The following is a 486,072-nucleotide window of genomic DNA, read 5'->3' on the forward strand; positions in this document are numbered from 1 at the left end:
AAGACAGAATGAGCAAGTGGGTGAAAACTTGGCAAATGGAGCTTCATGTGGGAAAGCATGAGGGTCACGCACTCCAGACAAGGAATTACAGGCAGACTATTACATTAATGGAGAAACAACCCAGATGAGTGAAGCACAGAGGGATTTAGATATTCTTTTAAAAGAAACACAAGAAGTTTGTAGGTAGTTGTGTCAGGTGTTTAAGAAGGCAAATGACATGCTGGTCTTTGATGTAAGAGAGTTATGGTTTAGAAATAGAGCAGTATTTTTACAATGGTACAAGATATTAGTGAGACCGTGCTTGCAGTATTGTGCACAGATTTGGTTTCCTTATTGAAGAAAGGATATACCAGTATTGGAGGCAGTGAAAAAGAAACACAATGGGTTAATTACTGGGATAAGAGGTCTGCCCAATTACAAGGTGGTGGAGAAATAAGAAGTTCTTTTTCCGAGGGAGTGCAATACTGTCACTGGACCAGTGCCGAGGGAGTGCCGCGTGTCACTGGACCAGTGCCGAGGGGTGCAGCACTGTCACATGACCAGTGCTGAGAGAGTGCAGCACTGTCACTGGACCAGTGCCAAGGGAGTGCCGCGTTGTCACTGGACCAGCATCGAGGGGCGCCACACTGTCATTGGACGAGTGCCAAGGGAGAAACACTTTTTGTCTTCTTTCTTGAACAAGGAATCATTTGTTCTTCTGCTGGAACTTGGTGAGTTTTGAAAATAACTCCAGGCATTTGCTCCATTATCTCTCAGCCTTTCGGGTGCAGACCGTCATGTCCCAGCTCTCATCTTTTGAAAGGTCAAGGGTTTGAAGCTGTGGGACACTGGCACAGAAGCCTGCGGTAGATCAGCCATGGAATGATGGAACATGAGTAGATGACCCTCACTTAGGTCCTCTGTGATGCTCTTCTGGGAAGCTTTTGCCATGGTGAAACTGGCAGCAGTGTTCTAATCCTGGAAGTTTAGGGTTCACTGAAGCTGGCAGGGTGTAAACAGAAGCTCAGTGCTCAACATAAAGGCATGGGAGAATATTGGTTCACTTTCCCTTCCCAGTGGGTCTGCAGGGATGTGTGGCACTCCCTCAGTATTGTTCTTTTTTTCTTTTCAAAACTACATAAGTTTATTTACATCATATAGACATGGCAATCAATTTTTACAAGACAGTAGCTACACTCAAATTACTATACCATTACTACTGTCTATTAAACAGTCGATATCGCGGGGGTCCGCGACCGCATGTTTCCTCCCCAAGGACAGCCGGGCACCGCCGTATCCTCAGAAAAGGGGCAGGCAGTCGGCCCAGGCAGCGCCCTCCACCTAGACCAGTGGATGACCATCTTGGCCAGGCCCAGGACCAAGCCCAGCAGGAGATCCTCCTCGCGTCCAGCCCCATCCGAGCTACTCCCCCGTAGGTAAGGAGCGCGGGACTAAAGTGCAGCCAGAACTGTAGCGGCAGCTCTCCGAGGAACTCAAAGAGCGGCTGCAACCTCTCGCAATCGACTCCTCCCGCCCACAGAATGAACAGCTTGGACGAGGTGTCGGTGAACCTGTTGTACAAGACTGCCCGACGCAACACCTTCCAGCCCAGGTCCCCAGTGTACAGGGGAAGCACCCCTGGGTAAAGGGTCTTCCACTGGGGACCTCCTCCGCGGCCAGAGGGTAACACGGACCGCTAAGGCGAGACAGTGTACCTCGGAGCGTCGCGGAACGGCCTGGTGGGAAACCCCGCGACCCTGTCCCGGGTGGTCCCCCGAGGCCTGGGCCCCATACGCGCATCGGGTGGCGGTGCAGCCGGAACCCGTCCACCCCGCGCCCCTCCGACACCCACCGTACTGGGATCGGGACAGAGCACCCTGCCCGACCCCATACCCTCCACAGTTCCCGATAAAAGCGGGGTAGAGCCCTCAGAGCGGCACGGCCGACGCGTGGCCTCCAGCAGGCAGCGTCCCAGTGCGTCGCCAGCGTGTGCCACCCGGGAGGCTGGTCGCAGTACAGCGATCTTTGCGGGGTCCTGAGGCGGAGAGCCGCCAGCTGGGTGCGCACACACACCAAGGACCGGCCCCCCTCCGCGATCGGATGCAGAGACCCATTGCTTCCCATTTCCCCAGAACCCCACCAGCCTCTTCTGGGTTCTGGACACGGACGCCGTGGGTGGGATTAATGCAGCCAGCCGGTATCACACCATGGAGGCGACCAGCTGATTGATCACTAAAGCCCTCTCCTGGTACGAGATCGCAGAAGGAGGCCCAACCAGTGCCCCAGCCTGACAGAGATCTTCGTCTCCAACCCCCGCCTGTTCCTTCAGTGCGGCACTCCCTCAGTACTGCCTCTCTGACAGTGTGACACTCCCTCATTACTGTCCCTCTGACGGTGTGACACTCCCTCAGTACTGTCCCTCTGACAGTGTGACACTCCCTCAGTACTGTCCTTCTGACAGTGTGACACTCCCTCAGTACCGTCCCTCTGACAGTGTGACACTCCCTCAGTACGGTCCCTCTGACAGTGTGACACTCCCTCAGTACTGTCCCTCTGACAGTGTGACACTCCCTCAGTACGGTCCCTCTGACAGTGTGACACTCCCTCAGTACTGTCCCTCTGACGGCGTGGCACTCCCTCAGTACTGTCCCTCTGACAGTGTGACACTCCCTCAGTACTGTCCCTCTGACAGTGTGACACTCCCTCAGTACGGTCCCTCTGACAGTGTGACACTCCCTCAGTACTGTCCCTCTGACAGTGTGACACTCTCTCAGTACTGTCCCTCTGACAGTGTGACACTCCCTCAGTACTGTCCCTCTGACAGTGTGACACTCCCTCAGTACCGTCCCTCTGACGGTGTGACACTCCCTCAGTACTGTCCCTCTGACGGTGTGACACTCTCTCAGTACTGTCCCTCTGACAGTGTGACACTCCCTCAGTACTGTCCCTCTGACAGTGTGACACTCCCTCAGTACTGTCCCTCTGACAGTGTGACACTCCCTCAGTACCGTCCCTCTGACGGTGTGACACTCCCTCAGTACTGTCCCTCTGACAGTGTGACACTCTCTCAGTACTGTCCCTCTGACAGTGTGACACTCCCTCAGTACAATAACGCAAGTGTCAGGCTGGACTCGGGGTAAAGGTCAGTGGACTGGAGTTCAAGCCCCAAACTTCTATTCATGAGGCCAGTGAATAACCGATGCTTTGGCTGACGTTTCTGTTGCAAGCGATGGGCAAGGAAAAGTGTCATCACTGAACCGCCGTTCTGCAAATAAGCTGGCGCATGAATGTGATACCGTACCTGTAATCCAGCCCACAATTGCAATTTGTTTATTATTGGTTGTGAAAAAGCACAGAGATTATTCATCCATTAGTTATCACTCCATACAAGCCAGCAATTATTTCAAGCAGGACTTAGATCAGTTTTGTCACAGAACAGTGGACTTTTACTGAACCAGTGAACAGAACAGGCAGGATTCAGAATGTGGGGTCTGTTGCCACAGATGTTATGGAACCGGATCAAGGGTAGAACAAAATCCTCCTATTCACTGAGAGATTGATTTAACATTTACTGGACAACAAACAGTACAGCACACGAACAGACCCTTTGACTCAGCATATTAATTCCAATCATGATCCCATTTGCCTGAACAAGGTACAAGGGCATATCCCTCCATTCCCTGCCTGTCTGTCTAAATGCCTCTTAAACATTACAGTCATAGCCGTTCCCACCGCCTCCCCCGGCAGCATGTTCCAGGCACCTGTGTTTAAAAAAAAAACTTGCCTTGAAGATAGAAATAACAAGCCTGGAACATGCTGATGGAAGCAGATTTGATAGCAACACTTAGAAGCTTTTGGACATTTATCAAGCTAACAGAAGGTGGTGGAAGCTGATAACAGATTTCTGAAAAGGGGTGTAAAAGCCATTGCAGGGTCTATAGACACCTGCAACACACAGCTCCTGACATTCTATCGGATTCCTAATCGACAGGAGGAGGAGCTGTGTTGTATCCCTCCCAATTCACTCACCATATCCCCCCATCCCCACCACATCTTTGGGTCTCAGCATCAGCAAACATACTTTCAGTATTCACGTAAGGATCAATTAGCAAAATCTTGATTGTCAATAATTATAAAGACTTTAAAATTTCTCTTGACTTAGTAAAATGTCAAAAACACTACATAACTCCAAAGACTTGGCCTGTAAATTTATCGTTAGATATTCCACTGCCTTGTAGAAGGTCCCTCAGCTGAAACTTGATGACAATTGCAGCAAATTCCTGGTTGCATTTTTCTCGCTGCCAGATCCACAGGTCACTGCAATTTCTGGCGCTGGCTCTTCGCTAATAAATCCCCTTTACTCGTTTGTTGCTTGGGTCGAAAGGTGATTTGAGGTGGACCTTGGCTGGGTAGGAGACACCCATCCTCTCCAGCGAGTACTCACCATGCTTCACAAAGTCCGTTGTCACCTAGAGAGAGACACAAAGACTAAGGAAACATATGCATCATGCCAAAAAACCTGGAAATATGCATTCAGTCATTTTGCTATCTGAAAGCAAGGGCAAAAGTAATAGAATAATGCAAGAGGTCAAAACCAGACGAGCATGGAGTTTGCAGGAGACCTGAAGGTAATTGCAGAGATTGCAACTTGCCAGGCCCCAAGTCAGAGCACTGATGCACACTTTTTAACCTTTGGGGTGTTTCCTGATCAGGAGCTGATGTTGGACAGTGAGCTACAGGCAATGGAACTTCGTACAGTCTTGAGTCAAGATGCCCCGAAGAATTATAAATGACCCAAAGTTTATGGAGAGTGAGAGATTTGCAATGAATAGTTGAGCAGAGAGGTAATAATGCTTCAACAGCGGTTAAAGTAAAGCAAAATTAATTGAAAATAATTGACCTGGATGATGGAGCAATCGAAAACTTATCTCGATTCCCAATGTGGCACAAGACTACACATGGTTGGGTGGAGGGAAGCAGTCCATGGGGAGGAAGCTTGTACATGGCATAGAGAACAATGGTGTGAGTCTTAATATTAGATCTACTCAGGAATAAAGGTCATCAGTTGTTGAAGTAAAAGGGGGCAGAATGCAAAAAAAAACGAGAGAGGGCTCCAAGAGGGAGAAATTAAAAGGAATGGCAAAGAGAATTGGATAAAATTCTCATAAACATAAAATTTCCAGGGCATTCGAAAAGCCTAGTGGAACTAATTAAACAGCTCTTTCAGGGATTCAACACGGTAGATGAGACAGATCATCTCCTATAGCAGTCAGAATGAGCACAAAGTATAGCAAAGAGGCATTCTGTCAGACTCTCCCACACCATAGCAACACACAAAATGCTGGAGGAGCTCAGTAGATCAGGCAGCATTTATGGAAGGAAACAGTTGATGTTTTGGGCCACAACCCTTCATTAATATTGGAAAGAAAAGGGGAAGAAGCCAGAATGCTCACAGTCCCACTAAGTACACCGAGGTGATAATCTGACTTCTACTCACCGCACACCCCTCAGGATCCCTCACATAACCATAAGCTATTGACTTATCGAGCGCAAAAGCAAAATCTGCCCTCCGGATAAGTCCAACCACCTTCCCATTCCTCCAGATAGCTTCCAGGCCAAAAATGGGAACCTTCCTGCAGGATAACAATCACCTGTTATATCAGCAACAGACAGAGATTGCATGAGGAAAAACACATTCTGAGCTTTACATCCATAAACATGCTGGAAATATCACCTGGTCCAGAATAGAAACCTGGTCTGCAATAGTCACAATAAGCATTCAAGCATGACTTGTTTCCAGGCCCGACCTGAAGAAGTGGGAGACAAATGCGAAGCAGAAGCCAAGGTCTGAAACTCGGTGTAATCAGGAGAAGGAGGCCTGGGATTTGAGTAGGATTGATTATTGGAGGAGATCAGGGGCTAGGGCCAAACCCAAACAGGTGGAGAAGGCCAGGTATTCCCTCAGACCTTGGGTACATCTTGCACTGAGTGTCATGGACAGGAGAGAGAGGCTAGAAGAAAGGGGTCCAAGAGGAGGAAATATAAAAAGGGCAAAAAGAATTGGATAAATACTTACAAATTTCCCAGGGCTATTCATAAAGTCTAATGGAACTAATCAAACAGCTCTTTTAAGGACCCAACACAGGAGAGCTGAGACAAATCATCTTCTTCTGTAGTAGTAAAATGTTCACAAAGCAGAAGAGACAGGTTTTCTGTCAAGCAATCCCACACCATAGTCCCAGAAAACATACCCATCAGGAATCTATATGCCTTCTGTTCACCATACTTCACTCAAATTTCTCATTCTAAACTAGTCAATTTATGAAATACTCTGCTTTCTGAGTATTTCTTTTCCACTGATCTACTCCCTTCAGTAGATCTTAGGAATAGTTATGCAGCATTTCAATTGGCATAGATACCTTTCAGAGATTCTTGAAAGAATGCTTTCCTATACACTGAAGCACTGACAATGGAAATTGACTCAACGTTAAGCAAGTGTGAGCGAGAACTAGGTCAGAAACTCACTCTTCGATGGTGAAACAGGCCAGGCGTTTGAACAGCCCTTGAGCCTGTTGCAGCTCCAGCACCTCCCGGCCAAGAAACGGAATCTTTGACTTCAGTTTGCAAGTGAAAGCAAGCCCAGCCTCAAGAGGAGTGTCATCGGACCGCAGGTCAGCGTGCCAGTGTCTGTACCCTGCAACAGGAGCATGGCGACAGCCTGAGTTACCTGCATCTCACAGTCCCACAAAGCTTGTAGCAGATAGGCAATGCGCACACAGTAACTGACTGAGCCCGGAATACGTGCCACTTAAATCCAATCAGAAGGCAAGATGAGGCCAGACTTTAATGTGCAAGCTTCTCCAGCACTGGCACATTTTCTCAGTGCCATTCCTTCCTCGGTGCCACACTCTTTCAGGGTGGGTTAGGGTTGAATGATATCCTCAGGTTTTAACCAGGCAATGGAAACAACCTTCACGAGTGTGAATGCTCCTTGACCTACTCCTCGGAAGGGAACTAACACAGGAAATGGCTTTAATCATAAAACGTGCTTTTATCGTTTGATAGAAGGGTGTTGGAACATGAAATTGGTGATTGATAAATCAAAGGCAGCTGCTACTCTCACATTCACATATCCTCTTACAACATGGGCCATTTAGCCCATCAAGATAATGCTGGTTCTTAGACTATTCCCATCAGTCCCATTGCTCCACTTATTCCCCTGTAACCTCTTCGCTTTCATGTGTACATCTGTTTTCCCTGCCATTTACAGTAACTAATTATCAGAAATAAAGAGATTAGCTTTATTTGTCACATGTACATCAAAACATACAGTGAGATGCGTCATCTTGCGTCAATGACCGACACAGTCTTGAGGTTTGTGCTGGAGACAGCACGCAAGTGTCTAACTATATGTCTTTGCGGTGTGGGAGGAAACCAGAGCACCCAGAGGAAACCCATGCAGTCATGGGGGCAACAGCAGTAGGAATTGAACCCCTGTCGGTGATCATTGGCATTGTAATGTGCTGCAGTGCTTTTACCTTTCTCAATGCTGAGTGAATCAATGGCCCTGTAACCAGCATTTACGATTCCAAGCTTGGCACCAGCCTGCATCACGGCACGGTGAACGGGCACACAGGCCTCTCTTGGCACGTGGAGTTCCCAGCCCATCTCGCCCACGAACGACAGTCTCATAGCCCGCACCTTCCAAAAAAGAACATTGGATTATTAGGAATTCTCAGCAGGCTCTCGTCAGCAACAGCTGGAAACTTACGTAATCACAGGTCTTTACTGCCATTTGGCCCATCATGCCTGTGCCAGACCTTTGTAAGAGGTATCCAATTTGCTCTATTCTCCTTGCTCTTGCAAGTACTGCAAGTTGTTATCCAAGTCCTTCCTAAAAGAGACGATCAAATTTGATTCTACTGATTAGAACTTGTAGCCAGTTACAAAACTGTACCCCTGGGAACTGATACTCTTGGCACAGTGAACTGTTTTCTCCCTATGAATTCCACCAAAATTATTCATAAGTTTGAACACTTCCACTGAATCTTGCCTTAATCATCTCTGATCTAGTCCCAGTTCTTCACAAGCTGCACTGGGATGAATCTTCTGATATAGGAGTTCTCTCACTAATGTTCCAGGAATTAAAAGGTGTAAGGGACAACCAGAGATAAAATACTTTGGCTGATCAACAGTGGAGTAGAGGTAAGAATTCAAATTGAACCGGAGAGTAATGGCAAATTTCGCAATGCAGCTTTCAGTCACTTGTAGTCTGGGTATCAAGGACCAGAGTGTGTCCAGTGTTCAGTTCATTTCTATCAGGAACTTGAACTGTTCTCTTTGCCGTACTGCATAAACTCCAGGCACACTGCCGTGCCTTTACTGAACCCTCCCCTCTCAGTGTGCCAACAACATTAAAGTGGAACTTGGAACTGGGGCTCCAACAAGTGAGAATTATGTGCATCACCAGGTGGGCCAGATGCTGAACCATGGAATTTCCAAGTTGACAACGGATTATCAGAGTTTTGCTGCAGCCCCCAGTAGTAAAGGAGTGACTTACCAAATGCCCAGCAGCCTTTACCACCTGGTGTGTGGAGAAGGGAAAGGCCTTGTTACTGAGGTCCACGTCGAGAACTTCCTGCAGCACTGCGCGACTGTAGAGCAACGGAGAGAAGGTCACAGCATGACCTGAAATCCAGTGAGACCATCTCACAACTCCTGCCCCAGCTCCCCCACTGCCCCACACCGCTCACAACCAGACCTGGAATTCCAAACACCCTCAGCATGACACTTTGCCCTTTCTGGCCTCTGCCCAAGCCCCCCCAACACAGCTTCAGCCCCTCCTCCAGTTCTCCCACCGACCCTAGCTTCATCGCTCTGGTTCCCAGAAGTTCCCACCCAGTCCTTCACTTCCCCAACATCACCACTCAACAACCCTGGATTCCAGTCCTTTGTACAACATTTCCCTCCATCTGGCCCCTCCTAATACTCTTTCAGACTTACCCACTCCTCTCTACAAACTCAACTAGCTCAAGACAAGCCACCAATCCCTTGTGACTCCCACAGTCTCCTTCCTCCACTCACTCTCTCAACCTCACTCATACTTTTTCTTACACATTCAACTCAGCCACTTCCTCCCCTCCGCCCGGAGCAGCACCCTGTGTCTCTCTGCTCCGCACCACCTTGAGACGACTACGGCTGATCTCACCTCAGGGGTCCCTGCACGCTGATCATCCCCAGCTCCTCCGAGCAGTCGAGCAACTGGCAGTTCAGCCTCTGATCCTGAAGCGTGGTGATGATGTGGGAATAATTGTGCTGTGCCACTCCACCCCCAACAGCCAGGTAGAACCCATCACCTGCATGGGAGCACAGCAACAGTCAGATGCCCAGCCACCAATTACCCAGCCCGAGCAGACAGCGGGAGGTGAGCAAAACTGACGCTGAGACAGGGCCCAAAGCCAGAGCTGGCTCTAATCTAATCACAGCACCACGCTGATCAAACACAATTCAGCTCCAACGTCACTGCAATTGAATTATTCTTGCTAGTGGCTCTTTAAAAAGATAAAATCTCACAAGAAGCATGAGGAAAGGCACAGCCCTCAAGGCTGGAGCTCTTCAATTGAGTTTCTGCTACAGAAACAGACTATTCATGGTGAAAGAAAATTTAATTCTGTTTATCACCCGAAAGCCCCAAGAAAAGAAAACATATTGTTCATATACAATTGTCTGACCTGCAGTCACTGTTTCAATATTAATGATCAGTCCACAGACCGTGACTGTGAGCAGAATCCTATATTAGCTCATTGGGCAATAAATACTACAAGGGATCTTCCCTCTGAATCCAACACCAACCATCCCTGCCTCATAAAGGTTTGGTGGAGGAACTTCTACTCTGCACATAACCAGTGCTATCCATGTGTGTTAGGCAGGGGGGAGATTTTCTCTGACTATCAATGCTTCATTTTCCTGAGGAAGCTTTGACGGAAAAGTGTGTAGGAAACATCATCTGAGATCTCTCCTTTTTTTCCAGTACATTCCCATCTTTTCCAACACAGCAGAAGGATGCCTACAGCACTCTCGGAGCCTGCAGATAGAGCTTCACCCTTACCAACACTGAAGTTACAGCTACTAGCAAGTACTAGCTCTGAATAGGCACAAACTTACACATCAGGCGTAAGTTACCAAGTTCAAATCCCACTCAAAATACACTAGAATGAAAGCTAACAATCAAATGTTGAATTGTTGGAGGTCATAATATCGATTAAATATTTAGCCTGAAATGGACCTCAAGCTAAATGTTTAATTCAACGCAGATATAAAATGTTCCATGGCACTATGTTGAAGTGGGACATGGGAACACATCCAGGAGTCCTCAGTAATGTTTAACTTTTACAAAAACAGATCACTTGGCAATCAGCAATGCATCATTTGCTGGAGCTTGTTAAAAACAAACTCAGCTTTGTGGCATTTAGGAGATACATATGCATACAGAGAATGGGTGGATATGGATTATGTGTAGGCAGAAGAGATTTAGTATAATTTGGCACTGCTTTCAGCACAGACATCAGCCTGTTCCTGTGCTGCAGGACTGCTATATTTCCAACATATTGATAAGGTCCGCCATTCGAAAGTGTACACTGGCCCTACCTCACTACATTCTGGCTCATTTGTTGGGATTCAGTAATTACCTTCAAAGGTAGGAGTGAGTGAAGATCCTCGTGGGGAGGACTCAATGCGACTGACTGTGAGGTCACTCTCTGTCCCACCTCGACTGTTCAGCATACAGGTGTAGACTGTTTTACCTGAAAGTACACCAACAGTCATAGATAACAGATACACCATGCCAACTCTGGGACAAAAAGACCGGTGGTCATGCTGAAGGAAACATTGTAACAGGAGCTCAGGATAGGTCCATAACCGGGAGGCTGGGTAAAACGGAGAATGATACACCAGACAAATAAACTGAGAATTACGGTTGGGAGTCTTTCACTGATGGTGGGAAATAGCCCAACCATGTTACTTTGAGAGCGAGGTAAATGAAGTTAGCAGCTAGAACAGAGGCAACTGAGAAGGACATAAAGAAAGGGGTAGGGACAAAGAGCAGAGGGAACGTGGGCATCAAGAATGGCAGTGATGGGGAAAGGGAGGATGGGAACAATAAGAGTAACTGAGAGGGAAGGACACAGATTCTGGCAGAGAGGCAATAAGTACATAACATAAAGGAGAGCGTGCTTGATGAAACAACATGTAAAGAAATCACAGCCATTATTACCTATGGATGAGCTGACATCAGCAGTGAACAGCCAATCTGCTGCCTTTTTAGCATCTGGACCCACCAGGTAAAACTTGCCAAAATATGACATGTCAAAAACTGCGACTGCATTCCGGCAGGTCATACATTCGAACTTAATCTGCAACAATACACAATAATATCAGCAGGTCCCCAATGCATCGTGACCCAGGGGCAATGTTGAGACCCCTCCTCGTGCTCACTGTTTCAGCCTGGATTCCATAAGCCCAATAATGTTCCGGAGGGTGCATCTGGACCCTGGGGGGGATGGGGAATTTTTTGCCATTTTGGGAACATAACAGTGCCTTCTGTGTTGGTTAAAAGGCAATAAAGAACGGCACATGTATGCCACCTTTCACGTGGGAAATCCTCAAAGGATGATGCGAGGGCCCTGTGGATGGGAAGTTCAGGAGGTTACAGCAAAGGGCACTGGTTTTATGCCCTTGACATCAGTGTTGCATTCCTCAATCTCTGTTGTGTTCACACCCCACCCCCCAACAAAATACACGCACCTGCCTGCATGTACACTGATCCTCTACTCTAACAAATATAAAATTATTAAGTGACAGTTACTCCACAGGCATATCTGATTTATTCCGGGTTCTGCAGTCCCTGTTTATTTCATTGGTTACTGTGGAGACATATTTCTGCTGCTTTAAAAATAGCAAAGTTCTCTGAAAGTGGGTGGCAGTGACGAGGAAACAGATACCTACCTGATCATGGTGCGAGGGAAAATCGAAGGTGTAATCTTCCCGCAACAGCTGATTGTACCTATAATCCTCGTGCTGCTTGTTGCCATAAAATCCATAATAATCATAATCCAGAACCTAGAGGCACAGAGAGAGTAAACAGGACAGAAGGTAAATAATCTTAATAGCTTTTTCTTCCACACTACCTACTTATTTTTGTCATTTATAATAAATTTTATATCTTTGCACTGTACTCCTGCTGCAAAATGACAAATTTCATATTATATAAGTCAGTGGCAGTAAATATTCATGCGGATTCCAATTTATCCCGCAAACCCACACCCTTCCACAATTCCACAGCAACCTGCAACCCCACCTTCCACATTATCCCACTGGATTTTTCAAACCTCTTGACCCATTGGATTCATCGAGTCAATCTTGCTATTGACCTTGACTCTGCTCCCTTCCACATCACATGATTCAGCCAGTTGCCTCCATCCCACCACGTTGCTTGACCACCAGATCCCACTGGCTGACCCCAATTCAACCAATCCTACACTCTCACCCAATCCCTCCCAACCCAACCCCTCACCCAATCTGTCCAACTCTGAACCCTCACCCACAGTCTCCAACATCGACTCCCTCAAACTATCCCTCTACTCTAACCCTCTCACCCAATCGCTCCAACCATGACCACCTCACCCAATCCCTCCCAACCCAACCCCTCACCCAATCTGTCCAACTCTGAACCCTCACCCACAGTCTCCAACATCGACTCCCTCAAACTATCCCTCTACTCTGACCCTCTCACCCAATCGCTCCAACCATGACCACCTCACCCAATCCCTCCAACCCCAAACCCCTCACCCAACGCCTCCAACCCCAACTCCTCACCCAATCCTTTCAACCTCCTCTCCCTCACCCAATCCCTCCAACCTCGACCCCCTTACCCAATCCCTCCAACCTCATCTCTCTTACCCAATCCCTCCAACCCTAACCCAACCCATCCAACCAAACCTCTCACCCAGTCCCTCCAAACTCAACCCCATCATCCAATCCTTCCAACCCTAACCCCTCCAACCAATGCCCCTTCCTCATTCCCCACACCCAATCCCTCCATCCTCAAACACCTCACCCAATCCCTTCAACCCCCTTACCCAAATCCTCCAACCCCGACCCTCTCATCCAATGCCTCCAACCACAACTGACTCACCCAATCCCTCCAACTTCATCTCTCTTACCCAATCCCTCCCCTCCTAATCCCCTCACCCAATTACTCCAAACTCAGCCTCCTCACCCAATTCATCCAGCCCCAACCTCTTTTCCAATCCTTCCAATGCAAGCTTCTCCCCCAAGCTCTTTAAAGATTTCTGTAGGGAATCTCTGTGTCAGATACAAAATTCTCTGAAGTTTGAAATGTTAATGTGATTCTGCCCAAAGTCCTTTCAAACCAATTGATTCTTCCCCAAAATAATAAACTTTTGTTTCCCAGATCTGCTCTTTGTTCCCTCTCTAGTTGGGATTGTTTGTCTTTAGAAATTGCCAATGGCCTGAAAGATTAGGAGCTACTCACCGGAGCAGGACCCGTGGGACTGAACCATCCTGGTCTCTCCCATCCATGTCGCTCCTGGAATATGCACCCCTGCTGAAGGAGCTCCTGCCAACACAGGAATGGTGAACACCAGTATAACTGGAAACTCATTGGTTAAAGGAATCTCACTGGAAACAGTGGATGCTTCTGTGGAATTACACTCCGGAAAAGATCTATCAGGTTTGGAAATTAACCTGGTATTTACCAAAACTGCAGCAACTCTGTACTGCAGGCCCATACCCCACATCTCTAATTCAGCTCACCACTCATCATTTGTGAGGTGGATGCAGGGATTTTAGACAGGGTAGGTGAATGAGCATACCTATGAAAGAATGTGTTAGCATTGGAGAGGGTCCAGAGGAAGTTTACAAGGATGATCCCAGAAATCTAAGGGTTAATGTATGAAGGAAGTTTGATGTCTCTAGGCCTGCCCTCGCTGCAGTTCAGAAGAATGAATGGGCATTTCATTGAAACCTGCTGAATAACAGTACTGAAAGGCCTGGATGTGCAAAGAATGTTTCTAATAGTGGAGGAGTTCAGGACCAGAGTGTGCAGCTTCAGACAGAACAATGTCCCTCTAGAACAATAGCAAGGAGGAATTTCTTCAGCCAGAGAGCGTGAATCTCTGGAATCCATTGCCACAAATGGTTGTTGGAGGCCAAGTCATTGGTATATTTAAAGCAGAGGTTGATTAGTAAGGACATAAAAAGCTATAGGGGAAGGCAAGGAAATGGGGTTGAGATGGAAAATAAATGATAGAGCAGACGGTGAGCTGACTGGCCTAATTTTGCTCCTAAGTCTTACGCTCTTATGATGGGCAGCTGGAATGTGAGTGCCACAATGCCATAGAATTGGTGTTGCTGCCACACATGCTTTCATACCTTTGGTACTATGTGTGTGGAGTTTGCACTTTCTCCCTGGGACCACTTAGGTTTCCTCCAAATGCTCCAATTTCTCACCCTATCTTCCTTGGAGGAGTGGGCATGGGTGGCGTTTGATAATGAGGACAGATTAGGTGTTTGGTATCAAAATTCAATATCAATGAACAACTCTATTAATACTCTATTCCATTTTCTCTCCTTCCGATTGACTTCAACCCTCTCATGAACAGTTCTTTCCAAACCAATCTCCCCACAGCCTCCCTATCTCCCAGTTTCTTTTCCATCTGCCCATCATCCACACACTCTTCCCACTGGGTCCCCTCTCCCCACTGTTCCCATCTGCCCACTATACCTCCCTCATTTGGGTCCACTTCTCGTTGCTTGGTTCTTGCATAAGCTGCAGACCTCTTCTTGCTTCCACTGATCACCGCCCAGCCTCTGTCGTTACCTCCGGTCTACCACCTTGACTCCAGCTGCCAATCTACGCCCCCTCAAATTGTTCCACCTATCACTAAACAGCTCTCACCCTCACTTCTTTATGCCGGGTATCTCTCCTCTACTCTTCTAGTACAGATGAAGGCACTGACTGTCCATTTCCCTCTGTGGATGCTACCTGGCCTGCAGAGATCCTCCAGCACACCAATTTTTGCTCTCTCCATTCATTCTCACCTAATACCTGGTCAGAAGATTTTTTTTAATAGAAATCAAGGAAAGAGGGCATAGAATTCCAAAGCTATGATATGTTGAAGCACTGGGGAGAAGGGAGAGAAGTCTGAAATGAAGCAGTAGCTTGTAGGAACAAAAAGGAGCCATGCTGTTTTTTCTTTACAAACTGAGTGAGGCACGATCGAGCACTCCTACATGAAGCATTGTCACAGGAAAGCAGCATCCATCATCAGGGACCCCCACCACCCAGGACATGCTCTCTTCTTGCTGCTGCCATCAGGAAGGTGGTACAGGAGCCTCAAAACTCACACCACCAAGTTCAGGAACAATTCCTATCCCTCAACCATCAGGCTCTTGAACCAAAGGGGATAACTTCATTCACCCCATCACTGAAGTGTTCCCACAGCCTAGGAACTCAATTTCAAGGAATCTTCATCTCATGTTCTCAATAATTATTGCTTATTTATTCATTATTATTATTTCTTTCTCATAGTATTTGCAGAGTTTGTTGACTTTAGCACACAGGCTGAACACCCAAGTTGGTGCGGTCTTTCATTGATCCTATTATGGTTGTTAATCTATTAAGGATTTATTCAGTATGCCCTCAAGAAAATGAATCTCGGGGTTGTATATGGTGACACATATGTACTTTGATAATAAATTTACCTTGAATTTTGAATGGGTTTTGAAGGGAACTGTACCTCAACAAAGTGCGAAGTACATTTATTCTGAAAGTATGCATACAGTATACAACTTTGAGATTCGTCTCCTTACGAGCAAACACAAAATAAAGAAACCCCAAAATAATCCATTAAAAAAAGACCGTCAAACACCAAATGTGCAGAAAGAAAGAAAATGTAAGCAAATAGCATTCAAAACAGAAGTTATTTGGAAGACACGAAACCAGTCATCACTGCAAGTGGAGCAGGCCACAGTCTCAGTTCATCATAGAGCTGAGTAAACAATGTGGGACCACAGACGCAAGGCCAGGCATCAGTTCAGGCCACAGAGCCAAGTAAATGTTGCAGAGCACCAGGCAGAACTGGCCCATCCCTTGCCTCCATTCTCGACACCCTGACCTTCTAAGCACCTGGCATTTAAATTGTCCAAGCATCAGGTCGTTCCTCGCCCTCGGATAGCTCTGAGGCCTGGACCCTGCTGCCACGGTTCGACACATACCCGATCTTTCCAGTTCGGCTCAGTGCTTAAACCGATCAGACGTTAGGACTTCCCTCACTCCCGCCTCCGCCTCCTCCAGCCTAGCCTCGCCTCTCCATTATTAGCAGTGATCGTTACTAATAAAGGGTCATTAGTAAGGTGTTTAGTGGTTTCTGTTGTTTTGTATTTTGCCACTGGTAAGTAGTTGCTGAACATCACCAGCACCACCTTAAACTGGAAGAGCGAACTGTTAAATATCTCGACTGATGTAAGTCAACAGTATATGGAAATGCGGAATTATGTCAGTGGAAGTAACGTCAAAGGAGTAGGTGCATCTAAAACAAGTCAGACTTGGAATGGGTATGTGGGGGTGGGGGGGGGGGTAGAAGCAAGAAAAAACTATGCATTTGGGACCATGGCTGGGATAGAGTAAGGTCTGAGGTGTAAGGAAACTACTTAGAATGTTTCTATATTTCTCCTTATAGACAGTACGCAGCCTGCAGTTAAAACCCTACAAATCTATCACACTAACACCGGAAACTGACCACTAAACCTCACTTCACAAGATGGAAGTTGTTGCTGTTGTGACATCTAAGAAGCTGCTTTTTATTTATCAACAACAGAATACAAGTTTTACTCCATTCAGTAAACAGCCTACACAGTGCAGTGCAGGGATAGAGGGAAAGCCGGCATTTCAACATGTGCTGGGGATAACAGGGCCATTTTGGTGTCTAACACATCTCACTTCATACCTAGAATGAGACAGCAGTCCATAGAAGGAAATTATGGGTCTTGCGCTTAGCCTATCCATACTGGTGGATTAAGAGACAGATGCAGAAATTGGCCATTCAGCCCTTCATGCTTGTTCTACTCTTCAGTGATATCATGACTGATTGTCTTCCTCAGCACCTCTCCCATCTTCCTCAATATCTAAAGCTCTGTGCCTTCTCTCCTGGTCAGAGAATCTCAAAAATTCACTGTCCTCTAGTGAAGATCTCTTTTCACATCTCTGTCCTGCACGGACAATCACTAATGTTTAAGACAGTATCTTCCGGATCTGGACAACCCACCTGAGGGAAACGTCACCCTTCCATTCAAGCTTTGCAAGAGCCTCATTTGTCTCAATGAAATTACCACTTATTCGTCCAAACTCTTGATAGTGGAGGGACAGTCTGCTTAACCTCTCTCATACATCAAACCCATTGCTCCAAAGATCAATCTGGTGAACCTTGGCTAGGTTAGAAAGACTAGACCTGTCCCATACACAATATTCTGGACGCCATCTCCTCAGGCCTCCATACAATAGGAGGAAGACATCTTTATTCTTGTACCCGAACCTGCTCGCAAAGAAGGACCTCAATCACTGGCGATACCTTCCCGTTAACTTTTCATGAACCATGAAGAAGAAAACCCAAATTCCTCTGAAAACCAAAGTCTTTCACCAATTAAAAACAAAATTCCACCTTTCTATTTTGTTCTACTATTAGTAGAAAGAAGAAGAAAGCCCTTAACTCTGAGTGGAGTCATCGGGGGCACCGTCATGACGGTGTTTTTTTTTAGCAGGCTTTCTTGTTTTTACGAGGCCGAGTTGCTAGCTCGACGCTCAACCCAGCACGGATGGAAAGCGTGCAAGGGAGCCGGCTGGATTCGAACTCGGGAGCCATCACTCTGAAGTCTGGCGCTGATGGCACTACGCCACCAGCCGGCTACTATTAGTAGATGACCTCACATTTCCCACATTAGAACATAGAACATAGACCAGTATAGCACAGTACGGGCCCTTTAGCCCACAAAGCTGTGCCAACCTTTTAACCTACTCCATGATCAATCTAACCCTTCCCTCCTACACTGTCCTCCATTTTTCATTCCTCCATGTGCCTCTTAAACAGTCTCTTAAACGTCCCTAATGTACCAGCTTCTACCTTAATGCATTCCAGGTACCTACACAGTGTACAAAACCTACCTCGGACATCACCCCTATACTTTCCTCTAATCACCTTTAAAGTATGTCCTCTCATATTAGTCATTCCTGCCCTGGGAAGAAGGCACTGTCTGTTCACTCTATCTCTATCGCCTATCATCTTATACATCTCCATCAAGTTCCCTCTCATCCTCCTTCATTCCAAAGGGATAAGACTAAGCTTGCTCAAACTTTCCTTATAAAACATTTTCTCTAATCCAGGCAGCAACCTGGTAAACCTCCCCTGCACCTTCTCTAAAGCCTCCAAGATCATATTCCATCTGCCATGCCCTTAGCCATTCATTTAATGTGTCTCTAATTCTTGGAGTCTTTCCTCAACCTGCTTCTAGTCAACACTACCCCCTAAACCACAACTCCGCTGTTGTATAATCTAGAAGATCATCACACACTTAAGTGGTGTTTCCTGGTAATGAAGTAGACAAAATAATTGGATTATGGTGCCCAGGTTGTGCTTTCCCTTGTGTATTCCCTTGCCACCCCACTACTCCACAAATTTGTCCCTCCAAGGATGGTCGAAACTGACCTGATGCAGTGGATCGAGCCTCATGTTCCTCCCAGCGAGAGGTTCATCGTGGGGGAAAACCACAGCGTAATTCTTAGCGTAGGATTCATGGCTTCGCTCACGGATCCAACGGTTATCATTGGTCATTGAGTGATGGAAACGGCTGTGCCAGCAAAGAAGCGTAAACACATCACCATTTCCCAGTCTCAGCCCTGTCATTCAACAGATGATCACTGCACACCACTGGAGCCCAGGTGACAACATTGCACAGGAACGCTTAAACAACCTCGGGCCTTAATTCCTGCAGATTGCAGGGGTTTACACAGGCATGAGGACTTCGGTTAGAACACGAAAACATTCCACACACACTGACCCTCACTGGGGGACAGGTCCCATACACATTGACCCTCACTGGGAATGGGTCCCACACACACTGACCCTCACCGGGGGACGGGTCCCACACACACTGACCCTCACTGGGGGACATGGCTCACACACACTGACCCTCACTGGGAATGGGTCCCACACACACTGACCCTCACCGGGGGACGGGTCCCACACACACTGACCCTCACTGGGGGACATGGCTCACACACACTGACCCTCACTGGGGGACATGGCTCACACACACTGACCCTCACCGGGGGGATGGGTCCCACACACACTGACCCTCACTGTGAGATGGTCCCACACACAGTGACCCTCACTGGGGGACGGGTCCCACACACACTGACCCTCACTGGGGGACATGGCTCACACACACTGACCCTCACCGGGGGGATGGGTCCCACACACACTGACCTTCACTGTGAGATGGTCCCACACACAGTGACCCTCACTGGGGGAACGGGTCCCACACACACTGACCCTCACTGGGGGAACGGGTACCACACACACTGACTCTCACTGGGGGACGGGTCCCACACACACTGACCCTCACTGTGAGATGGTCCCACACACACTGACCCTCACTGGGGGAACGGGTCCCACACACACTGACCCTCACTGGGGGATGGGTCCCACACACACTGACCCTCACTGGGGGGATGGGTCCCACGCACACTGACCCTCACTGGGGTACAGGTCCCACAGACACTGACCCTCACTGGGGTACAGGTCCCACACACACTGACCCTCACTGGAGGACAGGTCCCACACACACTGATCCTCACTGGGGGACGGGTCCCACACACACTGACCCTCACTGGGGTACAGGTCCCACACACACTGACCCTCACTGGGGGACGGGTCCCACACACACACTGACCTTCACTGGGGGACGGGTCCCACACACACACTGACCCTCACTGCGGGATGGGTCCCACACACACTGACCTTCACTGGGGGATGGGTCCCCCACACACTGACCCTCACTGGGGGACGGGTCCCACACACACACTGACCCTCACTGGGCGATGGGTCCCACACACACTGACCCTCACTGGGGGACGGGACCCCCACACACTGACCCTCACTGGGGGAATGGGTCCCACACACACTGACCCTCACTGGGGGACGATCACACACACACTGACCCTCACTGGGGGACGGGTCCCACACACACACTGACCCTCACTGGGGGACGGGTCCCACACACACACTGACCCTCACTGGGAGACGGGTCCCACACACACTGACCCTCACTGGGGGATGGGTCCCACACACACTGACCCTCACTGGGGATGGGTCCCACACACACTGACCCTTACTGGGGGACGGGTCCCACACACACTGACCCTCACTGGGGGACAGGTCCTTAACTGGAATTTGATGCACCACGGAGCGGGGAAGTGGATGAATGGATCTGTGTGTGTGTGACAGAGCAGAACAGTCAACAAGGGAGTGATTTTAGAGATGGCGAATCCTCTGGACGCTGGTCAGCATGGAAGTTGAGGGACTTTATCTGCGAATCACAGGGGTAAGGAAGACAGACTGGGTAAAATGCATTCTGTTTGTTCTGTGTCCACTTACCGGATGTCATAACCATACATGTCCTTCTCTGGACGACCGTGAGTGACCCAGTGAGCGAGCTCCTTCCCGCAACCGCCCGCTAACATCATACCTGTGCAGGGGAAACCAACAGCTTCATTTATCTCACCAACTAAAGGCTGGGCAGCACACTTTAACCTTGCAGCTTCACTGTGCACTTGCTTCGACACGAGCAGTGGAAAGGGTGAGCAGTTTCTCGAGGCGATGTGGTATGTCGCCAGAGACCCCAGCCAGTTCCTACTGATGTACCGCGGAGAGCATTCTGACGGGCTGCACCACTGCACAGGATCAGAAAAGGCTTCACTCAACCAGCCCTATCACGGGCACTGGCCTCCCCAGAGAGGGAGCCTCAGTAAGGCAGCATCCATCGTGAACGACCTTCACCATCCCAGGACATCACTCTTTCTCACTACTCCTATCATGGAGCAAGTACAGGATCCTGAAGACACGCACTCAATGATTTTGGAACAGCTTCTTTCCCTCCACCATCGGATTTCTGAATGGCCCACAAACACTACCTCACAATTTTGTTCTCCTTTTTGCACTGTATACTTATAGTATATATATATAGTATTCATATATAATTAATTATAGCTTTTGATCATCTTTACGTATTGGGCTCCACCGCAGCCGCACAACGATGAGTTTCACGGCGTATGTCAGTGATAATAAAGCTGATTGGGGTTGTGACATCGAGCCATCGCTAGGGTTGACGGTAGTTTAAGCACAGGCTCTAATTCAAGGGCCAGCGTACCAGACTGAGTCAAAAGGTGCTGGGTACCTGTCCCACTCCACAGGACTCAGCTCAAACCCGCTCAATGCTGCGTACTGGACTGAAGTCGCTTGTGGGACAACGGTACCTGAAGGTCTCCTACAAAAAAGGGTAGTGATGAGCGACCGGTTGCACTGCCTCAGTACCGCCGGAGTGTCAGTAGGACAGCCGGTCGGGCTGCTGCCGGACAGCTCGGCTGATCGAGGTTCAATCCTGACGTTCGGTGCTGCGCCTTGCGGAGTTTTTGTGTTTTCCCCCTTCCTGGATGAAGTCACCCGAATCCTCCACGTCCCACAGACACGTGGGCTTGGGGGCCCTTTAGCCCCTGTGCACAGCCTCCAGTGAGTAGGAGACAAGTGGAAACTGCAGGGAACTGATGGGAGTGGGGAGAGAACTAAAGTGGGACTTGTGTAGCATGAGATCAAAAGGGTGCCTGACACTTTGAATCTAAAGCAACTGTTTCCACTTTCTATGAGGGAGTGTCACACTGTCAGAGGGACGGTACTGAGGGAGTGTCAGACTGTCAGAGGGACAGTACTGAGGGAGTCACACTGTCAGAGGGACGGTACTGAGGGAGTGTCACACTGTCTGAGGGACAGTACTGAGGGAGTGTCTCGCTGTCACAGGGACAGTACTGAGGGAGTGTCACACTGTCAGAGAGACAGTACTGAGGGAGTGTCACACTGTCAGAGGGACAGTACTGAGGGAGTGTCACGCTGTCAGGGGGACAGTACTGAGGGAGTCACACTGTCAGAGGGACAGTACTGAGGGAGTGTCACACTGTCAGAGGGACAGTACTGAAAGAGTTGTCACACTGTCAGAGGGACAGTACTGAGAGAGTGTCACACTGTTACAGGATCTCTACTAGCAGAGTGCTGTGCTCTCAGAAAAGAGCTAAGAGAGTGCCTCGATGTTTATTGCAAGCCTGCTGCACATGGTGGGGCAATACCTAGACTGTGCTGTACTGTGGAAGATACATCTGCCATTATGGGAGCTCTGTGCCACAAAGCCAACACATAGGTGTTTAAGGTGGGACTCAGATCCCATCCATACAGGGAGACCAGCAACTCACAATAGGTGTGCAGAGGTTCGGCTTGATGGAATCTCAAAGCCGCAGCCGGAAGGAACTGGGGAAAACACGCACTCACCGGCACTGTTGAATCCGCATCCCAGGAAGAAGCCTCGGAGTTCTGGAGCCTCGCCCATCAGTGGTTTGTGGTCAGCAGTGAATGATTCTGCAGAGACAAGAGCGCATCACCAAAAGGTTCAGTGTGTTTGCACAAGAAATGCAAAGTACATCCGAAATACATTAGAGCCCACAAATGGCCAATCCACCACCAGCTCCCTGCCCCTTCACTGCTGGATTCACCCCCCTCAAAGTTGGATAGCTCTGAGAATCAGGGCTGGGACAGAAAACCTCTGGAATAGCCACACTCCCAATCTCATCTGCATGCAATAGCTCCATCTAATGGCCAGTAATTGCAAAGAAAGAAAATAATTTCAAAGTCCAGCTTTGACCATACAATCCCAACAAACTGCAAGAATATCTCATAAACAGGTCCAATTATCCCACTGTACAGCAACGATCCCCGTGAGGGCGGATAAGCAGACAGCCAGGGTCTCATTACTCACAAGCACATGTGACTGCTCCCCTGACGGTGTGACACTCCCTCTGTACTGTCCCTCTGACGGTCTGACACTCCCTCCGTACTGTCCCTATGACGGTGCGACACTCTCTCAGTACTGCCCCTCTGACGGTGTGACACTCTCTCATTACTGTCCCTCTGACGGTGCGACACTCTCTCAGTACCGCCCCTCTGACGGTGCGACACTCTCTCAGTACCGCCCCTCTGACGGTGCGACACTCTCCCAGTACCGCCCCTCTGACGGTGCGACACTCTCTCAGTACTACCCCTCTGACGGTGTGACACTCCCTCAGTACTGCCCCTCTGATGTTGCGACACTCCCTCAGTCCTGTCCCTATGACGGTGTGACACTCCCTCAGTACTGTCCCTCTGACGGTGTGACACTCCCTCAGTACCGTCCCTATGACGGTGTGACACTCTCAGTACTGACCCTCTGACAGTGTGACACTCTCTCAGTACTGCCCCTCTTATGGTGTGACACTCTCTCAGTACTGTCCCTCTGACGGTGTGACACTCCCTCAGTACTGTCCCTCTGACGGTGTGACACTCTCTCAGTACTGTCCCTCTGACGGTGTGACACTCCCTCAGTACTGCCCCTCTGACAGTGTGACACTCTCTCAGTACTGCCCCTCTGACGGTGTGACACTCTCTCAGTACTGCCCCTCTGACGGTGTGACACTCCCTCAGTACCGTCCCTCTGACGGTGTGACACTCCCTCAGTACCGTCCCTCTGACGGTGTGACACTCCCTCAGTACTGTCCCTCTGACTGTGTGACACTCTCTCAGTACTGTCCCTCTGACAGTGTGACTCCCTCGGTACTGTCCCTCCGACAGTGCGACACTCTCTCGGTACTGCCCCTCCGACGGTGTGACACTCTCTCGGTACTGTCCCTCCGACGGTGTGACACTCTCTCTGTACTGTTCCTCTGACAGTGTGACACTCCCTCAGTACTGTTCCTCTGACAGTGTGACACTCCCTCAGTACTGCCCCTCTGACGGTGTGACACTCTCTCAGTACTGCCCCTCTGATGGTGTGACACTCTCTCAGTTCTGCCTCTCTGACGGTGTGACACTCTCTCAGTACTGCCCCTTTGACGGTGTGACACTCTCAGTACTGCCCCTCTGACAGTGCGGTACTCGCTCAGGACTGTGTCAACCAAGTGGAAAGTATGTAAGGAAGGCACATGCCCCATGTTATCTACTATTGGCCAAAGTCTTACTGGGCCTTAATCAGCCCATGGAAGAAAGGAAACTAAGTTCAGCAAGCATTACTGTTGACGCTTCAACACTTGAGGGATGGGGAAGCATAAGATCCAGACTGTCATTCTGCCAAGTCCTCAGTCTGGCTACTGAAGATCGGCTTCATACCTGGGCCACACACAGTTGATTTCACCCCAGTCGTTTCCAGTACAGGGATGCGATTGATAGCTCCCTCGATCAACTGAGTAAAAACTTCCCAGTCCAAGTCAAAGAGGCTGAAGGCAAACTTGTCCAAGACCTGTATTGAGAAACTATGATACTCAATGGATCCACAGCAATAAAGCCATTCAGTTCATTTTATCTTTTGATAGATCGTGTACCTGCTCCTCCTGCAGTTAAACTACCTCACTCATTTATTCATCTCCCACACCTCTTGTATACTTCCACTGTTAGCCCAGTCTCTACCCACCCTTGTTACAGGGTAGTTACAGCTTAAAAAGAGGACATATATATAAACTAGTCCTTTCTGGTGTTTATGCTCGGTTTGCCCCTCCTCCTGGCCCCCTTCATTTGACAACTTCAATATTCCACGAATTTTCCATTCCTTTCTCCCAGGTAAACATCCAACTCATCCTTCAGAACATCCTGGCCAAATATTCCTTTGAGTATTAAGTTTTATATACCCCACATTATCTGAACATAGATTATTTTTCCTTTAACTCTTGACTTATCAATTGCTATGTTATGCTCCCGAACTCCTATTTCATCAGTGAAGGAAAAAACCTTCACTATGTTTACTGCATTTAACTCTTTAATTATCTTAAAGACCACTAGCCAGTCATTCGGAGTTTTTTTTTCCATAGGGAAGAGGTTCACAGTCTACTCATTTCCTCATGGAATACTCTCCCCATTCTGATATCATTCCCATAAATCCTTTAAGTAGCAGACAACAGTCCTGCACAGCACTCCTAATGCGTGGTAATGAGCTCCTGTTCAGGTCACTGACCTCTGACCCCAAAACAGATTATCATGTCCAATCTCTGTCATGCGAAGAGGAGACATTGTGAACAGAGGAAAAGATGCAAGACTCCCGAGAATCTCTCAAAGCAGAGGGTTATTCAGGGTGATACTGAAGACCTCGGGTCCACATGCCGAGGACACAAAGAGGCCAAGTGTAAATGATGGCAGGAAGGCATCACTTTCCCAATTAGATGTCCTGTCAGCCATCTCCTGTCCGGCTTGTGAAAAGTCTGCAGGTCCCACGTGCACCCTAACAAGCACTTCGGGAATTCACAGAATGAGAACAGAATAAAGTCACCCTTGTTCCCAGAGAACTGAGAAGGAGGAAGTAAAAGTCTAACATAACCGCTCTATCCCTGGGAAAGCACCTCAGTAGTCTAAGCACAAGAGATTCTGCAATGCTGGAAATCCGGAGTTACATGCACAAAATGCTGGAGGAGACATTGACTCTTCATTCTTTTCCATAGATGCTGCCTAACCCGCTGAGTTCCTCCAGCATTTGTGTGTGTGTTACCTCAGCATTCTTTTGCTTTTTTACAGCCTTATTTATCTCATGTTGCCACACTTAGCATGGGAACATGTACCAACGGACTCAGGGACAGCATCTATCCTGCTGCAATAAGACTCCTAAACAGATCTCTTATGCGACAAAATCAACTCTTGATCTTTCAATGCCCTTCGCCGTGACTCTTGCACTTTGTCTACCTGGAGTGCACTTTCCCTGTAACTGTAACACCATTTTCAGCATTCAGTTTTGTTTTCCTTACATACTAATCAATCCAGTTAGGTATGGAATGATCAGTCTCCATGGCCTGCAAACAAATCTTGGCAGGATATCTCACTGTACTTGTGATGATAGTAAGCCAATTATCAGTTACCAGTTGCTGTAAATTCAGTCTCAAATCTATTCTCCTGTGTTCAGTGATCTTCCTGCCTCTTCTCCCATTACCAGGAGAAAGGTGATTATCCCATTATCAATCAAATAACTCCCAGACCAAATAAAGAGGAGTTTGATGCCTGTTAATCTTTCTTCCAAAGCACCCCATCTCACAGTTTTCCTGGTTAAAATTCACAAAGAGAATTCTTACCTCTTCCCAGAAGTTTGGATTTGGCTCATATCCACCAACAGACAGGGCATCGCCTTGGAGACGGAGATACACTGAGGTATCGTGATCCCGAACATTCGGCATGTTCTGGGAGCAGAAAGAATACACACCAAAAGTTGGCTTGGGATACAGGTTACCCACACACAGAATGATGCTCCTTCCATAGTTTAGAGCAGGGTCAGGTAAATCTCTTAGCCTTCCTCTCCAGCAGAAACCAATCCCACCAGATTTCAGTGGGACATGCGAACACTGTATTGAGACTCAGTGAGGTACAGTGATCAGTAACTCCACTGCCCACTCAGGGGAACAGGTAACGGGTAACCAGTCAGCGAGAGAGCAGCTGTGTACACCCTCACTCTTACCCAGAGTCATTGGAAGCCTGGTGAAGATAGGATCTAACAGTAGTAAAGAGCCCATTGATGCTTTCAGATTGCCCCAGCGGTGAATGATCTGATACCAGCAGAGCCCTACACCCTGGGAAATAAGCTAACACTAACTCCCTGTTTAAAGGAATCAGTCGGACTGTGTGGCACCTAAACATATTCAGACTGTCTGGTCACAATCACATTAGCGTCAATATGGAACCAAGGGAGCAGAGCCCCTGGACTCCAGCAAGTACCTGGATTCCTTCGATCCGCTCTGTGACCACGTATGCATGGCGCATGGCGATAAGTGGAACGTTAACCCCAGCCATTGCCCCCAGCTTCCGAGCCCATACACCTGTTACCAAACAGAGCAAGTTAGCTTTGCCCAGCTCCCAGCCATCCTAGCAAAGCCTGCCCTCTGCTGGCCGCACCGCACTGGCGCTGCTCCAGCAAAGCTCTCAGGTCTGCGAGGGCAATCAGGGAAGCTCGGTGCAGTTGGGGGTGCGGAGCATCAAGGAGAGATTGAGGCAGAAATATGACACAGTCATTCTGAAATATAAAAGAGCTATCCATCACATCTAAGACTTATCCACAACACAAAATATCACATCTGATTATGTATCATATTTATCCAGCTGCCTCATCTTATTACAACCCCCTTTTCCTTGATTCCAACACTCAGTGTTGACAATGGCTGAGGATGTCAAAATGGAGCCCTCACTCTAAACAAAATCAGGTGAATGGCCTGGAGCAAAAAGACCATAAAATATAGGAGCAGAATTAAAGCCTTCCAGCCCATCACATCTGCCCTACCATTCACCACGGCTGATTTCTTATTTCTCCTACCTTCTTCCCAAAGCCCCTTAATACACCTGGTGACTTGGCCTCCAAGCCGTCCGTGGTAAAGCATTTCACAGGTTCACCACCCTCAGGTAGAAGGCACTCCCCCTCACCTCAGTTCTAAGGGGCCACCCCTTTATTCAGAAGCTGTGACCTCAGACCTAGACTCCTTTACTGATCGGAACATCCATGCGTAGGCAGGAATACACCGCTGGACAGGACAGTGCTGAGCAAGAGCTTCAAGCCACAAGGGGTGGCACTGAGGAAGTGCACAACTCACCTGCGTTGTCGGAGGGAGAGGGAGGATACCAGACCAGATACTAACCACACCCCCGGCACAATTGTGACCCGAGATCCCCAATCCCTGTCATAATACCCGGTACCCCTTCGAATTCTGACAAGTGTCGGGAGCCTAACAATGCAAGTCTCAGGCTCCAGAGTGCCCTCTGACCTTGGCACAATCCCCCATCACAAGCGAAAGTCCTGTCTGACCACTGATACGACCGAAGACACGCAAATGACACCAACGCAAAAATGCATGACACTTTCGAACCCCGAAACACCTATAACACACTTGCTGTTGGCATCTGAGAGAGGGACTTGCCCTGGGGCAGTTCCAATATTTGGGGGCTGTGTCAGTTGTCTGGAGGCAGCACGGAACTTTAACGTCACGTGCACTTGCTCACCTTTTCCCAAATTCCCTTTGTGCCTTAAAGCATACAGTCTTAACCCCAGTCTCAAACATCAAAAGGTCTGTTGGATGAAAATGTCCTAAGATTCGCAATCTCAGTGCATTGAGTCTTGCACTGAGAAGGTCTCCCTGATTCCAGGCTGTCAGCGTCCACCAGCCAGGTCCACTGAGGGGTTTCTACTTTCAAAGGGATTGCTCCTTATCTCAGTGGCAGGGGATCTTGCTGAGCAGAAATTCCCCACTTTACTATGTTAACCAGAATGCAGAAGGACCTTTTTGTCTATGGAACTCTTTGGGAGTGCCTTGAAAGGCGCCACAGTGCGTAGTGGTTAGTGACACTATTGGAGCTTCTGGAGTTTGGCGTTCAATTCCGGCACCGTTTTGTAAGGAGTCTGTATGGCCTCCCTGTGGAATGCATGGGTTTTCCCTGTATGCTCCGGTTTCCTCCCACAGTCCAAAGATGTACCAGGTAGGTTAACCGGTCATTGTAATTAGGTTAGGGTTAATAGGGTTTGTCAGGGATTTTTCGGGATGGTGTGTTTTGAAGCGACAAAAGGGCCTACTCCACACTGTATTGCTAAATAAAAATAATGGGAGATATTGGACTTTTTTTTTCCATGTGAATCCATTGTGCATCAATGGCTAGAAATGGTATTGCAGGTTAGCGAAGACTCTCTCACTGTGTCTCACCTGCGCAGTTAATCACACATGTCGTTTGGATTGTTCCATAGTCCGTGTCCACACCACTGACCCGCCGAATTCCAAAATCGTCCACTTTCACTTGGATCCCCGTCACCGCACAGTTCTCAATCACCTTGAGGGAGATGAAACAACCATAAAGTTGTCACAGTGTACAGACCTTATCCCTGAACCAAGGGCCCTGACGTACAACTCCACACCTCAAATCCCCTTCAACACAATTCAGTGCCCCAGCAGCACAACACTACAATTGCTTCCAAGCTGAGATGAAACTCATGAGCCCCCACCACCCCTCAAACCCAGAAACAGGGCAGGAGACACCTGAAGCGAGGCTTGACACCACTAAAATGATGCAAGACCACAACCTTGGAAGACAAGACCCCCTAACACAAACAAAATGGTAATATAAAGCCCCCAATTCTTGGTACAAATCAAGAACTACCATCAACCATCATGCTCGTAAATAAAAGGGGATATTGAAATCCCCATCATTGAAATGCTCCTGCAACAAATGATCTCAATTTAAGGACTCATTATCTCTTGTTCTCATTATTCATGGCAATTTATTTATATTTGCATTTGCACAGTTTGTTATCTTCTGCACTCTGGTAGATCTTTCATTAATCCCGTTATAGTTACTATTCTATATATTTGCTGAGTATGCCCGCAGGGAAATGGTTGTATAGGATGTATGGATGGAGATCTCTGGATCTCTGCATTCAAGTGGTCACACTCTCTCCCTCTCTCTCGATGGGGGGAGAATTTGCTGCCAATTCTCGGGTCCACAGTCTCAGAATAAAAAGCGAATGCAGCAGATTGCAACAGTATAACAGCAGCTCCCCTTTTGCTGTGAAAATAAGTGAGGTCTCTCTACCCTTGTTAGTTAGAGAGAGAGAGAAAGACTGGTATGTCGAACTATCAGGTAAACAATAGCGTTTGTTGGCTGCAGATCACGGTCTCTTTGAGTGCTATGCTGTTGCTTGGCGAGCGGTGGGCACTGGTGCTTTTAGCTGAAACGAGGTTGAAGCTTGCTGCTGTTTACACGGGGGGGAGAGGGGGCTCTAGGATTCTGATGTTTTTGTGTTCACCTTTTGCGATTCTGTTTTTCGTGGATGTCTGCGAAGACAGGTATTTCAGGTACACATGGTCCGATATTAAATGGAATCATTTGAACCATATATACTTTGATAATAAATCTACTTTGCACTTTAAACATTCAGCACAAGGACCTACAATATTGGAGCTCTTGACTTTAGATCATTTATGCAACCGGGTAACTGAATGGAAATCTTTGATTCAGTAAAGGGTGGGGGGTGACAGTGTCAAGTAGAAAGGAAACTTGCTCTTTGGTCCATCATATCAATACTTCCCATTAAGTACCTGTCTCTTCTAAAGCATTTCCCTGCATTTGTGACGACAAATAACACGACATGTGCCAGTGGTGTTAAACCTGATTCTGATTTGGAAGTGTATTTGGGGGAAGGGACAGGTGACCAGAATCAGGGCAGGGCAGCGCACAGTGTGACAGGTCTCACAGCAACATGGCTCCAGCGGCTCCAGATCACCAGTGCTGTCTGTGTGGAGTTTGCACCGTCCCTCTGTGAACAGGTGCATGCCCTCTCGAGGGGTCGGGGGGGGGGGGGGCTCTGGTCCCGAAGACACACTGATTGGCAGGTTAATTTGTAAATCGCTCCCAGTACATTGATGAGTGGTTGAATCTGGGGGGCATTGATGGGATGTGGAGAGAATTAAAATGGGCTCGAGTAGAATTAGTCGAGTTAGTATTGGATGATTGACCCAAGTAGGGCTGAAGGACCTCAGTCCATTGTGTAACTTTATGACAATTATGGAACAAAGAGAAAAACATTCATTTCTATATACTGCGTTTTGTCTGACAGAACATCAACTTCTGGCCCACAACATTATACCAACCTGTATAACTACTCTACAATCAATCTCCCCCTTCCCTTCAACGCAGCCTACAACCCTCCATTTTTCTTACATCCATGTGCCTATCGAAGAATCTTTTAAGAATCCATATTATATCAGCTTTAACAGTCCTCAGTCACTCTCTGATATTCCTCAATCTATTCAATAAAACCTGTCCCTCAGTCTCCTTGCCCTCATTCACCAGGCGAGGGTCGGTGGCTCCCCCAGGGTCAGTGCATTGTGGGTGGGTTCTGGAGTAGGAGTTAGGTGCGGGCAGGAGAAATGAGGTCCGATGGCCCCCGCCCGCCCAATTTCGCAAATCGGTGGGACCAGAGTTCGAAGTCTAGTGTTCATAACCCCATCATCCGTGAGTCTGGAGTTCAAGGCCAAGTGGTCGGTGATCAGTGGCTCCTTGGGATTGATGCCAAGGATCGAGGCCCGAGGGCCAAGTCGGAAATCCGGCAATCAAGGCCTGTTGGCCAGAGCTCCGTCAGTGAAACTCTGCAAGTCCACGGTGGAAGTCAAGGCCAAATGCCTGTAAGCCCGAGTCCGAATCCACTGGAGGCTGGTGGCCCCAGAAGACAGCCCGTCCCGGGATTAGAGCACTGTGCGTGGATGTGGGAGGCAGGAATGAGGCTTGTTTGCCTGTTGTGGTTTCGTTGCTTGTTGTGTTCCATGTTGTTCTGCCAAGCACTGTGGGCATGCTACATAGGCACCAAAATGTGTGACGACACTTGTGGGCTGCCCCTTGCACACCCTTGTGTGCGTTGGTTGTTGACACAAACAACGCATTTCACTGTATGTTTGGAAGTACACATGATAAATAAACTTGAGTTCCCCAGTTACAACACATAGTGACTATGTTCAATCCCACCATCGTGTTAAAGACCTCAGTTAGACCTGAACTAACCTCGTCCACTTTCCAGTTCCTCAAACCTCCACAAGTGCGGATGGGAAAAGACAGGGTCAGCTTCAGCCCCTTCTGCTGCCCAAGAAACACTCACTCCCCACCAATTAACCAACTTTCCACACAAGCTGCCATGCTTCCTTGTCGACTAAATGCCCGAATAACTTTAACAAGCTGCTTGAAGAGACAACTCAGTGAATGCCTTCAGAGATGGGTGCAGTGAGGCAGAAGCTCACTCCTGATCTGGCTCAGAGTCCTTATGCTCTGGTGCACTACCCCAGGAATTTCACCCACACTGAAGGGACTACATAAATGCATGCTGATTGTGATGACACGAACTATTGAGATTTTAAGGGTTGCAGCAGGCAAAACCGATGTTTACCTGCTTATAAGCACCATTCATGAGGTTAACTGGTGCTGATTGTGTTCAAGTGATTTCAGGACACTTTCTTACAAACAGCACTAAAAGAACATGGAAAAAGAACTTTGTTCAGCATGGGACAGGGGCACAGATGGGAGCAGATGGAAGGTGTCTCCTTGATTTACTCTGAATTAGTTCAATCAACCCCTCGTTCACATGGCCCAGAACTGAAGGTGCAGCTGTTCTTGTGCAGACCCATCTCTCTTCACTTCGATGGATATGTCAGCCAGTGAAGCCAGAAATTATATCAGAGTATGGGTGCCATGGGCTAATTGTAATTGCAGGTTGGCGGAGGGGGTGGGGGGAGGCAAGAGTTGCCATGACTAACCAGACAGAGGAATCAGGAAAAAGAGAAAATCTGCAGATACTGGAAATCCACACATAGAATGCTGCAGGGACTCAGCAGGTCAGGTAAACTCTTTCCGTTTACGAAAAGAGTAAACGGTCGATGCTTTAGGGCTTCATCAGGACTGGAGAAAAACGATCAGAAGTCAGGCTAAAAAGATGGAGGAAGGGGAGGAAGAAGTACAAGTCAGTGGGTGATAGGGGAAACCAGGAGAGGGGAATGGGGTGAAGTAAAGAGCAGGGAAGTTGATGGAGAAAGAGATGAGGGCTGGAGATGAGGGAATCTGATAGGGGAGGTCAGAAGGCCATAGAAGACAGGAAAGGGAGAGGAGCACCAGAGGAGAGTGATGGGTAAGTAAGGAGATAAGACGAGGGAGGGGAATGGGGAATGGTGAAGAAGGGAGGCAGCTATCAGATCCAGTGAACAAAAGTCAAAAATCTCCTCAGTGCGACCAGTCATGGAGCCTGATGGATGTGCTGCCCCATAACAAGGGCACACATCTGAGTACACATACACAAGCAGCTGGGGAAGGGTGAATCCAAGGTTGTAGAGGAAGGAACCAGTAACCTACCATTGCCCCACGAGCGGTTGCCGCGCGTGCCAAGGTGCTGCAGGTTCCAGCGGGGTCCATGGTGCCGTCAGTCGGAACATAGAGAGTGCCGTACAGGTCACTCACGTTCATCAGTGGGTAAAGGGCTTTTGTCTCAGAAGGCGACAGCACATGTGACTCGATCCCATAGACCTTCCCCAACTATCATTGGGAGAAAACAAAAACAATATTAGTTGAAAGAGTAATTTAACCTGCTGCATATGACGGGATGTGGATTCTCCAGGACTGATATTTCATTAGGTACTGGTTCACAAGCACTTATTTTTACCAGAGAGGATACACACTGATCCTCACTGGGAGACGGGTCCCACACACACTGACCCTCACTGGGAGACGGGTCCCACACACACTGACCCTCACTGGGAGACGGGTCCCACACACACTGACCCTCACTGGGGGATGGGTCCCACACACACTGATCCTCACTGGGAGACGGGTCCCACACACACAGACCCTCACTGGGGGATGGGTCCCACACACACTGACCCTCACTGGGAGACGGGTCCCACACACACTGACCCTCACTGAGGGACGGGTCCCACACACACTGACCCTCACTGGGAGACGGGTCCCACACACACTGACCCTCACTGAGGGATGGGTCCCACACACACTGACCCTCACTGAGGGACGGGTCCCACACACACTGACCCTCACTGGGAGACGGGTCCCACACACACTGACCCTCACTGAGGGATGGGTCCCACACACACTGACCCTCACTGGGGGATGGGTCCCACACACACACATTGACCCTCACTGAGGGACGGGTCCCACACACACTGACCCTCACTGGGGACAGGCCCCACACACACTGATCCTCACTGGGGGATGGGTCCCACACACACTGACCCTCACTGGGGGATGGGTCCCACACACACAGACCCTCACTGGGAGACGGGTCCCACATACACTGACCCTCACTGGGGGACGGGTCCCACACACACAGACCCTCACTGGGGGATGAGTCCCACACACACTGACCCTCACTGGGAGACGGGTCCCACACACACACTGACCCTCACTGGGAGACGGATCCCACACACACTGACCCTCGCTGGGGAGAGGGGTCCCACACACACTGACCCTCACTGAGGGATGGGTCCCCCACACACTGACCCTCACTGGGGGACGGGTCCCACACACACTGACCCTCACTGGGGGACGGGTCCCACACACACAGACCCTCACTGGGAGACGGGTCCCACACACACACTGACCCTCTCCGGGAGACGGGTCCCACACACACTGACCCTCACTGGGGGACGGGTCCCACACACACACTGACCCTCACTGGGGGGACGGGTCCCACACACACTGACCCTCACTGGGAGACGGGTCCCACACACACTGACCCTCACTGGGGGATGGGTCCCACACACACCGACCCTCACTGGGAGACGGGTCCCACACATACTGACCCTCACTGGGGGACGGGTCCCACACACACACTGACCCTCACTGGGGGACGGGTCCCACACACACTGATCCTCACTGGGAGACGGGTCCCACACACACAGACCCTCACTGGGGGACGGGTCCCACACACACTGACCCTCACTGAGGGACGGGTCCCACACACACACTGACCCTCACTGGGAGACGGGTCACACACACACACTGACCCTCACTGGGGGACGGGTCACACACACACAGACTGACCCTCACTGGGGGATGGGTCCTACACACACTGACCCTCACTGGGGGGGCGGATCCCACACACACTGACCCTCACTGGGGGATGTGTACCACACACACTGACCCTCACTGGGAGACGGGTCCCACACACACTGACCCTCACTGGGGGATGTGTACCACACACACTGACCCTCACTGGGAGACGGGTCCCACACACACTGACCCTCACTGGGAGACGGGTCCCACACACACTGACCCTAACTGGGGGACGGGTCCCACACACACTGACCCTCACTGGGGGACGGGTCCCACACACACTGACCCTCACTGGGAGACGGGTCCCACACACATAGACCCTCACTGGGGGACGGGTCCCACACACACTGACCCTCACTGGGGGGACGGGTCCCACACACACACTGACCCTAACCGGGGGACGGGTCCCACACACACTGATCCTCACTGGGAGACGGGTCCCACATACACTGACCCTCACTGGGAGACGGGTCCCACACACATAGACCCTCACTGGGAGACGGGTACCACACACACTGACCCTCACTGGGAGACGGGTCCCACACACATAGACCCTCACTGGGAGACGGGTCCCACACACACTGACCCTCACCGGGGGACGGGTCCCACACACACACTGACCCTCACTGGGGGACGGGTCCCACACACACTGACCCTCACTGGGGGACGGGTCCCACACACACACTGACCCTCACTGGGAGACGGGTCCCACATAAACTGACCCTCACTGGGAGACGGGTCCCACACACACTGACTCTCACTGATGGACGGGTCCCACACACACACTGACCCTCACTGGGGGATGGATCCCACACACACTGACTCTCACTGGGGGACGGGTCCCACACACACACTGATCTTCACTGGGAGACAGGTCCCACACACACTGACCCTCACTGGGGGACGGGTCCCACACACACACTGACCCTCACTGAGGGACGGGTCCCACACGCACACCGACCCTCACTGAGGGACGGGTCCCACACACACACTGACCATCACTGGGGGACGGGTCCCACACACACACTGACCCTCACTGGGGGATGGGTCCCACACACACACACTGACCCTCACTGGGGGACGGGTCCCACACACACTGACCCTCACTGAGGGACGGGTCCCACACACACTGACCCTCACTGGGAGACGGGTCCCACACACACACTGACCCTCACTGGGGGACGGGTCCCACACACACTGATCCTCACTGGGAGACGGGTCCCACATACACTGACCCTCACTGGGAGACGGGTCCCACACACACTGACCCTCACTGTGTGATGGGTCCCACACACACACTGCCCCTCACTGGGGGACGGGTCCCCCACACACTGACCCTCACTGGGGGATGGGTCCCACACACACACTGACCCTCACTGGGGGATGGGTCCCACACACACACACTGACCCTCACTGGGGGATGGGTCCCACACACACACACTGACCCTCACTGGGGGACGGGTCCCACACACACTGACCCTCACTGGGTGATGGGTCCCATACACACACTGCCCCTCACTGGGGGATGTGTCTCACACACACTGACCCTCACTGGGAGACGGGTCCCACACACACACTGACCCTCACTGGGAGACGGGTCCCACACACACTGACCCTCGCTGGGGAGAGGGGTCCCACACACACTGACCCTCACTGGGAGATGGGTCCCCCACACACTGACCCTCACTGGGGGACGGGTCCCACACACACTGACCCTCACTGGGGGACGGGTCCCACACACACAGACCCTCACTGGGAGACGGGTCCCACACACACTGACTCTCACTGATGGACGGGTCCCACACACACACTGACCCTCACTGGGGGATGGATCCCACACACACTGACTCTCACTGGGGGACGGGTCCCACACACACACTGATCTTCACTGGGAGACAGGTCCCACACACACTGACCCTCACTGGGGGACGGGTCCCACACACACACTGACCCTCACTGAGGGACGGGTCCCACACGCACACCGACCCTCACTGAGGGACGGGTCCCACACACACACTGACCATCACTGGGGGACGGGTCCCACACACACACCGACCCTCACTGGGGGATGGGTCCCACACACACACACTGACCCTCACTGGGGGACGGGTCCCACACACACTGACCCTCACTGAGGGACGGGTCCCACACACACTGACCCTCACTGGGAGACGGGTCCCACACACACACTGACCCTCACTGGGGGACGGGTCCCACACACACTGATCCTCACTGGGAGACGGGTCCCACATACACTGACCCTCACTGGGAGACGGGTCCCACACACACTGACCCTCACTGTGTGATGGGTCCCACACACACACTGCCCCTCACTGGGGGACGGGTCCCCCACACACTGACCCTCACTGGGGGATGGGTCCCACACACACACTGACCCTCACTGGGGGATGGGTCCCACACACACACACTGACCCTCACTGGGGGATGGGTCCCACACACACACACTGACCCTCACTGGGGGACGGGTCCCACACACACTGACCCTCACTGGGTGATGGGTCCCATACACACACTGCCCCTCACTGGGGGATGTGTCTCACACACACTGACCCTCACTGGGAGACGGGTCCCACACACACACTGACCCTCACTGGGAGACGGGTCCCACACACACTGACCCTCGCTGGGGAGAGGGGTCCCACACACACTGACCCTCACTGGGAGATGGGTCCCCCACACACTGACCCTCACTGGGGGACGGGTCCCACACACACTGACCCTCACTGGGGGACGGGTCCCACACACACAGACCCTCACTGGGGGACGGGTCCCACACACACACTGACCCTCACTGGGAGACGGGTCCCACACACACACTGACCCTCTCCGGGAGACGGGTCCCACACACACTGACCCTCACTGGGGGACGGGTCCCACACACACACTGACCCTCCCTGGGGGACGGGTCCCACACACACTGACCCTCACTGGGAGACGGGTCCCACACACACCGACCCTCACTGGGGGATGGGTCCCACACACACCGACCCTCACTGGGAGACGGGTCCCACACATACCGACCCTCACTGGGGGACGGGTCCCACACACACACTGACCCTCACTGGGGGACGGGTCCCACACACACACACTGACCCTCACTGGGGGACGGGTCCCACACACACTGACCCTCACTGGGTGATGGGTCCCATACACACACTGCCCCTCACTGGGGGATGTGTCTCACACACACTGACCCTCACTGGGAGACGGGTCCCACACACACACTGACCCTCACTGGGAGACGGGTCCCACACACACTGACCCTCGCTGGGGAGAGGGGTCCCACACACACTGACCCTCACTGGGAGATGGGGCCCCCACACACTGACCCTCACTGGGGGACGGGTCCCACACACACTGACCCTCACTGGGGGACGGGTCCCACACACACACTGACCCTCACTGGGAGACGGGTCCCACACACACACTGACCCTCTCCGGGAGACGGGTCCCACACACACTGACCCTCACTGGGGGACGGGTCCCACACACACACTGACCCTCACTGGGGGACGGGTCCCACACACACTGACCCTCACTGGGAGACGGGTCCCACACACACTGACCCTCACTGGGGGATGGGTCCCACACACACCGACCCTCACTGGGAGACGGGTCCCACACATACCGACCCTCACTGGGGGACGGGTCCCACACACACACTGACCCTCACTGGGGGACGGGTCCCACACACACTGATCCTCACTGGGAGACGGGTCCCACACACACAGACCCTCACTGGGGGACGGGTCCCACACACAATGACCCTCACTGAGGGACGGGTCCCACACACACACTGACCCTCACTGGGAGACGGGTCACACACACACACTGACCCTCACTGGGGGACGGGTCCCACACACACTGACCCTCACTGGGAGACGGGTCCCACACACACTGACCCTCACTGGGAGACGGGTCACACACACACACTGACCCTCACTGGGGGACGGGTCACACACACACAGACTGACCCTCACTGGGGGATGGGTCCTACACACACTGACCCTCACTGGGGGGGCGGATCCCACACACACTGACCCTCACTGGGGGATGTGTACCACACACACTGACCCTCACTGGGAGACGGGTCCCACACACACTGACCCTCACTGGGGGATGTGTACCACACACACTGACCCTCACTGGGAGACGGGTCCCACACACACTGACCCTCACTGGGAGACGGGTCCCACACACACTGACCCTAACTGGGGGACGGGTCCCACACACACTGACCCTCTCTGGGGGACGGGTCCCACACACACTGACCCTCACTGGGAGACGGGTCCCACACACATAGACCCTCACTGGGGGACGGGTCCCACACACACTGACCCTCACTGGGGGGACGGGTCCCACACACACACTGACCCTAACCGGGGGACGGGTCCCACACACACTGATCCTCACTGGGAGACGGGTCCCACATACACTGACCCTCACTGGGAGACGGGTCCCACACACATAGACCCTCACTGGGAGACGGGTACCACACACACTGACCCTCACTGGGAGACGGGTCCCACACACATAGACCCTCACTGGGAGACGGGTCCCACACACACTGACCCTCACCGGGGGACGGGTCCCACACACACACTGACCCTCACTGGGGGACGGGTCCCACACACACTGACCCTCACTGGGGGACGGGTCCCACACACACACTGACCCTCACTGGGAGACGGGTCCCACATACACTGACCCTCACTGGGAGACGGGTCCCACACACACTGACTCTCACTGATGGACGGGTCCCACACACACACTGACCCTCACTGGGGGATGGATCCCACACACACTGACTCTCACTGGGGGACGGGTCCCACACACACACTGATCTTCACTGGGAGACAGGTCCCACACACACACTGACCCTCACTGCGGGATGGGTCCCACACACACTGACCCTCACTGGGTGATGGGTCCCACACACACTGACCCTCACTGGGGGACGGGTCCCACACACACACTGACCCTCACTGGGGATGGGTCCCACACACATTGACCCTCACTGGGGGATGGGTCCCACACACACTGACCCTCACTGGGGGACGGGTCCCACACACACACTGACCCTCACTGAGGGACGGGTCCCACACGCACACCGACCCTCACTGAGGGACGGGTCCCACACACACACTGACCCTCACTGGGGGACGGGTCCCACACACACACACTGACCCTCACTGGGGGACGGGTCCCACACACACTGACCCTCACTGAGGGACGGGTCCCACACACACTGACCCTCACTGGGAGACGGGTCCCACACACACACTGACCCTCACTGGGGGACGGGTCCCACACACACTGATCCTCACTGGGAGACGGGTCCCACATACACTGACCCTCACTGGGAGACGGGTCCCACACACACTGACCCTCACTGTGTGATGGGTCCCACACACACACTGCCCCTCACTGGGGGATGGGTCCCACACACACTGACCATCACTGAGGGACGGGTCCCCCACACACTGACCCTCACTGGGGGATGGGTCCCACACACACACTGACCCTCACTGGGGGATGGGTCCCACACACACACACTGACCCTCACTGGGGGACATGTCTCACACACACACTGACCCTCACTGGGGGATGGGTCCCACACACACACACTGACCCTCACTGGGGGACGGGTCCCACACACACTGACCCTCACTGGGTGATGGGTCCCACACACATACTGACCCTCACTGGGGGACGGGTCCCACACACACACACTGACCCTCACTGGGGGATGGGTCCCACACACACACACTGACCCTCACTGGGGGACGGGTCCCACACACACTGACCCTCACTGGGTGATGGGTCCCACACACACTAACCCTCACTGGGGGACATGTCCCACACACACTGACCCTCACTGGGGGACGTGTCTCACACACACACTGACCCTCACTGGGGGATGGGTCCCACACACACTGACCCTCACTGGGGGATGTGTCTCACACACACTGACCCTCACTGGGGGACGGGTCCCACACACACTGACCCTCTCTGAGGGACGGGTCCCACACACACTGACCCTCACTGGGGGATGTGTCTCACACACACTGACCCTCATATATGACAGTGGAGGAGATACAAAGCTGTGGAGAGATACTTTAGGGGTATCAAGTATCCTGACAGGAACACGGCCGGTCTTGTGGAGTGAGCTATAACTTTCCAGTTTGGTGTTGGGAGTGGGCAACACAGATGGTAAACCCCTAGAAAACTGGTTAACAATCACATAGCTCGAAATGGGCGTTTTGTGTGTGGACAGGGTGCAGAATAAGCAGCTGGGTTTGTGCTTGTGACTGCATCCTGAACAAGGTATCATCCATTTTATTGTCAGTAATAAATCAAACGGGGAATCCAGAAATGCTTTCTTTGGGAGGGTAACACAACTTATGGCCGCAGGGGTGGGAGGCTGGGTAAACAGCAGTTATACTTAAGAAAGAATAAAACACCCAGTACGGGGTTCCAGGGCCGTCCCTCTTCCGGGGGGGATACATCCATGCCCAAGAGTCCTTGGAGAAGGAGCATGCAATCATAACAGGAACTGTGGGGGATTTCTGGGAATGGTGGGCCCCACCCAGGGGAATTGACTGCATTACAGATGGTAATAATCATTTAAATTTATACACTGTCTTGTAAATACTTGATGTTTGTATTGTGTGTACTTCGTGTGAATAAACTTATGTGGTTGTGTTAAATTGTGATCAGTGAAACACAAAGATAAGGGACATAAAGCAAAGAGTAGGCATAGTTTTGCACAGATAATTGACCACCGTCTTTCTTGTATGCTCGATCTAATTTGTGATCAATTACTGTCAGGAACACAGGGACACATTCGGCAGTTTCAAGTGTGGCAAGCACCATATACTTCAAACCATAAACATACTTCAAACCCTTTTCTGTGAATCACGGCCAATGAACACCTCATTCATTCTTTGGCAGTTGCCTTTCTGCGACTCTGGTTCCTCAAAACTTATTGCAAAACAAAGAGAGTGAAGGGAAGGATTTAACAAATAAAATATTCAATTCCTGCTTTCTTCCCCTTCACAAGAAACAAAGCAATATAAACGGGTTGCCATTCCATGGTTAAAATCCTTAAACTTTGAAATTTCCTCACATTCAGCATGGAAGCCCTACCCCAGGCACTGCTTACACTCACAAATCCTCACGACAAGTGATATCAAACCCGGGATTAACCGATGTTGTTTTTGCTTGTTTAGGTGCACTGACCTTGTTGATTGTGTAAGAATTTATTTAGCGATTGATTTAAACACTGACATGCCAGCACTCCTGCAAATATGAAAAATGATTAATTATTACTTTCAGCCTCTCGTTGCAGTGTGTGGCTTTGCACATTTTTACTGTGCTCAAGCCTTTAAAATGAATTTTGTGAAAACAAGTAGTGGCTCACTAAGTGAGACATTACACACTCATCGCAGACAGGATAAAATTGAAATGTGTGCAAGATAGAACAAGGGGAAGACTGTTGGTTTGTGGACAAGGTAGAAGTGTGGGACTGATTGAATAGTTGTTCCAAAGAATGCTTTGTTCTGTGTTCTGTCATTTTGCAATCCAGCCTCAAGCCCTTTTTATGGTATATTACAACTGAATGTCTTGAAATTCAAACTGTGTTTGTTTCTCAGTGTGTGTGTGTGTGTGTGTGTGAGTCTATGCCTCTGTGTGTGCTCGACTGGAGTTGCAAATAGGCCCAGATCAAATTAGGCCAATTTTCTTCTCTGAAGAACATTCTGAACCAGTTCATGACAATGCCAGCTAGTTGAGTGGTGTCCCAGCAACAACCTGGCACTCAACATCAGTAAGACCAAAGAGCTGATTGTGGACTTCAGGAAGGGTAAGACAAGGGAACACAAACCAATCCTCATTGAGGGATCAGAAGTGGAGAGGGTGAGCAAGTTCCTGGGTGTCAAGATCTCCGAGGATCTACCCTGGTCTTAACTTATCGATGCAGCTATAAAGAAGGCAAGGCAGTGGCTACATTTCATGAGGAGTTGGAGGAGATTTAGTTTATCACCTAAGACACTTAAAAACTTCTACAGATGTACCGAGGAGAGCATTCTGACAGCTGCATCACTGTCTGATATTGCGGGGCTACCTCACAGGATTGAAAGAAGCTACAGGAAGTTGTAAAATTATTCAGTTCCACCTTGGGTACCAGCCTCCATAATATCTAAGACACCTTTAAGGAGTGGTGCCTCAGAAAGACAGCGTCCAATATTAAGGACCCTCATCACCCAGGGCATGGCGCCATCTCATTGTTACCATCAGGTAGGAGGTACAGAAGCCTGAAGGCACACACTCAGCAATTTAGGAACAGCTTCTTCCCCTCTGCGATATGATTCCTAAATGGACATTGAACCACTGAACACTACCTCACTTTTTTCTGTTTTTCTATTATTTCTTTTTTTGCACCATTTTTAATTTAACTATTTAATATACATATGTATTTACTGTAATTCATTTACTTGTTTTTCTACATTATCGTGTATTGCACTGTACTGCAGCTGCTAAGGTAACAAATTTTATGACACAGGCCAGAGGTATTAAACCTGTTTCCAAATCAAATGCCTTCAAGGCTACTGTACTTCCTACCTGTCCCAAATGAACTTACAAACTTCTAAGTAAAAACAATTCAAGTTCTCAAGCCATCTAACCTGTTTTTAAACAAGTGACAGCACACCCAGGTACAATTTCCATATGATGCCACCTAAACCACAGAGCATTTCTTGAGGGCTGATCCATGGCCTCATTGGATTTTGTCACCATTGTGACATAGTCAAGTCAAGTCACTTTTTATTGTCATTTCGACCATAACTGCTGGTACGGTACACAGTAAAAACGAGACGTTTTTCAGGACCATGGTGCTACATGAAACAATACAAAAACTACTTTGAACTACGTAAAAACAACACAAAAACTTCACTAGACTACAGACCTACACAGGACTGCATAAAGTGCACAAAACAGTGCAGGTATTACAATAAATAATAAACAAGACAATAGGCACAGTAGAGGGCAGTAGGTTGGTGTCAGTCCAGACTCTGGGTATTGAGGAGTCTGATAGCTTGGGGGAAGAAACTGCTACGTAGTCTGGTCGTGAGAGCCCGAATGCTTCAGTGCCTTTTGCCAGACGGCAGGAAGGAGAAGAGTTTGTATGAGGGGTGCGTGGGGTCCTTCACAATGCTGTTTGCTTTGCAGATGCAGCGTGCGGTGTAAGTGTCTGTAATGGTGGGAAAAGAGACACCGATGATCTTCTCAGCTGACCATACTATCCACTGCAGGGTCTTGCGATCCGAGATGGTGCAATTTCCAAACCAGGCAGTGATGCAGCTGCTCAGGATGTTCTCAATACAACTTCTGTAGAATGTGATGAGGATGGGGAGTGAGATAGACTTTTCTCAGCCTTCGCAGAAACTAGAGACGCTGCTGGGCTTTCTTTGCTATGGAGCTGGTGTTGAGGGACCAGGTGAGATTCTCCGCCAGGTGAACACCAAGAAATTTGGTGCTCTTAACAATCTCTATAGAGGAGCCATCAATGGTCAACGGAAAGTGGTTACTCCACGCTCTCCTGAAGTCAACAACCATCTCTTTTGTTTTGTTCACATTCAGAGACAAGTTGTTGGCTCTGCACCAGTCTGTTAGCCGCTACACCTCCTCTCTGTAAGCTGACTCATCGTTCTTGCTGATGAGACCCACCACGGTTGTGTCATCGGCAAACTTGATGATGTGGTTCGAGCTGTGTGTTGCTGCACAGTCGTGAGTCAGCAGAGTGAACAGCAGTGGACTGAGCACACAACCTGTGCTCAGTGTGACGGTGTTGGAGATGCTGCTCCCGATCCAGACTGACTGAGGTCTCCCAGTCAGGAAGTCTAGGATCCAGTTGCAGAGGGAGGTGTTCAGGCCCAGTAGGCTCAGCTTTCCAATCAGTTTCTGAGGGATGATTGTGTTGAATGCTGAACTGAAGTCTATGAACAACATTCGAACGTACGTGTCTTTTTTGTTCAGGTGGGTTAGAGTCAGTTGGAGGGTGATGGCAATGGCGTCGTCTGTTGAAAGGTTCAGACGGAACGTGAACTGCAGGGGTCCAGTGAGGGGGGCAGCAGGGTTTTGATATGCCTCATGACGAGCCTCTCGAAACACTTCATGTTGATGGACATGAGTGCAACGGGACGGTAGTCATAGGGAATGCAGCTGCCAATTTGTCCACTGCAAGATCCCACAAACAGGAACGAAATATGTGATCCAATAATTCACTCCACTCTGAATGGCAGAAACTAGGGAGAACACGCCTGTTCAGCTTAGAATAGCGTTCTGGGATCTTTTACATTCAACTCAGGGAAATGGAGGTATTAGCTTAAAGCAAGGGTTCCCAACCTCCTTTATGAATTAAATTGACTTTATTTCTTACTTCCTTCACATGCATGAGGAGAAAAAACCTTCACGTTACATTCTGTCTGAATATGCAATGTGCAAATTATAGTAATTTGTAATAAGTAGTATGTACAGTAAAATATACAACAGAACAGTTAATATATGCCGTGGATCCCTAATGTTACCTGGAGGGGGGTGTCTGTGGACCCCAGGTTGGGAACTCTTGGTTTGAAACTTCATCTGATAGGTGGAATGGAGCAGCACTTTGCTCAGTACCACAATGAGGGGTCACAATCTGCAGTGATGGAAGAAAGACATACAATGGTGGAATCGAATTTAGGACTCCTGCCTCACAGCTCGAGGAACATGGGTACAATCTGATAACGGGTGCTGCCTACATGGAGTTTGCACGTCCTTGCCGGGTGCCTAGTTTCTTCCAATGTCAAGGAGCGTCAGTAGGTTCATTGGCTAAGTAAGTCCCCCTTACAGAAGGTCAGTGTCAAAAGAACCGAGAAGGCCAAGTGAGAGAAAAGATGTTTGGTTTTAGGGATATACAGAGAGGAAGTGGGCCTGAAAGGTGCGGCTGGCTCGGATCTAGCAGAGACACATCACATTGTTTGTGATACATAGAGATTACTCGGATGAGACTGTAGATGAGTGGCTTAGTAAGTTTGCAGAGGACACAAAAATTGGTGTCCTCTGCAAACAGTGTGGGGTGCTGTCAAAAGATACAAGAGAAAATGGATCAGGTGCAGGTACCAGCAGAGAAACAGCAGATGGAGTTTAATCAAGTGTGACGTGTTGAACTTCAGGAGGTCTCGTTTGTAAAGGGAATGTACTCAGCTAATAGCAGGACCCTTAAAAACATTGATGTAAGAGGAATCTTGGGTTCCAAGTACATAGCTTACTGAGAGTAGATAGGGTTGTAAAGAAGGTATTTGTCATGCTCATCTTCACTGGTTGGGGCCCTGAGCACATTTGTAAGAAACTCGTGTTGTAACTGTATTGCTTCGGCCACACTTGGAGCATCGTGTGCAGTTCCGGTGGCCCCATTACAGGAAGGGTGTAGGACTTAGGAAAGCATGCAGAAAGGGTTCACCAGGATGGTGCCTGGATTAAAGAGTACGAGCTGCAAGGAGAGACTGCACAAACTTGGACTGTTTTCTCAGGAGTGTCAAAAGGCTGAGAGGACACCTGATAGAAGTTTATGAAAATATGAGGCAGATAGTAAGACTCTTTCTCCCCAGGATGGAAATGTCAAAGGACATGTATTTAAGGTGGGGGAGTGGAGTTTAAAGGAGATGTGCCGGACAAGATTTTTATTGACACAGAGAACGGAAGGTGTCCAGAATGTGCTACCAGAGGCGGTGGTGGAGGCAGAGTATCAGAGGCCGTTAGATTGGCACAAGGGAATGGAAGGATGTGGATCGTGTGCAGGCAGAAGATGTTTAGTTTAACTCAGATTTGCTTTCAGCACAGACGTCATGGGATGAAGGTTCTGCTCCCGTTCTGAGTTTTATGACACAAGTGGTGAAGTGGCCTTTTTCTGTGTCAAAATACGTGTTATAGGCTCCACTTTCTGAAACAGGGTTTAATCTTCCAAATCCTGTCCTGGATTTGAGAATGCGGCACGCTGGGCTGAAGCTGACACCTGACGGGTAAGGACAATGTGTTCTGTGTGATCAGAATTATCTCCGAGTTCTCTTCCTAATCACACTATCCCAGCTTCCCTCGTTGTTACCGAGTCATATCCATGGAATATACAACCCAAGAAACTCCACCATGCACGGCCCCAGGCCCAGTAGCAAAAGGAAGAGCATTGGGCTTGGGGCTAACAACCCCATCCTGTAAAAACTAGGTGCTACAGAAACACCTACAGAAGTTCCAAAGTCCTCATCCCTGGGAGAGGAAGGATAAAGATGGGCTACATCTGGGGACAACTTGAAAGACAGGCCCCAGGACAAAGGACTCTGGCAAGCTGTAATCGGGGTAAAGAGCTTTCTTAAGAATACAACTCAAGAGCCTGTGGAAGCACTTTCACCACAACCACTACAATCACTAAAGCTGAAGTTGCTTCTGCTGCCGTCTTCACAAAAGATGTTGGGGAATGGTACTAAACACCAACTTTTCTAAACGCCCTCATCCCCAGAACACGTTATGGACTCGCTTGCTTAGCATGTCTAAGCTGAGGGTGAAAGAGAAGGTTCTGCCAATTAAGATAATCAGCCTCAAACTGAAAAGAACTGGTCAGGAGCACGAGCGACGGGTTAATGTTTGAGCGGTGAAAACTTTCAAATGTGAGTAAGAGGGAGATCCAGACAACACACACAAAATGCTGGTGGAACGCAGCAGGCCAGGCAGCATCTATAGGAAGAAGCACTGTCGATGTTTCGGGCCGAGACCCTCCGTCAGGAGATCCAGTGAGGGGAGAAGCAAAGAGCCTCACATAAGTTGAGGAATATACAAAGGAGGGTAATGAGGCAGAGAGGGAATGTGAGCAAATGGGGAACATGTCTAAATACCAGTAGATGACATGAAGGCAATCCAAACTAGTCATTAGAAAAGTACAGCACAGAAACAGGCCCTTCAGCCCATCTAGCCCATGCCAAACCATTTAAATTGCTGAAACCCCCTGGTTTGCTTGGCTGAGTTAAGTCCAGGGAAGACACACTCTGGTCCTGCCAAACCCGTGAGATTGAGACAGCTCTCCCACCCCAAACCCCAGTTTGTGTGGACGCCGTGTAATTTGCTACCCTGTTACAAATTAGTGTCATGAAATAACAGATTACACTGCAAACGATTAAAGGAATAATATTTATGGATCTTAACTAAAGGGTTGGTAAAGAAAACGAAAAGGGCACCTTTTAATTAAACAGTCAAATGTGCACAAATTCAAGCTCAACGCTTCACCGATATTCACTGATCCTCATTCGATCTCCACACCTGGCTCCATCGAACCACGGTCCCGCACCAGGTTGAATTCTCTCCTCATCTCCCACCAAACAAAAGCCCCAAGACCAACTTAGTGTCCCTCACCAAAAACCTCTTCACCCCCCAGTTCCACCATCCTAAATGGGTAGCGCACATACCTCATCATCCCTGATTTTCAACAATAACCTAAACAGGCTGTCCTTACAGAACTGCTGAATGAAATACCTACAGCCTAGCAGTAAAAATGGGAACCAATGTGTTACACTGCCTATTTCCATTGACCGTCACTGGAACAACAGGCCTCCGTACCCCTACCATCCATGTACCTGTTCAAACTTTGAAATCAAGCTCGTGGTGGCAGCTCATTCCACACTCTCACAGACCTCTGAGTGAAGAAGCTCGTGTATTTAAAGGGACAATCACAGAAAGTGCTAGACTACAGACAAAGAAGAATAAAGCTATAATTAAGATCCTGAATTAAATTGATCCTGTTTTCATGAACTAAGGTTGGAACAAGACTACACATGACCTGAGGGGAAAATGGAATGGAATTTGGATTTGGGGGAGAAATTCAAATCCGGCATTGAAAGAGCTAAAGGCAGAAGACAGCAACCAAGAAAGGGCACGGCAGCTGCTGGAAACAGAGAAGACCGTTCAGTTAATGACAGCCACTTAACTCCAGCTTGCAGTCGGTCGAAACGTACCCAACTGAAACAGAAGGAGACCAAACCCTGACGTACCCATCGATTTAAATACCAACTCATCTCACACGAAGTGCGTTCTGGTGCTTTTCGAAGTCTGCATACTGTCATGAATCTTACCGACATGAGGCGTTTGTATTCATCCAGACGCTGCTTGTTGGAGGCTATGAAGAGGCCACCGTTCTCAATCCAACCAGTGTGTAAACCGGTCTCCTGCTCCAAATCTTTACTCACAACCTGTCGCGTGTATTTCAGGAGCTCAACCTCAATGTCACTGGGTCGCAATTGCCACAAGAGTCCTGTGGAAGGGGAAGGGGACTGGAATGAGAAAGGTCGCAGCCCTGGGGACCACAGCACCCATAAATACACTGGTGCTGAGATGGGAGCACTGACAAAATGCACTCATGACAATGATATCAGGAAATCAAAGGTTAAGTTATAAGAGCAGGCTACATGGGCTTGTATTCCTTTTGAATATAAAGTGCATAATTCTATAGCTCATTAAGGTCATTGAGACCAGCCCTTCAGCCCATCAACTACCAAGCACTCATAGCCCTCACCAGAAAGGCTGGAGGAACTCAACAGGACAGGCAGCATCTATAGAGAGGAATAAACAATCAACCTTTCAGGCTGAGGCCTTTCATTAAGTGTCCCAATAAAGGGTCTTGGCTCAAAACAGCAACTGTTTATTCTTCTCCAAAAATTCTGCCTGACCTGCTGACTTCCTCCAGGTTTTGTGCATGTTACTCTGGATTTGCAGCATCTGCAGAATGTTTATTATTCCTCCCCCCACCCCCCACCCCACCATCCCACCTCCAACACCACATCTGCCCTAGATTCTCCTCAACACTAGGGGCCAAATCACCTACCATCCCACATAACATCAGGACGTGGGGAAAACCAGAGTGCTAGGAAGAACCCCATGCAGTCACAAGGAGAACATGCAAACTCCACACAGACAGCCCCTGAAGTCACAACTGAATGTGGATCACTGGAGCTGTAAGACATCAGCACTGACTGCTGTGCCACTCTGCCTTGCTTATTAAGCTATTGCTGGGAGCATGAGTCAGTGGCTCTACTAACTGTTTAAGACGATCAAATAAATTGATTTCCTCTCGTGGAGTGTTGCAAAGTCAATAGGGCAAGCTGGATTTTAGAGCCAGAAGGGTTCATCACCAGGGGAACTCTCTTATTCTTCTCCCCTCACCTGTACACAATTAAATTTTTTGAAAAAGCATTGAGTCATGAATGTGAATGAAGTAAGAATGAGGCATGTTTGTGGAGGGCAATAAAGTAGGGAAAGAAAATACAGATTAGCATAGATCTGATTAAATGATGGAACCGGGTAAAGGGGCTGAATGGCCCAATCTCACCGAAGGAAAATGTCTGTGTTGCCTTTGCCTGGGCACCACATAAGAACAATACAACATAACAAATGAGAGCAGGAGTAGGAAATCTGGTGCATCAAACCTGCTCTACCATTCAATAAGATCATTGTTTATCTGGTATGGGACTCAGCTCCACTTACCTGTCCTTTCCCCATAACCCTTAATTCCCCTGCAATGCAAAAATCGATCTAAGTGTGTCTTCAATATATTTAATATACTTCAATATAAAGCCTCTACTGCTTCCCTGGGCAGAATATTCCATAGATTTACTACTCTCTGGGAAAAGCAGATACCTCTCATCTGTCTTAAATCCCTTCTCTCGAATTTTGAAGCCATGACACCTGGTTCTAGTCTCACCTATCAGTGGAAACAATTTTCCACCTCTATCTTATATATCCCTTTCATCACTTTATATTTTTATATAAGATCCCCTCTTATTCTTCTAAATTCCAGTGACTATAGTCTCAGGCACTCTATCTCTCATCATAGGCTACCACCATCCTCTCCAGAATCAACCTGGTAAACTTCATTTGTACAGTCTCCAAAGCCAGTATACCTTTCCTCAAGGAAGGAGACCAGAACTGCATGCAGTACTCCAGATGTGGTCTCACCTGCACCTGTACAGTTGCAGCATAACCTCCTGCTCGTAAATTTAATCCCTCTAGCAATAAAGGCCATTTGCCTTCTTAATAATTTGTTGGACCTGCAAATCAACCTTTTGTGATTCATGCACAAGCATTCCCAATTCCCTCTGCACAGCAGCCTACTGCAATCTTCCGCCACTGAAATAGTAATCTGATCTTCTACTTTTCTTTCAAAGTGGATGACCTTGCATCTACCAACGTATTCCATCTGCCTGACCACTGCTACCCACTTAACCTATCTACATCTCTCTTCAGCCTCTCCACATCTTTTGCACAATTTGCCTTTCCATGCAATTTAGTGCCATCAGCATAAATTGGCACACAGTCTACTATTCCAAATCATTAATGGTTGCCAATCCAGCATTAGCGTCTGCCCTCACCACTAATACCAACCAGAAAAATACCCATTTATCACAACTCTCTGCCATCTATCAGTTAACCAATCATCCATCCATGCTAATACATTACCTCCAACTCCACGCAACCTTATCATATGGTTAAGTCTTTTATGTGGCACCTTATCAAACACCCTTTGGACATCCAGGTATACAACATCCACCCATTCCCTTCTATCCACTGCACTCATTATGGTTCTCTGAGAGATACATATTCCTCCACGCTCTCCTTCTAACCCCAACTGAGTAGCATTTGGCTTTCACTCTATTCATTTTGTACTAGCAAATGTAAACTGCCTCTGGCACTCTGACCTCACCCTTGCCCACCCTAACCCAACCCTCATCCTTACCAGCTGTGTGCCAAGTAGTGCCGGCCATCAGCTGGTCACGCTCCAGCAGGACCACGTTGGTCATCCCCATTTTTGTCAAATGGTACAGCGTTTGACAGCCCACGCTGCCACCACCCATCACCACAACATCGGCGCATTTTGGCAATGATTTTGTTGGACCCTTCCTGTCTAGTTTCTCCTGTTTGAGAGATTTATTGCTGGGCACATTCCCTTCCGGTGTCAAATTCCGTGAAGCTGAACTGAAATATTGTAGACCAGATTTTGTCAGGAAATTCTGGGAGCTCCTGCAGAAAGTTGCTATTCGGAGAGTAGAGGCAGTGGAGCTCATGGTCAACTGTAAAACAAAAAAAAATAAAACTTAGATTAGTGACTCCTGGTCCACTCAAAAGTTCTCATCCTTGTTTTTAAATCCTTCCACATCCTCACTCCTTTCCACTGCTTCATTCCCCACTCCCACATTTTTACCATTAGTACTGATGGTTTTCATTATTCCCAATTAAAACTCTGGACTTCCCTTCTTCTCTCAGTTTCTAACATGTTCCTAACACCTACCTAGCTCTTTGGCCAAGTTCAAAGTTCAAAATAAATTGATTATCAAAGGTTGTATATGTCATCAAATACTGTCCTGAGATTCATGTTTTTGCTGGCATTCACAGCAGAAAAAAACAATAGAATTAATGAAAAGCTACACACAAAGACTGACAAGCAACCAACATGCAAAAGAAGACAAAATGCAAATACAATAATAACAATAATAAATAAATAAATAGATAGATAGATAGATATATAGATAGATAGATAGATAGATAGATAAATAATATTGAGAACATGTGGTAAAGTCCTTGAAAATGAGTTCATTGGTTGTGGAATCAGTTCAGAGTTGTGGTGAGTGAAGTTATCCATACTGCCTGATGGTTGAAGGGTAATGACTGTTCCTGAACCTGGTGGTGTGGAACCTAAAGCTCTTGTACCTCCTTCCCGAAGGTAACGGTGAGTAGAGAGCTTGGCCTGGATGGTGGGGGCCCCTGATCTTTCTTGTGCCAGTGCTCCTTGTAGTTCTTTGCACCTGTCGTAACACCTCATGTGGTTTGATGTCAATTTTTGACTGATGATGTTTGAATTATACTAAAAGGTGCTATATAATTGCATGTCATCAGTAAAAGTTATTTAACCTCCCATTTAAACGTGAATGACACCCTTGACACAACTGAGGTTCTAGACTGTCATCACAAAGGTGCTGTTGAGCAGTAAGGTCAACACTTCCCATGAAGAATAATGCTCTCCTTTTGTCCCTTCCGACACCTTTTCAAATCTGAAATTAGCCAGACAAGCACCCGCCAAATAGACTGCTTTAAAGCAGAAAATGTCAATCTGGTCCATTATGAGAGATAAAATGGGGCAGAGTTGGCTACAGTAATATAGCTTTTTGCACAAATATATTACATACAACTCTGATGTTATTAAATGTGCCGCTACACACGTCGCTATCTGGCACTTGTGTATAGTCTTATCTCACCTGTCCTTTCAAACAAATAATAGATGTATCACAGGCATTGCCAAATTGTAAGAGGTTAGGCAGTTGCAGGAGGGGAGTGTCTATGCTGATAAAGGAATCCTCTTTATCCAGATTCAATAAGTGTATCTTCAAAGTGGAAATGAACAAAGATCAGAAAATTCTGGAAATACTCAGGACAGGCAGTATTTCAGAAAGAAACATAAAGAAGTATTTGAAGGGGAACAAACACAAAATGCTGGAGGAACCCAGCAGGTAAAGAAACGTCTGAAGATGAATAAACGGCCAAAGTTTCAGGCTGAGACCATACATATGGACTGAACAGGACAGGAGAAGAAGCCAGAATAGGAAGGTTGAGGGAAGGGAAGAAGTACAAGCTAGAGGTGATAGGTGAAGCCAGGTGAGGGGGAAAGTAGGTGGGTGGTGGAGGAGGGTGAACTGAGACTGGGAGGTGACAGGTGGAAGAGTTGAGGCTGGAAGGTGATAGGAGTGTAGACCATGGGTGAAAGGGAAGGAAGAGGGGCAACAGAGCAGGTGATGAGGAGGGGCAAGAGGAGAACCATTAGGGGGAATGATTACTTCAGATCTGTCCTCTTGCATGGAAATACAGCCGTAACAGGCTCAAAGGTATTGCAGAGGACATTGCGGTGAAGGGAAAAAGAAGAAAGTATGTATATGATATTACTGAAGGCCTATTAAAAATAACTTTAATAGGCATTATAGAGGGTAAAATGGGACAGCTAAAGGAAGAAATGATGGTTAAGGTACCCTTCAGTTTGCTTTTCTTTTCCCATTCCCCTCTCTTCTGGAGCCTTAATCCTGCAACCCTCCAGTCATTTAACTTTTTTTCTGCCTCCTGCTCCTAGTAAGACAACTCCTGTATCTATGTAACATTCAAAAAGACCGAACGGTCTCCTCCTCATCTCAGATAAGAGGCTCAGAGGCTTGAATAACTTTTTCTGGTTGCTTTGCCCATGATTGCAAAGAGGCCCAGTAAATAATTTGCTGAAGTACCGGTACATGCACTGTTAGCCAAGGTCAAAGTCACGTTTATTGTCATGTGCACCGGTACATACACGCACAGCCACAATATAAAACTAGCCACATGGAATTGTGATATTGCAGCAGTTACAAAAAGCTGAAACTAGAAGGGAGAATACTGGAAACTCTCAGCAGATCAGGCAACTTCTGAGGAAGGGAAACATTAGTTTGATGGGAAGTCCCAACCTGAAACATTAGCTCTGTACAGATGCCACCCGACCTGCAGAGTGTTTCCAATATTTTCTGCTTTTATTTCATGTTTCCAGCATCTGCAGGTATTTATTATTTTCTAATGGGAACTTAATATTCTCTCTACAATATGTTCATGGCCCAACATATTGATGCAATTATGAAGAAGGCACGCCAGTGGATATCTTTCATTAGGAGTTTGAGGAGATTTGGTATGACACCAAATGCCCTAACAAATTTCTTCAGATGTATCATGGAGAATATTCTGACTGCTGTATCACCATCTGATATAGACATGGCAATGCACAAGATTGGAAGAAAAGCTGCAGAAGGTTGTAAACTTACCCATCTCCATCATGGGCATTAGCCTCCCCACCATCGAGGACATCTACAATAGGAAATGCCTCAAGAAGGCAGCATTCATTATTAAGGACTCTCACCACCCAGGACATTCCCTCTTCTCATTAGTAGATAGATAGATAGATAGATAGATACTTTATTGATCCCAAATGAAATTACAGAGTTGCAGTAGCATTACAAGTGCACAGATATTCAAATATTAGAAGAAAGGTAAGAAAGAATGCAAAATAAGTTACCTCAAACAGTCTAACAGGAGGGGGTCATCACTTTTCCAGTTACAGGTTGACTCATTATAGAACCTAATGGCTGAAGGTAAGAATGACCTCATATAACACTTTGGATCAGTGTAGTTGTCTTAGTTATTACTAAAAATGCTCCACTGTTCAGCCAAGGAGGCAAGCAGAGGGTGAGAAACATTGTCCAGAATTGCCAGGATTTTCCATAGGGTCCTTTGTTCTACCACAGCCTCCAATGTCTCCAGTTTGACTCCTATAATAGAGCCAGCCTTTCTAATCAGTTTATTGAGCCTGTTGGCATCACCCGTATTGATGCCACTGCTGCAGCACACCAACACATGGAAGATTGTACTGGGGACAACAGACTGGTAGAACATGTGAAGGAGAGGCCTGCATACTCCAAAGGGCCTCAGTCTCCTCAGGAAGTAAAGGCGACTCTGGCTCTTCTTGTACACAGCCTCTGTGTTGATGCTCCACTCAAGTCTGTCATCCAGATGCACCCCTAGGTACTTGCAGGTCCTCACCATCGATCGTTACAGGGAGCAGTGCAGACTTAGCCTTCCTAAAATCTATCACCATTTCCTTTGTCTTACTGATGTTGAGCTGCAGATGATTCAGCTTGCACCATTTGACAAAGTCCTCCACTGGGGCCCTGTGTTCATCCTCCTGTCCTCCCTTTATACACCCAACTACTGCTGAGTCTTCAGAGAATTTCTGCAGATGACATGCCTCAGTGTTGTATCTAAAGTCAGAGGTATACAGGGTAAACAGGAAGGGAGCCAATACAATGGGTACAGAAGCCTGATGATACACACTCAACATTTTAGGAATAGCTTCTTCTCCTCTACCATTAGATTTTCGAACAGTCCATGAAACCTTGATCCCTACCTTACTAATTTGCTCTCTGCACTACATATTTTCATATTTCTTATTGTAACTTACATTCATTTTTCATGTATTGCACTCTATTGCTGCCCCAAAATAACAATTTTCACAACATAGTGAAACATTATTAGATAATGTTATTAGATATAGCAACATTATTAGATATAGCTGGACCCCTGCTCAGTAATGCAAATATCTAATCAGCCAATCATGTGGCAGCAATTCGATACATTAAAGCATGCAGACATGGCCAAAAGGCTCAATTGCTGTTCAGACCAAACATCAGAACGGGGAAGAAATGTGATCTAAGTGACTTTGTCCGTGGCATCCTGATGGTGCTAGATGGGGTGGTTTGAGTATGTCAGAAACTGCTGATTTCTTGAGATTTTCACGCACAAGTCTCTAGAGTTTACAGAGAATGGTGGTGAACAACAAAAAAATTCAGCAAGCAAGAGTTCAGTGGGGAAAAATGCCTTGTTAATGAAAGAGGTCAGAGGAGAATGGCCAGACTGGTTCAAGCTGACAAGAAGGTAACAGTAACTCAACTGTGCAAAGGGCAACTGAGTGTTAGGGCTGAAGATGGGCAGCTGGTATACAGGTAGAGGTAATGTGTAGTAAGATTGTCAGGAACGACAGGCAAATTTGCAGTCAGTGGATGAGTTGCAGTGTAACAGTGGAACAAAATCAAACAAGGTGAAGAATACAGGTGTTATATTTGAATGCACAGAGTATATGGAATAAGGTAGATAATCTTGTAGTGTAATCAGAGATTGGCAGGTATGATATTCTGGGCATCGCCAAATTGAGGCAGAAAGAAGATTATAGTTGTGAGCTTAACATCCAAGGACACATATTGTATGGAAAGGATAGATAGGTAGGCAGAGGCAATGGGGTGGCTCTGTTGGTAAAAAAAAAATACAATCAAATCCATAGAAAGAGGTGTCATAGGATCGGAAGATGTAGAGTCGTTGTGGGTAGAGTTAGGGAATTGCAAGGTTAGAAAGACCCTGATGAGAGTTATATACAGGCTTCTGAACAGTAGCCAAGAAGTGAGCTACAAATTACAATGGGAGATAGAAAAGGTATGTCAAAATGGCAATGTTACAATACTTATGGGGAATTTCAATATGCAGGTAGATTGGGAAAATCAGATCGTTGCTCATTTTGAATCCCAAGAGAAAGAATTTGTAGAATGCCTACAAGATGACATAGAAACATAGAAAATCTACAGCACAATACAGACCCTTCGACCCACAAAGCTGTGCCGAACATGTCCTTACCTTAGAAATTACCTAGGGTTACCCATAGCCCTCTATTTTTCTGAGCTCCATGTACCTATCCAGGAGTCTCTTAAAAGACCCTGTTGTATCCACCTCCACCACCATCGCCGGCTGCCCATTCCACACACTCACCACTCTCTGAGTAAAAAACTTACCCCCGATAGCTCCCCTGTACCTACTTCTAAGCAACTTAACACTGTGCCCTCTCGTGCTAGCCATTTCAGCCCTGGGAAAAAGCCTCTGACTACCCACACAATCAATGCCTCTCATCATCTTGTACACCTCGATCAGTTCACCTCTTATCCTCCATCACTCCAAGGAGAAAAGGCCGAGTTCCCTCAACCTATTCTCATAAGGCATGCTCCCCAATCCAGGCAATGTCCTTGTAAATCTCTTCTGCACCCTTTCTATGGTTCCCACATCCTTCGTATAGTGAGGCGACCAGAACTGAGCACAGTAACTGACCTTATACAGCAGCTTGTGGTTGAGCCCATTAGGGGATCAACTATTCTGGAATGGGTGCCTGTGTAATGGACCGGATTTGATTAAGGAGTTAAGGCAAAGGACTCCTTAGGAGGCAGTGATCATGATATGATAGGATTCACCCTGCAGTTTGAGAGGGAGAAGCTAAAGTTAAATGTATCAGTATTACTGTATCAGTAAATGGAATTACAGAGGCACGAGAGAGGAGCTGACCAAAGTTGATTGGAAGGGGACACTAGCAGGGATGATGGCAGAGCAGCGTGGCTGGAGTTCCCAGGAGTTATTCAGAAGGTGCAGGTTAGATATATCCTAAAGACGAAGTGGCACTCTAAAGGCAGGATGACACAACCGAGGCTGAAAAGGGAAGTCAAAGCAAACATAAAAGCAAAAGATAGGGCATATAATAGAGCAAAAATCTATGGGAAATTAGAGGACCCGGGAAGCTTTCAAAAAGCAACAGAATGCAACTAAAAAGCCATAAGGAACAAAAGATGAAATATGAAGGTAAGCTAGCCAGTAATATAAAAGAGGATGCAAATGTTTTTTTATATTATGTGAAGAGTAAAGGAGAGGCAAGAGTGGATATCAAAAACAATGCTGGAGAGGTAGTAATGGGGGACAAGGAAATGGAGGATGAACTGAAGAAGTATTTTGCATCAGTCTTCACTGTGGAAGACAGTAGCAGTATGCCGGAAGTTCAAGAGTGTCAGGGGGCAGAAGTGAGTGTAGTTGCTATTATCATGGGGAAGATGCTTGGGAAGCTGTAAGGTCTGAAGGTAGGTAAGTCACCTGGACCAGATGGACTACACCCGATGGTTCTGAAAGAGATAACTTAGATTGTAGAGGCATTAGTAATGATCTTTCAAGAATCACTAGATTCTGCATGGTTCCAGAGGACAGGAAAATTGCAAATGTCACTCCACCCTTTAAGAAGGGAGGGGGGCAGAAGAAAGGAAATTATAGGCCAGTCAACCTGTCCTCAGCGGTTGGGAAGATGTTGGAGTCAATTGCTAAGAATGAGATTTTCAGGTACTTGAGGCCACTAGTATGGATCGAGCATTGGCTGATTGGAGGGAGGCAAAGAGCGGGAATGAAGGGTGTTCCACAGGGGTTTGTGTAAGGACCTATTCTATTTACATTACGGTATATGTTAATGATTTGGATGATGGAATTGATGGCTTTGTGGCCAAATTTGTGGATGATACAAGGTAAGTGGAGGGTTAGGTAGTTTTAGGGAGGCTACAGAAGGACTTAGACAGATTAAGAGTATGGGCAAAGAAGAGGCATATGGAATACAGTGCCAGGAAGAGTATGGTCATGCACTCTGGTAGAGGAATAAAAGTGTAGACTATTCGCTAAACAAGGAGAAAATTCTGAAATCTGAGGTGTAAAGGGACTCGGGAGTCCTGTGCAGGATTTCCTAGTTTGTAGGTTGAGTCAGTTGCGGGGAAGACAAATGCAATGTTAACATTCATTTCAAGGGGACTAGAATATTAAAAAAACAAGGAGGTAATTCTAATAAAAACACAAAATGCTGGCAGAACTCAGCGGGCCAGACAGCATCTATGGGAGGAGGTAGTGACGATGTTTCGGGCCGAAATCCTTCATCAGGAGTGAAGTAACATGGGATGGTCGAGGGGGGATAAGAAGTGGGGGGAGGGATAAAGTAGAGAGCTAGGAAGTGATAGGCTGGAGGGAAATGGGCAAGGGGGAAGGTGGAGAATTATGGGAAATTAAAGAGAAAGAAAGGTAGGGCTGGGGGGGGGGGGGAGATTATAGTGAGGGGGGAAAAAAGAGAAAGAGAACCAGACTAAAATAATAGATAGGGATGGGGGTAAGGGGGGGCAGGGGTATCAACGGAGGTCTGTGAGTTGAATGTTCATGCCGGCAGGTAGGAGGCTACCTAGGCGGGAGATAAGGTATTGCTCCATCAACCTGCGTGTGGCCTCATCTTGACGGTAGAGGAGGCCATGGTCAGACATGTCGGAGTGGGAGTGGTCTGTGGAATTGAAGTGTGTGGCCACAGGGAGATCCCGCCACTGCTGGAGGACCGAGCGCCGGTGTTTGGCGAAACGGTCTCCCAGTCTGCGGCGGGTCTCCCCAATGTATAAATGGCCACATCAGGAGCACCGGATACAGTATATCACCCCAGTTGACTTGCAGGTGAAGTGGTGCCTCACCTAAAAGGACTGTCTGGGGCCTAGGATTTTTAAGGCACTGCTGAGGCCTCACTTAGAGTACTGAGAGTGGTTTTGGGCCCCTTATCTAAGAAAGGATGTGCTTCAAAGGAAGTTCATGAAAATGATTCCAGGAATGAAAGGCTTGTCACATGAGTGTTTGATGGCTCTGGGCCTGTACTCACTGCAATTCAGAAGAATGAGGAAATACTTCATTGAAACCCATCGAATGTTGAAAAACCTACATAGAGTGGATGTGGAGAAGATGTTTCTTATAGTGGGGAACTCTAAGACCAGACGGCACAGCCTTAGTCTAGGGGGACATCCATTTAGAACAGAGATGAGGAGGAATTTGTTTAGCCAGAGGGTGGTGAATCTGTGGAATTCATTGTCACAGGCAACTGTGGAGGCCAAGTCAATGACTGTATTTAAGGTAGAGGTTGATAGCGTGAAAGGTTATGGGGAGAAAGTAGGAGAATGGGGTTGAGAGGGAAATGGAAATGATCACATGGCAGAGCAGACTCAATGGGCTGAATGGCCTAAATCTGTCCCAATGTCTTATGGTTTAAAGACACAAAGACCCCCTACATGGAGAGAAACTTCCCACTGTGGGGAAGATCAAAAACTAGAGGACATAGATTGAAGGTGTCAGGCAAACAGTGTAAAGTGATGTGAAGATAAAACTTTTCGGGCATTATGAGTGGCTAGGGTCTGGAATGCTGGGATTATCAGTGGTTGCAGATTCAAACGGGATAAGTACTTGAAAAGCAAGAATTTGCAGGGCTCCTTTGATTGGTTCAATGGGCATAAAAGCCTCCCTTCCTGCCATGATTTTTGTGTGACTCTGAATTGTGCATCAGAACTCTGTTCATCAGCTATCAGGTGAATGAACAACAATTGTTTAGTACAAAGTCCCTGGATCAACATGTCACCACCTCCATAAATATGCTGATCAATGCATACACAGACTCAGGGCTTCCAATATTCAAGATTCACTTTGACCAGTACCTAACCCTAACACCTATGACATCCATTGAGAAAGTATAAAATGATCTCCTCCCACAAACATGGCCAGAAAGTCAGAGTCATTCTGACACACTCAGTGTCATAACTGGTTGGTAAAGTTGTTGAGCTCCGGCTTCTAGATGTGTGAATGAGAAATGAACAAGCAAGTTAACAGTTTCCCTAATAAAGGAGGGTCTGCAAGAATAGGGGCCTCCAATGATGTCTCATATGGACTCCAAAGCTAGGTGGTGTCATGGTCCGGTCCGTAAAGTCCGCGTTCCAGTTCACGGTCTGGTCCATAGACTCCGGACTCCGGGTCTTCCGGCTCTCCCTTGTTTCAGTTGGGCTTAATCACAGGCACCTGATGCTCGTCTTGGAGCTGGGAATATAAGTGGCCCTGGGTTTGAGTGTGGTTGCTGGTTTGCCTTGTCGGTATCCTATCCTCGCCTCTGTTGAGTAAGCCTGGCCGTCTTTGCTGTTACCCTGAGGCTGGACTGTTCCCTTCATTTCCCTTTCTTTCTGCTACCCTTCGCCTGGAGCCTCACCTATTCTTGCCATCAAGTTCTACTGCTGGAGCAAGACTGGAGCCTTGCTGTGTCTAGATAAGGAACTGTCTTTTGTTGTTTGGAACTGTCTCATTGTGTCCTCACCTTTGCTAGGTAAGTCTGACTGTTGGAGGGGTCCTGGCTCTGTGTTCCACATACCTGTCTCCCGAGACCAAGGCTGAGCTTCATATCCTCATCCAGCCCAGGAGTCCTGTGTCCAGGCCCCACATCGTCCTGTTGCCTTGCCACATCTTGTCCTCACCTAGATCCGGAGTCTGAGTCTGAGTCAAGACCCAGGTTCTGGGTCCCTATCCAATCTCCGGCTCGGAGTCCTTGTCCAGGTTCTAAGTTCCTATTCCTCGTCCAGGTCCTGCTTTCCTGGTCTAGTCTCGTCCAGGGCCTGTATCCTAGTCTCGTCCAGGGCCTGTGTCTTGTCCAGGGTCGTTTCTTCCCCAGCTCTGTTGCTTTCTTGACACATCCAGTCCTGTCCCTAGTACTTCAGTGTCTGTGTCTTGCATTTGAGTCTGCTCTCAATGCCCATCTTATGACAAGTGGGGTGGGAGCAAGGAAATGGTAGGAACCTTGGGACATAATGAAACTTGGTAGTAGTGTATCTCAGACCCATAGAGGAGGTTGGAGGAAGGAGAGAGTGAGGAAAAGGGAGGGAAGGGAAGAGAATGAGGGGAGTGGAGTGAATGGGAGATGGGGTAGATGAGGGACATCTGGAGATTGAGAGAGTGAGGGAAATTGAGGGAGGTGAGTGTAGTGAGGGAAATTGAGGGAGTAAAGGAGTTTGAGGGGCATTGTTCCATCTAAGCCGCGCAGTAGGTGAAATGCATTAATGGCCGCGCAGTAACTAAAATGCTCCCGTGCGCACAACCTGTTACCATACAGCACGAATGAAAACATACAAGAAAAAGTTTACTAAACGTGAAAGATTCTCTTTGTTGCACTATATTTAATTACACCTCCAATTAATAAACAAAAAAAGTGTGTGATTTTTCAATTTTCATTCTAAACATTCATTGTCCTTCCCGTCAGGTGGCAGTGCGGACAGACACAGCGTGCCCTCGGGGGCCAACTAAAGGTTTTTTAAATTTGGTAATTTTTTAAATGATCGTAAGACTCTTCAGGACTCCGAAAACTTTGGGTACAGCAGGCGTACCGTATCAGTGCGCTGGTCGTTGATCGGAGTAGCCGGCTGGGGTGTCAAAGGAGCTGGACTAGGTTCGGTGGAGCTGACCTGAGTATAGATTGTGTTCTTGCCGTAGTTGGCGCGCAAAAGCAGCGTGCGGTGTTACCGTGGGAGACTGTCTTGGATATTTCTCCTGTGATCATAAGACCGTGTTGGACATTTCTAATGTCAGATGTGGGCTTGCCTGCCAGGTGAGGGGACGCCGGAGGTGCTGTAGCCTGGCATTGGTGCTTAGTTGGGGGGGGGGGGGGGGGGGGGGGGGGCGAGCTGGCCTCTCCCGTCGATGCTGTTCTCCAGTGTTCAATTGATGGATGACAGGCTGGGTCGCCGGGATCTGTACATCAATTTGCGGGACATGTCGCTTAGGTTCTTGGACTGTATATGCGTGTTTTTTGTGTAACTGAGAGTTCTTTCTGCTTGCTATTTTGAGTGTGCCGTGCATGTTTTACACCTTGACCCCAGGGGAAAGTTGTTTTGTTCAGCTGTAGCCGTGATAAATAATAAATGAATTTGGTATGCATATTAGAAAACATTTAAGGTGCCGTGCAGTTTACGGACCGTATGGAAATTTCCTGTTCAGAGCAATCGTTGGCCCATGCAGCTGTATATAAAAAAAATATATAAATAAAATAAATAAATAAATAAATAAATAAAGTGAAATGGGTCACAGTCAGGAGAGGGAAGGGGAAGAGTCCAGTACCAGAGAGTACTCCTGTGGCTGTACCCCTTGACAATAAGTACTCCTGCTTGAGTACTGTTGGGGGGGGGGAGGACAGCCTTCCTGGGGGAAGCGACAGTGGCCGCGCCTCTGGCTCAGAAGGGTAGGGAAAGGAAGAGGAAGGCAGTAGTGATAGGGGACTCTATAGTCAGGGGTTCAGACAGGCGATTCTATGGACGCAGGTAAGAAGCTTGGATGGTAGTTTGCCTCCCAGGTGCCAGGGTCCGGGGTGTTTCTGATTGCGTCCAAGATATCCTGCAGTAGGAGGGAGAACAGCCAGAGGTCATGGTACATATTGGTAACAATGACATAGGTAGGAAAAGGGAAGAGGTCCTGAAAGAAGACTACATGGAGTTAGGAAGGAAGTTGAAATTCAGGACCTCAAAGGTAGTAATCTCGGGATTACTGCCTGTGCTACGCGACAGTGAGAATAGGAATAGAATGAGGTGGAGGATAAATGAGTGGCTGCGGGATTGGAGCAGGGGGCAGGGATTCAGATTTCTGGATCATTGGGACCTCTTTTGGGGCGGGTGTGACCTGTACAAAAAGGACGGGTTGCACTTGAATCCCAGGGGGACCAATATCCTGGCGGGCAGGTTTGATAGAGCTGTTGGAGAGGGTTTACACTAGTTTGGCAGGGGGGTGGGAATCAGAATGTGCAGGGATTAAGGTAAAACAAGGGCATGATGCTAAGAGTTCTGAGTTGATGAGGAATGACAGGCAGGGGACAGAACATAATTGTAGACGTTAAAGGGGTTGAAATGTGTCTATTTCAATGCTAGGAGTATTAGGAACAAGGAGGATGAATTTAGAACATGGATTAGTACATGGAACTACGATGTCGTGGCTGTTACTGAAACTTGGTTGGATGAAGGGCAGGATTGGATGATGCAGGTCCCGGGGTTCAGCTGTTTTAAAAGGAATAGGATGGGGGGTAGAAAAGGGGGGGAGTGGCATTGCAGGTCAGGGTAGTATCACGACTGTAGAAAGGGAGGACGCTGCAGAAGGAGTGTCCACAGTCAGTCTGGGTGGAAGTCGGAAATAGGAAGGGATCAATCACTGTGCTGGGAGTAGTCTGTAGGCCCCCAAATAGCCCTCAGGACACCAAGGAGCAGATAAGCAGGCAGATTTTAGAATGGTGCAGGAATTTCAGGGTAGTAGTTATGGGTGATTTCAACTTCCTTCACTGATTGGCACCTCCTGAGTGCAAGGGCGATAGTTGGGGCTGAATTTGTTAGGTGTGTTCAAGAAGGATTCTTGGCACAGTATGTGGACCGGCCGACGAGAGGAGAGGCTATACTGGATCTAGTTCTGGGTAATGAACCTTGTCAGGTGACAGATCTTTTGGTGGGGGAGTATTTTGGTGGGAGTGACCACAACTCCCTTAGCTTCAGCATAGCAATGGAAAGGGATAAAATCAGACGAAATGGTAAAGTGCTTAACTGGGGAAGGGCTAACTTTGAAGGGATGAGGCAGGAACTAGCGAGAGTAAATTGGAAACAGATGTTCAAAGGGGAAAGCACAGAAGTAATGTGGGAGAAGTTTAGGGACCACTTGAGCTGGGTTCAGGATAGGTTTGTCCCACTGAGGCAAGGAAAAAATGGTAGGAAAAGGGAGCCATGGCTGACGAAACATGAGGCAACTCGTCAAGAGGGAAAAGGAAGCATATGTTAGATATAAGAAGCAGGAAGTAGGAGGGGCTTATGAGAAATATAGGGTAGCCAGGAAGGAGCTAAAGAAAGGACTTGGGAGAGCTCGAAGGGGGCATGAGAAGGCCTTGGCATGTAGGATTAAGGAGAACCCCAAGGCATTCTATGCGTATGTGAAGAATAGGAGGAGGATGAGAATGAAGGTGGGACCGCTAAAGGATAAAGAGGGCAACATGTGCCTGGAGGCAGAAGAGGTTGGGGAGGTCCTAAATGAATACTTTGCTTCAATGTTCACAAGTGTAAAGGATCTTGATCAGGATGAGGTTGAAGTAGAGCGGGCCTGTGTGCTGGACAATGTGGAGATTAAGGAAGAAGTGCTGGATCTTCTTAAAAACATTAAGATTGATAAATCTCCAGGGCCAGATATGATACACCCCAGGTTGTTGTGGGAATTGACAGAAGAGATCGCTGGAGCATTAGCTATGATCTTTGAATCCTCTTTGGCTACAGGGGAAGTGCCGGAGGACTGGAGAATGGCAAATGTAGTTCCCTTGTTTAAAAAAAGGTAATAGGGGGAAACCTGGGAACTATAGACTGGTGAATCTTGCGTTGGTGGTATGCAAACTACTGGAAAGGATTCTTAAGGATAGGATCTACGATCATTTGGAGAAGTATATTCTACTCTAGGATAGTCAACATGGCTTTGTGAAGGGAAGATCATGCCTCACGAGCCTGATTGAGTTTTTTGAAGAGGTAACAAAAGAAATTGAGGGTAGGGCAGTCAATGTGGTCTACATGGACTTTAGCAAAGCATTTGACAAGGTCCCTCATGAGAGACTCATCCAGAAAGTCATGAGGCATGGGATAAGTGGAACCTTGGCTGTTTGGATTAAAAAATTGGCTTAAAGGAAGAAAGCAGAGGGTAGTTGTGGAAGGAAAGTATTCTGCCTGGAGGTCGGTGACTAGTGGAGTGCCGCAGGGATCTGTCCTGGGACCCCTGCTATTTGTGATTTTTTTTTTTTTATAAATGACCTGGATGTAGAGGCAGAAGGATGGGTGAGTAAGTTTGCAGATGACACGAAGATTAGAGGAATTGTGGATGGAGCTGTAGGTGGTCGAAGGTTACAAGAGGATATAGACAGGATGCAGAGTTGGGCAGAAAAATGGCAGATGGAGTTCAATCCGGACAAGTGTGAGGTGATGCATTTTGTAAGGACAAACCAGAAGACTGAGTACAGGATTAATGGTCGGTTACTTAAGAGTCTGAATGTACAAAGGGACCTTGGGGTTCAAATCCATACGTCCCTCAAGGTCGCTGCACAGGTTGATAGGGTAGTTAAGAAGGCCTGTGGGTTGCTAGGCTTCATTAACGGGGATTGAATTCAAGAGTAGAGAGGTCATGTTGCAACTCTACAAATCTCTGGTGAGACCGCACTTAACAGTATTGTGTGCAATTCTGGTCACCTCATTATAGGAAGGATGTGGAAGCTATGGGGAGGGTGCAGAGGGGATTTACCAGGATGTTGCCTGGATTGGAGAACAAGTCATATGAAGCAAGGTTAGCAGAGCTGGGACTTTTCTCTTTGGAGCGTAGAAGAATGAGAGGGGACTTGATAGAGGTCTAAGATTATGAGAGGCATAGATAGGGTGGATAGTCAGTACCTGTTTCCCAGGGCACCAATAGCAAACACCACAGGTACAAAATTAAGGGAGGGAAGTTTAGGGGAGACATCAGGGGTAAGTTTTTTTACACAGAGGGTTGTGAGTGCCTGGAATGATTTGCCAGGGATGGTGGTGGAGGCTAAAACATTAAGGGTGTTTAAGAGCCTCTTGGACAGGCACATGGATGAAAGAAAAATGGAGGGTTATGGGGTAGTGTGGGTTTAGTACTTTTTTTAAGGATTATATGGGTCGGCACAACATGGAGGGCTGAAGGGCCTGTACTGTGCCGTAGTGTTCTATGGAAAGCTAGGCAGATTGGGGGGGGGGGGGTGAGGGAGATCTGCAGGGGGTGTTAGAATGAGGAGTGGGATGGAGGGACACGAATGAAGTTGGTGGAATTAGAAGGGGGTGAGGGAAATTGAGTGGGGTTAGGGAGATCGGCAGGGTAGGAAGATTGAGGGGGCTAGAGGAAGATACACAGGAGCTATGGAGATTGAGGTTTGGGGTGGTGAGAGAGATCGGTGGTGAGAGGGAGATGAGAGAGATGGGGGAGAGGGAGATCGGGAGTGTGACTGATGGATGGGGTGAACGGCAGTAAGGTGCAGGAATGGGTCAGAAAATCGAGGGGAGGAGTGTCGGTCTCAGAAACCCTGAGATTTGAGGTGGGAGAGAACGTCCGTATCAGGAACCAGAGAGTATGTGATGGCGCGGTCCCCGAACTAGCAAGGCTGCATCCGAGCGGGAGGGGGTGAATTATGCAGGGTCTGGTCCCCACTACCATTCTCAACGGGGGCAAAGAGTCTCAAATTGGGTATAAATTATAGAACCTTGAAGTTCGTCTGCTCACAGGCAGCCACAAAGCAAGAAACTCGAATGAAACAAGAGAAAATCGGCAGATGCTGGAAATCCAAAGCAACTCACACAAAATGGCGGAGGAACTCAGCAGGTCAGGCAGCATCTATGGAAAAGTACATTTCGGAACGTTTCGGGACGGGACCCTTCAGCAGGAGATTTCTCCCTCCCCTCTCCCCGCCCATTTACTCCCCTCGCATCTTTTTCTCCGGTCCTGCTGAAGGGTCTCGGCCCGAAACGCCGACTGTACCTTTATTCCCATAGATGCTGCCTGTCCTGCTGAGTTCCTCCAACATTTTGTGTGAAACCCGGGAAAAAAAAAGACGGACAGCCAATGTGAAGAGAGAAAAAAACACACATCATGCAAACAATGGAAGAAAGCAACAGCATTCTGGAGTAAGGCGAGTCTATAGCCCCGAAGCCCGTTCGCAGTCTCGCGTTCTCTCCCACACCCAGTGCCATCAGTCCCTGCGAGGCGACACGAACTGCTGTCCGGTCCCGCGGCCGGAGCTTCCCTCCTCTCTCCCGGCTACCCTCTCCTCACCTGCTTTCTAACCAGCACCGGGACCTAACCCCGCCCCGTACGCATCAGCGACTGAACGCAGCTGGGCCCGGGCAGGGAGGGAGGGGGTCGCGCTGGCTGAGTGTCCGGGGGGTGGGGGGGACCTTTGGACCTTTACGACGTAAATCGCGAGGGTCAGCCCCATCCAGAGGTTACTCAACCCGCACTCTACGCAATGCTTTCCCGAGGGGTTACACCCGTTCTCCGTCCTCACTTCTCAAAGCTGGGATTGGTGAACACTCGCGCGGAAAACAAGCCAACACCAACAGTCTTCGATTTATTAAACGCCACATCATCAAGCTTTCAATCGCACGAACTAAAAACAAACACAACGCCACTGAAATTAAGCTAAAGTCGAGCGTACAACGACGGAAAGCCGCAAACTAAAATAAAATCATTCAGAAGATAGAACCTAAACACGGGAGTGTATAGGGTGTCCAAGGGAGGGGTAGCAGCTCTGGTAAAAGGGTTTGTGTCCATTCCGGGGCAGCTCACTCACCTTTGGTCCCCACCGGACACTCGGCTCTCATTTGTGGCTCCAAGTAGCCGTTTGCACGCAACAGCCTGTAGAAGTAACACCGCTTCCACAGGCGGACTAAACCAGGTGAGGGTAGCCGGCGGCTTTACACCCCGGTAAGATGCCAGAACCAGCGTGCGAAGTCGGCTCCAAGCGCAGACCCAGCGGCCAGGAAGGCGGTCCTGCAGCGCTCGTGAGGAGCGAAGGGCAAGACAAGACCCGGGACGTCATGGTCATCCACCGAGGACGAGCGCAGTTTGTACCGAACTTCCGAGGTCGACAGAGTGGGACTGCCCCAGTGCAATGGCTTTTCCACTTAAAAATCTCTCCCGCACAGGTTTGCTGTCACCGTGGGGCAAGACGAACAACCACCGCAAAGCACGGACCAAGTAGTGTTAAATGCCGAATTAAAAGTTGTTCTAAACGGCCGGCTGTCACGTCCCAGGATTGAGATTTGACTGGAATTGGAAACGGGATCTGGGAAGTTAATGGAGTAAAACCCGCCCTTTCGGGGGACTTGCATCTTCTAGCCCATGCCTCTGATCCCGTTGGTGTTCTAGAAGCCCCAGTACAGTACCTCTTTCCTGACTGGGTATTGGCTATTGCAACCACAATCCGAACGCGAGCCGCCACATTTAGTTGATAATTCTGTTTATCTCTCCACGACCGCCGCTTGATCTACTGAAACTTGTTCCCGAAACACGTTTTCAGTATCTGAATAATATTGCTTTCTACGTCAAAGTTCGGCCACTCCCATCGAATGTTTTAATTCTCTGGATGTTCCTGGCTGAGCTTGCGTTTTTTTTTTGGGGGGGGGGGGGGATAAATGCAGTTCTTTCCAGTATTGCTTATATAAATAGGCCAAAATATTAGAATAATATCTATACTGATTCAAATTAATCCCATCAACCAAGAATCCAAAAATGGCTAAAACAACACAGACAAAATGCTGGTGGAACACAGCAGGCCAGGCAGCATCTATAGGGAGAAGCACTGTCGACGTTTCGGGCCGAGATCCTTCGTCAGGACTAATATGGCTAAATATATTTTCAATTTAATAATAGCCAATGCTTATATGAACTGCTTATTGTTTTTTGCTTGTGCTGTGGAACATTGTGGGTATGCTATGTTGGCGCCGGAATGTGTGACAGGCTGCCCACAGCATAGGTCTGCTGGTCATTAGCACAAACGACTCATTTCACTCCATGTCTTGACGCACATGTGATAGATACCAAAGTCTGAATACGAACTCAGTGCGCAGTGAACACGGTGTGGATGCACAGTAGAGTGTTCTAACCGGTATGGAAACATCAAGGCCCAGGAACAGAGACGGTTACAGACACTGGTGGATACTTTCTAGTACTGTACAACAGAGACAAAGCCCTCACCTACCATTGAGTACCTTTACAGGGGAGCGATGAGAAAACCGAGCGCCCACCATCTAGGCTATGCCTCTTTTTGCAACTACTGCCGGGCTGGATGCATAGAAGCCTTACATCCCATATGACATGTTTAGGCACCGTTATTACTCTACAACTATCAGGCTCCGGAACCAGCATAGATAACTTAATTCGTCACTATTCTGAGCTTATTCAAAACCTACAGGCTCAATTTCAAGGACTCTGTACAACTCGTGTTCTCATTATTTTTATTTGCACCATCTGCCTTTTGCACATTGGTTGGTTGTCAGTCTTTGTTTAGGTATAATTTTTCATAAAATTCTACTCTATTTTCTCTGTAAGTGCCTGCAAGAAAATGAGTCTCAGGTTTCCTAATTTGATACGAACTTTGAACTTTTTCACATTTGTATATAGTATATACTTTTTCACTAAAGCCTGAGAGAAAACCTGTATGATCGGTGCAATAATGAAAATTGATAGCTCGAATTTGAAGAGATTTGCTTCGACAAACCTATCTTGTGATTCAACTAAATGCACGGTTGATGTTAAAGATGGAGTTATGAAATTATGTATAGCAAATTGATTTAAATGAGTATCAGCCTTCTGGAAATAAGACTTGTTCACAAATCAACTTCAACAGATCAAAATTTATTATCCAAGTATGTATATGTCACCAAATACTACCCTGAAACTCATTTTCTTGCAGGCATCCACAGTGGAGCAAAGAAATATCATAGAATCAATGAAAAACTACACACAAACAATGACTGACAAGAAACCAATGTGCAAAAGATGGCAAACTGTGCAAAAACAAAAAAAAAATAATAGTAAATAAATAATGAGAACAAGTTGTAGAGTCCTTGAAAGTGAGTCCAACAGATACTGTAAGGCCATCAAAACCAATCATTTTTTGTGGGGCACTCTGTGTACAATTGAAACTACATGGGAAGACAATAGACAAATGTTCATGTCAATTAGTGGTCATTGAAAACTTTAAGGATCAGATTTTTAATGAACATCTCTCATCAGATTGTACAGTGCTGAAGATCATGGAAGAGGAGGAATTGAGATGAATAAGTTGTGATGCCTTGGGCTACACACGAGTTACCAAAGAGGAAGTACTGGCTGTCTGAAAGTGCATTGTGGATAAATCCCTAGGGCCAGACCAAGTGCACCCTCTGACCTTGTGGGAAGCTGGGAAAGAAATGGTGGAGATCCTTCCCGAGGTACTTGCATCATTTTTGTCATGGGTGAAGCTCCAGAAGGCTGGAGGGTGGCTACATTTATAATGTTACTAAGAATGAAGAACAGGGGAACTAAGTACATTCCAGTGAGCCTTACATCAGTGACAGGTTATTCTAGGTATTCCAGCATTTGGATCGACAAGATCTGATTAGAAATAGATAGAAAAATAGAAAACCTGCAGCACAATACAAGCCCCTTGGCCCACAATGCTGTGCTGAATGTGTACTTTAGAAATTACCTAGGGTTACCCATAACCCTCTATTTTCCTAAGCTCCATGTACCTATCTGGGACTCTCTTAAAAGACCCTGTCACATCCACCTCCACCACCATCATCATCGGTGTCCCATTCCACGCATTCACCACTCTCTGCATAAAAAAACTTACCCCTGACATCTCCCCTGTACCTACTTCCAAGCACCTTAAAACTGCCCTCTCGTGCTAGCCAGTTCAGCCCTGGGGAAAAAGCCCCTGACTATCCACACGATCAATGCCTCTCATCATCTTATACACCTCTATCAGGTCACCTCTCATCCTCTGTCACTCCAAAGAAGAGGATGAGTTCACTCAACCTATTCTCATAAGGCATGCTCCCCAATTCAGACAACATTCTTGTAAATCTCCTCTGCATCCTTTCTATGGCTTCCACATCCTTCCTGTAGCAGGATGACCAAAACTGAGCACAGTACTCCAAGTGGGGTTGAGCTGGAACATTACCTCTCGGCTCCTAAACTCAATCCCACAGTTGTTGAAGGCCAATGTTCCGTATACTTTCTCGACCACAGAGTCAACCTGCGCAGCGGCTTTGAATGTCCTATGGTCTGAGTACCCCAAGATCCCTCTGATCATCCACACTACCAAGAGTCTCACCATTGGTGACGGAGTGATGGGCGGTGTGTGCACGCTCAAGAGCCGGTTTCAGTATAATGTTCTGAAGTTTACTTACTGCTAAGTCCACCTTTAAGAAGTTTTTCATGCTTCTGTTCGTGTGCTGTAGAAAGAGAATGTAGCCCATTTCTTTCCACTTCATTCGCTACACCTCGACCCGACGTATTGAGGGTAAAGGTCATTATACTTACTGTTATGCCTTCATAGGGTGAGCTGACGACGGCGGTATATAGGTGGAAAGGGCAAGAAGTGGTGAGGTTAAACGCGGATTATCGGTTATAGAACAGGCTCCTCTAGGTGGGTTTGGAGCACCACCAAGTCCTTTGGATTTTAAGTTAGCGCTTGTAGTATTCAGGCGGTGTGTTAAGGTAAGTTTGTTTATAACAATGTTTACGGTTAAGCATAGTAGGGTATCTAATCCTAGTTTGGGCCTTAACTGTCGTGAGGTCAAAAATTCTGTTTGTATAAAGTTACTTTCGTGAATGATGTTTTTAAACATGAGAGCGTATGACAGCTTAATGGGGTCTTAACTTAGTGGGAGGAGTCAGCAAGTTAATACAAGTAGTGGGGATGATAGGGGGTCAACTCCTAAGTGAAAGTTGGAAAAATCTCAGCCAATTTCCATGTTTCATTTGAATCAGTGTAAGCTAGTTAATTGCGATGAGAAGGCTGTGGGCGATAGAGGTGGTTCATAGTCATTTTTTAGGAGTAAGTCATGAGATTGGGTATAACATAATTGTGGGGATGATGATTTTTAACATTGCAATAGGTTGAGGTTTTTTAATGTGTCTGAGCCGTGGGTGCTAGCTGTAGCCACTAGTAGGTCGAGGCCTGAGCTTGCCTCACAAGCTGAGAATGTTAGTAGGATTGTAGGTATGAGAAGCTTATTGTTATTGATCAAAGAGAAATAGCGATAAACAAGGATATACCTTCGAGGCAAATAAGGGCTGATAAAGAAGAAAACCTGATGTAATAAATAGGATTATTCCGTATCGTAATCCTTTTTGAATGGGTTGGGTGTGGTGGCCTTGCAAGGTTCCTTCTCGAATAATGTCTCGTCGTCATTGAATTATGAAATGGGACTTTCATTGACCAAGAGAGCAAGTGAAGTAATCAAACATAGGCATAGTATTGAGAGGGGAAAGCATGCTCAGTGAAACTGCATGCATGGGGCTTAACACAGATAAGGCAAATGAACTCAAGAGTGTGGGTTGGCTTTAGGTGCTGAGATGTTATAACCATAACAGAAACATGACTGAGAGGAGGACAAGATTGACAGCCGTGTCCCAAAGTAGACATCTTTCAGGTGTGAGAGGCACACAGGGTTGTAATAGGGATAGGTTAGTGGGAGATTTTAATTTCCCTGGTATTAATTGGGCCACCCAGAGTGTTAAGGGTCTGAATAGGGTAGAATTTGGACAATGTGTCCAAGAAACCTTCCTGAGTCAATATATAGAGGGCCCTTCTCAAGAGGACTTCCTCTTAAAGCAGGGCAAGTATCTGAAATGACAATAGTGAGCACTTAGCTCTAGTGACCAGAACCCTATTAGGTTTAAGATAGTGATGGAAAAGGAGCTTTCTAGTCAGTAAACTATTAACCTTTGCTTTAAGTATACCCAACGACTTGGCCTTGCACAGCAATCCATGTCAATGCATTCCACAGATTCACCACACTCTGGCTAAAAAAAATTCCTCTGTTCTGAAGGGATGTCCTTTTATTCCAAGGCTGTCCCCTCCTGGAATGTAAACATTCCCTCCATATCCACTGTATCATAGCCTTTCTATATTCCGCAGATTTCAATGAGATCTTCCCTAATCCTATATTTCGGTGACTACAGGCCCAGAACCATTAAACTCTCCTCATATGTTAACCCTTTCCTCCCTGGGATTATTCCCATAAATCTCCTCTTGACCCTCCAATGCTAGCACTTCCTTCTCTAGATATGGGGCTGAAAATTGCTCACAATACTCTAAACATGGTTTGACCAATGTCTTGGGAAGCCTCTCCATTACCCTTGCTTTTCTATTTTAGTCCTTTTGAAATGAAGGGTAATTTACATTTGCCTTCCTTACTACCAACTCAACCTGCAAGTTAACCTTTAGGAAATCCTGCACTAGGACTCCCAAGTCCCTTTGTACCTCCAGGTTCTGAATTCACTCTGCTTAGAATATATTCCTTTATTTCTTCTATCAAATTATCGAAGTGCATGTCTATAAACTTCAGCACTCTGTATTTCATCTGCCACATCTTTATTCTTTCACACAATCTCTTCACGTCCTTCTGCAGACTCCCTGCTTCAACACTGCCTGTTCCTTCTCCATGAACTTGGCCACAAAACCATCATCCAGATCATTAACATATAACGTAAAAAGTATCAGATCCAGCACGACCCCTAAGTAGCGACAATAATCACCAACAGTCAACCAGAAAAGGTCCCCTGTATTCCCACTCTTTGCCTTTAGCCAGTCAGCCAACCTTCTATGAACGCTAGTTCCTTTCCTGTAAATACCATGGGTTCCTGTATTGTTTAGCAGCCTCATGTGCAGCCCCTTCTCAAAAGTTTTCTGAAAATCCAAATAAACAACATTCACTGACCACCTATTCTGCCTGTCTTCGACTTATTTTATCATGTACTTCCAAATATCCTGACACCTCATCTTTGATACTGGGCTCTAAAATCTTACTAACCACTGAAGTCAGGCTAACCAACATATAAATTCCTTTCTTTTGCTAACCTCCCTCCCTTCTTAAGATCGGAGTGACATTAGAAATTTTTCAGTCTCTAGAACCATCCCTAAGATGTGAGGCATTCTGTTGCAGTCATTAATGAGCTTGCACTTGAAGTACTTGATGTAGTTTTGGTTGCTCTATTATAGAAAAGATCTGGTTATACTGGAAAAATGTAGAGAAGATTTGTGCAGATATTGCTAGGATTGAAAGGCCCAAGTTACAGGGAGAGGTTGGCCAGGATTTCTCCTTATTCCTTGCAACGTAGGAAACTGATAGCTGGCCTTATATAAATGTTTAAGATTATGAGAGACATTGATAAGGTGGATGATAACAGTCTGTTCCTCAAGGTCGGAAGTCCAAAACTAGGGAACGTAGATTTAGGGTGAAAAGGGAAAGATGTAAAACAGACTTGAGGAATACATTTTTCGCACAGAGTGGTGAGTATTATGGAACAAGTTGGCAGAAGAAGTGGTTGAGACAGGTACAACAGTATCAATTAAAAAGTGGCTGGGTAGTTTCCTGGAGGGACGAATCTTGGAGAAATATGGGCCAAACGTAGGAAATTGTGAATAGCTGGGTGGGCAACCAGGCTGGCATCAACTTGTTGGGCCAAAGGGCCTCTATACATGCTGTATTGCTGTACGATTCCATGAACACAAACTGACTCTCCAATGCTCTTGTGCTAAGATGAGGCCACCCTCAGGGTGGAGGAGCAAAAACTTGTATTCTGTTTGGGTACTTGCCAACCTGACGGCATAAATATTGCTTTCTCCTTCCAGTGAACAAATTTCTCCCCCCACCCCTTCTTCCATTCCCCCCTCTGACCTTCCACTTCTTCTCACCTGCCTATCACTTCCTCCTGGGTTGCTTTCTCCTATGGTCCACTCTCCTCTCCAGCCCTTGACCTTCCCCACCCATCTAGCTTCACCTTCTAGCCAACTTCCTTCCCCTCCCCCCCACCTTTTTATTCAGATATCTTCCCCCTTCCTTCTCAGTCCTGCAACATCGACTGTTATTCCTTTCCATGGATGCTGCCTGACCTGCTGAGTTTCTCAAGCATTTTGTGTGTGTTGTTTTGGATTTCCAGCATCTGCAGAATTTCTTGTCTTTGTCATAAACTGACTTTTGTAACTTACCTCACTTTTGACTAGAACTCGAGTGTTATGGTTTTAAATGCTGGAATGTGCCATGACACACATCACAAGAAAAATAGAAAGTTAAAAGAAACAATTGCTTTTATTTGTTGTTTTAAGTTTACATTTACAGTCTGAGTTGTAATCTCTGTCCAGTCAGCTTCTCTGCCCCAGACTCCAGTGACTTGCACTGAAATCCATGTCCTGGTTCGTTTGTACAAGCAGCATACCAGGAATCCGATTATCCCAGTTTCTCTCCAAACCAGCTGCATTCTCTAGGCTAACAGTGCAAAAAAAATTGTACCAATTTACATTTTCAATTCATTCCTAAACAAATTCAGTGATAACTTTAACTAGAATTCCATTCAACCCACAATGAACCCAAATATATACATTGGCAACGGCCTAAAAATGTCCCTTAAAATATTCACATACATTGTGGCATTGGTAAAATAAGTACAATGATTTTAAAAAGGATTCTCACACTAAAAGGCACACATCAATAATACCTCATACATCCTAAAAACTCTCATGTCACATGCAACCCTTTCTCCCAGGAATGCACACAAACATACACACACATTTCCACACAAAGTACACTCATGCCTCTGCACACACTACTGAAAATTATTTGTTCTTTTTCTGTAAAAGGAACTTATATACAACAATTGGATACTATTGGCTATCAGTCTGAAAGTTAGGAAAGGTATCAACAGAAAAAGCAGTAAGGGTCATGAAAAACTTTGCCATCGGCACTCTCTGGGTTTGGACATCAGATGTGCATGCCGTGTTCTTCTGGAATGGGCGATATTGCATCCACCAATCATGGCATTCCTTCCTCATCAACGTACGTTGAGGGAAACCAACCAATCTGTCATTGAGAAAGAAAAAATAAAGTCAAAAAATGCAACCACTAAATACAAACACAAAAAAAGGGTCTTGGCCCGAAATGACAACTGTTCGCTCTTTTCCTAGATGCTGCCTGGCCTGTTGAGTTCCTCCAGCATTTTGTGTGTGTCACTAAGTACAAAATGGATGAGCCAATTACTTCCCGGGCTCCAGATGTATCAATGTCAAAGGACTGTAGGGCCCTGATTATTTCTTTACTCTTCAACAAAAAGTTTGTTTCTTTATTAGCAGTAAAGTTCTAGGGACCATCAGACAAGATCAGAACAATTACATTAGAATGTGTTTACGAGCATACCCTCAGCATTAATGTGTGTGTGTTTAAGGAGGAACTGTTAGTTTCATCCTACAATGATAGCAGGTAAGCATAATCTGGTAAGTCTTTTGAAATTTGCAGGAGTGGCTGAGGAGATGTTGGTATATATAAGAAAAAGAGGGTTACATGGAAGTCCAGTCCAGTCCTGCCCGAAGGGTTTCAGCCCGAAACGTTGACTGTACTATTTTCCATAGATGCTGCCTGACCTGCTGAGTTCCTCCAGCATTTTGGGTGTGTTGCTCGGATTTTCAGCATCTGCTGATTTTCTCTTGTTTGCTACATGGAAGTAAGTGGGAGTACAGGATGATGTCAACTTGGTGGACAGAACAGCCTTCTTTTGGATTGTAAGGAAACATAAATGTGTGAGAAAAATGGGAAATTGCTGAACACTGAAAGAAAGAATTTAATTAAGTCAGATACAAGTACTCCTAAAGATTGATGATTCAGAACCCAAGAATAACATAATGTGCTTTCTCCATTTAAAAAAAAAACTGCTAAGTCTTCAAGGGCTTTTGCAGGCACACAAAATTAATATAATCTGCTCACCAGGACAGAGGTGGATGGAGTAAAGGTTAGGAACGAAGTGAGACACAAGATTCAACAAGTGTCTGTACGAGTGTCACTTATTTAGAATTTGCAGAAATTACTTCAAATGAGGAATTTAAGATTGTGGGCCCAAAACTGGTGGAAAGAAACATTTCAGAGGATATATGAAAATTGGTAATAACGTGTAGGTTATGAGGAAGAGGCAGTTCAATGCTGTGAAGTAATTGTTATTGGAAGAATGAAGGGAAAAAAAGCCTTTAGGGCTGAGACTTTAAATTGATTTGTTTACATGGAGATAAGACGATACAGTAAGCACAGTCCTTGGTTTTGAATCAATAGGCACAGAATGCCAAACTTATCCTATGCTGCACAAAGTACACTGCAGATGCTGTGGTCAAAGCAACACGTACAAACAAGCTGGAGGAACAAGCTCCAGTTGCTTAACCTATGCTGCAATTGACATACTTTTTATATCTTTGTTTGTTCATCATGGGATGAAACGAAGCCAATTAAGATTCAAGGTACATTTATCATCAAATATGCAGGCAGGTACACAACCCTGAGATTCGTCTTCTCACAGGCAGGAAGCAAGAAAATCCATGGAATCCGTTCAAAGAAAAACATCAAACCTGTGACACCCCACCACAAACAGGCAAAAAAAATCTCACAGATGTCAGAAAAAATGAGAGAAAGACAGAATATAAACTACAAAATTGAATGAGTCCAGACATATTCAGTACAGGTCTCTAGTTCAAACTAGCTCTGTGTCGTTCATTGTCCACATGCTGCCCCGATCGTAATCGCCCAAAATAACAACCAGAAACACCTCATACCGTGAACTACACAGTCCAGTCCACATACCGCTTGGAATTTTTCTGCAGATTCACTGGGCGTTAACTGGGACACGTGGCCAGAATTAAGAAAGGCTTGAGTTGTGAAGGTTTGGACCAAGGTCTCCTTATATGCATCCAAATCTCACAGTTATGCGAGGAGCACTGCTTTCCCGCCAATACAAGTCACATGCACACGCCAAACAGTCTCATTCCTGCCAGTCTCACATTGCTTTTGGCAACGTATGGATGTGCGATCTTGCGCTCTTAAACTTTTGTTGGTTTTACCTAAGGTGCAGTGATTTTGTGCTTGAAATATTTAACTATGCCTCCTAAGTGTCCGATGTCAAGTCCTGGGCCATTAGCCAAGCAGCAGAAAACCATTTTAACACTTGAAAAAAAATTGGAAATTATAAACAGTATGGCATCAGGTAAAGGTAACGCAGCTCTGGGACGCTACTGTCAGGAACAGAATCTTGCCTTTAAAATTCTTTTGTTGCTTCACAATGCGCCAACCCATCCTAAACATTTGGACAGCATTCATCCTAACATAACAGTGCGTTTCCTGCCGCCTAACACAACATCGCTGATTCAGCTACTTGACCAAAGTGTGATCCACATTCAAGGTGTTTTTTTTTTTTACAGCGAAGTATCTCTCAGATGCTGCAAGCAACAGACGATTTTGAAAATCCCGGGAGTTTACCAACAGTGAGGGAATGGTGGAAGTCGGAACACTTGGCACAAATGGCGATGGACATGGACCCAAGTTTAGAACGGAGTCAGCATTTCAGTTGTTCCCTGCCATCAACCCTTCTTCCCTACAAGCAAATTTATGCTGAAAAACAAAAAGCTGCCAAACAAACAACCCTCACCATTTATTCAAACCGGTGTCATCTCCTGCTACCGACAGTTCTAAGAGTTCTGTGAGTCTTCCTTCACCCCTTGCTGTGTTTGATATGATCTCAACACCACAACCACTCATCTCCCGGAGCGAACACACCTGCCACTGTCGGTGAGTACCGTACACCCTGCTATGTTAACTTTCTATGATTTATTATGTTGAATATTACCTTAAATTGATGAAATATAATACGAATGTTGCGTTGTGGTACTGCTTTTGTGTCATATTGGTATGAAAATGGGAATAAATTACAGATAAAACATATTCAGGAAGCCCTCTGGAACGCATCCCTATTTTCTCCATTTAAATAATTATTCATATTATGCATCGACTGCGAGGAATGTATCCCCCACATATAACGAGGATAGGGTGTAAATAGGTATTTGCTCTGATTTTCAATGATAACGAGATGGCAAGTCAACAACAGGAGGGGGAAAACACTTGAATGCTTAGAAAGAAAATAATTTTTTAAAGTCTAGAAAGTGAGCAGAGGAGCATTAATGAAGATGAGATATAAAACGCATTAGGAATAAGGAGGGAATGGGATATGGTTTGGTGAATTACATGAAGGCCCATTAGTACCCTGGAATAGGTCCTGTTTCACTGACATTTACCTTGCCATTTGCTTCACCTTTCCACCATCCCTGGTCACCTCCAATCTTGCTGTAGATCTTCACTGTGTCTCCTTCTCGCAGAGAGAGCTCTCGCATGTCACGGGCTGCAAATTTATATCGTGCTATTGCCATGCCAATGGGTCGAGGACTGAACACTGCCCGGAGACATAAACTAAGCTTCAGCAAAGGTTATCAAGGAGCTAGGCAAACTAGCAAGCAACCAAAATGCAATCCTCATCACTGGGATCTTCAAACTATTTGTTGTAGAGTCTTAGAAAAATACAGCACAGAAGCAAGCCCTTTGGCCCATCTAATCCATGCTAAACTGCACCCGGACCATAACCCTTACTATCCATGCACCTATCCAAGCTCCTCTTAAATGTTGAAATCAAGCTCGCACGCATCACTTATGCTGGCAGCTCGTTCCACACACTCACGACCCTCTGAGTGAAGAAGTTTCCCCTCATGTTCCCCTTAAACATTTCACCTTTCACCTTTAACCCATAACCTCTGGTTGTAGTCCCACACAACCTCAGTGAAAAGGAGCAAGAACTTATTTTCTCATGCAAGAACTTATTGTTCCTGGCAACCACTGTTGTTGAGTTCAGCCAAGGTTCACCAAGAAAGAGAATGGCAGCACATCACAGTCACTAATTAAAGCGCTTTTTGAGAAGCATGCTGCTGACTGAATTGCACTCTCCTTGTTATTGCGAGAGTGACTACAGAAAGTACTTTTGGATAATTTAAGATTCTGTATAAGTACCTTACAAAGGATATCTCTTTATTGCTCAGGCAATATTGACATTGCTTGAGAACTTATCTCACACATGGAACAAATTTGCTGTCAAACCTGAAGAGTAAATTTTGGTTAGTGCAGAGGGAGCTTTCCTCTCTAATCTGACATTGGCTCAAGGTTTCTGGCTTTGCCAGTGATAGTGATACTTTTAACGCAGACACATGTGCTTGTCTCATGGGTTTTGGCAGTGAGTCAGAGATGTTAGTAAAGGGAGCTGTACCTGACCAGAAAGGAGTAGAATTCTGAGAGCCAACACTGAAGCCCTGAGGACTAAGGAAAGCAAAGTTGTGGGAAGAGGAGGAGGAAGAGGCTGTAGAAGGTTAGAAAGAGAGGATCAGTCAGTACATGAACAAGAAACAGAAGAATCATTTATAACAGCTTCCTGAACAAAAAAAAATGTTTAAAGCAATTTTTAGAAATTAAACCTTCCCTAAAATAGCACCTGGATTTGATTAAATTGGCTGCAATGTTTGCTACTGAACTTCAGCAAATTCACTGCCTCACCATGAAGAAAGACAAAGGCTCCTTTGATCTCTCCATGAAGAAACAGAGAGAGAAACAAGCTTCTCATACAAAAGAGAAGACCAGGCTTTTGTGAGTTCTGACAGAAAACTATCTTCTTTAGGGTGCCTGGACTGGCTCCAGCTAAAAATAGGGTCATAGAGCATTACAGCACAGACAGGCCCTTCAGCCCATCTGGTGCATGCCTGAAGTGTAGCATAAAATGGGTAAAACTATTACAACACTCTATTGAAATACAGTGCCGTGTAAAAGTACTCGGCCCTCAACCCTTTGTTCATATAAATGAGCGTTACAACCAGGGATTCTGATCACTTTCACAGAGTTTTTATTTGTGAATCATATGCTCCTTTCTCACAGTAGAGACCCAGGAAAGTTGTAAAACATGAAAAACTAAACAAAACAAAAACTGACACGTCAGTAGTTCAAAATTATTCATCCCCTTTTGCTTAGTTCTTAGTTGAACCACCTCTCGCAGCTATTACAGCTGGTAAGCTTTATGGGCAAGTCTCTATCCACTTTGCACAAAGTGATGGAGCAGATTAGCACATTCCTCCCTGTAGAATTGCTCAAGCTGTGCCAGCCTAGTTGAGGAGTGGCGGTGGACAGAAATATTGAGGGTTTGCCAGAGATGTTCAATGAGGTTAAGGTCAGGACTCTGACTGGGCCACTTGAGGACTTTCTTCATTTAAAGCCACTCCATGGTTGCTCTGGCAGTGTGCTTTGGGTTGTTGTCCTGCTGAATTCCTCCCCAGTTTAACCTTTATGGCAGGAGCTAGCAGGTTTTTATCCAACGTCTCTCTGTATTTGGCAGCATTTATCTTCTTCTCAGTTCTGACCAGATTTTCAGTCCCTGCTGCTGAAAGGCATCCCCATAACACGATGCTACCTCACCATACTTTACAGTTGGGATGGTGTTACCTGGCTGAAGACTTATGCCATACAAACCGCTTAGTGTTGAGGCCAAAACGTTCCACTTTGTCTCATCCGATCACAAGCCCTTCTTCCACATCTTCATGTTATCTTTTAAGTGACACTTTGCAAAGTTATTACGGACAAGGATATGCTTTTTCTTAGCCAGGGCTTCTTCCTCTTCCATAAATACCTTTTTTGTGCGAGGCCTTAGAGATTGTGGAGCCATGAAATTCATCTTCAGTTGTAGCCACTGAATTCTGCAGCTCACTCAGAGTGACTGTTGGAGTCTCAGTAGTCTCTCTTACAAGTATCATTCTTCTCTGGCAACTAAGTTCAAGAGGCAATGCGGCTATGGTTTCATATTTTTTCCACTTTTTCACGACGGTCTGTACTGAGCTCCAAGGTATGCTCAGTGTCTTTGAGATGGTCTTGTACCCTTCCCCAGATTTATGCTTCTCTATTATCATTTCCCTGACTTGTCTTGAATGCTCTTTTGCCTTAATTTTGGTTTGATCTGCTGAAAATCTACCATACTGTTGGACCTTACAGAGAGAGGGGGTATTTATTCTTATGAATTTATTGAAAACAATTGAACCTCCAATTTTCTACATCAACAAATTGGGTGTGTCTGTAAGGTAATATATTGCAGCTGAGGAAAGTTAGTGTAATAATTACAAAGGGAATGAACACTTCTTCAGCCTCAATTTTGGCTTTTAATTTTTAGTAAATAGTTGATGGGCATTTTTTCTTTTGATTTGACGTGATGCGCAATGTTTTGTTGATGAACTCAAAAATCCTACTTTAAATATATTTTAAATTTAGAAAATGAGACTGTAAAATGTGTGAATAGTTGTGGGGGCTAAATACTTTTCCAAGGCACTGTAGATTTTCATTTAATTAGTACGGAATCTAATATTCATAATCACTGACTCACTGATGCCCCTGTCCCTTACCTGCCCTGTTGATATCTAATATTTGTGTGACACTTATTACCCTAACAAATTACATATCTATCCCCTCTTATATTTACATAATACCTCACATAATTCACTCCCTCCCATCATTTACTTGAACTCGTAGGTAATTTATTTACCCCCACTTTATAATTTTAGGGAACTGACTGGCAGATTAATTCATTTCCCACCAATCATCTAGTTACCATGTGTCCGTGAGTTTGAACGCTGAACAGTCTTATCCCGTTGTTTGTATGGAAAGCGTAATGCCGTATCCAGCTGCTTGAAGCTCTCTTTCAGTGAGTGTGTCTGGTAATATTCTACCAGCTCCTGCAATTAGATAATTTGCATGCTTTAGTATTCAATAACCTGCCTCCTCAAGGACAGCTTACAGTAACACTATCTCTCCCAGTGCCCAGTTCCTTTCTCAGGTCCCCTGGTGCTCTTTACTCTGCTTGGCATCATCTCCAAATCATGACAGGGTAACAGAACACACTGAGAATCAGAAAACCACTGTGTTGCAGATTGAAAGGCAACTAATGAAGAATTATATCAAGATAAGAACAGAGATGGGCTCTTTGACACCTCTGGCCTGTTTCAATGGAATCACATTGATCAGTGACTACAGGTAGTCCCCGGGTTACGTATGAGCTCTGTTCCTGAGTCCGTCTTGAAGCCGAATTTGTACGTACGTCGGAACAAGTACATCCGGTATTATTTAGCATCAGTTAGTCAAATATTTGTCTTAATATATAGTATATATTTTACCTTTCTATGCATATAAAACACTTAAGAAACATATGTATTCCAATAATTAAACCACTGCGTTGCTTAGTAATAATTGTAGCTTTCATCGGGGCAGGGCCTTTCACATGCTCCATTATTCTCACTTTATCCGTTATCCTTTAAAATTGTTCCGATCGTTGACCAACTGTAGCCTAACGCTTTTCCAATGACTGATGGCATTTCATCTCTTTCCAAACGCTTTATTATTTCCACTTTATTTTCAATCGTGATCACTTCCCGTCAACGGAACAGAAACACTGCGGGCGGCGGGTCCTGACCTGCACTAGCTCCCGAGGTCTGCTGGGTCCTAAGGACCACTGCATTGAATTCCCTGGGTCCTAACGACCACTGCACTGAAACAGGCTAAATGGGACAAGTGGGGGCTGTGCTGGGTTGGGGTATTTGATCCTCCACAATTTTAAACTGGATTAAACTGGAGGTGACAGTGTTTTCTTTTTACGAGGTCGAGTTGCGAGCTCGACATCAACCCACCACGGATGATACGGGAGTCACTGGATTGACATCAACCCGGCACGGGAGTCGTCTGTCACTGGATCCAACCTCCATTCTCGAGCCTGGCGCTGATCTCACTGCGCCACCAGCCGACCGGAACGGGAGGGGGGGGGGGGGGGGGGGGGCTAGTCAGGGTGAATCTTACTAAGACAAATTTAAGCCAAGTACAAAGTTAAACACTCAACAGTGTCAACAGCAACGACTTAAAATGGCGCACGCCGTTCTCCTTCCTTGGTTCATAAGTGTGAGTTGTCCGTAAATCGGACGTTAGTAACTCGGGGACTACCTGTATATATGTTTTCTCCATATCCCTTAATACTTACCTTACTCAAAAACTGCTCTATTCAGTAATAAATGTACCAATCAATTACCACTTTGAAAAGACAGATACAAATTTATTTTATTAATTTGGCATATCTCCTCTCCCAGTGGAATCCCAGAACCATCCCCTAACCTACACAATGAGACCCCAAACTTCACCTGAGAACCATTGGAGCTACATTAGCACCTCAAAACCCTTTCCCAATAGTAGAAAAAAATGTTCATTAAGACTCGTATATCAGTCACTCTTGAGGTACCATCTAGTCCTGTATGGAACTGAACGTGGAAAATAAAGATTCAAAACTCTTAAGTAATGGCAGTAGCAGGATATAATGTGAAGCTCAGCTGTGTTCATTCCAGTGAAGCATACATGAGAAGTTGGTAGCATGTGCTGTTTGGCTATACATTAAGGTCTGGGTAATACAGGAATGAAAGATGACAGGGAACATACCAGGAGACTTTCAAACTTCTTGGCCTCAGTGATGTGGATCCAGTTGTCCTTCTCTACAACTTTAATGTGTTTCACCTCATCATTAAACCTAAGGAGAGAAGCTGTTATTATCCGGTATCACAACAAGCAACAGACCACAATAAGGAAATAAAAAAATCTGCAAATCTACATACATCACATTGAGTATTAGGAGGTTATAAAGATCTTAGAAAGGCCACCTAAGACCAGACACCAGCTGAGATTAGATCAGTTAATCTTAGGTGCATATCCTTCACATGTCAAGCCTTTGCAAACAACAAAAAAAAAGTACGTTCATTACCAACCTGATACTAATTGCAAACCTCTCGGCCTCCGCTGCTGTCCGCTCACGAATAAGATACGTCCCGCTAACATGTGATTTTAGGAGGTTATCGGCCTGACCTCGCTCAAGGTTACCTGCAAACCTAGAGAGAGAGAGAAGGAATTCTGGAGACTGCAACTCATTAAAGAGCTCCTCAAATATACATTGGCGCAATACCCTGTCAGCCTGGTTTAACCTAAGAGCGTCAGAAGGACTATTTAGAGTGAAGCTGGTATCTCACTCATGGTATAACACTTCTGGAATTGTTCAATGGTGCAGTGCTGAGAGAACTTTACTCTGTATCCAGTATTTTTGTTCTAACCCATACCATATTTGTCATGGGTGAGTTTAATGGGTCAGTGCACTATCAGTGACTTACCAAGGGTATGTGCTGTAGTCAAGGTCTTTTGCAGGTGCTTTGATAACATGCTGAAAGGAAAAATAAGCATCAATTGTTTTTCTTTGTTAATTTACTTAGAAATACAGCACAGTCACAGACTCTTCACTGAACGAGCCTCTGTGGCTCCGTTACACTCATGTGACCGATTAACCTCACAACTCTTTTGAACGTGGAGGAAACCCACATAGCCACAAAGTGAACCCACAAACTCCAGTGGCGGACTTGAACGGCAGTCTCAGGCGGTGCACTAACCACTATGCTATTGTGCACCCCCCCCCCACCCCCACAATTCTATCGGACATTTGATTAAATGAGAAGACTTCTCACAACTGCACAGTGGCTGGGTTTGGGAATCCATCACAAAAACCTCGTCACGTTTACAGCACAAGAAGTCATTGACGCTGGTGCACTTGCACAATATTGGGTCAAGTTTTCTGACCCTAACACCAGAGAGCAATTGTAAGTCATGAAAGAGGTCAGTGATCCAATGTGGCACAAAATCCCACAGAGAGAGTCAATCTTTCCAGTGAGATCTGAGCTCCACAAAGCTCTAACAATCCCCTCAACGGTATTAATTAACCCCACAAAGTAGCAGCAACTTTTCTAGTGTAATTCTGGCCACCAAATCAGAGTATCCCAATTTCATCCAAGTTTTCCTACTTTATCTGAACCAGTCAATCAAGACAACTTCTTTACAATACCTAAAATCTTGCTGTTTTCTATAATTAATTGCATATGTCACAATCCACCCATGAGCATGTTCGGTATCTATAACCCCTTGGCTGACACTATTCCTTATTTCCTTCCTTTGAAGTTTCCTATCAACCATTCATTTGACAAGTTTGTCCCGTCCCACTGCATCCAACTGTTCAACATGGATGAAAGACTGGGAAGATGCTCAAAGTTTGATATCATGACTGACCCAGTCATAGAAAAGTACAGCACAGAAACAGGCCGTCTGGCCCATTGAGTTCATCCTGAACCATCCAGACGACAATACACATTTCACGTATCTGTTGCTTCATTTTTAATACTTACTCGGCAGTCAACTGGACAAGGCTTCACAGATGAGCTTGGAAAATAACCAGATCGTTTGGTCTGTAATACCCTCCCCTAGAACAAACAGAGGGTTATACTGTAAGTCTTTAGTATTGGTGATTCACAGTGAAAAGGGCAATACAGCAGAGATACCACAGCTGGACAAGCGCCATTATATAAACCAAGTGCCACCCACTCATCCCAGCATACCACCCTTTCCCAACATGGCACACAGTGCCCATTCCAGCCCCACTCTAACCTGGCACGTTAATCATCCAATCCTTCCCCATCTTCTGTACCAGAGCATTGTCCTCAAACATGCCCACCCTCAGGCTAGCCAAATGAGAACTGGCACAGCCCCCACCCCCTCGTCCCAATCCAACCTAACATATTAACCCCTTCCTCTTGAACCCTGGCACCTTGCCCAGCTACTCCTCCCCCATGCTCCTGGGCACAGCGCGCGGAGCACAGGAACAAAGGGCATTTAGATCCTCAAGCCTGATGCACCCTGAGTGAACTAGAGAATTAAATCAACTTGACTCTGCGCATATAGGTTAAAATAGAAGTGAAGCCTAGACAAATCAACACAATATGAAATGAGCACCGTAACTGTAGTAAATCAAGTGGTAGCAAATATATGAGAGGAATGACTCAATAAAAAGGACTGCAAGCCAAAGGGTGGCAATACACAGTGGCCACGTTATTAGATACAGGAGTGGAACCCAGTGTGGCCTTCTGATGCTATAACCCATCCACTTCAAGGTTTGACGTGTTGCGCATTCAGAGAAGTTCTTCTGCACACCACTGCATTAATGCATGGTTATCTGAATTACGGTCACCTTCCTGCCAGGCCATTCCCCCGACCTCTCTCATTGTTTTTGCCCACAGAACTGCCATTCACTGGGTGTCTTTTGCTTCTCGCTCAGTTCCGGAGACTGTTGTGCGTGAAAAGGAAATGGAATATATTTCGGTTTAACACAACCTTGCCTCACCACTATCATTAATCTGAAACCAGTCAGGATCTCCACCACTGACTTGCTCAGTATTTCCAGCTCTTTGTTTCATTTCAGGAAACAAGTTTGTGAAGAGTGAGATGGGACCCTGAAGGAAGAGACTGTCAGTTCATAAATGAAGGTGGCAATGTTTCCCATTGGCATTCAGTGCTGAGAAGACTATGATGAGAAGTCCTGAAGGAATTTCAGTTTAGTTATTGATGCACAACAGCTGGATTGTACAATCCTCCAGAACCGATCTCCTCCCTCCCTTAATAGCTCAGTCCGAACCCTAGTGTAGACAAGGACATTTGATAGGTATCTGAACTCTGTTTCAAGACACTATGGGTGGGACAAAATGCCAGTGACCTTCAGCCTCTGCCTCTTGAACTGAGCCAGCTGGACGTGGTAGCACAGGGTCAGAGAACAGGCGAGTTTCAATGAATCACTTTGGTTTCGTCTTAATGACTTTGGTCAGTCTTGCCTGACAATAACTGAGAAGGCAGAGACTGTGGAGCTCTGAGCGCTTGCACAGAGGGGGTGGGGGGGGCAGTATTTGGGTTGTACTTGCATCTAGCCTGTGAGGAAAGGGGGGGTGGCAGGGGATGGAGAGGGGGGTGGGAGGGGACAGGAAAGGGGTGAGTGGTCCTCACCACTGAGGCTGAAACTGGAATCCTGTGCGACTGGGAGTCTGGCAGCATGGAAGCAGAACATCCACACTGACTGGTGAACACCCACCCGTAGATACTCTGCCTATTCTCCACCTCAGCACAACCCCGACATTAAATGGACATGTCATGGGTCTAGCAGAATCTTTACTCCACTGAGTAAGACCGAGTCAGCATGGGTTTGACGAGACCTACTCTCCAAACTGCAGTTGTCTGATGTCACTGTTTTTGATCGAGGAATACACTTGTTCTACTGCAGACCTTTAACACATCTCCACTCTCTGGAACACCTCGACCATCTTCCCTTCATCTCCCAGCAGCCCCACAACATGGTGACTTGTCTTCTTTAGTCCAGAAACTCCCTGTTCCGCAGCACAATTTCTGCCCAATGTATTATGCTCTGGGTTAAAACGGCGACCGAAGCTCTGCTTGCTAGCCTCAGCACAGACATTTTGGTGTGCGCTTTGCTCTATCCTGCTTGGTTCAGTCCTTCCTCAATTGGGCCTCACCTCCCACCATGTTGTCTCCGGATCTCCCTTGAGCAGTTCGATGACTTCCCCAGTCTGAAAACTGAGGACTGGTTTTCCATTGGGTGGAGGGGGGCTGCCTTGGTAGGAACGGATTGCAAGCATTCTCGGACCTGAAGGGGAAAAAAAAAGCACAAGAGATCCATTTCCATCACATTCCCAAACCCTAGCAAAAGAGCTGAAAGTGTCGGTATAATAGCAATTGAATAAATAGCTACAATCTGCATCAGACTCAGAAACATTACACTGTGTGCACCAGATATAGTGTGCATATTGAATTTTTACTCACAGACATTGCTTTATTGACTTTAATTTGTGCTTTGAGCAAACACTCGTGTCAGCAGGTTCCATTCCTACCAAGGTTTTAAGTCATTAGCAAGCCGCTAATGAAAGGACTTGTGTCAGCTGGGGCTAAATCCACACCCATATCGAAGGCTGTGAACTTTGCTCCCCGGATACAAACCCACTGTCCAGAGGGAAGAAAGGGAGGGCTGGCAGAGGAGGGTTCAGGAGTGTTCAGTTGGCAAAAAGAAAGTGCCAAGGGAGGGAGGGTTCTGTGGAGAAAGAATGTCAAGATGTGGGAGGGGAAGCGAAGAAAAAATGCTGACGTGTGGGAGGGGCGAAGTTGAGGAGTTGGAGGTGAAGTATTACAGAGGCTGAGGAGTGAAGGAGTGTTACAGAGACTGAGGAGTGAGTGATGTGTTACAGAGACTGAGGAGTGAGTGATGTGTTACAGAGGCTGAGGAGTTGGGGAAGTGTTACAGAGGCTGAGGAGTTGGGGGAGTGTTACAGAGGCTGAGGAGTTGGGGGAGTGTTACAGAGACTGAGGAGAGGGAGTAGTGTTACAGAGGCTGAGGAGTTGGGGGAGTGTTACAGAGACTGAGGAGTGAGAGGGATGTGTTACAGAGGCTGAGGAGTGAGGGGAGTGTTACAGAGGCTGAGGAGTGAGAGGGATGTGTTACAGAGGCTGAGGAGTGAGGGGAGTGTTACAGAGACTGAGGAGTGAGGGGAGTGTTACAGAGACTGAGGAGTGAGGGGAGTGTTACAGAGGCTGAGGAGTGGGGGAGTGTTACAGAGGCTGAGGAGTGGGGGAGTGTTACAGAGACTGAGGAGTGAGAGGGATGTGTTACAGAGGCTGAGGAGTTGGGGGAGTGTTACAGAGGCTGAGGAGTGAGGGGAGTGTTACAGAGGCTGAGGAGAGGGAGTGGTGTTGCAGAGGCTGAGGAGTTGGGGGAGTGTTACAGAGGCTGAGGAGTTGGGGGAGTGTTACAGAGGCTGAGGAGTGGGGGAGTGTTACAGAGACTGAGGAGTGAGGGTGTTACAGAGACTGAGGAGTGAGGGTGTTACAGAGACTGAGGAGAGGGATGTGTTACAGAGGCTGAGGAGTTGGGGGAGTGTTACAGAGGCTGAGGAGTGAGGGGAGTGTTACAGAGGCTGAGGAGTGAGGGGAGTGTTACAGAGACTGAGGAGTGAGGGGAGTGTTACAGAGACTGAGGAGAGGGAGTAGTGTTACAGAGGCTGAGGAGTTGGGGGAGTGTTACAGAGACTGAGGAGTGAGGGGAGTGTTACAGAGACTGAGGAGAGGGAGTAGTGTTACAGAGGCTGAGGAGTGAGGGGAGTGTTACAGAGACTGAGGAGTGAGGGAGTGTTACAGAGGCTGAGGAGTGAGGGGAGTGTTACAGAGGCTGAGGAGTTGGGGGGAGTGTTACAGAGACTGAGGAGTGAGGGGAGTGTTACAGAGACTGAGGAGTTGGGGGAGTGTTACAGAGGCTGAGGAGTTGGGGGTGTGTTACAGAGGCTGAGGAGTTGGGGGAGTGTTACAGAGACTGAGGAGAGGGAGTAGTGTTACAGAGACTGAGGAGTTGGGGGAGTGTTACAGAGACTGAGGAGTGAGAGGGATGTGTTACAGAGGCTGAGGAGTGAGGGGAGTGTTACAGAGACTGAGGAGTGAGGGGAGTGTTACAGAGGCTGAGGAGTTGGGGGTGTGTTACAGAGGCTGAGGAGTTGGGGGTGTGTTACAGAGGCTGAGGAGTTGGGGGAGTGTTACAGAGACTGAGGAGAGGGAGTAGTGTTACAGAGGCTGAGGAGTTGGGGGAGTGTTACAGAGACTGAGGAGTTGGGGGAGTGTTACAGAGACTGAGGAGAGGGGGAGAGTGTTGCTGAGGCTGAGGAGAGGGAGTGGTGTTGCAGAGGCTGAGGAGTGGGGGGAGTGTTACAGAGACTGAGGAGAGGGAGTAGTGTTACAGAGGCTGAGGAGTTGGGGGAGTGTTACAGAGACTGAGGAGTTGGGGGAGTGTTACAGAGACTGAGGAGAGGGGGAGAGTGTTGCTGAGGCTGAGGAGAGGGAGGTCTGGTGTTGCAGAGGCTGAGGAGAGGGGGAGAGTGGTGCTGAGGCTGAGGAGAGGGAGGTGTGGTGTTGCTGAGGAGAGGGGGAGAGTGGTGCTGAGGCTGAGGAGGGAGGGGAGTGTTACAGAGACTGAGGAGAGGGAGTGGTGTTGCTGAGGCTGAGGAGAGGGGGAGAGTGGTGCTGAGGCTGAGGAGAGGGAGTGGTGTTGCAGAGGCTGAGGAGGGAGTGGTGTTGCTGAGGCTGAGGAGAGGGGGAGAGTGTTGCTGAGGCTGAGGAGAGGGAGTGGTGTTGCAGAGGCTGAGGAGGGAGTGGTGTTGCTGAGGCTGAGGAGAGGGGGAGAGTGTTGCTGAGGCTGAGGAGAGGGAGTGGTGTTGCTGAGGCTGAGGAGGGAGGCAGTGGAGAAAGATTGTCCAGGAAAGGGCAGAAGATGGTGAACATATTCAGAGCAGCAGCACTGTGTGTTGCTCTGTCAGAAACGTGATGGTTAGGGCGTGTTGCTTCACTGCAGTCACTGCACGTTCTACTGATATGGACAATCCCAGCTGAATGTCCACACAAGGACTGAGTATCCCTTTCCACTTCTTATCTCACAACATTACCAAAACAGATTAACTGTTCACTTCTGCCACAGTTAGTTCTGTGGTGTTTGACTGCCACATTTTTCCACCTTGTAACAGTAACAGCCGATCACATGGGCTGAATGTTTTGAAGTTAGGGTTTAAATTTGTATTGAAATAGTCTCACCCATGGGCTGACACTACTTACCTGCAGATGGCTGTTGCCCTCCATCCTGTAAAAACGAAAAAAAAAAGGTTTTGAATATTTTGAAGCCTGGGGAAGAATACACACACTGGACAACTAATACTTATTGGTGTCTTAAATTCCTTTATATGTTTTAGATGTTTTATTGCAGAAAGAGAGTATCAAAATAAAAACGACAAAATAAACTTAAAAAAACAGTTCCCACTATTACAATCTCAGTTTAACTTCGGACTACACCCTTGTTCCGTATGCAGTTTGAAAATAACTAAAACAAACTATACAAAACCAGTATGGTAGTGGCAATTATTTGGCACACGTGTGCTTCCGAACACATATAGGCTGGACCTTGAAATGAGTTCTTCTCGCTCACACTAGTAGGCTGATTAAGGAACTTTGCAATCACGCTATCCAGTGCTGATCAATTTACTCGTGAAAATCACACCTGGGAAAAGCATTTGAACGTCGTCCTTTCGAGAACATGGCAACTCTTTGTTCTACTCCACCCATGCAAAATGACATCTCCGTTTTCTCTTAAAGGCACAGGCAGCTACTTTAGCATTACCAAGGTGAATGCGTAAGTGCACTTTAACAATTAAAAAAAATGATATTCAATGGTCACCTGGTTACAAATAAATTTAGTTGGTAAGTTTCTCTTTATTCTGTGAGCCTGGGTTGTGACTGGTCTGCGCTGTGCAACAAATTAGGACAAGAGCTTCTGCCACCTCCAGTGGCCCCTCAAATTACTGGGTATGATGATTCCTCCATTCAATGAGTCTCAGTCTAATTACTCATGGACGGCAAGTCAATATACATAAAAGCTGGAGGAACTCAGCGGGTCAGTCAGCATTTATAGAAGTCAATAAACAGTCAATATTTTGGGCTGAGACCATTTCTCAGGACTGAAAAGGGGGAAGACACCAGCATGAAAGGGGGGGGGGGGGCGGGGAAGGGAGATAGCTAAAAGGTGATAGGTGAAACCAGGTGGGTGGGAAAGGTAAACGGCTGGAGAAGGAATCTGATAAGAGAGGACAGTGGGCCATGGGAGAAAGGGAACATGCTGGGCACCAGGGGGAAGTGATAGGCAGGTGAGGAGAAGAGTTAAGAGGCCAGAGTGGGAAATAGAAGGAGGAACAAACAAAATTACCAGAAGAAATATCAGTGTTCAGGTTGGAATATGTCGAAATATGTGGTGATGTTCTCCCACCCTGAGAGTGACCTCATCACGGCAGAACAAGAGGTCATGGTAATGGGGAACAGGGAAAGGAATTAAACTGGTTGGCCACTGGGAAATCCCACTTTTGGCAGGTGGAGCAGAGGTGCTCAACAAAGCTTTCCCCAATTTACACCGGGTCTCAACAATGTAGAGGAGGCCACACCGGGAGCACCGCATACAACAGACAACCCCCAACAGGTATGAAGTGTTGCCTCGGCTGGAAAGACTAGCTGGGTCCTCACCTCGAGTATTGTGAGCAGGTTTGGGCCCTTTATCGTAGAAAGAATGTACTGAAACTGGAGAGGGTTCAAAGGAGGTTCACAAAAATAATTCCCGGATTGAATGGCTTGTCTTGTGAAGTGTTTGATGGCTCTGGGTCTGTATTCACTAGAATTCAGAAGAATAATCCGTTACCAATTTGAAACCTATTGGATGTCGAAAGGCCTTGATAGAGTGGATGTTGAGAGGGTGTTTCCTATGGTGGGAGAGTCTAGGACCAGAGGACACAGCCTCAGAATAGAGGGGCGTCCTTTTAGAATGGATATGAGGAGGAATTTCTTTATTCAGAGGACAGTGAATCTGTGAAATTCATTACCACAGGTATCTGTGGTGGCTAAGTCATTGGGCATATTTAAGGGAGAAGTTGATAGATTCTTGAATGGTCAGGGTGTGAAGGAATAAGGGGAGAAGGCAGGAGACTGGAGCTGAGAGGAAAAATTCATTAGCTATGCTGAAATGGCAGAATAGACTCAATGGGCCAAATGGCCTATTTCTGCTTCTATACCTTATGGTATAGATGCGGTGGAAACAATGTAGCTGAGAAAATGGAATTAGCATTTTTACAGGAGACTGGGTGGGAGAGGTACAGTTAAGGTAGCCGTGGGAATTGGTAGGTTTACAAAAGATGTCAGTAGACAGCTTACCTCCAAAGAAGGAGACTGAGAGATTGAGAAGGAGGAGAGAAGTGTCAGAAATGGGCCAAATGAATTTAAGGGCAGGGTGGAAGTTAGAAGCAAAGTTGATGACATTGACAAGCCGAGCATGGCTGCGTGAAGCAGCACTAATGCAGGAAGGATGAAGGTGAGCTCAGACTGTGCATAGATGGCAAGTCATCGTTTCTTACACAGATTTTAATTTCCTTTTTTTACACAGAATGGTAGGTGCCTAGGACACACTGTCAGGGTTGGTGGTGGAAGCATTTCAAAAACTCTTAGAGACACACATGAGAATGTAGGGAATGTAAGGTTATAGATCATAAAGGTTTACTTTAATTCAGCATCATGGCAAAGTGCCTGTTCTTCAGCAGCACTTTTAGATGTTTTATACTGGTTGCCACTCTCCAGAGCTGATCTCTTCCTTTCCTCAAGTGACACTTCAGTCTAAACTTCAATTTAGACAAGACAAGCTCAGTTGTATTCATTTTAATTTAAGTTGAAATATTTGTATCTGTCCGTTTCAAGAAATCATAGCTAGGCCAAAATGGCACCAACCTGATCTCTAACATGACTTTCAGCCTCTACCATGGCCTAAGCCAGCCAGACAGATGAATGGCAAGTGAATTTGGTGCCATGGACACAGAGAAGTGTTCAGGAAAGAGTAATACAAGTTTAGAGGGAGCATGCAGGAGTACAACATCAGTGAATTACTGTTATATTGTCTGGCTGCATCACAGCCTGGTATGGAAACAACAATGCCATGGAATGGAAATTCCTACAAAACATAGTGAATTCAGCCCAGTACATCACAGGTAAAGCCCTTGAGCATGTCTACATGAAACGCCGTCGTAGGAAAGCAGCATCCATCATCAGGGATCCCCACCACTCAGGTCACGTTCTTTTCTCGCTGTTGCCATCAGGCAGGAAGTACAAGAGCCCCAGGACTTAGCCACCATGTTCAAGAACAGTTACTACTCCTCAACCATCAGACTCTAGAACAAAAGGGGATAACTTCACCCAACTTCACTTGCCCCATCATTGAAGTATTCCCACAACCAATGAACTCAGTTTCAAGGTCTCTTTATCTCATTATCTCATGTTCTCATTATTTATCGCCATTTATTTATAATTGCATTTGCACAGTCTGTTGTCTTCTGCACTCCGGTTGATCTTTCATTGATCCTGTTATGGTTATTCCAAAGATTAGTTGAGAATACCCGCAAGAAAATGAACCTCAGGGTTGTATATAGTGACATATGTGTACTTTGATAATAAAATTTACTTTGAACTTTAATACTCAGTGCCTGGGAAGAGCGGAAGCCATGCTCTAGCGATATCAATGCCTGGGGAGCCTTTACCCCAGGATTTATCAGCAAAGTAATGAGGAGAAACCTGGCAAAAAAGTCACTGGTGTCTCTTCATTTCATTATAACTTACCAGATCATCAACTGGTGTGTCTGTAAGAGGAGACAGAAAGAAAGATTTTTAACCTTCTAACAATTGGTACCTTGTCCACTATTTCCATTCATGCCTTCATCTCTTGTGGCCTTCCTCCCACCCCCACCATCCCATAACCTCCCTTGGCATACCACACGCTCCCACTAGCCTGCACCTCCTGCAGTCTCCACTGATCCCTCCAGCCCACTTCCCCAGGTGAAGGCACATTGGAGAGATGGTCATGGGGAATGGATGAGTGGAATGGAGAGTCTCTGTTATGAAATTCAGCTCCACGCAACACATCACCTGGTGCCACTGCACTTTATAAACTGCTGACGGGAAAATTCAGGAGTTTGAATGAATCAGGTCATCAGGAGTCAAAGGCCATTGTACAGACAATGAACTGAACAAGAATGTAAACATTATACCTCACACTGCAGATCTCCATGTTGCTGGTAAGAACTGAATCAAGAATCAGGTCTATTATCAATGACGTACAGTATGTCATGTTTGCTGTTTAGGTAGCAGCAGTACAATGATTAAAATAAGCAAATTAGTACAAAAAGGAGAATAGTGAGGTAGTGTCTATGGGTTCATGAACCATTCAAAAATCTGTTCCTGAAACACTGCTGGTAGGTCTCTAAAGAGTTCCTATGCCTTCAGCACCTAAATACACCAAAAACATATCTCAATGTCACATTCTCTGTCTCAAAATCAGCAGTAGCTGCTGTTTTCCAAAAAAAAATGCTCATATCAAAAGACAGAATTGGAGCCTCAAGGGATGAACATGGGCATTGTGAATCCAGCTTTTAATCCATGTTCAGGGAGGGTTTAATAGGATGGATTCGAGGGAGCTTCACATAGTATCCATTTTGTGTTGTGCTTGTTCTGAGAGTAAGAAAGCTTGGAGCTTCATCTCAGGGACAGTGGAATTCTCCCGGAAGATTGAAGAGCTGTGGAAGTCATCACCCCTAATGTATATTCACATGCTCAGTTTGCAGCTTCCCAAAGATATTTTACGTCAATTCATTCCATTTCATCAACCAAATTGCAATCACAGATTCCTTTCTGATGTATCTTGCAGTAGTCGATTGAGAAAGATCTGCACTCAGCGTCAGCAAGACCAAAGAACTGATTGTGGACTTCAGAAAGTGTAAGTTGAGGGAACACACACCAGTCCTCATAGAGGGATCAGAAGAGAAAGAGTGAGCAACTTCAAGTTCCTGTTGTCAACATCTCTGAGGATCAATACTGGACCCAACATTTCGACACAGTTACAAAGAAGGGACGACAGTGGCTGTATTTCATTAGGAGTTCAACAAAATTTGGTCTATCACCAAAGACACTCACAAATTTCTACATATGTAGAACATTTTAATGGGCTACATCACTGACTGGTATGGGAGGGAGGTGGAGAGGGCTTCCACACAGGACCGAAGTAAGCTGCAGAGAGTTGTAAACCCAGTTTCGAGCACTAGCCTCCGCAGTATCCAAGGCATCTTCAAGGTGCAATGCCTCAAAAAGTGGTGCCTATCATTAAGGACCCCTATCACCCCAAGTCATGCCTTGTTCTCATTGCTACCATCATCAGGAAAGAGGTACAGAAGCCTGAAGGCACACACTCAACAATTCAGGAACAGCTTCTTTCCCTCTGCCATCCAATTTCTGAATGGACATTGAACCTATGAACCTATGAACTCTACCTCACTACCTTTTTTATTTCTATTTTTGCAATACGTATTTAATTTAACTATTTTATATATATATATATATACACACACTTGCTGTAATTCAATTTTTTCTCTATTATTATGTATTGCATTGTACTGCTGCTGCAAAGACAACAAGTACCAGTAATAATAAACCTGATTCTAATTCTGATTTATTCTGCACACTTCACCGTCTCCAGATTGCTCAAGGTGCTTTAGAGGCAAATGTGTGTAGTCACGGGGTTAACGTTGGAAGCATGACAGACAATTTATATAAAGCAATCTCCTATAAAAAATGTAAAACTGGCCAGAAACTGTTTTAGTGATGTTGATTGCTGAATAAGCATAGGAATGGAATAAGATGCAAATTTCACAAGAGCTCCTCAGTAATGCCTGACAATAGCACAAACTTCACAGCAAGGGCCTTTGGCACAATCAATAACTACAGGCAATGCGATACGTACTTAACTTGCATTGTGCTGCTGTCTCCAGACATTCCTTGTGAGCTCCAGCCCCACATTTGGAACAAGTGTACCCCTGGTAAAAGATCCCTCTGCAAGAAAGGGACAGAACAAAGAAATGAGATTTGCAAATGGACTAAACCAACAAATGGAAATCGTTGACGATTTATCAGTTGTAGTAAAGAGATAACTGATCTGAGTGGACTCAATCCAACTATTTGGCCTCACACTCAGTCAGCTTTTACTCCTGAAACACTGATGTATTGTTCTGTATATCAGGACCTCGTCCTCCATCTCAACTACAATCCTTGAGACATTATTTCACCAGATGTTTAACCTACAGCCTACCTGCCTAACTGGGTAAAGGTTAAGGACCAAGTATTTCAGTATTTTGTTTTTATTTTTAAATTGCTCCAGGTTTCAGTATTTACAGTTTCTTGTGTCTCCAGCCTGAATATTGAGGTTTCAATTTCATGGATCCTCAGAGGCAAGAATAATCTCTCAGGCCTCTTTTTCAAGTAGTTACCACTGAGCCAAGGTAGAATTTTTAAAAAGTAATGCTGGAGAAACTCGACAGGTCAAGCAACATCAAGAGAGGGAAATGGGCAGGTACATTTTGGATCGAGATCCTTCATCTGGACTGTCAGTGTCTGTAGTCCCTTGTGTTGCCAAAGTAGAGTTACCCACTTAATTTACATGGTGGATTCCTGACCTTCATTAGTAGCCAAGATGTGGGGTTAAGATTGCAAAGGGAGCTGGAAAAGGCATGTAATAAGAATAATGACACAATTATAATTGGGCACTTTAATAGGCAAGGAGATTAGGAAAATCAGATCGCTAGAGAGAAAATTTGTTGAATGCCCACGAGATGGCTTTTTAGAGCAGCTTGTGCTTGAGCCTGCTTGGGGCTATTTTAGATTGGGCGTTGTGTAATAACCCAGATCTTATTATGGAGCTTAATGTAAAGGAACCCCTAGGAAGCAGTGATCATAATATGATTGAATTCATACTGCAGTTTGAGGGGGAGAAGCATAACTCACATGTATCAATTTCACAATGGAATAAGGGGATTACACAGATGGCTGGAGTTTCTGGGAATAGTTCACGAGGCACAGGGTAGATATGTCCCATGGAGGAAGAAGTTCTCACGTGGCAGGGGTAGGCAACCATGGCTGACAAAGGAAGTTAAGGACTACATAAGAGCCAAGGAAAGAGAATATGAGGTAGCAAAGGTGAGTGGGAAGTTGGATGATTGGGAGCTTTTAAAATCCAACAAAGGGCAACTAAAAAAGCTATTAGAAGGGAAAAGATGAAATATGAGGGCAGAGTAGCCAATTATATAAAGCAGGATACTAAAAGTTTTTTCAGTTATATAAAGAGTAAAAGGGAGGTTAGAGATGATATTAAACCATTGGAAAGTAATGCTGGTGAGGTAGTAATGGGGGACAAAGAAAAGCCAGATGAACTTAATGGGTACTTAGCATCAGTCTTCATTGTGGAAGTGACTAGCAGTGTGCCAGAGGTCTGTGAGTGTCAGGGAGCAGCAGTGAGTGCCATTGTTATTACAAAGGAAAAAAATGTGAGGCAATCTGAAAGGTCTTAAGGTGGATAAGTCACATAGACCAGATAGACTACATCCCAGAGTCCTGAGAGAGGTTGCTGAAGAGATGACAGATGCATTGGTCATGGACTTTCAAGAATCACTTGATTCTGGCATGGTCCCAGAGGACTGGAGGATTGCAAATGTCACTCCACACTCTAAGAAGGGAGGAAGGCAAAAGAAAGGAAATTATAGGCCAGTTAGCCTAACCTCAGTGGTTAGGAAAGTGTTGCAGTCTATTCTTAAGGGTGAGGTTTCAAGGTACTTGGAGACTAATGATAAAATTAGTCAACGTCATCATGGTTTCTGTAAAGGGAAGCTTTGCCTGACAAATCTGTTAAGGGTTGTTCGAAGAAGTAACAAACAGGATGGACAAAGGAAAAGCAGTGGATGTCATTTACCTGAGATTTTTAGAAGGCGCTTGATAAGCTGCCACACATGAGGCTGCTTAACAAGGTAAAGTCCTCTGGCATTACAGGAAAGATACTGGCATGGACAGCGGAATGGCTGACAGGCAGGAGGCAGCGATTGGGAATAAAAGGGGTCTTTTTCTGGTTGGCTGCCTGTGACTAGTAGCTAATTTACAGCTTGGTAAAGAAAGCAGATGCAATGTTGGCATTTATTTCAAGGGGAATAGAATATAAAAACAAGGAGATAATGCTAGTCAGGCCGCACTTGGAGTATTGTCAACAGTTTTGGGTCCCATATCTCAGAAAGGATGTGTTCTCATTGGAGAGAGTCCAGAGGAGGTTCATGAGGATGATTCTGGGAATGAAGTGGTTAACATATGAGGAGCGTTTGGCAGCTTTGAGCCTGTACTCACTAGAATTTAGAAGAATGCAAGGTGGGGGGTGGAATCTCACTGAAACCTACTGAATGTTGAAAGAACTAGATAAGGTGGATGTGGAGACGGTGGGGGTATCCAGAACTAGAGGGCACAGCCTCGAGATTGAGGGGTCAACCTTTTAGAACAGAGGTAAGGAGGAATCTTTTTAGCCAGAGTGTAGTAAATCTGTGGAATGCTCTGTCACAGACTGCGGTGGAGGCCAAGTCCGTGCGTTTATTTCAGGCGGAAGTTGATCGTTTCCTGATCGGTCAGGGCATCAAAGGCTATGGCAAGAAGGCAAGTGTATGGGATTGAGTGGGATCTGGGATCAGCCATGATGATGTAATGGCGGAGCAGACTCGATGGGCTGAATGGCCTAATTCTGCTCCTATGTCTAATGGTCTTAGGGTCTTATTAGACAGTTACCAGGAAACCATCTGATCAGCACCACTGTACTTCGGAGTAGTTAACAGCACCAAGAGGTACAACACTATCAGTTACACGCTGGACAAAAGAGATGCCTTACATTTAATATTCTTAACCAGTCTTCATTAAATCTCCAGTCCAGCTCCAAGATATTGAGCATGGGCCGTAACACCTATTCATGGTTTTGTCAAACCAAGTGGGATGCACCATTTCAGCAAATGATTCCACCATTCACTGCTCCTCAGTACCACCCCGCAGTTGCTAATTAATTAATAATATAGTAATCATCGATTAATTACTGTTAACTATGTCTTCATTTTAAAAGCTATAAATGCAGAATAGGACCATCACCCTAATGTATTCTGAAACCCTGCCCCCACAGGATCAGCGTACACCTCCCAGCCCCTCAGGGCCACACAGCTTGCTTTCATTTTTACCTTAACAACATCTTGCAGGCTTTACAGTTTGTGAATTTGTCGAACGTCGTCATTTGGAAATTATGATAATTTGCTGTTGCTTTCTCAGGTTTAATATTTGATCTGAAAAGGAAATTAATTTGAGAAAAAAAATCATCAGCAGGCACTTCTTTTAACTATCTAATTAAAGCCTTTTAATTTTATTCATCCCCTAATCTGAGAAGCAGCTGCTTCTACGAAGCACTCAGGTGAGCAGAATTGAATGCACGGTTGATGTACACTGTGGTACACCTGGGAACAGGAGGAAATCATTTATATCCTCAGAACTATCCTGCTGTTGAGTAAAATCATGGCTTATTAGCATCCTAACTCCACTGACATACTTTAATTCTGTAATCCTAAACAACATAATTCACCAAAAGTATACCTTACCTCAAATGGTCCAATTTAATACCAGAAAATGTTTACAGTATACAACCTGAAATTCTTACTCTTCACAGACATCCATGAAACTGGAGAAAAACCCCAAAGAATGAATGACAGAAAAACGCTAGAACCCCAAAGCCCCCTCCTACGCACAGGCAGCATCAAAAACATCAACACTCTCCCATCCCCCACTTCCTCCAGCAAAAGCATCAACCCCCCCACCACCACCCACCAAGCAAGCAATAGCAAAGCCCCCAAAGAGACCACAATCTAGAATCCATCAAAAACTACTGTCCATCCCAACACTTTGACAAGTTCTCTCTCACTAGCAAGGGAGAGAGAGAGATCTTTCCTACAACAAGAGGGGAGACCAGCAGATCGCTGTTCCAACGCTACAATTTTCCATGTCACTTCTCCAAACCGCCAGACTCGAGGACCAACAGACTCTCACACATCGTCAAGAGAGAGCGTTCTGGAGTTCTGAATTAATCTCTTCTTTTGCGGCGAGCAGGCCAGATTTCCATTACATTTTGAGTTTACCACATTTCCTGGCAAACTCAAGTTAAGATTAAGCCCAATTATTTGGGTCACCCTACCACATTCCCCTCCAACTACCCTATCAAATCAAATCATTCATTCATTCAACGGAACACTTCAAAGAGGTTCCAATCTCCAGGCTTAAACTATGAAAGCTGTGTAAGTTAACTGTCCTTGTGGAGGAATCATTTTAGTACATCTGCACTACATCGTGCATGCTGTATCTTTTCTGTGTTTGATTTGATCCTTCATTTCCGGGTTTGGTATCTCAGACAGGAAATAGCGTAAGTCAGGGATGCTGAACCTTTTTTGAGAACGGGTGCCCAAATGGGCGATAATCTTCTAAAAATTCTCCGGCATGCCATGGCAATTTTGAGCACAGATGATCACTGATTAATAAATTAATAACAATAATTATGGAGTTTTTATTGGGAAAAGTATGTCCTTTGCTTTTTTATGTGGATTTATTATTTCACTATTAATAAAAGTATAACAGAGACAGATTGAAATAAACTGTATTAGAAAACCTGTTCAGCAACACCGAGAGCAAGGCAAAAGAGTGATCCTGAGTCAGTTTGAGGAGCGGAGAGCTAAACAGAGAGCACAGCGGACAGCAGACAACAATCCCACGATGCCCTACACGTGCAGCAACTGTGGCAGGGCCTACCGTTCCAGGATTGGCCTCAATAGCCACAGTCGACACTGCTCGACAAACCAGTGACTACCAGAGGCGCAGTACCCATGGTCGACCACGACCGACGGAGGCCACAATCAGTTCAAAAATCATTAGTATTAATATTTTAAAAAGACAAATAGTATTGTTATCCTAACCTTTTTTACTATCAAAATATTGATGTATACGCCAGGTCTGTGAGGATTTCAAAATGGACCGTTCAACATCGTATGTTCTTGCAATCATCCAGCTGGCACCAAACCAGCATGAGACATTTCCAGAGGCGAAATCTCACTGCTCTGAGATGGTAAGAATAACATCATTCACTGCTTCGTTTGGCAGCAAAGATAATCATTATGGGTGGGGCTTAAAGAATTGAGGGACAGCACTGCACGTCACGTGCCGACAGAACATTAGTGTGTGCTTTCCTGGGAATGGCTGCCATAGTCTCACCACCCCTGCCATAGATGGTATAGGTAAAAAGGTAAAGTTCCTCCCTGCGCCTTGTTGGGTGTTATCAGGCGGCAACCTTGTTATTTATTTAGCATTGGTCTGTTTTACAAGGCCGAGTTACTAGCTCAACACTCAACAGAGCATGCTTGGAAAGTGTGCAAGGAGCCGGCTGGATTAGAACCGGGGACCTGTTGTTCTGAAGTCCGGTGCAGATCCCACTACACCACTGGCACGGGCCATAGGTGACATAGTGCAGATTTATTAGAATGATACCTTAAGATTACAGTCTTTTTGAGCCATTCCAGTTGAACAAATTAATTGATTTGACAGGATATTCCAAGGGAATCTAGGTCTTCTGGTAAGAAGAACAAAACTAGCGACAGGCTGTAAGAGATTACAGATACTGATAACAGAGCTCTCCCACTGTAAACCTCCTGGAATAAGTGGGAACACATCTCACTCTGCTTCATCGAGCAGATGCTGGACCAGGAGAGAAACACGAGGAATGCAGTGAGGCTTACAGTCTCTTTGTCACTTGAAGACAAGCTGCCGTCGTACCAAATCTGGCCAACAGGTATCCCAAGGTGCAAGAAATTGTACAATGCCTTTAACAATGCAATATTTAAGTCCAGCACATTGCAAATACGTGGTCTAAGGTCACAGCAAAACAGCTGAGTTACACTGACCCTTGTAAACTGCTGACAAAATCCACAAAGTGAGTGGTATTATTGGTAGAAGACCCAATCGGTTCCCAGCTGGAGTGACCTCCTCATTCTGCTTTATGTCTTCTTAGTATCCCTTTGCTAGTGTGCTTAACACTCTGTGTGGTATCCTGATGTCTGGGAACTGGGGGGGGGGGGAGCATTAGGTATGTTCTTCCATGACATTGGTTCCTGTATCAACCCGCCCTGAAGCACACAGGCAGTATCACAAACTTACCCCGCCTTCTACTGACTTTCTTGAAAGCAGAAGTGCGGTCCACTAGTCCAAACACTCCAGGCACCTGCAATGCCTTGAACCCTGACACCACTGGGTCTACAAGACTTTGATGCCCCTGATTGACTCAGCCTTGCTCTCCTCCTCCTCTGCAGCTTCTGGACTGGGTTCAGAAGTTCCTTGGATTTCTCCTCCACACTGCCCCTATTACTCTACATCCACGTTGTCAAGGTGGAGGTCAGAATTCCAGTCTCCTCTGGAGCGACTGGAGTTTCCTCTCATACCATTACCCGGCCCCACCTGTGCCTGTGAACTGGTGGTGTCCTGCCTCCCTACACAGACTGGACTTGTCTTTAGGCGCCCCTCAATTTTCTTCCCAGAAACATCAAAGTATCCATAACCAAATAAAAAATCAAGGAAGGTTAGCATACCTTCGGATCAAAAGCCACACCTCGAGCAAAGACAATCTCTGTAGGTGTTCCCTCGTGCATTTGCCTCAGAGGACTTAACCTGCAGTCCCATGTCTGTCACAACCATGTATGTTGATCCCTCCCCTGCCAATTTACTGCCCAACCTGCAGAGAAGGGTGCCATTAGTCTTCTACCAACCCTTCTGCAGCCAAGGAACAAAGTGGAACTTTTAAGAGTCGTTACAGAGTCAATGAGAGAAGCAGACCTTCCAGTCCGGCTTATACACGCTGGCATCCAAACAGCCACTGGCATTACTCATACATTAATCCCATCTTTTACACTCCCCGCATTCTCATCTACTCCTCTCAGATTCCCCTCCTCTCACTAGGGGCAGTTTACAAAGGCCATTTGACCTCCCAGTCCACGCCTTTGAGATAGACAAGGAAACTTGAACACCCAGTCATGTGGTGCAAAAATACAAACTCCACACAGACAACACCAGAGATCACAGGAAGCGTGAAGCAATGTTCCTACTATCCGAGTCACCCAAGTAATTTAGATTATCCTTAATCAGCACATGCCTTACCATATTAGGTATGTGCCTAAATTTAAGATGCTCACAGCCACAAAGAAGTGCTAAGTACTTTGTCAGCTGTGGACACTTATTCTGGCTACAGATGTTCTACACTTATATATTTATATCATGTTTACCATTCAGACCACCTGGCAGTACAATCATTTAGTGATAAATGAACCTCAGTGGTCCAATAAGACTTTCAGAAGACACAATTTCCCAAAAGATTGTAACATAAGCCCTCAACCCAAGATGTACAGTGCATACATTCTCTGACATTAGATTGAACCATTGAATTAATCAGAAAAAAAACAAAAATATGAAGCACCTGCCAGAATACACACTTAAAGACTTGAGAGAAACATAAAATAGCTCTGACTAAACATGAAACTAGAGCCTGATCACATTGCTCTGCATATTAGTAAGGTATTCCGAGAAAGTAGAACAAAAAAAGCTCCACCCATCAATGTTACAAGGACTTGCCCTCTTTTAAAATGGCAGGCTTCCCATTTAATCACTTTAAAAAGTTCATCACCTTCCCTCCTTCCTTCAATTATCCAGCTCTCCTTGGTTTTAAAGCCCAAAATTCCCCATCCTTCTTCAATATGCTTTGAAAGTGTCCACTGGCTTTCAATGACTTCTGTACTTGGACCTCCTAAATCACAGTTCAAAATGCCCTACCTGCCACAATTTCTCCTACTTGTTTTAGACATCAATGCATGGGCGAGAAGAGAGGATTCTGGATTCCATTCCTAATAATAGAGCCGTTCATGATTGAATGATCAATCACTCCAGACTGAATCCATAAGTTAAATTTCAGTCCAGAATAACCAATGCAGTGAGTTTTGAAAAGCAGCTCATTATAACATCTCACGGGGCTTATTGCATCAGCCAAGAGGTTGCTAAGAGACTTACAATGCCATTTCAAACTGTTCCATCCATTTCCTCTTCATTTCCTCCGTTTTGCAGAACAGCTGGAACCCCTGCTTGCCCTGGAGGTGAATTAAATAAAATGCATAGGACCACTGAAAAACAGGAAAGCAAAGTCACTCAGTTAGAGACACAGGAAAACAACGTCACCCATCTGATCCCCTCAAATTCAGCCCTGCTGAAGGCCAGATACCCAACGAGGGGCATCTACTGAGGAATAAAGTCACGTTATTTCTATTTTGCTTCATGTATGAAGTTTGGGGTTTGGGCGTTATCAGCAAGATCACCATCATGACCCATGCCTGAGTGTCCTCGAGATGGTGTGGTCCTTCTGAAGACTGAGTTGTCTTTTTCAGGACCTAAATTCAGCAACAATCAAGGAGCAGTGATACATTTCCAAACCAGGACAGTGAATCACTAAATGGAAACTTCAGGCAACGCTGCTCCTATGTATCTACTGCCTCTGTACTTCCTGACAATAGAAGTTATCACCTTGAGAGCTGGGGTCAGAGGAGCCGATGTGTTCACGAATAATGCATTATCTAAATGGTAGAAATGAATAAACATTTAGGGTGGTCGATGGGGTACCAGTCAAGTGGTTTGCTTTGAGGCGGCAAGGTAGAGTGGTGATTAGCACAACGCTTCACACTACCAACGACCCGGGTTCAATTCCCATCACTGTCTGTAAGGGGTTTGTACGTTCCCCCTGTGACCACGTGGGCTTCCTCCGGGCACTCTGGTTTCCTCCCACTGTCCAAAGACATACTAGGTTAATAGGTCACTGCAAATTGTCCTGTGATTAGACTAGGATTAAATCAGGCTTTGCTGGACAGCGCAGCTCAAAGGGCCAACTCTGTGCTGTAGCTGCAATCATCCAGACACTTGGAGAATACTACTTCACTTTCCTAATTTGACTAAAAGGTGCAGGAAAGGTTTTGAGATGCTTGCTACAGGATTAACTGCCTCAGACTGCTCTTGTAGCCATGGTGTTGAAGTTCTGGTCAATGGTGCTGAAGGTGGAGGACTCAGTGATAGTAATGCCATGGAATCTCAAAGGTTTGTAGTTAGACACGTTTTGTTGGAAATGGCACAGATGTCACTTGCCCACGAGTACATCTTGTTTCAGTCTTGCTGTCTGGCAGCTTGGACTTCTTTGTTGACTGATGAGTTGCAAACAGAACTGGTTCAGTCAATAAATGGCCCACTTCTGACTGATGGATGGAAGGTCATTGATGAAGCACCGGAGGATGGATTGGTTTAGAACACACCCCTGAGGAGATCCTGAGTCTGGGATGATTGACTTACAAGGGCTACAACTATCTTCCCTTTGTCCAAAGCTTGGCTCCAACTAAAGGCGTATTTTGCCACTGATGTCAGCTTTACCAGGACTCTTTGATGCAATACTTGGTCAAGGGTAGTCAATATCAGCTTCATGTTCAGAATTTGGTATCAACTCTGTGACGAGGCTTGGAACTTTGTTACTCTCAAGAATCTCGAACCAGGCACTCGTGATCAGGTTAATCATGACAAAGTACTACTTGACATACCTGTTGATGAAATTTTCCATCACTCTACTGGTAAACTGAGAGTACACCGATTAGACCATAATTAGCCAGAATTGATTTGTCCTGTAGCTTGTGAACAGGCCATACCTGCGGAGCATTCATACTATCCAGTAGATGCCAATGTATATGAGAACTCGGCCAGAGTCACAGGTCCATAGTTGGCTAGTCACACAGGTAACCATTACCTTAACCCATTTCTTGATGTCAGGTGAAATAAGTTGAATTTGGTGAAGACAAACTTTGATGGTAGGATTTCAGGAGGAAGCTAAGATAGATTATCCACTCGGCAGTTCTGGGTAAACCTAACTCTGTGGCTTCAGTTTGGATTTAAACACCGACAAGCCAGGACCTGACACTAGTGAGCATGCTCCTTTTGCTAACTGTTCAATTGTACACCAGACCTAAACGTAGTGAGACAGCCGATCTCTGGTCTGATCCATTGGTTGTGGGATTATTTAACTATCTACTGCACGTGGTTTTCACTCTTTAGTGTGCTGCAGCTTCTCCAGATTGGCACCTGGGCATTTTCAAGCTAAGTTGACATTGTTCCTGGTTTTATTTATCTTATTTAGAGATACAGCACGGTAACAATCCTCTCTGGCCCAATGAGCCCTGCCACCTGATTACTACACCATGTGACCAATGAAACTACTAACCCATACGTCTTTGGAAAGTGGGAGGAAATACCAGAGCACCCGGAGGAAACCCACACAGTCACAGGGAGAATGTAGAAACTCCTTACAGACAGGGGTGGGAATTGAACCCAGGTCACTGAGCATTATTGCCTTGCCTTTCTGCAGCTCTTACTGAACCATATTCGATCCCCTGGCTTGGCAGCAGTGTTGGAGCAAGCCAAGAAGTTACAGTTGTGGTGGCTCAGAGCACCTTGTGGATGCCTGCTTTATTTCGCACAAATATAGTGTCAGACAGCACAATGGAGGCTCCAATCACAAACAAGAGAAAATCTGCAGATGCTGGAAATCTGAGCAACTGACACAAATGCTGGAGGAACTCAGCAGGCCAGGCAACATCTAGGAAAAAAGCACAGTCGATATTTCTTTTCCTAGATGCTACCTGGCCTGCTGAGTTCCTCCACCATTTTGTGTGTATTACAATGGAGGGTGTCTTCATTAGCTACATTTAAAATGGAGGTTGATAGATTCGTGATTAGTAAGGGTGTCAAAGGTTACATGACAAAGGCAAGAGGATGGAGTTGAGAGGGAAAATAAATCAGCCATGATCGAATGGAGGATTGGATTTGACCTCATTCTGTTCCTATCCTTATGGTCTTATGAAAATAGGACTTTACGAGCAGTGCTCGCTCTATTGATGATATCATGGATAAATGTGTTTGCTACAAGTAGACTAAAAGAATATGGTCAAGTGCATTTATCTTTTGTGTTGGTTCAGTGTCTGGTGGCCTTGTCCATCAGCACCCATCCAAAGTTGAGCTTATTGTCCTATGGAAGTGTGCACACTTGAACAGATGCAACGCGAAACCTACTTGCAGCAGCATCGCAGGCATTCACTCAGTGGCCATTTTATTAGGCATACCTGCTCGTTAATGCAAGTACCTGATCAGCGAAATACGTAGCGGCAACTCGACGAATAAAAGCATGAAGATATGGTCACGAGGTTCAGTTTTTGTTCAAACCAAACATCAGAATAGGAAGAAACGCGATCAAGTGACTTTGACTGTAGAATGATCGCAGGTGCCAGATGAGATGGTTTGAGTATCTCAGAAACTGCTGATCTCCCGGGATTTTCATGCACAACAATATCTAGAGTTGTCGGAAAGTGGTGCAAAAAATAACACAAAAAAAACCATCCAGTGAGCAGCAGTTCTGTGGGCGGAAACAACTTGCTCATGGGAGAAGTCAGAGGACAATAGCAAGACTGGTTCAAGCTGACAGGAAGGAGGCTGTAACTTAAATAACCACACATTACAACTGTGGCAGACAGAAGAGCATCTCTGAATGCACAAAATGTCGAACCTTGGGCTACCACAGCAGGAGACCACAAACGTACACTCAGTGAGCACTTTATTAGGTACAGGAGGATGAAATCAAGTGGCCAGTAGGTGCATAGAATCATGTAAACAGTATTCATAAGGGAAACATGAATTAAACATAAATTATAAACAATTGTAACAATTAAAACAAAACCAAATTCCATTTTAGTGCAAAGTGATTAAAGAAGCCATAGTGTTTCTAAACTGCACCGATTACTGCTATCCAATCACAAACAAGAGAAAATCTGCAGATGCTGGAAATCCGAGCAACACACACAAAATGCTGGAGGAACTCAACAGGCCAGGCAGCGTCTATGGAAAAGAGTACAGTTGACATTTCGGGCCGAGACCGTAAAGTTGGCTCAAGAACTGAATGGTTGAAGGGAAGTAACTATTCTTGAACCAAGTTGACCTGGTGGGGAAGGGCTTCAGGCCTCTGTACCTCCTGCCCAATGGTGGCTATGAGAAGATAGTGTGACCTGGATGGTGGGGATCTTTGATGGTGGATGTCGCCATCTAGAGGCAGTGCCTTGCATAGATTTTGCTGATGGTGAGGAGGGAAGTGGCCATGATGTATTGGGCTGAGTTCCCTGTTCCCAATAGCTTCTTACGTTCCTGCACATTCAAATTGCTATCCAGACCTCGATGCAGCCCAGTCAGCTTGGTTAATTCTGGTCTTCTTGGAGAAGAGCAGTGAAGACCCCCACCCTAAGAACATCCTATGTCCTTACAGCTTTCAGTCCTCCTTTCAAGTGTTATTCAAGACCAGGCCCTTCCTTAGGCAGCAGGTGAATCTAGCCATGACCAACTTCTCAAAGATGTGAGCTGCCTCACCGACTATCACCCGTGGCACTCTCATCTACATTGCTGAAGTGCTCTGAGGAGTTGGGTCACAGCTTGAATCAACTCCTGCCTAAGAAAGGACCTGGATCCACCACAATTTGACAATTGTAACAATAGGCCTTCAGTGGAAAATAACATCTCCTCGCTGACCATCAACACTGGCGCACCTCAAAGATGCAGGCTTAGCCTAGTGCTCTATTGTCTCTACACCAACGATTGTGGGTCTAGGCACAACTCAAACACCTTCCATAAACTTGCTGACGACACAGCTATTGTTGGCAGAATGTCGGATGGTGATGAGGAGGTGTACAGGAGTGAGATGGATCAGCTGGTTGAGTGGTGTTGCAGCAACAACCTTGTACTCAATGTCAGTAAGACCAAGGAATTGACTGTGGTCTTCAGGAAGAACACACACCAGTCCTTATTGAAGGATCAGAAGTGGAAAGATTGAGCAATTTTAAGTTCCTGGGTGTCAATATCTCTGAGGATCTATCCTGAGCCCAACATATTGATGCAATTACAAAGAGGCACAACCGTGGTTATAATTTATTAGGAATTTGAGGAGAATTGGTATGTCACCAAAGACACTCGCAAATTTCTACAGATGTACCATGGAGGGCATTCTGACCGGCTATATCACCCTCTGGTATGGACGGGCCACTGCACAGAATCAGAAAAAGCTGCAGAAAGTTTCTAAACTCAGCCAGCTCCATCATGGACTCTAGACTCCCCAGCATCCAGGAAATTTTCAAAAGGTGATGCCTCAGCAAGGTGGCATCCATCATTACGGACCCCCGTCACCCAGGACAAGTCCTCTTCTCATTGCTACCATCAAGGAGGTGGTACAGGAGCCTGAAGACGCACACTCAACGTTTCAAGAGCAGCTTCCTCCCATCTGAGAGCAGATCTCTGAATGAACAATGAACCCATGAACATTGCCTCAGTATTTTTTCCTCTCTTTTGCACTCCTTATTTAATTAAATTTTGTTACACATACTTATTGTAATTTATAGTTTTCATTTGTATGCACTGCAATGTTCTGCTGCCAAAAAACAACATATTTCACAATATATACCGGTGATATTAAGCCTGATTCTGACAAGATACCATTCCATGACCATGCCTTCTTCAGGCTGTACTTGACTGGTCTGTGGGGTAGGTCTTCCCATTTACATCCAGTCCAGCTGTTTGAGAATTGAGATTGGCAAGGTCAGGAGCAACTCTGCTCTGTCTGAATACAGAGCGGAGTTTGATGCCGTGTGGTCTTTCTATTTTTGCCCTTTTTGTTTGAACTCCGCGGTGATGGTACAACTAAGTAACTCACTGAGTAACTTCACAATTCATTAGAAGGCATGAAGTTACACGTCAGGCAGACAGGGTCAGGATGCCAGATTTCCTCTCAAAGATAATAATGAACCAGAGCAGGTGGTAACCATAATCTGATCATTTTCGAAATCTCCATGATTAGGTCACACTATTCTTGTTTTTCTAGTTTCCAGAACTTCTACTTCACAGTTTCATGGTGAGACTTCAGCTTGGGTTTGTGGACTGTTAGCCTCGGCCATTAGGTTCCTGGTTTTTGAACTACGGCTGCACCCAAATACCTTTCGGCAGAAACACTCTCCCTAGGCTGAAACTCCTTCAGTTTTTCTGCAGTCCCTGAGGTCAAGTTGGCCCTGCTGGATGAGTACACTTAGCCTGGGAATCTGCTCCGCTTCAATATGATACAAGGGGCTGAAGAAATCTGTGGTCACTGACTTTAACTCCCAGCTGTCACATTTGCCTTTCCCATTCATGGAGCTTTTCTGCTAATGTAACATTCTGCCATTCTGTTGGAAACACTCTGCCCATTTCACACTCAAAATTAGGATATTATTAGTTGCCTGCAATATAAAAAGCCACGGTTAATCAAAACCAGTTGATCCGTGGTTAGGTTAAGAACCCTTCCTTAATCCAGACATTCCCGGATGTTCAATAGAGTCAAATTCTTTCCCTGCACGGACAGCTGGGAGAGGTGGAGGATGTAATTCGTTTCAGCTGCGGAAGGCCGAAATCAAGACGAGAAGCGTGGAACACAAACCAAGAGTGCTAAACAGGCACCTGGCAACCATCACTGGGTAAATGTTTGCCTCATAACCAGCCCAGCTGATCCAGCAACACAGACTTCCACCAAATAAAACGATTCAGTACATAGAGTCCTTGTTATGCACGACAAATAGGGGCAAGGATTTTCCATGAATAAAAGACAGATATTCCTCTGGCCCTTCCATCTGTAAAAGCTTTAATACCAGTGGCCATCTCCTGTTCCTAATCATTGCTGTGGAAGCTCTAAACATAATTTGGTAATGGTGGTGCCTTGCTGAGATTCTCTGGTTCCTCCTTGACTCCACAACAACATTCATCTTTCACATGATCTCTGTAAACCAGAGGCCACTCAAGTCGCACAGCCGAAGTCGTTCTGTGACATGTTTACTTCTGAAGCCATGCAGTTGTTTTGCCTGGTGTTAGACAACAAAGACTTCTGGTGTTGAAACCTTTCATTCAGAGCCCAGGCCTAGTCCCAATCCTGTCCTAATTAGAGTGAGTGTATGGTTTAGCAAGAAGCTCCAGGCAGAAGTGATCCTAATACCCAGGACACTACAGGAGAGGGCTCTGGAGGACCATTTGGTGTTTACCAACATTGCCACAGACAGTCTCACCTTATGAGTACCTGGAGAGAGAGTCAACAGATTAACAAGGACAGGAGGAGTAAGCAGTTGCCTGTCATAAATCCATCCAACTATCCACCCAGTGAAGTGTCATGCAAAGATTTCCTCAAGCAAATGTTCACCTGACAACTGGAAGAACTAGGTACCTCCAGGCAGGTGCTCACCTAGTCATCGACATCCCCAGCTACCTATCACCCCACAACCACGTGACCAAATTTTCACCAAGTAAGAACAAACTAGCAGCACAAAGCTTCACCACAAAATGCAGACAGGGTTTTTCCAATAGTGGGAGGGTCTAGGACCAGGGACACCGCCTCAGAATACAAGGGTGCCCCTTTAGAACTGAGAATAGGAGGAATTTCTTCAGCCAGATCGGTGAATCTTTGGAATTCATTGCCACAGACATCAGTGGAGGCATCACGTCACTGGGTATATTTAAAGCGGCGATTCATTAGTAAGGGCATCAAAGGTTATGTTGTGAAGGCAGGAGAACGTGGTTAAAATAAATAAATCAGCCATGATTGAGTGGTGGCATAGACTTGATGGGCTGAATGGCCTAATTCTGCTCATATGTCCTGTGGTCAAAACAAATATCCAGTAACGAGTGAAGATAGCTATCACCCTGGATACGAGTTTGTCCAGTAATCAGTAGCACAAACAATCATTAGATAAACATTTCCTGGTAACCATTAGGACAACCTAATACCAGTAAACATCCTACCAGTAACATCAAAACAGATAATTAGCAAGTAAATCAGTAATATCAGGCAAAGATACGTGTTGTCCTAATCTACTGAGTACAACACTCGGATTCCAGATGCTATTTCATAAAGGAGGTTAGAAAGCCCTGCCCTGGACTTCCTTCCTTTGGTCTATACTATTTATCCGAGATTTCCTTTTATTAAATACACATTAGAGCTCGAGACCGGTCAATATAGCAGCAAAATCTAGAGACACCAGCTGATTGATTAAAATCAACGCATGATAGGGAGATAAATTGGAGGCCACAAGTATTTCTCAGCAGATGACTTGCAACTACTCACCATTTTCCCATGGGACTAGGAAGCATGAAAGAACACAGCAGAAAAGTCAGTCAGCATCGTGCTGAATATAACAAATGTGAAAAGCAAATGAGATCGATCATAGATTTCACACTACTCAGGATTCTCTTATCTACTCCATCATATAACATTGCCCGAGATGCTGAAATAAACTAGTAACGACTCTCTAGAGGTTTGTCCTGTCCAGGACCTTTTGGAGTAAAATGGATCAGAACAGGCCGTCACTTTTCTTCACTTTGTAAAGGGGTTTGCAGCCGGTCTGCAGGTGGAAGGAAGGCCAGTGTCGCAGTGGTGAGAGACGAGGGCCGTGTACGAAAAAGAGCGTGGGATAAGGGGAGGCCTGTCAAAGACGGGAAGGGATCTCAGGGGCTTGAGAAAGGGCTGCAAAATATAAGGAGATGCTGTTTTTGATGGTAAGGGGCAGTTCAAAGGCCTAGGTTGGGGGGAGATGACCTGAATGGCCAGATTCTGCTCCTATATCTTAAGTGGGCAGTCAAGTTTAAACTAAATCATAAAAACTTAATGAATAGACTGGGATGGGGGGGGGGGGGGCATTGAGCCACAGCTTTTATTATCCCAACACTGACGCTGGCTTAAATTTCTAAATTCTGAATGTATTTCCCTACTCTAGAGGCACTGTTCACTGACTGGAGCCCAGGTTTCAGTCACAGGACACATGTACCTTCAACCTCATTCATGCATAAACAGGTACAGTCTAACCACACACATTCTTATGAGATTCCAACAGACCTGGGAGCAAGTACGTCACCGCCCCAGTAATACTGCAGCTTAATGAAAACTGCCTGTTGGTTGGAACACAGTACCAGTTACCTTTCTCAAATCCTTGTTATTCATGGGGTCATCGGTCATTTTATGAGCCTGTAGATCAATTATCTCCTTCAGCTCGTAGTTGTAACCTTTCCGCTTACATACAATCACCGCCTTATCAAAGAGGAAGAGGTACCTGGAACACAAACAGCAACATGCCAAGTAATACTCAGCTCCAATAGGGCTCCCCGTGCGAGTCAAAAAGACGAGGCAATACGGCCTCAGCGCCTCCACTTGCAAAACACTAACTCAAAACATTCACCAAGATCAGCTCCACTGGGTACAGGCTCCAGGCAAATTGGTTCACACTGGTGGATACACCTTAGATATTGTGTCCAGGCGTCACAGATTATGCATCCTCACTGGGAGGAGCTCGCGGGATCCCGACCGTCACACACGTGGACTGAATGCCCTTTAGTTTCCTCTGTTGTTCTGGACCAGTCATCGATACACATCGCTAAAATTAACTGGTCACTTATTTATTTAGAGATTCAACACAGTAACAGGCCCTTCCGGGCTAACTGCACCCATGTTACAGACACCCCACCCTGCAAAAACTCATTTCAGGGAGGTAGCACCATCAATTTGCGGGAGACTTCCAGAACTTCCGGGAGAGGTGGGATGTCTGCAATACAGTAGCTCCTTAGCAGCTAGCCAGCTAGTTTAAATAACTTTAGCTATGCTAATGAACGAATGACACCTGTTAAACTCACCTCAACATGTCTTTTACAGTCATATAACCCACCATGGGCAATAGAAAAGCCACTGCTGCAAACAGAGCAGCGAGCAACACTGTCGTTGTTTTTGACCCCTATCAGGTAGGGGTAGACTTTAGTGTAGTCTGGGGTGAAGTATGTTTTATATTTTCTGTTTTTGGAACACTTTGCCATGGCGCACGTTCTCATTCTCTCTCTCCCCCTCTCTCTCTCTCTCACTCACTCTCTCTTGCTCTTGCGCTCTCAAAAAAATTGATTTCCGGGATATTGTATATAATTTGTGGGTGTCAGGGAGCCGCAATCAATATGCAGGAAACTCCTGGAACTTCCGGGAGAGGTGGGATGTCTGCATGTTACCAATTAACCTTCTCACCCGTATGTCTTTGGAATGGGGTATAATGCTGGTGAGGTTTATTGTGTCTTTTTCAATTGAGAAACAGGGTGGATAAGGCCCTTCTGGCCCTTTGAGCTACGACACTCAGCAACCCCGAATTTCTTAATCCTAGCCTAATCATGGAACAATTTACAATGACCAATTAACCCACCAACCAGCAAGACTGAGGAGGAAACTGGGGGTCCATGAGCCAGTCTTCAATGACAATAGACAATAGGTGCAGAAGTAGACCATTCGGCCCTTCGAGCCTGCACCATCATTCTGAGATCATGGCTGATCATCTACTATCAATACCCGGTTCCTGCCTTGTCCCCATATCCCTTGATTCCCCTATCCATAAGATACCTATCTAGCTCCTTCTTGAAAGCATCCAGAGAATTGGCCTCCACTGCCTTCTGAGGCAGTGCATTCCAGACCCCCACAACTCTCTGGGAGAAGAAGTTTTTCCTTAACTCTGTCCTAAATGACCTACCCCTTATTCTCAAACCATGCCCTCTGGTACTGAACTCTCCCAGCATCTGGAACAATGGGAGATGAGAGGTGGAAAGGGTTGGCAATTTTAAGTTCCTCAGTGTTATCATTTCAGAGGACCTGTCCCTGGTCCAGTGTGTAAGTGCTATTACAAAGAAAGCACAGCAGTGCCTCTACTGTCTCAGAAATTTGCAAAAATTTGGTATGTCATTTAAAACCTTGACAAATTTCTCTCCATGTGTGGTGGATAGTATATTGATTGGATGCATCACAGCCTGGTATGGAAACACTAATGCCCTTGAATGGAAAAGTCTAAACAATTGGTACCTATAGCCCAGTCCATTACGGATAAAGCCCTCCCCACCATTCAGCACATCTACATGAGGCACTTTTGCAAGAAAGCAGCATCCATTGTCAAGGCCTCCACCATCCAGTGCGTGCTCTCTTCCCCCTGCTGCCATCAGGAAGGAGGTACAGCAGCCTCAAGACCCCCACCACCAGGTTCAGGAACAGCCATTACCCTTTCAACCATCTGGCTCTTGAACCAGAGGGGATAACTTCATTCATAAAACACTGAACTGCTCCCACAACCTATCAAGGACACTTTAGTTCATGTTCTCAATACTTATTGCTTGTTTATTTTTATTTTTATTTTCATTTTGTATTTGCACAGTCTTTTGCACATTGGTTGTTTATCCCTTTTGTTGTGTGTGGTCTTTCATTGTGTTTCTTTGTATTAATTGTGATTTCTTGCAAGAAAACGATTTTCAGGGTTGTATATAGTGGTATATACTATATGTACTTTGATAATAAATTCACTTTGAACTTTTGGATTTTGATCTGCCAGCCTCAGCAAGGTTACCTTCAACATACTCACCGATCCTGTTTTGTTCTGTTAACTGTGGAGCAGACTTTCAATTCACCATCAATCTTTGGTCTCCCATAACTTGCCAGCGACGTTTGCTGTAAAAACAAAACACACTCTCAGATAAATTTTTAACTTCCATGGACTCCCAAGAAAAACCAAGAACTGCAATTGTTGACCTTCACTCCTTGGTAAACTCCAATTCTCCCTCGAAAACAAAATCCCAAACCTTTCCACACCCCACTCCACCCCATGAAGTCTGGCTCCCAGTTACTCAGAAGCACACAACGTCTTCAGTGTCCATGAATCCCCAAGATTTCAATACACACTCTCTAGAAATAAACTTCAATATCCAACTCCACTTTAGCTGCTGAAACCTACTGGCAACGTAACAAATCCCAGTCTTCAAAGAAACCTGATTCCTAAAGGCAATCGTGCCATGTAAAATATTTCAAGACGCACCAGCTCTATAAAATTAAAGGCCCCTATTGTACTCACCACAGATAGACTACAAGGAAAAATAGCTGAGGTCCTCAATTAGTAAGCCCCCCCTCCACGTACCCCGTCATCAAGCCAGTGAGTCACCCGCCAGTGCCAGTGAGTCATTTTATCCTCACGGGCATATCATTTATTGAAACATCAAGGTGATTTTAAGATGTTCCATGAAAGAAAAACCTTGGAATATTCCGGTCATTGATTGGAACCAGACACAGCAATTGCTGTGCTAATTCAAGGTGCCCATTTGTTAGTCTGGATTTTGCAAACAATTTTGGGGCTAATTGATGTTAGCATGATTCAAATGCATCTGGAATCAGATACTGATTATCTTCATTTTTTAATAATTTAGCTTGTACATCTAATTCTACTGAAATATTGAGTGCACAAGCTGAGCGAAGCTAACACAAATGTCTCACACGTTAACAGGTGACCTATGTTTGTCAGTGTGACTGGAGGGTGCATCGATGGTAGAGGCAGAGCAAGAAACATCCGCTTCCCTACAATTGTAGAGGTAGTTGATGAGGCAAAAGTGGGAGTTCGCTTGATAGTGAACGCCTAGGAGTCCCCACCTCACAATGTGGCAAGTTGTCAGGGCTAACACGATAACTTGTAACACACACAAAATACTGGGGGAATTCTGCAGGTCAGGCAGCATCCGTGGAAATGAACAGCCGACTTTTCAGGCTGAGACCTTTTATTAGGACCTGAAAAAGGATCTCAGCCCGAAATGTCAACTGTTTGTTCATTTCCATAGATGCTGCCTGACATGCAGAGTTCCTGCATTTTGTGAGTGTTGTTTTGGATTTCCAGCATCTGCAGAATTACTTGTGTTTATGATAATGCAAGATATATTTATGATATAGTAGTGGTCCTACACCCCCCCCCCCCCAAACAACCTGTAATCCCTTATAAGTCATTCTTTAGAGCACAAAGCTGAGAGAACCTCCTTTAGGCAAGTGTACAGATATATCCTAGAGCACACATATTCTGATCCATGCGCAGAAAGGTTTAGTATTCAAACATGCTATTCCAAAAGGCAAGCATCACTTTGTGATTATTTCCCATGACGGGCAGATAAACAAGCTGTCCAAAAATGTGGGAGATCCAAGAATCTCCTGCAATAACCAATCTAAAATATTACAAGATATAAAAGAGTACAGATTTCAATGATAGCATTGAGAGAAAAGAAATCAGACAGTATTTTCCCAGTAGAATGTAGTAGTAATGTGTCGGCTATTTTAATCATTTCTCTAGTAATAGCCTCCCTGACTCTGTGACTGGCATGTACTCTTTTTTTGCAATATATATTAAAATAGAACACACTGTTTTTCTCTCCTTGGGAAGGTCTTACACAAGGGATTTGAGAAATGTGACTTTATCATCCATGTCAGAAAAAAGTTATGTGCTAAAGTGCAGCTGTAACCTTGAACGTCACAGGCAACACTGTTCTGGATGTATTGTAAAGACAGATTCTTTCCTCCCCAAGAACACGGGTCTCAGTAATAACCTCAATGTTGAAGTATAGGCTCCTCAGCTTTCACTATGTACAAGGTCATCTGAAGCTAGGAGCACTCTGAAAAGGTGATGAGAAGAGAGAGCTTCCTGCTGAAAATCCTCCTCACAGTACTATCCCTCTCCTTCACCATCCTGGTCTGGTTTTGCTTGGTCTCACTCGTTAAGCTGGACAAAAGGAACCCATGCATGAGTTCTCCTGGCCCAAAGGCATAGGGCAAAGAGCTCCGGTCCTTTTAGGTGAAATACAGAGAGAATACCTGAAAATAAATTATAGGAGTTGGTGACGTCTTGACAGAGTGTCCAAAAAAAGCTACTGGTGTGTCTCCAAACAGTTGTCAGCTCATCTCAATCAATAAGTGAACATTAAAAGCTCAAACAAGGGAAAATCTGCAGCTGCTGGAAATCCAAGCAACACGCACAACATGCTGGGAGATCTCAACAGGCCAGGCAGCATCTATGGAAAGGAGTAAACATTCGATGTTTTGGGCTGAGACCCTTCATCAGGACTGGAGAAAAATAAGATGGGGAGTCAGGATAAGAAGATGGGAGGTGGGAGGGGGAGGGGGGATGAAGCAAAGAGCTAAGAAGTCGATCGGTGAAAGAGATACAGGGCTGGAGAAGGGGGAATCTGATAGGAGAAAACAGAAAGCCATGGAAGGAAGAAAAGGGGGAGGAGCACCAGAGGGAGGTGATAGGCAGGTAAGGAGATAAGGTGAGAGAGGGAAATGGGAATGGGGAATGGTGGGGGAGGACATTACTGGAAGTTCAAGAAATTGATGTTTATGTCATTAGGTTGCAAGCTACCCAGATGGAATATAAAATGTTGCCCTTCCAACCTGAGTGTGGCCTCATTGGGAAACTAGAGGAGGCCATGAATAGACATATCAGAATGGGAACGAGAAGTGAAACTCAAATGGATAGCCACTGAGAAATCCTCCTTTTTCTGGTAGGTGCTCGGCAAAGCAGTCTCCCAGCCTGCGAGGGGTCTCATTGATATACAGGAGGCCTCACTGGTCTCCCGGTCTATGGTGACTCTTAACCATTCCCTGGGTTTCTTGATGATGGACAATAAATATAGGCATTGCCAGTGATGCCCAGATCCTGTGAGTGAATAAATACCTCAGAGACACTCCACCATTTTTCTATTGTCAAGATCTCATTATCCAACATAGCCCAGGCCCAATATGTGTAATATCCCCCTCTCCAGTTCTGCACTTACAAGGTTCTCAATGGAACACTGGAATTCAGAGATTTTCTTCAGTGTCTCATTGTCTCTTTTAACTTCATTGATGTACATAGCCAGATCCTGAAATAAAACCAAACGCCCGGTTATTGAAAGACTAATAAACACTTGTCATTGGACATGACTTGGTACCTTGCCAAGTAAATTGAAGGACTGGATATTCTGATGACTCCCCATTGTGAAGTACACACTTACAAATACTTTATTGTCACCAAACAATTGATAGTAGAGCGTACAATCATCACAGTGATACTTGTTTCTGTGCTTCGCGCTCCCAAAGCACACTAAGTACTTGAAGTACTGAAGTACTTTCAAAGCACACTGAGTACTTGAAGTACTGAAGTACTTCTGAAGTACACTGAGTTTATGTTTCAGCATTTTGTAGAAGTGGTGACATTGCATTGAGAATCAAGCTGTCAACTTTAGTTCGTCTCTTTATTTACGACTTTTACAAACTTTTCCATGTCCTTTTTCTGCCGTCACATCCCAGGATGAGTTGCACTTCCAAACTCGTGCGAGCCCCAGGCGATGAGTGCTGGTCAGATACTACACTGTAAGGACAGCAAAGCTGAGACTGATTCTGTTCTCACCCAGTATTCAAATCCACATCCCATTAATGAGTAAATAGGGAAAAAGGGCTCCTAAGAATACTGGAACTAGAGACAGTACAGTATTAACACTGCTCTGTGGCACAGCTAATAGTTTCATTGACCTGGGTTCATTCCTGGCCTCAGATGTTGCTCGTGTGGAGTTGCACATTCTCCCTGTGACATTTGTGTGTTTCCTCCCACATCCCAAAGATGTGCAGAACGGTGGCTTAATTGACCCATACAAATTGTCCGTAATGTGCAGGCAAGTGGTAGAGTCTCGGGGTGTGGGAGGAATTGATGGGAGTGTGTGATGTGGGACTAGTGTAAATGGTAGCTCGATAGTCAGTGAGCCAAACAGCTTGTTCCTATGCTGTGATTCTATTAACTAATGTGGTCTCATTCAAAGTCCAGGGATAGGGCTTTTCACACCTCTGATGTGCATTTGTAGCTCTGAGCTGGACATTTATTGAATGACAATTTATATGCTTTATATCAGCCCAAAGAATAAAACTGTAGTGTTTACCATTAAAAAATGACACCACTGTGAAGAATAAAACATGAAAGAGGCTTGCAGACATCTCCTATTCTGTAAATAATTATGAAAATCATGCTCCATATTGAGTGAGCTTCTGACGTTAATCAGATCGGTCAGTAATGGCAGAGAATTAGATTGCTTCTCATGAGGGAGTGGAGCAAGACAACGATACCAGGGAGGAATTAGTGAGGGGAGCAGATGAACAGAGTTTGTCTCAGTACCAGATGTTTGACATATGCCAAACAAAGAATAGTCGGGGCTGGGGGAGGGCATGAACCATACAGCAATTGAGACTGACACCGGGGAGGAATTAAGGAAAATGGCTGGTACAGAGAAGAGCAAAAATCTGGATATTACGTGCTGCCATGTTCCTAACTGAAGTGCATTCTTCACCCCCACACAACGGTCTCAAGCACTCACCTGCATTGCCTCCAGTGCCTCCTTCAGTTGCTGCTTCTCAGGGCGATCGTTGGAGTGACTCAGCAGCTCCTAGGAGGCAAACACAACACAGACTGAGGGGTTGCACATTCAGTGCAACATTCAGTACAGAACTTAAGCTTTTTTGACTGAGACGTGAGCAACGTAATGGACTCGAGTAAAGGGACAGAAAGTGCAGATGATCAGGTTGACGGTGTTGTTAAGAAGGCGTATGGTGTGTTGGCCTTCATCAACCGTGGGATTGAGTTCAAGAGCCGTGAGGTAATGTTACAACTATATAAGACTTTGGTCAGACCCCTCTTGGAGTACTGTACTCAGTTCTGGTCACCGCACTACAGGAAGGATGTGGAAATTATAGAAAGGGTGCAAAGGAGATTTACAAGGATGTTGCCTGGATTGGGGGGCATGCCTTATGAGAATAGGTTGAGTGAACTTGGCCTTTTCTCCTTGGAGCAACGGAGGATGAGAGGGGACCTGATAGACGTGTATGAGATGATGAGAGGCATTGATCGTGTGGATATCCAGAGGCTTTTTCCCAGGGATGAAATGGCTTACATGAGGGGGTATCGTTTTAAGGTGCTTGGAAGTAGGTACAAGGGAGACATCAGAGAAAAGTTTTTCAAACAGAGAGTGTTGGATGTGTGGATTGCGCTGCCAGTGAAGGTGGTGGAAGCAGATATAATAGGGTCTTTTAAGAGATTCTTAGATAGGTACATGGAGCTTAGAAAAATAGAAGGCTATGTAGTAGGGAAATTCCAGGCAGTTTCTAGAGTAGGTTACATGGTCAGCACAACATTGTGGGCTGAAGGGCCTGTAATGTGCTGTAAAGCTATGTTTCTATGATCCTTGATCACGGGTCAAGGAGTAAAGCACGTCAGTTAGTGCAAGTCATTGAGTGCCAGAAAGAGGGAGACACTGCTGAGAAGCATGAAATAGTGTGTGATACAACTGACACCCAAGCACCTGCACTGATCCTTAACTTGTGCTTTACAATGGCCTTCAACATACTCCACAGCATCAACCTCCAAATTGCACTGAGCTTGTAAAAGGACTCCATCACACTGATTCCAACCCTTTCCATGCTACTGGCTTTTGATTGGCTTGAGTGTAACGAATCAGGCTCAGCTGTCTCCTTTCAGGATTAGCCAGTGTGCAGTTGACACTCACCTTCAGCAGGAGGTGATACTTCAAAATGCGCTGCATGGGGACCACCAGCAAATCTTGCAGTTTAAACTTCCCTTCCTGAACTTTCAAGGTACACTCCTGGACAAAGGAAACAGAAATAGATTGATTGGAGTCCTGATGAAGGGTTTCGGCCTGAAAACTAACCCTCCTGCTCAATGATAATCTGAAGGTTCCACCACAAAGCACAGTCTTACAGAACATTTTGGCTGATGGTACAAACCACAGACGACACAAAGAAATACAAGATTTGGATGAAAGAACCAAACCTACACTCCTCGGGAGCCAGGCAGAAAGCAAGCCTGAACACGCCAAACACAGAAAATGGCTGACAGAGACAATGAGAGATGGTGTATGAAGATCAGAGTTGAGAATGCGTAGGGGGAAGTGATGCATACAAAGCTGATAGATAAACAGATGCTTTATTCTATTGATCCCAAAGGAAATTACACTGTCAAAGTAGCATTACAAGTGCACAGATATACAAATATTAGAAGTAAGAAAGAATCAAAAAAAATAAGTTACCTCAAACAGTCTAACAGGAGGGGGTCATCACTTTCCTGACTATAAGTTGACTCATTATAGAGCCTAATAGCCGAGGGTAAGAATAACCACATATAACACTCTTTGGAGCAGTGCAGCTGTCTTAGTCTATTACTAAAAGTGCTCCTCTGTTCAGCCAAGGCAGCATGCGAAGAGTGAGAAACATTGTCCAGAATTGCCAGGATTATACGTAGGGTCCTTTGTTCTACCACAGCCTCCAGTGTGTCCAATTTGACTCCTATAACACAACCAGCCGTTCTAATCAGTTGATTGAGTCTTTTGACATCACCTGTGTTGATGCCATTACCCCAGCACTCCACCACATAGAAGATTGTACTGGAAATAACAGACTGGTAGAACATGTGAAGGAGAGGCCTGCATACTCCATAGGACCTCAGTCTCCTCAGGAAGAAGATGCGACTCTGGCTCTTCATGTACACGGCTCAGTGTTGGTGCTCCACTCAAGTCTGAAATCCAGGTGCCCCCCAAGGCATTTGTAGGTCCTCACCACATCAACGTCCTCACCGTCAATAGTAACAGGGAGCAGTGCAGGCTTAGTCTTCCTAAAGTCCATCAGCATGTCCTTTGTCTTATTGATGTTGAGCTGCAGATGGTTCAGCTTGCACCATTTGACAAAGTCCTCCAGCAGGGCCCTGCTTCAGAGCTGTGTGTCAGACATGGCAAAAGCTGCACCGGAGGGGCCCCAGTGCTGCTTATAGCCATGTCTGACACACAGCTCTGAAGCCACACAAACTGGTTTGCCAGTCAGATAGTCCATTATCCAGAATACAATGGAAGTGCCAACCTGCACTGAATGGAGCTTCTCCCCCAGCAATGAGGCTGTATGGTATTGAAGGCACTCGAGAAATCAAAAGTAATGATCCTCACAGTGCTGCCCTGGGAGTGGGTTCTGTTCAGCAGGTAAATGATAGCATTGTTGACTCCAATGTGCTCCTGGTAGGCAAACTGCAGGGGATCGAGGGCTGATCTGACCAGGGGTCGGAGGTGAGCCAGGACCAACCTCTCTAGGGTCTTCATGATGTGTGAGGTCAGGGCCACTGGACAGTAGTCATTCAAGACTTTCGGTTGGGCCTTCTTGGGTGTGCAGGGAATAAAATAATGGGAAGGGAAAACAAAAAAAAAATCACACGTGGAACATGGTCACATGGCAAATCAGTGCACGTCTACAGATAGGAGAGTCATACTACCCTATAGCACTGTTTTGACACAATGTCAAATTCGCCTACTAAATGTTAAAATGGATGATATCTCACTGTTATCTGCATTGACATAGAGGAGTATATTTTTTATCTTGCTATCTCATCTACCTCTGCTACTCTACAGAGAGATGAAGGTAACAAGACATGCATTCCATAATTTATATTATATGTTATATTTGAATGCGTGCTGCATACAGAATAAGGTCGATGAACAGTTACAGATTGGCATGTATGATGTTGTAGGCATCACTGAATCATGGCTGAAAGAACATTATAGCTGGGAGCTTAACGTCCAAGGGTACACACTGTATCAAAAGGACAAGCAGGAAGGCAGAGGTGGGTGGTGTGGCTCATGTTAAAAAAATTAAATCAAATCTTTAGAAAGAGGTGACAAAGGGTCAGAAGTCGTTGAATCATTGTGGATAGAGCTAAGGAACTGCAAGGATAAAAATACCCTGATGGGAGTTGTGTACAGACCCCCAAACAGTAGTAAGGATGTGTTTTACAAATTACAATGGGAGATAATAGTCATGGGGGATTTCAATATGCAGATAGATTGGGAAAATCAGATTGGTGCTGGACCCCAAGAGGGGGAATTTCTAGAATGCCTCTGAGATGGCTTTTTAGAGCAGCTCATGGTTGAGCCCACCAGGGGATTGACTATTCTAGATTGAGTGCTGTGCAATGAACCAGAATTGATTAGAGAGCTTAAGGGAAAAGAATCCTTCGGGGCAAGTGATCATAATATGATCAAATTCACCCTGAAATTTGAGAAGAAGCTGAAGTCAGATGTATCAGTGGAGTAAAGGGAATTGCAGAGGCAGGAGAGAGGAGTTGGCCAAAATTGATTGGAAAAGAACACTGGCAGGGATGACAGCAGAGCAGCAACGGTTGGAACTTCTGGAAGCAATTTGGAAGCCATAGACTATATACATCCCAAAGAGGAAGAAGTAGAAGGCAAGATGACACAACTGTGGCTAATAAGAGAAATCAAAGCCAAAATAAAAGAAAGGGCATATAATAAAGTAAAAATTAGTGGGAATTTAGATTATTGGGAAGCTTTTAAAAACCAACAGAAGACAATTAAAAAAGTTATTAAGAAGGAAAAGATGGAATACAAAAATAAGCTAGCAAATAATATTAAAGAGGATACCAAAAGTTTCTTCAGATACATAAAGGATAAAAGAGAGGTGAGAGGATATTGGACCACTGGAAAACGATGCAGGAGAGGTATTAATACGGAACAAGGAAATGGCAGACAAACTGACTAATTATTTTGCATCAGTCCTCACTGTGGAGGACACTAGTAGTGTGCTGAAGTTCCAGAGTGTTAGGAGTCAGAAGTGTGTGAAGTTGCCACTACAAGAGAGAAGGTGCTTGGGAAACTAAGTCAGCTGGACCAGATAGTCCACACACCAAGGTTTTGAAAGAGGTGGCTGAAGAGATTATGGAAACATTAGTAATGATATTTCAAGAATCATTAGGTTCTGGAATGGTTCTGGAAGACTGGAAAATTGCAAATGTCATTCCACTCTTCAAGAAGGGAGATCCATCTCCTCAAATCCACAAATGATCCACCTCCTCAAACCCACAAACGATTCATCTCCTCACATCCCACAAACGATTCATCTCCTCACATCCCACAAACGATCCATCTCCTCAAATCTACAAGCGATCCATCTCCTCAAATCCACAAGCGATCCATCTCCTCAAATCCACAAGCGATCCATCTCCTCATGTTCCACAAACGATCCATCTCCTCCCATTCCACTAATGATCCATCTCCTCAAATCCACTAATGATCCATCTCCTCACATTCCTCAAATGATTCGTCTCCTCAAATCCACAAATAATCCATCTCCTCACATTCCACAAATAATCCATCTCCTCTCCTTCTGCCACCTGCATTTTTCTGTCCTTACATCCTCCATGATCCTACCCTCACAATTTCCTTCATAACCCTCCCGCAGAATCTGCTTTCAATCCACACTCAGCCCCTCCCATTCCACCTCTCACTGATTCCTCTTATCCAACTCATCCTACCCTTGTCACCTCAGCTCCAACATCCAGTACAAGTTATACTGACAATCGTTATTGGTGCCTTTACTTACTTCAATCTTGTTCCTTATTTCTTCCCGAGATGCCATGAGTTGGTCCAAGGTCTTTTGTGAAGTCTCCATTTGGCTGCAGTACTTGCCATATATCAATAGCCTATAAGTATAGACACAAATAATGGGAAGGTGAGAGAAAGTTCTGGAATGGCAAAGTGCAAGGCAGGAGGAGCTATCTCCCTCTCGCTTCATTTGCTGCCATGCTAACCCTGGCCCAGAGGCTTCTCAGTGGTAATAAGATCAAGAATAGTCACTCTCATCGAGCTACTTGGGCTGAGGAGACTGCACCTTCCATCAGAAGCGACAGGAGGTGATGAGAGGGTGATTTTATCTTGACAGCCAGCACGTGGAGCAGGTGCTGCCCGTCCCAGGAACGCCCATGCTCGCAGGGCTGACCAGGGCGAAAAGCCGCAAACTCCATACCTCTGCTGTGAGCAACTTACACCATACGAGTCAGCCGGCCCGACACCAGCCCTTCCACACCAAGCCAAGGCTGCAGGAGCACTAGCGGGGAGGGCAGGGATGTAGTCTGGTTCCCAGCACGATACCTCGCAGTCCGAGTTAATGTATTTTTAAAATGTGGTGGTTATTAGTGGTCTGACTGCAGAACTGAGAGAGTTAATACAGATCAGCTTTTTGTATGCAGTGCCAAGAGGCATACCAGACTGTGTAGGTATCTGTTCACTGAGCTTGAAAAAATGGTTTTCTTGTCTGATTAATAATCCCAGACCAGTAAATAGAGGGCTGCTTTATAGGCAAAGACAGGGTCACACACTTCTCAGCTTTGCCTCTTTGCTGGTTCCAACTGCATTTAAGATTTCAACACCGAGGCTCTAAAGTTATATTTGACCTGAGCCGGTACACGTGAGGCAGTCTTCTGCGAAGTGTGGTAGACTGTAACGGGTGTAAACCGTTCAAGGTAGTTTTTATTGAACATGTGCAGAATCTTGAGGCTGCACTGTGCATACATCAGAATCAGCCCTGGGCTCAGAAAACAATCAGTACTCGTGGCTGCTCTCTCCTGTTGATACATCTGCTCATCAAAAGAGTGAATAAGTTCATTGCTCAGGTCGCTCGCTTCTCTTACACCCCTCAATCTGAACAGCATGCTTGATTCAGCTTGGTTTATGGGAGAGACTGATTATGAAGAGATTATAAAAACCACCACAGAGTCTTATTTATTATGGCAACGCACACAAAATGCTTGAGGAACTCAGCAGGCCAGGCAGCGTCTAGGAAAAGAGTACAGTCGACGTTTCGGGCCAAAACCCTTTGGCAGGACTGATGAAGGGTTTCGACTGGAACGTCGACTGTACTCTTGTCCTAGATGCTGCCTGGCCTGCTGAGTTCCTCCAGCATTTTGTGTGTGTTGCTTGCATTTCCCGCATCTGCAGATTTTCTAACGTTTGTGATTTATTGTGGCATTGGATGCACACGCTAAAACTAAGTAGTGAGTTTAAAATCAAGTCATTCTTTCAGGAAACATCAGCACCTAGACCGGTACTGACCATCCAAACTCAGATCCTGACCTTGGTGATGGCTGATTGCATCAAAGGATGCAGTTCCTCAGACATTAATCCCCTTATGCCAACATCCTCTTATCCTGGCTATACGATGCTTCATCCTCAAACAGATCCATAACTTGTCTCGGGCTTTTAAACAACAGTCAGGTCAGGCTGAATATGGAAGAAAAAATATTAATTCTTGTCAGGACAGGGTAACAATTGGTCAGGTCTGGTTTCCATTTTATACCCGAGCTCTTCTATTTTCACTCTCACTTTCTTTTACAAAATTCTTGAATGCATTGTGGCTTCTCAAAATTTCCTACTCCTCATTTGAATCACTCAAATCAGGTTTCCCCGTGTTGTGGACACAGCTCTTATCGAAGCCAAAAGGAAGTTATAATTTCTGAATAGATCAGTGTGAATCTACCTCTGTTTTGATTCATACGTGTTTGTCAATTTGACACAGTTTACCCGGTTATCTCTACATTCACTCCCTGGCAATGATCCAGCCTGGCTCCATTCTTATCCTATCCCAACACAGCCAGAAAGGTTGCCTTTCCTTTCCATTCCCTCACCATTACCACTGGTTTCCCTCCAGGGGCAGATTCTTTGCTCCCAGCAACACCCTCCATAGCATCACTTTCAGTGCCACCGGTAACTCTCAGCTCTACCAAAATACCTCATGACCTCTCTTCTAAATGCATAGTCTGTTGCCCCATGTCTAATGCAGGGTGAGCAGAGATTTCCCAGGACTACTTATTCAAATTGCAGTGGTCATCTTTGCTTTGTTTCCTGGCCACCAGCTCCATTCCTCTCTCGTGCGACTGCTGGAAACCAGGCTGCTGGCAACTTTTGGTCATTTCCATTGCTGTTGAAACAGTCAGAGTGCCTTTTCTTCTTCTGGTCTTATTCAGAGAAACATAGAAATTTACAGCACATTACTGCCCCTTGGGCCCACAATGTTGTGCCGACCATGTAACCAAATCTAGAAACTGCCTAGAATTTCCCTACCTTTTTCTAAGCTCCATGTACCTTTCTAAGTGTCTCTTGAAAGATCCAATTGCCTCTACCATTGTCACTGGCAGTGCATTCCACATGCCCACCACACTCTGTGTGAAAAACTTACCTCTGACATCCCCTTTGTACCTACTTCCAAACACCTTAAAACTATGCCCCCTCATGTTAGTCAATTCAGCCCTGCGATAAAGCCACTGGCTATCCACACGATCAATGCCTCTCATCATCTTATACACCTCTATCAGGTCACCGCTCATCCTCCGTCGCTCCAAGGAGAAAAGGACGAGTTCACTCAACCTATTCGCATAAGGCACACTCTCCAATCCGGGCAACATCCTTGCCTCAGGATTCCTATGTCTACAGTGCCTGCAGATGCTGGAAACCTGAAACTAAAAAAGAGAATGCTGCAGATACTGAGGTCAGTCAGCACCAGTGAAAACAGGATACCCTGTGCTTGCCGATTAGCTGCTCTCCAGCTTAACAAAACCTCAGTTTAAATATTTCCAAATCCCACCACGGTGTCACCTCTTTCTCTGTCATCACCTCCTAACCATTAGATATTAGCCCTCCTTCGATTCTGGCTTTTCAATCACACCTGAATTTAAAATTTTATCACCATTTACCATGCCTTCAGCTGCCACATCAGCAAACTCTAGAATCCACAAAAAGTTCTTACCTCTCTCTTCCTCAAACACTAACCTAGCTTATTAAGCTTTGATTATTTCTCTAAACTCTGTGCAGTTTAGCGCAAATATTTGTTTCAAATTTGTTTTGTGATGTGCCTAAATTGTTTCAAGATGTTGAAGATGCCATGTAAATGTAGTTTTGCTGTCACTGACAACTGAGCAAAGCAGAGCTCGCAAAATTATTACATGGTTCCAAACGTGATTTCACTGCCACCAAAGAGAAGCTTTTGAATCACTTGATATGGCCCAGGTTGAGACAGGTCTCTACTAAAGGAGATGTAAGGCGCTCCTTCCCTCTGCTAGCCTGCAGGTGTAGCACCTTAGACCTCTCCCCCCTCCACCCCCAATCAGGGTCACGTGGAACCATGGGAGCAAGTGGTGGATGGTTGTACGAGCAGTCGGTGCATATCACAAGACTTTGTTATGCGACCACTGCCACCAGGCAAACACTCTCTGAAGACTGTTGATAAGAAAGAGGCAACGGCAAACCACTTCTGTAGAAAAATTTGTCAAGATCAATTATAACCACCATGATCACCTATGTCATACAACACTGCACACAATGATGATGACGATTGAATCATTTGATCCTTTGTGTCTATCCCAGCAGTAAAATATATCTGTCTCAATCTCAAATCAGGCAGAACGTTCAAGGTCTGGCAGGCTGCGGTCATCCCTGCCCTACTGCATGCTCCTCATCGCTGGTCGACCATGGTAGACATCTCAAAGCACTGCTTCTACAAATCAACTGAAACAGCATCAAGACCCTCTCTCAGACCCTGAATATCAGCTCAGATGGTCAGACCATGTTGACGGCACTCTCAGCACCAGACTCCCAAGTCAGGCACTCTCCTCTGAGCTTCGTCAGTGACAAGACGTTATCTGGAGCAGAGAGGAAATGATTCAAGAATGTTCTCAATGCATCTTCGTAAAGGTTCAAATTACTCAAGAGGGTCCTCAGCCTATGATCCTTCAAAACAGAGGAGCAGAATTTGGAATAACACAAAGAACCTCAAGTCCTTTGATGGACATTTCAGCTAGAAGAGTTAGGGGAGACAGCAGGAAAATGATACCGAGGCCATGGCTACATTATCCTCCATCTGACTGAATGGAAAAGGGGGCTCCTGGGCCCACTGCTTTGCTCTTGCACCTTACATTCTTTCCTTGGAAGAACACAGAAGTGGTAGGAGTGTATCTCTTCCCAAACTAAGCACCCGTTCTCTCACCCTGTCCAGACCTATGGCAGAGTCTGCTCGTTTTACACTGGCCTTATCTGCCATTTCAGAACCCACAGAACTAGAGCAGAGACAAGGTATCCTTGATACGTGGGATCATCCAAGAAGGACAAGGGACTTCTGCCAGTGATCAATACTTAACCCTTCTGGACTAGAATTTGGGGGAGAATGGATTGCAGTGGGCAGTGAGGAGATTGGATGCAGTGCAGAATCTGCAGGCCAAGGATACGAGTGGGTACAGGGTGGGACGAGGAGGTCAGAGAGTGTGGAGAGACACAATATAGTATGGTAACAAGGATTATCAGATGAGGGCTGGAACAGTTGTCATATGAGGTGTGGTGAGGGTTAAGATTTAGATATGGGAATGGGTAAAGTGCTGATTTGTGTGGGATAGAAGGATCGGGTGCTATGGAGATTCTGCAGATGCCGGAAATCTTGAACAAGACACACAAAATGCGGAGGAACTCAGCAAGTCAGGCAGTATCTGTGGGGTGGAATAAACAGTCAATGTTTCAGGCCAAGACCCTCCATCAGAAATCAATGCTCAGGTGAAGAGTCTCGGCCCAAAATGTCAACTGTTTATTCCCCTCCATAGATGCTGCCTGGATTGCTAAATTCCTCCAGCATTTTGTGTGTGTTAGTGTGGAGAATGAACTGAGACATGGTGGAGCAAAGGGGATGGGTGTTAGCATAGGTTGGGGAAGATGGATGAACTGTGGTGAAATTGAGTGAGAAGAGGTCAAATATAATAGGAGGGGCTATAAGGGGTAGAGTTCTCAGATGGGGCAGTGGCAGAAGGATTGAGGGCTCGTGAGGTGAGAAGTTTCACACAAGAATGGAAGAGAAACTGGCTGACAATGTGGTAGGAGAAGCCAAATCAAGTGGTGTTGGTCTGCTGTCTGGATTCACACAGCTTGTGATAGAAGTGAAGTTTGTCTCAAGAAGTAATTAGAAATCCCAGGACAATCCCATAATCAGCTCTCTCCCATGGTGACAGTGGAGACAGCTGCTTCCGAGTTTGGTTGGCACAGCGCTGTGGGTGATTTATGGGAGAAGGAAGTAGGATTCTTTAATTGCACAGCTAAATCTCTGGCACCACATTGCTGAGAAGTTGCAATAATGGCAGGTGATTAATATTCCAGAAAGAGCAGCAATTACAGAAAACTTTCCTACACACATTTGGAATTAAATCCAATTTGGCACTTGCTAATTGCAGGCAAGTGTGAGACTGCATGAAAATAATTAGCAGTGAAAACCTCACAGTCAACAAAGCCAGGAAACTTTCATTAAATAGCGACCTGCTGAACAGTTACAACTTCAATCTATGAAATGGTCTTCCTGAATATCAGGAGGAGCATAAATAATTAAGGAAAGACACCCACATTTTTAGCCACTTCTCACTTGACCAGTTTATTTTACATACAAACATTTCACTATGCTAAAACTGGCGCGAAGCTATATGTCATAGAATTTATCCATATATCGAGAGAGACAGGGTAAACAAATTGACAAGAGTTATGAACGTTGATAGAGACAGACCCATAAAGTATGAGAGAAAGGAGGTCAGTGTGACTAAGTTTCAATTATACAACGACAGACAAAAACACAGTGTGGCACCAGTGACACAGTGTTCAATAACCACACACAGATCTATTATAGAATCATAGAGAGATAGAGAATGGGAACAGGACTTCGTCAAACAAAGAGTCCACACCTTTAAGTTGTATAATTTATTTGAGATACAATGTGGAGTAGGCCCTTCCGGCCCTTCGAGCTGTGTCACCCGGCAACCCCCCAATTTAATCCTAGCCTAATCACGGGGCAATTTACAATGACCTATTAACCCACCAACTAGTACGTCTTTGGACTGCTGGAGGGACCGGAACACCCGAAGGAAGTCTACACAGTCACGGGGGGGGAGCGTGCAAACTCCTTACAGGCAGTGTGGGAACTGAACCCAGATCACCGGTACAGTAAAGCATTGTGGTAACCACTACACTACTGTACTTGCCCTATAAGATGTTAGTGAGGCCTCCTTTGGAGTATTGTCTGCAGCTTTAGTCACCTACCTGCAGGAAAGATGTAAATAAGGTTGAAAGAGTACAAGGAAAATTTGCAAGGATGTGGCTAGGTCTGGAGGACCTCAGTTGTGAGGAAAGGCTGAATAGGTTAGAGGCATACAAAATTATGAGGGGTATAGATAGGGTAAATACAAGCAGGCTTTTTCCATTTGCTTAGGTGGGTCTAAACCCAGGTCATGGGTTAAGAGTGAAAGGTGAAGAGTTTAAGGGGAAACTTCTTCAGTCAGAGGGTCGTGAGAGCGTGGAACGAGCTGCCAGCGCAAATGGCGCATTCGAGCTTGATTTCAGCGTTTAAGAGAAGTTTGAATACGTACCATGATGGTAGGGGTATGGAGGGCTATGATCCCGGTGCAGATGAATGGGAGTAGAGTTGAAATGGTTCAGTATAGACTAGATGGGTTGAATGGCCTGTTGCTATGCTGTACTTTATGACTCAATGACCAACTATCAATCACCAATTTATATTTACTGTATATTAATTTCATTTTATTTTAATTATCCGCATATGCTTATCAACTTCCCCCAGTTTCTGCCTGTCATCTATATACTGGGGCCAACTTATTGTGATCAATTTTCCTACCAACCTGCATATCTTTGGGATACAGAGGAAAACCAGAGCACCTGGAGGAATCATCAGCAGACACAGGGAGAAGAACCAGACAGCAACCACAGTCTGGATTGAACCGAAGCAGTGAGGCAACTGCTCTAATAGTTCCAGCAGTAGAGTTTTACAGTAGCAGGGACAAAGACACACTTGCAATCACAGGCAAAGTCCTCCCACCACTGAGCACATCTACAAGGAGCATTACCATCATCAAGGACCCCCATCATACAGGTCATGCTCTCTTCTCACTGCTACCACCGGGAAGGAGGTACAGGAGCTTCAGGTCCCACATCACCAGGTTCAGGAACAGTTATTCCCCTTCAACCATCAGGCTGCAGAGCCAGCATGGACATCTTCACTCACCTCAAATATGAACTGACTTCACAACATACGCTTTCAAGGACTCTACAACTTATGTTTTTGGTATTATTATTTTCTCTTTTTGTTTGCACAGTTTGTACATCTTTGCACATCCATTGTTTTGTCAGTCTTTGTAGTTTTTCATTGATTCTGTTGTATTTCTTTGGTCTACTGTGAATCTCAGGGTAGTATATGATGATGTACTGTACATACACTGATGATAAATTTACTTTGAACTATATAGGGGCACATAAACAGATACTGTAACACACACAGGGGTAATACAATAAAAACGACAGATAGAGTCAGATATCGATTGAACGTGCATTGAGAGACCCTGGATTTAGAAAACTTACCGCTCTTTGAAATCCAGAAAGACTTTACAGAGTGTGTAGCCTCCCGAGATTGCAGCCAGATCGATGGCTCTCAATAAACTGTAATGCACTCGGATTAATTCCTGAAACGGAGGCAGAAATAATATTGCTAAGCAAGCAATTGCCAGCAGACATAAATCACACTGTGGAGGGTCCAACTCTCCCACAGAGACTAGTCATGGACAAAAAGACCAAAAACCAGAACATACTGAGAACATACCATGACACCATAAACATCCCATGATGTGGACACTCTGGATGATGACGACCCCAACCTTTTCTTGATAGTATAGTGCTAATATACAAACATTATTACATGACAAGCCCAAAACATGTAACAAACACTGGTCAAAGATCAGTACCACTTAAAAGTGTCACTCAAAAGGGACACAGCAAATTGACTGCCACTTGGGTGGTGAACATGACAGAACGGAAAGCACAGAAAAAAAGCCCTCTGTTCTAACCCATCCAGGTGAGAGATTTTGCTTCACATATCTTCAGCTATCTGATTTCTTCGAACTCAATCCGAAAATTATTTAGGGTGGAAACAAATCCTTTGGCCCATACTGAGCAGCAGGCATCTGTTCACGCTAATCCAATCTGTGCGGATTGGTGATAATATCTCCTCCTCACTGACGATCAACGCTGGCGCACCTCAGGGGTGTGTGCTTAGCCCACTGCTCTACTCTCTGTATACACATGACTGTGTAGCTAGGCATAGCTCAAATACCATCTATAAATTTGCTGATGATACAACCGTTATTGGCAGAATCTCAGATGGAGACGAGAGGGCATACAGGAGCCAGATATACCAACTAGTGGAGTGGTGTCGCAGCAACAACCTGGCACTCAACGTCAGTAAGACGAAAGAGCTGAATGTGGACTTCAGGAAGGGTAAGACGAAGGAATACATACCAATCCTCATAGAGGGATCAGAAGTGGAGAGAGTGAGCAGTTTCAAGTTCCTGGGTGTCAAGATCTCTGAGGACCTAACCTGGTCCCAACATATCAATCCAGCTATAAAGAAGGGAAGCCAGCGGCTATACTTCATTAGGGGTTTGAAGGGATTTGGCATGTCAACAAATACACTCAAAACTTCTATGGATGTACCGTGGAGAGCATTCTGACAGGCTGTATCTCTGTCTGGTATGGGGGGTTGGGGAGGCTACTGCACAGGACCGAAAGAAGCTGCAGAGGGTTGTAAACTTAATCAGCTCCATCTTGGGCACTAGCCTACAAAGTACCCAGGACATCTTCAGGAAGCGGTGTCTCAGAAAGGCAGTGTCCATTATTAAGGACCTCCAGCACCCAGGGCATGCCCTTTTCTCGCTGTTACCATCAGGTAGGAGGTACAGAAGCCTGAAGGCACACACTCAGCGATTCAGGAACAGCTTCTTCCCCTCTGCCATCCGATTCCTAAATGGACAGTGAACTCAGGAACACTACCTCACTTTTTTAATATATATTATTTCTGTTTTTGCAGGATTTTTAATCTATTCAATACGTATACTGTAATTGATTTACTTATTCATATATATTTTTTTCTTCTTCTTCGATATTATGTATTGCATTGAACTGCTGCTGCGAAGTTAACAAATTTCACGACACATCCTGGTGATAGTGAACCTCATTCTGATTCCATTCTTGTTCTCCTCACGTTGACTACGTACTCCCTGATGAACCTTTTGGAAGAAGTGCAAACACACCGCATCCTGGTCCATGGAGTGAATTCTGGAATAGAAGCTAATCTTCGGGGATCTCAAGGCAAAGAGTGAATGCTTGCTGGTCTTCACCTTTCAGACTCCCTCCCTCACATCCTCTGCCTTCAATGGCAGGAGAAGATCATGTGGAGTTGACACAATTCCATCTTTCAAATTTGCTTTCTGAGCACCGTTGAGGATGAAGAATCTCTAGATGCTCTCCTCAATTAATGAAGTGCAGTAGTGCCACCTCCAGAACACCTCTGGCAGGATTTGGCAAAGTCATGAGCTGGTGTAGAGTTTTCTCTTCTCTCAAAGTCTTCATGGGCTTGAGAGAGTTTAAAATCATAATAACATTCACAAACATTTAAAACCATAAAAGCTGAAAAACTGTAAAAATAAAATTAACTAAAAATGCATAAAAACGTGTATAAGTCATTAAAACCAGTGAACTAAACTTACCTTCCTATTTGCCTCCTAATCCCTTACCCTTCATTCATTAACTCTCAGATACAGAACCAGGCTGTCACACATCTGAAAAGTAATTCCCCAATATAACATTGGGGAACTATCACAACACAGCGCTCTGAGATCGGACTCCATGGGGACTGCAAGTCCTGGACTTGCAATGTGCATGCCCTGGTCTGAGACTTTTTTCCATTTCAATATCTGAACAGAAATGGTGCCACTCACAACTACATGGATTCAGCCCAATGCTTCATTTTGTTTTTGAATCCTTATATGTGTGTCCCATTAAAATTTTAAGATTCAATTGTTAAGCAAACATAACTTGCGATTTGACATTGGAGAGAGGAACTCCTACTGTAGAAGTTCTTCGACTTCCTGCATTGTCCCAAAACCCACATTTCGATCCTCACCATACACTCTCCTGACTATCTCAATATTCACCAGGAAACACCCTAGCAGAGCACATGTATCCCAATCCCCATCACAACTACCTCCTTCAGTTGTCCCATCCACCAAAGCAGCATATATACCCCAAGTCCCAACGAAAGAACCCCAAGCGACATGGATACCCTTCCCCCTCAACAGAGATCTCTGGCAAACACGGCAAATGAGATCCCTCGTTTCTTCTCACAGCTGGCACAGACTGGAGACACATACCTCCAGATTAATGAAGATAGCTTCCATTTCCTGGGGGTTCAGGACAGCCTTTAATGGGATCATGTAATTCTATAATGGAAAAGGTAAACAGTGATAAGCATTGAGACTTCTTAACAAAGGTTCTTACAATATTCAAGTCTCTGTCCACATACCTGTGGCCTCCTGATCAAGAACAAAATTGAGCACTAATGTTGTAGGCAAAAGCTTTACCTGTCCCACCACCAAGCACATCTTTCCTTCCCTCCAACTTTCTGCTTTCCACAGGGATCACTCCCTACGTGACTGCCTTGTCCACTCATCCTTCCCCTCTGATCTCCCTCTTGACACTTATCCTTGCAAGCAGAGCAAGTGCCACACCTGCCCCTACACCTCCACCCTCACTACAATTCAGGGCCCCAAAACTCCTTCCAGGTGAGGCGACACTTCACCTGTGAGTCCGTTAAGGTTATCTACTGTATCCGGTGCTCCCGGTGTGGCCTCCTGTATATCGGTGAGACTCGACGTAGATTTGGAGACCACTTCGCTGTGTACCTATGCTCTGTCCGCCACAAAAGGTGGAGTTTCCCGGTGGTCACCCATTTCAATTCTACTTCCCATCCCCATTCCGACATGTCAGTCTATGGCCTCCTCTACTGTCACGATGAGGCCACACTCAGGTTGGAAGATCAACACCTTATATTCCATTTTGGTATCCTCCAACCTGATGGCATGAACATCAATTTCTTGAACTTCCCTCCTCTCCTTCTCCACTCCCATTCCTGTTTCCCTCTCACAGCTTCTCTTCTTACCAGCCCATCACCTCCCTCTGGTGCTCCAGCCCCTCCTTCCCTTTCTTCCATGGCCTTCTGTCCTCTCCTATCAGATTCCACCTTCTCCAAACCTTTACCTCTTCCACCAACTTCCTAACTCTTTACTTCATCCCCTCCCCCCGTTTCACCTATCATCTATCACCTGTAATTCTTCCTCCCCTCCCGCACCTTCTTATTCCGGCTTCGTCCCCCTTCCTTTCCATTCCTGATGAAGTTCTCAACTTGAAACTTCAACTGTTTATTCCCATTCATAGATGCTGCCTGACCTGCTGAGCTCCTCCAGCACATTGTATGGGTTGTCTAGATTTCCAGCATCTGCAGTAACTTTTGTAGCTAGAACTATCGGCTGTGGCTCAGTGATAACACCCTATCTGAGCCAGAATTTGGTTCAAGTGTTAGAAGTTTTCTCAATCATGAGTCATTGGTTTTATCTTTTATTAATTTTATCAGAAGTAGCGTCACAAGGAACGCCAGCATTAATTTCAACTCCTAATGGATCTTGAGAAGATGGAGGTGACCTTCTCAACTACTGCACACTTTCTGGTAAAGGCACGCACACAACTTTGCTGGTTGGGGATTTAGACTCTGTCACAATGAAAGAGCAGTGATATGCTTCCAGGTGAAGATAGCGTGTGATTAGATGGAAACCTGCAGGTGATAGCATTCTCATGAACTTGCTAAACCACATTGTCCATCGTGGTGGTCAATGTCTGGGACTTAGGAGGTGCTGTTGCTGTAGATAAGTAAGAGGTTGCAATGCATTTTCTGGATAATAATTATTTTTGGCAGGTGGTGGAAATGTTCCAAGCAAGATTATTGCTTTGTTCTGAATGCTGATCAGATTCGTGAATGTTATTGGCAATGCACCTATTCTGGGCAAGAGAAGAAAAGGCACACACTTCTGCTGTGTGCCTTAAAGATTGCGGAAAAATTTTGAGGTGTCAGGAAGTTAGTCCTCAGACTATTCATCTTTCGGGCAATATAAAAGCTCCTCCCTTTAATTAATTATCAATAGCTTTAGATAATCACAGATGTATTCTCTAAACTCATGGGATTTTTGTTTTATTTCTGAAATGAATGCAAATGTATGGAATATAATTAGATATGTCTTAACAACTTGCTGGACAGTTTGGAAAAGATGTAAGATTTGCCTCTAAACTTTCCCTCCAAACATTTCAGGGCTAGTACAACAAAAAGTTGGATAGACTAGTGCTACTGCCACACTTTCTCAGGGAAGGAACAACACTACATAATCAAAGTAAAGCTCCCGGAGCAGCAATAGCTGTCTTTAACAATGCATAATTGCAACTTTTCCAATTGGACGAGTCAGATTTTGTTAGCGGCACCTCGGTCATTAGCTGGGTCAGGACTAACCTACTCATCTGACATCACATGCAGTAGGTCTGAAGAGCATCACCAAGGTCGGAACACAAACCTAGTTCCTACAGTGGAGCTAAGGTGTGCACCTCAAGCCAGCACCCATTTCAATCACTACTCAAGGATCTCAAAAATTTTAAATTTATCTATTTGTTTGTTTAGAGATACAGTAGTCCTTGCAGCCCACCTATTTAAGCCTAGCCACAGGACAGTTTACAATGACCAATTAGCCTCTAACCAGTACGCCTTTGGACAGTGGGAGGAAGCTGGAACACCAGGAGGGATCCCATGCGGTCACGGGGAAAACAAACAAACAAACAAACAGCACCGGAATTGCACTCCCAACTCCGGCACCCTAAGCTGTAGTAGTGTTGGGATAACCGTTACGCAGGCACGCGTGTGGGGAAGAAAGTGATAAAATATTCCAGCATGCTTGCCTTCTCAATGTCCTCAAGCGTTTTGTAGTACTTGGCCTCAGTCTCTTGGATTTCCAGGAGGCAGCAGTTCCTCTTGTCATCCTCTGTCATCCCCAGCTTCTGTTAGACCAATAACACATACAAAAAAAAATCTGCCTTATTACAAAAGTTAGGGGAGTGGTGCCGACGGGTTGTAAAGGTGCCTGTGGCTGGGGTCATGAGGAGCATGGGTGGGTGAAAACCAGAGGGGAGAGGGCAGCAAGTAAAACATGAAGAGGAAAGGGAAAGAGGATACAAGGCCTGTGGGGGAAGAGAGAGCAAACGTGAAGTGACAAGGGTGTGGAGATGAAAGAGAACGCAGAATCTGTAGGAGATGGGATAATGCCCAAAGGCGGGTGGTGGAGATAGCCGATATGTAGTTGGCACTGGCCATCTCCACCACCCTTGGCTGCTTTATAGAATCATTTCATCAGCAGTAAGTAGGTTCTCACAGTGAAAAATCACATTCAAAGTCTTCAAGCATGCTGGGTCACAGTCAAAAGACAAAATAAATGGGAATATTTATCAGACAGACAACATTCTGAGACTGCTCCAGTACACCAGAGATCACAACCCAAGTCTGCTGATCGGATCGGATCAGATCATGTGCTGGAACTAGCACTGGCATAGAGCTGTCCAAGGTCACATGCAACGCCATTCCAAAACAGAGCACACACTTTTAACACGGAGTGCTGACGGACAAAGTGTATGGGGGCATGAGGAACACAGGTTTAGGAGAGGACTGACAGGCAGAAGGATTAAGTGCACGTCATCTTACCTGCATGTACCTAATCTGCAGCATCAAAAACATAAAGAGCTCTAATAAATAACACCAGCGACACAGCTCACTGCACAGCCTTGCAAACCCTGCACATTAATCCATACGTTCCCTCTTTATGGAAGGTGCACTTTAATCACAGGTAATAAATAATCATCAGCCTCACATCCAGTAAAGAGATGAATCAAAAACACATATTCACAATGACAGTGCCCTGTACTGAACAACGCTAGGGATACCATCACTGTGTAGACCAAAGTGGCATTAGGCAAACAAAATGTCCTAAAGGATGATGCGTAAAGCATTCAACAAGGTCCTTCATGGAAGGCTGATCCATGGGATTCATAAGAACCTGACAGACAGGATTCAAACTCGGCTTGGCAATAGAGGGTGGAGGCAAGTTATTCTGACGGGAGGTCTGTAACCTCTGTTCTTTGTCATATATGTAAGTGACAGTGAAAATCACATTCAAAGTCTTCAAGCATGCTGGGTCACAGTCAAAAAGACAAAATATGTAGGTGGGCTGATTTGTGAATTTGTGGACAACCCAAAAATTGGTGGAGCTTTGCCTCACAACAGGTTAAGTTGCAACGAAGAGTCCATGGTGTTGCAGGCATGGATACAGAATTGGCTAAGGGGCAGGAGCAGTGAATAGCATTAAGAGGCAATGGTAACCAGTTGGGTGTCACAGCAGAAGCATAAGGGTGTAAACCATATGTGGAGTTTACATAAGAATTAATGGGAGGGCAATTTGAGACAGGGACACAAATAGCTTATAGAGAAATATTTGTTAGGATGTTAATGGACAAAATGTTGGCAACCGAAATATTTCAAGAGAAAGGTGAATTTTGGGAGGAAGAACAAAAGAACAGTATTAAATTAAGGAAGTCTTACAGCAACTGTGCAAAAACATAAAAAGATAAGAAAATGGGAGTTGGAATAGGCCGCCTGGCCCCTCAAGCCTGCCCTGCCATTCAATATGAACGTGGTAGATTTGCCCCAGGCCTCAATTCCCACGTTGTGTCAGTTCACCATAACCCCAATTCTCCAGTCTTCCAAAATAATTACCTATGAATGCATGCAGGCTTTCTCCCCTCAAGGCAGATGAGATGAGAACTGGATGTCATAGGTTTAGGGGTGAAAGATGAAATATTTAAGGGAAATCCGAGGGGAAACTTCTTCGGTCAGAGTGGTACAAAGTGTGGAACCTGACAGACCAGGTTGGCGTGACGTTTCAATGCTATGGTGGCCAATGAGTACCACAGCACGGGCCAGAGATGAAGGGGTGGGGTCAAAGCTCCACAAATTTCCTGGGCAAAGTATTCCAGAGACTCACCACTCTCAGCAAGAGGAAATTACAATGTATCTCAATTTTAAAAGACTGCACCTTATCTTATAACTATGTGCCAGCGCTTGAGACTCTTCCGCTAACTAACTAGTACACAACGACTTCGTCAAACCCCCTATGGGATTTTACGTTTCAAGAATATCCACCTCATTTTTCTGAAGAAAGAATCCAGGTTTAACATAGCCATTAGTAATAAAACAACCTTCTCATTTCAGAAATTAGATGAGGTCATCCCTACTTATATATCTTTCCTTAAATAATTGTACCAAAACTGTATACTAGGTGCAGAGTCGCCAGATTTCTGTACAATTTTATCAATACCTGAGGGCAAAGACAGAAAGTGGATTTGAGGAACATTGAATTGACCACGATCCTACTAAATGCTGAAGCAGAATGGAAGGGCCACTTGATGGTCCTCTGCACAACATAGCTCAATATTCTAATGGCAACACTCTGGTTCCGAGGCAAAGCCCAGTTGGGGTGATGTAGTGACTGAGCAGGAGGGATACAAGTGTGGGGAGAGGAGGTGAAGACAGGAAAAAGGAGGCCAGGGCAGAGCAGTGAGGGAAGGTAGGCCTGGGGAGGGGAGGACGAGAAGAGGTGAGGAATGAGAGAGGATAGGAGGGGAGTTACAGAGAGGAAGGGAGAGAGAAAAACCAGACAGTCCAACTGAACTAAGGACTGAAATGAAGCATGTCAGCTGTGTGTGACTCCTGTTTAAACACTCAGGGCCTTCAGTCTCGTTGATTTCCTCCCTCCTCCCTCCCTCCCTCCCACACTATCAGCTGTGCAGAGATCAAGAGTGTTTACCATTGGCTGCCGGACTTCCACCTTGATGATGTCCTCGTATATATCGTCACCATCATCGTCACATGGAACACAGTCGTAAATATCCTCTCCCAGGTCGTGCTCGCTGGAGGAATGAAACACGTTAGAAGCACTGTGCCCTGGGAAGGGTTTTAGAGTTGAAGTATGGATCTGGAATCGGGGATAGAGCCCAGGGACAGTTTAAAGTGGGAATATGGGATTTCATTCAATTTGTGCTCCATTCACTCAACATTAAATAAACATAGAAAATATAGAATACAGTCCAGGTTCTGCACTGGAAAGTGACATCATTGAGTGAGGAATCAATCTCCATGAATTATTCCTAACAGTCAATCTGTAAAGGCAGACACAATTAAGGCTTGAGGTTTTGAGAATCTGTGGCACACATTCTGATCAAGCCACAGGTCAACATTTCCTGGAAATGCTTTGTGGGCTTCACAGCCTGACTCCATTTGGTTTATCAAGAATTCCCCAGCATGACATTGTGAACAAGGAGCCGGAGGCTTTTAAGTCCCACGAATGCAATGCTGATGAAGGTTATCCATCTGTAGTTAACATATGAGCACCTCGGGCAATAGCTTAAAAGTATTAGACATGCGCAAGCTGTTGGCATAATGCACCTTGTAGCTTCCTAAACACAAACCCTGTTAACCCTATCCACTGCTAGCAGCTAGTGAGCCCCGAAATCTTCAAAGTGCGTTTGATATTAAGCAAGGCTTTTGTTCAGCGTGAGGCTGATACTGAGTGTGCCTGAGACACGATGGCAAATCAGGGGTTAGTTGTGTTTGGTGCAGTGTGTAGTAATGTTCCATCCACTGATCCGTGCAAATATCTGAGGTCATCCACGTCCCGAAGCAAACTCACCAAGGAACTATTTTGCATCCCATCCCCAGAACCAGAGTAGGCTATGGGCATCAACTGCTAATGTGCCAAAGCCTCTTAATCCATTGCAGTTATGAATTGTGCACAGGACAATGCTTAAAGAGAACCTATTTGTCATACCCTGTGCCTCCTGAAAACTAAAGCTTTTGATGTGTTTTTAATATATCAGTAATATTTTGAGTAATATTGTAAATATATATTATTATTAGCATTCTTTGTTTAAATAATTCATTATGGGTCATATGTAAATGTACATGAATGAAATACATCATTACGCCATTATGTCAAAAGTGTGCACCTTGCTAAAGTAAAAACAAAACCAGAGTACGCGCATTATTCCGGGCTCCTTGTATTCTTTCAATTGGTTTAATATTTTGGTGTTACGTAACATAACAGTGGGTCGAGGAAGTTTTAAATGAAACCGAGACAACTATCTACCTGCAGCAAAACATTTGAGTTTTTAAAAAAAGCATAACCAGACATTTGAGTTTGAATATAAATCACTGCATGATTTTTTTTTTCTTTGCAAGAGGAGAAAGATGCTTGAGTTTAAAAAAAGGCAAAAAACAGAAGAATTCATGGGTTCATGATCAATAAGTACTGGTTGAAAATAATCATAAATTTTTAAAAAGAGCAGAAATGGCTAGGTACATCGGAAAGATAGATATGTTCAATTGCACAATGGATAACTGGCTGATGAATAAGGAGTGAATTGAGCAGTATTTTTAAGCAAATGGAACAGCCAGTGAGAAATGAGTGTCAATTTCACTGAAAATAATAGGTGGGAAAGCATAGAGATTGCTGAGAAGTTTAACTGCTCCAACCAGACCACTCAGAATGAGCTTGCTGACATCTTAAAGTTACGAAGGAGCATATAGAACTGAAACCATTGTTGATTACAGAAAACTTTAGATTTCATAAGCAGAATCAAAAGGAGGGGGGAGTCCATTTCAGCATATGTGGCTGAATTGAACAAATTGTCTGGGCATTGTCAGTTCCGTGAACGGCTTATGACTGAGAGATCATTTAGTTTGTGGAATCTTACAAGAAAGCATTCAAAAATGGTTCCTAACTGAAGCATAACTCACATTTAACAAAGCAGTTGAAATTGCTGTATCAATGGAAGCAGCTAACACAGTTATAATTGTACTATCTGAACAGAAACTTGCCTGGCCAAACCAATTGTGTTACCACTGTGACAGGGGCTCACATAAACCAGACCAATGCTGGTTTAAAGGTGAAACTTGCAGAAAATGCAACAAAATACGACACAGACAAAGTGTGTGTCAGCAAACAAAAATAAGTGGACTGAACTGGGAAGAGAAAAAGATAAAAAGTCATGTTGCAGTTTCAAAAGGAGCACTAAATTGCATGCTAGGGCACCATGGTAGCCCAGCAGTTAGTGCAATGCTATTGCAGCTCGATGCATCAGAGCTCAGAGTTCAAAACCAACAGCCTCTGTAAAGAGTTTGAACATCCACCCCATGGAACGCATGGGTTTTCTCCGAGTGCTCCAACTTCCTCCCACAGTCCAAAGACATACCGGTTAGTAGGTTAATTGGTCATTGTAAATTGTCCCGTGATTAGGTAGGATTAAACTGGAAGTTGCCGGGAGTTACTTGGCGATGCAGCTTGAATGGGCTGGAAAGGCTTAATCTGCACTTTGTTTCTAAATAAATAAATATCTTATTGTGAAGAGAGTGACACAGGACTGAGTAGCCTCGAGAATTACAATGTGAAAATTTATAGGAGCAAGCAATATGGCTTACACCGGAAGTGAACAGCAGATCAGTCTAAAATGGAATTGGACACTGGCTCAGCTTGCAGTATGAAGGAACAGATGAGGCAGGAAAGTTGTTTCTGCTGGTGAGTGAGACTAGAACTAGGGGACATAGTCTCAAGATTCGGGGCAGTAGATTTAGGACGGAAATGAGGAGGAGCTGCTTTTCCCAGAGAGTGGTGAATCTGTGGAATTCTCTGCCCAATGAAGCTGTGGAGGCTACCTCAGTAAAAATATTTAAGATAAGGTTGGATAGATTTTTGCATTGTAGGGGAATTATGGGTTATGAGAAAAAGGCAGGTAGATGGAAATGAATCCATGGCCAGATCAGCCATGACCTTATTGAATGGTGGAATAGGCTCAACGAGCCAGATGGCCTACTCTTGCTCCTATTTCTTATGTTCTTATGTTTCAGTCATTCCACAAAATGAGTTTGAATGCATCTCAAAGATACTGAACTGAAGCCTGCAGATATCCAAGTAAGAACTTATACTGGAGAAAAGATACCTCCTGTGGAAACGACATTTGTAACAATGCGATACAGCAACCAACAAGCCACAATGGGCTGGCATGTGGTAAAAACAGGAGGGCCAGCATTGTGTGGACATGATTGGCTGAGACAATTATAATTTGATTACAGATCCATGCACCATTTGCATGCCACACTCCCTGCAACAGAGTCAACTGAAAGCAAAGTAAGAAAGGTACTAGATGGTGGCACAGCACTGTTCAAGGAAGGCATTGGAACACGCAAACATATCAAGGGTAAAATAGTGTTAAATGAAAATGCACGCCCCAAGTTTTACAAAGCCTGTCCGGCTCATTATACCATTTGTGATGAAGTAGCCAGTGAGCTAGATTGCATGGAGGCTGAAGCAATTCTTTCCAGATTTGATTGGAGCCCATGGGCAATGCCAGTGGTTCCAGCAGACAGGGAGAATGGGTCTGTCAGGATCTGTGGTGATTTTAACAAACCTTTCTGCAGGGACACATTTCAGTAAAGTGGACATAGCAGAGGCTTACCTACAGATGGAGATGGAAGAAGCGTCTGAAGTGTTTCTCACTATAAACACGCACAAAGGACTTTATTGCTACACCAGGCTTATTTTAGGGGTTGCATTTACACCTGCATTCTGGAAGAAAGGTAAGGACCAGCTGCTGCAAGACTACCCAGGCACTCAGTGTTACTTGAATGACATCGTTGTTACTGGGAACGATGACGAGAACCATCTTCAAAATCTCAAGACGGTGTTAAAAAGATCAGAAGATTATGGACCCAGAGCACAATGAAAAAAGTGTGAATTCTTTAAACCAAGCATCACTTACTGTGCTCACACTTTTGACAAACAAGGATTACACAGGTGTGCTGAGAAAATTCAAGCAGTGGTGGGTGCACCAGGGCCAAGGAATGTGTCACAGATGCAGTCGTTTTCAGCATTTATTAATTACTATAAAAAGTCCCTGCCAAACCTGGCTATGGTGCTCACCCCTTGAGCTCATTACTACAGATTGGGAAGAAATGGCAATCGACAAAGAAGTGTGAGGTGGCTTTCCAAAAGGAAAAGGAAATGGCAAAATCAAACACTGTACTCACACATTATAATCTACATCATCCATTGAAGCTTGATTTATAGCATAGGTGCAGCCACGTCACAGGTTATAAGCCATGGAAGTGAATACCCCATAGCCTTTGCATCACGCTCCCTTACCGCTACAGAGAAAGATTACACACAGATTGACAGAGATGCCGTGAGTCTGATTTTGAGTGTCAACCCGTACTTGTATGGGAGGAAGTTTACACTCATTACTGATCATCAACCCCGTAGTGTCCAATTTCAGTCCACAGAAGGGTGCTCCACTAACAGCAGAAGCACAAATGCAGAAATGGACTCTGTTTCTCAGAGGAAACAAGTACAAGATCGAAATAAAGAGGACAACTTAATCATGGAAATTCCCATTTACTCTTGGATAAAGAAATACCTGAAAAATTTACAGAAGAGGACACTCCATCAGACATATTCTCCCTACCCCAAATCAAAAGTCTCCTTATTAGGGTGGAGATGATCCGAAGAGAAACCAGAAAAGACCCCACACTGTCTCAGCTCTACGTGGCTGGAATGTGCAACAGAAATTCCAGTTCCCCCATTTTTACCAGCACCAGGATGAACCTGCCCTTGACGGAGGTTACATTACGTGGGACTGAGAGTTGTTGTACCAGCCGAGCCGATAACTAAAATGCTGGAAGAGCTTTGGTACATTGCGGTCATCTAAGCATGGTCAAAATGAAAGTGTTGGCTTGAAGCTTTGTCTAGCGGCCTGGAGTGGATCAGCAGATGGAGCCGTGCACTGTTCAAGATGCCAACACGCCCAGAAGAAAGGTGCCCAGAGCTGTCAGAACCACCTCCTGCTGCTGCAGAGTCAACTCCTATAACCAACTCAGGTAAGACCCCAGAACCTGAGATTGCTTCACGGCCACGTCTCATCTGCCAAGCAGAGTGATCTCCTTGGTCAGGAAAGATATTATCCCACAAGTGTAAGAAACCCTCCATAGCAATTAAATATTTAGGCCTGAATGGGACAATTTAAAATGTACTGTGCTGTGGATGTGTGTAAAGTAGCTTTATTATATAGTATACAGTGTATATAGTTGAGATGCATTCAATATTGAGTTGGAGTTTATAGCTAAGCAGGGAGGAGGTTGTGTATTTAATATATCACATATATTTAATATTTAATGTATTTACTATCTGAGTAATATTGTAAATATATTGTTTAACCATTCCTTATTTGTTTAAATAAATCGTTGTGGGCTTTATATAAAAGTATGTGAATGGCATACGTCATTACGCCACCAAGTCATAAATGCGCACCTCACTAAAGAAACTAGTTTACATACATTATTCCTGGTTCTGTGTTTCTTTCAATTTGTTTAATGTTTTGGAGTTATGAAGTATAACAGGTTTGGTATCAGATCTGGAGAACATGTGGATCATTTGCCTTACTCTTTTACCAGATGAATGAATGATGCCTTTCTCTGAGTAGTTATTTCTTTATGCCAAGTGTTTGCTACAATAAACATTCTCTGTACCTGATTCCCACATAACACAACATTGATATCATATCATGCGAGGTTTGTCACAACTTTGCCACCAAACGCAAGAGCCAAGCCACTGGGACATCCTTCCACCACCACCCACATTCTGCCTCATCCACCATGCTCTGTCTGTCTTCCCTCCTCCATGTAGATAATTATACATCCCCACCCAATCTGCACTTTCACTTACATGGTACACCTTTATTCTTCCCCATCCTGAACTTCCCCAACTCCATCCCAACCTCTTCCACTCACAGCCTTTCAGCTTCCCAACTCACGCACCGAGTCCACCATTCCAACCCTCACTTTCTCGGTTGAGAATCTTCATTGCTATCCCATACCCAGGGCCATATCTGGAAACTTTAGAACAGTGCCGCCAAGGTGGTGGACCGATCTCTCAACTTTGCTGTGTTAAACATTTTAACTACCATACTTCAGTAGTTAAAAATGATTAACATTTCAGCCTGACTTACTATCCAGTTTGATCCTACTCTCCTGTTTGTTTCTTGAATCCTTTAAGATCTCATTCAGTCTAATCCTAATCTCCATCTCTCTCCTCATACCTTTCAATATGCCACCAGTCTAATGTCCCTCCTAGCATCCCACTGACTCCTACATCAGCCCTGTGTGACATCAATCCTCCTACAAGACCGCTTTGGCTATGATATAAATAACTGCTGAGACTCACTCGGCCAGCTCCTCCAGGCTGCGATAGACATCGTCGTCATCCACTGCCGTCTCCTCCGAGGGGAAGGGCCTGTAAAATACAAAGCAGAAACACTGAGTGCTAAATCTTAGCTCACCTTACCAACATTGATCCACAGAGTGTTTCTCCCACCAGCTGAGGAGACGGATGCCCAGAAAATATTACCTCCAAATGACACCTACAGGCAAAATGTGAAAGCACAGTTCCAACAGTCAGAACTACCAAGACTTAATATCCTTATAAATAAAACCAACAATATAGACCTAAAGTTTTATTTCTATACACATTTCCTGTACATAATTAAATTTCCCTGGAAATAATACTGGTTTGTTACAATGGCCCATTCTACATTCAGTACAATGTCCCTGTGCACACAGCACTGCACTACACAAGGTCCCTGTGTGTACTTCTGACAGAGTACGTTATCCCCTTTTCAGATGGCACATTATACACCTGAATACACGTACACAGCACAAGATTTCTGCAGAGCTCCTGTATATGGAGTAATTCCCTCAAACAGATCCCAATTCACAGAACAGTCCTTGAAAGCTCAATTTTCCTGTGAGGTCCCCAGACCTCTTGCTCTGAATCAGTGACCAGCCTTCCAGTGGAGTTGGATGACCAGGGTGCTTCAAAAGACTGATAGACCATTGAAAAGTTTCATCTCAGTCCTGATGTCCTAATCATGTTCTTAAGAATCTGCCTTGGATTCTACAATTCATTGAAGATTTGTCAGGACGTACCCTCTCAACATTTAAAAGTCCAGTGAATATAAACTTCCTCCAAGAGGACCACAACCTTGTCGTGGTTTGGAGGCTTGTGTGCCTCAATGACCTGGAGAGCTATGTTGGCTGGAGTCAGGGCTTTATGCTTTGGCTCTTGACAGGGTCACCCATTCCAAACAGGTCAAAGAGTAAAGGCCGGACTAAGAGTGGTCTACTGGTCCTCCAGGTTCAGGGGTTCAGCTCAGGCCTAACAACCCTGACTGGTAAAACAAAACTGTTATGAAAAGAGCAAATCCTTCTACATTTGAGTGTGATGGTATTCCTGAGTCTCCACCTGGGACTTGCATGACTGTCAGCAGAGAAAAGTGAGCTACTGACAAGGTGAAAGAATCCAGAGATGGAGGACCTTCATTGCTGCCCTAAACACCAGCGGCATAACAGGCAGTAGGGAGTATGAACTCATCCAACTCGCGTCCTTTCTTGTCAATCTTTAATGCTGTGCTTCTGGGCGCCTGTTTGCTTTGTTTAGGTATGAATTACCGTACATTTGGTACTCAAGGAGTGGTCCCACCAGACAGCAGGAGTATTTCCTAGTCCCATCCTCTAATCCTCTTGTAGGAAAACCATTTGCCTCTCAAGCTGTTTGCTGTGTCTGCACATTGATACAGGGACAATGAGCAACATCGTGTAAAGAATACAGAACCAAAACAAATAGCCTTACCATGTTTCCACGTTCTTGCATCATATTTTTACCCAGTCACTTAATCTATTTGTTCCTCTTTGTAGACCTTCTACTGCCTCCTCACAGCCATCTGGCTTTGTATTATCAACAAACACGAGCATTTTACACTTAGTCACAGATGCTCAAGCACTGATCCACGCAGCAGTCCATTAGTAACAGCCTGCCAACCTGGAAATGGCTCATTTATTTCTTTTCCTTAAACCATTATCCGTGCCCATGTATTACCTCAATGCTGTGACCTTTCACTTGTGCCGCAACCAATTTTGTGGTGCCTTCCAAAATGATTTTGAAAGCACTGATAACTGTATTTATTTGTGCCGCATTATCTAATCGAGTGATTACATTATCAAAAAATGTTAGATTTGTCAAATAAAACTCACTTGAAGATGACTTTCTAAATGCCCTGCTACATACTGGAAAGTGCAAATTTCTGAACTGCGTATATTCAGTTTATTGTTGCATCGGGTGGCATTTTTGCCGTTTCCATGGCATTTGAGTTTTTTTTTTGTTAGGAGGCTGAGTTGCTGGCTCGATGGTCAACCCAGCACGGATGGAAGGCATGCAAGGGTCTGCTGGATTCGAACTTGGGGCTATTTGCCTCAAGTCCGGTCCTGATACCGCCACACCAACAGCTGGCTAATATTCAGTATATTGATCACTCACAACCACTGCACAATGCGTCATCCATGGGCACAGTACTCTAACCCAAGAACACTATCCTACCAAATAGACTGAATGACATGCATATGATATTCGATTTTTTTTAAACTATTGTGTTCTTCATGGTATTGCGGTTACTTTTTGTGCTGCATCAGACTCGGAGTAACAATTATTTCATTTCCCTTTACACTTGTATCCTGAATGAACCTGTATAGATCATAAAAAACACTAGACACGTGGATGAAGACAATTCTGTGCATCATACACACATGTACACGTGCACACAAGACGGTCACACAGTGTTGACTGAAGTTCGACTGGCGTGAACAATAAAAGGAAGTTCTATAGTAAACTCAGCAGATTTGAGCTCTAAATTCAGATGGGTGCTGCAGTATAAATATTAAGGGACGACCCTTTTCAGATGAGAACCGAAGATCTAAATGCTCTCTTGGGTCCCACTGCTCTACTTTGAAAAACAGAGGAGTCGCCCTGGCACAGTGACCAACCTATATTTCTAAAGTAATTTTGGTCATTATCACAGTGATCTATGTTGGGCTCGCTATATTACAATGACTTTAACATTTCCAAACAGTAATTGACTGTAATACATATTGTAAGGTTCCAAATGGCAGAATTTGGCCCATTGCGCCTGCTCCGCCATTTCATCATAGCTGATTCATTTCCTCCCAACCCCATTCTCCTGTCTTCTCCCTGTAACTTCTCACACCCTGACTATGGATGTGTGATAACAGCTGTGGGTTTACCAGCTGTCCTTTCGCCCTCAGTCACAGCGCTGTGGAGTTAAAGTATCGAGCAAGAACCCAAACAATCTAAAGATAGAGGCATGGAGCTGTCAGAACAGAAAGAGGCCTTCCAACCCATCAAATTCATCTTTACTGATCCCATTTGCTTACACTACACAAAGTTTCTCTGCTTTGCCCATTTAAGTGCCTGTCTAAACTAACTGGATCAAACTCCACCACCTCCACTGGAATCATGTTCCAGATATCAAGCACTCTCTGTGTGACCTTCCCCTCACATCCTCTTTAAAACTCTCCGATGCCGTCCTGTTTTTGATATTCCTATCATAGGAAAAGGATTCCAACAATGCTTCCTCCTTATGCCTCTTCTAATTTTATCCACTTCTCTCAGGTCAACCCTTGCAATCTTGGCTGCAGGGTAAACAAGCAAAAGGCTTGCAAAACCTGCCACATTTCAACCTCATACGGAATGAGACAGCGTGTGGTACGTGGGGTGTGCTGCGTGTCGGGGCTGAACTTTCAAAGTGTCACACCGCAGGCGAGTTCATTCACTCAATACTCAGAAAAGAGTATCACGCTACTGACTTCTTTAGATACGCGACTCCTTTAAATAGCACTAAACAGCCGCGAACTACAATGAAAAACTTCATTAACATGTACTAATGTATATGCTAAACTGTTAATCAATATTTATAAGCTTGTTGGCTCTCTCACCTGCTACGCTCGCCACAAGCCAAACGTGGAAAAGGTAAATCATAAACACAAGAACTGAAAATCCAGGGTAACAAACATACAAATGGCGGAGGAACCCAACAGTTCTGGAAACATCAATAGAAAGGAATAAACAGTCGACGCTTCAGCTTGATGAAGGATCTCAGCCCAAAACGTCAACTGTTTATTCATTTCCATAGATGCTGCCTGACCTGCTGAGATCCCCCAGCATTTTGTAAAAGTGCATCACTGGCGATTAATGTGGTAAATTTTCTTCAGGGAGCTCAAAAATTGGGCAGCAGTGTCATAAGAGCATGACTGTAGTTGGTCTGAATGCCAGGCACATTCAAGAAGGTTCCGTGGAGATTACTGACCATACTGAGAATGTGGGGCTTATAAATTTGCTGAGAGGTGGAAGGCAGAAGGGCTAAATAGTATTGATCACTGGAACCTCACCTTTTCACCACGTTTACCAATAACAAAGGCAAAGGGTAAGAAAACCATCAATCATATTTTCAGGTAGCACTAATTCTGGGGCACAACATAGGCAGGGAATACAAATAGAAAACGACAGAAATAATCAGCAGGTCAACCAGTGCCTATGGAGAGGGAGACAAATTTAACGTTTCAGGTTGAAAGTTTTTCATCAGAGCTACGAAACACCAGAAGGGATATTGATTAAGGTAAGTGTTGCTGTGCACTGGGCACAGTGTCATAGTTCGTAAAATGGATGCTTCCAGGTGCAGTCATGTGGAGTTTGCATGACCCTGAAACTGGGTGGGTTTCCCTCAGAAGCTTCAGCTTTCTCCCACCTCCTTAAAAACGTGTGGGTTGGGAGGTTAAGGTAAATTGCCTTTTGTGTATAACTAGAATAGTGTAGAATCAAGTGGATCAATAGAGAAAAAAAGAGTGCTTGATCTTCAGTGCACCTTCTATGAACAAGGGGTCTGTTTCTATGCTCTATCACCATAGCGCAACATCGGCCAACGAGAGAACATTCCAATTAGAAACAAAGCAAAATTACACTTTTTTTAAGTGGAAAAGGTGGGCAGCATTAATGTGCAATACTGACACAAAGGGACAAAGTACAATTGGAAAGGGTCGGGGAATCTCCGCCAGCCTCTCAAGTGGTTTTAAGTAGAAAGAGGGGGTGATGCCTTCCTTACACAGTAACTTGATAAGGTCTAACCTGAATTCCTGCATGAAATACTCATACCACATCTCATGAAAGATACATTGGCGTTTGAGGGATTTTAGTGCATGCACACAAATGTATATACACTCAGGGCTTTTACCATGGAAACACAGGCATATACTGTGTTCATTTCTGGTCACCATATGAAAGGAAGGAGGTGGCTGCACTGAAGAGGGTGCAGAGGAGAATCACCAGGACATTGCCTGTGAAGCAACATTTCCGTTAAGGGGAAAGATTGGATTGACTGTGTTTGTTTTACTTGGAAAGGAGGTAGCTGGAGTGGAGGGGGAGGAACTGTGGTACCTCTGATAGAGTAAAGATCCAATCGCCTGTCACCCCTGCACCTGTAATGCTACTATGACACTGTAATTTCCTTTAGGATCAATAAAGTACCTATTTATCTATCAGATTGCTCTGAAATCCCAATGATTCGGCAGCTGACTTCTCAGGCCCTTCTCCCAAATTCCTGTTAAAATAATCAGGGCATTGGTTCCAAAACACACTTCAAAATTACCATTTCTGTGGAAAATTTATTAGGTTAAAGGAAGCTTGGAGGGGACCTGAGTAAGAATTTTTCACCCCAACGGGTGGATGAAAGCTGGAACGCTCTGCCTGAGAAAGTCAAGGAAGCACAGACTCTCAACAAGCACTTGAACCACTGAGAAATAGGCCAAGTGTTGGAAAATGGGATGGGTATCTGGGCTGAAGGGCTGCTTAACTCTACGTATCCACATCTGATGGCTGTACGCATACCTACTCCCACAGCTGTAAAGTATATCGTTCCCCCCCCCACACACACACAAATGTAAAACTACCCTTCCCCACAAAGGCACAGACGCAGATATATTCTGTGTTTATCGCCCATTCTTTTTCTGTTTTGTTGTGCAAGGGGAAGGTGTTTGGGGTTAATGTTCTGTTGAGAGTTTTTTATGCAGGGCAGGGATTGTTTTTTGGGGGGGGTCGATGTTCCTGTTCTGTTTTGTGCAGCAGTGGGTGTGTTTGATGTTTCTCTCTCAATAATTTTAATGTTCTTGTTTGTTTCGTGGCTATCTGGAGAAGACAGATTTCAGAGTTGTGTACAGATACATGCTTTGACAATAAATGGAGCTTTCTGAGATCCCCAGGGGCAGGCAGTTCTATACCATTCCCCACACAGAGATGCACTGTAAACATTCAGATATGTCTCAGTGAAGCAACCCAATAAAATGCAATATTTACCTGATGCCTTTGCTCTGGACAATGGTGTGATGGGAGATCCTGGAGATGGCTGAGATAACCTGAGACAGAAAGGGACAACAATGTTAAGGCAATAGCTGCAAGTTATGTCATTCCCTCCCACAACAGCAGGCAGAACCCTCCAGATGACTCTGGGCCAAGGCAACAAATTCTTGGCTTCCACTGCAAAGGAACATTCAGATCTGCACAGTGACACCAGCCATGCAAAGTATGGATCTGGGGAGTAGAATGTCATCAGCTCCAGTCAGATGAATTCAAGGAAGTTTGTTTACATGATCTCTGATCCATTCAACTCATTTCCAACCAATAAAGGCACAATATATTTACCACACAGGTACCAATGCACCCTGGAAAGTATTCTGCCTGGATGCATAACGGTTTGCTATGACAACTGCTCTGCATGTGACAGCAAGGAACTGCAGAGTTGTACCCTCCTAATTCACTTTTAAGTTGCCCCCAACATCTTGTGTAATTTGAAAGGATCTTCCATGTTTTCAGTTCTCTACACCTGTCATTTTCTATTTTACTGTAGCGGTACAGGGCAAGGGCATAACAATCTATGATCCATGCTTAAGAACCTTTGAGGCTTCAGCTGACAAATGCACGGTTGTCAGAATCAGAATCAGGTTTAATATCAGCAGCATATGCTGGAAAGTTTGTTGTCTTGTGGTAGTATTACAATGAAATATAGAATAAGAAAAAAATGTGAATTATAGTGTATATATATATATATATATATATATATACACACACACAGAGTAAAATTAAGTTAGTGCAAAAATAAAAAATGAAAAAGTAGTGAGGTGGTGTCCGTGGGTTCAATGTCCATTCAGAAATCAGATAGCGAAGGGGAATAAGCTGTTCCTCAGTCGTTCAGTGTGTGCTTTCAGGCTTCTGGACCTCTCCTTCCTGATGGTAGCAAGACCACCTCTTCCATCGAAAGGAGACTGCTTCATTGTCAAATCATCTACTTCCCAAGGCAATTTCTTTTGGTCCCATATACAAAACAAAAAAAAAAGCAGACAATAATTCTACAAACAAGAGAAAAAACTCTGCAGACGCTGGAAATCCAAGCAACACACACACAAAATGCTGGAAGAACTCAGCAGGCCAGGCGGCATCTGTGGAAAAAGTACAGTTGACATTCTTTGTTCCATTTGTAATTCTACAAATGGAACCAAAAAAAAACTGCATTTGTATAGTACTTTCAATGTTGTAAAATTTTCTAATAGTCCTTCACAGAAGTGCTGTCAAATTTCTTCAGAATCATGTGAGGTATGACAACAGAGGTTTGGTCAACAGTAGGATTCGGGAATCAGCTTCAAGGAGAACAGAAGTAACTAATGCCTAGCAACTAGCAGGGGAATGATAAGGTTCAAAAGGCAAGACAGGTAGACAGGCTAGTAGCTCAAATAATTATACACCTGTTGGATTTTATAGGAGGAAGAAATGGTGGAGCCATGAAGGCATTTGAAAGTAAGGGATATGAATTTCAGAAAGAAGAGAGTTACTTAACCACAAGTCAGGTAAGTCACCATTGGGCAATAGGACTGTTAAAACTTCCAGTCAAGATGGTGCCAGCGGACAAAGATTCCTCAAGCAACATCTTCCTGATAGTCAATCATTTCAGTTTTTCTATGTCTTCTACTTATTCTTTTTATCTTAATTTTGTTTTTGAAACTTTTGGAGCCTGTGACTTACAGTCTGTAGTTCCATCGAGAGAGCTAGCACTCTGCTATGCCTGAGAAAACTCCGGGAGAGAAATGCGAGCGCGAGCTACCACGAGGAGAAGCTCAGAGACGAGGGGAAGAATGAAGGGCCAACGAGGGGATCAGAAAAGCACATCTTCAACTCTTCTCATATTTAGAAAGCCAACCAGCTCTTTAGGACAGAGCCAGCTCTTTGAAGGAACTCTGTCGACTGTACTTCCGAAGAAGGTTGGCGTCATTCAATGTCTGTAGTGAGATGCTGAAGATGTTCTATAGGTCAGTTGTGGAGAGCGCCCTCTTCTTTGTGGTGGCGTGTTGGGGAGGAAGCATTAAGAAGAGGGACGCCTCACGTCTTAATAAGCTGGTAAGGAAGGCGGGCTCTGTCGTGGGCAAAGTACTGGAGAGTTTAACATCGGTAGCTGAGCGAAGGGCGCTGAGTAGGCTACGGTCAATTATGGATAACTCTGAACATCCTCTACATAGCACCATCCAGAGACAGAGAAGCAGTTTCAGTGACAGGTTACTATCGATGCAATGCTCCTCAGACAGGATGAAGAGGTCAATACTCCCCAATGCCATTAGGCTTTACAATTCTACCGCCAGGACTTAAGAACTTTTTAAAAGCTATTATTAATGCTTTTTGAGATAGTGATTTAGATGCATATCATATTCTTTACTGAGTTAAGTATTGTATGTAATTAGTTTTGCTACAACAAGTGTATGGGACATTGGAAAAAAAGTTGAATTTCCCCATGGGGATGAATAAAGTATCTATCTATCTATCTATCTAATCAGTCCCAGCCACCCCCACCACCTCCTGCCTCTTTACCCCACATCTTTGTTCCAAAAAATCCATCTGAATTTACATTATTTTGGAAGTCAATCACCCTGCCCTGGAGGCCTTCCACACTGGATTACAATTCATCGTTGATTATCCAACGTGCATGACCACTAATCACCAGCTCTCCTGCCGCTTTTTATATTTTCTGTTATCAGGGAGGGATTGGAAATGTGCCTTTGTCAATAAAGCCCCAAGCGTAGATGACGTTTAGCCTCCCTCTGTAACAGAGAGATCAGCATGGGAATGTTACAATGTGCACCCCTCTGCTCTCAGCCAGTCCTTCATTGTTTCTTCCTTAATTGAAAAACTGAAGAGAAGAGCTGTTAAGTATGTGGGCCAGAAGTTGCATTTATCACAGTCCATTGTAAGATACACAAGCTTCGACACAGAAGAGACAGCATTCTCAGTCTGAGATTAGCTCTCTCACACATTCTACGAAATACTGATGTAATGCAAAGCACAGTATTTCACATATAGTGTTAACAACCTTGAAGAATTATTGTTTATAATCAATACTGCACATTGCTACATAAAAATAAGGTAGCATTTATGGATTTGACATATATAACTGATTCACCTATTTCCCCATGCTCTGATCTGTGCAACAATGCTGACATTGAAATTAATGCTTCACCATGTTCTGCTGAGTAACATCTTCCGCTGGATTTAACGATTGCTTCATCTCCGTCTTTCCTTGGTGAAGTCACGCGTACTATTCCTGAATAATCAAGGGGCTGACTTCAGAAGTACCCTCAATCTCACCACCTACTTTGCCAACTTCCCAGGTATTGCTTGCCGGCATTAATTGGTCAACATAGACTTCTGGGAATTTATCTCCAGTTGTCACAACGTCATAAATTCTAGACCCCTGAGATGGCCTAGAGGCACATCCAGAAAAGTCACTGTTTCACAGTGCCAGAGATCTGGTTTCCATTCGGATGTCAGGCGCTGTCTGTGTTGGTTTGTACGTTCTTCCCATATCTGCATTTTGTTTAGCTGTCCTTCCAAATGCCAAAATGTGAATGTGGGTAAAGTAACTTGCTCCTTGAATGGTTGAATCTGAGAGGCATTTGATAGGAATGTAAGGAGTGTAAAATGGGTTACTGCAAAAAAAAAGGCACTGGATGGTCAGCACAGCCTCGATGGGCTGAATGGCTCATTTCTATGCGGTATCTCTTTGTCACTATTTTCCTGCTATCTTCCTCACCCTTGATCTGCTGTGATGCCTCAGTGCACCAACTTTATCAAACCACTTCTCCAATCAATAACAGAAAACACAGGAAATACTCAGAAGGTCCAGCTGTATGTGTGGGAAAAGAAACAGAGTTAGTGTTTTTGTGTCAGAGATCCTTCGTTAGGACTTTGGGGAAGAAGAGAAATGCTTATAGAACTGGGAGAGGGGTGCGGGTGGGTGGGGAATGAATGGTATCGCTAATAGACTAAAGCTGCAAACATGGTTAACTGGCTGATGGGAGCAGTTGGAGGGTGAGAACAGAGACTTGGTAAATAGGAATGCAAACTGCAGAGCCGGATGACAAACCCAGCAGGGTCAGTCTGCAAACTTTTCTGACTTCTTTTCAGTTCTGACAAAGGGTGTCCAATCTGAAACATTGACTGTTCTGCTGAGTATTTCCAGCGTTTTCCGATTTTGTTTTAGATTCCCAGCATCTGTAGTTGTTTTGATCTTTACTTCGTTGTGATTCTTGCCTTGTCTTTCTCCCGCCTTCCTTTCCAAATTGGATTGGATAAGGTTCAGTAGTATTCAATCTTCTATTCATTAAGGCTTATGCAGTAGAATGTCCTGTTGTGGCCTGTGGCACAGTCATACAGCTTGGGAAAGATATACTGTGATGGTCAATCAACTTTCCCAAATAAGGCTTTTCCATGCCTAGCATGCAAACTGACCATTCTTTTTCCTCGTTTAAAGCTGGGTGAGACGGAGAAATCAAATGGTATTTTGTTCCATTATCCTTCAAATTATAACAATCTTAACTCTAGAGCAGGGATTCCAAACCTACAGACCACAGACTCCCTCCCCCCCACCCCCCAGTCAATACTAAAGCTCCATAGCATTAAAAAAAAGGTTGGGAACCCCTGCTCTGGGGCTTTATCTGATCATGTTTCTTCAGGAAAGCCCAGATGACCGAGGTTCTAGGCAACTTCTTCATCATGTGTTGTATAGTAATCACAATCTCATATGCTTTTGTTTTAGCCCCTCCCAATAATCAATACAGACCCACTGGAATGAGTTTAATTTCCACAGTGATCTGTTTGATCGGCACCCTGCCCACAACCATTCACTTCCCCCTTTAACAGCAGCAGTCTATACCATCTACAGGATGCACCACAGCTACTCAGGAAGAGTCCTTACACAGCACCTTCCAAACCCATGACTTTGACCAAGGACAACAAAAGAACAGGGAACATTTCCACACAAAAACTGGACTTCAAGCCTCACACCATCCTGACTTGGAAGTATGTTACCATTCCTCAACCATCACTGGGTCAAAATCCCAAAGTTCCCCCACCTTAAGGACCGCAGTAGTTCAAGGCTCACCACCATCTTCTCAAAAGCAACTGGGGATGGGCATTGAAATGCTGGCTCTCCCTGTGAAGCCGATATCCCCGGAATGAAAGATGATGCTTTAGATTGCTACCTTCTGCAAACTTCATTGCCTAGATCTTTTCTGAAGCTGGGCCGATGGCTACATCCTTTGCATCATTTGCAGTATTTTACATGCAGTTCTTTCAGATGGAATTAGACCTAGAAATGATCAGAGCTCAGTCATAATTTTGTGGTTTTTGGATAATAATTTCAACTACAACGTGTCTTCACTTCCTTCCAAAACTAAATAAACTATTTCCTCTAGCATAACAGCATATTTGCTTTTTTGATACTTTGTTGGTGCACCCTTCAAAACACTTCCTTGAGTACCTCAGAGCTTTCTTCCCTCACAGTTGTTGCAAATAGAAGGTCACAGTTAATGAATAGACAATACCGGACCCCTGCAGCATCTTACACATTGTAGCGTGGTTTAATTTAGTTGAAGGATTAGTTTAATTAAGCATAATTAACAGGCCCTTTGGCACAAGAAATTGGGCTGCTGGACCCGCCCTGTGCAGTCCTGTTCTATATCGAATCGGATGCCAGATTATTAGTGTTTTACTCTGTGATGTGATTCAAGGACTCCTCATACTGGCTCTCTGGAGCCTCCTCCAATTACTGCTGCAAGATATGATGGCAGTGATTGAGGAGGCATTCAGACAAGCACGTGGACTACATTGGGACAGAGGAGATTGGTTTAACACCATGGTCTGAACAGACACTGTGGACCAAGGGGCCATTTCTAGGTGCTGTTCTAGGTTCCATGGACATGCGCTATTAGTGTGAAGATAATTGAAGTCATAGAGAAGATCAGCACAGAAACCGGCCCCTCAACCCACCCATGCCAAACCACTTAAACTGCCTACTCCCATCGACCTGCATCGGCACCATAGCCCTCCATATGCCTACCATCCACGTACATGTCCGAACACCTCTTAAACATTGAAACCAAGCTCGCCTGCACCACTTGTACTGGCAGCTCATTCCACACTCTCACAATCCTCTCTGAGTGAAGAAGTTTCCCCTCATGTTCCCCTTAAACATTACACTTTTCATCCTTAGCCCATGACCTCTGGTTGTAATCCCACCCAACCTCAGTGGAAAAAGCCTGCTTGAATTTACCCTGTCTTTACCCCTCATAATTTTGTACACATCTATCAAATCTCCCGTCAATCTTCTACGTTCCAAGGAATACAGTCCTAACCAATATAATCTTTCCTTATAATTCAGGTCCTCCAGACCTGGCAACGTCCTCGTAAATTTTCTCTATGCTCTTTCAACCTTACATCTTTCCTGTAGGTAGTTGACTAAATCTGCAAACAATGCTTCAGATTAGGCCTCACCAACATTTTATACAAATCCAACATAACATCCCATCTCCTGTACTCAATACCTTGATTTATGAAGGCCAACGTGCCAAAAGCTTTCTTTACAACCCTATCTAGCAGTGATGTCACTTTCAATGAATTATGGATCTGTATTCAAGATCTGTTTGTTCTCCTCAGAGCCCTACTGTTCACTGTGCGAGGCCTACCCTGGTTGGTTCTACCAAAGTGCAACACTTCACGTGTCTGCATTAAATTTCATCTGCCATTTTTCAGCCCATTTTTCCATCTAGTCTAGGTCCCGCTGCAAGATCTGATAGCCTTCCTTGGAGTCCACTACACCTCCAATCTCGGTGTCATCTGCAAATTTGCTGATCCGGTTAACCACATTATCGTGCAGGGTATTGACATAGATGACAAACAACAACGGACCCATCACTGATCCCTATAGCATTCTGTAATTGTACTTGAAGCTATTGATGCTGGTTCAGTAACGTGAATATACTTCCCAGTTTCGTCTATCTGCTTCTTTTGGAATGCAAGATTCCAGGACGCAGAATCTCGATGGCCATTACACAAATGACACCAAATGGAATTAGTGAGTAATGTTATGATCCCAGCCCCCTCCTTCTTGAGAATCGCAAGATCGCTATTAATGCGGGTCTTGGACCCAGGAAATGAGAGAGAATCCTCAGCAAGACAAAGCAACGGATTTGGCCATTGTTTCTTGGAGACACCTTTGTGGGTTGCGATCCTATACTACGTGCCAGCTCTCAGGGCAACGTGGGCTGGGCTACGGGGAGAGATTGCATCATCCCAACCTGATTGACATCTGAGACCCCGTGAGTCCAGATAAAAAGAGGGGCTGTAGAGACGGCCCCTCAGGCACACCAGAAGAGACGCTAGCGATCCCGTAATAGCAGGCAGCCATTTGAAGGAAGCCACGTGTGTTCGGTTCCCAGGCCGGGGAGCTGGTGGCTGATACCACAGAAACGAGTTTCTGTAACTAACAACGGGGAACCAACTCCCCCGACACATCGGATCGGCCTCATCAAAAGACAAGGGCAAGTTTCTCTTCTCACAAATCTCTCTCTCTCCAACCAGTGAAAACCCAGCGGTCCCCAAAAGGCTAAAGCCTGCATGAACTTGAGAGACTTTTATATTTCCATCAGGCAATATTTTTACCCCTAGACAAAACGATAGAGCTACTTCTTATTGATGATTATTACTATACCCGCGCTTTAGATTGAGTATTGACGACGTATATTATCTGAATGTTTGTATTAACCTTACTTTTGTGCCCCTTTATAAATAAAAACTTTTAAAAATAGTACCATCAGACTTCAATGGACCTCTCTATCTTTGCTGGTAAGTGACCCAGTTACGGGGTTCGTAACAGTAAACACAGGAGATTCTGCAGATGCTGGAAATCTTGAGTGACACACACAAAATGCTGGAGATCTTGGCACAAAACGTTGCCTATTTATCCCCCCCCCCTCATGAACACTATCTCACTTCCCGACTTCCTCCAGCAATTTGTACTCGTTGCTCAAAATTCATTTAATTTTTTTTAAATAAGGCTATTAATAAAAACTATATAGAGAACTGTAACTGCAGATTTAACCCAAAGATTAAAATGGTTATTTGTTGCATTTGTAAAATGTAAGGTCTGTCAATTAAGTACAGTTAATGTACACAATTAATGTGATTGCTATTTAAAGAGTTAATTGTCTCATAACAGACACCGGGATGGAGCATTGCCTCCCAGGTGCCAAGGTCAAGGATGTCTGAGCAATTACAGAAGATTTTAGAGCAGGAGAATGAACAACCAGAGGTCATTGTAGACAGATAGATACTTTACTGATCCCAAAGGAAATGACAGTGTCACAGTAACACTACAAGTGCACAGATATACAAATATCAGAAGAGAAGTAAGAGAGAATAAAAATAAGTTACTACAACAGTCTAACAGGAGGAGGTCATCACTTCCCTGGCTATAGGTTGACTCATTATGGAGCCTAATAGCCGAGGGTAAGAATAATCTCATATGGTGCTCTTTGGAGCAGCGCAGTTGTCTTAGTCTATTATTAACAGTGTTCCACTATACAGCCAATGAGGCATGCAGAGGGTGAGAAACATTGTCCAGAAATGCCAGGATTTTCCATAGGGTCCTTTGTTCTACCACAGCCTCCAGTGTGTCCAGTTTGACTCCTATAACAGAGCCAGCCTTTCTAATCAGTTTATTGAGCCTGTTGGCATCACCCGTGTTGATGTCATTGCTCCAGCACACCACCGCATAGAAGATTGTACTGGGAACAACAGAACATGTGAAGGAGAGGCCTACATAGTCCAAAGGGCCTCAGTCTCCTCAGGAGAAAAGGTGACTCTGGCCCTCTTGTGTTCAGCCTCTGTGTTGGTGTTCACTCAAGTCTGTCATCAAGGTGCACCCCTAGATATTTGCAGATCCTCACTACATCCACGCCCTCACCATCAATAGTACAGGGAGCAGTGCAAGCTTAGTCTTCCTAAAGTCCATCACCATCTCCTTTGTCTTACTGATGTTGAGCTGCAGACGATTCAGCTTGCATCATTTGACAAAAGTCCTCCACCAGGGCCCTGTATTCATCCTCCCGTCTTCCCTTTATGCACCCAACAATTCATCAGAGAATTTCCGCAGATGACATCACTCAGTGTTGTATCTAAAGCCCAAGGTATACAGGGTAAACAGGAAGGGAGCCAATACAGTCCCCTGTGGGGCCCCAGTGCTGCTTATAACCATGTCTGACACAGAGCTCTGAAGCCACACAAACTGTGGTCAGCCAGTCAGGTAGTCCGTTATCCAGGATACAATGGAAGTGCCAACCTGCACTAAACTGCAGTTACTACCCGGTATTACTAGTAATATCCTAGATAATACCCAGGACTAGCTGAATGTGAAGCATCATTTCTTATTCTACAATCATCAGCAGATTGACAAAGCTGAAGATTGTGGAACCTTGTACAATTTTCTCAGGAGCTTAATATCTTTTGGCTGAGATAAATTGTCTCCAACAAATGAACAGTTTGATTAGGGATAATCAGCATGGTTTTGTAAAAGACAGGTCGCGCCCGCATTGAATGGAGCTTTTCCCCCACCAATGAGGCTGTACGGTATCGAAGGCACTTGAGAAATCAAAAATCATGATCTTCCCAGTGCTCCCCTGCTTATCCAAATGGGAGTAGGCTCTGTTCAAGCAGGGAGATCACAGCATTGTCAACTCCAATGTGCTCCTGGTAGGCAAACTGCAGGGGATCGAGGGCTGATCCTGCAGGGGTCGGAGGTGAGCCAGGACCAACCTCTCTAGGGTCTTCATGATGTGTGAGGTCAGGGCCACTGGACAATAGTCATTCAAGACTTTCGGTTGGTCCTTCTTGGGAACTGGGACCATACATGATGCCTTCCACAGAGACGGGACCCTTTCCAGGCCGACACTCAGATATGTTGGAACAAACAACACAGATAAAACAAAGAATGAGATCCCGAATAATGAATAGAGAGAGTTAGGTAAGAAAGTTAAAAAGCAAAACCTCAAGGGCAGTGATCTACGGATTACTCTCTGCACCCCATGCGAACCAGGTCAGGAACAGAAGGAGGGGCCAGATGAATTCATGGCTGAGGAGCTGGTGTAGGGGCAGAAATTCATATTATTTGACAATTGGAACCTCTTCTAGGGTAGAGGCAACGTGTACAAGAGGGACAGGTTGCACTTGAACCAGAGGAGGACCAATATCCTCACAGGAAGGTTTTCTCGTGGGACTCTGAGCAGGAGCAAATCACAGATAAAGCAGCAAACTGTAAGAACAAGTTCAGTAATCAGGTTCACACACACAAAAGATGCTGGAGGAGCTCAGCGTCTATGGAGGGGAATCAGTCCTGTTTACTCCCCTCCATACATGCTGCATGATTTGCTGAGTTTCTCCAGCTTTTTATGTGCGTTGCTCAAGATTTCTGGTAAATGCAACATTTCTTGTGTTAGTAATCAGGCTAGTCAGGAGCACATTAAAAGCAGTGAAAGGAACACTCAGTTTGAATGTATTTATTTCAGTAAGCACAGGGAGTGGATCAGCTCATAACCATCGGATGGCTGAGGGAAGAGCAGGACTGGCAGCTCATTGTTCCAGCATTCAGGTGCTAAAGGCATAACAGAATTAAAGGTAAACATGGAAGCAGAGTTGCCTTTTTGATAAAGAAGGAAGTAACAGCGTCGAGTTGAGATAATATATTTGGAGGATCGTACAGAGAGTTCAGATGCGCAGAAATAAGGAACAAGAATTTCAGGGTGTATATTGTATACATTTCTCTGACATTATATGTACCTGTTGAAGGGGAGTTGGGCTGTGTTATTGACTCCGAATAGTTAGTGGAAAGCTGAGGAGCAGATGCGCAGAGAAATTTCTCATAGTTGGACGAATAACAGGGTTGTGTTAGTAGGAGATTTTGATTTCCCAGATAGTAACTGGGCCAGCCCCACTGTTAAGGGGCTGAACGGGGTAGTATTTGAGAAATGTATCCAGGAAAGATTCCTGAGTTGGCAAATAGAGGGCCTTACTTCAGAAGGTGCAATACCGGATCTCCTCTTGGGAACAAGACAGGGCAAATAACAGAGGCAGTCAGGCAGTTCTTTGACTCTAGTGATGAGCATTCTATGATTGAAAGGGGTAGGACAGGTACACGGGTTAGGGTCCTAAACTAGAGCAGGGGTAAGTTTGGTGGGGAATTAAGCAGGATCTAGCAGAGGGTGACTGAAGGAAAAGGAACGAATGATAAGTGGGAGGCTTTTAAGAGTGTGGACACTAAGAGTTCAGGGGCAGAGTGCTCCTGTAAGGGTGAAGGGCAAACCCGGCAAGATGTGAGACATTAAGGCTCTAGTCAAGAAAATGGATGCCTACATTGGATTTATTTACCTGTTTGTTTGTTTGTTTGTTTATTTATTTGTGGTTGGTTGATTGAGGTACGGCACAGAACAGCCTCTTGCGGTCCTTCAAGTCGCGTTGCCCAGCAATCCCCCAATTTAATCCATGAGACAGTTTACAATGACTAATTAACCTACCAACCGGTATGTCTTTGGACAGCGGGAGGAAGGCTGAGCACCCAAAGAAAACTCACGCAGTCATAGGGAGAACGTAGAAACTTTTGATGGGCAGTGACGGGAATGGAGCCCTGATCGCCTGCACTGTAAAACGTTGTGCTAGCCACAATGCTACCATGCCTGAAGTGACTGAGTCCTTCAATGACAATAACATTTTAAGTAAACACTCCTAAGGGAAATCAGGTGGGCAAAGAGATGGTATGAAATGGTCTGATTACGGAAAGTCCCAAAAGTTTCTATCGGTATATTAAGAGTAAGCAGACTAGCACAACACAAGAACTTGAGTCTGAACGTGGACAAGATGAAAGAGATGATTACAGGCAGTCTGACCACTCCCTGCTGCACATTAATGGCTCCTCTATGGTGAGAGTCAGGAGCACCAAGTCTCCAGGAGTGCACGTCACGGACGATCTCACCTAGTCCCTCAACACCCCCCTCTTTAGTCAAGAAAACACAGTAGTGTCTCCACTTCCTGAGGGGATTGAGGTGAGCGAGGCTCCCTGCCCTCATTCTACTGGAGCATCACCACGAGGGTCCTAACCAGCTGTACCACCGCCTGGAATGGGAATTGCAAGCTATCTGACTGCAAGACCCTGCAAAAGATTGTAAGGATCGTTGGGGTCTCTCTCCCCTCCCCCATCCGGGGCATACCCCAGAAGTGCTGTATTTGCAGGGCCCTCAGTATTGTCAAGGACACCTCCCATCCATCCCATAATCTCTTTAACCTCCTACCATCAGGCAAAAGGTACCGCAGAATATGAACAAGGACAGTTAGAACAGATAACAGTTGCTCTCCCCAGGCTGTGAGATTTCTGAACACCCAGAACACATTATTTATGGCAGCGTCAGTAGCATTATTCTGTCATATGTGCACTTCATGTCAACTTGTAGACCTACAGAATTGTTTTTAGTGGTTAGTATTATTTTATGTGGTGACTGTGATACATGCTGTTTTACACCTTGATCTCAGAAGATCACTGTTTCATTGAGCTGTGCGCATGTGCACGAAAGAGAGAGAGCGTTCTCGGAGATCAGCAGGGCTGACTCCATCTTGAGCTGCAAGGAGATGGGTGTTCTTTTTAATCAAATATCTCTCCTTGCTGTTTACTGAGGAGAAAAATCTGGGCTGTTCAAAAGCAAAGGGAAGCAGTGGAGATGTTTTGGAGAACACTCACATTATCAGACGGGAGGCACTTACAGCAGATAAATCCCCAGGGCCTGACCAAATGCATCCTCGGGCTTCGTTGGAGGCCGAAGAAGATATGGTGGAGGCCCTGGCACAGATATTTGCTTCACCATCAGCAATGGTGAAGTTCCTGATGACCGGAAGCTGGCTAATGTCGTTCCAGTGTTTAAGAGGAGCAGCAAGGGCAAGCCCAGGAACTATGGGCCGACCAGCCTGACACCAGTGGTGGGGAAGCTAACGGGGGGAAGTCTGAGTGACAAAATCTACCAGGTTTTAGATATGCAAAGTTTAATTGGAAGGAGTCAGCATGGCTCGGTGAGTGGAACTCCAGTGTTTTTTAAAAGAAGTAAACAGAAGAGTAGTTAAGGGCAGTGGATGTTGTCTACCTGGACTTTAGCAAGGCTTTTGACAGGATCCTGCGTGGCAAGCTAAGTCCCGTGGAATACAGTAAAGGAGGTAGTCAGGTTGATTTAAAGTTGGAAGCTGAGGGTGGTGGATGGAAGTCTTCTCCTCAGATTGGTGACCCCTAGGGTGCCATCATGGTCAGTACTGAGATCCGTGTTATTGGTTATTTATACCAACAATTTGGATGTGAATGGACAGTGCTCGATCAGCAAGTTTGCAAATGGCACAGAATCAGGAGGCGCTGCTGACCGTGAAGAAGGAGACTGTGGATTATCGGGGGAAACATGAGCAGTTAGGGAAGTGGGCAAATGGATTTTAATACAAGTGTGCGGAAGTACAGTCAAACTAGCACAGGACTCAGACTATGAATGGTAGGACAGTAGGGAGTCCAAAGGAGCCGACCGAGGGATGAAGGAAAAGGAGAGCAATGTCACGGGTGGAGGGGGCAGTTAGCATGCTGGCATTGACGGTGGATGTAGCAGTTGGTGAGGCCACCCTTGGAGCACCAGGTACAGATTTGGTCACCATTTCATAGGAAGAATGTGGTTAAACTGGAAAGAGCGCAGAAAAGATCTGCAGGGATGTTGCCAGGATGAGAGGGCGTGAGTTACGGGGAGAGGCTGGTCAGTCTTGGCCTTTATTCTTTGCAATGAAGGAGAATGATGAGCGACCTTTTAACGCGTTTAACGTTATGAGAAGCATAGGAAAGGAGCTCTCCCCCGAGTTACAGGAGTCAAAGACATGGGGAGACAGATTATGCCGAGAGGGAGAAAATCTTGGAACCCGAGGGGAACCTTTTTCACACAGAGGGTGGTGAGTATATGGAACGGGCTGCCAGAGGGAGCGCTTGAGGCTGTACAACAGTATCATTTAAGAAGCACTTGAATAGTGGGGAGAGTCGTGGAGGGCTGTGGGCTGAAAGCAGGCAATTGGTTGACACGGACTTGATGGGCCAAATGGCCTGTATTTATGCTGAATTGCTCTATGAACAGGGGTTCCCGATCTTTTTTTATGCCAATGGAGCCAGAGGTCCATGGACCCCAGGTTGGGAACGCCAAAATCTAGCCAGTCACATGACACAATCACTGAGGAAAAGCAACAATGGTTGTCCACAACCAACATTATCTTCACATCGAGTCTGGGGATCGAACAACAGGGCAGGCGGTAAAGCGAGAGGCAGAGGCAGAAAATGAAGGAGAAGCAGTTGGTAGAGGACCAGAACCTCAGGGAGGCCTGGAGGAGCTGGCAGGGATTCAAAGGTGCCTCGTCCAAGTTCACCACAGGAAAAGGCTGATTCTTACAGAAATCATAAAAGCAGCAGTGTGTGCCTCAGCTGTGAACTCAGCAACAGACAGGAGACAAAACAGCAGGAAATTTATACAGAATTATTACTGTAATCATTTACAGCAAGCAGGAGCCGTTTAGGGCGATGTGGGAACGAATGTGTCTCAGGTCCTCGAGGGTGCAGTGGGGGGAGGGGAGGATGGCAGAAGATAACGCACATGGAGAAACATCATTTTTCTGATTTGAAGAGCATTGCCCTCTCTTCGCATCCAGAGCACTGACGGCCGCAGGCTTATAAACAGCAATGAAGCAATAACCACGACCGAACGAGAGGCGTGCAGGTCTCCAGGGACAGACAAAAGTCAAACCACTTGGGGGGGTGGGGGGGGTCGTGAGAGACTAAGGTGTGCTGGGAGCATGAGGAGGCATGAGGGGGGTGGGGGATGTAGGGGAGCCAGGGAGGGCGAGAGAGAGAGAGACATACAGTGAGAGGGAGAAGAGAGTAGCGGGGGGAGAGAGTGGCAATGAGAGGTGAGAAATGGCTGGGGGGAGAGATGGCGAGGGGGAGGGAGAGAGACGATGAGGGGGAGAGAGAGGGAGACGGTGAGGGGGGAGAGAGAGACATCAAGGGCATGGAAGGAAGGGATAAGCAGAGAAACTAAGAGAGAAAGTGAAGATAGAAATTAAAAGAGTAATGGAGTGAGACAGGGAGGGATGGTGAGTGAGAGAGGGTGAGAGGTGGGAGAAATCCCGAAAGGTAGGAGAGATCAACAATAGGACAGACTTGGACAGGCAGGGTAAGGAACAACAGAGGGTTACACATTTGCTTTTAGGGATTCAATTACAAAATGAGGAAGCCTGAAGAGGCAATGGTAGAGCTACGGTGATAGAATGGCAGAACAATAATTTTCATCTTTATTTCATTGTTTATTCATTATGATTTTAGATCTAATATTTGTGTTAAGAACAGCTTCTATCATTACATTATTGACTGATTAGCTCTTTAATTGGGATTATAAAGTCTTGGAATATACAACTGTGAGAGCATCAGTGTGTCTGGAACCCTTCCAGCCCCATCTCATGTTACTGCCGTGTGATATAGGGCCTGCATTGTTCAAATGGTCAGACTGCTAATCCCAAATATTTCATCCTCGTATCAAGCAACTTTACCACGTAATTTAATGACGGTTGAAATTAGTGATAGGTTTTAATGAGGTTTCCCCCCCCCCCCCACCCCCACACACCAGGCAGATAATATCAAGCATGCGGACAGTCTGCAATCACTTGCTGGTTCAAACTCTGGACTGCTCAGCTTATTTGATTACAGAAGCCACAGCCGCTTAATTCATTCATGTTGTCTCAAATATTCAGTTGCGAGAGCTGAGAGACTTCCATCTCCCTGAGTGAAGGAATTTACAATGCAAATAGTCTTGGGATTGGACAGACAAAGGGCATTCTAGACGTAGTTCCACCATTTTATTCACTGAAGCTGGACTGTTTGGCCAAAGACTTTCGTATATGTTGGGCCAATGTTCCAACAAAGTGATTCTCCTCAAATCAACATCAAGGCCCACACCAATATCAGACTCTCTGCCTGTTAAGATGACAAAGTGCTGTCCCAGGTTCTGAGCGCACCACAGAAATGAGCAGGTAGACAGACCCACTGCTGGTCAAAGAAGTGTCGGTGGTCAGAGCCACAGATTTAAGTGACACTGTCAAAAAACAGCCAGTGAAGGATGTTGATGGTAGCAGTGGCGTGGTGCTAAGTTTATTCAGTAGGAAGCAGGGCACCATGTAGAATGCACAGGTCAAAGGGCAAGGACAAAGTCAGGGATATTGTCACATGCACACGTGCAATGAAAAGCTTTCTTAGAGCAGCGTTACAGGCACAGTGCATCAGAAAACAATACTCACAGGAAAAACACACAGCAGAACTGTACTCAGGGAATGGTGCTACTATTTTTGTGACAGTATGTGCTATTGTTCCTATCTATGTGTGACTGTATGCTTTGTGTTTACACCTGTTCTAACTGGTTGCAACAAGGCCTGGTCTGGAAATTCTAACGACCAGGAACAGTCACCTCTACTCTGAACTGATTCTATGAACTACAAACTCACTCTCAAGGACTCTGGCTTTCAGTGTTATTTGTACAGTTTGTCTTCTTTTGATTATGTATAGCTTTTCGTAAAATTCTTTTGCATTCCTTTTTCCTGTAGATGCCTGCAAGAAAATGAATCTCAAGGTAGTTTATGGTAACATATACACACTTTGGTAATACACTTACTTTGAACAATTACTCTGAATTTGTTGATGCTCACAGTGAACTGTCAGCTATTTCTGATGCTGCTGCAGTTCACCAGAGGAACAGCAGAGGGGGCACGTCTCCAGTCAGGCTGCAGACACATTGAAAGGAACCGATTCCAGGAACAAAAAATGTTTAAATCACAGGCAGTGACAACAGGAGCTTAATACTGCACTTAACAGTGTTACAAACATCCTGGTGTACCTGACAAAATAATGCAGGGGGAGCTGTATCCAATCTGGACCATAACCCAGATCCCCATTTTAAGTGTTGCTTATTTGTAAATAAATTTACAATGTTTATTTATTTATCCCATGGGATGTCCTGGGAGGGGTAGTACTTCTGGTGAAGAGGCTTGTCATGTCCATTCCGGGCCCACTCACCTGTGGTCCCCACCGGACACTCAGCTCTCACCCGCGGCTCCAAGTAGCCACTTGCATGCGACAGCGCCACGGCCCGGTACACCGCTTCAACAGGCAGGCAAAACCAGGTGAGGGTCGCCGGCGGCTTTAGACCCCGGTGAGATTAGGGACACACCTGTCCTAGCACGTGAAGTCAGCTCCAGCTGCCTGAGCGGATGAGATCCACGGTTAGGTCCAACGGCCAAGCAGATGATTCGGCAACTCTCCGTGGCGGGCGAAGGGCACCACAAACACGGTCATACACCGCAACCAAGGAAGATCCCAGTTTGTGACCCCTGTTTTTACCACTGGACTCAGACATCTGAGGTCAAGAGAGTGGAACTACCCAAATGCAATGGCTTTTCCACTTAAAGACTCTCCCTCACAGGTCTCCTGTCATAGTCAGACATGATGGACAACCACCGAATTTACAGGATAAGCAGTAAATCAGATGAATTAAAATGTTACCCTTGCAGTCCAAGATGCCCAGAAGATACCACCTGTCCCCTCTGTATGGTTACCACGCATGGACATAACTTGGGAAGAGGGGCAAGCAGGCACAGACAGCTCCAAGTATAGCCCCTGTCCTGTCCTGTCCTGTGCATGGGCACCTTGGCCAGGCCCAGGAGCAGAATACTTCAAGTTACAATAAGAAAAATTATAAATAAATAGTGCAAAAAAGGAACAGTGAGCTGGGCTTCATGGACCATTCAGAAATCTGATGGCAGAAACTGTTCCTGAAATGTTGAGCGTGCATCTTCAGGCTCCTGTACCTCCTCCTTGTTGGTCATTCCCAGACAGTGAGCATTTTCAATGGTGGATGTCACCTTCTTGAGGTCTTTGGAAAACGTCCACAATTTTGGGGAGGCTTGTGGCCTCAGCAGAACTGGCTGAGTCTACAGATGTCTGCAGCCTGCATACCCAACGGTGATGCAACAAACCACTCAGAATGCTCCCCATGATACACCTGGAGAGACTTACTCGAGTCTTTGGAGACGACCAGCAACCCCAAAGACTGAACAGAGTTTTTTGTTTTAGGATGTCTTGCACTGTACTGCTGCTGCGAAACAACAAATTTTACAATGTGCGTCAGTGATAATAAGCCTGATTCTGATTCTGAACAGGGACTGTGGCCTTGTACTGTCCACGTATCCCCAGCCTGTGGACTTGCTCGGCTGCAGAAATGGCATGCAGCCTGGCTGCCTGTGAACTGGTTAATGAAACGGCCCTCTGGCTCTGCCACACTTGCCCAGCTCCCTCAGTGTAAGACGGAAGAAGAGATTTGCGTGGCATTTCAGGGCAAGAGAGTGTGCGGGCACAGCCAGCCCCTGGAACAAGCCGCTGAGGACGTGGAAAGGCTCCAGCAGCATTTCCGAAAGGAAAACCAAGTGAACCTCCCCGTGCAGGCTGCTCCTCTCCCGTATCCAGCCATTCCACAGATCCAGGCATCCCAAAAGAGTCCATGAGCCAGGGTGGCGGTGAAGAGGGAAGGTGACCTTATCCCAGACTCTTACGAGGTTCTACTCGAAGACCGGGGACTCCCCCACAGAAGCACGGCTGAGGCTTGACAGCGAGAGCCGCAATCCATCCAGAAGGCGGGGGGAAACGGTCATCAGCCCATGCCATCTGGGAGATGGTCCAAGTACAGGTACCTCTGCAGGCCGCCAGGGTCAGAGATCGACTTTTTGCATCAGATTTACATGAACCGGGAATTTGCTGTGATGTGCTGATCAGGGTGTAACATGCAACAAAAAACAATAACATTCAACAATTGAACAAGGGTGGAGTGCTGTGACCCAAACACAGGGACACGCCAGCGGCTGAATTTCCTCCTCGCTTGGAAGCCTCAGGACTATGGCCTTTCTCTTGCCTCAGGGGAAATCCACAAGTTTCTTCGGGGGATTTGACGGGTTGGACCGAAATGACCAACCGGGTTTCACAGCCTGGAGCCGAACCAGAGCTTGGCCTGAAGGAAAATATTTGAACCAGTCCCGTCCTGTACCGTCCAATTCCTGCCAGTTTGCTGGCCAGAGTCCTGCAGTTGGGCTGAGGTAGACTCCCAGATGGAGGGAGAGAAAGTCAGTGTTTCACCTCGTTTGAGAGGGAACTGAGCCACTGGTAATCAGGAACCTGCTTACCATAGACCCATCCAAAGTTCACCCACCCAAAGCACTTCAAGTGTGCATCAGCCATCCAGATCTCTGTGTTCCTCCCATGCTTGTGTCCACATACGTCGTGCAACCTGTCTAACCTGTGCCGTCCCTGTTCCAGGACGTGATTTAATTTACCTCTGACTACAATAATGCACCTGGCCTCGAGTTGGTGTATTGAGGTAGCTTCGTCATCTCTCTCTGACTCGGTGAGTCGGCGATGCAGGGAGAGCTTGACGAAGGTGAGGAGCGATGAAGCACCCTGACAAAGGAGGACAGCAGTGAGGCGGCCGAGAGACCGGAAATGCGGCAAAGGGGAAGAGAACAAAAGATAGCACCAAACACACAAAGCGAGAGAGATGCACGCTGCTGAAACTTCAGGGAGCTAAAATTAGAAGGTTAAGAATGTTGCCTCCACGGAAGTCTGCGAAACATGCAGTGTCCATGCTTGAAAATATCAAGAGCAACCCTCACAAGTCAGCTCCTACCCTCTGGCACTGCAGATCAAACTCACCACTTTAGTGGAGCTGAGCACGAACACTCACTCTGCAAGCACCGAGCTCTGGGCACAGAGTGGCCAGAAACGGTGACAGATCAAATATACTGGAAGCAAGCACACAGCACAGGCTCTAATCGAATTAGCAGACGTCAAAAGGATTACTTCTGTATCTCTGTGGCTGCAGGAGCTGAAATAATCACCTGCACTGCATCCTGGGCTTCCTCGGCAGAGTCTCTTCACAAACCAGCACGAGGGAGCAAGAGGTCAGAGCAGAACAGAAAATATTCTGCAGCAACACACAAATACTGGAGGAACTCAGCAGGTCAGGCAGCGTCCATGAAGGGGAGAAAACAGTCAACATTTTCAGCCAGGACTACTTAACGGGAATCCTCTGGAAGGGTTTTGGCCTGAAACTCTGACTGTGTTTCCCCCTCCACAGATGCTACCTGACCTGCTGAGCTCCTCGGGTATATTGTCTCTGTCGTCCGCGTTGCTCATTACGTGTGTGTGTTGCTCGAAGTTTCCAGTATCTGCAAGACCTCCTGTGTTACCGAAAATATTCTGTTGAGAATCTCCTATTTCCAACTGGCACTCTTGCCTGGATCTTGTTGGATAGCCACGCTGACACACCGGGCACTCAAAAACAATGCCCTGCACACACACACACACTTTGAGGTCACACGTACAGTACACACATCCCTGCTGCATTGTGATCGGGACACCAACTCATACATTCTCATTCTCTGCCCCTTCCTCCCCCCCACCGTGAGTTAATCAAACTGGTTACGGGTCAGAGTCATCGCGTCGTAGAGTACAGAAACAGGCCTTTCAGCCCAACTGTTCCATGCTGACCAAGACGCCCACCCAAGCTAGGCCCTTTTACCAGTGTTTAGCCCATAACCTTCTAAACCTTCCCAATCCACGCTCCCGTCCAACTGGCTTTTTAATGTTATTGTAGTTGCCTCAACCACTTCCTCTGGCAGCTCATTCCACATTCATACCCACCTTTGTGTTAAAATGTTGCACTAGGTTCCTATTAACTCTTTCCTGTTTCACATTAAACCTATACTCTCTACTTCTTGATTCCCCAGCCGTGGGAAAAAGACTGAATGCATTCACTCCATCCTCACCGCTCTCAATTTTTATACACCTCCATAACATCACCTCTTAGTACCCTGCATTCCAAGGAAACTGTCCAATAATCTCTGTCTCCCCATATCTCAGTCCCTCAAGTCCTGGCAACAGTCATTCAAATTCTAGAACTACTCATCTATCAGCCATTCAGCCCATCACCTGTGACTTCTCCCTCAAAAAGCACTCTCCGCAATCCCTTCTTTTGTCCCATTCCACAGGCACCAAGCATTCTTTTCCAGATAACTCCTATTACTTGTGGTTTATTACTATGACCTGTTCTGAAGCTTTGAACGTAAGAACTAGGAGCAGGAGCTGGCCATCTGGCCCATTGAGCCTGCCCGCCATTCAATAAGATCACGGCTGATCTGGCCATGGACTCATCTCCACCTACCTGCCTTTTCCCCATAACCCTTAATTCCCATACTATGCAAAAATCTATCCAACCTTCTCTTAAATATATTTACTGAGGTAGCCTCCACTGCTTCACCGGGCAGAGAATTCCACAGATTCACCACTCTCTGGGAAAAGCAGTCCCTCCTCATCTCCATCCTAAATCTACTCCCCTGGACAATTTTTCTGGCTCTATTTTATCTAACCCTTTCATAATTTTATATGTTTCTATAAGATCTCCTCTCATCCTTCTGAATTCCAAAGAGTACTGTCTTAGGCGACTCAATCTCTCCTCAGAGTCTAACCACCCCATCTCTGGAATCAACCTGGTTAAACTCCTCCACACAACTTATCTATTGACAACCTGTTTGAAAAGTTAGAGCTTTACCAAGTCCACGAACACAAAGCTGGATGGGAAAGTAGGCTGTGACAGATGCAGGTAAAGCCAAAATGAAGGACGTTTGAAGCCTGTTGGGAAGAATAGAAAAGAGAATGTTTTTTCAGATGGTAACGAGCTAGATAATTTTGCTGTGCAGAGGGATAGTGGAAGGCTGGCTCACAAAATGCAGCATGTTATCAGGCAAGCAGAGAGATTTAGGCCAGTTAGAAGAGTGGGCTGAAAGATGGCAGATGGAGTTTAATGCTGATAAGTGTGAGGTGCTACATTTTGGTAGGACTAATCAAAATAGGACATACATAGTTAGTGGTAGAGCACTGAGGAATGCAGTAGAACAGAGTGATCTAGGAATAATGGTGCATAGTTCCCTGAAGGTGGAATCTCATGTGGATAGGGTGGTGAAGAAAGCTTTTGGTATGCTGGCCTTTATAAATCTGAGCATTGAGTATAGGAGTTCAGATGTAATGTTAAAATTGTACAAGGCATTGGTGAGGCCAAATTTGGAGTATTGTGTACAGTTCTGGTCACTGAATTATAGGAAAGATGTCAACAAAATAGAGAGAGGACAGAGGAGATTTACTAGAATGTTACCTGGGTTTCAGCACCTAAGTTACAGAGAAAGGTTGAACAAGTTAGATCTTTATTCTTTGGAGCGTAGAAGGTTGAGGGGGGGGGGACTTTGATGGAAGTATTTAAAATTACGAGGGATATAGATAGAGTTGACGTGGATAGGCTTTTTCCATTGAGAATCGGGGAGATTCAAACAAGAGAACATGAGTTGAGAGTTAAGGGGCAAAAGTCTAGGGGTAACACGAGGGGGAACTTCTTTACTCAGAGAGTGGTAGCTGTGTGGAATGAGCTTCCAGTAGAAGTGGTAGAGGCAGGTTTGATATTGTCATTAAAAAAAAATTGGATAGGTATATGGACAGGAAAGGAATGGTGGATTATTGGCTCAGTGCAGGTAGGTGGGACTAGGTGTGAGTAAGCGTTTGGCACGGACTAGAAGGGCCGAGATGGCCTGTTTCCAAGCTGTAATTGTTATATGGTTATAAGCAATTAGCTGAGAGACATATTTACTCTTCATGTATATGAAGGATGTAAGTAATAAAGTCAATTCAATTCAATTTTGTCGCAAGTATTGGAGTACAAGAGGAAGTTGAAGGGTCGTGGGGTGTGATTGTACAGAGTACCATTTGAAGCTTTGGTCTTCACACTAAACTGCATATTGGCTTCAGAGACGATGCAAAACAGGCTCACCAGATTGATTCCCAAACAAGAAAAAATCTGCAGATGCTGGAAACCTGAGCAACACACACAAAATGGTGGAGGAACTCAGCAGGCCAGGTGGCATCTGTGGGAAAAAGTACAGTCGATGTTTTAGGGTGAAACCCTTCGGCAGTCCTGCTGGCCTGCTGGGCCCCTCCAGCATCTTGTGTGGATTTCACCAGAATTATTCCAGAGATGACTCACTGGAGACAAAAAGAATGGAAAATATTCTAAACTTACCACACAGTAAGGGCAGCACAGATTCTGACTGACCATTAGCCTTAGGAAGGGCAATCTACAACAAGTCCAGTGGCGTCTGGGTAAAGTGTCAACCGTTTAGCTCTAAGCAGAAAATTCATCACAGGAGTTGCAAACTTCTGGAACCTTCTAGCCATGAAGACTGGGAACACTCAATTGTTGAGGCCAACAGGTTTAAAGGCAAATGGGTGAAGGGTTTGTCCAAAAGCAAACTGGATGAGGTAGAGGACTGACAATGATCTTATGGAGCATCAGAGCAGGCATGATGGGCTATAGATAAACTGCTTCTATTATTGTCATCCACCCTCACTGGGGGACAGGTCCCACACACACTGACCCTCACTGGGGGATGGGTCCCACACACACTGACCCTCACTGGGGGACGGGTCCCACACACACTGATCCTCACAGGGGTATGGGTCCCACACACACTGACCCTCACTGGGAGACGGGTCCCACACATCCCACACACACTGACCCTCACTGGGGGATAGGACCCACACACACTGACCCTCACTGGGGGACGGGACCCACACACACACACCCTCACTGGAGGACGGGTCCCACACACACACACACACTGACCCTCACTGGGGGATGGGTCCCACACACACTGACCCTCACTGGGGGACATGTCCCACACACACTGACCATCACTGGGGGACGGGTCCCACACACACTGACCCTCACTGGGGGACGGGACCCACACACACACTGACCCTCACTGGAGGACGGGTCCCACACACACTGACCCTCACTGGGGATGGGTCCCACACACACTGATCCTCACAGGGGTATGGGACCCACACACACTGACCCTCACTGGGGGACAGGTCCCACACACACTGACCCTCACTGGGGGACGGGTCCCACACACACTGACCCTCACTGGGGGACGGGTCCCACACACACATCAACCCTCATTCGGGACAATTCCACAGACCTTCATTTATCCATTCTGCCTCAGGTTTAGGGGTTCACATCTCATTCCAGAACACATGACCTAGGCTAACTCTCCAAGGCATTACTGATGCAGCACTGTACCCACAGAGTGGAACTGCTGGGAGTGTGTTGAATTATAGGTGATGTGATATTTCAAATGCGGCTTTAAATTGAGACCCGTCTGTCCTTGATGTAAAGGAGTCTCTCTGGCACTCAGGTGAAGCAGGGCAACCCCTGGTCAACGTTAATCCCTCAACCAACAGCACAAAAGCAGATGATCTGCCTATTCTCACTCCACTGTCTATATACCCACAAGATTCCTCTCATCTGCAGATGCCTTTCGATTAATAATGGGGTCAAACGTTCAAATGGAAGGACAGCTGTCGCTACGGAGATGACCCATCCGCTTACAACACAACAACCCTGTACTTATGAAAAAAAATTAGCCAATTTATTCTTTTTCACAAACAGCGGAAAGAAGGCAAATATGACAGACACCTCTCAACTAAAAAATACCCCCTGCAGCCAACAAGGTATGAATTCAAGCAATGCCATACCAAAAGCACAAACGACAATTTCCTGGTCAGCAAACCAGCCCTTCATCACAGCACAACCCACCAAACAAGTCTGATCATAAACACAAGAGGTTCTGCAGATGCTGGAAATCCACACAAAATTCCGGTGGAAGTCAGCAGGTCAGCTGGCATCTATGGAGGGGAAGAAAGAACTGAGGTTTGGGGCCGAGACCCTCCGTCGGGACTGAAGTCTGATTCTTGGTTATTAAATCTTCCTTGAACATCAACTAAAGATCATTTAAGTAGAGATTCAACAGTCCAGTAATGCACGACAGATGTCCTAGATTTAAAACTGCTCGCTCTTTAAACATTTAACATATCTCGTCCCTCCCCAATGTTTCCCAGGACACCAAACTTGACAGTGAATCACAAGATCTAAAGAAACCCGACTACAACTGGGGTCAATGTGTGTGGAACCCATTGCCCAGAATGACCTAGTATTGCAGAAGTCCACATTCCAGGGAATCAATGCGAAAAGTAGTGGATTTGTAGCCTTACCAAGTGCTTTATTTTACCCATCTCAACTCAGATCTAACTGCCTGTTTCACTCCCAGGCTTCCTGCATCACTGCAGAACTCAATAATCATAAAAGGAAATTATTTTTTTCCTCTGTCGGCTTGCAGGCAGTCTCTGGATAGCAATTATCTTCGGGAAACATCAGCAACAACCTGCTGGTGAAGATGTGATGGTAATGAGCTGCCTTCAGGTGCTGATGATATTCTGGTGCTGATCACATTTGAATGAAGCCTTGTAATTATCAGATTCTACGGCAGTAAATGGCTTTGTACTGTTTAGTGGTGGCTGAGAAGGCTGTAATCCCAGGGAAAGGCAACTCATCTCAGTGCCGTTCCACACTCAGTAATTTAATGGCCTGCAACATATACTGAAAGTGAGATCCCTGACTATAACCCTCGCCTGCTCTGTCGAAACCTCTTCAACTCAAGGGTTTAACATCAGTGACTAAATTTCAAACTTGCTCTTCTAAACATACTGGTGTCTGGTTGCAACAAGGCTGATTTTCTCTGGGCTCGACAGCGCTGTTTCATTGGGTCAGAGTTTCCATGTACCTGGGCTGCAAGATCATGGGCTTCTAACAGAAGCAGAATCAGTTTTATTGTCACCGACATGCAGTACATCCTGACACTTGCTGTTTTTTGGGAGCAGTGCAGTACAATACATAAAATATTTTATACATATATATATTTTTTTAAATGAATAGTACCAAAAGAGAGCAAAAAAATAGTGAGGTGGTGTTCATGGGTTCATTCAGAAATCTGATGGTGGAGGGGAAGAAGCTGTTCCTACATTGCTGAGTGTGGGTTGTCAGGCTCCCGTACCTCCTCGCTGATGGTAGTAACAGGTAGAGGGCATGTCCTGGTGATGGGTGCCCCGAACGATGGCCACTGCCTTTTAGAGGCATTGCCCTTTTAAGATCGATCAATCAACCAGAGGAACACTGCTAGAGGGAAGAGGAGTGACCCCTAACCCCTCTTCATTATACTGGCTGCCTGCCTTCTCCAACTCAAAGCCCCGAAGAAAGGCAACATCCTGAAATATCAACCTCCTCCCCTCCACCCAATCACAAATGCTGCTCAACCAAGGTCCCCCAGAACATTGTCACGCCAAACTCTTAGCATCGCCAGTCCCTTGCGCCTTCAGTAAGGTGCAGTCCTGCTGACTACAATCCCTGCAATACGTTCAAGTTGTGCCCATCAGTACTTAAGGCAGGACGAACTCAGCAAGCCAAGCAGCATCTAAGGAAAAAAGTACAGTCAACTTTTCGGGCCGAAGCCCTTTGGCTGGACTGGAGAAAAAATGTTGGAGTAGATTTAAAAGGTGGGGGGTGGGAGGGGAGAGAGAACCACCAGGTGATAGGTGAAACCGGGAGGGCGAGGGATGAAGTAAAGAGCTAGGAAGTTGATTAGTGAAAGAGACAGAAGCCCATGGAAGAAAGAAAAGGGGGGAGGAGCACCAGAGGGAGGAGATGGTTGGGCAAGGAGATGAGGTGAGAGAGGGAAAAGGGGATTGGGAAATGGTGAAGTGGGGGGGAGCATTACTAGAAGTTTGAGAAATTGATGCTCATGCCATCAGGTTGGAGGCTACCCAAATGGAACATAAAGTGTTGTTCCTCTGGCCTGAGTGGGACCCCACCATCCTGACAGTGGAGGAGGCCGTGGATGGACATATCGGAATGGGAATGGGAAGTGGAATTAAAATGCGTGGTCACTGGGAGACATTATCGGATTGGGAAATGGGTTCCTATTTGGTAAGGAGGTTAAGTTAAGTTAAAAGTCTGTCCCGAGCCTTATAGGCTCTTCAGACTGGTGCTTATGCCAGTTTCCGTGGTGTGAAGCCACTGAGAGTACGAGATTCCACCCCCCCCCCCCGGGATAGGACACCAGTCTATCGCGAGGTTAACCCCCAGCATTTTCAGCTGGGTGGACTACAGCAATGTGTGGTTAAATGCCTTGCTCAAGGACACAACACACTGGTTAAGGGCTGCAGAGAAAAAGCGAGGAAATGTGATTGCAAAAAGAAAAATCACCCTCGAATGAAAAGCAGAGCAGACTCAATGGGCCAAATGCCCTCATTCTGCTCCCAATATCTTACATTCACCTAATCATGTTCAAAATTGTCTGTCTCATGGTTTAAATATTTTTGTCTTTGCTTGAAATGAAAACGGATTCCAGAGCCGCGTCCTCAGTGAGAAAGGGTGAAGAAACTGGGGCGAGAATCAAAGAAAAAAGCTCCTAGGTCACAAAAAGCAACTGTAGTCTAGTATCACACATGCTTAATTCCAACAGCCTGCACTCCCACCCCATCTTGTCCATCACATTCCGGCCTCTCCCGAATTGTTTAGCCATGAGCTTGTTACTATATACTCAATCAACGTAGTAATCTCTCCCTTCAAACTCCCTCCCCTCCAGTTAGCTAGCTCCCCATGCACCCAGCGATGCCCAGCAGGTGCTCCATCGCTGAAGAAACATTTTGTTTTTACAGCTGAGGGTGCTCACTTCCAATTACTTTTAAGAATAAAATACATTTTTGAGAAATTTGTTCAATTCAAGGAGGGGGGTGTCTCCCACAAGTGTGAGTCGATGACAGAAAGCCAGGAAAGTTTATACAGCAGGAAAAAAGGAGGATAAAGGGACAGTGGAGAGGGGAAGGATGGGTGCCTTCAGAGGGGGAGGGGAGAGGGAATGAACATTGTGGGGGATAAAACATTACAAATCAAGAAATTCCACCCAAATCCCAGTCTTCTGCTTACTGTCTATATCCCACAATCTTGCTTCCCCATCACAACCTTCTCCCACCACATGAATGGCAAACAGGGAGAAAAACAAGCTCCTTTCCCTACCTCTTCCCCATAAATATCAGGGCTGTTACAGTTTGAACATACATCACTCCCCTCTGCGTGGCCATTGTTAGTGGAAAGGGCAGAGGTCAAAGGGGAATACACACTGACTGGGCATTCCTGACTGCTCTCTTCACATCTGGAGTCCAGTACAGACAGTCCTGACTAATTTATTCAAACTAATCAAAGATGACAGTCACACAATTCAATTTCGAGAACTAACAGGGTTGTTTTGCATATTATGTTTTATTAATATAAATAATTATTCCTTATTGATCCATATTAATGGTGTGTTAATGGCCCCTGGAGATGTGCACCATATATGGAGGCTGTTGATTTCCATTTCTTGAAAACAGCATTTCTATCCCAAATGAGCACAAATCAGTTCATTTCACATTTTCATTTAACTATTTCAGAACTTAACACTTCAAAACCAACAGCAGCTTTAACACCCATTAACGATCCGATACATTATAGTTGCAGAGCCATCGGGATCAGGAAGAACTGCGGACGGTTGCAAACTCAGCCAGCTCCATCACAGGAGACAGCCTCCTCAGCGTTTCAAACGGCGATGCCACAAAAAGCCGGCATCCGTCACTAAAGGTCCCCGTCACGCAGGACATGCTGTCTTCTTATTGCTACCATCAGAGCCTAAGATCACACACTGAACATTTTAGGAACAGCTCCTTGCCTTCCACCGTCAGATTTCTGAACAGCAAATGAAACAACCCATGCACACTACCTCACTATTTTTGTCATTTTCTTGCATGCCTTATTTAGTTTTATTATACATTTCCTGCTGTAATTTATAGTATTTTGTGCATTGCACTGTACTGCTGCCACAAAACAACAAATTTCATGACATATGTCAGTGATATTAAACCTAATCCTGATTTTGATCAAAGAGATGTAGTACAGAAAAATGGCCTTTAGCCCAACGTGTTCATGCTGACCATCGACCATCTTTTCACACCAATCCTAAATGAGTACTTTTTCTTTCTTCCCACATTCCCATCAGCTCCTTCCACATTCTAACACTCAACTACACACTGGGGACAATTCTCAGTACAAACTAATCGAACAAATGGCACAAGGAACCCCACATGGTCTGAACTCCACACACACACACACACACACACACATCATTTCATTACTTGGATGAGTGTAGAAAGAGGAGGGGAAATAAATAGAAACATCATGTGTATGAGAGTGCGCTCAGGACTCACAATCTAAACATGGGAGATCAGAAGCTTAGTCAGGGCAGGCAAACTAAACTCATCATACAAACTGGAATCAACCCAGAAAATGATCCATCTTTACCCTTCACTCCTTTAGTAATTTTCTCTCTCCCTTTCTCTCTCCTCCCTAAACTTTTCCTGCTGTCTAAACTTCCCAACACATATGGAAAGGTACACCTTTTAAACAGCCAATTGTCTGATTGTTGTAGACACAGGAGGTACTGCAGATGCTGGAAATCTAGACCAATGCACACAGTGTGCTGGAGGAACTCAGCAGGTCAGGCAGCATCTATGAACACAAAATACTCTGCAGATGCTGGGCAACACAATAAAAGGTCTCGGCCCGAAATGTTGACTGTTCATGTCCACGGATGCTGCCCGACCTGCTGAGTTCCTCCAGTGTGTTGTACATGCAGGCAGCATCTACAGATGGGAATAAACAGTCAATGTTTTGGGTCATTAGACTTTTCCCCCTTTTCCCCCTTCCTTTCCAGTCCTGATGAGGGCTCTCAACCCAAAACCTGACCTGCTGAGCTCCTCCAGCACATTGTGTGTATCTGTCTGACTCTTGTAGATGTGCCATTGAGTCGTCACTAAGACTATCCCCAGCTAAGTCAAATCATATTATTTGTCTATGTAACCTTTCAAACTGATTTCTTCAGAAAGCAATAATTTTCTAAAGCTTCTCGATGTCCTTTGTTATGTCGTTGTTTGATAAGGTTTAGATCTCCATGCAATAATCAGATGGTTCCAGGAACAGTAGGTTCGCTCTGAGTGGAGACAGAGGGAACCAGGTTTCTATCCTCTAGAATTTAAGAGAATGATCTCATTGAAATTTTTAAAAAATCTTATTGGTCTTGACAGGCTTGATGCAGAAGGAATGTTGGCATCTACAAGAAGGGATTCAGCTCTTGAATAAGGGATAGGCTGCTGAGAACTGTGATGAGGGACCATTTTTCCTCCTCAGAGGATGGAAAATCTTTATAATTCTCCAATCTGGAAGGTTAAAGAACATGAAGAGAAAGAGTTACCACATGTACATCGAAATATACAGTCAAATGAGTCACTCGAGCCAACGAACAACACAGTCCGAGGACGTACTGGGGGGCAGCCTGCAAGTGTCAGCGAGCTTCCAGTGTTGACATAGCATTTACTAACCCTAATCTGCACGTCTTTAGAGTGTGGGTGAAACTGGAACACCCAGAGGAACCTACACGGTCGTGCAAAAAAATGTGCGCCCTCCTTATAGACGGTGGCGGGAATCGTACACTGATCACTGGTGGCTGAGGAGGCTTAGCTATTGAGTTCACATAAACCTGAAATCGGTAAACTTCCAGATATTAAGGGCACATAGAGACACACACACAAATAGTGCAGGAGAATGCTGTTGAGGTCGGAGATCAGCTGTGACCTTGATGAGAGGAAGAGCACATTCAAAGGGCCGGTTGCTAACTCCCGCTTCCACTTCTTATGTTCACCGTTACAGCTTCCTGGTGCACAGGGAAACCATCCAGGATACCTTCAAGGAGCAATGCTTCAAAAAGGCAGCATCCATCGTTAATTAGGGACCCCCCATCATTCAGGTTATACCTTGATTCTCGCTGTTAACGTCAGGAAGGAGATACAGAGGTCTGAAGACACACACTCAATGATTCAGGAACAGCTTCTTCCCCTCTGCCATCCGATTTCTGAAAGGAAACTGAACCCATGAGCACTACCTCACTACTTTTTAAATTTCTATTTTTGCACTACTTATTTAATTTAACTATTTAATTATATATATAATTCCATGGGTTTTTTTCCTATTATGCATTGAATTGTACTGCTGCTGCAGACAACAAATTTCATGACATACGTTGGTGATATTAAACCTGATTCTGAACATACCCTCATAAAAGTGAAGATGAATCTGTCCATTTCAGAATCAGGTTTAATATCACCGGCATATAGAAACATAGAACATAGAAATCTACAGCACATTACAGGCCCTTCGACCCACAATGTGGTGCCAGCCATGTAACCTACTCTTAACAGCTGCCTAGTTAATTTCCCTATCGCAAAGCCCTCTATTTTTCTAAGCTCCATGTACCTAAGAGTCTCTTAAAAGATCCTATCGTATCCGCCTCCACGCACCCATCACTCTCTGTGTGGAAAACCTGTCTCTGACATCCTCCTTGGTACATACTTCCAAGCACCTTAAAACTACAGTGGCATGCAAAATCCTGAGCACCCCTGGTCAACATTTCTGTTACTGTGAATAGCTAAGCGAGTAAAAGATGACCTGATTTCCAAAAGGCATAAAGTTAAAGATGACACATTTCTTTAATATTTTAAGCAAGATTACTTTTTCATTTCCATCTTTTATAGTTTCAAAATAACAAAAAAGGAAAAGGACCCGAAGCAAAAGTTTGGGCAGTACTTAGTAACACCCCCTTTGGCAAGTATCACAGCTTGTAAACGCTTTCTGTAGCCAGCTAAGAGTCTTTCAATTCTTGTTTGGGGGATTTTCACCCATTCGTCCTTGCAAAAGGCTACTAGTTCTGTGAGATTCTTGGGCTGTCTTGCATGCACTGGTCTTTTGAGGTCTATCCTCTGATATTTGATGATGTTTAGGTTGGGGGACTGTGAGGGCCATGGCAAAACCTTCAGCTTACGCCTCTTGAGGCAGTCCATTGTGAATTTTGAGGTGTGGTTCGGATCATTACCCTGTTGTAGAAGCATCCTCTTTTCATCTTCAGCTTTTTTACAGACGGTGTGATGTTTGCTTCCAGAATTTGCTGGTATTTAATTGAATTCATTCTTCCCTCTACCAGCGAAATGTTCCCCATGCCACTGGTTGCAACACAAGCCCAAAGCATGATCGATCCATCCCATGCTTAACAGTTGGAGAGGTGTGCTTTTCATGAAATTCTGCACCCTATTTTCTCCAAACATACCTTTGTTCATTGCGGCCAAAAAGTTCTATTTTAACCTCATCAGTCCACAGGACTTGTTTCCAAAAATACATCAGGCTTGCTTAAATGTTCCTTTGCAAACTTCTGATGCTGAATTTTGTGTTGAGGATGCAGGAAAGGTTTTCCTCTGATGATTCTTCCATGGTGGTCATATTTGTGCAGGTGTCGCTGCACGGTAGAACAGTGCACCACCACTCCAGAGTCTGCTAAATCTTCCTGAAGGTCTTTTGCAGTCAAACGGAGGTTTTGATTTGCCTTTCTAGCAATCCTACGAGCAGTTCTCTTGGAAAGTTTTCTTGGTCTTCCAGACCTCAACTTGACCTCCACTGTTTCTGTTAACTACCATTTCTTAATTACATTACGAACTGAGGAAACGGCTACCTGAAAATGCTTTGCTATCTTCTTATAGCCTTCTCCTGATTTGTGGGCGCCATTTATTTTAATTTTCAGAGTGCTAGATAGCTGCTTAGAGGAGCCCATGGCTGCTGATTGTTGGGACAAGGTTTGAGGAGCTTTATAAAGCTTTGAAATTTGCATCACCTGGCCTTTCCTAACGATGACTGTGAACAAGCCATAGCGTGAACAAGCTAATTAAGGTCTGAGAGCTCAAATCTCTTGGGGTGCCCGTAGTTCTGCATGGTGCTCCTTTCCTTTTTTACCACTCTAAAATTGTACAAAACAAAAATAATACACTAATCTTGCTTAAAATGTTGAAAAGAATGTTTCATCTTTAACTTTATGACTTTTGGAGATTAGTTCATCCTCTACTCTCTTAACTATTCACAGTAACAGAAATTTTGACCAGGGGTGTCCAAAGTTTTGCATGCCTCATGTTTGCCATTTCAGCCCTGGCAAAAAGCCTCCAGCTATCCATATGATCAATGCCTCTTGTCATCTTATACACACACCTCTATCAGGTCACCTCTCATCCTCCATTGCTCCAAAAAGAAAAGGTGAAGTTCACTCAACCTAATATCCTGAAATTTGTTGATCTGTGGCAATCTGTGGTATGTTGCAATACATAATAATAACTATAAATTACAATAACTATATGTAAAAAGGGAAATTAAATTAAATTAGTACAAAAAGAGAGGAGAAAATACTGAGGTAGTGTTCATGGGTTCATTGTCCATTCAGAAATCTGATTATAGGGTAAGAAGCTGTTCCTGAAGCATTGAATGTACCTCTTCAGGCTCCTGTACCTCCTCTATGATGGTAGCAATGAGAAGAGGGCAAGTCCTGGGTGACGGGGATTGTTAATCACCTTTTGTCCTGGATACTGGGAGACTAGTGCCCATGGTGGAGCTGGCTGTGTTTCCAACCTTCTGCAGCTTTTTTCTGATCCTGTGCAGTGGCCCCTCCATACCAGACGGTGATGCAACCAGTTAGAATGCTCTCCACGGTACATCTGTAGAGATCTTGTGAATGCTTTCGATGATATCTGGGGAACTTGCAAGCAATTGTAATGGAACATTCCGCTCCTAATAGGCCCATTCTTGAGCTATGTCCTTAAGTATGTGTTTTCACAAGTGCTGGGCCCTAACAAATGGTTATTTATTTTGGCTCAGTCACAAACAGCATCAGGCATTTGAATCTGCTTGACTGTGATGACTGTAACACATCCCCTTTTTGGTAACATAAACATTTGAGAATAAAGGATTTGCATTTAAATGGGGCTCTGTCTAATCTCTGCAGTTTCTCTAAATGTGTCACAAAACCAATGGCTGTGAAGTGCAGGGATGGGATTCAGTGTGAAAGTATCATCACGTTGTTCCAAATCTTTCACAGTTCAGGTTTTGGGCACTTGAATGCATGCAAACTGCACGCGCATTCTAATCCTTAAGTAAATAAAACGCCCAATGTCACTCATTTGTTCATTTTCAATGCAAATAAAATTCTTCCTGAAATTTTACACCTGATTCAGTTCTCTCTAGTATATCCTGCATGCTGTTTACAAAAGGAGGGAAGGGGGAGGGGTGGGAAGAGAGGGAATGCTTCTACCAGCTCTGTATTCCACACCATTTCCTCTTATCACTCCTCAGCCTTCTTTTTCTTGAATACCTTTCTCACCCCACACAGCTCTTACTTCTTAAAGTGGTGCTTATCAGAGGTGACTCATACATCAGGTATTCTCAGAAACTTATTTTGCCGGCACAAAACTCGCTCTGCTTGTGTAAGAGACATTTTAGTTTCCGCATTGGTATATATGCTAACATTACTGTGTGTAAAAACAGCAACACTGAATGAAAAGAACAAAACAACTGCTGGAATTTTATGAGTTTTGCATTGTGAAATTCTTTTCTATATAATTTTATTCAAAATAAAGACTGGTTTTCAAATGAAAGCATTCCAATGAATATTTCCTGATGAGGGAAATGATGCTCGAAACATCAGCTGTTGATTCCCCTTTACAGATACCGAATGACCTGCTGAGTTCCTCCAGCTTTTAGTGTGTTGCTGCAGATTTCCAGCTTCTGTAGAATCTTTTGTGTTACAAATAAGAGAAATTTCATTTTCAACATTTACCACTGAATTTCTGCTCCTTCTGACAAACTCAGCTTGCATGTGGCACACTTCATTTTGCTAGGCGCCCATTCCTACCGCTTAACATTCCTGTGTTCCATCAGTACCTCCTCTCCTGTAGCCCAGATATCCCACAGCATCTTTGAGTCCAACAGTGCTGCACTCCCTCAGAAACACACCTGTGACATTCGCTCTCAACTACATTGCAAAATCCTTCAATGCAGCACTGAAATGGGAGCCTAATTTATGAATCCATAGGTCTGGAGAGTAACCTCCGAGGGCTGTTTTACTGAATGAATTAAGCCTACCACCAATAGCCAAAACAGAAATGATAATAAAGCTCATATGAAATAACCAGGGGATATCAATGTGCACGTAGACCGGCAAACTAAACTAATTCTGATAATGTGGAAAATGAATTCATGGAAACTCTAAAACCATTTATTGATGAACTACCTATGATGTTAAAGCTAGCATTGCACAATGCAAAAGGGTTCATTAATAACTGAAGAGGGGCCTGCGGGGAAGAGTGATCATATTACAACAAAATTATACATAAACATTGTAAGTAATTTAGTTCACTATTAAAAATATAGACAGCGGCAAAGAAATGAGATGAGAGTGGACTAGGTGGGTTGGAAAATTACAATAGAAGTTGCAACAGTAGACGACTGATGCCTAAGATTTAGAGAATTAACATATTGCTGACAACAAATGCCTAACCTTTTTATGGGACCTAAACCAAGAAGAAAAGCAGCCCACGATGGTTAATTAGGAAAGTTTAAAATTGTATGGGAGCAGTTAGTCCGAGGATTGGGAAAATTCATTAAGGGACCAAGAAATAAGGAGAAGAGAAAGTGGAACACAAAACTAATCTAGTAAATAAATATAAAAATGGACTCTTAAAAACTTTGAATATGTAAAATGCAAAAGATTAACAAAAGTCAATATGGTGTCCCTTAGAGGTTAACCCAGAATTATATGTGGGGGGAGTAACTGAGAAATTCTTTCCATCAGTTTTGATCTCTCATTCTACCTCATCAAGACCCTTGTTCTTTATTGTCTCTCTGTATTGCCCTTTCACTGCAACTGCAACACTACATTCTGTTTTCCTCACCTTTTATAATACCCCAGTGCACTTTTCTGTGGAATTATCTGTCTGGGTGCCATGTAAAAGTCTTACATTATATCTCCATTCATGTGACAATAAGAAACCAATTAGGTAAAATCTTTTGGAAATATTGCAGCATAAACAGGCGTTGTCTGAATGAGGAGCTGAAAGAAGTTGGCCTTGATGAAAAGGAATATAGAGGAGAAAGGGCAGCAGGCTGGTGCAAGGTGCCTCTCAGCTCCAGCCCTGTCTGTGCTGAGCTTTCACGTTCTGCCAGTAACCATGTGGGTTACCTCTGGATGCTCCAGTTTCCTCCCACTCCCCAAAGACATGGAGGTTGGTAGCTTAAGTGTCCACTGTAAATTGTCATTAGTTTACATGGGTGGACCAGCATAATAAAATAAGAAATATGAGCAGCAGGAGGCCATGTGGCCCATAAAGCCTGCCCGCCATTCAATAAGATCATGGCTGATCTGGCCATGGACTCATCTCTACCTACCTGCCTTTTCCCCATAACCCTTAATTCCCCTACTATGAAAAAGATCTATCCAACCTTGTTTTAAATATATTTACTGAGGAAGCCTCCATGGCTCCATTGGGCAGAGAATTCCACAGACTCACCACTCTTTGGGAAAAGCAGTTCCTCCTCATCTCCCTCCTAAATTTACTCACCAAATCTTGAGGCTATGCCCCCTAGTTCTAGTCTCACCTATCAGTGGAAACAACTTTCCTGCCTCTATCTTATCTATCCCTTTCATAATGTCAAATGTTTCTGTAAGATCTCCTCTCATCTGAGCAGGGGGAGAAATTCATGGAATGAGGGGAGAATAGGTTACTGAGAAGGTTAGTTGGGGCATGGGATGATTTGGTGGAACAGCACAGACTCAATAGGGTGAAATGGCCTTTTTCTACATCATAAGAAAATATAAAATATATACACTGATGAGTCTGAGAGCTGAAAAATCCCAGAAACTAAAAACCAATATACCAAGTTTTGAAAGAGGTGGCTATGGAGATAGCAGATACATTGGTTGTCATCTCCAAAATACCTACACAATTTAAAACATTCCAGAGATTAGAATGTAACAAATATAATCCCACAGTTTAAGGAAGAAAGGAGAGCAAAACAGGAAACAAGTTGAAAAAAGTTGAATTTCCCCATGGGGATGAATAAAGTATCTATCTATCTATCTATCTAACACAGGCAGGAAAAATCCCCACTAAGTTAATGTTAACAAACATAACAACCCAAGGCCGCTGTTCGTTCTTTGAATCCACTCTGTGATTTAATCACATGGTAGCATAAAGGTCTCAGACACCTGAAAGACCTATCAACATCAGTTTTGATTTTTGTTCTATTTGATATCCAGCCTCAACAATAATTTGGGAAGATAGATTTTTCTCTCCAGATTCCCGTTGCATTTTGTGTGAAGTGCTACCTGACAACAGCTCTGAACCACCCTCACCCAATTTTAAAGTTATACCCCTTGATCTATAACTCCCCACCAAAAAGAAAGTTTCTTCTTTAGAGCCCCTGTCAAATCTCTTAATCATCTTAAATGTCACTTAATATTCCATACAAGGGAATAAATCCATTGCAACCTGACTTCAGACCTTTGAGATCACAGTTCAGATGATGCCTTGTTCGTAAGTTAATGCAGGAGAATGTATTAATGTAAGAGCCTGGCTCTTTAAACATTTTCCAGAAAATATACAACTGCCAATTCTGAGACCTAGGCCTTTTCATTTTCACTTTTAATCTTTTTTTATTGATTTAAAAAATTTATAAAGACAAATACAAATCAGAGGAGAAGTTATATCAAATACATATTCCAATAAAAGTACAAACAACAAAAAAAGGAGTGTACACTGTCAAAATCATATATAGTATAACATTGAGCAATATATAAAAGGAGCCACAACTCCTCTTAACAATTCAAAAAAAAGACTAAAAATTGCCATTATTAAGAAAAAAAACCCCACTAAACTAACCTAAAACAAAAAAAAAGACTGGGCGTTCCATTTGAGGATATAATTACAGAAAAAAGGGGGAAAATCCTTTCAGTCAAATCTGAAACGTCACGGAGAAGAAGAAAAAAGATTACCTAAAAAAGTGAAAAAAAGTAAAAAAGAAGAAAATTTAAATCATATGAAAATATTGAATGAAAGGTTTCCAGGTTTGCTCAAATTCAAAAGATGTATCAAACACCCGACTTCTAATTTTCTCCAAGCTTAAACACGACATAATGGAGGAGAGCCATGGGAAAAAAAAAACAGTAGGTGGATTAGGATCTTTCCAATACAACAAAATAGCTCTCCTAGCCAATAACTTTGAAAAAGCTATAATACGTTGAGCAGAAGCAGAAACATTTCCTGCTTCCTTCGGAGTGATCCCAAAGATTGCCGTAAGTGAATTAGGTTGTAGGTCCAAAGCTATGACTTTGGATAATGTTCTAAAAATATCTCTCCAAAAATTATTTAATTTTATACAAGACCAAAACATACGAGTTAAGGTAGCCACCTCAGCATTATTACATCTATCACAGGTGGGATTTATATTAGAAAAAAATGCGCTAGTTTATCTTTTGACATACGCGCCCCGTGCATTACCTTGAATTGAATCAAGGAGTGATGGGCGCAGATGGATGAATTGTTAACTTATAATTCTTTTCACTTACTTTGTTATGAACAAGTCCACCAGCTGTGAGCACTATCAGCAGCTCTCAAACACAGCAAAAGGCAGCACCAAAATCTCCTTAAAGCAATCCCAACATCAAACACAGAATGATCTGATACCTACATCCACAGCAAACGCATTATGGGAACTTCTCAACAACATCTGGTCAACCCAAAACACTTTGGGAACATCAAACCTCTTGATAGGACAAGAACCTCTCTGGCTCCTCTCCGGACCTATTCGTGACCAGAGAGAGACAAAACCCAGAAGACTCGCTCACTGACCAAGTCACAACACCTCCCAGCAATCTGTTGGACACTCCATTACAGTCCAGCGACAATCACCATAACTTAAACTCTGCCGGTAACATGGCATTAGTTGACGTTACGGCAGCGGAGTTCAGCATAACGCTTATCACAGTGCCAGTGACAAGGCTTCAAATCCTGTTGCTGCCTGTAAGGAGTCTGTACGTTCTCCCTGTGATCACGTGTGATTCCTCTGGGTGCTCCAGTTTCCTCACACATTCCAAAGACATGAGGGTTGGTAGGTTAATTGGTCACATGGGTATAAATGGACGGTGCAGGCCAATTGGGGCAGAAGGGCCTGTTACTCTCTAAATAAAATAACAATAAATAACTACTTGCAACATTTAGGGAAAGTGATATTAAGCAATATGGAGATGGAGATACCAGATGCTAGAACAATTCAATTCCTCTGAAACCGAGTGATAGTATCCATGGAAACTCACTCCGGTGAGTTGATTCCCATGGAAGCCTTTTCCACATGAGTTACTATTTACATGAACAACCCAAGGCTTGGCTACCCTGCTGGAGTTTGAAAGAGTATCAATCCACCCTATCCCTGGCATCACAAACCTGTGTGTAAAGGACTCAAACTACACCAATTTCGGCCCATAGTCTTCCTCTAGGAGTCAATATTTTCTAAATATTTGCTGCACAATAGCAGAATCTTTCACGCCATCGCCTGAATTTGCACCCCACCCTCCACTGGGCAAATCCAACCTCACTGACTCAAACATGAAGAAATATTGATAAAGAGATTCAATGAACTTTGGGGTATCACAAAGCTCTTCCCAACCAATCACCGGCAGCGCAGTGGTCCGTTGGGTATGGGTGTTGCCTCCTGGGTTAACCCCAGGTCTGCACACTCTCCCTCCTTTGAGCAGGTGCTTTGATCTTCTGCCACATCCCATAGAGAGGAGGCTTGGTCGGATTCTTAGCCCCTAGTGTGCGGGTGAATGGTAGAAATATGGAGGAACTCAGGGAAAATATGGGTGGTCAACGGTTGGATTAAGTGAGCCACAGGGTCTACGCCTTAAGACATAGTAGCAGCAACACACTTCATATTTCTTCAGATATATAAAGTGTAAAAGAGAGTTCAGAGTAGATAGCAGACTACTGGAAAACTTTGCTGGAGAGGCAGAATTGCAGGACCAGGAAATGGCAGGCAAACTAAATAGCCGTTTTGCATTAGTCTTCACTGTGAAAGACACTACGCAGTATGCCAGAAGACTGAGAGTTTTGGGGGGCAGAAGTGAATGAAGATGCCATTACTAGGGAGAAGGTACAAGGTCTGAAGGTAGATAAATCAATCTGGACCAGATGGTCCACTCTATCCATACTATCCTTTGGCCTTAACAGTCACATCTGACAGATACTGACTGCAATGTTTCAACAGTAAACCTCACTGTCTTCCTATCACCAAAACATTACAATCAGCAGCTGTAAGTATGTGACTGCGAAGGCCAAAGGATAGCATGAATAGATTTGATGACCAGGCACAAAGCTTCCATAGTCAGATGGTCAACACCCCAGGGTTCTGAAAGAGGTGATCGAAGAGAACGTAGAGGCATTTGTAATGATCGTGGAGGCATTTGTAATGATCTTTCAAGAATCAATGAATTCTGGAATGGTACCAGAGGACTGAAAAATTGTAAATGTCACTCCACTCTTCAAGAAGGTAGAAGAAAGGAAATTATAGGCCAGTTAGTTTGACTTCAGTGGTTGAAAAAACGTTGCAGTTGATTGTTAAGGATGGGGTCTTGGGGTACTTGGAGGAACATGATAAAATAGACCAAAGTCAGTATGGTTTCCTCAAGGGAAAATATTGCCTGACGAATTTGTTGGAAAATTTTGAAGAAATAACAAGCAAGATAGGCAATGGAGAATTGGTGGATGCTGTGCACTTGGATTTCCAGAAGGCCTTTGACAAGGTGCCACACCTGAAGCTGTTTAACAAGAACCCATGGTATTACAGGAAAGGTACTAGAAGATTGGCTGACTGGCAGGAGGCAACGTATAGGAATAAAGGGAGCCTTTGCTAGTTGGCTGCCAATGACTACCGGTGTTCCACAGCAGCCTGTGTTGGGATCGCTTCTATTTATGTTATATGTCAATTATTCGGATGATGGAATTGATAGCTTTGTGACCAAGTTTGTAGACAAAACAATGATAGGTGGAGCGGCAGGTCATTCTGAGAACGTAGCGGGGCTACGGGAAGACTTGGGCACATTAGGAGAATAGGCAGTTAAGTGGCAGATGGAATATAGTGTTGGGAAGTGTATGATCATGCACTTTGGCAGAAGAAATGAAAGGGTAGACTACTTTCTAAATGGAGAGAGAATTCAAAAATCTGAGGTGCAAAGGGACTTGGGAACCTTCGTGTAGGATTCCCTAAAGGTTAATTTGCAGGTTGACTCAGAGGTGAGTAAGGCCAACAGAACAATAGTATTCATTTCGAAAGGACTACTATATAAAAGCAAGGATGTACTGCTGAGGCCTCACTTGGAGTATTGTGAGCAGTTTTGGGCTCCTCATCTAAGAAAGGATGTGGTGACATTGGAGAGGGTTCAAAGGAGGTTCACAAAATGATTCCAGGATTGAAAAGCTTATCATACGAGGAGTGTTTATTGGCTCTGGGGCTGTACTCACTGGAATTCAGAAGAATGAGGGAGGATCTCATTGAAACCTATTAAATGTTGCCAGAGATTAGTGAATCTGTGGAATTCATTGCCACAGGCAACTGTGGAAGCCAAGTTTTATGCATATTTAAGGCAGAGTTTGATAGATTCTTGTTTAGTCATGACATGAACGGATCCGGAGAGAAGGCAGGAGACTAGGACTGAGAATGACATGGATCAGCCATGATGAAATGCCAGAGCAGACTTGATGGGCCAAAAAGATATTTGCTCCTCTATCTTATGGTCTTATCATCTATTTAGGCCATTCGGCCTATTGAGTCTGCCCCACCATTTGATCATGGCTGATTTTATTTTCTCTCTTCAGCCCTATTCTTCTGCCTTCTCTCTTTAGACTTCGAAAGCTTACTAATCAAGAACCTTTCAGCCGCTGCTTTAAATATGACCAAAGACCTGGCCCTCACAACCATCTGTTCCCAGATTCGCCTCCTCTGGCTAAAGAAATTCCTTCTCATCTCCGTTCTAAAGGGAAATGCTTCAATGCTGAGGTTGTGTCCTCTGGTTCTAGACTCTCCCACTATTTGACACATACTCTCCACATCAGCACTACCCTGCAGTATCTCGCTGCAACTCGAATGAGCTTAGTCACTGTTGCCTCATAGGGATTTATCACACTGACATTGCAGAGCAACCTGCTTTCCCAGTGTCAATCCATTTACTTTTGTTACAGCTTGCCATCATGTTTCTAACGCGATTGCAAAGTTACACACTGCAAACCTTATCGTTCCCTTTGTTTCAAACAGAACTTTGACATGGTGCAAGCATTCCTCGTGAAGGCTTGTGAATAAGCGTTACATGAGCAGAAATGGGCAAGTGGGCACACTTTGGCAATCAAACGATGGGCAGGAAGCAAGACTGGAATGGGAAATGGGCGCTACGGTAGCGTTGTGGTTAGCGCAACACCATTACCGCTCAGCGCAGTCCGGAGCTCACAATCCAATTCCAGCGCCGTCTGTAAGGAGTTTGTACACCTCCCCGTGAACCACATGCCTTTCTTCCAGGTGCTCCTCCCACGGTCCAAAATAGTTTCGGTTAGTAGATCAATTGGTCGTTACAAACTGCCCTGTGATTAGGCTGGTATCAAACCAATGGGTTGCTGGGTGGGTGGGAAGGGCCACACCGTGACTCCAAGTAAATAAATAGTTGTTGTTTCCGGGTTGTAATGCAGACAAACAGGGCGATATTAATAGCTTGAAATGTAATATCGTGATCTACAAGAGTTAAGATGGTGAACTCTTAACAATTATAGTTACTGCTGCCAAACGGGATGGAATGTTGCAAGGATTTATACTGGACAGGCAGAAAGCCTTACAGCATTGCAATATTCCAGTTGGCACTGCAAACTGTTAAATACACCAAGGCAGCACTGATAACCAGTTTCTGGCCAATTACTTCTGACACCAGGGAAAAGGGAATTAAGTGGAACACAGAAATCTCTCCATCTCTCAGGGCCTGAGAGAGTTCATGAAGACAATACATGGTTCAGTCCCGACTCAGCAATCAGACAATGTCCCTGTGTAAATACAACTCAAAGAATCCGTATCAGCAGATGTACAACAACTCATTCCACCCTTCCAAATGAATCCTATTGGAACGTCAAGGTGGTGGGACACACCGAGAGAGGAAACCCACATTAAACAGGTTACGATTTTTGGCAAGGCCCTTGCACCAAATTTGTCTTCAGCAAAGTACATTTCCTTCAATACACATCAAAACAACCAGCAGAGTTGAAGAATTCGACTGAAAGATCAATCCATGCAGATGACCCTGCCACTAACCAATACACAGCTAAAGGCCAAAGAGACAAAGAGAGACTACATGTGACCTAGTTTAAAGGTGCCCTCCGAGACTGTAACTATGCCCTAATATGTTGAAGACCATACTTCAGTCTGAATTGCTTCTCCTCCTGACATTAACTCTCTGAAGATCTCCCTGCTCCCCTCTTGTCCACTTCAAAAGCTGTTACACCAAGCCAATCAGTCACGAGCTGAATAATGCTCCAACTTTCTAAGATTAGAGCAGCATGCTTTAAATTACAGGCAATTACTCTGCAAAGCTGAGACCGCTCTTGCTTCTTTTCTTGCCTGAAAACCTACGCAAGGGCAGAAGCTGAATGTTTGTACTGCCCGCCACGTGTGGGACTGCCTTCGTAAAGGTCAGGTAAAACACCAGGAAAGTACCTTCCTGCCTCAGTCAAACACAAGCGACAGAAACGGGAGGGTACAGGCTTGTACAAAAACACACTTCCTGTTAGATTTAAATGGCACAAGACCAGAGGAGAGCTTGGGACTGGCTAAGAAACAAAAGAAAATAATCCAAAGCCACATGGTTCTGATGCAACCAGTCTAAATTGTTAGGTCAAACAAAGTCAGACTATGTACATGTCACCAGATTCATTAATTATCACTTACAGGAAAATAACAACATACAATTTATGAAAAGCCATGCATAAACAAAGATTGAAAAACAAATGTACAATAAAAACTTTTTTTTAAATAGTGCAAATAAAAAGCACACTGAGAACATGAGTTATAGAGTCCTTGGAAAGTGAGTTTGTAGGTTATAGAATTGGTTCGGAGCAAACTGGGTAAAGTCAAGGACTGACAGGAGACCATAAAGCTACTGAACATCCAATAAAACCATACCCCAGGGTGTTTCACAGTCACATCCCTCCCATGTAAATCCTACTCCATCACCTCCTTCCCCACAATCCCTCCAGATCTTCCAAACCACAGAGTGTTTGTACATCAGAGTGGGATGTACATCGCCCACCCCACCACAGAGAATTCAGAACCTGCTGAAGAGGTCACTTAACAAAAAAAATCGGTGATTATGAGCCCAGTTTTAGAATCTCCAGCCACAGTAAGCAGCCTTCCAATATCTGCCCTGTCAAACCCCAAAACTTAGTGTGCTTTGGATGAATTTCCACTTTTGCTTTAGAGGGCCAGGGAAAGTAGACATGTCACAAAGTTAACATCTAATGGGAGGAAATTTCCGTTCACCCAGTACTTGATATTGGACAATTTAGAGACGATGGAGAGGTCAAGAAGGGCAATAAAATGTAGCGGTGTCTCAGTCGCATAAGCAGTGAATTTGATGTGTTTGAGCCCCCAGGTCACCAAAGGGCAGCGTGAGCTAGTTCCTTTGCCCAGGGTGGGCTGGCAAGGTTACACTTCAGTACATCTGATTGAGGGACAAATAAGTGAACAAGAATCCCTGATCATTATCTGTTGATGCTGGAGAGTGTGATTTGAAACTTGGCTACAAGGGCATTGTTAGTTCTCTTTTCTGTTTATCCAGTGATCACGAGTTCAATCCTGTCATCGTACCCTTGAGTGTTCAAATCCAGTTTTTAAAAATTAAAACTATCTGATCAATGTAAAACTCCTCTAGGGCACTGATGTCCTACCAGGAAGGAAACATGCTACTCGATGTGATTCTGTCCCAAAGTGACTCCCCTCTGATATGACACAATAAACACCCAATCTTGTTTTTCATTGGCTAATTATAACCCTCAGTGCAACCAGGTTTGACAGTAAATACACCCTTGCATTTAACTAGGCTAGCTGAAAGAGTGAACATGATTCAGTTCAGAGAAACATCTTTGGTCACTGCACAAAGAAGCCACGAAGAGACAGATGTATGTTAATTACAGCTGGTTAAATTGTTCTCAACTCTTTTCTAGACACGCTACACAAAATAGTGAGTGATTCTGAAATTTCTGTTGCGTCCCAGCCCCTTCTCCACAACAGCAGTAAATGTCAGTTCCCCTCCCCAGGGACAACGAGGCCCCAAAATACTTATTACAGTAAATGCTGTGTACAATTTCCGTTCCAGTCTGTTAAGATTAGCTGTGGGGAAGCAGAGCTTTGCTTACTGGCGAGTAGTTGTGATCCCCAAGAGACTTCATCTGGGCTGTGTTGCTACATTCACACAGATGAATGAGAGCCCAAATCCATTCAAGATTCCAATACACTAGCCAACACAGATCGGCTGGGGGAAGCTTTACACCTTTAGCCCTTTAGGCCCACTCACCTTCACCGATACGATTTGGGGGCAAGGGAAGTCCAAAGCTGCCATAAGCAGGCTTACCAAAGAGCTGTGGTGGAAAACAAGGGAGATTACTTAACTTGGGTTAGAAAAAAAGGCAGAGAACGGAACAGCAAATTTTAGAATGATGGTGCAGAACAAACATATTGCCATGTGATCAAGAGTGCCAGCAGTTTCCTGAAAATATAAGGTACATTTCAAGATTTAGTCCTTGCTTGCAGATACAACAGATGAGGATTTATTCCAGATTTGCTGAATTTAGTTTAATTCCACATTCTCTGCTGACAAACCTAAGCAACTCTATCTCATGTTCAAATCTCTGCTGTCTATATTCAAATTCTCACAAAATCAGTTAAGAACATTATAGCGTAGGACATCAGTGCATGAGTTGGTCACCATGCCATCCTGGCTGCCTGCACTCTGTTTCTCTCTTTCTCACACTTGCTGCTAAGGAGGGAGAGGGGGAGAGCAGGAAAGAGAGAGGGGGGGAGATGGGGGAGGGGGGAGAGGGGGAGGGGTAGATGGGGAGAGCGGGAGGGAGAGGGGGAGAGGGGGAGAGAGAGGGCGCACAAGAGTGAGAGAGAGAGAGAGAGAGAGAAAGAGAAGTCCAAGTAGAGGTAGAGGAGGCAGAGGAGTCTTGGGTCCCATGCCTCCCGATTTAAGAACCATCGGGCCCCTGGACCAGCGAGTGGGTGGATTCACTTGCCTCAGCCTATACTGACTCCAGAACATGTGGACTTGCTCTCAGATCTCTCAGCCGATGATCTCAATATTATTTGTTTCCCTTTATATTTTCTGCATGACTTGTTCTCTTTTGCACATTGGATGCTTGTCAGTCTCTGTTATATACGGTGTTTCACAGAAGCTATTGTATTTATTTTCCTACTAGACTCATCATTCAAGGTCATAGCTTATCTTTCTCACCTTGGTGGCATTTTCCTGAACTAATCTCCTACCCCTCAAATCTCTTAATATCTAAAACCCTATCAGTTGCTGCCTTCAATATGCTCAATATGCCTTTACCACCCATATGGTGAGAGAAGTCCAACAATTTATACCCTATCAGGAAGATATCTCTTCTCATCTAATTTCTAAGCAAGCCACTCCTTATTCAGAGACTGTGATCTTTGTTCAAGATGTTGTAACCATCCCTATACCTAATCTGACAAATCCTCTTAGAACAGTCCCTACTTTCAACCAGTTTCAATTTCCTGCTTCCTGCATTGAAACCCATTTACCTCATACCAACCTTTGAGCCATTCATGTGGTTTAGACTTTGACCTTCTGCTATTTTGCCTGTGGTACAAACTGTGATCATCACAGATCCAACGCCTTCCATCAACTTCCACAAAATAAGCATTCAATTAAAATTCAAAGTAAATTTATTATCAAAGTACAAATACAGTGTGTTACAATATACAATCCTGAGATTCAGTTTCTTGTGGGCATACTCAATAAATCCAATAACCAATATAAAATAAATGTAAGACCGCATCCACAGGGAAGACAACAGAGTGCAGAAGACAATCAAATGTGGAAATACAAAAAGAAAAAAAAAAGAAACAGTAAGAAGAAGAATGAATAAACAAGCAATAAATATCTAGAACGTGAGATGAAGAGTCCTTGAAAGTGAGTCCATAGGTTGTGGGAACATTTCAATGATGAGGCAAGTAAGGTTGAGAGAAGTTATCCCTTTTGATTCAAGAGCCTGATGGTTGAGAGGTAATAACTGGTGAGGTATAACTTGAGAGGTAATAACTTCCTGAACCTGGTGGTGAGAGTCCTGGGGCTCTTGTACCTTTTTTGCTGATGGCAGCAAGAAGAGAGTGTGATCTGGGTGGTGGGGGACCCTACGATGGATGCTGCATTCCTATGTCAACGCTCCATAAAGATGTGCCCAATGGTGGGAAAGGCTTTACCTGTGGTGGACTGAGCCGTATCCACTTCTTCTTATCGGATTTTCCATTCAAGGGTATTGGTGTTTCCATACCAGGCTGTGATGTAGCCAGTCAATGTACTCTCCACTACACATCTACAGAAGTTTGTCAACATTTTAGATGTCATGCCAAATATTCAAAAAACTACTAAGCAAGTAGAAGCACTGTTATGCTTTCTTCATAAGTGCACTTAAGTGCTGGGCCCAGGACAGGTCCTCTGAAGTGAAAACACCGAGGAATTTAAAGTTGCTGACCCTCTCCACCTCTGATCCTTTGATAAGAACTGGCTCATGGACCTCAACTTCCCTCCTCCTGGAGACAATAACCACTCCTTGGGTCTTGCTGACATTGAGTCATAGGTTGTTGTTATGGCACCACTCAGCAAGATTTTCAAACTCCCTCCTATACGCTGATTCGTCAACAGATTACCACATTTGATTCGGCCTACAATAGTGGTGTCATCAGCAATATTAAATGTAGCTTTGGAGCTGTGCTTAGCCACACAATCATAACTGTAAAGCAAGTAGAGCAGGGGTCTACACACGTAGCCTTGTGGTGCACCAGTATTGATAAGAGATCGTGGAGGAGATGTTGTTGCCAATCCAATTAGTTTTGAGGAATGGTGGTATTGAATGCTGAGCTGTAGTCAATGAAGAGCATCCTGATGTATACATCTTTGATCTCCAGATGTTTCATGGTTGAGTAAAGAGCCAATGAGATGACATGGGCTATGGACCTGTTGTGCCGGTAGGCAAACTGGAGTGGATTTAGGTCACTTCCCAGGCAGTGGTTGATATGTTTCATCATCGACCTCTCAAAACACTTCATTACTGTGGATGTAAGTGAATAGTAGTCATCAAGGTGAGGTTACCACTTTCTTCCTAGGCGCCGGCATAATTGAAGCCTGCTTTCTGAGGCAGGTGGGTACCTCAGACTGCTGGTGTGAGAGGTTAAAGGTCTCAGTGAAGGCTCCAGCCTGTTGATCAGCACAGGTCTTTAGTACTTGACCAGATACTCCATCTGGCCTGGTTCTTTCCCGTGGTCTCACCCCCCCCCCCCCCGAAGGCTGGTCGCACATCAGCCTCAGAGACTGAAATCACAGGGTCGTTGGGTACTGTGGGAGTTTGTGAAGTTTTGACTATCAAAGCAGGCACAGAAGGCATTGAACTCATCTGGATACGAAGCCCTGTTGCCACCCACGTTACTTGATTTCACTTTGTAAGTGGTGATAACATTCAAGCCCTGCTACAGCTGTCCAGCATCCATCATTGATTCACGTTTAGTGCGAAATAGCCACTTCACCAGTGAGATAGCTTTCTAGAGATCGTACCTGGCCCTCTTGTAACCTCCCTGGTTGCCAGACGTGAATGCCTCTGGCATGGCCCTCAGACATTTGCAGATCTCATGGTTCATCCAGGGCTTCTGGTTGGGGAAGACTCGGAATGATTTTTTTGGGGAAACACTCATCTACGATTGTCTTTATAAAGTCATAAAAATTGTAATTCAGGTATATCATGAATTAATCTAACTCATTAAATGCAAATTTTAAATGTGGAGCTCCACAGTTGCCCCTTTGTAGACACTACTCTCGGTGGCCACTTCAACTATCACCTCACTGAGTCTGAAGACAAGGGACGGCAGCTGCTGGAATCTGGAACAAAAACAGAAAACTAGAGTAACTCAGGGAGTCAAACAGTATCTGTGGAGGTAAGAGGTATGAGTGGATGTTTCAGCTCAAGACCCTATGTAGTGTCCTGATTCAGGGTCTTGACACAAAATAATGACTTGCACATTTTACCTTCACAGATCCTGCTTGACCTGCTGAGTTCCATTTTTCTGTGTCTAAGTGAAGACTCATATATATGCCTCTAGCAAAATTTAAATCATCAATTTAACTCCCCTTTTCTCACAAAACCCTCCCATGCCTCAAGCTCCCTCTATCTCAGTAAACTCCTGAATCTTGGAAACTGCAGCTCTACACATCTCAGCTTTTGCCTGCAAGTATCTTTATCTTTTATCACACCAAATATGTGCTTGTCAAAGCCCTAAAGCTCTTGAACTACCCCCCAAAACTGTCCACATCCTCTTATTTCTTTTGACGCTTATCAAAACCTGGCTCTGACCAAGCTTTTAGTCACCCGGTACTATTACTACACCACAGTGCATTGTTAAATTCACTACATTATTCATACATTCATAGTTATGCATCACGGAAACAGGTCTGTCAGCCCAACTTGAACATGCCACACAAGATGCCTATCTACAACTAATCTCATTCACCAGCGTTTGGCTCATTGTCACCTAAAACATTCCTATCCACATACCTGTCCAAATGTCTTTTAAAAGTTGTAATAGCACTTCAGAATCAGGATCTGGTTTAATATTTCCAGCACATGTCGGCCCCCTTACTATCTTTCCTTTCGGTTAGTCCTGACGAAGGGTCTCGGCCCGAAACATCGACAGCGCTTCTCCCTATAGATGCTGCCTAGCCTGCTGTGTTCTACCAGCATTTTGTGAGTGTTGTTGTTTGAATTTCCAGCATCTGCAGATTTCCTCGTGTTTGTCGTGAAATTTGTTGACTTTGCAGCCGCAGTACAACGCAATAGATAATAAGAAAAAAACATGAATCACAGTAAATATATATATTGAATAGTTAAATTAAATAGGTAGTGCAAACATGGAAATAAAAATAGTGAGGTTGCATTGATGAGTGCAGTGTCCATTCGGAGATCTGATGGCAGAGGGAAAGAAGTTGTTCCTGAATCATTGAGTGAGTGTCTTCATGCTTCTGTACCTCCTCCCTTATGGTAGCAATGAGAACAAGGCATGACTTTGGTGATGGAGGTCCTTAACGACAGACCCCAGCTTTCTGCGGCATCGCTCCTTGAAGATGTCCTGGATACAACTGAGGCCGGTCGGTCCGGCCCATGATGGAGCTGACTAAATCTGCAAAACTCTCTGCAGCCTACTTCAATCCTGTGCAGCAGCACCCCCCCACCCCCACAGCAGACAGTGATGCAGCTGCTTAGAATGCTCTCCGTGGTACAACTGTAGAAAATTAAGGCTGTTCCAGGTGACATACCAAATCTCCTCAAACTCCAAATGAAATACAGCCGCTATCGTACCTTCTTTGTAGCTGCTTCAGTGTGTTGGGTCCAGGTTAGATCTACCGTCTCCTCTGGCAGCTCATTGGAAACTCTCACCACTAGCTCAGAGTGAAAAACTTACCCAGCAGATCCCCTTTACATCTTTCCCCTTTCATCTTAAACCCATACCCTCCCAAGTTGTACACTCCCCTAGCCTGGAAAAAGGACTGTGAGTATCCTGTCTTCAACAATAGGGTCTTTTAAGAGGCTTTTAGATGGGTACATGGAACCTAGTAAAATAGAGGGTTATAAGGTAACCCTAGGTAATTTCTAAGGTGGGGACTTGTTCGGCACAACTTTGTGGGCCGAAGGGCCTGTATTGTGCTGTAGGTTTTCTATGTTTCTAATTTGTTGTCCCATCTGCAGTGCACCCAATAAGTTCCATGGAACAGAGGTAGGAAAAGAGGGAGGTTTTAAAAAAAACACACACAGAGTATCAATTGATCTAGGCAACAAGGTGTACACTGTGATGCCGTCCCAAGGGCTGTTGGGCTTTTTCTATGGTTCTTATGATTACTGATTATGGGGGTGGAAAGGAGAGAGGGGAGTAAGCCAGTAACGGGAGGGGAACTAGACTATTCCAAAATCCACAGCTGCTTCGCTCTTGTCACAACATAATTCTGACACCAAGCTGAAGGATTCCTTGTTTCAGACACAGCAATTCCATGAATATAACAGCAAGACCTGCCCAGGAGATAATTCCGGCCAGCACTGATCGAAGCAATAGATACTGAACGCACTGGGCAGCGAGTAAAAGGGACAGGATTCTAGTTCTTCCTGAGGAGCAGTCGCGACACCACAACGGGCAATAAACTCACTGGCTCCTCCCTTCATCTGGGAGAAGTCTCACCCGAGCTGCCTCAAAACCAATGGAATACGGAGGGTAGATAAAATATTTTGGTCTCTATGCTGTAGACCTATGCTGTTGGGGTCAATATTGCAGAGCTCAAGCAGGAGAGTGGAGGAATTTAATTCTGTACACGTTCAGAATAAAATCCATTCTCTCGTACTCTCGAAAGATTAAACTGAAGCGGAAGTTGAGTTTATTGTCATATTCACAACAACACGCGCGCACATGTGCAATAGAAACCTTTCAGCACCATAGCCGAACCTTAACCTCCTCCGAAAGTAAAGATGTTAGCACGCTTTCCCTGGGAGTGCATCTATGCGCAGGAGTCAGGGGAGGTCATGGATCCAAGCGTGTGCACATGTGCACCTCATCATCCAGGTACTGCAGTTGATCGGAGTGCCCTTTGCTCTGGACTAGAGGATGAACAGTTTCTCATTCATCCTGTACAGTGCATGAAATCCACTTCCGCTTGTCTTTCTTGGAGGAGAGGTGCAGGAGTTCCTGCATAGGTTACGCAATAGAGCCTGATTCACCCCAGTCTGCGCTGGGAATGGTTTTGTGATGAGTCTCTTTACACAGAATTAAGGCTTGTGTGTTAGCATGTAGCAAACCTAATTTAAAACAGAGATTAATTCAAGCAAATTAATATCTAAACAATGCAAGTCAGCATTGAGAGAAATTCTGATAAACCAACCCATTCATGGAGCACCTGATCAGATCCTATCGTACATGACAACCCATCTGATTAACCCTTAAACAGATCTCAATGTAAACAAGTAATACAGGCACCATATAGACAGATACTAGTATACATGTCAAGAACCATGGGCAACAGATGATAACTATTAAAGATTTTGCCAAACTGGTGCTGAGGTCCCACTTGTGCAGAGATCTCCTGCCCCAGGACAGGGCCCATGTCATAGCAGGGTTAATTTAAGGTAGCTTATTCATGTTTGGGCTCTTTTTACAGAAGCTAGAAGAGGGCAGAGTTCTTCCTGTGCACAGAGAAAACAGAAGACCCACATCCTGCACCTGCGTCCTATCACCATCGATACCAGATAAAGCACCACACTCCACTGCACTTCCACATCATCAAGCTCGAGCAGGGCACTCAGTGACTACTTTCCAAATGCCCTTGTACAACGCCCAGTGATGCTGGATCCATCTGCTGATGTCTAAGACACCATCCCTGGCATTCACCAAGTTATCTGATCTGTCCCCGGAGGACAGGATTGTTGCTGAACTAAAAAATGCCCAGAGTGATAGACGAGTGAATCTGACAAGATCCTGGTTGAAGCCAGTGACCTCTTGACTAGAGAGGGGTAAAATCAACTCTCCAACATTTCTAACCAAGTCCAACTGTACACCTGTGACCTCTTCCCTGCTCTGAGGACCAATCAACTAATTGTGCAGTGTGTGGGGTGTGGGAGGAATAAATTGGGATTTGTGTAAGTGGTCACTTTACGGTCAGTGTAAATGGTGGGCCAAAGAGCCAGTTTCTGTGCTCTGAGGTCAATACTGGAAACTGGGCCTCACCAGTCCCCAACATCTAAAATCAGGCAAGTGCATTTAACCACAGATGGTCCGCATAAATTCAAGTTCTAACTGAAGAGACACATCACTAACCCGATTCCCCAGAGAGCAACAGACCCATCCAATCAATGTGAACTCCAAGCTAAAGAGAGGAGAAAGCATCTGGTATGAACCTATATAGACTGGAGACATACAGCACAGAAACAGGTCCTTCAGACCAGAGTCCGCATTGATGATCAACTACGTATTTACATCGGTCCCATTCTTATTCACATGGCCCAGATTCTACCACACACCAACACAGTGGGGCCAACTAACAGACCAAACAGTACAACTATAAGATGTGGGGTGCAACCACAGATCCAAGGAAACCCATGTGGTCACAGGGAAAACGAGCAAGTTCCCCATGGACAGTGCCCAATGTCATGATGAAACCTACATCTCTGGTGCTGGGGCAATGGATCTACCAGTTGCACCACTGTGCCATTTGCAAAATGCCGAAAGCAAGTTGCTTCCTTGAGAAGATGGTGGTGAAACAGCTTCTGAAGGTACAAAATCTGTTAGGTAGGACTGTGACCCAGCAACGGGGAAAATAGTGTTCTGATGTCTCAGTTATAATGAATGTGATGCAGAAGGGAATTTGAAAGTTGCTGGCATTCCTTGTGGCATTCAGTCACCACCCTTCTCCACGGACATCCAGGTGGTTTGGGACATGCTGTAGAAGACCCACAACCATGAAGTCACACCACCTCCGATCGCAAACCAGGAGTTTGTAATGTGTTCAGAGGACTTGCCACATCTTAAAATGAAGCCCTGAACAATAGTTTTCCTGGGGCTGTGCACTAGAGTAGATTGCAAACCTGACAATTCTGATTAATATTCATTTTGGGTGTCTGGAGTTGGGGTGCAAAGACGGGAGTGTGTGAAAACTATATGCAATTCAAAGGAAGCATTGTAGATGCAGTGTAACTATAGAATTGTCCTGCTGTTTTCTTTCATCTTTAGCACATAAAAATGTCATGTAATATTGGGTCAGGAGGTCTCTTCCTCTGAAAGTGTCTCAATATGATGTCTGCTGCTTGTTTCTGTTTAATAAAACACTTCTATATCCACCAGCTTCAGTGTCTCTCTGGTGACATTGTCACATTACAACACTTGGGGGCTTGTCCAGGACACCTTCCTGACCCACCTTATGGCTAGCCATCTCAGCAATCTAAGTGGGTGTGTATTTTAAAATTAGCACTCACACTTGGATCTGTTCACGACTGTGACAATGGGATCACGAGGTATCACCGACACGGCAGACAGCTGACCCAGCAGATATAAAAGTAGTGTGGTGTGTGTGCGGGCATGTCTGCTTACGTAAGAGACTAAACTCTTGTGTGTTAATTTGGTGAGACAGGGCCACGAGTAGCAAAGAGTGGTGACTGACCGCTCGGAACGCCAGTGGAGTGTGTGTGCGTACTCATTTGGGGAACTGTATAGTGGCAGATGCATTTGCAAGTGTGTCTGTGTGTGTTTTAATAATCACTCTATAACATTGGTGTAGCAGTTTTAAATGCAACGGCACATATAAGTGGCAGATTGCAGAGTAGATACTCTGCGGTTTTCAGTAGGCACTGTTTAATTTTTACGTAAGTTATATTTTGCATACTGTGGGAATTAATGTGAAGATATTTGAGGGAGAGGCTTTACCCAGATATACCTGTCGGGATGGCACCAGTTGAGATTAGGCAACATCAGTTCCAGAACCCTGTCGACCCAGGCCAGCCCTTGACTTGGATTACAACCATCCATAAGCCCTTCAACCCCGGGGAGAAGCAGAGCATTTTGCCAGAGTTGCCCTCACTTAACGTTGCCTGCAGGAATGCAAAATTCTGGCGCAAGCTCCAGGAAATGATTGAAATTCACCAGAGGCACCCCAAAGGTATGCTGTATGTGTTGGTAAAAGCGAGGTGCCCGACGAATATGTGGGACAGCGTGGCCCAGGGAGTGCGGGATGGTACACTGGGAACGCCAGCAATGAAGAAAGATTATCACTTCTTCGAGGGGAAAGTGAGGCAGTGACTGGGGGAGGTGAGAGTAACCCCCCACCAGGAAGTTTTAGATTTGGGGACAGCGGTGGGATTGACCTACTCCACAGTAGTATCATGGGCCGGTGAAATAGATCAGAGGAGGGGGAAGAGAAATTGTCAAGTGGCTGTAGGGAATGAAGCTGCTGTGACATCACAGATAACTTGTTTTGTGCGTCTGCAGCTGGGAAACATAGCAAGGAACTGCTGGAATAGACGTGGGAGGATAAAGGGAGATGATTTATTACAATAGCCTCTCAGACCGTGGTTGGAGGCGGTCTTGAAAAGAGAGCAAGGTGTGAGAATCACTAATCCAAAGAAGGCAGGACCCACACCAGTGCCTCTTCTTTCCGATTTGACTACTCACCAGATTATAGTGCCGGTGATGTCAGACAAACGGCTGAGAGCTGCCTCTATTTCCAGTGGCGTCATCCATGGGTGTACACAAGATTATTATGGGGCCAGCAATGTGAAATGTTAGTGGACACGGGGTCATCAGGGTTGATAACTGATCCACCCTTGTCCATGACTGCAGAGGCGATTTATATTACCAGTGCAGGAGGTGAATGAATGAGGGCAGACTGAAAGTAGGCGCTCGAGATTGAGGGAGAGCAGCTTCCTGCAGATTTTTGGGTTGTGCCCAAACAAGGAAGGTACTACCCTGGGGACAGACACACTGAGTACGGCAGGTGCGATCATGGACTCAGGAAATGGAGAAATAACATGGACAAGACAGGGACAGCGAACGTGTGAGCAACACGGCCCACAGAGAGACGGCAGCTCCAAGCAGGGAGGACACACCGGGCGATGGGTGGGAATCATATCACGGGGTCCCAAGGGGTGGGGCCAAGCAGTCAGGGGCTGTTGAAGTCATGCGGCTGCCTGAGGAGGTAGCAGTGATTGAGGTAAAGGCTCATCAGAAAGGGGATAGTGAGGAGCAGAAAGGGAACGAGTGGACAGACGTCAGTGCGAGGAGGGCAGCGGAAGAACAAGAAGCAACAGAAGTTACGTGCAAGGGTACAGGAAGAAACTACAAATGCCAAGTTAGTAAGGTTGCATGGAGATGCGAAGGACCACCGTAACCAGGGTAACTCAGTGAGGGATCGAGCAAAGCAGCAGCAACATATTGTGGATCAGAGAGAGCCAGTGGGAGAGAAGATAGCCCTCCCATCCGATTCCTAAATGGACATTGAATCTTTCGACACTATCTCACTTTTTTAAATATACAGTATTTCTGTTTTTGCACTTTTGTTAATCTACTCAATATATGTAATTGATTTATGTGTTTATTTATTATTATTTTTCATTCTATTTATTATTATTGTTATTTCTCTGCTAGATTATGTATTGCATTGAACTGCAGCTGCTAAGTTAACAAATTTCACGTCACACGCCGGTGATAATAAACCTGATTCTGATCTTCAGCATATAAAAATGTCATGTAATATTGGGTCGGGAGGCTCTTCCTCCAAGAGGGTCTCAATATGATGCCTACTGCTCGTTTTTGCTGAATAAAACACTTCTATATCCACCAGCTTCGCTGTCTCCCCGGTGACATTGCTCATGTTACAACTGACAGCAAGGCTCAATTTGCCAGTGCTAGTCCTTTTCTGAGGGTGAACAAGCAAGACCTAAATCACTTCACACAAGTCTTACAAATGACACAAATACAAGTGATGAGATTAGAATATAATAGGTTAAATGTCAGCATTAGCAAGGCCTGATTCAGAACTGAAGAGGCGTTTCACAGCTGGAAGGTCTAAAGTGAGAAAACACAACATCTAAGGGGGCATTACTTGATGATTGTTATTATTGAAGTAGATAGATAGATAGATACTTTATTCATCCCCATGGGGAAATTCAACTTTTTTCCAATGTCCCATACACTTGTTGTAGCAAAACTAATTACATACAATACTTAACTCAGTAAAAAATATGATATGCATCTAAATCACTATCTCAAAAAGCATTAATAATAGCTTTTAAAAAGTTCTTAAGTCCTGGCGGTAGAATTGTAAAGCCTAATGGCGTTGGGGAGTATTGACCTCTTCATCCTGTCTGAGGAGCATTGCATCGATAGTAACCTGCCGCTGAAACTGCTTCTCTGTCTCTGGATGGTGCTATGTAGAGGATGTTCAGAGTTATCCATAATTGACCGTAGCCTACTCAGCGCCCTTCGCTCAGCTACCGATGTTAAACTCTCCAGTACTTTGCCCACGACAGAGCCCGCCTTCCTTACCAGCTTATTAAGACGTGAGGCGTCCCTCTTCTTAATGCTTCCCCCCCAACACGCCACCACAAAGAAGAGGGCGCTCTCCACAACTGACCTATAGAACATCTTCAGCATCTCACTACAGACATTGAATGACGCCAACCTTCTTAGGAAGTACAGTCAACTCTGTGCCTTCCTGCACAAGGCATCTGTGTTGGCAGTCCAGTCTAGCTTCTCACTACTAAAGAAGCACTAGACCGTTTCGCTGAACACCTACGCTCTGTCCGCCAAAGAAAGCAGGATCTCCCAGTGGTCACATGTTTTAATTCCACGTTCCATTCCCATTCTGATATGTCTATCCATGGCCTCCTCTATTGTCAAGATGAAGCCACACTCAGGTTGGAGGAGCAACACCTTATATTCCGTCTGGGTTGCCTCCAACCTGATGGCATGAACATTGACTTCTCTAACTTCTGTTAATGCCCCTCCTCCCCTTCTCACCCCATTCCTTATTTATTTATTTCCCCCTCCTTTTTTTCCCTCTCTCTGCCCCTCTCACAATCACTCCTTGCCTGCTCTCCATCTCCCTCTGGTGCTCCCCTCCCCCTTTCTTTCTCCCTAGGCCTCCCGTCCCGTGATCCTTTCCCTTCTCCAGCTCTGTATCCCTTTTGCCAATCACCTTTCCAGCGCTCAGCTTCACCCCACCCCCTCCGGTCTTCTCCTTTCATTTCGGATTTCCCCCTCCCCTCCTACTTTCAAACCTCTTACTATCTTGTCTCTCTGACGAAGGGTCTCTGCCCGAAAATCGACTGTACTTCTTCCTATAGTTGCTGCCTGGCCTGCTGCGTTCCACCAGCATGTTGTGTGAGCACTAGAATGATGGAGGGTCGGGAATGAGGCTACTGCACTGACAGTAACACTCTCTTTAGAGTGAGAGGTTACACCACAAGCTTAACAGTTCATAGACTGTCTGTCCCACTCTCATCAGGGAAGAGGCTATGTAGCATCCATGCCAGGATCACCAGACTCAAAAACAGTTATCCCCAAGCAGTAAGGCTGATCAACACCTCCACCCACAAACCCACCCCTCCTCACCCCCAACCACCACTACTTCATCATTTCCTGTCAGCGTCACATATGTACAGACACTCCTGTGCCTAGCGCCACTTTAGGGACGTACAATCAATCTGTGCACATTAGCTGGCTTATGTATTGTACGTTTATTGTGTTTTGTTTATTATTGTGTTGTTTATCTTATTGTGTTCTCCTTTGTGCTGCATTGGATGCGGAGTAGCAATTATGTTGTTCTCCTTTACACTCGTGTACTGGAAATGACATTAAAAAAAACTTGAATCCTGAATGTGACTACAAAATATCCCACGTCACCACTTGGAAATTCCCTCTAGTGGTCTAGCCAATTGCTGTCTATGAACAAGCACATTGTAAGCAAATTCCTTGGTCAATTGAACTTGTGTGTGGCCTTTCCCTGTGAAAACTGCTTCCAACATTTCTATACCATGGAGTGACTGCACGTCAAAGCTTTCAATTGTGTGTGGATTATTTTCGGACATTTAGATCTTGAGAGATGCTTTAGAAAGGCTCAACATGACTTTCTGTACTCCAGCTGAGCTGGGAGAGGAAAACCAGCAGATTTCGGAGGGATTTACACAGAAACAACTAGTCATTCCCAGCTACCTGCGCCATCCAGACATTAAATGGTTGGAGCTGAAATGGAGTAATGCTTTTGACCATAGGAATATCAACCAGTCAGCATCAGATCCCCATCACTGTTTGGAATCAGACTTCACTAGGTTGCGAGTGAAGATTTGGAGTGAAGCCCAGAGAAATTCAGTCACCATCAGGGGCTCCACATCCTATGCTCAGCTAAAGCTCATTGTTTCTCAAAGGACAGAAAATGTTTTCAATTAAACACGCTGCAGTGAGATTATTGCATCTGACTCTCAGAGCTGAGAGCTCTCAACCCCTTGCCAACTACACTCGCTCCACACAAACCAATTCGGCCTCTCTCAGGCTCTCTCTGAAAGGAAACACCCTTCAGCAGCCCTGCACAACAGCTGGCTGAGGCTCTAGGAGCCAGAAACTGACTGCGCTCCCACCAGAACTACAAGTGAAAGCAAATCAGGGGGAGAATGTTGGTGGATCTGACTGACCATTGCCTGCGAAGCAGAGAAAGAGCAATACAAGGGGGGCTCTGTGGGGGCGTTGAGGAGGTCACTGAATGCACAACGGACTATATTAACTTTTGTGTGGATGCAGTTGTCCCTGTTAGAACTGTTCGCTGCTATCCCAATAATAAGCCCTGGATCACTAGTCACATCAAAGGCCTCCTAAACCAGAAGAAGAGGGCCTTTAAAGATGGTGATTGGTTGGAGCTTAAAAGAGTTCAGAAGGAACTCAGAGTACAGATAAGGGGGGCAAAGGAGCAGTATAGGAGGAAGCTAGAACAAAAGCTGCAGAAAAAAAGCATGAAGGAGGTGTGGGATGGGATGAAGATCATCACCGGATGCGGTGCAAAGCGGGGGGCAAACATAAGTGGAGATGTGGAGAAAGCGAACCAGCTGAACAACTTCTTCAACAGGTTCGACAGCTCAATCTCTTCCTCACCGCAGAAATCCACACCAGGCTTACTTCCCTCACAGGAAAATAGCCACTCACAGGAGACCTTGCCCACACCCAGGATTACGGCTGCACAGGTGGAAGGTCAACTGAGGAAGATCTGTACCAGCAAGGCGGCTGGACCGGATGGAGTTTCCCCACGATTACTGAGGGCCTGTGCGACTGAGCTGGGAGAACCACTACAGCGCATCTTCAACATGAGCCTGGAGCAGAGAAGAGTACCCAGACAGTGGAAAACATCCTGTATTGTCCCGGTACCGAAGAAACCACAACCAAAGGAGTTGAATGACTTCAGACCTGTTGCCTTGACGTCGCACGTTATGAAGACCATGGAGCGGCTGATAATACAGAATCTGAGGCCACAAACCAGGCACGCCCAGGATCCTCTTCAGTTTGCGTATAAGGAGAAGGTGGGAGTGGAGGATGCTATCACGTATTTGCTGCACAAATCACTCTCTCACCTAGAGGGGGTCAGTTGTGCTGTGAGGATTACATTCCTTGACTTCTCTAGTGCCTTTAACACCATCCAGCCCAAGATCTTAAGGCACAAACTAACGGAGATGGGAGTAGACTCTCACATGGTGGATTGGATAGTGGACTACTTGACAGATAGACCTCAGTATGTGCGGTTGGGAGACTGTAGGTCTGACACGGTGGTCAGCAGCACAGGGGCGCCGCAGGGAACCGTACTCTCTCCGGTCCTGTTCACCCTGTACACATCAGACTTCCAATATAACTCGGAGTCCTGCCATGTGCAGAAGTTCGCTGATGACACAGCCATAGTGGGGTGTGTCAGGAATGGACAGGAGGAGGAGTATAGGAAACTGATACAGGACTTTGTGATATGGTGCAACTCAAACTACCTGCGTCTCAATATCACCAAGACCAAGGAGATGGTGGTGGACTTTAGGAGATCTAGGCCTCATATGGAGCCAGTGATCATTAATGGAGAATGCGTGGAGCAGGTTAAGACCTACAAGTATCTGGGAGTACAGTTAGACGAGAAGCTAGACTGGACTGCCAACACAGATGCCTTGTGCAGGAAGGCACAGAGTCGACTGTACTTCCTAAGAAGGTTGGCGTCATTCAATGTCTGTAGTGAGATGCTGAAGATGTTCTATAGGTCAGTTGTGGAGAGCGCCCTCTTCTTTGTGGTGGCGTGTTGGGGAGGAAGCATTAAGAAGAGGGACGCCTCACGTCTTAATAAGCTGGTAAGGAAGGCGGGCTCTGTCGTGGGCAAAGTACTGGAGAGTTTAACATCGGTAGCTGAGCGAAGGGCGCTGAGTAGGCTACGGTCAATTATGGATAACTCTGAACATCCTCTACATAGCACCATCCAGAGACAGAGAAGCAGTTTCAGCGACAGGTTACTATCGATGCAATGCTCCTCAGACAGGATGAAGAGGTCAATACTCCCCAACGCCATTAGGCTTTACAATTCTACCGCCAGGACTTAAGAACTTTTTAAAAGCTATTATTAATGCTTTTTGAGATAGTGATTTAGATGCATATCATATTTTTTTACTGAGTTAAGTATTGTATGTAATTAGTTTTGCTACAACAAGTGTATGGGACATTGGAAAAAAAGTTGAATTTCCCCATGGGGATGAATAAAGTATCTATCTATCTATCTACACTCAGAAACTGCGACCCCAGGTGACCTCTGATGATCCCCACAGATATAGGATGTCAAGATTCAGCAACAAGCCTTAACCTCCCGTGCAGTGAAGCAACTCCCACGGTGCAGTGCAGACCCAAATGGCTACACTTCAATGTTCCACTCCAGCCTCAGTTCCTGGGGTTAACACACTCACTAGGATGACACAACCAAACCTGCATTCACCGAAACACACTCGCTCCCTGGTCACACACTCAGCAGGGGCTCATGACAAGATATTGACCCACCCCCCCCAATCACCACAACGGGCTCCGCACTCACTGACGTACCCACTTAAGTCTCACAAGACCAAGTTGCACACTTACAAGCACACAGCAAACACACGTGGACTGTGTCCACATGACAGGTCTGTATATGCCCACCGAGCACGTAACGACACTGATGAATTAAGCACCAACCACGGTACAAACTCGCACATTGGTCTCACAGAGGCCACCACAACTGACAGGCAAAACTCCCTCCAAAACTTTTCATACAGAAGTGGTTGGCGTGTGGGAAGTCAGCTTGAATTCTGCGTCATTTCGCTCTAAATGTAAGTATGCAAGAGCCCAGGACAACACAGCAAAGAAAGGGACGGTCAACAGAAATGCTCTCTGCCTGTGTCAAAACTTAACTTGAATCCTTCCAACCTTTATTATATATTATCGTATCAGCATATCCTTCTATTTCTTTTCCCACCATCTGCTTATCTAGTTTCCCCATTCACATCTGTGCTGAATATCCCAACAGCTCACTGCAGTTCAAAGTTCTGCATAATAAACACTATCTTATTGGTGACTACCTTGTGTTTCACTTTCTGCAATTACACCCAAACTGGTCCCACTCCAAAGAAGCTGGTTGGAAACAAGCGTTACACTGAATTTTCTGCATGACTTCTGAAACCACCTTCCAACTTTTTAATATTCCTCCATCTCCGCACTCATCTCAGACCATCACATTTGATCCACTTTCTCCCTCTGCCACACTATCACATCCAGCTCCCAATTACTCGAAATTTTGCCCACTCCACACCCCTTTATTTCCCCAACTGCCGTCACCACTCACCATCTCGGTATGCCTATTGTACTCCCTCTTAGCTAACCTCAATCGCACACATCATACATAATTTCTGGCTGTAGATGAAGTAACTGGCTCTTAGCAGTTGCTACCTGTGAAATGTTATGTGCTTGAAACAGGTCAATGTCTGTTGAAGCGCACAGCAATTACCCTGACAGCGTGTCACACCACATTTTATAGCTTCCGATATTTAGCTTTAGCAAGAGAACTGAATTAAAACATTGTAAGGACATGTCCGTTCCCATTAGAGAACCAGCGATAATCACATTCCCTATACAGCAGCTCAATCTGTGGAGAATCTTCTGATAGTTTAGTATGATGCCTTAAAAGTCATAATGCACTGAGGAAGGCTGAAGAGGTTTCAGATACTGTTGTTAGCGCATATTCTGGAGTTATGTGATACGGTAAAATATTAATTTCAGGAACTAATCTTTAGACCTGAACGTTGATTGTAGATTAAATTTTAAAAGCTGCTCTGTAAATAGTTTCCTGAAGCTGTGGACAGCAGTTAATTGAAAAACCAGACAATGCTGATTAGCAACACACACAAAATGCTGGTAGAACAGTTTGAATTTCTAGCATCTGCAGATTTCCTCGTGAATGCTGATTAACATTCATTTTGGGTGTCTGGCGTGTGGGTGCGCAGAAGAAGCTGTGAGAATTATATGTAATTCAAAAGAAGCACTGTAGATACATTGTAACTATTGAATTGTCCTTTGATCTTTAGCACAGAAAATGTCATGTAACATTGGGTCGAAACAGGTCTCTTCCTCCAGAGAGTGTCTCATTTTGTTGAATAAACCACTTTGGTCTCCACCAATTTCAGTCTCCCTGTGACTTTTTTCACATTATAACACTATTAGGTCTGTAGCCAAGACATCCAAGCCCTTTCCCAACCCAGGCACAACTGTAGTTAATGATGGGGCTAAGGACATTAGTTAAACCATAGCCCATCATGCCTGCTCAAAGGCGGTCATGTGCCAGCAAAGGAGTTCAAAGGAAACAGCCACTCCTGAAGGGATGGGTTTTGCACTGGGTTGACTCTAAGCGTCAGCTTCAGTGGGATAAACAGTGGAGCAAACTGAAATCCAAGCAAGTCCATTAGTTCCTGCAACAGGAATCCTTTTTTTTGTAAAATTCCCTGCAAGAACTAACACTGCCACCCAGGTCCTGCTCACGGGAACACAAGGGCCTGCAGATGCCGGAAACTGGAGCCACGCACAAAATGCTGGGGGAACTCGGCTGGTGACTTGCTGAATATTCACAACCTGCAGAATTCCGGCACTCGGCACCAAATGAAGGACAATCAAAGAGAATAAGCCTATGTATGTGAGCTTCCTCCCTTACCATACATTAACATTACAGACAAACCTCCCCGCCAATCCAAAGTCTGACTGCTGTCTCCTCCTTAACCCTCACCCACCCTCCACATAAATCCTCTTCACTGCCTCTCTCTCAGCTTCACACCACCCCCTGGGCAGGTATCAGCTGATGAAAGCCAGTCAGGTTATACAAGAGATCAACATTCTCTGGGGCATGGAACGAAAGACAAGAAGGTAAATCCACAACAGGGATTTTATCCACCAGTGAGAAATCCTGCCACTTCACCACCTCGGGAAACGCTGGAGTCACACTAAGTTACAGCTTTCCCCTCAACTCACTGTCACAAGTAAAGCATGGGTTTCTTCACACAGAGATTAATCTGGGACACAAGGGGCCACCCCTCCAAGTGGACCACAACCTTGTCTCTGTTTGGAGGTTTGCGTGCCTCAATGACTTGGAGGGCTAGGTTGGCTGGAGTCGTGGTCTTATGCTTTGGCTCTTGGTAGGGTCACATAATAATACCAAACAGGTCAAAGCGTAGAGGCCAGACTAAGAGTGGTCCACCGGTCCTCCAGGTTCGGGGGCTCAGCTCAGGGCTAACAACCCTGACTGGTAAGACAAAACTGTGAGGAAACAGCAATGAAGAATCCTCTACACCTGTGTGTGACGGTATTCCCGAGTCTCCACCCGGGACCTGTATGACTGACAGTAGTGAAAACCAAGAGAAAACCAACACTCCAGAGATGAAGGACCTTCATTGCTGCCCTAAATGCCAGCAACATAATGATCAGTACACGTAAGTACAAGGGGTCACCAAGTTCAACCTCTGAGTTGACTGCGGAGGCACAGGGCTGTTGTATTTGAGTCCCGCATGACTTAAGGCTTCCACACAAACACCCAGAGAGCTGCAACAGGCAGTCAAGCTCTGTCATACTTAAGTATTTCCCATGAATTGTTGGGGGTTATACTAGAATGAGAGAATCGTTACATACCTTCCCAAAGTCCCTCACGTCGAACAGGTCAAATGGGTCAAAGAGCTCACTGTTCCTCAGTCCAAATTTGTCATGACAAACTTTCAGGAAAGTTCGGATGTTCTTTAGGCACAAAAACTGCAAGCAAAAGAAATGAACAATGTTCAGAAAGCATTGATTACTTAGACTATCACTTCAAAGAAATGCATCATACCCTCAGCCACTACAACGTATACTTGAGGCCAGAGAGTCTGTGGATGGGAGACTGGTGCCAAAGCAAGGAATTGAGGCAATAAACACTCTGCCAGAGGAACTCAACAGATTGAGCAGCTTCTGGAGAGGGAAAGGAATTGTCACCATTTCAAGCCAAAACCCTACATCGGATTGGATGTGGGGGCTGAAGGGGAAAATCATGAAGAAGTGTAGACTGAGGTTCAGGGGATTTACTACGTGTAACTGTACCCCACCTTAACGCCAGGGCAGACAAACAAGCCCACTGATAATTCACTCTCTGTCCAGAGATCTGAAGCAGGGACAAGAGTTGAATTACCCTCCATGCAGGGATCATATCTCTGCCCTGATGGTGATGGAACAAAAGGTTTTGGGGAACCTTGTCTACCTTGTCTTGGGCGAGGTTTAACCGACGTGGCTTGTGGATTGGATTCTAGTTCATGTGTTTCTGGTCAGTCCTTTTATTTTGTTGCTCTTTCGGCCGACTTTGAAACGGGCGGCCTGCAAATAATGAACACCGAGCTGAACTGAATATGCCTGGACTCTCTTGATTTCATGTTTTATTATTTCTGTGTTCTGCACTCAATTTCTTTGTTTGCTGGTTGGGTCATTTGGCTTTATTTGCGCATGGGGTGGAGTTTGATGTTTTTCTTTGAACGGGTTCCATGGTTTTGTCTGTGGGAAAGCCAAGTTTCAGGGTTGTATACTGTATACACTCTTTGATAATAAATGTACTTTGAATCTTTGAATGCAACACAATGAAAATGGATTAACCAAATAGATTTATCGGCAATAATATTGAATAAGCAGTACCATTACAATGAACGATACCAAAAGGGTAACTTTGCAGATATACAGTAAGAATGGTTTCACAAATACAAAGAGATTCTGCAGATGCTGGAAATCCAGAGTAAAACGCACAAAGTACTGGAGGAGCTCAACAGTTCGGAATGGTCAAAATGGTTTCAAAGTTCATTTGATCAATTAATAACATGACTAATACCACAATAGAGATTAACAGGAACATGAAGGCATTTCAATCTCTGACAAAGGGCTTTTTATCTCTTCAATCTTAAGAGCACAATGATGCCATTGACACAGAACAGGGTAGACAGCAGCCAGTTGGACTGCACAACAAAGGGACAATGCTGACTAAATTAAAATAAGGAACATTTCTGTAGATATTGAGGAAGGTTATTAAAAATTGATCATGAACCGAGTAAGAGCAGTCACCCATTAGGAGCAGGAGCTTGTTCTGTGGGCATTACATGCTTTTCCCGACTCCTCCCAGAGGCATAGTTAACAGCAAGAAAAGCGGCAGACACGGGCTGAGGTGTTGCAAACGAACACCAGAATTGTGCTGTGCTCGAGAAGAGTACCACTCATTAACACCACTGAATGTATTTACAACATGACACCAAGAATGTAAATTGCTGGCGATCGATCTTGTGGACGTAGTCTGAAATTTCCTGTCGAATTGCCAGTTAAAATCCTTCAAAGAGAGAGGGGTCAGCAGGAACACCCCGGTCGGTCAAAGGCGAAATAAACCAAGCATGAACAGCAACATACCATGCAACATTTAGAGCGGTTCGTTTTTAGTCAGGGTTCACTAAAAACTCCAGGTAGTCCAAAATTGTAACCCAAACTATTGCTTCAACTGTGAGTAACTTATTTCAAAGAGAAATTAACTGAAGATGATGTCACTGTCTGGCTGTTTGAGCAGGTTTCAGATTTTCTAAACATCTAAAACCTGACCAAAGTATACCAGATAGATAGATAGATAGATAGATAGATAGATAGATACTTTATTCATCCCCATGGGGAAATTCAACTTTTTTTCCAATGTCCCATACACTTGTTGTAGCAAAACTAATTACATACAATACTTAACTCAGTAAAAAATATGATATGCATCTAAATCACTATCTCAAAAAGCATTAATAATAGCTTTTAAAAAGTTCTTAAGTCCTGGCGGTAGAATTGTAAAGCCTAATGGCATTGGGGAGTATTGACCTCTTCATCCTGTCTGAGGAGCATTGTATCGATAGATTGTATCGATTGTATCGATAAATGGAGATTGCCATTTGCTTAGGCTGCTTCAAAGATCAAGGCAGAGTATCCCTCCCAAATCCTTCTCCTCATCCATTTTATCCCACTCCCAAGGTCTATACTATGATGGACACCACTTCTCTCAATTCAACTTCCTTCTACACGACATCAAGAAAAGATTGATGGTATAGGATGCAAAGGCATTGCGCCTTGACAAAAACCTGTAGTATTGCTGGTCCAGAATAAAGACCATAAAGTACAGGAGCAGGATTGGACCATTTGGCCCATTGAGTCTGTTCTATCACCCCATGAGTTGATCACCAGCATCCTGGAAAATGGAAACCACACGGTATGTTCCTGCCACTGCCCGTAAGGAGTTTGTATGTTATCCCCAACACTGCGTGGGTTTCCACTAGGTGATTCAGTTTCCTCCCACAGTCCAAAGTTGTACTGGTTGATAGGTAAATAGCCCAGGGACTAAGCTAGGATTAAATCAGTGTTTGCTGTCAGCAAGACTCGAAGGGCCAGTTCCATGCAATATTTCAATCCATAAAACAAACTCAGCAAGGCTGATTTCCAACCTCTCTATCTACTCTCAATCATTAGGGCAAGCCAAGGAATCCTTAACATGATATGAAGAAACACTTAATTCACCATCTCCCTGCCCACCATGCACATATCGGGCTCCCCAGGAGAGGTCTGCTCCAGACCTCATTATAGTCTGCACAAATATAGAGAAAAGAAGGAAAATCCAAGGTGAGAGAGCATGTTTTTCAAAAAGAGTCGAAACATATATAGAAACAAGCTGTCTGGCAAAATTGAATTCAGGAGAAAACTTCCCACAGGTTGGAGTCTCCTAGCACAAGGGAAGATGTTAGAAGCCACTGTTGCATGTTCAAAGCCATTCACCTCTGCCCAGTTTATCATTGTAGGGGTTCTTTAGGGCAATGTCTATGGGCCAACCATCTTCAGCTGCTTTATAAATAACTTTCTTTCCACATTAAAGTCAGAATTTGGTTTCGCGTTCAGCTGAAACAATGAGGCATGCAGCAAAATCTGGACAACGTCCAGATTTGGGCTAATGTAATTTTAATTAAGTTCATTCATGCCACAAATAAACTGGGCAATAATCATCTCCAGCAGAAGAATCTAACTACTTGCCCAATGTTTACCCATTGCCATCAGATTCCCCATTAACATCACTGCACTTACAAATAATTAAAGACTAGACTTGTGATAGAAATGTATTGTCCACCAACTGGAAATTCCAGATGTGACTTAACAACAACGACAAATACATAAAAGTAATTACTTATTATTATTATTATTATTATATTATTATTATTATTAACGTAAACATGTCCTGAGCAATAAAGAAAAACAATAAATACAGTGAGTGATGTTGGAACTGGAAAACTCACCCCATCCACACAACCCAAAACTAGGCGGCTACCAAAAAAAGCAGCTAGCTCTACCAAAAAAATTAACCCAAATATAACTTCCAGATCTGTGTCATTAACAGCAGTTCCGTATAAATACTATAGCAAATAGTAACTAGTTTATACACTAGAAAACATAACTACAAATTGGAACATCTTCTGCAGAAATATAAAACTTAATATAGAGAAAATCGGAAGAAAACCAAAACTAACCTACCCGCGAAAAATTATGGAAGAATAAAGTAAGAGAAAGGGAAAAGAAAAAAAAAGGGAGGAAGGGGAAAATTATAAATTCAAGAAGAGTACTTATCAACCATTTACAGAGAGGAGAAAAAGAATAATTCAAAGATTAAAAAAAAGGAGAAAAAAATAAATAAATCAGCAGTTAAACTGTGAACCAACAAACAGGGAGGCCTTCAATAAGGACTTCAAACCTCCAAAACAAGTTAGAGTCAATTGTAGAACTCTATAGATAAAGTTATAGATGAATAAAATAGATTACACAAGTACTATTTAAACGTCCATAGGGAAACATTAAGCACAGAATGTCTATTTAAAAAAGACACACCAAATCCAGGGAGAGATTGTCAACAGCCCTTAGAGTTTCAATGAATAATGTCTGAGTGATTCAAGTAAAGTCTGAGTCCAGAAAAAGTAATTTTACTACGAGAAGTACTTATCCACCATTTTAGGAAGTCCGATCGGGTTCCGAAGATTACTGGATAGCCGGAAGACTTACAACAAATGCCTCAGCCTCCTTCATTGACTTAAACCACTTATATTTTCCAGTATTAAGCGTGATTCGTAAATCGGCAGGAGTGCAAAGAGAGGGTTTAAAACCACGATCAAAAAGCACTTTCATTACGCCTTTAAACTCAGCGCGCATCTTTACGGTCTGGGGTGCAAAATCTTCCACAAAGCAAATGATTGTATTTTGGAAAGTAAAAGTACCTCTGCGACGTGCCTCCATAATCAGACGGTGTTTTACCTGGTATTGATGAAAGTACAAAATTACCAGACGCGGGCGGGAGCCCAGAATTCCGGGGGGAGCGTAGCCCTTTCGAGCTCAAGCGGGTTCGGAAGCAAATCTTTCCCGAATATCTCACAGAGAAACTCGGCGAAAAACTTCACGGTTGATCCCTGTTCGGTAGCCTCTGGCAACCTAAGAATTCGAAGGTTACAACGTCTGCTGCGATTTTCGAGATCCACCATTTTGGAAAGGAGTTTGTTACATTTTTCCTCTAGGCTGGAACAGAGAGTCTCCAAGTATCAAACACGATTTTCTAAATCTTCAGAAGTTGAATCGATGCGAGATAATTGCTCAGCATGTTCGTCCACTCTATCGTTGATCCGATCCAGTTTGGCTTCCAGCTGTTTGAAAGCGGTTCTAAATTCCTTTAAAATATCATCTCGGTGTTGTTCCAGCGCAGCGAGGGTCTCAGCCGACAGAGCCGGAACTTCCTTTCTCCAGGATTTAGAACTCTTGCTAGACATTGTAAGGTAGATGTGTTCACAGGCAAGTAAAAGAAACCAAAAAAGTTCCTAACTAAGGTTTAAAAAATGGAGACGTTTAGTGCAAAGATAGCGACAGTAACGGAACAAAAGTTCAGAGCAGCAAAGCAATCGCCATCTTACCGGAAGTCCACATCTACAGGTTTATCAATGTTTTAGATTTCATGCTGAATCTTCCCAAACTACTAAGGAGGTAGAGGCATTTCCAAACTTTCTTCTTAATTGCACTTTCATGCTGAGCCTAGGACGGGTCCTCTGAAATAATAACACCAAGGAATTTAAAACAGCTGACCCTCTTCACCTCTGATCCCTCCCCGATGAAAACTGGCTCATGGACCTCTAGTTTCCTCTTCCTGAAGCAAATAATCAGCTCCATGGTCACGCTGACATTGAGTAAGAGATTGTTGTGGTGCCACTCAGCTAGATTCTCAGTCTCCTTCCAATATGCTGATTTGTCACCATCTTTGATTGCCCAGTAACAGTGGTGTCGTCAGCAAACTTGAACATGACATTGGAGCTGTCGTTAGCCACACAGCGGCACAGGTAGCTAAGCACACAGCCTTTTGGTGCGTGTGTGCTGATGAAGGTTGTGGAGGAGATGTTGCCAATCTGAACTGACTGGGGTCTGCAAATGAGGAAATTGAGGATCCAATTGCACAAGGAAGTGTTGAGGCCAGGCGTTGAAGCTTATTGATTAGTTTTGAGGGGATGATAGCATTCAATGCCAAGCTGTAGTTGATAAAGATCATCCCTATGTATGCATCTTTGCTGACCAGATGTTTCAGGATTGAGCGAAGCTCCAGTGAGATGGCATCTGCTGGGGACCTGCTGTTGTGCTCTAGGCAAATTGAAGTGGATCCAAGTTGCTTCTCAGGCAGAAGCTGAGGCAGGTGGTTACCCGTGCCCTTCGTAGGGAGTGATATAGGTGAACCCTGTTCAAAGCAAGTGGGTACCTCAGAATGCTGAGCAAGATGTTAAAGATCTCAGTGAACGTTCCAGCCAGTTGATCAGCGTGGGTCTTCAGTATTTGGCTAGGTACTCCGTCTGGGCAGGGTGACTTTCCTGGGTTCTCCATTCTGAAGGGCGCTCACACGTCGGCCTTAGAGACCAAAATCACGGCATCATCGGGAGCTGAAGCGGTTTATGGTTTGATGGTCAAAGCGAGCATAGAAGGCATTGAACTCATCTGGAAATGAGGCCCTGGTGTCATCCATATAGCTTGATTTTTACTTTCAAAGAGGGGATAGCCTACAAGCCCTGCCACAACTTGAGCGTTCCTCGTTGATTCAAGTTTAGTCCAGAATTGCCTCTTTGCCTGTGAGGTGGCCTTCTGGACATTGTACTTGCTTTTCAAGGTGGAAAAAGTTGTGGTGTGGTAGTGAGGATGTTTACTGTGGAGGTTTGGCTGATAACTGCATTGGGTTCCTTTGTAATCGATGGTCTTTTCTTACATTGTTGGAGGTCACTCATCCAGATGAATGGAGAATACTGATATTGCACTGTTAATTTGTGTCCTGCAAATTGTGGCAATCCTTTGGAAACCAGATGAGCTACCAAACCTAGACCATTTACTGTAGACCATTACACCTTGACAATCTCTCCCTGGATTTGGTGTGTCTTTTTTAAATAGACATTCTGTGCTTAATGTTTCCCTATGGACGTTTAAATAGTACTTGTGTAATCTATTTTATTCATCTATAACTTTATCTATAGAGTTCTACAATTGACTCTAACTTGTTTTGGAGGTTTGAAGTCCTTATTGAAGGCCTCCCTGTTTGTTGGTTCACAGTTTAACTGCTGATTTATTTATTTTTTTCTCCTTTTTTTTAATCTTTGAATTATTTTTTTTCTCCTCTCTGTAAATGGTTGATAAGTACTCTTCTTGAATTTATAATTTTCCCCTTCCTCCCTTTTTTTTCTTTTCCCTTTCTCTTACTTTATTCTTCCATAATTTTTCGCGGGTAGGTTAGTTTTGGTTTTCTTCCGATTTTCTCTATATTAAGTTTTATATTTCTGCAGAAGATGTTCCAATTTGTAGTTATGTTTTCTAGTGTATAAACTAGTTACTATTTGCTATAGTATTTATACGGAACTGCTGTTAATGACACAGATCTGGAAGTTATATTTGGGTTAATTTTTTTGGTAGAGCTAGCTGCTTTTTTTGGTAGCCGCCTAGTTTTGGGTTGTGTGGATGGGGTGAGTTTTCCAGTTCCAACATCACTCACTGTATTTATTGTTTTTCTTTATTGCTCAGGACATGTTTATGTTTTGATTTTACGAATCTATGTTTACATTTCTGCTCCCAGACTGCTATTGTATTGCTTGATTTTTTATATGCCTGCTGCCTCTTATGCATTAGTAATTGATAATGGTTAGTGAACTTAAATTCGTGAGCTGGAATGTAAAGGGATTGAATCACCCTGTTAAAAGGAGGAAGGTATTCTCACATATTAAACAACTCAAAGCTGACATTGCTTTCCTTTAAGAAATTCATATTCGTTGTTTTAATAACTCCCGGCTTCTGTCAAAGTGGGCGGGTCAGCATTTTCATTCATCCTTTGCCGCTAACACTAGGGGAGTCTCCATTCTTATTAACCCAAATATTCCTTTTGAACTCCATAATAAAATATCTGATACAAATGGCCATTTTATTATTGTTTCTGGTAAACTATATAACACTAAAGTTGCACCAGCAAACCTGTATGCCCCCAACTTTGATGATGTTAACTTTTTTGAACATTTTTTTTCCTCACTACCAAACTTAAACTCATACTCTCTTGTACTGGGTGGTGACTTCAACTGTTGGTTAGATCCTAATCTGGATCGATCGTCCTCTGTTACCAGATCACCTACTAAATCTGCCTTAGCTATCCAATCGTTTCTCTCTAATTTTGGTATCTCTGATATATGGTGTTTCCTTCATCCTACTGAGAGAGATTATTCTTTTTTTTCACATGTTCACCATACCTTCACTAGAACTGACTATTCTTACTCGATAACCAACTTATTCCATTTGCCTACTCTTGTGACTATCAGAGTATACTGATTTCTGACCATGCCCCAATTACTCTCTCTCTGAACTTTCCTGGTCTCCCTCAGAGGAATAAACACTGGCGGTTTGATTCAACTTTATTATCGGATGATGATTTTTAAAAATTTATTAAGGATCAGATAACCTTTTATTTTAACACTAATACATCACCTGAAGTGTCATCCCAGATTGTCTGGGATGCCATGAAAGCATATCTGAGGGGTCAAATAATCTCTTACACAGCAAATCTCAACAGAAGATCCTGTGCAGATCGATTAGACCTCATTAATCAGATTAAAGAATTGGATCAACTATATGCGCAAACTAAGAACCCTGAACTATACAAGAAGCGTGTTGAACTCCAAACTAAATTTAATCTTCTGTCTACTCAACCTGTCGAACGCCAACTTCTTGAAAGCAAGAGTCACTTTTACATTCATGGGGATAAGTCTGGTAAATTCCTAGCCAATCAGCTGAGGCGTTCCAAAGCCAAACAACATATTACAAAGATCCGGAAGAAGAACGGAGACTTTACATCGGATCATTTAGAAATTAATGACGCATTTAAAATTTTTTATTCTCGGCTTTATTCTTCTGAATCTTTGAATGACAATATCTCTGTTGATCAATTTTTAAAGAATCTGAATATCCCTTCACTTTCATCTGATTTTAAAGCCAAACTTAATGCGCCTATATCATCAGAAGAAATATCTTTTGCAATTTCTGCACTGTCCTCAGGGAAATCTCCTGGACCTGATGGGTTCCCTGTAGAATTTTATAAATCATTCTCTTCACTTCTTTCTCCTCAGTTACTTTCAGTATTATCTGACTCGTTTAATTACGGCAAATTGCCACCCTCTTTCAATGAGGCATCTATTATTCTTCTATTAAAAAAGGGCAAAGACCCAACAGAGTGTTCCTCGTATAGGCCGATTTCTTTGCTCAATGTTGATGTAAAGATCTTAGCTAAAGTTTTGGCTCATAGATTAGAAACTATTATTCCCTCCATTATCTCTGATGACCAATCAGGTTTTATTAAAAACCGTCTCCCTTTTTTTAACATTCGGCGTTTATTTAATATCTTATACTCACCTCCAACTGGGATTCCTGAATGTGTTATTTCCCTCGATGCGGAGAAAGCATTTGATCGTATAGAGTGGAACTACCTTTTTGCAGTCTTAGAAAAATTTGACCTCAGTCAAAGTTTCATCTCTTGGATAAAATTGCTGTACCTGTGTCCTACTGCCTCTGTTTTAACTAATTTTCAGAAATCCCAGGTATTTAATCTCAAATGTGGCACCCGTCAGGGATCCCCTTTAAGTCCCTTTCTCTTTGATTTGGCTATAGAACCTCTGGCGATAGCATTTCGAAATTGTCCTGAATTGACCGGGATTTGGAGAGGGGGTGTTGAGCATAAAGTTTCTCTTTATGCTGATGACTTATTACTCTTTCTCTCAAATCCGTCTACATCCTTACCTCTAATGTTTTCACTTCTTGACCAGTTTAGCCAGATCTCTGGCTATAAACTTAATTTACATAAGAGTGAACTTTTCCCAATTAATAAAGAAGCACAAGAACTAACATTTCGTGATCTCCCTTTTAAAGTAGTCCATAATCAATTTACTTATCTTGGAATTACAGTCACAAGGAAGTTTAAAGATCTCTTTCGTGAAAACTTTGCCAATCTTTCATATACTATAAAACAGAGTCTGGTACAATGGTTACCTCTATCTATGTCTTTGGTAGGTCGTATTAATGTTGTTAAAATGTATGTTCTCCCCAAATTTTTATACTTATTTCAATCTATCCCAATTTTTATTCCTAAATCTTTTTTTGATTCCTTAGACCCTATTATTTTGTCATATCTGTGGAAGAATAAGCACTCTAGAATTAATAAAATCCATCTCCAAAAATCTAAAAAAGAGGGTGGCATGGCTTTACCCAACTTTCGTTTATATTATTGGGCAGCTAATATACGTTGTGCTACCTTTTGGTCTTTCTTCCATGGCCAACCCGAGTGCCCTAATTGGGTGGCAATGGAGTTGAGCTCCACTAAAGAATTATCTATCTCTGCACTTCTTGGCTCTGCACTCCCTAGTAGTCTGTCCAGATTAATAGCTAATCCTCTTGTTAGACACACTTTGCGTATATGGGCTCAGTTCAGGAAATGCTATGGTTTCCATGGTTTTTCCGTTTCCAGCCCTGTCGTACATAATCACCTTTTTTTACCTACTACGTACGATTCAGCATTCCATGTTTGGTATAGGAACGGCATTAGACATTTTGAAGATCTTTTCATTGATAATCGCTTCGCTTCTTTTCAGCAGCTCTGTTAAGTTCAATCTGCCCAATGCTCATTTTTTTAGATATCTCCAAATTAAGACACTTTATTGCTCCTTTAATTCCTAACTTTCCTGAAATGCCTGCGAAAAATGCTATGGACTTATTTCTTTCCATTAATCCACTAGGTAAAGGTTTAATATCAATTATTCGAGATAAATTAGCAGCCTTACGACGGGCCCCTGTGAATAAAATTAAAATGGCCTGGGAGCAGGATTTAAATAACTCCTTACCTGATGAGAGCTGGGACTCGATTCTCAAATCGGTTAACTCAACCTTTCTTTGTGCTCGCCATTGCCTTTTACAGTTTAAGATTGTTCATAGAGCCCATATGTCTAAATCTAAACTATCTTGATTCTACCCTAACATTAGTCTGCTCTGTGATAAATGCAAGAGGGGCGAGGCCTCTCTCATTCATATGTACTGGCTCTGTCCTAGCTTGGAGAAATTCTGGAAAGATGTCTTCACTACGTTATTGTATATTCTTAATCAGCACCTAGAACCAAACCCCTTAATTGCTTTGTTCGGTTTCTAGGGCATGACAGATTTACGTCTGAGTCCGACCAAATGCCGAATATTATCCTTTGCCTCTCTCCTGGCTAGACGCTTGATCCTCCTTAGATGGAGAGATGTTGCCCCGCCCACTCATGCTCAATGGCTTAACGACATTATGGCCTGCTTGGACCTCGAAAAAATTCATTATTCAGTTCTTAATTCGGATCTAAAGTTCCATAAGGTCTGGGGACCTTTTATCGAGTACTTTCATAACCTTCCTCTTGACTAGGGTTTTTTTTTCTTTTCGGTCCCTTGCTTTCAGCTCCCTTTTTTTTCTGGTAGTAGGCATTATTATCCTCTGTTGCTAAGTGTATTCACAGTCTGGGAGTTTGGTTGTCCTGATTTATATTCTCTATATTGTGTTGTGGTTGGTCTGGAGTTTTTTTTTGTGTTGTGGGGCTTGGGGAGGATACTAAGTTTACTTGTCTTCAATTTAGGTGCTTTTTTGTTAAATTCTCTTCCTTTGTAGCATATTGTCATTGCTACAACTGCTTAATTTTGCACTGTATTAATGTTCCTCATTGTGATTTGGGGTTTTTTTAATTTGTAAAATGTATAGAAAAACTAATTTTTAAAAAATTTTTAAAAACAAAAATAAAACTGCAGATGTGTGGTGGAGAGTACATTGGCTGGCTGCATCAAAGCCTGGTATGGAAACACCAATGCCTTTGAACGGAAACTCCTACAGGAAGTACTGGATACAGCCCAGTCCATGATACTGCCCTCCCCACCACTGAGTACATCTGTACAGAGTGCTGCTGCAGCATCCATCATCGAGGACTCCCGCCAGCCAGGTCATGCTCTCTTCTCACTGCTGCCGACAGGAGAAGGTACAAGAGCCTCAGGACTCACACCACCACATTCAGGAACAGTTATTATCCTTCAACCATCAGGCTCCTGGACCAAAGGGGATAACTTCACTCAATATCACTTGCTCCATCACTGAAAAGTTCCCACAACCTATGGACACACTTTCAAGGACTCTTCATCTCACATTCTCAATACTATTGCTTATTTATTATTATTATTTATTTCTTTTTGTATTGGCACAGTTTGTTGACTTTGCACGCTAGCTGAATGCCTAGTTGGTGCAGTCTTCCATTGATTCTATTATGGTTATTATACTACTATGGATTTATTGAGTATGCCTGCAAGGAAATAAATCTTAGGGTTTTATATGGTGACATATATGTATTTTGATAATAAATTTACTTTGAACTTTAAAGTTTTGAAGTATATACCAGGAACACCTGAACAGCCTCATATCCATTTACATCTCATCCTGACTATATTGTAGCAAGGCTTTATTCCTGAACCCCACTAGCTAATACTACTGTGAGGGTTTGATCACATTAAACATTGCAACAGTTCAAATCAATTCACCATAAACTTCTCAACTGCATTTTAGAACGGCTATAAAGATCTTTCACCAACGGTCCGTGAAAGGGTGGCACGGTAGCAAAGTGGTTAGCACAAACGCTTTACAGTAACAGTGGCCAGGATTCAATTCCCACCTCTGCCTGTGAGGAGTTTGTACGCTCAGCCCGTGACCACATGGGTTTTCCCCCTAGCACTCCGGTTCCTCCCATGGTCCAAAGATGTAGTGATTGGTATGTTAATTACTCGTAATTTGTCCCACGATTAGGCTCGGGTGCAGATTGAAGGGCTGGAAGGGCCTTTTCTACACTGCATCTCAATAAATAAATAAATCAATAAATAAACCTGTCAGCCTGGCCCGTGGGACCTGCACCCTGGTGGGCATGGGTCCTGGGCAGACTGACTTGCTTGGGGGCACAGGTTTCACTCATCCCGATTCTTTGTGGGGTTCAGATTTTCATTTGCAGCACAGGGGTGTCATTGGCCTTCTGTTGCTCTGTCTTCCCAAGGATTTGCAGCTGTTTTAAGTGCAGTTCCCAAAGTCATACCTACCCCAGATCCCAGTGTAATTAGACCAAAGAATGATCTAAATTTACTTTAACAGGCAAAAGAAAATATGCTTACACAACTTGACAAGGAGACTTAGGGCATGAACCGAGGCTTTTTATTTCTTATTAATTAGGTGTTACACAATTACACTGTGATTTTACAGCATTAGGGAATCATGAGAATTACAGCACAAGGGGGTAATCTAACATAATGGGTAAATTACTGGATGAACAACCGGGATTCAGAGAAACAAATTTAAATCCCACACTGACAACTGGACAAATTTAAATACAAGGAATTTTTTTTAGGGGGAAAAAAACAAATCTTGGTAAAGGTAACTGTGAAACCACATCTGTCCCAGGTCCCACCTGGTTGACGACTGCCCTTCAGGGAAGGAAACTTGTCATCACTACCAGATCTAGTCTATCCATGCCTCCAGGCCTATTACTGTGTTTGCCTCCTCACTTCAAGAGAAATTATAGGTAACCAAATACTTTAACACTGCTAGCAAAATTCACGTCTGTTCGACACACCTATTTTTAACAATTTCTCCTTCAAAAAGCTTCACTGTTTTTTTTTAAAGAGCCAATTTCTCAAATGCTATACTTAAATGGCTCCACACTTGGTCACAGTTATGAAGGATGGCTGGGGAGGGTGTCCAATGAGCAGCTCAAGTCTCCCTTTGGCTCTGTAGCAGAGGTCTGAGACCACGAGAGAAGCAAAGACTTCAGGAACACACTGAGGTAACTGTTGGAGCTTGTCTCTTTCCGATGGGAAGACGAGCAGAGGCCCAATCTGAATTACTTTCCCCTCCAGTCATAGCTCAACTTCAGAGAGGATCCCAAACTTTGGCTCTAGCAATTTATGTCTAAACTGTCTGGAGCTTCACAAAGTGTGTACATGCATTCTTTAACTGATAATCCAGTACTCCAAGAATGGCTTTCTCAGTAGTTTGGTTCAGGTTGGTTAAATTGCAATGGTTTCTAGTTATGGCTAGCCAGGTATTATTTCTTCTTTCAAACATTAATTTCCAACCTTGTGCACTTCAACTGCCCATTGTGAGGATAATTATTTATTTACTATTTATTGAGATACAGCACAGAGTAGGCCCTTTCGGCTCTGCAAGCTGCTTGTCACAGCCACCCACAAATTTAACCCTAGCCTAACCATGGGACAATTTACAATGAGCAATTAGCCTAGCAAGCAGGACGTTGCTGGACTGGGGGAGGAAACCGGAGCACCCGGAGGAAACCCACACGGTCGTGGGGAGAGCGTCCAAACTCCTTGCAGGCAGTGTCGGGAATTGAACCCATGCCGCCTGTAAAGCGTTGTGCTAACCACTATGCTACCATGCCGCCCGGAGTTGTGACGGAGACCATGAAATGATCCAAAGGGCAAGGAGGCAAAGTTCTTTTGGTGATGCATTCCAAGCCAAGAACATATTATATGGACCATATTAATGGTGGGGATGTGCTTGTTAAGTTGCTTTGGCTGAACTCTGATACAAGTAACTGACATTCCCCCTGTAAACAGTGATGGGAAGAGTGCAGAACTGAAGGAGCTAGGTGAGGTGGGACTACAAAATTGTGGAGAAGCAAGATTTTGAACTTAATGTATTTTCCCAAGAGAATCAGGTTGTCAATGAAGGACACAGCAAAAGTGAAGGTGAGACAAGTAGTGAAGATGCAGTCTACGCTGCTTTTGCAATAATGAAATATGACATCGCGTGTCTATGCAGCATTTTTGGCAAAATATTCCAAAGTACTCGACAGGAGCAAAAACAAATTTTAGACACGGATAAACAAGAGCTTGGCCAAATGATTTGTCCAGCCACATAAATGTGAGCTTTTTATCTCCTTCTTTACCTTCACAATATTTTTTAAAAACCACCTCTCACATCCTGGTCACCCACCATAAAAGCATGTAATACTTCTGCAAAATGCCTTGGGATGTTTCATTAAGCTGTAAAGCCTGTTTAAAGCACATCAGGCTCTCCATCAGAAATTGCACCAAGCACAAGGCTGGTTCACGTCAGAACTTGTGGAGAGGGCACAGAGCAGAGCAGAGCAACATCACAAGTTTTTCCAGGCATCACTCGTGAAACCTCGGGCACCGTACAGAATCAATGCACGTCAGAACTGGTCTTGCAGCCCTGAGCGAGACTGTTCATTCACTGCTAATCTAACTGCAGGCGGCAGTGTAAACGAACTCCCACAGCTGCCAACCTAGGACAAAAAGGGCATTCAGAGCCACAAGGAGTGGCAGAGCCCCAGTTGCAAGTGTGTAATCCAAGCACGACGAGTTCATCGTGTCACAAGCCGCCACCTTCCCACGGCCCAGCCATTGACAACACATCCCAAGAACTTCATTCCTCTTTTTCACTAACACTCTCGTGACTTATTTATTTTGCAAAACCAAGTCTGAACAAAATGCACACAAATGGTCACCCTCTCACTCAATAAAAATCAAAAGCATATCCAAAATAATTCTCTGCTGACGTGTGTAAGCAGAGCCCACTAACTGAAGAACAAGAGGAACCTGTTCCTGCTCTCCAATCACACTGTCAATCACACTCCATGACCCATGAAATCATGACATGGCGGACTAACTCTGGCAGGAGGAGGGCAGGGTATTCAACAGTGGGGTGCAATACAAGGATCAACTTTACTCACCATATACTGTACATTTACAAGTGTTAGGAATTTGCTGTGGTGTTTTGATTGGGGCATGACATACAACAAAAAAATTAACGACCATAAAGAATAAAGAATTACAGTCGGCCGTACTTATCCGCGGGGATTGGTTCTGAGACCCCCCCCCCCCCCCCATGGATACCAAAAAACGTGGATGCTTAAGTCCCTTATTTAACCTGGCTCTGTGCGGTGGTCTTTAGGACCCAGCGGAACCCCGGACTTTATTTAACATGTTCAGAGTGGTGGACATTAGGACCTGGCAGTGCAGCTTTGAATCCGCGGTGTTTCTGCTCACGAAAATAATCACGATCACGATTGAAAATAAGTTGGAAGTAATAAAGCGATCGGAAAGAGGTGAAACTCCACTGGTCATTGGAAAAGCGTTAGGCTACAGTCGGTCAACGATCGGAACAATTTTAATGGAGCATGTGAAAGGCCCTGCCCCAATGAAAGCTACAATTATTACTAAGCAACGCAGTGGCTTAATTATTGAAATACGTATGTTTCTTAAGTGTTCTATATGCATAGAAAGGTTACATATGTACGATATACTAAGAAAAACGTTTGACTAACTGACGCTAAATAATACTGGATGTACCTGTTCCGACTTCAAATCCCACTTAAAGACGGACTCAGGAACGGAACTCATTCATAACCCGGGGACTGCCTGTACTTTTAAGTAATTTCTAGATTACTCATAATACCCAATACAATATAAATGCTATGTAAATAGTTGTTATACTGTATTGTTTAGGGAATAATGACAAAAAAATAGTCTGTACATGCTCAAACAACGAGTGCTGGAGACAGAACTTCGGGGTTTTCCCGATCTACGGTTGGTTGAATCCGCGCATGCGGAATCCGCGGATAAGGAGGGCCGACTGTATACATAAACGTAAAAAAAATCTAATAAACTCTGCCTTTCCTTTATCCACATTTAGCTGGTGTTTCAGCTGGGTGAGGACAATTGTGGCGCCTCCACTGTCACCTCTCTGAGGCACAAGGCCGGAAAGGACTTCCAGTTATATTGCAAGTACCACACCTTTTTCATGAATGCCCCAAAAGAGGTTTACAACCTATTAACAACCTTTGAAGTAAAGTTGAAGCTTTTTTGTAAAACTTGGTCGGAATTTGGAATTCACTGCTTGAATGGGCAGTAGAAGCAAAACAAATTTGTGCCTTCAGAGGGGAATTGGAAAGGCACATAATTAGCAGAGCAATGGGGGGAAGATCAGAGGAATGGGTCTGATGGGATGTGTACCAGCTCCTGGGGCTGAACAACCACTTCCCATGTTGTAAACAACCGTCTGCAATATACACAGCCAAGTTACAAGTAAGCTGCAAAGTTTCTGTAGTCACTGTAAGCAAACAAGTGATTTGTATTTAGATTCAGGATTAATAAGTATTAACCAGGATTCCTGATTTAATTCTCCTTTTCTTTAAATTGTTTCCTCTTGTACAAATACCAGTCAAGAGTAGCTTTACATGTCACATGTACATCGAGACATACAGTCCGAAGGTGTGCTGGGGAGAGCTTGCAAGGCTGTTGTGCTTCTGGCAACAACACAGCATGCCCACAACTTACTAACCCTAACTTGTATATGTCTTTGGAATGCAGGAAACGCGGTCACGGGGAGAACATACAAACTCCTTAAAGGCAATGGGAATTGAACCCAGATCTCTGCTAACCTGCTACACTACCACGTTGCCCTAGAGATTCTGGGGGTGGAGGCTTAACTTAGTACCTCATCCAAAAAATGTCATACTGCACAGAAAATGGCCCTTTGGCCCATTGCATTCACCCCACAGTATCCTCCTTACATTCCTTTCAACTCCTCCAGATTCTACCATTTGTTATACAACAGGGTTAATTTACTGCGGCCAATTAACCTACCAGCCCTCCAAAGAGTACAGCATTCTCTCAATTCTGCAATAATTGTCCACATGGATTTTTTTATGCTTAACTTATTGGAATGTAATTTGAATCCAGAATCTTCTGGCTCGGGGGAGCACATGGTACTCACCCAGCCACAGCTGGCAACAAACAATTAAACTAAAACCAGAATTACACGATTAATTACTTTTAACTAGTTTCTGATGATTGACTGTTGCAGGAAGTCAACACTATTCTCATGCCATCATTTGAGCCCACAGCCTCTATGACCGTTGCCATGGCAGCTTCTCATCCCACCCACTAGAGAACCCCCGCTGCTGAAACAGGGAACTTAGTCGCTTTTCATACCGTACATGATTACAGGGCACCAGCGGAGAGGGAGAGAGGGCAGAGCTCCAAGCACAGTCGCCTGCTATCCTGAATCACTTGTCACACGCAAAGGTTATGAGGACCCTTTGCCATGATCCAGCAATATAATTACAGGGTCTTCAAGTGCTTCTGTTGCATAATTGTCTAGCACAGCCCCTGCCAAAGATAATAAAAATACAGAGACTCTCTCCAGTGGGCTGTGCTACCTTCTACAATTACCATCACTTGGACAGTCAGGTGACATGACAACCAATGCATTACTCTTGGAGGCAGCATTATGCGATGAGCCAAGACGCAGCACTGTAACAGTGACCCGGCCGAGAACTGAAAGCTGAAAGGAGCAAGGCTGTGAAGTTTGCGCTCTACGATGGCGGACTTCAGAAGGGATAAGACGAGGGAGCACACACTAGTCCTCACTAAGGAATCAGAAGAGGAGAGAGTGGGCAGCTTCAAGTTCCTGGGTGTCAATATTTCTAAGGACCTAAACTGGACCCAACATGCTGATGCAGCCAAAAAGAAGGCACAGCAGAGGATATGTTTCATTAGGAGTTTGAGGAGATTTGTTCTTTTCTTTCGTTTTCAATCTTTTTATTAATATCAACATAGTGAAAATAACAGATATTGATACAGAATTATTGGGATTACATTGTTAATAGTTAACATACATGAATATATATTCAATTGGTACAAGGGAATTAAGTCTCCCAAAATCATACAAAATACAAATACGATGTACACAAAGCAAAGAAAACTGGAATAACAATAAGAAAAAAGGAAAAAAAAACAGAAAAAAAATTATACATATATGCCCCCCAAAAAACTAATCCATCCAAAGCTAAACAATAACTAAAAAAAAGGAAAAGAAAAAGAAACATGGGCTGTTTATAATATCTAAAAAAGATAAAGAACCATAAGTGTCATCAACTCCGATGTATACATGTATAAATCCAGAAGAAAAAAAATAAATAGGTTTGGAAAAGGTCAAATTACATCATATGAAAATATTGAATAAATGGCTTCCAAGTCTTTTCGAATTTAATAGAAGGATCATATATAATGCTTCTAACTTTTTTCCAAGTTTAAACATAACATAGTTTGAGAGAACCAATGAAATGTGGTTGGGGGGAGGAGATTTGGTATGTCACCAAAAACACTCGCAAGTTGCTAGAGGTACCATAGAGAGCATTCTTGCTGGCTGCATCACTGCCTGGTACAGGGGCAGGAGTTACTGCGCAGGATCAAAATAGGCTGCAGAGTTGTACAATTAGTCAGGTAAATCGTGGGCACGAGCCTCTGTAATATCCAGGACTTCTTCAAGGAGCAATGCCTCAAAAAGTTGGCGTCCATCATTAAGGACCCCCATCACCCAGGATATGCCTTCTTCTCATTGCTACCATCAGGAATGAGGTACAGGAGCTTGAAGGCACACACTCAATGAGTCAGGAACAGTGACTTCCCCTCTGCCATCCAATTTCTGAATGGGCATTAAACCCATGAACATTACACCATTAATTCTTTATTCCTTTTTTTTGTACTATTTGCTGTAATTCATAATTTTTTCTCTATTATTATGTAATGTATTGTACTGCTGCCATTATGTTAATGAATTTCAGCTCATATGCCAGTGATATTAAACCTGATTCTGATTCAGAAGGGGCACCATATCACCCTCATACCCCACTGACCATCTCACCAATCCGGGCAGTAAGTACACGCCAGTACTGGCAGGAGGAGCCTTGCTGACTGCAACCACTTAATTCGCATGTTATAAAATTCCAAGAAAATCAGCTTTAGAGCTTAATACAGGATGGAAGATATAGGGGCCAATCGTCACTCAGTAAAGGATTAAAAGGTCAAAAGCTAATCTGCCTTCTGCTCCGCTAGTAAAACCAATTCACTTTCTCGTTTGTCTCTAATCCCCACACGAAAAGATTCAGAAAGACACAAACTGGGCAGCTGAAGGTGCAGAGGAGGGATAGTGGAAAGGAACCAGGCCTCCATTTAGAAATGGGCCTTTTAGTCCAAATATCCTATGTCTCAAAAGGTTAACTAACAGGTTGAGTCAGTGGTAAGGAAGGCAATTTCGAGAGGACTAGAATATCAAAGCAAGGATGCAATGTTGAGGTTTTTTAAGCATTAATCAGACTGTACTTGGGAGTACTGTGAGCAGCTTTGGACCCCTTAACTAAGGAAGGATGCGCTGGTATTGGAGAGGGTCCAGAGAAGGTTCATGAGAATGATCCTGAGAATGAAAGGGTTAACATATACAGAGCGTTTGATAGCTCTGGGCCTGTACCCACTGGGGTTTAGAAGAATGAGGGGGGGGGGGGTCTTATTAAATCTTATCAAATATTGACAGGCCTGGATAGAATGGACATCGGGAAAATGTTTCCTATATTGTAGTAGTCTAGAACCAAAGGACACAGCCTCAGAATACAAGTTCATCCCTTTAGAACAGAGGTGAGCAGGAATCTCTTCAGCCAGAGGGTGGTGAATCTGTGCAATTCATTGCCACAGATGGCTGTGGAGACCAAGTCACTAGGTATATTTAAAGCGGAGGTTGATAGATTAGTGAGGGTGTCAAAAGTTAAGAGGAAAAGGCAGGAGAAAGGGGTTGAGAGGGATAATAAATCAGCCACGAAAGAATGGCGGAGCAGACTCAATGGGCCAAATGGCCTAATTCTACTCCTTCTGCTCATATGTCTTACAGTTGCATGGTCCTCCCAATGAGTAACAGTCTGAATCACATTGGTTAATCCAACTCCCACTTCAGCTTCCCTTTAATTCATCCACCTCTCCCCTATGCAATCTCATCTTGAACAGTGTTTCTGCCTCTGGTATGTTGCTTTGAATGGATCCCAGCACCACACATCTGCCTGTGTAGAATAAAAAGGCAGAAGAAAGTACCAAGTCTGTCTGACACATGTAATCTTAGTTCTTTGGCAACTTACTTTATATCTTTAATTATTTGAAACAGTTTACTTCCATCTACAGATAAAACACTCAGCAGGTCAGGCAGGGCCTGTAAGCTGATAAACAGTTTCAATGTTTCAGTTCAACGACCCATCATCATTCGGTGAAAGCAGGAAACCACTATCCTAGTCAAAACCGGCAACTTCAGGAAAGTTGCTGAGAGGCTTTAATGCAATAGTTTTGCAGGTACACTGTGGATCAATGCAAACTGAATCAGAATCAGGGTTAACATCACTGGCATATGTCATGAAAGTTGTTGCTTTGTGGCAGTGGCCCATATTAATAATAAAAACTATAAATTGCAAGATATATTAAAAAATTTAATTAAATAAGTAGTGTGAAAGGAGAGGGAAAAATAGCGTTGTTTATGGATTCATTGTCCATTCAGAAATCTGATTGCGGAGGAAAAGCAGCTGCTCCTGAGACATTGAGTGTGTGTCGTCGGGCTCCTGGACTTCCCCCTTCATGGTAGCAATGAGAAAGGGCATGTTCTGGGTGAAGGAGATCCTCAACGTTGGATGCTGCCTTTTTGAGGCATTGCCTTTTGAAGGGGTCCTGGATGCTGGTGGGCTTTTGCCCATGATAGAGCTCGCTGAGTTTACAAATCTCTACAGCTTTTTCCAATCCTGTGCAGTGGCCCCCTCCGTACCAGACAGTGGTGCAACCAGCTAGAATGCTCTCCATGGTACATCTGCAGAAATTTGAGGGAGACTTTGGTGACAGATCAAGTCTACTCAAATTCCCAATGAAATATAGCCACTGTCGTGCCTTCTTTGTAACAGCATCAGTATGTTGGGCCCAGGAGAGACCTCCAGAGATACTGACACCAAGGAACGTTAAACTGCTCACCTTTTCCACAGCTGCAGAGACTCACACAGGTCTAAGTCTTATTCTCCCCTTCAAAGCACACAGTAAAGGTATTAAGCTCATCTGCGGGTGAGGCATCACAGCCATTCATGATGTTAAATTTCACTTTGTGGGAAGTAATAGCCTGTTAACCCTGCCAGAGGTGACGGGCATCCAATTCCAGCTCTAACCTCGATCGGAATTGTTTTCTTGCTCTTAAAACAGCCTTCCATATTTCATACCTAAACCTTGTATAGTCCGAGATCACCGGTCTTGAATGCCACAGATCTAGCCCACAGGAGGCCATGGATCTCCTGGTTCATCCACAGCTTTTGGTTTGGGTACGTCTAGTGTGTTCTCAAAGGCACACACTCATCCACACAGGTCTTGATGAAGTCGGTGACAACTGCGGCATATTCATTCAGATTCGAAGATGAATCCCTGAATATTCTCCAATCCACCGACAGTCCTTTAAGCGCTCCTCTGCCTCCCTTGACTGTACCTTCCTGGTCCTCGCCGCTGGTGCTGCTGTCTTTAATCTCTGCCCGTGTACTGAGAGTAGAAGTACAGATCTGACTTTCTAAAGGGTTGGCCTGGAATGGTGTGGGAAGCATTCCTGAAGGCAGAATAACAGTAGTCAAGCGTGTTAGCTCCTCTGCTTCCACAGGTGGTAGTTGTTCAGAGGCTGCTTCAAGCTGGCCTGGTTGAAATCTCCCGCAATGATGGGGAAGGTATCGGGTGTGCTGTTTCGTGACAGCTGATCACAGTGCCTGACTGATGCGGGCCTGAAGAACATACTCCGCTACCAGATGTGCACAGCCATCAACGTCCTAACACACTAAGAACGTAGATACTGAAAAATGCTGTTTATCATAACTTTGCTCTGCCCGTTGCAAAAGCGGTGTCTACCCACTTCAATTTGACTTCGCATTCCCATCCTGATGCCCGTCCATGGCTTCCTCTGCTGTCATGATGAGGTCAAGCTCAAGTTGGAGGGGCAACACCTCGTACTCTGTCTGGGTAGCCTTCAACCTAATAGCATGAAGATCAATTTCTCTAACTTCTGTTAATTACACCACCCTCCCCCCTTCTCTCTTTTTCCATTTTCTACTCCATTTACCATTGTGTATGTTCCCTTCCCCTCACATCCCCATCACCTCTACCTGGTCTCCCCCTCCTTCACTTTCTTTCCTAGTCCACTGTCCTCTCCTATAAGATTCCTTCATCTTCATCCCGCCACCTCTTCCACATATTCTTACTCCGTCCAGCCCATACATACACAAAACGCTGGAGGAACTCTGCAAGTCAAGCAGCATCGATGGAGGGTCCCCTGATGAACAGACTTTATTAAGGGTCTCGACCCAGAATGGGCAAGAGAGTGGCAAATGAAATACAAAGTTGGAAAATGCATGGTCAAGCACTTTGGTAGAACTAAATGTGCAAACTGTTTTCTAAATGGGGAGAAAATCCAAAAATCTGAGATGCATAGGGACTTGGGAGTCCTTGTGCAGAACACCCTAAAGGTTAACTTCCAGGTTGAGTTGGTGGTGAGGAAGGCAAATGCAATTCATTTCAAGAGGTCTAGAATATAAGAGCAGGGATGTGATGCTGAGGCTTTAAAAGATACTGGTGAGGCCTCACACTGAGTATTGTGAACAGTTTTGGGCTCTTTATCTAAGAAACGATGTGCTGACATTGGAGAGGGTTCACAGGAGGTTCACAAAGATGATGCCGGAAATGAAAGGATTCTCATATGAGGAACGTTTGATAGCTCTGGGTCTGTACTCGCTGGAATTTAGAAGGATGAGGGGGGAATCTCATTGAAACATTTCAAATGTTGAAAGGCCTAGACAGAGTAGATGTGGAAAGAATGTTTTCCATGGTGGAGGAGTCCAGAACAAGAGGGCTGTCCATTTAAAACAGAGATGTGGAGAAATTTCTTTAGCCAGAGAGTGATGAACTTGTAGAAGGTATTACCACAAGCAGCTGTGGAGGCCAGGTCATTGGGGGTATTTACGGCAGAGATTGATAAGTTCTTGATTGACCCTGGCAAACACGTGGCATGCATGAAAATTCCCAGAAGCTTGGTTTTCCGCAAGCAATTCTGTAAACAAATGAGCAGTGATTCGAGGCAGCGGCAGCAGCACACCGTCACCTCAACAGGATCTCAACGGGAAATCAATGACAAAGATGCCGTCATCTTGTTAATTAACAAGTAACACAAACCTGCCATTTTACTCAGAAAGCCTCGGAAACCAACCAAAAGAAATCTAAAAGATTCCTCTGCTACAATTTGAGGTGGTTCTTTTTGAGATTATGTCAGTTTTGATGTTAGCCCTCTCCATTCCAACCCATACTCCAGAAACCTCAGCACAAAAGCCTTGGCCGAGACTTTGGTAAAGTACTTAAAACAAATGCCAAAAGGTGAGACCAGTTCAAAGTTCAAAGTACATTTATTATCAAAGAATGCATATATTATACAACCTTGAGTTGTCTCCTTACAGGCAGCCACAAAACAAAGAAACCCCTGCATCCTGAATGGCCATTATATACTGCTCCGTATTCACAGTGGAATGCGAACACATGGTAGAAACCTGTATCAAGGAGCACAGGAGGAGTATCCCTTTGAGTTACCTGGAGAAATTGGTGGTACCAGAACATTGCATTCGGAATGGCCATAGGATTGATTTCAACTGTGCCATGCCAATGGCTTTTGGGACCGCCTGGTGAAGCAAGTCAATGAAATAAAGCTAAAGGAAAGTAATTTTAACAAAGCCGAAGGTCTCACTCTAAGTAAGAACTGGAATATGATTGTAAACAAGGTGGGAGAGTATAAACCTGATTGGATGAGAACTAACCAATTAGGAGAGATGGACTATGGGGGCATAAACACTACTGGACTAGACTTACCAGGAAGATGGCGGAGTTTGTCATTGAAACATCGGTTATAATCGATACCTGTGCCAGGCTGGAAGCCCGAGAAGAGTTTATTCATCTCAATGAGTGTTATACACTTTGAGATGTTCTGAAAGGGCACAGAAAGATGCTGAAAAAATCTAAGGAGTTATGATTGGAACAGAATGTTGTGGGTGAGTACAACGTACAAGGGGTTTAGCCTGTGTGTATTTGCTGGATAATGCAAAAAAAGGCTAGTTCTGATAGAAAGACCTCAAAAGCTGTTTAGCTGACTGGCTCACGTTAAAATTGTGCTAAAGTGCTCGTCAATCTATGAAATGACAGTGAAGTTAAACACAAAATGGATATACAGATGCAGAATTAACCAATATAACACTAACTGGGTCACACAACTGTCCAGACTTACTTTTACTGAACAATAGTCTGTAGGAATGTCTCAGTCAAGCTCGAGTTTATTGCCAAATACCAGGTAAATATACACACAGGTGCAATTGAAAACCTTCTTGCAGCAGCAACATAGGCAGTCAGATCAAATAAGCAGCATTCACAAGAAAAACAGATTAAACATGAATTGTATAAAATTTATGTGTAATTCTTCAGCCACTTTCAGACTGGTTCACCCTGACTCAATCTCTGCCACAAACTATATACCAGTAAAACCATTTCCTTCATATGGTTAACCCCAATGCTGCCACCAGATCATCAGCCAATCCCAACCACTTTTCAGCAGGTATGAATGCAACCACTTCCAGTGCAACTCACACCAGATCTGTATAATTGCACAACTATCCAGAGATAGGAGTTGCCCAACATCATACCAAAGCAAACCTCAACCAGGTTGCCCCAGAACTAATGACTAAGTGGTGATTTACCACCCTCGTCTGTTTTACAAATGCACGAGTCTCCCATCATTCTTCATAAATTAACTTGGCTTCAGACTCAATGAAAAAGCAGGAAGCCGATTGCTTTCCACTTCCTCATACTCAATGCCCTGGACTTAAAATGCTCTGACAGCCAATTGAAAAGATTTACTGGAAATCTCCCGAGGTAGCTAGGGCATTTTGCCAACAAGAATAAGTAGCTGGCAGACACATCCTAAAAATCACTGCCATCAAAACCACAAACAGCTTCACAGGCTTTCAGTCATATGACAGAGGGTGTCAGAGAAAGGGAGAGGCAAATAGACACACACATACTTAAAACAAGAGTCACAGAGACAGCCACAAAGAGAGACACACACAAATTGACTGTACATATTGAGCGAGATAGATTGTCTGGTTGAGTGGTATCACAGCAACAGCCTTGAACTCATCATCAGTAAGATCAAAGAATTGATTGTGGACTTCAGGAAGGGGAAGTTGACGGAACACGCATCAGTCCTCATGGAGGATTCAGAAGTGGAAAGGGTGAGAGGTTTCCTGTTCCTGGGTGTCAACATCTCTGAGGATCTACTGTGGGCCCAACATATTGATGCAATTACAAAGAAGGCACAACAGTGGCTATAGTTCATTAGGATTTTGAGGAGAATTTTTATGGCACCAAATATCCTCGCAGATTTCTTCAGATGTTGCATGGAGAGCATTTTAACTGGTTGCATCAATGACTGGTATGGAGGAGCCACTGCATGGGATTGGAAAAAGCTGCAGAAAGTTGTAAACTCAGCCAGCTCCATCATGAGCACTAGACTCCCTAGCGTCCAGAACATCTTCATCAGGTGATACCTCAAAAAGGCAGAATCCATCACTGAGGGCCCCCATCACCCAGGACCTATCCTGTTCTCATTGCTGCCATCAGGGAGGAGGTACAGGAGCCTGAAGACACACACTCAGTGATTCAGCAACAGCTTTTTCCCCACCACCATCAGATTTCTGAATTGGCAACAAACCCATGAACACTGTTAGTATTTTTTCCTCTCTTTTTGCACTACTTACTTAATTTATTTTTTAATCAATACCTATGATTGTAATTTAGAAATGTTATTGTTATATATTGAACTGTACTGCTGCAGAACAACCAATTTCACAACATATGCCAGAGATATTAAACCTGATTTTGATTCAATACGCAACATCCTGGCACATCAGATTTTGCAGAGATAGACACACAAGCTCCAATACACACTGCATACATTGCAGAAACAAGTCTAACAAAAGCATAGTTAAGATTTAACTTTTTTCCATAGTTTTTTTTAAATACATCAGCATGACCCTCTATTGCCTTCTTGAAATAAGAAGGCAATAATAATTTCAAATAATTTATATTTTGACCAGGAAATCTTATGATACACCCTATAATCTAAAAAAAGGATTGATTCATGCTTAGAATAGCTCCTGTACTTTCAACTGTTTTACAGTGGAAATAAACCTTCAAGTTCAGCTCAATTTTGATTACCTCATCATCTTTAATTAGTCTGTGTATTTGCACTGCCAGGTCCCTTTGGTCCCTACACCATTCATAATTTCATTTAAAAATAAAGTAATCTCCTGTCTCCCTTTCAGACGTGATACTGTGCACACTTACCCATGTTCAACCTCATCTTAGGCTAAATGCACACATACCGAATCACATGCCCATACTTGACCGACCCAGCCACGTTCCCTTCACTCCTCACTAACCAGAACCCGGAGTTAAATAGTAATCCTTCAATAAAAGCCAACAGACTGGGGAGTCTGACTAATTTGCTCCACTGCCCCCAAAGGCAGAAGATAACAGCATCAGGAGATTGGGACTAGGGACTAGGTGAGTGTAAGCGTCGGCACAGACTGGAAGGGCCGAGATGGCCTGTTTCCGTGCTGGAATTGTTATATGGTTGTATAGGAGCTGCAGCTGTCTGCCTGCGAATGTGGAAGAGGTGGAGGTCAATAAGCAAGGCCCGTGCTCCAGGCCATCACTGCATTGTGTCAATAAGCAAGAAAGGTGTCAAATTCAGCTGTCATACTGATACTGCTCATGACACTATTCATCCCGATGAGGATATGGCCAGGCTTAATAGCATTCCTATCAGCCCCACATTTTCCAGTGCTCATTCGCATTCTCCCTCAAGACCATTCGATCCGTCCAACAATTTTGCCCTGATTCACCTATTTTACAGTGGTCTGTTGACCCACCAGCAGCACATTTTTCGGGATACTTCAGGAAGTGCGGAGAAACCCACATGCCCAAGACGACAACATGCAAACTGCACAAAATCAGCACCCGGGGTCAGGAGTGAACATTATCTCTGTTACTGTGAGGTCACAGTGCTAATCACTGCACCTTGATTCCGCCTCACAACCAGCTGACTAAGGTGGGAAGAAAGCCAGGAATTCCAAGGAAGAAAGGAAAGAGAGCTAAGGCAAGTTTCAACAATGGGCAATCCACGATGAGACTACATACTTTACATTGGAACTTATAGAATGGTTGGATTATTGCTGTTCGCCCAGACTTCTGGCCAAAACAGCAGGAACTGGGCATCTGCAGCGATACACACAGCAGGATTGCAGAGTTGGCACCGTCCCTGCTCTTTGGAACAAATTCTATGCTCACATATGAAAGCATTACTATTTGTTCAGACGTGCTGGCTAATAGCGCAATAGGAAACTATGAATGAGTTGTGTTACAGCTCAGGGAGTATTGTTGGGAGGCTTATCCAGCACACTCTGAACACCATTCCTTTTCAGCCCTGCAACAAACACACAATCACTTCAAAAGGATGGATTTCTCATGAATCACTTGAGCTTTACCACCGTTGGGAACCCGGGCACAAATCCTACTAACTGAGGAACCAAGTAACTGCTCTAATGCAGTGGATTTAAAACCTAACTGCATGCTTAAGACAGATTTGCTTTTGCACTTCCAAGTGTGCGTGATATATAATGGCACTCTCAAACTCAGAGTTCCAGGACGGCCTTCAGCCCAGAGTTCTGGAACCTCCACAAGTCCAGACCACCTGTGAACCTCATTAGATACACCCACTCAGCAGGCGGCCTCAGGAAGTAGGCATAAATTCCCTACAGATACAAAGATTTTAAAAGATAAGAGATTAGCTTTATTTGTCATGTGTACATGGGAACATTGAAATGTGTCGTCTGCGTCAAATCAGCCGGCGTCGTTTGTGGCTAAGCACAGTTCCAATGCCGTATTTAATTTACAGGCTGTCATGAGGACTGGCCCATGGACCCCCGGTTTCCTCCTCCTGAAGTCAATAATCAGCTCCTTGGTCTTGCTGACGTTGAGTAAGAGATTGTTGTGGTATCACTCAGCCAGATTCTCAACTTCTCTCCTACAAACTGACTCGTCACCACCTCTGATTTAGCCTACAACACTGGTGTTAGTTGAGAATCTGGCTGAGTGATACCACAACAATCTCTTACTCAACGTCAGCAAGACCAAGGAGCTGATTATTGACTTCAGGAGGAGGAAACCGGGGGGGTCCATGAGCCAGTCGTCATCGGGGTCGGAGGTGGAGAGAGTCAGCAGCTTTACATTCCTCGGTGTTATTTCAGAGGACCTCTCCTGGGCCCGGCACATTAAGAGCAATTACGAAGAAAGCACGGCAGCACTTCCACATACTTAGGAGTTTGCAAAGGTTCAGCATGACATCTAAAACTTCGACAAACTTCTACAGACGTGTTGAAGAGTGTGCTGACTGGCTACATGACAGCCTGGTATGGGAACACCGATGCCCTTGAGTGGAAAATCCTACAAAATACAGCAGATATAGCCCCGTCCATCATGGGTCAAGCCCTCCCCTCCATTGAGCACATCGACATGGAGGAAGGTGGTATAGGGGCCTGAGATCTCACACCAGCAGGTTCAGGAACAGTTATTACCCTTCAACCATCAGGCTCTTGAACCAGAGAGGATAATTTCACTCAACTGCACTTTCCCCATCACTGAACTGTTCCCACAACCTATGGACTCACCTTCAAGAACTCTTCATCTCATGTTCTCAATATTTATTGCTTATTTATTTATTAATAATTTTTTTCTTTCTTTCTGTATTTCCAATTTGTTCCCTTTTTCACAACGGTTGTCCACCCTACTGATGCGGTCTTTCATTGATTCTATTACGGATATTCGATTTATTGAATATGCCCGCAAGAAAATGCACCTCAGGGTTGTACGTGGTGACATGTACGTACTTTGATAATGAATTGACTTTGAACTTTGAAATCAAACTAGCAATTGTGCCGGGCAACCCGCAAGTGTCACCACACTTCCGACGGCAACGTAGCATGTCCCCAACTCACTAACCCTAACCATACGTCTTTGGGATGCGGGGTGAAGACACAGTACCAGGAGGAAGCCCACGTGTTCTTGGGAGAGCTTACAAACTCCTTACAGGCAGTGGTGGGGACTGAACCCCGATCAATGATCACTGACGCTGCAATAGCTTTACGCCACCATGCCACCCACAAATACAAACACAAATTTCCCCTGGCAACACGAGCGAATCTGCAGATGCTGGAAATAAATAAAAACACAAAATCCTGGCAGAACTCAGCAGGCCAGACAGCATCTATGGGAAGAGATATTGGCGACGTTTCGGGCCGAAATCCTTCATCAGGGGACTCCGATGAAGGGTTTTGGCCCGAAACGTCGTTGCTACCTCCTCCCATAGATGCTGTCTGGCCTGCTGAGTTCTGCCAGCATTTTGTGTTTTTACAAATATCCCCTTCTGTGGCACAAATGCAACCTTGTGTAAGCACTGCTGTAGGAACTTCAATATTAAGGAAGTGCCGTAGTTTTGGAAGAGAGACCCGAAGGGAACACTGAGAAACTGGATGCACTCTACAAGAGGATCACCACATTGGTCGCTGGTTGCGGACTTGGGGAAGTCAGGGGAACACCACTGCTCATTGAAGAGTCTTTGGCGAAAAAGGCTGAGAAACTTCCAGTTCCTGGGTGTAAGCGTTCCTGAAGTCCTATCCTAGACTCAGCATGTAAGTGCAACCGTGAAGAAGGGACGCCAGCGACTATACTTTGGAAGTTTAAATGAGATTCAGCACGTCATCGGAGACGCTGACAATCTGCTACTGAGCTTCTCCTGAGAGTGTGGAACTAGTTGCTAGCAGAAGTTGTAGATACAGATTTGATGTCAACTTTTAGATGAAGTTTAGATAAGCACATGCATGGGAGGGGTACGGTCAATGGGATGAGGCAGAATAACAGATGGGCCAAAGGGCCTGTTTCTGAGCTGTAATGCTCTATAACTTTATGACTGTATGGCTACTGTGGAAAGCATACTGACTTTTTGTGGCACAGCCTGCCATAGAAACTCCAGTACGCGAGAACACAAGAGGCTATCGACAATAATGGACTCAGCCAGCTCCATCGTGGGTACTGCTCACCCCACCAACGAGGACATCTATAAAAGGCAATGCCTCGGGAAAGTGACATCAATTGTCCATCGTGGGCGTTCCCTCTTCTCGATGCTGCCACCAGCCAGGAGGTACAGGAACCTGAAAGTCCACACCTCGAGATACAAAGCAGCTACTACCCCGCTGCAATCAGGTTCTGGAACCAATCTGAAGAGCCTACGATCTCTCCCTCTGCCCTAACGTCATAGCTATTTACAACAAGGAAACAGGTCCTTCAGCCCAACTTGCAAATGCCAAGCAAGATGCCCATTTAAGCAAGGGCTGTTTCCCCATATTTTCTAAACCTTTCCTCTCTATCTACCTGTCCAATTAAGCACCGTTATTGTACCCGTCTCAACCACTCCCTCTGGCCTATAAACCCACCACCCTTGGGAAATTTCTCCTCAGGTTCCTTTTGAACCTTTCCCCTCTTCCCTTAAAACTATCCCTCTAGTTTTTGGTTTCCTGTTTCCGTGAGCAGTGTGTGAACATAATTGTCATTATGTTTGTATTGGTGTTTATATTTGATTATGTGTAAGTTATGTATAATTTATTTTGGTTCAAGTTTACTTGTGTTTGTCATGGTTGTAATATACTGTGCTGTTGCTGCAAAAAGCAAATTTTCATGACATTGATACTTTATGCACGTATGCCTATGATAATAAACTTGAACTTGAAATGTAATAGAAAGACACTATCTCTCAGATGAGACACTGAGGCAAGGTCCAACTCTGGGCAGATGGGGGATTTCTACTCTCGTGCTTTGAATATTACTTATCTCTGAAACAGCGTCAATAAAACACTAAAGCCAGATAAGAGACTGCTCTGGAAAGAACAAGCAATGGCTGGAGGCTACTGAAATAGGGTTCGAGGTAGGTTTGAGGGAATTGGAAGCAAAAGATCGTGATGTCATCATTAAGTAAATGCCCAGTGGTTTCTGATTCCTGCTTAAAGTTACTTATAATTCCTGTTTATAATCTTACACAATTTTATTGGACCAGGTCCCAGAGTTTCGACACTCCACATTAGCCCGTCTGCAGCACTCTCTCAGGACGTCATGAGCGCATGAGGGTTGGGAACAAACCGGCTCCAAGATCAGGGAAAGTTCAACTACACCGACTTCAGTCACATTCCCAAAAAAAATAACAGCAACTCCTCTGCAATTTCTGGAGATACTTTCCAATAATCTTCTCAGCTGACTCAATACTTAAAGCAAAAACTGTATCCTTCCCTTCACCTCAGTTGATAGCGAGTGAAATGAAGGCGTGCAAACAGAAATGAAAGAGTTAACATGTAACTGAAAATGGGCAAACTGCAGATACTCGAAATGTGAAATAAAATTTTAAAAGCGTGGGAGCAGTTCAGTGAGTTTCACAACATCTGTTAAGAGTAAAACAGAACAGACATCTCAGGTCAATTATCAAGGGTCTGATGAAGGACCACTGAAAGGAAACTTTAACTTTGTTCCTCTCCACAAATGCTGTCTGATTTGCTGAGTATTTCCAACAATGTGCAATAAAACATTCCAAGGAATGGATGATTGACCCACAATCAGAAAATTACTTCAGAATCAAATTTAGTTTTTGTATTTATTCAGATACAGTGTGGAATAGGTCCTTTCCGTTTTTCAATCCCCCATTTGATCCTCGCCTAATCAAAGGACAATTTACAATGACCAATTAACCTACTAACCTGTACGTCTTTGGAATGCGGGAGGAAACTAGAACAACCAATGCAGCCATGGGGAGAATGTACAAATTCCTCACCAGGGCAAGAAATGAACCCTGGGTCACCAGTACTGTAAGGCGTTGCACCAGCCACTACGCTACAACTCTGAAGAGCTGATGAAGATTGGTTAATGGACAAGATTAAGCACAAACCAGCTGCTTTCAAGTGAGAGGAATGTAATTATAAGATGCAGTCGTGATGAGTGCAGAGTGTTCATAACCTTTTGAAATTGAGTATATCAGGGATATGGGAATCCTGCAGCAAAAGTGACATTCTGGTTAATATGTTCATATTGAATGTGACAGCAAATGTGGGGGACCAAATGGCCTGTTCCTACTTGCAATTCAAATATCTGCTCTTATAGGCTTGAACTGACATATGGTTCAGGAGTAAGCATAACATTTGAGCCAAAGTATGCAGGTCAAACAGTAAATAATTCTCATTCTTGCCCACATCCTCCCCCTCCAGCCAGGACCCAGAGGAGATTAGGCTTCACCCCACCCCCTTCCCTCCATCGGACAACTGGCAAATCCTGGAGCCTGGGTGAACTCCACATGTGTCAGTTATAGAAATAACACTGCAGTGGTCTAGTTTGCAGAGTAACAATACAAAGGTTCGAAACCAAGCTCAACCACGGCAGCTGAGGAACGTAAATGCAAATTGCAAAATAAGCAACTGATATTGGTAATGGTGATCATGAAACTATCAGATTGTCATTAAAACCCAAATCAAAACCAGAAAGCTCTGTAAGCACTCAGCAGGTCAGACAGCATCAGTGGGAAAGAAGCAGTCAAAAGGTTTGAGTCAAAAATCCTCCCTTCGGAACTGAAAAAAAAGAGAGAAGACAAGACTATTGTACAAACGGTACATGGCGGAGGGTGAGGGTGGAGAGGACAGGGGGATTGTTTGTAATAGGGTGTAGATCAAAGTTCACAATGTAAAGGGTTGCATTTTAAAAATAGATATTGGGAACAGAGGGGTAAAAAAAATCTGAAGCAGAATGGTACCCATGGAGAGAAAAAACACCAATTGGTACTTGAAACAGGGAAATCCAATATTGTCCTGAGCACTCCTGGTCCCATCAACACTCTATATTTAAGAGAAATTTGGATAGGTACATGGATAGGACAGGTATGGAGGGCTAAGGTCCAGAGGTGCAGGTCGAGGGGACTAGGCAGATTAATAGTTCGGCATAGACTAGATGGGCCAAAGGGCCTGTGTCTGTGCTGTAGTGTTCCATAACTATGACTCTAAGAACAAGCGCCATTTATCCATCTCCAGAGGGTGCTGATCAGTATTTATGCACCAATCTATAAGCAAGAAATAACTACTATGTTACTAGATTTAGCGTATCAGAACATGGTTGTAAACTGGATTAATCTGTTCCAGGGTAAAATGACAGATCAGTGGGAGATACCTACGTATATAAGAATTTAGCATCATATCAAACCACTTTATGCCAAAGTAACTGTAATTAATGAATATCTTAAAAGGAAAGGAACAACATAAAAGGGAAAAAAAAATTTTAATGCAAAGACTTGTCCACATCCCACATTCTTGAACAGAACACCACAATGTGACAAAACTGTATAAGACACAAAGCAATAACATTAAAAAATGTTATTTGTTCAACACAAAATTTTACAAATATATCAGAAACAAAAGCTATTCAAGAGTAAGCTGACATACCTTGAGACATACTATAGCAGGTGAAAATAAGGGAATGGTAGACGATGCAATGTATGTAAGTAGAAAGCATGAAACCTCTGCCAGAATTCTTGACTTGGGTAAAATTGTGTTCTGCGTCAGAATTCAGGGACTGTCCATAGCAACATGGCAAGCTTGTTTTCTCAGTACTGACAAAAGGTGTTGCCTGATCCACTGAATGTTTACACCCTTCTCTGTTTTTATATCAGTTTTCCAGTTGTTTTGATTTCCATTTACTATATACAGAATACCGGGCAAATCTTCTAAATAGCTGAGTAACTTCTTTGTTGTCACTATTTACAGTGGAAGAAGAAGATTAACAGGCTGGATATTAATCTTAAACTAAGAACAGGAAGGGCTCACCAAAACTGACTATAAACAGTGCAGCAAAGGTGAAAAAAATAATGTCATTAAACGTTTCCAAGGACTAGCTGGTTCCATCCTGGAGTTTTCATTTTAGCAGGTCACAACATTGCAAATGTTTTAATTGTTTTTTTACTGTAAATCTCTTCAAGGAAATGAATCTCAAGGTGTTTATATGGTGACATTTATGTACTCTGATAATAAATTTACTTTGACTTTGACTTAATTAACATCTTCAAAAATCCCTTAATTCAGAATATGTTCCTTCCTTTGGAAAAAGGCAAAGGACACTCCCCAGCTTGAATAAATTGTGCGATATATTTTAGGGAATTTAGCAAGTTGCCAAAATGCTGCTCAAGTTAAGGACAGAGTCACCTAAAATCTAAAGCTAATTAGGGAACCAGCATTGATTTGTAGTGTTTGGTCCTGCTTGAGGAACCTGACTGATATAATTTAACAAAGGTAACTAAACAGTGAACGAGGAAGTTAATTACCTGGATTCCCAGAAAGCATTTTATATAGTGATATAGAACGTCAGTTCCAAAAGATTTTACAGTAATGAAGTGGCTTTGAAGTTCCTCTAATAGACATGACAACTAATGTGAGTACTGCAAGCTCTCACACATCATAACAATGACTACTGATGTTAAACCTCATGGAATTAAAGGCAAATGGTTTTTTGTAAGGAAAGCAAGTAACAGCAAAGTGAATGTAGGAATAGTGGGAAAGTATTCTCATTAGTGGGAAGTGACTAGATGCATATCATATTTTTTACTGAGTTAAGTATTGTATGTAATTAGTTTTGCTACAACAAGTGTATGGGACATTGGAAAAAAGTTGAATTTCCCCAAGGGGATGAATAAAGTATCTATCTATCTATCTATCTAATGGTTTCTCACAAGAATTTGTAACCAAATCTCAACCGCTTAACATACTTGTTCAGCAACTTTGAATATGCAAAGCATAGCTAATTATCTAAAATTGGCATTGTTACTGTGAGCGACAAAAGTAGAGTAAAAGCAAAAACGCCAGCCAGTGACATCAGAAAAGATTAAACTGTAGCAAAAAGTAATCAACGGAAGTGAAAGCAAGAATTCCCTGCGCATTTTCACCCCATTACAGGAAGGATGTGGAGATTATGGAGAGCGTCCAAAGTGGTTCAGCAGGATGCTGCCTGGATTAGAGAGTATAAACGATAAGAAATGGTTGGACAAACTTGTGCTGTCTTCTCTGACCCATTGGGGCTGACCTGACAGAGATTTACAAAGATATGAAAGGCACGGGTAAGACAGACAAAGTCTTCTCCCTAGCGTAGAAGTGTCAAATACTAGAGGGCATAACTTTAAAGTGAGAGGGGTAAGTTTGAAGAGCTGTTACACAGAGAGTGGTTGGAACACACTGCCATGACTATTAGTGATATTGACCCAATAGAGGCATTTAAGAAGCATTTATATAGGCACAAGAACATGCAGGATATGGAGGGATTATGGATCATTTGCAGACAGATGGGATTCATTTGGCATCGCAGTCAGCACAGAAATGGTGTACTGATGGTCTTGCACTGTCATGATCAAATTGGATAGGGAACCTTCTAAATAACATAAATCTGAAAGGAGTGGAGGTCAAGAGAGATGTACTTGTACAACAGAGGAACAATTCTCAGTTTGGGCTCTTCCTCTTATTCCACTACGCAGCAAATGGCCATAACATTCCCGGCATGTACTCAAGCCCCTGACGCACATCTAGGTTAAAGCCTGGAAAATGAAGCTCATTAATTACAAAGCAACAGCCAATGACGTTTGTGATCAGCCAAAAGACGTGGCAGGCTGCTTTTTGAATTGAGTCTGTTCCAATCTGGGCTGTAACAAGTAATTGGAGGTGGGTATCTTCACCTGGTCCTCCTGTTAAAGCAATTTTTTGAATGTGAAATCCTACTGTGTCAAGGTGACAAAGAATGCAGAACCTTACATCTAGGAAACCAGGGGAAAGAGATGATATATCAGCTATAAAAGTCCAACTATACCTACAGACATTTCAGCAAAGCACCCTTCCCATGAATCCAGCTGGGGTCTCTCCAAGTCTGTTATACTCCTCCCTGAGAAGTGGTATGCAGTCCTCCACTAGGAATTTACCGAGGAATTAATTGCAACATGATCCATTCAATGGAAAATAATTTAGGTAAACCAGCAGGAATCTGCCACCAGACACCATCTCTCACCCGCAATCTTGTTCCAACAGAACAGTTTGCTTCCAGCTGGAAAATGCAATGTGGCAGAGCGACAACTTGCTTAAGTTCAGCTATGAGACAGTCAAAAGACAAGAATCCCCCTGAAACTAAAGTGCCATATTCAGAACACCGTGCTTTCAGGTGGCCACCACTGAGGCACCATCCGATCCTAAAGGAACAATAAAGTCGTGCAACAGGAAGTGGTATTGGTATAACATGTACCAAGATGCAGTGAAAAATTTAGCTTTGCAACCTATTCATACAGATCATTTCAAAACATAAATACAGTGGATTCCGGTGAATTGGGACATTGGAACCAGGACATTTTGGCCCAATTAAGCAGCTGTCAAAATTAGCCAAAGTTTCATAGAAATAGTTAGAAAGGTATATAAAAGACAAACCGAGCCACAAATTACATATTTAAATGAAATGCAAAACTTATTAGAACACTACCAGTAGTACTGTAGTACTATAAAGTCTCTTAGTTCCTAACAGTTATTGGCGGAGAAATTTGTCCAGTGTACGCAACAAACAAAATCAGAGCAGACACCTAATGCAGATAATGGACTGTGTTCATTACTACAATGGTGTCAACGATTGCATTCCCCAAATTTTCATTTTCATTGTAACATTCAAGACAATTGTCGATACCTTCAAATTCTTCATAGTGCTTAACTTGTTGAAGTAGTGAAATCATTTCATTTGCACTTCTGGCCGTTTCTGCCATCTCCAAGTCTGAATACTTGAAATCACAGTGAGCAGAAGAGTTCAGTATTGTCTTACTGCTTATTTCTTGCCAATTATCAGTAACAAAAACCATTGCTTTCTGAACATACACGCACATGACTGACGTCATTTAAAAACTGTTTGCTCTGAGCACTGTGTAGCATCTAACAGCCACACGTGTGCACACGAGTGACACCAGCATCTGCAAATTTTCCTCATGTCTGTGATTTAATAGTTAGGACCTGCTTGGCAAGAGTCTCTTGCCCCAACTAAGTCACATAGTAAGGGAATTCCTGCAACTTTCTCTATTAGTTTTTGTTCTTTAAGAGTTGCCCAAAATAAGCGGCTCAGTTAAATGGAATCCACCGTACATGGAAAGAGTCACACACTGGGGCGGCATGGTAGTGAGCAGTTAGCACAATCACTTTACAGTGCCAACTGTAAGACTGGGATCTAATTCACGCCGCTGTCTGTAAGGAGTTTGTACGTTGCCCCCAAGACCCTGTGGGTTTCCTCCATGTGCTCTGGTTTCCTCCCACATTCCAAAGATGTATGGTTAGGAATGTTCAACTGAGGGCATGCTTTACTGCCATCGAAAGTGCGACAACACTTGTGGGCTGCCCCTGCCCAGCACAATCATTGCTGATTTGATTTAACACAAACAATGCATTTTCCTGTACGTTTCAATATATATGTGACAAACAAAGGTAATCCAACTTTTAGTACAAGTGAAAATTGAAAACAAGGTGAAACGTAGTGTTACAGTTTCAGTAGAAGTGCAGCGCAGGTAGACAGTAAGGCCATGACAAGGTGGATTGTCAGGTTAAGAATAAGAACATAAGAAATAGGAGTAGTAGGCCATCCGGCCCATCGAACCTGTCCCACCATTCAATAAGATCGTGGCTGATCTGTCCGTAAACTTGGCTCCATCTACCTGCCTTTTCCCCGTAACGCTTAATTCCCCTACTATGTAAAAACCTATCTGTTTCTTAATACATTTAGTGAGCAAGCCTCAACTGCTTCCCTGGGCAGAGAATTCCACAGATTCACCACTCTCTGGGAAAAGCAGTTTCTCCTCATCTCCATCCTAAATCTTCTCCCCTGAATCTTGAGGCAATGTCCCCTAGTTCTAGTCTCACCTACCAATGGAAACAACTTTCCTACTTCTATCTTATCTATTCCTTTCAAAATGTTGTATGTTTCTATAAGATCCCTCTCATTCTTCTGAATTCCAGAGAGTATAGTCCCAGGCAACTCAATCTCTCCTCATAGGTTAACCCCTTCATCCCTGGAATCAACCTGGTGAACCTCCTCTGCACTGCCTCCAAAGCCAGTATATCCTTCCTCAAGTATGGAGACCAGAACTACACACAGTATTAATGTACAAAAAGTCCATTCTAGATTCTTAGAAGCTGTTCTTAAGCCTGGCAGCACATGCTCTCAAGTTTTTGTTCCTTCTGCCCATGGGGTGGGGGCTGGGGAGAAGAGAGAACGTCCAGGGTGGGATGGTTCTGTGATTCTTTTCCTGAGGCAGGAAGAAACGTAGACAGAGTCCAGGGAGAGAATACTGGTTTCTATGTGTAACTTAGAAAGGAGGCTGCACCATTATAGGGATAATTCACCCCATCAGGGATACTGAAGAGATTCAACAGCTACTGGAAGAGTAGGGAAAAGCTACAGAAATCTGAACAATATCCTTCCAAAAGAAAAACTCAAATCAACTCAACTCTAAAATTATATTATGGATTTTTGGATACTGTTCTATTGAAGAATGCTAAACAATCTGAACTGGAAAGTGAAAAGTGCTTGTTGGCTTTGAAATGTTTCAAGATACCTGGAGGGTCTGAAGCATAGAGTTAAATGTGTTAGTTATATGGTACACAACCCAAATGAAGCTGTGCTCCAGAGGCCAGGATTTTAAAAGCAGCCTGTTTTTATTTTGGGAGGGGGGAATTCTTTTTTTAATATACACTGTTCTTACCCAAACCCCTTTTACTAGTTGTCATCTTGGCTCTCAAGAATTACAGGGTTAGAACAACTGTGTAACTCACACAGCAAGCTGACACCCCCACCATTAACATCAACTCCCACCCCCCCACCCCGCCACCCTGCTTCAAGTGCTGTTAAACCAGGTCATTCTCTCACACTCTCTCTCAATTTAACAAGCATTTATTTTCAGCCTACTTTTCTTATGCTTTTGACAAGCTATTGCACACAACGCATGCTGGAACACATCGCCGCTGATCAGATTATTGGTGGGTAGACTGGATCAGTGCTACGCTAGCAAAGCCTCAGCATGTCACACAGGAGGCAGGGCAGAAACTGCTGGCAAGCAAGACACGGCTGTGGGGGAAGGGAAGAAGGCAGATGGACACAGAGTGCGAAGGAGAGAAAGAAAGCAGGAGGCAACGCTGATAGAGGGGGAAAATTGAGATAGCAGACTCTTGCAGCTTTTCTTTCTTCCTTTTTAGAGAGATTTCTTCTATCTCCCACAATCTTCAATGTTTGTTTTAAATTTTTCTACATCAACTTTGTATCCTTTTGGGTTATTTTTGGCTTTTCTGCTGCTCTGTTGCTTCATACCAACCCTATTGCAAAAACGGCTTGCTGGCTTTGGCTTAATCCCGTCTTTTTGTTTTTGCCTGTCCCTACCTTCACCCCTTGTATCTAATTAGTACCTCCTTCCAATTACTTTGCTTGAGATCTCTCTCTCTCTCTCTCTGAAGGAATTACAGATACAGCAAGCAGTCAGGGGTAGATGTGCAGAGAGTGAGTGGAGGTAAATTCGTGCCAAGCGAACGTGAGAGAATTCTGGGTCACAAAACTTCCTATCCAACACATACTGGACCAGCTGAACAAGGAATGCCAGTCAAGAAAACTGTTTTAAGTAGCACATTTGTAAAGTGGGTTTAATAAGGGTTACAAAAGTTACCCAAAGCCATTTAAAATTGACTGGTGAAGGAGTATTCAGGGGTGATAGGAATGAGCAAGAAAAGAGTGGAGAAGCTGCATTAAAGGTGAAATGGGAGAGTTGAAAGGAGGTGTGGAGCAGGTTTATTATTACACAGGGTGGTAGGTACCTGAAACGAGCTGGCAAGGATAGTGATGGAAGCAGATACAGTAGTGGCTTTTAAATAGACACATGAATATGTAAGAAAGGGTATAGGTCATGTGCAGGCAGAAAAGATTTAGCTTAATCAGGTATTGTGTTCAGCACAGACATTGTGGAGCAAAGGGCCTGTTCAATGCTCTACGCTATCCTGATGATACAGTACATTGTTTGCATGATTCGTGCTTTTTCTCTTCCTCTGAACATTGAGTGTTGGTCTTTTTTTAAAGTTGGGTTCTTTCGGGTTGCTTGCTTTGTGGCTGCATGTAAGCAGACAAATCTCAAGGTTGTATAATTTATATGTACTTTGATAATGTATTTTGAATCCTTTGAATGTAATGAACTACTATATAAAAAAAGGGGGGAAAACTGCTTATGAAGCATTTCCACTCAAGACCCTATAGTGCAGGGGTCGGCAACCTTTTTGCCTCTGTGGGCCGGATAAATGCTATAAAAAACTTGAAATATGTGAATTATCCATTTAAATACATCTAGTTATGTTTTGCCTCAAATTAACGAATAACGTATGCTAGAAAATCATTTGTGCCATAGATTGCCTACCCCTGCTATAGTGCTTTACAACCAACAGCATATTTGTCAATTGTAGTCATTGTGTAATGTTAAAAAATGAGTGACTAATATGTGCACATATGGTCAACTAGCCAAAGCATAAGGAATAACTAGCCTGGAAAATTAATCTCAGGGTTGTATGTGGTGACATATATGTACTCCGATAATACATTTACTTTGAGCTTTGAATAAATAGTCAGAAAAGGAAGTGACAAAACAAATTGATGAAGGTAGAGCAGTGGATGTGGTGCATATGGATTTTATTTTTTATTTATTTATTAAGATACAGTGCCCTCTGGTAACCTCCAATTTAACCCCAGTCTAATCACAGGACAATTTACAATGACCAATTAGACTTCTAGCTGGCATGTCTTTGGTCTGTGGGAGGAAACCAGGTCACCCAGAGGAAATCCGTGTGGCCACGAGGAGAAAGTACAAACTCTTTACAGGCAGTGGCAAGAAATGACCCTTGGGTCACTGGTCCCGTAAAGCGCTGTGCAGACCACTACGCTACTGTGCCGCATAAGGCATTTGACAAGGTTGCTCATTCAGAAAGTCAGGAGGCATCGGATCCAGGTAAACAGGGATACAGAAATGGCTTGCCCACAGATGGCGGAGCGTGGTCATAGATGGAACATACTCTCGCTGGAGGTCCATGACCAGTGGCGTTCCATGGTGATCTGTTCTGGGACCTCTGCTCTTCGTGATTTTTATAAACAGCTTAGATGAGGAAGTGGAAGAGTGGCTTATTAAGAATGCAGATGAAGGTTGGTGGTGTTGTGGATAGTGTAGGTGCTGGTCTGAGTTACAACAGGATGCAGAGTTGGGATGAGAAATGGCAGATGGTGTTCAAACCAGAAAAGGGCAAAGTGATACACTTTGGAAGGTTGGACTTGAAGGCGGAGTATAAGGTTAATGGCAAGATTCTTAGCAGCATGGAGGAACAAAGACCCCTCAAAGATTATGCACGAATTGATAGAGAGGTTAAGAAGGCATTTGGTGTGTTGCCCTTCATTAGTCAGAAAATTGAGTTCAAGAGCTATGAGCCAATGTTGCTGCTCTATAAAACTCTGGTTAGACCACCACTGAGTATTGTGTTCAGCTCTGGTCACTTCATTATGGGATGTGGATGCTTTAGAGAGAGTGTGGAGGAGATTTACCAGGATGCTGCCTGGATTAGAAAGCATGTCTTATGAGGAAGAGGTTGAGTGAGCTACGGATTTCCTTTTTGGAACAAAAGAAGATGAGAGTTGACTTGATAGAGGTGTGTAAGATGACAAGAGGCGCAGATAGAGCAACAACATCGCCTTTTTCCCAAAGCATGGTTGGCTAATACGAGGAGGTATAATTTTAAGATGATGGGAGTAAAGAATAGGAGGATGTCGGAGGTACTTTTTTCTTAAACAGAGTGGTTAATGCATGGAACGTGCTGCCAGGGATGGGTGGCAGAGGCAGATACATCAGGGACATTTAACAGACTCTTAGAGAGGCATGAGGATGAAAAGAAAATGGAGGGCTATGTGGGAGGGAAGGGTTAGATTGATCTTGGAGGAGGTTAAAAGGTCAACACAATATTGCGGGTCGAAGGGTCTGTACTGTTCTACGTTCTAAACTAACAGCTATGAGAAACATAACCAGTTCATTTGTTGAAATTATTTTGGTTGAGGGATAACTATCTCCCAGTCAGCAGCAGAAATATCACTGCCAAGTTTCTTAAAGTGCTGGAAATCTGAAATTAAAACAGAAAATGCTGGAAACGAAGTGGGCTGGGCAGCATCTGTGGAAACAAAAACAAAGATACCATTTCAAGTCCAAGACCTTTCGTTCAGACAGGTCTCCTTCCAGTGATGCTGCCTGACTGCTGAGTGCTTCCAGCATTTTGTTTTTACTTGGAGATCTCCTGGGCTTTTCTTTAAAACAGCACCATTATGATCTATGATATCTATCCAAAGTGTGAAAGGAGTCTTGGTTTAAAAAGCTTCATCCGCATAAAACAGAACCTCAGAAAGAGCAATGCTCTCTTGGCACTGATACACAACGAGCTTGAACTAACTATTGGGAAAGAAAGAAAAACAACTCCAACTTTAAATGTGGTGCATTTCCTTGGCTTGATGAAAGGTATCAGAAGGTAGTCGTGGAGGACTATTTCAGGCCTGTGACTTGTGGTGTGCCACAGGGATTGGTGCCGAGTTTTCTCCCACATAGCCCTCCCATATTCTCCTTACAGCCTCGTGCCTGTCTGAGTCTCTTAAATGCCCCCAATGTATCTGCCTCTACCACCCATCCTTGGTAGCACGTTCCACACATCAACGACTGTTTAAAAAAAAGTAACTCCAACATCCTCCTGTACTTTACTCGTATCTCCTATATTAATGAACAGAGGTGGCATGGTTTGCAGATGACACCAAAATTACTGATTCAGTGGACTGTGAACAAGGTTATCTACGATCACAAAAGCAACAGAGGAAATGTGCCAAAAAATGGGAGCTGGAATTTTACTTGGACAAGTGTGAATTCTTTCATTTTTTAAGTTACTCCAGGGCAGGAATTACAGAGTTACTGGCAGGTCCCTTGAAAGTGTTGAAGAACAGGGAGACCTGGGAGTACAAGTAGAGACAGAATATACTGTGGCTGCTGGAAGATGGACCAAAAGAAATAATAAGTTGCTGGAGGAATTCCACAGGTCAGGCAGCATCTCTGAATCTCTGTCTCGCCTGACAGGGAGGTCCCCGGATCATCTTCCTTTCTTATCAGATTCCACAAGCTGCAGCCCTTTGTTGCATTCACTATCAGTTTAACACCACCCTCCTCCACCGGAGTCCATTGCCAATCAATCCCTCCTAACCTCACTCTACCTATCACTTACCAGCTCTTATCTCACCCCTCCCCTCAACTCTTCATAGCGACCATCCTCCCTCTACGCTTTCAGTCCAAATGAAGTGTTTCAAAGCGCAAAGTAAATTTATTATCAAAGTACATATATGTCACTGGAGACAACCTGAAATTCATTTTCTTGTGGGCATTCTCAATAAATCCATAACAGAATAATAATAATAATAATAATAATGATAGAATCAATGAAAGACTGTTTGTCTAACAAGTGTGCAAAAGACAACAAACTGTGTAAATACAAACAGAAAGAAATAATAAATAAATAAGCAAGCAATCAAATTTGAGAATATTACGTGAAGAGTCCATGAAAGTGAATCCATAGGTTGTGATTATGTTTCAATGATGAGGCAAGTGAAACCCAGAACTTGAAGACATCTACAGTACTTCCCACCAGAGATGCAGCCTGACCCAGCTTGCTCAGTAGCTCATTTATTGCTAGAGGTACATAGCTCCATGAAAGTGGTAACACTGGTAGACAGGGTGTGAAGAAGCCATTTGGTTTCAACAGTCAAGGCACTGCTTACAAGAGCTGAGAAGTGATGTTACACCTTACAAGATGTTGGAGAGACTACACTTGGAGTACTTGTGCAGTTCTAGTCAGCCAGCAGTAAAAGATGTCATTAAGTTGGAAAGGGCGTAGAAAAGATCCAGAAACATGTCACCAAGATCGAAAGCCTTGAGTTATAAGGAGAGACTGGAATGGCTGGGGCTCCTTCAGTGGAACATGGGTGATATTATAGAGGATTATAAAGTCATGAAGAACGTAGGTAAGGTAAATAGCCTCAGTCTCTTTCCCAGGTAGATTTAAGGTGAGATGGGAAAGATTTAAAGGTACTTGAGGGGCAGCTTTTTTTTAAAACAAAGGATGATGGGTATGTGGATCAAACTCCCAGGGAAAGTTGTAGACACTGGTATAAATACAATATTTAGAATACATTTCAACAGGTACATGGATAAGAAGGGTTTACAGAGATATGGACTGAAGTCAAGAAGGCAACTTGGTCAGCACTGGGATAAAAGGCCTGTTTCCATGACTGTGACTCTATAATTGCAAATGTTAAGGAACCTACAGTACAAATGCCCCACTCTCCAGCCTCCTGTTTAAAGACTTTTGTCCACGTTTGTCAGGATGGTGAAGCAGGGACCCAATCGTAGACCATGTACTGTGAGCACTATTATATTTACTGAGCAGTAAATCTGGGAGGGGAGGGAGGAGGTAACAAAGTCAGTGTCAAAGTTCAGGTGGAGATCAAAAATTCCAGAGAAATCCAAAAACCAGAATCGGGAAACAGGCAGAGTCAATAGTCAGATGGACAGAGTACAGATACAAATGCTGGAAAGGCTCAAGAAAACTCACTGGCACAATCTGGCAACAAACAGGTGAAAACACAGGACTGAAATACACTGAGCAATAAACAGAGAGGCAGATGATAGGTGGAGCACAATGAGACACAAGTGGCAGCAAAACAGGTAATAATGAGAAACAGGTGAGAGACAGAGTACTCAGTAATATAGGGGCCAGAGTACAGCAGGAGTGGGGCAGGAGCACACGGGGCATGAAAACAAACAAGAGCACGTGGCAATACAAAACCCTTTCCACGGCAAGCGGGAAAACACACAAAAAGACAGCTCAACTGGAGGTACCGACCACGTTGAAGATTCAGCTCCTTAAGCAACAATGTCCTCAGGTTTCTTCTCCACCAGATGCTTCACTGCGCCGCACAGTGGCTGAGGCAGCTGCAGAGGTCACTGAATCTCATTCGGAAGCGCTCGTCTTAGTTTGCATCGACAGCCCCCAGGCAGACTCAGCCCGGGTGTCAGTTTATTCAGAATCTGTCGTCTTGCTGCACTGCTCTCCCAAAACTGAATCCTCACAGCGACGGGCTGAGCGTAGTTCTACATCCCTCACAGGAAATGTAATCAGTGTCCTGATCCAGTAACAGCCCAAGTGCACACAAGTGACCTCGATGTTAAGCACAACACAATGACGGTCCCTATCTTGTCCTCTGGTAGGCATGAGAGAGATTGATATATCAACGTACCATTATCAGTGTGGTTGGGGCTCAGGGGTGTGGACGGATGATGCTATGATCTTCCAGCAGATGGTCTTCCAATGTCCAGCACCTGAGAGACTCTGAATCCAATTTTCCAGATCCCAACTGTACAGTCTGTATGTTCTATCATTGAGGGACAAGGGTAACCCTCCAACATTGGAGCTCAGGTAGGTGGGCACAAGGGCTATGTCATGCCACCAGGGAGGTGTTGGGATTGACATCATCATGCGTAGGATCTTGCAAAGTGCCCCCAAGCTCATGGTGGCTGACTTGAAAAAGCTATCACCCACCACCAGACCATTCTATCCATCAGAAGATCCCAGGTCCAGCCTGTGTCTACCTCAGCCCGTGTGGAGTTGCATAATTGGTAAATAGTTTATTATCATCACATTTGCCGAGACTCAATGAAACACTTGTTTTGCATGGCATCCACACAGATTATTTCAAGAAAAACAAATGGATCAAGTTAGTATAAGGGAAAGGTAATAACGGAATGCAGAGTACAGTGTTACACATACAGAGAAAGTGCAGAATAGATAGAACATAAGATGCAAGGACCAGGATGAGGTAGATTGAAGTCAAAAGTTCTTTGTGATCGTACAGCAGGTCCTTTAAAAGTGGTGTGGAATCTACATAACTCTGTCATGGATGGTCCCAACTCCGCTGCAAAAGGAGGAGGGTTGGGCATTGGGCTAGCAACCCCATCTCGTAAAATCCCAGAGCTACTGAAATGCCAGAGGCTCTAAGAACCTCACCCCTCAGAAAGGATGGTTCTTTGACATAAGATGGGCTACACCTGGGGTCAACTTGAGAGACTGGCCCGGGACAAAGGGCTCTGGCAAGCTGCAGTCAGCGGCATATGCCCCAGTAGGGGCGCTGGACTGAACTGACTAATAGAGGCTACATGACCTACAGAGTTGCTGTCAACAGGAAAGGAAAAGAAAATCACCAGCGTTCTCAGGGACTTCATTTGTTTGCGGTACATTATTTGCCAGTGTTCACCACTTTGTCACACTGGTCAGTGAAGAATGACTGACTAGTGAGAAAGACCTGGCACAAGTGAAGAGTGTCTATAGTGAGGAAGACCTGGCACAAGTGAAGAGTGTCTATAGTGAGGAAGACCTGGCACAAGTGAAGAGTGTCTGACTAGTGTGGAAGATCTGACACAAGTGGAGAGTGACTGACTAGTGAGAAAGACCTGGCACAAGTGAAGAGTGCCTATAGTGAGGAAGATCTGACACAAGTGGAGAGAGACTGACTAGTGAGAAAGACCTGGCACAAGTGAAGAGTGCCTATAGTGAGGAAGATCTGACACAAGTGGAGAGAGACTGACTAGTGAGAAAGACCTGGCACAAGTGAAGAGTGTCTGACTAGTGTGGAAGATCTGACACAAGTGGAGAGTGACTGACTAGTGAGAAAGACCTGGCACAAGTGAAGAGTGTCTGACCAGTGTGGAAGATCTGGCACAAGTGAAGAGTGTCTGACTAGTGTGGAAGATCTGACACAAGTGGAGAGTGACTGACTAGTGTGGAAGAATGTTCATGTGTGAGTCAAAGGGTGTGCAAGAGAAGCAAACTGGTGGATAGTCAGAGGAAGTCTGAAAGCAAGCATCGAAAGGAGAAGCTGAACTTAGGGAGAAGGGAACTTTGCTATTAAGAGCTTAGAGAAAAATCTACAATAGTTTTTACCTTAATTCTGGATCTTCTAAATACTGAAGATAATGCAAAATTCATTAAGTCACCATTCAGTATTCCATACCAAAACACCTAATTAACTCAGCTATTGCATATTTCATAATATTTTAAGAATAAATTATGCAGTAATTTTACTTCCCAAAGTAGCAGCTCCCGGCGGCCCCACATTGAGAAGTGGCAAGTTAACCTCTGATGCCCTATGGCCAGCTAACGTGTAGACCACAGGCCAGTTCTCTGACGTATAGCCAGACGAGTGGTTGAAATGCAACCAGCATTGGTGTCTGTGTGCGAGGTGAGGTGGGTAAGCAACTTGGGGAGAGAGAAGGGAGGGGAGGGGAGGGAAAGGTGAAGAGGGGAAAAGAGAGGAGGAGGGAAAGGGGAGGGCAAGGAAGTGGGGGAAGGAGGAAAGGGAGGAGGAAGAGGGGTGGAGAGGAAGGGGGTGAAGAAGAGGGGGTGATGGTGTATGATGCAAAAGAGTCATTTCCATTTTAACTAACAGCTGAAACAGTGATATCAATAAATCAGAATCAGTATCCTAGAATTTGTTATAACAGAATATCCCTGATTTTCTGGAGATCAGTGTCGGTGACTACTAGAAAAGCCTGCTTAAACCAAAACCAAAAGTTAACAAATTTCACAACATATGCCAGTGATATAAAATCTGATTCTGATACTAAAGTCACCATCAAAATTACAGGCAAGTTATATAAACCAGAAGTCTTTGTGCCTCACATCAATAGTTTCTCTCCATAGTACCTGGGGTATAACACATGCGCCAAACGTTACTGCACTCTGGTGTGATAAGTGAAAGACTCGTAATGCTAGCTCTGTAACATAATGAGATTAAAAACACAAGCAATTATCAGCACACAGCAAGGGACTTATCAGCTGCTCCTCATAGTGAGGGGAGAGGGACAGATCTTCTGAAGGTCAAAGAGATGGGGAGGTAAATCAAATGGACCCCCAATCGTAGGAGATAGTGTTCAATGCATCAAACCCTGAGACAATCAACTGATTCGCCAAATAGATCAATCAAATTCCATTCCCCCCCCAACCAAAAATTCTGATCGATCCCAAGGAAGAGACTGATTTTCCAATTATATTGTGACCCGAGATTCATATGCAGTTATTACAACAGTAATGAAGACAAAGCAATGTGATCTGGGGTTTAAATATTCAACCACCGCCAGGTACACTTTCAATCTGCAACTGCCTAGAGGCTCGAGGGAAATATAAAATATCTTTACAGAAGGTTAATTTTAATTATTAATCTAACAGTTATAATAGATCAGATAGTAAAGAAACTGCAAACAGTTTATGACAAGAAATATTTCTGTCACAGCTCAAGCAACTTATGAATGAAATCTGTTAAATAAAAGCAGAAAATTATATCTTCAATGTTTCTCGATTAGGAAAATGCTTCACATTTTGTTCATTCTGGTAGACCCATGTTGCAAGAGTCCTTTAACACCCCATTCCTGTTCACCACAGCTTACTAACATAACACTACAACACACCATTGCCCTCCCGATACATCAACCCACTTCCATGTTGGTGGGGGGGGGAATCACCATTGTGGGAGGCATGTCAGAAAAGATTTGGTAAGTTGTAGATGATACACAGTGGCCATGATACGTCAGTGATCGGGAGAATGACTGTTTCAGTTGATGGTTGGCGGAGGGGTGATTACGTAATTAAATGTGTGACTTTGGATTGAAAACAGAAAGTAGTCAGCATCAATGGAATGAGAAGCAAAATTAGCGTTTCTCCAACATTCGATATTAACTCTTTCTCCCCTTCCACAAGTGTGATCTGACACAAGTGCTTCCAGCATTGTCTGTTTTTATTTTAGATTTCCAGCATCTGCAGTTTTTTAAGTATGTATTTTAATTTCCTCTGCCCTGGGTTCTGTTGGTTTACTTCATTTTTTGAGCAGGATTCATCCAAGCAGTACTGCGTATTCTAGATAATCTTGACTTGTTGAAAATGATTAAGCTCGTGCGAAGTCAAGTGAATCCCTCACCACAAGATTCCCAAGATATTAATATGGCTGGGCCTATTTAGTTTCTTGTCAAACAGTAAAACTCAGGAAACTGTTAACTGTTGATGATGAATCTGACATTTATATTCCATTAATGTCAGTGGGTAGTGACTGGACCAGAGACACAAGAGACTGGAATATGAAGTAACACACAACCTACTGGAATTACTCAGCATGTTAAGCAGCATCCATGGGAGGAAATAAGCTGTCAATGTATCAATTCAAAACCTTGCACCAGGACTGAGAGTGGAGTGGCCCCTTTCACCTGCCACAGTCTTCCAACTCCAACCCTGCTCACCTCCCCGGCTGACACTCCCTGCCTGTCACCTTACACCCCATCCTCAGTCCACCAATCACCTTGGAATCTTTCTTTCCCCTCCCTTTCTCCTCTCTCTGCAGGCCACCCCTCCTCCTCATTCTCAGTTTTGATTCAGGGCTTCAACCAGAAATGCCTGTAGTTTCTTTCTTCCCACAGATGCTGCTCTACCCAGACTTCCAGACTTCCTCTGTCTGGAGATAAGCACTGCCAAGTATGAGCACATACAGTAGTCTTGTTGAAGGACAGAGAGGGAATGTGTACTGCAGAAAGAGGAACAATTGCAAATCTGCATCGGGGGGAGAACCAACAGTACTTGTCGGGTGGATGTACACATGCAGACGAGTTGCTGACGTTAGCGTCTGGCTACAGGAGGTCCAATTCCCAACACAAGAGTCAAAAGAAGGGAGAGAGGCAGGAAGGAAACGAGTCTACTGCACTGCAACTCAAAAGACACTGGATATTTTTAGCCTATGCCTTCCATTGATGGACACCTAACCTTTGATCCAACACTAACCTCTACCAATCGATCATCTGCTATCTCCCATGTCTGCAATTCTGAAAAGAGGAAGAGGTCAAAACTTCAGCCTTAGCATCTGGGCACCATCAGGGCAATACCAGGAGCACTGAGAAAACATATCTGTGGGAAATTGACAAAAAATCTGTCCTAAGTACTTCACACTTTCTTACAAATGACTCTAGCTCACAACAAACTACAGTATGCTCAATCTGTTTTAGGCGCTGATCACTTATTCCTTCAGCATGATGCTCATTCACAGTTGTAGACTGCCTCATTTCCTCTCACACAAAACCAACACTCATTCACTTCTGTTGATCGATCATCACCATTGCTACTATTCCCCAAAGATGGCAGAAAAAGCAAGTTACTTCAGACCTGAGGAAATCTGCAGATGCTGGAAATTCAAACAACACACAAAATGCTGGTGGAACGCAGCAGGTCAGGCAGCATCTATAGGGAGAAGCACTGTCAACATTTCGGGCCGAGACCCTTACTATCTTTCTTTTCTTTCCTTTCGTTTAGCCCTGACGAAGGGTCTCGGCCCGAAACATCGACAGTGCTTCTCCTATAGATGCTGCCTGGCCTGCTGTGTTCCACCAGCATTTTGTGTGTGTTGTTGTTACTTCAGACCTCACTAGTTTTGCATTCACCTGCATTACACCCACCTTACAAACTGACAGACCTGCATCTCCCAGTCCGAACTTACAGAACACTGTGTTGCACACACCGGCATTCTGCACAATTCTACATATTCAGTGGTATAAAGTAACATATGTACACCATATGCCTTAGTGTCAAATAAAAACAGACCAATAAGTAACCCACAGCATTTTACAGTAAATGGGCCGGTAACAGGCCTACACCCACCACTAATGCATCACTGGACAAGAGTCCATCTGTACTCTGTTCAGTCCAATACCAACTTGTATCAGACAGGTAACTCACTGGAACTGATCCAGGTGTTCTGCAGTAACATATCTGTACTCACCCCAGTACTACCCAACCCTAACAGCAGGTGCAGTGAAAACCCTATTGAGGAACTAAACTCTAAATTAGATTTATTCTGTTAATACAATTGCTATATGAAGATCAGGTTTTCCCACTCATACTTCCCTTAAGTAGTTTACCTTTCACCCTTAACCCATGGCCTCTAATTCTAGTCTCACCCAACCTCAATGGAAAAAGCCTGCTTGTGTCTACCCTATCTTTACCTCTCATAATTTTGCATACCTCTACCAGATTTCTGCACATGCTCCCACATCCAGGGAATAAAGTCCTAACCTATTCAAACTTTCCCGAAAACTCAGGAACTCAGGTCCCGGCAACATCATTGTAAGCTTTCGCTGTGCTTGGAAAACAGCTTTTGGTCCAAGAACACTTCCTGCAATTTTTGTTTTGATCTCAAATTTCCAGCAATTTTTTTTTCCCTCTCAGCAAAGGCTATGAGCTGGACTCAGTCTGTTGGTGTTCACTAAGCAAAGTCTCACAACAGCTGATCTCTTTAACAAATGAGGTTCCAGAATCACATGGCCTATCTCAGAGGTTGCCCCAACCCAACCACCTGCCCTACTGCAACAAACACAATGTAAGAAACAATCGGCAACTGCAGAAGAAAAATGGACAATTGGCACTTCAGGTCAAGAACCTTCATCTAGTCCAACCCAACCTGAAACTCTGGACTGTTCATTTCCCTCCACGAATGCTGCATGATCAGCTTCACCACTTGCAGCATCCGTGGTCTCTTGGGCTCCCACCCCTTCCCCTTTACCCAAGTGACACCCACCTGGGACATCTGTGGCCTGAAGTTGATGTCCTTGAGATCGATGGACCCAGGACTCAGGTTGTGAAGAAGCTGACAGAGCAGGACTCCATCTCTCAGCGCCTGTGCCAGGTCAAAGACCTGGGCTGCCGGCCACACCACACGGTGGTTTGGGGGCAGCACCTTGCAGTCAATGAGCCAGCGTCCACACTGGCGCCACTCCTCCATCCTGAAGCTAGGCGAAGACGCGAGGAGGTATTAAGAGGAAGGACCAGGGAGGGAATGAGGTGAGTTGAAAGGATGAAGTGGCAGGGTAGGGGATGGAGATGGAGAATAGGGTTCAAATTCTTGGGAAATTAATCCTAGGAATGAGGAAGGGGCAGGTGGGGGGGGCGATCAGAGGACAATGGGGAAAGAGGAAAAGAACGTGTAGGGATTGTGAAAAGGAACAAAAGTCAGAGAGGAGGATAAATGTTGTGTGAGTTGTGTGAGGGGAGAGTTGGGATGAGGGTGCTGAGGTGAAACGTCCCGGGTAGCACAGAGGGATAGCTACCTGGGGCGGCGGAGTGTGTGTGGGAGGAGTGAGAGGTAGGGGATGCGGGAAAAGGGACCAGGCACGACAGGAGGTGGTGTGGGTTTGACCGAAGAGCAGGTTCTGCGGAGGGTGGGGCGAGGGATGCCGGTGGACGCGCCGTCCTTTAGGGACTGTCGGAGTGTGGTGAGGGTGGCGGTCCCGGACGGTGATTAGGAGCTTGTTAGAGGGTCGCGGTCCTAGGAAGTGGGGCGAGTACGGATCGGGTCCCCTTTGCGAGGTTAGGGTGCTGAGGGTCCGAATGTCGCTGCCTCTGAAGCGCAGATCGGGAGCCGGGCTCAGGGTGCAGCTAGCCGGGCTGGAGCGGGATCCCGGGCCAGAGCCGGGGCTGAGGCTGTTCCCATAGAACCTGAGCGGGGGAGGAAGCGGCCTTCCCAGCAGTACTGATCCGACGTTCAGTGAATCCCCTCTCCGGACACAATATATCTCCGTCTGGCTGCTCTGTAACTTTGTATCCAAGCCCCACGATTCCCTCCAAGCGACTGATCAGCGGACACACAGTGGCCAATGTGCACGCCGCTGGCCGGCGCGCGCAGCGTGGACGCGCATCAGTGCGCAAGCTTTCCGGCTGCAATCAGCGAAGTGGTTTCATGATTTACTGTTTGATCATCTTTAGAACTCATCCACCGGATTGCTTAGCGCCTATGCGACAACGAAACACTGAATTTAATTTGGCATTTTGATCGGATTTGAATCCATTTTCTTTAACAGTTAACGCACACAAAATTGCTGGAGGAACTCAGCGGGCCATGCAGCATCAATCGAAAAGAGTAGACTCGATGTTTCGGGCCGAGTCCCTTTAACAGGACTGGAGGGTGATGAAAGGACTTGGCCCGAAACGTCGACTGTACTATTTTCCATAGATGCTGCCCGGCCTGCTGAGTTCCTCCAGCATTTTGTGTGTGTTGCTCCGAATTCCAGCATCTGCAGTTTTTCTCTTGTTTGTTCTTAAACAGTTATATGTTTCCAAACGATCTAAATTAACCGGGAAATACTGGAAAGAGAGAGAACAGCGGGAAAGATAAAACCCCGCGACCCATAGCCAGGTTTCCCATATCTTCATATCCTAACTCTTATTATTGTAATCCCAGGTCTCCTTATCCTTTAACATTCTTAAATAATTGTCAGCTCCCTTTTAATCTCCATTGACCATAACCCAAAATACATTTGCATCGCTACAAACTCATCCTCTGATCAGAATCTTCTATATTCCTTAACATGCATGCATTGCAAAATCTACTTATTAAACGCCCTACTTCAATGCTTCTAGCAGTTTCCGAGGATTGCAAGGCAGTGGCATAACTAAAGATAAATAAATGTGCCTCCCAATAAACAAACATCTCAAAAGGTACAATCAAAGAAATCATATATTTTTATTGGTCTATGTTATGTTATATTTATAGGTGAGGGAGAAAGGAAGAGAGGGACACTGAAATGGGGTAGGTGGTGTTTTGTCCATTGGATGGATCTCTTTGGTCAAGTGACTTATTTCTGTAAATAAAAATGGGAAATGCTGTTGATAAGCAAACCAATCAGCAGCAACGAAAAGAGATTCAGAGATTATCTTTCAGATCGATCACCTCCCGTCAAAACTGGAAAATATTAAAGGGACAGATGAACATACATTGTGAATGTGTGAGAGTTTAAGGGAAAGGAGGAAGTGATTGAAGGTGCAGGGGAGGTGATGGAGGGGTTGCAGTGGGATCTTGAATCTGCAATGGGACAAAAACAGAGGACGGGGGAATATTGAGAGCAGGAGAGTCGTTATATGAAATTATTGCTATTCCTATGCTGCAATTTCTTCTAATTCGGTATTATATCACTCCCAACCATTGCACGCATCAACATGAAACATTGCTCCGGGAAAGTAGCATCCATTATCACCACCGAGACAATGCTCTTTTCTCTCTGCTGCCATTGGGTAGAAGCTACAGGTGTCTCAGGACTCATACCACCAGGTGCAAGAACAGTTACTACCTACCCCTCAGCCATCAGGTTCTTGAACAAAAAGGGATAATTACATTCAGTTGAGGGCTCTTTTATTTTGTCATTGCATGCTCCTTATTTATTTATTGCTATTTATTTATATCTGCATTTGCACAGTTTGTTGACTATTAATCCTGTTTAGTTACTGTTCTATAGATTTGCTAAGAATGTCCACAGAAAAAAAAATCACAGGATTGCATGTGGTGACATGTATGTACCCTGATAATAAATTTTACTTTGAATTTGACTTTATATTACATGCATCTAAGATACATTCCAGTTTTCAAATACTGCCTGAAGAACAATATTTTAATTTCTACCCCATCTGAATCAACATCATTTTAGGAATCCAAAATCTCACCCATATAAAGGAATGGGACAAATTAATTTCTGATAAAGGGTCTGATCTGTTTCTCTTTTCATAGATTCTACAGTCCCTCGTGATCTTTTTATTCTACCCCAGCATTCTCTAGATTTATTTTATTGCTTGGATAATTTAGACAGTTCTAAATGTTCTAATTTCCCAAATTGTTTTCCAGAAATGTTAACAAAATGTTATTTATCAGGGCAATTGACAATAAGCTTAGTCAAAAGACTAGAGGGAACACGTCTTCCAAGTCGCAAGTCATGGGAAAGAACTCCACAGATTTGGAAACAGAAAAGCTGTAAATGCTTCTTCAATTTTTCTGAACCAGAGAGATTCTGCAGATGCTGGAAATATTGAGGAGCACACAAAAAATGCAGGAGGAACTCGGCAGGTCAGACAGCATCTATGAAGAAGAATAAACAGTCAATGTTTTGAGCTGAGATCCTTTATTCTTCCTTGAATTTTTTTTTCATGGTTTGTTGCTCCACAAGTGAGGAGTTTAGAGGCAAAAGTCATGTTAACCAATTCAGAAGCAAACAAAATAGGGGAAGATCAATGGGTAGGACTTGGAGAAGCAGAGAACTGTCTGAAGAGTAGGCAGGAAACTGTAGGGCTAGGAAGGGCAAGGCTGTAAATTATTTGAAAGGGAGAAAAGTTTTTGTAAACGTGACTCTTAGCCAAAAGCCAGAGCAGCACAGGGTGATGGACAAATGAGAAAACTGTTAATGATGATTAATGAAGTTTGTATGAGCAAATGTTTATGAGAATAAAACTTTGGATGCAAGTGGGTCAAGCTCAGGACTGCAGGTAACAATAGTTTCAGTAACAGGAGGAGATATGAGTAATGTTATGCATGGGGAAGATATTGGAATTGTGAATTAGATTTATGGAGAATAGTGCACTTTTGGGTCAAACTTGACTTTAAATTTGCAAGGTGTAGGGACTGCGACAGGCCTTGGGCTTTACATCATTTAGTTGGAGCAGATTTCTCCCCACCCCCGGTTTGACAGCATCACTCTTTAGAAACAGTAGTGAGGCACAGGTGGGTATTTTCAGCATACATGTGAAAAATGAAAAAGTGCCGATGAGAGAAGGAAGTTTGCATTTGTGAGTTATTTTCTGGGAGAATGGAAATGATTGGGTAATCAATGAAGCACGTGCTCACTTTGCTGTAAGTGATTGATTTTATTCATTTAATTTATATGTAATTATCCCACACAAACTATTTTTCAAGGAAGATTATCCTGATTTTATTAGGAGATATTGAATTCATGAGTTCTCTTTCCTCGGTTGTTTAAATTGTCAATGCTTTCGAAGGAAATTGGCATGAAATTCTGTACAATAACATCTGCTGCACCGAATATTTCATTGGCTAACAGTATTTCCAAAAGACATTTATCAAAGAAATATTCCACAGCATTATCTTCACTTTGGCTAATGCCTTTCACAGCTCTGGTGCTCTCTTTGACATTAGCTGTTATCTACTTAACTAAATCACCTTATTTCCAATTCAACAGCATCATGTATCCCGATCCTCCAATGTATTAACTGCCATTATCTTTTTGAATAGCAGCGCAGACTCGAAGAGCCATATTCAGGAACTCCCCTGTGGTTAGTTCTTATTAAATCTCCGTCGTGCCACCTTTTTTTTAAAAAAAAGGCGCATTACAATTCTTCCAACTGAAATCTAAACTGGACAGGCAGAAACAATGAGCCTACCAGGACAATCTTGTTAATAGATCTTGGGTGAGAAATAGAAGTAGATAAAGGATTTTAAAGAACTGTACCAAGAGGTACAGTGATATGCTTGTACTTATTCAAATTTAAAAAGTGTAACTGCTGCCTATGAGTTGTAAACACTGGGAAGGGTCACTGGTTATCGGGCACCTCCATTCGGACCCCCACATTTTATTTTTGGCTTCTGTCACTTTAATTATCAGTCTAGTTCTGATCTCGCCTCTTTCAGTATTCCAGCAAAGTTCAGCACAAACTCAAAACAACTGTTCTTGGCCTTTCAATGGTGACTATCTGGGCTCAACAAAGTTGAAAGGATTCAGATAAGGATTCTTTCTCCCGTTTAAACCTTCTGAAAATACAACCTTTTGTTTCTGTAATTGGTACTTTGCCTTCTGTTTAGTTATTTTATCTTTCCCACTCTTAACACCTTTCATTTCGTTTCCATTTCCCAGCACCTTAAAGTCTATATTTTATATAAGCTTTCCAAGTTCTGATGAAACATTGACACGTTTCGCTCCACACATACGCTATCTGATTTATGGATTATTTCCAATAGTTTTTATTTTGCTTTTACTTATACGCTAGGTGCTGCTTCTGGGGCGTTAGTGCAAATTTACTTCAAATTTGGTCTTTTAAAAGTGGTCCACGTTGAGGTAATGGGAGGAGGCGGGCACTTTGTGAATGAAATTCGGGGCAGCATATTCCCCGAAAAGGCAGTTTACTCGCGGGGTTTGTGGTTGATTACTTCGGGAAGTGAGCACCATCTGCCGGACTGTCTGTCCAACAGCCGCACCTGGGTTGCGGAGGCGGACTGCAGCCTGAAGCGCCGTCCGTTGCCTTGGTTGCCGAGGCTCGGGTGTTCCCGCTGACAATTGTTGTCATAGTTCCTCTGACTCGGGTGACTCCGAGGGCTCCGAGACTCAGTTGTTGCCATTGTTCCTGGTGTTCGGCTGTTTCCGGCACAATGAGTGGCAATGGTTACCATGGTTCCGAGCCTCGGATGTTTCCGGAGACAATAGTTGTTAGCGCGGTCTGGATGTTTCTCTGGAAAACGACTGGTAACGGTAATCGTGGTTGAAATGGTTCGGGTGTTTCCCAAGATTGACTGAGAGATAACCGTCGTTCGGGTATTTCCGGAAACATTGATTAACAGTATTTGTCAGGGTTCCTACTCTTCGGCTGTTTCCGAAGATTGACCCCCCCCCCCTCCCGTGGGTTGCCGTGGTTCGGGTATTTCCGGAGACATTGAGTGGCAGCCGTTGCCATGGTTTCCATGCTTCGGGTGTTTCCGGAGATTGCGATGGATTTCGGGGCTCGGATCCAGCAAAGTGGAGGATGAGCGCAGCAGCGAGCGGGCGGACGCCACTAGCGGAAAAGGCCTTGTCGGAGCCTTACGGCCGGCTCCGTTACCACGACACGTCGCTGCTGATCTGGACACAACAGCAGCAGGAGCTGGAGAAGCGGGCGATGGGATCGGGCCCGGGGCCTGGGCCAGACAGTTTCTTGGGACGGAGCCAGAGTATGTGGTACCGACAGTATGGGAACCAGCCTATCCTGATCCGGGACAAAAACAAAGTGGTCCCGGGCCCGGCCCGCTCTCAGTTCTGCGTGTTAATGTAAATGGAATTTGGGTTCACCGTGATGTTATGGTCCGAGGGGTCTTCAGCCGGAGCTCACCTACGGCCAGAAAGAACTGTACCCAATGCACCCACATACAGAGCGACACACACAGCCAGCGGAGAACCCACTCCCCCGTCAACTGAATCCGCAATTAAACATGGAATCACAATCAACAGGAATACCTTTTGCCACTGTGTCATCAACTGCATAGTAATTACATTCTAGATCAACCCCAACACCAGAGTAACGGGTTTGCAGCATCCAGCACCCCTTGCGAATCGTCCAAATCATCAATCAACACTCACCGGTCGTTCGTTTGGGTTAGAACCCGGCAGCGTTCATATGTTCAAATGCGAACGGACAGTAGGTTCCAGTAAGTGATTTAACCAGATTTTAAAAAAACTATCTACATCTTATCGTAAACTGCCAAAAGGCGGATTAAAGAAGTGCCCGGCGAAAGCACTTGTCCCAGCGCAGCTAATTATTATTTATATGTGTGCGTATTTATTTATTTATTTATTTGCCACTGAGAGTCTGACCTAATAAAATCCAGACTTTGAATAGTCGGACAACCAAGCAGCAGGTAACTCGCGAGGGAACAGTAGGAGGTGCAGGCACCTGGTTCAGACAATCACAGGAACCTACACGCCACCGCGGGAACAGATTACTTAAATGTTTTATATCAGTTTTTTTTCCAAATAATTATAGTATTTTAATGGAAGTACAGTATTTTTGCAATTATACCTTTTGTTTTACTCACTACGTTTTCATATCTAACAATTTTACAATGTTGAACTCTGGAATTTTGATTTCAGCTACTTAATTTCAGAATTTGACGGCAATATTGTACTCCCTGGAGACTTCGTGTCCAGTAACAATGTAATCATATTCTTTTTGTTCTAACGGAGACTGGCAGTATCAATCACCTACAAAATAAACCACAAATCCTGAAAATCTGAAATAAAACCTAAATATTCAGACGTATGGTTATTTTTTTCTGGAGCAACTCAGTAACCGCTGCATCCTCACACAAGGTCATTTGTTAACTTGGAACTATGAACACTTTCTTCCACAATTGCTGCTTGACCTGCCGAGTATATCATTGAAACTGCATTTAAAAACTGAGAAGCCAGCCTCTCAGTCCCTCACGAAAACACAGAACAGTACAGATTCAGAATCACTTTATCGCCAGTAAATGAAATTTTCCAGAATTGATTGTGGTTTGGTGTCAAGTCTAAAACAGGACAATATCGTAACAGACAATAAGAACCAAATAGTGAGAAATCAACAATTAGCAGGAACATGCACAAACATCAATAATCAAATAAATGTGAACATATGGACAGATTGAATAATTATCAACAGAACAAGGGGAGCAGGAAAAACCATTTAACAGATATTGTGCAGGGACAGTTAGGGTGTTACCCCTGAGTGAGTTTTGTTGAGAAGTGAGATAGCTACAGGAAAGAAGGTTCAGAGATAACGAGTAGTCCTGGTGGTGATGGACTTGTAGCATCTCCCTGATGGCAATTTGGTGAATAGGTGACTGCTAGAGTGGGTGGAGTCGGCAGTAATTTTTTCAGCTCTTCTTGGCTCTGGTGATGAACAGGTCTAACGTCGGTAGCTGTCAGCTACTCCGCTGAGTGGGCCACTCGCTGCAACCTAGTGATGAGCATAACATGCTTGTCCCACCTCAGTTGTGTAGGTAATGGTAGCCCCCAGGAATTCGAAAGGCTCAACCACAGGCACAGCCTGACCATTAATTTCCAAGAGAAGGCAAGTCGGGGGTTGTTGGTGGAAGTCACTCCTCATGTCTGCGTAAGGCTCCAAGTTATGAGCACACCATGCTGCAAGGCAGTCCATCTCTCTCTGACAGGTCACATCATTATTAGAGACCATCTACAGTCGTGTCACGTTGTCCACAAGCTAGGATTTTAACAGATTTGAAAAAGAAGGATCTAATGCCTTCCTGACATATATGATGAATAAACTATTCCAGCCGGGTACAGGAATCAACGACAAACTCCGCTATCTTCATCAGGGATGGATTTGTCAGTGGAGATAGTCATTTATATAAAGTGGGAACAGGAGGGGTGAAAAGACCCATGCCTGGGGAGAGTGTGGATCAGACGGTAAGAGCCCAGCCTGGCGTACCGCTTCCTTCCTGACAGGAAACACGGGACGGGCTTTTCAGCCCACTGTTCTACTTTACACCCATGACTGTGTGGCTAGGCACAGTTCAAATGACATCTTTGAACTTGCTGATGACACCACTGTTGATGGCAGAACTTCAAATAGTGACAAGGAGGTGCACAGGAACAAGACAGATCAGCTGATTGAGTGATATCACGACAGCAACCCTGCTCTCAATCTCAGTAAGACCAAGGAATTGTTTGTGGACTTAAGGGAGGGGAAGTACTGGAAACACACACCAATCCTCATCAACAGATCAGCAGTGGAAAGGACAAGTAGTTTCAAGTTCCTGGGTATCAACATCTGTGAAGATCTATCCTGGGCCCAACATATTGATGCAATTATAAAGAAGGCATGACAAGGATTCTATTTCATTTGGGGTTTGAGGAGAATTGGTATGTCATCAAAGGCACTCGCAAATTTCTGCAGATGTACTGTGAACAGCATTTTAACTGTTTTGCATCATTGTCTGGTATGGAGGGGGGCGACTGCAGAGGATCGGAGAAAGCTGTAAACTCAGTCATCTCCATCATGCGCACCAACCTTCCAAGTATCCAGGACATCTTCAAAAGGTGGTGCCTCAAAGGCGGCATCCATCATCAAGGATCCCCAACACCCAGGACGTGCCCTGTTCGCATTGATAACCATCAAGGAGGAGGTACAAGAGCCTGAAGACACACACTCAACAGCTTCACCACCTCTGCTATTAGATTTCTGAATGGACAATCAATGAACACTACCTCAGTACTTTTACCCTCTCTTTTTGCACTATTTATTTAATTTTTAAAAATATATACATATTGGAACTTATAGTTTCTATGATTATGTATTGTAATGTACTGCTGCTGCAAAAATTTCATGACATACGCCTCTGAGATTAAACCTGATTTGCGGAACTCCACTATTCATCGACAGGCATCCTGAAAAGGACCCCTTTATGCTTACTGCCTGACCTCTGCCAGGCAACCAATCTTCTACCCATGCTAGAGCCTTTGCCTCTAACACCACAGGCTCTTGTTTAGCTGCCTTGAGTACATCACCTTTCAAAAGGTCGCCTGAAAATCAAATTAGATAATATCTATGAAGTCTCCTTTGTCTAACCTACTTGTTAAAGAATTCTAACAAACCTGTTGATTCCCTATCTGAAAGCATATTCTCAACATATTTAGTGACAGTGTACACAACTTACTTGTCTAGAGAATTCAAAAGGTTCAATACATTCTGGGTAAATATGTTTCTCTTTAATATTGTTTTGAGTATTCTAAATATCCCAGCCAAAGAAAATTTCAACTCTATCAAATCTGTTAAGTCACTTAAGAATCCTGTACATTTCAATTAGATTATCTTTCATTCTCTAAACTCTGGAGTCTATCAGTCTAGTCAGTTTAATCTGCCATGACAGTCATGTCATAGCAAATGTACATTGCACTCCATCTACTGCAGGTAGGGAGACCAGATCTGCAGATTATTCCTGTTCCACATCTGGAATAAAACTTCTGTATTCTTTCTCTCAAATCCTTTTACTATAATGGCTATAGTTGGCGCGTGGCCTAGTGGGCAAGGCATCAGACTAGTAACCTGAAGGTCACTGGTTCGAGCCTCAGCTGAGGCAGCGTGTTTGTGTTCCTTGAGCAAGGCACTTAACAACACATTGCTCTGCGACGTCACTGGTGCCAAGCTGCTTGTGTCCTTGTACCCTTCCCTTGGACAACATCGGTGGTGTGGAGAGGGGAAGGCCTGCAGCTTGGGCAACTGCTGGTCTCCCATACAACCCTGCCCAGGCCTGCGCCCTGGAAACTCCAGGCGCAGATCCATGGTCTCTCGAGACCGATGGATGCCACCAACCAATGGCTAACATACCATACCTCTATATACCATGCCCGTCCAGGTGAACAGTCTCGAGCTGAAACATTGACTGTCCATTTCTCTCCACGAGTTCATTTTGTTATGCCACATTCCAATGTCTGCAGACTCCTGTGGTATCAGTTTACTTCCTAATTTCTTGCTGAACTTGCATGTCAGCTTTACAGTATGTGACTCAAGGAATCACTGAACACTACTTAAGGAGACCCAATTCCCGATGAATGCCAACTCTTTTCAACCTCTCACCTGATAAGTGTTATACCTTTCCAGTTTTTCCACAAAATGAATGAACTCATTTTTCCACATTTCATCTGCCGTGAATTATCAGCAAATTTTAATGTTTACCATAACCATTTAATGGAGTCTTTAAGATAGATTGAAAGCAGTGATCCCTTATTGTTCAGTCTCCTGAACTGAGTATCACCCTTTCTGCCTACTCTCTGTATCGATTAACCTATGCTCCATCCACACATTACAGAGAAGGTATGGCAGTGCCTCTACTTTCTTAGAGGTTTGTATAGATTCGGCAAACTACAGATGTACAGTGGGACTCTCCTGACTGGTTGCATCATGGCAACACCAATGCCCAAGAGTGGAAAAGGCTACAAACAGTGGCGGTACAACCCAGCCCATCACAGGAAAGCCCTTCCCACCACTGAGCACATCTACAAGGAACACTGCCCCAAGAAAGCAGCATCCAGGCCATGCTTTCTTCTCACTGCTGCCTTCAAGAAGGGGCTACAGGAGCAAGGATAGTTACTACCCCTCAGCCATCAGGATCCTGAACCAGAATGGAAAACTTCACTCACCTCAAAACTGAGCTGATTCCACAAACTATGATCAGTATTGCTTGTTTATTTATATATCACTTATATTTGCACAATGGTCGTTTGTCAGTCTTTGTGTACAGCTTTCAATTGATTCTATTTTATCTCCTTGTTCTGCCGTGAATGCCTGCAAGAAAATGATTCTCAGGGTTGTGCATGGTGACATATATATATATATATATAATTTTGATAATAAATATACTTTGAACATTTATCACACCAAAACTGTACACTCTTGATTTTGCTAAAATCTCTTTGGCACTCCATTGAAGATCCTTTAAAAGCCCAATGCATCACATTCATTAGCTCATCCTTACCTAAGCTGCTGATTAAATAAGAATGGTGAACTATCAAGGACATCTTCAAAAGACAGTTCCTCAAGAAGGCAACATCCGTCATTAAGGACCCTCACCATCCAGGATGTGCCCGCTGTTCTCTCTCATTACTACCAGAGAGGACGTACAGAAGCCTGAGGGTGCAAACTTAACATTTTAGGAACAGCTTCTTCTTCTCTGTCATCCGATTTCTGAATGGTCCATGACCCACAAATACTACCTACTATTTTGTTTTATTTTCTCACAACAAAGAAATACAATTGATTCTGTTGCTCTTCTTTCTTCTGCTGTGAGAATCTCAAGGTAACATATACAAACGTCAATAAATTTACTGTGAACTCTTTTTGCACTAGGTATTGTTATCTATTTCTTATTTAACTTACAGAACTTTTTAATCAATTGCTCTGTGTATGTCATGACATATGTCAATGATAATAAATCTAATTCTGGATCATAAACACAAGGGATTCTGTAAATGCTGGAAATCTAGAGCAACACACACAAAATGCTAGAGGAAGTCAGTAAGTCAAGCATCATGATGAAGTGACTTTATGAAGGGTCTTGACCCAAGAAGTCAATGTTGCCTGTGTTGCTGAGTTTATCCAGCATTTTGTGTGTGTGTTTGTCTCTGATTCTGAATAAACTGACGTCAGCCCAGGTGCTCCCACAGCATACCCACTCTCAAACGTAAGCTTCTCAAGGGCCCTCCCAATGTCAGTCAAAGTGCTCTCCAAATGCTAACCCAATGTTGGCCTAGTCAACCCCCTCCCCCTCCCACCTCTGCCCCCCAATTGCAAGGTTAAATACAGGATAACTGAGTTTTTAACATACAACCTCAAAAACTGGCAAGAAATTCACAGAAACGGGCCTTTTCAGCTCAATTTGTCTAGTGATGCATTACCTCCATATATTCCATTTGCCCACTTTGAGCCAGCATCCCTCTAAGCTTTTCCTGTACAAACACCTTATAAATATTGTACATGTATCTGCTTCCATAACCTCACTTTGCACCTAATTCCAAATATTCTTTACATTTCTCCCCTCTCACCGTGTAATTTGAGATTCCCCTGCCTTAGCAAAAAGATTATCTATCCAAACCATGCTCCTCAATTTTATAAACCTCTGTAAGGATACTGTCAGCCAGAATAAACCCAACCAATCTAAACTTACCTTGTATCTATAACCCTCCATTCTTAAGTTCTCTATCGTTGATGCATCATCCTTCCCATAGTTTGGTGACCAGAACTGTACACAATGCTTATCATGTGGTCCAACCTACCTTTTGTACAACTACAAGACATCCCAACTTTTATACTCAATGTCTTGGTTTATGAAGGCAAAAATAACAAACGTTTTTTTCACCGTATCAACCTTCATCACCATTTTTAGGCAGATATAGACTTGCACCCCAAGGTTTCTTTGTACATCAATAGTCTGAAGGTCCCTATATCATACCAGATTTTGACTTCCCAAAGTATATTAGCAGACAATTTTCTGAAGCAAGTGCCTACAGGTATCACTTGACCTAACTTTTCAGGTTATTTCTGTCCTGTAGAATCCTCAGGCAACTCCCTTCACTACCTATGATTCCACCACTTTTCAGAATGTTAACTAATTACTAACAATACTGACTATATTCTCATGCTATATTACAAGCAAAAGGTCCTAGCACTTATCTATGAGATGCACTACATTTTTTTAAAGACTTCCATCATTACCCTCTGCCTCCAATCTTCAGCCATGGTTGGATCCAGTTTGCCAACATAATTTCGATCACTTGTGCCTTTAGCTATTTGTATCTTTCTGATGTGCATGGCCTTATCAAATACTTTCACACAATCTTCTGTCCACTTAATTTAGCTTTGTAATCTCCAGAATTATTTTGGTGAACTGATGTTGCACCTCTTTAAAAGGCTACTTGAGGTTCAAGACACAGAAAGAATTACATAGAGTTCATTCTAATCAAGACTAGTACCACCTATCTTTTCAACTTTAACTCCTATCCTTCTGTACAGTGAAGCCCTTTCAAGTAACACCCAACTTTTCATACAATTTTTCATATGTCCATTCATTAAATTGATTTTTGTACTTGAAACCCAATCCTGCTGATTCTTTCCCAATTCCCAAAGCTTTGCCACTTAAATACACTGATGCACTGAATGAGAAACAAACTAGATTGCTTCATTCAAACATTGCCACAATTCAGCTCACCAACTTCATAATAACTCTTTACAATTTTCTGCTCTAGTTAACACGAATTACTGCACACCTAATACAAACTCTCTAATCCTTCATCCAATCTATTGATAAGTATAACAAACACCAAAACCCAAGTACAGCTCCTAAATAAGACTACCAGTCATAGTGAATTACAATCATAGCTAATGGATGACATACCCAACTACCTTTTGCATATAAACAAATGTCACTTTTTGTTCTTCTGACAATCACATTCATTCTGTCCCCTAGACACTGAGAACAGATTCATTATTTCCAATTTCCTCCCTGTGTGATTTTAAATACCTTATCAGATCTCAGCCATGAGCTCCTGCTTTCCACTTCAATCATTGTAGATTCATATGTCTGCCAATATACTTACATCCTCTTCCTTGGAATTATTTTAGTAAGTCCCTTCTGCATCACTTCCAGTCTTCATATTTTTCTAAACCATGTGCACAAGCATCCAATTTTAGCCAAAGGATATTTTGAAGTATTCATTATGAATTCATTGCTCTTATCCTCTATTCTGCTGTTAATAATGTCCAAAACTCTGAAGCTGTTGGAAGAGTACAGTGGATCAAACAGCATCTATGGAGGCAAAGGGATGGTTAATGTTTTGGGTTGATACTCTGCATTAGGTTTTGGGTTTATCTCCAGATTCTTGTGTCTGCTGTCACTTATATCTTCAGGATTCCTTTTGTTTTTTTAAAGCCACTTTCTCAACCTACCCTCACATTTTCAAGAAACCCCAACCTTATTATCTGTTCTTGTATTACTTTGAAAATTGTGCCTCTAGTTTGTAATGTCTCATTCTCCTTCCAACATATTTTTCAACATCAGACATATCTATTCCATCAACCTGTCTATACCTCCTGTAACTTCAATACCCCATTATATCATCAGCAAATTTTGAAATTAGACCCTCTAGCCAAATCCACATATATTACACAAAACACTGATCCTAGAACCTCTCTTTGGGTTTGCTATTGTACACTTCCTTCAGGTCTAAAAATCTACCTTTCAGCACTAATCTAGCCCTTGTTATTTAGATGCTTAGCTATGGATACTGCGACCCATTTTATTCCACAGCCTTCAAACTGAAGAACAAACATTTATGTGGCACCTTGTACATGAAACACATTTCCCCTCATCAGCCTCACTTCTTAAAAAAACTATCAAATTAATTTGATGTAATTTGCCTTTACAAATCTTTTCTGGCTTTCCCCAGTTGATCTATATTTTGTCCTTTCTCTAGCTGTTTCTTTAAAATTTTGCTACCACAGAAGTTACACAATCTGGTGTGCAGTTATAAACACAAAAGATTCCAGAGATTCTGGAAATCCACACAAGCAAAATGCTGGAGGAGCTCAGCAACTATGGACATGAATAAACATAAATGTTTTGGGTTTAGACCCTCCTTCAGGACTGGAAAGGAAGGGCAAGACACCAGAATAAGAAGTTGAGGGGAAGGGAGGGGAAAGAGGACCAGCCAGCTTATCGGTGAAGCCAGGTGGGTGGGAAATGTAAAGGAATGGAGAAGGAATCTGATAGGACAATGGACCATGGGAGAAAGGGAAGGAGGGGCACCAGCGGAAAGTAATATGAGGATGAGAAGAGGTAAGAGGCCAAAGTGTGGAATAAATTATTTTATAACTGGAAGGAGAAATTGATGTTCAACAATCAGGTTCGGGGCTACTTAGACGGAATATGAAGTGTTACTCTTTTAATCTGTGCACGCCCTGATCATGGCAAAAGAGGAGTGCACAGACCGACATGTCAGAACAGGAATGAGGACAGGAATTAAAATGGTTGGCTGCTGCTTGCTGGATTCATCCCAAGACTTTTTTTTTTGGAACAATTTTACAGTCCCCAAGGTCCATCCACAGTTTACAGATGTTTAGAAAATTATTTGCAATTTCCTCCTCTACTTTCCACAATGTTGGATGCACTCCATCTGGATCAGCTGACATTTGCACAGTAAGATCTTTACTCGTCCTATGTTTTTAATGTTTAGAATTTCTGAAACGCTCAGTTACAGTTTGCTCTGACCCCAACTGCATTATCTTCATTGAAGATTGATGTAATTTAGATATTTATTATCTTTAGTTATTTCTTCTACCTCTATGAGTACATTTCATTTTTGGTCTCTAATCAGCTCAATTTCTCCCCTTGGTACTCATTTCCAATTCACATGCCCTTAGAATATTTTTGAATTCCTTTTTGAGTTTGCCGCCAGTGTTTTCTCATTGGCTTCCATCTGCTTTTAATTCCCATGAGTGAACTTCCAATGATCAGTCTGATTCTCACAAGTCACGTACTCAATTTTTTTCCAGTTTTGCTCTCTACTTTTTAGCTCATTCATGAAGATAGTAGATTTAATGTCCTGACCCTTCCCCTTGAGTTATTTCAATTCTAAAGGTCTATGTTGTTCAAACGCATTTTTGCTAGCTTAACTTTGATTCAACATTACCTCGTCCAGATCTGTATTCATTCCTTTAAAATTGACCCTTCTCCAATTGATTGCTTTCACTTTAATGTGGTCTAGATCAAAATTCAAGAAGTTCAAAGTACATACATGTCACCATTGGCAACCGTGAAATTCATTTTCTTGTGGACATACTCAATAAAACCATAGTAGGATAATAACCATAGTAGAATTAATGAAAGACCACACCAACTTGGGCATTCAACCAGTGTGCAAGACAACAAACTGTGCAAATGCAAAAAGAAAAAGAAATAATAATAATCAATCAATATCAAGTACATGAGATGAAGTCCTTGAAAGTGAATCCATACGTCGTGGGAACATTTCAGCGATGGGGCAAGTGATGTTGAGTGAAGTTATCTCCATTGGTTCAACAGCCTGATAGTTGAGGAGTAATAACTGTTCCTAAACCTGGTGGTGAGTCCTGAGCCCCTGTACCTTCTTCCTTATGGCGGCAGCGAGATGAGACCATGACCTGGATGGTGGGGACCCCTGATGATGGACGTTGCTTTCCTGTAACAATGCTTCACATGGGGAGGGCTTTACCTGTGATGGACTGGGCTGTATCCACTACTCTTTCAAGGATTTTCCATTCAAGGGCATTGGTGTTTCCATATCAGGCTGTGATGTAGCCAGTCCATATACTCTCCATCACACCTCTACAGAAGTTCGACAGAAGTTTTAGATGTCATGCTGAATCTCCACGAACTCCTAAGGAAGTAGAGGTGCTGCCATGCCTGCTTTCTAATTGCACTCACGTGCTGGGCCCAGGACAGGTCCACTGAAATTATAACACTTAAGATTTTAAAGTTGCGATCCACTCCACCTCTGATCATCCCGAGGGCTGGCTCTTGGCCTCTGGTTTCCTCCTCCTGAAGTCAACCGTCATTCATTCTTTGGGGCACTCTTCTGCTTTTGTGGATGTTTGCGAAAAAGAATTTCAGGATGTATACTGTATACATTTTGCTGACATTAAGTGTACTTTTGACAGTCAATATCAGCTTGATCTTGCTGAAATTGAGTAAGAGGTTGCTGTTGTGTCACCACTCAGCCAGATTTTCAATCTTCCTCCTATATGTTGATTCACCACCACCTTTGACTCTGCCTATGACAGTGGTGTCACCAGCAAACTTAAACATGGCATTGGAGCTGACCTTAGGCACACAGTCATAAGTGTAAAGAGAGTAGAGCAGGTAGCTAAGCACACAGCCTTGTGGTGCACCTGTGTTGATGGAGATTGTAGAGATGTTGCCAGTCCAAACTTTTTGGGGTCTGCAAGTGAAGAAACCGAGGATCCAATTACACAAGGAGGTATTGAGGCCAAGGTCTTGAAGTTTATTGATCAGTTTTGAGGGGATGATAGTGTTGAATGCTAAGCTATAGTCGATAAAGGGCATCTTGATATATACATCTTTGCTGTCCAAATGTTCCAGGGTTGCGTGAAGACCCAATGAGATGTCATCTGCTGTGGACCTGTTCTGCCTGTAGGCAAATTGCAATACGTACCTTCCTGTGGCCATACTAAACATTTTGATATATTGACCTCTGTTTCCTAGGGAAAAGTCCAGCAACTCTACCTTTCTGGGAGGCACAAGAGATTGCAGATTTTGGGATCTGGAGCAAAATAAAAACAAATCACTGGAGGAACTCAGCAAAGGTGAGATAAGGCATTTGTTGGGAAGGTAGGGAGAGGGATAGTCAACATTTTGGGACAAATTTATCCCTTTGCCTCTAAAGATGCTACTTGAACTACAGAATTTCTGCCAGAGTTTGTAATTTGCTCCAATTCTACCTTCCTTGTTCAGCTACAAACTCCTCTCTATCTTTACCCCTTGCATTACAAATGTTTCAGTTTATATTTGGATAATTATGAGTCCCTATTATTATAATTCTTATGGCTTTTGCATTTCACTGAAAGTTTGATCTTCCATATAATTCCTATTACTATGTAATCACATCTCCATTGTTTTCTACTTCTAAACAGTAGATTCTCTCAGGTATTTCGGAATACCTTTTTCCAGAATCATACTGCCTCTTTCCTCCCTATGTTTTCTGAACATTTTGTATCCAGCAATAATACAAAAACACCCACTTTTTCTTTTGATTTCAGGTCCTTGCTATTGCCACAATTTCTCAATACAACACAATTAGTTACACAACTCACCCTTGTTAAATCACGTACTGCATTCACATACAGCAATTAACTCTTTAGTCTGCTTGGATCTAAAGAATTCCTTTGTCTTGTTCAGGTGATGGTTATTCCTTTCAATCTTCTTTGCACATTTTTCTTACCTTTAAATTGTTACCTTCCTATTCCCAACATCCCTACCAGATTAGTTCAAAATTTTCCCCACCTCCATAAACACAGCCTTACCAATATTCTAAGATTGGGTATTGAGCAATGAGGAAGGGTTAGTTAGCAATCTTGTCGTGCAAGGCCCCTTGGGTAAGAGTGACCATAATATGGTGGAATTCTTCATTAAGATGGAGAGTGACATAGTTAATTCAGAAACAAAGGTTCTGAACTTAAAGAAGGGTAACTTTGAAGGTATGAGACGTGAATTAGCTAAGATAGACTGGCAAATGATACTTAAAGGGTTGACGGTGGATATGCAATGGCAAGCATTTAAAGATCTCATGGATGAACTACAACAATTGTTCATCCCAGTTTGGCAAAAGAATAAACCAGGGAAGGTAGTGCACCCATGGCTGACAAGGGAAATTAGGGATAGAATCAAGTCCAAAGAAGAAACATATAAATTAGCAAATAAAAGTGGCACACCTGAGGACTGGGAGAAATTCAGAGACCAGCAGAGGAGGACAAAGGGCTTAATTAGGAAAGGGAAAAAAGATTGAGAGAAAGCTGGCAGGGAACATAAAAACTGACTGTAAAAGCTTTTATAGATACGTGAAAAGAAAAAGATTGGTCAAGACAAATGTAGGTCCTTTACAGTCAGAAACAGGTGAATTGATCATAGGGAACAAAGACATGGCACACCAATTGAATAACTACTTTGGTTCTGTCTTCACTAAGGAGGACATAAATAATATCTTCCGGAAATAGTAAGGGACCGAGGGTCTAGTGAGATGGAGGAACTGAGGGAAATACATGTTAGTAGGGAAGTGGTGTTAGGTAAATTGAAGGGATTAAAGGCAGATAAATCCCCAGGGCCAGATGGTCTGCATCCCAGAGTGCTCAAGGAAGTAGCCCAAAAAATAGTGGATGCATTAGTGATAATTTTTCAAAAATCTTTAGATTCTGGATTAGTTCCTGAGGATTGGAGGGTGGCTAATGTAACCCCACTTTTTAAAAAAGGAGGGAGAGAGAAACCGGGGAATTATGACTGGCTAGTCTGACATCGGTGGTGGGGAAAATGCTAGAGTCGGTTATCAAAGATGTGATAACAGCACATTTGGAAAGAGGTGAAATCATAGGACAAAGTCAGCATGGATTTGTGAAAGGAAAATCATGTCTGACGAATCTTATAGAATTTTTTGAAGATGTAACTAGTAGAGTGGATAGGGGAGAGCCAGTGGATGTGGTATATTTAGATTTTCAAAAGGCTTTTGACAAGGTCCCACACAGGAAATTAGTGTGCAAACTTAAAGCACACGGTATTGATGTGGATAGAGAATTGGTTGGCAGACAGGAAGCAAAGAGTGGGAGTAAACGGGACCTTTTCAGAATGGCAGGCAGTGACTAGTGGGGTACCGCAAGGCTCAGTGCTGGGACCCCAGTTGTTTACAATATATATTAAAGATTTAGATGAGGGAATTAAATGCAGCATCTCCAAGTTTATGGATGACACGAAGCTGGGCGGTGGTATTAGCTGTCAGGAGGATGCTAAAAGGATGCAGGGTGACTTGGATAGGTTAGGTGAGTGGGCAAATTCATGGCAGATGCAATTTAATGTGGATAAATGTGAGGTTATCCACTTTGGTTGCAAGAACAGGAAAACAGATTATTATCTGAAAGGTGGCCGATTAGGAAAAGGGGAGATGCAATGAGACCTGGGTGTCATTGTACACCAGTCATTGAAGGTGGTGAAAAAGGCAAATGGTATGTTGGCATTCATAGCAAAAGGATTTGAGTACAGGAGCAGAGAGGTTCCTCTGTAGTTGTACAAGGTCTTGGTGAGACTGCACCTAGAATATTGTGTGCAGTTTTGGTCCCCTAATCTGAGGAAAGACATTCTTGCCATAGAGGGAGTACAGAGAAGGTTCACCAGATTGATTCCTGGGATGGCAGGACTTTCATATGAAGAAAGACTGGATCGACTAGGCTTATACTCACTGGAATTTAGAAGATTGAGGGGGGATCTTATTGAAACGTATAAAATTCTAAAGGGATTGGACAGGCTAAATGCAGGAAGATTGTTTCCGATGTTGGGGAAGTCCAGAACGAGGGGTCACAGTTTAGATAGATAGATAGATACTTTATTCATCCCCATGGGGAAATTCAACTTTTTTCCAATGTCCCATACACTTGTTGTAGCAAAACTAATTACATACAATACTTAACTCAGTAAAAAAAAAATGATATGCATCTAAATCACCATCTCAAAAAGCATTAATAATAGCTTTAAAAAGTTCTTAAGTCCTGGCGGTAGAATTGTAAAGCCTAATGGCATTGGGGAGTATTGACCTCTTCATCCTGTCTGAGGAGCATTGCATCGATAGTAACCTGTCGCTGAAACTGCTTCTCTGTCTCTGGATGGTGCTATGAAGAGGATGTTCAGAGTTATCCATAATTGACCGTAGCCTACTCAGCGCCCTTCGCTCAGCTACCGATGTTAAACTCTCCAGTACTTTGCCCACAACAGAGCCCGCCTTCCTTACCAGCTTATTAAGACGTGAGGCGTCCCTCTTCTTAATGCTTCCTCCCCAACACGCCACCACAAAGAAGAGGGCGCTCTCCACAACTGACCTATAGAACATCTTCAGCATCTCACTACAGACATTGAATGACGCCAACCTTCTTAGGAAGTACATTCGACTCTGTGCCTTCCTGCACAAGGCATCTCTGTGTTGGCAGTCCAGTCTAGCTTCTCGTCTAACTGTACTCCCAGATACTTGTAGGTCTTAACCTGCTCCACACATTCTCCATTAATGATCACTGGCTCCATATGAGGCCTAGATCTCCTAAAGTCCACCACCATCTCCTTGGTCTTGGTGATATTGAGACGCAGGTAGTTTGAGTTGCACCATATCACAAAGTCCTGTATCAGTTTCCTATACTCCTCCTCCTGTCCATTCCTGACACACCCCACTATGGCCGTGTCATCAGCGAACTTCTGCACATGGCAGGACTCTGAGTTATATTGGAAGTCTGATGTGTACAGGGTGAACAGGACCGGAGAGAGTACAGTTCCCTGCGGCGCCCCTGTGCTGCTGACCACCGTGTCAGACCTGCAATCTCCCAACCGCACATACTGAGGTCTATCTGTCAAGTAGTCCACTATCCAATCCACCATGTGAGAGTCTACTCCCATCTCCGTTAGTTTGTGCCTTAAGATCTTGGGCTGGATAAATGGATTAATGATAAAGGGGAAGCCTTTTAGGACTGAGATGAGGAAAAACTTCTTCACACAGAGAGTGGTGAATCTGTGGCATTCTCTGCCACAGGAAACAGTTGAGGCCAGTTCATTGGCTATATTTAAGAGGAAGTTAGATATGGCCCTTGTGGCTAAAGGGATCGGGGGTATGGAGAGAAAGCAGGTACAGGGTTCTGAGTTGGATGATCAGCCATGATCATACTGAATGGCGGTGCAGGCTCGAAGGGCCAAATGGCCTACTCCTGCACATACTTTCTATGTTTCTATATTACCAAAAGGCTAGTCATTATTGACAATCCCTTACCCACATTACTAAAAGATCACTAGTCATTATGTGTGAACTAGCTGTGTAGACCGCAGCTGCTATTGTTCCCCACTGTAACATTTAAATGTCATTAACCGACTAGAAAAGATTTAAGAACTCACCTGAGTGTGAGAGCCTACAGAAGTGCAACAACACCTCGTGGGAGGATTTCTAAAGCTGAACATTTCTGTGAATGCTTCTCATAAAAATCTACCATGAGGGGGGAAAACTCACATTCAACGCACTTTAAAAGCTCAATGAAGCCAGGCTTCATTCCCAAAGTCTCCTGGAGTGGCATCAGGTTTAAACAAATCAAGTACTGTTCTCAGCTTCTATGGAGGAATGACATATGGCAAACTTATATTGTGCTCCTCATTCAACTTCACCCCAACATTGAACAGTGAAGTCAGGGTCCGAAATGACAGAAATATTAAGCAAAGGAGAACTGAAGGAACAGGGAGGCAACAAATGAAGTTATATTCAGAAAACACACCATAAAATGACAGGAGAGCTGGGACCATCAGTGGGGAGGGTTTTAAGTAAGATGCCTGGCTGTAACTGTGGCCTGAGAGGATTGGTCCACATCATTTGGGAAGATTCAGACTCTTTAAAACAACAAAGACTATGTTAAATCGATTCTCTCTGCAGGAATGATACAGGTAGAGTTGAGGGCAAGAGGTCAAGAGCTACAAAATATAGGGAACTACAAAAAATACTGCAGAGAGAAGATCAGGATAGTAAACGAGAGGTACAATCAACAAACACATGTAAGCACTTTTTGGAATTTATTATGAAAATCTGAACCCTGCAATATGGGACCCACATTACTCCCTCCTCTGAAGGCCAACGAAGAAACAAAATAAGAGGTCACGCAATAACCGAGTAGATTGTTTCTGTTGAGCAGCCAGTACTGACACATTGCTTTATACAATAAGCAATTACTACATCAACTTGTACCTAACATTTTCTATCAACAGAATTTAAAATTATAACAGCATTAAAAATATTAGGAGTTACTGTAAACCTGCATGCACAATACATAAAAAGGCAAATTTCCAAGGGAAAAGAAAATAATTAAGAGCCCAAAGACAAGAGATTTGGTGTGATTTGTGTCCAAACTCCGGGTCTAGTTTTGGACTTTCACAAATGGGAGAATGAGAAGTTCAGAGATATAGGACGTGCATTAACAAAAGAAACCAATATTAACCAAGAAATTAGGTGAGACAGGTTATTATGTAAGATCACAGCAAGCAGTCATTAACTAAGCCAGAAGTTGCCATTAGTGACAAGATGAGGAATCTGTAACAGAGGTAGACAGAATTCAGTCTGTTGCACGGGGAGAAAGAGTTCTCATCACCAAGATTGAGAGTGAGAGGTCAGTAAAAGAGAGCAAGAAGTCATTAACATAGGGGCAGAGTAGCTCATAATCACAATCAGTGCTATCCACTGGTATCAGTCTGTTATCAGGATCTCTGAGCTTCAAAGCTCAATTCTGATTAAGAGAATAAAATATTCGGAGTAAAAATAAAAAAAAATACCCCATTACAAGACACACTCAGAAACCCACAAATGCAAAGACAAAAACGCAGCCATGATTTTCAAGTCTCTTGGTCTTAAGACACCATCTTCGTCTTCTCCAATTATTTCTGAAAGAAATGAATGAACCCGAAATTGGTTCTTTTTTTCCCAACTCTGATCCCCAACTTTTAATACTCCCTCTGTACACTTCCCCCATCCCTCCCATCCCTCCCACCTGAATAAAACGACAAGTCTTTTTTTAAGAAAAAGTAGAGATTGAACAGAGCACCCAAAGTGACTAAGCACCGGCCTGTGTGCTGCCTGGATAAAAAAGTGAAGAATCTCACAGATCTTAGGCCATGCACATAATGGAATCCTGTGTGGCATCTTCTTCCATTGGTCCCAAATTGATTTATTTGTTTGACATCAATAAATTAGGTTCTCACACACACACACACACACACGCATTCATTGGGCAGACACACACACACACACACACCCACACACAGAGTCACAAGCAACATTCACACAAAACACTCAGTCACAGTAACACTCACATCCAGTTGCACTCATTGGGTTCTTGGGTAAATGATCATCGATGGAATGTGCTTGTCAGGGCCCCCTCATATCGAGTTTAGCCATTAAAATATGTATAGCACAGCCTCAGAATCCATTGAGGTAAGGTTCAGGTTGTGCAGGCTGGGAGCAGAGCAAGCCCTCTGAGCCTAAACTGTACATCCAGCATCCAGGTTGCAAGGCAAGGCAGAGCTATTCAGATTCGCTGGTGTCCGAGGAGCTGGATCCACTGGAACTGCTGCTGCCCGAGTCAGAGGACGAACTGCTACTGCCACTGAGCCGGGAAGGGCCCCCGCCTTGACCGGTGTCAGACTTCTCCGCTAGTGGGGTTGAAAGAAAGGAGCGTCACCATAGAAACCAGCAAGAAGTAATAATTACACTTCATTCATAGGAATGGGGATCTCTAGGAAACCTGGCATTAACTGCCCATGCCCAGGTGCTCCTCAGGGGACAGGGATGATGGGTCTTCTTTAATCCTGATAGTCAGTGCAGCAAAGGTGTTACCTGAGTACTGATAGGTTGGTAGCTCCAAAATTCTCATCCAGGGATAGCGCGTGTGCGCGTGTGTGTACTCATCCAGTTCCCTTCTGAAATTTGCTTCTACCAATGCGATGCATTCCACAAATTAAAAATTGTTGCAGGAAGAGATCTCTCCTCATGCTTCCAAGAGTGATTTTACCAATTATCTTTTCCCCTTAATTTTATCTATCAACCCATTTAATTTTTAAAATCTATCTTAATGGTTCCCTCTCCCCACCAAGTGTCTTAACTTTCAGAACAAACCTGCATCTTCTAGAATTTCCAAATAACTTATGTATCAAAATGATAAATCTGCTTTGCTTATTCTCAGAGGCCTTCACCTACTTCTTACAACAATGCTGCTTATATTAATCTAGTTAGTAAATAACACTGATCATGAGTATTTAGCAGAATTTTCTTGCTTTAAACAGCTTGTTAGAAAATCTGTTTGGGGTGATCCATTGCTGCACTGGAGCACAGGACATCCTCAAGTGTCAAAGAAACATCAATAGCCCAAACGAGACCATTCATCCTTGGACTGGCCACGTTGTAAACAGAATCAAAGCCAAGACCTTTCAGCTTATGCTCAATGTTCTATGTGCTCTCTGTTAACAAACCAGCAAAATGCTGATTTTGTTGGGATGAACTGACGCCTGTTGCAAGTGGAGTCTTTACCTTTTTTGTTGGGTTTCTTGTTATGATTAAATTGTCCACTCATGTCCTGCAATCGTTTCTCAAGCTCTTTCTTTTTTTCCTGAGCAAGCTCCTCCTTCGTCTTCCCCATGCTCTTCTTTGACAATGCAGCTAAATCACAACGGGTCAATTATTAAAAAGCAGATCAAACGGTGAAAGGCATACAGCAGTTTACCAGAAAAATCCACACATTCCACTCGGTCCCACACCATTCTTTTCACATTTGTCAGGTGATCATAGAGAGGGAAGTGGGACTGAGACCCTTCCATGGCTAGAGCAGTAGTGGGATCAGTGCTGGAGGGGGTGCAACCTTTCTGATGGTGCAGGATCATAATGAGGGATGACTGAGCTCCTCAGGGAGCAACCCAACATCAAAAAGGTAATGCAAGAGGAACATTGGGAGAGGGACACTACTAAGGAGCTCTCACCAGAGGTAGGGTACTTCTGAGGGTTGTTACACTCTTAGAGGGAAACTACTAGTGGAGCTACAAGCTATGTAGTGTTGGGGTGCAGCGAGGCGAGATCTGCAGTAATGAGGGAGCTCTACACTGTCATGGGTGTAGGACTGAGGGTTTTGGTAGTCATGAAGGAATGCTGTACTAATATAGAAGCTGTACTGAAGTCATGCTGCACAAGAGGAGCAACAGAGGGAGAGTTGCATTGTCTGTGACACTATCTTTCAGATGACAGGTTACCATATTCTTTAGCTGTTTCCAAGGGCATGAAGTAACAATTATAAGGTCAATGAATTCACTCACATCCACAGTATTTTTCAACTCAACCAAACACACTGTAATAGAGCAATGTGATGCAAGAGTGGAGTGATAGTGGAACTTTTCCCAAAGTGTCGAGTAAATTCAATAAATCAGTGTGCTGTAACGGGCAGCAGGTAAGAGACAATGGAACCAAAATCTGGAATTTCAGATTAATCTGTGCATCAGCGTCCTCTTTTATATTAATCCATCTGAAGGAGCATCACAAGCCAATCAGCCAATCGCATCAACAAGGAGTGGCCCAAATCCACCCACCACACCCCTCCCAAACAAAAATATCAGTTACAAAGGCAGGAGCTATTAGAGTGCAAGCAGGGTAATTTCTGAAAACTGGATTGGAGGAGAATAATCGATAGGCACTCCCATCTGACTGTAGCACACTCGAACTTGACTCCACACCATTTATATGAACTATTTGGACTCTTACAAGTAAAAGATGCCCACAGAAAATTTACCCTCAAGATCAATCCCCACCAAACTTCCATCTCCAAGAGAATCAGCATTTGTGAACCTATATCAATGAACCCATGTCCCATAGAGTTAGTGCTACTGAAACAGACATTTCAGCAAGAGTCAACACCCATACGACCCAGATAGCAGTAACATAGGAACCAAAGGCCATGCAGGCCAATGCCCCTTGAACCCTCATCCCAGTGGGAGTCAATAGCCCTTGATCTCTTACCCCAATGGGTTAAGCCCTTGATTTCTTACCCCTGTGTCAATGCCTCCTGAACCCTTATCCCAGTGGATCAATGTCCCTTGAACCTTTATGCCAAAAACAGTCAATGCCCTTTGAACCCTTAACCCAATGACAGTCAGTGTCCCAGGAACCCTTCCCCCAGTGAGAATCAGTGCCTGGAGAGAAAGGGAAAATTGTTTTAATACAATGAATGGATGAATGAAATTATAATTGCACAATGGAATAAAAACTCCATTGTTATGAAGAATCTGAAGGACACTGGCAGTAATGTAAAACATGACAAAGGAGGCATAATTTTGGAAATGAATGTTTTCTAAACAGGTGCCTCTCACCAGTTGCTTTGTAATATAGTTTGGGTGATAATCCCCTGGACAGATCCATTAAGGCCATTGCCCCTGCACTGAAACATGTTGACATAGCAAAATCCAAAGACCTGCTCTTACTTCTAACTCACCAAATTAGCAGCAACAGCAACTACAGAAAATTTCTGGCTTCAGATCAGATGAAACCATCATAAATTGATTCTCTTTCTTCTATTTCTTAAACAAAACATATCAGTTCCACCGTAAACTAATTGAAGAAAATAGAGACTGTTATATACACAGCGTCTTTCATGGCCACAGGACGTCCCAAAGTGCTTCCCACCCACTCTTTACCTTTCATTAAGAAACAAAGCAGCCAATTTGAACACAGCAAAATCCCACGGACCACAATGAGGTAGTGAACTAAAATTTGATGTTGAGTGTTCTCTGAGGCTTTAGTATTGGTAGACAGGCACTCCCTGTTTTTCTTTAGAACAGTGAAATGGAATCTTTTATATTCAAATGTGTTGGCAAACTGAGCCTCAGTTTATCATCTCAAGCAAAGGATATGGTTTGGTACTTAAAATGGGAGTACAGCCTGGATTATGAGGACAAGTGTCATCCGTGAGCACTTGAAAGAATCGGGTATTCTTGGGTGGCCCGGTAGTGTAGCGACTAGCGCATCACTTCACAGTGCCAGTCATCACCGATCAGGGTTCAATCCCTGCTGCTGCCTGTAAGGAGTTTGTATGTTCTCCCCATGACCGCACGGATTACCTCTCAGATTTTCGGTTTCCATCCACATTCCAAAGCCATACGATTTAGGGTCAGTGAGCTGTGGGCGTGCTATGTTAGAACCGGAAGCGTGGCAACACTTGCGGGTTGCCCAGCACAGTCCCTGTTAATTTGGTTTAATGTAAACAACGCATTTCAACGTATGTTTTGATGTGTGTGTGCCAAATAAAGTTAATCTTTCATCTCCTTCTCTGTTTTAAAGTGTTTGCTGTGGTGTGGGATTGCTTGCTCTACTGGAGAAAGCTGAATAGTGTCAATAATCAGAAAGGGCAGAAAATCAGCACTGGGAAATTAATAGCCAGTTACTAAAGTGTTCACTTGCGACTCCTCATTTGATCAACAGATAAGAGGTTACTCAAGGTAAGTTAAGACTCCCAAATAACATCCAGAGAAGAAAAGGTTACATTTTTAGCAAACTGACTAAATTTGTCTTGGAGGAATTTACTAATTTGATGGAGGTAGGTAACCCGGTTAACGATGTATACCTGGTAATGGGGGCCGGTTACTAGTGGAGTCCCACAGGGATCGGTGTTGGGGCTGCTGCTCTTCACCGTCTCTACCAATGAACGTTTCGGGGGAATTGTCTGCAAGTTTGTGGTTGAAACAAAGATAAAGGACCTTAGATGAGAAAAACAGGTTACAAGCAATTCCAGATGCAATGGCAAGTGGGCTCATATCTTACAGCCATCAGCTAACACACACCTATGTAACATTACATGCACAGGTAAAACATGCAAGCCAATGTAACATTACACACCTGTGAAAACACACAGGCCAATGTAAAGTTACATGTGGCTATCACTGTAATGTTACATAGATATGTAGCATATGCTGAAAGCTGTAAATAGAGAAAAGGCCCAGGTATCACAGTACATGATTCTCCATCAGTGCCGTGAGGCTACCAAGCAACAAATTGTTTCTTCTAAGACTTTTCAATTTAAGACAATTATACAATTTGCTCTCCATTCACTCTTAGGTTGTGGGAACTGGTGGCAAGGCTGGCATTTATCACCTGCCACACACAAAATGCTTGAGGAACTCAGCAGGCCAGGCAGTATCTATGGGAAAGAGTAAACAGTCGACGTTTCAGACCGAGACCCTTCGTCAGGCCTGCTGAGTTCCTCCAGCATTTTGTGCATTGTCGATTTGGACTCCCAGCATCTGCAGACTTCCTTGAGTTTGTGATTTATCACCTGTCTTTCAGTTACCCTGGAAGAAGTGTTTAGAGGTGGCATTCTTGCAATTTAATATGACTGTACATCCTGCTGCATCTCTTGTGGCAGCAGTTAAGACTGAAGCACAATGGGTGTCATGAATAGTAAAGGAATACATATTTCTTTCTTTAGAAAGTATAAAGAAACAGTTAGACCTTTCTTTCAGATAATTTACTTTTACTAAGACCAACTTCTTACTTCTGCCTTTATTTAAACAAAAGTTAAATTATCCTAGTGAGATCTGAACTCATTATTTAGCTGGTATTAGAATGAGGACACCACTGCGCCTATCTGTGGAAGTTTTTAATTAAGCTAATTCTAGAATCATATCTATTTACACTACATTCACAAGGTGATGGACAGAATTGTCAAGGAAACGTTTCAGAGGCCGTAAGACTGATAGCAAGGTAATGCTATAAATCCAAAGTGTTCTTCCCTCAAGTCTGTGTGAAGACATGAGGGAGAATAGTCCACAGGCATTGCACTGTGTCAGGACAGGCTGAACAGAAGAGATGCTCTACTCCTGCCCAGCTGTAATGTACGCAGCAGTGCCTAATGGGAGAGTGAGAGGACAGCCCGCAGGAGTCGGTGCAGTTGAAGCCCTCTGTAAGTTCTCGTATTAACAGTCTAGCGGCTCCACAGTTCTCAAAAGTAGACGCAAAGCATCTCTGAGCCTCTAATCAACCCATTCAACCTTCACCAGCCCTCCACAGTGACGGTCTAAAGAGGCTCCTCCCAGCACCCAACTCCGAAACACCTTCTGCCACTGTTAATCAATACTTTAACGTATTGCTATGCCTGACCAAGGCAATGCAACGGCAACCAACCACCCATGTCACCCACTACACATCAGCCTTGTATCAACAGCCCTTTACTATCTGGTGCCCCCTGTGGCCATAAAATGAACTGCTCTCCACAGATAATAGAAAATATCTGAATTACTACACCAAAACCCACTAGCTGTGCAACCAAACTCAGTAATTTTATTACTGAAGAATCATGTCCACCATTTAACTTGCACGTTTGTTGAGACAGAAATATCACATGCAAGCTCAGAGTAAGTTTTTTTTTAACCCTTTCCTCATGGCTCTGGTTAGCCTACTATTTTGCTGTCACCGTGTTTGGAAGTATACTGCTGACAACATCAGTCACACAGGACAGGAAAAGCCAGGCACTGAGCCAGGCCCATCATGAGTAATCTGTTCTCAGCAAGGTCAGGAACACAGCAGAGGTTACAGGATGTCTGTGCTCCCTTGACTGATCGCAGTGCAATGTATGTAAAGCGGTGGATGAGAACAAGATGGCCATCGATGTAGAATATGTTGTATACACTAATGGATGAAATATGGAAAATGGTGCTCAGGCAAGCTACAGGAGCTGCATGGAACCAAAACACTATTAAAGAAGGGGGGGGGGGGGGAAATGAACAAAAAAAATGCAACCGTACAAATCATACACTCATAATTCATTATGTAACTACAGTTAACATAAACAAAATCCACCACTGTTCTCCAAATCTTCTCACTTACTGTATGGTTTCCGTTGCTTTTTTTGTAAACAAGATTTAACATATCTCTCCAGCTCTCGCAGAGTTGTGGGCTTCAGAGTTTCAAAGTCTATTTCAATTTCATCGGGGTTAGAGTCCCTGAGAGAGGGCTCCCTCGACTGAATGATGTGCACCACGCGACCAAGCTTTTCACCTGGGAGCTTGTTAATATCGAGGCTCAGCTGGCGCTTCTCGTCATAGGACATGGGCTGAGCTTCCTCCTCCTCTTCTGAGTCATGCACCGGAACCACTTGCTTTGCAGCCTTCTTCAGGGGTCTGAACACAAGGAAGTGATAGAGATATTCTGGGCCAAATAAAGGAGTGCAGATTCAAACTCAACACCTCACACCCTCCGGATCTCGCAATGCATTTACCAAATAGCCAGCTACTTTAAAATGAGTCGCTTGTTACAGTTATGGGTTTTGCGTGCCAAGGAATACCAGGTGGGGGAGAGGAGGGAAATAAATATATTAAAGACCCAGGAAAGTACAACAGCAGTAAGACCACACCAGCATTGGAAACAACTGGCTGCATATCTGGAGATCAGACAAGTTGATGGGTACAGCAAGGAGGTTTCAAGAATTGTGATTGGATGCTGTGGTCAGAAGGTGCCTGGTGGGCTTGGGGAACATGCTGAGATGGGTCTGTAGGTTGAAGGAATTAGGCGAGTCGGCAAAAAAAAAGTTGCCTTATTAAAGATCAGTATTTTTGTTTTGTTAGGTCTTCAGCTGTTCCCATACGAACTTCTGAATCATTACATTCAAAACCAAATTGATCTAGCTGTCACACGGGCCATCTCCAAATAATGAGCTGGTTCTGTTTTTAAAACAGCTAATTTTGTCTGTAAATCGGACACTACACAAAAATCAGTTGTTATGGTAACCACACCGCCACGGTATTGTAACAAATGACTTCAAAAGTGCACATAAGACCAATATGAAAGATCAATTACTAAAAGTGAAGAAAAACAATCAAGTTCTTCTGCTTGTAGGAACAAACATGTATGTACAGTGGACAGTTCAACTTAATAATATTGTGGGATTCTGATCATATGTATAGGTGTCCATAAGTTAGGCATTTATAACTCTGGGATAGCCTGTTATGCACTGTCTGTGAATTCCCATTGTTTCTCTTACTGCTCCCTGCATTTCCCTTTCACCTTTGTCTCCTCTAGCCCACATTTCCACAACCTTTTGCTGCTGCCCCAGTCAACACTCTCCAAAATCTCTCAACTCCTATATTTCCGTTCTTTACTCCCCTCCCCACTCTCCCTCCTTCCAAAGTGTTCTCTTTACCTCTCGCTCTTTCCTTTCCTGCTCCTTATCCGAGCATATCTCCCCAATCTTCTTCCAATATACCCCACTCCTCCTTCCTTCCACTCTGCTTCAATCCCCAACCTCTCCTATTCCTGTAAATCTCCTCTCAACCCTCTCCACGGCCTTGACATCCTTCTCAAAATGTGCCACCTGTAGAAATACAGTACTACAACAGTGCCTAATGATGAACATACATAGCAAATTTTTCTAGTCTTCACATGTGTACTTATCTACAGTTACTGGTGATAGAGTAGGATTTGTGGGTCACACCTGGGCACTGTATTCCCACTGCTTGGCTTCTTGCTGCTGTGCTTCTTGGACTGTGCTGGCTTAGTCCCCTGTGAGGACTTCCCCTTCTTCTCCTCTTCAACTTTCACCTTATGTTTTTCCTTCTTTCTTTTCTCCTTCTTTTCTTTTTCTTTCTCCTTCTCTTTCTTCTTCTTTGGTTTGCTGACAGGAGCCTGGGATAACGCTGCCAGCTGTTCATGAACGGCTTTCAGCTGAGGGGGGAGAACAATTAAATTCATTATTACTTTTAACATACAAATAAATATGGAAACTCTTAGACCAGTGGAGGACTCCAGCTCAGAGCTCTTAATCTACTAGTGTCAAAACTGAAACCCATTGCACCAGATACTAATTGTAGCTCATTACATTGCATTTTCCTCATCAGGTAGAGGTTTAACCCTCATCTCCAACTCCAGAGGTCAGTGTGCACAATGCAAGCAATGCTCTCAGTGTAGCATTCTTTCAAAGGGCTGCACCACCGGAGGAACAGCAATGAGGAGTGCCGCACTTTTAAACAGGTCATTGCTCAGAAGTCCCTACCTGACCTATCAGTTGAAGAGTTCATCAGGGTACACCTGTATCCCAATCGCAATTACTAAAACAAGTTAACTGTTCAACGTCTTGTTTGTACTACTTTCCCAGATGACTGACATTAAAATAATAGATAATTTACTGTTGGGTTCTTAGGAAGGCTTGAGATAAGGAAACAAGATAAATAAAATACCGTGGTTCCACTTGTTCCTTAATGGCTCAGTATCTACCGAGCAACAAGAGCAGCAAGAACCCGTGTTCCATCTCAGCAGAGTCAAACCGTGTGGCACTCATTTAGGCTTGGTGCCCAGTTACTAGGGCCAGGAATATCGGCTAAGAACCAGGGGTCACAGCCTCAAGATATGGGGGAATAGATTCAGGATGAAGATGAGGAGAAACTGTTCCCCCCCCCCCCCCCCCCCCCCCCAGAGAGTACAGTATCATGGAATCTTCTGCCCAGGGAAGCAGGAGAGGCTATCGCATTTAATGTATTTAAGCCACAGTTAAACTTTTGCACTGTAGAGGAATTAAAGGCAGGTATGAGGAGCTGAGTCAAAGGCAAGAGGAGCCACAATCTTATTGTGCAGAGCAGGCTCAATGGACCAGATTATGTACTTACGTAACACTACTCCTGATTTTTCTATGATCAATATGCCTTAAATGGGTGGGCAAAACTTATGAAACATGCACCTCTGTCAGTGTCAGCATCTGTGAAACCAATGCCACACCCTGGGACCAAAGGCATTTCCTAATACAACAGTGTCCCACCTGGTTTTCGTAAGTACATTAAAACCTAAACGACAAATCTGCCAACCAGAGAACTAAGTTTCTCTGCCTAAATCTACAGTCTGACTATGATGCAGAGTGAGAAGCAGAGTAAACCCAAGATCCCCAAGTAGTGGGCTTGGATCTAGGTCCTAGAAATACTCTCGGGGTATTAAGCAGTGCTGTTGCTATGTAGGCAGGTGTAAGAGAGAGCATGCACAATGTTGAGGTTGCCTTACTTGCTCCTGCAGTTCCGCCAATCGATTTGCCCGCTCCTCCTCAGAATCAGAGCTGTTGGAATTGGATGAGGATTCTCGGCTGCTGTCACTCGACGTCATTTTGGGTTTGGCGGCGACTGGTGGTGGGAGGGGAGGGGGAGGGGAGACATCAACAGGCTCGTCTGGCATTTTCGCAAACCGCATTTCAAACACATCCTAAAAGGAAATAAAGCAATTCACAGTCAAACTGTAATACAAAATGCCTCACTATATCAATCATTGTTATTAGGGCTGCCAGTGTGCCGTGGGTGGAAGACACGGGGTATTGGGTATGTGAGACAGAGGAACTATAGAGATGCTGTTGGTCAGGGAGCAGATGCATGACTGGGAGGGAATCTGTGATCAAGGTCATTAGCACGATACAGTTGTGGCACCGAATGGTTGCAGGACTGATGGCCTGGATCACAGTGCAGTGAAGGGAGTTGACCATGGGAATGGCATTGCCGTACCTGCAATTTCCTGGCCATTGCCACCACTTCATGGTCTGGAGGGTTGTACTTGTAACAGTTGGAAAACATTAAACGGATATCAGCAGCAAATCCTTGGGCATCTGTGTAATCCCTGCTGTCCATCTTTTTCTGCAAAAAAGTACAATAAAATAGCAACACCCATCAGCATTCCAAAATGGATACTCCATTGCAACAGAGCATCAGACACAGAGACTGAAATGAACAACATCTGACAGAAATAAAAAGGTGCATCAGCTTCCCTTCAAATGTATAATTATTCACTCTGGTTTTAATAGCAATTGACACCCAGTCAGAAAACAAATCAGAAAGGAATCTGATCTCTGAAGTTGGAAAAGAACTCCATAAAATAATGAAAATACATACCAATGCTCATCAGCTGATAATCCAAGGTTTAAAATATAAAAATTGTCTGTTAATCTAATTGAGGCTCTGCCATTTAATCAGAGCACGACTGCCCTTTATCTCAATCACTTTGATCTACCAGAATTGTATATTCTCATTTACTTTCACACTCAGTCTTTAAACCCAATGATAAACCATCCCTCTAGCTACCAACTCCAGCCACCGCCCTGGATTATTTGTGGCTAAACCAGATTTCATTGTCCTGATTCAGCCTGGGATGAGTTTTCAACCTCACAATTGTTCCAGCACTAAGGTCGACTGGTGTAACAGCACTCTCTTTTGCCTCAGTTTACCCATTGCTGAAGCCCTTATCTGCTCCATATATGTTAATACTCCTAGACTGCTCTCCCCTTTGAAACATAGATACTTCAGCTTTTATTTAAAACCTATTGAAAAATCTGTATCCTCATTCCCATTTTCCCATACACATTAATCTACATTGAGTAATATTACTTTCATTTTTATAGTTTATTTCAAATTCTACCATGACCTCACTCCAGCTGGTCCCGCCAGCTCTACCATCTCCTAACTAGCTCCTCCTCCAATTCAGATACCTTCTATGCCTACAGTTGTTGAAGTCTTACTCTTGGGACTTTCCTCCCTCCCTCTTTCAGCCTCTTTCTTCCTTGAGACACTATTTAAAATCTGTCAATGTTCAGCCTCTCTATGTAACCAGATATCAAATGTTTGATTCTGTTCCTACGAAGCAGCCTGGGGTTTTCTATCATATTAAATGGGTTATACCTTCTGGAAAGCAACAGTCTCAACTGGTCTTGTTTTAAGGGAGTAGAATTTAGGGAGTTTTAGGGATGAGTGAAGAACCCTGGCTCTGGTTTTGTAACAGCATCACCAAATGGCTTTGATCTAAATATAACACCACCCCCTTGCCTTGCTCATTCAGCTTGCAACAGTGTCACTTTTCACAACAGTGAAATACATGGCCTTCCAAGACGACCTGTTGCAAATGCCCCAGTTTAAGGCCTATCTGGAGAGGTGGTGTAAATAAGGAATGCCCAGGTTTAGGCTGTTAGCATCCTGGGCATTGATTAACATTCCACACCACATTTACACACGTTGAGTTACTGGGCCACTGCAAAAGTTGTACAGGAAGCACTCTTCGTAATTTTCATATTTTAACGTTTGCACAGCAGACAGAAATCAATTTTGTTATTTACAAAGTGTTATCATTCAAACAAATAACTTCTGGCAATGCCTAGTCAGTGGGAAATTGCAGTGTTGTGCGGAAGCGCAAGTCAGTAAAGGAATCTCAGTACAAAGCCAGCACGTGGAACAGCATTTGCAATTGTACGTTCCTGTGGCTCTTCGCTGCACAACCTAAGCCTGAAGGTGGTGACTTTGTCTTGTCGCAGAGACTGGAACAAGTAATAAAAAGGAGTGCCAAGGTGCATTAGAAACAGTACATTAGAGTCCAAATTGATCGAGCTAATACCCTCAGAGCACGACATCACCGAGGAAGCATCTACTGACCAATGCAGTGCAAAGGGCTGTATAATGGAGGGGGGGGGGAGGGGGACGATGCACTGGACAAGGTAACATGGAAGGTGTTCTACATTCTCCAAAATAATGCCTCTTGCCTGATATACCTTCTCAGATGCACTGTCCTAATATGGAATGTTGCAAATCCTCAGGATATTCAAAAGCATTTCATAGCTACAGTGGTACTGATTTTGAAGTGTATTTATAAAATGTTATTGTAGGAATCATGGCATTTAATTGTGCACTGTGAACTCCCACAAACAGCAGTGAGATAATGAGAGATATATTTCAAAATCAATGGTTAGGAGGCATATAGATCAGTGGAACATACAAACCAAGTCTCCTGATTTTGTTCTAAAGCTATTGTGGGATCTGTTACATCATCCCAGAGATTTGATGGCACATTCTTATCTGAAAGATAGCTCAGTGCAGCATATGCCAGTAATTGTCTTTTATTGGGCAACCTCATTTGGTCAAAGATCATTTGCTTTCACCACAACAAAGAACAGATGTTGCTGATGTGCAACATCAGGCGGCTGTTGCACACCAGCTGCTATCTTGGCCTTGACAGAGCAAGATCTTGGCCCAATGGCAAGGAGATAGATTCTACTGAATATACATGCACATAAATGTTTGATCTTGCAGTGGACCCACTCTGGTAAATCATGGAAATAAGCATGGACCAGCATGCAAAATATTCAAATGAACATAGAACTAGAAAAGCAACAGTAATTAGCTAAGGAACTAACAGCAAGGCTAGGCCATTCAGCCCCTCAAGCAGGTTTCACCATTCAAAAGAATAAAATGTGCTTCTGCCAACTGGGCATTAGAAGTGGTTTGTATTATCCACCTTGATCCTGTCTGCAACACAAAAGAATGATTCACTCAAATAGACCATGATCATAGAGTGTCAGAGTAGCAGTTCACTCTTAAGAGACTTGGATCAAAAGTACATGTTGATACAACCAATGCATTACAGTTACTTGAACATCAGGGTAATCGAACTTCTAAGTTTCCTGATCTCTCCAGTACCTCTAATTTGTTACATTGCTTGCCTGATGTCTTTAATGGATGAATGGAAACTTTCTCCAATTAAATATTCAAATCAAGGCCATAGTCTTTGGCTTCTACCACAAGTTCCATTCCTTGGGTTCCTGAAACCATCACTTTACCAGCTTTTGTCTTAAGATTACCTTAGACACTGCCTCGTCATTCCTCCAGTCACTGTGTCTTCATTGCTTCATTATCTCGTCTCTGGTGCTCCCTTCCAATCTGTCAGACCTGTACTTCAGCTCTCTACAGAGATGGAGTGGCCAGTACCATAACTCATTGTTATACATGAATTATCTGTATGCGCCATTGGTGTTCCCATTGACAAACAGGCATTCACCAACACAGTACACCTAGGACTGGTGGACAAGAGTCAGGCAATGCTAAGTGCTGGCCCAACAGAGCCACCCTGCGCAGAGAGTAGAGGTGGCTAACAGCCTGCATGATGTCCACATGAGTTTATTCCACTGATGTTTGTGCAACTTGCATCAAGTTTGCTGCAGAGTTTCCTACACTGCAAAGGCAGTCAAACTTCAAAAAGTTTAACAATCAACTGTAAAGTGTTTGGAACATTGCAAGACTCTAAAAGGTACTATGTAGTTGCAAGCTTTCATTTGTCGCACAAGGGTACAGGGACGAATTGGCGCTTGTTGAATCTATGCACATCAATGTGGTGGTGGTGGGTGGGGGGGGGGGGGTGCAGTTAATAAAAAACCTCCAGTGTTGAATTTCTTTTTCATTCCGTATTCCATATTGACCGTCTGCACAACAGACCTTAGCTTAAAATCTGTCTTTACCATAGCTAATTTAACTCAATCTAACTGCAAAAGCTTGGAATTACTTTACAACCTAACCCAGCCACCATAGCATACACCCACTCCAAAAGGCAACAAAGGTCTTAGGCCAACCCTCAAACCCAAATTCCATTTGTAAAAAGCCAGCAGAACCTGATGTGGCCCAATTCAGTCTTAGACCATGGACCTACAATTTTCTTCAAAGCTGAGCCAAGTTGAATCTCAATAGACAGAGAACTCAATTCTACACCCAGCCACAATTCCTCCTCACCACTGAACACAAAATTCTGGAGGTGTGAATCACAAGGACCAAGATTCCAAACATCTAAACCTAAACTGTTCGAATGGCAGGCATAGAAACATATGAAAAACAAGCCATAACACTCCTCAAGCTTGCTCAATGATTCAAATAACTTAATGGCTGATTCTGTGCCTCAAATCAATCACTATAAGACCATGAGACATAGGCAATCAAGCCTGCTCCAGAATTTCATCATGGCTGATTTATTTTTCCTTTCAAATCCATTCTCCTGCTTTCTCCCCATAACTTTTGAGGCCTTTACCTATCAACCTCCTGTATAGATATAACCAATGACTTGGGCTCCATAGCTACCTGTGGCAAAGAATTCCACAATTTCGCCACTCTCTGGCTAAAGAAATTCTTCTTCATCTCTGTTCTAAAGGGACATCCTTCTATTCTGAGGCTGTGTCCTCTGGTCCTAGACTTCCCCACTGTTGGAAGCACCCTTTCCACATCCACTCTATCCAGGCCTTTCAATATTTAGTAGGCTTCAATGAGATCCCACCCTCGTTCTTCCAGTGAGTACAGACCTAGAGCCATCAAGTGTTCCTCATTAGTACCCCCGATCCCAAATTCACTGATTATACCAGTGCCCATTGACATCACCTTTAAATATATTCAATGACTGAAGAACCTCAGTTCTCTGAGGTAAAGAATGCCAAAAATTTATAACACTGCCTAAATTCAGATTTTCCTTATCCCATTGCTAAACTGAATCCCTTGTGCTGGCACTACGCCCTCTAGTCCTAGGCTCCCGAGTTGGAAGAAAAATCCTCTTGGAAGCTGGCCTGTTAATGTCTCTACGGACTTTTGCCTCAATAAGATTGCTCCTATTCTTCTAAATTCTGGCAAGTATAAGCCATTCTAACTTAGGTGTTCACCACACAGAGTAGGAGACAAAGAGATGCCAACATACTTTCACACTGCTGAGGTCCATTGGATGTTTAATGATTTCATGATAATCGTGCAGTTCCAGGGCCTCAGCATCTACAGGCTTGTAGAAGGGCCAGGCATAAGCTGCATGTTTCTTCGACAGCATCTCTTTCAGGATGTTGTCACAGTGCTTCAGGTGCTCTGTCAGCCTCCCCTTCTTGCCAGGGGCTTGCTGAAGCTCCACCTCTTCTAGGTCTTTCTTTGGCGGTTTAATCGGGCGCCCACTCTCCCGCCGGGACATCAATTTGGCAGGTTTGGATTCTGTTGAGGGAGGAGGAGACTCAGAGCTGCTTGCAGTGATGGCGCAAGTACTGGGAGTCGTAGTGTCCGCTTTCCGTTTCACACCTTTTTTCTGAAACAAGAAGAGGCTTTTGTTGTCATAAACACGCTCATTAGCAACCCAATTGCCATCCATACCCTCAACCAATCCAGTGACCACTAGGCATCAACTCCCAATAGTTCTGGATGCAGCAATAAGAAAGTGGCCTTGTGTCTTGAAGAATTATGATATACTGGTTACACTTTGTGTTATGGGAAGTAATGTTCCTAGAACAGTTTCTATATCATAATTCTTCAAAACATGAGGCTACCTTATCCGAACATACACCAAGAAATACGAATTTTAATAAATACAGTTTGTGTTTGATTAGTTACTCTCCCCCCCCCCCCCACACACATTTTTTTCAATCAACTCAAAATTTTTGATTTGTGAATTCTACAAAAACGAATTTCTGTAACCCAAACAGTGGGGTTGTGGGAGTTGCCAACCTGTAGTTGCCAAATTGACAAATGTGGTAGTGTATCCTTGTAGCAACTATTAAAAACTCCAGAGACAAACACAACATAGCAGAGAACAGCATTGCACATAAACAAATCCAACATTCCTAGGGCAGGGAAAAGCACAGAATAAATTTTGACTAAAGTTTCCTTAACACTGTTCTACTATTAGAGTATTTCCAGGAAAGGTACAGAACAAGTGAGTTAGACTATAGGCCACTCTATACCAGGGATTCCCAACCTGGGATCCACGGACCCTTAAGTTAATGGTAAGGGTCCATGGCATAAAAAAGGTGGGAACCCCTGCTCTACATCAACCCAGTGAATAAAAAGTTCTGTTAAGCACAACAATCACTGACACCCTACCACAGTCCAGCAACCCCTCAGCTCTACACTTCAGAGTAAGCTGGAGACGGTGGATTTGACCAAGAGGCTGAGTACTTCATGCAGGGTCAGAGCCATCACTGAATCCCACAGACTGGGTGCTACTACGAAGATCTTCCGTTCCATTTGGTCCAGCGCTATGTAATTTACAGAAGCAATCAGCATTGCATGTAAACAAATTCTATGCTTCGCCCAAGTCTCCCAGACGCAGGATTTGATCAAGCCCATCACAGCACAGTGACAGAGAATAGTAAATAAGGCAAGGCCTTTACCTTGGTAACAGGTTGCGCTGGTGGCGGGATCACCGACATCATTGGACTTGAAGACTGAGCAGGAGCTGCGGTGACCTGGGTGGGCAGGGTGGTTGGCACAGGAGTGGAGATGATGATGGGAGTTGGAGAGACCTCGGGCGGAGCTTCTGGGAAAGCTGTTGGCTCACTAGCTGAAGACACTGCTGCCACCTGCTGTATTCCTGTCAAGTATGACCATAAGAGACAAGACGATAAGACATAGGAGAGAACAAGCACCAGCACAATGGGTTAGGGAGTTGTGTAACTCCCAAATCAAAACCGTGGACATTCAAATACTCAGACACCTGGAGGCTTCTAAGATTTTATCAGAGAACATTTGCCTCCACAGTATTACTTACATACTCTGTTGTAGCCAACTCCTCACACATTCCGAAGCATCTTTCCACACGCTATGTTGTGGTTTATCCAGAGTGCAGAATCTCACTGAGGGTTGTCTGACATGTACAATGACCTCCCCAGCTGTGAGAAGCACGAGAACTGATATCTAGCCATGTCCACCAAGCGGAAATTGGCTTCCCTAAGCCAAATATGGCAACAAGAACTGGCCAAGCACGGAGCAACTGGGCAACCAGCCCTTATCAGCAGGTAGCAAATGACCACACCAGCACTGGAAATGTCCTCCCAGGCATTTCCGGCAATAGGAACTGACCCCACTCCCAGCCAGACCTGGCATCAGAAATTGAGACCAAAAAAATTGAGACCAGCACACAGCCATGACTGGAAAATGGATCTAGTAACCCCACTGCCACCCTTGGAGCTGTGAACAGACTGACAACCAGCCAAAGCTCCCCTATGAACTGGACATCCCCACACTTGAGCAGCAAAACAGGGCTCCTCAAAACTTTAACTATAATATACACAGCAAACTAGATTGAAGTTACATATCTAAGGTTAAACCCCTATTAGACACCCTGTGATCTAATGAAACCACGAATGGAAAGATGACACATTCTGGTATAACGTGTAGGGTCCAAAGCCAATTGACCACTTTCCATTAACTTGATTTCCAAATATTTATTTCATATCTAGAAACTACAGCATACCTGGTTGTTTTCGACCTTTGCCCTTTGGTACCGAGGGCATCAGTTCCACCTCCTCCTGAGGCATCTGCGCAACCTTCTGCAGGAAGATCTTCTCCAGAGTCTGCGCCATCAGCACAATGTCATCACCAGGCTGCAAGAAGGGAACAAGGTCAGCAGTGTTGGATCCAAGTGATTTTGCAATCCAGAGGTTTGAAAGTCAAGAATGAGGCTTAAAACTTGGTGGCAATGGCCATTTATCAAGTGTTCGAAGAACAAAGAAAGAACGAACAAAAGAGAGAACAGAGAAGTTGTGATCATCTTATACAACTAGCTCAAATAAAAACAACACTCCAGTGATAACAATTAACTTATAGAATAGCCAGATTCAAATGGTGTGACACCCAGCTCCGCAAAAACTACAAAGCTTCTATAAAAAATATAGAAGCAGCTACACTGAAATTAGTGGAAAATTCACTGAACATTAGTGTAAACCGAGAGATGATGAGATTAGCAAGCATAGGACAGTTAAACTATTAGGAAAGTACAAGAAAAGTAACAATTTCACACCCCAATCCAACAGCAGCAAGTGAAAGCAGAGAGAGGGTGCTTGTACATGAAATCATCCTTTCTTACAACACTGAAAATAGTTTTGGCCATGGAACCCTAAACAAAAGTTTCTGTTAAATGGTGAATGATTGGGTAGTTTTGATCTTCATAGGGACCTAGCTCCACTTGTATGCAAGCTACTCAAGGTCAACCTGTAGGTGTAACAAATAATTAGGAGATAAATAATATTATAAGCCTTAATTAGGAGAGCATTTGCTCATCGGACTGTATCGTGCTTTAACGAGACGAACCTCCAATACTGTCTAGAGTTTTGGTCACTTTACTTGCCATAGAGGGAGTTACATACACTGGATTGATTTTAGGCTTACCATTTGGAGAGAGTGAGCAGAGTGGAACTGCATTCTCTGGAGATCAGAAAAATAAACTATCTCATCAGAAAGGACCTACTGCTTTCCCAGCATATATGATGAATGAACTCTTCTTGGGCTTCCAGCTGGGTACAGGTATCAATTATAACTGACATTTCGATGACAAATTCTGCCATCTTCATCAGGGATGAAGATGGGCGCGTCTAGTGTGGTGGTATTTACACCCCCATAGTCCATCCCTCGATTGGTTAGTCCTCATCCAATCAGGCTTCTGCTCTCCCACCTTGTTTGCAATCAAATTCCAGTTCTTACTGCAAAGGCCTTCGGCTTTGTTAAAATTATTTTCCTCTAGTTTTACCTCAATGGCTTCCTTTAATCAGCTGGTCCCAAAAGCCATTGAGGCTGCACAGTAGTTTAGTGCTGTCGAAGTCAAACCTATGGCCATTGCGAATGCAGTGCTCTGCTATGCAGAAACCTGATTGTATGAGGACTAACCAAGCAGGAGGGACAGACCACAGGGGTATCAATACCAGACATCAATACCTGTACCAGGCTTGAAGCCCGAGAAGAGTTTATTCGTAATCTCATAAAATTTATATAATCCTTAAAGGGCTTTCCAGGTCAGATGCAGGGAGGATGTTGCTCTTTTCTGTCATCTTGGGGCCGGCACATGCAATTTGAAAACACCAAGGAGAAATTTCTTAAGTCAAAGGTTAATAAAGCATTGGAATTCTCTACCCAGTCAGCTGGGTAACTCAACCATTTATCCATTCAAAACAGAGGTGGAGAGATATCTGGGACATGGGGATAGTATAATAAAATGATGAACAATCAGCTATCCCTGATGGATTATAGATTAAGCCCCAATGTCTAGATGGCCTATTTCTGTTGCCATCCACTTAAGAGTGGGGTGAATGGGGTTTCTGTAATAGGTTTTTAATCTCTTAAACCTTACTCCAAAGGGAACAGATTTTAAAATAAAGCTGTGAAGATAACCAATGGGAAATATAGGTAAGTCGATAAAGACTGCACTTTGGATGCATTACCTTGTTGTATATGTAACAGTTGGTGAACATGGTGTTGAAATCCTGCATGCATTCACTTGCACTCCAGTAATAGTTGTTCTCTAACCTTTTCTTTATTGTGCCCATGTCCATGGGCTGCTTGATGATTTTATGATAATCCTGGAAAAGGGTTTTCAGGAAATGATTAGCATCCTGCAAGCAAACTGAGAACACTTGTTGTAGGTGAATGCATTAACCTCTGACCAACCAACCCCATATCTAACTGCACAGGCACAGTAACCTCATACCAGATGCCAGAGACAACCTAACTGTCTTTATTCAACTAAACTGTCACCATGCACAGCTATTTAAACATATTTAGTACAAATTCATGAAACATAAATTAGTTCATTTAGCTCATTCTCCCTTTGTCCATTAAAAAAAATATGCCTGGCTCTTGGTCTGTTTAAAATCCATTGTATACAGAAGTATTCTGAATTTTATGGATACCACAATGAACAATGGGGCTAGCATTTCCTCAAATTACCCTATAATTTATGATTGTGGTGCCTTTGTCCAGTGAATCCAAGGTACAATTATTCCACCTATCTCCCAAATCTCACTTTTCTCCAGTTACCTGGCAGCTTGATGTTTAGATACAGTCTCCTGCCATGTTCCACAATCTCACAGTGCAATGTGTGAAGAGGCTTAAGCAAATCGATCAGAATTCTAAGATCACGCTGGACACGGAATATAAGGCTATCTACTCCTTGATCCACCACCACCATGCTTTGTCATTATCCAGTTAGATCACCCATATTATCAAACCAACTTCTAACTACCTGAAACTCCCAAGGTACGATGCCCCTGACCAAAATTGAGGCATGCGTCAACCTATGAATCACGATCAGAACTTTTTTCCTGAGGCCAGTGACTGCTATCTCTCTAGATGGTAGACAGTGTAGCTTTGATTGTAATCTGGTTTCCATCTCAGGCAGAGGACACCAAACAATGGCACTCAGCAGACATCTCCATTCTTCATAACCACAGCACTGAGGCCAACAGTCACAAGCTTTCGCACCCCAGTGCAAACCTGGAGGGGTCGCAATGAGGAAGATCCCATTTACCTCAAAACCGAAAAATGGTCATCCTGCCAGCAACAAATGAAACTAAACAAAACAGCAACTTTAATCAAAGCACTTCACAATGGTAACTTGACTTACTGGCAAGTTAAGCTTCTGTGCATCGACTGGTACATGAAAAGGCCAGGCAAACTGGTGCTTCCACAGCGTCTTCACCACCACTTTCAGCATGTACTGGAGTTGGTTAGTCACACGTCCAGGCTTGTTGGGGTTCATAACCACTGGAGACAAAGCAACAGTTGTCCCAACAGAGGCCAGTGGCTGAGGAGCTGGAACCGCTGCTGACATCTGTAGGCACTGCAATACGTTACACATCAATGGCAATCTCTGGACTCTGTTGTTAGCTCAATGGTCCCCAAAGGCGATTCAAATCCCATCTCCAACTTCTGTCCCACGGTGCAACCTATAAAAAGAAAGGTCTATGTTAGAATGACAGTCCTGATGAAGGCTCTTGGCTGGAAATGTCGACTGCTTATTCCTTTCCACAGATGCTACCTGACCTGTTAATTTCCTTCAGCATTTTGTATGTGTTTCTCTGGATTTCCAGCATCAACAGAATCTCTTGCGTTTAAATTAGGATGAGAGGATGTCCAAAGGTGATGAAATATGAAACATGTAATATTACATCAAGGAACAACGTGACACATTCCTCTCTGAGTAATTAAACAAGTGATTTTGTCCCAACAGCCTGCACTGGGCATGACATTGAAAGTATAGTTAAAGGAAGTTGTTGGGAAGAGTTCTTTCTCAAGGAACAGGATTGACAAATAACATTGCAATCCAGTTTTTTTTTGCTTCCAGCAAGTGTTCTCTAGTCAGATGAAATGTTTGGGAAGGAATGGCAGTGATCAACTTTCAAACAGGGCTTGTGCTGCAATGATTCTCAGTCAACTCCAGAGATTAGCAAATCCCCAGCTCACTGGTTAAGCACATACCCAGTCTGTGCTGGCCTCAGGTGCTTGGAATCCAAACCTCACATCAGAATATACAAACAGAGATAAGGCCAAAGCAGCAAGGAAGGTGGTAACACCGGTCTGACGTGTCACACTTAATGTTGCTTTAAAAATAACTCAACCAACAAAACACGGCAATCAATTCAATGGGAATAATCAGGTGGTTAAGTGACGAGATTTGTGCATAGGCCTAACTCACGCTGATTCACTGATGGGGGTCACGCATTGAAAACACATGAAATACGAAGTAGCTAAATTAATCCAAAGTACAGTTGCAAGAAAATTTTGTGAATCCTTTGCAATGACCTGCTTTTCGGCATTAATTACTCATAAATTGTGGTTTGTGATTAGTTTAGACAATCACAATCTGCCTAAACTAATAATAATTGTACTTCTTCTAATCAATACTAATTACACCATTTAAACAATCACAGTCTAGGTTCAAAAAAAGTATGTAAGCCCCTGGGGTAATGCCTTCTACAAAAGCTATTTGGAGTCAGGTATTCCAATCAATGAGATGAGATTGGAGGTGTGGCTTGTAGAGGTGACCTGCCCTATAAAAAACACACACAATGTCAGGCTACTGAAAGACCTACTCGCTCAAGAAGGATCTGTTTATGTGCACCATGCCTCGATCAAAACAACTTCCAGTAGACCCTAGAAGAAGAATTGTAGAGATGCATCAAGCTGGAAAAGGCTACAAAAGCTTTCTAAAGATCTGAGTGTTCATCAGTCCACAGTAAGTGAAATTGTCTACAAATGGAGGAAATTCAGTACTGTTGCTACTCTCCCTAGGAGTGGGCGTCCTGAAAAAAAATCACACCAAGCGTACAACGTGCAATGCTGAAGGAGGTGAAAAAGAAGCCAAGGGTAACAGCAAATGACCTGCAAAAATCTCTAGAACTTGCTAAAGTCTTTGTCCGTGTGTCCACTGTAAGAAAAACACTTCACAAGAATGGTGTTCGTGGAAGGACACCACGGAGGAAACCACTACCCTCTAAAATAAAGAACAAAAAATAAACTGCTGCAAGTCTTAAGTTTGCAAAAGACCACCTGGATGTTCCACAATGCTTCTGGAACGATGTTTTGTGGACAGATGAAACAGAAGTTTAACTTTCTGGCAGAAATGTACACTGCTATGTTTAGAGGGAAAAAAAGGCACTGCACACCAACACCAAAAACTTCATCCCAACAGTGAAACCTGAATGGAAGGAGCATCATGGTTTGGGCTGCTTAGGTGCCTCAGGGGCTGGGCAGCTTGTAATCATTGAGGGAACAATGAACTCAAAATTGTATTAAGACATTTTACAGGAGAATGTCAAGGCAGCGGTCTGTCACCTGAAGCTTAATAGAAGTTGGATAATGCAACAAGACAATGATTTGAAACCCAAGAGTAAATCAACAACAGAACAGTCTAAAAAGAAGAAAATTTGTGTTTTGGAATGGTCAAGTCAGAGTCCAGACATTAACCCAATTGAGATCTTGTGGCATGACATGAAAAGGACTGTTCATGCAAGGTATCCCAGAAGGACAGATGAACTGAAACAGGTTTGTATGGAGGAATGGTCTAAAATTCCTCCTCGCTGTTGTGCAAGTCTGATCAGCATTTACAGGAAACGTTTGGTGATCCTTATGCTGCCAAAAGGGGTTCTATCAGTTATAAAATACAAGGGTTCACATACTTTTTCAGCCTGGACTGCAAATGATCAAACAATGTATTTAATGAAGACATGAAAAGTACAATTCTTTTTGTGTTATTAGTTTAGGCAGATTTTGTTTGTCTTTTATTGTGACCTAGATGAAGATCAAGCCACAGATAACTAATGCAGAAAAACAGGTAATTGCAAAGAGTTCACAAACTCTTTCTTGCAACCGTACGCCGCACGGAAGGAAAGTAAGATGCACAGGCTCACCCAAAGCCAGAGCACCCAACGCAACAAACAAGATCTCAGTCCCAATTTCTGACTTCTGAAGCTCAGTAATCAGGCATCGGGGTGTGAACAATGGGGAAGAGGTAATGAAAGAGAGGGGGAGAAAAGAAAAAGATAAAGACAGGAATACAAGGAGTAAAAGGAAAATAAGGCTGGAAGATCAGGGCGTAGAAGCTACAATCCGCCTCAGTACCTCCTCCTGATCTCCACCAAAGACAATTACATTAAGTGCAGACTGAACCTAAGAGGTGGAAAGTCAGCCACAAGTACTTCAAAATAATCACACCCAGGGTGATAAGGGCTCGGAGGATAGTCTCGGTGATACAGGGACACAGCCAAGCCATGTTAGAGACAAAAGCAGGAGGTTAAATAGAACACCAGACCCATCAACAGAATGGAGTGAGAGTATAACGAGGTGGGGTGTTCCTGAGTACTGCTACCGTTTTCTCTTCTTCTCCTTCATGGGTCTAGATAGAAACCCATGCTGCCTTCAGATTCCCTCCAATTACTGACACTACCATTCACCCTGCTGCCTCTTTACATCCTGATACTAAGTAGTTCACTGCCATTTTCATGCAATCTAGAACGCCTGCTGCAAAAAATCTATCCCTATTTGGTCAAAACTTGGATCCTAGCATTGCTCCACATCTTTCTGTCCATTTCCCGATCGTGCGTCCCTTTTCAACAATCTCCATCCCACGATTGAACATCCTATTGAATAATCACCTCGTTGCCTATCAGCAACCTTCACTATAAACTAGATTGCCCTAGGCTAAAATGATTCAACCCCTACCCCACTAAAATCAATCTAGTATCACAAATTCCTAAAAGAGCTTGCCTGCCACCTCCCACACAAGAGTGCCACAACTAGCCCCGAGCCCCAGCTAGGAGGAATGAGGAAAACAACTGAGATTGCTGCTGCAGGATGGGGCTTGGTCATTGCTACTCAATTGCATAATGCTCTGATGCAGTTTCCCTTGATACTTAACACAGGTGGTTTTGTTCCATGGCAACGGTTCCATCCCTAGAAAACCTTGCATTATGGAAAGCCATGTTACAGTAAAGCAGGCTGTAATTGCCTACAAGGCGGATTGCACTATAATTAATGTGGCACTTATAATGAAGATAGTGTATTATAACCCAACAATCACATTTCATAATGAAAACGTGTTATAGCAGAACTACCTGCACTTGGATTGTATCCACCCACAGTCAGCAGCGTGAATGCCGCTAGTGGTACTGAACAAACACTCTGCGGGGCCAATGAACAAAAGAACTCATGATCTGAAATAAATAAAGCCCATTCAGTCCATCGCGGCATCATCTCTTGGTCAACTCAATCTTACACTTCGGTGCCAGCCCCTAATGATGCTGCCTCTGTCACTTACCATCCTTTGTGAAGCCGTGAGAGCTAATTTCATTAAATTAAATTTGCATCCTCTGTACAATACTGAAGTGCCAACAAACCATTGCTGCAGCTTCAATCCATCACACTTACACCCACTTTGTGAAAGAACACATATTTTGCTGACTCCTCAGAACATATTAAGTACATAAATACAACTAAACATTTTAATTTATTCTCAACTTGCTCCTCCCATGAACGCGTCTTCAAAGATCTTCCCTTGTCTTTTAATTTTATGCTCCGATCACTCTGTACTTGATCACCTCAGTTATTTTGATGTTTCCCAAGTAATTACTCCTCCTTATTCCAATGTGAAGAGCACAAGTGCACCCGACTTGCCCCCCCCATAAAATCTCTCCCCGTCCAGATTACTTCACTGAATCTCTTTCAGTCCCCCTCCAGAGTAATGGATTGCCGGTGAAGTTAGGCAGTCAAAGCTTTTAATGATTGAGAACCACCATGATCCACAAACAGAGCCTCTGCACCATTCCCTTTTACACATCAGCATCACCCAAAACTGTGGTTGTTATTTGGAGTGGGGAGCATATATGGAGCAAGCCTGGATAAAGAGATGTTACTGATCATCCATGATGGGCTGAATGGCCTTTCCAGTTTCTATAAAGCAGATAGAAAGAATGCGTGGCAGGGTGGAGATGTGTCTCTACCAAAGGGGCTCCTTCCCTCCGCCAGCCTGCAGGTCACCCTTGAGCAAGGTGTAGCACCTGCTTGGCACCACCCCGCCCCGCAATCAGTGTCACACAAAGCCATGGGAGCAGATGGCAGATGATCATATGAGCAGCCGGTGCATATCACAAGCCCTGGTTATGCGACCACCGACACCAGGCACGCAATCTCCGAAGAGTATTGATAATGGCTAGGATCACAGAAATCGCACCAGCAGGTTCTAGAACAGTTACTATCCCTCAACCATCAGGCTCTTGAACAAAAGGGGATAAGTACATCCATTCTCACTTTCAGGACTCCTTATCTTGTTATTTCACGCTTTCGTTATCTATTGCTGTTTATTTATATTTGCATTTGCACAGTTTGTTGTTCATTGATCCTGTTTACAGTTACTGTTCTCTAGATTTGCTAAGCATGCCCAGAGGAAAAAGGATCTCAGGGTTTTCTGTAATCTGATGATAAACTTCACTTTAAACACCAATTCTGTAAAGACACTGCCCAGAAGGCAGCAATGGCAAACAACTTCTGTAGAAAAATTTGCCAAGAACAATCGTAGTCATAGAAAGACCATGATCAGCTATGACATACTACATGGTGCATTATAAATGAACAAAAAGCTGGACAGCTTCTGCTTGCTCATGGCTCAAGGCTTGGGACTACCAAGTAGCATTCTTTTGTTCCCATGGATCATTTCAGACCTTTTAGTACGTGAACATTAGGGAATCAAACCCGTGACTCAATTGTCATTACTACGTTAGAACATACGGCACTGTCTCAGCACTTACATTACACTGTGGGAGAAAATCTCACAGCATTCCCAGGCGACAATGATTAAAGTGATGAAACATTTCAAGACATTTCACTAAGGAGATTAGAAGCCAAGTTTGCCAAAGAACTATTAAGATACTTTGGCTAAAGTGGTATCCAAGGATATTCTTAAGAAGAAAAAGAGAGAAAAACTTCAAAATTTCAAAACCAGAGCATGTGTGTAACACAGTTAAAAGTATTCCCTCCAATGGAGGAGTAGTCACATTCAATTAACTACCGTGTAGAGCCAAAAGGGAAAGAATAAAATGTCATTCATTAATTTCTCACTGCCAATTCCATTCCATTTTATTTCCATGATTCATCAGACACTTTCATGTATCATATTTGTCAGGACAAGATTTTGTAAGGGTTTTAAACATTACATAACGGATCCAAATCATTGACTAAAACCTTCAATTCCAACCCTGGTGCTCAGTAACATCCCTACTGTAGGGAAGAAGTCTTGAAAACAGATCAGGGTTTAATGCTTTCTTGGCACCCAATTAACCCGTCATTTTGTCCAAAGTCAGGGGCAACATAGATGTCAAGAGTGTGTTTCATAAAGGCCTGAACCCCAGAGCATTTCACAGGCTCAGTGCTGACCTTGCAAAGTTTCACACACAATGAGATCCAAGAGGAAACATGAGATTGAAAACCAGTCACAGTGGATAAATTAATGCTAACTGTTTTCCAATAAACACACAAGGGCAGATGCTGCAATCTCGAGCATAAAGCAAACTGCTGGGAGAAGTCAGGCGGTCTGGCAGTCAAAGGGATGGTCAACATTTTGTCTGACGTGAAAGCCATTGGGATCTACAACATCCATGACACCACAATATTACAATGGTAACTTTAGTCTAGCAGTATTACTATCAAAACCAGTGAAAACAATGGAACATTACGCCAAAGGTTCTGCAATAACAAGTCATTTTACACTAGAGTTCTTTATCATTTTATTACAAACTCTCCAAAACCCACGGTGAAACAAACCCCAGTCAAATAATCAACCTCCAGCAACATCACAAATATCCCACAAAAACCCAAATCGAAGATTCAAAACCCACCAAAACCAAAACCCCAGAGAAACAACCACAACCCTTCAAAACCCACAGACTAGCAAACACCCCATAAAATCCAATCACGCCAGTAGTAACAAACCCATCACCATGTATCAAGTAATCCATATTGTCAACGATACCAACCAGAATTCATTAAATACCCACAAAATCATACACATTTGTTGATTAGCAACAGAACTGAAACTTGTACAAACCCAATAAAACTACCTGTGATTCTGAAAATAATAGAAACACAAGTAAACCACAAAATATCATACAAACCAAATTCCTCTCCAAAATCTTATAATCGCACATCAAATATACTACTCCCCTCAAAATCTCATTAGATACCCCACCAATCCCAAAAAACAAAAACAGAAAAGTCCCAATCATTCAGCACTCTTGGAACTTTGCTAATAAAAGGCTGGCAGATTTTTCTGGACTATCCAATTACATTTTTACTTCCCGTTCTTTGACATAAGACCATAAGAGCAGAAATGGGCCATTTGGCCCACTGAGTCTGCTCCGCCATTCCACCACGGCTGATTTACTATCCCTTTCAACCCCATCCTCCTGTCTTCTCCCCGTAACCTTTAATCCCCTGATTAATCAAGAATCTACCAACCACTGCTTTAAATATACCCAATGATTTGGCATACACAGCCCTGTTTCAAAGAACTCACAGATTCACCACTCTCTGACCAAAAAAAAATTTCTTCATAGCTGTTCAAAATGGACATCACTCAATTCTGAGGATGTGCCCTATAGATCTAGACTCCCCCACTACAGGAAACATTCTCTTCACATCCACTCTATCCACACCTTTCAATATTCGATAGCTTTCAATGAGATTCCCCCCTCTCCATTCTTCTAAACCCCAGCAAGTATAAGCCCACAGCCTTTAAATGCTCCTAAAATGTTAATCCTTGCATCATTCTTGTGAACTTCTTCTGGACTCTCCAATACCAGAACATGTCATCTTAGATAAGGAGCACAAAACTGCTCTCAATATTCCCAAGTGTGGTCTGACCAACGCCTTATAAAGCCTCAGGATTACAACCTTGCGTTTGTATTCTAGTCCTCTCAAAAAATATTGCATTTGCCTTCCTTACCATCAACTCAACTTGCAAGCTCGCCTTTAGGGTATTCTGCACGAGGATTCCCAAGTTCCCGTGCACCTGATTTTAAAAATTTTCTCCCCGTTTACATTTACAAAATTACATCTTTATTCCTTCTGACAAAGAGCATGCACTTCCCTACATTATATTCCATCTGCCACTTTTTTGCCCATTTCCCCAAACTAAGTCCTTCTGCAGATACCCTGCTTTCTCAACATTACCTACCCTTCCACCCATCATATCATCTGCAAACTTGACCACCAAGCCATAAATTCCTTAATTCAAATCACTGACATACAAGTCACTGGCAGCCAACCAGAAAAGGCCCCCTTTATTCACACTCTGTCTCCGGCCAGCCAAGCTCCTATCCATTTTTGTATCCTTCCCAAAATACCACGGGCTCTTATCTAGTAAAGCAGACTCATGTGAGGTACCTTATAAAAGGCCTTCTGAAAATCCAAATAAACAACATTCACTGACTCTGCTTTGTCATTCCCACCTGTTATTTCCTCAAAAATTCCAACAGATTTGTCAGGCAAGATTTTATCTTAACGAAACCTTACTGACCTCGGCTTATCTTATCATGTGCCTCTTAGTACCCCGAAACCTCATCCTTAATAATGGACTCCAACATCTTTCCAACCACTGAAGACAGGCTAACTGGCCTATAATTTCCTTTCTTCTGCCGCCATCCTTTCTTAAAGCATGGAGTAACATTTTCAATTTTCCAGTCCTCCAGAATCTAGTGCTTCTTTAAAGATCATTACGAGTGTCTCCACAATCTTTTCAGCTGCCTCTTTCAGACCCCTGGGGTGTAGTCCATCTGGTCCAGGTGACTTATCCACCTTCAGACTTTTCAGGTTCCAAGCACCTTCTCCTTAGTAACAGCAACTAAACTACCCTCTGCCCCATGACACTCTCTACCTTCTGGCATTCTGCAAGTGTGTTCCACAGCGATGACGGACACAAAATACTTATTAAACTTGCCTGCGATTTCTTCGTTCCCTCCCCCACCCCCGTTACTACCTCTGCAGCGTCATTTTCCAATGGTCCGATAACCACTTTCATCTGTGTTTTAGTCCTTATATATCTGAAAAAAACTTCTGGTATCTTTTATATTATAGGCTAGCTTACATTCACAGTTCATCTTTTCTTTCTTTAAGGCCTTTTTTAGTTACCTTCTGCTCGCTTTTAAATTCTTCCCAATCCTCTAACTTCCCACCAATTTTTGCTATAATGTATACCCTCTCTTTCACTTTTATGCTGACTTGACTTCCTTTGTTCGCCACATTGCCTCATTCCCCCCCCCCTTTAGAATACTTCTCCTTCTTCAGGATGCATCCATTCTGCACCTTCCAAATTGCTTCCAGAAACTCGTTGCTGTTCTGTTGTCATCCCTGATAATGTCCCTTACCAATCATTGTTCCTATCCACAGTGACCAGCTGCTCTCTCTTCTGCCTCTGTAATTCCCCTTACTCCACTGTATTACTGATACATCCATTTTTAGCTTCTCTGTCCCAACTGCAGGATTAATTCTATCATATTATGATCACTGCCTACCAAGGGTTTCTTTACAAGTTTCCAAATCAAATCTGGTCGTTACCTAACACCCAATCCAGAATTGCCGTTCCCATAGTGGACTCAACCACAAGCTGCTCTAAAAAAAACTTCTCATAGGCGTTCTGCGAATTCCCTCCCTTGGGATCCAGCACCAACTGGATTTTCCCAATCTACCTGCACATGGAAATCCACCATGATTTTTGCAACATTACCCTTCTTCACATGCCTCTTCTATTTCCCAAAGTGATTTTTAGCAACATCCTGGCTACTGTTCAGAGGCCTGTATATAACTCTCATAAGTCTTTTTCCCCTTGCAGTTTCGTAACTCTACCCACAAGGATTCTACATCTGCCAATCCTATGTCATCTCTTTCTAAGAATTTGATTTCATTTTTTAAAAAACCAATAGAACCACCCCACCCCCCTCTGCCTACCAGCCTATCCTTTGTTAAGCTCTCAACTATGATCTTATTGCAGCCCACAACATTATACCTGCCAATCTCTAACGGGCTACCTTATTACATATATAACATCCCTCAACCCTGTATTCATCATCCTTTCTGAGTTTGGCCCCGTTACACTTAACCTCGACCCACAGACTGTAATGATGTCCTATCATTTGCCCTTCATTCTTCACAGTCTCACTTTGCATCTACTTGTATACCAACTGCCCCCCCCCCCGCCAAACTAGTTTAAACTCTCACCAACAGCTCGAGCAAACCTGCCCACAGGGATATTGGTCCCCCCCCCCCCCCGGGTTCAGGTGTAACCCGTCCTTCTTGCACAGGTTGTACTTTCCCTAGAAGAGATCCCAATGATGAAGAAATCTAAAACCCTGCCCACTGTACCAATTCTTCAGCAACACATTCATCTGCCTGTTCTTACCCTCACTGGCTTGCGACACAAGGTGGCAATCCAGAGATTACTACCCTGTAGGTCCTGCTTTCCACCTAGCTCCCTAAATTCGTTCTTCAGGACCTCCTCCCTTTTCTACCTTCGTTATGTACCACACCTCCTGACTGTTCACCCTTCCCCTCCGGACCTGATCCGAGGCATCCCTGACCCTGGTACCTGGGAGGCAACATACCATCCGGGCTGTCTCTTTCACATCCACAGAATCTGCTTTCTACCCCTCTAATTATGGAACTACTGCACCCCTCTTCTCCCCCCCCCCCCCCCTTCTGAGCCACAGAGCCAGTCTCAGCATCAGACACCTGGTTACTGTAACTCCCCCCCCCACCTTCCCAGTAAGTCGTCCCCACCCAACAGTATCCAAATAGCTCTACTTATTGTTGAGGGGAACACCAACCAGAGTACTCTGCAATGGCTGCCTATTCACTTTCTCCTTCCTGACATCACCCAGGAACCTGCCTCCTGTAACTTAGGTGTGACTACCTTCCTGTAGCTCAGATCTACCAACTCCTCATTCTCCCTCTTGGCATGCCGTAGAGAACATTCTCCAGTGAAATGGTGGGATTAAATGAAACAATGTTTTGGGCCAGAAGCACTGCAGTTGCAAGTGTATTTGCGTTCCTGGCCCATGTCGAGGACTCTAAACTTCAATCTGGTTTCACAACCAGCCACTCTGGACTCTCAGCTTTGGTCACAGACCCTGCTGGCTCTCTGGAAAATGGCTCACAGTCTGGGTTTATGAGCAAACCCAATGTTGAAACATCAATCAGCTGTTATTATCAAAGTTTCCCGGTATTCATATTGAACATCTTGGAAAGTGACATCCAAATGCTTTTGAAAATTTACAGTTTCACACATGCACCATGAATTGTAAGTTATTCATTGCAAACCAATGACTCTGCTTTTAGAGAACCAAATCTGTCAGCAGCTCACTGCTGGGATGCAAGAAAAGTCCCATAAATTCCCATTCTGTTTTGAGTTCCATCCTTCACATTTAAGTTAAATTACAAGCAATTTAAAGTTACTGCTTTCTGAAAACAGTTTGCCTCAGAAAATAATCATATAAAAGTGGGTAAATATTTCTTTTAACAGATACATTGGGAATACAGAGAGAAGTTATTCTGAAGGAAGAGATCTAGAACAAGGGTATACAATTGCATAATTCCAACTAACTACTGGTCCCTAAGCTGAAATAGTTAATTCCATTTGTCTTTCCACTGATTCTGTCTCTCAGTGTTTCTAGTATTTTCCATTTTTAATTACAGCATGGACAATTATACCAAAGATCATGAACTGGATTGACAGGCAAGTAATAGTTGGCAGATAAGCAATTGGCTGACTAGAAGGACAGGCCCAAGTGGCTGAATGATCTTATCATGTTCTCAGGCAGCAAATCCTTTCTTACTTCTGGGTTAGAGATTTAAGACAGAATCTAAACTTAGAGCTCTGGGCTTGGTTGGTATCCCTCGCCTGAGTTGACATTTTGTTTGCAGCTCACGCTCTCCTGATTTGACACAGCATTAAGACTACAAATATGAATTAAAGACATTCCCGTATGTAAACCATTAAAAAACTTCCTTTTGAGAAGGAATGTCTCCCTCCCCTGAGACTGCATCTCTCCCTTAAGTCGACTCGTATTGAAGGGTCATGCAGATTATCAGTCAGAGTGTTAACGTAAATTTAATCAAACACCCATCCACCCCAAAGATTACCACTTCAATAAATACGCAACTGCTCTCCTAATTTACAAAGGAGACAGACTCAAACAATAACACAATTCAAAAGGGGAGGTATTAAATATCTGGCACTGTGTTAACTAAGTACGTTCGTTTCTTGAACTTTTTTCTCAACAGCCAGTTAATGGGAGCGTTAAATTGGACAGAGGGCGGGTGAAAGAGGCCTATTAAAAAAACATATTATACAATTATATGTTTTCCAATTAGGCTGTAACTGAGTTGCAGACTGAACTCTAAATCGATTCTATTTTGGAAGAATTAAGGAATATCCACTTATCGAGTGAGAAGGTCCGACTCGTTTTCCAATTGGCACTGATGCGGACCACGATAAATGAGATCTTCGGTTCACGCTTGGGCAATTTGTTAAGCGCGTGCCCCGCCTCCAACAACAGTAAGGGGTTGATCATTGGTGAGAATATTGTTCTTTAACATTCATGTCATATTGTTCTATGACATTCAAAATTACTGGAACTTCCCATATGTTTATTCACCAATATGGTTGGTCGGAAGACACACCAGATGGAAGATTTGGGGGGGGGGGGGAAGAGCTTCATTCTGTTTTAATGCTGCGGGCTCACATTGAACCTCTGCTCCTCCCAAAACACCGAGGTGTGTTTGTTTGCAACCAATCCCGGAGACAAACTAGCCAGCTCCATCATTCATTTAGTTACTGCACGACCACCCACTTCCCGCCCGACACAGACCGTCGGGTTCCATTTCTCTGGGAAGCGGGCGGCGGTACAGAAAAACCACTTGTCCCAGCAGCGAGAGCAGGGCGCGGACTGCGTCTATGCTCTCTTCTTCTTCCCCAAAACCGCTACCCCTCCCCAATTTTCCGAGCGGCTACAAAAGATGGCGGGCTGGGAAGCGACCTCCCGCGGGTTGTTCCTGTTGTTGGCTACCGCCGTCGGTTCCCGGAGCATAATAACCCGGGAGCCGGAGACGTTGTAGCGGAACGACGAATGAGATATTCGCGCTGTTCCGAGCGGCGGGCGAACTGGAACTGAAAACAATGTAGCGGACGCTTTGTTACACGGCGGCCTCTGGATACAATGTATCGACCGGGAGCTGGCCCCGTTATTCCTAGGCTCCAACTCCAGACCTGCCTCACCCTCCTACAACCCCCAAGGCTGGGGCGAGCGTTCCCGCATACACAAGAAACGGGAGACTGGGTACCTGCCCCGCGGATCCGCGCCGCTGTAACCAGCGGCCGCTTGCTGGCTCGCCTCTAATCTTCGTGCATCCTCCGCGGCGACATACGGAGCCCGCCGAGACACTGCGCCTGCGCTGGCCGCGCGGGGCCCGATGGGAGGTGCAGTTCTCCGCTCCGGGACCCAAAGGTCAGGAAGCGTTTGGGCTGAGTGAATTCGGACTACAACTCCTAGCATGCCGGCATTGCGCAGACGTAGTCTCCTGGTGTTAGAGGTGTGTATTTAAAAAAAAGCGAAACTAAGAGGCGGCAAGAAAATTGATCTCAGTTGGGTTTGTTTCTTGATCCCCGGGGGTGGGGGTGTTGGAAGAGTCTGGCGGAGGATTTTGGAGACCCACCCCTGTCCCCTGTGCGAAGTTGTTCACCAATGCTGCACGGGCAGGAGAGTGAGCGCTGCACTACTGTCAGATTGTTCTGGGGACCAAGTAGCGGCTCCATTACATAATGGCGCTTCTGCACCTCTCCCTATTTGGGGCGGGTAGTGAGGCGCTGCTTTACAGTACAGGAGAAGCTGATTGGCTGCCTCGCTGACCCCTGCCCCTAGTTCAAGTGTTGTTTGGAAATATCATTAAGAGTTTAAATAATTTTATTAACGTTTCCAGGATTCCAGTCAATTTAAAAACTTGTTTAAGGTGTAACTCCTGCTGTAGGAGCATTCCAGACATAGTGTTCAAAGCTTTGAGCTCGATCAGGGGGGTTGCAGACTTCAGCCACTTTCGAATCCTGTTATCTTTGTACGGTTGAGGGAGGGCTATGGAAGGATAGTCATTTGAACTGAATGTTAAACCTGGTCTCAGTTGCTCCTTATAAGAAGATTTAAAAGTTCGCACTGTGATTTGAAATAGATCTGGAAAGTTCTCCCTGGTGGACCTCAAGGAGGGTCTTTGCGCCGAAATGTCGACTGTTTGTTCATTTCCACGGGTGCTACCAGACCTGCTGAGTTCCAGCATTTTGTGTGTTTACCAGCTTCTGCAGAATTTCTTGTGTTCATTATCGCTTTGTTTTCACCCCTGATTTAAATGTCTTGATGCCATTCACAGAAAAGGAGCTGTGTAATGGCTATTTTCCACTCCAAAAAAAAACAATGAAATGGCGCCCTGCAATAACATTCACTTGGTATTAAGATCTCCATTTTTAATATATTTAGTATTTTATTTTTAATTTCTCTAAACATTCATATCTCTATATAACTCACAGCTTATTTAATTAGATATACAACATGGAATAGGCCTTCTGGCCCTTCAAGCTGAGCAAACCCTAACAATGCTGATTTGACCCTAATCTAATCATAGGACAACTTACAATGATCAATTAACCTACCTGGTAGGGCTTTGGACTATCTAAGGAAACCGGAGGACCCAGAGAAAACCCACATGGAGGACATACAGAGACTCCTTACAGAGGACACTTGCTGAACTCGCTGGAATTTAGAAGGATGAGGGGGGAATCTCATTGAAACCTTTTGAATGTTGAAAGGCCTAGTAGACAGAGTAGATGTGGAAAGGATGTTTCCGACGGTGGGAGAGTCTGGGACAAGCAGGCACAGCCTCAGGATAGAGGGGTACGCTTTCAAAACAGAGATGTGGAGAAATTTCTTTAGCCAAAGTGTTAATTTATGGAAACTGTTACCACATGAAGCTGTGGAGGCCAGGTCGTTCAGTATATTTATGGCAAAGATTGATAGGTTCTTGATTGGCATCAAAGGTTATGGGGAGAAGGACAGGAACTGGGGTTGAGGAGGAGGGGCAGAAAAGGATCAGTCATGATTGAATGGCAGAGCAGAGTCGATGGGCCAAATGGCCTAATTCTGCTCCTAAGTCGTATGGACACCGGATTGCACTCCGATGTCCCACACTGTTACAGCATCGCACTAACCGCTATGCTACCATGGCACCCAAATCTGTTACTGTTTCTCTTTCTCTTGGGGTGAAAATGTTCTGATGATTTGGTTGTTTGAACACTAACTCTGTGAAATTACAAAGCAAGAGTTTTATCATTGTTAGTTATTTGGGAAGTTCATTGGGGAAGGAAATCTGTGAATTACTGGTGTATTTTTTAACCTAGTTCTATTCCATATCTCATGAGTCTTCAAGATACAAAACTCTCGTCAATCTTGGTTCTGAATTTTCTCAACAAATCAGTCTCCTCTGCTGCAATGAGTCAAAAATTCTCAAGTTTTGCTGCCAACTGATTTCATCCCATCAGAGACCTGAATGACCCAACGACCTCTCCTAGATACCCCATCCAGGAGGATCATCAACTAGCCACCTCCCAAGGATCTGATGCAAATAGTGCAGATAGCAGCAGAAGGGCATTTCTGTGTGGTGATCCATCTTGAAACATACACTCAGTGGCCATCTTATTAGATATACCTGTATGCCTCATTCATGCAAATATCTAATCAGCTAATCATATGGCAGCAATTCAATACTTAAAAGCATGCAGAAATGGCCAAGAGGTACAGTTATTGTTCAGGACAAACTTAAGTATCGGGAAGAAATGTAATCTTCCGTGAAGTGATTGTTAGTGCTGGACAGGGTAGTTTGGTGGTGGCATCTGTTAGTCTCGCGAGACCATGGATCTGCGCCTGGAGTGTCCTCTCCAGGGCGCAGGCCTGGGCAAGGTTGTGTGAAAGACTGGCAGTTGCCCATGCTGCAAGTCTCCCCTCCCCACAACACCGATGTTGTCTAATGGAAGGGCAAGGGCCGATACAGCTTGGCACCAGCGTCGTCGCAAGAGTTGCCAGACCGAGGTTGAAGACAACGTTGGACTAGCTTAGGGACTCCAGCTCTGGATTTGTCCTCAGGGTTTACTCCCAAAGCCTTTCCCATGAGCGGGTGTACAGCTTGTCACTGGTGTCGCAGGAGTTGCCAGAATGAGGTTGAAGGCGACAGGATGGTTTGACTATCTCAGAAACTGCTCATCTCCTGGAAATTTCATGCACAGTAGTCTCTAGAGTATACAGAGAATAGTGTAAAAACAAAAAAAAATCCTGTGAGTGTCGGTTCTGTGGCCTTGCTAATAAGAGAGGTTGGCAGAGAATGGCCAGATTGGTTCGAGCTGACAGGAAGGTGACTAACTTAAATAACCACACATTACAACAGTGGTGTGCAGAAGAGCATCTCTGAACGCACACGACTTAAAACCTTAAAATGGATGGGCTACAGCAGCAGAAGACCACACTGGGTTCTACCCCTGTACCTAATAGCGTAGTCTTTGAGTGTATTGAGAGGGGTAATAAATCAGCCATGTTGGAATGGTGGAGCAGACTCGACAAGCCGAATAACCTAAAGCAAAGCTAGATCAGATTATTTTCTAAAAGACTGAAACTATGATATGCAAAAAAATTAGAAAGATGTCGTTTGGGATTGAGAAATATTTAGAAGCCTATGGAATACCGGCCTTTGTCTCAAGAGTAATAGAAGGAGTTAGAAATTTTGTTAGCAAACACGAGGAAATCTGCAGATGGCTGGAAATTCAAGCAACACACACAAAATGCTGGTGGAACGCAGCAGGCCAGGCAGCATCTATAGAGAGAAGCACTGTCGATGTTTCGGGCCGAGACCCTTCGTCAGGTCCTGTGTCAAGGCCGAGACTCTTTGTCAGGTGTTTCTCCCTATAGATGCTGTCTGGCCTGCTGCGTTCCACCAGCATTTTGTGTGTGTTGCTAGAAATTTTGTTGTTACTCAAATCTCGAGTTAGCACTCTACTGGACCACTGTGTTCATTATGAACATTGCTTTACTGTGAAGGATGTACCTAAATGAGTACATCATCATTGTCAGGGTGAAAATGGGACTGACAAATGCTAATTGTGAGAATGTTGGACTTAGCAAGCCAAGACAGTGCAATACCAGCACAATGAAACATTTTCACGCAGGACAGACACGTAAATTCAGGCAAAACAGATTAATTATACAAGACCTAGAAGTAAAAAAAAAACTTTAAAAAAAAGACAATCCTGCAAATATACAAGTAGAAGCAAGTCCGTGGTAATGCAAGAGATGGTCTGCAGTGAGCCGCTGCTGAGGTAGAATTAGGGTTGTGCAGATTGATTCAAGAATCTGTTGGCTGTAGGAAATTAGATGTTCCTGAATCTGTAGTGTGGGACTTCAGGTTTCTCTCCCTCCTGCCTAATGGTAGTGATTGGAGGGTATGGCCTGGACAGTGGGGGGGGGGGGGGGGGTCCTTGATGATAGATGCCACCTTCCTGATGTGTTGACTCACGAAGATGCTTTCAGTGGTGGAAGGCTGTGTCCACTGCTCTCTGCAGCCTCTTACATTTCTGTACTTGGAATTGCAATACCAGGCTACAATGCAGCCAGTCAGGATTGTTTCTACAGTGCACCTGTAGAAGTTTGTTAAAATATTTGGTGACATGCCAAATCTCCTTAAGCTTCTAAGGAAAAAAAAACAGCACTACGTTTACATTTATGGCCCTTCACACACCTGCTTTTGTTCCACATCCCTTAAAATCAATTTTAAAATTTATTTTTCTCACATTCAAAATTAACAATTGACCTTGTATCACTTGCAATTTGAAGACGGGAATACCAGACGTGACCGGATCTTGTGTGGAGGTGTTTCCTAAATTAATCACTGAAACACTTGACACTAATGTTTAGATTGTGAGACTTAGTGTTCTGAGATTCTGCAACCAATGGAAATGAATGCTCTCCCTTTCCAGTTTCTCCTAGCTAAATTCCAGGGAACATAACTGATTCATGTTGCCATTTCTTGCCTTTTAATCCAGGTATTGTTCTGATAAATCAATGCTGTACTATGGCAGGTACTTCTCCCAGATCAGTGCTTATGTCACAAATAATTTTCAATAATGCTCTACAGCCTTCTCTGGCAATCAGCTTCAACAAATAGCAATAAGCAGTATCTATCTAACAAATAGCAATAAGCAGTATCTATCTAACAAATAGCAATAAGCAGTATCTATCTAATAAATAACAATAAGCAGTATCTATCTAATAAATAACAATAAGCAGTATCTATCTAATAAATAACAATAAGCAGTATCCATGTCTATGCAGTTGAAATGGCAAAAGAAAGGATTGTGGTATTAAATGAAACAACCTTAGGTGTTGACGTGAAGAATGTAGTTGACAAATATTGGAAAATGCCAACTATAAACACAAGATTCTGCAAATTCTGGAAATCCAGAGCAACTCACTCAGCAGGTCACCAAAATCCTGATAAAGTGTCTAAAATGTCAACTCTTTACTTCTTTCCATAGGTGCTGCCTGGCCTGCTGAGTTCCTTCAGCATTTTGTGTGTGTTACTCTAGAACAGGAGTTCCCAACCTTTTTTATGCCATAGACCCCTTACCAGTCGCTGAGGGGTCCGTGGACCCCAGGCTGGGAACCCCTGCTCTAGAAAATGTTAGCATACTGCTAAATAAACGTATCAGTATCACAATGCATGGAACATTTGCAGTGGTTAGAAAAAAAATGTAGGCTTTACTGGACTCTTGAAACATTATCCCTGATGTCAATAATCTCCCCCCCCCCCCCCCCCCGCTCACTGAATGGTCATGAACATCTTACAAGCAAATCATTGAAATATACTGTATGTGTTACAGAAATTTTTCATTTCATCTGTTCAAATGGGAAGAGTGATTGACAGTTCAAGACATCCATTGAAGAACTGGAATTAGGAGATAATACCAACAACATCAAACTACTGTTTACTTACTGAGGTAAAGCACAGAATCGGCCCTGCGAGCTGCGCTGCACAGCATTTAACCCTAGCCTACTCGAGGGAAAATTTACACTGAGCAATTAACCTAGCGATAGCTTTGGAGGAAACCGGAGCACCAGAGGGAACCCCACGTGGAGAACATACTAACTCCTTACAGGCAGCGGTGCGAATTGAACCCAGGTCACTGGTACAGTAAAGTGTTGTGCGAACCACTATGCTACCATGTTATTCAGCACAGAATCTAGCCGTTTGGCCTTCTGAGTCCACTTCGATCATTAATCATTGGCACGCAATAATCCTAAGTGATTCCCATTTTTTATTTTATTACTCCAACCCCCCCCCCCCACATTCCCTGACTTACATGGGGAGACAGGGTAAGCGATTTACAGAGGCAAGTAACCCACCAACCCACGCAGCCTTGGGTTGCAAGAGGAAACTGGAATGCCTGGAGGAAACCCATGCAGTTACAAGGAAATCAAGCAAACTCCACACAGGAAGTCAGCACTGAACCATGTGCAATTCTCAAAATCATGGTTACTGCAACACCTGCAGGACAGTTGGAATTCCAGGAAAAGAGATTCTAAAACAAATTCTGAAAGCAAATGCCAGGAGCAAAACACTGTAATCGAGATAATGTTTCAGCCTTTGGCACAGCAAATGCTCTAATTCGTGGCATTCTGATGTTTATGGAATTGAAACATACTGTAACCCTTAAAAATCAACATCTGACCAAACCCCCCCCCTCCCCCAACACTGCTTTGCCAATATGTCAACCAGATTTCCAAAGAATGATGACCAGAGTGGAAGCTCACAAGGCTTTACATCTTGTAGTAATTAGGTGATGTAGAAATATGTTTTAAAGATTTTCCTGTACAATTCATACATTGAAGTATTAGCACTAAAAAGACATAAATGTTGTGCAAGTAATGTGGCACTCAGTGCTGAATTTTACTGGCTCTGACTCCAAGAGCCTGTGGCTTTGGTGACCTCTAAATCCAAACAAAGGAAAGGCAGCATTCTATTTTCCTTTCTAATTATTTTCTGTACCTCTCTGTGATGTTTTAATTGACCCTCTCTTTTGGAACAATTACTCATAGCCATTCACGATATAAAAAGAACTTAGATCTATCTTTTTAAAGTCGAAAGTGAAGGGTCTCAAATTTGCCTGCCCTTAAACCCATTGATTAAAATTTTACTTAAACTTTTAATTATTTTTTAATTTAAAATGGTTTAACATTCTTTTATAGTTTTGTGTTTCCATCTACATTTTTGCCATTCATCTCTGGGTTATGTGGGTTTCTGTTCTGAAATCTACATAATTTTTAAATAGGATGAAAAGTTGCAAAGCTAACATTGATCTTTGTGAGAGATCACTGGTCACCTTCAACCAATTTGTGAAACTGTTTTTAACCACTGCAATTTGTATTGTCACTCAGCCAGTTTTACATCAACAATTTTATTCCAACTATAGCTTCAATTGTACTTAAAAGTTTTTTTTAATGATATAATTGCCATCTGGAAATCCATATAAATTCCCAGTTAGGCATTTCCCTACCCATCACTTCAAAAATATTCAAGGTATAACCCCTGCTCTGTTCGCTTTATACTTAAGACTGTGAGGCTAAGTACAGTGAAATCATCGGACAAAGTCAGCATGGATTTGTGAAAGGAAAATCATGTCTGACGAATCTTATAGAATTTTTTGAAGATGTAACTAGTAGAGTGGATAGGGGAGAGCCAGTGGATGTGGTATATTTAGATTTTCAAAAGGCTTTTGACAAGGTCCCACACAGGAGATTAGTGTGCAAACTTAAAGTACACGGTATTTGGGGGTATGATATTGATGTGGATAGAGAATTGGTTGGCAGACAGGAAGCAAAGAATGGGAGTAAACGGGACCTTTTCAGAATGGCAGGCAGTGACTAGTGGGGTACTGCAAGGCTCAGTGCTGGGACCCCAGTTGTTTACAATATATATTAATGATTTAGACAAGAGAATTAAATGCAGCATCTCCAAGTTTGCGGATGACACGAAGCTGGGCGGCGGTGTTAGCTGTGAGGAGGATGCAGGGTGACTTGGATAGGTTAGGTGAGTGGGCAAATTCATGGCAGATGCAATTTAGTGTGGATAAATGTGAGGTTATCCACTTTGGTTGCAAGAACAGGAAAACAGATTATTATCTGAACGGTGGCCGATTAGGAAAAGGGGAGATGCAACGAGACCTGGGTGTCATTGTACACCAGTTATTGAAGGTGGGCATGCAGGTACAGCAGGTGGTGAAAAAGGCAAATGGTATGTTGGCATTCATAGCAAAAGGATTTGAGTACAGGAGCAGGGAGGTTCTACTGCAGTTGTACAAGGCCTTGGTGAGACCGCACCTAGAATATTGTGTGCAGTTTTGGTCCCCTAATCTGAGGAAAGACATTCTTGCCATAGAGGGAGTACAGAGAGGATTCACCAGATTGATTCCTGGGATGGCAGGACTTTCATATGAAGAAAGACTGGATCGACTAGGCTTATACTCACTGGAATTTAGAAGATTGAGGGGGGATCTTATTGAAATGTATAAAATTCTAAAGGGATTGGACAGGCTAGATGCAGGAAGATTGTTTCCGAAGTTGGGGAAGTCCAGAACGAGGGGTCACAGTTTAATGATAAAGTGGAAGCCTTTTAGGACCGAGATGAGGAAAAACTTCTTCACACAGAGAGTGGTGAATCTGTGGAATTCTCTGCCACAGGAAACAGTTGAGGCCGGTTCATTGGCTATATTTAAGAGGAAGTTAGATATGGCCCTTGTGGCTAAAGGGATCGGGGGTATGGAGAGAAAGCAGGTACAGGGTTCTGAGTTGGATGATTAGCCATGATCATACTGAATGGCGGTGCAGGCTCGAAGGGCCGAATGGCCTACTCCTGCACCTATTTTCTATGTTTCTATGTTACAGCTCCAATGCCATATTCAAGTTTCCTGATGACACCATTATCATTGGCCAAATCAAAGGTGGAAATGAATTGGCATAAAGGAGGGAGGATGAAAATCTGGCTGAATGGTTGCACAACAACTACCTCTCACTCAACATCAGTAAAGTGAAAGAGCTGATAATTGACTACAAGAATCTAGAAGTCCATGAATCAGTCTTCATTATGGGATTGGAGGTGGAGAGGGCCACTAACTTTAAATTCCTTGCCGTTATCATTTCAGACGTTCTGTCCTGGGAACAGCACTTACCGGTAAGTGGTATTACAGAGAATGCACAGCAGCACCACTGTTTTGTTAGAAGTTTACGCAGATTTGGCATATTGTCTAAAACTTTGACTAACTTCTATAGATGCATGCTGGAGAGTATCCTGATCGGTTGCATCACGGCCTAGGATAGAAACACCAATGCCCAGGAACAGAAAAACCGACAAAAGTAGTGGATACAGCCCAGTGCATCACAGTCAAGCCCTTCCCAACTTTGAGTACACCCACAAGCAGCACTGCCACAAGAAAGCAGTATCCATCATCAAGGACCCCCACCATCCAGGCCATGATCTCTTCTCACTGCTGCCTTTGGTAAGGAGGTACAGGAGCTTAGGACCCTCACCACCAGGTTCAGGAACAGTTAATACCTTCAACCATCAGACTCCTGAACCTTCACTCACCTCAACTCTGAACTGATTTCACAACCTATGAACTCACTTTCAAGGACTCCACAACTCGTTCTCAATATTATTTATTACAGGTACAGTACATATTTAGTTTTTTTTTGTATTTGCACAGTTTGTCTTCTTTTCCACTTCGGTTGTTTGACCATCTTTGTCTGTGTATATTTTTTATATTACCGGTAATTCGATTGTGTTTCTTTGTATCACCTAGCTCGAAAGAGCAGCTATTCTTTCTGGCACCATGGTGGGGAGCCAGTTAGCGTGATGTTATTACAACTCAGGGCACTGGAATACGGAATTCACTCCCTGCGTCTTTTGTAAGGAGTCTCTGCACCTCATCCCTGTGGAGTGCGTGGGTTTTCTCTGATTTCCTCCCAGTGATCAATTAACCTATGATCAGTGATTTTCTCCCATAGTCCAAAGATGTACTGGGTAGGTTAAGTGATTGTTGTAAATTTCTCGTGATTAATTTAGGGTTAAATCAGGGTTGCTGGCTGGTGGAGCTTGAAGGGCCAGAAAGACCTATTCTGTTTCCTTTATCTCTAAATAAAATAAAAATGAACAGTGAATGGGCACAAGAAATTGAATTTTGGGCTGTATATAGTGACATATACCTACTTATATAATAACTTTACTTTGAATTTGTAACCTTAACAAATCATTTTATCTCTCAAATCAGCTGTAACTTTTCAAGATGTTCTGACACTAATTATAGACCAGTATTTCCCCAATAACAATTTTGGGTGAAAATGAAAATATAGCAGAAGAATCTTATATGTTGATGTTCAGTGGGATTTGAGTGATCTTATACATAAAGTGCAAAATTAAAATTAAACTACATCAAGCAGTTGGGATTGTTGATCTTTATTGCAATGCAATTGGATTATACGAGCTGGACAATCTGACTGCAATTGTGTAAGACTTAGCATCATGTCCACTTTTCAACTTTGAATATTTACTATAGGGGATCCCAATCATTTTTATGTCATGGTCTCCAGGTTGAGAACCCATGGTTTAGAAGGACTTACTTGGTTTGGGGATTGTACAGCAAAAGCTCTCTAGTTTGATTCCTGGCTTAAGAAGATCCTGGGGAGAATTTGATTCAGGTGAACCTCTCTGAATTTTAAAATAATGAGAGATGATCACATTGAAACAAAAGACAGATGGTGAAGGAGTGATTGGCTCATCCTACTAGAGACAGTCCCTTTGTCCTATCCACTTATTTCCTTCTTCCACCCACCTTCTCTCCTGAAAATTAAATTGTTTTTTTCTTTTCAGTTGTGATGAAGGTCCAAGTTCTGGAACTGTAAATGTTTCTCTTTTCACAGATGCTGTCTGAACTACTGATTGTTTGTGGTATTTTCTATATTTTATTATGTTAATGATGTTGAGTTAATTAAAATGTGTACAAATCTATTCCCTTAAGTACTCAGGCTATCTGTTGTAATACTGTGTCTCTGAGAGTGCTTATAGAATGTAAGATTATAACCATAAAGCTTCTATATGTTTGGACCAGATCAAACTCTTTTAATCTCCTTGTAATTAAAATTGTACATTCCAAACATCTCCATGGTGAAATAACAATGGATTGCAAAGTTTGAGTGTAATTAGAGACTCAATCGCATACAATTGTTTTGAGATGCATTTCAATGTGGGGAAGCAGCTGTTGAGGTTCAGGGAGGGTACCACCGTATTAGTGATGGTTCCAACACTGAAAGTCATAAGAGATCAGAGTTCACTGGAGTCAATAATCAGAGAATATGGAAGAGGGACAGCATTCAGAAGATGGTTGTGGATTTGAGGCGAATGATGTGTTTTTTTTCCCAAGATTGGATTTAAAAAAACCAACAAAGGTGAACCGGAGTGGGGGGGATCAAGGTTTAAATTACAATGGAAACTGAGTAGGCAGCAGTGAAAATTGATGGCACTGACTTAACAATGCACAAAAATTTAAAGGGACATTTAAAAGTACTCGAGGTGATTTATGAGTGAGGTAGAGAAACAATGTCTTCTGGCAGGAGAGTCTTAAAATTACTTCATACAATTGCAACATTTTTTTCCCCTTTGCCTAAGCTGTTGTTAAAGTTTTGGGGTGGGTGGGGGGTGTCAATAAAATTATGTAATACAGTACTGTATTTTACCAAAGTTGCTATCCATAAGTGTGGTGGCTCCATTCTGATTTGCATGAATTTTGGTTCCATTTTAAACTTAGCTTCTCACACCTACTAATCCTTCAAAATGACCTTCTTTTCCTCAGTATGTATTAATTCTAACATGGGATCACAGCTGGATTTTCTATCCATCTCTCCAAACTCCTCTGGATACTGAAAGGCTAAGGTACCGGGGACATGAAGAGGATGTTTCAATTGGTAGGAGATTCTTGGACCCGAGGGTACAGCCTCAGAAAAAGGGGCATTTAAAACTGAGATGAAGAATTTCTTCAGCCAGAGAGTGGTAAATCTGTGGAATTCATTGCGACAATGGTTATGGAGGCTAAACCGTTGGGTGTATTTAAGGAAAAGATAGATAGGTTCTTGGATGGTAAGGGTTATGGCGAAAAAGGCAGAAAAATGCTGTTGATTTTTAAAAAAACTGAATAATGGAGCAGAGCCCAGGAGCTAAATGGCGGAATTCTGCTGCTATATCTCATGGTTTACTGCTACCATGAGAACTCCCTTATTCTGCCTTTGAGTATCTATCATTATGATTCATTAAACCTCTGTCAGTACCACCCATTCATTCAAGTGTAGAGTTTTATGACCAACATAATATTTTTCACTTACTCAACACTTACCCTGACATTACTGTATGATAATCATGATTGACAAGTCAGTAGTTTATACTTGTGCTCATACTACAGCACACAAGTGTAGCATATATTGAGGGTGTGTACACACTGACGAACTATACCATGTACTTCGACTTTTGATATTCTACTTTATCAACCAGTGTGGAATGCATACAGTAAAACATGTCTGTCTATTCTAGTTCAAAGGTTATTACCAAAGAATGGAATAAATTATACACTTTGAGATTTGTTTGCTTAAAGGCAAGAAACCCGAAGAACCCAAAAAAAAAAGAAAGAGCATTGTCTAGTTATTTGGCTTACTAAATACTGTATCAATACAAAAGAGCCTACCAATGATATCTTTAAGCTAGGGAATCAATGACATTAGAAAAGCAGTTGGACTAATTTTTTTTACTTACTTAGAGATACAGGCCCTTGTGATCCGATGAGCCCCTGCCATCCAATTACATCCATGTGACTAATTAACCTACGAACCCGTATGTCTTTCAAATGTTGGAAGAAACCCATGCGGTCACAGGGAGAAGATACAAACTCGTTAAAGACAGTGGCAGAATTGAACAGGGTCAAAGGCACTGTAATGCTACCGTGCCATGCCTAATTGCATCGATAAACAGTTGAAGAAGGAACCGGAACTTCCCTTAAGTTGTTAAGTTAGTTCATTGCCCTATTTGTACTCCATTGATCCAGCATTGTTCTGTAATCTTTAACATATTGGTAAGTCAAATATCTGTCAGATTACACTACTGAGGTTTTGAATTGAACCCATGACTTTGCAGGTGTTTAAATTTTTTCGTGCCCTTTGTGTGTATGGCTTTAATTTTGAAGCCAGTATTTCTTTGTTGATCTGGATGTGATGCAAACTCAAAAGTCATTAGAAAGTCAATTAAGATGCAGTGAAGAAATGGCTTCATCACTTTAACAAAGCATAGGCTGCCAGACTTTTACAATCAGTCACCAGACTCATCCTCTACAATGGGTAACGTGTCTCTTGCCTCTCTGAATGAGAAAGCATCTATCTATGCATGTGAGACACAGCCAAGCCACGTCCTCCCCAGAGCATCTGGGGCTACATCTGTGTAAAGTGGCTTCTCAAATGTTCCTGGAACTTAGAACCACAAGAACTTTTAGTTTCATTCCAAATCAGATCCCCACCAGGACAGCACTCTTTCCACATCCCTAATCCTTTTTCTCTAAAATTAAAACAGAAACATTAAAAAAACACATTTTAGCAACATGGGACCCAGAGGAAGAGATTAAACCTGTCAAATTTGTTTGGTCATTCCACTTCTTCATGGATTTTTTTTTACACAAGATATGATTCTGTCCCTGAATTAAAGATATTCATTGAGCTTCAATCTATTGCTTTGTGTTTGAATAATATTTAAGTAGGAGTCCAGAGAGAGGGAAAAAACGGTTGGAACTCTGAGATGTAGAGCCATTTGTGGAGGTCTGAAATCGATAAGAAGTTTTGGGAAAGCCCTGCATATCTGGCAGTCTGATGCAACTGAAGATCTGACAGCATCTGTTAACCAGCACACTTTCTAAGATAATATATCCTTCTATGGGTGAATTCTTCTTTAGGAGATGCTATGGTTCACTCCATGAACCCCACTAATACTCAGTACTCTTTCTACTTTGCCTTTCTGTGGGATCACAGGAGATGCACCTCCTTTCCAAAAGTTCAGGGCCCCAAATATACTTCAAAAGTGAAACAACTTACTTGTACTTCCAATCAATATGCTCCTTACATTGCGTTTTGGTCTCTCATAGATATTTGCAAACAAAAACAGTCTTACTGTAAATTCTTTCTTATCAGGGATCTTACCTGGTCTCTAGCACCAATTCATTGATGATCAATTACTTCTGACACCATAAGGCATTTGATATTTAGAGATAGTGCAGAGTATACCAGGATGCCAGCATGCAGGATATTCGCCTGAACTTTATTGATAACCTTGCTTGTACAGAATGTGAACTCCTCCCATGCAGGAACGGCTAGCTGAGTGGCATAGGTATAGCGCTATTAATCATCACAGCAGTAACCAAACATGGATTGGATGACAGCTTGGAAGAACACCTCTAAATCAACAAGCATGAACCCCAACCTTCTGATTGTCACTCGTAGCAACATCAGTAATAGACAAGACAACCTTTAGTCATCCGCTAACTAGCATTGACATTCCCCTTAGGTACTTGTCCTTCCAAACAAATTTCAGCAAAAACAATTAATACAATATACAGTGAAGACAGAAGAGGCAGCCTGTTCCATGACCCACCCATTGATTTGGTCTGATGATGATACAGAGCAATTTATGGATTCCCTCTCCGAACCCCATTTTGGAGACCATATCTATCATAGAGAGGTGTGATATTCTTTCAGAAGCCCTCAAGTTGGTCCAAGTTAGTGTCCACCCAGCTGTTCCATAGGCAGCGATCATATCCCTAACGCAAGGTTATCGGCGATCTTCCTTCTAGTTGTAGCTCAAATATGCCCTAGAGTGAGGTACATTATGCCTACCGCGCTCTGTGTTTTTGTACAGATGGAGCGAACTTCCTTGCACTGTGTAGATCATTTGAGCTATGAAAGCCAACATTCTGAGGTTTAATAATTTGTTTTGCCTCTGACTATCATAACTTGGCCAGCTAGTCATCTGGACCTCACTAAATAGTTGCTATTTGCAGATATATCATCATTCGCGTTAAAATGAAGCCACTCAGCCCATCATGCTCATGCTAGCTCATTACTGGAATTATTTTTGATGTTCTACACTCCCGCTTATTTCTATGATTTATAATTCTTTTCGAGTACTTTTTTTTTCTGAGATTCTTATAAATCTGCCGTATTAACACCCTTTTTCGGGCACTCTCCGCATCTGGCCCGGCCGGGATAGGCTTGGCGCCCTCAGGCGCTAGGGGAGACGGAGCGGGAGCCGACAGACTCGGGGCATCTCTTGCCCAAGGCCGCTCCTCGGCGTGAGCTGGGGAGCCCGGGTTTGGCGCGGCGCAGGCGCACTCGGCCCTCCCGCCACATCGAGTTGCAGGAGCGGTGGTACGGGGAGAGCTGGAGCGCCGTGCTCGGGCTGCAGCGAGAACGCGGCGGCGGCGGCGGGAGCAGTAACAACACCGGGCTCAAGTTTGCACCGAGAGCGCGGCGGTAGCAGGGTCAGGCCTAGGCCTTATCAAAAAGAGCGGCATCAGCGCCAGGTATGAGCTGGTGGAGGGAGCATGGGCCTGGGGCTTGAGCAAAGCTCATCAGCCGGAGTTCAAGGGCTGTAACCCGGGGATCTTATCACTCAGAGCGCTCGTTCGTACTAGTGCAAACGGTTCACCACTGGATACCCCCAAAACTACCCTACTTCCTATATTCCCACCCCATACCCCAGGAAGCCTTCCCGTTTTCCCCCCTAATCAAAACTCCAGATATCTTCTCACCCTCCTTATCATTCATTGATAAATTCTTTCCTTAACGTATTCCATCCCCATTGTTCACCCTCCTTAATACACTCCCGAATCCCCCCTTTTCAACCTTTTACTTTCCTGCGATTTCTACGAGCTTCCATTTAATCACTTGCTTCTGTTACGGTTATTGGGCTGTCTTGCAGTCACAGCCCAGTTAAATGTTTTATAGGTCTGAACTCTATCTCAGATCGGTTCTGGGGAGAGCTGTCAAATTAGCTTTACTGTCCTTGGATTTGAAATTAGGAGCAGAATGAAAGAAAGAACATGTTGGGGTTCACAATAACTACCCAAGTGATCCCCTGTGTTATGCAGAGGTAGGGTCAGGCTATAACACCCTGTGAACATCATGTTGTCCAGTAAACTGCTCTTCCTTTTAAAAATCTCTTTCTGATTTACCCAGTTGCTCCTACATTGTTTCTGTTTCTCCAGCCATTTCATCAGCCTGTCACCCACACACTCCTTCCACTGGTTTCTCTCCCTCTACTGGTTCTATCTGCCACCCCACCTCCCTCGTTTAGACCAATTGTCCACCTTCCTATCTTATCAGATTCCATCATCTTCAGCCTGTACCCCCCCCCCCCCCCATCTTTGTCACTATTTTCACTCTTTGCTCCTCACTTAGATGCACCTATTGCATGTAGCCTTTGGTCCACCCCTTCATCTATTTCTACTCCCCTTTATGGATTCCTGTATATTCGGGGTGGGGGGGGGGGAAGAATTGCAGTAGCGACAGTGGATTCCATAGTTAGAGGAGCAGACAGGAGAGTCTGGGGGTGAAATAGAAACCTAGATGGCATTTTGCTTCCTAAGTGCCAAGATCAGGGATGTCTCACATCAATCAGGTCCACAGCATTCCAAAGGAGAAAGGTGAGCAGACAGAAGTTCTGGTACTTATTGGTACCAATGACATAGGTAGGAAAAGGGAGGAGACGTGAAGAGAGAATATAGGGACCTGGTTAGAAAGCTGAAAGGTAGAATCTCCTGTGTAGTAATCTCTGGATTGTTCTGTGTGCCACATACCAGTAAGGTAAGAATAGGTTGATTTGGCGGATGAATGTGTAGCTGAGGTACAGGAGGCTTAGTTTCAGATTTCTGGGACATTGGGATCTTTTCTGGGGAAGGTATGACCTGTATAAAAGGGACATGTTACACGTGAACCCAAGGGGGAACAATACTCTTGCAGACAACTTTGCTAGGAATGTTTAAACTAATCTGGCACGGGAATGGGAACTGGAATGACAGGGCTGAGAATGGGGCCGTTGGTATTCAAGTGGATGCATAGTGTAGTGAGACCTCGAGGGAGGACTGGCAGATGATAGGGCAAAGTTGCAGTCCGTGGAACAAGTTGAAGTGTCACGGGCAAAATCAAAAAGGGTGATAATTTCAGACTAGGTGTTACATTTGAATGTGTGCAGTATATGGAATAAGGTATATTATCTTGAAGCACAATTAGAAATTAGCGGGTACAATGTTGTGGGCATCACTGGGTTGTGGCTGAAAGAAGATCATAGTTGGGAGCTTAACATACGGGGATACACCTTGTATTGAAAGGACAGGCAGGTAGGCAAGGGGGTGGAGTGACTTGATAAAAAATGAAATCAAAACCTTAGAACAGGGGTTCCCAACCTGGTGTCCTTAAACCCCTCGGTTAAATAATAGGAGTCCAAGGCATTAAAAAGGTTGGGAGTCCCTGCTTTAGAAAGAGTTGACATGGGATCAGAAGATGTAGAATCGTTGTGAGTAGAGTTAAGAAACTGCAAGGGTAAAATGATCTTACAACTGGAGATAGAAAAGGCATTAAAAAGGGCAATGTTACGATAGTGATGGTGATTTCAATATGCAGATAAGTAGGTACATTGGGAAAATTGTGCTGTCTAGAGAACCATATTTGATTAGGGGGCTTGGGGGTAAAGGAACCCTTAGGAGACAGTGATCATGATATGATAAAATTCATCCCGCAGTTTGAGAAGTGAAGAATAAGCTCAGATATATAAGTATTACCATGGAGTAGAGGGATTTACAGAGATATGAATGAGGAGCTGGCCAAAGTTGATTGCAAGGGGACACCAGCAGGGATGATGGCAGAACAGCAATAGCTGGAGTTGCTGGGGGCAATTTGGAAGGTGCAGGATAGGTGCATTCCAAAGAGAGGATGAGGCAACCCTGGCAGACAAGGGAAATCAAAGACAGCATAAAAGCAGAAGAGAGGATATATAATATAGCAAAAATTAGTGGGAAGTTTATGGATTGGGAAGCTTTTAAAAACCAACAGACATAAATAAAAAAGCCATAAGGAAAGAAAAGATGAAATATGAAGGGAAGCTAGTCAGTAATATAAATGAGATTACCAAAGTTTTTTTTCAAATATATAAAGAGTAATAGAGAGGCGAGACACAGAAATGGTGGACGAACTTGATAAGTAGTTTGCATTAGTCTTCACTGTAGAAGACACTAGCAGTATACCAGAAATTCGAGAGTGTTATGGGGCGGAAGTGAGCGTAGCTGCTATTACTAAGGAGAAGGTGTTTGGGAGGCTGAAAGCTCTGAAGGGAGATAAGTCACCAAAACCAGATGGATTAAATCCCACGGTTCTGAAAGAGGCAGTTGAAGAGATTGTGGAGGCACTAGTAATGATCTTTCAAGAATCTGGAGACCTGGAAAATGCAAATGTCACTCTACTCTTTAAGAAAGGAAGGAGGCAGAAGAAAGGAAATTAATAGGCCAGCTAGCCTGACTTCATTGGTTGGGAAGTTGTTTTAGTCCATTATTAAGGATGAGGTTTCAGGGCACTTGGAGGCACATGATAGACTAGGCCAAAGTTACCATGGTTTACATGAGGGGAAATCTTGCCAGATAAATCTGTTGGAAATGTGAGGAAATAACAAGCAGGATAGACAAAGGAGTGTTAGTGGATGTTTATTTGGATTTTCAGAAGGCCTTTGACAAAATGGCACACACGAGTCTACGTAATAATATAAGAGTCCATGGTATTACCAGAAAGATACTAGCATTGGCTGACTGGTAGGAGGCAAACAGTGGGAATAAAGGAAGCCCTTTCTGCTTTGCTGCCAGTGACTAGTGGTGTAACACTGGGGTCACTGTTGGGATTGCTTCTTTTCAAGTTATATGTCAGTGATTTGGATGACGGAATTTATGGCTTTGTGGCCAAGTTTGCAGATGATACAAAGATAGGTGGAAGGGAATGTAGTGTTGAGGAAGCAGTGTCTGAAGAAGGACTCGGACAGATTGTAAGTATGGCAGAGAAGTTGCTGGGAAGTGTATGGTCATGCACTTTGGTAGAAGGAATAAAGGTGAATACCATTTTCTAAACAGGGAGAAAACTCAAAAACAGAGGTGCAAGGGCACTCGGGAGTCCTTGTGCACGATTCCCTGAAGGTTAACTTACAGGTTGAGTCGGCATAAGGAAGGCAAGTGCAATGTTAGCATTCATTTTGAGAGGACTAGAATATAGCAGCAGTGCTTTATAAGGCATTGGTCAGACAGCACTTGGAATATTGTGAGCTGTTTCAGAATCAGGTTTAAAATCGCCAGCAAATGTCATGAAATGTATTAACTTAGTGGCAGTCGTACAATGCAATACATAACAAATATAGAATAAAACTGGATTACAGTAAATATATGTATATTAAATAGTTAAGTTAAAATAAGTAGTGTGGAAAAAAAATAAAAAAGGAAGTAATGAGGTAGTGTACATGGGTTCAATGTCCATTCAGAAACTGGATGGCAGAGGGAAAGAAGCTGTTCCTGAATCATTGAGTACATGCCTTCAGGCTTCTGTAACCTCCTTTCTGATGGTAACAATGAAAAGAGGGCATGTTCTGGGTACTGTGGGACCTTAATGATGGACACTGCCTTCCTGAGGCACTTCTCGTTGAAGATGTCTTGGATACTATGGGGGCTAGTGCCCATAATGGAGCTGACTAGTTTTACAACTTTCTGCAACTTATTTCAATCCTATGCAGTGCCCCCCATACCATACCAGATGGTGATGCAGCTGGTCAGGATGCTCTCTACTGTACATCTTTAGAATCTCCTCAAACTCCTAATAAAATATAGCCGCACTTTACTAACATTAAGTACAAGGTTGTTGCTATGACAGCACTCAACTAGCTGGTATGTCTCACTTTTTATCTAAGAAAAGGTGTGCTGGCATTAGAGAGGGTCTAGAGGATGTTCATGAGAATGATTCTGGGAGAGAAAGGTTTAACATATGATGAACACTGGAGTTTAGAACAATGAGCAGGGTGGATCTCATTGAAACCTGTAGAATATTGAAAGTTCTGGACAGAGTGGTTATGGGGAGGATGTTTCCTACAGTGGGTGAGTCTAGGTCCAGAGGGCATATCCTCAGAATAGAGGGGCACCCATTTAGAACACAGATGAGGATGAATTTCTTTAGCCAGAGCGTGGTGAATCTGTGGAATTCATTGCTACTTGGACTCCCAAGTCATTGGGTATATTTAAGGTGGAAGTTGATAGGTTTTTGATTAGTCAGGGTGTCAAAGGTTACAGGGAGAAGGCAGGAGAATGGGATTGAGAGGGGTAATAAATCAGCCATAATGGAATGGCAGAGCTCTGGGTGGGCTGAATGACTTGATCTTGCTCCTATGTCATATGGTCTCATCTTTCAGTCCAGATAAAGAGTATCAAAGCAAAACATCAACAATCCCATTTCCCTCCACAAATGCTGCCTGACCTGCTGAGTTCCTCCAGCACCCTGTTTGTTGCTCTAGATTACAACATCTGCAATCTCCTATCTCTCCATGATTACACATCTCACTGGCAGTAAGCAACTTCCACACAATGAATGTTGAGGCTGGAAAAGGCTGCATGCATCTGTTGAATTTTAGCCTGGTGTCAACATTCCTGATGGATGGGAGTAGGGTTCGCTATGGTAATTTGGAAGTGATATGCAGGCTGGGAGGTAGCAGAGAAGTTTTGTAGTGTGCAGCTTCAAAATTGTCATCTGATTCCTTTGGGGGAGTATTCTGCAGTGTTGGATGGTTGTTATGGGGGAGAGAGAAAATGGAACTGAGGAAGACAGTATGAGCAATATTGGCATTTCTGGAAGAGAGGTTGGGGTAGCATTGCTGCCACAGGATTTTCACCCTAGAATGTTTCTCTATTTGTTTCAGAATGGCAGTACCATGAATTCAGTAGTACCTGTATTTCTCAAGTATCACCCCCAACTGTCTTTGATGTTCCTTTGTTCTCCCAATTTAATTATTTCACTCATGTCACCATTTTCATTGCCAGCACAATTAGTAAGCACTTCAGACCAAAAATTCAAAAGGCAGGCAGATAAAATCAAAAATGAAGGGATTGGGGCAATATGTTGAAGAGGACAGCAAACGATGCAGGAACAACACAGTGGGTCAGGCAGCATCTGTCAAAAGAAATGGAAGGTAACGTTTTGAGTTGAGATTCTTCACTGAAAGAGGGGAGATGATAGAAAAAGGTGGAGAGAAAGAGTACAGAAGAGCTAGCGAACAATAAGTGGAGTCATTGATTAAAGGGTAGAAAACTATTTGAATAAACTGACTGTTAGGGACCAGTAAACACGAAGAAATCTGCAGATGCTGGAAATTCAAACAACAACACACAAAATGCTGGTGGAACACAGCAGGCCAGGCAGCATCTACAGGGAGAAGCGCTGTCGACGTTTCAGGCCGAGACCCTTTGTCAGGACGAACCGAAAGGAAAGATAGTAAGAGATTTGAAAGTAGTGGGGGGAGGGGGAAATGCGAAATGATAGGAGAAGACCTAATTCTCCGTAACTTCTGCCACCTCCAAACACATTTTTCCCTCCCCCGCTTTTCGCAGGGATTGCTTCCTACGCGACTCCCTTGTCCACTCGTCCCCCCCATCCCTTCCCACCAATCTCCCTCCTGGCACTTATCCTTGTAAACGGAACAAGTGCTACACCTGCCCTTACACTTCCTCCCTCGCCACCATTCAGGGCCCCAGACAGTCCTTCCAGGTGAGGCGACACTTCACCTGTGAGTCCGCTGGTGTGGTATACTGCGTCTGGTGCTCCCGGTGTGGCCTTTTATATATTGGTGAGACCTGACGCAGACTGGGAGACCGTTTCGCTGAACACTTACGCTCGGTCCGCCAGAAAAAGCAGGATCTCCCAGTGGCCACACATTTTCATTCCATGTCCCATTCCCATTCTGATATGTCTATCCATGGCCTCCTCTATTGTCAAAATGAATCCAAACAACACCTTATATACCGGCTGGGTAGCCTCCAACCTGATGGCATGAACATTGACTTCTCTAACTTCCATTAATGCCTCTCCTCCCCTTCTTACCCCATCCCTGACATATTTAGTTGTTTGCCTGTTCTCCATCTCCCTCTGGTGCTTCCCCCCCCCCCCCCAACCTTTCTTTCTCCCGATGCCTCCCGTCCCATGATCCTTTCCCTTCTCCAGCTCTGTATCCCTTTCGCCAATCACCTTTCCAGCTCTTAGCTTCATCCCACCCCCTCCGGTCTACTCCTATCATTTCACATTTCCCCCTCTCCCCACTACTTTCAAATCTCTTACTATCTTTCCTTTCGGTTAGTCCTGACGAAGGGTCTTGGCCCGAAACGTCGACAGCGCTTCTCCCTATAGATGCTGCCTGGCCTGCTGTGTTCCACCAGCATTTTGTGTGTGTTGTTGTTAGGGACCAGTATTGGCACTTAGTATTTGCAATCTATTTTTATGAGAGTGATGTTGCTTTGCTTTTACAGCTAATTATGCTGCAAGGTGTATGCAGTGAGTCTAAAAAGAGATGTAGATTTAAATTAAAGTCAAGGATTTTTCCACATGGAGTATAATGTGGAAAAATGTGAGGTTATCACCTTGGTAACAATAATAGAAAAAAAAAGCTAGTAAACAAAAGGGTTGGTGCACTGGTCTTGAATGGCAGAAATGTAACAAACAAGCACTTGGAGAGGGTGATGTGAATGTGCTGAGTGGACAGTGGGGTAAAGTACATCAATGAAAATTCTTGCTGCAATCTTTTGAGACTGCACTTGGAAGTTCTAGTCTCTTTACCTAAAGAAGAACATGGAGATGGTCCAATTTAGATTCACTGGAATGGGCAATATATCCTTTGAGGAGAAATTGGGTAAAGTTAACCTTTAGTCACTTGAAAATGAGAGCAGATCCCACATGTGTATAAGATTCTGCAGGTTGACAGGGTTGATGCAGAGAGACTGTTTGTTCAGACTAGAGAGTTTAGGATCAGGAGTATGATCTCAGAATAGGAGTTGGCTTTTAAAATGCAGCATATTTTCCACTAAGAAGATTAAACTTTGGAATTTTCCATCTTAGAGGATGGAGATGCCAGGTCATTGAATATATTTACTACCAAGACAGATTTTTTTGACACAAAAGAATATTGAGAAATATGGAGTCTGAATAGTAAAATGTATGATGTATAGAATCAGCCATGATCTTATTAAAAGATAAAGTGGGAATGTGGAGCGTTGTAATCTGCTCATGCTTAAAGTTAATTATATTGCTACAAAGGCAGAGAACTCTTATCAGAAAATTGTGCAGTATGGAAGGAGGCCATTCTAATCAATGCTGTTTCTTCCCTTTACCAAGACCTAGTTTAAATTATTTAGACACTTTCATTTTTAAAGTTCTTGTAACTCCTTCCAATTCCTGTTACTCTGTCCTTTCAACAACATGATAAAAAAAATCTCCTGAACTTTTTCCATTAGTTTGGTGATGATCTTGAATTTTCTTCTAATTATTGACTCAATGACGAGTGAAACCTGTAAGATTTTTAAACATCCCTGGGAGCTCTCCTCAGCCTAATTACCTCTGCTTCTGATTTCTGCTGATGCTAAAACTTCTGGAGTCTTGGGTGAATTTCTTTTGGAATTTGTTTTTAATTTGTAGCATCCTCCTTGTAAAGGATGACCCAAATCTGAACACAAGTCTACTGTTTGGGGTGAGAACAATCATTTGCACAGTTTTAACCCTCTCTGTGAAACATCTATCTATTGATAGAACCTAGAGTGTCTTATGATTTATTTACGTTTATTTACTGTCTTCTCCAAGAGTATTTTTTTATGAATCCTTCTGACTGCTTTTCTCTTTCTGCACATATTTTTATCAGTGTGTATTTCCTCTTTTTGCTTCCACATTGTATTATCTTACTTTATGTATCTTACAATGTATCTTACTTTACATTGTATTATCTCTTTATTGGATGTCCACTTATCAGCTTTTCATTTTAAAATAAAGTTGTCAATTCTGACTGGTAAGGGACCCCCAAATGTAAGCATCCTATTCTTTTCTGCTTATGTATTTTCTGACTTGCTCAGTTTTAGAAGAACTTTTTAAAAACTATAAACTTTGAACACATGCAGGATTTTTGTCTCAATTTTATTTCTTCCCACTGCAATATCCTTTTCTCCAACCTCACCAAAATTATTTGCAGCTCTTTTCATGGTTAGTCACTTTCCCTATTGTGTTATTTGTAAATCTTCTTGTAGCAATTTAACTTCCTATTCTTACCGGCAGGAGCGACCTCTAATAAAAATTTCTTAAGTTTGCCATCAAGCATAAACAATAAAATCAGCATTTCCTTTATAAACCTGACCTGTTGCTTTCTGAAAAGCACCTTTTGTATTTGTCTGTAAGTGGCTTGCCTGGTGAACACTAGAACTTTCCTTACTATTGATAGCAGTTGGTGTTTTTAACTTGAGCAGAGCTTTCAGTACTTGGTCATAACGTCCATATCCAACAAAGGTTGAAAATTGTTTTTTTACTCCCAACTAATTCCCCTATTCACCCCCCCCCCCCCCCCCCGCCAACAACCCCTCCACCATGCCTGACTCTGGGTTTCAGGATAAGTCATTGAAGTTCAGAGACCTTTTTGCTTGGACTTAAGTTCATTTTATTAGGTTTGAGTTAATTTTAAATATCCTTTCCAGTTGTATATCCTTGCTCCTAAGTACAGATTGACAAAATCTATGAGGTTATCTGGTACAAAAAAAGTCCTCCTCTCGCTACACTCAGCTTCCTCCCCAAAATGTCCAGTTGGTTAAAGGATGAGCCAGAGTACATTGTAGTAGGTTGATCACTCTGTACAGTAAAAATCATGCTTGAATCAAGCGATCATTTTGGCAGCAGGTGGAACAACCTCACAATATAATTATAGATGAGCACTGCAAGTGACTAACACACACTACCCATATGTATGTTACAAATCTGCTATGATTTCAAACTAAATCTATTATCAAAGTACATATATGTCACATAAAAACATAGAAAAACTACGACACAATACATGCCCCTTGGCCCACAATGCTATGCCAAGCATGTACTTACTTTAGAAATTACCTAAGGTTACCCATAGCCCTCTATTTTTCTGAGTTCCATGTACCTATCTAGGAGTCTCTTAAACGACCCTATCATATCTGCCTCCACCACCATGACCGGCAGCCCATTCCACATACTTGCCACTCTCTGCGTAAAAAAAAATGTACCTCTGACATCTCTGTACAGTCATCCCTCCTTATCCGCAGGGGATTGGTTCCGGGACCCCCCCCCCCCCCCCCCCCGCGGATACCAAAAATCTTGGAAGCTCAAGTCCCTTATTTAACCTGGCTCAGTGCAGTGGACATTAGGGCCTGGCACAGCTCCGAATCCGCAATGTTTCTGTTCATGAAAATAATCACGATCACAATTGAAAATAAGGTGGAAGTAATAAAGCGTTCAGAAAGAGGTGAAACGCCATCGGTCATTGGAAAAGTGTTAGGCTACAGTCGGTCAACGATTGGAACAATTTTAATGGAGCATGAGAAAGGCCCTGCCCCGATGAAAGCTACAATTATTACTAAGCAATGCAGTATCGAAATTAATTAGCGAAATACGTATGTTTCTTAAGTTTTATATGCATAGAAAGGTAAAATATATACTATATACTAAGAAAAACTTTTTACTAACTGACCTGTTCCAACTTCAAATCCGACTTAAAGACTCAGGAACGGAACTCATTCATAACCCAGGGACTGCCTGTACTTTTTGAATAATCTCTAGATTACTTATAATACCTAATACAGTGTAAATTCTATTTAAATAGTTGTTATACTGTATTGTTTAGGGAATAATTACAAGAAAAAATAGTCTGTACATGTTCAAACAACGAGTGCTGGAGAGAGAACTTCCGGGTTTTCCTGATCCACGATTGGTTGAATTCGCGCATGTGGAAACCACGGATAAGGAGAGCCGACTGTACTCACTTCCAAGCACCACATCAGCCCTGGGAAAAAACCTCTGACTATCCACACGATCAATGCCTCTCATCACCTTATACACCTCTCTCAGGTCACCTCTCATCTTCCGTCTTTCCAAGGAGAAAAGACCAAGTTCACTCAACCTATTCTTGTAAGGCAAGCTCTCCAATGCAGGCAACATCCTTGTAAATCTTCTCTGCACCCTTCCTATGTCTTTCACATCCTTCCTGTAGTGAGGTTACCAGAACTGAACTCAGTACTCCAAGTGGGGTCTGACTAGAGTCGTATTTAGCTGTAACATTACCTCTCGGCTCTTAAACTCAGTCCCACAGTTGATGAAGGTCAATGCACCGTATGCCTTCTTAACCACAGAGTCAATCTGTGCAGCAGCTTTGAGTGTCCTGTGGACTCGTACCCCAAGATCCTTCACGCTGCCAAGAGTCTTACCATTAATGCTATATTCTGCCATCATATTTGACCTACCAAAATGAACCTCCTCATACTTATCTGTTGAATTCCATCTGCCACTTCTCAGCCCAGTTTTGCATCCTATCAATGTTCCACTATAACCTCACCCACAGCCCTCCACACTATCCACAACACCCCCAACCTTTGTGTCATCAGCAAATTTACTAACCCATCCCTCCACTTCCTCATATACAACCCTGAGATTAATTTTCTTGTGGGCATACACAGTAAATATAAGAAACACCACAAAATCAGTGAAAGGCCACTCCTCCAATTAGATGGACAACAGCCAATGTGCAATTAACAATAAACTGTGTAAATAAAAAAAATGATTGGGCAATTCAGCCCAATCTCTTGTGGTCTTGTGTCAGTATAATCTACCTTGAGATTCATTTTCTTTCAAGCATTCACAATATAACAAAGAAATACAATAAAATCAATGAAAAACTACACACAAAGACTGACAACAAATGGCAAACAGTGCAATAAGTAAATAATACTGAGGACATGAGTTGGACAATCCTGGAAATTTGCTCCACCCAGTCCTGTCTTTCATGTACTTGTCCCTAACTCTCCTTCACTTTTCCTACATTGAGAACCAGCATACTTGTGTTTTTTTGTCAACAGTTGTTTTTTCCCCCTTCTATAACCTTTTTGCAAAGTCAAAAGTTAATGGTGTTAGTTGGAAATCCTTCCTGAATCACTGCTTAAGAGATTTATTTTGTGATTGCAACTTCCAGCTCTGAGATGTTATGACAAGTTATTGTAATACCCATGTGGATTTGTATGATGGTTCTCTAATTTTTTGTAGACAGCTCACGCTTCCAGTGTCCAGATCAAGTGGTTGTGTTTGGAAGGGTTCAGGCACAAGCTGAACCCTCCTTCGAGAAAAGTTCTGCCAGGTTTATATGGTCAGCAAGGATGGCGACTGAAGACAAAAAATCGGAAACAGAATGCACCAAAACACAGTCAGCGCCTTCCTCCTCCAATCAAAATAAGGCAAGTGAAATATTTGAATAAGCTCATAGAGAAGGTACTCTTGTCTCTGGGGCTAAGAGAGTGTATTAAGGGACCCAAAGCTGTGCATCTGCTTGCATGCTTTGCGGGTGTCCTGTCCCCTACATTGGTTGAGTTCAGGTGGAAACCTCTTTGAGTCCTGGTGGCTGCAAACTTGGATCTGAGAGATTTCATGGAGGAAATGTCTCTAATCACAGTCTTTTACATGTTGCTAAATATAGATGTTTTGCCAGATAGTAAAGGATTGTTTAAGTAACATCTTTGCTGAGAAAGAGAGAAACCAGAGCAGTCAGTTTATCATCTATACCATGAAAGCTGCCAGAGACCAGAAAACGGAAGGAGTTTAAAATTGAAAAGCTGCAGTTTTCCAAGACATCGAGCATATGTGAAAGAAGCTGTATCTGACAAATTAAAGATTCCTTTTATAAAGTACTATGATGAATTTTTCAAGGAAATGCAGTAAACACTTCAAATCTTTTGACATTGCTGCTTGCAATAATCTTGCTTTCTTTGAAATGAGGTAGTGCCTGTATATTGGAGAGTGTAAGATTTCAACAGATTTGGATTTAAAACGGTTTGACAATCTATTTGCTGACTGGCGTGGTTTAAGATGTTTCATCTCTATTAAAATGTCAGTGAATAAATGCCTTGAATATAAACAGTAATGCAGTGCTAGTACTTGTCAGAATAAAGTAACCTTTCTGCAGATACTGGCTGGAAATATCCTCCTGTTCGATGTGGTTGAGGTCCTCTATGTCATTCATTGTAAAGCTGTTTCCATTTTACTGTGAAGAATGGGTCAAATATATCTCTTCTTAGGAATCTATTTCCAGTTCTGACTTGTTAGTAGAGTTGAAATGAGCAGGGAGGCTGATGGAAGTAAGCAAGGAAAGACTCAAATGGGATTAATGTAGGGGAATGAAGTAAGTACTTCATTTGCCAGAAAGTCATGTCACAAGAGGTGGAATTACAATGGAGCCTGAGCAGGCAGCAACATGAGCTTATGATTTCATAGATACATTTTATGATTTGCATTGTAGACGGAAACTTAGTGAAGACAATGCAGTCGAGAAGGAAGGGTATGAAAATAACTGGTATACAGACATATTTTCTGTAAGCTAAAATGAAATGTGTCCAAAGCTGTTAGAGAAGCGATCCATTCAGGCTGCAAGCACGTTATCAGATGATGAAGAGATAGCTAATGCAGTTCTGTCGTTTATAGAGGAAATTCAGGACATTCTTTGTGATTATCAGGCAATCAGCTGACAAATGGTGATGAGCGAGCTGTTTGAAAATTGGCAGAGGGACAGTTTAAATTAATTGGGGAAATACTAATCAAAGACAGTTAACATGAATTTAAGTGAGGTTGTGTCTGAATAACTGAAAAATCAAAGCAGATGCAGGGAAGTTTATTGTAGATTGTACTGGATGTAAAATGCATGGATTTCAGCATGACTTTCTAGGTGATTTAAGAGCTTGCTTAGGATGGTGAAATTTGGTTCTGAGGAAAAGTTAATTAGATTAATATTGCTTTCTTGAAAGCAGCAGAGGTTGAAGAGAGATTTAACTAATAATAAGATCTTGGGCTGGTGAAAAGCAAGAGCTTGTTGCTCGAAGCAGAAAGGGCCATAATTAAAAGAATAAATGTAAGAATTGGTTTCTCAAGGAGTGGAAGGAGAGAAGTTTAGGCAGAAGGCATTGTTATATTTCACTGGACAATATGCAGAATGACCCAGGTATTTTCTGCTCAACAGTGATCTGTAGACTCTGCAAAGCACCTGCCCATGGCATTCAGCCACACTGACAGTTACAGTCCCAGCAGTCTCTGGTGTTCTGAATCTTAACTGGGCTGGTCATAATAATATGCTGAAAGAGCTGTTTGGAAGCACGGTATACTACAATAAGTGGCTGATATTCCAGGTGTTTGCGCCATTTATAAGAGACAGGGAAACAGAAACAGGCTGTCCCCAGGTAATGAATGTGTTCTGTTTTTGCTAGTGCTTATAAAGCGACTTTTGTCTAAGTTGGAAAGTACACAGAACTCTTAATGTTGTAACTACCTCTCCTTAGTATTGTAACGTATGGCATCAAGAGCACATTAAAACTGAAAAGACTGAACAATTACTAACAGTAGAGAGAGGGGAAACTAGTTTCTGCCATTTGTAGGAACCAACTTCTTTGTGTATGTTGGACTTTTGAATTCAATAGGATTTTGTATGTAGGGGATGGCCTGTACTTTCCATTTGGCTTTGGTGCAGCTGTAACAATGCTCAAGCTAATCCTCAATCAGCACAAAGAACTGTTCGTGGCACCCTATTGGCCACCCTATTAGTTTCACAATGTGTACTTTCTACAAAGGGCACTGTGGATTTCTTGCATTGATCACTCCAGCAGCGTCTCCCTAACTAGCAGATTATACCATCAAGAAGGCACTAGCGGCCAATAAGTGGGAACACTGCGTAGGGTTTCCTTGATATCTCATACATATATATTTCTCATACAGCATCCTGATTCGGGAATCTCTCGCTCTTACCTCACTCACTTAATCCTGGAGATCCCTATCCAAGAGCGATGTGTGTTTCTTCACCAGAGTAGATGAAGCGGTTCAAAAAGTCAACTCCTCATGATTTTTCAAGACCAATTAGAGAAGAGTAATGAAAGCTCACATCCTGTAAATAAAATTCTGAAGAATGTGTGCCTGCCTCTTGGACAGCAAGCCCAGAGGTGGAAGGTACATTTAGTCTTAGAAGCACTTTTGTAGTTTGTATGACATGGTAGACCAAATGCACACCAGGAAGAGACCCATTTTCCCTGAGTGAGGGTGATGGTAATAATACATGACTGCAAGATCAGCTTGCGAGTATGGAAAATAACTTCCCACACTCTGCCCTAGTTTTATAAACCAAAGTACTTTAGGAACTCTTCAGAAGTTCACAAATTCGGTACATGTAATCTGAAGTCTGAATAATTGAACAGACATTGCTGCTTGACACAAAATTGACAATTGTTGTGGATGACTGGTGGGAGATTCTCCACAGCAAGACCCATGACTGTATCGCCACCCACAGCTCCAATCTGCTAATTAATTTTGCCGATGACATTACATTGATTGGACTTATCTCAAACAACAATGAGGTGGCCTACAGGGAAGAAGTCATCTCTGACACAGTGGTGTCAAGAAAACAACCTCTCCCTCAATGTCACAAAAACAAAGGAGCTGGTTGTGGACAACAGGAGGAATGGAGACGGGCTAACCCCTATTGACATCAATGGATCTGGGGTTGAGAGGGTAAAGAGCTTCAAGTTCCCCAGCATCCATGTCACCAAGAATCTCACATGGTCTGTACACACCAGCGGTGTGGTGATAAAGCCACAACAGCGCCTCTTTCACCTCAGACGGTTGAGTTTTTGGTATGGGCCCCCAAATCCTGAGAACTTTCTACATGGGCACAATTGAGAGCATCTTGTCTGGCTGCATCACTGCCTGGTATGGGAATTGTACCTCCCTTACTTATGAGTACAGGGAGAAATGTACTCCCCCTGCAGAGAGTGGTGTGGACCGCCCAAAGTTCTGAACTTCCCGTGATTCAGGACATTTACAAGGACAAGTGTGTAAAAAGAGCCCATAGGATCATTGGGGACCCAGGTAATCCCAACCACAATCTATTCCAGCTGCTACCATCTGGGAAGCAGTACTGCAGCATAAAAGCCAGGACCAACAGGCTCCAGGACAGCTTCTTCCACCAGGCCATCAGACTGATGAACTCACGCTGATTTGAGAGTACTCCATATTACATTGACTGTTCTGTTTATTATAAATTACTATGATTGCACATTTAGATGGAGACATAACGTAAAGATTTTTACTCCTCATCTATATGAAGGATGTAAGAAACAGTCAATTCAATTTAATCAGAAGTAGTTCTGCAGCTGGGATGTTCTTTTTAAAGTAGTCAGGATAGAGTCTGCAGCTACGTCTATTGCAGGAACTATAAAGAGTTAATGACTTCTGGGGTGGCTTTTGTAGCCTTACGTTTCAAATTGTTGCTTTATCATGGTTATGGAAGTGAGTGTAAGTTAGGCATACGTTGAATAGTACTTACAGACTTCCTCGGCAATTACATTCTCACTAATAAAGGTGTGATGCTTTAAATAAAATCTCATTTCTGTTTGGTTAACAGCCTTCTGCAGTGAAACCGAACTATACCTTGAAATTTACACTGGCCGGACACACAAAAGCAGTCTCTTCGGTTAAGTTCAGTCCAAATGGAGAATGGCTGGCAAGTTCTTGTGAGTAAACCCATGTCATTTTTGGTTCATTGAATAAATTTAGGTGACTGTGTAACCTAAACGTGTTTGGAGTAGAGTTTGATTCACCCCGCAGTTATCATTTCTAAGGGTCAGTGGTCAATTGTTCATCAGTACGGCAACCCAGAGAAGCTGCCCTGCCTGATGTGTAATTGAGCTATAATGGCCAGAAAAGTCAAAGGTGAACTCTTCGTGGGTGGTGAGTTGGCTAGTTCTACTTGGTTTTAAAGGAGATGTATGGGGATGTTTGCATGTATTTCCCTTGGGTTAGCATGAGTCTTCTCTACTGGGATAGGCAGGGATGACTGAATGAAATAGAGCTCCTTGAGCCCTCTAGAACCTTAGCTGCTTTTCCTGTACAGAAAATAAGGAATTGGGAAAATAATTAATCTACAAGAGAAATTCAAATTAAGTTGGTCCTGGTCTTTTGCCAGGATTCCAGAATCTGGTTACAGCAGGAACCTTCAATGTTTATCTCACACCATTGCATTAAGGCCAATTGAACCTTGAGCACCAATCACAAGAAGACCTAGTCTCTGTGGTAGTCCGCAGCCCTAGACAGCTAATTCTGGAGGGAGTTCCCAGAATTGCTAGGTTAGCTGTGTAGAAGTGAGTGAAAACAGATTAATGGGCTCCTGGAGGCAGAATGTGTCCCCAGATAGAACTGTGGAGTCAGCACGGAAATGGCCCTTTGACCCACTGAGTCTGTGTTATCACCAACACTGCAGACGTTGGAAATGTGAACCCACGCACACAAGATGCTGGAGGGACTCAGCAAGTCAAATGCTCGGAGCTCAGTGAGTGGAGGGTAATCAGCAGTCAATGTTTTGGATGAAGGATTTCTCCATAGATATTACTCGACCCGCTGAGTTCCTCCAGAATTTTGTGTGTGTTAATCTTATCCAATATTCTCATCAGGTTTTCTCCCCCAGATTCATCCACCCACCTACGCACTAGGGGTAACTTGTAATGGCCAACTACCGTAGATTCCGGACTACAGAGCGCACCTGATTTTTAGCCGCTGGCACTAATTTTAGAAATAAAATCATTTTTTTAAATGTAAAGGCCGCACCGGATTTTCGGCCGCAGGTGTCCCACGTTGTAATATTTACACAGAAAGATATTACACGTGAGGATTTTTTTAACTTTTAATTAAATCCATATGGTAACAAAAACAAATACATATTGCAAATGCTTTTTTTCGAACCGTGCCCGTACGCGGCTACTTTTAAATATACGTTGCGTATACTTCTTTACTGAACAACATTCCAATATCTCCTAACGACTGGTAAAAAATATATATACTGCAGCCTACCAGGAAAAGTTATTGATACCTTTAACTTAAAAGCAGAGTTCGCTCGGATCCAAAGCCGCTCGCGTAATGCCGCTCCCCCCCTCCTTTCCGTTTCATCGCAAACGGCATTTAAAAGCAGATTTCGCTCAGATCCAAAGCCGCTCCGCCGCTCGACCCCCTCCTTTCCGTTTCATCGCAAACGGCATTTTCCCACAAGACGCCGCGAAACCGGGTGTGTCGTCATAGCATCCCGCGATGTAGTACAGAAAACAAATATAGTTTAAACTAAGAGGGTAGGTAGCACAATGCTTCGAGTGTTTTCCATGTTGATGAGGGTGAGTACAAATGACTGATTTACAATAATTTAATTGTGAAAGTGCGCTTGATTTATCGTACAATTTCATTGGACCTCTGTGAACTACTCATCAATTTTATTGGTCTACTGTTACGAGGCAAAATGTTTACGAGGCGGCATGAAAAAAACCTTGCATTAGCCGCATCGGATTATTGGCCGCAAAGTTCAAAGCTGTTCAAAATGTGGGAAAAAAGTAGCGGCTTAAAATCCGGAATCTACGGTAACCTATGAATGCACATGCCTTTGGGAATAGGAGAAATCTGCACAGTTACAAGAAGAACACGTAAACTCCAGAATCAGAATTGAATCTAGGTCTCAGGTGTTACAAAGCAGTGACTCTACCAGTTTCACCACTGTATCACCTAGATAATCCTGCTTTATTTAAATATTTGACTTTAAATTCCCCAGGAGCCAGGGTTTTAAACACCTCAACACCCAAACTCTGGTTGTTAAACTAGTAATTTAGCCACTATTCAGTATTTCTGTTTTTACATGTTTTTTTAAAAAAAATCTATACGTATACCATAATTGATTTACTTATTTATTATTTTATTTATTTATTTATCGCACGCTCTCTCCCTCCCTCCCTCCCTCCTCCCCCCCCCAGATTGTGTTGCATTGAACTACATGCCGGTGATAATAAGCCTGATTCTGATTCTCAAACCAGGGATTTCAGATGGATTGAACACTCTCAAAAGTTTTCCAGCAGGGGTGAATTTACAGAAAACCTATGGATGGCTTGGAAAAAGGGGATGAGATCTGCTCTTTCTCAAACCTGACTCTATTCCTTCTTACTCCACAGCTGCTGATAAATTGATTAAAATTTGGGGTGCTTATGATGGTAAATTTGAAAAAACCATATCAGGACACAAACTGGTGAGTGAGAAATATTAATACAACTATTCAGTGCTTCAATGTCAATGGATATCATTGTAAATAATGTTATATAAAGTGCAAATGATGACCTATGAATGGCATTGTTAAATTGCGAGATGGTCAGCGAGTATGATGCAAATTTACTGTTATTTTCATTGATTCTCCTTCCAGAAAACTTGACAGGTGACAAGCAACAGACTAGAGAGGTAGATATTGGTAAGGATAGACAGTGCAAAAGGTTAGGGCTTTGAGTAGCATAGGTTTGAGAGCTTGTACATACATCCTACTGTATGTACGGGAAATATGTTGCAAACTCAGTAACTTTAACTCAGCTTGTGCTCCTCTTGATCCCATGTCCGAATGAAGTGTTTCCTCTACTCTAGGGTTCAAATACATCATCTCCACTAATGTTCTGATACAAGTGCAAGGGAGTTCCACTGACAAAAGATATTCAACCTATTTTGCCCTCGAGAAGAGTGGAAATATTCCATAGAGCACAAATAGATGTCTAATCCCTGACATACCAAAATTTGCATTGAACCATATAATGGAACTTCAAGTGATAAAATTATGGTATAAAAGGAGCGCATTCAAAGTACATTTATTATCAAAGTATGCATGCAGCTTACCAACACTGAGATTCATCTTCCCACAGACAGCCATTAAACAACCATTGAATCCATTCAAATATAAAACAGAGTCCAGACCTATTCAGTTCAGCTCAGTGCAGTTCAATCTAGCGCTATGTTGTTCGTTATCTGCAGGCTGCCCTGATCAAAATAGCAACAAAAAAAGGAGCGACCAGAAACACATCCGAACGTGAACTATAGAGTCCAATTCAAAAAACTGTGTCACTTAAACCTCGCCAAAGACCCAGGACTCTGGCACCATCCTCTGACAGCATCGAGGCAGAGAGAGAGCATTTGAATGCTGGGACCTTCCTCCAGGAGCAGCCAGCGAGAGGGAACGAGAACGTCACACAGACAACTTCCTCCAGCAGCAGTGAGCGAGAGACTGATAGACAATGCTGCTTATGCCTCGATGGAGTTGATCATGGGCTCATACCCTGTTTCTTGGCCTCAAGGCCGCACACTTCGTTCAAAACCTCACTGTATACCCTCAGAGACAGCAGGGTGCCAAATCGCTCAAATGGCCTGAAAACACATCATCAAAATGTAGATTACAGGCTCCAGAACCACATTTGAACAAAAAAGGTGTGAAAAGGGTAGTTTCTTGAACCATAATGCCATTGCCAGTTCTTTGCCCCTTTCCCCATCAATGCTCAAATTTATATTCTTTTCAAATGAATATCTATATCTGTTTGGGAGTTAGAAGTGAAGTGATTCTCCCTCCACCATTTTGTACTGTACCATGCTTTTTAAAGTTTAGTTCAAAGCAAATTTATTAGCAAAGTACAAACCCCATTTCCAGAAAAGGTGGGATATTTTCCAAAATGCAATAAAAACAAAAATTTGTGATATGTTAATTCATATGAACCTTTATTTAACTGACAAAAGTACAAAGAAAAGATTTTCAATAGTTTTACTGACCAACTTAATTGTATTTTGTAAATATACACAAATTTAGAATTTGATGGCTGCAACACACTCAACAAAAGTTGGGACAGAGTTAAAATAAGATTGAAAAGTGCACAGAATATTCAAGTAACACCGGTTTGGAAGACTCCACATTAAGCAGGCTAATTGGTAGCAGGTGAGGTATCATGACTGGGTATAAAAGTAGCGTCCATCAAAGGCTCAGTCTTTGCAAGCAAGGATGGGTCGTGGCTCACCCCTTTGTGCCAAAATTCATGAGAGAATTGTTAGTCAGTTCAAAAGGAACATTTCCCAACGCAAGATTCAGAGAATTCAGAGACATCTCAGTGCATAAAGGGCAAGGTCGGAACCGCTGTTGAATGCACGTGATCTTCGAGCCGTCAGGCGGCTCTGCCTAAGAAACCGTCATGCTACTGTGACAATTATAGCTACCTGGGCTCAGGAGTACTTCGGAAAACTATTGTCACTTAACACAGTCCGTCGCTGCATCCAAAAATGCAACTTGAAACTGTATTACGCAAGGAGGAAGCCATACATCAACTCTATGCAGAAACACCGGTGAGTTCTCTGGGCCCAAGCTCATCTCAGATGGACCGAAAGACTGTGGAACCGTGTGCTGTGGTCAGATGGGTCCACATTTCATCTAGTTTTCGGAAAAAACGGGCATCGAGTTCTCTGTGCCAAAGATGACAATGACCATCCTGATTGTTATCAGCGAAAGGTGCAAAAGCCGGCATCTGTGATGGTATGGGGGTGCATCAGTGCCCACGGCATGGGTGAGTTGCATGTATTTGAAGGTACCATTGACTCTGAGGCGTATATTAGGATTTTAGAGAGACATATGTTGCCATCAGGGCGACGTCTCTTCCCATGCTTATTTCAGCAGGACAATGCCAGAGCAAATTCTGCATGAGCTACAACAGCGTGGCTTTGTAGACACAGAGTGCGTGTACTTGACTGGCCTGCTGCCAGTCCAGATCTATCTCCTATTGAAAATGTATGGCACATCATGAAGAGGAGAATCAGACAATGGAGACCACGGACTGTTGAGCAGCTGAAGTCTTAGATCAAGCAAGAAGGGACAAAATTTCCAATTGCAAATCTACTACAATTAGTATCCTCAGTTCCAAAACGATTAAAAAGTGTTATTAAAAGGAAAGGTGATGTAACACAATGGTAAACATGCCTCTGTCCCAACTTTTGTTGAGTGTGTTGCAGCCATCAAATTCTAAATTTGTGTATATTTACAAAATACAATTAAGTTAGTCAGTAAAACTATTGAAAATCTTTTCTTTGTACTTTTGTCAGTTAAATAAAGGTTCACGTGAATTAACATATTACAAATTTTTGTTTTTATTGCATTTTGGAAAATATCCCAATTTTTCTGGAAATGGGGTTTGTACATGTATGTCACCATATACAACCCTGAGTTTAATTTTCTTGCGAGCAGATTCAATAAATCCGTAATAGAATAATAACCATGATATAATCAATGGAAGACCACACCATGGGCATTCAACCCCCAGTATGCAAAAGACAACAGAAAGAAAGAAAGAATAAGAAGCTCATGAGAAGAAGAGTCCTTGAAAGTGAGTCCATTGGTTGTGGGAACATTTCAATGAAGAGGCAAGTGAACTTGAGTGAACTTACCACTTTAGTTCAAGAGCCTGATGGTTGAGGGTTAATAACTGTTCCTGCACCTGGTGGTGTGAGTACTAAGGTTCCTGTACCTTCTTCCTGATGGTAGCCGCGAGAAGAGAGCATGTCCTGGGTGGTGAATGGTGGATGATGCTTTCTTGCAACAATGCTTCATGTAGATGTGCTCATTGGTGGGAAGGGCTTTACCCATGGTGGACTGGGTTGTATCCACACCTTTCTGTAGGAATTTCCGGTAAAGGGCTGTGACGTAGCCATTCAATATACTCTCCATCATTCATCTGTAGAAGTTTGGCAGTGTTTTAGATGTCATGCAGAATATTCACAAATTCCTAAGGTAGTAGAGATCTTGCAGATCATAATAGTTAGCTTGTATGCCGGTCAACTTAAGTATTGTTCCTCAGGTTGCCAATGTTCCTGATTTGTGAATGCATTTTCTGCAATATAAACAATACCCATAATTTTGAACACCAATTACTTCCTAATGAAAATAAAACTCATTTCTTTCTCTTTGACACAAATGAATTAATATCCACGTTTCCTATGCAAGTAAATGAAGTAAACCTTATCCAATACTTCTTGGAAGTTAAAACATCGATTTAATCAAATCTCCCAAATTTACAAGTCAATCTTTGATTCCAGTGAACCAAGGACTTGGCGTCTTTCAACTCCTTGAAGTTAGTGCTCCACTAATTAAATATTCTTGCATTTGTTTTTCCTTGTCTATTTCCATATTTATTCTAAATCTCGTAGGGGGAGATCTTAAATGTCCTTTTTTGCAACTATATTTACATGGGAGATGGGCACAGAGTCTATCAAAGTGAGGCAAACAGCAGTCAAGTTAAGAAAATATACAAATTATGGATGAGGAGATGTTTGCTGTTTTGAGACAAGTAGGAGTGGATAAATCCCCAGGGCCTGACAAGGTGTTCAGTCAGACCTTGAGGGAGGCTAATGTAGAATTGCTGATGTCATTCCAATGTTAAAGGTTCTAACAATAAGCCAGGATATTATTGGACAGTGAGTGGGTGAGTTATTCGAAGGTATTCTAAGACCAGATATGTAAGTATTTGGATAGACAGGGACTGATTCGGGATAGTCTGCATAGCTTTGTGTGTGGTTGATTGTGTCAAAACAATCTTATAGTTTTCAAGGAAGTTACCAGGAAAGTTGATGAAAGCAAGTCAGAGGATGTTGCCTTTGACAAGATCCCACATGGGAGGTTGGTTAAGAAGTTCATTTACTTGGCATTCAGGGTGAGGTTATAAATTGAATTAGACATTGGCTTTGAGGGAGAAGCCAGAGTGTGGTAGTAGATGGTTGCCTCTCTGACTGGAGGCCTGTGAGTAGTGGTGTGCTGCAGGGATCAGTGCTGGATCCATTGTTGTTTATCATCTCCCGTCAATGATCTGGATGCTAAAGTAGTAAACTGGATCAGAAAATTTGCAGATGACACCTTGATTTGGAACGTAGTGGACGGCAAGGAAGGCTATCAAAGCTTGCAGCGGTATCTGGACCAGCGAGAAAAATGGAAGAGGGAATTTAATGCAGACAAGTGTGAGGTGTTGCACTTTGGGACAAATAAACAGGGTAGAACTTGCATGTTGCGTGGTAAAGTGCTGAGCAGCGTGGTAAGACAGAGGAATCTGGGAATACTGATTTTTAACTCCTTGAAAGTGGGTTCACAAGTAGATAAGGTCATTGACATTGGTCTTCATAAATCAAAACATTGATGTTTGAAGTGGGATGTTTTGAAGTTGTATATGAAATTAGTGAGGCCTAATTTGAGTTATATGTGCAGTTCTGGTCACCTACCTACAGGAAAGATATCAATAACATTGAAAAGTTGTAGAGAACTTTTACAAGCAACACACACAAAATGCTGGTGGAACGCAGCAGGCCAGGCAGCATCTATACGAAGAAGTACAGTCGACGTTTCGGGTGGAGACCCTTTGTCAGGACTAACGGAAAAAAGAGATAGTAAGAGATTTGAGGGGGGAGGGGAGACCCGAAATGATAGGAGAAGACAGGAGGGGGAGGGATGAAGCCTAGAACTGGGAAGTTGATTGGCAAAAGGGATACAAGGCTGGAGAAGGGGGAGTATCATAGGATGGAAGGCCTTGGAAGAAAGAAAGGGGGAGGGGAGCACCAGAGGAAGATGGAGAACAGGCAAGGAGTTATTGTGAGAGGGGGGAAAATTTTAAAAATATTAAAAATGAAAAATTAGGGATGGGGTAAGAAGGGGAGGAGGGGCATTAACAGAAGTTAGAGAAATCAATGTTCATGCCATCAGGTTGGAGGCTACCCAGATGGAATATAAGGTGGTGTTCCTCCAACCTGAGTGTGGCTTCAACTTGACAGTAGAAGAGGCCATGGATTGACATATCGGAATGGGAATGGGACGTGGAATTAAAATGTGTGGCCACTAGGAAATCCTGCTTCCTCTGGCGGACAGAGTGTAGGTGTTCAGTGAAACAGTCTCCCAGTCTGCGTTGGGTCTTTTACAGGCATTTTGCCAGGACTTGAGGGCCTGAGTCATAAAGAAATATCGAGTAGGTTAAGACTTTATTCCCTGGAGCGTAGGAGAATGAGGGGAAATTTGTTAGAGTTTTTCAAAATTATGAGGGGTATAGACAGTGTAAATGCAAGCAGGTTTTTTCCTCACTGATGTCATGGGTTAAGGGTGAAATGATTAAGGTATCCCGAGGGGGGGGGGGGGGACTTATTTACTCAAGGGTAGCGAGGGTGTGGAACAAGCTGCTAGTGGATGTAGGTTTGATTTCAACATTTAAGAGAAATTTGGGTAGGTTCCTACATGAGGGGTATGGAGGGCTATGGTATGGATGCAGGTCGATGGGACTGGGCAGATTAATAATTTGGCATGGACTAGATAGGCTGAAGTGCCTGATTCTAGCTGTAGTGTTCTATGACTCTAGTTGTTATTAATCACTATTTCCAGTTGCATTCCCATGAAACCACTGGAATTGTCTGTAGCATTCATCCCTTCATTGGGCTAGGAGTTTATACCTCAGCAGTTCTCCCTTGTACTTGCCGTATATACGGTTTTCTCCCCGAGTCTTTTAGGGTAATTGAAGTACCAAGCTGACCCTGACTCTCTCCATTTCCTGCAGTTTATCATCTGCAAATTTGCTCCTCTTTTGCGTTATTTGAAGTCAATGAGCATTGCTGCTCCTCCATTGTTTCTTAACTAGTTATATTAAGGATATATAGCCTTTGACCCAAAGACTTTATGCACTAGTCTTCCCATCTTTCCTTATCTACATCTATCAACAAAACCCTTAATTTCCCTATTTTGTCCAAATTGCCTTAAGCACATCAATAATACTTGCTTCGATCTGTCGCCATTGTAACAAGTTCCACATTCTCAGGTATAAAAGTTCCTTCTGTATCTCCTGTTAAATTTCTAGATTATCTTACTTGGAAGACCTCCAGTTCTGTGTTCTTCCACAAGTGGTACCACCCTGTTTGTATCTACTCTATCAAAGCCATTTTGCAATCTGTCAGTCTTCATTTCTGAAGAAAAGAGAACAGTCTTTTCATTCTTTCTTGGTAATATGCCATTGGTTCCGGTTTTCATCCTTTAAAATCTGTGCATCACTCTATTGTCTCCATCTTTTTGTCATAAGGTCTTGCTTGCGTGTGCAGAACATTTAGTGTATTTGTACTCCGAGTTCTCCTTGTTCTTCTACTCCAACTAAGTAATTATGTTTTCCAAGTAATTTGTGACCTTCCTTTATTTCCTCCTAAAATGTACTACCTTGCCCTTGCATTTATCTAAGTGTAACTCCAGCAATTTCTCAAGTTCATTAATGGCCTTGAATCCTCAGCACTGAACCTCCCCACCAAAAAGAAGTTCGTACCATTCTCAAATTCAGAAATTTTAACTTCCCCCTCAAGCGCATAATCTGTTCCAACAGCAATAAGCACCATTAAAAAAACATCCTTCGTTGATTCACAGGAGTCTAATCAGATTTGCTACTACCCAATATGAGGAGATGTTGAAGTTCAGAAGTTCAAATTGCATTTATTATTAAAGTATGTCTACCATATACAAACTTGAGATTCTTCTTGCAGGCACCCACAAAACAAAGGAACACCAAATTCACCAAAAAACCCACACCACAAAGACATACATCCATGTGTAATAAAGAAAGAACAAATTGTGCAAACAGGTAAACCACAAGCAACAGAAAATAAGTCCACAGCTCACTAGTCAATTCGGTCCAGGAGCCCAATGGCTGCAGGTCACAGCCATGGAGCTAGGCGAGTGCTGATAGCTCCAGATCACAGCTGCAGAATCAGTTCAGCGCTGAGACAAGTAAAGCCTCTGAAAGTATTGAGCTGAACACCAGTTCATCCTCAGCCATGAAACCTTAATCTTTTTAATCTGGTTTGGCACTTAATTCGGCCAAATATCGATTCATCATCTGCTCTTGAGCCCATATCCCACCACTTCAGTCTGGCCCCCAAGTCCACTCCAGCAATGGCAGCTGTGGTCATACCTGCATTTTTCAGAGTCCAATTCAACGAATATTTCAGGATATCACAAAAATGCCAGGTCCTGTAGATGGTTTAAAAGCACGCCTCCCAGCCAGACATTTCAGGCTGCAGTGATCGTACTCCCGATAAAGTATATTTAGTGTTAGTAGTTTTGTTTGCTGTCTGCTGTATTTCACCAATGCCACCTTCATGATCACAGTCAAAGCAGATGACCAAAAACTTGATGTTTTAAGGGGCATTTCAAAGGAAGAAAATTGGCTATGGAAGCAGAGATTTAAGGAGGCAATAGTTTGGGTCTTGGCAGCTGAAGGGACTAAATTTGTGAACGTACCGAAGATTAGAATTGAAGAAGTTCAGACAACTTATTGCTGGATATGGAAGAGAAGAGGAGAGTGGTGAGACATAGAAGTAATTGAAAACAAGGATGAGAATTTTAAGGTCAGCACTTTACTTAACAAGGAGTACAAGCCTGTGAGCACAGGTGAGGGTAAACATCACTTGTTCCGAGGTATTTCAGCCATCTCAAATCCATGTAGAATAATGAAGGATACTGATGAGCAATGCAAGGTAATGGAGGTGTGGATGATGTTTCAGTCAGCAAATTAAATGGACGGTATTTTTAAAGCTTTTTTTGTCATCTTGGACTATTTGAATGTATTACAGGTCATAAAATACTTCTCAAAATGTAATTGCTTATAGAATGTTTAAAATGCAGCAGCCAATTTGTAAATAGCTCAGTACACAATAGCCCGTTCGTACAATTTTGTTTTTGATCTGGGACTAAGTATTTGCTAGACTGCTGGCCTAACTTTTCTGTCCACCTGGGAGACTTCAGTTTGATGCCCTGTCAGGAAGATCTCCAACTTCATTATGCTACCTTATTACTAATTTGAGGTTTCAGATTAGACTTTCGTGCTTGGATCTCTCAATGAAAATGGGCACCTAGGAAAGCTGACAGTGCTACATACAGAGCCACAGAAGTACAGCTAGTAGAGTTACTGCCTTGCAACTCCAACAATCTTCATTCAGTCCTGATCTATGGTGTTGACCACATGGAGTTTGAATGTTGACTCTGACTGTGTACGTTCCCCCCCCGTGTGCCAGAGATATGTGGTTTGGTAAGTTAATTGGCCATTGTAAGTTTCACCTTCTGTCAGTGAGTGGGAAAATCTGTAAAGAAGAAGAGAGAATAGTGAGAAGAATAAAGCACACTTGTGCTTTTCACTCAGCACAAGTGTGGGAACCAAATTGCTGTGTAGGTTTGACTAGCTAATAGAGGCAGGACAGAATTAGGCAATGTTATAATAATGGAAACAGATAGGTAAATAAACAGCAAGAGAACAGATGTCATATGTATAGGTCACATTTACCTTTGATCAGTTCTGTGATGCCCTGACTTCTTTTCATCCCTGTATTTCCTCAATGCCAGATACTGTGGATTCCAGTTAATTGAGACACGTCAGGACCAGTACATTTTGGCCCAATTAAGTGGCTGCCCCAATTAGCCAAAGTTTCATGGAAATAAATAAAAAAAGGTATAAAAAAAAGACAAGCTACTGTTTAACTGAGTAACAATTTACATATTTAAATGAAATACAGAACAAGTTAGAGCATTACCAATACCTCTACAGTACTATAAAACTATATTAGTTTCTAATAGTTATCGACGGCAGAATTTGTCCATTGTACGCTGCCATGTTCTTTTGATTAACTGTGAATGCACAAAATCAGTGCAGATACCTGGTGCAGGTAATGAATTGTGTTCAAACAATGCTCTTGATGATTGCATCATCCAACTCTTCACCTTCATTGAAATATTCAAGATGATTGTAGATATCTTCGGGTTCTTCATAGTACCCAACTTGTTGAAGTAGCAAAGTCATTGTATTTTCTCTTCTGGTTGTTTCTTACATCTCTAAGCTTGGTGAGAAAACAGTTCCGAATTGTCTTACTACTTATTTCATGCCAGCAAACAGTGACAAAAATCACTGCATTTTGAACAGACACAACATGCAACTACATGATTTAAAAACTGTTCGCTCTATTCGGGTTACACCTGAACTACAAGGGGACCAATATCCTTGCAGGGAGGTTTGTTAGTGCTATTGGGGGGGGGGGTTTAAACTAGATTTGCAGGGGGGTGGGAACCAGAGTGCCAGAGCAGATAGTGGAGCAGGGGGTGAAAATGATGTTAAAAGTTCATGCAAAGTCAAAATAGAAGGGTAGTGTGTGGTGGTAATAATCTTCTGTGGTGTGTCTATTTCAGTGCAAGGAGTATTGTGGGGAAGGCTGACGAGCTGAGGGCGTGGATTGACCCATGGAGTTATGACATTTTAGCCATTAATGAAATTTGGCTGCAGGAGAGGCAGGACTGGCAGCTAAATGTTCCAGGGTTCTGATGTTTTAGATGTGATAGAGGCAGAGGGATGAAGGGTGGGGGGGGAGGGGGGTGGCATTGCTAGTCAGGGAAAATATTACAGCAGTGCTCAGGCAGGACAGATTAGAGGGCTTGTCTACTGAGGCCATATGGGTGGAGCTGAAAAACAGGAAAGGTATGGCCACATTAATGGGGTTATATTATAAACCGCCCATTAGTCAGCGAGAATTGGAGGAGTAAATCTGCAGAGAGATAGCAGACAACTGCAGGAAACATAAAGTTGTGATAGTAGGGGATTTTAATTTTCCTCATATTGATTGGGACTCCCATACTGTTAAAGGTCTAGAAGGGTTAGAGTTTGTAAAATGTGTTCAGGAAAGTTTTCTAAATCGATATATAGAGGTACCAACTAGAGAGGATGAAATGTTAGATCTCCTATTAGGAAATGAGTTAGGACAGGTGACGGAAGTGTGTGTAGGGGAACACTTTGGTTCCAGTGATAGTAACACCATTAGTTTCAATTTGATCATGGATAAAGATAGATCTGGTCCTTGGGTTGAGGTTCTAAACTGGAAAAAGGCCAAATTCGAAGAAATGAGAAAGGATCTAAAAAGCGTGGATTGGGACAGGTTGTTCTCTGGCAAGGATGTGATTGGTAAGTGGGAGGCCTTCAAAGGAGAAAAGTGAGAGTGCAGAGTTTGTATGTTCCTGTCAGGATTAAAGGCAAAACAAATAAGAATAAGGAACCTTGGTTCTCAAGGGATATTGGAACTCTGATAAAGAAGAAGAGAGAGATGTATGACATGTATAGGAAACAGGGAGCAAATAAGATGTTTGAGGAGTATAAAGAGTGCAAAAAAATACTTAAAGAAATCAGGAGGGCTAAAAGAAGACACGAGGTTGCTTTGACAGTCAAGGTGAAGGATATTCCAAAGAGCTTCTACAAGTATATTAAGAGCAAAAGGATAGTAAGGGATAAAATTGGTCCTCTTGAAGATCAGAGTGGTTGGCTATGTATGGAACCAAAAGAAATGGGGGAGATCTTAAATGGGTTTTTTGCGTCTCTATTTACTAAGGAAACTAGCATGGAATCAATGGAAATAAGGCAAATAGGTAGTGAGGTCATGGAACCTATACAGATTGAAGAGGAGGAGGTGCTTGCTACTTGAGGCAAATCAGAGTAGATAAATTCCTAGGACCTGACAGGGTATTCCCTCGGACCTTGAAGGAGACTAGTGTTGAAATTGCAGGGGCCCTGGCAGATATATTTAAAATGTCATTATCTACGGGTGAGGTGCCGGAGGATTGGAGGATAGTTTATGTTGTTCCATTGTTTAAAAAAGGCTGTAAAAGTAATCCAGGAAATTATAGGCCAAGAAGTTTGACATTGGTAGTAGGTAAATTATTGGAAGGAGTACTAAGAGATAGGATAGACAGGGACATATTAGGGAGAGTCAACATGGCTTTGTGCGTGGTAGGTCACGTTTAACAAATCTATTAGAGGTTTTCGAGGAGGTTACCAGGAAAGTGGATGAAGGGAAGGCAGTGGATGTTGTCTACATGGACTTCATTAAGGCCTTTGACAAGGTCCTTCATGGGAGGTTAGTTAGGAAGATTGAGTCGCTAGGTATACATGGTGAGGTAGTAAATTAGATTAGACATTGGCTCAATGGGAGAAGTCAGAGAGTGGTAGTGGAGGATTGCTTCTCTGAGTGGAGGCTTGTGACTAGTGATGTGCCACAGGGATCAGTGCTGGGTCCATTGTTATTTGTCATCTGTGTTGATGATCTGGATGATAATGTGGTAAATTGTATCAGCAAATTTGCTGATGATACAAAGATTGGAGGTGTAGTGGACAGCGAGGAAGGTTTTCCAAGCTTGCAGAGGGACTTGGACCAGCTGGAAAAATGGGCTGAAGAATGCCAGATAGAGTTTAATACAGACAAGTGTGAGGTATTGCACTTTGGAAGGAAAAACCAAGGTAGAACATACAAGGTAAATGGTAGGGCACTGCGGAGTGCAGTAGAACAGAGGGATCTGGGGATACAGATAGAAAATTCCCTAGAAGTGGCATCATAGGTAGATAGAGTCGTAAAGAGAACTTTTGGTACGTTGGCCTTTATAAATCAAAGTATTGCTTATAAGAGTTGGAATGTTATGGTGAGGTTGTATAAGGCATTGGTGAGGCCAAATTGGGAGTATTGTGTGCAGTTTTAGTCACCAAATTACAGGAAGGATATTAATAACATTGAAAGAGTGCAGAGAAGGTTTACAAGGATGTTGCCGGGACTTGAGAAACTGAGTTACAGAGAAAGGTTGAATAGGTTAAGATTTTATTCCCTGGAGCGTAGAAGAATGAGGGGAGACTTGATAGAGGTATATAAAATTATGATGGGTATAGATAGAGTGAATGCAAGCAGACTTTTTCCACTGAGGCTAGGGGAGAAAAAAACCAGAGGACATGGGTTAAGGGTGAAGGGGGAAAAGTTTAAAGGGAACATTAGTGGGGGGGCTTCTTCACACACAGAGTGGCGGGAGTGTAGAATGAGCTGCCAGATGAAGTTGTAAATGGGGGCTCACTTTTAACATTTAAGAAAAACTTGGGACAGGTACATGATTGAGAGGTGTATGGGGGGATGTGGTCTAGGTGCAGGTCAGTGGGACTAGGCAGAAAAATGGTTTGGCACAGCCAAGAAGGGCCAAAAGGCCTTATTCTGTGCTGTAATGTTCTGTTCTGTTTACAGTGTAATGTTAAACAGCACACAACTGACACTAATTAGAAACTATTCGGCAACGGTTTCCTGTCTCAATTAAGCATCATAGTGTTTCAAACAAATGAAGGGAATCCTGACTATTTTCTCAATTAGTTTTTGTTTTTTAAGGGTTGTCCCAAGTAAGTGGCTGTCCTGATTAACCGATAGTCCAATTAACCGGAAACCACTGTATATTAATTTTGAGTTTCTCAACTTGTCTGAGCCAAGTTCCTATTGCCACTATATCATTTCAACATGTGCTAGAATCTTGTTTACCATGCCAGATAAATTTATAGGCATGAATTCCACACCCATCCAAGCCTGTCACAAGTTTCATTTCAGTACCCTGTCAAGCTACTTTAGCTACCTCACTGACTAACCTAGTTATCTCTTTGCAAAGAAGCAAATGAACCTTTAAAGAATGTGGTAATGTTCTGGGAGTGAGCGTAAAGAAATCCTGTTGTTTTCTTGTCATTGTGTGTTCCTATTGTTTTCAGAGAGATAAATAGTCTTATTAAGAGCTCATATTCCTATTTTTGTTTTAAAATAGGGAATCTCAGATGTTGCCTGGTCCACAGATTCAAACTTGCTTGTTTCAGCTTCAGACGACAAAACCCTTAAAATATGGGATGTGAACTCGGTAAGAAGAATCAGCGTCTGCATTTTTCAAGGCCAGCTAAAAGTTAGGCTTCGGTACCCCGAGCCTGAGACAAGCAATGGATGCGCATGTAATTTATTCATGACTAATTTATTGGGAATAAATGTATGGTTTATTTTTTTTACCATCATGCCTTTTAAAACTCTTTCCCCCAGAAAGCTTTCTAATCCCCCACTCTCCCATTAAAGTTCAGCTTAAAGATTCCTGGCAGGTTATCTGCTCAGTCTATCCTTACTCATTTCTTATCCTTGCATGGTTCTGAATATTCACACAAAAGTTTGCTTTGGCAGGATAGTACTTTAGCGTGCTATATTACTCACAGTCCAAGCCTCAAATATCTGCTACTGAGTGTATATTGTGACCCATGGATAGCCGTAAATGGTGATGAACGAAATATTTCACATATTTTTAATATAGGGAAGGAACCGGGTAACACAGGCTGAACTGAATTACTCCAAGTGCATGACTTTGATTCAGAAATGGGTCATTTGGTCACATAGTGTTCTGCTGTTCCTCTTCATTCTGCCCAATTATTCTTCTGGCTATGAGCATGTACTGGCTGGTGGCGTAGTGGCATCAGCGCCGGACTTCGGGGCGAGAGGTCCCGAGTTCGAATCCGGCCGGCTCCCTTGCACGCTCTCCATCCATGCCTGGGTTGAGTGTGTCGAGCGAGCAACGTAAAAGAAAACACCCGGAGAGGGATGGGCTCCGCCAGGTTTCAGATGCCCAAGACAAGCCGCACGATGAGCAATCACCAAAAAGATCGGTGCAAAAACCTTGTCGTGACGGCATCCCGACGACTCCACCAGGAGCTAAGGGTGCGCGCACACACACATTACACCTTCTACATTGCCCCCTCCATCCAGTTTTTTTCTACCATTACTCAGATCCTCTTGACAGAACATAGTTTGTTCTCTGATATCACATTTGTGAAGCGCCAGTGAATGACATCCTGGGAATGCCTTTTAAATACTTATGGTGCTCTGGGGCTGATCTTGTAAACGTGCTATGACTTGACTCATGAGCTTGACTTCAATTTCTGCAGTTTGTCTGGATGTGCTGCTTCTTATCCCTCACCCCACCCCTCCTTCTGCATAATATCAGAGTTGGTACTGAAGAACTATTTTGTAAAATGGTTACTATAAGGAGCTTTGTGTCTTTAGGTTGAATATGCTGTAGATGTCCTCACATAATTAGATTTGGGGATCTTCAGTAATATCCTAGGGAGTGGTTATTCTTCAACCAATGTGACTGAAGCAGGTAATCTGGGGGTTTTAACATTGCTATATGTGGCACTTAAAAGTGCCCAATTTGTATGTTACGTTTCCAATATTACAGTAATGACTTTGTATCAAAAAACACTTCATTGGGTTAAACAATGATTTTGGAGTTGGGTTGTGAAATGTACTGTATAATTGCAAGCTTCCAGATAGTTAGCACATTGAGTTGACTTCTGGCTGTAATTTCAGGGAAAATGCTTGAAGACGCTGAAGGGTCACAGTAATTACGTTTTCTGCTGTAATTTCAACCCTCAATCCAACCTGATTGTTTCGGGATCGGTGAGTAGCTGATTCAACAGTTAGAAGTTTCTTCTTGCCATTTGAGCGTTAATCTGCAAGTGTACAAGCATTGATTCTGACTGTAGGGAGTGTATTTCTCAGTTGTAGAAGGACATGATCCTCAATGGTGATATCGACTGTTTGGAAGATTTTTGTTCTCAGTGCAGATATTCCTCAGGCACTGTACCTTGGATGGGGTGTGAGTCCCCAGCAGAACAGACCCTTGGTCGGGGTGCGAGCCCCCAGGGGAACAGACCCTTGGTCGGGGTGCGAGCCCCCAGGGGAACAGACCCCTTGGTCGGGGTGCGAGCCCCCAGGGGAACAGACCCTTGGTCGGGGTGCGAGCCCCCAGGGGAACAGACCCTTGGTCGGGGTGTGAGTCCCCATGCGAGTCCCCAGGGGAACTAACCCTTGGCTGGTCTGTGAGCCCCCAGGGGAACTGACCTTGGTCGGGGTTTGAGTCCCCAGGGGAACTGACCCTTGGCCGGGGTGTGAGTCCCCAGGGGAACTGACCCTTGGTCGGGGTGTGAGTCCCCAGGGGAACAGACCCTTGTTCGGGGTGTGGACCCTCCCAGGCACTGACCCTTAGCTGGGCTGTGGGACCCACAGGCATCCTAATTTATCCTTTGTTTGAAGTCTGACCTATCATAATTTGTACCTCATCCAGGTTACCCATTGCTATTCAGATCATTAACTTGATGTTAGCTCTTCATTTAGCAGTCATTTGACTTTGAAATTCATGTCCTTGATTTAAGTCCAAGGCTACGTCCACACTATACCAGATAAATCCGTAACCGAAGCTTTTTCTCTTCATTTTGACCTCCTGTCCACACTGAAACAGTGTTTTCCTCCCCCCCCGAAAACAGAGCTTTTCTAAAACGCTCTCTAGAGTATGTAAATCTTAAAACGCCGGTTGGGCAGTGTAGTGTGTACGGGCGTAACCCCAAAGCTTTTTAAAAATGCTGTCATGACGTGCCCGAATAGATGCAGTGGATACCAACCCATTTGTGTCGCATTTGACCTTTCCCTGCTCCAGCAAAGCTCGAGGAACAGAATCACATTTTCTATGAGTATTCTACAGCCATCACTGAATTGGAACAATTTTAGATAACTAGACTTGACAAATTTCATATAAAAACAATGTTGTCATCTTGAAATGTTAGCTCCGTTTTCCTGCTCATAAATACTGCCCAACTTGATACGGTTTTTCATTACTCCCCTTTCTTTGTATTTCTCGAAGACGTTGTTGAAAACTTTCTTTCGCTGTTGTTGTAGGTACTCTAGTTTTTGACCAATGGAAATAGCACAACACCGTTGCGGAAACGGAAATAGTATACGGTTTCTTCTTCGCTTGTTTTCTGTGTGTCCTGCGCGTGCCCAGTAGGAGGAGATTCGCCCAAGTACCCGTTTTAATGTGGACAGAGGTATTTTCAAAAACGCCTGGTGTGGACGCCTATCATTTTTACGCAAAACCGCGTTTTCAAAATTATCTGGTCTAGTGTGGACATAGCCCAGGTCTCTCCCTGGCTTTTTATCGCTTTTCAAACTTGGGGAAAAATACTTAAGGATCTTTTAAGTTCAAATGTATTTATTGTATCCTTCAAAAGATGTCACCTCTGAGAGTGGATCATTCCCTCAGCTTGCTTCTATGAAGGTGCAGTCACCTTCAATAGAGTGCTATGTATATTGGCCTGGGTTATATCTTCATGTCCTCAACCTGAGGACTTTCATCCATTGAGAAACATTTATATGGGAGCGCTATAGCTGAAGCAAGACTGATTCTTGGTGCTAAAGCATAATTGTTCTTATTGTTCTGAATCAGTACGGGGGTAATGCTATACTGTGGTATCAAAACAACCTAAATTTTTAAAGTTAATTAGTTTTCACAGAAGAGATGAAAACTAAACATTGGATGTTTCTGAATTCTGTTTTAATGCTTCAATTTATCCTACTTTTCCCATCTCTGGTAAAAGTTCATAAAACCTCTTGAAGATTTTCCCATAATAAAATGCTCTGTATTTGTTGATCTATTCTCACAATGTAGACAAATGTGCAATTCTCAGCTGTTCTACGTGCACTCTGTGGTTGACCTTGAACTCAATGTTTTGTTTGTAACAGTTTGATGAGAGCGTAAGGATCTGGGATGTGAAGACCGGGAAGTGTCTGAAGACCCTGCCAGCTCATTCTGACCCTGTATCTGCTGTAAGTCCTCAGACCTCTACCTATCCATCGAGAAGTTAAGTCAGAAGCTGAAAGTATTTGATCCTTTGCTTTGTTTTTACATGTCATGTATGTCTTTGATTCTGGGAGGTTTTACAGTGCATGACGATTCCATGGATCTATTTCATTCTCAGATTGACAGCTCTGATATCCCAGATAACTCCCACACCTCCCTCTTCCAACACACACACACACACACACACACACCTGTATCAATTCTAAATTGTCTCAATAAAAAGATTTAAAAAAAAGAGAAAATAATGTTCTGCCATACTCTGCAATTAGGTCATAACTGACTGGCTGGCTTTCCAGATGGTTGGATATTAATCTTTTAAATACCCTAGCTCATTTTTAAATTAGTTTTTTTTTAGATGTTACACTATGTTAGGATACATCTTCTAGTGGACCCAGTAAGTGTTTGGGGAACACAGGAACTCGGGTGCAGGTGAGCTTTGGGAGGTTGGAAGACCACCAGATGCCAACCCCTCAGGATTTCCCAATCAGCAGCTGGTGGTTTATTGCAGTTTTGCTCTCTCTGGCTTACACCAGTCCCATTGTGTCACTTCCTTTGATTTGCCTGCATTCATCTCAAACTAATGGCTTGCTGCAGTCTCAGTCTTCCCATTCCCAAACTCACTTCAAGTTTCCACCACATTCCCTCTATGTGTGTCTCTTTCTGCAGATTCAGTCACCTTTTCCTACAGGAAAGTGACCTTCTGAGAAGTAATTTCTTCTGCTTCTCCCTTAATGCCTTTAATTATTTTGTCTCTTTTCGCTAAGTTCCCAAATAAATAACTGAATATTTTCTAGTTCACTTGATTCCGGTCTTTCCCATAACGTGAATAGTCGATGTAAAGTTATTTCCACACGAGCTGACTACAACCTCCAATCCTCAGGAATGTTCTTCTGCATCTTCCTTGTTTGACTTTAAAATGTTTCTGCCTGAACTGCATGGCCTTACATTACAGATACCATTGGTCTGCACAGATTCATCATAGCTTCAACCTTAGATTTAATGCTTGCTTGGAAAAGAGTGATCTTTATTCAGTTAGGGAAAATAGGCCTCATTAATAGCATCACCCCTCCCACAGCCAAGGTTTACTTTATCATAAATTGCTTACTGTTGGAGAGCCAAGAATGGATGTGTAACCACCTTATGGAAATTGATGTAATGTGTTGATGTCATCTCAGCTCTTTGTATGATGTATGTTAAATTCATTCTCTCAGGTACATTTCAACAGAGATGGGTCCCTCATTGTCTCCAGTAGTTACGATGGCCTGTGGTAAGTGTTACTTTCTGAATTTTAGCCAGTCCATATTTTGCTTACTGATAAAGACATTGAAGTGACTGGAATCCAGACCACAATAAAGGAGAAAGAAATGACATGTATTTACATTGTTACTTCCCACAGCTCAGCACTATTGTGGTTAATGGAGTGTTTTTGGAGTAATTACTTTCGAATAATATCACACCTGTTAGGAGAGTTGCCTCTTAAGCAATACCAGTGGGCGTTTAAAGTTCTTTTTCCACTTATTCTGAATCAATGATAACAAGACAGCGTGTGGTGACCTCGATTGCTTCAGGTTGTGCAGCATGTTTAGTATTGAAGCTTTCAATTGAATGCAAAGTTATTTTACTAATTTAAAACAATTCTAGCAGAAAATCATAGAATCTTGAAAATATTTCAGCACAGATGGAAGCCACTTGGCTTGTTAGAATCAAGTTCAGATTTAGAAGACATGCTAGTTAGATTAATTGGTCATTATAAATGAATGTCTTGTGATTAGGATAAGGTTGCTGGGTGGTACAGCTCATTGGACCAGAAGGGCCTGTTCAGTGTTGTACGTTTAAATAAAATTAAAATAAATTTATTTATCACATGTACATCGAAACATAATGAAATGTGTTGTTTGTGTTAACAGTCAGTACACCCAAAGGTGTGCTGGGGCAGCCCACAAGTGTCCCCACCCATTCTGGTGCCATTGTAGCATGCTTACGTTGCTCAGCAGAATAACACAGAATACAAGTGACAAAACAACAACAAAACAAGACGTGCTCTTCCCTGCCACACACAGACACATACAAAGTCCTCCAAACCCAGGAAGTGGACTCACAGAGATTTGCAGACTGTAGAGTTATCTAATTAGTTCCACAGCCCCAACATCTGAAGGAAAGATGTACTGGTATCAGAGGTTGATTTTAAATAGCTCTTTCTTTTTTTTCAGCCGAATTTGGGACACTGCATCGGGGCAATGCCTTAAAACACTGATTGGTAAGTGATCGTCAAGCCTGATCATGAGGCACTGGGAAAAGTAAGCCTCATGATCCTCTCAACTCTCACTAGCCACTGCTGATATGATTGCCAAGTTCATTGGGATCCAGCTGCACCATAGCTCCTAGCAAGCCAACATATTAAATGCTGGTGGATCATTCCAAGCACAAGCACACGAGATTCTGCAGATGCTGGAAATCAAGAGCAACACACACAAAGTGTTGGAGGAACTTAGCAAATCAGTTAGCAGAAGATTAACAGTCGATGTTTTGGGCTGAGACATTTCATTAGGACGCACACCATAGATGGAGCATCCCAGTTTACCTCTCCCTGATACCTTGCCTTCTTGGTTAGTTGTTACAGATGAGCCAAAATAGTGAGCATAGCCAAGGTATTCCCTTGGGTCAGGTATTGTAGCTTAAGTTGTACCTTGACTCATTCACATTTTCTCCTGGAGTCTGTGAGCAGAAACTCTGGCTCCTAACTTTGCCTGAACCATGAGAGTCACTAATCAGCAGTCAGGAGGAGTAAAGGCTTAGATATTATAAAACAGAGGACAGCTGTTAGACTTATCAAGTCTGTGGTAACTCTCTGGAGTTAGTACCAATCAGTGCTGTATATAACTGTAAGCAGGGGGACAATAGACAGGACCTCCCGGTTGCCACCCACTTGAACTCTGCCTCTCATTCCCATCCAGATATGTCCATACATGGCCTCCTCTACTGCCATAATGAGGCCAAACTCAGGTTGGAGGAGCAACACCTCATCTACCATCTGGGTAGCCTCCAGCCTGGTGGTATGAATATTGAATTCTCCAATTTCCGGTAATTCCCTCCCCTCCCCCCATCCTAGGTCCCTCTCTGCCTCTCTCCCCTTTCAGCTTTCTGCTCCTTTATCTCTACAGTTCTTTCATGCTTATCCCCTCCCCCCCTTTATCCTTCCTCTGATTGGTTCTCCACCTGGCGCCTCTAGCCCTTCCCCCTCCCCTATCTCTATTACTGGGCTTCGGCCCTCTCTTCCCCCGCCCCCCCCCCCCCCCCCCATTCCTGATGAAGGGTCTCGGCCCGAAACGTTGGCTACTCTTTTCTCACGGATGCTGCCTGACCTGCTGAGTTCTTCCAGCATCGTGTACGTATTCTTTGATCCACAGCATCTGCAGTTGTATTTTTGTGTTCTGTATATAACTGTACCCAGTCCTTGAGGACCTGCAGGCTTACTGCCACATACACCTTTCAAGTTTCCTTTAGAAATCATTAGCTGTCTTCACTTCCATCCTCACAGATAACTAATTCCAAGTCATTTTAACTCATTTTGGAAAAATAGCTTTTCTTTGCACCTTCCTATATATCCTTCTCTGAATGTTAGGTTGCCAGTGTTTGTATCATCATCATCAAATAAAATGAATAGATTTTTGCTGTCTTGATCTAAACCTCTTCAGTCTTTTGCAGCTAATCATATCTCCCCAACATCTCCTTCATTTTAAGGGAAACAAATCCTTCGCACTAGGAACTAAACTGATAAATATCCATTTTAGTTTCTCAACCACTTTCAAATCCTTCCTGAAGTGTGGTGACTAGAATTGGACATAAATAATTCTTCCATTGTGGCCTCATCAGAGATTTGTAATGGTTAACCTTTGTATTTAATAACTTTATTTAATAAGTCTGGTATCACATGCGCTTTCATAACCAGTATGTCCAGCCTTCTTCAGTGGTCTATATGCACTAATTCTTGGTTCCTCTTTGGAACGCTACTATTTAGTCTATACAGCCTCCTCCCATTCCTTCTCCCAAAATATATTGTCTCACACTTGTAGCAGATGGATGGAATTTAATACACGTCCAGCCATTTTACTAGTCTGCCTATGTCACTTTGCAGTTGAATGATATTGTTATCGTTGTTTGTCACAACTTCCAAGTTAGGTAACATCGGCACATTTTGAAATTTTACTCTGCAGGCAGCCTTTCCAGTGGCCTTGATGAAAGTAGATATATAAGGCATGTTAGATGAATTTTTCAAGTGAGTACCAGGCTAAGTTCAGGAGATTCATGGGGAGAATGAAAAGGAAAAATAAAATTATTTAATTTAATTAAATTATTCTAGTCTTGTACTCTACCATTTTGTCTCTATTTGGTCCCACCCTGCCACTTCCTAACTACTTAATATTTGCAAATCCACTCTTGTAGACTTCTTTTGCCAGCTTTCGCTTCCTCTCTCACTTCCAGTATTTAGCCTAGTTCTTGCTTTAAGAATTCAATAGGTACGATTAATGTCAGAGAAATATATACAATATACATCCTGAAATTCTTTTTCTTTGCAAACATCCATGAAAACAGAGGGGTGCCCCAAAGAATGAATGACAGTTAAATATTAGAACCCCAAAGTGCCTCCCCATCTACCCCCCCATGCCCAAGCAGCAACAAGACAACGAACACACCCCTCCCCACCAGCACAAAGCAACAGCACCCTCCACCATGCACTCCAATGTGCAGCAGCATCATTAAAGACACAGACTTGAAGCACCCCAAAAACTACTCATTCACCCGGTAATCCGACATGCCGCAGGTGCTCTCTCTCCCTAATAAGGGAAAAAGAGGTGTCCCCATTTCACAGCGAGAGGAGAAACATAACAAACAACTCACTGATTTACGATGTTAGAAGTCTTTTGCGCCACTTTTTTCAAGCTCTGCATCCAGAAAGTTGACACCAGAGAAGTGCAGCTCTCCGGACACACAACACCCAGCAGCTAATCCGCTGCTTCCGATATTCTGTGTTCTCCCCTGACGCTTCAGTCAGGGGCACTGGCCTAGAATTTGCCCATCTCCAGAGCCACGAAAACATGGTGTTACGTACCCCGTAACTGGGTGTCTGACCAGCAGAGAAAGAAGAATCCGTTGGAGTCTGGTGGTACCAAACTAAAGGTGTTTATTAGTAAACTACACAATACAATATCAAAAATGCAAATATACATATAAAACAAGTTAGCAGTAATAAACCTAAAAGTGTAGGAATAATAATAATCAATAATAAACAAGCTCTATCGATGTCTAGGGGTAAATGAATTGTCATAGGAAAGTATAGAGTTCAGTTCATAAATGCTGAGGTGGTTGTGGTTGTTGTGTTGAAATCGTTGGAGAGAGAGAGAGCAAGCAAACCTTCTGTTGCTTTCTTAATCTGTCGTGTCGTTGTGGTCATTCAGTTATGACCCCTCTGTTCTTCAGCTAAACCGTTCTTCTGTGGTGGACTCGTCACTCTGGCATGAGTGGACACGCACACAAATCTCCACTGGCCCTGCTGTAACACTGTGAGCTTTACTGACTGATCTCCTGGTTCGGTCTCCGAAGCCCCCACCTTTCTGTGGGTTCCCAACACTCAGTCAGTGACCACTGGTGTGTCTGAAGGGTGTCTCTCCAGACCTGTCTTTTATCCCCACTCACGGGGTCTCAGCTATCCATCAACTCTGAATGACTGTGTCCATCAAATCAGGCCACCCCTGCTATCTCCTGAGGAATGTTAACGAGCAAAGTAAAGTCCTTGTAGTGGAAGGTAAATAATCCAGGAAGAATCAAAATACAGTAAATCAACAGTCTCTCTCCCCCTCTTATCTGTAGCAGATGTTCTTGCCTGTGTTTCATCTCTCTCTCATGAGCAGCATAGCAACAGCAATAGTTCGTAGTTCTCAGGAGGGGGGTTGGGAATGGTTAACTCTGCAACCCATTGACCATCAGGTCTGTTCATCACTCATAACGGAACCTGAAGGCACACTCGCCTATCAGGCTGCATCCTTGGGATTTCAAAAAGTGCCCGGTTGTGAGCCCTGAGAGCGGGTTCCATTCCTGCAAAGAACTGAAGTCAGAGTGTAACTCCAGATCAGGGTCTTCAAAAGAACATTGAAAAGAAAAAAAAATACCATCTGACACAATTCATACATCTACAAACGGTACATTTTTGTTTCTTCATTATATTTGTCAGTCTCATAATGTAGAGTCTTTAGTTTCTCTTGTGTCTGATGAAAATGGTGAAGTTTTAAGTTTAATTTTGTCCTACTCTAGAGAAGAGCAAAAATAAATCTTAATCTATGCCTTTATAATAAGATTATCATTCTCACCCAAGTATTATCCCACACACTCTAGTGAACTTAACCTACCTTCTTTCTAGCACCAGTCCAGCAATTCCTCTTTCATAATTCGTCCAAGATTATACTAATAAAAGGCATTCTACTCACATCTAGGAAGTTCTCTCTTCTCCAAAGTAAAGAGCCACAATTTCACAATTTTTAGTTGCTACGTCTCTGTAGTCTCCCTGCAGATATGCTCCTTTTTCGCTTCTAATATTAGAGATCTGTAAAACATTGCCAGTAATATTTCAAAATCAAATTAGCCCTGTTCTTGTTTTAGAATGGCATCCAACTTTTATTCAGCTTTACAATATCTGCTCTAGTGATTATTACCACCTTGGACTAACCTTGCTCTAGCCAAGGTGAGGAGTCTGGAATCTTCAAGATATGCAGGGGTCAGATGCATTCCAGGTAGTGTCGTCATTAATTGGAGCTTGGGGATTGAGTTGACTACATTTACATGCCCACTGCTAAATGTTACTATTTAATATAGGTATGTTCTTTGTGCGGCTTCAGTTTTTTAAAGTCCATTCTGAAAGTGTCTCTCTCAACAGATGATGATAATCCTCCAGTATCTTTTGTGAAGTTCTCCCCCAATGGGAAATACATTTTGGCTGCAACACTTGACAAGTAAGGAAACTCCTATTTCACACTTGTTCAATGATTGGTGCTAAAGAATCTCCTCAAGGGTCTGATGTATTGTGACAGAAATTTCAGCATAGTTCCAGAGCAAAGACTATCATTTTCCTCATGCATTCTCCCATGCCACTTGTGCTTTTTAGTTGGGAGTCACCCTGAGTTCCAGTTCCTCGGTGTCAGCACATTCTGAAAGTTTCTCTTTAGGGGGGCAGGAGAGGCACCCCAGGAAAGGTTAAAAATAGCTCTGTACATCTCCAATGTCCCACACCATTCTACTGCCTATTTTTCTGACTCCTAATCTAACACCAATACAGATCACTGAGATTACTCCAGTAAGAAGCTTGATATAATATTAAGGCCCATCAACCACAAGTAAACTCTCAATAAACAGGCCCTCAGAAAGGATGTGTGTGTGGATGGCCTTCTCATATTTCAAGTGTGGTTCTCTGGTGCTGCATAGAGGAGACACATTAATCTGAGCAAACTGGCCTGTACTGGTAGTAGGGGGATATTCTGGACCGGGCTTTGGCCATGACTTGTGCAGTGGATGGCAAGCAAATCTCAGTACAGCCAGTAACCTGGGTTGATGTACAAAGATGAATGGCAGTGACCTGGTAATCGTCTCTGGACTTGTTGTTCCTTCTTGAATTTCACTTTCTAAAATAGATGTTTATTTTTTCCAGCACTCTGAAGCTTTGGGACTACAGTAAAGGAAAGGTACTTATTCTACTCTTGGATTTTCTGACTACTTCTCTCGCATTACTGCTTACATTCACTGGCCTGCATAATCCAGTGCTGCTGGAACACAGCTCCTACAAAAACAGACTCTGCAGTGGGAATAGTTTCCAGGGACAATGGAAGTCCCATGGAAATAAACAAGCCAGATACAGCTTCTGTGGGTGTTTCACTTGGCTGTGGATCGCAAGGGTGCTAATTGCCTCTGGGAGACGGGTCCCACACACACACTGACCCTCACTGGGGGATGGGACCCACATGCACTGACCCTCACTGGGGGACGGGTCCCACACACACACTGACTCTCACTGAGGGACGGGTCCCACACACACTGACTCTCACTGGGGGACGGGTCCCAGACACACACTGACTCTCACTGGGAGACGGGTCCCACACACACTGACCCTCAATGGGGAACACATTCCACACACACTGACCCTTGCTTGGGCCTCAGCCAGGCGTTTTTCATAGCTAACTCCAAGTACATGTGGGTTGGTGGAATCCCAACTAAACCCTTTGCATATCCTGACTGGCAGGAATGAACAGGTTACATGTTCTGAACATTTTTTATCTCCTTATCCTTTTTCTGATTAATGCACACCACAACTTGGTATTAAAATCTGGGACTTCCTTAGTCTTTAGAGTTCTGTACCTGGGATTGGAAGTTAAAGGATAAAACCTAGAAGGGATTTTTTTTGTATTGAAGTTTTATTATCAGAAAGCACTGGCTGTACATTTGATTGCAACTTTGTAAAAGGAATTTATAAATATGTAGGTACTCGATTATAGGATTATTAGGAAAAAGCAGGAATGATGCTTTTCAAAGAACCATGAACAGGATGGGCAGGGAAACCTCTTCACTTATTCTAAAGATTTTTTTCATTCATTCCACAAGGAGGAGCCACTGGCCTACAATTTTTAAAAAATTTGTTTGCACATGTCTACCTGCTGTGCTCCTCCTTTAAGCATTAGGCAAAAGAATCTTTGATTTCTGGGGGTTTGAGTAGCCACAGGTAGTCCACAATGTACCCGTGTGGCTTTGCCCTGAGTGTAACACGTTTGCAGGAGTCAGGAAAGCATTTGTTATTTGAAGATTTTCCATACATCTGCTTTTTGTTTAGCAAAATAATTGTTAATTTTCCTTTGTGTGTTGCCTTTCACTGCTTGCTGATCGTGTATGTGACTGGCCGAGATGAGGTGATTATGCTAATGTTGTTTTGCAGTGTTTAAAGACTTACACGGGCCATAAGAATGAGAAGTACTGCATATTTGCCAACTTCTCTGTCACCGGCGGGAAGGTGAGACCTGTTTGCTTTTGGTCACAGAACTGTGGTTAGAGTGCTGTTCCATCATCAGGTGGCTTTTTATTTCACGACTATTGTATTGATTGCAGTGCCTAAAATCTAGTTTGATTGCCAAGACTATAGTGGACACCCTTCCACCCAGTCTTTGTTACAGGACCGAAGCATAATCCCTTTCATCCAGCTATTATTATATATTTGTAACGACAAACAAAACCAAGATGTTGATGAAAAGTATGTCAACAATTTTTATGTCCACTGATTCCACTGCCTGATTTTATGAGTTTAGCATATTGTTTTTATTACCTTTGTATATTACTGTAATGAGGCTTTCAATCCACCAGTTTTCATTACAAGTCTTGAGCATAATGGACTCTCCTTGTTTTGCAGTTTTTATTGCTGGGCCATTGCCCAGCTTCTGTGGTGGGGCTGTAGTTCCTTGTTTTCCTTTTCTCTTCTGAAGCTTTTGACCCTCTGCAACTGTGTTGGTTGTTCTTTCTGCAAGCCCCCAAATGTACAGGGTTGATGAGCTGATAACCCATATCAGGCAACACCTCCTTGGATCTGATGCCATCAGTTTCAAACAAGGATGTGTTTGTGGGGTGAGATGTTCACTCTGTACTTGGGCCTACAGAGCTGTTGTTGCAGCTTAGCCCACTCTCCTGACAGCGTACGGATTGGCAGCGTACAGATTCTCATTACTGCGAGTTTGAGTGAGTCATTCCAGGAGGTACAAGGGCTTTGTTTCTAGTTTTAATCTTAATCATAAAAGAAGATGGTGACACAAATTATAGAGGAAATCAGAATATTTATACAGGGCAGATGGTGAGAATGTGGAACTTCCAGCTCATGAAGTGGTTGAAATTAATAAGAAATGCATTTAAGAGGAAGCAAGAAATGGGGGCAGGGAATAGAAAAGGATCCATAGAAAATAAATTAAACAGTTGGCTCTGTGGAACATAAACACTTACCAGTTTATCAGAGTCATGTTTTGTTCCTGAGCCGTATAATTATTTTGTTCTTTTTCCCCTTTGACTAATGCTGGGTTTTTTTCTCTCTTTATGAAGTGGATTGTTTCAGGATCTGAGGACAACTTTGTTTATATCTGGAATTTGCAGACAAAGGAGATAGTGCAGAAGTTACAGGGACACACAGGTGAGCAACTGGGACCTCCGGCCTGTGTTCAGTACTGTGGGTTCAGATAGGTCATTGGCTCCATATGAACCATTTGTTCAATGAACTATTTGGAAGTATCTTTGCATCTTTAGTTACGTCTGTGTGTGTGTGTGTGAGAGAGAGAGAGAGAGAAAGGGGATATTCTCAAAATTTCCCAACCTTTCGATCTGATGAAGTGCTTCTTGATGATTCCTTTGGGTAGCTGTTTAATGTCATTCCTCCTTGTTCTGGCCTCTACATTATCAAATCCTTCCATCTTAATGCCAAAAGGCATCTTGACACCAAGAAGATCACTTGCACAGGTTAATACAAGCCTGATCCATTGATTTCCTTTGCTAATCTCAGTTTATTTGCGTGAACTGGGGTAATGTCCTTCCAAACTCAATACATTTTACAGTGAGACACAGTGTCCAGAACTAAGCGCATTGTTCCATTTAGGGTCAAGTAGGCACAGTAACTAATGTAAATTTCTCTCATTATATTCCAGTACCATAAAAGATAACATTCTATTTACTTTAAAAGTTTCTGCTTGTTTACTTGTTTTTAATTTCCATGTTTTCTTCATCCTCAGTTCCAAAAGTCTCACTGTTTAGACAATCCTCTGAGCTTCATCTGCCACTTTTTATTTCAAAGTTCAAAATAAATTTATTATCTCAGTATATATATGCAACCCTGAGATTTATTGATGTCCCTCTGTGACTTCCTGTTCCCAATTTGTCACCCCATATCACTCTCCATAAATCATTTGGTTAAAGGAATAAAAATGAAAACACAGAATGAAAGCTTTGATGATGCATGTTCTTATGAGATGTAGGAAAGTGATCGGGTCTCACATTGTGAAGGTGGCTAAGGGAAAGGGCAGTGTCTGAGGATTTTGTGATGGAGGTGCAGAAAATGTAGCTGTGACGTAGAATTTTTTTTAAAGTTGCTTTAAAATCTGCAATTTTGTTGAAAGCTTTTCTATCAAGTTTCCCACATAATTTCTGGTTACTTTTTAACTACTTGTTCTTGTTGCTGTTTGCGCAATTTGCTGTTTTTAGCACTGGGGGGGAGGGATTGATGTTCTTGCTGCCGTTTGCGTGATTTGTTATGCATCGGGGCGTTTCTTTATTTCACAGAAGTCTAGAAGAGATGAATCTCAAAGTTGTATACTGCATATGTTCTTTGTTAATATATGTACTTTGAACGTTGAATACTAGGAATATTTTGTGACAACCCAGTGATGTTACAACAGAGCCAAAAGTGAAGACTTTTTCTTGTGCTATACCACACTGTGGAAGTATCTTGTTCATTATTTGCACCTCAAGTTAATAAGAAGTTAGTTACAGGTAGTCCCCGAGTTACGAACGTCTGACTTATGGACAATTCGTACTTACGAACCGAGGAAGGACAACACCGTCTGCCATTTTAAGTCAGATCGCAACGCTGTCCGCCATTTTAAGTTGTTGCCGTTGACACTGTTCAGTGTGTAACTTTGTATTTGGCTTAAATTTTTCTTAGCAAGGTTCACCCTGACCCCACCCCCTGTTCCGGTTGGCTGGTGGCACAGTGAGATCAGCGTCGGGCTCGAGAACGGAGGTTCCCAAGTTCGATCCAGTGACAGACCACTCCCGTGCCAGGTTGATGTTGATCCAGTGACTTCTGTACCATCTGTGCCGGGTTGATGTGGAGCTTGCAACTTGACCTCGTTTGAAAAAAAAACATACTGCCACCTCTGGTTTAAATTCCCACGGAGGATATTGTGGAGGATCAAATACCCAAACCTAGCACAGCCCCCACTTGTCCCATTTAACCTGTCTCAATGTGGTGGACTTTAGGACCTAGGGAATTCAGAGCGCTGGTCCTTAGGACCCAGCGGAGCTCGGGAGCCGGCAGAGGTCAGGACCCACTGCCCACAGTGTTTCTGTTCCGTTGACGGGAAACAGATCATGATTGAAAATAAAATGGAAATAGGTGAAATGTCATCGGTCATTGGAAAGGTGTTAGGCTACAGTCGGTCAACGATCGGAACAATTTTAAAGGATAAAGTGAGAATAATGGAGCATGTGAAAGGCCCTGCCCCGATGAAAGCTACAATTATTACTAAGCAACGCAATGATTTAATTATTGGAATACATACGTTTCTTAAATGTTTTATATGCATAGAAAGGTAAAATATATACTATATACTAGGACAAACGTTTGACTGACACTAAATAATACCGGATGTACTTGTTCTGACTTACGTACAAATCCAACTTAAAGACAGACTCAGGAATGGAACTCGTTTGTAACCCGGGGACTGCCTGTATATTTGCTTTTTTAAATGGATTCCACAGAGACTTTCAATTGGAGAGTATGGTTTTAGAGCTGTTGGTTGTTCAGCACAGAAGCTGGACCTTTGGCCCACTGTGACCTCATCAACGATCAACCACCCATTTGTCCTCATTCCTTTCAATTCTCTCCACATTCCCATCAACATCCCCCAGATTCTATCACTCTCCTACACCTTGGGTCATTTACAGTCACCAATTAACCTTCAGCCTGCCTAACTTTGGGAGGTGGGACAAACCAGGAGGACCCAAATGAAACCCACCTGGCCACAGGGAGAGTGTGCAAACTCGATAGATGAATTGGACATCAGGATTGACCCCAAGTTGCTGGAGATGTGAGGCAGCAGCTCCACAAGTCATGCCATTGTGCTCAATTCCTCTGACTTAAGTTGGGCTGTGCGTTGTCAGAAATACTTTGAACATAAGAAATGGGAGAAAGCCGTATGCACTGCATGTGAAAGTGTGTTTCATGGTATACTTCCTGAATTTCTTTGTGCTGATTTTTTTGATATGTCTCATGTTCTATATGTCAAAAATGCTTTCATTTTAGATAGATCACAGTGTCCTGAAGCCAGAGTCTGTGAACATACAACTGAGTGAAATTAGCAGCTTATTCTAAATGTTGAGCAGCTTTAAGTTCAGTCTCCTTTGACTAAGGTTTCTTTAAATTCACTTGTAGATTTTTATTCTCTCTCTCCCCCCCCCTCCCCAACACCAAGTCTTCTGCCTACCCAGCATTAGACTTATGAGGTTGTTCTGATGAGTGTTCTCTTCTGTTGCAGACGTTGTTATCTCCACAGCCTGTCACCCAACAGAAAACATCATTGCATCAGCAGCACTGGAGAATGACAAGACGATCAAATTGTGGAGAAGTGACTGTTAGAGAGCACACGTTACCACCATGAGAACTGTGCCCTGTCCCTGCTTGACCGACACAGGGACAGGCCCCTTGTACTCCTGACGTCTGAGACTGTGTAGTCCCTGCTCGAACTGGTGACACGGCATTACAGACTCTATGGGAGCATCGGGACAAATCCCATTTTTACTGCGGATTCATAACACTTAGCAAGTTATTGTATGCTTAAAACACACTCCCGCGCGTGCACAGAACGCACTCTAACTCCCCTGACTAAAGATTTTTTTTTGTGACCAAATCACTTGTGACTTTATCCCATCTAAATTCTTGTGAAAATTATCTTTTAATTAGTGGGTTTAGTTGGTAGTGGAATGTGTTTATAAACTTGATATTGATGGTTGGCTGCATTCTTAAAATTAGTCAGTCAGCCCTTTTTTTTGCCTTTTAAATTCCTCCCATTGTGTGTCTCTTGGTATTTGATTGTCTGCCATCACTCTTTACTCTTGCCCTCCACATTTCCCTGCCCTTGCCTCAACTGCTGCTATGGCCTTGACCCTGAGTAACATACCAGTTATAATGATCAGTCACAGCCTATGGCCTAGGGACATTGGAGAGTACTGCTACAGAAATCTGGTTTGCCAAACTCTTCTCCCAGGATTAAATAGTGTATACCATCCGGGAAGATTCAGACCACTAAAATGTACCCTTTTGGAGTGCTCCCAACAGTATTCAGCCATCACAGCATTTTAGGCAGTGCTCCCAGCTAGCTGGGCATGACCTTTGGGTGAGCTGTTTTAGGACTGGTGATACATGCTGAGTCATTAATTTCCCCTGCCTGGAGGTTTTGAGTGAAACAGCTCTGCCAAGAGAGATGTACTTATTGGTGTCATTCCCCATCTGCCTTTACATAGTATTGATAATCATCTGCAGGACTCTTAGTTTGGGGTTGCCAGAAGAAGCCAAATTATGAGTCGATGACATTTACTGTACCTACAGATTTCAAAGCAAAGTTGTAGTTGAATGTTACTTGTAACTTTGAGTGTCTTCATTCATCTGCCTCTCTTGTAAGAGGTCTCATGGAATGAGAATATTGGTCTAGGGATCAGACTTGCAGCACTAGTAGTTTTGTTCTATAGTTCTCTTCAGAAATATGTGGGAATAATTGTGATTTGATTTCCATTGCACACACCCAAATCAGGAGAACAGTTTCCTAAGCAAGCATTTGCTTGAATAGGGAGATATTTTTAACTCATTTTAGCGTCAGAAGTATAGAATTGCAAATCTCTGAGAGGCACACCGACCCCCAAAACCATCCAGTGTGGTACTGTGTGGCACAGCAGACTCCTGTTTCACCCCCCCTGGCTTACAGCAGGTGAGGTTTATCTGTGGTCTCAAATGCCAGTCAGCAAAGCAGGGTCAAACTAGCCAGGATCTCTGCCCCTGAGCAGAGCCTTTGATGTGCAGACAGGTTTGCCAGGACCACTTGGAATCTGTTGAAGTCACAGATCAGGATCAAAACCTGGAGCTGCCTCATCTAAGCTATTTGAACAAAGCAACGTGGCAGAGCCATGTCTGAAATTGATATCATTCTCCGAGTTGGTGATAACTGAAGGAGTTTGAAGCAGGGAGATGTCTGGAGTAATGTGGGAGGTGGAAGGGTTGTATAGAAATTGGGGTTGAAATTATCCCCCCAGATTTTCCTCTTATCTCCAGCACTGACAGATTTTCTTGGTCATGGTTTGTACAGGGCCTCATGATTTTGTGGAGCCAGTATCTTTTAATATTTTAGTTTGAGTTGATTACAGTACTATGTAATAAGTAGACTCTGTGGAAATCTTTCCATTACCTGTGAATAGTGTTACAGTTAGTGATAATCTCTCCTGGAGTATTGGAGTTGAGACCTTCCAGCTCTGAGGTTTTGGTGTAATTTCCCCTTGATTTCCTGTTAATACAAGAGGTTTGAACATAAAACTCGTGTGTTTGTATTGCTTTAGCTAGGTGGCAGTGCTAAGTAAATGGAAATGGGTTTTGAGCCGTGCTCTACTTCTGTAAAATATACAGCTCCTTGCATAATGGAGACTATTTCCAATGGTTTCTTCAAGTTACTATCTAGTCTCACTTGGTTATTTTGAACTACATTCGGAACTGGTACATACAAGTCTCATGATACTGCTACAGTGGATTGGAATACAGCAGATCTCTCACTTAATTGGTGAATGCCACTACTTGCATTTGTGTTGCAGATCTGAATGTGTTCAGGGCTAATTCTGCAGCATGGGTGGAAAGCATTGGTAAGTGCAGAGTTGCCACTGTAACACACTGTGTGGATCAGTTCCACAGGCACTAACTCAGTGGGATATGACATTCATGAACATTGACCTACTGAAGTAAGTGCCATCTTTGTAGTTGCATCGATATGTTGGGCCCAGGATAGATCCTCAGAGATATTGACTTCCAGAAACTTGAAATTACTCACACTTGCCACTTCTGATCCCTCTATAAGGACTGGTGTGTGCTCCCTTGTCTTACCTTTTCTGAAGTCCACAATCAGTTCTTTGATCTTCCTGACGTTGAGTGTAAGGTTGTTGCTGCAACTCTACTTACTAGCTGATATACCTTGCTCCTGTATGCCCTCTTGTCACCATCTGAAATTCTGCCAACAATAGTTGTGTCGTCAGCAATTTTATAGATGGCATTTGAGCAGTGCCAAGCCACTCAGTCATGGGCTTAGAGAGACTAAGCACCTATCCCCGAGGTGTGCCATTGTTCATTGTCAGCGAGGTGAAAATGTTATTTGCGGTCTGCAGATTTAAGTTTTCCAGGTAGGAAGTCGTGGATCCAGTTGTAGAGGAATGTATAAAGACCCAGGTTTTGGAGCTTTTTGACCAGAAATGTAGGAATAATTGTGTTAAATGCTGAAGTGTAGTCAATAAGCAGTATCCTGACATAAGTATGAGTATTGTCCAAGGCTGTGTGAAGAGCCAATGAGATTGCATCAGCATTAGACCTGTTGTGGTGATAGGTAAATTGCAGTTTGTCCTTGTCCAAGGGGATCTGTCATCCTGTTTCATCATTGTTTTTGTTTAAGTCTAGTCATTGAATGTGATGAAGATATTTGGCTGTGCAGGGATTATAAGATCATTCATAACTGCATATTGGGTGAGTAGATTGTGATCAAGAGCTGAAATCAAAGGGCTCTACAACAGCAGTCGAATCGTACAATGAAGTTGAACTCCAGGTGTGAAGTGAATGCATTAATGTGAGGGAACTACTTGAATAATTGGTTTCAACAGGCAAAACTAATCAATGGAATGGAAGTGAAATCTATCTGGAGTCACTGAGCTCAAGTATTTAGAACATAGAATTGTACAGCAAAATTCAGGACCTTGGAGGGTCCATGATGATGTGCCAACTTTTTCACCTATTCCAAAATTAATCTAACCCTTTCCTCTCATGTAGCCCTCCATTTTTCCTTCATCCCTGTGCCTGTCCAAGTCTCTTAAATGCCTTACGAGCCTGATTGAATTTGAGGATGTAACTAAACACATTGATGAAGGAAGAGCTGTAGATGTAGTGTATATGGATTTCAGGAAGGCATTTGATAAGGTACATCATGCAAGGCTTATTGAAAAAGTAAGGAGGCATGGGATCCAAGGGGACATTGCTTTGTGGATCCAGAACTGGCTTGCCCACAGAAGGCAAAGAGTGGTTATAGATGGGTCATATTCTGCATGAGGTTAATCACCAGTGGTGTGCCTCAGGGATCTGTTCTGGGACCCTTATTCTTCATGATTTTTATAAATGACCTGGATGAGGAAGTGGAGGGATGGGTTAGTAAGTTTGCTGATGACAGGAAGGTTGGAGGTGTTGTGAATAGTGTGGAGGGCTGTCAGAGGTTACAGCAAGACATTGATAAGATGCAAAACTGTGCTGAGAAGTGGCAGATGGAGTTCAACCCAGATAAGTGTGAAGTGGTACATTTTGGTATGTCAAATATGATGGCAGAATATAGTATTAATGGTAAGACTCTTGGCAGTGTGAGGGATCTTGGGGTCTGAGTCCATAGGACGCTTAAAGCAGCTGCGCAGGTTGACTCTGTGGTTAAGAAGGCATATGGTGTATTGGCCTTCATTAATTGTGGAATTGAATTTAGGAGCTGAGAGGTAATGTTGCAGCTATATAGGACCCTGGTCAGACCCCACTTGGAGTACTGTGCTCAGTTCTGGTCGTCTCACTACAGGAAGGATGTGGAAGCCATAGAAAGGGTGCAGAGGAGATTTACAAGGATGTTGCCTGGATTGGGGAGCATGCCTTATGAGAATAGATTGTGTGAACTCAGCCTTTTCTCCTTGGAGCGACGGAGGATGAGAGGTGACCTGATAGAGGTGTATAAGATGATGAGAGGCATTGATCGTGTGAATAGTCTTTTTAGAGGCTTTTTCCAAGGGCTGAAGTGGTTGCCACAAGACGTCACAGGTTTAAGGTGCTGTGCAGTAGGTACAGAGGAGATGTCAGGGATAAGTTTTTTACTCAGAGAGTGTTGAGCGTGGGCTGCCGGCAATGGTGGTGGAGGCAGATACGACAGGGTCTTTTAAGAGACTTTTGGATAGGTACATGGAGCTTAGAAAAATAGAGGGCTATCGGTAAGCCTAGTAATTTCTAAGGTAGGGACATGTTCAGCACAACTTTGTGGGCCGAAGGGCCTGTATTGTGCTGTGGGTTTTTTGTATGTTTCTATGTCCCTAGTGTATCTGCCTCTACCATCACCCACCATACCCTGTGTTTAAAAAAAAACTACCTCTGACATTAACCCCTCTCCCCCATACTTTCAAGTTATGTCCTCTGCATTTGCAGTTTTTGCCCTCGGATAGTTTCTTGCTGCCCACTCTATCAATGCCTTTTATCATTGTATACACCTCTACCAAGTCACCTCTCAGCATACTTCACTCCAAAGAGAAAAGCCCTGCCTCATTCAACCTATACTCATAAAACAATGCTCTTTAATCCACACAGCATCTTGATAAATCCCCTCTGCACTCTCAAGCTTCCACATCCTATAATGAGGTGACCCGAAATGGACACAATACTCCCAAGTGTAGCCTAACCAGAGTTTTTTATAGAGCTGCAACATTACCTTACAACTCTTGAACACAGCTCTAAGTCTAATGAAGAACAATACACCATACACCTTCTTAACCAGCTGTGCAACAAATCTGACGGATCTATAGACTTGGACCCCAGGATACTACTGTTCCTCCACAATGCTAAGAATCCTGCCATTAACCCTGTACTCATCCTTCATTTAATTACTTCAAACCTTTCAGTGTCTCGTAACCTATGACAACCCGCACTATCCACAACACCAACCTTCATTTCTACAGACTTACTAACCCACCCTTCCACTTCCTCATCCAGGTCATTTATAAAAATGGCAAAGAGCAGGGGTCCCAGAACAGATGCTTGCTGAACACAACTGACAACAATCAGAATATACTCCCATCTACTGCCACCGTCTGCCTTCTGTGGCAAGCCAATTTTGAATCCACACAGTCAAGTTCCCCTGGATTCCATGCCTCCTGAATTTCTGAATGAGCCTGACATGGGGAATTTTGTGGAACACCTTTCTAAAATCCATATACACCACATCCACTGCTTACTTTCATTAATTTATTTTGTTGCTTCTTCAAAGAACTCAATTAGCCTCATGAGGCTCGACCTGGCCCTCACAAACTATCCCTAATCAAAGTATTCATTTGTTGGAGACAGTTTATCTTTGCCCAAAGATGGTAAGTTCATGAGAAAATGGTACAAGGATCCACAATCTTCAGCTTTGTCAGTCTGCTGATGATTGTAGAATAATAAATGATGCTTCACATTCAGCTAGTCCTGGGCATTATCTAGGATATTACTAGTAATACTGGGTAGTAACTGCAGTTCAATGCAGGTTGGCACTTCCATCGTATCCTGGATAATGGACTACCTGACTGGCAGAACACAGTTAGTGCGGCTTCAGAGCTGTGTGTCAGCTATGAGCAGCACTGGGGCCCCACAGGGGACTGGATTGGCTCCTTTCCTGTTTACCCTGTATACCTTGGACTTTAGATACAACACTGAGTCATGTCATCTGCAGAAATTCTCTGATGACTCAGCAATAGTTGAGTGACACGGAAGAGTAGGAGGATGAATACAGGGCCCTGGTGGAGGACTTTGTCAAATGGTGCAAGCTGAATCATCTGCAACCTAAGATGAAAGAGATGGTGATGAAATTAGGAAGACTAAGCCTGCATTGCTCCCTGTTACTATTGATGGTGAGTATGTGGATGTGGTGAGGACCTCAAGTACCTGGGGGTGCACCTGGATGACAGACTTGAGTTGGAGCATCAACACAGAGGCTGGGTACAAGAAGGGCCAGAATCGCCTCTACTTCCTGAGGAGACTGAGGTCCTTTGGAAGTTGCAGGGCTCTTCACATGGTCTACTAGTCTGTTGTTGCCAGTGCAATCTTCTATGCATTGGTGTATTGCGGCAATGACATCAACACGGGTGATGCCAACAGGCTCAATAAGCTGATTAGAAAGGCTGGCTCTGTTATAGGAGTCAAACTGGACACACTGGAGGCTGTGGTAGAACAAAGGACCCTATGGAAAATTCTGGACAATGTTTCTCACCCTCTGCTTGCCTCCTTGGCTGAACAGAGGAGCACTTTTAGTAATAGACTAAAACAACTGTGCTGCTCTAAAGTGCATTGTCTGAGGTCATTCGTACCCCAGTCATTAGGCTCTATAATGAGTCAATCTATAGCCAGGGAAGTGATGACCCCCCCCCCCTCCTGTTAGATTGTTTGAGGTAACTTTTTTTAAAATTCTTTCTTCTCTTCTAAAATTTGTATATCTGTGCACTTGTAATGTTACTGTGGCACTGTAATTTCCTTTGGGATCAATGAAATATCTAAATTATCTATCTAATGCTACGCAAGTATTAGAAAAATGAGGAGCAATTTAACCAGCTGCCTCTGATGTACAAGGATATAACCATAGCACCATGAGTCACTTCTATAATGACCAAAATGTAATGGAATCATATCGACAAGTGTCAACCTCCATCCACCCCCACCAAGGCTGAGGGTTTCTGCAAATACTGTATATTTTCCCAAGTTGACCCTGTGCTCCTTTTGTTTCGCTCTAAGGTTCTATCTCCAAGCAGACTCTCACTATGGCACCTGTTTTTTTCCCCAGGAGACCTCTCTCTCTGTTTTCAGATTATTATTCCCGTCAAACTATCTTTCCTCTCTGATATCCTTCCCGTCTGCCTGCCTCGCTGAGAGAACTCTTCCCGGAGGTCACTCACTCTTTGAGGCTCTGAAGTCCCACTCTCCCACGTGCTTTTTTTCAACGGTATCATCCTGCAGCTGACTCCATGCAGGATCGTTTTCTCAGTTGAGTAGTTGAAGGCTGCGGGTGCATTCGGCCTTGACTTAGTATATGTGGTTTTGGAACAGATTGAGGAAGTGAAAATAACCTGCGATGAAGACATTTGACGGAGCTCCCGTCATTAGGGGAAATTTAACAGAAACGCGAGACTTGTTCAGTTTTGGAACTGAACGGAAAGTTCTGGTTGAACCTCCTTCGGGACCTCTGCTCTAACATTGCTAAATGGGCGCTCTAGGCTTCTGCCAGGCGGGTGGCTATCCGGTCTACGTGCTCTGCTGCCTCCTCGTTACCTACCTCCTCAACCAACTTGATCGCTATGTCCTCGCCATTGTGGCCCTGCCCCTGGCCCAGGAGCTTGAGTTTGGTGATAGGAGTTGTCTCCCTGTCGACGGCGCGGAGAGGGGCGCCTTGCGGCAATGCCGTAACGCCAGTTCTCAGGAGAGGTGAGAACTTTGAGCTACGAGATGAACTAGGGCAGGTAACTGGGGAATCAGAACTGACAAAGGAGCTTCGATCTGAGGAGTTCATTCTGTTACTCTCCGTGGATGCTGTCCGACTTGATGAGTTTTCTGGCATTTCTTGAGTCAGCGAGAGGGAGTTGGGAATGGGATCAGGAAATTGGCGATGGTGGTCAATGGAGAGGGTGTTCGGGAATGTGGCAGGGGAGAGTTGAATGGAGTCGGGAGTGCATGATTGAGAAACGAGCTCAGGAAGAGAGGAGGAATGTGCTCGAGGGAGAGAAGAGTGGGAAAAATGCTCAACTGGGAGATTGAGGAATGGAATTTATAGTGGGGATTATGATCGGGAATAAACTGGATCGTCAGAGAGAGATGCGGTAGGGGTTCACCTGTTGATTACATCTCCACCCCTCGAGGAAGGAACACCAATTAAGAGATTCTGGTATTGGGCTTGGCGTTTTGGATATTTTGAAAGGACCTTGGGAGAGAAATGTTAAGTGTGGAGGTGTCAGAAGATGTTGGAGCAACAATTAAGTCCGTTCAGGGAAGCGGGAATTCGGACTGAGGCGCGGGATTGGCAAGCGGACTGTGTGGGGCTGGAATGTAGTGGAAACGAGGAAGCCAGATTAAAAACATTCATTTCAGGAAGTGCCGAGGGTTCATAAAAAGCAGGAAGGTTATTTTATGGGGATTTTCAATTCATTTAAAGGGAACTCGGAAGTCGGTCTGCGGTTTCGAGCATGAACCCATGAAAATGGCAGATGGTGATTGAACGTTAGGAAGTTCAAATGACAATGGTCACTGGCGGGCTGTTATGATTCATTGAGAAAGAGTTTAAAAATACAGAGAACTTAGAACTCAGAAAATGCTGAAATAATCTACAGGTCAGAGAGCAGCAAGAAATGGAGTTAAGCTTCTGATCTATTGTCTTTCATCATAACTTGCATTTAATATTGCAGTAATATTTGAGTATGTAAATTTATTGTTTGATTAAGCATTTGTTATTTACATAATAAATTACGGGTTCTATGTAAGTGTACGAGATTTGCGTACGTAATCACTCCACGTAATACGTGCGCGCCTGGTTGAAAGTAAACACGATTAGATATGTTATTCCTGATTCCCTTGTTTTTTTTTATTTCGATTAAGTTTTTAAATGTTTTTGAGTTACAGAACATAATAAGACCCTTGTATTTCTGCATCACTTCTCATAATTTCCAGGCTGCCCAGTGATTTACATTCCATTAACCACTTGCAATGGGTTGTAACAAACTTGACCGCGTTTTTATGCAGAGATTGATGGGGCGACCATCATTTACAGTAGCCTCAATATTTTTTTCGGAGTATTAGAGGCGAAAGCGGTCGTTGGCCTGACTTTTCAGCAGAAGTTTTGACTGTGGGGCTCTCCACCGAGCTGTTTCGATCTTGATGCTCACGGAATGAGTGTGTGCGCGCTCTCTCCGAGGCGTTTGTGAATTTGTGTTATGCATGTTTGTATGTACGAATGTGTGCAAATATACATTTTAATCTTGTTTTATTTGCCATCCAACACTATGTCCTTTGCTAGATTATACACCAATATTTATTATTACCATTTTTGTTTCAACACCCCAGAGTAGAAATTTAGTTCCCTGTAAGTTTATCCAATCCAAGACCCGCTGTCTTCCTCGTTTCCATCCTAGAACTAGTATGGAATTTCTGCTTTTGACTTAGTTTTCAGCCTCCGTGCTATCTTTGAGCAAATAAGTGGATACAAAGTGCACGTTGAGTAAATGTGCTAATGAAATGTACTGGCGTAGATTTGAGTGTGTTTCGTGGACAGAAAACGGAGCAGGAATCATTTCCGCGTTACCAGCGGACGTAAATGGGCACTGGGTAACCAGGAAAAGAGTAAGCCCCCTAAGGGACCAAAGCGGTAGTCTGTGTAAGGGATAGGAGCGCGCAGGTGAGCTGTTACTCATTATGGAGGATACGGTAGTTGAGAAACTACAGGGAGAGGAATGGTGGAATTTTAGACCAATTACAACACGTTAGACCTCTCAATTGATTTAAAGATGGATAAATCCCCAGGGTTCAGATGTATCTGTGGCTGCTATGAGAGGCAAGGGAGATCCGACAAAATATTTAAAATCTTCTCTGGCTACCGGGGAAGTACAACATGACTGGAGGGCAGCAGGTGTCGCTCCTTTATTCTCATCAGGGATAAGCTTGGTAATTACAGGCTGTCTATGTATAAAGCCCTCTACCATTGGCCATTAGAATATTCACAAGTTTATTTGTCAGGTGCCGTTTGAAGGGCAACTCAAATGTTCCCACAGCCAATGGCCTCACTTTTCAAGGGCTCTTCATCTCATGTTCTTAATATTTCAAGGGGAATGGGATATAGAAACGAGATCACGCTGAAGCTTTATAAGACACTAGTCAGGCTGCACTTGGAGTATTGTCAGCAGTTTTGGACCCCTTATCTCAGAAAGGATGTATTGTTATTGACAAGAGTCTAGAGGAGGTTCACAAGCAAGAATGAAGGGGTTAACATATGAGGAGCGTTTAGCAGCTTTGGGCCTGTACTCACTGGAATTTAGAAGAATGTATTGGGGATCCCATTGAAACCTACTGAATGTTGAAAGGACTAGATAGGGTGGGTGTGGAGAGGATGTTTCGTCTGGTGGGGGTATCCAGAACTAAAGGGCACAGCCTCAAAATTGAAAAACCTTTTAGAACAGAAGTAAGGAGATTTTTTTAAGCCAAGGAGTAGTGAAACTGTGGAATGCTCTGCCACAGATTGCAGTGTGGAGGCCAAGTCTGTTGGTATATTTAAAGCGGAAGTTGACAGATACCTGATTGGTCAGGGCATCAAGGGACGTAGTGAGAGGGCAGGTTTATGGGGTCGAATGGGATCCAGGATCAGCCTTGATGAAATGACGGAGCGGACTCGATGGCTGTACATGGTGGCATACATGTTTGTTGTTGTTCAGTTATTTTGTTGAGTCTGACTCTTCGTGACCTCATGGATCCCATAAGATTCATAGGGTTTTCATGGCAAGATACAGAAGTAGATTGCCAGGCCTTTCTTCAGCACAGGCACTGCTGCTGTCCAGGTTGGGACCCAGCTGGGTTTGAACCTGGACCATCTGCCTTGAAGTCCAGTGCTGATGCCACTACACCACCAGCTGACCTTGTGTGTGTGTGTGTGTGTGTGTGTGTGTGTGTGTGTGTGTGTGTGTGTGTGTGTGTGTGTGTGTGTGTGTATGTATATATACTTTGATAATAAATTTACTTTGAACTAAATGAAACACACAGGATGGTAGCAGATTAAATTGACCATGGTTGAAGCCTGGACAGTATGTGAATGCTGTGTAACTGGCTAAGGCTGAAGATAGATATTTGAATAGTCAATTGCGTTAATGAGAGAGCGACATAGATGGAAACACAGATGTATGAGGAACAAGCAAAGAATGGATGTGGGCTCTGTGTTTTATATTTTTGTAACAAAATCTAACATTGATTCCCAGCTGCCTAGCCCTCCAGAATGAGAACAAGACACAATTATGTCAATGGAACTATGATGGGACTGGATGGGAATATCAGATCATCGCTGGACCTGTCTTTGTCCTTATTTACACCTTCACAGGTCAGTGTCTCAATAAATGAAATAATGCTGTCTAAGCCAAGAAGCATATTCATATCCAAGAGGTATATCCTGTGTTTCTAGGTCTGTAAATCTGCGAAGCTTTGACTCATCTGCTGAGTGTGGGATATATAGTATCAGCGATCCCTAGTTCAAGTGTGATGCTGCTTCAGGTTAAGGAGGTGATGGGGCCAAGGATTCTCTTCTTATGGAAAAGTTCCAGTTAGTGACAAGATATGACTTGGCTGTATCATTCATAACTTTTCTCATTCTTGGAATGTGACTGTGTTGCATGATATACTGAAAAGAAATACCACTGTAAGGAGATCTTAAATAAATCAGATAGTACAATTTCAAAATACAGAACCCAGACATACATTTATATAAATCTTTGAATATAGCGGAACTAATAACGATGACTGTTCAAAAAGCAAATAGAATTCTTGGCTTTGTTAACAGAAATATAAAATAAGCAAGCAAGAAGGATGCACACCTTCTTTCTGTTGTACGTACATTTTGACATACTTATATTAATGGGATTGATCACCGCATGGTTCTTGTGGAAGCTAATCCTACCTTCATATCTTATCACATTACATGAGATTAACATCAATGTAAATCTGTTCAAAACCTGGTATTCATGAAGCACTGTAATATGCTTACACAATTTTAGATTCACATCTTTGATGTAATGTGCAAAGTCTCCAGTGAGCACAAGAAACAGGGCCCTGGACAGTTTAGTCGGGGCGGGGGGGGGGGGGGGGGGTACCCAGATGAGTTGAAAGGGAATGCAGGATCTTGGATCCCATCAGGTGGAAGAGCGAGCAGGAACTGGGACTTTGGTGAGCCAGAATGGAGCATGGCGTGCAATGCCTGGTGAGGGCTATGCTAAATTGTTGAAATTTCTGAATGGCCAGATTGTGGAGTTCTACTGTAAATGCTAAATCAGTAAAATCCACTGTGATGTCATGCCTAGGTGCCCAACAAGCAATGGATCAGAACAATCTACAGTCCTGCTATATCCCAGACAACAGAAAACCCCATAAATATCCCCAATATCAACTGTGCCACAGAGGAACCATAATGTAGTGAGTTCTAGGGTTTTTGACCAACTGACAATAGATTGGTGTTGTCTATACATTCCTCTTCAACATGATTTGGAGAGGAATGTAGGTGGGGATCCCATGTAGCATCTGTCATTTTCCTTCTAGGTCCTAGAAGTTGTGGCCTTGAATGTTTGGTTGGGCATTTTTCAGTACATCTGGTCAATGCTGCAAATGCAGCCTCAATATGCTATTAGTGGAGGAAATCAATATTTAAGGTGGTGAGCCAATGTTTGGGAACTAGTCAAGTGGTCTCCTCTGCCCGAAGCATTAGAACTGCCCAAACAAAAAAAGCAGAGAAGATTCCATTGCATGCCCAGTTCATGCCTTGTGGATGGCAGAACGACTTACGAGGGTCAGAACATGAGTAACTTGCTGCAAAATATTTAGCATGTGTTTCTGTAGCCACGCTGTTTACGTTGCTGGCACAGTTAAGTTTTCAGTCAGGAATTTCAATAAGACCATAAGACATGCTGCAGGAGGAGAGTTAGGCTGTTTGGCCCATCGAGTCTTCTCTGCCATTCAATCATGGCTGATTTATTTTCCCTCTTTTCCCTCCCTTCTCTCTGTAACCTTTGATGCCCTTACTAATCAAGAACCTATCAATCTCTGTGTTAAATATACCCAATAACTTGGCTTCCACAGACATCAGTGGCAATGAGTTCCACAGATTAACCACCCTTTCGTTGAAGAAATTCCACCTTCTTAAAGAAATTGATGGTGGAGATAGTATAATGATACCAGCAAATGATAATGGGAGGTAGCTAAACTCTCTCTTTGGAGATGCCTGTGCTAGCAGTTACGTGCGTGCCTGTTACTGACTACTTATTAACAGAAATTTAAAAGTTGAGGTCTTTTTCAGGTCTTGTTACACCACAGATGGCTTCATTGGTAGATACAGGTGTGGTGAGCTGTATAGGAACAGAAGGCTGGTATAGTTCAAGTTGAAGTTTATTGTCATTCAACCACATTCATGTATACTGCCAAATGAAACAATGTTCCTCCAGATCAAGGTGCACAATACACTACATATAATTCACACACAACACATAAAGTTATACTACCACAAATATATTAACAAACTAAAATATATTCCAGAAACTGACATTTAGCATAAGGTGCATTTTCAACACAAGTCAAAAAGTAAACAGTATCACTTCATAAGCAATGAGACCTGGGTCGTGGCAGGGAGCTCAGTAGCCTCACAGTATAGAAAGAGGGGGAATACTAGTACAGCGGGCATGCATGGTTTTATAACACAGGATGGCAGCCAGCCATCGAGTGCCCCAACTGATGTGTCCTCATCTATAGACACTGAAGTCAAATTTTGGTCAACATAAAGCAGAGATTTTGGTCTGAGTTCAATGCATGATTTTGCGTCACTGAGTGTGTGAGCTGTGGTAATTGAATCAGAGGCTGGATGTACAATGTTCAGATCAATCCCCCACATCTTATTGCTTCATCTTAATGCTCGAATTCTCCTTTTCTTACCTCAGGGGTTTTCACTGGCTTCGTGGCTGACTCTGTGAATCGGAAGCATTTCCTGTCAGCCAGTCTCTTTCTCTGGAGTCTTATGACTTTGCTGATGGGATTTGCCAAGCATTACTGGCAGCTGGTACTGCTGCGCTTTGGGCAAGGGATCAGGTGAATGCCCACTCTCCGTGTTGTCTGACCCTCTCTGTCATTTGTCAGTCTGTGTCCTGGTTGCTGCAATTCCTGGGTAACAGCCAATGATCAACAGCCTGGGACATCTCTCCTCAGCATTATCTTCTGCACTCCGTCTTGGAGTGGTGATTGGAATGCGAGGCAAATAGTGTGGCTCCAGGGTAATGTTTCACCACACGGGGAGCCCCGCTGAAGGTATTAACTAGTGGTGGATAGCAGGATGTTGTTGGAGGTTCCTTGTCTAAGCCTTGATAGCAGCAGATGTAGAAATAGGAGAATCAACTGTGCTGAATGTTTGTACCTTATATAGGGACAGAGCAGAGAATTGGTTGAGGGAGAAATGAGTATTGGGAAAATTGAGTTGATGCCAAGGGAGTTAGGGATGGATAGGCAGGAAGGGGGTGGTCATTCTGGAAGAAGTTGGAGGCAGCAAGCTTTGCATTGAGCATGGGGAGCAGGTGACTGGGTTCGATTGCCGGTCTGACCGGGTGCGGTGTAAGGAGAGGGGCATTGTGCAGGCTACCTATTATGACAGGTGTAACAGGTAGAGTGATGAACCAGCAGGAAGCAAGCTAAGCCTGGGATAGGCTCGTTCTCTTGACGGGCAGCACACGTTAGGGTTTCTTTCACACACCCTATGGTCTTGGAATGTTGGAAGAGATCTATTGAAATGGTGCCAGGCTACACGGCTGATTCTGTGGAAAGACTAGAAAGCTGGAGACAGTTGCTTCATAATGGAGATGCTTGAGAGGTAGTGTTCAGGATGATGAAGGATTTTCCATGGAATGTGTGGGTCTTCCCCGGGTGCTTTGGTTTCCTCCCACAGTCCAAGGATATACCGAATTGGTAATTGTGAATTTTCCCATAATTAGATTAAGGTTAAGTCAGGGTTTTTTGGGCGTGCTGGGGTGGTGCAGCTCAAGGGCCTATACCACATTGTATTGGTAAATAAATAATGAAATGAATAAGAAATCACTCCACTTGACAGAGATCAGAAGACAGCCATTTCAGATCAAAAGAATTTGAGGGCGATAGAATATTTTTGAACTGCTTGTATTTGTGCATCCATTGACAAGACGGAGAAGCAAATTCAATCACAGCTTTCAGGAGGAGGGTGCAAGAATGTCTGTCGATGTGGGTCAAGAGTGCAGGAGTCAAGAGAAGCAGCAGTCTCAATGGATTGAAAGCCTTTCTCTGTGCAAGTTCCCCAGAGTCGTAAATGTTGTAACTTTTGTATTTGATTCTCACATCTTCTGTCCCCTTTCACAGTGAGGCTGGATGCACACCGTTTGCAATCAGTCTGATTGTGGACTACTTCCCAAAAGTGATTCGAGGCTCAGCCATTGGCTTCTATAACTGGGGGATCTACGCTGGCTATAGTCTCTCGTATGCTGTCGGCAACTATGTCACCAGGGCCAACATCCTGGGGCAGGTAAGATTCATTTCCAGAGATGCAGATCCTGTAGCCACTCTGAGGCAAAAACTCTCCCTTTTCCTCTCACTGCTTCCCCCAGTGGAGACTCTGACCTGAAGAACAACAGCAGAAGATGAAACAGGGAGCCCAATCACAAAGGTCATTGAAACAACTTGCGAAGTAAGCAGCAATTGTTTCTCAAGAATTAAGCCTATGTGCCCTCAGCCTCTGAAGTGGATGTAATTCACCAGGAATAATAACATATTATTCATAGAAGAGCAGCAGTCCAAGGGCACAGGTATATATTTCCTTGACGCAGGTAGATAAGGTGATGTAGATGTCATTTGGCACACTTAGCTTCATTGGTCAGGGATTTAATGCAGGAGTTGGGAGGTCGTGTTCCAACTATACAACTTGTTAAAATCATGCTTGGAGTCCTGTGCACAGTTCTGGTCACCCAGCTATAGGCAGAATATCATTAAGCTGAAAAGCGTGTGGGGAAAATTCACAAGGATGTTGCTAGGACTGATGGGCTTCAGTTACAAGGAGGGGGTAAATAGACTGGGACTTCTTTTCCTGGGACACAGGGGGCTGAGGGGTGACTTTATAGAGGTTTATAAAATCATGAGAGGTGTAGATAAAGTGGGTGCTCAAAGTCTCTTCTTTCCCCCAGGATAAGGGAATCAAAAACTAGCGGACATGGGTTGAAGGTGAGAGGGAAAAGATTTCAAATGGACCTGAGGAGCAAGTTTTTCAGTAAGTGGTGGATATACGGAACGAGTTGCCAGATGAAGCAGTTACAATATTTAAAAGTCATTTGGACAGATGGTTAGAAAAGCTTTGGAGGAATATGAGCCCAATGCACAGGCATGGGACAAACACGAGGAAATCTGCAGATGCTGGAAATTCAAACAACACACACAAAATGTTGGTGGAACAAAGCAGGCCAGGCAGCATCTATAGGAAGAAGCACTGTCGACGTTTCAGGCCGAGACCCTTCATCAGGGCATGGGACAAGCTCAGATTGATTGGTGTGAATAAGTTGGGTCACAGAGCCTGTTTTTGTGCCTTAAAACTCTATATGTTCAGGTCAGTCTTTATCCTGCAGTCAATGCCACCTTTTACCCATTACTTCACGACTGTTTGTGACAACTTCCTGTATGTGGTTTGGCTACTGCACTCCCTATTATTTATTTGTTCATTATTAATCATTTTATTATTCATTTGCTGTGCCATATGACTGGGGCAATCATGGTCTTTCCACGACCGTGGTTGTTCTTGGCAAATTTTTCTGTAGAGGTATTTGCCAATGCTTTCTTCTGGGCAGTGCCTTTACAAGACGGGTGACAGATTGTCTGCCTGGTATCAGTGGTTGCATAACCAGGACTTGTGATATGCTCATATGACCATCCACCATGTGCTCCCAGGGCTTCATGTGACCCTGATTGGGAGGCTTATCAGGTGCACACCTTGCCCAAGGGTGACTTGCAGTCTAGCAGAGGGAAGGAGCACCATGCATCTCCTTTGGCAGATATCTATCTCTACTGCCCCCCCCCCCCCAACTCAATCACTATTATCACATTTACTAAATCAAAGGGTTCAGTGGTTGGATGTTGGATCAAAGGAGTCATAGAGAGAGATACAGCACAGAAGGACCACCAAGTCCATGCCAATCACAACCCACCCTATTATACTAATCATAGATTAATCCAAGGAAATAGTCTATTGGTCCAAGCCAAGGATGATGCAAGGTGCTTAGGACAGAATTGACCAGAATTGACAGGAAAGGAAAAATATAATGGCATGTGAAACCCCAGGAGGAGAGAGGATGTGTTCTCTGGAGTGGGTGGCATTCCCTTGCTTAACCTGAGCAGGTTGGGGAAAGGTTGTTCATTTCTGACGCTGTGTCTGTCTCAGGGCTGGAGGTGGTCCTTCTTCCTCAGTGCTGTCCCGGGGTTCGTTGTTTCCGTCGTCCTGCTGCTGACAGTCCGTGAAGTTCCATCCAGGAAGGAAAGTGACTTCAACCCACACCTTACCACAACGGGAAGGCTCACCCTCAGACAAAAACTGCTGCAGGGCATGCAGCCGTTCCTGAAACCCTCGCTCCTGCTCTTCTGTCTTGCTGGCTCCATCAGGAATGCAGGTAAATGATTGGAAGAGAGAGGCATGGATGGATCTGGGTTCAACCTGCATCTTATCAGAGCTGAGAAACGTTACAAGTCCCCTGAGCTAAATGGAAATGCTTCATATGGAATATTCTAACACATTATTTAACCCCCTTCACTTGCTCTTGAGTATTATCCCATCTCCACCCCTCGTCAGATCCTCTCAGTCACCATTCTCTTTAATGTCCCTTCCTGCTCTCTCTCCATTCCCTTTAATACCCAACCTAACTTCATCTATATGGTGGAGTTAAAAGATGGAAACTGGAGCACCTGCAGTATAAAATGCTGGAGGAACACAGTGGGTCGGGCAGCATCTCTGGAAGGAAGTGGACAGTCAATACTCCAGGTCCATGTGAAGTGTCTCAACCCAAAACATCAACTATGCATAGATGCTGGCTGACCTGCTGAGTTCCTCTAGAGTTTTATGTGTTTATCTACACCATTTCCATTTCCTTTAGTGTCCATCCATTTAGATCCCAGTGTCTACTCAATTCTTTTTCATTAATATTGCAACTGGTTTAATCTTTGCTCCCTTTAATATCCCACAATCCTCTTCCAATATCCTTCAGTTCAACACCCTTTCTAATCCCGATTTCCTGCTCACTCCACTCGCCCTTTAATATCCCGACAGGAACTATTTCCCAGATGGTGACATGCTATTTACTACCAGCTCCAGTTCTCAATCATTCTGGCCTATTTGCCTCACTTAGTCCCTGTGTTCTGAAATGAACTTTTCAGAAGCATGTCTGATCTAAGGATCAGTAACTACCATCTGTTACCATGATGGCTCAATGTCAGTCACAAAACTCCCTCTACCATCAGGCAGTCCCAGAACAGGTACAGTGCGGGTTAGAGACAGGGTAAAGTTCTCTCTACAATGTTCCATCTGACATTCCTAAGGCAACCACAGCGCAGGTTAGATACAACATAACATTCCCTTTACAATGTGCCATTAAACATTCACATGAAACATTTGGAGCAGGATTTATTTACTTGCTGTGTATTTAAACCTTTCACAATTGAGTTATTTTTAAACCTGATGTAATATCCAAGACATCCCCAAGGAACGGTGCCTCAAAAAATTGGCATCCATCATCAAGGACCCCCACCATCCAGGACATGTCCTCTTCTCATTGTTACCATCAGGATGGAGGTACAGAAGCCTGAAGGCAAACACTCAGTGATTTACAAACAGCTTCTTCCCTTCTGCCATCCGATTTCTAAATGGACATTGAACCCAAGAATATTACCCCACTACTTTTTAATTTATGTTTTTGCACTATTTATTTAACTATTTTATATATATATATTTACTGTAATTTCCATTTTTTCTATATTATTATGTATTGCATTATACTACTGCCACAAAGTTAACAAATTTCATGACATATGCCTGATTCTGATATTATTTGTGTTGTATGGTTTATCTGGGACGTGGGCTGCGGTTTTTGTAAGCTCAGTACCCGGAGGGTCACCTCAATTTGCTTTTGACTCTATATTCTCACACAAAGTCACCTGGAAGAAAAATCCCATAGGTGCTTCAGTCCAGATTGGTGTCAAGGAATGTCATGGAATTCCCCGACCAAACACACATGGCAGGAGCTATACACTGCCAACTCACCCATATGGGTTAGAGTTGATTCCCGTTGTGTTTCCATTCCTGAATTAAATTCCAGAAGTCAGGAATTCAAAAACCAAATGGACAGGTGTGGGTTTTCGTTTAAAGTGAAAGATAGGTTCATTGTCATATGCACAAGTGCATGCATACATAGGTGGAATGAAAATCTTACTTGCAGCAACATCAGAATTATAATCAGAATCAGGTTTATTATCAGCGACATATGACATGACATTTTGTTGTTTTGTGGCAACAGTATAGAGCAAGACATAAAAATTACTACAAGTTACAAAAATAAGTAGCACAAAAAAGGAATAACAAGGTAGTGTTCACAGAGTTGTGGAGAGTTTAGAAATCTAATGGCTGAGGAGAGGAAGTTGTTCCTAAAACGTTGAATGTGAGTCTTCAAGCTCATAACATCATATAAGCAGCATTCATAAGAGAAAAATAAACATAAATAATCTCTTAATTTTACAATAAAATACAATTAGAATTTAAAAAAAAAACCAAAGACCAATCTGTAGTGATTAGGGTTTTGCTAGGTGGTTCAAAAGCTGAATGTGACTGTTCTTGAAGCTGGTGGTGTGTGGCTTCAGGCTTCTGCACCTCCTGCTCAGTGGTAGCTGCAATGTGATGGCTTGGCCCAGTTGAGGCAATGCCTCCAGTAGGTATCAGCAATGATGGGAAGGGATGTGGCCATGAAGTAGCATGGGCAGAGTAGAGCATTCTCTGCAGCTTCTTATGTTCCTCTGTATTTGAATCTGCTATTCTGGACCATGATGCAGCCATTCAGGATACTTTCAACAGTACATCTGTAGAAGTTTCTGAGAGAGTTTAGTGAAAGCTGAATCTCCTTAAACTCCTAAGAAAGTAAATATGCTGGCACAATTTCCTTATGATTGCATCCGTGTGCTAGGCCCAGGAAAGGTAATCCAATATGACAGATAAACTCTTCTCGGGCTTCCAGCCGGGTACAAGAATCAACTATAACTGAAGTTTCAATGACTTTGTGATCATCTTCAGGGATACCTGATGAAGATGGCAGCGTTTGCATCTGAAACATCAGTTATAATTGATTCCTGTACCCGGCTGGAAGCCCGAGAAGAGTTTATTCATGATATACACCGGGAAAGCACTGGATAACTTTGTCAGTCAGTATGTTCATGCCCAGAAATTTAAAGCTGCTGACCCTCTCCACTGTAGTCCCCAATGTAGACTGACAAACATTCAACCTCCTTTCCCTTCCTGAAGTCAACAATCATCTCTTTGGTTTCTCACGTTGAGCAAGAAATAGTTGCAGCGGCACCATTTAAGCAGGTGTCCTATCTCACTCTGGTAAGCGGACTCATCACCGGCTGTGACTCGTCTAACAGTAATGTCGTTGGCATTAGAGCAGTGCTTAGCTACGCAGTTACGTGAATATGGAGAGCAGAGCAGGGGGTTAAGCATGTAGCCTTGAGGTGCATCTGTGTTGATGGTCAGCAAGGAGGAGATGTTATCACCACTCCTCTCTGATTGTCTACCGATGAGGATGTCGAGTATCCAGTTGCAGAGGGAGGTACAGAGGCCTAGAATTTAAAATTTGACATTAAAAAGCTGAATCAATAAAAGTGAATAAGATGTTGTGGCATTGTCATCAAGTGGTTCATTAGATCTTGTAGAGAAGGAAACCAAGTTAGTTAAAATGGCTGACTTATCTACGTGTGGTTGAACTTTAACTGCCTTAGGCAGTTTAAATAAGCCAGCAAATTGGAAGCATCTCCCAGAATAATAGAAGAAGATGTGTGATCAGTACACAGTTCAGCCAAAGTACATTTCACCACTTCACTGGACGGGGCTGCTACAACATCAGTTAACAGACTGCTTCTTCTCTCTGTTTTCAGGAGGGTATGTTTGGGCCTACAATACCCAAACGTATTTCAATCTGTACTACAACGGTGTGGATGTGGGCCGCTGGTTGTCATGGATACCACTGGTTGGGGGCTGCATTGGAGCTGTGGCTGGAGGGTTTATTTCCGATCAACTAGTCAAAAATAGAGGCTTATACGCACGTGTCTGGGTCTTGGTCTTCAGTCAGGTGAGTTCTATCTCACGCTGCAGGGGAAAGTACAGCCATCTGTCCTTCAGACCAAAAATGTTCCTGAAGGGAGACTCACACCCATCATCAGCACTTGTAGGGGAACGGTATTGAGGGAGTGTCACACTGTCAGAGGGACAGTACTGAAGGAGTGTCACACTGAGAGAGGGCAGTACTGAGGGAGTGTCACACTGAGAGAGGGCAGTACTGAGGGAGTGTCACACTGAGAGAGGGGCAGCACTGAGGGAGTGTCACACTGAGAGAGGGCAGTACTGAGGGAGTGTCACACTGAGAGAGGGCAGTACTGAAGGAGTGTCACACTGAGAGAGGGGCAGCACTGAGGCAACACTGCACTGTTGGAGGGTCAGTGCTGAAGGAATGCTGCATGATTGGAGGGGCAGTGCTGCATTGTCAGAGGGTCAGCACCCTTTCCAGTGCAATCACATCCTTCCTCTAGTGTGGGAAATAGAACTGCATACATTATTCCATTATTGCCTAACAAATGTTGTACCATAACCTCCCAGGTCTTTTAGTCTAAACCCCAGTAATACTGCAAATCTGAGTATGTCATATAAAAAACATGATGGCAGTTGTCTACATGCCTCCAAATAGTGGCCAGGATGTGGGATGCAAATTACAATGGGAGATAGAAAAGGATTGTATGTAAAAAGGGCAATGTTACAATAGTTCTGAGGGATTTCAATATGCTGGTAGATTGGGAAAATCAGGTTGGTGCTGGATCCCAACAGAGGGAATTTGTGGAATGTGTATGAGATGACTTTTTAGAGCAGTTTGTGGTAGAGGTCACAAGGGAAAGGCAATTCTGGTATGGTTATTGTGCAATGAACCAAATTTGATTAGAGGGCTTAAGTTAAAGGAACCCTTAGGAAGCAGTAATCATTATATGATAGAATTCACCCTGCAGTTTCATAGGAAGAAGATATATCAGTATTATGATGGAGTAAAAGGAATTTCAGAGGCACGAGGGTGGAGCTGGCCAAAGTTGATTGGAGGGAGACACTAGCAGGGATGATGGCACAACAAAAATAACTGGAATTTCTGGGGATAATTTGGAAAGCATCCCAAAGATGAGGAAGTATTCTAAAAGGAGGATGAGGCTACCGTGGTTGAGGAGGGAAGGCAAAGACAGCATAAGATTAAAGGGGAAGGCATTTAGCATACAATGGCAGAAATTAGTGGAAAGTTAGAGGATTGGGAGACTTTTAAAAACTAATGAAGGCAACTATATAACCCGTAAGTAGAGAAAAGGTGAAATGTGAGGGGAAGCTAGCCAGTAATATAAAAGAAGATCCAAACTTTTTTTTTCAAATAGTTAAAGAGTAAAAGTGGATATTGGACCATTGGAAAATGATGCTGGAGAGATAGTTGCGGAGAAAAAAGAAATGGTGGAGAAACTTATTAAGTAGTTTGCATCAGTCTTCGCTGTGGAAGATGCTAGCAGTATGTCAGATGTTTGAGAGTGTCAGAGGGCAGAGGTGAGTTTAGTTGGTATTACTAAGGAGAAGGTACTTAGGAACCAGAAAGGTCTGAAGGTAGATAAATTGCCTTTACCAGATGGACTACTGCCCAGGATTCTGAAAGAGGTAGATGAAGAGATTATGGAGGCATTAGTAATGATTTTTCAAGAATCACTAATTTCTGGAATGGTACCAGAGGACCGGAAAATAGCAAATGTCTCTCCATTCTTTAAGAAGCCAAGGAGGCAGAAGAAAGTAAATTAAAGGCCATTTAGCCTGACTTCAGTGGTCAGGAAGATGTTAGAGTCCATTACTAAAGATGAAGTTTCCAGAAACTTGGAGGCACATGCTAAAATAGGCCAAAGTAGGCATGGTTTCCATGAGGGGAAATCTTGACTGACCAATCTGTTGGAATTCTTTGAGGAAATAATAGGATAGACAAAGTAGAGTCAATGGATGTTGTTTACTTGGATTTTCAGAAAGCCCTTGACAAGGTGCTGCACGTTAGACTGCTTAACAAGATAAAAGCCCGTGGTATTACAGAAAGATGGTAGCATGGAAAGAAAATTGGCTGACTGGCAGGAATAAAGGGGAGGGGGCTTTTATGGTTGGCTGCCAGTGACTAGTGGTGTTCCTCAGGTACCACTTCTTTTCATGTTATATGTCAATGATTTGGATGACAGAATTGATGGCTTTGAGACCAAATTTGCAGATGATATGAAAATAGATGGAGGAGCAGGTAGTGTTGAGGAACCAAGGAATCTGTAGAAGGACTAGGACAGACTGGAAGAATGGACAAAGAAGTGGCATGTGGAAGTGTAGAGTCATGCACTTTGGTAGAACGAATAAAGGCATTGACCATCTCTTAAACAGGGAGAAAATTCAAAATTCAGAGGTGCAAAGGGACTTGAGAGTCCTTATGCAGGATTCTCTGAAGGTTAACTTGCAGGCTGAGACGGTGGTAAAGGAGGCAAATATAATCTGAGCATTCATTTCAACAAGACTTGAATATAAGAGCAAGGATATAATGCTGTGGCTTTACAAGGCATTAGTCAGATTGCACTTAGAGTATTGTGAAGAGTTTTGGGCCCCTAATCTAAGAAAAGATGTAGTGGCATTGGGGAGGGTCCAGAGGAAGATCATGAGAATGAGCTGGGAGTGAAAGGGTTAATCTGTGAGGAGTGTTTGATGGTTCTGGGTATGTATTCACTAGAGTTTAGAAGCATGAAGGACAAATCAGACAGACAGACAGACATATTTTATTGATCCCGAGGGAAATTGGGTTTCGTTACAGTCACACCAACCAAGAATAGTGTAGAAATATAGCAATATAAAACCATAAATAATTAAATAATAATAAGTTAATCATGCCAAGTGGAAATAAGTCCAGGACCAGCCTATTGGCTCAGGGTGTCTGACACTCTGAGGGAGGAGTTGTAAAGTTTGATGACCACAGGCAGGAATGACTTCCTATGATGCTCAGTGTTGCATTTCAGTGGAATGAGTCTCTGGCTGAATGTACTCCTGTGCCTAACCAGTACATTATGGAGTGGATGGGAGTCATTGTCCAAGATGGCATGCAACTTGGACAGCATCCTCTGTTCAGACACCACCGTCAGAGAGTCCAGTTCCACCCCCACAACATCACTGGCCTTACGAATGAGTTTGTTGATTCTGTTGGTGTCTGCTACCCTCAGCCTGCTGCCCCAGCACACAACAACAAACATGATAGCACTGGCCACCACAGCCTCGTAGAACATCCTCAGCATCGTCCGGCAGATGTTATAGGACCTCAGTCTCCTCAGGAAATAGAGACAGCTCTGACCCTTCTTGTAAACAGCTTTGACCAGTCCAGTTTATTGTCAATTTATATCCCCAGGTTATTGTCAATTCATATCCTCCACCATGTCCACACTGACCCCTTGGATGGAAACAGAGGTCACCAGTGCCTTAGCCTCATTGACAGATGTCTCATTGACATCTATCGAAAGGTCTGGATAGAGTCGATGTAGGGAGGATGTTTCCTGTAGTGGGTGAGTCTAGGACCAGAGGGCACAGCTTCAGACTGGAGAGATGTCATTTAGAACAGAGATGAGGAGGAATTTCTTCAGCCAGAGGGTAGGGATTGTATATCTAAAGCAGAGGTTGATATGTTCTTGATTACTCAAGACATCAAAGGTTATGGGGAGAAGGTAGGAATGTGGGATTGAGAGGGATAATAAATCAGCCATAGTGGAATGGCAGAGCAGACACAATGGGCTGATGGTCTAATTCTGCTCCTGTGCCTCATGGTTTATATGTTTTCATCACCAATACATTTACGCAAGCTGCCTCCATCAGGGATAACTGGGTGTACGTCAGGGTACCTCTGTGCTTCGATATTCCTAAGGGGCCTGGCAATCATTGGTTATATCCTAATTCATCCTTCCAAAGTGCATCACCTCAAGCCTATCTGGATTAAATTTCATCCTCCTTTGCTTTGCTCATCTTACCGACTCATTAATACCATGCTGTACCCAACCACTGTTCTCGTTATCACCACCACCAATTTTCATGTTGCCTATGAATTTACTAATCATATCTCCTACATTACATGAAAATTGGGTAGATGTATGTAATAATATGTACCACAAACATTAAAGGTTCCAAAACCAATTCATTTTATTAGCCACAGGCTTCCAATCACAAAAGAAACCCTCCACTATTTGTGGTGTCCTATTACCAAGCGTATTTCGGATCCAGTTTTTCGAATTGGATCTTTTGGGCCATTTTCACATCTGGGGCCTTGTCAAAGGTCTTAGTGAAGTCCATGTGCACTGACTTCATCATGGCATTTTGCTACCTTTTCAAAATATTCAGGGAAGGCAGTACTTCTCACTAATAAAACCAAGTTGACTATTTTTGACTATCTGTCCTTTTGATTACTCCTGTCCCTCAGAGATTTTCTGACCATTTAAGTTAGTCTAACAGGACCACAGTTACTTGGCATATCCCAGATACCCCTCTTGAATAAAACACTACATGAATTCTCCAACTTCTGCGTGCTCTATTGTAACAGATGACAAGTATCATTGAAGATCAGACTGGCTCCACTCACAGATTGACCTTTTCCTTCCCAATTGGCTCCACCCTGTGACTGGTTGTCCTCTTGTTCTTAATATACATAAAATGCTTTGGGATGTTCCCTAATCTGTACATGATACCTTGTGTACACTTGGTGCCCACCTAGTTTGTTTTTTTAAGAACCGTACATTACCTGTACTCCTGATGTGTACACTCCATGTTCTGTTCCCTTGTACTTGCCAGTTGCCTCCTTTTCTTTTTTTCATCGCTTGATCTTCCCATCAGCCATGGATTCTTGGACTTGTTCACCTTATATTGGCTTGCCAGCTCTCCCTATTTCATTTTTGGTGCGAGTTATCTGATCAGACTGCCATTTGCAGGAACTTTCTGTTTGCAGTTGGTTACTGCAGTCGCTGTGTGCAATAATGATTACGATTCAGAAATACACTTAATTGGCTGAATAGTGCTTTGGGAGGACATCTCTGTGATAGGTCTTTGAAGGTCAGGCAAGCCCAGGCCCCATTCCCAGCTTCTGCTGATCTGATGTGTACATTGGTCTAGTGAGCATCTGTGGACATATATTTTTCTGGGAGGTGCGAATCTCTGTTCTCTTAAGATTAGGTCAGTGCTTGTGTGATTATCCTGTGTAGTAATGGCCTCTCTGTTTTACAGGTAGCAGCAGCTCCCTTTGTCGCTGGGGCCCTTTGGCTGAAACCTCCCTATGCCTTCCTCTCTTTGATCCCAGCCAATATAATTGGTAAGTGTTGTGTGGTTGGAACGGGGATTAACTTTCTGAGGAATCTCAGTGGTTGCATGTGTATGTGCAGGATTTGGACAGGAAGTTAGAGAGAAAGAGGTGGAAATGTGCACTGCAACAGGATTCTCCACCAGGACCACAGCATGTGACACCCTGCTCCCAAGTCCATCCCCAAAGATAACACAGCATGCTGTAAATATGTGCAGTTCTGCAGTGTTTATTAACGTCCAACAGTTCCTTCCTGCCTGTCTGTGTTATGTCACTCTGTGTGTCCCCGCAGACATTGGGAGCAGTGAACAGATGGTGAAAATCTGTGTGTTTCAAGATTCAAAAACTTGGGCACTTCCGGTAAGATGGCGATTGTTTAGTTGCTCCGAACTTTTGCTCCGTTATTCTTCTTACCTTTGCACAATGTGTCTCCCTTCTTAAACCTTAGTTAGGTATTTTATTAGTTCTCTTCTACCTGCCTGTGAACACATCTATCTTATAATGGCTACCAAAAGTACTAAAACCGGGAAAAAGGAAACTTCTACGGCTTTGCCGGCTGACATTCTCGCTGTTCTGGAACAACATCGACAAGATACTTTAATGGATTTTAGAACTGAATTTAGAACTTCTTTCAACCAGCTGAATGTCAAACTGGATCAGATTAATGCTAGAGTGGATGATCATGCTGAACATTTATCTCGCATTGACGTAACTTCTGAAGATTTAAAACGCCGTGTTCAATATCTTGAAACTCTCTGCTCCAACCTAGAGGAGAAGAATAGTAAACTTTTTTCCAAAATGGTGGATCTTGAAAATCGGAGCAGACGTTGCAATCTACGAATTCTTGGTTTGCCAGAGGCCACCGAAAAGGGCTCTCCCGTTGAATTTTTTTCCAAATTTCTCTGTGAGATTTTCGGGAAAGAATTTTTTCCAACTCCACCTGAGCTTGAAAGGGCACACAGGATCTACGTTCCTCGAGCAATTCTGGGTTCCCGCCCACGGCCGATTACTTTATGCTTTCATCAATACCAGGTGAAAAACCGTTTGATGATGGAGGCACGCTGCAGAAGTACTTTTGCTTTTCAAAATACGGTCATTCGTTTCGTGGAGGATTTTGCCCCCCAGGTTCTGAAGATGCGTGCTGAGTTTAAAGGTGTAATGAAAGTGCTTTTTGATCGCGGATTCAGACCCTCTCTCCGAAATCCAGCCGATCTTCGAATTATGCTTACTACTGGAGATTATAAGTGGTTTAAATCAGTGAAGGAAGCTGAGGCGTTTGTTGGAAGTCTCCCAGCCACCTCATCTTCTTCGGAACCGGCCTGACCTTCTAAAGTGGTTGATAAGTACTTCTCGAAGTAAAACTATTTTTTCCAAACTCAGACTTTACTTGAATATTGAAACTCTAAGGGCTGTAGTCAATCTCTCCCTGGACTTGGTGAGTTTTTTCTAAATAGATAATTTAAGTTTAATGTTTCCCTGCGAACTTTTAGATTTTACCTGTGTAATCTATTTTATTTTTGTATAACCTTATCTACAGAGAACTACAATTGTCTTTAACTTGTTTTGGAGGTTTGGAGTTTTTATTGAAGGCCTCCCTGTTGGTTGACTCATAGTTTAAGTTTTGCTTTTTTTTCTGTAAATGGTTGATAAGGACTCTCTTTGAATTTTATAGTTTCCCCCTTTTCTCACTCCCTTTTTTTTTCTTTTAATCTTTTATAATTTTTCGCGGGTAGGTTAGTTTTAGTTTTCTTCTGATTTTCTTTGTATTAAGTTTTATACTTCTGTTGAAGTTGCTCCTATTTATAATTCTGTTTTCTAGTGCATAAATTAGTTATTATTTGCTATATTATTTATACGGAACTTTTGTTAACGACACAGAACTGGAAGTCATACTTGGGTTACCGGTAATTTTTTTGGTAGAGCTAGCTGCTTTTTTAGGTAGCCGTCTAATTTTGGGTTGCGAGGGGGGGGGGTGGATTCTCCAGTTCCAACACTACTCACTGTTTTGTTTTCTTTTATTATTCAGGACATGTCTCTGTTTTGATTCTACGGATCTATGTTTACATTTTTGCTCCCAGACTGTTATTGTACTGCTTGATTTTTTATATGCCTGCTACCTTCTATGCACTAACAATTGATAATGGTTAATTCACTTAAATTTGTGAGCTGGAATGTAAAGGGATTGAATCCCTTAAAAGAAGGAAGGTCTTCTTGCATATTAAACAACTCAAAGCTGACATTGCTTTCCTTCAAGAAACTCATATTCGTAGTTTAGATAATTCTCGGCTTCTGTCAAAGTGGGCGGGTCAGCATTTTCATTCATCCTTTGCTGCCAAAGCTAGGGGGGGTCTTCATCCTTATTAATTCAAATATTCCTTTTGAACTCCATATTAAGATATCTGATACAAATGGCCGTTTTATTATTGTTTCTGGTAAATTATACAATACTAAAGTTGTACTAGCAAACCTGTATGCTCCCAATTTTGATGATGTTAATTTTTTTGAACGATTTTTCTCCTCGCTACCAGATTTAACTCATACTCTCTTATACTGGGTGGCGATTTCAATTGTTGGTTAGATCCTAATTTGGATCGATCGTCCTCTGTTACTAGACTACTTACTAAATCTGCCTGAGCTATTCACTCTTTTCTCTCTAATTATGGTATTTCTGATATATGGAGTTTCCTTCATCCCACTGAGAGAGACTATTCTTTTTTTTTCACATGTTCACCATACTTTTACTAGAATTGACTACTTTTTACTCGATAATCAACTTATTCCATCTGTCTATTCTTGTGACTATCAGAGTATACTGATTTCTGACCATGCCCCAATTACTTTGTCTTTAAATTTTCCTGGTCTCCCTCAGAGGAATAAACACTGGCGTTTTGACTCGACTTTATTATCGGATGATGATTTTCTAAAATTTATTAAGGATCAGATAACCTTTTATTTTAACACCAATACATCATCTGAAATGTCATCCCAGATTGTCTGGGATGCCATGAAAGCATATTTGAGGGGTCAAATAATCTCCTATACAGCAAATCTTAATAGAAAGTCCTGTCCAGATCGATTAGACCTCATTAATCAGATTAAAGAATTGGATCAACTGTATGCTCAAACTAAGAATCCTGAATTATACAAGAAGCGTGTAGAACTTCAAACTAAATTTAATCTTCTGTCTACTCAACCTGTCGAACGCCAACTTCTTGAAAGTAAGAGTCGCTTTTATATTCATGGTGACAAATCTGGTAAATTTCTAGCCAATCAGCTGAGACGTTCCAAAGCCAAACAACATATTACAAAGATCCAGAAGGAGAATGGAGACTTTACATCGGATCACTTAGAAATCAATGACGCATTTAAAAATTTCTATTCTCGACTTTATTCCTCTGAATCTTTGAATGACAATATCTCTGTTGATCACTTTTTAAATAATCTGAATATTCCTTCGCTTTCATCTGATTTTAAAGCCAAACTTAATGCGCCTATTTCATCTGAAGAAATAACTTTTGCAATTTCTGCATTGTCTTCAGGGAAATCTCCTGGACCTGATGGGTTCCCCGTAGAATTTTATAAATCATTCTCTTCACTTCTTTCCCCTAAGTTATTCTCAGTATTATCTGACTCGTTTAATTACGGTAAATTCCCACCCTCTTTTAATGAGGCATCTATTATTCTTTTATTAAAAAAGGGTAAAGACCCAACAGAGTGTTCCTCGTATAGGCTGATTTCTTTGCTCAATGTTGATGTTAAAATCTTGGCCAAAGTTTTGGCTTATAGATTAGAAACTGTTATTCCCTCTATTATTTCTGATGATCAAACTGGTTTTATTAAAAACCGTCTTCCTTTTTTTAACATTCGGCGTTTATTTAACATTTTGTATTCACCTCCAACTGAGATTCCTGAATGTGTTATTTCCCTCGATGCGGAGAAAGCATTTGATCGTATAGAGTGGAACTACCTTTTTGCAGTTTTAGAAAAATTTGACTTCGGTCAAAGTTTTATCTCTTGGATCAAATTGCTGTATTTGTGTCCTACTGCCTCTGTTTTAACTAATTTTCAGAAATCCCAGTTATTTAACCTCAAACGTGGCACCCGTCAGGGATGCCCTTTAAGTCCCTTTCTCTTTGATTTGGCTATAGAACCTTTGGCGATAGCATTTCGAAATTGTCCTGAATTGACCGGGATTTGGAGAGGGGGTGTTGAGCATAAAGTTTCTCTTTATGGTGATGACTTATTACTTTTTCTTTCAAATCCGTCTACATCCTTACCTCCAATGTTTTCGCTTCTTGATCAGTTTAGCCAGTTCTCTGGCTATAAACTTAATTTACATAAGAGTGAACTTTTCCCAATTAATAAAGAAGCACAAGAACTAACATTTCGTGACCTCCCTTTTAAAGTAGTTCATAATCAATTTACTTATCTTGGGATTACAGTTACAAGGAAGTTTAAAGATCTCTTTCGTGAAAATTTTGCCAATCTTTCATATACTATAAAACAGTCTGTTACGATGGTCACCTCTATCTATGTCTTTGGTAGGTCATATCAATGTTGTTAAAATGTATGTTCTCCCTAAACTTTTATATTTATTTCAATCAATCCCAATTTTTATTCCTAAATCTTTTTTTGATTCCTTAGACTCTATTATTTTGTCATATCTGTGGAAGAATAAGCGTTCCAGAATTAATAAAGTTTATCTCCAAAAATCTAAAAAAAGAGGGTGGCATGGCTTTACCTAGCTTTCGTTTATATTATTGGGCAGCCAATATACGTTGTGCTACCTTTTGGTCTTTTTTCCATGGCCAATCCGAGTGCCCTAATTGGGTGGCAATGGAGTTGAGTTCCACTAAAGATTTATCTATCTCTGCACTTCTTGGCTCTGTACTCCTTAGTAGTTCGTCCAGATTAATAGTTAATCCTCTTGTTAGACACACTTTGCGTATATGGGCTCAGTTTAGGAAGTTTTATGGTTTCCATGGTTTTTCCTTTTTTAGCCCTATCTTACATAATCACATTTTTTTACCTACTATGTATGATTCAGCATTCCATGATTGGTATAGGAAGGGCATTAGACATTTTGAAGATCTTTTTATTGATAATCGCTTCGCATCTTTTCAACAGCTCTCTGCTAAGTTCAGTCTGCCCAATGCTCATTTTTTTAGATATCTCCAAATTAGACACTTTATTAATCCCTTAATTCCTAACTTCCCTGAAATGCCTGAGAAAAATGTTATGGATTTCTTTCTTTCTATTAATCCACTAGGTAAAGGTTTAATATCATTTATTCGTGATAAATTAGCATCCTTACAGCGTGCCCCTGTGGATAAAATTAGAATGGCTTGGGAGCATGATTTAAATATCTCCTTATCTGATGAGACTTGGGATTCGATTCTCAAATCGGTTAATTCAACCTCTCTTTGCGCTCGCCATTGCCTTTTACAGTTTAAGATTGTTCATAGAGCCCATATGTCTAAATCTAAACTATCCCGATTTTACCCTAACATTAGTCCTCTCTGTGATAAATGCAAAAGGGGCGAGGCCTCTCTCATTCATATGTACTGGTTTTGTCCTAGCTTGGAGAAATTTTGGAAAGATGTCTTCATAACGTTATCTTGTATTCTGAATCACCACCTAGAACCTAACCCTTTAATTGCTTTGTTCCGTTTTTTGGGTGAGACAGATTTACGTCTGAGTTCGACTAAGTGTCGAATATTATCTTTTGCTTCTCTCCTGGCTAGACGTTTAATCCTCCTTAGATGGAGGGATGTTGCCCCGCCCACGCATGCTCAATGGCTTAATGATATTATGTCCTGCTTAGACCTTGAAAAAATTCATTATTCAGTTCTTAATTCGGATACAAAGTTCCATAAGGTCTGGGGACCTTTTATTGAGTACTTTCATAACCTTCCTCTTAACTAAGGTTTTTTTTTCCGGTCCCTTGCTTTCAGCTCCTTTTTTGTTGGTAGTAGGCATTAATATCTTCTGTTGCTAAGTGTATTTACAGTTTTGGGGGTTTGAATGTCCTGATGTATACTCTCTAGATTGTGTTGTGGTTGGTCTGGAGTTCTTTTTTGTTGCGGGGCTTGGGGAGGATACTAATTTTACATATCTTCAATTTGGGTGCTTTCTCAATTATCTTCTTTTGTATTATATTATTATTGTATGTTTATTTTTGCACTGTATTAATGTTCTTCATTTTGATCTAGGTTTTTTTATCTGTAGCGATGTAGAAAATGTATAAAAAAACTAATAATAAAAAAAAGATTCAAAAACTTTATTGTCATTCTAACCGTACATCAGCTCTGCAGGGCAGAATGAGACAGCGTTTCCCAGGAGCAGTGCAATCATAACATAACAAACGCAACACTAAATAATAAACATAACAATAAATAGTAAAACACAACAGCCACATGTCAGTTAAAAACAAGTTATAAGTGTCCAGTGCAAGTTAAAAGTGTCCAAAGCAGAGTCAGGTAGAGCAGCTGTTTAGCAGTCTGACTGCCTGTGGGAGAAAGCTGTTTAGTAGCCTTGTGGTTTTAGTTTTGATGCTCCTGTAACGTTTACCTGATGGCAGAAGAACAAACAATTCATGGAGAGGGTGTGAGGGGTCTTTAATGATGAACCGTGTCTTCTGGAGGCATTGACTCTGAAAGAGGTCTTGGACAGAAGGTAGGGAGACCCCAATAATCTTCTCTGTTCCCCTAACCACCCTCTGCAAGGCTTTTTTGTCAGCAGCACTGCAGCTGGAGTACCAGGTTGTGATGCAAAGGGTTAGCACACTCTCAACCACGCCTCTAGAATGTAGTTAAGATGTTAGTGGGGAGTGATGCTTGTTTAAGCTTCCTCAGAAAGTGCAATCTCTGCTGGGCTCGTTTCACAATCCCAGTGGTGTTCCTGGACCAGGTGAGATTGTCCAAGATCTGCACCCCAAGGAACTTGATGTTTTCCACTCTCTCCACTGTGGAGCTGCTGATGCTGAGGGGTGTGTGCTCAGGCTGAGACCGTCTGAAATCGACAATCATCTCCTTGGTTTTGGTGACATTAAGCATCAAGTTGTTGTCACTGCACCAGCTCTCTAGGTGTTTGACCTCCTCTCTGTCCATTGTTTCATCATTTTTGCTGATGAGCCCCACCACTGTGGTATCATCAGTAAATTTAATGATCAGGTTCTCCTTGAATCTGGCTGCACAGTCATGTGTTAGCAGTGTAAACAGCAATGGGCTAAGCACACAGCCTTGTGGGGATCCAGGATTCAGCGAGTGGCTGTGGAGAGGGTCTGTGTACAGTGAGTTGGCACACAGTGAGCTTCTGTGTTCATGGATGCTGTGTGGGACTGCTTTGAGTCAGTGGACTGGACAATATTCAGGAATTCATCTTCGAGTCTGAATGAATACACCACAATTGTCAATGACTTCATTGAGAGTGTGTGCCTTTGAGTATATACTTGATGTACCAAACCAAAAGCCATGGATGAGCAAGGAGATTTATATTCTGCCCAGTGCTAGATCTGTGGCATTCAAGACTGGTGATCTAGGACAACACAAGAGGTCCAGGTACAGCCTACGGAAGGCTATTTTAAGGGCAATAAAATAATTCTGATCGAGTTTAGAGATGGAATTAGATGCGCGTCAGCTCTGACAGGGTTTGCAGGCCATTTCTTCCTACAAAGCGAAACCTAACATGAATAGCTGCAATTCTTCACTCTCAGATGGGCTCAATGCTTTTTATGCACACTTTGAAAGGGAGAATAAAACTACACTTGTGCAAATCGCTGCAGTATCTGGTGACCCTGTGGTCTCGAACATCAGAACACCTTTCAAGAGGGGTGAACCCTTGCAAGGCGTCAGACCCCGAAAGTGTACCTGGTAGGGCTCTGATGAAAATCTGTGCCATCCAACTGGTGGGAGAGTTTCAGGGCATCTCCAATCTCTCACTGCTGCATTTGGAGATTCCCACCTGCTTCAAAAGGGTGATAATCATAGCAGTGCCGAAGAAGAGCAGATTGAACTTCCTCAATGACTATCACCTAGTGGCACTCACATCTACTGTGCTGAAATACTTTGAGATGTTGGTTATGGCTAGAATCAACTCCTGCCTAAGCAAGGACTTGGATCTGCAGCAATAGGTCTATGGCAGAGGTAATCTCATTGGCTCTACCTACGTTATGCTGCTGTTTATTGACTACAGCTCTGAGTTTAACACAATCATACCCTCAGTTTTAATCAACAAGCTCCAAGATCTGGGCCTCTGTACTTCCCTCTGTAACTGGATCCTTGACTTCCTCACTGGGAGACCACAGTCTATGCTAATCGGAAATAACATCTCCTCCTCGCTGACAGTCAGCATTGGTGCACCTCAAGGATGCATGCTTAGCTGACTACTCTACTCCCTCTATACCCATGACTGTGTGGCTGGGCACAGCTCAAACACCATATATAAATTTGCAGATGATACAACTATTGTTGGCAGAATTTCAGATGGTGATGAGGAGGCATACAGGAGCAAGATAGATCAGTTGGTTGAGTGGTGTCACTGCCACAACCTTGCAGTCAACGTCAGCAAGACCAAGGATTTGATTGTGAACTTCAGGAAGGAGAAGTCAAGTGAACACACAGCAACCTTCAGCGAGGGATCAGCAGAGGAAAGAGTGAGCAGTTTCAAGTTCCTGGGTGTCAACATCTCTGAGCATCTACAATATCTTGAGCCCAACATATTGATTCAATTTCAAAAAAACTCATGACAGTGGTTGTATTTCATTAGCAGTTTGAGGAGAATTGCTATGTCACCAAAGACACTTGCAAATCTAAATTTCTACAGATGTACCTTGGAGAGCATTCTAACTGGTTGCATCAATGACTGGTATGGAGGGGCCACGGAACTGAATTGGAAAAAGCTGCAGAACGTTGTAAACTCAGCCAGCTCCATCATGGGCACTAGCCTCTCCAGTATCCAGGACACCTTGAAAAGGTGATGCTTCAAAAAGGCAGCATCCATCATTAAGAACTCCCATTACCCAGGACATGCCCTCTTCTCATTGCTACCATCGGGGGGAGGGGGGGAGTACAGGAGCCTAAAGACACACACAAAACATTTCAGGAGCTGTTTCTTTCCCCATCACCATCAGATTTCTGAATGGACAATGAAACTGCAAACACTACTTCTCTTTTTGCACTACTTATGTAATTTAATTATATATAATATAATTTATAGTTTTTCTTATTATCTATTGCAATGTATTGCTGCCACAAAATAACAAATTTCATGACATGCCAGTGATATTAATCCTGACTGATTCTGTGTGAATAGAGGTATCCTGCACATATGTACAAGTTTTGTGCGCACTTTAAGAGTCCAGTGAGCAACTGTGCACATAGATTGTCCAGTGAGCTGAGAATCTCTGTTCTCCCTGATTTGTTTGCCCTTTCTTGTCTTTGCACTCCAGGTGAGATGGGGATTGGGGTCGCACTGACTATCGTCGTGGAGCTGGTCTCACCTGCAGTTCGCACTCCTGTGGTGGCCATCTACATCTTCATCATTTCCAATATTGGTGGGAATGCCCCACTGCTGGTCACTCCTCTAACCAGGCATTGGAATCTGCGGCTTGCCTTGCTGATCTTGTGTCCTGGTTTGTACATCACTGGTAGGTCCAAGCTCCATTTATTGGCTGGCAGATTCTGCTGAGGTAAACAGCATACAGGCCAAATGATTGTAACAAAAACATTTCAGCCGGAACATTATGTTCCTTTCCTACTCCACCTTCCTTTCATTCTCCATCACCTCAGCCTCCTTTTCTCTCTCCCACCTTCTCCAACCCCTCTTCTCCCACCTCACTTCTTCCCTCCTAACCTTTCCATTCAGCCCATCAAGTCTGCTCCACCATTTCATCATGGCTGATATATTTTCACTTTCAACCCCATTCTGCTGTCTTCTCCCCAAAACCCTCGATGCCCTTACTAATCAAGAATCTATCAACCTCTGCTTTAAATATACCCAACGACTTGGCCTCCACAACTATCTATGGCAATGAATTCCACAGCTTCACCACCCTCTGGCTAATGAAATTCCTCCTCTATTCGAAAGGGACATCCTTCTATTCTGAGGCTGTGCCCTCTGGTCCTAGACTCCCCCACTATAGGAAGCATCCTCTCCATGTCCACTCTATCTAGGCCTTTCAATATTCAATAGGTTTCAATGAGATCACTGCTCATTCTTCTAAACTCCAGCGAGTACAGGCCCAGAGCCATCAAATGCTCCACATATCTTAACCTTTTCTTTCCTGGGAATATTCTCATGAACCGCCTCTGGATGCTCTCCAATGCCAGCATATCATTTCTTAGATAAGACCAAATTCCCTGAATCCCTATATCACTGACTCCTTTTTCCTCTACCTCTACCACTTGGATTTTGTGGCATCAGGACATGAGCCTTGAAAAGCCAATAGATGAGGAGGGAAAAGTCAGTCAGAGGAATTGTAGAAAATTCAGAGAACCCTCGGTTCAAATTCCAATGTGGGCAGTAAAAGAACTTAAATTTAGCTTTTAAAAAATCTGGAAAAACTTGTTGGATCACTGAAGGTAATCATAAAAACTGAATTTTCATTGAAAAGAAACAAGTATTTCACCAATACGATTTGGGGAAGTTATCACTACCTATTAGTAACTCCAGTCCCACGCCAGCTGATCCATTTTGATCTAGTTGACAAAATGGTCAAGAATTGATGATCTTGTCCTATTTGTGATGTGTCGAGAATGGATAAATCCGGGCCAGCCAGTCAAATCTTCACATTGATTGGATTAGACAGAGTGTGTCCCCACTGCCTGGACTGATAACATGTTTCATTCCACAAATGGAGTAGGACACCTGCAATTTTAGTCACTATGTATCTTTATTAGAACACAAAACTTAAAAATCTACAGCACATTACAGCCTCTTTGGCCTACAATGTTGTGCCGACCACGTAACCTACTCTAGAAGCTGCCTAGAATTTCCTTACCACATAGCCCCCTATTTTTCTAAACTCCATGTACCTATCTAAGAGCCTCTTAAAAGACCCTGTTGTATCCACTCCCACCACCGCTGCTGGCAGTGCATTCCACGCACCCACCACGCTCCGTGTGAAAAACTTACCCCAGACATTCCCTTGGTACCTTAAAGCCATGCCCCCTCGCGTTAGCCATTTCAGCCCTGGGAAGAAGCCTCTGGCTATCCACACAACCAATGCCCCTCATCATCTTGTACACCTCTGTCAGGTCACCTCTCATCCTCTGTCACTCCAAGGAGAAAAGGCCAAGTTCACTCAAGCTATTCTCATAAGGTACACCCTCCAATCCAGGCAACATCCTGGTAAATCTCCTCTGCACTCTCTCTATAGTATCCACATCCCTCCTGTAGTGAGGTGACCAGAACTGAGCACATCCATCTTTGTCTTTCTCCTCTCTCTGTTTGAAGCTTCCAGCAGTGCTACACTACTCCTAGCTCTGTAACCTCCTTAACTACATCTTTCATTTTCTTAACCCTACATCCACCTTATCTGTGTAAATCCTTCAATCGTTGCTCCTTTCACGTACAGGAAACTGACTAGGCATAAATAGATCTTTTATAGGCTAGCCAGATGTAATTATGAGGACTGGTATTGGGGTCTCAGCTGTTTACAAATTGTATTATCAACTTGGCTGAAGCCATCAACAGAATAGTTGCTGATAACACAATGATAAGGAAGTAGTTTGTGAAGAGGATGAGAGAAGGAGTCTACAGAGGGATATAGATCGATTAGGTGAATGGGCAAAGATCCAACAAATGGAGCATAAGGTTGGAAGATGTGGAATTGTCATTTTAGTTGGGGAAAATAAAAAAGAAGCATGATATAAAAGTTGAAAGGTCTGTGATCTGTGGATGCAGTTTAAGTGCTTGATTCACAGGAGGCTGGTCTGCAGGAAGGGGGTTAACAGATTCCTGAGGGGTCTTGACCAAGTTGATATACACAGAATGTTTCCTGGTGTGGGAGAGTCTGGGACTAGAGGTCACTGTTCAAACTATCGGTTGCCCATTCAAGGCAGAGATGAGTTGATAGATTTTCTCTGAGAGTTATGAGTCTCTGGGACTCTCTTTCTCAACAGGTAGTAGATGTGGGTCTTGAGTATTTTATGGCAGAATTGGATCATTATTTGATAAGCAAAGTGGTGATAGGGTACTGGGGAAGGTGGGATACAGAGTTGAGGTTGCAGTCAGGCCATCAGTCTTAAGGTCAGACTTTATTCAGTCTTCTTATTCCAGAACACTTGAGGATCAAGCTATTCATGCTCCTAATCTGTACATTCACATAATTCCCTACCTAACCAGCCATTCTACTCTAATTCTGCAGCCTCATTCAGTCTTGCAAACATTGGATATAACTGGGCTTTCCCCATGTGCTATCTCTTTTAAGTTGCTCCACCAATGATGGTGGTTACCGTTCACTGGAGATCACTTCCTGTACTCCCCTACCTTTGCACCTTGCTCTCGTCCTTTAATATGCTACTTAAACTCTACCTCTTTGGCCATAGTTCAGATTCCTTGGTGGTGCTAAATTTTATTTGATACTTGCTCTTGTAAACAGCCTTAGGATATACCATACTGTGAAAAGCTGTTATGTAAGTGTGAATTAGAAATGAGGGCTTGGATAATGAGGCATCATTATTGTGGGCATCCTACTGCGCATTACAGCTGGTGAAGTACTTGTGACAAAAAGCACTGGAAGCACGGAACAAGTCAAGTGGCTTCTGTGAAAAGAGAAAACAGTTAATTCTTCAGGTCAAGGACTTTTCATCAGAACTGGGAAGACAGCCCAACACAGTGTTGACTTACTTCCATTGTCTTCACTACTGTGCCTTTTTCTTTGTCCAGGGACCTCACCGCAGGTCTGCAGACACATCTTCACATCTCTAGAGTTCTCAATCCACCAGTCCCGTTCCCTTTGGTCGGTTACTTACTCTTGAGTTATTCATTGCTAACTACCAACAGGACATTGAATACTTTGATTATCTATTGTATCTTTCCCTAACTTTAACAAACGGTGACTGATCTGAAACTTTAACTCAGCTTCTTTTTCAATAGATGCTGCCTGCTCTCTGACTGTTTGTAGAATTTATTGATCTTCTTTCCGATTTCCAGCAGGTTTTTGATTTTTTTATATTTTTGCAGTGTGGTCTCTGTTGTAGTCCAGGGTACCACCTCCTTTGACCAAACTCACCCAAAGTTATTGTGTAGCTGTTTTGCTGTACAATTTCTCCAAATGCTCGGTGCAGATCTATGTTGATACTGAGTGGCTATGTTTTTCTTTCAGGGTCCTTGCTTTTCCTCCTTTCCCTCGTTATAATCCGCTGGGAACAGAAGAAGGCCTCTGAGGAGGAATTGCGCCCACTGCTGGGATTTGAGAGGGTGGTCTTTGAACATGGATCTATGAGGGAGCTGGAGCATCATGACGACAGCTGATAATTTTCCTGGAGGAATACACTATCAGACCCTGCCTCAAGGAATGGACTTCTTGGGGGGTTGTGTGCAGGGGTCAGCGTAGTTGTTTGGGGGAGGGGAGAATTAGCCTAATGCACCGTGAACTCAGTCTGAGATGCTGCAGCGTGAATCATACAGCACAAAAACAGGCCCTTCGGCCCACTATGAAGATCCCCTGCTATCTGGGAAGATGCAAATTAATGTAATGTTATGTTCAGAAATGATTGCGTTATCGGTGCAGTAATTATTTGGAAATCTGGAACAAGCTTCAAATTTCCAGAGAGCATTTTCTGTAACAGACACAGTAGATTACCAGCCCAAGGTCAATAACACCTGGCTCTTTCAGTCTGTTCTTTGTGTTTGCTGCTATCTGTGGTATTTTCTGTATTTGCATCTCCCCATCTCCCTGCTTGCCCGTGGTTCTCAGTTCCCGATGGCGGGTTGGTGCAGCGGTTAGTGCTGCTTCCTTCCAGCTTCAGGTAACCTGGCTTCGATCCTGGATCGGCGGCTGGGGTGCAGTGTGTCCGGAGTTTGCCCACTCTCCCTGTGTGTTTTTCTGCCTCCCACCTCCCTACAATGAGCTGGTAGGCTATTTTGTAAAGCTCCAGTGATCTAAGCACAGTTCTGACCATGAATACTGTCTGTGAGAAGTTTGCATGGTCTCCCTATGACTGTGTGGAGTTCCTCTGGTTTCGTCCTATATCCTGCGGTTTGGTGAGTGGCTCCTCGCATGCGGGTCAGTGGTAGAATCTGTAGAGGAGTGGGCGGGAGTATGGGGAACATAAAATGTAAATGGATGCCCTGTTGGTCAGCGTAACCATGATGGGCTGAAGGGCCGGTTTCTGTGCTGGGCGATCTATGATTTAATTTGTTACTATAGATTATCCCTTGAGTTTGCAGAAAGAATCAAGAGAGAGTGAGTTTTCAGCTCCAGGGGAATCAGGAGAGGAAGAGTGGGCTGTGATCACCCTGCCAAATGTAATAAGTGAGCTTTTAGCTGATAAAGGTCATCGCTGAACAGCAACAATGCTTCTCTGCACCGAATGTTCCCGTCCAAGTGAGGGAAAGTGCTGGAGTTATCTGCTGTTGTGTCTGCTGCCTGCGTAAAAAAATCAGTTTTCCTGAATTTTATTGTTTGACTTGGACCTCAAATATTAAACTTGTTTTGCTGGCTCTGTCATAAGTGGCCACTCAGACCTGTCCCCTGTGTGTTGTAGTCATTAGCTGAATGAGTTGAAATCACTTGTTGAATGATCTCATATGGCTCACGCGAGTAAAACAAACTGAGACGGTCTGACAGTCAGACTCTGCAGGATCAGATTTATTATCGCTGACTTTATGACGTGAATTTTGTTGTTCTGCAGCGACGGTACAGTGCAAAGATATAATATTACTATAAACTACAAAATAAATAAATTGTGCAAACAAAGAGAATGATGACTTAGTATTCATGGGTTCACGGACTGTTCAGCAATCTGACGGCAGAGGGGATGGAGCTATATCTGAATTGTTGAGTGTGCGCCTTCACGCTTCTACACTCTTCCCCCATGGGAGTAATGAGAAGAGTGCATGTCCTGGATGGTGAGGGTCCTTAGTGCTGGATTCCGCCTTCTTAAGGCATTGCATCTTGAAGATGTCCTCGATGGAGGGGAGACTTGTGCCTACGATGGAGCTGGCCGAGTTTCTTGTGATCCTGTACGCTGGAGTCTCCATTCCAGGATGCTCTGCGCTGTGTAATATGGGACAGAATCAGCATTGGGCTCGACTAGGCCAGCACTCCCTGTGCTCGCTTGTGTTCTTGTGTGTGTATATACATACTCAATCACTCCTTACCCATATGTGTGTGAACTGGGTGTGGGTGCACACGTGTGTGTGTGTTGTGTGTGAACTTGGCAGTGTTTCATATTCCACCCTCTGCTCTGGGCAGTCCTGCTGTGGTGCCCTGGCTGAGGGTGGGTATGTGGGCAGGGTAGGTGGGTGGGTGAGTGTTCTTGCAGCGGATGGGTGGAGTTTTAAAGGAGCTTCTTGGCTGTCCTTTCCGATCCTGCCACTGCCACATGGAAGACCCAATCTAGTGCTCGGTTACCCCTCAGTATCTGGAAGGCCAGAACAGGGAAACAGCTGGTTGAAAGGACAGGTCATGATATACGCTATCACTGGCCGGCAGTCCGGCATTGACTCGTACTGCCCGGCACAGTTTGGCTCTAATCCAGACAAAGCAGCTCATAGGACCACGGAGAAAGATTGAATACCATTAACAGGCACTGGTCTGTACTGAGCAGCACAATCACTGACCGGCTCCAGCATCAGCCATCACCGTTGACGGAGACAGATTGGCACTGACCAGCAAAGAGAGCCACGCTGATCACACTTCACAGGCTGTGGCTGCCATCGGCCATGGGCACTAGAGACCTTTGCTTGGCACTGAACAACCCTGGCCAGGATGGTTACTAACTGACAACAATGAGGGGCTCTGACTGATTTTTGGCACAGATAGCAGAGCTGCTGCCTCACAGAACATAGAACACAGAAATCTACAGCACATTTCAGGCCCTTCGGCCCACAATGTTGTGCCGACCATGTAACCTACTCAAGAAACTGCCTAGAATTTCCCTAGCGCACGGCCCTCTATATTTCTGATCTCCTAAGAGGCTCCTAAAAGACCCTATTGAATCTGAGTCCACCGCCCCCGCCGGCAGTGCATTCCACGCACCCACCACCCGGTTCAGACCTGACCTTGGGTGTGCTGTCTGTGTGGAGTTTGCACGCTCTCCCTGTGACCACACGGGTTTACTCTAGCTGCTCCGGTTTCCCCTAGCATCCCTGTGTAGTGCAGGTTGGTAGGTTAATTGGCCATTGGAAGTTAAATGAGTATGCAGGTGTGAATCTGGGGGAAGTTCATGAGAAAGCTTCAAAAAGGCGGCATCCATCATTGAGGACCCCCATCACCCAGGGCGTGCTCTCTTCTCATTGCTGCCCTCAAGGAGGAGGTGCAGGAACCTCAAAACACACTCACGACATTTCAGGAACAGTTTCTTCCCCTCCACTGTCAGATTTCTGAACGGACAGGTATTTTTCCCACTCTTTTTTTGATGTGTGCTTATTGTAGTTTATAGTTATTATTATGTATTACAATGTACCGCTGCCGCAACACGACACATTTCACGACATGTGCCAGTGATATGAAACCCGATTCTGATTCTGAAATGTGGATTATTAAAATTGTGATTGAGGGAGGATGAGTGAAAGTGGATGGCTGATGGTGAGCATGGATTGTGTGGGTTGAGGGGCCTAAGTCCGTGCTCTGTGCCTCTGCCTCTGACTCTAATCCAGGGTTTCCAATCTGGGGTCCACAGATGCTTAATGGTATTGATCCATGGCATTAAAAAAAGTTTGTCTAATCTAATCATCCTCATTATTGACCAATGATTGGGTGAAGAAAACATTTACTTTTAATTTATTTACAATGTTTGGTCATTGTCAGAAGTCCAGCATTTATTACTCAGTACAGCACAGTACAGGACCTTCACCCCATGATGCACTGCTGCCCTTTTGGCCTACTCCATGTTCAATCTAATTCTGCCATGGACAGTCCCAAGCTCCACTGCGAAAGGAGGAGGGTTGGGCATGGGGCTCACAAGCCCATCCCGTAAAATTCCAGTTGTACAGAAATACCTAAAGAAGCTCCAAAGGCCTCATCTCTAGGAGAGGAAGGATCTTCACCTGGAAGACTGAAAATGGGTTACTGATTGGGTGCAACTTGAAAGACTTAGCCTGGTACAGGAAACTCTAGCGAGTTACTGTTGGCAACCTATGCTCCAGTAGGGGGATGGCCTTAAGAAGAAGATCAATCTAATATTTCTCTCCCACATAGCCCTCCATTTTTCTTTCATCCATATCCCTATCTATGAGTCTCCTGTGTCCCTAATCTATCTGCCTCTACCACCATACCTGGCAGTGCATTCCTCACACCACCACTCTGTTTTAAAAAAAAAACTACCTCTGATATCTCCTATAATTTCCTCCTATTATCTTACAATTATTTCCTCTCATATTAGCCATTTCCACCCTGGGAAAAAGGTGCTGGCTGTCCACTCTATCAATGCCTCTCATCATCTTACACACCTCTATCAAGTCACCTCTCATCCTCCTTCGCTCCAAAGAGAAAAACCTGAGCTGGCTCAAACTTTGCTCTTAAGACAAGCTCTCTAATACAGGCAACATCCTAAACATCTCCTCTACACCCTTTCTAAAGCTTCCACATCCTGCCTAAAACAAGGAAACCAGAACTTAATGTACATCTTACCGATAGTAAGGAAATTAGAACTTAATATGATCTAACCAGAGTTTTATAGAGCTGCAACATTATCTCAGGTCCCAAATACCCAGGTGAAGTTCACATCCATAGTTTAGGAGATATTCCTGTACAAATTTGCTTGTAACAATTTTCAGTTTGTCCCACTTATTGTGAATATATTGATGGTGAGCTATTTTCTTGAACCGTTACAGATTATGCCGTGAAACTGTCCCACAGTTGTGTGTTCCAGCAGTCTTACCCACTGATGAAGGAACACCAAAATATTTCCAAGTTAGGAACTTGAGGGAAGATTGGTTGGCAGGTTGTGGGAGAAAGCCGAGACTGAGAACATTCTCCCCTGGAGTTAGAGGCATTCCGTGGAGCAGTAACTGACCTTGGATCAATCAATACCAGGGCGAGGTGGCTGGTTACAAGCTGTCAGCTCTGCTTCACTCCACCATTATCAGATTATTAGTCTGATAACGGTGGGATTACCTCACTTCACCCTCTTTATCCCCAATTAGCAATCAGTTAATACACCAGCTCTTGCTGTTGCATCCTTTGGCGTAAATCCAGCCCAAATTCTCTGCTATCTCTCCATCGTTGCTTGACTGAAGTTGAAGCTTCAGTGCCTCATTGGTAAGAGAAGCATGTGACTGAGTGGCACAGGGCAGGAAAGGCCTGCTCTGTGTAATACTGGGCGACATTAAACGGGAACGCCAATTCTATCCTGGCTGTGCCAAGCCGAAAGTCTCCAGGTCCTCACTGGTCTTTGTTGTACAGGAGTACATAGAGCAGGAAAATCAGGACCTCACCTTGGCTTGCAACACAAGGATCAGCCACGTGATTTTGTCTTGTTTGAAAACCTTCTTGGTGTATTTTGCTCTGACTTCCTCCATGATTAAACCTGCTCTGTGGACTAAATTGACAGAATCTGCATAATCCTGAGAATTACAAATTCAGGGATTTAGTCTTTGGATTAAAGATCAGATGATCTCATCCAACAATAGAGTCAGGCAGCGGATGGACACTCGGACATTGGTCAAAGAGCGAAGCTCCCGGACACTCCACAAACACTTGGACGGTGGCTTGAGGACTGTCCACATCCCTGTTACTCTTTGGACATTCGGGCATTGGCCAGAGGACAGAAGAGTCCTTGAAATCTTAGGGCTGATGTCAGGTTGTGCAACAGAACATTGGCATTATCCAGCTTTCTGAAATTTGTGGCTGATTGATCACCGAAAGTCTTGGCTGCAGTCATGAAAGCTGGACGCTCTGAATAACAGATTACATTCCTAATACATTGGACAAATTGGAAGTTACCAGAAACAGATTTGTGCAGGAAAACCCCCTAAACTCTGGATGTAATCCTCAGCCAAGTATTCAGGATTGGAATCGACTCAAGTGGTGTCAATGGTCAGTCAACAGACTCTACTACATGGTTCTTTGCTCTTGCTGACTATGGTGGACTGGTGTCCCAGAGGTAAGACTCTTCTGTTTTCCCACTCTCATACTTTCTCCTCTCTCTCTCTCACTCTCCCCCACTCTTTTCTATCTTACTCTTTTTCTATTTCTCTCTACAAAGGGTGATTGATAAGTTTGTGGCTTAAGGTAGAAGGAGTCAATTTTAGAAAACTTAGCACATTTATTTTTCAACATAGTCCCCTCCTACATTTACACACTTAGTCCAGCGGTCGTGGAGCTTGGACCTCCAGAAAGTGCCCACAGCAGGGGTGATTGATAAGTTTGTGGCCTAAGGTAGAAGGAGGTGAGTTATACAGCTCTCGTTACAGGCACATGCAGTTCAACTCTTTGAGTGATTATGCAGAAAGTTTGAAGTTAATAACGCATTTCCTTCTACCTTAGGCCATGAACTTATCATTCACCCAGATGAGTTATTAACTGATGAGTTATTAACTTCAAACTTTCTGCATAATCACTCAGTTGAACTGCATGTGCATGTAACGAGAGCTGTATAACTCATCTTCTACCGTAGGCCACGAACTTCTCAATCACCCCTGCTGTGGACACTTTCTGGAGGTACAAGCTCCACGACCACTGGACTAAGTGTGTAAATGTAGGAGGGGACTATGTTGAAAAATAAATGTGCTAGGCTTTCTAAAATTGACTCCTTCTACCTTAGGCCATGAACTTATCAATCACCCCCCTTTCTATTTCTCTCTTTTGTCTTGCTCTCTCTATATCTCTATCATTTACACTTTCTCTCTGTCTCATTTTCTTCCCCCCTCTCCCCCTCCCCCTCTCTCTTTATCTCTCTTGTTGTTGCTGAGTGATTGGATTTCTGGGTGCTATCTCTGTGTCTACACTATTATCATCAGATCTATACATCAGGCAGACTGCCTTGTACCTCTAAAAGATACCAGCCGTGACTCAGCCTGTAGCATCTCACGATAAGCAAACAGGTTACTGGTTCAAGTCTCCTGTTGCCGGTGGAACATTGTACTCTTGGAGAGGTGTTTGTGAGCAAGTGCAGTACTGAAGGAGGAGCAGCAATGGTGGCAGGGCTGTCTTTCAGATGAAAAGGTAACATGTCTGCCCTTTTAGCTAAGTGTAATGGCACCGCTCGAAGAAAAGCAGAATTCTTTTGTTCTAACTCTGCCTGTTACTGAAATATTGAGTAGGAAGGGGATTATTTTTAAATAGGTTTACTGAGATGAGATTTACTTAGGGGGTTTTGTGAAGGATACTTAGAACACTCAAAACGGGCATTATCTGAGGGATTAAATAAAGAGGTTGTTGAGCATTTAATTGGGGATTATTGATCAGGGTAGTCATATTCATAAAATCCAATCTGAGAATCGTTCTAGCTTTTATTCAGTGTGTATTCATAAAAGAACTATGACAAACACAAGAGATTCTACAGATGCTGGAAATCCAGAGTAACACACACAAAATGCTGGAGGAACTCAGCGTCTATAGAGAGAAATAAAGGGTTGATGTTTTGTGCTGAGAGCTTTCATCAGGACTCAGCAACTATTACTTGGGTTCTGGGGATGAAGGGGATGTTATCAAAAGGCTTGTCTGGAAGAGTTAATTGAGGGATTTAGATGAGAGGTTATGTAAAGTGTTTATACAAGGAGACTATTTGTAGGATTTAATTTGGGTTTGTCAAAGAGATTTATCTGACATTTTGTTCAGGGGGTTTGCGAGGGTAGAGTAACTGACATGGAGTTGCCTATCTGCTGTTTCAGTGGGCGGCCTCCAGTGCTACGGCTGCAACCTAAAGACAGGTTCCCAGGAGATGGATGTTGGCTGTTCTAGTCCTGAACCAATGACCTGTTCACCCTCTCACCAAGGCTTCAAGCACAGATTCTGCATCAGGATTGTAAGTGGTGAGTAACCTCTCGGGTAAGAGGCATCAACTATTAAACATTTAAATCCAGTGCATTCCCAGCCTTGGTTTGTATTGGAAGAGTGGGGATCATCCTCAGTAGCAAGAAATAATTCTGGTGAATGTCCCTAGATTCCGGTATCTGCCTCGGTGAACATCAGTACCCAAAAAACAGGTTACCCATGGAACCCACACTCCAGTGGGGGCCAGTGCCCAAAGTACCTGTTTTCCAGTGAGAACGAATACCCATGGAACCTGCACTCCAGTGGGGGCCAGTGCCCATGGAATCCATTTTCCAGAAGGAACCAGGGCCCCTGGAACCCACACTCCAGTGGGAGCCAGTGCCAAGGATCCTGTTTTCCAGCAAGAACAAGTACCCATGGAACCTGCATTCCAGAGGGAGCCAGTGCCCTTGGAGCCCATTTCCCAGTGGGAAAGAGTGGTCACGGAATTCATACTCAACTGGGAATCAGTGGCAATAGAATGCAATCTCCAGTGGAAGCAGAGTCCGTGAATCCATATGATGGTGGAAGCCTGTGAAATCTGAGGCCCAACTGAAGCCACTTCCTGTTTCTCAGTGCTCGTAACTAATTCTTCCTATCTTTGAGAAGTTTGTGACGTGCAACTCACTGGCTATGATGCCCCTGCATTTGTTGAGTGGTGTGTCTCTTTTTCTCAGTGGTGCTGGGGGAGGTCTTGGCAAGTGGCTGTGCCACGGCGCGTCACTGCCAACAGGAGGAGCTCCCCGGTGTCCGCATCCAGTGCTGTACGTCTGACCTGTGTAACCGCTCTGCGAAGACTCGGCTGGCTCTCCCGCTCACCTTCTGCCTCTTCTTCAGCATCGGCACAGCTCACGCTATGGTATGACCCCTGCGGATCCCATCGGCATGGGGTGAGTGTCCTGGGTAACACGTCCAATGGAAGTGCCAGATACTCAACGAGTTCGGTCATGAATAGAAAGAAGGGTCCTGTATTTACGTACAAAGCACCTTTCATGGCCTCATGATATTCTAAAGGGCTTTATAGCCAATGATGTACAGTCGTTGAAAGGCAGTCACTGATGCCATGTAGAACAAGTGATGGTTAACTCTATTTCATTTAGTTATTCTACGAGGGGTGATTGATAAGTTTGCGGCCTAAGGTAGAAGGAGTTAATTTTAGAAAACCTAGCACATTTATTTTTCAACATAGTCCCCTCCTACATTTACACACTTTGTCCAGTGGTCATGGAGCATACGGATCCCTTCTTTGTAGAAGTGGTCCACACCAGGGGTGATTGATAAGTTCGTGGCCTACAGTAGAAGGAGATGAGTTATTAACTGTAAACTTTCTGCATTATCACTCAATGAGTTGAACTGCACGTGCATATAACGAGAGCGTATTGGACCTCCAGGTGGTCCACAGCAGGGGTGATTGATAAGTTCGTGGCCTAAGGTAGAAGGAGATAAGTTATACAGCTCTCATTACATGCACGTACAGTTCAACTCTTTGAGTGAAAATGCAAAGCGTTTGAAGTTAATAACTCATCTCCTTCTACCCTGGACCACGAACTTATCAATCACCCCATGCTGTGGACCACTTCTGGAGGTCCAAGACGCCGACTTCTACAAAGAAGGGATCCGTATGCTCCACGACCGCTGGACTAAGTGTGTAAACGTAGGAAAAATAAATGTAGACATGAGGAAATCTGCAGATGCTGGAAATTCAGGCAACACACAGAAAATGCTGGAGGAATGCAGCAAGTAAAAATAAATGTGCTAGGTTTTCTAAAATTGACTCCTTCAACGTTAGGCCATGAACTTATCAATCACCCCTGGTATGTCAAGATACAGAACGGTAACAGGCCCTCCCAGCCTAATGAGTCTGCAGTGCTCATTGTGAGCACTGAACCTACCGACCCGTTTGTCTTTGAGATGTGGAAGGAAACCGAAGCATGCAGCTGAAATCCAGACGGTCACAGAGAGAACGTACAAACTCTCTACGGGCAGCAGTGGATCCGAACCTGCGTTGCTGATGCTCTAATATGCTACCGTGCACTGGAACTCCAAACAACCACATTGAGTTAATAACCAGATACTTCTACAATGTGGTTTGAGGGTAGACAGGGCATAGGGTATTTGAAGACCTTACAGCATTGCACCTGTGTAATGTAACACCTCTTCATTTCTGTACTGGGGCCGTTGCCCAGGGCTATAGTTTCCAGTCCTCAAGGTGGGCCTTGACCCCACAACCCTGGAAAAAGACCATCGCTTCACTGAACTAGAGCTTCAAAAGAAGGTACCTGCTCTTATTTAATGGGGGATGATACTGAGACACTTACTCCTGTAATATAACCCACGATGAGAAGAAGACATCTCATTAAGTCACTTATGGTTTAAGTACACACAGGAAAACCTTTGGTCATGGATGAAGCCTGCCTGCCGTCAAAGACATACAGTATATACAGAAAGGTGCCAGAAAAGGGCCAGTGACATCATGAAGGATCCCACCCACCCTGCTCATGGACTGTTTGTCCCACTCCCATCAGGAAAGAGACTACGTAGCATCCACGCCAGGACCACCATACTAAAAAAGTAAAGCTGATCAACACCTCCACCCACTAACCCAGCCTCCTCACCCCCAACCACCACTACTTTATCATTTCATGTCAGCGTCACATATGTACAGACACTCCTGTGCCTAGCGACACTTTATGGACATATAATCAATCTACACACAGTGCCTTGTATTCAACTCCCAACCCTTTGTTTACATAAATGAGTATTACAACCAGGGATAGTGATCAATTTAACTGAGAATTTTTATTTGTGAATCGCATGCTCTCTTTTTTCAACAGCAGTGCCCCAAAAAACAGGGAAAATTGTAAAGTATGAAAAACTAAAAATTCAAAAACTGAAATGTCAGCATTTCAAAAGTATTCATCCTTCTTAGTTGAACCACGTCTCACAGCTATCACAGCCAGTAGTCTTCCTGGATAAGTCTCTATTAACCTGCACTGTGATGGAGCAAGATTTGCCCGTTCCTCCTTGGAGAATCACTCAACCTGTGTGAGGTTGGTCGGAGAGCGGCGGTGGCCAGCAATCTTGAGGACTTACCAGAGATGTTCGATCAGGACTCTGACTGGGCCACTCAAGGATGTCGATTTTTGTTTTTCATTTGAAGTCACTCCATGGTTGCTCTGACAGTGTGCTTTGGGTTGTTGTCCTGCTGAAAGATGGAATTCCTCCCCAGTTTAACCTTTCTGGCAGGAGTTAGCAGGTTTTTATCCAGCGTCTCTCTGTATTTAGCAGCATTCATCTTCTCCTGAGTCCTGACCAGATTTCCAGTCGCTGCTGCTGTAAGGAATCCCCACAGCATGACGCTACCTCACCATACTTTACAGTAGTGGCGGTAATACCTGGCTGATGCGCAGTATTAGATTTCCACCACACATACTGCTTAATGTTGAAGCCAAAAACTACCACTTTAGTCTCATCCAACCACAAGACCTTCCTCCATATCTTTACAGATTCTTCTAAGTGATACTTTTTTTTAAAGTCAGGGCTTCTTTCATAAATGCCCTTTTTGTTCAAAGTCTTAAAGATTGTGGAGCCATGAAGTTCATCTCCATTTGCAGCCACTGATTCTGCAGCTCCCTCAGAGTGACTGTTGCTGTCACAGGAGCCTCTCTTACAAGTGCCATTCTTCTCCAGCCATAAGTTAAGAGGAGCGTCCTAACCAAGACAGTGTGGCTGTGATTTCATATTCTTTCCAATTTTTCACAATGGACTGCACTCATCTCCAGGGTATGCTCAGTGCCTTTGAGATGGTCTTGTACCCTTCCCCAGATTTGTCCTTCTCTATTATCATTTCCCTGACTTGTCTTGACTGCCCTTGTGTTGGACGTTACAGAGAGAGGGGGTATTTATTCTTATGAATCCATTGAATAGAGTCAATCCTTCAATTTTCTACATCAATAAATTGGGCAACTTGATAGAGTATTATACGGTATTGATTCTGAGGAAAGTTAGCGTAGGAATTACTTCTTCAGCCTCACAATTTTGGTTTTCAATTTTTAGTAAATTGTTGACAGGGTTTGGATTTTTTTTTCTTTTGATTTGACATGATGCACGATGTTTTGTAGATGAGCTCAAAAAAACTCACTTCAGTATATTTTAAATATAGAAAAAGAGACAGTAAAATGTGAAAGAGGTTGTGGGGGCTGAATACTTTCTCAGGGCACTCTGTATAAGCTATGTTATGTAATTATATTCATTGTGTTTTTTATTCTTACTGTGTTCTTTATCTTATTGTGTTTTTTTGTGCTACGTCAGATCTGGAGTATTAATTATTTCATTCTCCTTTACACTCATGTGCTAGAAATGACATTAAACAATCAGTTTATTTGCCTTATTTGTTCCACCTGTTAGTGAAATGACTGTGCTATACTAGCTATCAGTGAACATGATGACAGGTTTATGGAGTGTCTGTGCTCTGTTTTACAGATCTGTCACTAATCTCTCGAGCTCTGAGAATACTTGGACCACATGAAGTCAATGTTGACAGCGTGTCCACTCTGAGGGAGCCAAGGCCTCAGTGATTTGTTAGTGGCTCACAGTTTCTCCTGATGGTGTTTCTCAAAGTGTCCTGAATCCCTGAATGTAAGATGCTGCCAATAAAGTGAAGATAGTGTCTCGTTCTCCACTCTCCTTCCTGTTTGTGACAGGTGTGGGAGAGGAGGTATTGTCCAGTGCGTCAGAGATGGGCTGAGGGACAAGGTGTGAAATGAGGAGGTGCAGACTTGTACCCATAGCTGTACACAAACACACACAGAGATATATATGTGCATGCACACATAGGTATGCGTATAAATGCAGACACATATAGACAGGTACACATGTAGATAGGCACACACATAGACAGGTACACACAGAAAGATAGATACGCACAGACAGATACACAATTAGACAGGTACACACAGAAAGATAGATACGCACAGACAGATACACAATTAGACAGGTACACACAGAAAGATAGATACGCACAGACAGATACACAATTAGACAGGTACACACAGAAAGATAGATACGCACAGACAGATACACAATTAGACAGGTACACACAGACAGACAGACACACGTAGACAGGTATACACAGGCAGATAGACACACAATGACAGGTCACACAAGCAGATAGAGACACACGTAGACAGGTACCCACAGACAGATAAATACACACACAGACAGACAGAGACACACGTAGACAGGTACCCACAGACAGATAAATACACACACAGACAGACAGAGACACACGTAGACAGGTACCCACAGGCAGATAAATACACACACAGACAGACAGAGACACACGTAGACAGGTACCCACAGACAGATAAATACACACACAGACAGACAGAGACACACGTAGACAGGTACCCACAGGCAGATAAATACACACACAGACAGACAGAGACACACGTAGACAGGTACCCACAGGCAGATAAATACACACACAGACAGACAGAGACACACGTAGACAGGTACCCACAGGCAGATAAATACACACACAGACAGACAGAGACACACGTAGACAGGTACACTTCTTCGGTTGTCCATTGGAATCTGATGATGACGCCCACTCCTTTAACGGTGAGATCTTTGATGACTATACAGTCCTATCCTGGACCCACAAGCTCTATTGCAGGTGGGACATGTATATGTGGTGGTGGTCGTAGTGATGGCAACCATGGCTGCATTTCTCCTGGCTCTCTTCTGCTGTCTTCTGGTTGTTCTTTCCATCTCCAGAATACGAACCCCGTCCCTACGCAGCTGTCGCCAAGTGTTACGGTCAGCAGCACTATAACAGTATAACACTCTGTGGGATAGCTGACATGGGGGCATCCTTATCACGTGTCCCAGCCACTGCAGCTGACGCTGGGTGATCATGGCCTCAATACTTCTGCAGTTGGTCTTTACAAGTATTTCAGTGTGAGGCACCCGCTCACACCAAGTAATTCCCAGGCAGCTTATGTGGACACAGACAGATAGAAACACATACAGGTACATATTGACTGACAGATAGATACACATGTAGATAGGTACACACAGACAGATAGAGACACACGTAGACAGGTATGTACGCACAGACAGACACATGTAGACAGGTATGTACACACACAAAGTATACACACAGACACAGAAGCACACATAGGCCAATTTATATACACAGGCAGATTACGACACACACGCAGTATGAATATATATATTTTGGACAGGCATACTGACACACACACTGAGAGGCACACATAGAGAAGTAAACGTACACACACACACACGCCTATCACATTTCACACATGCACACACAGGAAAAGACAGACAGGTAGACATTTGCAGATGCAAGCAAGCACTTATCCTTGTGGATACACCTAAGACAAATATTCTTATGTACCTAGACAGATATTCCACCTGTACATACATACAGACAGACAGACAGACATACTTTATTGATCCCGAGGGAAACATACCACATACAAGCACCCATACGCAGACATACTTTCCAACTCTGGAACCCCGCCCCACCCTATCACTACCCTCTTGCTCTGTATGTCTCAGCCCATAATGAGCTGGGCCATTGAGAATCTGGGAACAGTTTCCAGGCTTTCCAGAAAATAAGAGAGCGGGACATGAGGTAATGGCTGGTTCTCCTCTTTCCATCCTATGTTCCTGAATTGATGACAAACTTTCTTCCCATGTCTCACTTTTTCCATTCCATTACGTCAAGTGCCTCGACTGTTTCTTGGTATGTACTCTGTCTCAGACCAAAGCTGCAGTCTTTGAACACCTTAAGCTGTTGAAGCGAAGTCCACATTAGTTGAAATAAACACCAAAAGAAATGTGCGTTTAGTCCATCATTCCAGTTCCTTACAACATTCCCATTACTGCCATCAGGGAGGAGGTACAGGATAACACAAGCAGAATGCTGGAGGAGCTCAGCAGGTCCGGCAGCATCTCTGGAAAGGACGAAACAGTTGGCGATTCAGGTGCAGACCCTTCAATGGGGCTAAAATGATGAAGGGTCTCAGCCCAAAGCATCCGTTGTTTATCCCTTTCCGTAGTTGCTGCCTGCTCTGTCGAGTTCCTCTGGATTTCCAGCATCTGCAGATTTTCTTGTGTTTAGGAGGTACAGGAGCCTGAGGACCCACACTCAAACTTTAGGAACAGCTTCTTCTCCTCCGCCATCAAATACCTGAACTGTCCATGAACTCACGGACACTACCTCTCTATTTTGCTTTCTTTTTGCAATATTTATTTATTTTCACACCCTTACTGTAATTTATAGTGTTTTTTATGTATTGCACTACTGTTGCCACAAAATAACAAATTTCAAGTCATATGTCAGTGATAATAAACCTGATTCTGAAGGGGCGGGGTGTGTGAAGTCGGATACACAAAACCTTGTTCATTTACGTCTCACTGTGGTCCCATTTTTCAGAGAGATGATCATTTCAAGCAATAGAAATATGAAGTCATCGGGTCACCAGCACAGAAGCAGCCCTTTGGCCCATCATGTTCCATGCTGATCCATCCCTACCTATACTAATCCCACCTAGCAGTACTTGGCACCAAGCCTTCCCATCTTGTCTTCCCTTCTGTGTCTTGGTGGGTCACGTATTCAACCAGATACTTCTTACAAGTAAACGTATCTGTCTCTGCCAGCCACTCAGGCAGTGTGTTCCACATTCCGAGCATCCTCTGGGTGGAAAAACATTCTTTCTCAGGTCCCCTTTAAAACTCCTGCCTTTCATCCTAAGCCTGCACACTCTAGTTTTTCACAGCTCTCCTATCTACACTACTGATGCCCCTCGTGTGAACCTCTAGCCCATCTCCTCTCAGCCTTCCTTGGCTCCAAGCAAGCCTGCCTTCCTCATTCTCTCCTCATGGACAAAGCGCTGCACGTCGGGCAACATCTGGGTGAATCTCCTGTGCACCCTCTCCCTCTCTACTGCCCGTTATGCTGCTGTAATTTAGGACAGCAATGAAGGTCCTCTTTGCCAGTTGTCAGGACTTCCTCCATCGCGTCAGCAGCTCGGTTTTCATTACTCTCAGTCATGCAAGTTCCAGGTGGAGATTCGGGAATAACGTTGCATTCAGATGTAGAAGGATTCTTCAGTGCTGTTTCTGCAAAAATTTTATTTTACCATTCAGGGTTGTTAGTCCTGAACTGAACCCCCATCCTGGCGGACCAGTGTCTGGCCTCTACCCTTTGACCTCTTTGCATGGATGACCCTACTAAGAGCCATAGCATAAAGCCCTGATTCCAGCCAACATATAGCTCTCTGGGTCATTGGGGAATGCAAGTCTCCAAACCATGCCAAGATTGTGGTCCTCTGCACCCTCCCTAATGTAATCATAACCCTCTTGTTGCATGGTGTGACACAGTATCCAGCTGTGGTCTAGCCAGTGCTTTGTAAAGATGTACCATTGCCTCCTGCTCTTGTATTCTATGATCTGGTGAACAGAGGTATATATTCCATTTGCTTTCTTCATCATCCTGTCTATTGTGCTGCCATCTTCTGGGATCCCTGCCCTTGTACACCAAGGTCAATCTATTCCCAAAAACTCTCTAGGGCTCTAAAATTCATTGTGTCCTGTTATTAGTCATCTGATAGGACATCACTTCACCCTTAAATCCCATCTCATATTGTTCTGCCCACCTTACCAATAAATCAATATCATCCTGTAACCTAACCCTGTCCCCCTCACATTCAATAACATTGCCAATGTTTATGTCATTTGCAAGCACACTGGTCTTGCCTCCCTCTGGACTCATTTCTAAGTTAACAAACATTAAGGGTCTCAGCACTTGCCCTTCTGGTGCACCAATGATCATCAGCTTCCAGGCACAAAAGCAGCCCACCGCCATCACCCTCCTCCCATTTCAAAGCCAATTTTGGATGAAGTTGGTCAACTTGTCAATCTTTGAGCCAAGGTGCAATCTTGTCAAAAATCCATGTGGACTACGTCAACTGCACTGCCCTTAGCAACACATTTTGTTGTCTCATAGAAGATGGACTGACAGGACTTCATCATAACGGAACTAAGCTAACATGGTTAATGATTAATCCCTAATTCTCCATGTTTATGTTACTGCTCTCCCTCAGACTTTTATTCTTGTCACTAGTTTGCCCCTTTGGTCTCTGTTGGGTTCTATTCTATCCCTCGTTCTCCTCTTACCCCGAACATAGGAAAGAAATGTATTGGGACTTTCTTTAATCTAGTCTACTAGTGATATTTCGTGCTCCTTTATGGAGTCCTAATTCCCTTTTAAGTTACCCCCAACATCTTGTGTATTTTTGAAGGACCTTCCATGTTTTCAGTTCTCTATACCTGCCATTTGTTATTTTACTGCAGCAGTACAGGGCAAGGACATAACAGTCCATGATCCATACATAAGGACATTTGAGACTTCAGCTGATGAGTGCACAGTTGTTCACAGTCTGCCATCAAATAACCACTCTGTCCATCAGTGAATGGTTGTTTTCTATCTATCTATCTCAGAATGTTTTCTCTATATCTGTCTCTAAACAGTCACGGTCAGTCTATCATTCTATCTGTCATTGATTAGTCTCTCTATCCATTACAGAGAGGTTTGTTCTAATGCTCAAATCCATCAGCAAGATTGCAATCTCATATTTGAATCACAATGTCCAGCCCAGTCTTGTGTCTTCTTGTATAAATATTTCTGTTCTTACCTCAAACCTGAGAAGATTCTCACTACATCTATAGGCAACCACGGGCTGCGATTAATCACTTACCAGAGTGAGATCTCTTACAAGGTGGAGTGGTGTTGCAACAAGAACCTTTCGCTCAATGTCACTACAATTGAAGAGCTGATTGTTGACTTCAGGAAGGGGAAGGAGAGGAAACAGGCACCAGTCCACACTGGGGGTTCCAGCAATGGAGAACATCAGACAGTTTAAATTACTGAGTGTTAACACACTGGATGACCTGCTCTGGGCCCAGCGCATAGATGCAATCATAAGGAAAGTACACCAGTGCCTTCACTTTCTTTGGAGCGTAAGGAGGTTTGGCTTGTCATAGAACTGTTACGTATCCCGTAACTGGATCACTTACCAGCAAAGATAGAGAGGTCCGTTGAAGTCTGATGGTACCATTTTTAAACGTTTTTATTTATAAAGGGGCACAAAAGTAAGGTTAATACAAACATTTAGATAACATACATCATCAATACTCAATCTATAGCGCAGGTATAGTAATAATCAATCAGAAATAAGCTCTAACGTTGTCTAGGGGATAATATATTGTCCATTGGAAATATAAAAGTCATTCAGAAGTCTGCAGGCTTCAGCCTTTTGGGAACCACTGGGTTTCCCGTGTTGGAGAGAGAGAGAGAGAGAGATTGGTGAGAAAAGGAACACTTGCCCGGGTCTTTACGAAGCAAAGCCGTGGAATCAGGGGAGCAGGCTTCCCTGTTGTTAGTTAAAAGCGTTTTTCCGTGATACCAGCCACAGGCTCCCGATTCGGAATCTAACGCATGTGGCTTCCTTCAAAATGGCTTCCCACTACGACGGGATCGCTATCGTGTCTCCTTGGCGCGTCTAAAGGGGTCGTCCCCCCCAGACCCTCCTTTATACTTCCTCACGGGATCGCAGGTGTCAATCTCTCTCTCAACCAGCCCACTTTGCCTGAGGGCTTTACACGTGGTCTCCATGAGACAATAGTCAATGTCGCCTTATTCTGCATCCCGGTGGAACGTGGTATTCAGCACGTCTCTCTCTCTCCCATTTCCTGTGTCTATTCAGCACGTCTCTCTCTTCTCTTGGGTCATTGACCCCCCCTTCACTAGGGCTCTTGCGATTCTCACAAAGGAGGGGGCTGGGATCATAACAGAACACACTAACAAACTCCCATAGATGTACCGTTGAAAGTATCCTGGCAGTTCAAATGCGCAGGAATGTAAGAGGCTGCAGGGAGTAGTGAACTTTGCCCAATATATCATGGACACAACACTCCCCACCGCTAGAAGTATCTATAAGAGGCACTTCCTCAAGAATGCAACATGTATCATCAAAGATCCCCACCATCTTCTCACGGCTACCATTGGGCTGGTGGCCTGATGTCCCACACCACCAGATTCAAGAACATCTAGTTCTTAGGCACAGCTCATACGCCATCTATAAATCTGCCAATGACACAACTATTGCTGGTAGAATTTCAAATGGTGATGAGGAGGCGTACAGAAGTGAGATAGATCAGCTGGTTGAGTGGTGTCTCAGCAACAATCTTGCACTCAATGTCAGTAAGACCAAGGAATTGATTGTGAAAGGGGAGGTCAAAGGAACACACACCAGTCCTCACCGAGGGATCAGAAGTGGAAAGGGTGAGCAGTTCCTGGGAGTCAGCATTCTGAGGATCGACCCTGGGCCCAACATATCAATGCAATTACAAAGACGGCACAACAGCGGCTATATTTCATTAGGAGTTTGAGGAGATTTGGTATGTCACCAAAGACACTTGCAAATTTCTACAGATGTACCGTGAAGAGCATTCTAACTGGGTTGCATCACCATCTGGTATGGAGGGGCCACTGCACAGGATAGAAAAAGCTGCAGAAAGCTCTAAGCTCTGTCAGCTGCATCACAGGCACTAGCCTCCCCAGCATCCAGGACACCTTCGAAAGCAATGCCTCAAAATGGCAGCATCTATCATTAAGAGCCCACATCACCCAGGACGTGCCCCCTTCTCATTGCTACCATCAAGGAGGAGGTACAGGAGCCTGAAGACACACATTCAGTGTTTCAGGAACAGCTTCTTCCCCTCCGTCATCAGATTTCTGAATGGGCAATGAACCCATGAACAGTAACCCAATATTTTCCCTCTCTTTTTGCACTACTGACTTAAACTAATTTTTAATGTATACTTCCTTTTGTAATTTTTACCTTTTATTATTATGTACTACAATGTACTGCTGCCGTAAAAAACAACAAATTTCACAAAAAAAAACACGAAATGCTGGCAGAACTCAGCAGGCCAGACAGCATCTGTGGGAGGAGGTAGTAACGATGTTTTGGGCCGAAACCCTTCATCAGGAGTGAAGTAACATGGGATGGTCGAGGGGGGATAAGAAGTGGGGGGAGGGATGAAGTAGAGAGCTGGGAAGTGATAGGCTGGAGGGAAATGGGCAAGGGGGAAGGTGTAGAATTATGGGAAATAAAAGAGAAAGAAAGGTCGGGCTGGGGGGAGAGATTATAGTGAGGGGGGGAGAAAGAGAGAGAAAGAGAACCAGACTATTACCCCCATTCCTATCTATATTTCTTATCCCCCCTCGACCATCCCATGTTACTTCACTCCTGATGAAGGGTTTTGGCCCGAAACATCATTATTACCTCCTCCCATAGATGATGTCTGGCCTGCTGAGTTCTGCCAGCATTTTGTGTTTTTTAAATTTATTTCCAGCATCTGCAGATTCACTTGTGTTGCCTTTAAATTTCACAACAACCTGAGTCTGATTCTTCCAACCATTCAGTCTTGAACCAACTGGAAACCCCTAATCACAACAGTTCAAATAGTGTAATGTGTAATCATTTGTGATAATACATATAATAACTTATGTTTACATAGAACATTTCAGCCCAGTACAGTCCTTCGGCCCACGATGTTGTGCTGGCCTTCTAACCTACTCAAGATCAATCTAACCCTTCCCTCTGAGACAACCCTCCCTCCATGTTTCTATCTTCCATAGGCCCATCTAAGAGTTTCTTAAATGCCCCTAATGTATCTGCCTCCACCACCACCCCAGGACATTTCACACGTACACCACTCTCTGTGTAAAAAAAAATTACCTCAGACATTGCTCCATACTTTCTTCCAATCACGTTAAAATTATGCCCTTCAGTGTATGTTTTTTGCTTCTGAATACTGCTTCTATGGGGCTATGTGCCTGTGATGCTGTTACGATTAAATATTTCATTGCACGTGCAAGAAACTCAAATTCCCAGGGAAGTTTGAACTGAGGTGCGCGATGGGCAATTTGAGGGTGCAGTTCACGGTTGAGGCACCAGGTGGCAGTCAGTTCACTGATCAATGACTGAACTCCCGACCTCTCTGAACTTTGACCTCAGTCTGATCCCTGCCTTCCCGTAAGTGAAACCAGTAGATCTGGTAAGGACAGAAATCAAAGGTAGTGGTGGTATAGGAAGAGGTGTGAGGGTGGAATATATAAACCGCAAAGAAATACCTTCAGATCTCAGGACAGAGCAGCATTTAACCATACAGCACACACAAAATGCAGGAGGAACTCAGCAGGTCAGGCAGCACCCACGGACATTAATAAATAGTCAACATTTCAGGCCGAGACCTTTCTTCAGGACTGGAAAGTAGGAGGGAAGATGCCAGAATAAAAAGATGAGGGGAGGGGAAGGTAGGTGGAAAGATAAAAGGCTGGGGATGAAGGAATCTGAAAGGAGAGGAGAGAAAGGGAGGAGGAGGAGGAGGGGGTCCAGGAGGAAGTGATAGCAGCTGAGAAGAGATGGAAAATAGAGGAAGGGAGGGTGAAGTTGTTTATCGGAGAGAGAAGTCAAAATTCATGCCATCAGTTTGGAGGCTACCCAGACAGACTATAAGATGGACTTTCTCATGATAAGGCCATGGAGCAGATGTCCGAACAGGAATGGGGATATAAATGTTTAATTACACGGAAGTCACTCGTCAATGAAAGGAGCCGAAGTGCTGGACCAAGCAGTCCCCATTTGATGATGGGTCCCATACACATGGGACCCTCAGTGAGGAAGGGGGTTCCACATACCCTGAACCACACTGGGGAGAGATCCCACAGATCCCACACACGCTCACTCAGGATGGCTCCACACGCAGACTCTCTCTGGAGTACCAGTCCCAAATGTATTGACACACAACAACCCTTACTGGGGGACGGGTCCCACACACACACTGACCCTCAATGGGGGACGGGTCCCACACACACACTGACCCTCACTTGGGGTCGGGTCCCACACACACACTGACCCTCAATGGGGGACGGGTCCCACACACACACTGACCCTCACTTGGGGTCGGGTCCCACACACACACTGACCCTCAATGGGGGACGGGTCCCACACACACTGACCGTCACTGGGGGTGGGTTCCACACACACTGGCCCTCACTGGGGGACGGGTCCCACACACACTGACTCTCACTGGGGGTGGGTTCCACACACACTGACCCTCACTGGGGATGGGTCCCACACACACTGACCCTCACCGGGGGATGGGTCCCACACACACTGACCCTCACTGGGGGACGGGTCCCACACACACTGACCCTCACTGGGATATGGGTACCACACACACTGACCCTCACAGGGGGATGGGTACCACACACACTGACCCTCACTGGGGGACGGGTCCCACACACACTGACCCTCACTGGGATATGGGTCCCACACACACTGACCCTCACAGGGGGACGGGTCCCACACACACTGACCCTCACTGGGGGATGGGTCCCACACACACTGACCCTCACTGGGAGATGGGTCCCACACACACTGACCCTCAGTGGGGGACGAGTCCCACACACACACTGACCCTCACTGGGAGGTGGGTAGCAGAAATATTTGATGGACATTCAGACTCTTGTTTGCTGCTTTCTGCTTTGTTGACATTATTAGTAAACTGAGTGTGGAGATAAGTAGAATCGATTTACTGGGTATTTACACTTTTGGTCTTTGTAAACTATGAGCAATCATTTCAGAAACACTGGAGTCTGTACTGATATGGAGCCTTGATGCTTTGACCCTGAACCATGAAATGGCCATTCTAACTTTTCCCTGTGTTCCTATTGCTTTTAATTCCTTCGTTTTCTCCACATCTGCTTGTTCCCTACTCCTCCTACCCTGCAAACCTTGCCCCTCACTCACTACTTTCCATGTGAAGTGCCGTCCCTTTCTGTTGTGATGTGCTGTGCGTTTCATCCTTGTTGTTATCATTTGCGATCTTCTCTCACCAAGTTCTCCATTCTCTTGTGATCTTCCCTCTCTTCAGCCCGTCTCCCTTTTACTTCCTGAGCCCAATCTGTTCTCGGTGGCTGCTCTTCCACCTTCAGCTACTTTTTGGCGGACTTGATGTGTTGAGGAGGTTTGTAGAGGTGCTCCTTGTTCCTGTAACTCTATAAGGGACACTTGAATCTTTACCCCAGTGAGGAAATTGGAATTAGAATGGTTGATTATCTTTAACAGTGCATCAGCCAGTATTGTGAAACTATCTTTGAACGTTCGTGCCCCACCTTTGGAGCGAGGTTGGGTCATGGAGATGACCTTTGTAAGCTGCTGTTTACCTACCACTTGCGAAATCACTGCTCGAGTTTCCACCACAGAGATGAGGACAAGCACAACCCTCCAGTGTCCTCCTCGAACTTAGGCAGTTCTGCTTAAAACAGACAATCCATTTATTTGTACTACACCCGTCACACACCTTCAAGGACGTTTCTCAGCCAGTGTTAGTTAGCTACTGCCCGTTACGTCGCTGGTGTTTAGGGCAGCAACAGAGGTCCTCCATCTCTGCCGGTGTTCAGGGCTTCCTTCGTCATGTCAGTAGTCGGGTTTTCACTACTGCCAGTCATGCAAGTCCTGGTTTGAGACTCAGGAACACCATCCCACTCAGGTGGTGAAGGTTTCTTCACTGCTGTTTCCAGAATGGTTTTCTTTGGGCCAGTCAGAGTTGTTATCCCTGAGCTGAACCCTTGAACCACACTGGGGACCACTCTTAGTCTGACCTCAACCCTTTGACCTGTTTGGCACGGGTCACCCTGCCAAGAGCGAAAGCATAAAGCCCTGACTCCAGCCAGTGGCTCTCCTGCTCACTGAGGCACGCAAGCCTCCAAACCCAGCAACAAGGCGGTGGTCCTCCTGGAGGTCAGCCAATGTAACATCCGTATTTACTGCTATTTGTAGAAAATAAGTTTGCAGGTAGCAAATTCATGAATGTGAGTGAAATTTTTATGCTGTTTTGGTGGCATTAATTCATGGATAGAACCAGCCCAGAAATCTAGGAAATACACTCTTGTTTAATGAAAAGTTGTCAACCTGAAACATTAGCCCTGATTTCTTCTCCACAGACGCTGCCTGACCCTCTGAGTATCTCCAGCATTTGCTCGTGTTTTGTCAGAGACCACCCCTGCCCCACAGTTCGTCTGTAGGCACTACAGTAGCCCCTTTCATAACTGAACGAGATACCTTGTTCAAAGGTAACAGCATTCAGCACCTCTGGGAGAGCAGCACTGACTCCCCTGCAGGGCAGTACTCCCTCTATACTGCCCCTCTGGCCAAGTAGGACTCGCTCAGTAAAGCATCAGGGATTGTCAGATCAATTCATTGGAATAAGACACCGTATTCAAGGCAGATCTATTTAGTTATTTAGTAAGTTTAGCAAAATATAGAAGCCAGAACAGTAAAGCAAAGAAACAGGCCATTTAGCAAACAATGTTGTGAAAACCCAGCTAAAAAGTAAATTAGAAAAACCCAGAAACTAATCTCTCCTACCTACACAATGTCCAAGTCCCTCCATCTTCCTCATATTCATGTGCCTGTCTAAATGTCTCTTAAAAGCCTCTAATGTATTTTCCTCTGCCACCACACGAGGCAATGCATTCCAGGCATTCACCACTCTGAGTAAAAAACTTACCCCTCACATCTCCCTCTCACCCTCAATGCATATCCTCTGGTATTAGATATTTCAAACCTGGGGAACAGATACTCCCTGTCTTCTCTACCTACGCCTCCCATAATCATATAAACCTCTCTCAGGTCTCCCCTCAGCCCCTGGCGCTCCAGAGAACACAACCCAAGTTTGTCCAGCCTCTTGTGATAGCACATGCCCTCTAAACCAGGCAGCATCCTGGTAAACCTCTTCTGCACCCTCCCCAAAGCCTCAGAATCCTTCCTGTAGTGGTATTCTTTGTCTCCACATAGAAAACCCAAATTAACTAAAATCGATGTTAAAAATTTTTTACACACAATGTAAAAGATTATGTGGTCTTCCTCTCAAGTTTTGATTGTTTTTCTATTTTAGTTCTCACAAGATGCTTCATTTTACACTTCCGAGCACGGATTGCCATTTCGCTGTTCTCCTCTCAACTTGTAAATGTCACAGAATCATAGAGTTATACAATACGGGAACAAACCCTTTGGCTTACTCATTTATGTTGACCCAGACGCCCATTAAAGTTAGTCTCAATTGCCCACATTTGAGCCATATCTGTCTAACATTTTTATGCTCTGGACCCTTACCACTAACCAAGGGGTCCATAGACCCCAGGTTGGGAACCTCTGATCTAAACCTTTCTTATCGATCCACCTGTTTAACTCTTCAATAAGTTATTTTCCAGCTATTCCAGATTTTCACTGCCTGCTGTGCTTCGAAGTTACCTTATGGGAAGTGACAGTTTGAGAGCGAGCCTCCTCTTGCTGTGAGGCCCAGCAAATGCTGGCTCTGACCAACCTTCGTCCCACCAGTCTGCAGTGTCGGTGAACGCAGGTGAGGGGCACGTGAGGAGCTGTAAGAAACAGCAACCGCAGGAAACCCTCAGCATCCGCGGAGAGGGAGGCTTCAAGAGTGGTGTGTGCTGATGGCACCATGCACGTGTGACAGGAGGAACTGTGGCTAAGTGCGGGTGTGTGTCAGGTGAAATCTAACACAGAGAAGTGTGAATTAGAATGTTTTGATCGGGAGCGTGAGGCGGGGCAACAAGGTCTTTAAAGAGGGTGCAGGACCTGTGGAGCCTGCAGATGTACTGTGTGTATTGTACTTAAACAGGTCTTCAAAGGCATCAGAACAAGTATATGAATATGTTGAAAAGTTACATTTTTAAAAAGACTGAAATGCCTTAGCTAGAGCATTGTATTTATTGCTGAGCACTTGATTTTAGAAAGCATGCCAAGACCTTGGAGTGAGTGCAGAGGACTTTCTTCAGGATGAGGTCGAGGGACTTGAGTCATCTGGGAAGACTAGGAAATTGGGAATATTCTCCTTTGAGCAGAGATTATGAAGATATTTGTTTAAGGTTTTCAAAATCATGAACAGTTTGGGGACATTAGCGGGAGTTTTGATAAATCAGAGGGTAAGAACGTCTTTGAGGCAGTTAAAATATTAGAGGAGAGATGGGGAAACACTTATTTTATGTGGAGTTCCTGTGGCCTGGAGTATGCTAAATGAAGAAATGGGAGGAACAGATTAGACTTCTTTCAAAATAGAATTGACTAAGTGCTTGAAGGGAACAGAACACTTGGACTTGTAGAGGAGAGGAACAAATTGAATACAAGTTCCAAAGATTTAGTACAGACTTCACAAGATGAAACACCTCTGCACTGTATTATTCTGTGGTCCATGTTTCCATATGTGTTTGTGTGTGTGTATATATATATATATATCTATCTGATTGTGTATGTATGAGTTTGTATGACAGTGTGCACCCTTACATACACACATTCACCCATGGACTCACAAACTCAATATAAACAACCGCACAAATGCAGATACAAATGCATATCACATCCACACACACTCACACATATAGAAAAGACAGACAGATACACACACAAACATACAGAAGACAGAAATGTACAACCACAGACACACTGAATCTCATACAAAGAGAAAAGACACACACACACACACACACACACACACACACACACACACACACACACACACACACACACACACACACACACACACACACACACACACACACACACACACACACACACACGTTTGTGAGACGGTGTGTTCCTTCTGCTGTTAACTGCGTGCTCCCAGTCTATAAAGCCTCTCAGTACCCTTCTGAATGGTCCTCTCGTGCAAGCAGTTACCAGCCAAGAATTCTCACAAGTTGGTGAGAATGCACTTTTTCAGGGAAGTTTTGTGATCCCACACGACGGAAGAGAGTCTGTTTCACAAGACTGGTGTCAGTGACGTGGTCTGCTCAGCGTCAGCAGCGTCTGTGTGGCACGGGAACGCCGTCTTTCGGGGAGGGGAGAGTTCAGGACACCTCATGAACACATGGTTTAATGGGGGTGGGGGAAGTGGGACAGTGTACATTTTGCTGACTTTATGGTACTTTGAATGTCTCTTGAACAGCCAGTGAGTCACAGCCTAGTCACCTTGTCTCCATTTGAGGTTCCTCTTCCTAAATCAGACAGTGAGGGAGTAATGTACCACAGATTAGGACCTCTCACTTCCTCATTCATAGTTGCCAGCCTCAGACAATTCCCTTTGAGTTGTCAAACCAAACAGTTCTGCAGTTTATCGTGTCTCTGATTTTGATTTCCTCAGGAGTCTTACTGGCCATCAGTGGGGGGGGGGGGGGCAGAACAAGCATCTCTCCCATTCTGCCTGCACCCCACTGTTCTTCATTTCTGAGCTCAGAGAGGACACTTAGCTTCTCGCACCTGGAACTCCCTGATCTCTGTCCGTGCACATGGCCTACACTGCAAGGGAGTGGGTGCAAGGGCTCACACTCTTGCATCAGAATCGGCTCCTTCCCTACGAGGATTCGTGACAGCATATGTGGTGCATTCCGGTGGTTTTGGCCTGGTGCCAGAACAGGGGGAAAAGAGGAAGAAGACAGACTCAATACAGAAACCAGTCTGTGCCACATCTTCCTTCACCTGAGAGCCTGCAGGAGTGTGGTCAAGACTTGAACCCCTGATGCTCGAGGGCAGGGTTTCCCAACCTGGAGTCCGCAGACTACTTGGTTAATGGTAAGGCTCCATGGTATTAAAAAAGAGGTTGGGAGCCCCTGCTCTAAGGGATCTGTGGAAATAATGCACACTCTTTTAAACCTTTAAAATCTGGCACAGGCAGAGGTTAATAAAAGATTTTAGCCAATATTGCAGTGCGAACAGAATTCTGCATGTAAACTGAACTACAATAAAGAGCTGATGTATCAGAGCACAGGAGTTGTCAGCTGTGACTCAGAGAGGTGGAGAAACGTTGCTGGAGGGTCATTAAAAAAAGTGAGAGGGACAGTACTGAGGGAGTGTCACACTGTCAGAGGGACAGTACTGAGGGAGTGCCACACCGTCAGAGGGACAGTACTGAGGGAGTGTCACACCATCAGAGGGACAGTACCGAGGGAGTGTCACACCGTCAGAGGGACAATACTCAGGGAGTGCCACACCGTCAGAAGGACGGTACTGAGAGTGTGTCACACTGTCAGAGGGACAGTACTGAGGGAGTGTCACACTGTCAGAGGGACGGTACTGAGGGAGTGTCACACTGTCAGAGGGACGGTACCGAGGGAGTGTCACACTGTCAGAGGGACGGTACTGAGGGCGTGTCACACTGTCAGAGGGACAGTACTGAGGGAGTGTCACACTGTCGGAGGGACAGTACTGAGGGAGTCACACCGTCAGAGGGACAGTACTGAGGGAGTGTCACACTGTCAGAGGGACAGTACTGAGGGACAGTACTGAGGGAGTGTCACACTGTCAGAGGGTCGGTACCGAGGGAGTGTCACACCGTCAGAGGGACAGTACTGAGGGAGTGTCACACTGTCAGAGGGACAGTACTGAGGGAGTGTCACACCATCAGAGGGACAGTACTGAGGGAGTGTCACACTGTCAGAGGGACGGTACTGAGGGAGTGTCGCACTGTCAGAGGACAGTACTGAGGGAGTGTCACACTGTCAGAGGGACAGTACTGAGGGAGTGTCACACTGTTGGAGGGGCGGTACTGAGGGAGTGCCACACCGTCAGAGGGGCAGTACTGAGGGAGTGTCACACTGTCAGGGGGACAGTACTGAGGGAGTGTCACACCGTCAGAGGGACGGTACTGAGGGAGTGTCACACCGTCAGAGGGACAGTACTGAGGGAGTGTCACACCGTCAGAGGGACAGTACTGAGGGAGTGTCACACTGTTGGAGGGGCGGTACTGAGGGAGTGCCACACCGTCAGAGGGGCAGTACTGAGGGAGTGTCACACTGTCAGAGGGACAGTACTGAGGGAGTGTCACACCGTCAGAGGGACAGTACTGAGGGAGTGTCACACCGTCAGAGGGACAGTACTGAGGGAGTGTCACACCGTCAGAGGGACGGTACCGAGGGAGTGTCACACCGTCAGAGGGACAGTACTGAGGGAGTGTCACACCGTCAGAGGGACGGTACCGAGGGAGTGTCACACCGTCAGAGGGACAGTACTGAGAGAGTGTCACACCGTCAGAGGGACAGTACTGAGGGAGTGTCACACTGTCAGAGGGACAGTACTGAGAGAGTGTCGCACTGTCAGAGGGACGGTACTGAGGGAGTGTCACACTGTCAGAGGGACAGTACTGAGGGAGTGTCACACTGTCAGAGGGTCGGTACTGAGGGAGTGTCACACCGTCAGAGTAATGCTGTTGAGTTAGAGCTGTAGTGGCAATGAGAAGGGTCTGAGGGAGTGCTGATGTTTTGGATGATAATACACATGATTGCTGGGCACCTCGGAGTGAGCACTGTGGAGACAAAGGGCTCGTACTGAGGAAGTGCCGCATCGTCAGTGGGACTGAACCGAGGGGGTGCGGTGGTACTAGCGAGACCGTTGCGTGGAGGTATTACCGGTCGGACTGAACTGAAATCGTACTGCGCAGTGCGCCACTCCCACAGTACACTGGGGAGAGGGCTGTCCTGAGGACTGTTCTACCACTGGAGGGAAAACTGAGATGTCAACAGATCAGTGTGGAGAAATACTGCACTACTGGAACTGAGAGAACATGCGGGATCGACTGGGTCTCTGCTTTCCCTTCTTAGCCACGTAGGCCAAGAATTAGACAGATTAATGTCGTAAATTAATTTATCTATTTTTTGTAGATACAGTGTGGAACAGGCCCTTCTGGCCCTTCAAGCCGTGCCTGCATTCCCCCGATTTCTACCGTCGTCTAATCATTGGACAGTTTACAATGACCACGGGCACACCTGGTGTGTGGGAGAAATCCCAGCAGCCACGGGGAACAGGTACAAACTCCTTTCAGGCTGTGGCAGGAATTGAACCCCTACTGTAATGCATTGTGTTAGCCACAACACTACCGTGCCACGGGTCACGTGTACCTCAAGACCAGTGCACCCTTCGGCTGCGTTGGGTGCTGATGCCCACGACACATTTCACTGTGTGTCTTGCCTTACACGTGGTGAGTTAGTGAATCTGAACTGGACCGGGCGGCATCACTGGCGGCAGAGGGGTGGTTGAGACGGTGTATTCGGGGGCAGGAGATTTTGACCACCTCCCTGTGTCCACAGATGCTGGCTGACCCACTGAGTTCCTTCAGCAGTTTGGCCTTTTGCTCCAGATTCCAGCATTTCCAGTCCCCTGTGTCTTTTTAATCAAGCAGCAATCCATGTGCTTTTGACAGATCTTACTGTGTGAGAAATAGCCATGAAGTAATAATTTATAAAGATGTTTATTTCCATTTTTCCTCAATGTGATAAAACAGAACTCTTATTGGTCCCATGGGAACGCACTGCTCCAAAGATCCTTGTGGGTTTGCTTGTGTCGTTAGCCATGAGAGAGTGTCTGCCTCCCCAGGGTCCCTCTCTTCTGTTTTGTACATTGAGTGCAGCTAATGTTTTGATAAAGCTCTCATCAAGCTGTGGAGCTTGATGAATGTGATGTTGGATTGTTCTGGAACAAGGTGACGACAACATTCTACATTGCCCTGCTCTCAGCTTCCTGCAGGCAACAAGGTTAGAGGTTGAAATAGGGCCTCTGTTTGCCCTCTGAACTCTCCTTCAAATTTCCCCCAAGATTACTGCCCTCAGCCAGAATGAACTGGAAGAAAATGAATTTGAAATGGTTCCTGAGCTGAGTGGGGCCCAGGCTGTGAAATAATGAAAGGTAGAAATTTACAAAAGCTTGCGGAGAAACTGCTGTGTTGTAATTCCAGACTGCCAGATGTGGTTATGTGCTGGTGGAGAGGGTTCTGGCTTCCTAGCAATATTTAATTTTACAGCTCAGAAACAAACCACTCAGCTTATCCCACCTTGTGCTGTATCTGCAAAAGTGTTCAAAAAGTCACACGTAGACACACACATGTGCACATACACTTACAACACATACAATGCATGTGTGCATACACGTGTATTCACTCTTCTTCTTCGGTTGTCCATCGGAATCTGATGATGACGTCCACTCCTTTAACGGTGAGATCTTTGATGACTATACAGTCCTATCCTGGACCCACAAGCTCTATTGCAGGTGGGACATGTATATGTGGTAGTGGTGGTAGTGATGGCAACCATGGCTGCATTTCTCCTGGCTCTCTCCTGCTGTCTTCTGGTTGTTCTTTCCATCTCCAGAATACGAACCCCGTCCCTACACAGCTGTCGCCAAGTGTACAGTCAGCAGCAACATCCTCCAGGTCCTCAGGTCTGATCTTGCACTTCCTGAAAGCGTTCTTCATCTGATCCTTACAGCACTTCTTCGACCCTCCAGCTGAGCGTTGACCATGATGTAGCTGGTCGTATAACACTCTGCGGGGTAGCCGACATGGGGGCATCCTTATCACATGTCCCAGCCACTGCAGCTGACGCTGGGTGATCATGGCCTCAATACTTCTGCAGTTGGTCTTTACAAGTATTTCAGTGTGAGGCACCCGCTCACGCCAGGTAATTCCCAGGATGCGCTGAAGGCAGCTTATGTGGAAGCGCTCCAAGGACTTGATGTGAGGGCTGTAGGTTACCCAAGCTTCACAGCTATAAAGGAGGGTGGTGACACAGACCACTTTGTGGAGGGATGAAGGCTCCTGTTCGGAAAGACTCTACGCTGAAGCAACATCACTTGAGACCTTCCTTGTCCATGTAGCACAGTCTGTCACATGCCAGCACCTCAGGCTCAGGAGTGAGAGGGGCTGGATGGAGCCAATATTCAGCAGCAAGTCCTGACCACCCAGGCAGAGACCCCAATTGCTGAAGCCAATCTGCTGAGGTGGAATACTTGTATCAGGACCTGCACTGGTTAAAGGCAAATATGAAAGCACATTATATACTAGAGATACTGGAGCTAATAGTATCATAGAATGATAGGGTCACCTGAGATATTGAGAGGATGTTTCTAATGGTGGGGAAGTCCAGTGAGCCTGAGAATAAAGGGATGTCCATTTAGAACAGAGACGAGGAGGAACTCTTTATCCAGAGAGTGGTGAATCTGTGGAATTCATTGCCACAGAAGGCAATGGAGGCCAAGTCATGGGGTATATTTAAAGAGGAGGTTGACAGGTTCTTGATTTGTAGGGGCTTCAAAGGTTATGAGAATAAGGCAAGGAAATGGGGTTGAGATGGATAATAAATCAGCCATGTTCAAATGGTGGAGCAGATCTGATGGGCCAAATGATGGAATTCTGTTCCTATCTCTTATGGTCTTCTCCTCCAAGCTACACAGCGTCTTCATTTGGAAATATATCTCTCCTCCTTCGTTACTGCTGGGTATTAAATCCTCCAAGTTCCAATGTGGGAGCACTTCCATCAGAAGGACTGCAGGAAATATGTTGGCAGCCTGCCACCGTTCAATTGTGGTTGGAGTTGGGCCTTTCCAGTGACGTCAAGATCCTGAAAAATGAATAAGTACAAAAATATTCAAAAATATAATGTGGCTTCAAAATGTTCCCAAACATTTCGATGAGAAGAGGTTTTGTTGGGAAGCCATTCTCCGTCTGGAGTGCGGTTGGTCCTTTCAAGGTGCCAGTGAAGCTGTGTGCTTCGTACTGTGTGCTGAACAGTGACTGGATGTGAGCTGAGTTTCCCAGGGCTCTGTAGCTGGACTGGTGGGGCAATGGAGAAGGGTGGAGATAACAGGTGACTGACTTGCTAAGTTCCTCCAGTATTTAGTGTGTGAGTCAACAGACTAGTCCCTTTCTGGCACTGGATGGACCTGGAGGATCAGAACCGTGCACCACACCACTTCTTATAGGACCATTTCTCAACCCCACCATTATCAACATTCTCCTCACAAAGGAAATCCAGGGATTTCTGTTGAACATCCGGAGACTCTAGTCAGTCCCAGAGGTTTGGTAACCCTTCCCCCAGAAGTCCCTCCCGGTGGGAGTTTTGGGAAGATAAACAATAGTGAAATGGCATCTCTGGAAGAGAAATGTTGTCCCTGGGTATGTATGTTTTCCCCATTTTGATGCACCAGGAGAGAATCTGTCAGCGTTGAGTTAATGCGGCTGAGGGTATAGAGTGTGGCAGCTCTCTTGCTGCTCCTGGACACCTCAAGGTCTCAACGGGAGCTGTGAGTGGTGGTGATAAGGAATTCGTGAACGTAGTCCAGACGCACACTGGAGACTGTCAGCGCTCAGCTTGTCAAAGGCAGCCACTGGCTGCCATCACTGCTCTGGGAGGAAAGGCTGCTGCCGTCACAGAGCAATCTGTCAATTTCACACCCCTTTCTCACCCTCCTACCGTTCCACTCCCTCCTCACTCTGGACGCTGAGCAGGTGACATTGCGCTCTGCTGGGGGACCTTCCAAGCTACTAAGATGGCACCGGTGGAGAGGACAGCAGGCACCGTATCCGTAAGGGGGTTTGTGAAAGGGGATATAACAACCTGCACTGGACATGCAGATTAAGGAGGCCATGACTTCATGTCATGATATTTGATGTCAAATATGGTGCTGGCATTTTGGAGGTCCACACCTCTGCCTGAGCCCTTTTACTTAATCTCTCACAGCTCCAAATAAAGGCCTAGATAGAGTGGAGGTGGAGAGGATTTCCCAATAGTGGAGAAGTCTAGGACCAGAGGGCGCCTCCTCGGAATAAAAGGATGTCCCTTAAGAACAGAGCTGAGGAGGAATTTCTTTAGCTGGAGGGTGGTGAATCTGTGGAATTCAAATCAAGAACCTGCCAATCTCCTCTTTAAATATGCCTAATGACTTGGCCTCCACAGCCGTCTGTGGAAATGAATTCCACAGATTCACCACTCTCTGGATAAACAAATTCCTCCTAATCTCTGTTCTAAATGGACGTCCCTCTATTCTCAGGCTCACTGGACTTCCCCACCATTGGAAACATCCTCTCAATATCTCAAGTGGCCCCATTTGTGCTGTATCATTCGATGATTCTATCAGCTCCAGTATCTCTAGTACATATTGTTCTTTCATATTTGCCTTTAACCAGTGGAAGTCCTGATGCAAGTGTTCCAAGTCATTGAGTACACTTAAAGTAGACATTGTTACGTTCTTGATTAGTGTGGGCATCAAAGGTTACAGAGAGAAGTCCAGAGAATGAGGTTGAAAGGGACAATAAATCGGCCATGATGGACTGGCAGAGCAAACTAGGTGGGCCGAATAGCCTATTCTGCTCCTCCGTCTTATGGTTTTATGGTCAAGTGCCCAATAAGGCTTGAAGGACCCTCCATTAGTGATAGCTACATGACGAGCTACACTATCAGTTGTGGCTCAGCTGTCTCTGAGATAGATGGCTGTCGGTTTCGACCTCACTCCGTTAATGAGCTCGGGTGTCTGGGCTGACAGTTCAGTGCAGTAATGCCAGTGAGCCGGCTGTCTGGAGGGGCATCAAACTGACAGCTCACTCAGGTGCAAAAGAGCAGAGGATTTATTCTTCGGGTCCTGGTCAATATTTATCCTTCAGTCAACAGGTTTTGAAACAGATTAACGAGTAACTACCATGCACTAACTGACTGCTCGCTCTCCTACAGACGACAGTGCTCACACTTTGGAATGTGGTGAAAGGTGCTCTGGAAACGCAGATCTTTCTCGATGTAAAGGTTATTCTTCCAGTTTATGTCTTCTGGCTGTTACTGCCTTTCTGTGTGGTTTGGACTCATTTCCGTACTTGTAACAAGTTTCAGACATCTGCAGGGTGACCTGGATTGTGTTGAAGTAGTGTTGGTGACTTAAAAGCTCCTGCACAACTACTTGTTTTCAAGCATGGGTGGCCTGGTGAGGCTTCGACTTGGCAGCGCGCTCAGCTGGCAAAATGAGCAGAGCCCTCAAAGCAAGGCGAGTTTCAAGAGGAGAGAGGAGACATGCTGAATACCCTGCGGTGGGCTGTTTCCATCAGCCAGCAACACAAATTCATTCCCTCACTCTCCCCTCTTCCCAAACCACTTCCGGCCCACAACATCGAACGTGAGTGCCAGCGACCCTCTGTCTCCACTTCCACTTCCAGTCCTTGGCTGCCTGAAATCAAGGGGAGTGCAGAATCCTCTCACCATTTGTAAGTCAGAACGATGTTATGGTGAAATGGGACGGAGACTGAAAAATATATCCACGTCCTTAATGTTCTCATTCCTACCAGTGGCCGTGGCAGTGGGCCATCCATCAACATTATCTCAGCGAATGGAAAAAAACCAGCAGAAAGCTGGAAAAAAAATCACCCACACCCACGCAAAATTCTGGAAATGCTCAGCAGAACAGTCAGCATCTGGGGAAAGAGAGGCAAGGTGATGTTGGCATTATGTGTAAGCGTTAAGGCGCAGATCTGAGGCCTAAAACAATGCTAAGTGTGTGAAGATAAGCTGATGAACATGAATTATAGAGGTGGGCATTGATGGAGGTTGTCGGTAGGTATGTGTTGAAATGAGCAGCTATGAGCAGGTTGTGTCATTTGAAGATGTGTTCACAACTCATAGCAATGTCCTCCTTCGACCTCTGGTCTACAAGTCCACTCTGTGTGAGGTGGTGAATCGAAGAAAGGAATTCATATCTGGACTGTGAAGGAGAAGAAACGAAATGATTTCAGACAAATGCAGCTGGACCGGGAGGGACATTCAGAAACAGTGAGACAATGAGAGAGGGAAAGAACTGGAAAAATTAACTCCGAGGTGGACAGAGCCCAAAAGAAACAGTCAGAATGTGAAAAGGATAAAAAGAGAGAGAGGTGGTCAGATAGAGGGACTGAGAAATGGAGTGAGAGAGTGAGAAACAGATAGAAATGAAAAAAAGGAGCTTGAGAAGCAGTGAGAGTGTGGGTCTGAGTGTGTGTGTGTGAGAGAGAGAAAGAATGAAAAAGAATACAAAGAAGAGAGAGATAGCAAAATGGATAATGGGAGTTTCAAATAAGGCAAAACAAAGAAACTGAGACAGAGAGGGGGGATGAGAAAGGCTATACTTTGTGAGACAGGGAGCCAGAGGCAGAAAGTGAGAATTTTTAAAGATCAGGTTGGCAGATGATGGGAGGCTTGTTTCCTTGTAGATTAAATCCACATGCAGGGCGGTTTCTCTTACAGGACAAAAGATGAAGGCTGATCATATCCAGACCTTTTAATTGACTGCCCCTTTGCCAGTCCGATGTGGAGGGCAAGCCAATTGGCTTGTAAAGACCTGGGCAGTGGAGGTTGGTCGAGGGGTGGCAAATATTGAAGCGCAGAAGCCATGCAGCGGCTTGTGAGGGCAGAGCTTTTGCACGAGTCCAAACACACACACAATCTTATCTCGCAGACTCTGACCAACCTGAGGCTTCTTTCTGGCGCATGGTTTGTTTTTATATCAGATTCTTGTGTTCCCGGTTTTTGTTTTGATATTGTTTAAAAAATTCCTCGGGTCAGCCAACTTGTACTGCCTTTTCCCTGGAGAACTGCGGAGTTTCACTTGGAGCAGCTACAGTCAGAGACATGAGACCGTCACCCTCCCTCGGGAGGGAACGGCAGGATCGAGTTCCCTAAAAACAGTCATCTACAAAAGAATTTGTGAGCCCGATAATCAGGGAAGTTTTGTTAAACTCACATTGATTTGCACTGGAAGATGTTGAACAATTCAATGCTTCAATTTATAAAATCCTCTCCAGCTCCACAGACAATGCAAAAACAATGCACAAGACTGCTAATAGAACTAATAAAGTTATAATAATCAAGAAAAATTGTTTCAGAGAAGAAGCTGACCAGTCATTAAGATATGAAAGGATTTGATAGGGTAGATATAGTTCACCCTTATGGGGATTCTAGAAAAAAGATGCATATATATTTAAAATTATCACTAATAAATCTCATAGAAAACTTTGGATAGCTTCCTTATGCAGGATGAAAATCACATGGAACTCTATCCAATATGTGTTTAAATCTGTTCACGGGGTGAGATTATTTCGGGTCAAGGATGCTTGTGTGGGGCGTAACCAGTATAGATTCTCCGGGCTGAATTATGCTGTACTGTGGGTCCCATGATCATTTCTGGTGCATATTAGAGAACCCCGTCCTTTCAATTCTGCCCTGCTCATTAATGTTTCTGCTTTAAACTCACAAGCGACTGTGTAGGTTGGGGAGGGACTGGGCTGACAGAGATTCTCGTCACGGCCCCAGGTGCAGCTCTTGGCGTTAGCGTTCAGTTCCCATCTTCCGACTCGCCCTTTGTTTCTGTCTGTCACACGGGGCAGACAGCACAAAGCCCACCTAGTGCTGACGGGGGTCCCCTCCTGTGTGAGGGGAGTTGAAGATGGATGGGGCCTCTGCTGCCAGGGTCTGCCAGACCCTGGAAACACTTTATGGGAAGAGGGAGGCCTGTGATTATTAACCCTGGGGAAGGGGAGAGGGGGAGATGTCGGCCATCCATCCTTGTCAGGGACCGTCCATTAGTCAACACGCGATGACATGGTAAGTATGGGAAATGGAGGCCAGTTAAAAGAGCTGCCCTCAGTGCCCACAACACAAGAGTTTTCCACACAAAGGGAGAGGGCTTTTTGGAGCTTTGACCGGCTGTGACCCTCCCCCTTTGTGACTTTACACAGGGACAGAAGTGGCAGATCATTCGTTGCGGAGAGAAACGGTTTTAACTGAATAGCTGACACTGTCAAAGACAGAGCGAGAAGTCTCAGGTGTGGGGAGGATATTTGTGATCCCAGAATCAACCTGACAGCGCCCGGGTTTTTAAAATTTTCGTCCTGCTATTCAATTCTTTTGTGGCATAACCTCTCCGTATCTCTGTGACCTTCAGCCTCCTGAGATCGCTGAGCTCCTCCAGTCCTGGCCCCTAATTTTCATTACCAGTTGTGCCTTTAGTTTCAAGGACCTCACTCTCAAGTTTACTCCCCTTAACCTTTTGGCCTTTTACTTCTCTCTGCTCCTGTCTTTCTGACCAGGCTTTTGATAGGGTGGATTAATAACTCCTCACTCAGCTCATTGGCAAAATTCCTTAGGCCCTTGAAAGCATTACCTCAGGAAATTTTGTTTATTTTGAAAGGGGCATATAACTGCAGCTTGTCCCATGAAAGAAACTGTTAAAAATAGTCTCTTCTTCAGGTTTGCTCTCTTTGAACCACTTTATCCTGCATGTGTCAGAACCGTTACTGAGACAGACCAGGGATAGAAAGAGCTACATGGGAGTGAACCCAGTCCTTTCGACTGGTTCTGCTTGATTGTGATGACATTAGAGCAGTGCCATTGACTACTAGCTGGGTACTTGTGGACGCACTGAGAAATTCTCCGAACAGAAAGAGTCATTGCTGCCAGTTTCCTATGAAGTATTTCCTGTCTACAGTTCTATGAACAACCTTCTAACACCACAAGAAAGGGAAGTTTACCGAAACAGAAAAGATCATATGTGAATCAGCTCATTGTTGGATGCGAGGCTGAATGGAATCTCCTCGTTTGTGGTACGAGAAACAACAACTGAAAGGGTGAGTAGTAATAATGGTGTTAACCCCAACTAGGGAGGCAGAACCCCTAAGAAGGCCACAACCTTGTCGTTGGGTTTGGAGGCTTGCGTGCCTCAATGACCTGGAGAGCTGTGTTGGCTGGGGTCAGGGCTTCATGCTTTAGAGGCCAGACTAAGAGTGGTCCACTGGTCCTCCAGGTTTCGAGATTCAGCTCAGGGCTAACAACCCTGATGGGTAAAACTGAATTGTTACAGAAACAGCAATGCAGAATTCTTCCGTGTCAGAGTACAACAGTAGACCTGAGTCTCAGGATTTGTGGGACTGACAGTAGTGAAAACTGAGGGGAATCCATGGACATGATGAAGGAAGCCCTGAACACCATCAGAGATGGAGGACCTTCACTGCTGCCCTAAACACCAGCGACGTAACGGGCAGTAAGTAAATAGGGAGGGAGAAGTCTTGCCTCAGAGTCAGAGGTTGTACTTTTGAATCAGAGTCTAGAGATCAGTGCCATCCCCCTGGCTGGCCCTCCCAAATCTCCCAAGGTCTGCTGCATTGTTGTAGGTGCCATCATTCAAGTTGGGGTATTATACTTATGGGTCAAATACCCCATGTTTTTCATCCTGTGGCCTAAGCAATATTTATCCATCAACAGTATTATGCGAAAGAGATTATTTGGTCTATGTTACTTTGTTTTTATTTTGGGTCTTGGTGAGCAGAAGTTGGTTGCTGGGTTCCCTACATTAAAACTTCCAAGGAACCTATTGTCCTGACAGGAATATTGAATGTGCCCATGGGTTAATTGTTTATTCAGAATCTGGGAGAGACTTGATATAGGTCCCCAGTTACCTGCCTGAATTTCTTATCAGAAAGAAGGGTCTTTGAATTGAAACACTGGCTTTGTTTCCTTTCCCACGCACGCTGCCTGACCTGCTAAGTATTTCCAGTGCTTTCATGTTTGTGCCAATTAACCAGCACCACCCAGTAAACTATATGCTCCTATTCTGCAACATTACCAACTTTTCTGTCATCTACTAACTGACTAATCACACCTCCTACAATCAATTTGAGGCTGTTCAAGGGGAAAAACATTATCTGATAAGTGAAGATGTTTAAAGGCCAAGATAGTAAAAGCTCGTAGTCAGAAATGTCCCTGCAAGGGTAAGAAGCAAAGATAATAAAATTAGAGGAACCTTGGTTAACAAAGGATGTTGACTATCAAAAATTAGGAGGAAGCTATGTTAGTTACAGACAGCTGGTATCAACCCAGTCCTTTAAAGTTTATAGGGGATATCGGAGACAACTTAAGAAGCCAGGCAGTCAAAAAAAGGATGTGAAATGGCCCTGGATTAAAGAAAGTCCTAAAACCTTTTCTAAGTATATTTGCAGCAAAAGAATAGCTAGACAAAGGGGTAGGACCAAAAGGGAAATCTGTATGTGAGTTGGATCCTAAATAAGACCATATGACTATTCAGCCCATCTTGTTCCACCATTCTGTCACGGCTGACTTATTATCTCTCTCAACCCCATTCTCCTGACTTCTCCTCATAAGCTTTGCCACCCTGACTAATCAAGAACCCATCAACATCTGCTTTAAATATACCCAATGATTTGGCTTTCCTCAACCATCTGTGGCAATGAACTTTACACATTTACCACCCTCTGGCTAATGACTATTTCTCAGTGGTGTTCACCAGGCAGAAAGATGTGATGGATGGAGAGTTAGGGGAAGGGTAGGCTGATTTTGTGTCTGGAGGGAAGAGGTGTGAGTGCAATTGGCACACATTGCCAAGGCCAGGCAGAACCTATCCACGATCCTATCGGAAGCAAGGGAGGAGAGTGCTGAGGGGTCTATCAAGGATTTCTGGATTCACTAAAAGGTAACAGAGATAAACCAGGTAAGTGTAGAAGGCAAGTGATAAAACCCTTACATCAATAGTAGGGAAATTATTGGAACAAAGGATTAGAGATCACTTGGAAAACAGGAATTGGGGAGCAGGAGCTGATATGGTTTGGATGGGGATATTCCTGCTGGACAGATGTGATGAAGTTTTTTTCAGGAGGTAAATAAGAAAACTGATGAACTTAGGGCAGTGGATTTGGTTTACCTGGGCTTAAAAGGGCTTTTGACAAAAGACCCACATGGTGAGCTGGTCCAGAAGGTTAGGACACATGCGATGCTATCCGGGCACAAAAAGTGAGTGTGATTCTCACTTGGCCAAAAGGCCAGGCCTCTTCCCCCGATGTTTTGATTGATTACATCGCCCAGTATGCAGGCAAATGGGATCAATATAGTCCCTCAGTACTGTCCCTCTGACAGTGTGACACTCCCTCAGTACCGCCCCTCCGACGGTGTGGCACTCCCTCAGTACTGACGGTGCGACACTCCCTCAGTACCGTCCCTCTGACAGTGTGACACTCCCTCAGTACCGTCCCTCTGACAGTGTGACACTCCCTCAGTACCGCCCCTCCGACGGTGTGGCACTCCCTCAGTACCGTCCCTCTGACGGTGTGACACTCCCTCAGTACCGCCCCTCTGACGGTGTGGCACTCCCTCAGTACTGACGGTGCGACACTCCCTCAGTACCGTCCCTCTGACAGTGTGACACTCCCTCAGTACCGTCCCTCTGACGGTGTGACACTCCCTCAGTACCGCCCCTCTGACGGTGTGGCACTCCCTCAGTACTGTCCCTCTGACAGTGTGACACTCCCTCAGTACTGTCCCTCTGACAGTGTGACACTCCCTCAGTACCGTCCCTCTGACGGTGTGACACTCCCTCAGTACCGTCCCTCTGACAGTGTGACACTCCCTCAGTACCGCCCCTCCGACGGTGTGGCACTCCCTCAGTACCGTCCCTCTGACGGTGTGACACTCCCTCGGTACCGTCCCTCTGACAGTGTGACACTCCCTCAGTACCGCCCCTCCGACGGTGTGGCACTCCCTCAGTACCGTCCCTCTGACGGTGTGACACTCCCTCAGTACCGCCCCTCTGACGGTGTGGCACTCCCTCAGTACTGACGGTGCGACACTCCCTCAGTACCGTCCCTCTGAGAGTGTGACACTCCCTCAGTACCGTCCCTCTGACGGTGCGACACTCCCTCAGAACTGTCCCTCTGACGGTGTGACACTCCCTCAGTACCGTCCCTCTGACGGTGCGACACTCCCTCAGTACTGTCCCTCTGACGGTGCGACACTCCCTCAGTACCATCCCTCTGACGGTGCGACACTCCCTCAGTACTGTCCCTCTGACGGTGTGACACTCCCTCAGTACCGTCCCTCTGACGGTGCGACACTCCCTCAGTACTGTCCCTCTGACGGTGTGACACTCCCTCAGTACCGTCCCTCTGACGGTGCGACACTCCCTCAGTACTGTCCCTCTGACGGTGCGACACTCCCTCAGTACCGTTCCTCTGACGGCGTGACACTCCCTCAGTACCGTCCCTCTGACGGTGCGGCACTCCCTCAGTACTGTCCCTCTGACGGTGCGGCACTCCCTCAGTACCGTCCCTCTGACGGTGTGACACTCCCTCAGTACTGTCCCTCTGACGGTGTGACACTCCCTCAGCACCGTCCCCCTGACGGTGCGACACTCCCTCAGTACTGTCCCTCTGACGGTGTGACACTCCCTCAGTACCGTCCCTCTGATGGTGCGACACTCCCTCAGTACTATCCCTCTGACGGTGTGACACTCCCTCAGTACCGTCCCTCTGACGGTGCGACACTCCCTCAGTACTGTCCCTTTGACGGTGCGACACTCCCTCAGTACAGTCCCTCTGACGGTGTGACACTCCCTCAGTACCGTCCCTCTGACGGTGTGGCACTCCCTCAGTACTGTCCCTCTGACAGTGTGACACTCCCTCAGTACTGTCCCTCTGACGGTGCGACACTCCCTCAGTACTGTCCCTCTGACGGTGCGACACTCCCTCAGTACTGTCCCTCTGACGGTGTGACACTCCCTCAGTACTGACGGTGCGACACTCCCTCAGTACTGTCCCTCTGACGGTGTGGCACTCCCTGAGTACCGCCCCTCTGACGGTGTGGCACTCCCTCAGTACCACCCCTCTGATGGTGTGACACTCTCTCAGTACTGTCCCTCTGACGGTGTGACACTCCCTCAGTACCACCCCTCTGATGGTGTGACACTCTCTCAGTACTGTCCCTCTGACGGTGTGACACTCCCTCAGTACTGTCCCTCTGACAGTGTGACACTCCCTCAGCACTGTCCCCCTGACGGTGCGACACTCCCTCAGTACTGACCCTCTGACAGTGTGACACTCCCTCAGCACCGTCCCCCTGACGGTGCGACACTCCCTCAGTACTGTCCCTCTGACGGTGTGACACTCCCTCAGTACTGACGGTGCGACACTCCCTCAGTACTGTCCCTCTGACGGTGTGACACTCTCTCAGTACTGTCCCTCTGACGGTGTGGCACTCCCTCAGTACCACCCCTCTGACGGTGTGACACTCTCTCAGTACTGTCCCTCTGACGATGTGACACCCTCAGTACTGACGGTGCGACACTCCCTCAGTACTGTCCCTCTGACAGTGTGACACTCAGTACCGTCCCTCTGACGGTGCGACACTCCCTCAGTACCGTCCCTCTGACGGTGTGGCACTCCCTCAGAATTATTGCACTGGCAAGGCAGCATTTCATTATCTGCCCTCCACAGTACAATCCTCCCTCTGTACTGACCTTCTGAGCTCAATTATCCCTCAGTATCGTCAGCCCAGAAGCGGTGCTTCACTCCAGCAGGAATGGCCCACTGACTGCCCAGTGCTGTCCTGGTGGGCTCTGGCTGGATTACATGACCAAATCTCTGGCGTATGACATGAACCTATGACCTTCTGCCCTTGAGCTGACAACGTTGCTCCCTCCCCTCCCAGAAACAGTCTCCCTGCTACACAGCACTGAGGAACATTACAATGCCCCCAAGTCCAAGCAGACTGCCGTACCACTCTGGGCGAAACAGTCAATCAAACATCAGGGGAAGAGTCCTGGCCTTGTTGGGCAAGTGAGAATCACATTCACTTTTAGGCCGGGCAGTAAATCAGAGAGATGAAGTGGTGTCTGCCTAGGTCAGCAACCTGTCAGTGTGCAGAATGAGAGGAGGCTCACAGGGAGACGAAACCATGAATATCAATGATATAGTGAAAATGGTGCACCAAGTGGGAATTGGTTTGAAATCCTTACATACTTCTTGTCAGAGGATGGAAAGAAAAACAAGTCAATGATAAACTTTGCAGTACAAAACCTACCATTGTTTCTCAGTATAAGTGAAATTAAAAACAAAACTGGGAGGGTTTTTTTTCACTGAGTTGAGGGATTGTTTGTTCGTCAGTGTGTGCCGGTCCCTTGGGTCAGCGAGAGATTAATAGGTCACTTAGCCCTTGTTAAAAGGAGATGGGGAGCAGCAGGGAGCCACTGAATGGAACTCAACCCACAGCTCAGACAAACACCAGAGATTTTGCTCAGAACAAACGCCTGAACGCTGACCAAAACCTCCGCAAGGCTTTTATTTCACACTCAGCTGATCCATCCACTTGCGGTTTCTGCAGCACCAAATTGTGCTCATACATATCTTCAACATTGTGAAATATCCCAAGTGGTTTCACTGAACCATCAAGATATGCCATTGAACACTGACCCACTTAAAAAGGTGTTAAAACAGCTTACCCCAATCTTAGAATAAACGACTGTGTCTCTGCATAGCTTTTCATGACCTCAGGATATACCAAAACAGTTTACTGTCAATACTTTAGAAGTATGTGTATTGTTGATATGCTATAGGAAACAGGAGTAAGTTTGAGTGCAAGCATTCTCACAGATAATATTGTGAGAATAACAAAGTGATCCCTTTCTGTGATTATTTTAGAGGGCTAATAGAAATCTGCCGTTACGACTGAGAGAGGCCATTCAGCCTATCAGCTCTGTGCTGACTAACTGAGCAATCCTAGCCTCTCTATATTTTCCTGTCATCTATTCTCCCTCACACGCCCATGAACAGCATCTGCACCAAAGTGGTTTGTTAACCATTGAACTGGCGCATCACTGGGATGTGGGAAGAGGCCAAAGCAGCTTGGCGAAATATAGGGAGTCACATGGGCAACGTGCAGACTCCACAAAGATAGCACCAGAGGTCAGAATCAAAGCTGGGTGACTGGAGATTTGAGACAGCTTTACCACTGTATTGATCAGACGCTGGGGAAGCTGCCAGGTTTTATTTTAAAATATTGTGATGGACTCAATTATAGAATTATATTTTAGAGAGATAACTTATCGAAACAAACTCTTCAGACTACTGAGACCACACCAATTGCACACTATTCCTACATCTATCCCATTTTTAAAAATTCTGCCTAGGCTATAAACAATTACCCCCCCCCCCCGCCCCCCAGATTCTTCCATTCACCTTACACAGCAATGGTGATTTAAAGTGGTTGATTAACTTCCCAACCCGCACGTCGTTGGGGCGATGCTGGAGGTCTGACCACCCAGGGGAAATTCGTACATTCACAGGGAGGGAGGTTAGGGTTGACCCCAGGTTTCTGGCATAGTGAGACAACAGTTCTTGCTAGCTGCGCAGTTCTCCGCTGAGCACGAAGACGGCTCTTCATCTTAACGCCACCTCCGAAAGCACAGCAGTCCCTCTTGCAGCAAAAGCCTGGACTCTGCTGTCGGGCTCGAACCGGCTTTCTGAATACCAGCCACAGCAGCCGCTTTGTCAAAGGAGCCGGGCGGCTAGTAGCACAGCCTGGGGTGGCCAAAGGGCCCGGAGTGGAGGGGTGCCGAGACCTCACAAGGCTGCTGGGTTGGGTGAATCAGAATCAGATTTAATATCACCAGTATATGTCGTGAAATCTGTTAACTCAGCGGTGGGAGTACAATGTAATACATGATAAATGCAGAAAAAAATCAATAACAGTAAGTATATTAAACAGTTAAATTAAAAATGATGCAAAAACAGAAACGATTTTAAGAAGTAGTGAGGTCGTGTTCACGGATCCAAAGTCCGTTTAGGAATCAGATAGCAGAAGATGTCTCGGATCCTCTGGAGGCCAGTACCCATGATGGAGCTGACTAACTTTACAACTTTCTGTAGCTTCTCTTGATCCTCTTCTTTCGATGAGGTTGTACATGTAAGGCTGACCAAGGTCATTGAGGGAAGGAGAATTTTAAAGTGAAGGTATTGCAGGACCATAGCAGGCAATGACTGATGGGTGACCAGGACTTGATACAAGGCAAAATCAGCTGAGATTTTGAAATGCTGAGGTTTTTGCAGAGTGGGCACGGAGTTGGCAATCACTAACAGGACAACCAACTCTCCAACACTGCAGCGCAGAATTTTTCACAATACCGATTAAGTGGTACAGAAACACAGTGACTCTCTCTCTCTCTTTCTCTCTTTCATACCCTGCTTCCAGGATCAGGGATCAGAGAATGACAGAGAATTGTACAGCAGAGAAATGGATCCCTTCAGCCCACTCCTTTGCCGTCTGTGATACTCACCCACGTTAATCCCTTTTGCCAGCATTAGATGCCTATCCCTCTCTGCCTTTCCACCTGTCCAAGTGCCTTCTAAAAGATGAGAAGCTTTCATCCTGCTGCAGATGGTGACGGGAGAACTGGACACACAGAGTTACACTAGCTTTGCTACATTTGCTGCATTTCTGCGCTGCTCTGGTCAGGAATCCTGCATCCTGTTCTGCTAAGCACACATCAGGAAGAGCCTGACAGCAGGGCAGAACAGTGCAGATTCACTAGAGCAGTATCAGCGCCGAGTACAGAAGGTTAAACTTTGAGGATACTGAGAGAACTTGTATTCACTTGAAATTGAATGAGTTTCAATTAAAGGGGTTAACCTTCAGTTAAAGGTGTTGGAATGCCCCTCTTGCAGGATGTGGGAAGTCAGGGAGACCTCCGGTGTCCCTGACAATGACACCTACAAGAAGTGCATCCAGCTGCAGCTCCTAACAAACAGCGTTAGGGAACTGGAGCAGGAGCTGTCCGGATCATTCGGGAGAATGAGGAGTTTATAGATAGTAGCTTCAGGGAGGCAGTTACGCCAAAGGAGCAGCGCACAGGTACCGTCAGGTGAGGGAAGGGGAAAGGGCAGGTACAGCAGGACTCCCCTGGGGCCATTCCCCTCAACAACAAGTATACTGATTTGGATACTGTTGGGGGGGATGACCTACCTGGGACAAGCTGCGGCAGCTGGATCTCTGGCACTGAGTCTGGTTCTGCAGTGCAGAAGGGAGGGTGGATGAAGAGGAGAGCGGTAGTGATAGGGGACTCGATAGTTAGAGGTACAGACAGGAGGTTCTGTGGTCGTGACAGAGACTCCTGGTTGGTTTGTTGCCTCCCGGGTGCCAGGGTCAGGGATGTATCTGATCGCGTGCACAGCATTCTGAAGTGGGAGGGTGATCAGCCAGATGTCATGATACACATCGATACCAATGACGTAGGAAGAAAGAGTCAAGAGGTCCTGAAGAGTGAGTACAGAGAGCTTGGTAGGAAGTTAAAAAGCAAGACCTCGAGGGTGGTAATCTCAGGATTGCTACCTGTGCCACGTGCCAGTGAGGGTAAGAGTAGGATGCTCTGGAGGATGAACATGTGGCTGAGGAACTGGTGTAGGGGGTAGGGTTTCAGATTTCAGGATCATTGGGACCTCTTCTGGGGCAAGTGGGACCTGTACAAGAGAGACGGGTTACTCCTGAACTACAAGGGGACCAATATCCTTGCAGGGAGGTTTGTTGGTGCTATTGGGGGGGGGGGTTTAAACTAGATCTGCAGGGGGATGGGAACCAGAGTGCCAGAGGAGATAGTGGAGCAGGGGTGAAAATAAATGATGTTAAAGTTTCATGCAAAGTCACAAATAGAAGGGAAGTGTGGTGGTAATAATCTTCTGAGGTGTGTCTATTTCAATGCAAGGAGTATTGTGGAGAAGGCCGACGAGCTGAGGGCCTGGATTGACATGTGGAATTATGACATTGTAGCCATTAGTGAAACTTGGCTACAGGAGGGGCAGGACTGGCAGCTTAATGTTCCAGGGTTCCGATGTTTCAGACGTGATAGAGGCAGAGGGATGAAGGGTGGGGGGAGGGGTGGTAGCATTGCTAGTCAGGGAAAATGTTACAGCAGTGCTCTGGCAGGACAGATTAGAGGGCTTGTCTACTGACGCCATATGGGTGGAGCTGAGAAACAGGAAAGGTTTGAACACATTAATGGGGTTGTATTATAGACCACCCAATAGTCAGCGAGAATTGGAGGAGCAAATCTGCAGAGAGATAGCAGACTACTGCAGGAAACATAAAGTTGTGATAGTAGGGGATTTTGATTTTCCACATATTGTTTGGGACTCCCATACTGTTAAAGATTTAGATGGGTTAGGGTTTGTAAAATGTGTTCAGGAATGTTTTCTAAATCGATATATAGACGTACCGACAAGAGAGGATGTAATGTTAGATCTCCTATTAGGAAACGAGTTAGGACAGGTGACGGAAGTGTGTGTAGGGGAACACTTTGGTTCCAGTGATAGTAACACCATTAGTTTCGATTTGATCGTGGATAAAGATAGATCTGGTCCTCGGGTTGAGGTTCTAAACTGGCAAAAGGCCAAATTTGAAGAAATGAGAAAGGATCATAAAAGCGTGGATGGGGACAGGTTGTTGTTGGTAAGTGGGAGGCCTTCAAAGGAGAAATTTTGAGAGTGCAGAGTTTGTATGTTCCTGTCAGGATTAAAGGCAAAGTGAATAAGGATAAGGAAACTTGGTTCTCCAGGGATACTGGAACTCTGATAAAGAAGAAGAGAGATGTA

At 44.2% G+C, this 486,072-nt stretch overlaps 6 protein-coding genes and 1 long non-coding RNA gene across 18 annotated transcripts; 4 read left to right on the plus strand and 3 right to left on the minus strand.

Moving 5' to 3' along the window:
- Positions 1 to 3,286: 3,286 nt before the first annotated feature.
- sardh (sarcosine dehydrogenase) lies at positions 3,287 to 69,367 on the minus strand. Of its 4 annotated transcripts, none has more exons than XM_073052252.1 (21): positions 69,230 to 69,367; positions 51,784 to 52,117; positions 49,127 to 49,305; positions 33,240 to 33,419; positions 29,057 to 29,180; positions 27,090 to 27,190; positions 26,453 to 26,557; positions 24,513 to 24,642; positions 22,647 to 22,733; positions 20,709 to 20,799; positions 18,759 to 18,900; positions 13,532 to 13,615; positions 11,983 to 12,096; positions 11,252 to 11,390; positions 10,668 to 10,781; positions 9,188 to 9,335; positions 8,540 to 8,633; positions 7,518 to 7,680; positions 6,505 to 6,673; positions 5,477 to 5,612; positions 3,287 to 4,448 (listed from the first exon to the last, which is right to left on the minus strand). In XM_073052252.1, exons 2-21 carry the CDS (start codon positions 52,109 to 52,111, stop codon positions 4,323 to 4,325), a joined length of 2,754 nt encoding a protein of 917 aa, XP_072908353.1. In that variant the 5' UTR covers positions 52,112 to 52,117; positions 69,230 to 69,367; the 3' UTR covers positions 3,287 to 4,322. The 4 variants fall into 4 exon arrangements, with proteins under 4 accessions (XP_072908353.1, XP_072908352.1, XP_072908354.1 ...); XM_073052251.1 differs by lacking the exon at positions 69,230 to 69,367 and adding an exon at positions 68,635 to 69,213; XM_073052253.1 differs by lacking the exon at positions 69,230 to 69,367 and adding an exon at positions 68,118 to 68,226.
- Positions 69,368 to 76,131: 6,764 nt separating this feature from the next.
- On the minus strand, positions 76,132 to 275,668 carry vav2 (vav 2 guanine nucleotide exchange factor). 8 transcript variants are annotated; one of them, XM_073052259.1, is made up of 30 exons: positions 274,527 to 275,668; positions 221,703 to 221,819; positions 156,544 to 156,602; positions 150,514 to 150,582; positions 144,052 to 144,154; positions 141,894 to 141,908; positions 141,098 to 141,196; positions 138,475 to 138,543; positions 135,632 to 135,732; positions 127,788 to 127,887; positions 123,899 to 123,994; positions 122,714 to 122,782; positions 121,145 to 121,231; positions 117,925 to 118,010; positions 115,470 to 115,602; positions 114,621 to 114,635; positions 106,436 to 106,512; positions 101,533 to 101,634; positions 98,247 to 98,335; positions 96,074 to 96,093; positions 92,492 to 92,516; positions 89,362 to 89,492; positions 87,193 to 87,267; positions 86,134 to 86,183; positions 85,738 to 85,857; positions 85,415 to 85,502; positions 83,550 to 83,673; positions 81,177 to 81,266; positions 80,161 to 80,315; positions 76,132 to 76,918 (listed from the first exon to the last, which is right to left on the minus strand). In XM_073052259.1, the coding sequence occupies exons 1-30, from the start codon at positions 274,728 to 274,730 to the stop codon at positions 76,871 to 76,873; spliced, it is 2,616 nt and encodes an 871-aa protein (XP_072908360.1). In that variant the 5' UTR covers positions 274,731 to 275,668; the 3' UTR covers positions 76,132 to 76,870. The 8 variants fall into 8 exon arrangements, with proteins under 8 accessions (XP_072908360.1, XP_072908356.1, XP_072908362.1 ...); XM_073052255.1 differs by having other exon boundaries at positions 106,436 to 106,545; XM_073052261.1 differs by lacking the exon at positions 114,621 to 114,635.
- Positions 275,669 to 280,152: 4,484 nt separating this feature from the next.
- Positions 280,153 to 281,784, plus strand: LOC140731049 (putative uncharacterized protein BRD3OS). Its single transcript, XM_073052264.1, has one exon. It carries the CDS (start codon positions 280,520 to 280,522, stop codon positions 280,802 to 280,804), a length of 285 nt encoding a protein of 94 aa, XP_072908365.1. The 5' UTR covers positions 280,153 to 280,519; the 3' UTR covers positions 280,805 to 281,784.
- A 15,573-nt stretch (positions 281,785 to 297,357) lies between these two features.
- brd3b (bromodomain containing 3b) lies at positions 297,358 to 332,876 on the minus strand. Of its 2 annotated transcripts, XM_073052265.1 has the most exons (13): positions 332,763 to 332,876; positions 319,504 to 319,825; positions 318,323 to 318,460; positions 316,363 to 316,492; positions 315,281 to 315,480; positions 313,831 to 314,199; positions 308,850 to 308,978; positions 308,362 to 308,556; positions 306,809 to 307,038; positions 305,206 to 305,498; positions 302,948 to 303,046; positions 299,875 to 300,003; positions 297,358 to 299,000 (listed from the first exon to the last, which is right to left on the minus strand). In XM_073052265.1, the coding sequence occupies exons 2-13, from the start codon at positions 319,735 to 319,737 to the stop codon at positions 298,873 to 298,875; spliced, it is 2,274 nt and encodes a 757-aa protein (XP_072908366.1). In that variant the 5' UTR covers positions 319,738 to 319,825; positions 332,763 to 332,876; the 3' UTR covers positions 297,358 to 298,872. The 2 variants fall into 2 exon arrangements, with proteins under 2 accessions (XP_072908366.1, XP_072908367.1); XM_073052266.1 differs by lacking the exon at positions 302,948 to 303,046.
- Positions 332,877 to 332,898: 22 nt separating this feature from the next.
- Positions 332,899 to 343,616, plus strand: LOC140731051 (uncharacterized). The gene is made up of 3 exons (XR_012099724.1): positions 332,899 to 333,011; positions 338,386 to 338,502; positions 341,831 to 343,616. It is a non-coding gene; the product is annotated as an uncharacterized lncRNA (long non-coding RNA).
- Positions 343,617 to 347,943: 4,327 nt separating this feature from the next.
- On the plus strand, positions 347,944 to 399,678 carry wdr5 (WD repeat domain 5). Its single transcript, XM_073052278.1, has 14 exons — positions 347,944 to 348,162; positions 359,960 to 360,147; positions 364,347 to 364,455; positions 366,925 to 366,998; positions 380,412 to 380,501; positions 381,989 to 382,078; positions 384,197 to 384,280; positions 385,526 to 385,581; positions 386,525 to 386,571; positions 391,243 to 391,318; positions 392,011 to 392,044; positions 393,286 to 393,360; positions 394,431 to 394,518; positions 397,634 to 399,678. Exons 2-14 carry the CDS (start codon positions 360,070 to 360,072, stop codon positions 397,732 to 397,734), a joined length of 1,002 nt encoding a protein of 333 aa, XP_072908379.1. The 5' UTR covers positions 347,944 to 348,162; positions 359,960 to 360,069; the 3' UTR covers positions 397,735 to 399,678.
- Positions 399,679 to 400,751: 1,073 nt separating this feature from the next.
- On the plus strand, positions 400,752 to 439,439 carry LOC140731052 (protein spinster-like). The gene is made up of 9 exons (XM_073052267.1): positions 400,752 to 405,579; positions 409,107 to 409,225; positions 411,822 to 411,969; positions 413,260 to 413,422; positions 415,322 to 415,547; positions 419,071 to 419,264; positions 424,478 to 424,562; positions 433,999 to 434,196; positions 437,878 to 439,439. Exons 1-9 carry the CDS (start codon positions 405,359 to 405,361, stop codon positions 438,024 to 438,026), a joined length of 1,503 nt encoding a protein of 500 aa, XP_072908368.1. The 5' UTR covers positions 400,752 to 405,358; the 3' UTR covers positions 438,027 to 439,439.
- Positions 439,440 to 486,072: the final 46,633 nt, after the last annotated feature.

This window comes from Hemitrygon akajei, chromosome 7 (assembly GCF_048418815.1).
Source record: "Hemitrygon akajei chromosome 7, sHemAka1.3, whole genome shotgun sequence".
Classification (NCBI taxonomy): Eukaryota; Metazoa; Chordata; class Chondrichthyes; order Myliobatiformes; family Dasyatidae; genus Hemitrygon; species Hemitrygon akajei.

Excerpts from the sequence above, each read along its gene's own strand:
- vav2 (XM_073052255.1), bottom strand. The coding sequence starts at position 274,730 with ATGGAGGAGTGGCGCCAGTGTGGACGCTGGCTCATTGACTGCAAGGTG. Across the intron at positions 92,517-96,073 it reads ACACACCAGTTGATGATCTG|GATGGAGGGCAACAGCCATC; the intron begins GTAAGTTATAAT and ends TCGTTTTTACAG. Across the intron at positions 76,919-80,160 it reads AAGGTGAAGCAAATGGCAAG|ATTGGTTGGTTTCCCTCAAC; the intron begins GTAAATGTCAGT and ends TCTCAATGACAG.
- LOC140731049 (XM_073052264.1), top strand. The coding sequence starts at position 280,520 with ATGAGCGCAGCAGCGAGCGGGCGGACGCCACTAGCGGAAAAGGCCTTG.
- wdr5 (XM_073052278.1), top strand. The coding sequence starts at position 360,070 with ATGGCGACTGAAGACAAAAAATCGGAAACAGAATGCACCAAAACACAG. Across the intron at positions 364,456-366,924 it reads AGAATGGCTGGCAAGTTCTT|CTGCTGATAAATTGATTAAA; the intron begins GTGAGTAAACCC and ends CTTACTCCACAG. Across the intron at positions 384,281-385,525 it reads ATTCTGACCCTGTATCTGCT|GTACATTTCAACAGAGATGG; the intron begins GTAAGTCCTCAG and ends TCATTCTCTCAG.
- brd3b (XM_073052265.1), bottom strand. The coding sequence starts at position 319,737 with ATGTGTAACGTATTGCAGTGCCTACAGATGTCAGCAGCGGTTCCAGCT. Across the intron at positions 315,481-316,362 it reads CAAAGGTCGAAAACAACCAG|GAATACAGCAGGTGGCAGCA; the intron begins GTATGCTGTAGT and ends CATACTTGACAG. Across the intron at positions 299,001-299,874 it reads CAAGAAACCCAACAAAAAAG|CGGAGAAGTCTGACACCGGT; the intron begins GTAAAGACTCCA and ends CAACCCCACTAG.
- sardh (XM_073052252.1), bottom strand. The coding sequence starts at position 52,111 with ATGAGCTCCACTGCCTCTACTCTCCGAATAGCAACTTTCTGCAGGAGC. Across the intron at positions 12,097-13,531 it reads GTCCCACGGGTCCTGCTCCG|GTTCTGGATTATGATTATTA; the intron begins GTGAGTAGCTCC and ends CTGTGCCTCTAG. Across the intron at positions 6,674-7,517 it reads TTCACTCAGCATTGAGAAAG|GGTACAGACACTGGCACGCT; the intron begins GTAAAAGCACTG and ends CTCCTGTTGCAG.
- LOC140731052 (XM_073052267.1), top strand. The coding sequence starts at position 405,359 with ATGGGCGCTCTAGGCTTCTGCCAGGCGGGTGGCTATCCGGTCTACGTG. Across the intron at positions 419,265-424,477 it reads GGGTCTTGGTCTTCAGTCAG|GTAGCAGCAGCTCCCTTTGT; the intron begins GTGAGTTCTATC and ends TCTGTTTTACAG. Across the intron at positions 424,563-433,998 it reads GATCCCAGCCAATATAATTG|GTGAGATGGGGATTGGGGTC; the intron begins GTAAGTGTTGTG and ends TTTGCACTCCAG.